This window comes from Schistocerca piceifrons, chromosome 1 (assembly GCF_021461385.2).
Source record: "Schistocerca piceifrons isolate TAMUIC-IGC-003096 chromosome 1, iqSchPice1.1, whole genome shotgun sequence".
In the NCBI taxonomy this organism is placed as follows: Eukaryota; Metazoa; Arthropoda; class Insecta; order Orthoptera; family Acrididae; genus Schistocerca; species Schistocerca piceifrons.
The window spans coordinates 1,110,538,856-1,111,115,571 of record NC_060138.1 but is presented as its reverse complement, the minus strand read 5'-3'; the positions used below and the strand labels follow the sequence as shown (position 1 = coordinate 1,111,115,571).

The 576,716-nt window shown below is 42.0% G+C and overlaps 3 protein-coding genes and 2 non-coding genes across 9 annotated transcripts in view; 2 read left to right on the top strand and 3 right to left on the bottom strand.

Annotated features, from left to right (window-relative positions):
• LOC124778040 (serine/arginine repetitive matrix protein 1-like) overlaps positions 1–177,489 on the bottom strand; it is a 197,184-nt gene extending 19,695 nt beyond the window's left edge. Inside the window, exons 1-10 of the mRNA XM_047253617.1 lie at positions 177,402–177,489; positions 155,842–156,023; positions 125,552–125,901; positions 111,408–111,539; positions 95,276–95,379; positions 71,455–71,779; positions 52,515–52,699; positions 30,934–31,014; positions 19,913–19,987; positions 710–796 (exon numbers count right to left, since the gene is read on the bottom strand). Coding sequence (XP_047109573.1) covers positions 710–796; positions 19,913–19,987; positions 30,934–31,014; positions 52,515–52,699; positions 71,455–71,779; positions 95,276–95,379; positions 111,408–111,539; positions 125,552–125,901; positions 155,842–156,023; positions 177,402–177,489 — 1,609 coding nt within the window. The remainder of the gene's footprint in view (positions 1–709; positions 797–19,912; positions 19,988–30,933; positions 31,015–52,514; positions 52,700–71,454; positions 71,780–95,275; positions 95,380–111,407; positions 111,540–125,551; positions 125,902–155,841; positions 156,024–177,401) is intronic.
• Trnas-uga lies at positions 126,755–126,829 on the top strand. The gene has a single exon. It is a non-coding gene; the product is annotated as a tRNA-Ser (tRNA).
• On the bottom strand, positions 144,452–144,525 carry Trnat-ugu. Its single transcript has one exon. It is a non-coding gene; the product is annotated as a tRNA-Thr (tRNA).
• Positions 177,490–221,960: 44,471 nt separating the features above from the next.
• Positions 221,961–309,420, bottom strand: LOC124776917. 4 transcript variants are annotated; one of them, XM_047252157.1, is made up of 5 exons: positions 309,344–309,420; positions 276,562–276,738; positions 256,450–256,543; positions 249,422–249,594; positions 221,961–225,683 (listed from the first exon to the last, which is right to left on the bottom strand). In XM_047252157.1, the coding sequence occupies exons 2-5, from the start codon at positions 276,727–276,729 to the stop codon at positions 225,606–225,608; spliced, it is 513 nt and encodes a 170-aa protein (XP_047108113.1). In that variant the 5' UTR covers positions 276,730–276,738; positions 309,344–309,420; the 3' UTR covers positions 221,961–225,605. The 4 variants fall into 4 exon arrangements, with proteins under 4 accessions (XP_047108113.1, XP_047108105.1, XP_047108098.1 ...); XM_047252149.1 differs by having other exon boundaries at positions 309,323–309,416; XM_047252142.1 differs by having other exon boundaries at positions 309,284–309,415.
• Positions 309,421–309,466: 46 nt separating this feature from the next.
• LOC124776906 lies at positions 309,467–523,330 on the top strand. Of its 2 annotated transcripts, XM_047252112.1 has the most exons (12): positions 309,467–309,633; positions 340,395–340,458; positions 352,609–352,802; positions 375,533–375,608; positions 391,756–391,883; positions 408,590–408,775; positions 439,045–439,193; positions 457,816–458,471; positions 458,571–458,681; positions 475,302–475,424; positions 495,010–495,120; positions 522,398–523,330. In XM_047252112.1, the coding sequence occupies exons 1-12, from the start codon at positions 309,484–309,486 to the stop codon at positions 522,610–522,612; spliced, it is 2,163 nt and encodes a 720-aa protein (XP_047108068.1). In that variant the 5' UTR covers positions 309,467–309,483; the 3' UTR covers positions 522,613–523,330. The 2 variants fall into 2 exon arrangements, with proteins under 2 accessions (XP_047108068.1, XP_047108077.1); XM_047252121.1 differs by lacking the exon at positions 408,590–408,775.
• Positions 523,331–576,716: the final 53,386 nt, after the last annotated feature.

Here is a 576,716-nt window from a genome sequence, read left to right as displayed (position 1 = left end):
TACTGGTCCCGACTGGTGTACCGGCAGGTCAGTGTGCAATGCGGCATGGCATACGCAGAGGCCATTAACGGACGAAAAAAATGGCTCTGAGCACTATGGGACTTAACTACTGTGGTCATCAGTCCCCTAGAACTTAGAACTACTTAAACCTAACGAACTTAAGGACATCACACACATCCATGCCCGAGGCAGGATTCGAACCTGCGACCGTAGCAGTCGCGCGGTTCCGGACTGCGCGCCTAGAACCGCTAGACCAACGCGGCCGGCCTCTAACGGACGACTGCAGAGTTTTGCAGATGCGGGAGTATCACTAGTGCAATAAGAGACCTTTACATTACTTCTCACACGATTTTGGTGTATTTGTGTTTGTTCGAGCCCAAGTACTTTCCTGGTTAGACACCTTCTCATATATTGTCTACTAAGGATACTTGCCTATGAATGTGATTGTTAATTTCCATAACAGTACAGAGAAAATTCTGTGGTTCTTAATGGTATTCATATTTTCATTTCTTTGTATAACTTCTGTTTAAACTTAAGAAGTACTGTGAAGTGATAACACAAATGTGTCTAAACGCTTATTGTGCCAATTGTTAAAAATTTACCGGGGAATACTTGCGACAGCTGGTCCTCTTATTTCAGTAAATATGCATTTATGTATTTTCTTTGTATAACGGAGTACATACACATGCTAAACAGAGCACAGACTTACTGTAGGAGGGGCAGGGTACCTCGCGGGACAGGCCGCCGCTCCCAGAGAATCGCAGCGCAGAGGGCGGGCTCATGCTGTCGATGCCGCCTGGGGAGAAACGAGCACAGCGTAAGCAAACCCAGTACGACGGCTGCGCAGCTACTGCTTCTACTACAATGCTACCTGCCTCTACACTACCAGTTGAATAGCGCTATGTTAATTCCTTCCCTTTCACAGCTTACACAAGTGATTCAGTCTGCTAATCATTATTACAACTTTTGTTAATTAGGATCGGAAATTAGCACGATTTTGTAAAATATAAAGTCGAGTTTACACATGATGCACTCTGAATTTATTCACCACAAAGGTGATTGCCATAGAAGACTGAACTGCAAGTCACTACAACTCCACTGCCAGCTGCTGGCAACATTGTCACCCACACTACACTGTCAGGCAAAACATCTGCCAGTTATGACACACCAATCACGAGAGATGTTAGTAATCAAATTTATAACATAAAAACATTACATTAAAACCCCCACACCTCAGTGTGTGAGGATACTGAAATGAAACTGCTGTCAACCATGAGGCACATAGACAACATTCTGAGAATAACTTAAAAATGTAAATAAGTTATACACAACTGCAACTAGTCAATTTTTTGAATAATAATGCTTTATTCCATGAACCGGTTTTCGAATCTTTTCAGGTTCATCTTCAGATGGTTTCGGGAGGATCCGGAAAGTTACATCATTACTGGTAGTAGCATAATGCTGGGTGCTGGTTCTATGGCAGAAAGATGGGTTACACCTTAATGTATCGCCATGACTATAGCTTATCTGTCGATATGGGTATAAATTTAGTTTTTACTTACTGCGACAGTATAGGCGGCTTTTTTCGGATCTGTCTGCCTCCATTTTGATGTCCAGAACACTTTCGCACAAACTATGCTGGAAAAGTGTCACTGTCAAAGAGTAAACTAATATAGTTTGTGTGAAAGTGTTCTGGACATCAAAATGGGGGCTGACAGATCCGAAAAAAGCCACCTATACTGTCACAGTAAGTAAAAACTAAATTTACATCCATATCGACAGATAAGCTATAGTCATGGCGATACATTAAAGTGTAACCCATCTTTCTGCCATAGAACCAGCACCCAGCATTATGCTACTACCAGTAATAATATAACTTCCCGGATCCTCCCGAATCATCTGAAGATGAAACTGAAAAGGTTCGAAAACCGGTTCATGGAATAAAGCATTATTATTCAAAAAAGTGACTGGTTGCAGTTGTGTATAACTTATTTACATTCAATATACAGTCACGGTTCTAAAATATCTGTAATGGATAAGCATAATAACTTAAAAAGATTTAAACAGATTACGGAATCGTAATGTAAGACCAAAACATTTACAGACAGATGCATTATGGACTTCAAAATTCACAACGCAAACGATCCCTACTCCCAAATCGTTTGTGACAGCACAAGTGGTGCATTCGGGAATTGCAAGATTATGTATCTTTCAAAGTCACTGACAACATTATAACACACATAAAGGATGAATATTATTAAGAAAAGAGGAGGGGATTGGACTACACAATGACCATCAAATAGTGTCTACTAATGTTTGTTTCACAAATATTACAATCACTCAAGATTAAAACCCATCTCATTCTTCAAACAGCGCATGTCAACGAAAGGCCGAGTACCGGATCAGAGGCCATAGAGAGCCTGTATAGGGAGAGAGTGGCCAACCGGACGATACGGCGGCCGTTTTTCTGCCAAACTGCGGGCGGGACTTTAGAATGGCCAGTAGTGGAGTAGTGCAGTACACACTCACCGAATCAAAAGCACAAGACAATATGGCGAAATCATTCGTTAAATGCCTTTCTTTACAGCTATAATATACTAATAGTAGCCTACTACGTACAGCACAGGAAAATTTGATACATTGGCTTTAAAAATTATTCGTTACTTGCATTTATCTCCTTTAAAGTTCGTTTACTAGACATATTGCAATGAAAGTAACGTAAATAAAAAAATATAGTGTATAGCATTTGTTTTGTTTCGCATTTATGTCAGCTCTGTTGACTGTGACTGCCCACTTCTTTCGTCATTCTTCATTGCGTGGAAATGCTAACATACAAAATCCACCTTCACCTCTATTGGAACAACCAAATGCAGCACAACCTGGCATCGTTTACGAACGTCTGCAGAACGAATTACAGATGCCAAAAAAAAATACTGTACAATTACTAACGTGTTTACTTCAAACATGTAGACCTACCGACTTCATCACAAAACGCTTCATTATGTCAACTCGTATTTAAGATCGCAAACGCTAATTACGTACTAAAAACGATTCAGCAGTGTTCATTGAGCTGTCTCAACAACGTAAGTTTGTACACTCCTGGAAATGGAAAAAAGAACACATTGACACCGGTGTGTCAGACCCACCATACTTGCTTCGGACACTGCGAGAGGGCTGTACAAGCAATGATCACACGCACGGCACAGCGGACACACCAGGAACCGCGGTGTTGGCCATCGAATGGCGCTAGCTGCGCAGCATTTGTGCACCGCCGCCGTCAGTGTCAGCCAGTTTGCCGTGGCATACGGAGCTCCATCGCAGTCTTTAACACTGGTAGCATGCCGCGACAGCGTGGACGTGAACCGTATGTGCAGTTGACGGACTTTGAGCGAGGGCGTATAGTGGGCATGCGGGAGGCCGGGTGGACGTACCGCCGAATTGCTCAACACGTGGGGCGTGAGGTCTCCACAGTACATCGATGTTGTCGCCAGTGGTCGGCGGAAGGTGCACGTGCCCGTCGACCTGGGACCGGACCGCAGCGACTCACGGATGCACGCCAAGACCGTAGGATCCTACGCAGTGCCGTAGGGGACCGCACCGCCACTTCCCAGCAAATTAGGGACACTGTTGCTCCTGGGGTATCGGCGAGGACCATTCGCAACCGTCTCCATGAAGCTGGGCTACGGTCCCGCACACCGTTAGGCCGTCTTCCGCTCACGCCCCAACATCGTGCAGCCCGCCTCCAATGGTGTCGCGACAGGCGTGAATGGAGGGACGAATGGAGACGTGTCGTCTTCAGCGATGAGAGTCGCTTCTGCCTTGGTGCCAATGATGGTCGCATGCCTGTTTGGCGCCATGCAGGTGAGCGCCACAATCAGGACTGGATACGACCGAGGCACACAGGGCCAACACCCGGCATCATGGTGTGGGGAGCGATCTCCTACTCTGGCCGTACACCACTGGTGATCGTCGAGGGGACACTGAATAGTGCACGGTACATCCAAACCGTCATCGAACCCATCGTTCTACCATTCCTAGACCGGCAAGGGAACTTGCTGTTCCAACAGGACAATGCACGACCGCATGTATCCCGTGCCACCCAACATGCTCTAGAAGGTGTAAGTCAACTACCCTGGCCAGCAAGATCTCCGGATCTGTCCCCCATTGAGCATGTTTGGGACTGGATGAAGCGTCGTCTCACGCGGTCTGCACGTCGAGCACGAACGCTGGTCCAACTGAGGCGCCAGGTGGAAATGGCATGGCAAGCCGTTCCACAGGACTACATCCAGCATATTTACGATCGTCTCCATGGGAGAATAGCAGCCTGCATTGCTGCTAAAGGTGGATATACACTGTACTAGTGCCGACATTGTGCATGCTCTGTTGCCTGTGTCTATGTGCCTGTGGTTCTGTCAGTGTGATCATGTGATGTATCTGACCCCAGGAATGTGTCAATAAAGTTTCCCCTTCCTGGGACAATGAATTCACGGTGTTCATATTTCAATTTCCAGGAGTGTATTCATTATTAGATTCAGTGCTGGGTGGCTTGAGGCTGTTCGCTGCTTGTAAATCAGCAGACGTATCACTTTCAGGATGAAGAAGGTGTATTAGGAAAAACAGTTAGTACAACTCTTTCAATAAATATCAGAATTAATTCTCGCAAACACCTAGCCCAAATGAATGCAGAAATTGACAAATTTAGACAACGTAACCTTGGGATTAACGTACTCCGCAATTAAACAAAAAAAAAAAAAAAAAAAAGCGCAACCTCCAGCTCTCTGAGTGAGGCGAATGTTAATGTTTTGAAGGGCATGTTCGCCTTACGTGTAGTAAATCAATGACATCATGTGTGCATTAAGTCTTGTGAACTGAGTGTTGCCGTTTAGGACCCAGGCTTCGCTTTGACCGAGCGGCGTGCGAGACGGTTCTTTTGGATAGGGTACGGCCTTCTCTAACGACCTCGATGTCGACAGGGTGTTGGTTATTAACTTTCCTTCCTTCCTTACTGCGTTTATTGAAAGAGAAAAATAAACTCTTGGCAATGTCATAACAGGAAGAAAGGCCGGTGGCACGCAGTTTGTCTAATAAAAAGCACACACTAGAAATGATCGAACTTCATATTTTGATAAATAATGTGCTACGTCAATGTCTCCGACCAGGAACGATATAATAATAATAAACAGAACCACACATGTGGTGCACGAGATCACTGATTACTACAGTGTGTGATAATGTACACACATCACACAAAATATTTACTGGTACATAAGTGAGTTTCTCCAGATCTATGACTGAGTCATCACACACACCTCCTAACATTACCACAGATAGTTATCTCGACCTGTAAACATATGTAAGAAAAATTACTTCAAAACACAAACTACTTTTGTGAATCTTATTTATCGTTATATCAACCAAATTTCCTTTTTTTCTTCTCTACCTCTCTTCTACTATTTCCTTTACTCCTCTTCTGTTTTTTTCCTTTCCTCCTAATACTATATTCCTCTTCTGCCTGTGGCGTGTGTTGTTCTGCTTACCCACAAGGCGTGGATGTAAGTGTAGTTAGCTCTCAACAGACTTTCACTAGGAAACCAAGTGTCTCAAAAAAAGTAGAAGTAGGAGGAAAGTTCGGTTGTCAGGTAGTAGCCATGGAAGATGTGCGGCCAGATCTTGCAGGAAAAATTAGATGACAGGTACCAGGTCACAAGTATTTTCAAGCCCAATGCATGTCTTAGTCAAGTGATAGAGGGTGTAGGATCATTGTGCAAGGGTTTTACAAAGCAGGATCATGTTGTGGTAATAGCTGGAGCGGGAAACAGTATTGATGGGGATCAGGGCTACAATATTGTGTGTGACCTGGTAAAAGTATCATCCGCATCGAACCGTACAAATGTTGGCTCGGTTCCTACTTTTATGCGGTTTGATCGGCCCCAATTCAACAGCTCTGTCAGGAGGGTCAATACGGAGCTAGATCAGCTACTTCGGGTGGCTACTTCTGGCATAGGTTTTGTTCCTGTTTGTGGTATTGTTAGATGGGACTTCAAAGAAATGGCCTGCATCTCAGTAGGAAAGGGAAGGGTAAACTGGCTGGGATGATAGCAAAAGCTTTATGGGGAAGGGGCACTGAAACTCATGAGAGTACTTCTTTTTTAGGCTAAGATCAGTGTCCAATCATTCAATATAGACTGAAATTAAGTTTAATGAAAAGCTCAGACAGGTAGGTACTAGAGATGTTAAAATATCATGAGATCGTCATAACAGTACAGTGTAAAATAATTTTAGTACGTTCGAAGATTCTCATAAAAGCACAGTGAAAAATAATGGTAGTACAGGGTGGCGCAGGGAAACGGGAAATTTCGAAATAACGTCATTTCCATGAATAAATTCATAAAACTAGTAATTTATTAGCGAAAGTGAATGTATTCCGTATGCCATTATTCAGTATGTCTTTACAATCAAAATGTCCAAAAGTGTCTCTTTACTTTTTAAAGATGACATCGGAAAGATGTGCTCCCATTCGGCGTTCACACTCTAACAGCCTGTATTAAAAACTCTGGAATGTGCGGTGTAGCAAATCTTGGGGAATGGCAGTGATTTCGTTTTCAATGTTCTCCTTCAGTTCATGGAATGTTGCAGGACGTGTACGGTACACCTTGCCTTTAAGATATCCCCACAGGAAGAAGTCGCAGACACTAAGATCAGGGGATCTCGCAGGCCATGCAATGTCACCGTTACGTGAAATAATGCGTCTTCCAAACAACTGACGAACTGCTGCCATCGATTGTCGAGCAGTGTGTGACGTGGCTCCGTGCTGCTGAAACCACATGTTTTCGACGTTAAGATTAAGCTCGCACAGTCCCGGTGTAAAGAATGTTTGAAGCATTTCAACATATCGAGCGGATGTTACTGTCACTGCACTATCATCCTCACGTTCAAAATAATAAGGTCCGATAACACCATGACATGATACAGTACACCATATTGTGACCTTGGCGCTATGTAGTGGTCGCTCGTGAAACTCACAAGGATTGTCCTGTGCCCAATAACGAAAATTCTGTTTGTTCACGAATCCGTTCAGGTGGAAATGGGCTTCGTCTGATATCCATAAGTTACCAAGGAAATTCGCGTCCTCGTTGATTTTAGCCAATATCTGGCTACTAAACTCCATACGTGACGCTGGGTCTCGTTCATGTAAGTGTTGCACAATCTGCAACTTATAGGGATGGAAGTCTAATTCGTGCGGTATTCTTTGTAAGCTTCATCGCTTAATCCCTAGCGAAGATGCATGCTGTGGAACGGAGCGGCGAGGACTTCTCTCGATTGCAGCTCTAGCAGCTGCAATGTTCTCTGGGATACGTACCGCTGGAATGCCACCTGGAGGTTTCTTTTTCACAGCAGATCCTGTTTCTTCAAAATTACGCACCCACATTGTAATCGCATGTGCAGATGGGACACGTCCATGACGTCCAAGCTGGTAATGTTGTCGAAATGTTCTCTGCGCAGCAGTCGCACTATCACCATTTTTGTAAAACGCTCTCACAGCTACTGCACATTCCGCACCAGTCCAATTCTTTATGATTACCAAATGGCAATGCGTTCACATCAGTCATGGAGGTATACCTCTATGACATCAATTGTGCAAAGTTTCGAACATCTGCCGGTGCTAGAGTGCTGCCAACTGTAAGGTTCAAAATTTCCCATTCCCCTGTGCCAACCTGTATATTGCATCAGAATATAAGGGGATTAAAAAACAAAGTAGATGAGCTTGCTGTTTGTTTAGAAGATATAGAAACTGGGTGGAAAGATGTACTATGCCTCTCTGAACATCATATAGTCACAGGTACGGAAATGGTAAATATAGGTGGATATAAGCTTTCAGCACATGTAAATAGATACACTATGGAGAGAGGGGGAGTTGCCATATATGTTAAAATCTGTAATAGTTTGAAAAATTTAGACACTAAAAAAATAGTGTAGCTTAAACTAAATAATGAGACCTTTATAATTGTACCTTTATAATTGTAGGTCCCCACTCGGCAATTTTCAACTATTTTTGAAAAATATGGATTCTTTATTGTGCTACCTGTGAAACAGAAGGAAGCAAATTATTGTTTCTGGGGATTTCAATGTAGATTTTCTGAAAGAGTCCGATAGAAAGCTTGGCCTTGAAGCATTACTTGGTTCTTTCAATTTGACATCAGTTACTGATTTTTCCTACTTGGGTGGAATAGGAATGTTTTCATAAACCAAGATTAATCACATAAAAACTTTTCCTGTTAAGAATTGCCTCTCTGATCTTGATGCACAGCAAGTTACAGTATATGACATAGGTCCAAACAGTAATGGAAAACAATCCTCCAAAACAATGTGTTCTATTAACGATTTAACAATTGAAATTTTAAGGAAAGCTTGCACCAGTTAGAATGAGATGAGGCATACAGGGAACCTGACACTAATTTAAAATTTAACCTATTTCAAGATGCCTCTGTGAGTATATTTAAAAACAATTTCCCTAAGAAAACAGTGAAATGTAATTGTGAGAAACCATCTAAAAAGCCATCGCTTACTATAGGGATAAAAATATTTTGTAAACAGAAATGTGAAATGTATCTTACAGCTAGAAGGAGTAATGATCCACAAACAGTGAAACATTGCAAAAACTACTGCACTTATTAAGAAAAGGTATTAAAAAGTTCAAAAGTATGTGCATTAATGTCTGAGATTAGCACATCTGATAATAAAATTAAAACAATTTGGTATATTGTTAAAAGGGAAACAGGGCAACTGAGAGAACAGGAAGACTGTATTTCTAACAAACACAATGAGAAATTTGCTAACAAGAAGCCAGAAGTAGAAAACATTTTTAATAATCATTTTTAAGTGTTGTAGAGATAATAGGATCCAGCTACTCATTAGAAAATGCAAGGCAGTATCTGGAAGAGGCAGTACCTATGCCATTTAATAAAACTGAAATTCAACCCACCACTCCTACTGATATTAGGAAAATAATAAATTCACTCAAAAGTAAAAGCTCACATGGAACTGATGGCATTTCCAACAGAGTACTAAAAGCTTGTTCCCAACAAATAAGTAGGATTCTCAGCCACATATGTAGTAGCTCACTGAAATAGGGTATTTTTTCAGATAGGCTGAAATACCCTACTCTTAAACCACTGTATAAAAAAGAGGATAGGTCTGCTGCTAACAACTACCACCCAATCTCACTTTTGACAGCTTTATCCAAAATTCTTGAAAAAGTAATGTACTCTAGAGCAGCATCACATATTTGTAAAAATGAAGTACTAACAAAATGTCAATTTGATTTTTAGAAAGGCTTTTCAACAGAAAATGCTATATATGCTTTTACTGATCAAATATCAAATACATTGAATAACTGAACATCACCCATTGGGATATTTTGTGATCTCTCAAAGGCTTTTGATTGTTTGATTATGAAATTCTTCTAGATAAGTTTAATTATTGTAGTATGAGTGGGACAGTGCACAAGTGGTTAAATTCACATCTAACTGGAAGAATGTAGAAGGTTGAAATTAACAGTACAGATAGTCTGCAAAATTCAGCAGATTCCTCTAATTGGGGAGGTATCCAGAATGGTGTCCCACAGGGTTCAGTCTTGGGTCCTTATTGTTCTTAATACATATCAATGACTTGGCAATCTGTATTCATGAAGATGCAAGGCTAGTACTTTTTGCTGATGGTACAAGTACAGTAATCACACCCAAAAAACAAGAATCAGCTGAGGAAATTGTAAATGTCTTTCAGAAAATTATTAAGTGGTTCTCTGCAAATGGACTCTCAACTAAATATTGAGAAAAGACAGTTTAGACAATTCTGTGCAGTAAATGGCATAAAATCATTGATGAATATAGACAATGAACAGAAATCTGTTGCTAATGCAGAATATTCAAAATTTATGAGTGTAAGCACTGATGGGAAATTGAATTATAAGAAACACATTGATGATCTGCTGAAGTATTTAGGTGCAGCCACTTACAATGTTAGCATTATTGCAAATTTTGGTGATAAACACATCAGTAATTAGCTTACCATGCCTATTTTCATTCACTGCTTTCATATGGCATTATATTTTGAGGTAATTTATCATTAAGGGAAAAAGTATTCATTGGACAAAGGCGTATTATAACAATAATAGCTCGAGTCCCCCCAAGATCACCTTGCAGACATATATTTAAGGAACTCAAGATATTCACAGTACTTTCGCAATACGTATATTAACTTATGAAATTTTTTATTAATAACCCATCTCAATTCAAAAATTAATTGCGAAGTGCACAGCTACAACATTAGAGGAATGGATGATCTTCACTATCATCTTCACTATCCTGGGTTAAATCTCACTTCGGCACAGAAATGGGTGAATTATGCTGCCACAACAGTCTTTGGTCATTTGCCATATAGCATAAAAAGTCTGACAGATAGCCAACCAACATTCAAAAGCAAATTTAAAGAATTTCTGAATGGCAACGCTTTCCGCTCAGTAATTGAATTATTAGATATGAAGGAGTCACTGTAAAAAAAAAAGAAAAAAGTTAATTAATTATTTTGTGTAAAGAAAACTTATGTTAAAGTGACACATTCGGCATCATTACGAAATGTCATATTGGTGATCTTCAGAACAAGTATTTATGTATGTATGTACAACAAGCAAACGTCATCAACCACTTGCGCCGCCAAGTTCTTGCACACATTCCACGGAAAGTTGTGGTTAACACAATGATCAAGGTATCTTCATTTAGAGGTTTGTTCAGTAAGGTATTTTTGTCGCAGTATTTTTGATAAGAAACTTCCTATACTTCATTTCTCTGGCGGCTGTTCTGCGAAAACAATCTTTCTTTTAATATTTCTGTGTTTTTCGCGTGACCAACACTTTTGGAAAGAAGCTGCCTCAAACTCCAGAAATATTATACTCTGGTTACTAAGACGTTAGGCCAAAGTGTTTAGGTATCTAATTGATTGCTTCTGTCTACCATTCTTCAAGTAGAACTCCACATATTAAATCTTCATTCCGATGTAACATAACATACATTTTTTTGTTAAAACTTAAGACTGCTTGAAATTTCAATTTTTTCTTCATACCAATCATTCATCGACTCAGTCAGTTGTTATCATAAAATTCAAGTTTTTGCTTTTGCTTTCCTTTTGAGGTATTATGCCTATTGTTGCTACATCTGCAGTACAGTACAGATAGTCTGCAAAAATCAGCAGAGTCCTCTAAGTGGGGAGGTATCAAGAATGGCATCCCATAGGGTTCAGTCTTGGGTACCTTATTGTACATGTCCCTTATTGTACATGTAATACATCTTGTGAGGGGCAGATTCCGTGAGCTTACTGCACGAAACTGAGGAGGTGAAAGGCCTGCACTAATTACTTTTGAACGTTTTTCCGGAAGAAGCTTCCTGTACTAACTAAACTAGATAAACATCGAAGACAGAGGTCGAAATGTCTCGACTAAGCCACCTAGTTCCTCCCACAAGACTGTATTGAAATTAATATGAACTAATAAGAACACCAACACATAACATACACAATGTGCAAATCCTCTTAAAACTGAGCTGAACGTGAGCTGACATGAGGACAATGAGACGCGGTGGGTCGCAAGTGACACCGCGCCTACTGTCTCAGCCGATTTACGCAGTCCCTGCTTAAAGCGCGTCTGGACGCAGACTATGTTCACTGTATGGGAAGATGTATGGTGCCAGGGAAGCGACGGAATCCGCCTGGGCTGGTTTTTCTTATAAGGGGACCTTATGACCCCACTCTCTTCGACTTTCTCTGTACTTGTACGAGCTGATCCTCAGTGCACAGATAGCAATTTCCTAAAGCTGTACGAAGCAATTTTTATACAAAGTCGAAAAACATCAAATTTCATGATTTCAAAATTTGGATAACTTAACTAAAAACTACCTCGAGGATTTTTAAAGAGCTGCCATTAGCCTAGGTCGTAGCATAGAAGTTTTATAATCTCTGGTGTAGCCACTTTTTTCTCTTGTTTGAATTCATTACCGACATATTTTGAAATGGATATGTTGATTAACTAATACTGATTACAATTTGTAGTACAGATAACACCTTTCTATATGTTAGTTACTAATCGAATAAAAAACCTAGTATTTAGAAAAGATTGAAATCTGGCACAAAATTGCAACACATCAAACAGAAAATAAAATACTTTTCTATTTGTCGAGACTGAATAGTGTTCTTGACATACGCTTGTTATTTTCAGGTGTGCCCCAGAGAAGGGTGTTGGGACCATCGCTGTTCATGTTGTATATTAATAATCTTTGAGACGAGATTAATAGTAACGTCAGACTTTTAGCCTATGATACAGTCATTCATAATGAAGTACTATCTGAGAAAAGCTGCACAAATATCCATTCAGATCTTTATAGGATTTCAAACTGGTGAAAAGATTGGCAACTTCCTTTTAAACACTCATGGATGCAAAACTGTACACTTCACAAAAGAAAAAAAAGGAAAAAAAAGAAAAAAGAAGAAAACAAAAACATAGCATGGTATGACTGCAATATCAGTGCAGTGGAATCGGTGAAATCGTACAAATACCTAGCTGTTACAGTTTGTAGGGGTATGAAGTAGAACGTTCATGTACGCTCAGTCGTAAGGAAAGCAGATGGCAGACTTCAGTTCATTGGTAAAATACTACAGAAATGTAGTCAGTCTACAAAGGAGACTGTATTCAAAACACTCGTGGTGCCAATTATGGAATATTGCTCAAGTGTGTGGGACCCTTACCAAGTAGGACTACCTGGGCATATTGAACGCATACAGAGAAAAGCAGCACGAATGGTCACAGGTTTGTTTGACCCAGCAGAGAGTGTCACAGAGACGCTGAAGAAACTGAATTGGAAGACACTTGAAGATGGATGCAACGATCCCGAGAAAGTCTACGATCGAAGTTTCTACAATGAGCTTTAACTGATGAAACTGGGAATGTACTACCCTCCTTGATACTGCTTGAATATGGGTCGCGAAGACAAGATTAGATGTATTACAGCATGGATGGAATTATTTAAACAATCATTCTTCCAATGCTACATACGTGAATGGAACGAGAAGAAACCATAATAACTGGCACAGTACGACGTACCCCCTGCCGTGCACTTCACAGTGGTTTGCGGAAAGTAGATGTAGACTGCATTTTGTACTTCACGAGCAAAGTTTAATTTATTTTCATGCTATTAGTAAGCGAAAATAAAAATGTTATTTTCATTAAAAATTGTGAGTCAGTATTTATTAAGATTTACTTTGAAAATAAAAACATAGAATTCAAATAAAAGTGTAAAAAATGTCACTGTTAGCGTGAATCGAACCCCAAGTTTCGCGATAACATGACTTTTATGCTACGAACTTGGCTAACAGTGGCTCTGTTAAAATACTCGAAATGTTTTCAACTTAACAGTGCTGCATAATCTTCAAATATTTGAGGGTGACTTTTTTCGTGTTCGTCTGGGAATTGTTTCTTACTGCTTTAGGAAACTGATGTCCAGAAACTAATTTTCAAAACCTGAAAGTATGAAAAAAACTGAAGAGCGCCTATCCTCATTAGATACGCGGGCGAAACCTCACCATGTAGGGAGGCAAAAGGAAACCGCGATGAAAAGGACCTGAGCACTGAGTGAGAACTCCTGACACAGTAGTGCAGAAGTAATGCGAAGTTGATGCACCAGGACTTACAGAAGACGGGAGACCACACAAACGAGAAGTTAAGACGGGGTCTGTCTGGTGTCGCCCACTGCCTGTGTAACTGATTATGTGCGCCAGCGCATCCAAGTGCCAAGCAGCTGATGCTACTAAGTAACACAATTATTACCTCAGCAAGGCTGACGCCGTTACTTGTCAACACGATGAGGTCAGAGCTATTGTTTCCCATCAAGGCTGATGGCTTCAAGCTAGAGTAACATTTTTGTGTTAGGGTCTATACACAGATAGTAACAGAACGATATTGACAAACTTCTGTGAGCGCTAGGGGGTGTTCTTTCTTTTGGATTCATTGGCTTTTGGGATGTGCCCATTCAGCCACCTCAGTAGTAGAATGTCAGTTATGACCATACGAATGTAAGGACAAGATGACAGTTAGTCCACGAGTGGAGAAAATCTCTGACCCAGCCGGAAATCCAAGCAGGGCCCCTTCACTTAAACATCCGCCATGCTGAACATGCAGCTACCAGACAAACCGATTACATGAAACCAGGTCTGGAAGTGTCAACAGACGATGCTAGGGAGAGTCCAAACTATGGGGCCCAACAAGCAGATACGTTGTTTTGGCTGACGTGGATATGCTCGGCGCCATATAACGACCTGAATATTGTCTAAGCTATCACGAAAGTTCCAATTGCGGACCGTTAGTATACAGACTAAAGTGTGCTGCCAAAGACGTGGCAAAGCAATGGACGTTCGCCGGTATAAATTCCACACTATGTAGTATCGTTAGAAGACGTTCCTGGACATTCCCAATTGTTTCTTCAAGACACCAACAACAGTTCCTCGAAGTTTTTCCGTTACACATACTGTATATTGGCCCTGCTTTCAAGGGAACACATATAATACTTAACATACAATAAGTCTTCTACTCATGCCAAACGGCTCTGAGTTGCAAGGGCAGTTGTTCGATTACCTTATTTCATAGAAAATATCATTTAATAATACATTTTTTTGTTTTATGCATCACGAAATACAGGTAGACAGAATCAAATATATATTCGGACACCTGCGTAGGTGAAGAATCAGATCTTCATTTCTACAGTCGAGTCAGTTGAAAATGGATGGTACCTCCGAAACATATCCTAACTTTGAAGTAAAAAATAAGTAAATCACAGTTGAGCCTAAAATATATCTCCAGGAGAGGAAAAATTCCTGTAACGAAATAGTCAATACAAATTTCTGGTCTATTGTACAATACGAACTTCTGAATGTGTGACACCATAGAGCCGACCACATGAAAGCAATCATTTGCTTCAGTATGGTTGTAACATTTTTTGCGATGTTATCGTCGAGCAGAATACGTACGTATAACATGTAGGATACAAGTTCCTCATCTCATCATTTATTTTGGAATAGAGGGGGTACTTACAAATAAAGAAGGGAGGTTTATGTAAGTTCGTAGGCTTCCAAGGGGAGTGTCATTTTGAATAAAAGACGAATACAATGAAGGGGAGCGCAGCAAGTCGGGAATTTAGTTACTTTAGTGCTTTAAAATGATTTCATTCAGAAGCTCTGTGTTTCTGTACTTGTCTACTGTAGGCCTACAATATACTCAGTTCGTAATGGGTGACATATAAATTTCGAAATATTTTGTATTGAAACTTATTATTTAGCATTTAGTGACCAATATTGTAAACGAGAAGAATGTAATTGACTTCAAGGAAACATGTTATTTAAAGAGAAAATCAGAAAATATAAGTAAAACAGAGATTAATTTCTACACGGACGAAAGTTATTTGGTTTAAGTATGCCAAACGTTAATGGAAACGTTGTGTTTCTACTGACGAAAAAATAACCTATTTTCATCGAGAAATATTTGTATTAAAAATATTGTCTACAGTACAAACTTTGGAATTCCGTCAACTTCAGTTACAAATTTGAAATAAATTTAAAAAGCAAATAGCACACTTTTCTTACAAAAACTGTATTTCTGAAAATATATATGTATTTTTATTAAAATTCAGGTTCTAATTAGAAAATTATAGTAATTGAAAGAGTGTAATTTAGGGGAAGGTTCTGGTTAGAAGAGGCAGGTTACAACCAGAAACGAAGTGTGGCAGCTGCCAAGTTTTGTAGTTCAGTCAATCTCTTGTCCTCAGTACTTCGACATGGAGATCCTTGAGTTATTAAGATGAGATCCGACATTTTTTGTGTTGTCTATTTTCACCATATTCTTTTTTGAAAAGTATTTTTTGGGAAAAAGTAAATGTCAAGAAAGACTGTGGAGCAAAATACTGCGATCGATAACAAATTCGTCGCTGTAGACGACAATATGTAAGCGAGCTGCTAATGATCTGCAAGAGAGCCAGAAAGAGAAGTAAAATCTCTTAGTGTTTGTCATAATTTCCCTCAAGTTATAATTATGTAGCGCAACATTGATTTTAGATTTACCCAAAAGTGCACTCGTATGAAATAATGTTTAATTTCACGCTTATCACTATTTTGGAATAGGTACATTACAGTACGGTTTCCTTGTCCTGGATTATTACGATTTGTGTAGCTGATCAGGGAAGGAATATTGCAAGTCGGAAGGACGGTGTCATTTCGTCACTACAAGGCATGGAAAAAAGTGTGTTGGGAAACAGTCTGAAAAGCTAGTAAGATTGTTGCAGGGTACGTTCGGTTGCAAAACAATTGCGAAGAAAAAAATTCGATACATTGCGCCATTACCGAGTTAACTAGCATTGAGGTTGGCCAGTCGGGCCGTCGCGCGCAAATTCGAGTGGCCCGCCAGAAATGTTGTCGTCAAACGTGTCCTCTGTAAGTCTCTTAAAACAGAACAACAAAACGATAAGAAAATTGGAGACGGGACGATAGAAAGCCGTCGGCACACGGACCGTGCAACCGAACGTTGAGCGTTGAGTGTGCCAAGTTTCTGACGTCATAGCGTGGAATAGCACGTTCGGGAGTCTTTCCGAACGTGCAGAGTAATATCTAGCATGTCAGATATTCTGAGTGTGCGTCTGAGCGTTGACCAATGAGATGGCACAACGCCACCTACGTCACATGCACGCCGTCTTCCTTCAGTACAGAGTTGTGAGGCGCCATATTGGCATTCATTTCAAGCCTATACGTATATATGTCGTTTCTGGGCACCAGCAAATTGAGAATCACTGGAAAACCCATTGTTAACTGTGTGATTCGTTCCAATAAAATAATGAGAAACATCATATTCGTGGCAAAAGAATTATTGTTAACTTGCGTATTATGAGAGTATGCTATGTGAAGGCAGCAACACACTGTAGATCCACCCAAAACGCATTGTTCTAGGTACAATTTGTTATAATTAAATTTCAATTAGTAACACATCTACGATTAAGGTTTTCAGCAAGTGCTAACATGCTATGATTTACGGTTCAAAGAATGTTGTTGGTTTAGCTGAGTGAGTAGCGTCACTGATCTGTATGTAGTTTCAAATTTGGGCAGCGGTTTGTGACTCGACACTTCCAAATTTTTTTCCTAACATTTGCGTTTTTATTAGGTTCTGATACTTTATTATTAGTTTAATATAGGTATATACTATACTATTTGATGTTATGTAAACAGTTCACCTTTTTTTGAAGGGTGACTTTGTTCGATTGGCTTAATCTATAGGACAGCTTGCGCTACTTGTATAAAGATATTTTGCTCCTTTTTCGTTTACCATTCGTAATTCACATGTTGCAAAGATTCTGCTACTGGGTAGGAACAGTGTCCAAGTCAGGTTGACCTTAGGGTTTTACTAAAATGTGGGAATGATGAAATAATGTTTATCTTATGTGGTGCTCTGAGCACTATGGGACTTAACTTCTAAGATCATCAGTCCCCTAGAACGTAGAACTACGCAAACCCAACTAACCTAAGGACATCACACACATCCATGCCCGAGGCAGGATTCGAACCTGCGACCGTAGCGGTCATGCGGTCCCAGACTGTAGCGCCTAGAACTTCTCGGTCACCACGGCCAGCTCTTATGTGGAGAAGTATTGCAAATTTGTATCGCACTGTTAGTAATGGAACTTTTATAAGCCTATGTCCTTATTGATTGGACATGATATTTTCCTTCTGGTGGACGATAGACGAAATGTGCGTTTTAATAGAGCTAACATGGGAATTTTACGCGCGCCCGTTGAGTGAACAGTGTGATTTACGAACTAGAAACATCCCTCAAACTGCCGCTGGAGTGCGCTGCGATCTCATATATCACGTTGGGGCCAACATACCTTATGCACAAGTCGCGTCATTTCTGAACGTTCAGCAGCACGTTGAACTTGGCACACTCAACGTTGACGTTCGACAGCATGACCCGTGTGCCGATGGCTTTAAGCCGTTGGCACACGGACCATGCTGTCGAGCGTTAACGTTGAGAGTGCCAAGTTCAATGTGCTGCTGAACGCTCAGGAATGATGCGACTTGTGCATAAGGTACGTGGGCCCCAACGTGGTATATGATATCGCAGCACACTCCAGCGGCAGTTTGAGGGATGTTTCTAGTTCGTAAATCACACTGTTCACTCAACGGGCGCGCGTAAAACTCACATGTTAGCTCTATTAAAACGCACATTTCCTCCATCGTCCACGAAAAGGGAAGTACCATGACCAGTAAGTAAGGACACAGGCTTATAAAAGTTCCATTACAAACAGTGCGGTACAAATTTGGAATACTTATCCGCATAAGATAAACATTATTTCATCATTCCCACATGTTAGTAAAACCCCAAGGTCTGTCTTCCTCGATCACTGTTCCTACCGAGTAGCATAATCCTTGTGACATATGAATTATGAAGCGTAAAAGAAAAAGGAGCAAGATGTCTTTATACAAGTAGCGCAAGCTGTCCTGTAGCTTAAGCCAATCGAACAAAGCCATCCCTCAAAAAAAAAAAAAGTGAACTTATATTTACATAACATCAAATATTATAGCATATACTGATATTAAACTAATAATAAAGTATCAGAAACTAATAAAAACGCGAATGTTAGGAAAAAAAATTTGGAAGTGTTGAGACATGAACTACCGCTTCAACAAAAACTCTTTCCTGGACAGAGACGCTACTCATTACACTTTTTTTTTTTTTTTGTAACCTCATTTTGTTCGTTATAGTTCGTTGCAATTGTTCATGGCAGACGTCCCCAGACGCCCTTTGAAGTTCGGTATTGATCCATTCAGTCAGTTTTTTTTTATTACAGAGGGCAGCTAACCCTCTGACCGAACACGCTGAGCTACCGTGTCGGCACTAAACCATCAACATGCTACTTGTACTTAGTCACACTGTGTTACGTCTTGCTAAAAACGTTAATCATAGATAATTATGTTACTAATTGAAATTTAATTATAACAAATTGTACCAAGAACAATGCGTTTTGGGTGAATCTTCAGTGTGTCGCTGCCTTCAAATAGCCTACTCTCATAATACACAAGTTACAATAATTCTTTTGCCACGAATATGATGTTTCTCATTATTTTATTGGAATGAATCACACAACTAACAACGGGTTTTCCAGTGATTCTCAATTTGCTGGTGCTCAGAAACGGCATATATACATATAGGCTTGAAATGAATGCCGATATGGCGCCTTATAACTCTGTAGTGAACGGAGACGCGTGCATGTGACGTAGGTGGTGTTGTACCATCTCATTGGTCAATGCTCAGACGCACACTCAGAATATCTGACATGCCAGATATTGCTCTGCACGTTCGGAAAGACTCCCAAACGTTTTATTCCACGCTATGACGTCAGAAACTCGGCACGCTCAACGCTCAACGTTCGGATGCACGGCCCGTGTGCCGACGGCTTAAGGATGGAACCCGAGGCAGTAGCTGAGCAATATCGTGGGGTGTCATGCACGCTATAACAACTGATGGTATCTGGCGGGCCGCTCGAATTTGAAGATGCGACAGCCTGCTTGGCTAAGTTTAATGCTAATTAAGTCAGTAACGAGGCAACGCAACGAATTTTTTCCTTAACAATTATATCTGATCACAGTCTACGCTGCAGTACACTTGACAAGCTCTTCAGACTGTTTCTGACCACCCTCGCATACGACATCCACGTTTAGTGTGTTGTAGACGTTGGCGCAGCCGCGTTGTGCGAGCTGGGAACTAGTGGAGCCCGCGTGTTGACACCGTGTGGGCGCCTCGCCCCTCCCCCAGCAGCTTGTCTGCGGTACTCACGGGCCGCCGGGCACACGGCGAGTGGCGACGGCGTGCGGCGTTGCGACGCCGGGCACGGCGACAGCGTGCGGCCTGCTGCAACAGAGGGGAGGGGGGCGCTGACGACGCCAGTAACACGCGCCAGGAGGGTCACTGACACTCTAATCAGCACCGGCGTCGCAGCGTACGGTGTCTGACAGTGTCAGGATATGTGACACTGTTCACAGTAGTTACTCGTCGGGCAGTTTGTGAGGTATAACTCCGCCTTTTCCTCGGTACTACTCGAGACAAATATAGGGTGGTCGGAAATTCCCGTTAGGGCTTGTAGAGGGGAGTGAGTAAATCGTATTTTCGATAGGTACCAATGTAAGGAAACGTCACCCACGGTCTTAGGCGCTAAAGTCATGGACTGTGCGGCTGGTCCCGACGGAGGTTCGAGTCATCCCTCGGGCATGGGTGTATGTGTTTTTCCTTAGGATAATTTAGGTTAAGTATTGTGTAAGCTTAGGGACTGATGACCTTAGCAGTTAAGTCCCATAAGATTTCACACACATTTGAACATTTTTGAAACGTCACCCAACGAGACAACAGAGCGTCAAAGTTATAGGCGCGGGTGTCTGTAAATGTACGTATACACGGGGTGATTCCGTGATGATGTTACAGACTTTCTAGGATCCTGGAGAACGATAAATGTATTAATTTGAATTAAGGATACCTCTACCGGAAACGAACAAGTCGAAAGTCATAAACGAAAACCGTTCTGATACCTCTGACTGTTGAATACATGGTTCAAATGGCTGTGAGCACTATGGGACTTAACTGCTGAGGTCCCCTAGAACTTAGAACTACTTAAACCTAACTAACCTAAGGACATCACACACACCCATGCCCGGGGTAGGATTCGAATCTGCGACCATAGCGGTCGCCCGGTTCCAGACTGTAGCGCCTAGAACCACTCGGCCACCCCAACCGACAATATGTCCAATAAATGTGGGCTCTAAAGTGCGTACCTTAACAGCTATGAACACTTTCTCAGTAGAGGAGATGTGCTCGGAGCCATTTGAGCCTTTTTTTTATTGGACATTTTTTCTTGTTTTTGTCCATACTACCACCACTGAAAGTTACCAGCCCGACACTCTTCACAACACAAGAACCGGTTCATGTATTCAACTGTCAGAGGTATCAGTACGGTTTTAGTTTATGACTTTCGACTCATTCGTTTCCGGTACAGGGATCCTTATTTCAAATTAATACATTTATCGTTCTCCATCGCCCTAGAAAGTATGTAACATCATCACGGAATCACCCCGTGTATACGTACATTTACAGACACCCGCGCCTATAACTTTGACGCTCTTTATTCTCGTTGGGTGACGGTTCCGGACATGGGTTCCTGTTCAAAATACGATGTACTCACTCCCCTCTACAAGCCCTAAAAGTCTGTAAGGGGAATTTCCGACCACCCTGTATGATATGTGACCACACCACATTCGGTACTTTTTTCGTCTGTCTCATTGCCGTCAAGAAAGACGAAAACATGAGAATACGCTTATAAGGTGGCGGTATTTGCCGCCTTACAAGATCGATTAACGTAAATAATTTGGTCTATCAGATTAACACATTCCAAACAATAGAGACTCCAGGTAGGACTATCGGCAACGTAGGAAAAGACGTATTGCTACAAGGCTAAGTCAATTATTATCTGCAGAGTAGTTATAAAATTTTATTGTAATCAAATAGGAAACTTATAAGAACATCATTTTTCAACACAGTCCCCTTGCGTTTCAATGCACTTGGTCCATCGTTGTACAAGCTTCCTGATGCCCTCGTAAAAGAAGGTTCTCTGTTGAGCCGCGGGCCAGGAATGCACCTCTTCTTTCACTGCTTCGTCCGAGGCAAATCGACGGCCCCTTAATGCCTCTTTGAGTAGACCAAACAAGTGATAGTCAGAAGGGACAAGATCAGGACTATATGGAGGATGATCCAGTACTTCAAATTTGAGTTTCTGGAGCGTTTCAGCAGTGTGGGCAGCAGTATGTGGATGGGCATTGTCGCGTAACAACACAACACCTTTTGACAGCAATCCTCGGCGTTTGCTTCGGACTGCAGGCTTTAACCTGGCAATAAGCATCTCACTGTACCGTACACTGTTTATTGTTGTGCCCCTTCCCCATAATGTTCCAGTACTAGACGTTGTGCGTCCCAAAAAGCTGTAAGCATCAGTTTTCCTGCGGACTGTTGGGTCTTGAACTTTTTCTTGCACGGCGAATTTGGATGTTTCCATTCCATACTCCGCCGTTTACTCTCCGGCTCGTAATGATGGATCCACGTTTCGTCACCAGTAGTGATCACGGCTAAGAAGTTGTCCCCTTCCTTATCATAGCGATCCAAATGTTTTTTGCAGATGTCCAAGCGTGTTTGTTCATATCAACTGTGTGAGTTATTTTGGGACCCATCTTGCACAAACTGTATGAAACCCAAGTCTGTTGTGGATGATTTCGTAGACAGAACCGTCACTGATTGCAGACGGTGCGCCACTTCGTCAATAGTTAATCGTCTGTCTAAGAGAATCGTTTCACGTGAACACTCAATGTTTTCTTCATTTGTGGCGCTAAATTGTCGTCCGGCTCCTTCATCGTGCGTAACACTTGTGTAACCATTTCGGAATTTTTCAATTCATTCGTACACACTCCGTTGTGGCAAAACACTGTTCCTGTACTGTACTGAAAGTCTTCGATGAATTTTGGCCCCTGATACGCCTTCCGACCACAAAAAACGGATCACTGAACTTTGCTCTTCTTTGGTGTAAATAGACAGCGGAGCAGCCATGATTAACAGTGCGGCACTGATAACGAAACTAACCTAGCAGCTGGAAAATTGCAAAGATACAACAACGACTAATAAAGCATGCCTCGTCAACGTAAAACGACAGTACTACCAAAATAAACAAAAATATAACTAAATTGTGGATAATAATTGACTCATCCTCGCACTTAACAGTAAAAAGACACGTCAAGTTGCAGATAGGCACGATTAAAAGACACTGACATATACGAGAGCTTTCGGCCACAGCCTTTGTCAGTAAAAGAAACATATACACACACGTGCGCCATTCATGCACACACACAAGCAAGCACACCTCACGCACACACGACCGCCAATTCCAGCATCTCGGGCTTGAATGCAACATCACGCGGAATGCAAGCAGCATTCTGGAGGGGGGTGGGGAAGGGGAAGAGATAGTAGCGTACGGGTGGGGAGAAAGACGAGTGGGGAGAGAGAAGAACGCTGTCTGGTGGAGTGTGCAGGGACTACCCTGCCGACAGGTGCAACGTCAGGTCCGCAGCTCGTGGTCGTGCGGTAGCGTTCTCGCTTCCCGCGCCCGGGTTCCCGGGTTCGATTCCCGGAGGGATCAGGGATTTTCTCTGCCTCGTGATTACTGGGTGTTGTGTGATGTCCTTAGGTTAGTTAGGTTTAAGTAGTTCTAAGTTCTAGGGGACTGATGACCATAGATGTTAAGTCCCATAGTGCTCAGAGCCATTTGAACCATTTTTGCAACGTCAGGACGTTGTGGGAAGTGGGGAAAAAAGGAGTGAAAAAGCAGAGGAGCTGGGAAACATGGTCGGATGTATTGGCAGAGGCCTGAAAATAAGCAGAGTGGGAGACGAGAATGGGGAGGAGATGACAGGACACAGGGGGAGGAAGTTGTTGGATGGAGTGTGTGGGGACAGTACGTTCCTGTAGGTTGAGACTGGGTTAATTACGGGAGCAGAGAATGTATTGTAAGGGTAACTTCCATCTGCGCAGTTTAGAAAAGGTGCTGGTGGAGGGACTGTCCCCACACCCTCCACCCAACAGTTTCCAACCCCTCTGTCCCTTTCATATGAACCACGCCAGCATTCGTGACAAGCGCCTTACAGCAACGCTGGAAGACGTATATCTGGATGGCCCTGCTCACCAACGTGGATTCCGTGTGACAAGACCCGTTCCGATGACCGGGCAGCTGCCACGCATCTGCCTGTAATGCTTCCGCTGAACCTGGTGCCTGGAGTTGGAGACGACTTCTTCCACACTGTGACGATGTTCGAGTTGAGGGGAAGCCTAACTGATTCTCGATTACCGACGAAGCATCGTCGACAACAGTTCTGCCTACGACACTTTCTAGAGTTCGTCTGTTTGCTGCTTTTCTGTGTCCCTGTGTCCGTCAGACGGCGTCAATCCACGGATGAGGAAAGTACGCCGGGCATCGCCACGCGAACCGCCGACGCTTCTCTCGCTGCCAGTTCTAGCCGGTTCCCGATACACCGTCAGACCCCTGACTACGTAGAGGCCGACCCGCCGAGTGGTGGGGCTGGCTGCTACCCAGCAGTACACAGCGATTAGTTTAATCAAGAGCCAGCTGTTCACGAACTTCTGTCCTGGAGTGAACATTACCTGTTTTTCTATCTCATTTCCCGGTATTTATTTCCTGCTTTAGCTGTTCTGTATACTGAGCATCTAGTGAAAAGTAATTGCTGATATATCCGCTTTCAGTAGTGAAATTTATTTCTGTTTTAAAGAGCATGTAGGCATCGCGATGTCACTGGTTAATCAGAACTCTGCAGAACAGATTTCAGTATTCTGTTCCTTCATACAGGTGCCCCGCTCAAACCTCCCTGATTTCAAGGACCCAGGAGAGAAAAACCACAGTAGATACGACAACGAAAAATGCACCACATTCTAGAGCATTCAAAGAATTTATATTCCCATGTCAGAAGTGCCAAGTATCGACGCCAGAGTGCAGCATGGTCGCACGAAGTGAAAATGGCGGCTCCAAAGCAGCGCACGCAAGCACTAGTGTGGTTTGTAGAAACAAAATCGCCAATTACTGTGCAAAGAAATTATCGTCGTGTGTATGAATGTGATCCACATGATGTGAAAACAATTAAGGAATGGTATAGGAAGTTTCTTACAACAGGAAGTGTTCTGAAACATTCTGGCGGTGCTTGTTGTGGAGTTTCAGAAGAGAAAGCGGAGGATATCAGACAATCGTTTCACAGAAGCCCATGCAAGTCAATTCGTCAAGCAGCTAGGCACCCTGATGTACCTCAATCAACATTGCATCGTGTGGTTGACCAGCGTCTTCGTACGTGTGCTTACAAAGTGCAATTTCTGCAACATCTGACACCGAACGACAAACCGTGCCGACAACAATTTGCAGCAGATATGCTGCAACGTATTGGTACGGATGCCAGCTTCCTGGAAAGATGTTTATTCTCAAATGAGGCATCTATCAGGAAGAGTTAATAGGCATAATGTTCGGATTTGGGGTTCGCAAAATCCGCATGTTGTCACTGAACATGTTCGTGATAGGCCTAAACTAAACGTCTGTTGCGGGCTAATGCACGACAGGATTGTTGGACCGTTCTTCTTTGCGGAACAAACTGTGAATGAGCCAGTGTACCTGGACATGTTGGAACAGTTTGTGTACCCTCAGATACAAGAGTTGCAACCCAACATCACTTTCCAACAAGATGGAGCTCCGCCGCATTGGGCAACGGCTGTTCGCAAGTTCCTGGACAGGAAATTTCCCAGTCGTTGGATTGGACGCAGAGGACCCATTGCCTGGCCACCACGTTCACCTGAAATTACGCCACTTGATATTTTCATGTGGGGGGATTCGTGAAGGACTGTGTGTATGCGACCAAAGTGGAAAACATTCCTACGTTGCGACATCGTATCACTAATGCGGTTGCAGCAATAACAGAGGAAATGTTAAAAATAGCTTGGCAAGAAATTGAATATAGACTCGGTATTCTTCGTGCTACAAATGGTTCACATGTTCAAAAATGGTTCAAATGGCTCTGAGCACTATGGGACCTAATTGCTGAGGTCATCAGTCCCCTAGAACTTAGGAACTACATAAACCTAACTAACCTAAGGACATCACACACATCCATGCCCGAGGCAGAATTGGAACTTGCGACCGTAACGGTCGCGTGGTGCCAGACTGTAGCGCCTAGAACCGCTCGGCCATCCCGGCCGGCCGGTTCACAAGTAGAGGTGTTTTGATGATCAATAAATAAATTCTCTGAGATGCTCTACAACGTGGTGCATTTTTCACTGTCGTATCTACTGTGGTTTGTTTTCCAGGGTCTTTGAAATAAGAGTGCAAATGGCTCTGAGCATTATGGGACTTAACATCTGAGGTCATCAGTCCCATAGACCTTAGAACTACTTAAACCTAACTAACCTAAGGACATCACACACACACATGCCCGAGGCAGGATTCGAACCTGCGACCGTAGCGGTCGCGTGGTTCCAGACTGTAGCGCTTAGAACCGCTCGGCCACCCAGGCCGGCTTGAAATAAGGGAGGTTTGAGAAGGTCACCCTTTATTTAGCGTACATCGCACCTTCAGTAGCGCCGGAGCCCGTTAATTTTCTCTCCTACAACGGTCTCTTTGTTCTTTCTCGAATACTGTTGACCGAATTTTTGGTATTTTTGAGATTTTATACAGTATTTTTGGACAGTATGATATGGATAGGGGCTGTGCTTGCCATAAGCGGAGTCAAGGAGAGTTGGTCAGAGCCCGCAAACGGCTGGAATCTGCGCTGACCGCGTTGGACGGGCTTCGCGCTGCAGCTCAAAGCTGCAGGCGACGACAGGCAACAGTGGCGAACTCGGCGTCGGAACGATTGAGTGACGCGCTTGTCGCTGCGACCTCAGACTCACACCATCTGACCGGTTCCTCTTCATTGCAGAGTGGGTGGCGGACAACGATCGGTTTGCGTGTCACTGGCCCGAAGGCGAGAGTGGGAAGAGCACGCACAGCTGGCTCCTCACGCATTAGCATCAGGCACGACGTGCTACCCAGTGCTGGTAGCATATTTGAACAGGAGCGGAACGCCTCTCCTGTGGGACCAGCGACCCATTTTTCTGCCCAGTCCGAACAAATGCAAAGGGTGGGACGTCACTCACTGTGAGCTCCAACGTTACGCTCGTAATGCAGCCCCTAAGTGAAACAGCCGGTCCTGACAAAACTCTACCATCTGGTCAGCAAGATGTATGAGACAGGCGAAATACCCTCAGACTGCAAGAAGAATATAATAATTCCAATCCCAAAGAAAGCAGGTGTTGACAGATGTGAAAATTACCGAACTATCAGTTTAATAAGCCATCCCTGCAAAATACTAACGCAAATTCTTTACAGACAAATGGAAAAACTGGTAGAAGCCGACCTCGGGGAAGATCAGTTTGGATTCCGTAGAAATATTGGAACACGTGAGGCAATACTGACCTTACGACTTGTCTTAGAAGAAACATTAAGGAAAGGGAAACCTACGTTTCTCGCATTGGTAGACTTACATAAAGCTTTTGACAATGTTAACTGGAATACTCTCTTTCCAATTCTGAAGGTGGCAGGGGTAAAATACAGGGAGCGAAAGGCTATTTACAATTTGTACAAAAACCAGATGGCAGTTATAAAAGTCGAGCGACATGAAAGGGAAGCAGTGGTTGGGAAGGGAGTGAGACAGGGTTGAAACCTCTCCCCGATATTATTCAATCTCTATATTGAGCAAGCAGTAAAGGAAACAAAAGTAAACTTGGAGTAGGTATTAAAATCCATGAAGAAGAAATAAAAACTTTGAGACTCACTGATGACATTGTAATTGTGACAGAGACAGCAAAGGACTTGGAAGAGCAGTTGAACGGAATGGACAGTGTCTTGAAAGAAGAATATAAGGTGAACAAACACCAACAAAAGCAAAACGAGGACAGTGTCTTGAAAGGAGAATATAAGATGAACAAACATCAACAAAAGCAAAACGAGGGTAATGGAATGTAGTCGAATTAAGTCGGGTGATGCTGAGGGAATTAGATTAGGAAATGAGACACTTAAAGTAGTAAACGAGTTTTGCTATTTGGGGAGTAAAATAACTGATGATGGTCGAAGTAGAGAGGATATAAATGGCAAGGCAATGGCAATGACAAGGAAAGCGTTTCTGAAGAAGAGAAATTTGTTAACATCGAATATAGGTTTAAGCGTCAGGAAGTCGTTTCTGAAAGTATCTGTATGGAATGTAGCCATGTATGGAAGTGAAACATGGTCGATAAATAGTTTGGAGAAGAAGAAAATAGAAACTTTCGAAATGTGGTGCTACAGAAGAATGCTGAAGATTAGATGAATAGATCATATAACTAATGAGGAGGTATTGAATAGGATTGGGGAGAAGAGAAGTTTGTGGCACAACTTGACTAGAAGAAGGGATCGTTTGGTAGGACATGTTCTGAGGCATCAATGGATCACCAATTGAGTATTGGAGGGTAAAATCGTAGAGGGAGACCAAGAGATGAATACACTAAGTAGATTCAGAAGGATGTAGGCTGCAGTAGGTACTGGCAGATGAAGAAGCTTGCACAGGATAGAGTAGCATGGAGAGCTGCATCATACTAGTCTCAGGACTGAAGACCACAACAACAGCAAGTGAAACAGCAAGCCGGCCCCAAACAATGCCATTGTGCACCCGGTATGTTTGCCAGGGAAATGGGGAATAGGGGAAAGGGGGGGGGGGGGGGAGTGTGGAGGTTGCTCCGCCGACCGCTACCGAGTGCACTGGGTGCAACCGGCTGTAAATCGTGACTCGACGCCTGCCTCTTGGGTTCTAAGGTTATCCTTGGTTCCTTTCGGCTGATGGATCATTTCAAGACAGCACCCAGCATCGCACGTGGGGTGCAGGCAAAGCTCACTATTTGCAGCATAGTACCCAGAGTCGACTGCAGACCTTTGGTTTGGAACAGAGTGGAAGGTCTAAACAATAGGCTGAGATGGTTCTGTGACGGTGTCGGATGAGGATTTCTCGATCTCCGCTGTCGGGTGGAGAACTGTAGGTGCCCCTCAATAGGTGAGGCGTGCACTACACACAGTAAGAGGCTACTAGGGTAGTGGACTACGTGTGGCATGCACATAGGGCTTTCTTTAGGTTAGAGGAACCCCACACTCGGCTTTGGGTTGAGAAGTGAACTGTCCGCTGGAGAATACACCAGTCACGCTATTCTCACAGAATGCTTGCCCTCGCAGGTCGAAAATAGAAAATATTTATATGACAGTAGTGAACTGCAGCACCATCCATGTTAAAGAACCAGTATTAGTATCGCTTATTGAAGGCATAATGCCCTGATAGTATTAGGAACAGAAAGTTGGTTGAAACCGGAAGCGAGTAGCAACGAAATCCTAAATTCGGACGGGAATATTTATCTAAAGGCTACATTAGACGCCAGAGGTGGCGGCGTATTTACTGCAGCAAAGAATTCAATAGTATCTAGTGAGGCTTCCTCGCATTCCAAATGTGAATTGATATGGGTGAACTTAAAACATCGAAGGTCGGTCAAAAATGATAATCAGATATTTTTATAGACTCTCTGGTCCAGCAGCTGTAGCTGTAGAGCGCTTCAGAGAGAACTTGCAGAATATTGTTTACAGCTTTCCTAATGATGCGCTTGTAATTAAGGGGTGACGTCAGTTTGGCGGGCACGTATTGGGAGAGTCATCCCATCAAAACGGATGCGATAGACAGGGATTCGCCTGACATTTTTGTGAATGTCTTCTCGAAAATTATTTCCACCAGATAGAGAAACAACCCCTGAATGTAACGTCTCAGACCTAATAGCTACCAACACACCTGAACTTTTCGAATCCGTTAACGAAGAGGAGGATATTAGTGATCATAAGGCCGTGACACCACCTGTGAGTACGGTTATTACAAGGAAAGTTAACAAAGGTAGTGAACCATTTTGGCTTAGCAAGACTGACAGGATACGAATCGCAGAGTGTATGAATAGACAGTTTAAAATATTCAGTGCTGAGGACGAAGATGTGGGAGTACGTCCCGAACAAGGTTATAAGGGATGGGAAAGACCCACCGTGCATTAATAGCCGTGTTAGAAAACTGATACGTGAACAAAGAGAACGTCACAGATTTAATACAAGTCAAGAGCTAGCTGACAAACAAAAGCTGAAAGAAGCGGAAATGAGCCTAAGGACAGCAATGAGAGAGGCGTTCAATGACTTTGAAAATAAAATTTTGTCAACACGGTGTGACTAACAACTCTTAGAGGGTTTGGTCATACGTAAAATCAGTGAGCTGATCGAAATCATCTATTCAGTCATTCAGTGACCATGATGGCTCCGAAACGGAAGATAACAGAGACGAGGTCAAAATACCGTATTCAGTCTTCCAAAACTGTTTCAAAGTGGAAAATCGCAAGACGGTCTGTTCTTCCAATCACTGTACGAACGCCGAGATGGCAGATATTGAGATAACCGATCGTGGAACGGAAAAGCAACTACTATCACTTTGTACTGGAAAGGCGTCAGAATCAGATGAGAGATGTGTTCGATTCTATAAAGATTATGTGAAAGAACTTTCTTCCTTCTAGCAGCAGTTTATCGTAGGTTGCTGGAGCAGCAAATTGCTCTAAGCACTATGGGACTTAACTCTGAGGTCATGAGTCCCCTAGACTTAGAACTACTTAAACCACACTAACCTAAGGACATCACTCACAGCCATGCCCGAGGCAGGATTCGAACCTGCGACCGCAGCAGCAGAGCGGTTCAGAACTGAAGCGCCTAGAACGGCTCGGCCACAGCGACCGGCTGTAAATCGAAGAAAGTGTCGATGTTGAAAATTCGAACGGATTCGATGATCGGGGTGCCAGGCGACGCGAGAGGAACTAGCATTACATGTCATCTGGGGAAATGCGAAAACTTCGTCCACCGCTGGGGTTCGAACCGGTGCGTGACGAGTGGAGAGCCGGCACAGTGAAATGGAAGTCCGCGTGGGATTAGCCGAGCGGTCTAGGGCGCTGCAGTCATGGACTGTGCGGCTGGTCCCGGCGGAGGTTCGAATCCTCCCTCTGGCATGGGTCTGTCTCTAGGTCCTTAGGATAATTTAGGTTAAGTAGTATGTAAGCTTAGGGACTGATGACCTTAGCAGTTAAGTCCCATAAGATTTCACACACATTTGAACGTTTGAAGTGGAAGGTGCGGGCGCGGTACTCACCTCGCGGGCTCCTGGAGAGGCCGGCGCTGCCGCTGAAGCGCAGAGCCGAGGGCGGCGACACGCTGTCCAACTGCCGCCCACCTGCCGACACAGCACAGCACGGGCCACATACAGCAGCCGCACAACCGCTGAGGCACAACTCCCGTCAACCTACATCCCTCAGCCGCGTCTTGTCAACTGCTGGGTATTCGCCCCACCCTCACACCCCACCCCGCCACTGCAAAACGTGGACAAGTTACATGTGTACGTGATCTACAGACAGCGCCAGCAACGATAAAAATAGCGGTCCACGTCAACACTAGTGTTTTGGTTGACGTTAACTATTGCTTACGACTACACTACTGGCCATTAAAATTGCTACACCAAGAAGAAATGCAGATGATATACAGGTATTCATTTGAGAAATATATTATACTAGATATGTCATGTGATTACATTTTCACGCAATTTGGGTGCATAGATCCTGAGAAATCAGTACCCAGAACAACCACCTCTGACCGTAGTAACGGCCTTGATACACCTGGTCATTGAGTCAAACAGAGCTTGGATGGCGTGTACAGGTACAGCTGCCCATGCAGCTTCAACACAATAACACAGTTCATCAAGAGTAGTGATTGCGTACAGTGACGAGCCAGTTGCTCGGCCATCATTGACAGACGTTTTCAACTGGTGAGAGACCTGGAGAATGTGCTGGACAGGGCAGCAGTCGAACATTGTCTGTATCGAGAAAGGCCCGTACAGGACCTGTAACATGCGGTCGTGCATTATCCTGCTGAAATGTAGGGTTTCGCAGGGATCGAATGAAGGGTAGAGCCACGGGTCGTAACACATCTGAAATGTAACGTCCACTGTTCAAACTGCCGTCAGTGTGAACAAGAGGTGACCGAGACGTGTAACCAATGGCACCCCATAAGAGGTGGCCGAGACGTGTAACCAGTGGCACACCATACCATCACGCCGGGTAATACGCCAGTATGGCGATGACGAATACACGCTTCCAATGTGCGTTCACCGCGATGTCGGCAGACACGGATGCGACCATCATGATGATATAAACAGAACCTGGATTCATCCGAAAAATGACGTTTTGCCATTTGTGCACCCAGGTTCGTCGTTGAGTACACCATCGCAGGCGCTCCTATCTGTGATGCAGCGTCAAGGGTAACCGCAGTCATGGTCTCCGAGCTGATAGTCCATGCTGCTGCAAACGTCGTCATATTGTTCGTACTGATAGTTGTTGTCGTGCAAACGTCCCCATCTGTTGAGACAGGGATCGAGACGTGACTGCACGATCCGTTACAGCCATGCGGATAAAATGCCTGTCATCTCGACTGCTAGTGGCACGAGGCCGTTGAGATCCAGCACGTCGTTCCGCATTACCCTCCTAAACTCACCGATTCCATATTCTGCTAACAGTCATTGGATCTCGACTAACGCGAGCAGCAATGTCGCGATACGATAAACCGCAATCGCTATAGGCTACAATCCGACCTTTTTCATAGTCGGAAACGTGATGGTACGCATTTCCCCTCCTTACACGAGGCATCACAACAACGTTTCACCAGGCAACGCCGGTCAACTGCTGTTTGTGTATGAGAAATCGATTGGAAACTTCCCTCATGTCAGCACGTTGTAGGTGTTGCCACCGGCGCCAACCTTGTGTGAATGCTCTGAAAAGCTAATCATTTGCATATCACAGCATCTTCTTCCTGTTGGTTAAATTTCTCGTCTGTAGCACGTCATCTTCGTGGTGTAGCAATTTTAATGGCCAGTAATGTATTTTCTTACTGCCTTGCTGAGGTTGGATTGCAACAGTTGTTGATTTGTCTCTTGTCTATCCCACCGTACTGCTGTTTGGTGCGGTGCGGTATAGTCGAGGTGTTCAGTAGTACCGCATCTACTCGCTCGCCCCTTTTAAGATTTGCGAGCCGCACGCACATCGACGTATAATCCCAGTATACAATTTGTGTAAGTTGGTTGCACCCTGTTAACGTTTCGCACATCGTAGAAAATCTTTCCCGTGCCGCATGCGATCCTGAAGGAGAGCACTCTGCACAACAGCGAATGACCACGACGAAATCACAACGTATGTATTGTACATATTTTTAACGAGTGTAATCACTGAGATTAAGAGTTGATTTGTGTTTTTTTTATTTATTTTGAAAGGAAAAGATTACATACCTGCTTAATTATAACATCTATGCTCTATTATTTATCATAATCCGTTGGATGTAGTATGCATCACATGTAGGGAGGTTTATGGTGTAAAGTGTTTAAAAGAAAGGAAAATATTTTGTGATACGGTGCGCATTGTAGAGGCTACGGCGTTTGTATGTGCGTTGATGGAAATCAGATTACATTGCATTTAAGTTGTTTTAATTAAAAATTTTGTGATCAATATTTTATTGCCTTTAGAGACCACATGTGATATCTTCGAAAATTTTGGTATTCCCATGTGACGTTATAATCTTTTATTTAACCTTGCATTATGCAATTTGCAGTTTTTTTCTTTGTTTGAAAAGGGATTTTGAGTTTTAGTCATTATAAATTGATTCTGAGGGCTGTTCTTTGATCTGTTAAAATAATACGAAGGATATTCGGAAAGTAAGTTCCGATCGGTCAAGAAGTGGCAACTACCGTGAAAATCTAATAAAACTTTGCACATATGTGTTCGACAGTGCCTGTCGGATACTTCACTTCGCTCTTTTCCGTTCTGAGCGCATGGTGAGCACATTAAGATGCATAGAAAATAATGTCTCCCGCCAAGTATGAAGTCTTGGTGATAGATTTCACCTGATGTTACGCAGCCCACATTACAGAACTGTCATACGGTTCCTACTTTGTGACAATTCTCGGTCGCAACCTGCAGGGGCAATGAAAATGCCCTTGCAGTGTTTTCGATGGGAAGTGTTTGGTCACCCGCACTGTAGCCCGTAACTGGCTCCCTCTGTGTTTCATCTATGCTCGCATTAACTACTGGCTATGAAGACAAAGTTTCCGCACAGACAACGAGCTATAGATGAGCGTACAGAATTGGCGGGAAGCACAGGAGGCTGCCTTCTATGACGAGGGTATTGGCAATTCGGTACAACGCTACGACAAATGTCTAAGTCGGAGTGGTGACTATGTAGAGAAGTGACTGGAAGCTGTAGCTAACTGTTGCAAATAAAATATTTCTGATTTTCAAAGTGGTTTCCATTTCACCATCAGTCGGAAGTTACTTTCCAAATAGCCCGAGTACACTACTGGCCATTAAAATTGCTACACCACGAAGATGACGTCCTACAAACGCGAAATTTAACCGACAGGAAGAAGATGCTGTGATATGCAAATGATTAGCTTTCCAGAGCATTCACATAAGGTTGGCGCCGGTGGTGACACATACAACATGCTGACATGAGGAAAGTTTCCAACCGATTTCTCATACACAAACAGCAGTTGACCGGCGTTGCCTGATGAAACATATTGATGCCTCGTGTAAGGAGGAGAAATGCGTACTATCAATTTTCCGACTTTGATAAAGGCCGGATTGTAGCCTATTGCGCCGGCCGGTGTGGCCGAGCGGTTCTAGGCGCTTCAGTCTGGAAGCGCGGGACCACTACGGTCGCAGGTTCGAATCCTGCCTCGGGCATGGATGTGTGTGACGTCCTTAGGTTAGTTAGGTTTAAGTAGTTCTAAGTTCTAGGGGACTGATGACCTCAGATGTTAAGTCCCATAGTGCTCAGAGCTATTTGAACCATTTTTGTAGCCTATTGCGATTGCGGTTTATCGTATCGCGACATTGCTGCTCGCGTTGGTCGAGATCCAATGACTGTTAGCATTAGCAGAATATGGAATCGGTGGGTTCAGAAAGGTAATACGGAACGCCGTGCTGGATCCCTACGGCCTCGTGTCACTAGCAGTCGAGATGACAGGCATCTTATCCGCATGGCTGTAACGAATCGTGCAGCCACGTCTCGATCCCTGACTCAACGGATGGGAACGTTTGCAAGACAACAATCATCTGCACGAATAGTTCTACGACGTTTGCAGCAGCATGGACTATCAGCTCGGAGACCATGGCTGCGGTTACCCTTGACGATGCGTCACAAACAGGAGCGCCTGCGATGGTGTACTCAACGACGAACCTGGGTGCAAAAATGGCAAAACGTCATTTTTTCGGATGAATCCAGGTTCTGTTTACAGTATCGTGATGGTCGCATCCATGCTTGGCAACATTCCAGTGAACGCACATTGGAAGCGTGTATTCGTCATCGGCATACTGGCGTATCACCCGGCGTGATGGTATGGGGTGCCATTGTTTATACGTCTCGGTCACCTCTTGTTCGCTTTGACAGCACTTTGAACAGTGGACGTTACATTTCAGATGTGTTACGACCCGTGGCTCTACCCTTCGTTCGATCCCTACGAAACCCTACATTTCAGCAGGATAATGCACGAACGTATGTTGGAGGTTCTGTACGGGCCTTTCTGGATACAGAAAATGTTCGACTGCTGCCCTGGCCAGCACATTCTCCAGATCTCTCACCAATCGAAAACGTCTGGTCAATGGTGGCCGAGCAACTGGCTCGCCACAATACGCCAGTCACTACTCTTGATGAACTGTGGTATCATGTTGAAGCTGCATGGGCAGCTGTACCTGTACACGCCATCCAAGCTCTGTTTGACTCAATGCCCATGGGTATCAAGGCCGTTATTACGGCCAGAGGTGGTTGTTCTGCGTACTGATTTCTCAGGATCTATGCACCCAAATTGCGTGAAAATGTAATCACGTGTCAGTTCTAGTATAATATATTTGTCCAATGAATACCCGTTTATCATCTGCATTTCTTCTTGGTGTAGCAATTTTAATGGCCAGTAGTGCAGTTCAGGAACCTTCATTAACAAACTATATTGACGATCTTGTCGTTCATGATGATGAATGTTCGCTTACTATTTTAAAATCAATCTTAGAAAGTTTTTAAATTTTGAAGATAAAAGAAAGGCTTTTATTAGAGAAACTGTGCCTGCTCGTTCTCCCCACAACTTCCATGTATTCAAAGCATTAGCCTTCGGGTGTTGTCTGATGTTTTCCCGGTATCTGTCCCAGCTAACGCCTGCGGGGCCATGTCATACTCTATTTAAAGATACTGGACACACAGGCTTACCGAGTAGCTACGACTCAACTGTTTGAACCTTGCACCCTGAACAGTGACGTCACAATCACGAAGACTGCTGACTTGTGCCGGGAAGTATCGAGGAGAAGTGCGATGCACAGCGACATGACTACATGAATAGACCCTGCTACCTTTTGTAAAATAATTATTTCTCTTTGTGACTTTTGCCACAAATTTACCAAAATCGAAAGTTGTTATTTTTATGGCTGGGGCGGGGTGTTGTATGAAGAGGTGCATTCTGACACCTAAAGTTTCAGAAATGACCCGTGTTTTGAGAGTGTTGTTGTAGCGTACATGCAACGTAGTACGACATCAGTGTGGGTACATACGCATCAACAAGTAGGGCAGGCAAGGGACTAGCGTGGCATCCGTGTCTTTCCAACGTGCGAGTGGTAAACGTGGAGACCTGAACTATGGAGACATTATAATCAAATACTTTCATACAGGACCGACGTGCTGTTATTCTTTTCTTGGCTGCAGAAGAACTAGCTCGAGTAGACATCCATCGGAGAATGAAGAATGTGAGTGGGTTCAGCATTTTTGTCGAATAGCACCATTGTCGAGTGGTCCCAGAAAGAGTGCCGCTGCTCGATGATAGCGCACGTCTCCATATCACAGATCTCGTCACTCAAATGGGAGACACCCACTCTATGATCCTGATCTCTCCCCATGCTTTCATCACGGCTTTGGTCTCTTAAGAAAGGTCGTCAAGGATCGACGATTCCTATCGGACGAGGATGTGCAGCATGCAGATCTCCTCCACACAGCACCGGCACATCGTGTTTTACCAGACGGCTGTCTTCAACTAGGTGCGTCAGTGGGATGGTTGCCTCAACGTTCATGGCGATTCTGCCTGATTGGCACACCAATTCTTGACTGTAAGGCATTGGAACGGAAACTTTTTGCGTAACAAAGCTTCCAAAATAGAAGTTTTACTGCGAGATCTCTGTTGATTCATATCATGATTACTAGTTTCCGCAAAGTTATATTGCCATCTTCAGATCTGTAAGTGCTACAAATACAGGGTGTTTATAAATGAATATTGGGGTTTTAACACTTTATAATAATTATTATATTATGTTAGACTTACAGTTATAAATGACATGTCAAATGAAAGAGCAACTCAAACAGTTTTACCAAGAACCTTACAAATGTTCGAGGCAAATGCCTTGCTGCAGTGGATACACTGGTTCCCGTGAGATTACCGAAGTCAAGCGTTGTCAGGCGTGGCCGGCACTTGGATGGGTGACCATCCGGGCTGCCATGCGCTGTTGCCATTTTTCGGGGTGCACTCAGCCTCGTGATGCCAATTGAGGAGCTACTCGACCGAATAGTATCGGCTCCGGTCAAAGAAAACCATCATAACGACCGGGAGAGCGGTGATGACCACACGCCCCTCCTATCCGCATTCTCAACTGAGGATGACACGGCGGTCGGATGGTCCCGATGGGCCACTTGTGGCCTGAAGACAGAGTGCTTTTTTTTATAAATGTTCAATGTGAGCACCATTTGTTACATGACACACATCAAGTCTATAGTCAAGTTTTTCCCAAACGTTATTAAATGTGTCTTCAGTGATTGTAGCAACAGCTGCTTCAATCCAGTTTCTTAATTCAGGGAGGCTTGCTGGTAGCGGAGGCATGTACACATGATCCTTGATGAATCCCCAAAGGAAAAAATCGCATCACGTTAGGTCGGGTGAACGTGGAGGCTATTCAAAGCAAGCCCTGTCAAGGGGCCCTTTGCGGCCTATCCAGCGCTTGAGTACAGTGAAGTTCAACCAATCACGTACTTCGCTATGCCAGTGAGGTGGTACACCATCTTGCTGAAAAATGAAGTTCTCTGGCTCATCTTCTTCCAACTGAGGGAAGAGCCATTGCTCTAGTGTATCAAGATAACACGAGCCAGTTACAGTAGGTTCACCAAAAAAAGTAAAGGCCCATAAACTTTCCGCCAGGATACAGCACAAAAAGCAGTTACTTTAGGGGAATCTCGTTGCATTTGTACCACCTCGTGAAGATTTTCTGAGCCCCAGATGCGCACATTGCGAGTGTCAACATATCCACTAAGGTGAAAGGTCGATTCATCACTGAAGACAACATGATCCAGAAAATCTTCATCGTCATGAAACAACATTTCGTTTACAAAGTTGGCACGTAACCCATGGTCTGCCAGCTTTAGAGCCTGTAATAACTGTGAATGGTAAGGACGTAGTTGTACACGTTTTCATAAAACTTTCCAAGCAGTCGACACAGGAACTTGTAATTGACGACTAGCCTTCCGGACTGATTTCTTTGGGCTACGCGTGAACGACTCTCTCACTCGCTCAACAGCCTCTTCACTAACTCTTGGTCGTCCTGTGCTCTTCCCTTTACAAAGGCAGCCAGTATCTTCAAATTGATGATACCATCTACGAATGTTATTATCACTTGGAGGATCACAACCGAACTTCAGCCGGAACGCACATTGCACAGTAACTACAGATTCGGTCTTTGCAAACTGCAAAACACATGCTTTCTGTTCACTAGTCGCCATCTTCGCTACTACCGCTGTCCAGCGGACTGCGACGGGACCATTACGCACTGTGCATGCGCACTGGTGCCAAACACAACTGTTTGAGTTGCTCTTTCATTTGACATATCATTTATAACTGTAAGTTTAATATAATAAATATTACACTACTGGCCACTAAAATTGCTACACAAAGAAGAAATGCAGATGATATATGGGTATTCATTGGACAAATATATTATACTAGAACTGACATGTGATTACATTTTCACGCAATTTGGGTGCATAGATCCTGAGAAATCAGTACCCAGAACAATCACCTCTGGCCGTAATAACGGCCTTGATACACCTGGGCATTGAGTCAAACAGAGCTTGGATGGCGTGTACAGGTACAGCTGCCCATGCAGCTTCAACACGATACCACAGTTCATCAAGAGTAGTGACTGGCGTATTGTGACGAGCCAGTTGCTCGGCCACCAGTGACCAGACGCCTTCAATTGGTGAGAGATCTGGAGAATGTGCTGGACAGGGCAGCAGTCGAACATTTTCTGTATCCAGAAAGGCCCGGACAGGATCTGCAATATGCGGTCGTGCATTATCCTGCTGAAATGTAGGGTTTCGCAGGGATCGAATGAAGGGTAGAGCCACGGGTCGTAACACATCTGAAATGTACCGTCCACTGTTCAAACTGCCGTCAGTGTGAACAAGAGGTGACCGAGACGTGTAACCAATGGCACCCCATACCATCACGCCGGGTGATACGCCAGTATGGCTAAGACGAACACACGCTTCCAATGTGCGTTCACCGCGATGTCACCAAACACGGATGCGACCAACATGATGCTGTAAAGAGAACCTGGATTCATCCGAAAAAATGACGTTTTGTCATTCGTGCACCCAGGTTCGTCGTTGAGTACACCATCACAGGCCCTCCTGTCTGTGATGCAGTGTCAAGTGTAACTACAGCCATGGTCTCTGAGCTGATAGTCCTGAACCCACCGATTCCATATTCTGCTAACCGTCATTGGATCTCGACCAAAGCGAGCAGCAATGTCGCGATACGATAAACCGCAATCGCAATAGGCTACAATCCGACCTTTATCAAAGTCGGAAACGTGATGGTACGCATTTCTCCTGCACACACGGGGCGTCACAAGAACGTTTCACCGGGCAACGCCGGTCAACCGCTGTTTGTGTACGAGAAATCGGTTGGAAACTTTCCTCATGTCATCACGCTGTAGGTGTCACCACCGGCGCCAACCTCGTGGGAATGCTCTGAAAAGCTAATCATTTGCATATCACAGTATCTTCTTCCTGTCGGTTAAATTTCGCGTCTGTAGCACATCATTTTCTTGGTGTAGCAATTTTAATGGCCAGCAGTGTATAAAGCGTTAAAACCCCGATATTCATTTATATACAACCTGTATGTTACAACAGCCGGCCGGGGAGGCCGAGCGGTTCTAGGCACTACAGTCTGGAACCGCGCCACCGCTACAGTCGCAGGTTCGAATCCTGCGTCGGGCATGGATGTGTGTGATGTCCTTAGGTTAGTCAGATTTAAGTAGTTCTAAGTTCTAGGGGACTGATGACCTTAGAAGTTAAGTCCCATAGTGCTCAGGGCCATTTGAACCATTTGTATGTTACAACGTTTACAGTTATCACATACAATTTCGAAGAAAGCAGTAATTGAGTTTTACATACCATGGCTTAGGTGAATATAAAGCGACTACATGTGGTAGGGTAGGGCGAGGCTAGTTGAGCATAGGGGACAGTTGGGCAATCGAAATATGTTGGAAACTGTTCACCACACGCTAGTACATCAAACAGCGGAAAGAAGCGGTCGTGGGAGGGGAACCCATCGCGCGACCGCCAGTGGCGGCTTGTGCATCGAATGAAGTACGAGTTCACGCGTGCATTGTTTATTTTGTGATCAAAAAGTAAAATAATCGTAAACCGCAATATTTCTTCTGTACCCGTCAAATGTTATCTGTTCTCAATCAGGTAAGTGTTAAACTTACATAAATTTAGTATATTTTTGATGTGTATTAAAGTTCTGGATATAATTCTAACCATTGTTCATAACCTCACTTTTGCTTTAAATTTTTGAGTTGAGCAATAGTTGCTCAACTAACCCCATGACTGGTAACGAAAGTAATCTGGTATTCCGGTCCGACGATTCGCAAAGCCCGCCGGAAGGCACGGACTTGGATGACGGCCCCTGGAAGGCACCTGCCAAACCCGCGAGCGCCGCCGTCGCCGCCACAGCGCTGCGTACGGACGCACGCCCGCCGCGCCGCAGCGGCCGCGTCTTATAAGCCGCGGGGCCACAGCAAGCTCTTTTCCTCTGTTATGCCCATTACACCTGTACCACCGCCCCTCCTACCTTCTACAGATCCCTTCAAATCCTGAAACGCCATGCGCTCCGCGTCACCTATCGCATCCGCCTCCCATCCCCCACGCGGATCCTCTACGACTTAATTCCGTTCCCACACCTCCTCCTTTTCCTCGAACGGATACGGATCCTTGACACCTCCCGCAAACTTGATCCCCCTCACCCACTTGTCTCTCCCATCCTTTCCCACCCCTGTCCGTTGGCGTGCCTGTACTCCCACATCCCACCCACTCTCCATCTCTCCACACTCCATACCCTTGCCCATGGTGGCTTCCGCCAACTCCTCCTCCCTGATGATGCCCTCATCCCCTCCATCTACCCCTCCTACCAACTTTGATCCTTTCCTTCTGCCCCCTGTGTTTTTCCTCCAAGGCACCCTCTTTCCCTTCTCTCCCTCCTCTCTTCCTACCTCCCTCCCCTCCCCCACCCCCCGGGCTCCCACAGACCCCCTACCCTCTCCCCTCCCCCTCCCTTCTCCTCTCCCACTGGTATCAACCCCCTCCCCCTCTACCTCCTACCCTCACCTCTACCCTCTGGCAGGCCCCTGGATTTTTTGTGTGTAACAGTGCGTTTTTCGTGCACCGGATATCGTCGCCACAGTGCTCATGTTTATCGTCCCGTCAGTGTCTCTCCGTCTGAGCTCCTCGATTCACGCATGACATTCTGTATTCTCCGTTGTGTGCACTGTTGATTTTTTTTTTTATCCGAGCAGTGCGTCAGTGAACGACTTCGTTTATTTTATTATGTTTGTCTTCCGTTTTTGCCCTCCATGTATGTTTGTTTTTCTGTATTCCTGTTGTACGGTATGTCTTTTCTTGGGCCGAAGAGCGGCATAAATAGGCCGCTGCCGGCCCACCTTGCTTGTAAGGTATCAAAATGACAATAAAGAGAAAAAAAGCATGCTCTTCTGTCTTGTCTCGACTCCGGTTTCGTGAACTTCTATAGCTTATGGTTGTTGGTTGTTTTGGGGAAGGAGACCAGACAGCGTGGTCATCGGTCTCATCGGATTAGGGAAGGATGGGGAAGGAAGTCGGCCGTGCCCTTTCAGAGGAACCATCCCAGCATTTGCCTGGAGTGATTTAGGGAAATCACGGAAAACCTAAATCAGGATCTATAGCTTATGCATATTTTGTTTTAGGATGTGGCCTTATAAAAGAAAGACTACAAGAGGTTCTTACACTACTGAAGACTTAAATGATGCTGCCAAGGCTGTAGTTGATGAGGGAGAAAGTGTGAATACCGCCGCCAAAGAATTCGGCATCAAACGTATAACTTTGACAAGATTTTTGGTGAAAAATGCAACCCCGAGGACTCTTTAAAAATGCTTGTCACAAATAGCATCAATCTTCTATGGATATTCCCCATAAGACGTTCGTCGCTTTGCCTACGAGTGTGCTGCTAAATTTGGCATTAAAATTCTATCCTCCTGGACTGTAAATAAGATGGCCGGAAAAGAATAGCTTCCGATTTTTTTAAAACGAAATCCGGCGCCATCCATTCGAAATCCCGAATCCACCAGCCTTGATAGGGTAACGTCATTTAATGCCGAGAATTTAAAAGTTTTTCTTTTTACAAATTAGCTGAAGTAATGGATAAACATGGATTCAGTGCGTCAGACATATGGAATGTAGATGAAACAGGAGTGTCCACTGTGGTGATGCCAAATAAAATTGCAGCTGCCAAGGGTAAGCGTAACGTCGGTGCCATCGCTTCTGGAGAGCGAGGGACCAACGTTACAGTAGTACTGCTGTATCTGCTTATGGAAACACAGTGCCTCCTATGTTTGTGTTTCCCAGAAAAAATGTGAAGAGACACTTTCTTAATTGTGGTCCCTCTGATTGTACAGGAGTAGGCAATACCAGTGGATGGGTTACAGACGAAGAATTCCATCAGTTTATGCAATATTTTATAAAACATGTATAACCGTCTATGGAGCACCGTGTTTTGTTAGTATTAGATAATCACTCTTTTGTATCCTGCCTGGATAGGCGGCGCGTGGGTCTGCTCCTGAAAACTGAAGGGTAGGCCGGATGTAGGAATCTAGGAGGAGCAGGTGAGGTAGAACACTTGGTACTACAATTAAAAGTGGTTTTACTTAACTTTGGCTGAGATGAGCACGTATGTACGAAGCTGTACATCAAGTTACAAAGGCAAAATCTGTAGTGGTTCGCCCCCTATGAAATATAAACAATGATGCTTGGTCGTCTACTCGGAATCAAATGGGCTGAATCTGGAGCGGCGCTCGTAGATCTGGACAGCGCCGGCTAGAGGGCGCTGTCGTCGGTGTCGGTGTCGTCGTGCCAACCTAAGAACTTGTGCCTACGCCGTGGCATCGTAGCTATCGATACCACACACTCCTCTCACTTGAACGTGATTACACAAAATTTGGCCAAAGAGAACGGAGTTGCAATGTTGTCCTTTCCGCCGCATTGAAGCCACAAGCTGCAGCCATTGGATGTCTCAGTCTTTGGACCAATCAAAAAGTACTGCGCTGCTGCTCATTACGTAGCTACGAAATAGCCCGGGCAAGACCCTCCCTATTTACGATGTACCAAATACTGTTGCTGATTCGTTGCCAGACAAGTATAAGTATTGTCCACACTTTCCGAAAGACTAGCATCTTCCCGTGTAATGCGAACATTTTTAGTAAGGATGAGTTTTCATCATCATTTGTAACCGACCGTCCAGATCCAGAAACTGTCGAGCTGAAAAAAGATCGTCCAGAGCAACCTGTAGGACTAATGTCCGACGCTGCACCTAATCCCAGTCCTACGTCCACCAGCCAAACTGGACCTGAACCTTGTACAAGCAATAAAGAAAATGAGCTGTGCGATCTAACGCATACATTTTCTCCAGAAACTGTTCGACCATATCCAAAAGAAGGTCCTAGAAAAACAACCAAAACTAACAGAAGAAAGAGGAAAGCTCCTGCTCTAAAAGACACTCCCGAAAAGAACGCATTGCAAGAGGAACAAAATAAAACCACTACAAAAATAAAAAGGACAAGGTAGAACATTGATAAAAAGAAAAGAAGAGTGTTTCTAAAAAAATACTTCAGTCAAGTGAGGAAAGCAACTATGATGACTCTTTCTGTCTGGTTTGTTATTAAGGCTATTCTGCAAGTTTACCAGAGGAAACTTGGATCCAATGGGCACATATAAAATGTGCGTCAGATGCTGGTCTTACTTTCATTTGTGTTAATTGCCACAGCGACTACGACGATTACATTTCCAAGATCTTATAAATATTTTATTTTTTAATATTAAGCTATACTGATAATTACGTAAATATTCAAGTCTGATTTTGAATATAAATACTGAGTCTAATCCAAAAGTTAATCTTAAGATACGTTAATATTTTGTTGATTCTATTTTTTATTTATTATTAAAAGAAAATTACTTTTCGTTTTACTGTTACACCATTAAAAGACTACAAATAAAAAGTTGATAGATGTCTAGCTAACAATGAACCCATGGTTTGACTAGATTTCTAAGAACTCATTTCGCCCCATACCCTTGCTCAACTTGCCTCATCTATGGGGTACGTTGAGCGTACTTGACCGTTCGCATTTAAACAGCTCTACCCCTTAAAAGTGACTTGTTAGAAATAAATTACTATGGACACTTTTGCAAAGGGATAATTTAGTTACCCATCAGTATGCATAATATCCATTAAGACTTGTCGTTGAGGAGCTACAACCAATGAAGTGCAAAATTCCTCAACTAGCCCCATCCTATCCTACCTTGCCATCTGGCCATTGAAACCATTGAGGAAAACAGCGAAATTAAAAGTATTACGTACAAGAAAGCGCTAAAATTTTTTCTTGGTGACTCCAACGTGTCATACAAATACATTTTATGCTTGAGCTTTTGCAGCCCTCGAGAACCAAACTTTTTCATACTTTATGTCAATAATTTTAGTCAGTTTCATGTACAACGTAAAAATGGTGTTGTTCTATTTCTGTATGTTATAAACATGAGAACCTATCAGGTTACGTATTGTTAATATGTTGTATTGGAGTAGGTTTGGAGATTGTACCATGCTGTTAGGATGCATTTACGTTACTATCCTGACGTAGACCACACTTACATATTCTGTGGTTCCATACTGTAATGTGACGATGTTTAAGATGACCTGGATTGGCTGCTGTTTCCCGTCCATGTATTTTGTGACGTATTATATTAAGCCTAAGAAATGGGTATACAATATAATACCTACAAATTTTACATAAACTTTATAAAGTGTAATAATCGTTTTATTCTCAGCATTTTAGGTAAATTCGCACATTAGCATAGCCTGGTTAAGGCTTTTATGAGATGCATTCAGCTTTACCACTGTTTACGTTACAATTATATGTTAACAGTTCAAAAATGGTTCAAATGGCTCAGAGCACTATGGGACTTAACTTCTGAGGTCATCAGTCCCCTAACAACTTAGAACTACTTAAACCTAACTAACCTAAGGACACCACACACATCCATGCTCGAGGCAGGATTCGATCCTGCGACCGTAGCAGTCTCGCCTAGAACCGCTCGGCCACTCCGGCCGGCTATGTAAACAGTCTTAATAATTTGTTAACAATCTTTTCACGTACTCTAATGTTCGTTTGTCATCACTATTACTATCTTGCTGCATCTAGTATAAAATGTTGAGTACTGATAATCATCGGTCTAATGTAGCCTCTATGCATACTGCCAATTTTGTAACACACAGTTATATGCCTCCCACTGTTCTGCTCCCATTTACAAGATTTTGTAATTGTATGACGTCATGTATTTTACCATGCTTTATTTTTATTGTATCTATAAAACTGTAAAAAAAGTGTATACATATGTATTGCTATCACTTTATTTTATCTTCAAATTGTATTGATTTTGATGCTGGAACATATTTTAAAACTTAACGGAAACGTAAATTATTTTCTGTAAATATTTTTCCATCACTATGATCGCAAAAATTACTGCATACTATATAATGTAGCAACAATTTTGTAAACTTGGTGTTGTAAGCAAACTGACATACTTCATATAAGGCGTAATATTGTTGATACATTACACACAGTTCATCGAGATTGCAGCCACCTGGTGGGGCTTTGTAGTATTATGTAACTCTTTTGACAACTTTGTGGTAGTACAGAGCCGGTTGCCAACAGGCACACATCTTACAGAAGTGTATGTGCTCTATTTGTTGTACCTGGCGTTTATTTTAGTGTCTTACTGTTGGATGGGAGTATATTTTCTGTGAGGTAAACATTATATTAGTCTATGACATTGGAGTCACATAAAAATTTTTTACCTCTTTTTTTACGTAATAATTTTAATTTCGCAGTTTACCTCCTCGGCTTCAATGGCCAGGGGGCAACGTGCCACATGTAGTGGCTTTATAATTCACGCATGTTGTGGTATGTAAAACCGAATTACTGTTTTTTTTCGAAATTATGTATCATAATTATAAACGTTGTAACATATGCAGAGCACTTACACATCTGAATATGGCAATATAACTTTTCTGCAACTAGTAATGAGAATAACATCAACTGCGATTTGGGCAGTGAAACTTCTTCTATTCTGGAAGTTTCTTTTTTTTTTAACATCTTAACATGTCATAACATAACGACCCATATTCTATTTAGTATTTTCTACATATTTCTTTCGCAATCAATTTTGTGGATATTTAGTAGATTGAAGTGGACGGAGGGGAAAGGAAAAGAATGGGCAAGGACTATTGATGTCACTTGCATCGGACTTTATGCCGAATCAGTGGCGATGAGTGAAAATGTCTGCCCAAACAGGACACGAACCTGTGATCTCCTGCTTGCTAGGCAGTTTCGTTAACCACTGCGCCACCCGGACACAGTGTTGCAGACTGTCACGGCACGTCTCCCGGCCGACCTACGCTTCCACCTAGCGCCCCCTATCCGCAGTCCCTTTCCTTGTCCTCCTGCTCGCTACTTTGAGACTCCTGCACGAGGTCGAACGTGATTGTGCATCTGTACTGACGGCCGTGGAACCATTGCCCGTCGAGGCAAATCAGTTATACATGTTACATGGGTCTATCCTATCTTAACTTCATCTATAATTTCATGCATTCATGTATATTTAAGGAGAAAATATAAAAATGCAGTAAATGAAGCAGGTAAAAAGGAATATAAACGTCTCAAAAATGAGATCGACAGGAAGTGGAAAATGGCTAAGCAGGGATGGCTTGAGGACAAATGTAAGGATGTAGAGGTAAGGGGTAAGGTAGACACTGCCTACAGGAAAATTAAAGAGACATTTGGAGAAAAGAGAACCACTTGCATGAATATCAAGAGCTCAGATGGAAATCCAGTTCCAAGCAAAGAAGGGAAGGTAGAAAGGTGGAAGGAGTATATAGTGGGTCTATACAATGGCGATGTACTTGAGGACACTATTATGGAAATGGAAGAGGATGTAGATGAAGATGAAGTGGGAGATATGATACTGAGGGAAGAGGTTGACAGAGCACTGAAAGACCTAAGTCGACAACATTCCATTAGCACTACTGACAGCCTTGGGAGAGCCAGTCCTGACAAACCTCTACCATCTGTTGAGCAAGATGTGTGAGACAGGCGAAATACCCTCAAACTTCAAGAAGAATATAATAATTCCAATCCCAAAGAAAGCAGGTGTTGACAGATGTAAAAATTACCGAACTATCAGCATAATAAGTCACGGCACCAAAAAAACTAACGCGAATTCTTCACAGACGAAAGGAAAAATTGGTAGAAGCCGACCTCAGGGAAGATCAGTTTGGATTCCGTAGAAATATTGGAACACGTGAGGCGATACTGACCCTACTCCTTATCTTAGAAGATAGGTTAAGGAAAGACAAACCTACATTTCTAGCATTTGTAGACTTTGAGAAAGCTTTTGACAATGTTGACTGGAATACTCTCTTTCAAATTCTGAAGGTGGCAGGGGTAGCACACAGGGAGCGAAAGGCTATTTACAATTTGTACAGAAACCAGATGGCAGTTATAAGAGTCGAGGGACATGAAAGGGAAGCAGTGGTTCGGAAGGGATTGAGACAGGGTTGTAGCCTCTTCTCGATGCTATACAAACTGTATATTGAACAAGCAGTAAAGGAAACAAAAGAAAAGTTCGAAGTAGGTATTAAAATCCATGGACAAGAAATAAAAACTTTGAGGTTAGCCGATGACATTGTAATTCTGTCAGAGACAGCAAAGGACTTGGAAGAGCAGTTGAACGGAATGGACAGTGTCTTGAAACAAGGGTATTAGATGAACATCAACAAAAGTAAAACGAGGATAATGGAATGTAGTCGAATTAAGTCGGGTGATGCTGCGGGAATTAGATTAGGAAATGAGACACTTAAAGTAGTAAAGGATTTTTGCTATTTGGGGAGCAAAATAACTGATGATGGTCGAAGTAGAGATGATATAAAATGTAGACTGGCAATGGTAAGGAAAGCGTTTCTGTAGAAGAGAAATTTGTTAACATCGAGTATAGATTTAAGTGTCAGGAAGTCGTTTCTGAAAGTATTTGTATGGAGTGTAGCCATGTATGGAAGTGAAACATGGACGATAAACAGTTTGGACAAGAAGAGAATAGAAGCTTTCGAAATGTGGTGCTACAGAAGAATGCTGAAGATTATATGGGTAGCTCACATAAATAGTGAGGAGGTACTGAATAGAATTGGGGAGAAGGGGAGTATGTGGCACAACTTGACTAGAAGAAGGGATCGGTTGGTAGGACATATTCTGAGGCATCAAGGGATCACCAATTTAGTATTGGAGGGCAGCCTGGAGGCCTAACATCGTAGAGGGAGACCAAGAGATGAATACACTGACCAGATTCAGAAAGATGTAGGTTGCTGTAGGTACTGGGAGGTGTAGAAGGTTACACAGGATAGAGTAGCATGGAGAGCTTCATCAAACCAGTCTCAGGACTGAATACCACAACAACAACAACAACATGTATAATTTTGCAAATGATTTCCACATTCTTTTTCTTATCGGTGCATTTATTTTCAGAATCATTATCTGACATTTGTCTCTTCTTTCCCAATTTTCCCACAGCCCATGATAATTGGTCCACCTTTCCTTCACATATTAAGGAATATCATACTGGTTGGGTGGGTCCTCAGTTGCCATGGCTTGATCCTCATTGAACAGTAAGAATTATGCTGGACGGTAACAAAAAGTATCTGTTTTACGAAAAAGTGATCATCAAGTTAGAGAGTGCCAAAGTTACACATACACGTCTGCCACGCGGGCAAATGGACTGCAGTGAGCATATTGTGTGCAGATTATTGTAACAGTGTGTAACGATTTGTCAATGTGTTTTAATTGTGTTGGTATCAGGCACGAATAGATGCACATGCTGAACATAGTTACTGTCTCCTATAGTGTTTACCAAGAATGCAGGGTGATACACGAAGGTATGCAAATATTTTAGTATGTTGTTCTACAAGTAAAACTAAAGAAAAAGGTCACATAAACATAAGTGCACAAATGTTTAGTTACAGAGTTACAACTAATAAAAGATTTTCCCTGAAATTTAGCAACTTCGCTAATGTAAAGGCATCGCAAAACTGTACAAGGTTAAAGTAATGCACGATTTCCATTTATTTTGTCGTTATTTATCTGGTAAATCTAATAAAACATGTCCCAGACGTGTATCTGCAGTAGTTTTCCAGAAAATTCAGAAAAAGAAAGATGTGATTTCATAAATATTTTAATTTATTAACTACTTGGCCCAACTTGTTTTTCTAAATTCCATGCAATTGCCCAAAGTTATCTTCAGAAATTATAGTGAATTTAATTTTGGAAAAATGATGGTAATAACGTTAACTGAAATTGTATGAATGTGTCAGATAATCTGCTTTTATTAATACCATAGGCACACATGAATTCAGGTTAAAACTAGAAAAAACAAAGCTCAGTGTTAAGGAAGTTGTACAATGTACATACAATTTCACAATACATTCACAGTAAATGTTCAAAAATGCCTTCACCGAGTTCAGTTCATTTAGCTGCAAGTGTATGAACAGATTTTGTTGCTTGTTCTTAATCTCTTCTATTGCATTCACAATGTTAGCAAGTAATGCCTCAATGTTGTTGTTATGATTTTTCACTGAACAGTACAGAAAACTAACACATTCCAAGGTTAGCAAACGACTGAAACAACTCAATGACATAAACGTTTCTACATTCTTAATGGAAAGTAAACAAATTTACTTGTATCTTGCATCTCTGCATGTTCTGGAAAACTACTGCAGATACACATCTGGGACATGTTTTATTAGATTCTCCAGACCAATAACAACAAAATACATGGAAATTGTGCTTTACTTTAACCTCTTAAAGTATTGCGATGGCTGCATATTAGTGAAGTTGCTAAATTTCAGCTGGCCGTTGTGCCCGAGCGGTTCTAGGCGCTTCAGTCTGGAACCGTGCGACTGCTACAGTCGCAGGTTCGAATCCTGCCTCGGGTATGGATGTGTGTGATGTCCTTAGGTTAGCTAGGTATAAGTAGTTCTAAGTTCTAAGGGACTGATCACCTCAGATGTTAAGTCCCATAGTGCTCAGAGCCATTTGAACCATTTGAGCTAAATTTCAGGCAAAACATTTTATTAGCCGTAACTCTGTAACTAAACATTTGCAGACCTATGTTTATACGAACTTTTTTATTTAGTTTTACTTGTAGCATACTAAAATATTTGCATTTCTTCGTAAATCACCCTGTATATGGCTCCACTCAGTGCAAAACTATGTGGCCTTCCTTACTGCAAAATCTGTATTCCCGGAATATAGTATTACCAAGCAGCCAAAATCCGACCGAAACAACTGCCATTGCAGTCAAAACTGATAATGTCTTATCCATTAGGTCAGAGTCATAAAAATAAAAGGTAAGCTTGCAACGTTATTCGATCACTGAGCATCGCAAATTTAATCGGAGGTGTTTAAAGAGGGATACAATTTGTGAATTCGTAAGCTGTGATTTTTTAGAATGTGACAAATTGGAACTAAAAGTTGCAGTTACCAAAACAACAGCATTCACAGAAATGGCCACAGTCTAACATAACAGTCGCGACACTCACTGCTGTAAAAGTTGTTACCGTTTGACAAATGGAGCGACACTAGCGCTCCAAGCGGGGAGTAAGATGAACGTCAGACGTGTCGTAAGCATAATGTTTGTTTTGCATCCATTTCCTACGTAATTTACGAAATATTTGAGTTAATTTCTTTCCTTTAAGCGTTTGTGTAGTATCAGAAGGCATATATGTTTCTAAAAATGATTCTAAAATAAGCGCAAGTGTGGACAAAAACGGTGAATCGAGAGGCAAGCTACAACACATTCTTGAAGAAACACTTGTGACATTGGATAGAACTGCAGTTTACCACGTTGATATCAAAAGAATATAAATACACAGATCCACACGTAAGAAGCGCAGACATGTACCTCTACATGCAAAAGCGGTCGACAGCTCATTTATCGTTCTGTAGGCCTACTGTGTTTGTCATTGTTGTCGCCTGTTGCCACAAGTACGACCTTCATCTTTATATTATTCTAAGTGGGACAAGCAACTGCCAAATAGTGGGAGAAATATGTTGAAAACATTATAATGAGCTGATTACATTTCACGCAAAACCAAATATTTGAGTAATTTTCAAACAATCTGTCAGTAGTGAACAAGGTGCTAACAAAATAATGTCATCGCACGAAGGAAGCAAGGAAAATTAAGTGACTAACAACATAAGTGAATGAAATACATACCAAACGTTTTTGTAAGACACGAATAACTCCACTTAATCTAACCACTTCATCGTCAAAGCATGTCTGTGTTGATGATTCACACGAATTTGCCACTGATACATGGAGAGTTGAACTGGCTGCTTCTGTGTCATAGGACTGTTTTACAGCTATAGATGGATTGTCGAATCTTTGTGGCAGTTTCCTCTTCATCGTCAGTTGAGGTGGCTTATTTGGGATGTCAAACAGTGTGGGTACTGCATTCTACACGAGTTTATTATTGTCTGCGTTCATGAACTGGTTTTGTTCGAAATGTAGGGAACAAAACCTAATATTATTATAAACGTAAACTGGGTGTTTTTTTCGTAAGGTCTTCTCGTCTGCTACTAACTAACCATGTCCTGCTCCTAAAACGAAACATTAATCATTAATACACATGTAGTTTGCAAGTGAATCCTGACGATACACTTTTGTAACATGATGGTATATACCTCTCAGGATCCTTAGGAAACGTAAAGAAGACAGCTGTGGTGTCTTCTTCCTGTTGTTGCTGGAATTTATTGCGCTACAAACGCTCCAGCTTGTAAAAACCATTGTAGAAATCAAAATAAACAACCACTATTCGCTTTCACAATCGCGCCGAACTCACAGTTTAACCTATTGGCCGCTTGGGGCGCTGCTGGCGCGGTAGACAACAAAATCGAGGCGAAGTGTCGCCACTGTTATGTTAGACTGTGGAAATGGCTGACGCGGAAAGTCGTCGTAGTCAGAGATAATTGTACATACTGGCGGGGCACGGCACAATGCTCTCGGCGGAGAGGCTGCGGCGCGGCGACCGCAGCGACGCGCTGCGGAGGGCGCGCGAAGTCTCCAGGCTGTCCGGCGTCATGCTGGACGTCGGGCTCCTAGTCCTGTGGGCGGGAGGTGCACACGTCGCCTCACTCCCTGCTCTTTCTTTCCTAGCGTCGTATCTGAGTTCAGCGAGGCAGACAATTCTCAAATCAATGACACACCAGTCGCAACTTGTCGTCTCCAAATTGATGGTATCTGTGAATCTGCTACCACTCGAGCCCAGTTTTCGCGTGTTTGCTTTAGGGTGCAAAACAGCTGAGGTCATAAGCGCCCAAACTGTGAGCTAAAATGGACTCTTTCTATGCCAAGAACTCCACGCTTCTCGAAGCTGGCACACATAGGAGCCTAAACGGCGTTAACAGATGTGTAAAAGTGTAATTAATAATGATGGTTAAAGTGGAACGCCAGTTGAAAAGCAACAGACACAGTGGAATGGTAAAATGGACAATTACGACGACTGTCTTTTTCTAGGACACTTTGGGAAATTAAATCTCTCTAATGCGATCTTAAGTTTTCCTGGCGTATTTCTAATTTGAACAGTTCTCGGGTATCCGACCGGGTAGCGTCGTAATTTCTCCACAATATTTCGGCAGACGTACACGCTGCCATCTTCAGGTGGTTCCTGACGAATGCTGTGCTGTTCCTCCCGGCGCCCTATATATACTAGCCGTTACCCCCTGCACCGTTCCTCTCCTAGAGTCTTCGGTGCGGCCGGCGCGGCGGCTACTGGAGGTGGTGGGGGAAGCGGCGCCTGGATCTGAACTGGGGTCTGCAGTCTCCCTGCTGCCGCCGTCGGGGGCGGTCCTCGATCTCTCGGACCGCATCTTTCTCTCCAGGCTGAGTGTTGGGTTCCAAGCCTGACAAAGTTGAAGGCCGCTTTCTTTATTAATTAGATCGTCCTGTATTCGAATTTCGATGGCCTCTTTATTCCGCCCCCCTGCAAAAACCTTGACTCTACTGGGTTCAGTGAAAGATGACCTAGGCCTTCGAAAACCAGGCGTTTATAAAAATTCCCTGTCAGTGCGGAAAATCATACATTGGGGAGACAGTCTCCACTGTAGAAGAGAGGTGCCGCGAACACAAGCGCCATACCAAATTACACCAGGCCACTAAATCAGCCGTGGCTGACCAATGTATGAAGACTGGCCATACTATGGAGTATGAAAAACCAAAAATATTCTGTCAATCCTCCTACTTCTGGGACTGCGTTACTAAAGAGGCCATCGAAATCCGACTACAAAACGATCTAATTAATAAAGACAGCGGCCTTCAACTTAGTCAGGTTTGGAACCCTGCACTCAACCTGGAGTGAAAGATGCGGTCCCAGAGACCGAGGACCGCCCCCGACGGCGGCAGCAGGGAGACTGCAGACCCCAGTTCAGACCCAGGCGCCGCTTCCCCCACCATCTCCAGTAGCCGCCGCGCCGGCCGCACTGAAGACACCAGGAGAGGAACGGTGGAGGGGGTAACGGCTAGCATATATAGGGCGCCGAGAGGAACGGCACAGCGAAATTTTTCTGCCTGACTCATGTAGTACTATCACCGTCAGAGGGTGGTACGGGACTACAAGTCCCACCGCCACACCTCCAATGTGAATTGCAGTGACGCAGTCACTGCCCTGTGGAAATTTACTGCCTCACCAACACAGTTAGACCGCAATAGACCGGTGATGCTGTATTGTAACATACCACCCCGAACTACAAGTCAAAAAAAAAAAAAAAAAAAAAACGGCACAGCATTCGTCAGGAACCACCTGAAGATGGCAGCGTGTACATCTGCCGAAATATTGTGGCGAAATTACGACGCTACCCGGTCGGACACCCGAGAACTGTCCAAATTAAATCTCTCTTGCCACTTTGCTATAGCGGGTAGAAAGCAGAACGTGGTCTACAGCCTGTACTGTTTCTGCTAAGACCGCGGGTAGCTCAAACGAGACACACACATTAAAACGCAAGTAGTTATAAACTGACACCGGGTTAGAAAGTGGCGCACCATTAGTAGTCTGTTGCGATGGGGAGAAAGTTGTGTGGGGTTGTCATGTAACAGATGGCGACGACGTAAAAGAAAGAATGCAGCCCAGTTAAAATTATCTCCTTGCGATGAAGTGGACGAGAGGAATTCGCCAGGGCTGTAGGGAGGGCTTTAAATTCTGTGAGCTCGTCCCACAGAGAGGCGACCAGTGTTCGAACCACAGTGATACGAAGTCAAAAAGTCGGAGGGGGCAGCGCTGCTAAAAGTGCCTGGGAAGCTGAGCTGCAGCCTCAGCAGGAGTAACAGCAGCCTCATTCCCTGAGATGCACCTCCAGGAGTCGGTGCCAGCGCCGGCAAGCGAGTGAAGGATCCGTTGTACTCAAAGGTGGTATCGATACGTCACACAGAGGCGTTGCAGACGATGCATTTGGAGCTACCGCGTCGCCGGACGTACAAGCTGACAAGATACAGGAAGAACAGTTTTGCAGTAAAAACCAGGCACCTCTTCGCCCACAATAAAGGCGTATCCTGTACCACGACCATCCTCAGTAATTCAACCAGTGTAAGCAGGTCCACTATCGTATGCAAACGACCTTCTGTCGGTTACACAACAAGCAGAAATAGTTCCTTTTGCAGAGGACACTAGCATTGCAAGCAATCAAAACATACGCACATCAAAAGCAGAGACGGTAAATGGTGGTCATAAAAGTATCACTCAGTGTTTTCTTGCACACATCTCACTCTCAGTTTCAGAAAGGCACAGCATATGCAGTTAGGCACATCTAGAGTTACTACACCAATGATAAGTGTAACATATGGCAAGGACATAATAACTAAGTTCGATACCTCAGAGTTTTAACCGTCCCCATTGATGAGAGATGAGAGTTAAAAAAAAAACACACATTCTTGAACTCCTGGAACAACTTATTTCAGCCACATTTGCACTGCACGTGAATGGAAACCTTCGATAGAAACAAGTCATTAAGATAACATATTCCGCTTATTTCCATTCAACAATGACATACAGAATAATGTTCTGGAGTAACTCACGTCTGAGACAGTCTTCATTAATAAAAAACGTGTTGTAGGAATGATATGTGATGCTCACCCACTTTCATCTTGTAGAGAACTGTTTAAGAAACTAGTCACTGGATTATCGTTTCGCAACATACTTAAACCCTCAATGAAGTTTGTTATAAATAGTGCACTATAGTACAAAAGGTACAATTATGTATATATAAGGGGCACTAAAATGAAAACGATGCAGATGCAAGAAAATTAAGTAAACTGTTATTTCAAAAGTAATCGCCATGCCTGTTAATACAGTTATTCAACTGTGGAACAAAACAGTGGATGCCTTCATGGAAAAAAATTTGTACTGTTGCCTACAGAACCGTGATCATGGCCAGGCATGAACCTCTTTGTCTGAAGCAAATCGACGACCACAAATGTACACTACTGGCCATTAAAATTGCTGCACCACGAAGATGACGTGCAACAGACGCAAAATTTAACCACAGAAAGAAGATGCTGTGATATGCAAATGATTAGCTTTTCAGGACATTCACACAAGGTTGGCGCCGGTGGCGACACCTACATCGTGCTGACATGAGGAAAGTTTCTAACCGATTTCTCATACACAAACAGCAGTTGACCGGCGTTGCCTGGTGAAACGTTGTTGTGATGCCTCGTGTAAGGAGGAGAAATGCGTACCATCACGTTTCCGACTTTGGTAAAGGTCGGATTGTAGCCTATCGCGATTGCGGTTTATCGTATCGCGACATTGCTGCTCGCATTGGTCGAGATCAATAGCAGAATATGGAATCGGTGGGTTCAGAAGTGTAATACGGAACGACATGCTGGATCCCAATGGCCTCGTATCACTAGGAGTCGGGATGACAGGCATCTTATCCGCATGGCCGTAACGGATCGTGCAACCACGTCTCGATCCCTGAGTCAACAGATGGGGACGTTTGCAACACAACAACCATCTGCACGAACAGTTCGACGACGTTTGCAGCAGCATGGAGTATCAGCTCGGAGACGATGTCTGCGGTTACCCTTGACGCTGCATCACAGACAGGAGTGCCTGCGATGGTGTACTCAACGACGAACCTGGGTGCACGAATGGCAAAACGTCATTTTTTCGGATGAATCCAGGTTCTGTTTACAGCATCACGATGGTCGCATCTGTGTTTGGCGACATCCCGGTGAACGCACATTGGAAGCGTGTATTCGTCATCGCCGTACTGGCGTATCCCACAGCGTGATGGTATCGAGTGCCATTGGTTACACGTCTCGGTCACCTCTTGTTCGCATCGACGGCACTTTGAACAGTGGACGTTACATTTCAGATGTGTTACGACCCGTGGCTCTACCCTTCGTTCGATCTCTGCGAAACCCTACATTTCAGCAGGATAATGCACGAACGTATGTTGGAGGTCCTGTACCGGCCTTTCTGGATACAGAAAATGTTCGACTGCTGCCCTGGCCAGCACATTCTCCAGATCTCTCACCAACTGAAAGCGTCTGGTCAATGGTGGTCGAGCAACTGGCTCATCACAATACGACAGTCACTACTCTTGATGAACTGTGGTATCGTGTTGAAGCTGCATGGGTAGCTGTACCTGTACGCGTCATACAAGTTCTGTTTGACTCAATGCCCAGGCGCATCAAGGCCGTTATTACCGCCAGAGGTGGTTGTTCTGGGTACAGTTTTCTCAGTATCTATGCACCCAAATTGCGTGAAAATGTAATCACATGTCAGTTGTAGTATATTTGTCCAATGAATACCCGTTTATCATCTGCATTTCTTCTTGGGGTAGCAATTTTAATGGCCAGTAGCGTATTTCTTCAGCGCTCTAAACATATGGAAATCACATGGCGAGAGATGGGGACTGTACGAAGAACGTGTAAGGGGTTCCCAGCCAAACTTCTGCAGTGTAGCGGAAACAACAAGCGCGCCATCTCCGTAAAAGTCATGATGACCTTTTTCTTTGACTGCAGGGGGCTGTTGCTCATTGACTTTCTAGAACACGGTGCCACAATTAAACACAAAGATACGTGGACGCTTTGTAAAAGCTAAACACGCCATCAAGTCCAAACGCCCACGAATGTTAATGGACGGAGTCATTCTGCTGTATGATAGTGCCTGCTATCACCCTGCAAAGGTTGTTTCGACAACGCTGCGGAGGATCTTACACATCCTTAGTTAAGTTCCGATTTACATGTTTTTGGAGCCCTGAAGACAGACATTCGTGGCCGTGATTTGCTTCAGACGAGCAGGTGCACGCCTGGGCAAATCATCTTCCGTAGGCAATCGCAAACATTTTTCCGTGAATGCGTCGATTGTCTTGTCTCATAGTGGGATATATGTATTAACAGTTATGGTCATTAGTTTTGAAACGACAAAGAATTTAGTTAGTTTTTTCCAACTATCTCGTTTTCATTTGACTGCCCTATTTCATCGCAATACCAGAATAAAAAAAAGACATTAACTACAACCCGTTAAGGTTGTCTTTAGCAAAAATTGGGATCACAATGCTGCCACTAAAATTTTTGATCGCTTCCGAGAGATATAAAATGCCTGAAGGACAGCAAAGTTAAAACTGAAAATAAACTGAAAAAGTATCTCCTTGATAACTGTTTCTGTTCCTTAGAAGAATCTGTATTTCTAAAGGTAGTGGGTAGGAATACTAATTCACATACACTATGATCAAAAGTATCCATACACCCCGAAAAACATACGTTTTTCATATTAGGTGCATTTTGCTGCCACCTACTGCCAGGTAATCCACATCAGCGACCTCAGTAGGCATTAGACATCGTGAGAGAGCAGAATGGGGCACTACGCGGAACTCACGGACTTCGAACGTGGTCAGGTGATTGGGTCTCATTTGTGTCATACGTCTGTAAGCGAGATTCCAGCACTCCTAAACATCCCTAGATCCACTGTTTCCAATGTGGCAGTAAAGGGACACGTACAGCACAAAAGCGTACAGACCGACATCGTCTGCTGACTGACAGAGACCGCCGACTCTTGAAGAGGGTCATAATGTGTAATAGGCAAACATCACACAGGAATTCCAAACTGCATCAGGATCCTCTGCAAGTACTATGACACTTAGGCGGGAGGTTAGAAAACTTGGATTGTAAATTCCAAGCGACGCCTCGGTTGGTGTAATGAGCGTAAACATTGGACGATTGAACAGTGGGAAAACCCCTCCCCTCCCACCCCTCACCCTCTCCTCCACCCACGATCCACTACTCTCCCCCTATTGGCCAGAAATTAAAATTTTGGAGGGAAATTCAAATTTTCGCAGTAAATTGAAATTTCATTGTAAATTCAAATGTCAATTACACTCCAAGGGATATAATAATAATAAATTCTCTGTTTATAAAAATTCAATTTAGATATGGTATTGAAGTTAAAGGATGTGGGGCACTCCCTTTATTTCACAATTTTTGGAAGTTTCAAGTATTACTCTGCTGGAGGTTGAACAACTACATGCCTAACTACGTAAATAACCTGCACAGATCACCACCAAGATGTTGTTGTTGTTGTTGTGGTCTTCAGTCCTGAGACTGGTTTGATGCAGCTCTCCATGCATCACCGAGATAACACATTTTAAAAAATCGTATGTCTATATGCACAGCTACAGATACAATACACAGTAATACACATGTTGCAAAAAACAACTATCAATCAAACAAAACATTCCTTACACACTCCCACATACCAGTAAGGAATTCTAAAGATTACACATGATAATAATAACTGCACCTTCCATGGGAGAAAATGGAGCAGAGTGCACAGCCATCCCATGCACTTGCCGCCATAGCCAGCAGCTTAAAGACGTTGCAGTGCTGTGCAGGGAATGCGTGTGCCACTAGCACTCCACATGGTCGTCCCTCACCACGGTGGCCCACCTTAGAATGCGTGCCTGAGACATCCAGTGGCTACTGAGTCAACTGAGGCCTGCATGCTAGTAGACGCGATCTTGCGAGGCCTGCACAGCTGTGGGCAGCTTATTGGCCTGTGGGATTCCCCGCAGCCCACTGAGTACCATAAAAAAAACCGTACGTACTCGCAATGGACACCTGACAAGGTGAGTGGTCTATCATTCACATGAACAACATTGAGCACTTAATGTGGCCTGTGTACAGGATGTCTTGGGTATCAGTGCAATCCTAGGTGCTTTAATCAGCCTTCTCACTCCTTTCTAGTTCAGAGTGCTTTTAGTTGCATACATCACTGCCAGGATACAGTTTTTTTAAACAACCTCCTTGTTTTTCTTCATCATCATCTTCTTCTACTATAATGATGTGCAGCTTTCAAATCTTGGCTGAAATTAGCCCCCAAACCCAGCTTAATTTTACCATGCATGATTTTCTCAACTACAAATGCTGTAATGCATTGACTTATACCAATATCCTCTCCTGCACATATTGCCTTAGCTTTATCAGCTAAAATTTCGATCTGCAGTGTGACGTCCTGGGTTATCCTTATTTGCTGCATATGTGGTGTTGTGTTCCATACACACTTTGTTGTGCAAATCAATCCCTTATGGCCATGTGCCAACTGTTTTTTAAGCTTTGTTCCAGGTCCATGGTAGTTATATCTGGGAATGTGTCATTCAACCAGTAGTTTGTCAAGAATACCACCACCTCTTCTAATGTGTCTCCTGCCATGCATGTAATGCGACTGTGGTGGTTATGATCTTTCCACTCCATTATGTAGCAAATCATCAACGTCAATCCAACTGTTTGTGTTGCAGGAAAACCAAGCCATTTAACTAGCACTCTAGTCCCTAAATGTCTTCTGACCCTCTCTATGAAAAGTACATCCAGTTCTCAACTTTTCTGTAACTCTACTGTGTGAAAACTTCAAGCAATTTCTTCTCCTTTGCTGTCCTTTAAGTTATAAGTTCTAGGATTCGTTCCTTGCACATTGGAAATGGTAACTATCACAGTTTGACAGATTTGGCCAGGTATGATTTCTCAGAGGTAGTCTTATACTTTGAAATATGTACTAAGCTGCCCACATTAAATTCCTGCTTCCACGGATCCATCATTTTAATATAATTGTGTCCTGAATGTAGCAGTCCAGAATCATGAGCATCAATAGCTCTCATTTTTATCTCGTGATGTTTAGTTTCATTATAGTGCACAAGTATTTCAGGGACGATATCACTCTGTTTGTATGAATCACAAAGATTAAAATGCATCCACATTTGACGTTTTACTGTTCTATTCAAACATCCAACGGTACTTTCCTTTAGATGGGTGAATGCTGTGTAGTGGTATATTTCACACTGCTCCATCACAGTCTTGAAATATCTATTGTAAAACTCTCCAACATGGTCTGTTTGAAGGTTGTCCAGAGATTGGTTTGTCCCCATCTGCATCAATTGGTCAAACATCTGTGCAATATCTCTCCCTGTTTTTGTTTTTATAGGCAATGGAGAAGCAAATTTATAATATGTATCAACAACGATTAAAATATTTTTGAAACCTTTATTTACACATGAATATTGCACTGTAATCTACAAGATCAGCCTGCCATGTCATCCAAACCTTTTATTATGACATGTCTATGAGGATATGTTTTTCGTACTGGTTTGTGTAGTTCTCAAACTACTGTTTCCACACTCCTCTCCCTCTAAGCTCAGAAATTATTGAAAGAACCTTATTCAAATGAGTTGCATTACCAGTGGAAGCTGATGCCATCAGCAGTGATAGCTGATCTCTTAGCTTTTTGCGGTTGTCATAATGTTTGTGGTATAGGGATGATTGTTCAGTCTTTTACGCTATCATCGATACTGTTTTCACCATCTATTATAAGTCTTATAATGGATTTGTATTTGACACTGCTATGGCCTTTTGGTACTCCATTTATTTTCTTATGTACATCAGTCAAACACAGTATTTCATGATACATACCCAGATCATCAGCTGAAGAACTATCACCAATCTGTACTGTGTTCTTGGTTAAACTTATAGGCTGCGTGCCTAGCATGTATGGTGTCCCCATGTTGATGCTGAATATTTTATCTATCCTAGCATCACTGTGACAGTTAATGAAATTGGCAGTGCCATCAATGTTATTGCGTAATCTTGCCCAGAGTTGCCTGAGAGGTTCAGTAATGAAAACAACTTAAAATTTTAGTGTTTGTTCCCACTCCAAATGCACTGACCTTAGCAGCCATAATTTCTCTTGAACAGCCTTCCGTGCTTGGATGACTTTATACTTGGGCGACATCGCATTATACACTTAACAGAGTTCTGTAAAAGGTACACCTTATACTTATTCTTCAGCATCTCTTTTTCAGTAATATCATCATTTACAGTTAACTTGTTTACTTTCTTCTCAGTAAATATTAACTCCCCCATGTAATGTGTTTATCGATCTCAGAAGAAATATATAATACATCTCTAACTCCTTGCACACACTTTATGTTCAAGAATTTGAATTTTTGCATCCATGTACAAGCAAATATTCTGTCTATGTACACTCATCCCAGCTTATTCAGTCCACAACATGCATAGGAATTTGTCCATGGTGTAATGTATACTGATGTACTCAGCTCTTTGCATATCAATACACATAGAAACTCCTGGCAGTTTCGTTTGTATCTGCCATCATTCAGTTTTCTTGTTTTATCGACAATGAGAAACCCAAGCTGTGTGTCATTCTAGCAATCTCCACATATCTTTACAAATTAATTGAATGACATATCACTTCCTACATGCACGTAGTAAATGTGCTTTAAATTCAGTTTGCCTTGTTTGAAGGCTATAATGAGGTTTGCACAGCCACTGTTTTGGGATTCTGGAATATGTCAGACTCAAATAAAATATATCAACACCAATATTGTGTCCAAAACAGAAATACCTTCGAATTTGATCCCAGTTCTCCACACCAATATCATCAAATATAAATGCAGTGTTTGGTATTACTTTTTCCAGTAGAGGGATATCACTGCTTTCACTGAATGTTGTGATGTCACATCATCTACACCTTGCAATATATCCTGTAATAGTTGGTATCTGGACTGAGACAGTGTTTTTTAAAATATACACACATGCTCTAAGCGGACTTCATCCAGATGTGTTAGCAGTGAAATTGGAACATTTGTCTTCCGACTGTTTGATGCACCCACAGTTATCACTTAATTATTATCAGAAAGGAGTATTCCATTCTTCTTCTTCTTCTTCTTCTTCTTCTTCTTCTGGTGTTCTATGCCAGCACAAGCCCAGTCGCTTACAACAAAGTTCTTGTGATGAGGATGCTTCACCGCCTGCCATGATACCCACTAAATCGGGTATTGGCATGCAGTGGGCTTTCACAGAAAAAAACACTTATAATGATAATATGTGTAGCCATTGTAGTGGAATCAGTAACTAGTAACTTACCGGAAGAGCTTCAATGGCTACACATCTGCACATTATAATGAGAGGGCTATGAAGCAAGAAAAACGAAAGAGTTTAAGTAATTTATTATTTATTTACTTACAGTTCAGCAGAAGCATTACATATATTGCAGTATATTAGCAAAATCCACTGGTTCAATTTACACAGAAGTACAGTATTTCCTGAATAGCTGTTCCTTGTAAGCACTAAATTCTGTTCACATTTTCCTCAATATTCTGTTCATATTTTCGAAAATCTGATAGGAGAATCATAAAACTCAGATATTTGAACTGAAAATTTGAGATGGATGGACTCCACGTCTATTGGAGCAATAGAAGCTGCCTTTGGCACTGCACTGATACATGATCCGAAACACTGGTCTAAATCGTTCACTTGTATACTATGCACACAAAGATAATTCACAACATCATTGTATGAAGCTTCAGTAGATGGTAGCCAGCAGTCCAGTCTCTCTGACTCAAGACATAGATCCATCCTTAGTTCAGATAAGTTTGTAACAGTACAGTGCTGTAAATAAATTGGTAAGCTCCCATACTTCACCATGAATGCAGCATCATCATACACTGATGTGACAGATAGTGTCACACGACTATAGTAAATGTCTGAAACAGACAGAGATGGTTTATACTCTGCAGTCATCTGAGCACTGATTTATGACACTCCAAAACATACCCCCTCACATTATGACTGAGTACACGGCAGTTTAACTCCCTTCATCACACTCTCGATCTCCATCACCACACGCCATTCACGGTCTGCTTCCATGCCTATATTCAGATGCTTTGATCCACTAGCAGTTAAATTATATGCAGAAACGAATAGTACTAGCGCACTGGGAGCAATTGGTATCTTTTCATCCACTACATACACCCTCTGTCCTTGTAGTATCACCAGAATTTTTCCCAGTTCAATGGATGGCGCGTATGTTGTAGTCCAATATTGGTCTTTGCCATGCCCAGTGCACTTCTATGAGTCATGGATAGTATATCCACACTCTGGTGTTGCCATTGTGTATCTTTGACACACAAACTGATGAGTGGCACAGCTAATATCAGCTCCTTGTTCTGTTCCAACATGGTGACCAGTTCCACTACAGCCCGCATCTCGTGGTCGTGCGGTAGCGTTCTCGCTTCCCACGCCCGGGTTCCCGGGTTCGATTCCCGGCGGGGTCAGGGATTTTCTCTGCCTCGTGATGGCTGGGTGTTGTGTGATGTCCGTAGGTTAGTTACGTTTAAGTAGTTCTAAGTTCTAGGGGACTGATGACCATAGATGTTAAGTCCCATAGTGCTCAGAGCCATTTGAACCATTAGTTCCACTACAATGGGTGGGGCCCAACAAGCCAGAAGTCACCACCACTGCTGCAGGTCCTGACAGGCTGGGTTGTTATGCTGCTGCTGTACAAAGAAGGAGAGGATGCATTACATGTGATAATAATAATGGCAGCAACAGATGTAGATGTGACAGACATGTACTCTAATATTATTATTATTATTAAGCAGGAGGTAATTACTCTTCTGCTTCTTCTCATTCTGCTGGGGGATGCTGGACGATCTTGGTTGCTGCTGCTGCTGTTGATGCTTCACAATCCTTCCACCGACTGAGCTTGGTGAGCTGCCACGCACGCCTTATATCCCTGATGTCACAATCATATGAACAGATGCAGGGTTGGCAGGTATCACTCAGTCTGGTCAGTGGCAATCGCCTCTGAGACAGAATGACTAGTCATTTTAAAAAAAATAGGCGCTTCCAGCACAAGCAACCGTCTGTATCAGTGGCGAAACGCATCTCCAAACCATCTCGCTATATCACCATTATTTGCCAAAAAGTATTCTTCTTCTTCCACTCCTCCATTACCATTTCTTACCAATCCTCATGTAGGAAACTACGAATGCAGTCCTCGGCTGAATGCTTACAGGTAATACAGTTATTAAAGTCCTCTCTGTCAGACACCAGCTTCTGATCAATTGAACGGATTATGCACACCACTGAGGCCAATGAGCGACTGAGCTTTTCCCAGGGCTTCCCCTGATGGTAATATTGCAAGCACACACGTGTGCAGGGCTTGAATTTCCCACTAAAATTTGAAGTTCCTATCAATTTCTGTTATTATTATTATTATTATTAAATTATTATATCCTTTGCAATGTAATTGACATTTCAATTTACTGTGAAAATTTAAATTTACCGCAAAAATTTGAATTTCCCGCCAACAGGGGAGCAGATGAAGGCGATTTGAATTTCCCACTAAAAATTGAATTTCCCATCAATCTGCGTTATTATTATTATTATTATTATTATTATTATTAGTATATCCATTGCAATGCAATTGCCGTTTGAATTTATCGCAGAAATTTGAATTAGGTGCCAAAAAGGAGTGGGGAGGGGATGAGAGGGGAAGGGAGCTATGGACTGGGAGGGGGGGATTTGCCACAGGGAAGGGGATTTGTCAGAGGGTGGGGCATGTGTAGAGGGAGGAGATTATATCGACTGCAATGTAACTGACATTTGAATTTATCACAGAAATTTGAACTAGGCACCATTATGGGGAGGGGAGGGGATGAGAGGGGATGAGAGGGGAAGGGAGGTATGGACTGGGAGGAGGGGATTTGCCACAGGGAAGGGGATTTGTCAGAGGGTGGGACATGTGTAGAGGGAGGAGATTAATTGAGCAATTTAATTAATTAGTCAATTAATTTTATATCAATTTGACATCAATACTACTGTTGTGCACCGACCTAATATAATATGAATGTGCAGTGTAGTTATAATAAAACGTTCGCTACTAGAGCCAGCATAGATGGAAAACTATTTACTGTATGGGTATGCAAGTTTACAGGGATGATGTGCAGACTGCGTGCTGCAGGATTTGCGTTATTTGTAGTGTTAGTGTCACGACTTGCCGTTAGGCGCCCATACTGGTATGGCGACATAGGTTTGAAACAAGCATCAGAGAGCATAGCAGGTGCAGGCAGTGAACGTGAGTCCCGACAAGACGGGCTGGAATTTAGCCATAAAGCTGCGTTATCGAAACAAAAGCGATTGTGCTGCTGCTGCTGCCCCTCACGAGTATCGATGCATTAGAGTAACATGGAGAGGTCCACAGCTGAACTGAAGAACATGACTCGGAATTTCGAAGTAACTGGCGATTTGGAGAACGCTTCTGAGAGAGGCTGACGGCCAATTGCGCCACGAATCGTTGAAGAAGCCACTGTTGTCACTGACGAGACTGCCAGGCGCCATGTGCGATTTTCGGGCACGGTACGAGCTGTCACGACAGCTGAACGTCCTACGGTCCACCGTTCGAAAAGTGATGCGAACAATTGTCAAACTGAATTTTTAGTGCAGTTGTGGGTTGTCACGGATGCAGGTGGCCATAATAATGGAACGTAGAAGTATTACCGTCTCACGCGGAAATTTGTTTCAACGGTTTACTCATTATGTTTCTTCTACATCTACATACATACTCCACAATCCACCATACGGTGCGTGGCGGAGGGTACCTCGTACCACAACTAGCATCTTCTCTCCCTGTTCCACTCCCAAACAGAACGAGGGAAAAATAACTGCCCATATGCCTCTGTACGAGCCCTAATCTCTCTTATCTTATCTTTGTGGTCTTTCGGCGAAATAAGTTGGCGGCAGTAAAATTGTACTGCAGTCAGCTTCAAATGATGGTTCTCTAAATTTCGTCAGTAGCGATTCACGAAAAGAACGCCTCCTTTCCTCCAGAGACTCCCACCCGAGTTCCTGAAGCATTTCCGCAACACTCGCGTGATGATCAAATCTACCAGTAACAAATCTAGCAGCCCACCCCTGAATTGCTTCTATGTCCTCCCTCAGTCCGACCAGATAGGGATCCCAAACGCTCGAGCAGTACTCAATAATAGGTCGTATTAGTGTTTTATAAGCGGTCTCCTTCACAGATGAACCACATCTTCCCAAAATTCTACCAATGAACCGAAGACGACTATCCGCCTTCCCCACAACTGCCATTACATGCTTGTCCCACTCCATATCGCTCTGCAATGTTACGCCCAAATATTTAATCGATGTGACTGTGTATTAAAACAGTACAGGATTCTTTTTCCTATTCATCTGCATTAATTTACATTTATCTATATTTAGAGTTAGCTGCCATTCTTTACACCCATCACAAATCCTGTCCAAGTCATCTTGTATCCTCCTACAGTCACTCAACGGTGACACCTTCCTGTACACCACAGCATCATCAGCAAACAGCCGCACATTGCTATCCACCCTATCCAAAAGATCATTTATGTAGATAGAAAACAACAGCGGACCTACCACACTTCCCTGGGGCACTCCAGATGATACCCTCACCTCCGATGAACACACACCATCGAGGACAACGTACTTGGTTCTATTACTTACGAAATCTTCGAGCCATTCACATATTTTGGAGCCAATCCTATATCCTCGTACCTTAGTTAGGAGTCTGCAGTGGGGCACCGAGTCAAACGCTTTCCGGAAGTCGAGGAATATGGCATCCGCCCGTACCCTTCATCCATGGTTCGCAAGATATCATGTGAAAAAATGGCGAGTTGCGTTTCGCAGGAGCGATGCTTTCTAAAGCCGTGCTGATGCAAGGACAGCAACTTCTCTGTCTCAAGGAAATTCATTACATTCGAACTGATAATATGTTCGAGAATCCTGAAACAAACCGATGTTAAGGATATTGGTCTGTAATTTTGAGGATCCGTCCTTCTACCCTTGTTATATACAGGCGTCACCTGCGCTTTTCTCCTGTCGCTCGGGACTTTACGTTGGGCAAGAGATTCGCGATAAATGCAAGCTAAGTAAGGAGTCAATGCAGTAGAGTACTCTACATCTACATCTACATCCATACTCCGCAAGCCACCTGACGGTGTGTGGCGGAGGGTACCCTGAGTACCTCTATCTGTTCTCCCTTCTATTTCAGTCTCGTATTGTTCGTGGAAAGAAGGATTGTCGGATTGCCTCTGTGTGGGTTCTGATCTCTCTGATTTTATCCTCATGGTCTCTTCGCGAGATATACGTAGGAGGGAGCAACATACTGCTTGACTCCTCGGTGAAGGTATGTTCTCGAAACTTCAACAAAAGCCCGTACCGAGCTACTGAGCGTCTCTCCTGCAGAGTCTTCCACTGGAGTTTATCTGTCATCTCCGTAACGCTTTCGCGATTACTAAATGATCCTGTAACGAAGCGCGCTGCTCTCCGTTGGATCTTCTGTATCTCTTCTATCAACCCTATCTAGTACGGATCCCACACTGCTGAGCAGTATTCAAGCAGTGGGCGAACAAGCGTATTGTAACCTACTTCCTTTGTTTTCGGACTGCATTTTCTTAGGATTCTTCCAACGAATCTCAGCCTGGCATGTGCTTCACCGACGATCAACATTACATGATCATTCCATTTTAAATCACTCCTAATGCGTACTCCCAGATAATCATCCGCAAAAAGCCTCAGTGAACTTGCGATGTCATCCACAAGGTAATTTTTGTATATTGTGAATAGCAACGGTCCTACGACTCTCCCCAGCGGCTCACCTGAAATCACTCTTACTTCGGAAGACTTCTCTCCATTAATAATGACATTCTGCGTTCTGCTATCTAGGAACTCTTCAATCCAATCACACAATTAGTCTGATAGTCCATATGCTCTTACTTTGTTCATTAAACGACTGTGGGGAACTGTATCGAACGCCATGCGGAAGTCAAGAAACACGGCATCTACCTGTGAACCCGTGTCGATGGCCCTCTGAGTCTCGTGGACGAATAGCGCGAGCTGGGTTTCACACGACCGTCTTTTTCGAAACCCATGCTGATTCCTACAGAGTAGATTTCTAGTCTCCAGAAAAGTCATTATACTAGAACATAATACGTGTTCCAAAATTCTACAACTGATCGACGTTAGAGATATAGGTCTGTAGTTCTGCACATCTGTTCGACGTCCCTTCTTCAAAACGTGGATGACATGTGCCCTTTTCCAATCCTTTGGAACGCTACTCTCTTCTAGAGACCTACGGTACACCGCTGCAAGAAGGGGGGCAAGTTCCTTCGCGCACTCTGTGTAAAATCGAACTGGTATCCCATCAGGTCCAGCGGCCTTTCCTCTTTTGAGCGATTTTAATTGTTTCTCTATCCCTCTGTCGTCTATTTCGATATGTACCATTTTGCCATCTGTGCGACAATCTAGAGAAGGAACTACAGTGCAGTCTTCCTCTGTGAAACAGCTTTGGAAAAGACATTTAGTATTTCGGCCTTTAGTCTGTCATCCTCTGTTTCAGTACCATTTTGGTCTCAGAGTGTCTGGACATTTTGTTTTGTTCCACCTACCGCTTTGACATAAGACCAAAATTTCTTCGGATTTTCTGCCAAGTCAGTACATAGAAATTTACTTTCGAATTCATTGACCGCCTCTCGCATAGCCCTCCTCACACTACATTTCGCTTCGCGTAATTTTTGTTTGTCTGCAAGGCTTTGGAGATATTTATGTTTGCTGTGAAGTTCCCTTTGCTTCCGCAGCAGTTTTATAACTCGGTTGTTGTACCACGGTGGCTCTTTTCCATCTCTTACGATCTTGCTTGGCACATACTCATCTAACGCTTATTGTGCGATGGTTTTGAACTTTGTCCACTGATCCTCAACACTATCTGTACTTAAGACAAAACTTTTGTGTTGAGCCGTCAGGTACTCTGTAATCTGCTTTTTGTCACTTTTGCTAAGCAGAAAAATCTTCCTTCCTTTTTTAATATTTCTATTTACGGCTGAAATCGTCGATGCAGTAACCGCTTTATGATCACTGATTCCCTGTTCTGCGTTAACTGTTTCAGATAGTTGGGGTCTGTTTGCCACCAGAATGTCATCGCCACTAGTCGGTTCTCTGTTTAACTGTTCAAGGTAGTTTTCAGATAAAGCACTTTAAAAAATTTCACTGGATTCTTTGTCCCTGCCACCCGTTATGAACGTTTGAGTCTCCCAGTCTATATCCGGCAAACTAAAATCTCCACCCAGAACTATAACATGGTGGGGAAATCTACTCGAAATATTTTCCAAATTATCCTTCAGGTGCTCAGCCACAACAGCTGCTGAGCCAGGGGGCCTATAGAGACATCCAATTACCATGTCTGAGCCTGCTTTAACCGTGACCTTCACCCAAATCATTTCACATTTCGGATCTCCGTCAATTTCCTTGGATACTATTGCACTTCTTATCGCTATAAACACGGCTCCGCCTTCACTGTCCAGCCTGTCTCTGCGGTATACATTCCAATCTGAGTTTATAATTTCATTACTGTTTACGTCTGATTTCAGCTAACTTTCTGTCCCTAGTACTATATGGGCATTGTGACCGTTTATTAATGAGAGCAGTTCTGGGACCTTTCTATAGACGCTCCTGCAGTTTACTATTAGCACATTAATATTGTTATTCCCTGATGCAATTTGCCTACTCCTACCTTGCCGCGTCTCAGGAGGCGTCTTGTTGGGCCTAGGGAGGGAATTTTCTAACCTAAAAAACCCACCTGTTCTTCAAAACCATGGTTGCGATAGTGAAACAATTTTGGCCCAATCCCCTTACGCAGACCGAGATTGGAGTTTTGCGGATTGTCACATAGATTGAAGTGTTCAACCAACAGCATGAATGCGATTCTAGTTCACCGACTGTGGATTATAATGAAAGCCATTCGTCCTCGCAGCTGTCGTCAGCACCATTCTACAGGTCCGCCATTGACACACCTGCAACATCTCTCGGTGAATTTACACAAACAACTGACATTGGCATTCAAGCACCCTGTTTTTCACTAAATGGCCTTACTGATGACCAGTACTAATACAACAAGGAATACAGGACAAGATAACGTTTTGTATAAGGTTCCATACATCACTACTGCCTAGCCTAAAAAAAAACCCCATGTGCACGCCACATCCATGCCCGAGGCAAGACTCGAACCTGCGACCGTAGTGGTCGCGCGGTTCCAGAATGTAGCGCCTAGAACGGCTCGGCCACCCCGGCCGGCTTTCTATCAGTAGCCGGCCGTTGTGGCCGTGCGGTTCTAGGCGCTTCAGTCTGGAACCGCGTGACCGCTCCGGTCGCAGGTTCGAATCCTGCCTCGGGCATGGATGTGTGTGATGTCCTTAGGTTAGTTAGGTTTAAGTAGTTCTAAGTTCTAGGGGACTGATGACCACAGATCTTAAGTCCCATAGTGCTCAGAGCCCTTTCCTATCAGTAACGAGAGCCTTACTCACCGTAAAATTTCATTAGCCATATTATGCGTGCACGACATTTATATTGCAATCCAGTAGGCCAATGAGGAAGGAGGAGATTACAGTATACGTTGCGAATTTGGGACTGACGGGCTGCGTGCTAGAGTAGTCGGTGTGGTTTTGGTGACGACTGTGTCTAATCAGCGTATCTGCCTGGTCAGCAGGAGACCCGGTTTCGAACCCCAGTCTGACAAAAAGTGAGTTACCTGATGCGGCGGCAGGGCGAGCCGGCGCCGACGGGCGAGGGCGGCGAGTAGGGCAGCGCGAGGCGGCGGGAGGCGGGCGCGCACTCGCACGGCGTGGAGGTGGCGGGCGGCGGCGTCCACGTGACGCGGCGCGTCGCGGTGCCGACGGCGGCGCCGGTGCTGCGCGGCGGCGTCACGGCGGGGCACGAGCCGGCCGGGGGCGGCGAGACGCGCGCCGCGGCGCCCGCCGTCGTGCGCTCCTCCGTCGCCACCACCGAGCCGTCGGCCAGCCGCTCCGCCGACCGCCGCACCGCCATGCGGCTCGCCGTCGTGTACACGGGGCCACCTGCCGACACACGCGGCTTTTGTCCCTGCCGACTGACACTGTTCGACCAAATTCCTAAAGAAGTCACGAAGTCCTGTGACGGAATCAGTGTACCCCTGTTGTCTGCATCTAGTGTAAATCGTCAAATTGTGCGAGCGTGTTTCAAACGCCTGCGAATCGTGTAACTGAGGCGGGACGTGGGGACCAGTCCGGTATTCACCTAGGGGGATGTGGAAAACCGCCTAAAAGCCACATCCGGGCTGGCCGGCACACCGGCCCTCGCCGTCAATCCGCCGGGCGGACCGATCTGGGGCCGGAGCACCTACCCGAGTCCGGGAAGAAGCGCATTAGTGCTCTCGGCTAACCTGGCGGGTAACTCATTCTTTTGAATGCCTGGGAGAGAGAAGCATGTCCAAAAGAACATATTTTATTGGAAAAAATACATGCCTAATAAATTCACTATGGGAGTGTTGTGTTTGAAAAAGTACAGGGCGATTCAAAGGTCCTTTGACACCTTCATAAGTTGGAAGATTAATGGGAAAATTGAAATGTGATGATGGGAACATAGGTTTGACGTGGGGCCGCAACTTTTGGAGTGAATGTTATTCATGGCCGCCATCTTGAAATTTTTAGGATTCAAGTCTTTTTTTTTTAATGGGAAGGGGGGTGTATGACATTTCAAATAACACTCTCTTGAGCTCTGGAATTGAGTAGTGTAATTTGTTTTTGTCTATCCTGTACAGTTTAGAGGTTATTAATGTTCAAAGTTACCTTGATACTGACTACAGTTGTGCATTGCACGGGATGGACAACACGTAGAACATGTGTTGTAGCAGTCAGTATGAAGGTAATTTCCCAACTTTGAACATTAATAACCTCTAAACTGTACAAGATAGACAAAAACAAATTACACCACTAAATTCCAGAGCTGAAGCGATTGTTATTTGATGTGTATACACCTCCCTTCCCATTTAAAAAAAAAAAAAAAAAAAAAAAAAAAAAAAAAAAAAAAAAAAAAAAAAACTTGAATCCAAAATGGCGGATTTCAAGATGGCTGCCTTGAATAACATTCACTCCAAAAGTTGCGGCCCCACATCAAACCTATGTATCCATCATCACATTTCTATTTTCTCTTTAATCTTCCAACTTATGAAGGTGTCCAAGGACTTTTGACTCGCCCTGTATAATTCACTTGAGTACAGTACTCTCTGAAACAGTCTTGTATGGAGAGACTCACAACACACTTCTTACACCATCATCCTGTTTCTTTTCCTACTCCTTTCCCAGTTTCTTTTTCCCCTTTATCTGCACAAACTTAACGACACCTCGTTGCATTTTGTTTACACGCTACAGCTGGGATATTTTCTGTGAAGTGTCGGCAAAACACTGAGTCTGCCCTTGGTGATGGACCACTACTTCAATCGTGAAGCCTCTCCACACCACCTTGACTAGTTAGCTGTTTACCGAAAGCCTCGATGAAGCACACCAGAGATGTTGTCTTTTTTGGTATTTGTTGGTACGCAACCCCTACTATTTACTCCTGGTAAAAGAAAAAAGTGAAAGAGAGCCTCCTTCCACCGTTTCAGTGTCTTCTGACAGATAGCGCTACAGCTCGGTAGCAGGTCAACCCTGTCTATTCCAATTTCACCCTCGTTATAGTCGGTTACATCTGCTTTACGTCTGCCTGCTTGCCCTCCTTTGCTTCTGGTATTAGTTACAGTTGAATTTCCTCGATGTCTGGTTGAAAGACAACACATCTCTGACTCACTTCCATTTTACCTCAAGCGAACGTACCTTCCTACAAGGCATGATTCCTCCCTTCCTAAGCTTCACATTATTCATTTCATCAAGCAGAGCTTTCCTGTGTTTCATTGCAATGCCTACACCAGAGATTTAACTCTCCACAAGCAGTCCAACACAGTAGGGCCTCTGTAGAGACTCTCCATGTAAATGCAGTGTGCTTTTTCCAAAATAATCTCCACACAACTCAGTACACAGTTATCTACATTCTTTGCTTTGCCTGTGTAAGTTTCACAATTCAAAGCATAACCTGTTGTTGAGCTACACAGCAAACAAAGTTCGATACGATATTTATTTGGTTTTTCATACAAACTCTAAATCCTATTCTGCCTCCGAAGGGGCACATCCTTGATCAATTGTAAGATGCATCTGTGCTTCGATGTTGTTCTTACACTCTGCGAGAAAAGAAATGAAGAAAGGTCTAATTTTGTATAGCGGATAATGTCCTGGCTCACCTTTTGTGAATTTCTTGCTGTCATTCAAGTGAAACATAAAATTGAAGGGGATTCGTCTGTACTCATTGCCTGCTTGCCCATCAAATATTCAGAAATGCATCCTTTGATCAATAGTCACTTACTTTTGGCAACTTCCCTACACTTATATGCAAAATAATAGAGGAAAACAAGTAAATTTTATGTATCTTTACAATTGACCATCGATGCCATATAGAATTTCTCTTCATAGACATCTACTTAATAATTCCGTGAATTTTTCGTCCTTTACACTTGTTTGCCTCAACTATTATTGGTTTTATCATCTCAGTACAGAAAAATTCTGAGACACATTCAAATTCAGTACTGTTTGCATCCAACTGCAAGGATACACCACTACTGCTATGGATTACTAGCAAATCAGGCTGGTTGTCAACTCAGGATCAGTTGCACACATCAGTAATCACGTTTTGTGATGTATCAGGACAAGCACCAGTACTAGAACTCACACTTCCATCAGTCCATGAATAAATAAACAGGCATATACACTGATTAGCCACAACATAATGAACACCTGCTTAATAGCTCGTTCGAACGAAATACATCGCTGATTCTGCGTATCAGGGATCCGATAGGTTGTTGGTAGGTTTGTAGTGGTATGTGGCATTAGGTATCTAAGCACAGGTCACGTAATTCGCGTATATAATGGGCCGCTGATTCGTGTACGCGGTGATGGCGCCCGATAGCGACCCACATGGGCTCCGTAGGATTTACATCAGGCGAATTTGGTCGCCGAGACATCAATGTGAATTGACTACAGTGCTCCTCAAACCACTGTAGCACGGTTCTGGCTCTGAGACAAGGACAACTATATGCTGAAAGAAGGGGAAGATATCAAGCATGTAGGTATACAGGTGTTCGCAGCTGTCAGCGTGTCTTAGATTACTAAGACAAGTCCCATGCAAGCGCAGGAGAATGTCCTCCATGAAATAATACTGCTCCCACTAGCCTGCGTCCATGGAACGCTGCACGTGTCGAGCCGCCGTTCACATTGATGACGGCGTTGTGGAGACGGCATCGACGTAGAGTAGGGAAAATGTGATTCACCCGAAGAGCCGACACGTTTCCTTGATCGACGGTCGAATCCCGAAGGTCCCGTGCAATCGCATTGTGCTCTTTTGGCAGAGGTGCTTTTTTTTTTTTACTTTATTGTTATTTTAAAGCCTGTACAACAGGCAGGCTGTCAGCAGCACACTACGCTGCTCTTCAGCCATAGAATAGACAAGCAGAGAAAACAGGAGAAGACACATAAGTTACAGAATGTGGGCAATAAAACAGGAGACACATAGAGACAAACACGGAGCCGTTCACACTCGTCGATAATCCACACTGCTAACTGATGAGACGACGCACAAACTCTGAAGATGACGATGGCACTGGTGAACGAGGGAGCGTGACGGGGAACACTGAACACTAAACACGACGGCACACACTAGACACTGATGGCGATGATCTCCGGCGCGCGAATGTTCACCATGCGTGTGCGAGTCCGGGGACCTGCCAAGAGAGGAGGAGGAGGAAGGGGAGTGGGAGAGGGAGAGGGGAGAGCAGAGATGCCACGGGCAGGGGAGAAAGGGGGGAGGGAGGAAGGGGGAGGGGAAGCCCGGGGGGAAGAGTGGTGGAGGGAGGGGATGGGGGAAAAGGAAAGAGAAGGGGAGGGAAGGGAAGAGAAGGGAGGGAGGGAGGGTGCCTAAAGGAAAGGACACCGGAAGTGGGTGGTGGGGCAGGGTCAAAGTTGATAGGAGGGGTAGATGGAGGGGAGGAGGACATCATCAGGGAGGGGGAGCTGGCGGAAGCCACCTTGGGAGAGAGTAAGGAGGGTGGAGAGATGGAGACCGGGCGGGACGTGGGAATACAGGCGCGGCAGCGGGCGGGGATGGGAGAGGATTGGGGAGACGAGCGGGTGAGGAGGATCGAGTTTACGGGAGGTGTATAGGATCCGTATCCTTTCAAGGAAAAGGAGGAGGTGGGGGAAGGGGATGAGATCATACAGGATCCGCATGGGGGAGGGGAGACGGATGCGATAGGCGAGGCGGAGAGCATGGCGTTCAAGGATTTGGAGGGTGGCAGAGGTGCCACAGGTCATCATCTATCATACTTTACAGAGCAGACAAACCTCTAAGCCCCATGTTCTGTGAAGAGTCATGCACGTCCAACCACTTAGCGCCTAGCGGTAGTTCTGCTGTCCTATCTCTTTCCATAGATGCTAAGGACAGTAGTACATGAACATTCGACCAGCTTCACCGTTTTCGAGATACTTGTTCACAGGCTCAGCGTCATACAGGGTGTGGTAGATAAGTAATGAGACTGGCCGCCGCGCGGCGCCCCAGACGCTCGCAGGGCGGTCTCCACCTGTACGTCACGTGGTGGGGGATCTGAGCTAACAATAGAACCGGTTCGCAGTCGCGTCGGAGCTCTGGTGCAGTGAGGGTCGAGCTTCGCGTATTACGTTGTTTGTATGCCCGTGACACTTGTGAAAACGCTGAAGATGGATCGCTCGATAGAACAGCGGTATGCAATCAAATTTTGCTTTCGCTTGGGCAAAACTGCTTCGGAAACTTTTGCTATGATTACGGAGGCCTACAAAGAAGACTCCCTATCAAGAGCTCAAGTGTTCCGGTGGTTTAATGAATTTAAAAACGGGAGGGCATCCGTTGAAGACATGGAACGATCTGGACGCCCTTCAACGAGTCGTGTGGATGAAACGGTGGCCAAAGTGAAAGAACTCCTGGACTCTGACCATCGTTTAAGTCTCAAAATGATCACCGATGAGGTCTCCGTGAATAAATTTACGGTTCACCAAATTGTTACGCAAGATTTGATGATGAGGAAAGTTTGCGCAAAATTGGTTTCCCGAGTGCTCACCGCCGAACAAAAGCAACAACGAGTGGACGTTTGCCGTGAGATGTTGAATGATTTGGAAAATAATCCACACTTTTTAGACAACATAGTAACAGGCGACGAATTGTGGACATTCCAGTATGACCCGGAGACGAAAGCCCAGAGCTCGGAGTGGCACACACCGGCATCCCCGCGGCCGAAGAAAGCAAGAATGTCAAAGTCCCGCATCAAGACAAATGCTGATCGTGTTTTTCGACAAGCGGGGGTTAATTCACAAAGAGTTTGTCCCTCAGGGGAAGACTGTCAATGCCGAATTGTACAAAGAAGTCCTTCAGCGATTGCACAGAGCCGTCAAACGGAAGCGACAGGACCTTGCTCAACGCTGGCGTCTCCACCACGACAATGCTCCGGCGCACACAGCGTTCCTCGTGACCTCCTACTTGACCCAAATTGGAGTTGAAGTTTTGCCACAGCCACCATACAGCCCTGACTTGAGTCCTCCTGATTTCTTCCTATTTCCGAAGGTCAAAAGATGCCTGAAGGGTCATCGTTTCGACGATATTCCGAACATCCAACGTGCTGTCACGAAGGCACTAACTGGGATAACTCAAACGGACTACAGTGGGGCCTATGAAGCTTGGAAAACGCGCTGGCAACGTTGTGTCGACGCCCAAGGCGAGTACTTTGAAGAATATTAACGTTTTGTACAAATTGGATCAATAAATTTGTTTTTCTAGACTGAGTCTCATTACTTATCTACCACACCCTGTAATAATCTGGCCTGTGTCAAAGTGGCTTATCTCAATAGATTTCCTCATTTTCAGCCCATATCTTCGCCAGGGTCATCACCCATCCGTGCCTGCTTTTGATACTGTGTCACATGCCCGCAACGTCACTAGGCGGTACCCAAAGTCTCCGTGGGCTGTGGTCACAATATTTTGGCTCATCAGTGCAAACAGCTAAAACAACAGTATAAAATATTTTGAGAAAATGTTTGTTTTTATAGTAATATACATATTCGTAATGAAATTTTTCGATAGCAAAAATTCTTATTAGTTACCTTAACTGTTGGAACTTTCAGAAAAACCATCTCAAGATTCGTAGTCAGTATCCATATCATTGTTTTCCTCCTCAGATCCGGAAGATGGCTCAAATTTCTCTGAGCACTATGCGACTTAACTTCTGAAGTCATCAGTCGCCTAGAACTTAGAACTAATTAAACCTAACTAACCTAAGGACATCACACACATCCATGCCCGAGGCAGGATTCGAACCTGCGACCGTAGCTGTCGCTCGGTTCCAGACTGTAGCGCCTAGAACCGCACGGCCACACCGGCCGGCTGATCCGGAAGAATCATCAAAAATATCCGTGCTCCTAACACAACACAGACCCGCAAAGTGAACCACGAAGTGAACTGAGACCATATCAGAGATTAGGCTACCACGGTCACACAAATCGATTGTGTGTTGTCTATACTCAAGCCGCACACTCGCAGTGACATCTGCTGGAAAGTACATAAACTACGCTTGCCACCAGTTTGCATGAAGAAATGTACAATGTACGTTTTGTTGAATTAAAAAGTCCAGGGAAAAAGGCAATGTATGATATACAGGCACCGTCCAAAGAACTGTGTTTGCGAGAACGTATTGTGAACGGGCAATAGTGAAAAGTGTTAGGGGCCCTACAAACGTACAAATTTATCACCACACGACCGCTAGGATCAAATGGTTCAAATGGCTCTGAGCACTATGGGACTTAACATCTATGGTCATCAGTCCCCTAGAACTTAGAACTACTTAAACCTAACTAACCTAAGGACAGCACACAACACCCAGCCATCACGAGGCGGAGAAAATCCCTGACCCCACCGGGAATCGAACCCGGGAACCCGGGCGTGGGAAGCGAGAACGCTACCGCACGACCACGAGATGCGGGCCGCTAGGATCGCAGGTTAGAATCCTGCCTCGGGCATGGATGTGTGTGATGTCCTTAGGTTCATTAGGTTTAAGTAGTTCTAAGTTCTAGGGGACTGATGACCTCAGTTGTTAAGTCCCATAGTGCTCAGAGCCATTTGAACCATTTGAACGAATTTATCGGCCGAGCTACCAACAGGTAGCACGTGTGTACACTTGTCTGCCGACATATTTTCCTTGTCGGGCAGTTGGTTGGGTATGTCCACCGAACAAGACCTCCGCCTCCCAAACCACTTCGTCCAACAAACCGTCCCGAGTGTATAGGTCACGCCATGATACGGGGCCGATGCGCAGTGAGCAGATTCCGTCCAAAGAGCTGGGCGAGTTCATTCGTTTGTTTAGAAGGGAAGGCTGATAAGCGTTTGCCACCTTTCCGCCGGTCGGCGATGACAGAATCGACCCGCACGCCCTGCAATCTTTCTCAAACGATTTTACATCAACTATTCGGTAAAAAATTCATTTTTGGTTTAATTGTAGCTTTATATGTCAGGTTCACCATGATATGCCCATCACGGTTAATGAACTTTGTTATTGGGATATTTACGTGGAAGTATGACACTGCGAAATTCGAAAAAGTTTGCAATGAAAAAGGGGTAGCTATCATTTTGCGTCTGGTGCTTATTACATAGTATGTTGCTGTGAATGAAATTTATTTTGAATTTTTCTTCAGACTTGGTTGAAGGTCTATATCTGTCACCAATCTCGAGAAATCTGATCTGACGTAACATCGTCATTTGCGATCGCTCCACGCCAGCGATAAAGCCAGAATGAAATATCCAAAACATTCCTTACATTTCATAAATGGTTTGAGACACTGAAATGAGATTTTGGCAAATGATAGCACAGAAAGAGGAGAATATTTTGCCATATGATTACTATGCAAAATTTCACTATCTACCGAGTTATTCCACTAACTTCAGACGTTTCTGATGAAAGAATGTAATTTTTAAGGGCGATCGATAGCTGGTGAAACAAGAAAAGCTATGGGTTTTGGAAAACTTGTGTGAAGTCGTTATACGTTTACTTTGTACTGAGGATGTGCTTCTTCATAAGATGCTGACCTTACTTTTCCTCGCCGGCCGAAGTGGCCGTGCGGTTAAAGGCGCTGCAGACGCAGATTCGAATCCTGCCTCGGGCATGGATGTTTGTGATGTCCTTAGGTTAGTTAGGTTTAACTAGTTCTAAGTTCTAGGGGACTAATGACCTCAGCAGTTGAGTCCCATAGTGCTCAGAGCCATTTTTTTTACTTTTCCTCAGTTCCTCATTTAATAAACTTGATAAATCACTGTTTCAGAATTCTCTTGCAACTGTGTCTTCACAACATGTTAGTGAAGTGAGACTGTATAAACTCCGCTGAGTGTTAGAAAAAGAAGCCAATTTTAATATGGCAAAAAGAGAAATGTGTAGGTTTTACTCAGTATTCACCACTTTTGACTCTTCTCTTAACGTTACAATTTATTAACAAACCAGGCGGAAATATATTTCTGCATTTTCGGCGGAATTCTTTTCAAGTACTAACCAAAGAAGAGGTGACAGACGTTTTTGAATGGTCACCGTGCAAGTGTGGGCGTGGAGGGGCCCCACTTGGTATTTCCCAAAAATGTGAGTGTACGCTTGAGTTTAGAACGGTAGAACGGCACTTAGCTCTCGGCGTTTCCCCTACAGCGCTCTGAGCTAGCCCCCCCCCCCCCTCCCCCCCGCTAATCACTGTTGCTCTGTCGTACCAACTGCCTGACACAAATTCGTCTTCTGTCACTGTGCGCGGGAGTAAACGCTGTCTGATGTACGATTAACAGGCTAGAGAGCGTGCGGCTGTAACTTTGGTGACTGAGCTTCTGGATAACCTTAAAGATTGTACACGTAGTTGTTTGTGAGACACGGCGCATGAGTAGTAGAGCGACAGAGATGCAGGAAATGAAGCACTCGCTCCATTTTTTTTTTTTTTTTTTTTTTTAGCGACTTCGTAATGGTTCTATGTGCCACACAAGAGACAGTAAAATGTATATAACTGCGTAAGCTTCCGTGGCCAGAGTCAGCTACACGAGAGTTTTTTGGGTACGATACCACGTCATACTGTAAATAACTATCACTGGTCGCACTGACGTTTCGGTCTTGTGTGACCCATATCCGGCACAAGGAAAGCAAGGGTCCACATGCCGTTCACCGATGACTACTGTTCATGGCACACACTGAAAGAGGCAACAGATGACAACAGATCTGCACTCCCTCAACCACTGGAAACAAATTACAATAAAGGCTCCCAGTCCCTCCGCCACAAGAGATCAATAATATGAACATTTTTTTTAATTGTGGCGTAATGAAATGTTCAGTAGAGCACTCACCGTTCACCGTATAATGTATTAGACCAGTAGACCCAGATGAAGCTCGCTGTAACCGTGGACGAAATGTTGGTTTCATTAGTCAGAATTATCCACAATGCGACACGATGCCATCATCAGAAGACTTTGATGTTAACTTAGTAAAAGATATATTTTTCATAAATAAGATTCCGTCGACTATGAGTATTTCTGTCTTCAGGTTTCATTTCCGGTGCTCATCAAAAATTAAATGTATAAAGCGAAATGAGGACGAATTACTTTCAGACACATATCATAAATAGAACCCAAATACAGTCAGTGCTTCATTGCAGCTAGAGCTTAAAAAATCCAGCCTATGGGAAATCAAGTGTAGTATTTTGTTCCATTTCTAACAGCTGCTAAATGCGTTATTTCTTATGTATCTATTGCTTTATTTATTACACGATGCGAGCCACCAGCATTTCACCATTTTTACTCTTTCTACTTCTAATATGAAATGAGTGTCTTAAACATGTAGATAACATCTTCTACGCTTCATCCATAAGTAAATACATAGCTTTTATACGAAAATCATGTGTTTTGCTTTACTCTGCTCTGTTTCTTCAGGCGCCTGTTATTTACGTTGCCTGTTGTGAGTTAGAGCCCGCGATGAGTTCTGCCATTAGCTAGAAACCTTACAGCTACGAGCATCTCCTCACAGCTAACAGCTTCTCTCATCACAGTATTATTTTATTCGAATATGGCTTGACAAGCTTCAGCAGCTCAGGGAAACATTTCTCATCTACTCCTAAGCAATTTCGGAAATCAAAGGATCCCAGCTCCTTCAGTAACGAAGCACGAGTGGATTTGTTCCTTCGAAGAACCCATTGGTTTTCCCCCAGCTTTCTCTCGCCTTTACAGGCCTTCTCAGTCCTAAAGCAGTCGAGACAGATCCAAGTTTACCCGTCTTTGCTATACGAAGCAGCATCTCGAGCAACATAACCTCAACGAATCAACGATAAGCAACGCGAGGAACAAAACGAAGGCCGGCCGGTGTGCCCGAGCGGTTCTGGGCGCTTCAGCCTGGAACCGCGCGACCGCTACGGTCGCAGGTTCGAATCTTGCCTCGGGCATGAATGTGTGTGATGTCCTTAGGTTAGTTAGGTTCAAGTAGTTCTGAGTTCTAGGGGACTGATGACCTCAGATGTTAAGTCCCATAATGCTCAGAGCCATTTGAACAATTTTTTTGGAAAAAAGACATTTTGGAACTCTGATAACATTTTCACTTACAATATTGCAAATCATGGGAAGAGAGAAATCCGTACGTTCACATATTTTGCATATTTTTATTCAATAACGTCATATGGAATGATGTTCTGGGGTAGCTCATCTTTAAGAAAGAAAGTCTTCATTGAGCAAAAACGTGCTGTGAGAATAATATGTGCTGCTCACAAACGATCGTCTTGTAGACATCTGTTGAAGGACTTGGGCATTCTGACTACTGCTTCACAGTATATTTATTTATTCCCTCACGAAGTATGTTGCAAATAATCCACTACAAAATGGCTCTGAGCACTATGGGACTTAACTTCTGAAGTCATCAGTCCCCTAGAACTTAGAACTACCTAAACCTAACTAACCTAAGGACATCACACGCATCCATGCCCGAGGCAGATTCGAACCTGCTACCGTAGCAGTCGCGCGGTTCCAGACAGTAGCGCCTAGAACCGCTCGGCCACCCAGGCCGGCATAATCCACTACAGTTCAAGAGGAACAATGAGGTACACAATTGCAATACCAGAAGGATAAATGACGTTCATTACTCCACATTAAGTTTGTCTTTAGCACAAAAAGGGTTGCACAATGCTGCACCAAAAATTTTTAACCATTTGCCTAGTGATATAAATTTCCGACAGACAGCAAAGTAAAATTTGATATCAATCTCAGAAAATTTCTCCTTGACAATTCGTTCTATTCCTTAGGATTTCTATTACGTGTAAAAGGTAGTGGATAGGAATTACTTATTCATATCTGCATATCTTAAAAAAATATAAATGTTCAGATGCAACCGTATGTACAAATTAATTTGCGACGTGAATGTATAATGACTCGTTCCCCGTCACTGCGATCTATCGTGCAAAGTGATCCATGGAAGATCTTAAACACAAACAAACAATCCTGCAGTCACACTCCTGCGCGATGTGGTCGTGTGTGTACCAGACGACTTTTTACGCTGCGACCAGGCGCGTCTGTTACTCGCTCGTGTGAATCCAAAGTTTCCTTCTTGGGGCCAATACTACTGTGGTCTAGGGAGTTATAGGTTACACAGCCAGGTAATACCTTCCAGAAGCCTACGACAGCAAATTCCCGGTTATCTGAGTGCCAGAAAAATACAACAGCTTAATTTCTCTGACAGTGCAATGAGATGGTTTGAAAGCTACTTAAAAGACAGACAGCAATGTGTTGTCTGCGTCAATGAAAAATCTTCCTGGAAACATGTTTCGTCGGGAGTGCCACAAGGATCAGTCTTAGGACCACTTTTGTTTTCTTTATATGTCAACGATATTTCGTCGGTTCTGTCCTCCTGTAAATATCATTTCTATGCCGACGACCTCCAGCTCTACCTAAGCATCAGACCTGAAGATGTAAACACTGCAATCGCTCAGATGAATGATGATCTGTCTTCAGTAATGAGATGGGCGAAAAACCTGGGGCTTAAACTAAATGCAAAAAAGACGCAAGTAATCTTAATAGCCCATCAGAAATTAATAAGTTCAGATTTCCGCGAACGGCTACCTCCTATTCTGCTCGACGGTACTCCAATACCATATCAGAAAACAGTGAAGAACTTGGGTGTAACTTTGGATGAGCATCTCAACTGGGCGGAGAATACAGTCGCAGTGTGCCGAAAGACGTCTGCTTGTCTCTATGCTCTCAAAAAGTTTCGGAACATATTTCCACAGGACTTGAAACGCCAGCTCGTGCAAGCACTCGTTCTACCGAACCTCCACTATTGTGATGTGATTCAACAAGGCATGAGTAGTGAAAACAAAAGACGGCTAGAGCTAACCATGAATGCCTGTGTGCGTTACACCTGCAACATTCGCCGATATGATCATGTTAGTGCTTCATACTCCGAGCTAGGGTGGCTGCGGCCGGACAAATTGCGTGACTACCACACTCTATGTCTACTCCACCGACTCCTCATCGTGCAAGCACCCCAGTACCTTGCTTCAGAGATTAAAAACCTGTCATGTCATCATAATCGAAACACGAGGTCACTCTTATTTGGTATCCTAACTGTGCCCACTCACAAAACAAAAACTTTTGCAAACTCCTTCTCAGTTGCCGCTGTCCGCCTCTGGAACAAACTGCCCCTTACCTTGCGCAAAATTCGATCTCCTGCTGCTTTTAAGAAGAAGTTGAAGTATTTCCTACTATCATCCTCACAAAGTTCTCCACAAAATTAATGTACAAGGACAATCCCCTCATCTGTCAAATAGCAAAGCTAGCGTCTCCTATCTTGCTCCTGAGATGCCTTCCTCTTCATCTTTCTCTATTAGCCACGCAATCTTCTTTTCCTTTATATTTCCTTAATTATGTTTCATCATGTCTCTATTCTTCTCCTCCCTTCACCATGAGTCTCCCTCATACTCCCTGCTGCCGGCACTCCTATCTAAAATCTGTCTATTCAATAATATCTAATTATAACAGTACTTGTGACCTAAGAATATAAACTCTATATGTATGTATTTTTCCAGGTGTACCTTTCAAATTGTTTATTTCACTTTTTGTACTAGATGTAGTTTAACATGCCTACTAAAACATATGAATGTAAAATAAGTAGAATGCCTGGTTAGATGTAAGAGAGGGCCTGATGGCCCTAATCTTGCCAGGTTAAATAAATCAATAAATAAATAAATCAATAAATAAAATAAATTATCCGCGCATAGCTGGGTGATTTTTGTAGCCGGTAGTATCTCTCCATAAACAGAACAAATAGTTCCGTTTGTAATACACGGGCGTGCACGTGGCTCATGTTTTATCGCCGGAGGATGAGGCCGGTTCCAACACCACCGGTCGGCCCCCTCTGAAATATTTTTCCATAGCTGCTCCGGGAGCACACAAAATTCCACTAGAACTACTGATAGCCTTGGGAAAGCCAGCCCTGACAAAGCTCTACCATCTGGTGAGCAAGATGTATGAGACAGGAAAAGTACCCTCAGACTTCAAGAAGAGTATAATAATTCCAATCGCAAAGAAAGCAGGTTTTGACAGATGTGAATATTACCAAACTATCAGTTTAATAAGCCACGGCTGCAAAATATTAACACGAGTTCTTTACAGACGAATGGAAAAACTGGTAGACGCCGACCTCGGGGAAGATCAGTTTGGATTCCGTAGAAATGTTGGGACACGTGAGGCAACACAGACCCTACGACTTATCTTAGAAAACAGATTAAGGAAAGGCAAACCTACGTTTCTAGCATTTGTAGACTTAGGGAAAGCTTTTGACAATGTTGACTGGAATACTCTCTTTCAAATTCTGAAGGTGGCAGGGGTAAAATACAGGGAGCGAAAGGCTATTTACAATTTGTACAGAAACCAGATGGCAGTTATAAGAGTCGAGGGCCATGAAAGGGAAGCAGTGGTTGGGAAGAGAGTGAGACAGTGTTATAGCCCATCCCAGATGTTATTCAATCTGTATATTGAGCAAGCAGTAAAGGAAACAAAAGAAAAATTCGGAGTAGGAATTAAAATCCATGGAGAAGAAATAAAAACTTTGAGGTTTGCCGATGACCTGGAAGAGCAGCTGAACGGAACGGACAGTGTCTTGAATGGAGGGTATAACATGAACATCAACAAAAGCAAAACGAGTATAACGGAATGTAGTCGAATTAAATCGGGTGATACTGAGGGAATCAGTTTAGGAAATGAGACGCTTAAAGTAGTGAATTAGTTTTGCTATTTGAGGAGCAAAATAACTAATGATGGTCGAAGTAGAGAAAGCGTTTCTGAAGAAGAGGAATTTGTTAACATCGAATATAGATTTAAGTGTCAGGAAGTCGTTTCTGAAAGTATTTGTATGGAGTGTAGCCATGTATGGAAGTGAAACGTGGACGATAAATAGTTTAGATAAAAAGAGAGTAGAAGCTTTCGAAATGTGGTGCTACAGAAGAATGCTGAAGATTAGATGGGTAGATCACGTAACTGATGAGGAGGTATTGACTAGAACTGGGGAGAATAGAAATTTGTGGCACAGCTTGACTAGAAGAAGGGATCGGTTGGTCGGACATATTCTGAGGCATCAAGGGATCACCAATTTAGTACTGGAGGGCAGCGCAGAGGGTAAAAATCGTAGAGGGAGAGCAAGAGGTGAATACACTAAACAGATTCAGAAGGATGTAGGTTGGCACAGGATAGAGTAGAATGGAGAGCTGCATCAAACCAGCCTCTGGGCTGAAGACCTCAACAACAAGAGCTGTCCTTGTAACACGTCAGCGGCCGATTATCTCTCGCTATTTTTAGCGAGCCCTTTCCCTGTAAATGTCGATAATTTCCAACTCAATTAAATCCAAAACTAAAAGTAAATGATTTATGTTTTTTTTTTCTCTGGCGAAGTTGGTGATAAGAAAGTCGTTGAAACATTGCTGCAAGATGACGCTGCATATCGCCGATATCCCCTGGATCACTTCATCAAGTAAACACATTCACATTTAACAAATAGCCAACGTACGTGAATGTGAAATTGATTGATCACAAAGATTTCGTCGAAGGTAAAGTAGCTGCAGTGGTTAGGATCATTGGTGCTAAAATCCTTCGAAGCGGTGTACGAACCCGATACCTTATGAAATGATTGTATGACACGTGCAAGAAAACTGTTCCTGTCCGTAAAATTCATACTGTGTGGGACTACAGAAGACAATGGCTTGATTGTTGGTTTAACCCGTGAGAGAGCGTCAAAGAATTTTGGAACAATGTGAAAAGATAACAACTGAGGGCAGACGCATATCTTTTCAAGAAAACCAGCTTTCCGAAAATTCACTACTGTTTTAACGGAAGAATTCTAAGAGTAGTCACGAGCGTCAACATCAACTTCTACAATTACTTGTGATCAAATTCCCAACTGAAAAAAGAACGATATTATTTATAAGTGCAATTTCCTTCTTAAATTAGCGGGACGTAATTTATACGGCAACGAATACTTCCACCGCAAGTACTGCGACAACGCTTGGTAGATCCGCCCGACCGATTGCGTCATCCTGGCATGATTTCTGAATAAGCAGATATCCAGCACCAAACCGTTTGGGTAATTTCCAAGAATGATTGCCTATCGAAGTTGGAGCGCCGCAAACGATACATATCGAAGTTGCGATAGTAAATCGATTATGGAGGTCTCGGGGCGCGCGTTATGATAAATTACTTGTGATCGTCATTTGTATCATTTTTGCGTTGTTTCTTCAGTTTCAGTACATTACGTTCCGGCCATAATTGTTTGTGACATTTTCCCTTCATAGCGAGTGTAATGAGTGCTGCTTCTCAAGTTTCGTCTGTGGATTGCTTCACACGGAGAACTCTCATTCCTGCCCGCATCTCGTGGTCGTGCGGTAGCGTTCTCACTTCCTACGCCCGGGTTCCCGGGTTCGATTCCCGGCGGGGTCAGGGGTTTTCTCTGCCTCGTGATGGCTGGCTGTTGTGTGCTGTCGTTAGGTTTAAGTAGTTCTAAGTTCTAGGAGACTGATGACTATAGATGTTAAGTCCCATAGTGCTCAGAGCCATTTTTGAACTCTCATTCCATGCATATGCAGTGTAGACAAATGTTTGCCTTTTTCTCGGAAATATGGACTTCTGCACGTCGACAACACGAGAGACTGTATTGACTGTGGTGCTGCGAAGTCTGTGAAACTGCGTAAGAGGAGTGCGGACACTGATATTCCATTGCAATTTCATTGCGGACTTTGTGGAAAGCGAACCAGCATCAAGAAAAATACGTGGTTCGAGTCCTCTAAATTATCGATTGATACGAGCATAATTCTTGTGTCGTGCTGGATTCGTGATTACACTCGGCAAGCCACAGCATCAGAAACTGAGATATCGGCGAATACCGTCTGTGATTACTTCGGGTTTTGCTGAGAAGTGTGCTACGTCATTGTGACAAACGACAGTGTGCTAATTGGTGGACCGAAGAAAATAGTGGAAGTAGACGAGTCTCACATTGCTAGGCGAAAGAATCAAGAGAGGGAGGCCTACTAAAACTGAAGTAGATCATATTTGGGTTTTTGGTGGCATAGAAAGGGAGTCACGCAAGTGTTTCGTTGTCAGGGTATTGTCGCGAGACAAGGTGACTCTAGTGGGTCTTATAAAGCATTTCATACTGCCAGGAACAAAAGTCATCACCGACGGGCTTCTGTCATACCAGAGTCTCAAAGCTGAAGGGTTCGAGCACGAATTTGTGAACCACTCTGTCGAGTTTGTCTCTTCAGATGACGCCAGTGTCCATACCCAGAACAGAGAACGCCTGTGGAAGTCTATCAAGTCAACCGTAAAAAGGGAAGGCCGTCCACGACAGAGGGACGAACTCTATTTGTCCCAGTACCTATACTTTCACAACTTGCTTCTGCAGGGGAATGTCGACGCATGCGACACTCTGCCGATATTCCTACGCGGTACTGGCAGAGTTTACCCCGGGCATGGCAAAAAAGGACTTGTCCCTGCAGCTTATACATTGCGCGGACTGTCACAAGACGACAACACCGACGAGGAGTAATGTAAGTCGTCTCCTTTCAATTTACCAGTGCTTCTCTACTGCTTTTCTTTTGTCGTTCTCTATTGACACCTTCAAACATACTCGTAACGCGCGCCACGAGACTTCCATGATCGATTTACTATCGAAACTTCGATATGTATCGTTTGCAGCGCTCCAACTTCGATAGGCAATCATTCTTGGAAATTACCACCGTTTGTATGAGGACGGACAATACTACCAAATAATGACATTTCCACAGTTTCAGTCAAGCCTGCTAGTTATATACTATCACTAATTAGCTATCTGGACTCTCGTGAATGTCGTCGAGTCTGAATAAGCATACAAAACCGTTTAAAATTGTATTAGATCACTTAATAACCACATGTGAGGACAGGCTATGTAAACAACGCACCCCGGGCAAGTGGCTAAACCGTGTCGTAAAAAACTCAAATGAATTATAAATTTTAAAAAATCAGTCCTTACCCGTAATTATAACGTATTCTCGATATTGCTGCAGCGACAAATTGCATTGAAAACTCGAGCTCGATGATTGCCTCCATCTTTCTCACTAGGAACAACTGACTGTCGTCTGTTGCCATGCTGCCAGAGATTTTGTCGACAACATAGTGTAGGTAAATCTGTGGAGTGAGCATAGGGTACTGCGCATGCTGCCAAATAGGGACGTGATGTGGGTATGACGCTGTGGTAAACTTTTTGTGCTAAGACATTAGCTTCAGTATTCCACTATGTAGTCTGTTTTCACACTCTTATTTATGATAAACTGATACTGCTATTTGTGCAATTCGATATTTGTCAAAGGAGGAAAAAGAACTCTGAATCGGTATGTATCAGATAGATGCAATTATAGGTCTGAAAGCGATCATATCTTCGGACTTATTTGATATCCAAAAGGTCCCTTTCCAGACACTGCTTCCGTATCAGAACAGGAATTTACCAGGCCCATCTGATGCCCTCGAAAGCCTGTGGCAGTAGCTGTGAAGCCGCCTGCAGTGTGAAGACACGCGAAGAGAAGCTAAAGACGCGTTCCTCGGCTTACAGCTGAGCCACTTTCAGGGGCAGTGGACAACCCGTGGCCAGTTTGTCAGTCATTTCACGTAATGTTTCGCCACACAACAGTCGCTTGCGCTCAACGTGTGACGAAACAACTTTACACTCCCCGGTGGAAATTGATCGGCCAATAGATTTGTGGCGTCGATAGGTCGTATCGACCATGATTAACAACATCTTTGGACCCTGATTGCTCTGCCGAGCATCCACGTTAGTTTTTAGTTCTGTTCTGTATCGCAAGCTGTGCGCACATATATAACTTACTGCGAAATATGTCTCTATGTGGAATTTCATGGGGATAGTTATTGCATTTAACCGATAATCGTATCCCGCTCCCATAGATTTAAAGAGTCTCTGACAACTAATTTTATAAACAGGGACGACACATTCAGGCTGTACATAATGTCGTTAGTCCGACTCTGATACGCTCCAATTGTCGACCGACATGCGAGGTCTGTATTTGCTGTCATAAAAAACACGGAGGTAATCGCGATAAAATCGACGACGATGCAATGGCGGAAGATTAACTGGAGAACAAACGCTCCTAACAAGGGAACCTCCCCATCGCACCTCCCTCAGATTTAGTCATAAGTTGGCACAGTGGATAGGCCTTGAAAAACTGAACACAGATCAATCGAGAAAACAGGAAGAAGTTGTGTGGAACTATGAAAAAAATAAGCAAAATATACAAACTGAGTAGTCCATGCGCAACATAGGAAACATCAAGGATAGTGTGAGCTCAGGAGCGCCGTGGTCCCGTGGTTAGCGTGAGCAGTTGCGGAACGAGAGGTCCTTGGTTCAAGTCTTTCCTCCTGTGAAAAGTTTAATTCTTTATTTTCAGACAATATTATGAAAGTTCAGGCACTCATTCATAATCAACTTCGCTCTCCAAAATTCCAGGACATGTTCGGATTTGCTTGGCCATATGCAGGATTTGACGGTCTACACATGGAAAAATTTGAAAACGTTAAAAACATATGTTTTGGCAGAGCACAGGGAAAACTGTGCGACTGTGAAACTGTTGCATTCATTTGTTGCAGTTTATGTGACAAACTCTTAGGTATTCATCACTTTTTTGGGAGTGATTATCACATCCACAAGAAACCCTAAGTCGGGCAAGGTAGAAGAATCTTTTTACCCATTCGCCAAGTGTACAAGTTAGGTGGGTCGACAACATAATCGCCCGCATCTCGTGGTCGTGCGGTTTCGTTCTCGCTTCCCACGCCCGGGTTCCCGGGTTCGATTCCCGGCGGGGTCAGGGATTTTCTCTGCCTCGTGATGGCTGGGTGTTGTGTGCTGTCCTTAGGTTAGTTAGGTTTAAGTAGTTCTAAGTTCTAGGGGACTGATAACCATAGATGTTAAGTCCCATAGTGCTCAGAGCCATTTGAACAACATAATCCTGTCATGTGACGCACATGCCGTCACCATTGTCCTATTGAATATATCAGACGTGTTTTCCTGTGGAGGAATCGGTTGATCTATGACCTTGCGATCAAATGTTTTCGGTTCCCATTGGAGACGCACGTCCTTTCGTCTACTAATTGCACGGTTTTGCGGTGCGGTCGCAAAACACAGACACTACACTTATTACAGTGAACAGAAACGAACGGAGAGATCATAACTTTGCGAAAATTAAGAAAGTCAACTTTCCACTCGAGGGAAGACTTGAACCAGGGACCTCTCGTTCCGCAGTTGCTCACACTAACCACGGGTCCACCGCGCTCCTGAGCTCAGCTTATCCTTGGTGTTGCCTATCTTGCGCATGGACTACTCAGTTTGTATATTTTGCTTATTTTTTTCATAGTTCCACACAACTTCTTCCTGTTTTCTCGATTGATCTGTGTTCAGTTTTTCAAGGTCTATCCACTGTGCCAACTTATAACTAAATCTGACGGGGGTGCGATGGGGAGGTTCCCTTGTTAGAAGAGAACCCGGCGACGCTGACCGTGCTGTGGCGTCCTGTAGGCCGTAGCTCAGTGTCCCCGCTGGGTGCGGGAGGCCTGAAAGCGATCGTATCTTCGGACTTATTTGATAATCAAAAGGTCCCTTTCCAGACACTGCTTCCGTATCAGAACAGGAATTTACCAATCCCATCTGATGTCCTCGGAAGCCTATGGCAGCAACTGTGAAACAGCCTGCAGTGTGAAGACACGCAAAGAGGAGGCTAAGACGCGTTTCTCAACGAACAGCTGAGCCTCTTTCAGGGGCAGTGGAGAACCCGTGGCCATTTCGTCAGTCATTTCACGTAACTTTTCGCCATAGAAAAGGTGCGTGCGTTCAACGTGTGACGAAACAACTTTACATTCCCAGGCGGAAAGTGATCGCCAATGGATTTAACGAATCTCTGACAACAAATTTTTTAGACAGGAACGTGACATTCAGGCTGTACAAATGTCGTTAGTCCGACTCTGATTAGCTCAAATTATCGATCGACATGTGAGGTCTGTATTCGCTGTCATAAAAAGCACTGAGGCAATCGCGATGAAGTCGACGACGACGCAATGGCGGGAGATTAGCCAGAGAACAAACGCTCCTAGGTGCTGAACTCCATTGGACTGATGACATTTTCTGTGACACTGTCGAACTCCCTGCACATCGCGAGCAGCCGCCTCTGCAGTCAGGCTGTGAATCTCGCTGTGGGCCCTGATGTGTTCCTACTGTTACTCCTACACAACGCGACTGCCTACGAAATGCGAGGCACTCGAGTTCGAGTCCCGGTGACGTGTTCGGAATAGCTGTGAGCTTTTAATGCTATGTTGGCGGCGACGATAGACAGTTTTAAGTTTAACGTCCCATGGGTAACTGGGTACTGGGATTCTAGCGACGTGGGCAATGACGTGACTTGCAGAGAGCACCAACTTAGTCCCCACATCTCCTAACTCGCAGACCCTGTGAATACTTGAGTCTAAAGATGAGTCTGTTCGGTCTGTACCTGTCGACAGACCGGGCATTGCCTCGGCACACAGCACAGCCGCAGTGGAGTTCCACTGACCGTTAATGGCGTGGCGCAGTAAATAACGGTTTGCTTCTCGGTGCGCAGCTGGATTTTTAATTCAACTTTTCTGCAGAAAACAGAGCTAACGACTAGGATGAACATCGAAGAGCACACTGTTAGTCAATAAAGCCGAGAAAACATGGAAGATCATATCTTAAATACATATTAACGTAAAATTTATTTTTTCTTGATCGCAAATTTAAACAAAGGTGAGTGGCTTCGATTGATCACATCTTCTGATCTACAATAAGCAGTAAAAAGTTTTGTTCGTAAACTGTTCTAACTACGTACAACATGTACTGTATACAAAAATTAACGGAGGACACGCTATTATAGAGTTATTGGGAGATTGAATTAGTTCTCGCTGTTGACGAAGAGAGGGCAGTACTTGTACTACACAGTGCAGCATGGTGGACAGCGATACGAGACCTGTTTAACAGTGGAAACACTACTCTTTCCGATCTGTGTGTGACTATCGAGTGCAATGAAAAGAACATAGCTGTTTAGTGCCTCGAACACGTCGTGTTTCGTATGTACAAAGGACAAATTGCGGAAAATGTTGCTGCTCTGCTTTCATCTACAGAACTCCCCTGTGGAACTCTCCTTGATACCTCAGAACATGTCCTACCAACCGATCCCTTCTTCTAGTCGAGTTGTGCCACAAACTCCTCCCCAATTCTATTCAATACCTCCTCATTAGTTATGTGATCTACCCATCTAATGTTCAGCATTCTTCTGTAGCACCACATTTCGAAAACTTCTATTCTCTTCTTGTCCAAACTATTTATCGTCCATGTTTCACTTCCATACGTGGTTACACTCCATACAAATACTTTCAGAAACGACTTCCTGACACTTAAATCTATGCTCGATGTTAACAAATTTCTCTTCTTCAGAAACGTTTTCCTTGCCATTGCCAGTCTAATATAATTATTATAAAATCACCCAAATTTCACAAATACCTGGCCCATTTACAGAGTGCCAAATACAAACAATTTAGTGGAAGGCTGGTGGTACTTATGGCGTAATTTGCAGTGGCTGTTAACATGGCGGCCATGCAGTCTACTGTAGGACTGTTGGCCTCGCCCTGTTACAGATCTTCTTGGTGTCGGAATTATATTTTTATAGGGCCAAAAACCATGCCATGATAATGTTATCACCAAATGGAGCATCCGAGGCCCTTAAATACTGCCTTTAAGCTCTTCTGACCTAAAAACTCCAAGAATATGAGCCATAATGATCCGCTACTGTTTGCGAGGTGTTAACCACAGCCATGCTCAAGCCAGACTCCTTACCCGTCACAAAGGACGAGTTGTCAGTTTTGCGCCAGCCACATCTTTTCACTCTGGCAGACCACTTCCGTAGCTGTGTGGCTTCCCCACGTCTTTTCCATTCAACCCTATGTTCCCTAAGTATGGACCAAGTCATTTACAGCACATTACATAACAAGAGGATCATGGAATGTAGTCGAATTAAGTCGGGATATGCTGAGGGAATTAGATTAGGAAATGAGACACTTAAAGTAATAAAGGAGTTTTGCTATTTGGGGAGCAAAATAACTGATGATGGCCGAAGTAGAGAGGATATAAAATGTAGACTGGCAATGGCAAGAAATGCGTTTCTGAAGAAGAGGAATTTTTTAACATCGAGTATAGATTTAAGCGTCAGGAAGTCGTTTCTGAAAGTATTTGTATGGAGTGTAGTTATGTATGGAAGTGAAACATGGACAATAAATAGTTTGGACAAGAAGAGCATAGAAGCTTTCGAAATGTGGTGCTACAGAAGAATGCTGAAGATTAGATGGGCAGATCACGCAACTAATGAGGAGGTATTGAATAGAATAGGGGAGGAGTTTGTGGCACGACTTGACAAGAGGAAGGGATCGGTTGGTAGGACATGTTCTGAGGCATCAAGGGATCACAAATTTAGCATTGTAGGGCAGCGTGGAGGGTAAAAATCGTTGAGGGAGACCAATAGATGAATACACTAAGCAGATTCAGAAGGATGTAGGTTGCAGTAAGTACTGGGAGATGAAGAAGCTTGCACAGGATAGAGTAGCATGGAGAGCTGCATCAAACCAGTCTCAGTACTGAAGACCACAACAACAACAACAACATAACAATCGTTTTAGTAATTATTTAAATTCACAAGTATAATTTAAACAGCATCGCTGAAACATGTATACATAGTCAAAGAATTTCCGTGGCAGATACAACATTAAACATAAGCAATACTACAAATTGACACAGAAATCTCGATACAGATACAAAATAAGTCGAAAATAGGTGGTACACGCCCACTCACCTCGGTACTCGGCGGCCCTGTTCGGCCGGAAATGAGCCCTGTGGTACGAGTCCCACTCCATGGGCTCGAAGCCAGACTCTTCTGACTTCCACAGCGGCGCAAAACTGCGAAATGAGCACGAAAAGAGGTTCTCGTCAGGCAAAGGAACAAACTCGCTCTACAAGTGGATATAGATCTACATATACATTTACATGGATACTCTGCAAATCACATTTAAGTGCATGGCAGAGGGTTCATCGAACCACCTTCACAATCATCTATTATTCCAATCTCGTATAGCGCGCGGAAAGAATGAACACACATTTATTTCCGTACGAGCTCTGATTTCCCTTATTTTATCGTGGTGATCGTTCCGCCCTATGTAGGTCGGTGTCAACAAAATATTTTCGCATTCGGAGGAGAAAGTTGGTGATTGGAATTTCGTGAGAAGTTTCCGTCGCAACGAAAAACGCCTTTCTTTTAATGATTTCCAGCAAGGATCCCACACCGCGCAGCAGTATTCTAAAGAAGGACGGGGAAGCGTAGTGTAGGCAGTCTCCTTAGTAGGTCTGTTACATTTCCTAAGTGTCCTGCCAATAAAACGCAGCCTTTGCTTAGCCTTCCCCACAACATTTTCTATGTGTTCTTTCCAATTTAAGTTGTTCGTAATTGTAATACCCAGGTATTTAGCTGAGTTTACAGCTTTTAGATTAGACTGATTTATCGTGTAACCGAAGTTTAACGAGTCCTTTTAGTATCCATGTGGATGACCTCACACTTTTCGTTATTTAGGATCAACTGCTACTTTTCGCACCATTCAGATATTTTTTTTAAATCGCTTTGCAAAAAAAAAAAAAAAAAAAAAAATGTTCAAATGGCTCTGAGCACTATGGGATTTAACATCTGAGGTCATCAGTCCCCTAGAACGTAGAACTACTTAAACCTAACTAACCTAAGAACATCACATACATCCATGCCGGAGGCAGGATTCGAACCTGCGACCGTAGCGGTCGCGCGGTTCCAGACTGAAGCGCCTAGAACCGCTAGGCCACACCGGCCGGCCATCGTTTTGTAGTTTGTTTTGATCTTCTAATGACTTTATTAGTCTATAAACGACAGCGTCATCTGCAAACAACCGAAGACGGCTGTTCAGATTGTCTCCCAAATCGTTTATATAGATAAGGAACAGCAAAGGGCCTATAACACTACCTTGGGGAGCGCCAGAAATCACTTCTGTTTTACTCGATGACGTTCCGTCAATTACTACGAACTGTGACCACTCTGAAAGGAAATCACAAATCCAGTCACATAACTGAGACGATATTCCATAAGCACGCAATTTTACTACGAGCCGCTTGTGTGGTACAGTGTCAAAAGCCTTCCGGAAATCCAGGAATACGGAATCGATCTGAAATCCCTTGTCAATAGCACTCAGCACTTCATGTAAATAAAGACCGTTTGCAAGTGGACCGTTTGCAATTCACGAAAGAAATTGTACACAGGTGTGCAAAACTTGCGCGCGATGTGACAGTACCAGCTGACACATACATCGACGAAACTTGAACCACTAGTAGAAAGGACTACCACAGCGTAGTACAGAAGGTAACTGGAAACACTGTACCCTCATACGGCGAGGGTGAGAACACGTAATGCATCCAGGAACATTGTCTAACGCGACCGTTTTGGTTGTCCAGGTGTTACAACGCGAGGATGTATCACGTTGCACGGGCGTACTGGCCTCCACTTCTCACCAGTAGACGTTACCGTGACACTGCACTCCTTCTTCACGTGCTTCTCTGCATCCGTGTACTCGGCCCTTACTTCACTTTTGCGGATGACAACGCGCGACCGCACCGATCATCGCTGCTGGCGGATTTCGCGGAAGGAGATGACACTCGGCGAATGGACCGGCCCGTCCCTTCTTCCGACTCTAGTCCCACGACGCACGCGTGGCATGAGATTAGGCAACCGCGCCGCTAGAGGAATGGAACGCCCTACCTATGCCTTACCAGCATTGTGGCCAATATGGGAGCACAGTGCAGAGAATGCTTTGCCGTCCGTGGCGATCGCACACCATATTAAGTAACGTAATGACCACCAGGCCACCATAAATTGCGGTTGACTGCAGTGGGTTTATTGTTGTACTGGTGATGCATTAATTTGTTCTGAAAGCGGTGCTGATATTCAAGACAACAAAAGGAGGTTAAAAGCTGTGAGCTATCTGGGGAAGTTAACCTTGCATTACTGAGCAACTGTTTCACCAGGTATCCAGTCTAGCTTACCAAATTCCCAACCAGACTAACATTAATTATAATCTTTTAGTAGCCAGCTTACGATAACCGGTGATATATATATTATATATATATATAAGACAATTTAAATAAAAAGAAATAAATCAGTTTATATTTGGACATTTATTTTAACATTAATCAATGTTCCGTTAAAATTTCAGCATATTAAACTTGATATTGTGAAAATGTGAGTTTGTAATCTTACGGAACACATCAAATATGCAGCCAAGACTGGGAGACTGCATACAACACTGCATTCATAAAATAACACATGAAGAACGTTGAAACGTATGCAAGAGGAAATTAACCACAACCAACCGATTCAATTTTCACCCAAAGAAGCTATGTTCGTAGCGCAATCCTGTTCGTCATGAAATTACCACACACTGGTATACTAAATTCATACTAACTCTCTGTGAAATCGTCCCGAAAAGAATAGCTGAGGGCTACTTTGATGATTACACTACATGCTTCACGTGGTCAACTTGGTTTACACAAAGAGTGTAACTCCACAATAATTTTGATAATTAAAATAAATTACATCGAAACACAAATTACAAAAGAAAAACTTAGAATTGGTTACTATGGTCCTACTATTAACCTGATGTGTCAAACAATTGTATAAGCACGTGGTAGTGGTCTCACAAAGTACACCCCATGTGGGTTGAACATAAAGAAAAGTTGCTATATTGAAAAATATTGTCTAGACGAGACGTTATAATCTCACGCACATTCGCATTTAAGATTAATGATCTTAGAGTTACAGATCATCCACATAATGGTTCCACTTTACTCACAAAGTAGTGACAAAGCAAATACTGGAAGATATTCTGAACTTCACACTTGAATTACACTGCGTTGCAATTTAAGATAACATTAGATATTTTAGATCTAAACCTGAAAAAAGGTGATTAAATTTTCAGTTAGGCTAAACTTAAGAAATCCATTGTCCTACGGATTTAGCAGAGACGCACTTAGCCGGAGATCTTCCCACGTCAGACGCTCGCCGCAGACAGACTGCCGTGGGCCCCTACCGAGGGTACTTCCAAATACAAAATGGAAGTGACCAGAGAGGCAGCTTCCTATATCAACATGACAAGGTACAGACAGGGTCATACTAAGGATAGAAACCTCTTTGCATTTAGAAAGCGTAGCTACCTGTACCGACGTTGGTCCTACTGTTCTCTAGCAGACAGGCTTGTCTGCTACCCTCAAGCATGCAACTAGAAATACATTTGCTCATTCATCCTTTCACACAGAAGGGAAGGGGGATGACAGTATCTTATCATATACAGTATATAAAAGAAAGCGGGTGTAGGTTCCGTATAAAATTGTGTGACACGAATTACATATAAACAGTGTTTTAAAGTTTAGTAGTGTGACAGATCGTTCTTGTTTATGTGTAAAAGTACCACGTTCCACTGCTCAGTCTCCTCCCAGATAGAGTCAGAAACACCACAGTAAATTTAGAAGAGGAATTTATGCCGTAAATGACAACAGAATTAAGAAATTAACATGAAAGGAATCGAACAGAGACCTTTCATTGTCTTTGAATAAAAGTGTCATTTCAGTCAGTCTCATTCCTTATTTCTTCCAGTTACTTACTGTACTATACAGTAGCAGCTCTTTCTCCGTATGCTCCAAGTTTCATAGAGCTTTGTTCTTGGCAGTAACACTTACTGCGAAAGTTGGTTCCGCTTTGCACAATATTGCGTGTGTGTGTGTGTGTGTGTGTGTGTGTGTGTGTGTGTGTGTGTGTGTGTGATCACGGTTTTTCTGCGACGGTCGTCGTCTTCAGCTTCTCAACTTCCATAGTTTCCTATCAGTACTATCTTCCCCCTGAACGCACCTTGAATTCTTCTTATCATTAACGTCTTTCATCCATCTTCTCGCTGCCCTTCCACGTTCCCTTCTTCGCTCAGCTGCCGTCCATTCACAAATTCTTTTCGGCCATGCATTATCATCCATTCGTTGGAGCTGGCTACACCAAGTCGATATTTGGTCCCCTTACCATTTTTCCGCCCTCCCCCTTTACATTTCCCATCAATATCAAAGTGATGACTTTTGTCCAGGATGTGGCCCACCAATCGATCCCTTGTTTTAGTTAAGTAATGCCACAAATTACTTTTCTACCCAATTCTGTTCAGTATCTCCTCTTTAATTAAGCTATCTACCCATTTAATTTTCAGAATTTCTCTGTAGCATTACACTTCAAAATCTTCCACTCTCTTCTTGTCCGACCCTCGTCCACTTTTCACTTTCATACAAGGCTACACTCCAGAGAAGTGCCTTCAGAAACGATTTCCTAGTACTTACATTTATATGTTAATTTATCCGTACTGGATCTTCTGAACGCGATATGGCATGGACTTAACTAATGTCTGAAGTAGTGCTGGAGGGAATTGACACCATGAATCCTGCAGAGCTGTCCATAAATCCGTAAGAGTACGAGGGGGTGGAGATCTCTTCTAAACAGCACGCTGCAAGGCATCCCAGATATGCTCAATAATTTCACAAGCTGCGATATTGTCGCGAATTAAACAGTGACCCTTATATATAATAAATTTCCTTTAATTTACGTCTATGGTCACAAGCCTTTTGAGGGGACTGATGATCTCAGATGTTAAGTCCCATAGCGTTCAGATTCATTTGAACAAACTTTTTGTTCACAGATAACCGGTTTCGGTCTATAATGACCATTTTCAGATCTGTGTTTTATAAAAACAGTACATTAGGACACTGTTTTTATAAAACACAGATCTGAAGATGGTCACTATAGACCGAAACCGGTAATCTGTGAACAAAACGTTTGTAACCATAGACATAAATTAAAGGAAATTTATGCTCAATAATGTTCATGTCTGGGGAGTTTGGTGGCCAGTGGAAGCGTTTAAACTCAGAAGAGTGTTCCTGGAACCATCTGTAGCAAATTCTGGGTGTGTGGGGTGTCGCATTGTCCTACTGGAATTGCCAAAGTCTGTCGGAATTTTCAGTGGACATGGATGGGTGCAGGTGATCAGACAGGATTCTTACGTACATGTCACCTCTCAGAGTCGTATCTAGACTATCAGGTGTCCCATATCACTCCCACTGCACACGTTCCACACCATTACAGAGCCTCCACCAGCTTGAACAGTCCCCTGCTGACATACAGGGTCCATGGAATCATGAGGTTGTCTCCATACCCGTATACTTTCATCCACTCGATACAATCTGAAACGAGACTCATCCCACCAGGCGACATGTTTCCAGTCATCAACAGTCCAATGTCGGTATTGAAGGCCCCAGGAGAGGCGTAAAGCTTTGTGTCGTGCAGTCATCAAGGGTACACAAGTCTGCCTTCAGCTCCGAAAGCCCACAAGGATGATGTTTCGTCAAATGGTTCGCACGCTGACGCTTGTTGATGGCTCGGCATTCAAATCTGCAGCAATCTGCGGAACCGAAGGCGTGATAATTGCGCCGGGAGAGACCAGGAGTGTAGGGCTAGCGCTAGAGTGTCATCCACGTGAGTTGAAGAATCTTCTGCGTTACATCTGCGATATGGGGATTTCCCGAACGTGGTTTTCGACAGACATGGACCCTTATACACATTCTTCATTCTCTGACTGCACCGGTGAGTGTCCTTTGGCAGCGAAGAACAGATTACCAGCATGCTAGACCTGTTTGGATGCATTTGGTAATAACGTCGCCGTAGTTCACGTATCCACATTTGCCTCACGCACGTCGGACAGACACGAACGCTACACTAATCCCTTACCGATATGTCTGTGCTTATATACCCGCAGCGGAGTTGCGTTACTTTGCCTATAATGTGTAACAACTTCCTCAAAGGAAAGTTTTTGATCTGCTCTTATACATACAAGGGTAGACCACGACGTAGAGGTCACGGATTCACTTCAAACTTTGTACACCTTTAGTAGACTATTAAAACAACGTAAGGTGAAAGCAGTGACGGTGTACTACTGTGGCAATTCCGAGAAAATCGCAAGAGAAATTCTAAGCGTACATTATGCAAATCATGTATCAGTGCAAATCAGCTGGCCACATAATTCATTGTCGTCATGTGGTTAGCGTTCGTGCATGGCAAGGTCGAATCCCGCTAGCACTTGTTTTTTAATCTATATTTTCTTCATCACTGGTCTCATTATTTTATTTATATGACATTTGAGGGGCAATACAACGAAAACAAACCACATGCATTTTCAAGAAGTTGTAGTGAATTTCGTATGTCATTTGACTATTTGCTATTTGTAATTAAATTTTCAAGGACGAGGGACAGGCTTGGAAAGCCCTGTCAGACCTCGATAAATAATGACGCGAATGTTATTCACAATCAGTAATATATTAAGTCACAGTGTGCCAGACCAAAAGAGTAACATAGAATTACTTGTCGGATGTGCTCTCGACATGAGGATGCTATTTATCATATATACATGGAAAACAATCATTGAAACTTCACGCAAATGGACGTGTGGTTTTTTTTCATTATACTGCCTCTCAAGTGTCAAATAAATAAAATAATTAGCCCAATGATGAAAAAAATATGGACCAAAAGAGTAACTGTAAGCGGGATTCGAACTAGCGCCGCCTCCATTAACTTCCTATCATGAGCAAACTCTAACCACATGACCAGAGCGAAGTTTTACGGCTAGGCCCTTTGCACGAATACATTATTTACATGATAGAAGCGTAAAACTCCTCTTTCAATTTTCTCGGAATTGCGAGAGTAGTGGACCTTTCTACTTTCACGTGATATTGTTCTAATGGCCTACTAAATGCATACAAAGTTTGAAGCAAATCCGTCATCCCAACGTCGTGGCCTCTCCTTGATAGATGTTCAGCGTTCGTGCATCATTCGCGCACGTCGCTAAATGTCTGTGAACTTTTATAAAGGCTGTAATGTAGTGTTTCATTGTATGTATAGCGGCACGCGCAGCCAAGTGTTATGTCACCTCTGTGGTAAAGGTTCCCGCTTCTGAGTGGGAAATGTGCTTCTTGGTGGTATTGATGATGATAATGCGGCGTCTATTTCGATTTCTTGCGGTATGAACGAGAGTGCGAATAGAACATCGGTTTCCTTTGTTGAATTCTTCTCGGGTTATCAACCGTGTGGTGGCGTCGTCTTGTCGCAACGTTTCGATGAGTTTCGTGCCCATCATCTTCTCGCGAAGTGGACTACGCCAAGAAAGACTGCAATCGAACACATCGGTTTCCTAAATGTCTCATCCTTCCGTTATCCCAGCTACACCCTATCATTACTCAGTCTGGTGCAATGACAAATATCATTTACCTTTCGCGTGAAGTAGAACGCGTATCGATGCATTATATTCTCAAATGGCGTTTTTACTGTCTGTGCTTAGTCCAGGTTTAACTAAGTGTTCAATTAATTTTTCAGACCGTATGTTCAACAGTGAATCGTGACTTCGGTATTGGAGTCACACGCATCGTCCGTAACGCAATTTTGGAGGAATAACGTGAAATCCATTGTAATGCATGTAGAAGTGATATTCTGTCTCCTCAGTTACTATATATAATGATGAAGATAGCAGTCCGTTGCATTTTTAAAGCAGCTGCCTGAAGCAAGTAACAAATGACCCAATAGATCAATTATTAAAGAGATAGAGGTGAATAAATTAAGGTAACAGCTTCTTATATCTTTATAATGAGGATCTTTTACCCGGCGACCCTTCTAAGAAAGGCGGGGGGTAGCAGTGTTCTATACAGTTCTCTGCCGAGCTTAGGTGAGATTCGGATGGACTAGGAGTCTGTCAGAGACAGCAAAGAAGGTGGAAAAGAAGTTGAACGGAGTGGACAGTGTGTTGATAGAAGGATAGAAGATGAACATCAACGAAAGCAAAACAAGGGTAATGTCGAATGAAATCAGGCGATGCTGGGGGAATCAGATTACGAAGCGAGACACTGCAGTAGTGGATGAGTTTTGTTATTTGGGCAGCAAAATGACTGATGATGGACGAGGTGGATAGGATATAAAATGTTCACTGGCAATGGCAATGAAAGCGTTTCTGTAGAAGAGAAATTTGTTGACATTCAGTATATAAATTTAATTGTTAGGAAGTCTTTTCTGAAGATATAGCCACGTATGGAAGTGAAACGCGGACGATAGCCAGTTTAGTCAAGAGGAGAATAGAAGCTTTCGAAATGTCGTGCTGCAGAAAAATGCTGACAATAAGGTGGGTACATCTTGTAAACAATGAAGAGGTACTAAGCGGAATTGGGGAGAAAAGAAATTTGTGGCACAACTTGACTGAAAGAAGAGATTGTTTGATAGGGATAGGGGTGGGTGTAAAAAGTGCACAGTCAGACCAAGAGTCGAGTACGGTAAGCAGGTCACAGTGGTTGTGCGGTCCGCTCTCAGTAGCTGAGTGGTCAGCGCGAGAGAATGTCAATCCTAACAAGGGAACCTCCCCATCGCACCCCCGTCAGATTTAGTTATAAGTTGGCACAGTGGATAGGCCTTAAAAAATTGAACACAGATCAATCGAGAAAACAGGAAGAAGTTGTGTGGAACTGTGGAAAAAATAAGCAAAATATACAAACTGAGTAGTCCATGCGCAAGATAAGAAACATCAAGGATAGTGTGAGCTCAGGAGCGCCGTGGTCCCGTGGTTAGCGTGAGCAGCTGCGGAACGAGAGGTCCTTGGTTGAAGTCTTCCCTCGGGTGAAAAGTTTACTTTCTTTATCTTCGCAAAGTTATGGTCTGTCCGTTCGTTTATTGACGTCTCTGTTCACTGTAATAAGTTTAGTGTTTTGCGAACGCACCGCAAAACTGTGCGATTAGTAGACGAAAGGACGTGCCTCTCCAATGGGAACCGAAAACATTTGATAGCAAGGTCATAGGTCAACCGATTCCTCCACAGGAAAACACGTCTGATATATTCTATACGACACTGGTGACAGCATGTGCGTCACATGACAGGAATATGTTGTCGACCCACCTAACTTGTACACTTGGTGAATGGGTAAAAAGATTCTTCTACCTTGCCCGATTTAGGTTTTCTTGTGGATGCGATAATCACTCCCAAAAAGTGATGAATACATAAGAGTTTGTCACATAAACTGCAACAAATGAATGCAACAGTTTCACAGTCGCACAGTTTTCCCTGTGCTCTGTCAAAACATATGTTTTTAGCGTTTTCAAATTTTTCCGTGTGTAGACCGTCAGTTACCTCGCATCGGACGGACAGATAATAATTGTCTGAAAATAAAAAATTAAACTTTTCACTCGGGGGAAGACCTGAACCAAGGACCTCTCGTTCTGCAGCTGCTCACGCTAACCACAGGAGCACAGCGCTCCTGAGCTCACATTCTTCTTGATGTTGCCTATCTTGCGCATGGACCACTCAGTCTGTATATTTTGCTAATTTTTTTCATAGTTCCACATAACTTCTTCCTGTTTTCTTGATTGATCTGTGTTCAGTTTTTCAAGGCCTATCCACTGTGCCAACTTATAACTAAATCTGAGGGGGGTCGCGATGGGGAGGTTCCCTTGTAAGAGCCCCGGTTCGATTCCCGGCTGGGTCGGAGATTTTCTCCGCTCAGGGACTGGGTGTTGTGTTGTCCTCATCATCATCCTTTCATCCCCATCGACGCGCAAATCGCCGAGGTGGTGTCAAATCGAAAGACTTGCACCCGGCGAACGGTGCACCCGACGGGAGGCCCTAGTCGCACGACATTGTGTGTAGTGGTTATGCGGAGACGAAGAGGCAAGGAGTCTTTCATTTAACTAATCCTGCTAGGACAGATTTTTCACCACACACCTTGCCAAGCACCAGTTCCCTTTTAGCACAATTGAACGAGACGACTGTTTCCAACAAGCGAATGAATTGACCGTTTCCATTTGGTTGCTGCCACACGCGGAACGCGCCGGGCGTGTCCACCGGGCACCTACTGCTGGGCACAGACATACATTACTAGACTGACAATACCGTATACAGTATAATCGGTGTTACTGAAGCCAGCAGTTTAGCGTAGCAATATGGCGGCAAGCCCAAAGGACGTGTAAACAGCTGTTTATTTACTGATAAAACAGTCGTAAGAAGTGGGTATAAACTGGTATAACTACGTCACCTTCCGAATTTTGACGAAATGGTTAATACATGCGTCGTGCTTGGCTCCGATCTTTCGCACAGCAGACGGAAGATACGAGAAAGGAACGTGTCACAGTTCAAGAATAACTAGAAACATTTTTCATATTTTTGCTTTTGTAGTAGGAGTAGTAGTAGTAGTAGCAGCAGCAGCAGCAGCTTTATTCATCTGTAGATCTCTTCTTACAAGATATACGACATGTCAAAGTATCACTCACTACACACACAAACACACACACACACACACACACACACACACACACACACACACACACGGGTGATCTCTGGGCCATTTTCTGTACCGCAACTTTCCATTTGCTATCCTGAAAACTGAGTCAGCATCCTTCCATAATGAGTGAGATGTTGAGCTCAGAAAGAGGAAGAGGTGTTAGTACTGTGTTATGCATAGCTTGGGGCTAAGTATTTCTAGAAAGGAAAAAAGAAGGAAAAAAACATAAAGTGAAGGTGTTATGTGGAATGTTGGATGTTTTATGATCATCATTATTATTATTTATTTGTACAACATTTCCCCCCGCCTCCCCCCCACCCCCCACCCCCCACCCCCGTTGGTTGGGAGGCTTGCGTGCCTCACCTCGGCAATACAGATAGCCGTACCGTAGGTGCAACCACAACGGAGGGGTATCTGTTGAGAGGCCAGACAAACGTGTGGTTCCTGAAGAGGGGCAGCAGCCTTTTCAATAGTTGCAGGGGCTACAGTCTGGATGATTGACTGATCTGGCCTTGTTACACTAAAACGGCCTTGCTGTTGTCGTACTGCGAACGGCCGAAAGCAAGGGGAAACTACAGCCGTAATTTTTCCCGAGGGAATGCAGCTGATTAAATGATGATGGCGTCCTCTTGGGTAAAATATTCCGGAGGTAAAATAGTCCCCCATTCGGATCTCCGGGCGGGGACTACTCAGGAGGACGTCGTTATCAGGAGAAAGAAAACTGGCGTTCTACGGATCGGAGCGTGGAATGTCAGATCCCTTAATCGAGCAGGTAGGTTAGAAAACTTAAAAAGGGAAATGGATAGATTAAAGATAGATATAATAGGAATTAGTGAAGTTCGCTGGCAGGAGGAACAAGACTTTTGGTCAGGCGAATACAGGGTTATAAATACAAAATCAAATAGGGGTAATGCAGGAGTCAGTTTAATAAAGTATAAAAAAATAGGAGTGCGGGTAAGCTACTACAAACAGCATAGTGAACGCATTATTGTGGCCAAGATAGACACGAAGCCCACGCCTACTACAGTAGTACATGTTTATATGCCAACTACCTGTGTAGATGGCGAAGAAATTGAAGAAATGTATGATGAAATAAAAGAAATTATTCAGATAGTGAAGGGAGACGAAAATTTAATAGTCATGGGTGACTGGAATTCGGCAGTAGGAAAAGGGAGAGAAGGAAACATAGTAGGTGAATATGGATTGGGGATAAGAAACGAAAGAGGAAGCCGCCTGGTACAATTTTGCACAGAGCACAACTTAATAATAGCTAACACTTGGTTCAAGAATCATAAAAGAAGGGTGTATACATGGAAAAAGCCTGGACACACTGACAGGTTTCAGATAGATTATATAATGGTAAGACAGAGATTTAGGAACCAGGTTTTAAATTGTAGGACATTTCCAGGGGTAGATGTTGACTCTGAACACAATCTATTGGTTACGAACTGTAGATTAAAACTGAAGAAACTGCAAAAAGGTGGTAATTTAAGGAGATGGGACCTGAATAAACCGACTAAACCAGAGGTTGTAGAGAGTTTCAGAGAGAGCATAGGGGAACAATTGACAGGAATGGGGGAAAGAAATACGGTAGAAGAAGAATGGGTAGCTCTGAGAGATGAAGTAGTGAAGGCAGCAGAGGATCAAGTAGGTTAAAAGACGAGGGCTAGTAGAAATCCTTGGGTAACAGAAGAAATATTGAATTTAATTGATGAAAGGAGAAAATATAAAAATGCAGTAAATAAAGTAGGCAAAAAGGAATACAAACGTCTCAAAAACGAGATCGACGGGAAGTGCAAAATGGCTAAGCAGGGATGGCTAGAGGACAAATGTAAGGATGTAGAGGCTTATCTCACTAGGGGTAGGACAGATACTGCCTACAGGAAAATTAAAGAGACCTTTGGAGAAAAGAGAACCACTTGCATTAATATCAAGAGCTCAGATGGAAACCCAGTTCTAAGCAAAGAAGGGAAAGCAGAAAGGTGGAAGGAGTATATAGAGGGTCTATACAAGGGCGATGTACTTGAGGACAAAATTATGGAAATGGAAGAGGATGTAGATGAAGATGAAATGGGAGATACGATACTGCGTGAAGAGTTTGACAGAGCACTGAAAGACCTGAGTCGAAACAAGGCCCCGGGAGTAGACAACATTCCGTTAGAACTACTGACGGCCTTGGGAGAGCCAGTCCTGACAAAACTGGCGAGCAAGATGTATGAGACAGGCGAAATACCCTCAGATTTCAAGAAGAATATAATAATTCCAATCCCAAAGAAAGCAAGTGCTGACAGATGTGAAAATTTCCGAACTATCAGTTTAATAAGTCACGGCTGCAAAATACTAACGCGAATTGTTTACAGACGAATGGAAAAACTGGTAGAAGCCGACCTCGGGGAAGATCAGTTTGGATTCTGTAGAAATGTTGGAACACGTGAGGTAATACTGATCCTACGACTTATCTTAGAAGCTAGATTATGGAAAAGCAAACCTACGTTTCTAGCATTTGTAAACTTAGAGAAAGCTTTTGACAATGTTGACTGGAATACTCTCTTTCAAATTCTGAAGGTGGCAGGGGTAAAATACAGGGAGCGAAAGGCTGAGTGAGACCGACCACGTAATAAAATTCGCCGACACGGAAGTTCTGGCTGCAGAGAAGCACTATCGCCCGCGCTTGTTCAGAGAAGCTGTAGAAATACAAAAACATGCGAACAGTTTCAACGAGAAAGAGGAAATCCTTAAGGTAAACGGACCCTGGCTTCACGTACTGCAGCGAACGACCGTCATATGTAGCAAGAGGAGAACCGCACTGGAAATGACCGAGGAGAAGCCCTCGGACGTGGGCGCGCCAGGTACATGTAGTCTGCGGCCGCGAGCTCGGCTCCAGTTCACCACCGGCAATGGAGGGTGAAGCTTTGACAATGCCAGCCACTCGTGCTCGCAAAACGTCAGTAAAATCACTAGATGAACGTCGGCCGAAGAACCCGAGACAGAAGCCAACAGGCAGTTTGTTAACTGGATCTTCTTCTCACAACACGATTCGACAATGTATGTATTAACTTCAACTGGTACGCAGATATTTGCTCAGCAGCAGAACTTGATTAGACCACCTCGTAAAGGCTACAGCGTCATATGGCTTCAGAAAGTCGTAGCAGTTCCGTGCACAAACTTGCTGACACCGCCATCTTACCTCGCGACACGTGAGGCTTCAGTAAAAGAAGCATCTTTGCCAGTCTAGTAATGTATGTGTGTGTGTTGCCACCTAGGGCGGGCTGGACTCTGTGGACTGGCAGGGGCAGGCGGCGGCTGGCCACTAGCCAGTGGCTGGAGGCTGGCTGGTACTCACTAGAGATGGGTAGTTCGCGAACGAACGGGTGCAAAGGAACGGTTCACCAAGATGAACGAAAGGACCGAGGAACGAATTCCCAGGAACGATCGGTTCATAGTTCACTTCAGTTGCGGAGGTCTACTTATAGTTCCCGGGAATGAGGAACGATCGGTTCCTAGTTCACTTCGACTGTGGCGGTCTACTTATAGTTCCAGGGAACGAGGAACGATCGGTTCATAGTTCACTTCGGTCGCGGCAGTCTACTTATAGTTCCCAGGAACGAGGAACGATCGGTTCCTAGTTCACTTCGGTCGCAGCGGTCTACTTACAGTTGCCGGGAATGAGGAACGATCGGTTCATAGTTCACTTCGGTCGCGGCGGTCTACTTATAGTTCCCGGGAACGAGGAACGATCGGTCTCTAGTTCACTTCGGTCGTGGCGGTCTACTTATAGTTCCCGGGAACGAGGAACGATCGCTTCATAGTTCGCTTCGGTCACGGCGGTCTACTTATAGTTCCCGGGAACGAGAAACGATCGGTTCATAGTTCACTTCGGTCGCGGCGGTCTACTTATAGTTCCCGAGAATGAGGAACGATCGGTTCATAGTTCACTAGTTCACTTCTGTCGCGGAAGTCACTTCGGCAGTTCTCGTTCCAGCCTCGGTCCCGTGTTCATCTCAGTCTCGGTCTCCCTCGGCCGCACTCGTCGTTCTTCGCATGACCACCTGTCTCAGTTCCACTGCCTACTACTTCTAGTTAGTTCAGTATCCAGTTGTTTGTTTCGTTTACTGCGCTCGCCTATTTTACATGTGTTCCAAACTGTTCTTGCACTTGGTTCTGGCTATTCAGCGTCCACGACCGGTAATCAAAAAGTATTTTATAGTTACGTAAATTACATGAAAATTACGTTGTATGTAATAGGTACATCTTTTCAGGTAACAAAAGGGCATATCAGCTCACTTCATTACATCGATGAACAGCAGAAGACATACTTATAACAAGGCAAGTTTTTTCTGTTATTCATATATTGTTTGGTTTCATTGACTTGATTTAGCAGCTAACTTTCAATAATTTGCTTAGTTTTTAGTGTAAGAAAATTCATATAAAACGATTTTCGGGTATCTTTCATATACTAAACACTACATTTAGGAAAGCTGTAATTATTCTTAAGTTTGGTTGTTTCCAATTTGCATTACCTACTAGTTTGGTTTCTCTGGAAAAAAAACGTGGGTTGTGGGTCATTTTGGCTCAGTAGGAAAAGCGCTGCCAATCCATTTGAAAAGACATAGATTGCCATAAGATCATATTTACTTATTATCTCCAAAACATTTGTTCAGAAGGAGCTTTCAAACCAAAAACTTTATTACTGCAAACTTAATTATTATTATTATTGCTACATTAACGTTAATAATGTAACATAAAAACCTAATTTTTGCCAAGCGTGTGACGCAAGTATGAGTAAACCACATTTTATTTTATGCTTCGCTCTACTTCGCCTACGAACTCAGAGACAACGTGAAGTACATATAGGGTGTAAACGATTATTGTTTACAACGTAGCATAGCTATGTAGTAGAAGTCGAAACGAAGAATTTTATACAAGACACTTGTGGTCTATTAAGTTGGGAAACAGCCACCAACAGGTTTACAAGACTATATGTGCTATAGCCCATGCACGTCCCGTGAGATTTTCCTGTTCTCTTCTCCAACTCTCTACACATCGTCATCGATTGTTTCGCAATTGTTGCTTGCATTAGCTTGTTATTTCTTCACTGCCTGATTATTACGTGTTTGTCTGTTTGCTGTATCTTCTCGTAACGGGCAACACATCGTCCGTAATTAGCGAGCAGTCTGTACTCGGGGCCGGTTTTCCGTGCGCCACCCTATATATTTCCCTGCGATCAGCCACACAAGGCTACGGTTGGCTAAACGACAGGTTCTGCAGAATCACAGAAATTACTTCTAAAAGTGTGTAAGAATTCTGTAATGAATAAAAACACTATACTCCAGGGCGGAGGCAAGTTCCCCCTTTGGTGCCCTCCATCCTTCAGTCACCTACGCTACTAGTTTTCAGTTTTTCATAAGAACCATGTACCAAGCACAAATGAACGGTGAACGAGTAAAAATGAACGGTTCCCAAAAGAGAACGATTAGCAGTGAACTAGTTCCCAAGGATGAACGGGTCTGCCCATCTCTAGTACTCACCGGACGCTGGAGTCGTCGCACGCGTCGGAGAGAGCGCGCAGAGCCGCGTCCTGGGCAGCGGCGCTGACGGCCGGCTTGTCCATCCAGGAGAAGACCATCTGGTCCGTGTCCTCGTCGTCCAGCTCGTAGGACCTGTGCGACAACACCCAGTGGCCAGTCAGTCACACGGCTCTTACAAATCAGCTGCTCCGCCATCTTAATTTCCCACGATCGCTCGCGACACGCATCACCAATGTAGCACCGCGGTGTATAGCAATGATGACTGTGAATAAGCAAACAACACAGACTAACTATAAAGCCGTCGGCACACGGACCGTGCATCCGAACGTTGAGCGTTGAGCGTGCCGAGTTTCTGACTTCATAGCGTGGAACAGCACGCTCGGGAGTCTTTCCGAACGTGCAGAGCAATATCTGGCATGTCAGATATTCTGAGCGTGCGTCTGAGCGTTGACCAATGAGATGGCACAACGCCACCTACGTCACACCGCATGCAGTCTCCCTTCAGTACAGAGTTGAGAGGCGCCATATTGGCATTCATTTCAAGCCTTTATGTACATATGCTGTCTCTGAGCACCAGCAAATTGAGAATCACTGGAAAACCCGTTGTTAGTTGTGTGATTCGTTCCAATAAAATAATCAGAAACATCATATTCGTGGCAAAAGAATTATTGTAACTTGCGTATTATGAAAGTAGGCTATTTGAAGGCAGCAATACACTGAAGGGCCACCCAAAACGCATTGTTCTTGGTACAGCTTGTTGTAATTAAATTTCAATTAGTAACATAATTATCTACGATTAACGTTTACATAAGGGGTAAGACAATATGATTAAGTAAAAGCAGCATATTGTTGGTTTAGTGAAATGAGTAGCGTCTCTGTCCACCCATTAGTTTTTGTTGAGGCAGTGGTTTGGGTCTTAACACTTCCAAATTTTTTTTCCTAACATTCGCGTTTTTATTAGGTTCTGATACTTTATTATTAGTTCGAGTCTCGGTCTGGCACACAGTTTTGATCTGGGTAGGAGACGAGGTACTGGCAGAATTGAAGCTGTGAGGTCGGGTCGTGAGTCGTGCTTCGGTACCTCAGATGGTAGCCGGCACGGTAGCTCAGCGTGTTCGGACAGATGGTTACGTACCCTCTGTAATAAAAAAACTGAGATAACCGATCATCAACGAACTTCATCGGGTGTCTTAAGACGTCCGCCCCGAGCAGATACAACGAAGATACAACGAACAAACGTGGACAAAATGAGAATTAAAAAAAAAAAAAAAATGGTAGAGCACTTGCCCGCGAAAGGCAAAGGTCCCGAGTTCGAGTCTCGGTCGGGCACACAGTTTTAATCTGCCAGGAAGTTTCATTTTAATATAAGTATGTGCTATAATATTTGATGTTATGTAAATATATGTTCACCTTTTTTTGAGGGGTGAATTTGTTCGATTGGCTTAATCTACAGTACAGCTTGCGCTACTTGTATAAAGATATTTTGCTCCTTTTTCTTTTACGCTTTGTAATTCACATGTTGCAAAGATTCTGCTACTGGGTAGGAACAGTGATGAAGTAAGACTGACCTTTGGGTTTTACTAAAATGTGGGAATGATGAAATAATATTTACTTATGTGGGGAAGTGTTCCAAATTTGTACCGCACTGTTTGTAATGGAACTTTTATAAGCCTGTGTCCTTATTGATTGGACATGGTACTTTCCTTTTCGTGGACGATGGAGGAAATGTGTTTTAATAGAGCTAACGTGGTAATTTTACGCTCGCCCGTTGAGTATACAGTGTGATTTACGAACTAGAAACATCCCTCAACTGCCGCTGGAGTGCGTTGCGATCGCGTATACCACGTTGGGGCCCACGTACCTTATGCACAAGTAGCATCGTTCCTGAGCGTTCAGCAGCACGTTGAACTTGGCACGCTCAACGTTAACGTTCAACAGCACGGTCCGTGTGCCGACGGCTTAACACTCTTTTATCCACAAAAGGAGTGTACATGTCAGAAGCATCCGAACTCAACAAAGTCGTATGGCAGGCTAACAGTCAGAGAGCTTCGTGCGATATCCCTGTCAGTTGTCAGCTATGATGTTTGATGACGCATTTTCTCACAGAGCTTCCCCCCCCCCTCACCCACAATAGTGAACAGCACCGTGAGGGACGCTGCGTGACGTGTGGGCACAGCGAGATTGGAGTGGTCCAACGGGCGCGTCGCCTGTAGCAGAGTATTCGTTGGGAGGCGACGTATGCTCGACAGCATACAGGTCGTAGTTGTGGAGCCAGCCCAGCATGCGGTGGGGGTAGGTGGTGCGAGGGGGGGGGGGGGGGCGCCGTATGCCATAGCCTGAGTGTGTGGTGGCGTCCGAAGTTGCAGGAGTGGTGCGTGCGTTGTCAGGCACAGACGGTGCCAGTGATGGTATGAGATCGTTCAGAGGCCGTGTGGGGCTGTGGTTGTGCGGACACGAATGGCGGAAAAAGAGGGGGTGAGAGCAGCAGTATCAACGTCGCGTGGTAATTTGACAGTCTCGTGGAAGTGACACGTGGCAGAGCCGTCTGCAGTGGTCTGTGTGCTCACCCTGACGGGGAGGTTACTGTGTGTCTGTTCGGTGTCTAGTCGGAATTCGAAGGCTGACGGTAAGGCGCTGGCTGTGGGAGGAGCAACATGTTTAGCAGAGGGGAGAGCTTGGCAAGTGACGTCATCCGGCGAGTTATCTTATAGTGTCCACACTGTTGTAGGTTTGCAGTTTAATAATATGTGGAAGATACACTTGTCTCTTCGAAGCCCCTTGTCGGCGCCCAACTACAGGGGGCGTAGGGCAGGCGGTACTCTGTCATCTCGCAACATTATGAAGTCAGTCTTCAAAATGGTTCAAATGGCTCTGAGCACTAGGGACTCAACTTCTGAGGTCATCAGTCCCCTAGAACTTAGAACTACTTAAACCTAACTAACCTAAGGACATCACACACATCCGTGCCTGAGGCAGGATTCGAACCCGCAACCGTAGCGGTCTCGCGGTTCCAGACTGAAGCGCCTAGAACTGCACGGCCACCCCGGCCGGCAAGTCAGTCTTCAGCTGCTTTATGGAGAAAGACTTAAGGCACTGAGTGAAGAAGAGGCGGAGGTGCGCAGTGTGTCGCTTGATGTGGTAGACCAGGTGGGGAGGTGTGGGGGCGTAATTGATGGTTCTTGGAGCACAAAGTCCGCCACCAGAAATAGCGTTTCAGCATACACGTTTTCAGTATTTTGAGATTTCGAAGCATCATAGGGGCAGTTCCAAATGACTTGCATCTTTGCTTTTTTGACATGAGACACACGCAAAGCCCAAAGTTTACAGTCTTTCTTCATGTTAGCCCATACGAACTGGTTCAGCACCAGCCAAGTGGTTGGGCGACTGCCAGGGTGTGCCAAATCGTGGACCTGCTCGAAGACGACTCGACAGCATTACACAGGTATGGGTGGACCTGTCCGATTTTGTGAAACATCAGAGTGCCCGGCGGTCGCGGTCAGGATGGGTTGAAGTTCCGACTGTAGAGTTGTGAACGGGCCACACGTGAGGGCTTGCGGCTGCTGATCTTGCTGTTGTGCCTCAGAAAACTGTTTGTAATCCAGGCGAGATGACAAGGCGCTGATGACGGAGAAATAGCCTGCCACTACGTTTTCCACGCTTCCCGATGGAGGACACCCACAGTGAACGGAGCGGTGTAGTCCAAATACCGAAACTGTCAGGGGTAAGGGTCCTTGGCTGGGTTCCGAATACAGTAGGAGAATGGATCATGACCAGTCCAAATAATCAGGGAGTGGCCTTGAACGCCTTGACTGAAGTAATTCACTACTTCTTAGAGTGCTTATACACTACTGGCCATTAAAATTGCTGCACCACCAAGGTGACTTGCTACAGACGAGAAATTTAAGCGACAGGAAGAAGATGCTGTGATATGCAAATGATTAGCTTTTCATAGCATTCACACAAGGTTGGCACCGGTGGCGACACGTACAACGTGCTGACATGAGGAAAGTTTCCAACCGATTTTTCATACACAAACAGCAGTTGACCGGCGTTGCCTGGTGAAACGTCGTTGTGATGCCTCGTGTAAGGAGGAGAAATGCGTACCATCACGTTTCCGACTTTGATAAAGGTCGGATTGTAGCCTATCGTGATTGCGGTTTATCGTTTCGCGATATTGCTGTTCGCGTTGGTCGAGATCCAATGACTGTTAGCAGAATATGGAATTAGTGGGTTCAGGAGGGTATACGGAACGCCGTGCTGGATCCCAACAGCCTCGTATCACTACCAGTCGAGATGACAGACACCTTATCCGCATGGCTGTAACGGATCGTGCAGCCACGTCTCGATCCCTGAGTCAACAGATGGGGACGTTTGCAAGACAACAACCATCTGCACGAACAGTTCGACGACGTTTGCAGCAGCATGGATTATCAGCTCGGAGACCATGGCTGCGGTTACCCTTGACGCTGCTTCACAGACAGGAGCGCCTGCAATGGTGTACTCAACGACGAACCTGGGTGCACGAATGGCAAAACGTCATTTTTTCGGATGAATCCAGGTTCTGTTTACAGCATCATGATGGTCGCACCCGTGTTTGGTGACATCGCGGTGAACGCACATTGGAAGGGTGTATTCGTCATCACCATACTGGCGTATCACCCGGCGTGATGGTATGGGGTGCCATTGGTTACACGTCTCGGTCACCTCTTGTTCGCATTGACGGCACTTTGAACAATGCACGTTACATTTCAGATGTGTTACGACCCGTGGCTCTACCCTTCATTCGCTCCCTGCGTAATCCTACATTTCAGCAGGATAATGCACGACCGCATGTTGCGGGTCCTGTGCGGGCCTTTCTGGATACAGAAAATGTTCGACTGCTGCCCTGGCCAGCACATTCTCCAGATTTCTCACCAATTGAAAACGTCTGGTCAATGGTGGCCGAGCAACTGGCTCGTCACAATACGCCAGTCACTACTCTTGATGAACTGTGGTATCGTGTTGAAGCTGCATGGGAAGCTGTACCTGTACACGCCATCCAAGCTCTGTTTGACTCAATGCCCAGGCGTATCAAGGCCGTTATTACGGCCAGAGGTGGTTGTTCTGGGTACTGATTTCTCAGAATCTATGAACCCAAATTGCGAGAAAATGTAATCACACGTCTGTTCTAGTATAATATATTTGTCCAATGAATACCCATTTATCATCTGCATTTCTTCTTGTTGTAGCAATTTTAATGGCCAGTAGTGTAGTTCCCTGTCGTATGCAGACCACTCGTATTCTGGTGGCGTGAGCTTGCACGAGAAAAAATGAAATGGCTGCTGCACGCCCTCCAACTATTGTTGCAGCAAAGTGGAAGTGGCTGAGTCAGTCACCTCATCTGTTATGATCAGCTGTGCGTCAGGAGCCGGCCGAAGTGGCCGTGCGGTTAAAGGCGCTGCAGTCTGGAACCGCAAGACCGCTACGGTCGCAGGTTCGAATCCTGCCTCGGGCATGGATGTTTGTGATGTCCTTAGGTTAGTTAGGTTTAACTAGTTCTAAGTTCTAGGGGACTAATGACCTCAGCAGTTGAGTCCCATAGTGGTCAGAGCCATTTTTGTGCGTCAGGGAGGGTGTGCGCCAAGGTAATGCCGTGTGTAAGAATTTAACGCGTTTAAAAGTGGACCGCATTTTGATCGTCCGTGTGAGTTTCTGTTTACCGATGAGGGCTTGCGTTAGTGGTGATTGCAGGGAGTCTGTCAGTGGAAGGTGTCTTCTGTAAAAATTTGTTACGCCTAAAAACTGGCTCAGTTCATGTAGTCTCGTGGTGGTGGTGGTGGTGGTAGCTGTTGAGTAGACTGTGTATGTTGCAGTGAGGGACTGATACCCGCAGTATTTACAGCGTGTCCAAGGAAGATGATTTCTTTGAGTCCAGGTTGGTATTTTTCCTTCGGCGATCATGAGTCCATTGCGAGAGAGGGTATCGAGAACTTTAGGTGCGTGTTGTGGGAGGCATCGTCCAGTGAGAAAATTAAGATATTATCAAGATAAGCATAACATAATGGGAACTTGAATAGTAAGCCATCAATAATGCGTTACCATGTTTCTGCTGCGTTCTTAAGTCTGTACACCATGAACATAAACTCGAAAAATCGAAAAGTGTGACAAAGGCTGTTTTGTGAACGTCTTCTGGACAGATATAAGTAGGTATTTGTAGGTATGCCATTTCACAATCAATGACACGTAAAACGGAGGCGTTCGCTAAATAATGAGTGAAAAAACAATGGCTCTGAGCACTATGGGACTTAACATCTACGGTCATCAGTCCTCTAGAACTTAGAACTACTTAAACCTAACTAACCTAAGGACATCACACAACACCCAGTCATCACGAGGCAGAGAAAATCCCTGACCCCGCCGGGAATCGAACCTGGGAACCCGGGCGTGGGAAGCGAGAACGCTACCGCACGACCACGAGCTGCGGACTAATGAGTGAAGTCCAGGAGTGTGGTACTCGGTAGTTGTTCATAATGATACAAACATTTACGGATTCTGTAATCAAGCGCTACCTGTGAGATCCGTTTGTTGTTTTTTTTTTGGGGGGGGGGGGGGGGGTGGCGGGAGAGTGGGGAAGGGGAATCACAGGGGCTAACTATCAGAAGGGGGCGCGAACCATCCCAGCTTATAAGAGTTCTGCATCTACATCTACATGGTTACTCTGCAATTCACACTTACGTGCCTGGCAGAGGGTTCATCGAACCATTTTCATACTACTTCTCAACCATTCCATTCTCGAATGGCGCGTGGGAAAAAGGAACACCTAAATCTTTCCGTTCGAGCTCTGATTTCTCTTATTTTATTATGATGATCATTTCTCCCTACTCGCGTATCATATGAGTGACATTCTCACCCCTATTGTGCGATAACGCGAAACGAGCTGGCCTTCTTTGCACTTTTTCGATGTCCTCCGTCAATCCCACATGGTAAGGATCCCATACCGTGCAGCAATATTCCAGCAGAGGACGGACACGTGTAATGTATGCTGTCTCTTTAGTGGGTTTGTCACATCTTCTAAGTGTTCTGCCAACAAAGCGCAGTCTTTGTTTCGCCTTCCCCACAATATTATCTGTGTGGTCTTCCCAATTTAAATTGCTCGTAATTGTAAATCCTAGGTATTTAGTCGAATTGACAGCCCTTAGATTTGTGTGATTTATCGTAAACGAAAAATTTATCGGATTTCTTTTAGAACCCATGTGGATGACCTCGCACTTTTCTTTGTTTAGTGCCAATTGCCACTTTTCGCACCATATAGAAATTCTCTCTAGATCATTTTGTAATTGGAATTAATCATCTGATGATTTTACTAGACGGTAAATTACAGCAAACAACGTAAGTGGGCTGCTCAGATTATCACCAAGATCATTTATGTAAGCCAGAAACAGCAGAGAGCCTATGACACTACCTTGCGGAACGCCTGATATCACTTCTGATCTACTCGATGATTTACCGTCTATCACTACGAACTGTGACCTCTCTGAGAGGAAATCACAAATCCTGCCACACAACTGAGACGATACTCCATATGCATGCAATTTGATTAACAATTGCTTGTGAGGAACGGTATCAAAAGCCTTCTGGAATATGGAATCGATCTGAGATCTCTTGTCGACAGCACTCATTACTTCGTCCACTGCTTGTTTGGTGGACCTAAATAGATCCGGCAGTAATCAACGCGGCCTGTGATGCACCGCTCTGGTCGCAGGTTCGAATCCTGCTTCGGGCATGGATGTGTGTGTGATGTCCTTAGGTTAGTTACGTTTAAGTAGTTCTAAGTTCTAGGGGACTACGTACCTCAGATGTTAAGTCCCATAGTGCTCAGAGCCATTTGAACCATCTGATCTGCTATCCTGCTGCTGACATGTCAGCTACTCTCCTGAAAGATAACAATCTTTGCAGAAACTTCGATGAGTAACGGAGCTTAAACGTGGGTCTGGGAAATTAAAACATTTTTTTTAAAAAAAGCACTCCGTCTTCAGGCCGTAAGTTGGCCCATCGGGTCCATACGACCGCCGAGTCATCCTCAGTTGAGGATGCGGATAGGAGGGGCGTGTGGTCAGCACACCGCTCTCCCGGTCGTTATGATGGTTTTCTTTGACCGGAGCCGCTACTATTCGGTCATGTAGTTCCTCAATTGGCATCACGAGGCTGAGTGCACGCCGAAAAATGGCAACAGCGCATCGCGACTGAATGGTCACCCATCCAAGTGCCGTCCACGCCCGACAGTGCTTAACTTCGGGGATTTCACGGGAACCGGTGTATCCACTGCGGCAAGGCCGTTGCTTAAATTAAAACTTTACTATTCAATAAACGAGATGTCCCTCAATATTAATAAATGACAATAAATAAAGCATTGATCTGATGTAGTAGCAAATTTGATGCACTTTTTTCGGCTGCGAAAAGGTCAGAGTCTTCCACTGCGAAAACTGGTGTTTCGTTTGCGAACGACAATCGTACATGCATTCGTCGACAGTTACGACCCAGGACGGGTAAATTGGAATATTTACAACTCTTATTTGCAGTTCAGCGCACACCTGAAACTGACAGTCTCGTCAGTCGGGATTCAGAATACGAGGAACGAACTTTCGCTACAATTGGTGTCGAGTTCAGTTCATCAGCTATAATGTGTTGATACATCCCACATGAAACTGCAGTGACTTCACAAACATGACAGATTGACTGCTGTACAGGGTTATTACAAATGATTGAAGCGATTTCACAGCTCTACAATAACTTTATTATTTGAGATATTTTCACAATGCTTTGCACACACATACAAAAACTCAAAAAGTTTTTTTAGGCATTCACAAATGTTCGATATGTGCCCCTTTAGTGATTCGACAGACATCAAGCCGATAATCAAGTTCCTCCCACACTTGGCGCAGCATGTCCCCATCAATGAGTTTGAAAGCATCGTCGATGCGAGGTCGCAGTTCTGGCACGTTTCTTGGTAGAGGAGGTTTAAACACTGAATCGTTCACATAACCCCACAGAAATAAATCCCATGGGGTTAAGTCGGGAGAGCGTGGAGGCCATGACATGAATTGCTGATCATGATCCCCACCACGACCGATCCATCGGTCTTCCAATCTCCTGTTTAAGAAATGCCGAACATCATGATGGAAGTGCAGTGGAGCACCATCCTGTTGAAAGATGAAGTCGGCGCTGTCGGTCTCCAGTTGTGGCATGAGCCAATTTTCCAGCATGTCCAGATACACGTGTCCTGTAACGTTTTTTTCGCAGAAGAAAAAGGGGCCGTAAACCTAAACCGTGAGATTGCACAAAACACATTAACTTTTGGTGAATTGCGAATTTGCTGCACGAATGCGCAAGGATTCTCTACCGCCCAGATTCGCACACTGTGTCTGTTCACTTCACCATTAAGAAAAAATGTTGCTTCATCACTGAAAACAAGTTTCGCACTGAACGCATCCTCTTCCATGAGCTGTTGCAACCGCGCCGAAAATTCAAAGCGTTTGACTTTGTCATCGGGTGTCAGGGCTTGTAACAATTGTAAACGGTAAGGCTTCTGCTTTAGCCTTTTCCGTAAGATTTTCCAAACCGTCGGCTGTGGTACGTTTAGCTCCCTGCTTGCTTTATTCGTCGACTTCCGCGGGCTACGCGTGAAACTTGCCCGCACGCGTTCAACCGTTTCTTCACTCACAGCAGGCCGACCCATTGATTTCCCCTTACAGAGGCATCCAGAAGCTTTAAACTGCGCATACCATCGCCGAATGGAGTTAGCAGTTGGTGGATCTTTGTTGAACTTCGTCCTGAAGTGTCGTTGCACTGTTATGACTGACTGATGTGAGTGCATTTCAAGCACGACATACGCTTTCGCGGCTCCTGTCGCCATTTTGTCTCATTGCGCTCTCGAGCGCTCTGGCGGCAGAAACCTGAAGTGCGGCTTCAGCCGAACAAAACTTTATGAGATTTTCTACGCATCTGTAGTGTGTCGTGACCATATGTCAATGAATGGAGCTACAGTGAATTTATGAAATCGCTTCAACCATTTGTAATAGCCCTGTACTTGTGGATCACTTCAAGCACTTTCTGGATCATCCTCCACAGGCTCACGGCCACCTTGTATAGCTCAGACCGCCCGGATGTTCTCGCCCAGCTCGACCCTTACTCACCAAAAGCTTCCCTTAGCATGCAGTAGATTTCAGCCACCGGTTTGCGGTGTTCAAAACAAAACTTAAAATCAGCCATTTTCACACAGTAGAACATGGCGTAAGGAACCTGGCAAAAATGTTCATACGGGTGCAATGACTGACGCCACGTGGCAGACTGAAGGTTGAAATACGGAATTAGCAGCGCCTGGTAGTGGAATTCTGCACTACTGATCGTTAAGGCGTCCTCAAACGCGATGAGTCTGCTGACGTAGCTGATGCTAAAGCCAACCACACGTGACGCAGCACCCGCGTTATATGAGACGTGCTAGAAATGGACAGGGGCAAAATCCTCACGTTACCTCTATTAAAACTCATATTTCTTCCCTCATCCATATGCTGGCTACGTTGTTCTGTCTGCAGCATACATAAATAAAAACCTCAGTAGCCACGAACATCTTGTAAGGCAAAAAGGAAAGTTCCTTGTCCACTCGCATTGATGTGACCACCTATCAAAAGCCCGAGCGGCCACCTTTTGCAGCATCGACCGCTGCGAGACGTGTACGAAGAGAGTCAGAGAGGTTTTGGGATGTACCAACAGGGATGTGGAGGCACGCCGACTTCATTACCTGGCCAGCTGTGTTAGGTTTCTCGGTTGAGGATCCGTGTCGCGACCAGCCCAATCAAGGTGGTCCCACAGATTTTTCATTCGATTTAAATCTGTGGAGCTTGGTGGCCAGGAGAGTACATTAGACTCATCTTGTTGCTCTTCGAACTACACATGTACACTGCGAGCTGTGTGACATGTTGCATTGCCTTGCTGGTAGATGTCACTGTCATGAGGAAACACGAACTGCATGTATGGGTGGTGCGCCACAGTCCCTGGAGTGTCATTTTTTGATTTTGGCATAACACAGGGTGTTACAAAAAGGTACGATCAAACTTTCAGGAAACATTCCTCACACACAAATAAAGAAAAGATGTTATGTGGACATGTGTCCGAAAACGCTTAATTTCCATGTTAGAGCTCATTTTAGTTTCGTCAGTATGTACTGTACTTCCTCGATTCACCGCCAGTTGGCTCAATTGAAGGAAGGTAATGTTGACTTCGGTGCATGTGTAGACATGCGCCTCATTACTCTACATTACTAGCATCAAGCACATCAGTACGTAGCATCAACAGGTTACTGTTCACCGCGAACGTGGTTTCGCAGTCAGTGCAATGTTTACAAATGTGGAGTTGGCAGATGCCCATTTGATGTATGGATTAGCACGGGGCAATAACCGTGGCGCGGTACGTCTGTATCGAGACAGATTTCCAGAACGAAGGTGTCCCGACAGGAAGACGTTCGAAGCAATTGATCGGCGTCTTAGGGAGCACGGAACATTCCAGCCTATGACTCGCGACTGGGGAAGACCTAGGACGACGAGGACACCTGCAGTGGACGAGGCAGTTCTTCGTGCAGTTGACGATAACCCTAATGTCAGCGTCAGAGAAGTTGCTTCTGTACAAGGTAACGTTGACCACGTCACTGTATGGACAGTGCTACGGGAGAACCAGTTGTTTCCGTAGCACGTACAGCGTGTGCAGGCACTATCAGCAGCTGGCTCTGAGCACTGTGGGACTTAACATCTATGGTCATCAGTCCCCTAGAACTTAGAACTAAATAAACCTAACCAACCTAAGGACGTCACACACATCCATGCCCCAGGCAGGATTCGAAACTGCGACCGTAGCATATCAGCAGCTGATTGGCCTCCACGGGTACACTTCTGCGAATGGTTCATCCAACAATGTGTCAATCCTCATTTCAGTGCAAATATTCTCTTTACGGATGAGGCTTCATTCCAACGTGATCAAATTGTAAATTTTCACAATCAACATGTGTGGGCTGACGTGAATCCGCACGCAATTGTGCAATCACGTCATCAACACAGATTTTCTGTGAACGTTTGGGCAGGCATTGTAGGTGATGTCTTGATTGGGCCCCATGTTCTTCCACCTACGCTCAATGGAGCACGTTATCATGATTTCATCCGGGATACTCTACCTGTGCTGCTAGAACATGTACCTTTACAAGTACGACACAACATGTGGTTCATGGACGATGTAGCTCCTGCACATTTCAGTAGATGTGTTCGTACGCTTCTCAACAACAGATTCGGTGACCGATGGATTGGTAGAGGCGGACCAATTCCATGGCCTCCACGCTCTCCTGACCTCAGCCCTCTTGACTTTCATTTATGGGGGCATTTGAAAGCTCTTGTCTACGCAACCCCGGTTCCACATCTAGGGACTCTTCGTGCTCGTATTGAGGACGGCTGTGATACAGTACGCCATTCTCCAGGGCTGCGTCAACGCATCAGGGATTCCATGCGACGGAGGGTGGATGCATGTATCCTCGCTAACGGAGGACATTTTGAACATCTCCTGTAACAAAGTGTTTGAAGTCACGCTGGTACGTTCTGTTGCTGTGTGTTTCCATTCCATGATTAATGTGATTTGAAGAGAAGTAATAAAATGAGCTCTAACATGGAAAGTAAGCGTTTCCGGAGACATGTCCACATAACATATTTTCTTTCTTTGTGTGTGAGGAATGTTTCCTGAAAGTTTGATCGTACCTTTTTGTAACACCCTGTATATTCACAGGACATGGGTTTCAGCTGAAAACATCGAAATGTAAAATGGCGTCTCACTAGTTCTGCTGGTGACATAGAAAGCGTTCATGCTTCTTATCGGTTCTACTTTAGGTGGCACACTGCCGAAAGATCGCAGAACTTACTTCGTGTGCCACGTGCGGCAAGGCGTCCTCGATGTGGGATAACAGTAGTGACGTCACAGAAGTGGTACAGCTCGATATTCACACGGGCTTTTAGGTGTTTATTTATTTATTTATTGCCAAATTATAGACCTGTTACCTGATGTTTAAAACAGGTCGTACATCTTACAATTTTCGTTTTTCATCTGTTTACAGTTTTCTTTCCTTTTGTTTTATCTACAACATTTACAATGAATGATACTTTTCAAAATAACAATAATTTAAGTTTGAAATATAAATAAAATTTTGTTGTTTTTTTAAGAAGAACATAAAAAGAAGTTAGGATAGATGAGAGATTTGTTACTACCATCACCGAATGTGACTGACGGTGAATACCTCGGAATCGTTTCTTCGAGCCGTTGACCGCCAGTCACACACACACACACACACACACACACACACACACACACACACACAAATGGTTATAAGTAGAGAAATAATGTTGCTTATCCTATTTATTACTAATCCTATGTATTAACTACTTTAGGTGCCCATCCGTGTACAGCATTTGGTGTTTTCTTGGCTTGATTGCCAGCACTTTTGCTTATTTACTATCACATCTCAGCTTCCTCCTCCTGTTCCTCCTCATTGTCACTATTTTCGTTGTCATTGTGGGTATCGCTGTCCATCCTCTGGAGATTGCTGTTACGCTGCACATAGGCATGTTTGTAATGTCGTGTCCGCATGTACTCTTCAAGTGTTGTTTTTGAAATACTGTTTGTCAGTGCGTTTAATTGTGCCCATTGTTCTTCGTCTCTTATCGCTGTGTATATATCTATGTCTGTATCTGTGTAATCTAAGTTTAGTGTATGTCTATTGTTCGCGTATTGCCCGCAGAAAAAGGCCATGTGTTCTGGGGAACCTTCTTCCCCGCATATGCATGTAGGTGTCTGTCTCAGACTCACGCGGTTTAAGCGCGTGGGATAAGGTCCGTGTCCGGTTAAGAAATGTACCATACCGCGGCTGGGATCGATATGTCTCATTCTCAACCGCTCCCTTATGTCAGGGAGGAAGTCGCGCAGTTTACATCCATTATCACTTACATCCCACTCACCTTGCCATGTATCCAAACGCCAACTTTTAAGGTGTGGATAGTTTTAGGGTGCAACATTCAAACCGTCTGGTAGCGCCCCACACTGAAAGTTGAGGGAGAGAGGCGTGGCGGCCGGATACTCACGAGGACTCGTAGGCGCCCGGGCAGGGCGTGATGATGGGCGGCGAGCAGCGGCACGGCTGCGCCGGCGCCGGCGACGGCGGGCACTCGCACGGGTTCGCCGCGGGGGCGGAGACGGAGGCGGCCGGGCACGCGACGCGCACCGGCGGCGGCGCCGGCGGGCGGCAGTCGCAGGGCGTGGAGCTGGCCAGCGGCGAGCGCGGGGGCGGCGAGTCCGGCGAGCAGGGGCACGGCTGCAGCTGGCCGGGGGCCGACCGCCGCCGGCTGCGCTCCTTGGGGGCCGGCTGCGCACAAAGGCCGGGGCGGGGGCGGTCAGGCGGCAGAGTCTGCACGTGGCGGCAGCTGCCACGAACCTCCAGCACACCACCAATATTTTATAGAATCCTACTCCTGTGTATCAAACAGCTTGAAACATGTTATCTATCTATACCTACATACCAGTAGCTACCATCACCCTTCGCAGACCACAGGTGTCCTTAAGGCTTTAGTGCGTAGGGCGCCCTGTATATCTGATAATTTGCAAGAAGAGCTCATATACCCCAAGAGCATTTTTAAAGCGAATAGATTTTCTCCTCAAAAAAATCGTAGAACATTCAATGTAAAACCTGTAGGTATGTGATGGGGAAGAAGATAGTAATTCCTTCAGATTGTGATGCCACGACTAATAACGAGATATAATTTTTTTTCCTTTCTTTTACTACCTTGTACTTCACAGATATACTTCTAATTACGTAGAATATTTTTCGTTTGGTTATATAGTGTAGAACATGAAGTGTGTGTGACTATGTTTTCTTTGCTGTTTTCTATACGACTTACTTATGTAAGTTTTAATCTGCCGCGCAGCTGCTACGGTCGCAGGTTCGAATCCTGCCTCGGGCATGGATGTGTGTAATGTCCTTAGGTTAGTTAGGATTAAGTAGTTCTAAGTTCTAGGGGACTGATGACCACAGATGTTAAGTCCCATAGAGCTCAGAGCCATTCTTTTTTTAATCTGCCAGGAAGTTTCATATCAGCGCACACTCCGCTGTAGAGTGAAAATTTCATTCTAGAAACATCCCCCAGGCTGTGGCTAAGCCATGTCTCCGCAATATCCTTTCTTTCAGGAGTGCTAGTTCTGCAAGGTTCGCAGGAGAGCTTCTGTAAAGTTTGGAAGGTAGGAGACGAGGTACTGGCAGAAGTAAAGCTGTGAGGACGGGGCGTGAGTCGTGCTTGGGTAGCTCAGTTGGTAGAGCACTTGCCCGTGAAAGGCAAAGGTCCCGAGTTCGAGTCTCGGCCCGGCACACAGTTTTGATCTGCCAGGAAGTTTCATATCAGCGCACACTCCGCTGCAGAGTGAAATCTCATTCTGGATCGCTCCATCTGTCAAACGGTAACAACTTTTTCAGCAGCGAAATGTTGCTCATTTTCTTTACTATGATATATGACATATGCTAAAACCTAACCTCCAATGTGGAAACTGTGAACTGTGTTGCTATGTGACCGTTTTCGCGGGAACAGTGTTATTGTGACCACGAATATTAACAGTAGATGGACTGTCTAACTTCGCAATTGGCAAATTATAGCAAATGGAATGTTAATTTATACACGATGTATGGACTGTGCTAAACTAACGTGTGTGAAAGTTGCAGTTAACTAATACGACCTTCGATTGGTGCATAAATAGTTACTTTGTTCCAGCCTACGACAAATGGATGCTATGCAACTTATTACTGCCAGCCGAAACAGGATATATTAATGCCAAGGTCATGACTGGATGAACTTACAGGATTCATATTAGCAACTTCAAACTGCTTCTACCGCTCTCGCCACATCACACAGACCCAGGACAGATAAGACTGAAAACCATTCCTCTCTTCAAGAAATTCACAATTGTAAACAATTTAATTTCTTTTTGCTTTGTAATAGACTATTTCTTAATGTTTCTCTCCGTAAATAAAAGTAGTGTATTGTGAAGACTTTTCACCTTCAGTGATCGTTGACCCCACCACCACCAGCATTTATTGCCATCATTTATTTGCTTTTGCTTTTCAGTGTATTTGTACTAGTCGTTGCATGTGTAGTATGTGTCTTTTGGAAGGGTGTGCTTCGATGTGTATATACAGTAGTTTAGACAGGAGAATTTATGCGTTGTACTGTGAAATGTGCCCAGACATCTAAGTTGAGGCATCCACCTTTCAAATTATTTACATTGACCAATTACGAAGAAGTAGCTTATTCGCCATTGGTTCAAGTTGTCGTATTAGAGGGAACTATGAATCTAACAGCTATCAAAGTACGTGATCTTTTTTTACATGTCACTTAATGTCATATTTCCATTCATTCATGTTTAGATGCAAGTTTCTTGAGTTTAACTGTTACTGGTAGACAAAATTACGGTATACTGTGTCCTTATTCATCAAATTAACTTCAGAGTGGTTTACTGTTTTCACTATCAAAGGACTTTATTACCGGAATTTTAACAGGATTGGGAAAATTCTCAATAGAGGTTTGCTTTTGAAGTTTCTGGAAGTAAAATGGGTTTTTGGCATTTATACAATATTAATTTACTGTATGCAATTTTTCTTTGAACATATTCTGACTGCAAATTCACAGTCGTAGTAAATCTCCAGTAACCGTTTTCTTCACAAAATCACGTGCGCTTTTGCCCTATGTTGGTGCTCTTTCCTCGAAAGTAGGCCGTATTCTCGAGAAACATGGTGTTAAAGTGATCTTCCTGCCTCTGACGAAGATTGCAGCATTACTCTGCTTTGTAAAGGACTATTTATTGATTCGTAAGGCTGGTGAGTATCAGATTCCTTGCGGAAATTGTGAGAAGTCATAGCTCATAGGTCAAACAACACATACCGTTCATGAGAGATGTGTGGAACATTGAAGATACACACACTTACCACAACCAGACAAGTCAGCTGTGGCCGAACATTGTATTGATACAGGGCATTCCATGAACTACAGTGATGTGAAGATTCTGACAGCCACCTCCTCCTTTTGGGATTCTGTCTTCAAGAAAGCTGTAAAGATTAGAGTAACTAATAATTTAATAAGTAGAGATACTGGTTTTAATTTGGACAAAGAAGGTATCTGGCTCTTGGGGTAATTAAACTGCAGAGAAGTCGTCATAGTGTCATCGCCGCCAAAACATACATCGGTAAGTGAATCAAACGTCTGTACACCTTCGCCACAGACGGCGCGTGTGTAAGTATATCTCTTTGTTGTCAACCAGCGTCTGTAACTCGTAGGCATGTACCACCGCGATGGAGCATATTACGCCAGACTTGGCAATTTTGCGTTGGTCATGCGACTCTGTCTGAGGATGGCTCTACGTGGACCAAACATTAATGGAAGAAATTTTATTTGAGCGGCTGCATGCCTGAAATTAAAAAAACACGTTATTTGAACTTAGTGCATGAGAATCGTGGATGCATTATTATTATTATTCATGTTATTATATTTAACTAGTTGGCTGTCCATAGACCACGTTAACCTTTTCGCATTCTCATTTGTTGTTTAATCGTTTAAGCCAGATTTTTCACCAATTCACTTTGGCTACCGATGTTTCATCATCATCATCATCATCATCATTTAAGACTGATTATTCCTTTCAGCTTTCAGTCTGGAGCATAGTCCCCCTTATAAAATTCCTCCATGATCCCCTATTCAGTGCTAACATTGATGCCTCTTCTGATGTTAAGCCTATTACTTCAAAATCATTCTTAACCGAATCCAGCTATCTTCTCCTTGGTCTACCCCGACTCCTCCTAAAATGGTTCAAATGGCTCTGAGCACTATGGGACTTAACATCTGTGGTCATCAGTCCCCTAGAACTTAGAACTACTTAAACCTAACTAACCTAAGGACAGCACACACATCCATGCCCGAGTCAGGATTCGAACCTGCGACCGTAGCGGTCACGCGGTTCCAGACTGAAGCGCCTAGAACCGCACGGCCACACCGGCCGGCGACTCCTCCTACCCTGGACTGCTGAACCCATGAGTCTCTTGGGTAGCCTTGCGTCTCCCATGCGTGTAACATGACCCCACCATCTAAGCCTGTTCGCCCTGACTGCTACATCTATAGAGTTCATTCCCAATTTTTCGTTGATTTCCTCATTGTGGAGACCCTCCTGCCATTGTTCCCATCTACTAGTACCTGCAATCATCCTAGCTACTTTCATATCCGTAACCTCAACCTTATTGATAAGGTAACCTGAATCCACCCAGCTTTCGCTCCCATACAACAAAGTTGGTCGAAAGATTGAACGGTGCACAGATAACTTAGTCTTGGTACTGACTCCCTTCTTGCTGAAGAGAGTAGATCGTAGCTGAGCGCTCACTGCATTAGCTTTGCTACACCTCGCTTCCAGTTCTTTCACTATGTTGCCATCCTGTGAGAATATGCATCCTAAGTACTTGAAACCGTCCACCTATTCTAACTTTGTTCCTCCTATTTGGCGCTCAATCCGTTTATATCTCTTTCCCACTGCCATTACTTTCGTTTTGGAGATATTAATCTTCATACCATAGTCCTTACATTTCAGATCTAGCTCTGAAATATTACTTTGCAAACTTTCAATCGAATCTGCCATTACAACTAAGTCATCTGCATATGTATACCGGTGAATGTTCTTATGTTTAAAAAAGGAGTTTGTGATTACTAAGCCCATACTGGCACAGAAATCCAAGAGTTGTTTCCCGTTCCTGTTGGCCTCCATATCCTCTCCAAATTTACCCATAACCTTTTCATACCCTTCTGTTCGATTTCCAATCCTGGCATTAAAATCACCCATGAGCAGAACACTGTCCTTGTCCTTTACTCTAACAACTATGTCACTGAGTGCGTCATAAAAACTATCCATCTTATCTTGATCTGTCCCTTCACAATGCGAATATACTGACACAATCCTAATTTTCTTGTTAGACACTGTCAAATCTATCCACATCAGTCGTTCGTTTACGTATCTTACTGCAACTACGTTGGATTCCATTTCTTTCCTGATGTAAAGCCCTACACCCCATTGTGCTATTCCTGCTTTGACTCCTGACAGGTAAGCCTTGTATTCTGCCACTTCCTCTTCTTTCTCACCCCTTACCCGAATGTCACTAACCGCTAAAACGTCCAACCCCATCTTACTTGCAGCTTCTGCCAACTCTACCTTCTTCCAGAGTAGCCCCCATTGATATTAATAGCTCCCCATCTCGTTACCATTCGTTTGCCGAGTCGTATCTTAAGAGTCCCTGGTTTGTGGGGCTCCGTCACCTCCAAAGGTCCGAGGCATTTTGCTCTGATTGTTGCCAGCATCATATTTAAAGTACCAGGGAAGCAGGTTGCTAGCCTTACTTGCTCCGAAGTTTATCTTACAAATTTCGCACGAGTTTTCCATTAGTCATTTCGAAAAGTCCCAAACGTCTCTAGTAGCGTAATAGATATTCTGAAGATTGTACTTGTTATGGGTGTATGTTCATTTTACAAATATCCTTCTTAACGTTCATATATCGAGATACAGTTGTCTCTCCCGTCCCATCCACCTAGAGTCGGGCACTCTTTGAATGCGGCCGCAAAACCCAATTCTTGGCCTGCGCATTACGTAAGTAATTTTCTAGCCTTTGGGATATCATTTTTAAAGGTGGATAATGCTTTTTTTAAATTTAGCTCCTGTTGTTGCTGTTGCTGAGGTCTCCAGGCAGCAGACTCCTCTGACACAGCTCTGCACACCGAGCCTCTCCCTCCATCCCCCCGCCCGACTGCCACCAGCTGAACCCGCCTCCAGCTGAACCCACCTCCAGCTGAGCGCCCCTTCCCTTCACCGCCTCCACTCTCCACACTTCCCTCAGTTCCCTGACACTTCAGGATGTGCCCTATCAACCTGACCCCTTCTCTTAGTCAAGATCTGCCATAAATCTGTTTTCTCCCCAGTTCGATTCATTACCCCTTCATTAGTTATTCAATGGACCTACCTATTGTTCACTGTTCTTCTGCAGCACCATATTTCAAAAGCTTCTGTTCTCCTGTTGTTTCGGCTTTGTGTCGTCCATGTTTCACATCTGAACAGGGCTACTCTACAAATTCCTTCAGGTAAAACTTCCAAACACATACATATATTCTCAATGTTACAGATTTTTTTTTTATTTCTGGTAAATGTTTTTCTTCCTATTGACAGTCTCTTTTTTATATTCTTTCTTCCTGTTGTTGTTGCTGTGGTCTTCAGTCCTGAGACTGGTTTGATGCAGCTCTCCATGATACTCTATCCTGTGCAACTTGCTTCATCTCCCAGTACGTACTGCACGCTACATCCTTCTGAATCTGCTTAGTGTATTCATCTCTTGGTCTCCCTCTAAGATTTTTACCCTCCACGCTACCCTCCAATACTAAATTGGTGATCCCTTGATGCCTCAGAATATGTCCTACCAACCGATCCCTTCTTCTAGTCAAGTTGTGCCACAAATTCCTCTTCTCCCCAATTCTATTCAATACCTCCTCATTAGTTATGTGATCTACCCATCTAATCTTTAGCATTCTTCAGGAGGACCACATTTCAAAAGCTTCTATTCTATTCTTGTGCAAAATATTTGTCGTCCATGTTTCACTTCCATACATGGCTACACTCCACACAAATACTTTCAGAAACGACTTCCTGACACTTAAATCTATACTCGATGTTAACAAATTTCTCTTCTTCAGAAACGCTTTCCTTGCCATTGCCAGTCTACATTTTATATCTTCTCTACTTCGACCACCATCGTCCGCAGCTCGTGGTCGTGCGGAAGCGTTCTCGCTTCCCACGCTCGGGTTCCCGGGTTCGATTCCCAGCGGGTTCAGGGATATTCTCTGCCTCGTGATGACTGGGTTTGTGTGCTGTCCTTAGGTTAGTTAGGTTTAAGTAGTTCTAAGTTCTAGGGGACTGATGAGCATAGATGTTAAGTCCCATAGTGCTCAGAACCATTTGAACCATTTTTCGACCACCATCAGTTATTTTGCTCCCCAAATAGCAAAATTCCTTTACTACTTTAAGTATCTCATTTCCTAATCTAATTCCCTCAGCATCACCCGACTTAATTTGACTACATTCCATTACCCTCGTTTTGCTTTTGTTGATGTTCATATTATATTCTCCTTTCAAGACACTATCCATTCCGTTCAACTGCTCTTTTAAGTCCTTTGCTGTCTCTGACAGAATTACAATGTCATCGGCGAACCTCAAAGTTTTTATTTCTTCTGCATGGATTTTAATAGGTACTCCGAATTTTTCTTTTGTTTCCTTTACTGCTTTCTCAATATACAGATTGAATAGCATTGGGGAGAGGCTACAACCTTGTCTCACTCCCTTCCCAACCATTGCTTCCCTTTCATGTCCCTCGACTCTTATAACTGCCATGTGGTTTCTGTACAAATTGTAAATAGCCTTTCGCTCCCTGTATTTTATCCCTGCCACCTTCAGAATTTGAAAGATAGTATTCCAGTTAACATTGTCAAGAGCTTTCTCTAAGTCTACAGATACTAGAAACATCGGTTTGCCTTTTCTTAATCTAGCTTCTAAGATAAGCCGTAGGGTCAGTATTGCCTCACGTGTTCTAACATTTCTACGGAATCCAAGCTGATCTTCCCCGAGGTCGGCTTCTACCAGTTTTTCCATTCGTCTGTAAAGAATTCGCGTTAGTATTTTGCAGCCGTGACTTATTAAACTGATAGTTCGACAATTTTCACGTCTGTCAGCAGCTCATTTCTTTGGGATTGGAATTATTATATTCTTCTTGAAGTCTGAGGGTATTTCGCCTGTCTCATACATCTTGCTCACCAGATGGTAGAGTTTTGTCAGGACTGGCTCTCCCAAGGCCGTCAGTAGTTCCAATGGAATGTTGTCTTCTCCCGGGGCCTTGTTTCAACTCTGGTCTTTCAGTGCTCTGTCAAACTATTCACTTTCCATAATATTGCCCTCTGGTACATCGCCCTTGTATAGAGCCTCTACATACTCCTTCCACCTTTCTGCTTTCTCTTCTTTGCTTATAAATGGGTTTCCATCTGAGCTCTTGATATTCATACAAGTGGTTCTCTTTTCTCCAAAGGTCTCTTTAATTTTCCTGTAGGCAGTATCTATCTTACCCCTAGTGGCAGACTTTCTTCATAGCCACTTATTAAGCTGCTTAAATAGCAAAACCCATCTACTACGTCGAGTGTCTCGTTTCTGAATCTAATTCCATCATCACCACGTGATTTCATTCAGCTACATCTCATTAGCTTTAACTGATTTCTTCCAGGAGCACTAGTCCTGCGAGGTATGGCAGCAGAACTTGTATGAAGTGTGGAAGGTACTGTAGGAGACGAGGTACTTGTGGAGGTACAGCTGTACAGACGGATCGTGAATCACCTCTGGGCTGTTGAGTTGGCAGAGCGTTGCTTTTGAAAGATAAAGCTCCCCAGTTCCGAGTCCCAGTTTGGCACACGGTTTCAGTCTGCCTTGCAGTTTCTATTACCCCTGTTTTCCTTCTGCTGGCGTTCATCTTATAACCTGTTTTCGATAGACATGTCATTTAAAAAATACTTTTGAAATTAAAACAAATTTCTTTACATCGTCACCATCATCATCTTCGTCTTGAGCTATTTCTCATCCACTGCCGGGCACAGGATTCTTCCAGACTCCTCCATACATAGTGATTTTGAGCTTTTCGCGACTAAGTCACGCCCCTTTCTCGATGTCGCCACGCCGTCCTCTAGGTCTTTCCTAATCACAAGGCACCCCACACTGACCCTCCGTTTCCCTTCTCTCCCAATATTTCACCTCACAGTATGCGCAGTGCATCTCCATACCTCCATTCGAGTTTCGAAATAGTCCTCACTCAAACGCTGAAAGTCCCACCTCCCTCCCCCCGCCCCCCCCCCCGCACATAGACACACGCACAGTCAAAACAATTAAAGGAAAAAAGTTTGTCACTTACTACATCTTCGCCTTTCACGAAGTAAAACCTCAGCATCAAGTGTGATGTTTTAATTTACTACTTCTTTACCCTCAAGTCGATTCGCAACACATTTTGCAGACAGTAACCACATATACCAATGAGTGTTTGCGCAAAATCGTTTCATTTTACAACACAATGTTCAGAAGTTAGACGCCATAAACAACGAGATCAGTGAAAACCTACCATTAAAAAAAAAAAAAAAGAAGAGAAGGTGAGTGCAAATCACCCAGACTATACTTATCCAGTGTTTGATAATGAAAGCTCTTAGTGACTTCCAGCCAACTTTAAACATAATTTCAAACCTCTCCTAAACTTATTCTCGCTCAAAGTAATGAAAGGAACACAGTCTATCGCTTACTTAACGTTCGTTCTTCATGCAATAAATCTTCAACATCAAGTATGACATTTTAATTTACTATTTCCTTAGTACTAACTCTATTCGACAACTTGAAGAATCAGGAAAACTGGGTGGGAGAAGTGGAGTGGTGTTGCTGTAATTTCCAGTATTATTTGTCTTGGAGAAGTGTTTCTCTTATGATATAATACTTTTCCCAATCCATCCCATTGTAACAGTTAAATCCGTTTTTGGACGTTTTTAATAGATAAGGGAAACGCTGGCTCCACAAATCTCCAAACGTTCTTGACCCATTTACTTCAAATTTTTACGTGATACTCTAACAAAAATTCGGACAGACAGACGTAAATTTTTAAGCTGTGTGAAGGTGTTCTGTTAAAACTGACTGCGAGAAGGAAAATGATGTGCTGTGCAGTGAAAAATGTATTGTTTCGTTTCCTTTCTCGCATTCGGTATTACCTATGACTGTGGCGCCATCAAACCATATATTTACTAAGATGGACATGTCCGAAAGAACGGATACCATCGGTGACCAAGCAGCTCGTTAGAATGAAATTACAATGAAATGAACACCCTTAGCTGCTTACAGGCGTTGACATACGTCAACGGGGACACATGAAAATGTGCGCCCCGACCGGGACTCGAACCCAGAATCTCCTGCTTACATGGCAGACGCTCTATCCATCTGAGCCACCGAGGACACAGAGGATAGCGCGACTGCAGGGATTTATCTCTGGGACACCTCCCGCGAAACCCACATTCTCAACGTATTGTCCCGCACTACATTCGTAGTGCCCCCGCCCATTATACTCATTACTCGCGGCGCGTTACCGATTCCCGTAAGAGTTCGGGCACTGTTTGTGCATTCGCACAGAAGAAGAAGATGGTCAAGTGGCCGGTGAGCATTAACTATATATTTACTAAGATGGTATCTGTTCTGTCGGACATGTCCAATACCATCTTAGTAAATATACAGTTAATGCTCACCGGTTACTTGACCATCTTCTTCTTCTGTGCGAATGCACAAACAGTGCCCGAGCTCTTACGGGAATCGGCAACGCGCCGCGGGTAATGAGTATAATGGGCGGGGGCACTACGAATGTAGTGCGGGACAATACGTTGAGAATGTGGGTTTCGCGGGAGGCGTGCCAGAGATAAATCCCTGCAGTCGCACTATCCTCTGTGTCCTCGGTGGCTCAGACAGCCGGCACGGTACGTCAGCGTGTTCGGTCAGAGGGTTAGCTGCCCTCTGTAATAAAAAAACTGAGTCAATGGCTGAACACTGAACTTGAAAGCGTGTGATGGGAAATCCGCACCCAACAAATGCAACGAACAATATCGAACAAAATTTAAAAAAAAAGATGGATAGAGTGTCTGCCATGTAAGCAGGAGATCCCGGGTTCGAATCCCGGTCGGGGCAAACATTTTCATCTGTCCCCGTTGACGTATGTCAACGCCTGTAAGCAGCTAAGGGTGTTCATTTCATTGTAATGCCACAAAACCATTGCACAAATTGTTTCAGCCCTATATATTTTCTCTCCATGTACAAATTTTTCAACAATAATGTGCTGTTTTGTTTTATGCCTCGCAGTCAGTTTTAACAGAAAACCTGTACAGGTCTTTTAGGACGTTGGTATTCATGGCTTACTGGCTTATAAAATCTGATTCTTCCGTAACTTTGCAATGCTACCAGTTCACATGTACGCGAACTAATGTCACTGAAAATTCTGTCTTTACAAATCCAGCAGCTGTAGAGGTCTGTGTCGTGCCACATACACCAACGATCACACCTGATTTACACACTCAACGTGAGCGAATCAGGGTTTCTCAAAGAAGGTTCAAGGTCAAACACAGAAATACGTTGGAATTGACTTAGGATCAGGGCGTTTGTGAACCCCCACTCGTAGTTGAGAAAACCAGTTCACTCTCTTACAACACAGTATCCAAATCATGAAATATTTTGTATATTCTGCAGTTTTGTAATTGTATTGTGCGCAAGAAAAATAAACAACTATTAAATAAAATAAAAACCGTAAACGAAAACAAAGGAGTCTTCTTCATTAGAAATATTAAAAAAGGTAGGAAGATTTTTCTGTTTAGCAAAAGTTTTGTCTCAAGTACAGATAGTGTTGAGGATCAGTGGACAAAGTTCAAAACCATCGTACAATATGCGTTAGATGAGTATGTGCCAAGCAAGATCGTAAGAGATGGAAAAGAGCCACCGTGGTACAACAACCGAGTTAGAAAACTGCTGCAGAAGCAAAGGGAATTTCACAGCAAACATAAACAGAGCCAAAGCCTTGCAGACAAACAAAAACTACGCGAAGCGAAATGTAGTGTGAGGAGGGCTATGCGAGAGGCGTTAAATGAATTCGAAAGTAAAGTTCTATGTACTGACTTGGCCGAAAATCCTAAGAAATTTTGGTCTTATGTCAAAGCGGTAGGTGGAACAAAACAAAATGTCCAGACACTCTGTGACCAAAATGGTACTGAAACATAGGATGACAGACTAAAGGTCGAAATACTAAATGTCTTTTTCCAAAGCTGTTTCACAGAGAAAGACCGCACTGTAGTTCCTTCTCTAGATTGTCGTACAGATGACAAAATGGTAGATATCGAAATAGACGACAGAGTGATAGAGATACAATTAAAATCGCTCAAAAGAGGAAAGGCCGCTGGACCTGATGGGATACCAGTTCGATTTTACACAGAGTGCGCGAAGGAACTTGCCCCCCTTCTTGCAGCGGTGTACCGTAGGTCTCTAGAAGAGCGTAGCGTTCCAAAGGATTGGAAAAGGGCACAGGTCATCCCCGTTTTCAAGAAGGGACGTCGAACAGATGTGCAGAACTATAGACCTATATCTCTAACGTCGATCAGTTGTAGAATTTTGGAACACGTATTATGTTCGAATATAATGACTTTTCTGGAGACTAGAAATCTACTCTGTAGGAATCAGCATGGGTTTCGAAAAAGACGGTCGTGTGAAACCCAGCTCGCGCTATTCGTCCACGAGACTCAGAGGGCCATAGACACGGATTCCCAGGTAGATGCCGTGTTTCTTGACTTGCGCAAGGCGTTCGATACAGTTCCCCACAGTCGTTTAATGAACAAAGTAAGAGCATTGGACTATCAGACCAATTGTGTGATTGGATTGAAGAGTTCCTAGATAACAGAACGGAACATGTCATTCTCAATGGAGAGAAGTCTTCCGAAGTAAGAGTGATTTCAGGTGTGCCGCAGGGGAGTGTCGTAGGACCGTCGCTGTTCACGATATACATAAATGACCTTGTGGATAACATCGGAAGTTCACTGAGGATCTTTGCGGATGTTGCTGTAGTATGTCGAAAGGTTGTAACAATGGAAAATTGTACTGAAATGCAGGAGGATCTGCAACGAATTGACGCATGGTGCAGGGATTGGCAATTGAATCTCAATGTAGACAAGTGTAATGTGCTGCGAATACATAGAAAGATAGATCCCTTATCATTTAGCTACAAAATAGCAGGTCAGTAACTGAAAGCAGTTAATTCCATAAATTATCTGGGAGTACGCATTAGGCGTGATTTAAAATGGAATGATCATATAAAGTTGATCGTCGGTAAAGCAGATGCCAGACTGAGATTCATTGGAAGAATCCTAAGGAAATGCAATCCGAAAACAAAGGAAGTAGGTTACAGTACGCTTGTTCGTCCACTGCTTGAATACTGCTCAGCAGTGTGGGATCCGTACCAGATAGGGTTGATAGAAGAGATAGAGAAGATCCAACGGAGAGCAGCGCGCTTCGTTTCAGGATCATTTAGTAATCGCGAAAGCGTTACGGAGATGAAGATAAACTCCAGTGGAAGACTCTGCAGGAGAGACGCTCAGTAGCTCGGTACGGGCTTTTGTCAAAGTTTCGAGAACATACCTTCACCGAAGAGTCAAGCAGTAAATTGTTCCCTCCTACGTATATTTCGCGAAGAGACCATAAGGATAAAATCAGAGAGATTAGAGCCCACACAGAAGCATACCGACAATCCTTCTTTCCACGAACAATACGAGACTGGAATAGAAGGGAGAACCGATAGAGCTACTCAGGGTACCCTCCGCCACACACCGTCAGGTGGCTTGCGGAGTATGGATGTAGATGTAGATTTACATTCCATAACATTTACTATACTTTCGAGTTCCATGCCTTCAAAGTAGGCATAGTCGTTTGAGGAGCAGAATTTTACATCCTGACTTAAGTACCAGAGATACCGCAGGCTATGACGTGCATCGAGTTCCCAAACATATTTAGCAATTACGAAGCACTACCATGTTCGCTAGCATAATATGTGTGACAACTGCACATTTATGCCAGACCGTCAGTCAAACTTGGACTTCAGTGGTTATTGTGAGCAGCCATACTGAGCACTAGCGAGTCTCAGCACGTGGCCATGGTCATGACAAACTCTCACCGACACTGATTTTAGGCGCAAACACTGCAGCCAGAGGTCCTCGCACCTGTTATATGGGAACAGCATAACAGTCGGAATGGAACTGGTGAACGACCTAATGTTTCCCTGTCACCAGGCACCTAAGTTATGCATTACATTGCAGGCTTTGTATAGCTGATATGATTTCACGTCGTTGCTACTTCATCGATTTCATCCCCATCGATTCGTTCATTTCATGTCAGTACATTTAATTAACTTTAGTAAGCCAATGTCAGTGAACTATTGTAAACATGCAGCGAGTGTTTAGCTGCGCTCTGCTCGAGCGCTGTTCGTGTAACAAGGTGGGCAGCGGGGCTATTCACAGTGTTACCATGTGGCGCTCCAGCATATAGTGTCATCCCGCCGTGTCGCTCCACTGCGTTTGCTCCAAAGTGTGCGTAGAAGATAGAATTGATTTTCATGTTGCCTATGGCGTGAGGAGGGGGGCGGGCACGGGAGGGAAGAGCACTTTGATATATATAAGCCTTTGACTGAATGAAGTGGAACAAACTAAAACTGAGCGAGGAGAAGTGAAGGAGTGGAAGGTAGAAAGCAACCATGATGCCAAGAAGTGTTATGACAGACAGGTTTGAAGTTGAAAGAGGTGTATGAAAAGGTTGTTGTCTTTTACCAGCTCTGTTTACCGTGCATAGGAGAGACGCGATAATGGCTGGTTGATACGGGGGATGAACGAAATAGCGAGGTCGTTGGAACAATCCCAGTGTCTGCCCGAAGTGATTTAGCGAAATCATGAGAAACCTAAATCAGGATGGCTGGATGCGGATTTGAACTGTCTTCCTCCCAAATGCGGGTCCAGTGTGCTAACGACTGCAGACTCGATAATGAACACGCTATACAGAGAGAAGAAAGGAGCGTGGAGGAGGAGCTGCGTCAGATCTGTTGATGACATGGCACTGCTTGGAGACTGAACAATCTCTCTTCAAAGATTACCTGTTTGGACTTTTAGAAGGTTTGGAAGAGTGTGGTACGAAAATCGGCACAGAGGAAAAGTTGATGAAAGTACATACAAAGAAGGTTTGGTGGTGAATCTGAACAGATTGCTCAGTACAGGTATTTGGGGAGTGTACTAACTGATAAGTTGACGAGTGAAAAAGAAATATGGTGAAGAACCGCAGGGAAAAAATTCCTTTCCTGCAAGAGGAACAATTATTATGGAGAAAAACGTGGTTGGAGTTAAGGAAAAGATTGATTAAATGCTTTGTGTGGAATGTTTTTCTGTGCAGCTGCAAAGGCTGGACACTGAAAGAGAGAGAAAGAGAAAAAGCTGAAGTGTTCGAGGTATGGGTTTGGAGGAGAATACAGAAAGAAAATCGGTGTGGATAAAGTAAAGACCACTGAAGCAATGGAGAAGATAAAGGAACTGAGAACTCCCCTAAATCTGCTTAAGGGCAGGAGAGCGGACTGGGTGGGGCAACAATTCCAACAACAGGTATGAGAGGTACAGTGGGAAAACGAAAAAAACATGGAGCAGAAATAAAAATGGCGCACAAAGTGAGAAGTTGGTGGTAGTGGACTACGAAGTAATTGTTCCATTAACAGGGTCAGATGCAGAGGGCAATGGTGTCAGGAAACTGTCAACAGGCAGAACACCTTACCATGACGATGAAAATCAAATGCAGCAAGTGAGGCTTGAGGAGCGGAAGTGACAATATTTTTAGCGTGCAAACTGTCGAAGGGAGAGTTAGCGGTGCCCCCAGACACAGGCGCAGAGATGCAGAGCTACTACAGTTCAATTCTTTTATCTTGGCGGCTCGCGCACGCACGCCCAGACGCGGGAGATTGTTGCGTTGCCACTTTCAAACGAGGCACGCGCCAAGAGAAGCAGCGCCATATTATAGTATAGTTCGCAAATTTACGCGCAGTTTATGAAGTAAAGCCATCACGGCTGCATTAACCCTTTCGCTGCTACAGAGACGTGCTCCCCGCATTCCGCGCTGTGCGCGATTTTGTCATCACTGCACTGCTCGCCTGTGCAGACACATGGTGTTCCGACTGCTTTGACACACTTATCATTCGATTTCACAAAAATTATTTGGCCCAAAAATTGATTTTTACACATCTTCTTGACTGATACCTTCGCCGGCCGAAGTGGCCGTGCGGTTAAAGGCGCTGCAGTCTGGAACCGCAAGACCGCTACGGTCGCAGGTTCGAATCCTGCCTCGGGCATGGATGTTTGTGATGTCCTTAGGTTCGTTAGGTTTAATTAGTTCTAAGTTCTAGGGGACTAATGACCTCAGCAGTTGAGTCCCATAGTGCTCAGAACCATTTGAACTGATACCTTCCCCCCCATAAATGCATTAAATGTAGTAAACCATTGCACGAAATTTTGAATAGTTTGCAGAGGTAAAAGTCCATAGCGTCTACTTTCCGTATAGTCGATTTTAGTTGCCACAATGTGGAGAATGAAAAGTGGAGAAGATACCTAAGTTTCATATAAAATTTACTGTATAACAATATCTCATTTAATTTAAGTACCAGATACGTGTCGTATGTAATATTGAGAAATATTCCGTCTTTCGCGACTGTAATAAAACTTTATTTATACCAGAGTCATTTCGCTTTTTTCTAAAACGTTCTGATTAAAACAAACTTGGCGAAGTACACAAAACTGAATTGTGAACGTAATAAAACACAGAAACTAAAATATATTGTCAGTGAGGCGCAGTGCGCAAACAATTTGTGTTTGTCACAACGGGCAGCAAATACTCGCCGAAACATAGGTAGACGAAAACATTGAATATGATGTTGCCAAAGCAGCGAAGCATAGAAATGCGCCAGACAATCAAGTAGCTCGGCAACGTACGAGCCGCAATTCTGCTCTAAATAATACTTTGAATACTGTCGCAAAAGAATATATCTCAATATGAATAGTAAAACAGCGACTGCGGAAGAGAAGATATACAAACAAAACAGATAACATGAATATTGTATGTGTGCTTTTCATTGTTTTTAATTGCTGTGAAAAGAAATATTGGAGGACAAAATTAGAAAAACCGAAAACTTATTATGATTATAATGAAGAGACAAAGCACTAGAAATTTCAAAAAATTACATTCAAACGAATAAAATTCATGACTTAAGATACTTCGATCTTGTTTTTAAATAAAGAAAAAATTTAGCACCAAACAACGTTTGAACTCTGAACCTTGCACTAAGCAGCCAAACACCCTAACCATTACGCTAATGCAGCTCGTCGTTCAACCGAATTCCTGGAGGATGATACAAGTATAGCTATCATACCCGACAGACAAGAATTAACTGGTGAAATTGTAAACGATGTTTTTCAAAAAATCATTAAGTGGTTCTCTGCAAATGGGTTCTCATTAAACTTTAACAAAACACAGTATATACAGTTCCACACAGTAAATGGAATGACCCCATTAATAAATATAGACTTCGATCAGAAATCGGTACTAAGATAGAATATTCAAAATTTCTAGGTGTATGCATTGATGAGGGGTTGAACTGGAAAAAACACACAGAGGATCTGCTGAAATGGTTGAGTTCAGCTACTTATGCTATTAGGGTCATTGCAAATTTTGGCGATATACATCTGAGTAAATTAGCTTACCATGCCTATTTTCATTCTCTGCTTTCGTATGGCATCATATTCTGGGGTAACTCATCATTGAGTAAAAGAGTGTAATCAGAATAATTGCTGGAGCTCATCCAAGATCATCCTGCAGACACTTATTTAAAGAGCTAGAAATCTTCACTGTAGCCTCACAATACATATATTCTCTTATGAAATTTGTTATTAACAATCCAAACGAATTCAAAAGTAATAGCAGTGTACATGGCTACAACACTAGGAGAAAAGATGATCTTCACTACTGAAGGTTAAATCTAACTTTGGCTCAGAAGGGGGTAAATTATGCTGCCACAAAAGTCTTTGGTCACTTACCTAATAGCATCAAAAGTCTGACAGATAGCCATATAGCATTTAAAAGGAAATTAAACGAATTTCTTAATGGCAACTCCTTCTATTCATTAGATGAAGTTTTGGATATAGTAAGTGGGTAATTTCCCAACCTCAAAAAAAAAAAAAATTATTGAGTGTCATGTAATATTTTGTCTAATGTAATATCTTGTATAGACACCTTTTATTAACCTGACACGTTCCACATCATTACGAAGTGTCGTATTCATGATCTATGGAACAAGTACTAATCTAATCTAATCTAATCTAATCTAATCTAATAAAGCATCACACAAAATACCGACAAACACTGTTGATAGGGCTATGAATTACTGACGTTTCGTCGAGGTACAATAGGAAGTAAACAATTATCGCTGTTCTTTGCTGCAAAAAAGCGGTTCGTGAGAATGATACAAACACCTTTCCTTGCTATCGCCTGAATTAGGAGGCTTATTGCTTGTTTGGTTTAATTAATTAATAGAACATGAAGCAACTGGTATAAAGAATGCTTTTTACAAACTAAACTTTCTATAAAAGAAAGTCTGCTATCAAGACATTGCTTTTGTTCAGTTACTTTATTTATCACTGAACGTTTCTAAAACTGAAGACACTCGTCCGTGCTCTGCACTGCACTCGAGATCTGGCAACGTCGTTCTCTGTTCATTGGCTGACTGTGTTTTGTGACGTCAGATGCGCAGAACGAACCTAAACTTGGCAGCCGTCGTAAATGACGCGCACTATAACTAGCTGCTGCAGCTCGCGGCTTATGCAGCTCCTGTCTGGGGATATGCTGCGCCTACTCGCCTGCGCCATCTGCAGCTCATACCAAACAAAGTACTCAAAATCATAAGCAATGCTCCACGATACACACGCATCGCGGACCTTCGCCGGGAATACTGATTTGAGACTCTCACAGAGGTAATCCACAAACTCACCACAAGACTATACAGAAACTCCAGACATTCGCAGAACCCGTTTATTCTGAATCTGGGGAACTACGACCACAACCATAGATGGAAACATAGAAGACCAAAAGACATACTTGTAAGGACCTAACATCTATGGCCAAGCACACGCAAACACAACGGTACAGGTGAGCCCCTGTTAAACAGACGCCATTACTGGATAAATGATGACTAACTGAAACCCTCAGCTGCCGACAGGTGTTGTTGATATACCTCGATGTGGACGTCTGAAAATGTGTGCCCCGACCGGGACTCGAACCCGGGATCTCCTGCTTACATGGCAGACGCTCTATCCATCTGAGCCACCGAGGACACAGGTGAATAGTGCGACTGCAGGGACTTATCCCTTGCACGCTTCCCGTGAGACTCACATTCCCAACTGTCCACAATTATACATATGTAATGTATCTTATAGACATTTGCCCATCCACTCATTACTCGCGCACGCTTTGGCGATTCCCGTAAGAGTTTGGGCAACCTGTGCGCATTCGCACAGACGGATAGAGCGTCTGCCATGTAAGCAGGAGATCCCGGGTTCGAGTCCCGGTCGGGGCACACATTTTCAGCTGTCCACATCGAGGTATATCAACAACACCTGTCGGCAGCTGAGGGTTTCAGTTAGTCATCATTTATTCCAGGGAAAAACTGCAGGGTCATCAACAGTATTCTGTTCTTTCGAGAACAGTTACTGTCTTCATATACAGGGTGTTTCAAAACTGACCAGTATATTTGAAACGGCAATAAAAACTAAACGAGCAGCGATAGAAATACGCCGTTTGTTGCAATATGCTTGGGACAACAGTACATTTTCAGGCAGACAAACTTTTGAAATTACAGTAGTTACAATTTTCAACAACAGATGGCGCTGCGGTCTGGGAAACTCTATAGTACGATATTTTCCACATATCCACCATGCGTAGCAATAATATGGCGTAGTCTCTGAATGAAATTACCCGAAACCTTTGACAACGTGTCTGGCGGAATGGCTTCACATGCAGATGAGACGTACTGCTTCAGCTGTTCAATTGTTTCTGGATTCTGGCGGTACACCTGGTCTTTCAAGTGTCCCCACAGAAAGAAGTCACAGGGGTTCATGTCTGGCGAATAGGGAGGCCAATCCACGCCGCCTCCTGTATGTTTCGGATAGCCCAAAGCAATCACACGATCATCGAAATATTCATTCAGGAAATTAAAGACGTCGGCCGTGCGATGTGGCCGAGCACCATCTTGCATAAACCACGAGGTGTTCGCAGTGTCGTCTAAGGCAGTTTGTACCGCCACAAATTTACGAAGAATGTCCAGATAGCGTGATGCAGTAATCGTTTCGGATCTGAAAAATGGGCCAATGATTCCTTTGGAAGAAATGGCGGTCCAGACCAGTACTTTTTGAGGATGCAGGGACGATGGGACTGCAACATGGGGCTTTTCGGTTCCCCATATGCGCCAGTTCTGTTTATTGACGAAGCCGTCCAGGTAAAAATAAGCTTCGTCAGTAAACCAAATGCTGCCCACATGCATATCCCCGTCATCAATCCTGTGCACTATATCGTTAGCGAATGTCTCTCGTGCAGCAATGGTAGCGGCGCTGAGGGGTTGCCGCGTTTGAATTTTGTATGGATAGAGGTGTAAACTCTGGCGCATGAGACGATACTTGGACGTTGGCGTCATTTGGACCGCAGCTGCAACACGGCGAACGGAAACCCGAGGCCGCTGTTGGATCACCTGCTGCACTAGCTGCGCGTTGCCCTCTGTGGTTGCCGTACGCGGTCGCCCTACCTTTCCAGCACGTTCATCCGTCACGTTCCCAGTCCGTTGAAATTTTTCAAACAGATCCTTTATTGTATCGCTTTTCGGTCCTTTGAATACATTAAACCTCCGTTGAAAACTTCGTCTTGTTGCAACAACACTGTGTTCTAGGCGGTGGAATTCCAACACCAGAAAAATCCTCTGTTCTAAGGAATAAACCATGTTGTCTACAGCACACTTGCACGTTGTGAACAGCACACTCTTACAGCAGAAAGACGACGTACAGAATGGCGCACCCACAGACTGCGTTGTCGTCTATATCTTTCACATCACTTGCAGCGCCATCTGTTGTTGAAAATTGTAACTACTGTAATTTCGAAAGTTTGTCCGCCTGAAAATGTACTGTTGTCCCAAGCATATTGCAACAAACGGTGTATTTCTATCGCTGCTCGTTTAGTTTTTATTGCCGTTTCAAATATACCGGTCATTTTTGAAACACCCTGTATATGCCATTTCTGGATATCCAGCTGGAATACACTGCCGAATAACTGGCACCACGCAGGGAAGCCGTACCATACACTGCATGCAGACAAGCTCCACACATCCCCCACACAGTGAGATGATCTATGACCGATCTCCCACTACTATACAACGATCTCGATTGTTCCAGGAATGTAGCGGCTGCAGCATCTGGGATACATCGCCATCGCTTGCCACGGTAATGATGCATGATACCCATAATAACAAATCCAATCTTGCACGAACTATCGCAGCTAGTAAGCCACTACTGCTCTTACTACCCATTCCACTGTCGCAGCGGTTTTTTTCCCACGGCACGAGCCTTGGCACTTTTTTCCCTCTGCTCTTCAAATCGCTACCCTCACTCGCGTTTCGTCCACTATCTATCACCTGATGGACCGTGTTAATGCGTAGTCTTACCCAGACGCACGGATAACATCACAGCCCAGCATCCTGTGATCCACTTACTAGATAACTAACATGTTGACGGAGGTGACAGTAGAACTTTCGGTTTGGTACCCACGTTGGTGCGGGCTTGGAGGGGCCCCATCTCTGCTACGCTCGCTTCGGTACTCGCCTTGGTGGCCCAGCTGGGGTAGGGGTCTGGGCTGAGTGCCATGTAGCAGTGGGCGCCGCGGTCGTGCGGCAGCGGCTGCACGGCCAGGAAGTGCTTGAGGTCGTGCGCCAGCATCGACGAGACGCCGGGCCGGTCGCCTGCGCCGCGCTCCGCCGCCGCCTCCGTGCCCAGGCGCCGCATCATCTCCGTCAGCTGCGCATAAGCCGCCACGGCAGAGTGGTTAGTGAGCTACTGCCCGAAATAAAAAAAAAAAAAAAACGTTCAGTCGCATCTCAATGGTGGAAAGACTGCCGACTTGCTTCAAGTGTTCAGCAATGTAAGTAAAATTGTCCACTCCACAAAACAAAAGAAACTACTATCGCACGACTATTTTTTATTTATTTTATTTATTAATTTATTAATTGTTCCGTGGGACCAAATTAACGAGAAGTCTCCATGGCCATGGAACGAGTCAATACATGCAATTATAACACGATAGTAGAAATAGGTAAAATGAAATATAAAAAAACATATTCAGGCGACAATTCGTAAGTTTAAATAAAGAAAATCAACAATGTAACACTGGAATTTGCTTAATTTTTCAGCTCTTCCAGGAGCTCCTCGACAGAATAGAAGGAGTGAGCCATGAGGAAACTCTTCAGTTTAGACTTAAAAGTGTTTGGGCTACTGCTATGAGTTTTGAGTCCTTGGGGTAGCTTATTGAAAATGGATGCAGCAGAATACTGCACTCCTTTCTGTACAAGAGTCAAGGAGGTGCATTCCACATGCAGATTTGATCTCTGCCTAGTATTAACTGAGTTGGGAATAGGCTAATATTGCTAACAACAAACGACATTAAAGAAAATATATACAGTGAGGGCAATGTCAGAATTCCCAGACTATTGAATAGGGATCGACAAGAGGTTCTCGAACTTACACCACATATAGCTCGAACAGCCCGTTTTTGAGCCAAAAATACCCTTTTTGAATCAGAAGAATTACCCCAAAAAATAATACCATACGACATAAGCGTATGAAAATATGCAAAGTAGACTACTTTTCGTGTTGAACTGTCACTTATTTCAGATATTGTTCTCATGATAAATAAAGCAGCATTTAGTTTCTGAACAAGATCCTGGACATGGGCTTTCCACAACAGCTTACTATCTATCCGAACGCCTAGGAACTTGAACTGTTCTGTCTCGCTTATAATATGCCCATTCTGTCTGATCAAAATATCGGTTCTTGTTGAATTGTGAGTTAGAAACTGTAAAAACTGAGTCTTACTGTGATTTAGCAACAAATTATCTTCCACAAGCTACGAACTTATTTCATGAACTACATTATTTGATACTGTTTCAATATTACACACAAGATCCTTCACTACCAAGCTGGTGTCATCAGCAAACAGAAACATTTTTGAATAACCTGTAATACGAGAAGGCATATCATTTATATAAATAAGAAACAGCAGTGGCCCCAGCACCGACCCTTGGGGAACGCCCCACTTAACAGTGCCGATTGGGACTGAACATCACTACCACTCTCATTATTGTGGAGAATTACCTTCTGCTTTCTGTTCTTAAAGTAAGAGGCGAACCAATTATAAGCTACTCCCCTTACTCCATAATGGTCCAACTTCTGCTGTAATATTTTGTGGTCAACACAGTCAAAAGCCTTCATTAAATCAAAGAAAACACCTAGCGTTCAACCTTTTATTTAATCCGTCCAAAACCTCACAGAGAAAAGAGAATATAGCATTTTCAGTTGTTAAACCATTTCTAAAACCAAACTGTACAGCAGACAGTAAATTATGTGAATTTCAAATGGTTCAAATGGTTCTGAGCACTATGCGACTTAACTTCTGAGGTCATCAGTCGCCTAGAACTTAGAACTAATTAAACCTAACTAACCTAAGGACATCACACACATCCATGCCCGAGGCAGGATTCGAACCTGCGACCATAGCGGTCGCCCGGCTCCAGACTGTAGCGACTAGAACCGCACGGCCACTCCGGCCGGCTTATGTGAATTTAAAGGCTCCAGTAACCTTGTATATACAACCTTCTCGATAACTTTAGCAAACACCGATGGCATAGAAATAGGTCTATAATTGTCAACATTATCCCTGTCTCCCTTTTTATAAAGTGGCTTCACTAATGAGTACTTTAATCGGTCAGGAAACCGACCACTCCTAAAGGAAAAGTTACAGATATGGCTAAGTACTGGGCTAACATACATAGAACAATACTTCAGTATTCTGCTAGATACCCTGCATTATCCATGAGAGTTCTTGGTCTATAGTGATTTAATTATTAACTCAATCTCCCTTATGTCAGTATCATGGAGGAGCATTTCAAGTAACAGTCTCGGAACACTTTTTTCTAAGCGCGCTATATGTTTCCCTGTTGGGACGAGGTTTCTATTTAGTTCACCTGCTATATTCAGAAAGTATCGACCAGTCACAGCTGGAATCATTCAACTCGTATAAAATACCTGGATGTACCACTCTGTAGGAAGACGAAGTGAAGCGATCACACACAATAGACTCAGTCGTAGCTAAAGCGGGAAGCGGGTGGCAGCCCTCACTTTATCTTTCCTTTTTAGGTCTTCCCCCATTATGTCAGTTAGCAGCAGTCTGCCACACTTTTCTGTCCTCAGCCTTCCTCTCGAGAGCGATACAGGTGCTGCAGTCGGCATCCTCCATTATCTCTTTGACGTATTCTAGTCTCAGTCTGCCTCTCGCATTTTCCCCTCCTACTGCCACTTCAATTCTACTTCTAACTATGCTGTCACCTCTCAGTAGACAGCCGAAGCCACTTGTCCCTTCCGCATTCGATCAAATTCGGGAGATGAGACTTCTCTTTCTCCACAGTGGGGGGGGGGGGGAGCGGCACAGTGGGGGGGGGGCGGCAGAGTGGGGGAGGGGCGGCAGAGTGGGGGGGGGGGCAGAGTGGGAAGTCTCGAGCATTCTGCGGTAGCACCACATCTCTGCTTCTCCCAGCGTCTGCATTTCACTTCCATACAGTGGCACACGCCAAACAAATGTCTCTATGAGGTTTTTCCTGAGACCTATATCTATGCTGTCGGATGTGAAGAGGTTTCTTCTCTTGTTAAAAGCAGCTTTTGCCTGGTGGACTCGGCTTGCAATGTCTTTCCTTGACCTTGTAATGGTTCTTTATTTACGTGACCATTACGGCACTCCAACGCCAGTTCTCGATACCAGTAATATCTACTACTTTTCTGCGAAGTAACAAACATATTTTTGTGACAATATTCACATATGGTTTTATTAATGTATAGGTACTCCGATGTATCGATATATTACAGTGATATGGTTCTTGTGTGTATTCATTTCTGTGAGACTGTCATAATCTTTGACTTACTTGTAACCGTTTTGGAGCGAATGCGCGCAGAGCAGTCTTTGTTTTATTTTGCAGAAGTTAAGTTGTTATTTCGCTTTGTTAAAGAACAGTCAAGTCTTGTGTTTGGTTAAAGTGGAAATTAAATATATGAAGATTGATACAAAACTGTTTTCTTGATGATGTGGCAATTAAGAAGAAGTATATGTGAATTTACAAGAAGTTTAATAAAAATATGGATCGTGACCACTAAGTCAAAAATTATTTCTACCATACCATTGTTCTGACCTGGGTTTGTTTGATCATTAAGAATTTCCTGAAAAACGCATTTGTTAGTCTTCAAATACTGCTAAAATACAGACCTGTACCTTCTAGCAGTCACAGTGGAATCACCTTTGGATCAACAAGATGAGCCATGAGCCATAACAACTTCGACGAAATCTACGTGGGAATCCATTCAAGATAAGTGGCAAAATTAATGACTTTTTTACAATGACTTCATTATTTCCATTCTCACGATACCATCCACAGTCAATAACTTTGTTGTTGCTCGATAAAGCGAACATATGCTGCGTGAGAAACATTATTGATCTGATTTCTAACCTACTTTGCAAGTGGTGATATCGTTAGAACCTTCTGCCTCTCTACGTAGGCAAAGGATTCGACAGCCTCCAGTCATTCAGTGTTAAGTGAGCATTGCACAGTGGTGTTCTGTCTGCTAACCACTAAGATTTCCGTTTTACATTTATTAATCTTCATATTAGTGGAACAGTTGTGGTGCTTTCTCCCTGGGCCAGCACTGCTTCTAAAAGTTTTGCATATTCACTCAACACTGAGACATCATCAGCAAATCTCAGCCTGTCTATTTTCTTACCATGAATCTTCATTCCTCACACAGCTTCTAGTTTCTCTCTACCTTCATCTCGTCTGCAGTTCACTTGCAGGCCTCAGCTCCTGCACCGGTACACTTAAGTCTGGAGTTTGCCCTCCTGATTTTCACTCCACATCAAAATATTTTATTCTGCATTATCACAAGGTCATCAGTCTCCTAGACTTAGAACTACTTCAACCTAACTAACCTAAGGACACCACACACACCCATGCCCAAGGCAGGATTAGAACCAGCGACCGTAGCAGCTGCGTGGTTCTGGACTGAAGCGCCTAGAACCGCTCGGCCACAACGGCCGGCCTTGCATTATCTCACAAGTGTGCAAGGTGATATTCGGTAATACTTTACAAGGTGCCCACAAATTGTGGCACTCGGATGATCGAGATGTACGTCTGCTCGCTGCAGTGTCTCCAGGCAACCTGGGCATCAACTCTCAACAGATCATCAGCAATACATGCTTCAGCAAAGTACTTGGAAAGTCTAGTTCTGGTACATACAAAGTCACAATATTTCCCGACAGGGAGCAGATATTACTGGACAGACTGACTTGTCCAGTTCCCAAAACGCCACTAGATGACACTTGCAGTGGCAAGTGAGTTAAAGAACTCAACACATCTACTGTCTAGAATGAAATTTTCACTTTACAGCGGAGTGTGCGCTGATATGAAACTTCCTGGCAGATTAAAACTGTGTGCCGGACCGAGACTCGAACTCGGGACCTTTGCCTTTCGTGGGCAAGTGCTCTACCAACTTAGCTACCCAAGCACGACTCACGCCCCGTCCTCACAGCTTTACTTCTGCCAGTACCTCGTCTCCTACCTTCCAAACTTTACAGAAGCTCTCCTGCGAACCTTGCAGAACTAGCACTCCTGAAAGAAAGGATACTGCGGAGACATGGCTTAGCCACAGCCTGGGGGATGTTTCTAGAATGAAATTTTCACTCTACAGCGGAGTGAGCGCTGATATGAAACTTCCTGGCAGATTAAAACTGTGTGCCCGACCGAGACTCGAACTCGGGACGTTTCCCTTTCGTGGGCAAGTGCTCTACCAACTGAGCTACCCAAGCACGACTCACGCCCCGTCCTCACACCTTTACTTCTGCCCGAGTTCGAGTCTCGGTCCGGCACACAGTTTTAATCTGCCAGGAAGTTTCATATCAGCGCACACTCCGCTGTAGAGTGAAAATTTCATTCTAGAAACATCCCCCAGGCTGTGGCTAAGCCATGTCTCCGCAATATCCTTTCTTTCAGGAGTGCTAGTTCTGCAATGTTCGCAGGAGAGCTTCTGTAAAGTTTGAAAGGTAGGAGACGAGGTACTGGCAGAAGTAAAGCTGTGAGGACGGGGCGTGAGTCGTGCTTGGGTAGCTCAGTTGGTAGAGCACTTGCCCGCGAAAGGCAAAGGTCCCGAGTTCGAGTCTCGGTCCGGCACACAGTTTTAATCTGCGAGGAAGTTTCATATCAGCGCACACTCCACTGTAGAGTGAAAATTTCATTCTAGAAACATCCCCCAGGCTGTGGCTAAGCCATGTTTCTGCAATACCCTTCCTTTCAGGAGTGCTAGTTCTGCAATGTTCGCAGGAGAGCTTCCGTAAAGTTTGGAAGGTAGGAGACGAGATGGTGGCAGAAGTAAAGCTGTGAGGACGGGGCGTGAGTCGTGCTTGGGTAGCTCAGTTGGTAGAGCACTTGCCCGCGAAAGGCAAAGGTCCCGAGTTCGAGTCTTGGTCCGGCACACAGTTTTAATGTGCCAGGAAGTTTCACATCTACTGCCCTCTGAATGTAACCATTCAACAAGACAGGAGAGAATGGGCAACCCTGTCGTACAGTCTGCCTAATGCTAACTTCTTCTTGACGTTATCCACATGTTATCACAGCACCCTCTTCTCTGTACAGTCGCTGCTTCTCTTTTCTGCCCTTATACTTAAAATTTAGCAATCTTTCTCATCATCTTAAAAAGCTCTCACCAGTCTACCCTGTCAATTGCTTTTTCTAAGACGATGAAGGCAGTGTATGCGTCCTGACCCCTCTCTAGTCTTTTCTCAAGCACTAAACGTAAGCCAAGCACTGCTTCTCGTGTGCCTACATCTCCTCTAAAGCCAAACTGGTCATCTGTGAACATTGCATCTATACTGCCTTCTATCCACTTTAGAGTGATAGAGGTTGATATCTTTGAGGCATACGTTACCAGGCTCAGGGTCCTACATTGCTCACATCAGTGCGCAGATGCTTTCTTCGGTATCTGCACTGTCAAACACTTTTAAAACTCTGTTGGGAGCCTCAGTTTCGTATGTAACTTGTATGAGATGGAACAGTACCTCATGTACCTGTTCCCCAGGAGTTCTGATGGTATATCATCAACTCCAGTGGCTTCCCCAGGTTTCAGCTGCCTGACTGCAAGGTCGAACTCATCGTGCGCGATATAGTCGCCCTCTTCTTCAGAATCGATTTACTCAGCGTTCTCCAGTTCCAGATCTTCATTATTTCCTGTATACAGCTTTTCGAGATGTTGTTTCCACTTTTCTAATATCTCTTCCTCCTCTTATAATACTATTCCAATTTCATTTTGGACTCCTCTGCATTTTGTTTGTCTGTTTCCAAAGGGCTGTTCAACTGATTTATAGGCAGATTCCAGCTTTACTACCTTCATTAGTTCATTCACTTCATTGCATTCATCTTCCAAGAATTGTTGTTTAGCCTTTGTTGACTGTCAGCTGATTTCATTCCTCAGTGCTCTGCATTGCCTTTGACCTTCCTCGGCGTTATCTCGCTTTAGATTATGTCTTAAATTTCTTTCTTTTACTATGTTTTCTGTAAGCCTTTCTTTTTCATGCATTGCCTCCTGTCTCCCAATTGCTTCGTTTGCTGCTCTTAGGATATTGTTTTTCAAGGACTCCCGTCTTTCTTCAACATTTCTGCGGTCGTTAATTGTTAACTATAGCCGTGTTTGTCTGTTGCTCATATGTCGACCTAACCATAGTATTCTTTAGTCTCTTCAGGTCCATTTCTCACAAGTTCTTTTCTTCAGGTTTCTGAATTCTGTTACAGTCACTATCAATGTCTGTGCCTGGGTAGTTTCTTCAGTGTCGTATTTGATTCCTGAACGTTTGTCAGACTAGAATGAAGTCGATATATCTCTTCATATCTCCAGTGGTTTTCCACATACACCTTCTCCGTGGATGATGTTGAAACCACGTTAGGTATTTCTAGTTGACGTTCTGTGCAGAATTCTACTAATCTGTCTCCCCCTTCATTTCTTTGTCCAAGCCCAAAAGGTCGCACTATGGTGCCATCTCTTCCTTGTGCCATTGATGCATTCCAGTCTAACATAATGATACGTTTGCCTTGTCCTTTCACCTAGTTTTCAGCACCTTTTATCTCACTGTTCACTCTTTTCCATTTATTGTTTGATAGGTTGATGTCGGCATGTACCCTTGGGCCGGCCCAAGTGGCCGTGCGGTTAAGGGCGCTGCAGTCTGGAACCGCGCGACCGCTACGGTCGCAGGTTCGAATCCTGCCTCGGGCATGGATGTTTGTGATGTCCTTAGGTTAGTTAGGCTTAACTAGTTCTAAGTTCTAGGGGACTAATGACCTCAGCAGTTGAGTCCCATAGTGCTCAGAGCCATTTGAAGCATTTTTTGTACCCTTGGATTATCACTGTCTTATTTGGTTTTGTGTCCAACTGTAGAATACTAGGCAAAAGCAATAAGCTTGTAAAGAAGGTTGCTTACAAACATTCATATGACCCTTCTATTATATGACTCAAGTGCGTGGGGCCTGTACCAAATAGGACTAAAAGGGCATGTTCCACATGATGAAAGAACTGAACTGGCAGATGCTTGAATACATACACAAACAGTACCAAGAAATACTCCTTACGAACTTTTAAGAACCAGTTGTAAAGGGGGTTGGGTTGTTTGGGGGAATAGACCAAACAGCGAGGTCATCGGTCTCATTGGATGAGGGAAGGATGGGGAAGGAAGTCGGCCGTGCCCTTTCAAAGAAACCATCCCGGCATTTGCCTGGAGCGATTTAGGGAAATCACAGAAAACCTAAATCAGGATGGCCGGGCGCGGGATTGAACCGTCGTCCTCCCGAATGCGAAGTTGTAAAGGGGGTAAGTAAGAATACGCTACAACCCCTACGTATCATTCCCTTAGGGACCGTGATGTGACAAGATTAAATTAACAGGAAGAAGCCAAGTAACTGGTACAAGGTGAACTACCCTCTGCCTATTTCTTCACAGTGGTTGGCAGAGCACAGGTGTAGATGTAGATGTAATCGACAATGGTGCCTATGTTACAGGGCCAAATAGTCCAAAATATTTCTCCTCCAACTACTGAGAAGGCTGCTGGCATTCTTCAGGGACCATATGTCAGTGTGGCTTATCCACAGATACCCCCTCAGAGTGGTTACACCTACGGTGCAGCTATCTGCAGATCGGTATCACTGAGACAAGCAAGTAACTCGCCCTCCCCCGCCTGTGCCCCCTCAGCTGGCAACGCAGTTCACTACGAGGAGGGGGCGCGGCCAGCAGTCCGCTGCCGCCGCTCGCTCACTAACCGAGGCGCCGTCCTGGAAGGGCTGCAGCGGCTGCGAGGCGTCGGGCGGCGCCGCGAACACGCCCACCAGCCGCCGCCGCTGCAGCGCGAACACCAGCAGGCGCAGGTAGTCGGCGCGCATCCGCAGCGGGCCCGCCTCCTCCTCGCCCAGCCGGCGCAGCCACGCCGCGGCGCGCGCCTTCTCTGCACACGGCGCCACACGCGGTGTATGAGTCACACTCTCATTCGTCCGTGTTTCGAATAAATCACGTATTATAAGTGCGTGCCGTCAGTCTCGATCTAGTCTGTACAAAGCTAGTAACACAGAATAGCGAGAACTAACAACTACGTAGCGACACAATTAATCAGAAATGTAATCTCCCAGCAAATAAAATAATTTATTGACAATGACAATTAAATGAGAACTAGCAATCTGACCCATGTGTAAGCTCCCCACAAAAATGTAAGACAATTCAATGATAATAAAATCTCAGTGACAATGAAAACGCAAATCGACCGAAATGTCGATCTTAGGCCCTAATTAAACTCAAATTCTTACCTCAGTAAAATTGCATCTGCTCTTATTTTTCGCGATAGCTTGGAGGAAATGAATCGCAAAAATTCTTTGAACTTAAGTAAATATTTTTTTTAAGGAAATGCATGAGAAATTTTCTTTCAATAAAATGTTTGTTTTGTTAAAATGCTTGGTTTGAAAACAAAATTATTATTGGGGCGATTCTTGAACAAATTAATTACACTTAAGATTCATTACATTATCAGATGAGCGCAATGCTGCTTCGTTACCTTATTTAAAAAATATACCTCGTCCTGAATCTTGACCAGAGGGCCATGTCGACGCCCGCCGACTCCTCACACAACTCCGACTGTCTCTCGGGCGCTACTACATGCTCTCGCGACTCGCTACGTACAACTGAAGTCTCCCGCAACTCGACCGCAACTGCAGCTGCCGACTCCCTACATGCAACTGCACTCTCGCGCGGTCAAGCGCAGACTAGCAACCATAAATAACTCTCTGGTCAGAGATTCTATCATGCCTCGCCATCGCTGTGCTAAATACATACGCGTTTCACGGATAATCGCTGAACGCGAATAGTGTGTGATATCTTCTGTTCTGCTGTTCTTTGTTCACCCTCTTCATTCCCTTCCATGTGGTCGGTGCATAGTATTGTTCTCATATTTTTGTAGGCTGTTGCAAGAGTGTAAAAACACTACTGGCCATTAAAATTGCTACACCAAGAAGAAATGCAGATGATAAACGGGTATTCATTGGACAAATATATTATACTAGAACTGACATGTGATTACATTTTCACGGAATTTGGGTGCATAGATCCTTAAAAATTAGTGCCCAGGCTGTGACAATGGCCTCGATATGCCTGGGCATTGAGTCAAACAGAGCTTGGATGGCGTGTACAGGTACAGCTGCCCATACAGCTTCAACACGACACCACAGTTCATCAAGAGTAGTGACTGGCGTATTGTGACGAGCCAGTTGCTCGGCCACCATTGACCAGACGTTTTCAATTGGTGAGAGATCTGGAGAATGTGCTGGCCAGGGCACCAGTCGAAGATTTTCTGTAACCAGAAAGGCCCGTACAGGACCTGCAACATATGGTCGTGCATTATCCTGCTGAAATGTAGGATTTCGCAGGGATCGAATGAAGGGTAGAGCCACGGGTCGTAACACATCTGAAATTTAATGTCCACTGTTTAAAGTGTCGTCAATGCGAACAAGAGGTGACCGAGACGTGTAACCAATGGCACCCCATACCATCACGCCGGGTGATATGCCAGTATGGTGATGACGAATACACGCTTCCAATGTGCGTTCACCGCGATGTCACCAAACACGGATGCAACCATCATGATGCTGTAAACGGAACCTGGATTCATCCGAAAAAATGACGTTTTGCCATTCGTGCACCCAGGTTCGTCGTTGAGTACACCATCGCAGGCGCTCCTGTCTGTGATGCAGCGTCAAGGGTAACCGCAGCCATGGTCTCCGAGCTGATAGTCCATGCTGCTGCAAACGTCGTCGAACTGTTCGTGCAGATGGTTGTATTGCAAACGTCCCCATCTGTTGACTCAGAGATCGAGATGTGGCTGCACGATCCGTTACAGCCATACGGATAAGATGCCTGTCATTTCGACTGCTAGTGATACGAGGCCGTTGGGATCCAGGACGGCGTTCCGTATTACCCTCCTGAACCTACCGTATCCATATTCTGCTAACAGTCATTGAATCTCGACCTACGCGAGCAGCAATGTCGCGATACGATAAACCGCAATCACGATAGGCTACAATCCGATCTTTATCAAAGTCGGAAACGTGATGGTACGCTTTTCTCCTCCTTACACGAGGCATCACAACAACGTTTCACCAGGCAACGCCGGTCAATGCTGTTTGTGTATGAGAAATCGGTTGGAAACTTTCCTCATGTCAGCACGTTGTAGGTGTCGCCACTGGCGCCAACCTTGTGTGAATGCTCTGAAAAGCTAATCATTTGGATATCACAGCATCTTCTTCCTGTCGGTTAAATTTCCCGTCTGTAGCACGTCCTCTTCGTGGTGAAGCAATTTTAATGGCCAGAAGTGAATAAATCGTAATTCTTCACCTGTATCAATTGCGTGCTATTTTTGTTACGGATAGTGTTTGCACGCGTGATAAGCCTCTGCAACTACGAATAACGAGAGGTATGAGAGGCGCAAGTTAGAATGCACGCCTTTTCACTGGAACAGTCAGTGAGTGAACCGAACAGCGGGAGAGCCAATCTTCACTCTCAGTTGCGACTGATGGAATTTCGCGGAAACACAGAGTTCAGTACAGCCCACTACCATTTTGCCTGTCGACTGCGTCGTGCCATACGTGACATGTAGTGAACACATGACTCTGCTGTCTGTGTTTCAAACTTGCATTCGAAGTTCAAACTCTGCTCTTATTGTCAGACACTATTCGTCCACACTCGCCACTTGTAGATACCGACACCGCAAGGACCACATGCTCTCAACTTGTAATATAAATTGAGAGGCCTACCCATAAAATACATCCTAAACACTGGTGTTATCGGTCACGAATCATATTCTGAGTTGTGGCTTCACCTTTGGACATTAATAGCGCAGTCATTTTTCAAAACCGTGCCGATACGCCTTCACAGTTCAACGATGCTGATCAAGGGACAGTATGAAACTTCCTGGCAGATTAAAACTGTGTGCCGAACCGAGACTCGAACTCGGGACCTTTGCCTTTCGCGGGCAAGGCAAAAGGTCCCGAATTCGAGTCTCGGTCCAGCACACAGTTTTAATCTGCCAGGAAGTTTCATATCAGCACCCACTCCGCTGCAGAGTGAAAATCTCATTAAGGGCACAGTATTCTTACAAAATGGCAGTATAGGCACGGCATCGCAAAAATGTACTGGCAACTTCGCAATAGGTTCACCAGAAGCTACAAGAAGGCAGCAGCTTCCACTATCAGAGCAGTTCTGCACAGTGAAACGAGACATAGTGACACCCCTACAGCAAATTGAGGAAGTTCACCCCACAACAATGTCTTACAACATCTGAAGGAGCTACGACTGCCGGGACACGCGTAGAAGTGTCGACAAGCAATCACAGACTTGGGGTTGGTACCGTACACTGTGGGCAGCAGGCAGGGAAGTGCGCCTCCCTGTGGCGTGTCACAAATGGCAACAGCGTCCGACAGCTCTGAGAAGGAGCACCTCCATACCAATGTTGCTATTCATCGAGGACTCGAGGACAGGAGTCTGACTGAATCAGTTCCATTCCGCAAACTCTCCAACCTCTGTGGCTTCAAACCCCACCGTACTGCCAGCTATCGTCAAGCCAGTAGTGAGATGCTTCAATTGTGCTATCATATTCTGAAATCTTCATTGACGAGTCACGGCACTTCGTGGAAATCTGCTCTATCTCTAGTGCTGTTTGTGCTGCAAGCCGCCATTAAACCTGACGCTGGGGTGTCTGCTGCAGAATTCGTTTACAGTGAAACCTCTGACTTATAGCAGAGCCCTTGGAGCAATAACAAGGGTGCCCTCTATGTGAACCGTCTTTTATCCTTCAACATGTAAAAACTTCTACCTGTACATTTCTCCTGTTGTCGCGTCTTGGCATGTTGTTGTTGTGGTCTTCAGTCCTGAGACCGGTTTGATGGAGTTCTCCATGCTACTCTATCTTGTGCAAGCCTCTTCATCTCCTAGTACCTACTGCAGCCTACATCCTTCTGAATCTGCTTAGTGTATTCATCTCTTGGTCTCCCTCTACGATTTTTATCCTCCATGCTGCCCTCCACTACTAAATTGGTGATCCCTTGATGCCTCAGAACATGTCCTACCAACCGATCCCATCTTCTAGTCAAGTTGCGCCACAAACTCATCTTCTCCCCAATTTTACTCAATACGTCCTCATTAGTTATGTGATCTACCCATCTAATCTTCAGCATTCTTCTGCAGCACCACATTTCGAAAGCTTCTATTCTCTTCTTGTCCAAACTATTTGTCGTCCATGTTTCACTTCCATACATGGCTACACTCCATACAAATACTTTCAGAAACGACTTCCTGACATTTAAATCAATACTCGATGTTAACAAATTCCTGTTCTTCAGAAACGCTTTCCTTGCCATTGCCAGTCTACATTTTATATACTCTCTACTTCGACCATCATCAGTTATTTTGCTTCCCAAATAGCAAAACTCCTTTACTACTTTAAGTGTCTCATTTCCTAATCTAAGTCCCTCAGCATCACCCGACTTAATTCGACTACATTACATTATCCTCGTTTTGCTTTTGTTGATGTTCATGTTATATCCTCCTTTCAAGACACTGTCCATTCCGTTCAATTGCTCTTCTAAGAACTTTGCTGTCTCTGACAGAATTACAATGTCATCGGCGAACCTCAAAGTTTTTATTTCTTCTCCATGGATTTTAATAGCTACTCCGAATTTTTCTTTTGTTTCCTTTACTGCTTTCTCAATATACAGATTGAATAGCATTGGGGAGAGGCTACAACCCTGTCTCACTCCCTTGGCGTATGGAGACGAATGTTTTCATATACACTTGTGTTCAAAATTAAAGCAACAAACTGCTATTTCCCCGTCCTGTGTCTAATTCACGATATAATCATACAAACTGTCAACAGACGCCGTTACGATCGTGTTCTGCACTATCAGCGGACAACCACGCCAACAATGACGTCAGCGCACCTAACAAGTGGGGTAGTGAAACTTCCTGGCAGATAAAACTGTGTGCCCGACCGAGACTCGAACTCGGGACCTTTGCCTTTCGCGGGCAAGTGCTCTACCAACTGAGCTACCGAAGCACGACTAACGGCCGGTACTCACAGCTTTACTTCTGCCAGTACCTCGTCTCCTACCTTCCAAACTTTACAGAAGCTCTCCTGCGAACCTTGCAGAACTAGCACTCCTGAAAGAAGTAAAGCTGTGAGTACCGGGAGTTCGAGTCTCGGTCGGGCACACAGTTTTAATCTGCCAGGAAGTTTCATATCAGCGCACACTCCGCTGCAGAGTAAAAATCTCATTCTGGAAACATCCCCCAGGCTGTGGCTAAGCCATGTCTCCGCAATATCCTTTCTTTCAGGAGTGCTAGTTCTGCAAGGTTCGCAGGAGAGCTTCTGTAAAGTTTGGAAGGTAGGAGACGAGGTACTGGCAGAAGTAAAGCTGTGAGTACCGGGCGTGAGTCGTGCTTCGGTAGCTCAGTTGGTAGAGCACTTGCCCGCGAAAGGCAAAGGTCCCGATTTCGAGTCTCGGTCGGGCACACAGTTTTAATCTGCCAGGAAGTTTCATATCAGCCCACACTCCGCTGCAGAGTGAAAATCTCATTCTGGAAACATCCCCCAGGCTGTGGCTAAGCCATGTCTCCGCAATATCCTTTCTTTCAGGAGTGCTAGTTCTGCAAGGTTCGCAGGAGAGCTTCTGTAAAGTTTGGAAGGTAGGAGACGAGGTACTGGCAGAAGTAAAGCTGTGAATACCGGGTGTGAGTCGTGCTTCGGTAGCTCAGTTGGTAGAGCACTTGCCCGCGAAAGGCAAAGGTCCCGAGTTCGAGTCTCGGTCGGGCACACAGTTTTAATCTGCCAGGAAGTTTCATATCAGCGCACACTCCGCTGCAGAGTGAAAATCTCATTCTGGAAACATCCCCCAGGCTGTGGCTAAGCCATGTCTCCGCAATATCCTTTCTTTCAGGAGTGCTAGTTCTGCAAGGTTCGCAGGAGAGCTTCTGTAAAGTTTGGAAGGTAGGAGACGAGGTACTGGCAGAAGTAAAGCTGTGAATACCGGGCGTGAGTCGTGCTTCGGTAGCTCAGTTGGTATAGCACTTGCCCGCGAAAGGCAAAGGTCCCGAGTTCGAGTCTCGGTCGGGCACACAGTTTTAATCTGCCAGGAAGTTTCATATCAGCGCACACTCCGCTGCAGAGTGAAAATCTCATTCTGGAAGTGGGATAGTGTTTGCAAGGTAGTCCTACATCCACAATCGCTGTGTATACGGTCACAGACGGTGCTGTGCGGCGCAGAGAAGACGTCTACAGACTCTCTACTGTGTAGGGCCATACGAAGAATGGAAGGAGGAGAGTCACAAAATGATGTGGCCCGATGGCTTAATGCGAATTATTCTGTTGTTTCTAGGATGAGGTGACAGTTTACAGAGACCAGAACTGTATCCCGAAGACCACGATAGGGCCGACCACGTGTGACATCAGAAAGAGTGAACCATTATTTAGATGTAAGCGCGTACCGTCTTAGTACTGCACTGCAACTGGGATCTGACCTTGCAGCATCACCTGCACGTGTTGTATCGAGATAAACGGTGTGCAGAAGGTTTTAGCAGAGTGGCCTTTATTGTCGGGGACCTGCTGTCTGTTTACCTCTGACATGTCTTCACAGAAGGGAACGTCTAGAGTGGAGCCGTCAAAGTGTCAGCTGGACGGTCGAACGGTGGGCCAATGTTCTTTTCAAAGATGAGTCCCGATTTGGTCTGAAGAGTGATTATCGACGGATTCGCATTTGGAGGACACGTGGAGTACGATTTTGGGACCCAGACATTGCGCAGAGAGACTGATATTCTACATCTACATTTATACTCCGCAAGCCACCCAACGGTGTGTGGCGGAGGGCACTTTACGTGCCACTGTCATTACCTCCCTTTCCTGTTCCAGTCGCGTATGGTTCGCGGGAAGAACGACTGTCTGAAATCCTCCGTACGCGCTTGAATCTCTCTAATTTTACATTCGTGATCTCCTCGGGAGGTATAAGTAGGGGGAGCAATATATTCGATACCTCATCCAGAAACGCATCCTCTCGAAACCTGGCGAGCAAGCTACACCGCGATGCAGAGCGCCTCTCTTACAGAGTCTGCCACTTGAGTTTGCTAAACATCTCCGTAACGCTATCACGGTTACCAAATAACCCTGTGACGAAACGCGCCGCTCTTCTTTGGATCTTCTCTATCTTCTCTGTCAACCCGACCTGGTACGGATCCCACACTGATGAGCAATATTCAAGTACAGGTCGAACGAGTGTTTTGTAAGCCACCTCCTTTGTTGATGGACTACATTTTCTAAGGACTCTCCCAATGAATCTCAACCTGGCACCCGCCTTACCAACAATTAATTTTATATGATCATTCCACCTCAAAGCGTTCCGCACGCATACTCCCAGATATTTTACAGAAGTAACTGCTACCAGTGTTCGTTCCGCTATCATATAAGCTTACAATAAAGGATCCTTCTTTCTATGTATTCGCAATACATTACATTTGTCTATGTTAAGGGTCAGTTGCCACTCCCTGCACCAAGTGCCTACACGCTGCAGATCTTCCTGCATTTCGCTGCAATTTTCTAACGCTGCAACTTCTCTGTATACTACAGCATCATCCGTGAAAAGCCGCATGGAACTTCCGACACTATCTACTACGTCATTTATATACGAGGGCAGTTCAATAAGTAATGCAACACATTTTTTTCTGAAACAGGGGTTGTTTTATTCAGCATTGAAATACACCAGGTTATTCCCCAATCTTTTAGCTACACAACACTATTTTTCAACGTAATCTCCATTCAATGCTACGGCCTTACGCCACCTTGAAATGAGGGCCTGTATGCCTGCACGCTACCATTCCACTGGTCGATGTCGGAGCCAACGTCGTACTGCATCAATAACTTCATCATCATCCGTGTAGTGCCTCCCACGGATTGCGTCCTTCATTGGGCCAAACATATGGAAATCCGACGGTGCGAGATCGGGGCTGTAGGGTTCATGAGGAAGAACAGTCCACTGAAGTTTTGTGAGCTCCTCTCGGGTGCGAAGACTTGTGTGAGGTCTTGCGTTGTCATGAAGAAGGAGAAGTTCGTTCAGATTTTTGTGCCTACACACACGCTGATGTCGTTTCTTCAATTTCTGAAGAGTAGCACAATACACTTCAGAGTTGATCGTTTGACCATGGGGAAGGACATCGAACAGAATAACCCCTTCAGCGTCCCAGAAGACTGTAACCATGACTTTACCGGCTGAGGGTATGGCTTTAAACTTTTTCTTGGTAGGGGAGTGGGTGTGGCGCCATTGATTGCCGTTTTGTTTCAGGTTCGAAGTGATGAACCCATGTTTCATCGCCTGTAACAATCTTTGACAAGAAATTGTCACCCTCAGCCACATGACGAGCAAGCAATTCCGCACAGATGGTTCTCCTTTGCTCTTTATGGTGTTCAGTTAGACAACGAGGGACCCAGCGGGAACAAACCTTTGAATATCCCAACTGGTGAACAATTGTGACAGCAGTACCAACAGAGATGTCAAGTTGAGCACTGAGTTGTTTGATGGTGATCCGTCGATCATCTCGAACGAGTGTGTTCGCACGCTCCGTGCACGTGCAGGAGTCACAGCTGTGCACGGCCGGCCCGTACGCGGGAGATCAGACAGTCTTGCTTGACCTTGCGGCGATGATGACACACTCTTTGCCCAACGACTCACCGTGCTTTTGTCCACTGCCAGATAACCGTAGACATTCTGCAAGCGCCTATGAATATCTGAGACGCCCTGGTTTTCCGCCAAAAGAAACTCGATCACTGCCCGTTGTTTGCAACGCACATCCGTTACAGACGCCATTTTAACAGCTCCGTACAGCGCTGCCACCTGTCGGAAGTCAATGAAACTATACGAGACGAAGCGGGAATGTTTGAAAATATTCCACAAGAAAATTCCGGTTTTTTCAACTAAAATTGGCCGAGAAAAAAGATGTGTTGCATTACTTATTGAACTGCCCTCGTATAGTGTCAAAAGCAATGGTCCCATAACACTCCCCTGTGGCACGCCAGTGGTTACTTTAACGTCTGTAGACGTCTCTCCATTGAGAACAACATGCTGTGTTCTGTTTGCTAAAAACTCTTCAGTCCAGCCACACAGCTGGTCTGATATTCCGTAGGCTCTTACTTTGTTTATCAGGCGACAGTGCGGAACTATATCGAACGCCTTCCGGAAGTCAAGGAAAATGGCATCTACCTGGGAGCCTGTATCTAATATTTTCTGGATCTCATGAACAAATAAAGCGAGTTGGGTCTCACACGATCGCTATTTTCGGAATCCATGATGATTCCTACAGAGTAGATTCTGGGTCATGATAAGCGAGCAAAAAACATGTTCTAAAATTCTACAACAGATCGATGTCAGAGAAGACGTTGAAAAGGATCCATAATGGTGTGGGCAGGGATTATGTTGACCATTCGAACACCTCGTCATGAAATTTTACGAGTGAACCAGCAAGATTTAACTGGTGTCACGAACGTGAGGAGGTCTTTAGTTCTCATACGCAGTTGTTGCGAGGTGCTGTGGGCCGAGATTTCATATTGTTGTAAGATAATGCTAGACCGCATAGATGTTTTTTTTGGAAACAGAAGATACTGAACGCATGGTGTGGTCTGCACACTATCCCGATAGAGCACGTCTGGGATGCACTAGGGAGACGAGTTGCATCATGTCAGCATCCATCAACCACTCTCCAAGACCTGTGGGCAGCTCTGCATGAAGAATGGGCGTTATTGCCTCAACATGAGATTGATGACACCGTTCACTGCTGTCCCGTCGTTATCAGGCCTATATTGATGCCAGAGATGATCACACCCCATACTGAGCACATTAACCACTAGTCAGACTGTGTGTGCAAATCCGTTAAGATGAAAAAGAAAACTAACATTTTTGTCTACCATTATGCATATTGCAGTTCATTATGTTCTATATTCTCTACATTGATTCTACTTTAATGTCACCTGTTTATACTGTTTTGTGGCAAAATAAACGCAACCTTGCAAAATTTCCGTTTGTTGCTTTAATTTTGGACACCAGTGTAATTAGAGATCTACGCAAGTGTTCTCACGTTATATTATGTAGATATGGATGGAGCCAGGGCGCATTTACAAACCCCTTACGCTGGCCCTTACCACAGCTTGGTGTGTGATGAGCACACATTGGAGATGCTGCTAAATGGTAAGCGGACGATTGCATCTTTGGAGAGGCTGAAGCCAGCCTACCTGGTACCAGGCGATGTTTCTACGGACGGACCGGCGTAACATTATCGCCCGATACCTACACCAGAAGATGCAGGCTCTATTACGAAATTTTTGACCAACTCTACAAACGACGGCCACGAAACTCTTGCCTCTGCCACGTGCTCGACGTCTGGATCTCAAACTATGGAAACAAGCGAAGACACGTTACGCTCCTACTCCATCTGGTGGTCTCAACGAAAGCATTGACACACGTTATGTTGCTGCTGAAGAATCTTCAAGCATTACAGTGGCTGTTTACAGAGTTTGATAATTAGCGAAGACCAAGGGCTGTGGCCTCTTAATATTAATAGCGATCCTGTTAATATTTTAGTTAAACGTGGTCTTGTTCAGGTACATAATCATAGTTATCCCATTAACGACGAGGGAAGAAAGTTTGCTGACACTTACTATTACAGAAATCTTTCTAATGGCGAAAAAGTCAATGGGACCTCGCTTCTTTACTCTTTCTGAAAGGATTCAGTGTATCCTTTCTGTTGTAAAATGTTTTTGCAAAAGTGTATGTAGTTCCGTCTGATATGAACGGATTTTCAGATTGGCAGCATTTATCATTAACTCTGAAAAGACACGAAACAAGCGATTCCCACAATGAAAATGTGAAGTCATGGGTACAACTGAATAATATGTTACAAACAAAGAACACTGCAAATCAGATGCAACTGAGACTAACAGAGAAGGAAAAAAAGCACCGGTGTGATGTACTAGAAAGTATTATTGCTGTTAGCCGGCCGGAGTGGCCGAGCGGTTCTAGGCGCTTCAGTCTGGAACCGCGCTGCTGCGACGGTCGCAGGTTCGAATCCTGCCTCGGGAATGGATGTCTGTGATGTCCTTAGGTTAGTTAGGTTTAAGTAGTTCTAAGTCTAGGGGACTAATGACTTCAGATGTTAAGTCCCATAGTGCTTAGAGCCATTTGAACCATTTATTATTGCTGTTATTAAGTTTTTGTCGCGACAATGTCTTGCTTTTCGCGGTCCTTCCAAAAAACTATATGAACATGATAATTGAAATTTTTTGAAAAGCAGTAGAGATGCTGGCATCTTTTGATCCAGTTATTCAAAGAATTGAATCAAAATCTGATTCTCAAGTCGGATGGGATGGTTCACTATTTAGGAGATCACATTCAAAATGAAAGTATTGATTTACTAGGCGCAATGATAAAAAAAACATATTTTGAAGAAATTAAGAGAATCTAAATATTTTTCCATCTTATTAGGCCGCACACCAGATGCAAGCCATACAGAAAAAAAATAGCAGTAGTACTTAGGCATGTTTATCTACATCACACAGACAAGAAAGTAGATATATGTGAACATTTCATTCGTTTCTGTGCGATTATTAGTTCAACTGGGGAGGGTTTGTTAAATTTCGTTTTGAATTTATTTTCTGAATTGAACCTGGACATTCAAAATTTGCGCGTACAAGGTTATGGTAATGGCTCTAACACGCGTAGAAAACAGAACGGACTGCAGAAAAGAATTTTGGATATCAATAAGTGTGCATTTTACATCCCATGCTCAGCTCAGAGCTTAAACTTAGTGGTAAATGATGCAGCAAATATTTCTCACGAGACCATCATTTTTTTTCGATGCAATTCAAAAAATTTACGTCTTATTTTTATCATCAACATTGGGCGGTTAATCATTTGCAAACATTTACCAGTCTGAAGCTTTAATTGCTACGATATGGTCTAGCAGGATTGAAGCAATCAAGCCCTTACGGTCCTACACAGAAAACGTATTTGAAGCTTTGTTGGAAACATCAGAAGCTACTTCTACTTGGGATTGTACCATCACTCTCAAAGCGATGAGCTTGTTTGACAAATTCACACAGATCGCACAGATGAAAACTTTGAAACAGTTTTAAAGGAAGCTACCAACATGGCAAATAAACGAAACCTTAAGCAAGGTTCCCTCCAGTAAATACAGGGTGTTTCAAAATGAATATACGGGTTTTAAGGCTTCCTAGCGTTTATTACATTCTACTTATAATTATAAATAATACATCAAATGAAAGAGCAACTTAAACAGATTTGTTTGTATGCCCGTGCGAAAAGGGAAGAGTATGGAACGACCAAGAACAAATGAAAAACATCTTGAACGAGTTAGAGTCTTATCACACGTAGTCCCAAGAAATCAGTTCGTCCTTGTCGTTCGCACTTGTTACAAGCTCTAAAGCCTACGGTGTACGTGCCAGCTTCGCAAATGAAATTTTGCTGCATGCGATGAAGATTTTCTGTATCGTGTCGTCTTCAGTGGTGAATCGACATTTCACCTAAATGGAAATGTGAACACACGTAATGTGTGTATCTGGGGGGTTAGCAAATCCCCACAAGATGATATAGTTGCAACGAGACGCCACCGGACTTTTTAGGTGAAGCAACTGGAACTTGTGTTTCTCAGCAGCAAAATGGTGCGCCATCTCACAGGCATAACTCAGCACGCGACTGGTTAAACGAAGTTGTACCCGACCGCTGAATTGGCCGCAAGAGCTAGTTTTATATTATCTTCACGTTCACACACGATCTGATCCCATGCGATTTTTGCCTTTGAGGGTTCATAAAGGATGACGTGCATGCGTCTCCGCTACCAGGTGATCTATCCGACTTCAGAAACAGCACTGTTGCAACAATTGCTATAGACATAGTGATCAAGGGTTTGGAAAAATTCGCCTATTGACACGAAGTGTGACAATGGTGCTCACATTGAACACTTTTAGGAAAAAGTGTTATAGTTTCTCTTTCATTTGATGTAATATATACAATCGTAAGATAAATATAATAAATGCTGCAAAGCCTTAAAACCCGTATATTCATTTTGAAACACCCTGTATACTTCGCCCAAGAAGAAAATCGACTCAGTTTCAGTATGAACATCGTGACGAAGTTTTGTTAGATCCCCAAATTAAATTTCAAAGTAGAGTTTTTTTCCGGATTCTAGACCAGACATTTTCTTAACAGTGAAGAGTTAAAAAGTTTAGAAGATGTTTTTGTTTTTTTTCAGTAGTACATTATTTAGTTACCCTAAAGAAGAACTGATGAAACGTTGTAAATATCTGTATATGATACTTAAAACGTCGTTCAAGGAATGAAACCGACTCTGACAATACTAATTTGTACAATGAAATTTACGCATTAAGGTTACATTTTCTAGAAAATCAGTCTTGTGATCCACATACGATTCTTCAATATCTTTTCAAAAATGATTTAACAGAAACTTTTCCCAGCACAGTAATAGCGCTAGTCACAGTTGCACCCGTTGAAAGATCATTTCCGAAATTAAAAATTATAAAAAAATTTTCTAAGCTCAACAATCCATCAACAGACTTACAAATTTGGCTATTATTTCAGTAGAACAGTTTGGATACTAGACGGGTAATAGAAGATTTTGCAATTATGAAAGCAAGATAAGTTCAATTTGTGTGAGTATATGTGTCGAAAAAACTTTCACTGAAGTCAGTAAACAAGGTAGAATTAAAGTGTTCCTGGATTTGCCAACAGTGAGTCTCATTTGTATGCAATAGTCACTGAAACAGTATGTAACTGGATTTTCCTTCTGTGAAAGTTATTATTAAAGAAATTCTACATCACGGAAATGCCGATGAAAAGTTTCTAATACGAATGTTGTTGGGAGGGGGGAGAGGGGGGTAGCTGACAAACGGTACGTGAAGGAGTTTGATTTAAACTGATTTGTACGCAGTTGATTTAAATGATTCCAGTGCACGATAAAAACAACTGTTGATCCATTTCAAAAATTCTCTGTGCTGTAACTCTTTGGAAAATTACAGAATAAACTCTGTTCATAGCTCCGCAGAAAGTGTAACGTTTCTTGTGTTGACATACTGCAATAAATTTTCCAGTCACCTATTAGTCTGTAAGGTACAGAGGCATTATTAGTCCTCAGCTATCATGATGAAAGAGGATCTGCCATCAGCAAGCCCAACGGCAGGGCAATTGCCGTCCAGATCGTTGTCTTCGATATGCTAAGAAGAAGAACTAGAGGTTGCGATGTCACGAGCTTTCTCGTTTAACTAGTGACGTAATGAATGTGCCGTCTACGCATCTGACTACGTAACTTATATGGGCACTATAATGGCATATATTTGACTATATGTTGAACCATAAATGAAATAAATAGCTGTCATTACAAGATTCTGTGCGTCAGGAAAAAACCTTTAGTTACAACTATGACGTTCATTCACTGATCAATAACAGAAATATTTATCACAAAGAAAACGAATCGAATATCGTGAAAAAGATGCTCTGCCGGTGGAGTAGACACGACGATGCACAGCACGATCTAAAAAAAGGAAAGAAACGTATTTATAGAAATCAGATCTAGTATCGCAAGAAAACTTGCGCTCGTACATCTTCAGTGCAGAAAGCGATACACAGTTGGTGAAATATGTACGAATCATGAAAATGGAAGCGATTACCGTATCGTAAATTTACCTTAACTATTTATAGGGAAGAATACAATGACGTATCGAAAAGAACCTCTACAGCTGTAGTGGAGGCCATGACACAAAGAAAAAGAAGAGAGAACGATTCACAGTACACGCGAAAATATAAACCGAACAACAGACATCAGAATGCACGCCAGGAAGTAGGTGACTTCACAGCGGCCGTTACTGCTACGACAGTAGTCAAAGCCGATGGTTGGTTCCGCATATTGTTCCTCTCGATCCCAAATTGCTATTATTGAAGTTCAGAGTAGGCACAAAGAGCTGCTTTCTGTTCGTCATTAGGAACCAAAAGAAATATAAAGGAAAAAAAGCTGCCGTATTATTTTGTGTAAAGTGATTTTAAAGAAAAAACTACAATTTGAAGCTGACTTTTTTCCACAATGAAGCGCTCTCGCAGTTCACTGTGTGTTCGGCAGAGACAGATTTATTGGAAGAGTCGTAAAGAGACATCCGGTTACAAAATCCTTGTTTAAACAGTTCTTAACGCGGCTGCTGTTCGTCGGTCTGGGACCCGAAAAGGCAGTCAAATGAAAACGAGACGGATGGAAAAAAGTAAGTACATTGTTCATTACTTCAAAAGTAATCGCCACAAGTGTTAATATTTTGAAATCAGAATGCACGCCAGGAAGTAAATTAATGCAGAAAAATGTTTGCGATTGCCTATGGACACATGACGGCCTATGGCCAGCAATGTCATTCTTCAGGACTTACGGAAATTGCGCGGGGAGAGATCGGACTCTATGGAGGATGTATAGCGGCTTCCCAGCAAAACTTCCGCGGCGTAGACGAAGCACCCTTGGCAACGTTTGGGTGGGAATTACCCTGCTACCGAATGCTGGCGAGGCCTTACACATCCTCCATATTGTACTGTACCGCCCCCCCAACCCCCCACCCCCCCCCCCCCCCCCCCCCCCTCCCGGCTATATCCGTATTTTTACACTATTGACAACACCTGTCCACCGTTTTCCGGCCTCAGAGATCCACAATGCAAGAGGATCTGCCATCAGCAAGCCCAACGGCAGTGAAAATACCGTCCAGATCGTTGTCTTTGATAAGCTAAGACGAAGAATTAGAAGTTGCGATGTCACGAGCACTCTCGTTTAACGAGTGACGTAATGAATATGCCGTCTACGCATCTGACTACGTAACTTATATGGGCACTATAATGGCATATATTTGACTATATGTTGAACCATAAATGAAATAAATAGCTGTCATTACAAGATTCTGTGCGTCAGGAAGAAACCTTTAGTTACAACTATGACGTTCATTCACTGATCAATAACAGAAATATTTATCACAAAGAAAACGAATCGAATATCGTGAAAAAGATGCTCTGCCGGTGGAGTAGACACGACGATACACAGCACGATCTAAAAAAAGGAAAGAAACCTATTTACAGTAAAGAAATCAGATCCAGTATCGCAAGAAAACTTGCGAGACGACTCAGTCTTAGTATCGATGCGTATTAGTAAATCCATCATTCCTCATCTGTTTCTCACACGTCATAGTAGTTCTGCATCGTTGATCAACCCTGAGCAACTTGCATTCGCCGCTGATTTTGCTGGAAATTCTTCATTTTTGGGACAGATTTTGCTGTCACACCTTTCGTACCCGAACATCATCAGCGACTTCCCCGATTGTGTTTCGGCGATAGTTCATGATTATTTCTTTCACTTTTCCCACGATTTTATTGTTTGACGATGTGCTGGGACGTCCAGGACAGACGTCATCTGCAGCGTCTTCGGGGCCTTTAACGAAACACTTATAGCCCCGCGACACCTTGTCCCACTCATATTGACTCACCAAGGGCACAATCAATTGCCGATACTACCGAGACGCATGTAACCTTTTGACAGCTAACAACAGACTAAATGGGCGATACGGGTTACGCTCTACAGGCACCTTCCAGACAACTTTACCGACACGACGACGAAAAAAATCGCGTGAATCTAACGCAACAAGGGAAATTAATAGTTCCTTTTGGTTCTTAAACAGACCTTGTAACATGATTCTTCCCTGGCTGTTTTAGTCAGCACGGAAGATCCACAGACACGCTCAACACATTTCAGTGGTAATTTCCAAGAATGATTGCCTATCGAAGTCGCGGGCTCTAAATGATACATATCGAATGTGCGATTGTAAATCGTTCATGAGACTCTGGTGGCGGGCGTTATGATCAATTATTTGTGATCATCATTTTTATCAGTTTTCCGTCGTTCCTTTAGATGCTCTAAATTACATACGTCGGTGAATTATTTGTGGTTTGCTTGCGAAACCCGGACGATTCCTGTCGATAGTGAGCGTTATGTCTGGTGTTCTTGACGTTTCTTCGGCGTATTCTCTCACATGGAAAAATCTAATTCCATGCTTATCCAGCGTAGACAATTGTTTGACTTTTTGTCGAGTATATAGAGTACTACCGGAGGAGGAAAGGAGGGACTGTGTAGACTGTGATGTTGCGAAGTGTGTAAAACTTCGTAAGAGGAGTTTCGAAGCTGAAATACCGGTACAATTTCATTGCAGACAGTGCGGAAAACGAACGAGTATCAGGAAGAATACGTGGTTCGACTCTTCCAAATTATCTATCCAGACCAGCGTAATTCTTCTATCTTGCTGGACTCGAGACTACACCTTGCAAGCAACAGCATCGGAAACTGACTTATCTGCTATTACTGTGTGTGACTATTTCGGGTTTTTCAGAGAAGTGTGTTATGTGGTAGTGACAAATGACAGCGTACCAATTGGTGGACCGAGTAAAGTTGTGGAGGTGGACGAATCTCATATACGAGGTGCGGCTAGAAAAAAACCGGACTGATGCTGGAAAAAACATTTATTTACAATTATTTACAATTTCATGTTATCTCCTTCAATGTACTCTCCTCCTCGGTCTCTACACCGCTCCATACGAATTTTCCACTGTTCATAGCAATGCTGCAGATCATTTTCGGTAAGTCCATACATTACTTCCGTCGCTTTTTCTTTTACTGCTTCAACAGTCTCAAATCTAGTTCCTTTCAAAGCTGACTTGACTTTAGGGAAAAGAAAAAAGTCACAGGGGGCCAAATCAGATGAGTAGGGTGGATGATCTAAGATGGGAATGTTGTGTTTTGCCAAAAACGTCTTCACTGACAAGGCACTGTGAGCTGGGGCATTGTCTTGGTGAAGGATCCATGACTTTTTTCTCCACAAATCGTTCCGTTTTCTCCGTACTCGCTCACGTAGGGTAGCCAGGACGCTAATGTAGTAATGCTGATTCTCTGTTTGTCCCTCTGGTACCCAATCAATGTGCACAATCCCTTTGATGTCAAAAAAAAAAAAAAAAACAATCATCATTGCCTTGAATTTCGATTTTGACATTCGTGCTTTTTTTTGTCGTGGAGAACCAGGAGTTTTCCAATGCATCGATTGGCGTTTAGTTTCGGGATCGTAAGTAAAAAACCAAGATTCATCGCAAGTAATAACATTTTGTAAGAAGGTGGGATCACTTTCAATGTTTTCCAGGATGTCAGAACAAATCATTCTTCGGCGTTCCTTCTGTTCAATTGTGAGACACTTTGGAACCATTTTTGAACACACTTTGTTCATGTTGAAACTTTCATGAAGAATCTGCCTAACACTTTCCTTGTCAACTCCTGTTAACTCAGACACTGCTCTGATTGTTAAACGGCGATCTTGTCGAACAAGTTTACCGATTTTTTCAATGTTTGCATCAGTTTTTGCTGACAATGGTCTGCCAGTGCGAGTGTCATCACTGGTGTCTTCGCGGCCATCTTTATATCGTTTAAACCACTCAAATACTTGTGTTCGCGACAAACAATCATCGCAGTACACTTGTTGTAACATTACAAACGTTTCACTTACAGATTTTCCTAGTTTGAAACAAAATTTGATGTTAACACGCTGTTCTTTCTGTACACTCAACATTTTCCGACGCACAGACAAAACGTCAACTACTTAAAACAGACGCCACGGGCAGACTGAGTGCAGGAGGCAGATGAAACTCGAGCAGTAGGCAGAGCGAGAGACACGTGACAGGCCCCGCGACTTTCAGCCTTATTGCATTCGTTTTATTGTTTCACCAGTACTAGTCCGGCTTTTTTCTAGCCACACCTTGTAGCTAGAAGGAAGAACCAGAGAGGATGACCTTCAAAGAGTGAAGTCGATCATATTAAGGTCTTCGGTGGAATAGAAAGAGAGTCCCGGAAGTGTTTCATTGTGAGAGTATTGTCCAGAGACAAGGTTGCTTTAGTGGGTCTGGTGAAGCACTTCATATTGCCTGGTACTAAAGTCATTACAGACGGGTTTCAGTCCTACAAGATTCTGAAAGCTGAAGGATTCGACCACGAGTTCGTGAACCATTCTGTAGAGTTCCTGTCTTCGGATGACCCCAGTGTGCACACGCAGAACATCGAGCAGCTATGGAAACCTGTGAAGTCTTCCATTAAAAGAGAAGGGTGTCCAGGACAAAAAGACAAACTGTACTTGTTTCAGTGCCTCTATTTCCAAAACTTGCGTTTGCAGGGAAAAGTTAACGCATGTGACACTCTGCCGATATTCTTGCGTGATATTGGCAGAGTTTACCCTGGATATGGCAAAAAGAGAACTGTCCCTGTAGCGTACACATATGGACTTTCACATAACGACTACACCGACGACGAGTAAGGTAAGTCGTCTCCTTTGTAATTACAAGTACTTTTGTAACACTCTTCTTTTGTTGTTGCTGTATTGACCATTGTAAACACACTCATAACGCCCGCCACCAGAGTCGTATAATCGATTTACAATCCGTCTGCAATGAAATTGTACCGGTATTTCAGCTTCGAAACTCCTCTTACGAAGTTTTACACACTTCGCAACATCACAGTCTACACAGTCCCTCCTTTCCTCCTCCGGTAGTACTCTATACACTCGACAAAAAGTCAAACAATTGTCTACGCTGGATAAGCATGGAATTAGATTTTTCCATGTGAGAGAATACGCCGAAGAAACGTCAAGAACACCAGACATAACGCTCACTATCGACAGGAATCGTCCGGGTTTCGCAAGCAAACCACAAATAATTCACCGACGTATGTAATTTAGAGCATCTAAAGGAACGACGGAAAACTGATAAAAATGATGATCACAAATAATTGATCATAACGCCCGCCACCAGAGTCTCATGAACGATTTACAATCGCACGTTCGATATGTATCGTTTAGAGCCCGCGACTTCGATAGGCAATCATTCTTGGAAATTACCAGAGACAAGGTCAATTTAGTGGGTCTGATAAAGCACTTCATACTGCCTGGTACTAAAGTCATTACATACGGGTTTCAGTCCTACAAGACTCTGAAAGCTGAAGGATTCGACCACGAATTCGTGAACCACTCTGTAGAGTTCCTGTCTTCGGATGATCCCAGTGTGCACACGCAGAACATCGAGAAGCTATGGAAACCTGTGAAGTCTTCCATTAAAACAGAAGGACGTCCAGGACAAAGAGACGAACTGTACTTGTTTCAGTGCCTCTATTTCCAAAACTTGCGTTTGCAGGGAAAAGTTAACGCATGTCACACTCTGCCGATATTCTTGCGTGATATTGGCAGAGTTTGCCCTGGATATGACAAAAAGAGAATTGTCCCTGTAGCGTACACATCACATGGACTTTCACATAACGACTACACCGACGACGAGTAAGGTAAGTCGTCTCCTTTGTCATTACAAGTACTTTTGTAACGCTCTTCTTTTGTTGTTGCTGTAGTGGTTCAAATGGTTCAAATGGCTCTAAGCACTATGTGACTTAATATCTAAGGTCATCGGTACCCTAGACTTAGAACTACTTAAACCTAACTAACCTAAGGACATCACACACATCCATGCCCGAGGCAGGATTCGAACCTGCAACCGTAGCAGCAGCGCGGTTCCAGACTGAAGCTCCTAAAACCCCTCGCCACAATGACCGGCGTTGCTGTAGTGACCACTGCAAACACACTCATAACGCCCGCCACCAGAGTCGCATAATCGATTTACAATCGCAAGTTCGTTATGTATCGTTGGACCCCGCGACTTCGATAGGCAATCATTCTTGGAAATTGCCGACGTTACAAAAAAGACGCTGTGCATCACGGAGAGCGTTATTTGATGGAATTCAGAGAGCCTACGTTCCAAAACGAATTACGAACCATACTTTCTCCCCCAACGTGCATCCGGCGTAATGATCACAGAGAGATTCCGGCTCATAAGAACGGGTACAGACTGTCTTTCTTCCCGAGTACCACACGCAAACTGAACAGGAAAGGGAGACAAGGGTTTTCATTGGCGCCCTCCGCCACACACCGCACGAGAGCTCACTGAGTACAGACGCAGACGTGGGTGTCACGAGCCGGCACAACGGACGCAGGCACTGAAAGCATCTTCAGCACCTTCCTGAGAAAACACGACAGTTTCCTGACCGCAGCACGGAAGATTGTTACCATCAGTAGCTGACACACAAAAGGCGAGCAGCTCGCCGTTTATGTCGGAAGTCCACGGAAACTCACCATCGGCATCGGGCAGGCTCAGCGCCAGCGGGTTTGCCAGCTTGAAGTAGAACTCCAACTCCTCCTTCGGGTCGTCCGGTTCTCCCATGGTGTCTGCACGGCGGCACGGAAATTTTGAGCGCGCGTTGGCGGTAATGAAACGTCAATTGCCAAAGAGTTTCGGCAACAGATTCTGAATTTTCTGTCGTCTCAGTCCCATGCCCGAGTGGCAATCGCCAGGCAACGAAGTGCCGCCCGCGTTCATTGTCGGAAACAATGGTGTTCGGGAAGTTCCTTGCCAGCGTCTGTTCGTCGTACCTTACTATACAGGGTGTTACAAAGAGGTACGGCCAAACTTTCAGGAAACATTCCTCACACACAGACAAAGAAAAGATGTTATATGTGGACATGTGTCCGGATACGCTTAATTTCCATGTTAGAGCTCATTTTAGTTTCGTCAGTATGTACTGTACTTCCTCGATTCACCGCCAGTTCGCCCAATTGAATGAAGGTAATGTTGACTTCGGTGCTTGTGTTGACATGTGACTCATTGCTCTACAGTACTTACATCAAGCACATCAGTACGTAGCATCAACAGGTTAGTGTTCATCACGAACGTGGTTTTGCAGTCAGTGCAATGTTTACAAATACGGAGTTGGCAGATGTCCATTTGATGTATGGATTAGCACGGGGCAATAGCCGTGGCGCGGTACGTTTGTATCGAGACAGATTTCCAGAACGAAGGTGTCCCGACAGGAAGACGTTCGAAGCAATTGATCGGCGTCTTAGGGAGCACGGAACATTCCAGCCTGTGACTCGCGACTGGGGAAGACCTAGAACGACGAGGACACCTGCAATGGACGAGGCAATTCTTCGTGCAGTTGACGATAACCCTAATGTCAGCGTCAGAGAAGTTGCTGCTGTACAAGGTAACGTTGACCACGTCACTGTATGGAGGGTGCTACGAGAGAACCAGTTGTTTCCGTACCATGTACAGCGTGTGCAGGCACTATCAGCAGCTGATTGGCCTCCGAGGGTACACTTCTGCGAATGGTTCATCCAACAATGTCTCAATCCTCATTTCAGTGCAAATATTCTCTTTACGGATGAAGCTTCATTCCAACGTGATCAAATTGTAAATTTTCACAATCAACATGTGTGGGCTGATGTGAATCCGCACGCAATTGTGCAATCACGTCATCAACACAGATTTTCTGTGAACGTTTGGGCAGGCATTGTTGGTGATGTCTTGATTGGGCCCCATGTTCTTCCACCTACGCTCAATGGAGCACGTTATCATGATTTCATACGGGATACTCTACCGGTGCTGCTAGAACATGTGCCTTTACAAGTACGACACAACATGTGGTTCATGTACGATGGAGCTCCTGCACATTTCAGTCGAAGTGTTCGTACGCTTCTCAACAACAGATTCGGTGACCGATGGATTGGTAGAGGCGGACCAATTCCATGGCCTCCACGCTCTCCTGACCTCAACCCTCTTGACTTTCATTTATGGAGGCATTTGAAAGCTCTTGTCTACGCAACCCCGGTATCAAATGTAGAGACTCTTCGTTCTCGTATTGTGGACGGCTGCAGTACAATACGCCATTCTCCAGGGCTGCATCAACGCATCAGGGATTCCATGCGACGGAGGGTGGATGCATGTATCCTCGCTAACAGAGGACATTTTGAACATTTCCTGTAACAAAGTGTATGAAGTCACGGTGGTACGTTCTGTTGCTGTGTGTTTCCATTCCATGATTAAAGTGATCTGAAGAGAAGTAATAAAATGAGCTCTAACGTGGAAAGTAAGCGTTTCCGGACACATATCCACATAACATATTTTCTTTCTTTGTGAGTGAGGAATGTTTCCGACACAACCGTGAAAAATGCAATGACAGACGCATTTAAAATATCTAGTATGTTTTCACTAAAAGTGCAAAGAACGGTGATGTAGACTACAGTAAAATATAGTGAGGTGATGCTGAGGCAGCTACAATAGGAAATCAGACACGAAAAGTTGTAGCAGCATTTTACTGTTTCTGTGGAGAGATTGCTGACGATGGCCCAAGTGGAGAGGATAAATAATGGAGACTGGCTATAGCAACGAAATCGTTTCTGACCAGGGGCGGTTGTAGAAGTCTGCCAAGGGTGGGGTGGGGGGTGGGCTAATTGGTGGAAGGGGGATTGGGGGAATGGAATATCGCTTAACGAAAGGAGAGTTGGGGTTCTCCACCGACAAATTGGTAAAATTTGGTGTTGCTTAAAGTAGTTGTTGGTAACTGTTTTGGAGTTCAAGGCAAAAGAAACTTATTTTCACACGGGAGATTTTATAAATTACATAAACCTAGGGTTACCAGACGTCCGCATTTACGCGGACATGTCCTCATTTTTGACGTGAAATGTAGCGTCCGCATACATTTTTGCGATTTCTGTTAACGTCCGCATTTTTTGGTTTTGGGAATGAAGATCTTTTGATTTTTGTTTTCATGTCGTATCGTCAACAATTTATGTACTTTTTACTACGGTCATTGAATTGCATCATTTGTTATTAGCTTAAATTCGATCTGTTACACTCACAAAATCGAAAATATCGATTTGTATTGCATACAAAATATGTATCTTTTACCTTCGAGATAGCTGCTTCGACTATAGGTAGTATCTATGGTCAAAGCATAGCTGTGATTGTCTACGCGCTGTTTGTTTTTGTGTGACACACGTGTTTTTAGCGAACTTGTTGTTCATCCAGCTGCATTTTTACTTTCCGTATTCATCTTATTGGGTAAGTTTCGTGAATTTCAAAATATAGCTTATGGCACAGAATTATAGTTAAGTTTTGTAAGTGAAGACTTTTTCATGGTTTAGCTGAACAATACGTTTTGATCATTCTTTGTTTAACTTTTGTTTAAGATAATTTCTCATCATACCAAAGAGGAGGTGTGCATTTACGGATAAACTCCGAGAAAAATATCCGAGCTTTCGTCCTGGAAGAGTTCAATGGGAAGCAGAGTGTACGGTTTGTTGCCCAGGGACCCATGTATCTGTATCAAATCACGGCACCAGCGACCTGGAAGTGCACATGAAAACATAAAAACATATGAAGTGTGTTAGAGGTGCAAGTTCGTCAGGTAAAGTGAGTAATTTTTTTACAAAACCCTGTGCTGAAATGAACACCAAAGTAAGTGCTGCTGAAGGAACTCTTGCTTACCATACTGTGTTTCATCACAGCAGTTACAAATCTATGGACTGTACCAGCGGACTGTTGAGAGAAATTTTCCATGACTCGTCCACATCATCAAAAATCCCTTGTGGACGTACCAAAACTAAAGCAATAGTGACTCCAGTTCTAGCACCTCATTCACTAGAATGCATCATGAAAGATCTGGAGTGCATTCCTATTGTTGGTGTCTTGACAGATGCTAGCAACCATGGGAATATTAAAATGATCCCCATTATAGTTCATTACTTTGATCACAGGAATGGAGGACTGCAAATTAAACTTCTAAATATAGAAAGTAGACCAAATGAAACTGCAGAAATTATTTCAACATACACTCTTGGAAATGGAAAAAAGAACACATTGACACCGGTGTGTCAGACCCACCATACTTGCTCCGGACACTGCGAGAGGGCTGTACAAGCAATGATCACACGCACGGCACAGCGGACACACCAGGAACCGCGGTGTTGGCCGTCGAATGGCGCTAGCTGCGCAGCATTTGTGCACCGCCGCCGTCAGTGTCAGCCAGTTTGCCGTGGCATACGGAGCTCCATCGCAGTCTTTAACACTGGTAGCATGCCGCGACAGCGTGGACGTGAACCGTATGTGCAGTTGACGGACTTTGAGCGAGGGCGTATAGTGGGCATGCGGGAGGCCGGGTGGACGTACCGCCGAATTGCTCAACACGTGGGGCGTGAGGTCTCCACAGTACACCGATGTTGTCGCCAGTGGTCGGCGGAAGGTGCACGTGCCCGTCGACCTGGGACCGGACCGCAGCGACGCACGGATGCACGCCAAGACCGTAGGATCCTACGCAGTGCCGTAGGGGACCGCACCGCCACTTCCCAGCAAATTAGGGACACTGTTGCTTCTGGGGTATCGGCGAGGACCATTCGCAACCGTCTCCATGAAGCTGGGCTACGGTCCCGCACACCGTTAGGCCGTCTTCCGCTCACGCCCCAACATCGTGCAGCCCGCCTCCAGTGGTGTCGCGACAGGCGTGAATGGAGGGACGAATGGAGACGTGTCGTCTTCAGCGATGAGAGTCGCTTCTGCCTTGGTGCCAATGATGGTCGTATGCGTGTTTGGCGCCGTGCAGGTGAGCGCCACAATCAGGACTGCATACGACCGAGGCACACAGGGCCAACACCCAGCATCATGGTGTGGGGAGCGATCTCCTACACTGGCCGTACACCACTGGTGATCGTCGAGGGGACACTGAATAGTGCACGGTACATCCAAACCGTCATCGAACCCATCGTTCTACCATTCCTAGACCGGCAAGGGAACTTGCTGTTCCAACAGGACAATGCACGTCTGCATGTATCCCGTGCCACCCAACGTGCTCTAGAAGGTGTAAGTCAACTACCCTGGCCAGCAAGATCTCCGGATCTGTCCCCCATTGAGCATGTTTGGGACTGGATGAAGCGTCGTCTCACGCGGTCTGCACGTCCAGCACGAACGCTGGTCCAACTGAGGCGCCAGGTGGAAATGGCATGGCAAGCCGTTCCACAGGACTACATCCAGCATCTCTACGATCGTCTCCATGGGAGAATAGCAGCCTGCATTGCTGCGAAAGGTGGATATACACTGTACTAGTGCCGACATTGTGCATGCTCTGTTGCCTGTGTCTATGTGCCTGTGGTTCTGTCAGTGTGATCATGTGATGTATCTGACCCCAGGAATGTGTCAATAAAGTTTCCCCTTCCTGGGACAATGAATTCACGGTGTTCTTATTTCAATTTCCAGGAGTGTATATCAGTGATACGCTTAACAAGTTTAAAATTAAGGACAAATGTGTGGCGTTTTGTGCTGATAATTGCAACACAACGTTTGGTGGCATTAAAAGAGGTGATGGAAATAATGTATTTGCTAATCTAAAGAGCATACTTAACAAAGTATTGGTTCGAGTGTGATGTCCTGCTCATGTTCTTAATAACTGCATTGGGCACGGAACTGACCTCCTTGAAATTGACTTACAAGGATTAATAATGAAAATATATAATCATTTTTCGATATACAGTGTCCGTGTAGAGTCACTAAAGAACTTTTGTGATTTTGTCGAAATAGAGTACAAACAACTTCTCAGCCATAGCAAGACTCGAAGGCTGTCACTATTTCCAGCCATTCAGAGACTTACACAGATGTTTCGCGCTCTGAAATCCTTCTTTCTGTCACAGAACAAATCTCCAACAGTCCTAAAGAATTTTTTATGGACTCAATCAATGAGATATATCTACGGCATATCCAATCTTTAGTTGGCATTTTTCATAATTATATTAGTATCTTAGAAAAGGAAGAAAACTCCCTTATCGATGTCAAGAATGTACTGTATTCCCTTCGTGGTGTTCTTCAGCACAGAAAAGATGAAAATTTTATCTCTTTGAGTGTGAAAGAAAGATTGTTTCAAATGGAAAATGATGGTTATGCTTTTAAAGGTGAAGGATCTTAAGTGCCATGTTGGTACCCTCTATGAAGGATGTTTGGAGTACCTGAATATGTGGATGGAACCATTTTGTGAAATTTCTTGTTTTAAGTGGCTCGATTTTTCAGATATACCGTGGTCTTACGTGGAAGAATCAATCAAATTTTTGTTGAATAAATATATTAAAATGGTGATTCTTGAGTTTCTCCCGGCGTATTTGATAATCAAAATATCCACGGGTGTACTGCCGGTCTACAGTGTGCAACGGGCACAATATTTCGGCGATCACACATGTCGCCATCATCAGGTGAACTGACGGACTGAGCTCCTGTGAACGTGCCGGCACGGATCACACCGACGTCATCTCAGACGTCGTCGCAATCTGTTCCACCGCGCGACCGTGGCGCGGGGCGCGGACAGCGGAGGGAGCGCGCCGCGGGCGGAGGGTATTTAAATCGGCCGCCGCCGCGACCGAACCCATTTCCCTCTGAGTAGCCATAGCGTACGGATCTCCGTGCCGGCACGTTCACAGGAGCTCAGTCCGTCAGTTCACCTGATGATGGCGACATGTATGATCGCCGAAATATTGTGCTCGTTGGACACTGTAGACCGGCAGTACACCCGTGGATATTTTGATATTAAAATTGACGATAAAAATTGCTTTTATCAGTTTTCCAGTTTAAAAAAATTCATAGCCACATATAATGGAAAATCAGAACCGGACCATAAGAACTGGTGGAAGTATGTTGAGTCGTGTAGCTGTGAGGAACAGTTTAGCGAGTTAATTAAAATTGCACAATTCTTCTTCGCGTTGCCAGCCCATAATGCTTGTGTGGAGAGGTTGTTCTCCTTAATAGAGGCACAGTGGACAAAGGAGAGAAATAGACTCACTATTGACATTGTAAAGGGGTTTGCAATGGTGAAATTTAATTTTAGAAATTTGAATTGCAAGAACTTTTTTAAATATTTGTGTCAAGAAAAGGAGCCTTTAAAAAAGATTCAGTCAAATGAAAAATAAGTAGGTGTGTGAGATGTGTGTAATGTTTTTATTTTTTCTTATGTAATAAATTTAAGAAATAGAAAGTGTCCTCTTTTTTCATCCTAAAATATGGAAAAGTCCTCTTTTTGGCATTCCAAAATCTGGTAACCCTAATTAAACACAGAGTCTTCCCAATGTGATGTCGACCCGGATTCTGTATCCCAAAGTTTCATTACCAGTGAGCTCTGTGTAAATGTTGTTGACGAAGCGCCGCTACGAGAGATCCCAGAAACTGTGAATGTGGAAGAAAATTTACTGACAGATGTGGTAACAATGGGGGATGACTCTGTAATCTCAGATGTTCTTCCAGATGCGGTAAAATACATTGCAGGCTATATTGCATTTAAATGCCACAACATTGATAAATCACTAGGCTTTCCAGCAGCAAAAAGTGAAGGAGATCATGCTGCAGACTGGATATCAATTCTATCTCGTGGTGGTCTTTACACTCCTATGCCAGTATGGCAAAACAGTGTTGCAGTTTGAAGAAGAATTTGCTGTTTTTCACGGAAATGGAGCGTGTAAACAAAAAACTGTCGTGTAGTCTCTGTGCTCTATTTTAAAACAAACGTTTCCTGAGATTCACGAAGCAGTTATTACTCTTTACGTAAAAACGAGAACATTTATAAGGGTTAGGCATCTCTATCAAGAAGCAAAGCTGGAAGCAATGAAGAAATGTGCCGCAAAGAGGAAACAGTTATGGATTGCATCGTTGTCTGGTAAACGACAGTAGAAACAGACTACATTAACATTTGCTTCTTCGTCAAACGAGTGAGTTATTTTTCATCTTAATTATCATTTATTTACTCTTAATGTGTACCAAACCTGTCATGCCCCTTGTTTTGACTTATACAGATGCGTATCGAACGAAACCGAAAGTAAAATGAACGAGTAACAAGGCACTGAGTCTGTGGTGTGGCGCATTTGCCGTGTGAGCATACAGCTGCGCTGCGCTAGGGTCCTCGTCGTGACATCATGGCGCTCCACCCAATAGCAAGCGTTTAAGCCTGAGTGCCCCCTCCCCCCCCCCCCCCCCCCCCCGGCTTGCGTCCACTGAAAATTCGAGCTACCTTGGATAATCTTTCACTCAACTTGTCACAAAACTTAACCATCCTCTGTAGACTTGATTTTCATCCTAAATAGCACCAAACTTTGAACCGTAATCGGATGATTTATTGTAGTATTAACCAATATCATAATATAATCATAAGAATACTTTTGTAAAGAAACTTATAGTTAAAATTTAATATTGTTGTGTTTAGGATGAGTTAAATTTCAGAGGACAAGATGTGTCATTTTGACAACTGTCTTAACATTGTCACATTTTAAACTGTGTAAAAGCGTGTGTATCTGTCAAAAGTTTGCAACATTAAACAAATGTCATTACAGCATACACAGTTGTGTCCGCAGTCATAGAATAAGCAACCACCATCTCACATATTAAAAATTTTGTCGATATTATTATCAAAAATAGGTATGGCCAGCTTTAGTAAAAAAAATACAAGAATAAAGTGTTATTTTTCAGTAGAAATTAATTAAATAATGCTGGTTTGTGCGGAAAATATTTTACATCCTTATAGACGAATGGCGTCTTTAAAAAATGACCTCACTTTTTATGTTTTCAACCAGTCATATGCTTCTCATTAGTTATTGATTAAACATAATAGCGCTAATCTTACTTAATTAAACTAATAATTACTAGTAAAAAATCTCAATAACATGAAGGAAGTATTATTTAAAATTAAGAAGATATGACCCTTACCAACCGTATTGTGTTGTCGAAATTGTAGACTCTAGATGCACAAGCCTGTGACTGTTCCAATTCTGTAGCGCAAGATTCAGATTCTGTACGAGAGTTTTTGGCCCTACGCTCAGGTTTTCCAAAATAATCCGTTAGCTTGCGATTCATTGCAGCAACGTCTTTAATCACTCACTCCAATCTCTAATGCACTATTATTTCAGAAAAAATTGGCACTTCACGACGCATGATTCGGTCACACTACTCAGTTACACACTTCAGTAATATCAGTAATCGTAACTGGAAAACAAGTGTTCGCTGACAGCACGTGGAAGAGTTGGAAGGACAACAGACTGTTTTTAACAATCGATTGTTTTTTCGTCCAATCGCTTTCTTCACTGGGTTGCAGCCGTTCGTTATATGAATTTTACACTCAGTTTCTGGGTTTGAGTTATTTTATTTACATTCTCTTTCAGACGTTTCGGTTATCATATCAATTTTTGGCTGGTTTTTAAAGTTTAATATCAGATGCTGCGCTGTAAATTTATGCATATACAAATGAACCATCACCTTTTAACACGTTTCTGAAATATCTATGATCAAAGTTGTAAAGATCGTTTTGGAACACCCTGAATTTTCCTTGCTTCTGTATTGATATAATGAGAAGCCGCCAACAATCGGCGATCGTATACACCACGACGTCGCCCCGCTCGCCAGACAACTGAATAGTTTAAATATCATTTGCCTTCATTGAGCTATATTGAAACGGACATAATTTACGTTCATATTCCTTACTACAAACGCGTACTACGTTTGAACATGAACGTCTCTATACTGCGCTTTCACAAATTCCTGTAAGCCTCGTGTGTAGTTTATATCTACTGGTCAGTAGGTGGCGCGCGCCCGCTAGCGTTGCCAGCAATGCAACACGTCTACGGAATGTAAGTGCCCGGGAAAATAATACGATTTGACCCAGTTGCCCGGCGATTTCGAAGTTTTTGTCTCGCGTTAGCAATTTAAGCGTTGGTAGGCATACCCGACATATGTAGCTTTCTTGATTATTGTAAGTGGTACTTTAATGTAGCTTTCTTGATTATTGTAAGTGGTACTTTAATGTACATCCAGTGTTGGTTAATAAATATTTATTGGTTTAGATCGTAAGCTGTTTGCCGCTCTTATTATTTTGTTAAAATGTGTTTGAAATACATTGCAACCAATATTGCTACAAAATTATAAAAAAGTGATTGAAGCTGTCGAAGTAATATATTCGCTGATTTCTGAAGTCATTTTATCCGGTGTAAAATGGTACACCATTGAGGGGGCGGGGGCTATAGCCACCATAGCCCCCCCCCCCTTCCACCGCCCCTGTTTCTGACAAAGGCAAATTTGCTAACGTCCAATTAAAATTTATGTGTTAGGAAATCTTTTCTGGACGAATTTGTCTGGAGTGTAGCCTGCTGTGGCAGTGAAACGTGGACACTAAGCAATTCAGACAGTAGAGAATAGAAGATTCTGAAATGTAATGCTACAGGAGAAGTGTGTAGATCAGATAACTAGTGAAGAGATAATGAATCGAACTGGGGAGAAAAGAACGTCATGGCACAACTTAACTAAAAAAAGGATCAGTTGATAGGGCACATCCTGGGGCATCATGGAATAATATCAAGGCCTGACTCCAGGACGTAGCATGCAGCAGTTATTCGGAGATGATGAGACTTGCACAGGATAGAGTAGCATCGGTCTCCAACTATACAGGTCAAGTTTATTTTCAGATAATCGCATCAACTTCTTTCGGTGTACTTAATTCGCACAGTGCATCGTCGTCAGCACTCGAGGCATATAACTATTTAACTCCACTTTTGGGATCCACGTGTCGATTTACCCATCAAACATGGACATATTGCAGCTGATCGTCGTAGTTTCCATTTGAGCTATATTGCTTATCTTGCCACACACGCTTGGAATTCATTAAATTTTTTTGAACTCTTCAAGATCGCATCGAGTCGAGCTGTACTGCTCTTTTTTAGAATACTCGATTTGACTGTTCTTTCGTTACATAGTTTTTTTAATTGTTAGAGCCTAACGTGTGACTCTGTATAGTAGTTGCTACGGGGCCTACAGGGCGAGTTGAAGTACACTACTGGCCATTAAAATTGCTACACCACGAAGATGACATGCTACAGACGTGAAATTTAACCGACAGGAAGAAGATGCTGTGATATGCAAATGATTAGCTTTTCAGAGCATTCACACAAGGTTGGCGTCGGAGGCGACACCTACAACGTGCTGACACGAGGAAAGTTTACAATCGATTTCTCATACACAAACAGTAGTTGACCGGCGTTGCCAGGTGAAACGTTGTTGTGATGCCTCGTGTAAGGAGGAGAAATGCGTACCATCACGTTTCCGAGTTTGATAAAGGTCGGATTCTAACCTATCGCCATTGTGGTTTATCGTATCGCGACATTGCTGCTCGCGTTGGTCGAGATCCAATGACTGTTAGCAGAATATGGAATCGGTGGGTTCAGGAGGGTAATACGGAACGCCGTGCTGGATCCCAACGGCCTCGTATCACTAGCAGTCGAAATGACAGGCATCTTATTCGCATGGCTGTAACGGATCGTGCAGCCATGTCTCGATCCCCGAGTCAACAGATGGGAACGTTTGCACGACAGCAACCATCTGCACGAACAGTTCGACGACGTTTGCAGCAGCATGGACTATCAGCTCGGAGACCATGGCTGCGGTTACCCTTGACGCTGCATCACAGACAGGAGCGCCTGCGATGGTGTACTCAACGACGAACCTGGGTGCACGAATGGCAAAATGTCATTTTTTTCGGATGAATCCAGGTTCTGTTTACATCATCATGATGGTCGCATCCGTGTTTGGCGACATCGCGGTGAACGCACATTGGAAGCGTGTATCCGTCATCGCCATACTGGCGTATCACTCGGCGTGATGGTATGAGTTGCCATTAGTTACACGTCTCGGTCACCTCTTGTTCGCATTGACGGCACTTTGAACAGTGGACGTTACATTTCAGATGTGTTACGACCGGTGGCTCTACCCTTCATTCGATCCCTGCGAAAACCCTACATTTCAGCAGGATAATGCACGACCGCATGTTGCAGGTCCTGTACGGGCCTTTCTGGATACAGAAAATGTTCGACTGCTGCCCTGCCCAGCACATTCTCCAGATCTCTCACCAATTGAAAACGTGTGGCCAATGGTGGCAGAGCAACTGGCTCATCACAATACGCGTCACTACTCTTGATGAACTGTAGAATCGTGTTGAAGCTGCATGGGCAGCTGTACCTGTACACGCCATCCAAGCTCTGTTTGACTCAATGCCCAGGCGTATCAAGGGCGTTATTACGGCCAGGGGTGGTTGTTCTGGGTATTGATTTCTCAAGATCTATGCACTCAAATTGCGTGAAAATGTTATCACATGTCAGTTCTAGTATAATATATTTGTCCAATGAATACCCGTTTATCATCTGCATTTCTATTTGGTGTAGCAATTTTAATGGCCAGTAGTGTAGATATAACTTCCCCTTCAATTAGTGTACATCTACATCTACATGATTACTCTGCAATTCACATTTAAGTGCTTGGCAGAGTGTTCATCGAATCACAATCATACTATCTCCCTACCACTCCACTCCCGAACAGCGCGCGGGAAATACGAACACCTAAACCTGTCTGTTCGAGCTCTGATTTCTCTTATTTTATTTTGATGATCATTCCTACCTATGTAGGTTGGGCTCAATAAAATATTTTCGCATTCGGAAGAGAAAGTTGGTGACTGAAATTTTGTAAATAGATCTCGCCGCGACGAAAAACGTCTTAGCTTTAATGACTTCCATCCCAACTCGCGTATCATATCTGCCACACTCTCTCCCCTGTTACGCGATAATACAAAACGAGCTGCCCTTTTTTGCACCCATTCGATGTCCTCGGTCAATCCCACCTGGTAAGGATCCCACACCGCGCAGCAATATTCTAACAGAGGACGAACGAGTGTAGTGTAGTGTAAGCTGTCTCTTTAGTGGACTTGTTGCATCTTCCAAGTGTCCTGCCAATGAAACGCAACTTTGGCTCGCCTTCCCCACAATATTATCTATGTGGTCTTTCCAGTTGAAGTTGTTCGTAATTTTTACACCCAGGTAGTTGAATTGACAGCCTTGAGAATTGTACTATTTATCGAGTAATCGAATTCCAACGGATTTCTTTTGGAACTCATGTGGATCACCTCACACTTATCGTTATTTAGCGTCAACTGCCACCTGCCACACCATACAGCAATCTTTTCTAAATCGCTTTGCAACTGATACTGGTCTTCGGATGACCTTACTAGACGGTAAATTACAGCATCATCTGCGAACAACCTAAGAGAACCGCTCAGTTTGTCACCCAGGTCATTTATATAGATCAGGAACAGCAGAGGTTCCAGGACGCTTCCCTGGGGAACACCTGATATCACTTCAGTTTTACTCGATGACTTGCCGTCTATTACTACGAACTGCGACCTTCCTGACAGGAAATCACGAATCCAGTTGCACAACTGAGACGATACCCCATAGGCCCGCAGCTTGATTAGAAGGCGCTTGTGAGGAACGGTGTCAAAAGCTTTCCGGAAATCTAGAAATACGGAATCAACTTGAGATCCCCTGTCGATAGCGGCCTTTACTTCGTGCGAATACAGAGCTAGCTGCGTTGCACAAGAACGATGTTTCCTGAAACCATGCTGATTACGTATCAATAGATTGTTCCCCTCGAAGTGATTCATAATGTTTGAACACAGTATATGCACCAAAACCCTACTGCAAACCGACGTCAATGATATAGGTCTGTAGTTCGACGGATTACTCCTACTACCCTTCTTAAACATTGGTGCGACCTGCGCAATTTTCCAATCTGTAGGTACAGATCTATCGGTGAGCGAGGGGTTGTATATGATTGCTAAGTAGGGAGCTATTGTATCAGCGTAATCTGAAAGAAACTAATCGGTATACAATCTGGACCTGAAGACTTGCCGGTATCAAGCGATTTGAGTTGCTTCGCAACCCCTAAGGTATCTACTTCTAAGAAACTCATGCTAGCAGCTGTTCGTGTTTCAAATTCTGGAATATTCCATTCGTCTTCCCTGGTGAAGGAATTTCGGAAAACTGCGTTCAATAACTCCGCTTTAGCGGCACAATCGTCGGTAACAGTACCATCGGCACTGCGCAGCGAAGGTATTGACTGCGTCTTGCCGCTTGTGTACTTTACATACGACCAGAATTTCTTCGGATTTTCTACCAAATTTCGAGACAATGTTTCGTTGTGGAACCTATTAAAGGCATCTCGCATTGAAGTCCGTGCCAAATTTCACGCGTCTGTAAATTTTAGCCAATCTTCGGGATTTCGCGTTCTTCTGAACTTCGCATGCTTTTTCCGTTGCCTCTGCAACAGCGTTCGGACCTGTTTTGTGTACCATGGGGGATCAGTTCCATCTCTTACCAATTTATGAGGTATGAATCTCTCAATTGCTGTTGCTACTATATCTTTGAATTTGAGCCACATCTCGTCTACATTTGCATAGTCAGTTCGGAGGGAATGGAGATTCTCTCTTAGGAAAGCTTCTAGTGACACTTTATCCGCTTTTTTAAATAAAATTATTTTGCGTTTGTTTCTGGTGGATTTGGAAGAAACGGTATTGAGCCTAGCTACAACGACCTTGTGATCACTAATCCCTGTATCAGTCATGATGCTCTCTATTAGCTCTGGATTGTTTGTGGCTAAGAGGTCAAGTGTGTTTTCGCAACCATTTACAATTCGCGTGGGTTCGTTGACTAACTGCTCGAAATAATTTTCGGAAAAAGCATTTAGGACAATCTCGGAAGAAGTTTTCTGCCTACCACCGGTTTTGAACAAGTATTTTTGCCAACATATCGAGGGAAGGTTGAAGTCCCCACCAACTATAACCGTATGAGTGGGGTATTTATTTGTTACGACTCAAATTTTCTCTGAACTGTTCAGCAACTATATCATCGGAATCTGGGGGTCGGTAGAAGGAGCCAATTATTAACTTAGTTCGGCTGTTGAGTATAACCTCCACCCATACCAGTTCGCACGGAGTGTGTACTTCGATTTCACTACAAGATAAACCACTACTGACAGACACAAACACTCCACCACCAATTCTGCCAAATCCATCTTTCCTGAACACCGTCTGAGACTTCGTAATAATTTCTGCAGAACTTATTTCAGGCTTTAGCCAGCTTTCTGTACCTATAACGATTTCAGCTTCTATGCTTTCTATTAGCGCTTGAAGCTCAGGGACTTTCCCAACACAACTACAACAATTTACAACTACAATTCCGACTGTTCCTTGATCCAAGCACGTCCTGTATTTGCCATGCACCCTTTGAGATTGCAGCCCACCCCGTACTTTCCCGAGGCCTTCTAACCTAAAAAACCGCCCAGTCAACGTCACACAGCCTCCGCTACCCGTGTAGCCGCCAGCTGAGTGTAGTGAACTCCTGACCTATTCAGCGGAACCCGAAACCCCACCACCCTATGGCGCAAGTCAAGGAATCTGCAGCCAACACGGTCGCAAAACCGTCTGAGCCTCTGATTCAGACCCTCCACCCGGCTCTGCACCAAAGGTCCGCAGTCGGTTCTGTCAACGATGCTGCAGATGGTGAGCACTTTAATATAACGAAACGAAGAAACCCTGAGCACACGACACTACGCAGACGAACGCGTAGTTTCGTTACATGGTAAATACTCGTAGCGCTTCTAAAAAGGGAGACACTCCTGCGAATTCTTTAACTTTTTTTATACTTTTTTGTTGCACACCAATGTGTTGTTTCACTGGCATTCTAACGTTCTTGAAAAGACGAATGTATTTTGACGTAAGGCTTGTTAATTTTATCGTAAAACAGTCCGAGAAATACACTTGAATTAAAGCATAAAATTCTCGTAATCAAAACTGTTTCATTTGCAGATTTTTGTACTTGTTTGTATTTCACAACAGAAATGTTCCAAACTGAAAACCACAAATTGTCGCAATTGTGCCTACAGCTGGATTGTACAGTGTCGTAGTGAATTATGTGATAATTACGTATACTTTATAATTTATTCTAAAAACTCTCCTTTACAAAACCCCATCATCCCGCGTAGTCGCGAATCAGTCCAGGGGTCCACATGAAACCTCCTTGCTTTCCAAATGCAATTAAGAAAATAAATAAAAACGACGTGACTTTCTAAACGATTTATTTCGTTTCCTTTCGGGTGCTCAATACTCACCAGAAATGACTACATTTCAAGAGAGAGAGCAATGCATGATGTGGTAAGCGGAAACTGGATCATCCTTTGTCGTCCAAAGAAATTACTGATGTGAATATCAAAGGGAGCCACCGCAAGTTAAGCCTTTAAAGCCTGATATGACAAGTTCCTGCCGCTGGGAATATAGACAGACAGGTTCTGATGAAACGGTGGAGGAGATCGGACCTCTTGAAGAAGCCCAGTAAAGTCAGTTCGCCTCATTCATCAGCTCACAAGTTGCTGCATAAACGATTTCGTTTGCACAGTTACTAATGCACGGTTCAAATTGTGCAAGCACTGAAGCGAATCGACTTTAAGCTTCACCAAGACTTTGCTTTCGAGATGTTGGTCTGGATCGGGAAAAACTCCCCACTGTCTACGAAATATTGTTTTCGGTGACGTAGCAGCCTTTGATACACGTGGGATGGTTAACCGGCACAACAATAGCGTCTGGAGTTCGGAAAACGCCCACAACTTTTGGGAACATGTCAGAAACACTGAAAAGCTGAATGTGTGGTGTGCGGTCACGATATACATGGTTGTTGGGCCATTTTTCTCCGCCGAGCGAACAGTTACGGGCACAGTTTATCTGGATAGGTAACCACCCCCCCTCCTCCCATCAGAATGTGATCTTCAAACATGACGGTGCACCACCGCACTGGAGTTCATATGTTCGTGATAGTATGCGATGGACAAAGCAAGTGGTCACGTGATCTCCAGACATAATCTGTCTCGACTTTTTTCATTTGGGGTTATGTGAAAGACACTGTGTATGCCTCACTTGTACCTAACCTCGATGGTCTCCACAGAAGTATTGTGACTGCAATAGCCTCCATTACCCCAGACATGCCTGTGCGCATACGGATTGAGACAGAATAGATAACTATATGCGAGTGCAGGCTTTCTCGGCGAATTTCATATATGAAGTCTTCACGGGTTGTCAGCCGAGTAGCATCGTCGTCTCGTAGCAACGTTTCGATGGAATGCGTCTCCATCATCTTCAGGCGAAGTGTTGGGATATCATCGGTCTTTTCTTGACGGTGTCCTTTAAGTGTTGCAATTCTCCTGGCAAACTTTCCTTATCGCAGATGGACCTGGCCCTGTGCACTAAGGTGTTGAGTACAGCATTGCGTTGCACAGGGTGGTGGCAGCTATTGGCGTTAAGGTAGAGGTCCGTGTGTGTTTTCTTTCTATACACAGCATGTCCCAGCATGCTGTCCATGTTTCTTGTGATCAGGATATCCAGAAAGGGTAAGCTTCTGTTCTCTTCTATCTCCATGGTAAATTTGATGTTTCCATGTATGCTGTTGAGGTGTTGATGGAACTCCAGCAATTTGTCCCTGCCATGTGACCAAACTACAAAGGTATCGTCAACGTACCTGTAGAAGGCTTTTGGTTTGTGTTAAGCAGTGTCCAGTGCTAGCTTTTCGAAGTGCTCCATGTATAGGTCGGCTATGCTTGGTGCTAGGGGGGAGCCCATAGCTACACCATCTATCTGTTCGTAGAACTTCCCACCACACTTGAAATAGGTGGTGGTTAGAATATGGCGAAAGAGCTTGATAATATCCTCCTCAAAGTGTTCTTCGAGTAAAGCCAGGGAGTCTTCTAGTGGTACTCGTGTGAATAAGGATGTCACATCGAAGCTGACTAGTAGGTCTTCATTTTCCGGCCGCATTCCCTGTAGTACTTTCACAAACTCGGCCGAGTTTTTCACGTGTTATGGACCATAACCCACCAAGGGTTTTAGCATCTGTGGTAAATGCTTAGCAACACTATATGTCGGCGAGTTAATAGTGTTTAAAATAGGTCGTAATGGGACACCTTCTTTGTGGACCTTTGGGAGGCTATAGAGACGTGGTGGTGCTGGTGCCCTCAGGTACAGCCTCCTGATGATATCCTTCTCTAGTCCCGAGTTGTTGAGCATCTCAACGGTCTTGCGGGTCACTGTTGTGGTGGGGTCCTTCCTTAGTCTAGCCAGGTCCATCTGCGATAAGGAAAGTTTGCCAGGAGAATTGCAACACCTAAAGGACACCTTCAAGAAAAATGGATACAGTGAGACACAAATAAGGAGAGCTCTGAAGACCGACCACAAGAAGAGAGAAAGGGGACCGGATGAAGACAAAGCAATGGGCTGTGCGTTCTTACCATACGCGGGTCCCCCGACGTCCAAGATCGCGAGAATTCTCAAGAAACATAAAGTGAAGACCGTTTTCCGCGCAGCAGGAAAAATCAAAGTCCTTCTTGGTTCAACCAAGGATCCACTAGGTCTGACGGCACCAGGGGTGTACAAGATCGGATGTGAATGTGGGATGCAATATATAGGACAGACGCAGCATCGCATCTCACAGCGCCGCAGTGAACACATTAGGCATGTACGCTTGGGTCAGACCAACAAATCTGCTGTGGCGGAACATAGTATTGACGAGAAGCACACCTTCGATTTCGAGGACACAAAGAAAATATGCAGTACAAACGGATTTTGGGACTCAGTAATCAAAGAGTCCATAGAAACACGGTTACACGACAACCTAATCAACCGCGACAGTGGCTACCATCTCAGCACAGCCTGGGAGCCTGCTATTAGGAAAATCAGAGAAGAACGTTCCGTTCCACCAAGGGCCGCGGACGGAGCAGACAGAGACGGACGCCGGGACTCGAACCCCGCGCACGCGTCCCTCCCGCCACCGGCCGGTCCAGGCGCTTCGGGTGATTTCGCGGGCGCGTGACTGGCCGGCCGCGGGAAGCGGTCCAGCAGAGATATAAGCCCGCGACCGACGATATCCCGACACTTCGCCTGAAGACGATGGAGACGCATTCCATCGAAACGTTGCTACGAGACGACGATGCTACTCGGCTGACAACCCGTGAAGACTTCATATAAGAATAGATAACTGTCTAGATATTTTTCAGGTTATGAATGACCGTGTAGAAGTGCAATTTTTTTTGTACAAAACTTGAAGTACTTTATATGATACTGCAAACTCTCACAGTTTTTTTTTTAATTGTATTTGGAAATCAGGGAGTTTTCGTGTGAACATCCTGTATTTCGAAACTCAAAACATGCCTACAGCTGTTACGTTAGTCGGTAAGTTGGTCCATAGTTTGATGCATAGTCCCTATGTTTACTATGTTACCGGTTAAACAAGATAAGATTTTTCGCAATGTCGACTTCATTATGTTATTGTCTTTTGGACAATATTCTCTATTCAGAAGAAGAAATTCTTAGGCGCTAAATTCCTTGCAGGTAATTGCGTGGTTCGTACTGACATTAATTTTCCACACTACCTATCTCTTTCTAATAACAGATACTTTCACCCCCACCCTCCCCACCCCTCGAGTTTTATCGTTAAGATTCCTGTCTAATACAGTATATGGAGCGCAGTTGTCTTTGAACAAAGGTCTTCAGAATCCGCAGTAACTCACTGAAAAAATGGTCCACATGTTGGCCTTGAGCACAGATACAGGGTGATTATAATTTAAGTTCCAGTTTCCAAACGCTGTGGAAATAAAACCACTGTTCACAATGACGTCAAATTTAAACAGCATGTTATTGAGGCAGGGGAAACGTCACGGAATAAACATAACTTTAACGAAAACGTAACCAACAGATGGCGCTGTAAGCGCCAGAATGTGGATACGAACAGATGCAAAGCTAACTGCTGTTCCTTAGTTTGTGTCCGAGATGCCAAACTTGACGGTATCCGTGAAGGATCGCGCGCGGCTGGTAGAGTCATTTTACAAGAACGGTGACTTTGCACCAGTAGACCTGTGGAGTACTCAAGCGTATGAAGAAAGTCATTGGTCCGATGCCTGCTAAGGGCCTGGAGAAAATGATTACGAAATTCGAAGAGACAGGATCTTTTGAAGTACAGTGTGCCAGAGGGAGGAAAGCAGTGCATACGACGTCTGTCGAAGATGTGGCCACAGCACTGCAGGAGCAGTCGAGCGGTGGTGTGCGAACATGCAGTGCACGAGTGTTGGACTTGCCTTTGAGCACGGTTCATAAAATTCTACAAAGCATCCTGCATTGCTACCCATACAAAATTACCAGTGTTTAGGAATTGCTTCCTGCGGACCAGACAAAACGTACGTTCTGGAATTTCTTGCTCACATGGAAGTGGACAATGAAAGGCCATGGAACATTCTGCAAAGCGTATTACCATCTCCAAGAAGATGTCAATAGCCAGAATTGCGGAATGTGGGCAACGGAACATCCGCATGCACATCGACAGGTACCGCTTTAGTCTGCAAAGGTGACTGTGTGGTGCTGGTTAGTAGCATCGTTTATCATAGGGCCCCCTTTTTTTTTTTTCAAGGAGATGAGTCCTGTTACCTGTACCGTCACTAGTAAATGCTATGAGAGTCTTTTGCGCACCAACGTCATTCCATCCCTTTAACAGCACGGATGCTTAGGTAGGATCAATCTGTGAAAACAGACCCTTATAAGGGCACTCTCCTGTCCATGTGACTGTTTGCCTATCTGCCCATCCATTCTAAGCCTTTTCTCTCAGGAACAGGTAAACGTATCAAACTGAAAAATTTATGACAAACGTGAAGGACTACAATACCTTGGCAATTTAAAAAAAGTGAACCTCCAAAATCAATGCAGTCAAAAGAAACGGCCAATTTATGTCATATATTTTGATACTTGTGGCTCATACATCAAAACCTCCAGCATACTTCCCGTTGACCTAGAATCATGAAGTTTGCCAAGAACCAAGGTTTCACACTATGACTAAAGGAAAATATCCTAAAATTGTTAATATCTAATTATATCGTACAATTTTTTTTGTCATTCATTATCACACTGTCATTTCATGACTTGGGAGTTACAGGTGTTTCCTCATAGTTCTCGTTTTAATTTTCCACACAGCTAAAAGTTCTGAGGTGTTGCATTTTTCTGTTTCCAGAATGACTGATTCCACAGTCTCCAAGTGTTCTAATAAGTACTGTAATTATCTGAGCAGAATGGGAGGTATATTCATCATGTTAGTACAACATTGATTGGCTAATGTGCAGTGGCATGTCTTACAGTAATTGCAATGGTGTATATGTTAGGAACGGTAGATTCTGTGGGATATTTAGAATCCCATGATATGAATCTTGAAAAGCCCTCACACATCACAGGCTGAAAAGAAAGCTCATTGTTTATCTGCTTCTCCCAGCCAGCACGCATTTCCATTTGATTGGTGGTATATCTTGGAAAGATTGTTTTGCCTGTGCTCTGTAAATTATGGTTCATTTGCAAATCAAATCTTGCAGAGAAAGGCCACGTCACTTAACAGTTATTGTAGATACTGTTTGGAGACCTGTAAGCTATTTTGAAAGTCATTGCCATGAAACTTCTGATGCAGTGAAATGTGGAAAGGATGAAATGTATTGGAATGTGGTATTCACAGAACACTCCTTTGGCTGATCCCATCTGCATATTCAAGCTGCCTCAAAGCGACATGCGTGTTACCACTGCTAACATGTTAGTTGCATTTCTCTCACTTTGGCGACATTCGTTATAAAGGAAAACTGTCCATTGACTACCAAATACACTGCAAAGGTCTAAACAACTTTGTACACTAGTTGTCAGATCACCACAACAACACAGGATAGTCTGATAGGCCCTAAGCATAAGGATGAACACACAGACTGACCATAGATGACCATATGCGGAGGGAAGGGGGGCTCACAGCCCATCCCTAGGTCTCAGGGAACAAAAAAATAAAGCATAGTCAGGGTTTTTTTCTTTCAAGATAATGGTTTAAAAGGTTGAGACCTGGAACTTTTTTTATGGTAACTTACAAAATATTAAAATGCCCCATATACTCAGGTCTTGCCACTGCCCCCCCCCCCCCCCCCCCGTTTCTATAAGCTATAAAATCGCACTTGGTAAAACAAGGGAGACTTTGTAGAGTCTCTTTCCCTGACAGTAACTGAGTGGGTTTCAATGTTGTTATCTTGCTACTACTTGATAAAGTTCCATACACATTACGTCATTCAAGTCCTCTTCGAAGGCTACTTCCAATGGCACAGAAAAAAATTATGTATTTCCATAAAAAAGTATGTGTCACCATTCAGCAGCTATAAACTTTAAACATTACTCGTGTATGTGTCAAAAAATTTGCTCCACTTGTAACGCCGGAAATGCATATACTCCTATTTCCATCTATTGTACTATTATTTTTTTTCCTTGTTTTGTTACCTCAAGATATGACATTTCTGTCTCTTTATATATTGTAATTGTTTTACTGTTTGTATATATATATATTTATGCACTCATGTCGATGTATAATTGGTTTGTTTCGTAAATATTATTTGTATTTTTACGCTGGGTCTTGCCTAGGGAAAACTGCTATCGAACGATTACGTCGATAGGTCGTGTGACGAATCAAAGTGTGTAGGATCTTTGGTAGTGTTAACTCTGCCGCGTGGAGCGCGGGCAGAACAGAGTCAGAGTCTGGCGGGAGTAGCGAGTGGAGCAGGTGTTGTGTGACGCTCCCGCGAGTTGCCGCGCTTTCGGGGTTTGGCAGCATGTAATTGCGCTCGACTCGCGATGATAGTTTCTGACATGGTGTCGCGGACGGGAAGCATTAGCTGGCGCACATCAAGAACCCGTTTCGCCTGGTGACCGTGTCGAGAAGAAGGCGCGCCAACATCCAGCTTCTGCAACAGCGACGGCCGACAATGAGTGACTGTCGCCACCTCCTCGATCGACGGCTTCAAACCTTCAATCAACCGACAAGGAAGACTGGACGCACGTAAAGTTTTAGAGCTGTATGGCAGACCTCAGCTTTTAATCTTGTTCCATTTTCGTAACTATAATTACAGCAACTTAGCATGAACGTTTGTTGCTCATTGTCCCAATTGCATCACCAAGCAGAGTCCCTTCCTTTTCCGAAATGAACCCGAGTGTCGTTGAAATTCAAACGCCAGCATTAAAGTAATATAGCTAACTCGTTTTCACTGCTTTAATTTCAAAGTTCAATTATGGCATTAATAGCTGGCTACAATATTCAGATTACACAAGCACGAATTAAGAGTGCGAGCTTTGTTACCGTATTTTAGCTTACCTGTGACTGCAGCTCAGCTTGGTACGTACTAAATTTTACTATTGTTAATTGTTCAGAATCATTTAATTCAAGTTCAAAGTTAATTCTCTTATTTCTAAATTGCGTAGATTCAAGCAGCTTTTGAAATGATTGTTGAGGTAGTCCAAGACTAACTGTCTTTCGATGTGCTTCAGAAAGAAAGCTCACTATTAACTTCAGTCACTAAATTAACTTTCGATTTTCCGGTTTCATTAATTCTTTTGCTAAATTAAGTGTAGCGAAATTTATTACTTCTGACAAACTTTCAGTTTTCACACTACACGTGTCAACCTTCAGTTGCCACGCTTCTAGTGTTAATTATATGTGTAATAACCTTTCTTTTTCAGTTACTATAGTAATTGTCCTTAGGACTGGCGACCGTGATTTCCCCCAAATCTCAAATATCTAATTACCGCTAGTTAATTGTTAACGTAACGGCCGCACATATACCTTCTTTATTAACTTTACCCATTTTCAAAATTAATTTCCACCAGTTTCATTAGCACATTTCCTTTCATTTAGATGTAACCCTTTCCTCCCTCTTTACCGACAGGTTAACTTCGGTGACGATTGCTTTTCCAAAACTCCCATTAGGTACACGCGGTTTCATTTTTCACTGTCATTAAGGTCGATAAGTGAGGGGGGAGGTTACACGTGGCGACCTGGTGACAGGACAATCTTCAAATTTAAGGTTGTTCTGGACACGAATTTTGCATTGTGCAAATCTCGTAACAAAGTACTGGTTACGAAATGGTCGATACGTCAGCGAGAATATTCGTGTGAGGAATCCTAATTAGAGTTGAGACTTTGCATTTATATTGAAAATTATTAAAATGAGTGAAGGCAACAATTACCAAAATTTGGTAGATTTGGATACGGAACAATCGGTCGAACAGTGGGAAACGCGCACAGCGGTACCCATTGTTCCGGGGCAGGCGGCTAGCATGAAAGATGCGACCGCCGAAACGCAACAAAGAGAAGAAATGGAATTCCAGACTTTAGAAAATGTTTCGGAATTGGAAGTGAAAATCAAATCTGAATCCCTCGATGACGAATACGGGGGGACAATGAAAGAGGAAGCCGCTACGGAAGTAAAACCGGTGGTTTCCGGGAATTTAACTGATTTATTGAATGTTTTGATTAACGAAATCAAGAGTCAATCGGCAGAAATTAAAGATCAGGCTGCCAAGCAAGAAGCTCAGGCTGCCGAGCAAGCAGCTCAGGCTGCCAAGCAAGTAGCTCAGTCTGAAAAAATTGAACGAATGCTAGACAATCAGAACAAAGCTATTAATGTTGTTAACAACAATGTTGAAGTTGTTAACACAAAAGTTGATAAAATCAAAGACGATATTGTCGTGATTAATACCGAAATCGGTAACCTTAAACAGGAAATGATAGGCGTTCAGGCGGAAATTGCGAGCATAAATACTCGTTTTGATTCCGAAATTAGCAGAATCGAGAAAAGTGTAGGAGACGCAGTTGCTCCGATCATCGAGAATAAGGTGACGGAACAAATTCAATTAGTGAGAAAAGAGGATCAACAGAAGGTGGAAACTTTAAAGGCTTTAGTATCCGAAGTAGATACCAAAGTGACGAAGCAGGCTAACACCTGCGAAGAGAAAAAGAGGGAAGTGGAAACGCTTGCGACAACCACTTGCCAAGTGATTACGAGGGTGTCGGTATTAGAAAGGAAACTTGACGAAAAACAGAGCTATGTGCCAATCTGTGCACATAGTTCGGAGTTGTTGACGAAAGAGGAGCGGTTCGACCCCTTGAAAAAAGGCGGTATACACCCGACGGATTTCATTAAAAATTGTGAAAGAGTTTTACCCAGATCATGGACTAATGAGAGAAAAATTAATGCGGTTATTGATGTGTTGGCTGGTGATGCCAAGCGTTGGGGCCTAAACCTCAACATTACGAACCTGACTTTTGACGAGTTTAAAAATTTGTTTCTGGCTGAATACTGGTCAGAGCAAAAACAGCAAAGTGTCTGGCGCGAATTTGTCGTATCGAGGCCTTTCGATGCGAATTCGCGTGGCTCGATGAAGGAGTTTTGTGAGGGCTGGATCCGCAAGTTGGAATATTTGCGTGATCGCCGCACGGAATCCGAAATAGTCTGGGAACTCTACAAAAAGCTTCCAGATGATACAAAACGCTACGTAGGAAGCAATTACAGGACAATAAATGATTTCCTGGAAAGAGTGGAAGACGAGGACAATTGGCGCAATAATCGCGACAGTGGTAGAGGCCGTGGTAACAACAACGGGTACCACAGCAACCACACCAACGATAACCATGGGAATAATGCATACCGCAACCATGGCAGCAATAACAATAATGGTTCGGACCGTAATAACAATCGGTACAATGCAAATAATAACAGGAATGACGGAAACCAGTATCATACTAACGTGATACGGGCTTCACAGGGTAGTAATAACGCCAGAGGGTGCGATAAGCCGCCTCAGCAGCATTCGGGGAGTAGATGGGCTGGGACGAGACAGGGAAACCATTAGCCGCGCCGGTGAGGGGTCGACCGGGCGTGGAGAAATTTTGGCGGCCCAATAACAGGAGAAAACCCAGGTGTCGTCGTTATGAAAATTCCGTATGGAATAATCAACGGCGGGAGAGTGTGCCAGTGTTAGGAGAAAGGAGTGCGCCCACAAGTAGTAGATCAGCTGTAGACACGGCAGTAGGAAGTACATTCACTGTCAGTGAGAACAATTTAAGTAGTGTTCCGGAAATCGATTATAAAGTGGCAGCTGTAATACCCACAGCGGAACTGGAGATTGAGTTTAAGAATGATTCGCAATTGTTGAGAGAAGATCAGATGTCGGATAAAACGTCCGTCATCGAGCGAGGGGATGCAGAGAGGGATGAGGTCTGGTTAAGGCAGTTCGGTCGCTTATACGACGAACTAAGAGATTATAGGGGTCTGTATGGGAGAAGTGTTTATGGGGAGCGCGTGCAGTATTTGCCGCGTCTCGTCCCACAGGAAGATAGTATTTGTGAAGTGATTGAAAGTTCTGGCCCTAACCGGCAGACTTTACCAGAAATAGTTGATGTTAATGGGCAGCACGAGCAAGATTCGTCGTGTTTCGTCCCGCAGGAGTTAGATGTTGAAGGAGTAACGGAAAGTTCTGGCCCTAACCGGCAGACTTTACCGAAAGTTATAGTGGTAGAAGTAGCCGACCCATCCGACGCAAACCTCCAGTTTAAACATTGCGAGAGTATTAAGGGGAAAGATTACGAAAATTTTAGTGATAGCCGGACACGATTGGTAGAAAAGCACATAGATTACAGCGTGTACGAGGTTAGAGCTAACGTTATACGGTCAGACGGTAACAGTGTGGGTTGCGCAGATCCAGAGGAAGTAATTGCAGATACTACTGGGCACATTTCTCCAGGTAGATTGGCAGATGAGATCAATCTGGCCAAAGAGGAATCAACGAAGGTGACAATTAGTGAATTGATAGCAATGCAACACTCACTAGTTGACGAGTTACAGGAAAAGGTTTCGGTATTGGAGGCGAAGCTACAGACTAAGCCTCAGGACAGACGTGTTGAAATTAAAACTGTATGTGAACAGAGGCTGAAAAAGCCGCCAGATAAACCGGATGTAGGATCAAAGCCGGATGGTTTTTTCTGGAATGACCTGGATATAGACGAGGATTTACTGTGGGAAAATAAAGAAACAGTCGAGGACAAGTGTAGACAGATAGTAGTGTCTGTTAATATGCACGACCTACAACTAAACGTGTTGATTGACACCGGTGCAGAATTGAGTGCTGTATCTGGCAAAATATTTGAGTTACTGAAAGACAGACCTGGCATCGTAGTTATGCCAGTAACAGGAGTGAAAATTATCGGTGCTACTGGGAAGGCCAGTAAACCGGTCACAAAACAGATTTTTGTCAACTTCGAGATATGTGGGGCACGATTTGAACAAGAGTTTGTCGTCGTGCCAGACTTAACTACGGAAGTAATTATTGGGTTAGATTGGCTATTAAAGTACCGTGCAGTGATTAATTGTGAAAGCAAAACTTTGACATGTACGTCCCAAGATAAAACAATAGCTGTTAGTTTTGACGAGGCAGGAGACGGTGTGCATAGGCAGTACCAGCCTATACACATTGTTAACTGGCCGGATGACATTGACGCAGGAATGAATTTGAACTGCTGTAACGTGAGGAATCTCGGCATTGACAAAAGTGTAGAAAGTGAATTGGAAGAGGTAATCAAATTCCCTCCACGGATTGACATTAGTATGGGTGTGAAAAAAAGATCGTTTGCGAGAAGTAATGAAGCTAAGAGCCGATGCACGCATACGTCGTCATGACGCTAAAGCGCGTTATGCTAAGGTTGCAATCGGAGATTTAGTACTTGTAAAATCTCATGAGAAATCGAGCGAGATAGACAATGAAATCTCTAAATTTAAGTTTGTTAAAGAAGTTGTAATTAATAAGTAATTAATTTTGATTAATCAATTTAATTTTAATCAATTTAATCATGATCTAATCAACTGAAAAATCCAAGCTGCTAGTTTAAGTTTTCAGCTGAGTCACAGTAGATTAAGGAATGTAAATATGCTTTTGTAACTAGCTGTCAGATTTCATGAATGTGTGTTTTATTAGTCATTGCCGATGTACTTAGACGCTGTTTTAAGTTTCAGGCTAGTACATGCGTGTGATGATGGACAGTGTTGAGTTATCCACTGTGATAGTATTAAGGGACTCCTTGAGATTACTCGGGAGTGAGTTTTTCCTAAAGATTTCAGTGAAACGGACGTTCTGGAAATGCCGTTACGCAGGCGAGTGAGATCAAGCATGCCGCACAGGCGGGCGCAACAATACTGGCGAGGCGGAGCCGCTGTCGGCTCTTGTGCCGCTGTCGGCTCTTGTGCCGCTGTCGGCATTCTTTGTACTTGCGAGTACGGAAGGTGGAGTTGTTTTTTCTTCCCGGACAGCTGATGTGAAAGAATTCTGCTGTCAATATTTATGTTTTTTTCGATCTACTGAATATTTTTTTCTTGTTTAGCGTTAAGTGGAATCTCATGACGAGATATTAATTATGAAAAGGTTATGTAAAAATGTGTATTCTATGTAATTAATTATTAATTTGCGTATTTTGATCTACCTGTTTTTATGACCATGTACTCTGATTAATTTTGCAAATAGTATTCCATTTCTCATAGTGTTACGAATTTTAATGATTTTGGAATAGCTAAACCATTTTCTATATCTTCTATGAATTTTAATATGTTGTCAACCTGTTTTATTTTGTGCAAGATGACAGAGTGGAATAAGATTAGGAGTGTCCCCACTCAATTATTATGGTCTAAAAATTGATTTATGATTAATTAGACGAATGCTAAATTTTGTTGATGTTTTGAGCATATGCATTTCCGCTGTTTCTTTTTTGGGACATTTTCTGAGTCTGTTTACGTTACACGAACATCCTCAGACAATGTGGGGCACGTGTAACGCCGGAAATGCATATACTCCTATTTCCATCTATTGTACTATTATTTTTTTTCCTTGTTTTGTTACCTCAAGATATGACATTTCTGTCTCTTTATATATTGTAATTGTTTTACTGTTTGTATATATATATTTATGCACTCATGTCGATGTATAATTGGTTTGTTTCGTAAATATTATTTGTATTTTTACGCTGGGTCTTGCCTAGGGAAAACTGCTATCGAACGATTACGTCGATAGGTCGTGTGACGAATCAAAGTGTGTAGGATCTATGGTAGTGTTAACTCTGCCGCGTGGAGCGCGGGCAGAACAGAGTCAGAGTCTGGCGGGAGTAGCGAGTGGAGCAGGTGTTGTGTGACGCTCCCGCGAGTTGCCGCGCTTTCGGGGTTTGGCAGCATGTAATTGCGCTCGACTCGCGATGATAGTTTCTGACATGGTGTCGCGGACGGGAAGCATTAGCTGGCGCACATCAAGAACCCGTTTCGCCTGGTGACCGTGTCGAGAAGAAGGCGCGCCAACATCCAGCTTCTGCAACAGCGACGGCCGACAATGAGTGACTGTCGCCACCTCCTCGATCGACGGCTTCAAACCTTCAATCAACCGACAAGGAAGACTGGACGCACGTAAAGTTTTAGAGCTGTATGGCAGACCTCAGCTTTTAATCTTGTTCCATTTTCGTAACTATAATTACAGCAACTTAGCATGAACGTTTGTTGCTCATTGTCCCAATTGCATCACCAAGCAGAGTCCCTTCCTTTTCCGAAATGAACCCGAGTGTCGTTGAAATTCAAACGCCAGCATTAAAGTAATATAGCTAACTCGTTTTCACTGCTTTAATTTCAAAGTTCAATTATGGCATTAATAGCTGGCTACAATATTCAGATTACACAAGCACGAATTAAGAGTGCGAGCTTTGTTACCGTATTTTAGCTTACCTGTGACTGCAGCTCAGCTTGGTACGTACTAAATTTTACTATTGTTAATTGTTCAGAATCATTTAATTCAAGTTCAAAGTTAATTCTCTTATTTCTAAATTGCGTAGATTCAAGCAGCTTTTGAAATGATTGTTGAGGTAGTCCAAGACTAACTGTCTTTCGATGTGCTTCAGAAAGAAAGCTCACTATTAACTTCAGTCACTAAATTAACTTTCGATTTTCCGGTTTCATTAATTCTTTTGCTAAATTAAGTGTAGCGAAATTTATTACTTCTGACAAACTTTCAGTTTTCACACTACACGTGTCAACCTTCAGTTGCCACGCTTCTAGTGTTAATTATATGTGTAATAACCTTTCTTTTTCAGTTACTATAGTAATTGTCCTTAGGACTGGCGACCGTGATTTCCCCCAAATCTCAAATATCTAATTACCGCTAGTTAATTGTTAACGTAACGGCCGCACATATACCTTCTTTATTAACTTTACCCATTTTCAAAATTAATTTCCACCAGTTTCATTAGCACATTTCCTTTCATTTAGATGTAACCCTTTCCTCCCTCTTTACCGACAGGTTAACTTCGGTGACGATTGCTTTTCCAAAACTCCCATTAGGTACACGCGGTTTCATTTTTCACTGTCATTAAGGTCGATAAGTGAGGGGGGAGGTTACACACTGTCTACTACATTATAGCTAAAACTGCACCTACTCATTCTAGATATAAAGTTACTGCCAGATTAAAACTGTGTGCTGGGTCTTCACTCGATCCCAAAAGTTGTGTGTGTGTGGGTGTGGGTCGTGAAACTTGCCTAGACAGCTCAGTTGGTGAGGACTGCCTGTGAAAGCCACAGTTCTGGGTTTGAGTCCAGGTCTAGCAGACAGTTTTAATCTGCCAGGAAGATTCATTACAGGCTACTCTCTACTAAAGAGTGAAATATTCATTCTGGAAGCAATGTTCTATTGGGTGGCTAAGCCATTTTTTCTGCATCCTTTCCTCCAGCATATGTGTGAGATCTTCTGTCTAGTTCGGAAAGTAATAGAGTGGTACCAGCAGGACAATTGGAGTTGTGACTGAGGGCGGGGAAGAGACAGAGACAGAGTGATAGTGCATCATGTGTCAGGCTTGGATAGCTCAGTCGGTAAGGGCATTGCCCATGTGAAGCAAGAATCCTGGTTTGAGTCTCTGTCCTGCAAGAGCTTTACTGTCAGGAAGTTTCTAAACACTGCACACTCAACTCCAGAATACAAGACTCATCCTGCATTGTACTGCATATAATAGAGTGTCCCTTCTCAGCTGTCTGGTTTACATTTCAATGTAAGGATGCACTAGAGCCCAAACTAAAAAACCACCCAGAGACTAATTTATTTGTTACCCGGTTCTTCGTTAACTTTAACACTATTAAACTTCAAGACTTTGATAGCCAACGATGATCAGTAGTTCATCAATGTGTCATAATTTGACTATTGTAAACACAATTGATTAAACATTGTGGCTTGGTGCAGTAAATACACACAAATTTCATTGTAACCCAAAAATGGAAAATCTATGCTGCCAATCTAGCAAATGATTATTTCACACAATCTATACACAGATTGGAACCTACTCATCAAATCAATAACACTGCCATACTGATGACATAAATTCATTTAAAATCATGAAATTCCTCTCTCAACTTTTTCTGTTCCAACACCATACAGATTTGATTCATTGATAAATAATTATTTGGCTCCATTTGATTATATTATCCACTTGTAATATAGGACAAGTCAGTTCAATCCAGTGTCTCCATGGAGGAAAAGGAGGGGGGGGGGGGGGATAGAGAGATAGCGGTACGAGAACTACTATCATACCCTAAGGTGGTTTTCTGAAACATGACATACATATTCCAAACACAGTATTAATAGTATACACATTCTAGACTTATATTTAGGTCTCTGTCTACTGTGTGGCCACTGGCAGCCACAGCAGGGGCCTAAACCATAGTAGGCTATGCCGGCTGGCCTGGTGCTTAAACAACTGTCCCACACTTGCAGCAGTCAATGTATTAAAAGTTATTCAGTGGTCAAAGTGCACATCCCTGTCATGTATCACACTGAACGGACCCACGTTCAGGCCTGCACCCAGTCCCTGTAGTCACATACTGATAGTTGTTCCAAAATATACACGATTTTGTCCATTGCACTGTATGTTCTTATATGTGGTATGTTTCATGTTTTCCTATTAGAGGTGTGCGGGGGACTTGTTATAACTTTAGACAAATTCTGAAACATAGCAGCTGTCAAGTCTCTTTAGTCTAAGATATCTACAACAAATTCTGTTAAACCAGAGACACTTGTTTCTGTAATTTTCCATTTTGGAAATCATTTTCTACCAGAATCAGAGTACTGTCTATCTCTAGGAATTTAATCAATCTATTTGCATAAGCAGCTCTAATATTGTTGAGAAACCAGGTATTAGACATTCTAGTCTATTTGTATCTGTGTCATTTTTGTAACATTGTACACACTTCAAAAATGTTTTGCATCACCCTGGTTCCCACAACTCCTGAAGATATACATTGACTGTGGATATTGTATCACAGACACAGTCCCTTTGACTGTTCAGAAATGTCACTAAACCCGTCCAAAGATATAAACAACCATGAATGAGCAGTGCCTCTTAGACGGAGGGGGTCTGACAGCCTATCAGTTCCAGTCATTCCACCAGGAAGGCGGTACACGGCTTGTGTTATCTGTAGTTCATCCATGCCTGGGCAGGCAATACCGCGGTTTGATCATGTCTGCATTGTTACTCTGTGCCAGAAAGGGCTCTCAACAAGGGAAGTGTCCAGGCATCTTGGAGTGAATGAAAGCGATGTTGTTTGGACATGAAGGAGATACAGAGGGAGAGGAACTGTCGATGACATGGCTCACTCAGGCCTCTCAAGGGCTACTACTGCAGTGGATGACCACTTGGAGGAACCCTGACAGCAATGCCACCATGTTTAAAAATGCTTTCTGTGCAGCCACAGGACATCTTGTTATGACTCAAACTGTGCTCGATAGGCTGCATGATGTGCAACTTCACTCCCGACGTCGGTGGCAAGGTCCATCTTTGCAACCACGACACCATGCAGTACAGTACAGATGGGCCCAACAACATGCCAAATGGACCGCTCAGGATTGGCATCACGTTCTCTTCACTGACGAGTGTCACATTTACCTTCAACCAGACAATTGTCGGAGACACATTTAGAGACAACGCAGTTGGGCTGAATGCCTTAGACGCACTGTCCAGCAAGTGCAGCAATGTAGAGGTTCCCTGATGTTTTGGGATGGCATTACGTGGGGCCGACGCCCACCGGTGGTGGTCATGGAAGGCATTGTAAAGGCTGTATGATACGTGAATGCCATCCTCCAGCTGATAGTGCAACCATATCAGCAGAATATTGGCAAGACATTCGTCTTCATGGAAGACAATTCACGCCCCTATTGTGCACATCTTGTGAATGACTTCCTTCAGGATAATGACATCGCTCGACTAGAATGGCCAGCATGTTCTCAAGATATGAACTCTATTGAACATGCCTGGGATGGACTGAAAAGGGCTGTTTATGGATGATGTGACCCACCAAGCACTCTGAGGGATCTACGCCGAATCGCCATTGAGGAGTGGGACAATCTGGACCAACAGTGCCTTGATGAACTTGTGGATAGTATGCCACAATGAATACACGCATGCATCAATGCAAGAGGGCATGCTACTGGGTATTAGAGGTACCGGTGTGTACAGCAACCTGAACCACCACCTCAGAAGGTCTCGCTGTAGGGTGGTACAACATGCAATGTGTGGTTTTCATGAGCAATAAAAAGGGCAGAAATGATGTTTATGTTGATCTCTGTTCTAATTTTCTGTACAGGTTCTGAAACACTCAGAACCGAGGTGATGCAAAACTTTTTTTGGTGTGCGTGTATTTCAACTAATCCTTATTTTCCTTTTTTCTTATTTTTAATACTACTCCACTCTGAATGAACAGCTTGTTACATCCAACTGTCCTTCAGTTATTTCCTCATTCACTTCCTTTATTGGCTGATTTAATATTTCAACATCTTCTGCAGACTTCTGGAGCTTTAGTCTCTGAACGGTTTTTCATTTCATTTCTTATCAATGGTCCCAGGAACATTGAAAGGAATAGTTCCTCATGTGTTACAAAATGCTTCAGTCCATTCTGATTTCTTTCACACTTCAATTGTTGTACATCATCTACGAAATTATTGCTGAGTTTATTTGAAATTTTTACTCCATCTGGAACTAAGGCACACTGAATAAAATAAGAATACTGATTTTTATAGCTAAAGATAGATCTATTAAAAGTGGTGCTGTTATGAAAATATGTGCAAATCTCAAACAAGTCTACAAAACTGAAAATAAATTAACCAAGTGTGTAGCAAATTATAGCTACATTTTGAAATCTAAAAATAGTTGTAAGGTGGCATGTCATTAAAAGTGAAATAAACCTACACAAAATAGACAACACCATTCCCATAGATTCTAATTCATTAAATGAATACTTTTTACACCACACAAGCTGTCACCACCCAAGCTGCAACAACAACTCAGTTGCTGAGACACCTCTAACACAAACAAAAATTATAGCTATCTTCCTGTGGTCTAAAATTACTCTTTACAATATTAGCAAAGCATTTAACAAGCTTGGAGATTCTATTATGGAAAAAGTAACTTTGTCACAAAGAACACAGCAAATGAAATGAAAATGTCATTCCTTTATCTAGCCAACAGAATCCTGGCAGATGGTATTTTTACTGAAGCTCTTAAAATCACTGTTCCCCTCCCATTGTTTAAAAAAGGAGAAAGATGCTCCCTTAAAATTATAGAACAAACTCAGTTGTTCCAATTGTATCAGAAATAATGTAAAGCTGTTTATATAAACAAATATATGACTATTTTGAAAACAACAGGTTACTGAATGCAAATCTGTCAGCAGTAAAACCAATACGAAATATGTTAGATATTATACACTGAAGCACCAAAGAAACTGGTATAGGCATGCGTATTCAAATACACAGATATGTAAACAGGCAGAATACGGCACTGCTGTCGGCAATGCCTATATGAGACAAGAAGTGTCTGGCACGGTTGTCAGATCAGTTACTGCTGCTTCAATGGCAGATTACCAAGATTTAAGTGAGCTTGAACGTAGTGTTATAATTGGTGCAGGAGTGATGGGACAAAGCATCTCTGAGGTAGTGATGAAGTGGGATTTTCCCATACAACCATTGACATCACTGCAACTGGAAAAAGATCCTGTGAGAAACGGACAAACAATGACAGAAGAGAATTGTTCATCATGACAGAAGTGCAACTCTTCCGCAAATTGCTGCAGTTTTCAATGCTGGACCATCTACAAGTGTAAGTGTGTGAACCATTCAATGAAATATAATCGACATGAGCATTTTGCCTCACCTGGGCCTGTCAGCACTGACATTGGACTGTTGATGACTGGAAACAAGTTGCCTGGTTGGATGAGCCTCATTCTAAACTGCATTGAGGAGACGGATGTGTACGGGTATGGAGACAACCTTATAAATCCATGGACCCTGCATGTCAGCAGGGGACTGCTCAAGCTGGTGGAGGCTCTTTAACGGTGTGGGGCATGTGCAGTTGGAGTGATATGGGATCCCTGATATGTCTAGATATGACTCTGACAGGTGACACGTACATAAGTATCCTGTCTGATCACTTGCATCCATTCATGTCCATTGTGCATGATAATGGACTTACCAATTAAAACGGATTGCCTTTCAGTACTCTCAAAACGAGAAAATTCAATTAGATAATAAAATTAAATCTATATGGTCAATAGTTAAAAGAACACCAGGAAATCATATTGATAAATAGTAGTAGTAGTTTATTCATCCAGTGACAATGTACATTGTATGGATTTCATCAAAGAACATAGTATAACAAAAGTAAGAGAAGGGTGTACCATTTCCTACATAACACAATGGTTTATTGAACCCATCACAATATTTTTGGGCAATACAACTTTGATTACTGTAATAAAATAAAAGTATGAGAAGGATATTTTACATGAAATACATTACACGTAAATAATTGATTTAACACTTTTGTTCGGGGCCTTATACATGTTCAGAAAAATTAACATTGAAGCTGTGGGAAGCATTTGATTTATGGTACTACTAACATACAGTAAATAAATGTAGTTACTTGCTACAAGGTTGTTGCAGATATTCATTTATACCGTAATACCAGCTGGTCATTAAGTATTTAAATATTGCTTCCTTGAATGTAGGCAATGTTTTTATTTCTTTTGGCTGAGTTGGAAGTTTGTTGTACAAAATAGTACACTAATTGTTGGTTTGTTTTTGAGTTAAACCCTTGTTTACTCTTTTTATGTGGATGTCATTGCACATTCTTGTATCACACGAATGAAGATCTGAGTTGGTTTTATAATTATCAATGTGCATTTTTATATTAACAACTTTTTTTTATATAGAGGCATGGTAATGGTAGAATATTTAGGTGTTGAAATAACTGTTTGGAAGGTGTTAGCCTTGTACTGTTTGAAATTATCATAACAGCTTGCTTTTGTAAGGTGAAGATGGTTTTCATGTTTGCCTTATTAAGCCCCCATATGTGATAGCAGAATGGAAGTAAGCAATGTAGACAATTCTGCTACACTCTCTACTACACACAGTACTAATTATGCATAATGCAAAGCAAGCAGAACTTAACTTGTTAGTGAGGCAGACAATGTGGGCTTCCCAGTCTAAATTTTCATCAATTTGCACACCAAAGAATTTTGTGACAGCTATTCTTTCAATTTCTTTATTTTGAATTTTGAGATTCACATTATGATGAGACTGTTTTCTGTAATGTATGTAATTAGTTTTTGAAATATTTAAGGTTAGCCTGTTCAGTTCAAACCAGTTTTGTATGTATTCCAAAACTCTGGTTGCAGATGTTGGCAATACCCTATTTATGTCTGTTACAACATATTTGTGTCATCAGCAAACGAAGTTATGTGCTTACCACTGATTGAGATCTTGATATATATATATATATATATATATATATATATATATATATATATATATATAATAGAAAGAAACATTTCAAATGGGAAAAATATATTAAAAACAAAGATTCCATGACTTACCAAACAGGAAAGCGCTGATAGATAGACACAATAAAAAAAACACACAAAATTTCAAGCTTTCGCAACCAACGGTTGCTTCGTCAGGAAGGAGGGAAGGAGAGGGAAAGACGAAAGGATGTGGGTTTTAAGCGAGAGGGTAAGGAGTCATTCCAATCCCGGGAGCGGAAGGACTTACCTTAGGGGGGAAAAAGGACAGGTATACACTTGTACACACCTCAAACCACACACACACACACTTGCACACACACACATATCCATCCACACATATACAGACACAAGCAGACATATTTAAAGGCAAAGAGTTTGGGCAGAGATGTCAGTCGAGGCGGAAATGCAGAGGCAAAGATGTTGTTGAATGACAGGTGAGGTATGAGTGGCGGCAACTTGAAATTAGCGGAGGTTGAGGCCTGGTGGATAACGGGCAGAGAGGATATATTGAAGGGCAAGTTCCCATCTCCGGAGTTCTGATAGGTTGGTGTAAGTGGGAGGTATCCAGATAACCCGGACGGTGTAACACTGTGCCAAGATGTGCTGGCCATGCACCAAGGCATGTTTAGCCACAGGGTGATCCTCATTACCAACAAACACTGTCTGCCTGTGTCCATTCATGCAAATGGACAGTTTGTTGCTAGTCATTCCCACATAGAAAGCGTCACAGTGTAGGCAGGTCAGTTGGTAAATCACGTGGGTGCTTTAACACGTGGCTCTGCCTTTGATCGTTACACCTTCCGGGTTACAGGACTGGAGTAGGTGGTGGTGGGAGGGTGCATGGGACAGGTTTTACACCAGGGGCAGTTACAAGGGTAGGAGCCAGAGGGTAGGAAAGGTGGTTTGGGGATTTCATAGGGATGAACCAAGAGGTTACGAAGGTTAGGTGGATGGCGGAAAGACACTCTTGGTGGAGTGGGGAGGATTTCATGAAGGATGGATCTCATTTCGAGGCAGGATTTGAGGAAGTCGTATCCCTGCTGGAGAGCCACATTCTGAGTCTGATCCAGTCCTGGGAAGTATCCTGTCACAAGTGGGGCACTTTTGGGGTGGTTCTGTGAGAGGTTCTGGGTTTGAGGGGATGAGGAAGTGGCTCTGGTTATTTGCTTCTGTACCAAGTCGGGAGGGTAGTTGCGGGATGCGAAAGCTGTTTTCAGGTTGCTGGTGTAATGGTTCAGGGATTCAGGACTGGAGCAGATTCGTTTGCCATGAAGGCCTAGGCTGTAGGGAAGGGGCCGTTTGATATGTAATGGGTGGCAGCTGTCATAATAGAGGTACTGTTGCTTGTTGGTGGATTTGATGTGGACGGATGTGTGAAGCTGGCCATTGGACAGATGGAGGTCAATGTCAAGGAAAGTGGCATGGGATTTGGAGTAGGACCAGGTGAATCTGATGGAACCAAAGGAGTTAAGGTTGGAGAGGAAATTCTGGAGTTGTTCTTCACTGTGAGTCCAGCTCATGAAGATGACATCAATAAATCTGTACCAAACTTTGGGTTGGCAGGCTTGTCTGTTACCCCCGGAAACCATCCTCGTAACCATTGATGCCATTTCCCTATACACAAATATCCCGCACGTCCAGGGCCTCGCTGCTATGGAGCACTTCCTTTGACGCTGATCACCTTCCACTCTACCTAAAACCTCTTTCCTCATTACCTTAGCCAGCTTCATCCTGACTCACAACTTCTTCCCTTTTGAAGTCCAGACATTGGACATTACTAGCAAAATTTTTCGCAGATTGACTGGAGTGTTTATGAAACAGTCATTTATGTAATTTGTGAGAGTACCATTTCTGAGTAACACACCATGATCATCTTTTAATACAATGTCATCTTGCTTTTTATCACTTTTGTTTGTTTCCTTTACTATATTCCATATTGCTTTCGACTTGTTTGCTGTCCCTATGTTTACTTTGTCATTGTACATTGACTTGGCTGTTTTAATAAGAACCAGAACTGGCAGTCACGTTATAGGTCATCTTAAACATCTCAGCTTACAGCTTTTTCACTACAGATTTCAGATTTTGGAGATGAAAATGTAAAAAAAGGTCAGCTTACTTTTCCTATTTTCATTCATTAATGCCACATGGCATCATGTTCTGGGGTAACTCTTCTCTGAGGAAGGCACAATATCTCGATGACCAGATGAGTCACCACTGTCAGGTGTGTTGGTGAACTGACCTCCTGGGGTGCACAGTTGACTTCTGTCTCCTCCCCCTGTCGTTTGTGCTCGAGGGCACGTGTCAGTGGCTGATGATTGCATTGGCATGGATGTTGTTGATACACTGTCTACCCTGGCTGACAGCCCACAGTGTGTGATGACAGTCTTCTCAATTAGACACAGTGCACATTCCCAAGCCTTGCAGAGACTATAGTCGCGGTCCAGGTCCCAATAGATAAGATTGTCCATGGTGTGTATTCTGATGGCCTCTCTAATAACAGTGTTACAGTATTTTGACATTTGTGCTAAAATACTGCTTCACTTGTATTCCATTGCATGCAAGTAAGAGAAACAGCACTTTGTGACTACCGACTTGTTGCAACACAACAGAGGCCACTGGTGTTCTTGATAGCAGTCTCTGCTGTGTGCACTGTTTGTCCGATGTGTGTTTCCACAGTGGTATAGAATCTGGTATACCCCTGCCTTCTGAAAACCGAGGTGATCTACAATGTTCCCCAGTAATGGCCATATTTCACTGGGTGGGCAGAAGACAATTCTTACTCACTGCTTCTACAGTACGTGATCAGTTTCTCCTGGAAGTGCACGACAACAGCTAACTCTTTATCTGTTGCTTTTTCAACCACAGCATTTATATTGGACACCAGCGTTCTCTTGGGAAAAACTGGACACACACTAATGAAGCACTGAGTAAAAACGACTTCTCGCTGGATAATATGACCTTTTTGTGGTCCACATGTTATCATGTGGGGAGACATAATACTAAATGGGGGTACTGACTTCCAAATTTTTGAACATGGTACAGTCACGAGTCAATGTTATTGAAATGCATGACTACATTGATCAGCACAGGTGGAAAAGCTCTCGTATGAGAGGATATTGAGCAAATGGACTGGCCTGCCCATTCTCCTGACTTAAATCCCATCAAGCATGTGTGGGATGCATTTTGGGGAGATACTGCAGCAGATCCACATTGATCAATGACCATCCTGCAACTGTCAAGCACAATGGTGGGAAAGTGGAACATCCTACCACCAGAAGTCCTTACCAACCCTTGTGGCCAGGATGGGAGCATGTTGCAAAGCATGCACTGCAGTCTATTGTGATCACACACATTATTAAGAAAGATGACTTCCTTTCTAATGCCCAGAGGACCATTACAAATTGAGGTGATTTCAGTGTTATCATCATCTTAAAAAAAGGGTCGTTCTATTTGTCACATTGCATATTTCTGTTGGTCAACTTCTGTACTATATTGTAGTACATCTTTCAATGTACTGCCCAAGTTTCATTGAGCTATGTTAGTTGCTGGTGACACATCATGAGGCGGTTACTTTGGTCCTCAAGATTTGCACCCACTTGTATTATTATGGCACCAGTGTATGATCTTATAGTTTTAGTTAGATGGTTTGGACACTGACAGCCCAATGATGAAAGTCCTGAATTTTGAAATGCGTTATTGTGTTACATGAACATTGTGAAGTGTGTTGAATGGTACCACTCCGCAACTAGCTCTTTCCATTTTTATATGGCTATGTCATTTTGAAAATTATATTTACCAATAGTTGCTTGAATGTTTCCAGTGTTGATGAGCTGGCGGTTGTGACCCATGGAAACGGCCAGCTTGCAGTTTGGACCCAATGCTCTGTGGGTTTGTTTATTTGAAAATGGGCAAAAGGAAAAGTATGTTGGCAGAAACTCAAAACCTTGGATGAAATGGAAACAGCATCCATTCATTCATCCATGGATCATATTCTGTAATCTCACCATGAAGGAGGACCTTCAGGTACATGGAGTGGGTCAGATTAGACGCAAAGAAGTGAAGATTACATGTGAACAGGTGGAAGTAGCCAAGCCACTGGTGGCTAATCTGCTCAAACTGATAGTTATGGTAGTTACAACTGTGTTACTTTATAAGTGTATGTTATGACTGAAACAGCACTCTGAAAAACTCCACTGCTCCTCCCCTAACAGTATTCAGCTGTTCTTTTCATCAAATACTTTAAACAAAGCATTTATATAATTTTACAAAACTGCTACCAGCTGTCCAAATACAGGCAAAGTTAAGATGAACCTAATACATATACTACAATTACGGGAGTTTCTAATGAGATATTCTTTTACTTTGTGTTTAAATACACTTTAAGATGAAAATAAACAACGTCCCATGAAGGAATTACCCAAATGGGACGGAAATCGGTACATGTGATGTACAAGTACAGACAATTATGATTACCTTTCCAGAAAAATTGGATGATTTACTCAAGAGGAAGAGCTTCACAAATTGAGCAAGACATTAACCTGTTGGTCTACCATCCAAGGCCCTTATTCAAGTAGTTATTCGGCTTGGCACTGATTGATAGTGTTGTTGGACATCCCCCTTAAGGGTATCATCCCAAATTCTGTACAATTCATGTGTTAAATAAGCAAAATCCTGAGCTAGTTGGGAGGACTTGGTTTCATAAACATGAAGGCAAGCAATAGCAACTCTCTCCGTGTCTGAGCAGGCATTATCTTCGCAAAATCTAAGCCCCAGATGGTTTGCCGTGAAGGGCAGCAAAACAGGGTGTAGAATATTGTCAACATACCGCAGTGCTCTGAGGATGCTGCAGATGACAACCAGTATGGCGAGTGACAATCAGGCTGATATTCCACCTCTGTCTATGTAGTATCATTGCCACAGATACTACTACAACGCCGCACCAACACAAGGTTGGCAGCCTGTCGTCTGCCAAGCACAGCGCACTGTAGCGGGCTGTACAGCTTGACGGAACTGGAGTGTGCCTCGTTCACTTCTTAGCTAGATTTCAACCTAGTCAGATGCACTTTCATAATTGGCCCTCAGCCAGTTCTGTAATGTTTGCACTGATTCTCTGAGGAGGGCCCATCAGGCTTAGTCCCTGAGAATATGTTGTATTAGTTATAGCTGTAGCTGCAGTCATACAAACTACTGAAGATAAGTAATTTCATTGTACTATGTGTTTCTTGAATACTAATCCTTCTCTCTTTCAGTGTGCCGTACCACATATTATTGCAACCAGGACTCCTTCAGCTCCTATCAACTCGGCCTTCTACTTATTTGCATTTAGTAACGAGCTGAAACACCCACGCCTTTTGTGCCTCTAAACAGTGAGACACAATAGTCTAGGCCATCTCTGGACATGTCTTCAGCCTGGAATCTCACAGACTGAAGTGGAATTGTCTTCAGTGACGACTCCCACTTCGAACTGAGCCCCGATGACTGGCAAATATGTGTCTGGAGACGCCCAGGACAGCATGGGATACCAATCTGACAAACCTGCAAGACAATTAGGAGTGATAGTTTAGGGTGTCACTTCTCTCCAAAGCTGGACCACTTTGGCTGTCATCCACAGCTCTCTTACAGCATAGAGATACATCAACAATATTCTATGAGAGGTTTTGTTGCCCATCATGGCAAGCCATCTTGGGCTTACATTTCACCAAGGTAATGCCTGCCCAGACACAGCAAGAGTTTCTACTGCTTGTCTTCATGCCTGTCAAACCTTACCAAGGCCAACAAGGTTGGTGGATCTCTCCCCAATTGAGAATGTTTAGAGTGTAATGGCAGAGCCCACCAACCAGGTTGGAATTCTGATGATCTAACATGCTGATTGGACAGAATTTGGCACAGTATCCCGCAGGAGGACATCCACCAACTCTGTCAATGAATGCCAAGCTGAATAACTACTTTTATAAGGACCAGATGTGGACCAATACATTATTGATTTGCTCAATTTTTGAAGTTCTTCCTCCTGAATAAATCATCCAGTCTTTCTGAAAGGTCTTCATTTGTTTGTCTGTACATGTATATCACATGTATGTACTGATTTCAGTTCCATTTGGATAATACCTTCATAGTGTGTCATTTTATTTGCTGTATAGTCTATTTGTATGGTTTTCAGTTTCCTGCCAGAAGCACATTGAAAATCTGTTATAGAGTTTTGTACCAAATCTACATGGAAATTACTTCTGTTTCATTGCCCCACATTGTATTTAGCATAAAAATGGGTGCACAATGCTGCAACAAAAATGTTTGGTAACTTATCCAGGGATATAAAATATCTAACAATGGAAAATCCAGTACAGAATGATGACAATATTATGAAAATGATAGATTGCTACTCACAATATAGGGGAGATGTTGAGTTGGGAACAGGCACAACAAAAGGATGTTACACAAGTAAGCTTTCAGTCAAGAAGCCTTCTTACACACACACACACACACACACACACACACACACACACACACACAGCTTCTCCACATGCCACAGCCTCCACAGTCTATCACCCATCTGGCTGCTCGGGAACTCACCCATCTGGGTGCCCAGGAACTTCACATGTCACCCTCACACAGTGTATGCCCACTGATTTCTCCATCTGGTACCAGCAATAAACACTACGTTCACAAAGGCAGTGGCAACTGCATCAGTTATGAAAATGTATAGTCAACTAGGGCTTATGCTGAAATTTAGCTAATGTCAAACAAAACCTGAAGATGGCTAATATCCAATGTAGTTTCTTAACTAATAACAAAATCACAGTAGTTTTAAGAGGCTGCTAGTTCAGTTGCTGAAGATGTTAATATGCAGTAGAAATCAAACAATGGAAAATCTGGTAATTTATGAAAAGGATAGATTGCTAGTCACTCTACAGAGGAGACACTGAGTTGCTGACACGCAAAATGAAAAGACTGCTATCCATTTTAGCTGTTGGCCAAAAGGCATTCTTCTAAAGAATAAAACACACACACACACACACACACACACACACACACACACACACACACACACACACACACACACGACCTTTGTATCTGGCCGCTGAGACCAGACTGCAAGTGATAGGAGAAGCAATCTGTGGGTGGTGGGGGTAAGGAGGCAGCCTCCTCCTCCCTCCCTCCCTCAGGTGCACTTGCTGTACACAGTCCGGCTTCAATGGCCAGAGGATGCACATTCGTGTACTAGTTCGTGTGCGTGTGTGTGTGTGTGTGTGTGTGTGTGTGTGTGTGTGTGTGTGTGTGTGTGTGTGTTTTTGGGTGGCTGTTTTATACTTCATACTTTAGAAGAAGATCTGTTGGCCAACAGCTAAAATGAATAGGAGTCTTTTTGTTCTGCATGTCTGTGAGTCATTGCCTTCTCTACATTATGAGTAGCAATCTATCCTTTTCATAATATTGTCATTAATATATAGGAGAGTGTCTTTGTTGAGTGACTGCATTACTGTTGAGTTAGTGAATGATTCAAGATGACTTGGACAAAATTTATATTTGGTGTGATGAATAGCAACTTGCCTCATATGTGGAAAAATATAAGTTCATATGGATGGGTAGGAGAAACATTCTTCTATTGTTCAAATACAGTATTAATTCTGTGTTGCTCAATTCAGTCACACTGATTAAATATCTATGTGTAATATTGTGTAGCATTATGAAATGGAAGACTCACATGAGGTAAATTGTAAGGAAGATGGATGGTAGAGATCTGGGAAAGTGTAGCACGCCTATAGAGCAGACTTCTTAGGGAACCCTTGTGAAATCCATTCTTGAGTACTGTTCAATGGCTTGGGATCCCCTACAGGTCAGATTAATAGAAAACATCAAAGTAGTTCAAAGAAACACTGATAGATTTGTTACCAGTCAACTTTATCAGTATGAGAATGTAACGGAAATGAGTGAGCTTCGATGGGAATCCTTGAAGAAAGATGGTGTTTTTCCAATACACTACTGATGAAGTTTAAAGTGCAAGCATTTGTGGCAGACTGCAGAATGATTGTACTGCCTCTCATGTCTGTCTTATGTAAGGATTGTAACAACAAAATAAGGGCTATTAAGGTTAGTGCAGACATGTCCAGGAAATAATTTCTTCTCTTGCTCCATTTGTGAGAGGAACAGGAAAGGAAATCACTAGCAATAGTGTAAAGTACCCTCCACCGCACAATGTGCATTGACTCTGCAGATCACGTATTTAGATTTAGATGAAGTTATAATGTATATACATTTATTTGCTCTTGGTCCCATAATCACAGTTAAAATATAAATCTTTCACACAATATCAAATACACAAATTAATGTGTAAGAATTTGTAAACATTTTGAAGTCGCACATGTTCAGCTGATTTTATGGGAAGGGATGTTTTTATTTTATTTGTTGGAAGTTAGTAGGTTCATGGATGACAGTCATGTATTCTGTTTAACAACACGGTACCAAAAAATAGTTGATAGCATTTTTCTATGCATCAGAATTTCTTTTACACTGTCATGATAATATTTCTTCAAAATGTCTGCTTCTTTGAGAAGCTGCTGGATATTTTTCCTTCTTCTAGCACTGAGCAATATTATTATTAGCACTTGGCCTTCAACAACTCCTACTCATACATTCAATTACATTCTTGCATTTTAATAAGTAAAGTGACTTGTTGCATATACATTAGTGACCCACATTACTGTCTCTGTTTTTCTCATCTTTCTTAGGCATCTGTACATGAAGAAAAATCACTACTCACCTAAAGATACAATGTGGAGCCCACAATATATTTTATTAAGAGAGCATAAGCTTCAGGTAACAAAACACTTGGAGCTCTCTGCCTCAAGAACTACACTAACCTTGATCTACATTCACCTGGCTACAGTTATACAGGCATAGATAACTTGCTGATTGAGATCAAAAGACTAAAAGTTATCAATAGTGCTGAGATATCACTTGATTAATATAATTACATAGTATGTCTCTTCAGCATTTTACAGTATATATCTGTGAAGTTATAAGCTATGACAACACAAAGTATAATTCAATCACAAAAACTATTAAATTATGAGACAGAATTTATGGCTAGTACATACGTCAATAGGTGAAACAGATACACATAATAGTAAAGTGCATGACACTATCCTAGCTTTTGGAATTATTGATTCGTTCCTCGCAGAGAAGAGAGGGATAGGGTGGGGAAGATTAAAAGGTTAAGAAGAAACAGAAGGTCACTTAGACACCACAATGAGAAACACCCACCTGTTGTGAGGACAAGCATAGACAAAGGCAAAGGGAAACATGAGACAGCAAGGTGACTTGTTTCTGAACACAGAAAAATTGGCCACTGAAAGAATATGTGGGGGGAAAGAAAACAAGGAATAATGATAGACAAACCAAGAGAGATCACTAAACAATGAAAAGAGATAACCAAGCTAGGAAAAAAAGTCATAAAACTTGAAAAAATGTCACCCAATACAGGAAAAAGGTGGCCAAACAAAGAAAGAGACTTACTCCCTGCTCATCTTTGTCCAGTTTCATCTTCACACTAAGTAGGTCTCTCCTGCAGTTGGGTCTAAGTGACATGCTTGTCCTTCTTAACTTTGCTAAACTCATCCCTCTTTCCTCCTAGAGGAAGGAACTAATAGTTCTGAAAGCTAGGACAGTGTTGTGTACTGTTACTTTTATATGTGACTATCAGCGGTACCTAACTGTTTCATTTCCTGAAGGTAAGTGTGGCCAGAAATTCTGTCCCATAATTTAATAGAATACAAAGAATATACAATGGTTAAATTAATAATTGATATTACGATCACACAGAAAAAAACAATAATCAAAACACAAAATTTCTTAGTGTACTATTTACTCATGTATGGAATACTCATATAAAATTTATCTTAAAACCACTACTTCTCTCTATTCCTTCACAAGCTGCAGACTGGAATGTTTGTATGATATATAATTTTGGTGCATTAAAAAACTTTTTAAAAAATTAAAAATTCTCTAAAAGAGACAAATACTTCCTTATCAAAGATGATATAATACCCAAAATAAAACAAGTGCTGTCTCAAAAATGTTCCAATTTCCCAAAGATAGTGAAAAATCCTTCCTCAAAGATAGAGGACATTAAGACAGTTCAAAATTATAGAGGTATTTGGAGCATTTGACCCAAGCATAGTCTAGCAGTTTTGCTTCAAGAGTTGAAAAATTATGTTAGGACAGAATGGGCGAACTGGAGATGGGCTTAATACAAACCACACAATGATACAACAGCTAGCTGGATATGAAATAGCACTTTCGTAAGCTTATTCCAAATTTTAACTTTTTATCATAATTATCAATTATAATACCTCCATAAACATCTAGAGACTTTTAATCTTTAAACATACCTGGTTGTGATGTGTTAACCATGTAGGCCTATCACAAACTGGTGGTAATTATAACTCTATTTATAAAACATGGGGTGAAGGAGGGGAGGAGGAGGCAAGGGGAGGGTGATGCATAATCATCCACTAAGTTAACGAGAAAGAATTAACAATTAAATCTTTAGATATTCAAATAACTTATGGGAATGCAGCCCAGTGACATCTTTGACAACTGCTGATATTTCAACAGGTGAACATCCTGTCATTTTCAAGGCACACATGCAGCAAGGAAGTCCTGTGCAAGGGAATTCAAACCTTTCAGACCAACTGGCTACAACTGTTCTCATTAAATTTTACTGTCTCTTAGTTGCAAGGGAACATTTTTCCACAGTGGAAACCTCATAATGCATATTTGTGAATGTTCAATCTTTTTATCATGTACAAGTGCTGCCAACTATTGAGCTTCAGTATAAAAATTTCAATAGGTCAAAGTAGTAGTGTGCAGTGGCTTGTGATTGCCAGAATACACAAAAGTGGTTGGTTAGTTACATTCTACTGTATAAATGAGTATTAATATTGTTATTTTGCATGGCAATTATTGAATGATCAGTTTGTTTATTCCAACAGTGAATATTCAAAATTAGTTATTTTAATCCATAAAAAGGAGCCAAGTGCACAAAGTATATTTTGAAAACGGGTACATATTTTTGTATAAATCTAGCATACAAAATCATTAAGAAATCACTCAAGAGCTTTACAGCACAAGGAAAAAATTTCCTTCCTCCAGAAAAAATTAAGGTCTGAAAGGGTTAAAACATGAGTTTATAGAGTATAAACTCTCTCTCTCTCTCTCTCTCTCTCTCTCTCTCTGTAAACGCTAGCCCCAATACCTAACCAAAGTTGACAGGCATCAGAGATCATAAATAGTGCACATCAATAATGAACGGGTGAGATAGCTTTGACTCTGTCCCTCTGTCTTTTGACAATGGTGAGAGCAGGATTCAACGCAGAATTTGAGCAGAAACCTCCAACTCTTAAGAGGTTACTTGATAATTTCAATTGCTCCATTAATAACATCATGACATTAGCTGTAAGTGCACGCTAAAATCTCCATGTTGTTATATTCCATATGATGACTGCTGCTAAAACAGAGGAACAGAGTTAATGCTATGTCACCCGTTGGTTATTAATATTCACTAACTCTGACGTCCATCATCTTTGATTATGTGGTGGCGATAGTGTTTACTGTGTGTGTGTGTGTGTGTGTGTGTGTGTGATCATCTTTCTGGATATGCTCTGCAAAATCAGGTTTTAAATTTCAGTGAAACCTGGAAAACAACAAGATGTCCACCCGCCAAAATATTGGTAGTTGTGGATGACGACACATGGATGCATTTTCTTATTTGAACATTTTATACGCCAGGAGAAACTCAGGTTTCACAAATCTTCATATGTCAACTCAATATTCATAGGAATACTTCCTATTTGACATTGGCAATAAGTAACACCAAATCCCGTTCACAATTGAATGAGAAATGAAAGTGAATTCTCAATATACTTTTGAGCAATATAGTGTAGCAATGATCCCAAGGTATGCTGAAAAAGGAAAGGAAAAAAAAATTAGTTATGGAATAGTTTCAACATTGAAAACTTTTATACTATGCAAATACATTTTGTTAAACGTAAAAAAGACTTTAGTACACTTTTCAATCAGTGCTGATCATTATCAGTTACCCTTGCATTATTTGTATGAGAATGATTCACTAGATAAAATCTATCTTCATCTTGCCTAGATAAATGTGGAAGGTCCAGTCCCATTCATGTTAGGCAGCAAACGACAGGTCAGTAGCTACCTCTTACAGGCAGGAGTAACTGAGCCTCGTTGCCACCTCGTTTTCTCTACAAGGTGAGTCAAAGAGGACTTTAAAACTTTGGAATGATATAGAGATTTATTGAGATAACTTACAGAAAAGGCCAATGTGTCATTTTGTAGCAAACAACCTCAAGTTCGATTAACATCGTGCATCAGTACCCCATTCCGTCACCAGGAGTGCCAGCATAGTGCACAGTTAAAATGGCTACTTTCACTGGTGCGGAGCGTGCTCCATGTGTGTTTTGGTTTCATGAAATGAACTCTGCAATACACGTTCAGTATAAATTTTGCACTGAATACTCTAAAGAGCCTCCAAGCAGACCTGAAAACTTGCTATTGCACAGTTATGCCTGATTTGCTGCAGTGAGTGTGGGAAGAAACTGATTACCGGTGGGATGTTTGCCACATCACAAACTGTGGTCACACTGAACCAAAATAGCACTCGACACTTTTATGTAAAACATGAGGTTGTTTGCTACAAAATGACACATCTATCAATTCTGTAAGTTATCTCAATAAATTTCTATATAATTCCAGTACTGTAAAGTCCTTTTTGACTGAAACCTGAAAATGACAGCAGTGAGATTTTTGGGGAAAATTTAAGTGTATATCGAAATGATAGGAAAATGGGAAACAGAGTTGGTGTATCTGTCACAGTAGGCAAGAAACTAAAATCCACTGAGACAGAAATTGAAGCTGCATGTCACACTGTTTGGGCAAGACTGCTGTATCAGGGGTGGGCATAAAATGATAATTGGATCCTTCTATAACCCAACAGACTCACCTTCTGATGTAACCAAAAATTTTAGCTAAAACCTTAGTTCACTTGCATGTAAGGTCCCCAATCATTCTGTAATCATCAGTGGAGACTTAAATTGTCCAAAAATTAACTGAGAAAATTACAGTTTTGTTAGTGGTGAGTGTGATAAGACATCCTATGAAACATTACTGAATGGCTTCTCTGAAACCTGCCTAGAACAGATAGTTAGGAATTCCACTCATGATGGAAATATATTGGATTTAATGGCAACAAATAGACCAGACCTCTTTGAGGATGTCCACATTGAAACTGGAATCACTGACCATGATGCAGTTGTGGCAACAATGATTACCAAAGTACAAAGGACAACTAAAACAAGAAGAAAGATATATGTGTTCAGTAAACTAGATAAAAAATCAATAGTGTCATATCTCAACAAGGAACTTGAAACTTCCAACACACAGCAGAAGCATGTGGAGGAACTATGGCTCAAGTTTAAAAGAACAGTTGACCATGCACTGGATATAAGATGCTATCCAAAATTTTCAGGACTGGTGCTGCCATCTGTTGAAAACCTTACCTTTGGACTAATGGTCACCATCACCCTCAAAGTAGTTCCCATCCGCACGTACACACGGTCCCAGCGTTTCTGCCACTGGTCAAATGTTTTATGGGAGTCCTGTTCTTTGAGGGTGTTTATCACCACCAGTGATTCTTCTTGAATCCTCTCTAGAGTGTCCGACTGGCGGCCTTTCAACTTGAGTTTCAGTTTTGGGAAGAGCGCGAAGTCGCAAGGTGCCAAACCTGGCGAGTACGGTGGATGGGGTACAATAGCCATGTTGTTTTTTGCCAAAAAGGTCCTGGTGAGCAAGGACATGTGACAGGGCGCATTGTCGTGATGCAGCGACCAGTTCCCTTGATGCCAAAGTTTGGGCTGTCATCGCCGCATGTTTTCCCGGAGCCGTTGCGAAAAGTCACAGTAGTAAGCGGAATTCACTGTTTGGTTGGGTGGGATGAATTCTTTGTGCACAATTCCCTTGGTATCAAAGAAAACGATGATCACACTTTTCACTTTGCTTATTCACCTGTCTTGATTTTTCGAGTCTTGGAGAGCCCAGGCTCTTCCACTGGGATGATTGCTGCTTTGTCTCTGGGTCATAACCGTAAATCGAGCTCTCATCGCTGGTTATAACCCGTGACAAGAAGGTTGGATCATCAGATGTGGTCTGATGAAGGTCCGTGCACACTTCAACAAGCTGTGCATTCTGATTGGTGGCGACATGATGCACGCCCAATTCATGTCCCATAACCAATACCCACTTCATCTGCAAGGTCTTGAATGGTTCGGCGTCGATCTGTACGAACCAATTGTTGAAGTTTTGCAACACTGTCTGGCATTGCGCGGCTAATGGGCCTTCCAGTGTGAGCATCATCTTCAATGTCTGTACAGCCAGCCCTGAACTGAGCATGTCACTCAAACACACACACACGGCTCCTGCTCTGTCCCCCAAACACTTGGTGAATCATTGCAAGGGTCTCCGTAGCACTTTTCCTGAGATTTGCACAGAATTTGATACAAATGTGCTGTTCTGTTCGTGGAACCATTGTAAAATCACCACACACCAAACACAGAGTATTACGGGAATCACTGTGGACACGCAACATGTCCTCCTAGCTGAATGTCACTCTGCAAACTGACTCATCAGGTATGCAGCTCTTGCCACCTAGTGGTGTAAAGATCTACTACTTCCACTTTTCAGATGGCAGCACCAGTTCCGAAAATTTTGGATTCCACCTTGTAGATATGTAGCCAATAGAACAGTTCATAATGTGAGGGAATCTCCATGATATAAATCACTGTGAAGAAACTTCTAAAGAAAAAGAGACTACTGCATAATAGGTGTAAAACAAAGCATAGGACTATAGATAAAGAAATGCTGAATGAAAAACATTTGGCTGTCAAGAGAGCAATGTGTGATGCCTTCAATGACTACCATAGCAGAATAATATCAAATGACATTTCACAAAATCCAAAGAAATTCTGGTTGTATGTAACGGCTGTTAGTGGCACCAAAGTTAGTGTCCATGAACTGAAATTGATGGTAGTAAAGCAAAAGCTGAAATGCTTAACCCTGTTTCCAAATGTTCCTCTACAAAGGAAAATCCAGGAAAATTTCCCCAATTTAATTACCTTACCACTCCAAAGATGAATGAAATAAGTATTAGTGTCAGTGGTGTTGAGAAACAGCTGAAATTGTTAAAACTGAACAAAGCTCCAGGTCCCGATGGAATCCATTTCAGATTCTATACTGAACTTGTGGCTAAGTTAGCCCCTCTTCTAACTATAATCTATCGTAGATCTCTCAAACAAAAACCCATGCCCAGTTCTTGAAAAAAGGCACAGGTCACATCCAACTACAAGAAGGGTAGCAGAAGTGATCCACAAAACTACCAGCCAACATCCTTGACATTGATTTGTTGTAGAATCTTAGAACATATACTAAGCTCAAACATAATGAGGTATCTTGAACAGAATGACCACCATAATGCCAACCAGCACGGATTTCGAAACCACTGATGATGTGAAACCCACCTCACACTCTTCCCATGATATAATGAATGCTTTGGGTCAAGGCAACTAGGTAGATACAGTGTTTCATGATTCCGAAAAGCATCTGATTTAGTACCACAACTAAGCTTATTGTCAAAAGTACAATCATATGGGGTACCAAATAAAATTTGTGACTGGATTGAGGACTGTTTGGTATGCAGGGTATAGCATGTTATCTTGGATGGAGAGTCATCATCAGATGTAGAAGTAACTTCGAGTGCCCTAGGAACCTTTGTTGGGACCCTTGCTGTTTATGTTGTATATTAATGACTTAGCAGACAGTATTAATAGTAAAATCAGGCTTTTCACAGATGATGCAGTGCCTACAGTGAAGTGCCAAAGAAACTGGTATAGGCATGCGTATTCAAATACAGAGATACACTATGTGATCAAAAGTATCTGCAGCCCCCCCCCCCCCCCCAAAAAAAATACATACATTTTTTATATTCATGTTAGGTGTAGTGTGCTGCCACCTATTGCCAGGTACTGCATATCAGTGACATCAGTAGTCATTAGACATCATGAAAGAGCGGAATGGGGCACTCCACAGCACTCAAAGACTTCGAACGTGGTCGGGTGATTGGGTGTCACTTGCATCATGCAAGATTTCAACACTCCTAAACATTCTTAGGTTCACTGTTTCCAATGTGATAATGAAGTGGAAATGTGAAGGGACACGTACAGCACAAAAGCGTACAGGCCGACCTCATCTGTTGACTGACAGAGACCTCCAACAGTTGAAGAAGGTCATAATGTGTAATAGGCAGACATCTATCCAGCCCATCACACAGGAATTCCAAACTGCATCAGGATCCACTGCAAGTACTATGACAGTTAGGCAGGAGGCGAGGAAACTGGAATTTCATGGTTGGGCAGTTGCTCATAAGCCACACATCACATCTGTAAATGTTAAACAATGCTTTGCTAGGTGTGTAAACATTGGATGATTGGACATTGTGTGGAGAGATGAATCACAGTACACAATGTGGTGATACGATGGTAGGGTGTGTGTGTATGGTGAATGCCCAGTGAGTGTCATCTGCCAGAGTGTGTAGTGCCAACAGTAAATTTTGGAGGCGGAGGTGTTATGGTGTGGTCATGTTTTTCATGGAGGGGGCTTACACCCCTTGTTGTTTTGCATGGCACTATCACAGCACACACCTACACTGACATTTTAAGCACCTTCTTGCTTCCCACTGTTGAAGAGCAATTTGGGTATGGCGACTGCATCTTTCAACACGATCGAGCACCTGTTCATAATGCATGGGGACTGGCCTGCATAGAGTCCTGAGCTGAATCCCACAGAGCACCTCTGGAATGTTTTGAATAGCGACTTCAAGCCAGGCCTCACTGACCTCTCCTTAGTACAGCACTCCATGAAGAATGGCTGCCATTCCCCAAGAAACCTTCCAGCACCTGACTGAACATACGCCTGCAAGAGTGGAAGCTTTCATCAAGGCTAAGAGTGGGCCAATACCATACTGAATTCCAGCATTACCAATGAAGGGTGCCATGAACTTGTAACTGATTTTCAGCCATATGTCCAGATACTTTTCATCACATAGTGTATGCAGATAGGCAGAATATGGCGCTGTGGTCGGCAATGCCTAGGTAAGACAATAAGTGCCTGGCACAGTTGTTAGATCAGTTACTGCTGCTACAATGACAGGTTATCAAGATTTAAGTGAGTCTGAACATGGTGTTATAGTCGGCACATGAGTGATGGGTCACAGCATCTCCGAGGTAGCAATGAAGTGGGGATTTTCCCATACGACCATTTCATGAGTGTACTGTGAATATCAGGAATCTGGTAAAACATCAAATCTTCGATACCGCTGCAGCTGGGAAAATATCCTGCAAGAATGGGACCAACAACAACTGAAGACAATTGTTCAATGTGCCAGAAGTGAAACACTTCTGCAAATTGCTTCAGATTTCAATGCTGGGCCACCAACAAGTGTCAGCATGTGAACAATTCAATGAAACATCATCAATATAGGCTTTCGGAGCTGAAGACCCACTTGCGTACCCTTGATGACTGCACAACACAGCTTTACACCTCGCCTGGGCCCGTCAACACTGACCTTGGAATGTTGATGACTGGAAACATGTTGCCTGGTCGACGATTCTCATTTCAAATTGTATTGAGCAGATGAATGTGTACAGGTATGGAGACAACCTCCTGAATCCATGAACCCTGCATGTCAGCAGGGGATTGTTGAAGCTGGTGGAGGCTCTGTAATGGTGTGGGGCATGTGCATTTGGAGTGATATGGGATCCTTGATAGGTCTAGATACGACTCTGACAGATGAAATGTGCATAAGCATCCTGTCTGATCACCTGCATCCATTCATAAAATTACAATGAAATCCAGAGCATTAGCTGCTTACAGCTCATCGGGGACAATTGAAAATGTGTGTCCTGACCGGGACTCAAACCCGGGATCTCCTGCTTACGTCAGATGCTCTATCCGACTGAGCCTTTGAGGACACAGAGGATAGTGCGACTGCAGGGACTTATCTCCGGCACGCTCCCCATGAGACCCACATTTCCAACTTACTGTCCACACACTATATTTTTAGTGCCCCTGCGCACTATATTCATTACTCGCAGCAGTCAATCTACCGATTCCGCACTGAAGAAGATCACTGGCCAGTAAGCCTTATCTATATGAAGACGGTACCTGTTCTTTCAGTAAGCCTTATCTATATGAAGATGGTATCTGTTCTTTCGGACATGTCATATGGATGTTCATATGCATCCATTCATATCCACTGTGCATTCCAATGGGCTTAGGCAATTCCAGCAGGACAATGCGACACTCCACACATCCAGAATTGCTACAGAGTGGCTCCAGGAACACCTTCTGAGTTTAAACATTTCTGCTGGCCACCAAGCGCCCCAGACGTGAATATTATTGAGCATATCCAGGATGCCTTGCAACGTGTTGTTCAGAAGAGATTCCACTGCCTCATACCCTTCTGTATTTATTGGCAGCCCTGCAGGATTCATGGTGTTAATTCCTTCCAACAGTGCTTCAGACATTAGTTGAGTCCATGCCATGTCATGTTGCATACTTTTGCATGCTCATGAGGGCCCTGCAAGATATCAGTCAGGTGAACCAGTTTCTTTGGCTCTTCAGTACTATCTGAGAGAAGCTGCAAAGGTGGTCAGTCAGATTTTGATAAGATTTCAATGTGGTGCAGAGACTGCCAGTTTGCTTTAAATGTTCAGAAATGTAAAATTGTCCACTTTAATAAACAAACATACATAGTATCCGATAACTACGAGGATTGGAACTTAAATACTGTCAACTATTTATTCACAACCAATACAAAAGAGTTACATGTTTGACCTGTTACTATCCTTCAGAGTAGTCACCAGCATTGTGTAGAACCCATTGCCAGCAATGTGGCAGGCGTAGTATACCATTAGCAGAGCCTGTTCTGTTGATGGTGCGAATGGAGCGGTCTAAACTTATGGTGATTCTCGTGTACAATTGTGATGGTGTTATCCTAATGCATTACATTCCTCCACGGCAGACTGTCAATGCACTGTATTACTGTTCATTTTTGGAGCATCACCTGCGACTAGCTTCACGAAAGAAGCAGCGACACTTTCTGCGCAACCCACCCATCATTTTGCATGACAATGTGCGGGTGCATGCAGCACAAGCTGTGGCTGCTCTGTTCGGTCGATGGGACTGGGAATCGCTGTACTGTCCACCATACTCCCTGGACTTAAGTCCTTGTGACTTTGTTTCAATTCTGAAGATGAAGGAACCACTTTGTGGCATTCACTTCAGAACTGTTCCAGAGATTTGACAGGCAGTACACGAGAATCACCATAAGTTTAGACCGCTCCATTCACACTATCAACAGAAGACACTCTGCTAATGGTATACAATGCCTTCCACATTGCTGGCAACGGGTTCTACACAATGCTAGTGACTAATTTGAAGGACAGTCACAGTTTCAAACATGTAACTCTTTTGTATCGGATGGTGCTCCCCGGGCAACGCTGCAGTAAAATGCAACAGCAAAAAGTCTACACAATTCCGGCGACCGGACGCTCAAATTCCTCCCGGTCCACAAGAAGGCAAATGATTCAGAAGTGGAATTACTCCATGAAGATGGTGAGAGTGTGCCACTTCAATATAGAAGGCTACACAAGGACGAAACGAAAAATCCTTGAAAAAATTGTAACAAGAGAAAGAGTAAGTGTCGTACTCTTGCAGGAGACACACCTGATGGATGAAAACATCGAACAATTATGTATACCAGGATTCACCAATGTGGGATACTCAGGACACGACAAACATGGTATGGCGACCTTGGTGAAAAATGAGCTTCTAGGAAACCTCGAGAACAATGTGGAATCGGTTCCACACGCAATAGGCATTAAACTGAGAGAGATGACAATCTACAATGTCTACAAACCACCTTCGCAGCAATGGCCTATAGGAATCTTACCGCAGGCTAATCATCCAGCAATCTATGCCGGCGACTTTAATTCCCAGCACACCAGATGGGGATATCAGAGATCCACTCCGGAAGGCGTTGGACTAAATGACTGGGTTGAGAACCGGGACCTACACCTCCTGTTTGATCCCAAGGACAGAGCGTCCTTCAATTCAAAAGTATGGGGCACAAAGACAACACCTGACCTGACCTTTGTCACACGCAGCACAACGGGCGTACCAATGCAAGCTACAAGAAGAGTCCTCGAAGCTTTCCCACGGAGCCAACACCTCCCGATTATTGTGGAGATTGGCCTTTCCATCCCCATCATAAAGAGCTCCCCGATTCCACGGTGAAATCTGAGAAAAGCAGACTGGGGGAAATATAAATCTTTTATTGACAAGACAATAAATCGAATACCAGCAAGTCCAGAGAACTACCAAAGGTTTGTAAACCTGATATTTAAAGGGGCCCTAAAGGCTATCCCCCGAGGGGCCCGGAGGGAATACATTCCTTGCTGGTCAGAGGAGTGCGAGTCATTGTTAGAGCAGTATGAGAGGAGTGGGGAGGACGAGACTGCAGAATGACTGATTAACAATATGAACGAGGAACGTAGGAACAGGTGGAAGATGGCAATGGAGAATCTGGACTTTACCCATTCTAGCAGGAAGAGCTGGGGTCTACTATGGAAACTGGGTGGAGCCACAACACCACGAAGATTAGCCGCGGGTGTGGGCCCATCCGAAATAGCGACTGCCATGAAACAGACCTCCAAAATACGCCTGAAGACTGAGGAGAAGAAAAGGATCTCCAGGAACCTAACCAAGGAATTAGCCAATAATCCAACTAATCTAGATATTGTCAAAGCAGTAGACGTCGAGGAGATTACCCAGGCCCTAACACTAATGAAAACAGGGAAAGCAGCCGGACCCGACGAAATCCTCCCAGAATTTCTGAGGGAGCTGGGACCCATTGGGAGGAAATGGATGGCCAAGCTCTACATGGGATACATTAAATCAGGTGCACTCCCGAAGTTATGGAAAGAAGCTAAGGTAATAGCGGTACTGAAACCAGGGAAGGATGGAGATAATCCAAAGAGCTATAGACCGATCTCACTGCTTTGTACCTCTTACAAACTATTTGAGAGAATATTACTGGCCAGACTAGCACCATACATTGAGGCAAACCTCCCAGACTATCAAGCAGGGTTCCATGTGGGAAGGAACTGCTGTGAACAAGTTTTGTCCATTACAACATATGTAGAGAAAGGCTATCAGAACAAGCTGAAAACGGGCCTGGTATTAATAGATCTTACATCAGCCTATGACACTGTCTGGACCAAAGGACTACTGCTCAAGCTTACTCGAATTATCAAATGCAATCAGATGTACACATTACTAAAAAATATGCTGACAGGCAGGAAGATCAAGGTCTGTCTCCATGGAAAGAGCAGCAAAAGCATGGTCATAAACAATGGCCTGCCGCAGGGGTCAGCCCTGGTGCCGACCCTTTTTAATTTATACATATCTGATATGCCGAGCACCAGGTCGCGTAAATTTGCATATGCGGATGATCTGGCCATCGCATACCAAAGCAAAAATTTCAAAGATCTTGAAAAAACATTGAATGCGGACCTTGAAGTGCTGAATACCTACTACCTTAAGTGGCATTTGAATCCCAACCCCAATAAAACAACCAGTACCATAATGCACCTTAATAACAGAGCTTCAAGCAGGAAACTACAGTTTTCCCTGAATGACCGGCATATCAGACATGAAGATAAGCCCAAATATCTGGGAGTAAAATTAGACCGCACACTAACGTTTAGCTCCCATCTGGAAGACACCAAACAGAAATTAAAATCTCGAAATGCCATTATGTCTAAACTGGCCGGAACATCATGGGGGTGCGGAGCTAATACACTAAGGACATCAGCATTAGCCCTCGTGTACAGCGTGGCTGAATATTGTTCACCAGTCTTGGCGAAAAGTGCGCATGTAACTAAAGTAGACACCCAATTGAAAGAGACGATGAGAATTATCTCAGGCACACTTAGGGCTACCCCATGTGACTGGCTCCCAGTCCATGCCAACACAGAACCCCCTGATATAAGGCGCTCCATGGCGACCTCAAGAATATACAGGAAGATCGTACACAATCCAGAACTCCCTATACACCAAGACTTATCACCCATCAACAGGCTAAAATCTAGGTCCCTCTTTTGGATGATTGGCAGGGAATTACAGGACTTCGACCCAAAGCTAGCCTGGGGGGAATCATGACTCAAAGGGACACACAAGAACCTAAAGCTTATCGATGACCCCAGCAAGAAGATAAATGGTTTTGATCTCCCTCGGAAGCTCTGGGTTGCCTTAAATCGCCTTAGAACAAGCGTGGGAAGATGCAAACATCTAATGAATAAGTGGGGACTTGCGGAGAGTCCCGTGTGTGAATGTGGCGAAATCCAGACAATGGACCACCTACTGGTGTGTGAAGTGGTAGGATATAGTGGTGGACTGAAGGACATACATTACCTGCCTGACCTAGCCATGGATTGGCTCAAAACTATAAGTAGCATTGTGTAGTGTTGTAATTTCCTGGTGGATTGTAATGACACTGTAATATTTGCCTTGTATATGCCGAACGAATAAATAAATAAAATCGGTTGTGAATAAATAGTTGCTATATTTAAGTTCAAACCCCCATACAAATGCAATGAGTCACAGTTGGAATCAGCCAACTCCCACAAATACCTGGGTGCAACACTTTGTAGTGGCCTGAAATGAAATGATCACATAGGTTCAGTTGTGCGTAAAGCAGGTGGTAGACTTTGGTTTATTGGTAAAATACTGGGGAAGTGTAATCAGTCTGCAAAATAGATTGCTTACAAATCACTCATGTGACCAGTTCTAGAATACTGCTCAAGTGTGTGGGACCCTTACCAGACGGAACTAACAAGGGATATTGAACACATAGAGAGAAGACCAGCATGAATGGTCACTGGTTCGTTTAATCCATGGGAGAGAATCAGTGAGATACTGAAGGAACTGAACTGGCAGACTCTTGCAGACAGATATAAACTGTTAACCAAGTTTCAAGAACTGGCTTTCAATTATTACTTCAACCCCCTAAGTATCGCTTATGTAGGGATCGTGAGGATAAGCTTAGAATAATTACTGCATGTACAGAGGCATTCCAACAATCATTCTTCCCGCACTCCATACCTGAATGGAACAGGAAAAAACTGTAATGACTGGTAGAATGGGATTTACTCTCTGCCATGTACCTCATGGCGGGGTGCAGAGCATATATGTAGATGTCTATGAATCTGTATTTTGAAGTGACTGTCTTTCGGCACATATGAAGGTACATGATGAACTGTGGATCTTTCCGTGCCTCAATAATGCATTTAGGTGAACTCTTGATGTAATCATTTTCTCTTCATAATTCTGAGATTGACAGTGACAACTCAATCTATTTCAAATCAATTGCTTCAGATGAAAACTACAGTGTTCATCCTAAACTAAATTCTATACAATAAAGGTTGGTTTTGATCTAACATAACAGACACATTCTGCCTCTACATAAAATTACTTGAAATTATCCATACCCTTCCATAGCAATCTTTTTAGACATACAGTACTTTATCAGCTTTATTTGTTTGGTTAATATTTTTGTATTTTATTTCTCTTTCACAAATTGTACCCAGCTTCACTAATGTGAGAACTAGTTTCTACTTGCAGTAACAGAAAAGATTCTGTGGGAGACGGCTTCCATCATCTATTCACGCAGAACCTGCTTCGAGATGACATGTCGTCTGAATTCAGACACTTTGAAAAAGTGTTTTGGAGCACGAGGCCGAAATACCTTGACTGTGGTAACTAGTTTCAATTAAAAGAGGTTTTGATTAGTATAAATTAATTAAAATGCTGATAAACACACAACAATAATTCTTCTAAGAAACTCACTTCATTTCCATAATCCTTTGACTAAATGGAATCATTTCATATGCACCGCAATAACTTTCTGTTTAATGATTTTGGATTTTTTTTTTTTTTTTTTAAACTGATATTTGCTTCTACATTCATTTAATCCTTCCATTTTCTTTCGGCTTGGTTCAGTTAATACCCAGATTGCATGTGAATAGCAATGGCAATTTGTAAGGGATTCCAATGTCACTTGGATGCACTGGGCTATCTGTACAATGGGCCATCAGTATAGCTTAAAATTACATTAAACTTTATTTGATTTATAAAACACATCACAATTCTGACATAAGACTCGCCTAACACTGCTGGGTCATTGCCATGAGCTGCCAGGACAAAAGCAGCTGCGCCAACTGAAGGCAGGCAGTTGGGCAGCGGTGATGGCTGTGGGGGTGGCCTTGGCACACTTGTCATCGAGTGTAGCCAGCAGACGCTCTGATGGTTGCAGATGTGACTATGTTATTGAGATGGTGCTGTATTGTATTTGCCTAGTGTGAAGGTGGAAGGACTGAGGCACGAAGATATTTCCATGTTTCACACGCATGTTACTGTTTCTGAACTGAGCAATAATAAAAACACATTACCCAGGGTTTTTGTTTGTTATTTATAAAGTTAAGATCAAATAAAACACAGATGGGAATGTGGACCTGCAACCCTGAACAACCAACGACAACACGATAAGTATATCCAGCAGGAGTTGGCAGTTTAGAATCCCACATTATTAGTGGGGGCTTGTATTAATGTCACTGAAAACAAACTATCGCTAGATCTCTAACGGTAGGTGCGACCACAGCAAAGTGGTATCTGTCAAGAGGGAGGACTAACATATTGTTGCTCTAAAGGACCAGGAGCTTTTCAGTCATTACATAGGAAACAATATGGACATCTGCCTAATTCTTCCTTGCAATATTATCCAACAGGGTGTTAATATGTTGGTACTTTGGCAAAAAGCAAGGGGAAACAACAGTTAAATTTCCAGCCCATGCAGGTACTATACTGTGTAATGATTATAGCATCGTCTTGGATAAAATATTCCAGATGTAGAAATGTTCACATTCAGTTCAAGGACAGGGACTTTTCAGCATAAATCATTAGAATCAGCCAAAAAAATCAGGTATTCTACAGAGCAGGGCAATAAGTGTTATTTCCCTTAATTGCGCTGGGAGGTTAGGGCATTTGGAAACAGAAACAGACACGATGAAATCAACAATGTTATAAAAAGGTTAGATTACTACTATCCATATGAAGTAGATGTTGAGTCACAGACAGGCACAATAAAAAGACGGCTGTTTATTTTAGCTTTCGGCCAAAAGGCCTTTTTCTGAAGTAGAAAACACACACATATTGACAGAACCACAGTTCACACACACACACACACACACACACACACACACACACACACACACACACACACACAGTCTCAGGCTGCTGTGGCTAAATACTCTGGTGTGTGTGTGTGTGTGTGTGTGTGTGTGTTATGGGTAAGGATAGCTGAAGGGGTGGGGGTGGGGGGGGGAGAGGCTAGCAGCACTGTATGGGGGATGGTGTAGTGCTCATTGTGAAACTGTGCAGATACATTGGGGGGGGGGGGGGGGGGCAGGGTAGGGGTGCTAGGTGCAGTTGGGGCAGAGAAGGAGGGAAAGGAAAAAAAGACCAGTGGGTGCATTGCTGAACTAGAAGTCTGTGTTGTGCTGGAGTGGGGGAGCAGGGTCGCAGGATGGGGGATAGATAGGATGAGGACAGGGACTAGCAATGACTGCGGGCAGTAGGGTTATGGGAATCAAGGATATGGTGTCAGAAGAGTTCCCACTTGTGCAATTCAGAAAAGCTGGTGTGGGTAGGAGGGGTCCAGATGGTGCAGGCTGTGAAGCAGTCATTGAAGAGAAGGACAGTATGTTGGGCAGCATGATCAGCAACTGGGTGGTAAAGCTGTTTCTTTGCCACAGTTTGTCAGTGGCCATTCATGTGGGAAGACAGCTTGTCCCACAGTGGCTGCAATTAAGTTGGTAGATTAAAGAGCTGCTTTCACACATGGCTGTACCTTTGATAGGATAGGAGGTGCCTGTGACCAGAATGGTGGTGGTGGAAAGATATGTGGGACAGGTCTTTCATCTAGGTCTATTGCAGGTATACTACCAGTGAGGCAAGGGCTTGGGAGCTGGAGTGGGATAGGGAGGACAAGGATAGTGCGTAGGTTTGTTGGTTGGCCGAATACCACTGTGGGAGGGACGGGGAGGACAATGGGTAGGACGTTGCACTGTGTCATTTTGTAAAACATACATTAGCTTTTTATCACCTTCCTCATTGAAATTAGCATCTACAAACATGTTAATACCCAGGAAATATTAAAATGAATGTTTGTAAACTATGTTGATGTCATAATGTCAAGATGCATTATATGCATGTCCACAAGTCGCTGTGGTGTGCTAGAACCCGTAATCTCGCAGCCTGGACAGGTCACAGCCCACTGCCACAGCTGGCCACATGGAGGGCAGCCGACGGGTTTCACAAACAACCTTTAAACTGTTAAAAGGGAGAGTGGTGCTATACACTCATTAAAATTTAATGGTTCCCATCCTGTTATATGTAATGGATAGGCAGTACCATTTCGAACAAATGAGAAGTCAATTTGTGTCCGGAAAGGAAAAGTCTTGGGTGCACTAGTTGTTGGAAGCGAACCAATATATGTGGATAGTTGTAAGGTAAAGTCGCCACCAGTATATACGTATTTTTGAGTTTCATGCTTTGATAAATTTTGGCAGACTCTGGTTCACTAGTTTCGTGGTCAACAGTCTATGTTATGCTGGGAGACATTTGATTGCAAGTTATAGTTTGCTGGGCTTGCAACCATTTATTGGTGGGGAAGTATTTTAATTAGCTGCAAGGAACAGGACTTGGTGTTTGTGGTTGCAAGTTTTGTTTGATGATAGAGGACTGGGATCCATACACTTCTGTGGCATAAATCTAGAGGTCCAGTGAGCACACTCAGATGATTAAAATCCCACCTTACAGGTGAAGAAGTTTGTGACTACGTGATAGATATTCGCTCTGTCTAACGTTATTTGATCATCACAGGCAGAGTTTGCAACACGACATGCCCAGAGAATGTGCTTGAAATATGGGTATTTTGTGGCACACTATTACAGGATAGAGTTTTGGCTGTTCATTGATCATGGATTGATAGATTTTGGCCTTGAGTGAGGTAACTGAAGAGTGTTTTATTTATTGTTATGGACCCTAGTATGTGTACAGAGAAGTTCATCTTCTTCGTACAGTGAGGATTTGCCCTGATTTGGTAAAGCTCTGCCCTGATATTGTTAAACATAGGGCACAAATATTGAAGGAGCATTATAAAAAGGCAAATGTACAGCAAAGCTATCACTTATTGTTAATTGTATTGAGTGACCATTTAACCTAAGTACTCTAGTGGGATGCATGATGTCAACACCTGAAGAGGGTGACAGCTTTGATCATAATGTTTGTATGGGTTAAAGTGGTGGTGACTCCTATGTTTTTTTGTTGCTTTTTTCTATCATTGCTGTCCGTTAGAGTGAATTTAAGTTTTTGCTGGCACTTAGACACCCTTCTCACAGTAGTATTCCACAGTTCACCAAAGCTACACAGTATACTCATCCTTCCCTACACAACCCCTAGACCCAACCCCTTACCTCATGGCTCTTTCCTCTGTAATAGACCTAGATGCAAGACCTGTCCCATACATCCTCCCACCACCACCACCACCACCACCTACTCCAGTCCAGTCACAAACATCACCTATCCCATCAAAGGCAGGGCTATCTGTGAAACAAGTCATGTGATCCACTAGCTATGCTGCAACCACTGTGCTGCATTCTATGTGGGCATGACAAGCAACAAGCTGTTTGCATGAATGGCTACTGACAAACTGTGGTCAAGAAACAAGTGAACCACCCTGTCGCTGAGTATGCTGCCAAACATGACATCCTTCATTTCAATGACTGCTTCATAGCCTGTGCCATATGGATCCTTCCCACCAACACCAGCTTTTCTGAATTGTGCAGGTGGTGTAACATCCACAACATAAATTTTAGCTACAGTGCGATGAGAGGAAATTATACCTGTAACAGTTACAAACATTACATATTCAACATATGAAAAAAATAGTGAAAACAATTATAAATATTAATTATTTATATAATATTCTATGATGTAATTGGACATATCGATATGTATCATACAAAGACAATGATAATTGTAAATTCCTTTTATGATCTGCGTTTGTCTTACTTTGTTTTTACCTTTTGTTGGTTGGCTTTTGTAGGTTGCGGACGCATATCAAACTGAGGTCTGTTAAGAAATTGTAATTATTTGTTAATTATTACTTGAGAATAGAGTTCATTATTATTATAAATATGAGTGAATAATTATTTGTAACTTTAATTCCTCTCTCAGTAAGCATTATCTGTGTTAATTATTTCTTTCCGCTGCAAGGAGCGCAGCCATTGATGATGGCGATTTCTATCGCGTTTTTGTCTGTGTTTTCCTTAGAAACAAATCAAATGTTTGCTTGATGAAGTCTAAATAGTGCACAATACGAAAGTAGAGTTTATAGAGTTTAATAAGCATTTCAAATACTTACTTATTTGGTCTAACAATAGAAAGTCTCTATCAATTGTCTGCCGCCATCTTAACAATTATCTCAGCGGCAAATTCAAATTACGCAACTCTGCAGACATAAGTGCCGAACGTAATACAAATGTGTAAAAACAAATGTGCACCGGTGGTCCCGAACTCATTTTAACACTTACAGCACGGTGCCCGTATGCCATACAGGCACGGCTGCCCTGACGTTGGCGACGGCGCCCGTATACCGTACGGGCGAGCCTTTATTTGGCTCCGTAAGCGCGTTTTGCGCGTCTCCGAAGCAGTTTCGTCAACTAATGTGGAGGTATTTCATTCTTCTTCCGCAAGAGGCAAGTACTTATTGGCTATCTCATCCTGGGAGCGGCTGTGAGCACTGCAAAGACGAAGTTACCTGCAGTTCATCACAGGTGTTTACGATCGTGAAAATATCACGCAGCGAGTTGACGCAGGCAGAGATCTTAGATATTCTTTATGGAGATGCGGGATCTGAAATTGACGATTCTGACAAAGAGGATTCGTACTCTCCAGACGAAAGTACAAGTGATGACTCAGGTATGTATATGTCTCAATTGTTCATAAAGTGAAGAGTTCATTACCGCATTTTGTATTGTGAGTAATGTTCATTACTTCACTTGCATTTAGTACCTTGTAGTACCAATCTTAGCATTATTTTTTTTTCTATGCAGACAATGGTACAAACCATCAGTCACACCATCTGTGGTACCTGGTCATGTGTGCCTCACTGAGCACAAAGAGCAAGATTGGTCGGAACTAGACGATCAGCCAGCACTGCTGAATTTCCAGGAAGTAGTCGGCGTAGCACCGCATTTTTCAGATGCCACTGAGGAGCTTCAATATTTTAGTTATTTCTTTGATGACGACCTTATTTGGCTTATCAAAAGTGAAACGAATCGGTACGCTGGTAACGTTATTACGGCAATGAAACGCAAAGGTAGCCTGAAAATAAACTCTGTTTGGCATAAGTGATCTGTAGTAAAATTGCAAGAGATTTACTGGTCTGTCAGTATTATTTTGCATACAAGTGTTGTCAAATTGCCGAAAATCAGTGATTATTGGTCAACAGACCCGTTTCCGCAGACAGGATTTGCGAGTAAATTGTTGAGTCACAATTTTGCGCTACATTGTCGATGTTACACTTGAATGACAATACTACGTTCATTAGCAGAGGCGAAGAAAAGCAGGACCCACTTCACAAAGTGAGGCCTTTCTTTGGTTTCTTTGTAAATAAAAGCACAATTAGTTTTCGTCCAGGCACGAATCTGACAATAGATGAGGCAATGTGTCCCTTTCGTGGTAGAACAAGCTTCAGAGTATACATGAAAAACAAATCCAATAAATATGGAATAAAATTCTATGCTCTCTGCGATTCATCAACTGGTTATATGCTAAACTGTGATGTATATACAGGTTCTGCAGGCAGTATTGACAGTAGTATCCAGGGCCTTGTAAAAAGATTGTGTTCACAGTACTTTGGCAAAGGACATTGCATTTATGTGGATAGGTACTACACCAGTCCATCTCTTTTGGACATGTTGTGGGAAAATAAAGTTCTTGGAGTGGGAACTGTAATGAAAAACAGGAAAGGTTTGCGAAGAATATTCAGAACACTAAAACTAAAGAAAAAAGATAGTTTTTCAAAGGAAACACCATCTCCTGGCCGTGAAGTGGAAGTCAAAATGAGATATTTTTTGTCTTTCCACAAAGCATAAGTGTACCAGCACTAGTATTCAAGTGATGGCCAAAGGTGGAATAGCAGAAATTGTAAAGCCAGACGTTATTATTGATTACAATAAGAATAAAGCTGGGGTTGAAAGAGCAGATTAGTTCTCCAGCTGTTATCCGTTTGCCCGAAAAACTTTGAAGTGATGGTAAAAGCTGTTTTTCCACTTGTTTATCGTGTGAACTGTCAACAGTTTCATTTTATATAAAGAGAAGACTAAGAAGAATGTATTCCAAAGTAGAATTTATTCACAGAGTGAGGAAGAAATAGGCTGAGAAGGGCGGAAATATCTTTCAGCAACAAGCCGCTTCATCCTCACAAATTGAGAGGACATTTGCAAGGCACTTTCCAGAGAAGGTCCCACCCACTGCAAACAAGTTGAATACTACTAGGTATTGCAAAGTATGTTCAGACAGGGGGAAGAAAGAGACGGGTAAGTGCATCAGGAAGGAAAGTATATGGTGATGCAAGGACTGTGGCGTTGGCCTTTGCATCCCACAGAGTTTCCAGGATTTTCACACAAAGGCTAACTACATCTAAACTATTAAAATACTCTAGTTTACAGGTACCTGCAGTTAGACAGTCCAGTGATATTTTGTTTTAAATTTAGATACAGTAATAATGGCATTACTCAAGAGAGAGATCATGTAAAACTTTTTTATCCACGATATTTTTGTGTTTTCTTTTTTTAATTATAACACCAATTTGTATTTTATATTGTAAAATAAACTCACATTCATGTAAAGCTCTTACTTTTTCCTTTTAAATGATGCAAGAACCACATTCCTATCATTTTTCTGTTCTTTGCAATCTAATTTCAAACATCCATTAAATATGCCAGTTCACAGCCAAGTGCTGGGTGTAAAGAGGGCAGTGTTGAAAGTGTTAATGAAAATAATTCAAAACAGATTGGTTCTTTAAAAACAGTGCTCATAGCACGATCGTTATAACAAACTTTTCTAGCTGATGTATGGAGCCGAAATTAATTACGTACGAGTTGCGAAGAATATTGTTTCAGGTAACATACGTCAGTGTTGTGCGCGGCTGATATTCAGTGGTTTCAATGATCATTTTGCTGAAGATAACTGTTTCCATCATAATCCATAGTTGTATAGAATCTGTTGTATGAACTGTGATTTAGTGACACACAACTTACAGACAACACTTGAACAAGACATTAACTTGGAGTTCTTTAGCAACTTGACCAATTCTTTAGCCAGGAGAAAATTTATTTAGTAATTACTCAATGTAATAAAATAAGATTATCATTTTCATTTACAAATTAGTTAAATACCAAACCACTGAATAACACAGCGAACGCCACAGCAATATATTCTACGTTCTCGCAACCCTCCTGGCCTCAGTCTTCGTTAGTCATTGTCCTCTCCCATCCAGCCCCTTCACTGTTCCCATTCCAGCACTACATGGCCCTCATTCCTTCATCACACCCAGTCTTTTTACTTCTCTCCTTTTTCGTTACCCCCCCCCCCCCCCCCCCTCCCCACTACCACCGGTCTAACCTCCCGACTGCACGTAGCTGACCTACCCTCTTTCCACCTCATCCCTGCATGCTCCCCAACAGCATGCCACTGTCCGCCACCCCTACCCATCACAGCCTCCTCCTTACACCCATCCAGTCATCGCTCCCATCATGCACTGGTGCCGCTGCTTGCAGTGTGGCCTCAGTTGCCTAAGGCTGCATTCATGTGTGTGGGAGTTGCGTTTGCGTGACTGTGTATGTATGTGTTTGTCATGTAATTTTGATAAAGGCCTTACAAGCTGAAAGCTACATTTGTGACGGTCTTTTTGTTGTGCCTATCTGTGACTCAGCATCTCTGGTACATGGTGAATAGCAACTTTCCTTTTCACAATATTGCTAATCTAAATCCATTTTTGTATTCCAAGCTCACTTGCTAAAGCTTAGCATTCTTCCTTTGTCACTCCTTCCTTTCTTTCCTTCATTTCTTTTCCATGCATTCATCATCAGTTTCACATGAACTCACTGCACTTTCGCCATTTACACTCAAGTCATTAGCACTAAGAGCAGTCAGACAAACATGTTAGTCTCTAAATAGTGATAAGGAAGACTTATTATTGTGGGTTAATCTCTACAACAAATGTCAACAAATTTACTACACTGCAACATCAATGTCTATGTTTGCTCTTATGCAGTCCACTTTATTGTGTGTGACAGAGGGTACTTATATAATGCACCACTATCTTTTCCCCCATTTCTGTTCCACTTGTGTATTAGAAGAAAAATTATTAGTAAGCTTATGTATGAGCTTGAATTTATATAATTTTACATAATGCACATTTGGTCTGATATAATGGGGTGGGTTGGGGAGGGGGGACATGCACTCTCAGAATTTTAACAGTAAGCTCCTTCATGATCACAACAGATTTCTTGTAGTGTCTGTCACTGGAGTTGGATAAACATTCCATAACACGCTAAAGCTGGTTAAATAAACCTCATATCTTTGTTTAATCTTCTCCATTAATCTTGCATGGTAAAAGCCTCACTGTGATAAGTAATATTTAATAATCCCTCATAAGAACATTTTGCTAAACTACCGCCTTAAAGGATGAATTTCAATTCCATAGGATTCTTTCAAATTAATCTCCATGTGACATCTGTGTTTTCTATAACTATCTGCATTGGGTCATTCGATCTTAAAACATTCGGAATACATATGCCTAGATACAATATGGCTGTCACTATTTCAAATAACTGATTAACAATAGGTTTTCCCATCTAGTTACAGTCAGTTCCACAAGAAAGTGTATGCCACAATTTTAAGCATAACATCCTTAGTGACATCTCTGGCAATGATTCAAAATGTTACAAATGGCTCTGAGCATTATGGGACTTAACTTCTGAGGTCATCAGTCCCCTGGAACTTAGAACTACTTAAACCCAACCAACCTAAGGACATCACACACATTCATGCCCGAGGCAGGATTCGAACCTGCAACTGTAGCGGTCACGCGGTTCCAGACTGTAGCACCTAGAACTGCTCGGCCACTCTAGCCGGCTTCTGGTAATGATTTCGAATCTGTAATCAATGCATTTTTGCACAGTGCATAGATAAACAGTGTGAGAGTTGAATTTTTTGTTTTGTCAGTTGCAGTTTAAAATGAGTGCAAAATATCTGAAGCATCACGAGGCAGTGTTCCCTGAAAATCAACCAAAAGGACCAAAGCTTTCATATGCATCTGCTGCTAAAATTCTTAGGAAGTCAAAGACATTTGTTGTGAAGTGGGTCGAACAATATTTAGAGGTTGTAAATGTGGATGACTTATTGGAGAGAGGGCTAAGCTGCCAAGCTATAATCGATAATGGCGGCGATTGGATTAATTATTAGTTAATTGTGCAGTTAGTAAAAACACATATTTTCATGTACACATATATTATAATAGTGTCTTTTAATCATACAGATAACGGCGCACACTTTCTTGTTGAATTGACTGTATGTACAATATATTAAATTTACTTACATTGACTGTCAACTGCCAGTCTCTCGCAGCAAGTGTCTGACACTTGGTGTCCACACCTTTCTTAGGCAGTTTTGTTTGCTACTGAGAAAATTACCACAGAGTCACATGCAACATTATCCAGAACAATGGCATAAGTGACTGTCAGAACATGAAAGACAAGTGTTGTATGATGTACATACATCAAATTTTTGAGCTGCATTGTTTATTCTTGGACATGTGTGTGTGTGTGTGTGTGTGTGTGTGTGTGTGTGTGTGTGTGTAGAAGAATTATGAAGAAAGATAATGTTTCACAACTGCCTATAGTCATCAATATCTAGTACACAAATCATTCAATACATCATATTTGCACTGGAGGTGAACTACAGGAACTTAATACTTGGTATCATATTAAAAATAGTAAAGGCATATGAGTCTGAGTATGGCTGTTGCATCAGCATAGTCTGAAGACTTCTACAAGACTTGTAACCTCTCAGTGATGCAAATGGCTTCAGAGATTCCATCATTCCACACTGACTGTCACTTCAATTTGAATGACAGTTTCAGTGCTTATGTCAGTTTCAAAAACTTGGAGTGCGTACCAGGCATGAAGCACTAATGAGATTATGTGCCATATTGTCATTGTCTCTTCTCTTGTGCAATATGGTACACATCAAATTCACAGAACAAGTGGAAGGCAGCATTATACTGAATAGTTTAACAGTCAATTATGAAGATCACTATCAAGTTAACAAACCCCTGTGTCATTTTTTTCCATACAAATTTTTTGACTGTCCATCATACCTTAAGAATTTTCTTCTGCCTATAGTTAAAAAACAAAGTCTTTGACTTCAGAAATCAAGTTCCTTCCATTTTATACATCATCTCTAGTTTTCAGTCTCCACAGATTTAAAGACTTACAAAACAGACTTTTAATACCTATTTTTAAAGAACAGAATATGATTATGATGAGTAAAATTCGAAAAAAGTTTGCTTCCTATATCTTGCTTTTCAAAAAAATTACTAAAATTGTTTGAATTCATTTTTCTTTTTTGTGTGATTTGGAGATAACTGTAATTGCTACATTTTAGCATAAATTTTTATTTTCAGAGCAGACACAGACAAGTCTCAAACAATCATCTTCAGATGCAGAAATAAAAATTTGAACTTCTGTATAATTTGACATACAAAATACATCCAGTGCTATAAAATACAGAGACAACAAAATTCTAACCACAAAGTGCAGCCCAGGAGGCTCATGCATTGTCATTAATGTAAAAGGTGTTCTGTTATACTTTAGATTATGGCAACAAATACAAATCATTTTAACAAGTTTCTAAAATTACCTAGTATCAAATGTACACCTGTAACTTAATACTGTTAAAAGTTACAAGAAAAATAACCACTTGTTACATGGAGGCAGTGTTAATAAGTGGATATGTGCATGAACAAGAAGTTGAATATTGTAGTTCAGCCTTAAAACCTAAATCCAGTACAGAAGCAGCACCAAGAGAATGGTGGTTGTGTGTGGTGTGGTGTGGTGTCGTGTGTGTGTGTGTGTGTGTGTGTGTGTGATGAAAAAAAGCAGCAGCACCAGGAGACCGGTGTGTGTACATTTGTTATCTGTGAGCTCTAAAGAAGAATTCAAGTTTGCAAGCTGAACTTCAGTGTTCTGCTATACCATCTGAATATGTAATGAGTGGCTCCCATTAGTCACTTCAGTGTTTTGCTCTACAATCTGAATATGTAATGTGTGGCTCTCATTAGTCAATTCATTGTTGATATTTTCACAAGAGAAGTACTCACCTGAAATAGCAATGATTTCCTCTGGAATGTTAGCCTGAATGTCAATCTTGTTCCTCTGCTGCTGACAGGAAAAGCACTAATTTCTATTCTTGGCTTCAAAAAAGATTCACTTTCCAGCACTATTCTCATGTCAGGCACATACTCTGTGGTACGCAGCAATATCACATAATCTCCTGAAAATAAATATGTATACAGTACTTTAAGTCAATGTTGTAGGAGAAATTTTCATTTTATAAGGACAGTGACTTTGTAAAAGTTGCTGCACGAAACATGTATTCGGTCCACATCAAATACAGCCTTATACATACAGGATATAACAAAATGATAATGAAAAACTATGAGGGGTCGTAAAGGGTGACTTGATGAACAAGTTGAGGATAGCAACTCACATCTAGAAAAACCATCCAGCTACGCCACAAAGTGTCGAAGCTGTGGTGGCTGACGTCCGCAACTCTAGGCCACACCATTGGCGGCATGAATTGCATCTCACAAAAATGATTATGGCAAGAAAATTCATGAAATTAGAGATAATATAGAGGCTTACCTACAATCATTTTTCCCATGCACCATTTGTGAGTGGAACAGGGAAGAGGAGATCAGTTAGTGGTACTGTATGTACCCTCTGCCACACACCGTTAGGCAGCTTGTGGAGTTTGATGTAAATTGCCATAGGTAGCAATCACTCCTACCTCATATTGTTATTATTCTGGCCCAGATGTTCCATTATTTGATACTGATGAAATGGACATGATTTTGTTTTCCCGTATTGTTACAGGCAACAAGATGCGGATATTCTATACCGATACAGAATTGAAACAGGGGTCAATTTCCAAACTGCCCTCACTATTCAAATATGCCTTGTACATATATAATTATGTAAGATATATACAATTACGTAAGATGCATCATTTATGTTGAAATAAAGAGAACAGCTGTCAAATGACAGGAATGGATAAGTGCATCAGACCAACTTTAGGGCTTACTGAAACAATAGGAAGGAATAAGGGTTGAGAATAACCACAATGCGCACCTAGTGTGCGAACCTGGTGGAATCCTTCACCATGTTAAGAAGGCTCATCCGACATCCATTGAGGACACAGACACCAACCACTTGTACATGTATACTGTTTTTAATATGCTGTCTGTAACTGGCCTTTGGATATTTGTAATGAGTAGCTTAGCTAGCTGAGCTGCCTTGCTTGCGATATTGTGTGTGTGTGTGTGTGTGTGTGTGTGTGTGTGTGTGTGTGTGTGTGTGTGTGAAGCCATATGTTATCCAATACTTGAAAAGGGGCCAGGAGAACACTCATGATGCTTCTGTAGATGAGTGGTTGCCTATACACTTTTTTCTGCATTATTTACATCCTTGAATTTTAATTATTGTAATACAAAATGTGTCTATGTAACTACAATAATAACGATAGATATTCTCAGAAATAAAGACAGACACATAAGTTCCTAAAACTGAGAAATCCTTCCAATGCTGTACATTAACTGAAGACATATGAGAGTAGGAACACCATACTTCAGTTAGGCAAGCCCACAAAATGCAAGGGTGAGAGGAACTGCAAACAACGGAAATGTGACATCATGGCATATGGGATTTTGAGAGCAGGGAGAGCTTATGTCAGAGAGTGCCAAGTGCAGAATAAGTGGATTGGTAGAGTAAAGAAAGAAATAAAAATAAAGAAAAATACTGAGGTTTTATTTCAGCAACAACATCTGAAAATGACGCTGTACTCTAATTGATATGGTACTGGAAAACACAGATGATACACAAACATGCAAATGAGTGGAGACAGACTCAAATAATGGAAAATTCATTCACGAAAATTTCTCAGTTTACTTGCTGCATCAAATTCAGATAAAATTTTGAGCTATCAGTGATATCCACCACCAATAAACTGACTGTCATGAACTGGCCAGGTTCTCTCTTTTATACCCACAGAATAGCATCCGATTGGCTGGGTTATATCATGACAACATGTACAGAGATGGTGTGCTCTGCGACTATAGATTTTGCTGGCACGCAGTATCTAGCATTCAGCAACATCCGTCACATCAGGCAGTTCACTGCGAGAATTATTCCTCTGTGTTTTATCCTTGTCATGAGCAGGTTCTCATTTGTTCAAACAAAATCTTCTGCTTATTTAAAAGGCCACCTCTGATTTATCCAGATGCCCTTATTTAAGGTGACACTGATGCTCAACACAACGATCAGCAACTATCTGTATACTCTTGCCTGTGTAAGTCTTGCCACACTCACAAGGAATGTTATAGATTCCCAGCACTATCAGGCCAAGATTATCCTTAATAGACTGTAATGTTTCTTTAATTTTTCTGGGTGGCTGGAAAACTGGTCTGATTCCTTTCCTGTTTAGGACTTTACCTATCTTGCTAGATGTTGCATTGCAGAATGGAAGCCACATTATGTGTTGATCCTCATGGCTTGGTTTTCTGAATAGTGTTGATCTATGTCACAGACAGAATATCTGTGCCTTCTGAACACCGTCTTCAGATGCTTAATCCTGGAACTGCATGGTTCATGTTCGAAATAGTTCTGGCTCTGTGTACTATGATGTTCAGCATAGCTCTCTTCTGAACTGTGTAATGGGACATCCTTTTCTAATGTAACCTTTCTTTCTTGTAGAAGTAATCGTTACCAGGATTAATCCCGAAATTGGTATAGGTGAACATTCTCAGCTGTTTCACTGAAAGAATTTCATTTGATTTTGTATACAATGTATTATATTTCTGGCTAAAATGTATACAAAGAAATTAATTTGTTAGTAATCTGTACGTACAGTTAAAATTATTCTTTTTTAAAAATATTTGAAATTATGAAATTTCTGGTATACTTAAAATTCATATTATTAACTGCACAATCTAACACTAATTATTAAATTTATTTCTGGATTCATTTATAAAATAATGTTATATCTTGGTGATGATTCTTCTTTTGTCAATAAAGTTTGTAAACAAACTCTTTTCCTTTGTAAACTCTTTGCAATATTATGAGTACCGCAGAATGTAAGTAGTAGTGGCCACACCTCTGATGGAAATGCAAGTTTCTTTTTTTTTTCTACAACAATGACGGTTGTATGAAAATGTAGATTGTGAAGTCAGTGTGATATAGAAGAATGGGATAAAATAAAAGAAAATCATAACAACACTAAATCTTCATCAGTTATTTAGTCATCAGGAATCCACAATGTTATGTCAATTTCAGCTGCAAGAATGTACACCTAGAAGCAAGACTTGGAGCCCACATCAAGAAGAGAAAATGAAGATAAGTAAAAAGTTTTTCTTTCGCATATCTTATGCCTCTCAAAGCCTTTGAAACTAATGAAGACACTAAGAAAAATTTAATAGTGATGTGTGGGAGAGTAAGATTACAACTAAAAACCAAACCAAACTCCTCCTGCACAGGCCATGAAGGCCCAAAGGTACCGACCAACCGCAGTGTCATCCTCAGACCACAGGCATCACTGGATGCAGATATGGAGGGGCATGTGGTCAGCACACCACTCTCCCGGCCGTATGTCAGTTTCCGAGACCGGAGCCGTTACTTCTCAATCAAGTAGCTCCTCTGTTTGCCTCACAAGGGCTGAGAGCACCCCACGTGCCAACAGTGCTCGGCAGACCGCATGGTCATCCATCCAAGTGCTAGCCCAGCCCGACAGCGCTTAACTTTGGTGATCTGACGGGAACTGGTGTTACCACTGCAGCAAGGCCTTTGGCAAGATTACAACTGGATGGTGAAATTTACTCCCATTGAAAACAGATCTGTAAGTGCTGGTTTTCTCTATACAGAATGGCCGAGTTGTTCATCTGATCTCCATTTGACAAACACATCTAAGAAAGGTCGCTTCAAGTCCTCCTCCACCTCCACTGTAAATCTTACGTTGGGATGTGTACCATTCAAATGATCAATGAACTGCTGCAGTGCCTCACTGCCATGTTGCCAGATTAAAAATGTATCATCAGCATATCTGAAGAAGCAATGACCACAAGGGGGGACTGTTCAATGCTCATTCTTCAAAATATTCCATGAAAAAGTTAGCTACGGCTGGTGACAGTGGCAAACCAATGGCTGTTCCATCCGTCATTTCATAATAATTTCCACCGTAAAAGAAGTATGTGTAAGTCAAAGAGTGCCGAAATAATTTCAAAATTTCCAGGGAGAAGTGACTGGCCAACAGTTTCAATGTGTCTTCCACTGGTACCTTCATAAACAGGGAGACCACATCAAAGCTAACCACGACTTCTTCAGGCCTATCCTAATCTGCTTTATGATATCAACAGAATTTTGTGAGCTTTTAATATGATGTCTATTGACTATAGGTGCTGATAGTTTAATCAGATGCTTTGTCAGGCTGTATGTAGGTGAGCTGACAGCACTAATAATTGGTCTTACTGGGACACTGTCTTTGTGTATTTTAGGCAGACGGTACAACCTGGCTGGCTGCACTGCTCATGGCCTTAAATTCTTCACAAGTTCATCAGAGAAGCCAGAATTATGCTGCCAACACTCAGTCCTTATAACTTGCTATCTGCAGTTCTCTCACCATCAGCCTGGGAATGGGTAGACATGACTTTGGCTGCACATTAATGAGCTAATTTAAGCAAGACAACTGTGAAACAGACAGATAAATTTGAGTGGCTTAACCATGTACAAGGAACTGGTGGGGCCAGTGGCTTTTACCACACTGTCATCCATCAACTCAGTCCTCAGTAAAGGGCTGAACTTTGCTCCAGCTCCACAAAAGCAACCAGTGCCTGAGATTATCAGTGGAATAGAACAAGTGGTTCAGCATCTTCCTGAGGAAGTGGCACATGGGGTAAGGCTCGCTACTAGCTGGATTTTAGGACAGTCAAGCCCACTAACTCCAATATTAGCACAGTGAAAAAACAGGGACTGAAATCGTTGGAGAAGGATGAAGAGTTAATTGTCTTATCAACTGACAATGAGAACGCTAAAGTTATCTTCAATGCTATGAATTATCATAAGAATGGGTTTCTTATTGGAAGATAGTAAATACCGAAGTCTCAGACAGGATCCCACGCTGGCACTTTGCAGGAAGGCATGTGAGCTACTTAAGAATTCCGGCTTCACTGATGAACTTGTGAAGAATTTCTCAGATGTGTTTGTTGAACAGAAATCAGATGAATGACTTGGCCATTATGTGTACAGAAAACTGGCGCATACAGATCTGTGTTTTAACATGTATAGATTTCACCATCCAGTTCAGAAAAGAGCTGTGCTGAACATCTTAGTACACAGAGCCAGAACTATTTCGGACATGGACTACCTTGGTTCCAGGATTAAACATCTGGAGACAGTGTTCAGAAGGCACGGGTGTTCTGTCTGGGACATTAGATCAATGCTGTTCAGAGAACCAAGCCGGGAGGATCAACACATAATGTGGCTTCCATTCTGTGGTGCAACAGCTAGCAAGATAGGTAGAGCCCTAAGCAGGCAAGGAATCAGACCAGTCTTTCAGTCACCCAGAAAAATTAAAGAAATGTTACAACCTATTAAAGATAATATTGGCCTGAGAGTGCTGGGAATCTATAACATTCCTTGTGAGTGTAGAAGACAATGTATATCAGACCAGTCTTCCAGTCAATCAGAAAAATTAAAGAAACGTTACAACCTATTAAAGAGGATGGTTGCCGATCAAGCATCAGTGTCACCTTAAATATGGGCATTTGGATAAATTAGAGTTGCACAAGATAGTTTGAATAAATGGGAACAATAGCTTTGAACTATGGGGACTCATTATCAGAGAACCTGCTGAAATTAAGACTTTGTGAAAACAACTCCACCAGAGACACCAGCTATGCACTTAGCAATGCATGGAAGCGTGCAGTTAACAAGGACAGAACACAGAGGAATAATTCTTGCAGTGAATCACCTGATGTGATGGATGGCGCTGAAATGCTAGGTAGAGAGAGCAACAAAATCCACGAACATAGAGCGAACCACCTCTGATGTGTCGTCATGACATAACCCAGACAATTGGATGCTGTTCTGTGGGTATAAAACATGCAACCTTCCCAGTTCACAACAATCAGTTTTAGTACCTGATGAAGATGATGGTGGATATCAACAAAAGTTTGGAATTTTATCTGAATCTGATGTGGGGAATAAACCAAGAAATTTTTATGCAAGGTTCCATTGCAAAAAACCGTCATAGCCATAATGGAAACTCCACATTGGAATATCAACAATGTAAGGAAAAGAAAGATTGCTGTTTACATGAATATGACATGTTCAGTTACAGTCAGGTACAACTAAAAGACTCCAGCACAAGCTGCCAGAAATGGCAGTCACGTGTGCACGAGGCATGAATGAATGTGTGTTTGTTTCCTTTTCTGAGGAAGGCTGTGACCTACAGCTAATGTTTAAGTGCCTTTCAGTTGTGCCTGTCTGTAAGTTAACATGTCAGCTTTACAGTAAGTAGCAAGCTATCTTTTCCTTACATTGCTGAGTAGACAGTAGCTTTGGTGTGTGTGCCTGGTAAGTGGTTCTCTTTATCCATTCCTTTGTTTGTAGTCAGCCAAATTCTTTCTCTCAGTGTTTTCATCAGTCACAGAATTAATCAACAGCCAGTTACAAAAACTGAATATTTTACACGACAGAAATACAGCCACAAAAATACAAATGACACTGTTTAACACTCAGAAGCATAATGTAATAGATATAACGAAACTTCAAGAATCGCAGAGTTCTGTACGAAAGTAGGCGCACATTGTTATTTAAACTGACTACAAATTCTAAGGTCCTGCTCTTTAATCACTAACAATGGTTTATGTAAGTGAAAAATGCTGAGTTGCAATATGAATCATAGCCCTTCGTAACTTTTAGATCCCCTTTAACTTGCTGGGTAAGTCAGCTCAGATGTTGGAAGAAGGCAGGGCATTCCTCCTCCAACAGGACTGTGCTCAGTAAAGCACTGCAGCTTTCATACCAACCTCTGTGCCAAGCACAGTTGACTTAGTGATCATTGCTGGCAACCACTTACCTAGAAATGGGACTTTATAGATTGCTTGGTACAGCTTCCCGACACCTAATGGTTTCATGTCTGCCGAACGGAAGTGTGACAGCCCCTCAAACCACTGAAACACATTATCAATAAACATCACAATAGTCTATATATACTGATTAACAGTAAAGCATACTGTGTCTTGTAGAGGGCCCACATCTTTTAGGACTGGAGCTGATGAGCTGTGTTGGACATAGGGATACAATGAATGCATATGATCAGTTTACTTTCAATAAGATATGTTTAAAGAGCACAAGGACACAGACAAAAGGGGTACTTTAATGAGTCAAGTAATAATGACAATAATAACAAAAAGAAAGTTGTGCAGTGTAAGAGCAATCAAGCACTTAAACAAGGAAGAGTAAAGTAATTCTAGAACAGTTGACAGTGAAATATTTGCAGCAGCAAAAGTGAGTAAGTTTTCCAAGAAAATTGTGTACAATTCAGAATAGAGAGATCTGGAGAAGATGATGATAAAAGCGCCATGTACCATAATTTACTCACATAGGTGATATTATTTTATTGCAGAGTGCTCGATTATGATGTCCCACGAGAGTGGTCTATAGGGCTGGTACTCAGATAACTTGTGTTACCAATTCCAGTCATCCTGATTTTTCCTGTCTTGATTTTCCAAAAACATTGACCAAAAATGTCACAAAGGCTCCTAACAATAAGCCATGGGTTCATCTTCTCCATTACCAGCCCATTAATCACAATGCAAAATAAACATTGTTAATGTCCCATTATTATTAGCATCTGCACAGTCATAACACATGATTTTAAAGATTCAGCTTAGGGCCATGAATCAAAGAGGTAGAATGATTGGGCCCCTATTTAGACATGAGTTACTGCTGAAAACTATTTATTTTTTATTTTACACGTCCAGTTTCACAGGACCAAATTGAGGAGCAAATCTCCAAGGTCATGGAACGTGTCAGCACATGAAATTACAACATAAAAGTAATAAAAGATAAAATGTTTTGAACCCAAAAAATTACAAGTCATAAGTTTGTGTAAGCACAAACAACAATATACCATAGGAATCATCTTAAGTTTTCAAGAAACTCTTTGATAGAGTAGAAGGAGTGACCCATGAAGAAACTCTTCAGTTGCAACTTGAAAGTGCGTGGATTACTGCTAAGATTTTTTAATTCTTGTGGTAGCTCATTGAAAATGGATGCAACACTTTACTGCACAGCTTTCTGCACAAAAGTCAAGGGAGTGCGATCCAAATGCAGACTGGATTTCTGCCTACTATTAACTGAGCTCATGGTTTTGCAGTAGCATTCTCACTTCCCACGCACAGGGTCCTGGGTTCAATTCCCGGTGGGGTCAGGAATTTTTCCTGCCTCGAGATGACTGGCTGTTGTTGTGCCATCTTAATCATCATCATTCATCCCCATTATGGTTGGAGGAAGGCAATGGCAAACCACCTCCGCTAGGACCTCACCTAGTACGGCAGTGTGGGTCTTCTGCATCATCCCCTACACTCCTCGAAGTACAGGACCTCATCACCATCATCATCATCATCATCATCATCATTAACTGAGTGAAAGCTGCTAATTCTTAGGAATAACCTGATACTGTTAAGAAGAAATGACAGCAAAGAGTCTATATATTGAGAGGTCAATGTCAGAATACCCAGACTGATGAACAGGGGTTGACAAGAGTTTCATGAACTTACAACACTTATTGCCCAAACTGCCCGTTTCTGAGCCAAAAATATCATTTGAGAATGGGAAGAGTTACCCCAAAATATAGTACCATATGAAATAAGTGAATGAAAATAAAAGCAGACTACGTTTTAAGTCGAACAGTCACTTACTTCAGATACCATTGGAATAGTAAAAATGGTGGCATTAAGTCTCTGAATAAGCTCCTGAATGTGGATTTTCCATGACAATTTACTATCTATCTAAACACCTAGAAATCTGAACTGTTCAGTTTCACTAATCATATGCCAATTCATGTCGGGTTTTGTTGAATTGTGTGTTAGAAACTGAGTCTTACTGTGATTTAGTGTTAGTTTATTTTCTACAAGCCATGAACTTATATCATTAGCTGCGATATTTGAAACAGAGCCAATGTTACACACAACATCCTTTACTACCAAGCTAGTGCCATCAGCTAACAGAAATATTTTAGAATCACCTGTAATACTAGAGGGCATATCAATTATATAAATAAGCAACAGGAGTGACCCCAGCACTGATCCCTGGGGCACCTGTCATTTGATCGTGCCCTACTCAGGCTCCACATCATAGCCATTTTCAACACTGTGAATAATGACATTTTGCTGGCTGCTGTTAAAGTAAGAGGTGAACCAAATGTGAGCTACTCCCCATTTTCCATAATGGCCCAACTACTGGAGCAATATTTTATGATCAACACAATCAAATGCTTAAGTTAAACCAAAAAAGATAGCTAGCATTTGAAACCTTTTGTTTAATCCATCCAGTACCTCACAGAGAAAAGAGAATATAGCATTTTCAATCATTAAACCATTTCTAAAACTTTACAGTACATTTGACAGCAAATTATGTGAAATAAAATGATGACTTATTCTTACATACACAGCATTTTCAATAACTTGAGCAAACACTGATGGCATAGAAATTGACCATTCTTGAAGGAAATATTACAAATATGGCTCAGTACACAGCTAACATGTGCAGCATGGTACTTTAATATTCCATTAGGCACTCCATCATAGCCATGAGAGTCCTTAGCCTTCAGTGATTTAATTATTAACTCAATCTCCTCCTTGTCATAGGAGTATATCAGACATCAATTATGGAAAGGCATTTTCCATGAGAGTTATATGATTCCCTGTAGAAACTACATTTTTATTTAATTCACCAGAAATGCTTAGAAAGTGATTGTTAAATACTGTACATATATTTCCGGCTTATCAGCAACAGAAATATTTTTACTATGAACTGACTTTATAGGATCCTCAGCCACATATGTAGTAGCTCACTGAAACAGGGAATTTTTCCACATAGACTGAAATATGCTATTGTTAAACCATTGCATAAAAAAGGGGATAGATCTGATGCTAACAACTACTGTCCAATCTCACTTCTGACAGCTTTAGCCAAAATTCTTGAAAAAGTAATGTATTCAAGAGTAGCATCACATGTTTGTAAAAATGCAGTACTAACAAAATGTTAATTTGGTTTTCAGAAAGGCTTTTCAACAGAAAATGCTATATATGCTTTTTCTGATCAAATATTAAATGCAATGAATAACCAAACATCACCCATTGGGATATTTTGTGATCTCTCAAAGGCTTTTGATTGTGTGAATCATGAAATTCTTCTAGATAAGCTTCAGTATTGTGGTATGAGTGGGACAGTGCACAAATGGTTTAATTCATACTTAACTGGAAGAAAGCAGAAGGTTGAAATTAACAGTAAAGATAGTCTACAAAACCAGCAGAGTCCTCCAACTGGGTAGGTATCAAGAATGATGTCCCACAGGGTTTAGTCTTGGGTCCCTTATTGTTCTTAGTATATATTAATGACTTGCCACTCTATACTCATGAAGATGCAAAGTTTGTTCTTTTTGCTGATAATACAAGTATAGTAATTACACTCAAGAAGCAAGAATAAGCTGAGGAAATTGCTAATAATCTCTTTCAGAAAATTAATAAGTTGGTTCTCTGCAAATGGACTCTCACTAAATTTTGAGAAAACACAGTTTATACAATTCTGTACTGTAAATGGCATAACACCATGGATAAATATAGACTATGAATGGAAATCTGTTGCTAAGGTAGAATACTCAAAATTTCTGGGTGTGCGCATTGATGAGAAATAGAACTGGAAGAAACACACCGATGATCTGCTGAAACGGTTAGGTTCAGCTACTTATGCTATTAGGATTATTGCAAGTTTTGGTGATAAACATATCAGTAAATTAGCCTACTATGTCTATTTTCATTCATTGCTTTCATATGGCATCATATTTTGGGGCAATTCGTCATTAAGAGGGAAAGTATTCATTGCACAAAAGTGGGTAATCAGAATAATAGCTGCAGCCCACCCACGATCACCTCGCAGACATTTATTTAGGGAACTTGGCATATTCACAGTACCTTCACAATACATATATTCAATTATGAAATTTGTCATTAATAACCCATCCCAATTCAAAAATAACAATGAAGTGCATAGCTACAACACGAGAAGAAAGGATGATATTCACTATTCTGGATTAAATGTCACTTTGGTACAGAAAGGGGTGAATTATACTGCCACAAAAATCTTTGGTCATTTGCCAAACAGTATCAAAAGTCTGACAGACAGCCAACCAACGTTTAAAAGCAAATTAAAAGAATTTCTGAAAGACAACTCCTTCTACTCAATAGATGAATTCTTACAAATGAAGTAGTAACTGTAAAAAAGTTAATTAATTAAATAATTATTTTGTGTAAAGAAAACTTATGTTAAAGTGACACATTCCACATCATTACGAAATGTCATATTCATGCTCTATGGAACAAGGATTAATGTATGTATGTATGTATGTATGTATGTATGTATATAATAGAGGGAATCATTCCACGTAGGAAAAATATATCTAAAAACAAAGATGATGTGACTTACCAAATGAAAGTGCTGGCAGGTCGACAGACACACAAACAAAAACAAACATACACACAAAATTCAAGCTTTCGCAACAAACTGTTGCCTCATCAGGAAAGAGGGAAACATGAGGTTGAAATGAAAATGAAAGATAAAAATATATGGGGAGAGATAAGGGTGAACTGGAAAGTAACTGGAGATCTGGTATGAAAAAAGGCGAAAAAGTGTCGGTTAAGTTGATCCTGTGGTGAACTTGGGTTGGTAGACAGCGATGTGCATGAAGGTTAGGTGGTTGTGTTGCCGCTAGAACACGTTAAAGGACGGATATATTCGGGAAAATTTCGAAAAAACGTGTAAATGTATTAAAAGGAGTGGTGTTGTGGTGAAAGATTACCAGAATGGGGCTAACAATTGTCTGACTAAGAAATAATGACGTTAAAACCTGTGGGGAGCGGCTAAAAATGATCAGTGATGTGCGAAAAACGGAAGTGGAAATAAAGTGAAAGTTATCAGAACTAGCCGAAATGGTTGTTTAATACATGAAAGCAGCTGTTATTGAACTAGAAATGGTGGATTTTATAGCAGCGGTAGTGTTGGAAGTGGAAAATAAAATTTTTTTGGTTATGGTTTGGAAGTGGGTTACGTATTATTGAGTATATATAGGCGGGATAAAATTGTATTACGGTAAAAAGGGGAAGGTGAATACAAAGTGAGACTACTGGTAAAAACAGAAAGAGAAAATAAAGAGAAAATAGACGACAGGAAAGATTTCGAAATGCAACAGCGACAATAACAAACGTAATTGTTGGGTTCAAATTAATGATATGGTTATAATAGAGGGAATCATTCCACGTAGGAAAAATATATCTAAAAACAAAGATGATGTGACTTACCAAATGAAAGTGCTGGCAGGTCGACAGACACACAAACACAAACAAACATACACACAAAATTCAAGCTTTCGCAACAAACTGTTGCCTCATCAGGAAAGAGGGATGATGAGGCAACAGTTTGTTGCGAAAGCTTGAATTTTGTGTGTATGTTTGTTTGTGTTTGTGTGTCTGTCGACCTGCCAGCACTTTCATTTGGTAAGTCACATCATCTTTGTTTTTAGATATATGTATGTATGTATGTATATCATTGACCTTGTGCTGCTGACCAGGCACTTCCTTCACAGCTGACCATATGGTTTTAATTTTATTCTGTGAATTAGCTATTCTATTTGCATACTACATACTCTTTGCCTTCCTAATATCATTCTTAAGCACCTTACAAAACTGTTTGTAATGGGCTACTGTAGCTTGATTGTGACTATTTCTAACATTTTGACACAATCCAAAGAGATTCTGGTCGTATGTGAAGTATGTTAGCGGCATGACGCAATCAATGCCTTCTCTGTGTGATAGCAATGGAGATACTATCAAAGACAGTGCTGCCCAAGCACAGCCTTCCGAAATGCCTTCACAAAAGATGACGAAGTACATATTCCAGAATTCGAATCAAGAACAGCTGCCAACATGAATAACGTAGAAGTAAATACCCTCGAAGTAGAGAAGCAACTTAAATCACTTAATAAAAGCAAGTCTTCTGGTTCTGACTGTATACCAATTAGGTTCTTTTCTGAGTACACTGATGCATTAGCTCCATACTTAACAATAATATATAACTGTTCACTCAACGAAAGATTTGTACCCAAAGATGGGAAAGTTGTACAGGTCACACCAATGTTCAAGAATGTAGAAGGAGTAATCCACTAAACTACAGGCTCATACCATTAACTCCGATATGCAAAAGGATTTTGAAACATATATTATGTTCGAACATTATGCATTACCTTGAAGAAAACGGTCTATTGACACACAGTCAACATGGATTTAGAAAACATCATTCTTGTGAAACACAACTACCTCTTTAATCAAACAATGGGAAGTCCAGGATGGAATGTAACAATACCAGAGAAGGAAAGTTGCTACTCACCATATAGCGGAGATGCTGAGTCGCAATAGAAACTATCGCGACTCAGCATATCCGCTACATGGTGAGTAGCAACTTTCCTTCTCTGGTATTGTTACAACTAGCTCTTTATTCGCATGAAGTGTTGAGTGCTATTGACAAGGGATTTCAGATTGATTCCGTATTTCTGGAAGGCTTTTGACACTGTTCCAGACAAGTGGCTTGTAGTGAAATTGCGTGCTTATGGAATATCGTCTCAGTTATGTGACTGGATTTGTGATTTCCTGTCAGAGAGGTCACAGTTCGTAGTAACTATTGGAAAGTCATCGAGTAAAATAGAAGTGATTTCTGGCGTTCCCCAAGGTAGTGCTATAGGCCCTTTGCTATTCCTTATCTGTATAAACGATTTGGGAGACAATCTGAGCAGCCGTCTTAGGTTGTTTGCAGATGATGCTGTTGTTTATCGACTAACAAAGTCATCAAAAGATCAAAACAAATTGGAAAATTATTTAGAAAAGATATCTGAATGGTGCGAAAATTGGCAGTTGACTCTAAATAACAAAAAGTGTGAGGTCATTCACATGAGTGTCAAACAGAATCTGTTAAACTTCGGTTACGCGATAAATCAGTCAAACCTAAAGGCCATAAATTCAATTAAATACCTTGGAATTACAATTACGAACAACTTAAATTGGAAGGAACGCACAGAAAATGTTGTGGGGAAGGCTAGTTAAAGAATGCATCTTACTGGCAGGACACTTAGAAAATGTAACAGATCTACTAAGGAGACTGCCAACACTACGCCTGTTTGTCCTCTTTTAGAATACTGCTGCGCAGTGTGGGATTCTTACCAGATAGAATTGATGGAGTAAATCGAAAAGTTCAAAGAAGGGCAGCACATTTTGTATTACCACGAAATATGGGAGAGAGTGTCACTGAAATGATACAGGATTTGGGCTGGACATCATTAAAACAAAGGTGTTTTTCATTGTGATGGAATGTTCTCACGAAATTACAATTACCAACTTTCTTCTCCAAATGCGAAAATATTTTGTTGACACCGACCTACACAGGGAGAAGAAATCACCATGATAAAATAAGGGAAATGATAGCTCGTACGGATAGATATAGGTGTTCGTTCTTTCCACGTGCTATACGAGATTGGAATAATAGAGAAATGTGAAGGTGGTTCGATGAACTCTCTGCCAGGCACTTAAATGTGATTTGCAGAGTATCAAAGTAAATGTAGATGTAATTCCCACTTTGTTCTACATGAACATCCTACTAGTCAGCCAACTAGTCTGCCATTTACTGCTAGTACCCTGTTTAGAACACTCTAATGGCAAGCAACTTTCAAAGACCATGAGAAATGTGTTAAGGAAAGCATTATATTTGTCATATATGTTATCAGCTTTATCAACATCCTGCCACTCTTGTTCCTTAACAAGTTTTAAAAAACTCTCTACTGCCATTGGATCAGTTTTTCTATGTAGTTTGTAAATATGTATAACATTTGTTTATGTCCAAAAGCCTTTTAGTGTTACAATTTGTGCACCATGGTCTGAAAGGCCATTCACCCTTTCACTAACAGAATGCCCATCTAGTAATGAAGAATGAGTAAAAATATTATCTATGGCTGGGCTACTGTTCCTCTGTACCCTGGTTGGAAGAAACACTTTCTGCATCAGATCATATAAATTTAGGAGTTCTTTCAACATCCTTTTTCTTTCACTATCACATACAAAATTAATACTGAATTCACCACATATAAATAATTTTTGGCACTTCCTATCAAGTGAACCAAGAACCCTCTCTTGCTTGAGCATAAATGCTCTGAAGTCAGAGTTAGGGGACCTATAAACAACAATTAGAAGTATAGTTTCACTAAATTCAACTGCCCCTGCATGACATTCAAATACCTGTCCAGTGCAATGCCATGATACATCTATGGACTCAAATGGAATACTGTTTTTTACACACATGGCCACTCCCTCACTCTGCAAAGAACTCCTTGAAAAACAGCCAGATAATCTGTATCCTGGAAAAGGAATGCCCTGAACTGTCAAATTATTTAAGTGGTGCTCCAATATACCTATAACATCAGTGTCAACACGTATAAGCAGTTTACAAACGTTATCCATAATACCTCTTATATTTTGATGAAATATGCTAATTCCTCTACTACTTGGATACCTGACTTCCTCAGAAGGTGATCCCTTTGTTAGAGGGACTTCCTTTAAGAAGGGATACTTATCAGCTGACTTCAGTCTAAAAAACGGTGCAGCTCTAACACCAACTAATACAGGATTTTTTCCATCAGTGATCCCACCACCACCCACTACACTATCGCCTATAAGCTTTGCCAGCCTTCCCTTCCCATATCTGCTGAGGTGCACCCATGCCTAGTGAAACCCAATCTGTTAATAGACTTAACTGGCACCATTGCAATGTGAGCCATGCCCTCTGCTATCAGCACCTTTTCCAGCCCCATGTTAACACGCCTAACAGCAGCATTAAGATGATGCCGATCAAGACACTGAAACGGTTGCATGAAGTGCATATTAGTGCCACCAGTTTGAGTTGCTATCTCTACCAAGTCACCACCTACATCATACTCCCCGTCCCTATTAACACTATTCCCAGCTCCACCCACTATCAACACCTTCATAAAATTCCTACATAACTCCTCTATGTTAACAACCACCTGAGCCATCCTGCACAAGGCTTCACAATGCTGGTGAGCTGGTACTCCCCAACACTTCCTGCAACTGCTGGCCTACACCTCTGCAATGCAAACTGCCTAGCAGCAGAATCTCCTTCTTTCTGTTAGAATTTGCAACTGACTTAGGCTCCCTAACTGCTGAGGACTGCTGCATGTTTCCTACTTCTACAGCTACAAGAGGCTGCCCTCCACTCAACTCCAACAGTTGGTCAAATCTATTGGTTATATACACAGTACAATTGTCTGAATATCTCCTCCTCCTCCTAGTTGCCTTCTTACCAACTGCCAGCTTCCATTCCCCAGTGCACTTTACCCTCCTCAAGCTATCTAGTTCCTCCTTTGCATCTTGTAACTACACCTGAAGGACACAGATCTTACATCCTGCTCCTCTATCAACTTATTTCTGCTACAAATTCTGCATTTCCAGGAGATGATCTCACTAGAATGCCCAGTGGCTTCCCCTCTGCATTTCCCCCAAATAAAAATATTTTGAACAAATCTCACACTGTAGCTTGCTACTCATAAACCTACGACAAAGCCCACACTTTTCACTCATGGTAAAATTTTAACAGTTGCTGAAAAAACTATAGTGTATGTTGCCTAAGTTCAATTGCAACAGAACTATTTAAAGAAATAACAATAGTTACCCAAAATTTCACTCTCTACTAAGAAAGCAGCTTCTTTTGTTAATACTACTGAACCACAACTAATATGAATACTGCAAAACTTCACACAATTACTTATCTAAAACCAAAAATTCAAGGGATTTCTGGAACACTCGACAAATTTAAACACACTGAACGAAAGATTTACTGCAATATCTCACTAGAAACAATAAGAAACATCAGGTGGAAATTACTGTACGGAATGTAATAAATGAATTCAATGCACAAACAACTCTAAAAAACACAGTGGATGAAAGCCTACAAAAGTTTACTGAACTGCTATCTTACCAGAAACAGCGTGAGACACTGTTGAAAACTACTAAATTTAATAACTGAATAACAGTGCACAAACAACTTTGTCAGCACTTAACTTATGGGCCACTACAGCGCCGCAAAGTGTAAACACACTGCTAATATTTGTATGAACTATTGAAGAGTACTAAATTTAATATTCAAATACAGTGCACAAACAACTTTGTCAGTACTTTGCATTAGAACTGCTGCAGTTGCAACCGCACGCTGCGAAATGTAAACAACTGCTGAGACTTCAATGAAGAACATAAGTGCACTCATCAATAACAGACCTCTCAAATCAAGAGATTGAGATGAATGGAAATCCACTAATAATCTACTTTTACAGCAAATATTAACACCAATAATCTTTAAAATTTGTATCTGAAGTCTAAAACTTCATAAAATATTGGGGAGCAATTTGAACAGCTGTCCAGCACATGTGATGTCACACCAAGTCCAACCCAAGTTGGGTTCACGCACTTTAGGAAGCATGTACAAGGTATGAGTGCAGGGAGTGGCGGAGGCGAGGAAACAAACAGACTCAGGGTAGAGAGTATGGAATGGCTCTGAGGATTTGAGGAGGTGCTGGAAGTCCTGCTGTAGTTCTGGAATGGCATCACTGTGGCAAGGCTCGTAGGTGATGTATTTGACAACCGGTAGAGCCCCTCCACCGATAACAATGGTGAAGTCACTGATCACAGTGCCACTAAAGCAGAGTTGTTAAACACAGTTTTCTGAAAGTCCTCACCAAAGAACATGAAGTAAATATTCCTGAATTCCAAGCAAGGACAACTGACAAGATGAGAAACATAGAAGTAGATATCCTTGACGTAGCGAAGCAGCTTGTGATGAAGCAAGCTGAAAGCTGAAACTTCCTGGCAGATTCAAACTGTGTGCCCGACCGAGACTCGAACTCGGGACCTTTGCCTTTCGCGGGCAAGTGCTCTACCATCTGAGCTACCGAAGCACGACTCACGCCCGGTACTCACAGCTTTACTTCTGCCAGTACCTCGTCTCCTACCTTCCAAACTTTACAGAAGCTCTCCTGCGAAACTTGCAGAACTAGCACTCCTGAAAGAAAGGATATTGGGGAGACATGGCTTAGCCACAGCCTGGGGGATGTTTCCAGAATGAGATTATCAGTCTGTAGCGGAGTGTACGCTGATATGAAACTTCCTGGCAGATTAAAACTGTGTGCCCGACCGAGACTCGAACTCGGGACCTTTGCCTTTCATGAGCAAGTGCTCTACCATCTTTCAGGAGTGCTAGTTCTGCAAGTTTCGCAGGAGAGCTTCTGTAAAGTTTGGAAGGTAGGGGACGAGGTACTGGCAGAAGTAAAGCTGTGAGTACCGGGTGTGAGTTGTGCTTCGGTAGCCCAGATGGTAGAGCACTTGCCCGCGGAAGGCAAAGGTCCCGAGTTCGAGTCTCAGTTGGGCACACAGTTTTAATCTGCCAGGAAGTTTCATATCAGCGCACACTCCACTGCAGAGTGATAATCGCATTCTGGAAACATCCCCCAGTCTGTGGCTAAGCCATGTCTCCACAATATCCTTTCTTTCAGGAGTGTTAGTTCTGCAAGTTTCGCAGGAGAGCTTCTGTAAAGTTTGGAAGGTAGGAGACGAGGTACTGGCAGAAGTAAAGCTGTGAGTACCGGGTGTGAGTCGTGCTTCGGTAGCTCAGATGGTAGAGCACTTGCCCACGAAAGGCAAAGGTCCCGAGTTCGAGTCTCGGTCGGGCACACAGTATTAATCTGCCAGGAAGTTTCACATCAGTGCACACTCTGCTGCAGAGTGATAATCTCATTCTGGAAACACCCCCCATGCTGTGGCTAAGCCATGTCTCCGCAATATCGTTTCTTTCAGGAGTGCTAGTTCTGCAAGTTTCGCAGGAGACCTTCTTTAAAGTTTGGAAGGTAGGAGACGAGCTACTGGCAGAAGTAAAGCTGTGAGTACCGGGCATGAGTCGTGCTTCGGTAGCTCAGATGGTAGAGCACATGCCTGCGAAAGGCAAAGGTCCCAAGTTCGAGTCTCGGTCGGAGACACAGTTTTAATCTGCCAGGAAGTTTCATATCAGTGCACACTCCGCTGCAGAGTGATAATCTCATTCTGGAAACATCCCCCAGGCTGTGGCTAAGCCATGTCTCCCCAATATCCTTTCTTTCAGGAGTGCTAGTTCTGCAAGTTTCGCAGGAGAGCTTCTGTAAAGTTTGGAAGGTAGGAGACAAGGTACTGGCAGAAGTAAAGCTGTGAGTACCGGGCGTGAGTCGTGCTTCGGTAGCTCAGATGGTAGAGCACTTGCCCATGAAAGGCAAAGGTCCCGAGTTCGAGTCTCGGTCGGGCACACAGTTTTAATCTGCCAGGAAGTTTCATGTCAGTGCACACTCCGCTGCAGAGTGATAATCTCATTCTGGAAACATCCCCCAGGCTGTGGCTAAGCCATGTCTCCCCAATGTGCTTTCTTTCAGGAGTGCTAGTTCTGCAAGTTTCGCAGGAGAGCTTCTGTAAAGTTTGGAAGGTAGGACACGAGGTACTGGCAGAAGTAAAGTTGTGAGTACCGGGCATGAGTCGTGCTTCGGTAGCTCAGATGGTAGAGCACTTGCTCGCGAATGGCAAAGGTCCCGAGTTCGAGTCTCAGTCGGGCACACAGTTTTAATCTGCCAGAAGTTTCATATCAGCGCACACTCCGCTGCAGAGTGATAATCTCATTCTGGAAACATCCTCCAGGCTGTAGCTAAGCCATGTCTCCGCAATATCCTTTCTTTCAGGAGTGCTAGTTCTGCAAGTTTCGCAGGAGAGCTTCTGTAAAGTTTGGAAGGTAGGAGACGAGGTACTGGCAGAAGTAAAGCTGTGAGTTACGGGCGTGAGTCGTGCTTCGGTAGCTCAGATGGTAGAGCACTTGCCCGCGAAAGGCAAAGGTCCCAAGTTCGAGTCTCAGTCGGGCACACAGTTTTAATCTGCCAGGAAGTTTCATAACAGCGCACACTCCGCTGCGGAGTGATAATCTCACTCTGGAAGTTGGAAGCTTTTTACTTGCTCTCTTGTTTTGCCATCTGCCTCCTTAAATTCATTTTTTTTCATTTTTGCATAATTACCTTTAACATACATGAGTAGATTAGATTAGATTAGTACTTGTTCCATAGATCATGAATACGACACTTCGTAATGATGTGGAACGTGTCAGGTTAATAAAAGGTGTCTATACAAGATATTACATTAGACAAACTATTACATGACACTCAATATTTTTTTTATTTTTTGATATGTTTTTATTTTATTTTATCTATTTATTTATTTTTTTGTGGAGGTTGGGAAATTACCCACTTACTATATCCAAAAATTCACCTAATGAGTAGAAGTTGCCATTAAGAAATTCTTTTAATTTCCTTTTAAATGCTATATGGCTATCTGTCAGACTTTTGATGCTATTAGGTAAGTGATCAAAGACTTTTGTGGCAGCATAATTTACTCCCTTCTGAGCCAAAGTTAGATTTAACCTTGAGTAGTGAAGATCATCTTTCTCCTAGTGTTGTAGCCATGTACACTGCTATTACTTTTGAATTCATTCGGATTGTTAATAACAAATTTCATACGTGAATATATATATTGTGAGGCTATAGTGAAAATTTCTAGCTCTTTAAATAAGTGTCTGCAGGATGATCTTGGATGAGCTCCAGCAATTATTCTGATTACATGCTTTTGTGCAATGAACACACTTTTACTCAGTGATGAGTTACCCCAGAATATGATGCCATACGAAAGCAGAGAATGAAAATAGGCGTGGTAAGCTAATTTACTCATATGTATATCGCCAAAATTTGCAATGACCCTAATAGCATAAGCAGCTGAACTCAAACGTTCCAGCAGATCCTCAGTGTGTTTTTTCCAGTTCAACCCCTCATCAATGCATACACCTAGAAATTTTGAATATTCTACCTTAGCTACTGATTTCTGATCGAAGTCTATATTTACTAATGGGGTCATTCCATTTACTGTGTACTGTCGGGTGTGATAGCTATACTTGTATCATCGGCAAAAAGTACCAGCTTTGCATCTTCGTGAATATAGAATGGCAAGTCATTAATATATATTAAGAACAGCAGAGGACCCAAGACCGAACCTTGCAGCACCCCATTCTTGATTGTTCCCCAGTTCGAGAAATCACTAGTTTTTTGCATATTATGTGAACTGTTTATTTCAACTTTCTGCATTCTTCCAGTTAGGTATGATTTAAACCATTTGAGCACTGTCCTATTCATACCACAGTACTTGAGCTTATCTAGAAGTATTCCATGATTTACACAATAGATCACAAAAAATCCCAACGGGTGACTTCCGGTTACTCAGAGCATTTAATATTTCATTAGTGAAAGTATATATAGCATTTTCCATTGAAAAACCCTTCTGGAAACCAAACTGACATTTTGTTAAAACTTTATTTTTACAAAGGTGTGAAGCTACTCTACAATACATTACTTTTTCAAGAATTTTGGATAAGGCTGTCAGAAGAGAGATTGGGTGGTAGTTGTTGACATCAGATGTATCCTCTTTTTTATGCAGTTGTTTAACAATGGCATACTTCAGTCTATCTGGGAAAATACCCTGCTACAGAGAGCTATTACATCTGTGGCTGAGAACTCCACTTATTTCTTGGGAACAAGCTTTTATTATTCTGCTGGAAATGCCATCAATTCCATGTGAGCTTTTATTCTTGAGAGAGTTTTTATCTTCCTAATTTCAGAAGGAGAGGTGGGTGGAATTTCAATTGTATCAAATGGTGTGGGTAAGGCCTCTTCCATTAACTGCCTTGCTTCTTTTAATGAACATTTAGATCCTATTTTCTCTACAACATTTAAAAAATGATTATTCAAAATGTTTTCGGCTTCCGTCTTGTTGCAAGTTTCCATTCACTTTGATGGTGATGCCGTCATCCTGTACTCTTGGTTGTCCTGTCTCCCTTGTAATAATATTCCAAATTGTTTTGATTTTGTTATCAGAGGTATTAATCTCAGACATGATGCACATGCTTCTAGACTTTTTAATAACCTTTCTTAATGTAGCACAGTAGTTTTTATAATATTTGGCTGTTTCTGGGTCATTACTCTTTCTTGTTGTTAGATACAGTTCCCTTTTGGAGTTACAAGATATTTTTATTCCTTTAGTAAGCCAAGGTTTTTTGCATGGTTTCTTATAATTAGATTTAACTACTTTCTTGGGGAAACAGTTTTCAAATTCTCTTACAAGTGTATCATGAAATAAGTTATATATTAAATTAGCATCATGTTCCTTGTACACCTCATCCCAATCTAACTGCTGAAGATTTTCTCTGAAATTTCTAATTGTTGAGTCATTAATTGAACGCACAACTTTGTAGGGTAGTTCTGAATTACTGAATGGAGCTATGTCATATACTGTAACTAGCTGAGTATCATGATCAGAAAGCCCATTCTCAACAGGACAAGAATTTATGTTTTTAAACCTATCTTGGTCTATAAAAGTGTTATCTATCAATGTGCTGCTGTCCTTTACTACCCGAGTAGGAAAATTAATGACAGATATCAAACTGAAAGAACCGAGCAAGACTTCCAGTCATTTTTCCTATTACACTCTTTCAGTGAATCAACATTGAAGTCCCCACAAATAATAATTTGCTTTCCCCTATCTGACAGATAGCACAACAAGGCATCCAAGTTTTCCAGGAATAAATGAAAGTTTGCTGAAGTGGACCTATATACTGTTACAATTATAAAGGAGCCCTCCTTCAGTATAAGTTGACAGGCACATGCTTCTATATGTTGCTCTAGACAAAACTTTTTTGTATGTAAGCTTTCTACACAGTGATAACTTTTGACATATATGGCAGCTCCTCCTCCCACCTTATTCTCTCTACTCACATGTGCAGCTAGTTTATAACCACTGATATTTACCTTTTCCATATCAGATACAATGTGATGCTCAGACATGCATAATATAACTATTACATTATCAGATTCAATGACATCTAAAAAAACCAGGAGCTCATCTATTTTATTCTTCAATCCCGGAATATTTTGATGAAAAATGGTAACATTACTTTTTACTTTACTTTTGTGAGAATCTACTTTTTTCATTAATCCACCAATATTTTGGTTAAATATGGTAACATTATTATTTACTTTCCTGTTGTGAGAATTTTGTGAGTTTTGGTCCTCTTTAGCAACTGCCTGCCTGAACTTCTCATTGGACACTGATATTAGTCTAAGAAAGAGGTACATCCATGAGGACTAGTGTCCCCCCTTATGGATTTCGCTAACAACCCTGCCAGTTTACCCTTCCCTTTTCTATTGAGATGTAGGCCATGCCTTGTGAAATCCCTCCTATCAATAGCCTCAACAGGAACCAATCCAACAGCCAACACTGGTATGGGTTGTTGCCGAGTATAATCTGCATTTTCATAAAAGAGAAAGGTTGGCACTCAGTCTTAAAGAATTTAGCACCAGATCTAATTTTGTGCTTAGTTTTCTGTGTGTCATTAATTTCCTAATTTATTTTGACTATTTCTAGTTAATGTCTTTTGCTGTAGGGTGAGATAAGTAATTGTTTTGTGACTTAGGTTCTATTGTTGACTTATAAACAAATATAAATTCTGTGCTAGTTATAAACCGTTGGAAGAAGAACTAAGTACTTATTCGGCTCTATTCAAAAACATGTTTACCTAGTGAGCCCTCATTTAATTCCAAAATATTACCTTGTTTGTCAAAAGCATTGTTTGCATAAATATATCTGTTAATTTCATTATTTAAACAAATAATTTGGCCTAACCTTTGGCGTAGAAGGAACAGTTAAAAAGAAGGAATTTTATATATATATTCAGTTAATTGAATGGGTTATGTTTTAATTGTAACTTCTGTAACTTAAATATCGAACAATGTATAGTCTATTATTGTGAAGATATATAAAGGACCGATTTTTAGTCCTGAGACAGTCAGTCCATGGCTGATTTTCAGTCAGGAAGTCTGTATCAATTAGAGTGATGCGTCAATTGAACAGTGGAATTATTGTAACATAAATAGGCCGTGTGTTAAAACAATGACAGTGTCTGTTCAATAGTGTCATATATGGGATCTATACATAGTCACACACTTTTTCGCACATTGTACTACTACAATGTGCGAAAAAGTGTGTGACTATGTATATATCCCAGTATGTACTGCAAAATTAAAGATGTATATTGCGTGTACCAACTGCACAACAGAAGCAGACACCATACAATGTTAAACTGCAAACAACTAAAAAACCTGATGTGAATCGCTAAAAAGCACCTGAAGATGAGCCTGCAGGGCTCGAAATGCATAGTGCAGTAAATAAACGCAACTTGTGACTGAAGGTGGTTTGTTTTTCATTTTACCACCTCATTAGTTATGTGATCTACCCATCTAATCTTCAGCATTCTTCTGTAGCACCACATTTCGAAAGCTTCTATTCTCTTCTTATCCAAACTATTTATCATCCATGTTTCACTTCCATACATGGCTACACTCCATACAAATACTTTTAGAAACGACTTCCTGACAGTTAAATCTATACTTTGTGTTAACAAATTTTTCTTCTTCAGAAACGCTTTCCTTGGCATTGCCAGTCTATATTTTATATCCTCTCTACTTCGCCCATCCTCAGTTATTTTGCTCCCCAAATAGCAAAACTCCTTTACTACTTTAAGTGTCTCATTTCCTAATCTAATTTCCTCAGCATCACGCGATTTAATTCGACTACATTCCATTATCCTCGTTTTGCTTTTGTTGATGTTCATCTTATATCCCCCTTTTAAGACACTAACCATTTCGTTCAACTGCTCTTCCAAGTCCTTTGCTGTCTCTGACAGAATTACAATGTCATCGGCGAACTTCAAAGTTTTTATTTCTTCTCCATGGATTTTAATACCTACTCCGAATTTTTCTTTTGTTTCCTTCACTGCTTGCTCAATATACATAGTGCGAAAAGTAGCAATTGATCCTAAATAAAGAAAAGTGTGAAACATGAGTACTAAAAGAAATCCACTAAATTCTGATTATGCGTTAAGTAACACAAATCTGAAGGCAGTAAATTTAACTACATACTTGGGAATTACAATTACAAATAACCTTAATTGGAACGATCACATAGATAATGTTGTGGGTAGAGCAAACCAAAGACTTCGATCCATTGGCAGAACACTTAGAATGTGCAACAGGTCTACTAAAGAGACTGCTTACACCACACTTGTCTGCCCTATTTTGGAGTATTGCTGTGCAATGTGGGATCCGCATCAAGTGGGGCTGATGAATGACATTGAAAAAGTTCAAAGAAGGGCAGCTCATTTTGTATTATTGCGAAATAGGAGAGATAGTGCCACAGATATGATACATGAATTGGCATGGCAGTCATTGAAACAAGGGCGTTTTTTGTTGCAATGGGATCTTCTCGTAAAATTTCAATCACCAGTTTTCTCCTCCAACTGCGAAAACATTCTGTCGGCACCCACCTACATAGGGAGAAATGATCATCATGATAAAATAAGAGAAATCAGGACTTGCACAGAAGAATTTAAGTGCTCATGTTTCCCACACACTGTTTGAGAGTGGAATGGTAGCTGAATCCTCTGCCAGGTACTATATTGTGAATAGCAGAGTAATCACAAAGATGTAGATGTAGTCCATGCAGATCACAACCACAATGGTGGAGCCTTTGTTCGCAGAGTGGGTTAAAAGACAGTGGTTCAGTTTTCAGATGGTGGATTGTGGTTCTTTCTGCAGATGTAAGGTCAGTTTCCATGCTGAGGGTTTTGTACTTTGGCGGTGAGGCAATGTTTGAGGTTAGGAAAGATAACGGGACAATTTGTGTCTCGAAGGCAGGGTTATTTGCAGTCAGGCAGGGTTCAATATTGGTTTTAGATTGAGTCCGACTGGTCAGGTTACTGGCAAAAAAGTATTTCCACTACAGAGACTGGGAAAAGAAGAGAACATCTAAAGTCCACCATGACTGAATTTGAGAGTGGAGCAAAAGGTAAAGCTTTTTGAAGGACTGATATTTCTGCATGTCTGAGGCTTTTGGAGGACAGGCTTGTGACTGCATTACAGCTATGTTTAGGCCCAGGGTTCTATAGGGTGATAAGAGTGAGTTTATGAGGGTGTGGTAAATGTAATATGATGTCTGCAAGGCAGGGTTTGGCGGTTATGAGCAGTTGTGTGAGAGATTTGATGGAGGCTCCTGTAGTAGTGGTCGACAGTGGTAGTCCACAGTGGGAGTATGGGGTGGATGGGTTGTTGACAGCCCCCCCCCCCCCCCCCCGCCCTCCCATCTGCTCTCCACCCTTTCTGCAGCCCCACTCACTATCCAGCTATATTGTTCCTTGCCTCAGAGACAATTAGACCTCAGTGCCCAGAGGTGAAAGTGATCTGGTGCGTGATAGTTGCAGTTGCATGAATGTGTGTGTGCTTTCTACTTCTGATGAAGGACGTAGTCCAAAAGATGAACATTTCTAGCATCCTTTTTCATTCCTCCTCTATGTGGTGAGCAGCACTCTTTCCTTTCCACATGGTTGATATTGGTAACTATAATGTAATCAACATAAACATTAACACACCAATAGCTGTTAAGAAGTAGCTGTTTAGTATAATAGAGGAAACTTAGCTGGCACAAGCAGGAATAGCGTTAAGCAGTATAGTTACATTTCATACTTAACAAAGTATGGAGGTTAAGCTGTGTGTCTTTTTTTAATGTGTAAATAGACTTGTTCCACGTTCCTGAAGGTTCTTCTAATTATATCTACAGAACACAATGAGAAAGAAAGAGAGAGAGAGTGTGTCTAATTTTTGTGCTGAGTGATATGATGATGCAACACCAAAAGTACAAACCATTTCCACTGTGTCAGTGTGACAAATGAAACGAAACAGATCTTGGTGATCAACATTTATAACTGCTGACTGAAGAGCACTGAATTCTGAAGGATTAGTTCTCATTTCCAGTAGGGCACTTCCTGCTGCTACCAGCAACAAACATGTCACAAGGCGAAATCTCTTCATTTGAGGGCACTGTAACAAAAAGAACCATGGTAGTTAGCCCCTAGTAATAACAAACAAAAATAAAAGGTATGCATGGCACTGTTACTATTGTATGTGCATTTGTTTGAGAAGATTTAGGATAATCTAAAATGTAAGGAATTTGAGAGCAACAAAAACAGCCACAAGGTTACCAATAATGATACTGATGAGTTACAGAACAAAGCCAGGGTTGCCTGTTTAAATGATGTCCTGTTTCAATTTTAAATTATTTTTTCCTTTAGTTGAAAATCTGCCACAGTCAAATTAATTGGGAGAATCCTAAAGAAAAGTAATTCATTTGTGAAGGAAGTAGCTTACAAGTCTCTTGTTCTGTTGACTACTGACTGATGCTTATCAAAAATGGTTCAAATGGCTCTGAGCACTATGGGACTTAACATCTGAGGTCATCAGTCCCCTAAATTTAGAACTACTTAAACCTTACTAATCTAAGGACATAACACACATCCATGCCCGAGGCAGGATTCGAACCTGTGACCGTAGCAGCGGCGCGGTTCCAGACTGAAGCACCTAGAACTGCTCGGCCAGGGCCAGCTGCTGCTTATCAGCCAAGGAACTTTACCAGGTAGGACTTGTAGAAGAGTTAGAGAAAACTCACAAAAATTATGTTGTCAGTGGTTAATTTGGTAGATGTAAGAAGCACTAAGTATCATAGAGAAGCTTCCTGTTAAAATTTCAAGAGCAGACAATTTTAAGATGTTACTTCTTCCTACCACATTACTTTGCAAAATGACAGTAATGTAATATCAGGGAAATCTAAATTCCCATCTACATCTATTCTCTGCAAATCTTTAGACTGCTCTTAGTCAAAATAATTGCTGATACACATAATATAAGTAATTTTCAACTATTTCAAGTTATTTCTTTCTTCACTCCTTTCCTACTTCTAGGTGCTGGGAGTGGGAAACCACTGCAGTTTTCTTTTTTTTTTTTTCAGTAAATAATAAATCAAATATTTCCCACGTTTGGCTGAAATTCCTTGTGGAGTTCCAGGGGTACTACCACCTCCTCACAGCTAAACACACACACACATAGCGTACTACACATCCATAAATTCTTCTACTGAGTAGAAGGACTTTTAAAGTAGGTATGATTTCAGTTTGTATCTGAAGTTAATTTTATTGGCCATTAAATTCTTTGCAACACTTGGTAGGTGATAAAGACTTTTATAGCTAAGCACCTCACTCCTTTCTTTCTGTGTCACAGTAAGGCAGGCTGATGGATAGTGTATGACATTTTTCCTTTTAGTATTATATTTATGAATGTTTGAAATGACATCATATTCACTTTTAGCTGTAATAGTTTTTATTTTACTATCAGAATTCTGGTAAATCTACTTTCTCATTAATAAAAACGAGTAATTATAGTACCATCAAGAGTAACACAATTATACAAGAAAGTTATGTTAACCTATTTATAACATAAAATAACATCAAATCTATGCTTGAAAATGGAAAAAAATGCTGAAATTTCAATAGTGAAATAAAAACAATTACAGATACAAGAGAACATGTTATTAAAAAAATGGAATCTGTAGAGCCACATTACAAGAAATTAATATTTATTGTTGATCACCTGAACATCCATAACATTTTCTCTCAATATCAGTTTGGTTTTCAGCAAGGACTATCAACTGATGATGCTATTTTCTCCTCCACTGATCAAATTCTGCAATCTCTTAACGCAAATTAGCACCAATTGGAATCCTATGTGAGCTTTCCAAGGTTTTTGATGGCATCAAACACAAATAACTGTTAAACAAAACATACTTCTTTGTGTTAAATGGAGTAAAGAGGAGATGGATTAAATCTTATCTTACAGACAGAAAGCAGAGGGTTACCAGTAGTGATAGTAATGGAACTCCACAAGTCTCAGTACTGAGGCTCTTACTATTCCTTATATTTACAAATTGCCTCCCATGCTGTACTATTTAAATGAGCAAGTTCGCCCTATTTACTGGTAATACTACTCTCTTAATACCTCTTGAAACCTAGAATCCTCTGCTGACTGTGCTTTTAATGATATTCTCAAATGGTTTAACTGTAATGGACTCTCTTTTGAAAGTCAATAAAACTTATTATATACAATTTCATGTGATGCAGAAAGAAGAAGAGGATGTAAATATAAAGTGTAATGGACAACATATACAGCATGCGGTGTCACCGCCAGACACCACACTTGCTAGGTGGTAGTTTTAAATCGGCCGCGGTCCATTAGTACATGTCGGACCCGCGTGTCGCCACTGTGTGATCGCAGACCGAGCGCCACCACAAGGCAGGTCTCGAGACACGGACTAGCACTCGCCCCAGTTGTACGGACGACGTAGCTAGCGACTACACTGACAAAGCCTCGCTCCTTTGCCGAGCAGATAGTTAGAATAGCCTTCAGCTAAGTCCATGGCTACGACCTAGCAAGGCGCCATTAGTAGTTTATTGCATGTATCTATGGAGTCTCACTTATATCGTCAATAGCGATGTACCAAGGACGGATTAAAGTTAAGTATTCCAGAAGCTACGTACTTTTCTTTATAGCATTCATTACGTATCCTGTTACAGACCTATCTCTTGCCTGCGTGCACTGAACGCGTGCCTTTCGGCTACTTCCGTGGCATGGCTGTCTTGCTACGCCACAACAGTTGGCGACGACGATTAAAACGGTTTTCTTCTTTATCCTTACTTGCTTACATTTACTTGTGTCATGGCTTCGCCAGATGTACTGTCCGAATTTTATCGCTTGCAGAATCAGCAGACGCAGGCGTTATTGGATGCCCTTGGACAGCTCGTCCAGGGTCAACGTGCACTGCAAAACGATGCGGCCGCCGCCGCTTCACCACTACCGCAGCCACAACATGCTGTTGCACCCACGTTCCGGCAATTTGACCCAGCTAAGGAAACATGGACGGAGTGGTCACACCAGTTTGGATTTCCTCTCGCCGCCTACAGAATTCAAGGTAACGAGCGGCAGCCTCATTTATTGTCGTGTGTAGGGGTGCAAACGTACCATGTGATAGTGAAATTATTTCCCCGACGCGACGTAGCAACTCTGTCCTACGAAGAAATTTTGTCTGCTTTAGATGCCTATTTCAAGGAAACAGTTAATGTAGTTGCAAAGAGGTATACTTTCTTTCGTACAAAACGTGCGGCCGGTCAAACTAATAGGGAGTGGGTTGCAACATTGCAAGGCCTTACTCGGGATTGTGCTTTTGCGTGTGAATGTGGACTCCCTTATTCAGATACTATGGTACGTGATGCAATAGCACAGAACGTGTCTGATGTTCGTATATGGGAACAAATTTTGAAACTAGTTAATCCCTCCCTTCAGCAAGTGATAGACATACTAGATAGACAAGACACACTTGACTTTGCACAGGAATCATTTGAAACTTCGCCAGCCGTGTGTAACATTAACCGGCCCGCCGGGCGCGCTGCGCGGACCGATAAACTGCCCTTGCGCACGTCCACGCAGCTGCCTCCACGCTCTAAACCAGGTGTGCTGTGCCAGCATACAAATGCAGTGAAATCATGCCCGCGGTGTGCTACTCGACATTCGCGTGAAAATTGCCCGTCACGCCACGCTATTTGCTTTTTATGTAATAAGAAAGGACATGTTCAAAGTGTTTGCCAGAAAAAGCTCAGATCAGACAATCACAACCATTCCAGGCCCTTTGCTTCGCGCCGGAATCGAACCAAGAATACTCAGGCTCGTGAACCTTCGCCCATGGACATTCATGTAGTTAATTCCACTTCATCCAGTGCCACTGTCTCTAACAGTGACTGTGTTCGTCCCACACAAAGTGTGCGTCGACGTCGCCGGAAATCACGTCAATTAGTAAGTGATGCTGTACCTGTATCAGTTCAAATTGCACGAGACAGTCGCTCTTGTCGTCAGCAGGACAATAAACTTTTTGTAGATTTGGACTTTAATGGCAAGGTCATACCATTCCAGCTCAATACCAGAGCTGCAGTTTCATTGCTCAATCACGACACGTACAAACAACTGGGCAAACCTCCGTTGCGTGCCGCAAATGTTCAGTTAAATAGTTAGTCAGGTCAGAATATCCCTGTGTTAGGACAGTGCACTCTTCTTGCAACATACAAGGGACAAACAAAACTTGTGTCATTTTACGTTCTTCGTTCTTCTTCTGCAGTGAACTTGTTTGGTTTAGATTTATTTCAATTGTTTAACTTGTCTATTGTAAATCAGGTCCTATCTGTGAATCAGACTGTGCCTTCAGACAGTGTTTCTCGTCTGTGTGAAGAATTTGCAGACATTTTTGCACCGGGCTTAGGTTGCGCTAAAAACTGTGAAGCACATTTGGAACTGAAAGTAAACGCGCAACCGAAATTTTTCCGAGCGCGCAATGTTCGCCACGCATTGCGTGATGAGGTCGCAAGAACATTACACGATTTAGAATCACAAGGTGTAATTGAACGTGTGCAAGCTTCTCTCTGGGCCTCACCCTTAGTAATTTTGCCGAAACCTTCCGGAAAATTGAGACTTTGTGTGGACTTCAAGGCAACAGTGAATCCACAATTAGTGATTGCAACTTATCCTTTACCCCGCCCAGAAGATCTTTTTGATAAACTGTGCCCGGGTCAATATTTTTCAAAGTTGGACCTAGCAGATGCGTACTTGCTAATACCAGTGGACGAGGATTCCCAGCGCGTCTTGGTGGTTAACACGCATCTTGGTTTGTACCGATTCAAAAGACTGCCATTTGGGTGTGCATCCGCCCCTGTATTGTTTCAGCAATATTTACAAACTGTTTGTGCGTCGGTCCCTACTGCTGCGAACTATCTGGACGATATCGTGATCTCCGGAAAGACAGCAGATGAGCATTTGGCACACCTATGAACATTATTTTAAGTGTTGGGACAAAATGGTCTTCGCTTGCGGAAGGACAAATGTGTGTTTTTTTGCTCGTGACTTACCATACCTGGGACATGTAATCAATGCCCAAGGCATACATCCGAGTCCAGAGCACCTCCGTGCCATACAAGACTTGCCTTCGCCGCAGAATTTAAAGCAGCTACAGAGTGTGCTGGGAAAAATTACTTACTACCACAGGTATATCCCGCGTGCCTCTTCCATTTCAGCTCCGCTTCATAGTTTATGCCGTAAGGGCGTTCCGTTCGTCTGGACGACGGGATGTGAATGCGCCTTTCGCCAGTTGAAATCGGCGTTGCTTTCCAATACTTGCCTTACGCCATTCGATCCCCAGAAACCCCTTTTGTTGATGGTAGATGCATTGGATTTCGGGATCGGTGCTGTGCTTGCGCACAAAGATGGCTCCCATGATCGCCCTATTGCCTTTGCGTCCAAATTGCTGTTGTCTGCGCAAAGAAATTATTCACAGATCGAGAAAGAAGCATTGGCTCTCGTATTTGGTGTTACAAAGTTTCATGATTTCTTGTATGGTCGTCACTTTACCATCATCACAGACCACAAACCTTTGACGTCGCTTTTTCATCCAAACAAGCCTGTACCTCCACGTACAGCACAGAAATTCATTCGCTGGTCTATTTTCCTCTCGCAGTACTGCTACGATATCTTGTATCGGTCCACTGCTAAGCACGGAAATGCCGATGCGTTGTCCTGTTTGCCTGTTGCTGAGGATAGAGCATTCGATTCTTCCGAACTTGCTTGCATGTTCATTGATTCGGAAACCGATGAAGTGGTCGAATCGTTTCCGATTGCTTTTCGTCGTGTAGCTACAGCCACAGCTGCTGACCCGGTCCTTGCTACCGTTTTGCGTTTTGTTGCTACGCAATGGCCTTTGTCAAAGTCTCGGATCGAGGATCCGTTGGTTCGCCGATTTTTTGCTCACAAGGAGAGACTTTTTGTTCGACGTGGTGTTTTGTTGTTGCGTTCTGATAATGATCAGTCCAGAGTCGTGGTCCCACGTTCGTTACAGTCCTCTGTTTTACGGCTTCTTCACCAAGGACATTGGGGTATAGTGCGAACGAAATACCTTGCTCGTCAGCACTGTACTTGGTTCGGGATCGATGCTGCGATTACGAATATGTGTTCTTCTTGCATGGCGTGTGCCGAACAACAATCCGCACCGCCGCGGAAAGTCTTTGCATGGCCAAAAGCCACTTCCCCTTGGCACCGCTTGCACATCGATTTTGCTGGTCCCTTCTGGAATGCTCGATGGTTGGTTCTGGTAGATGCCTTCAGTAATATTCCTTTTGTTGTCCGGATGTCTTCCACGACATCATCTGCCACCATCCAAGCATTGTCTGCTGTCTTTTGCATTGAAGGTCTTCCGCAGACTATTGTTTCCGACAATGGCCCACAATTCATGTCCGCAGAATTTCAGTCATTCTGCCAGGCCAATGGTATTCAACATCTGACATCCGCGCCGTTTTCGCCACAGTCAAACGGTGCCGCTGAACGATTGGTCCGGACTTTCAAGTCACAGATGTTGAAGTTGAAAGAGTCGCATTCTCGGGAGGACGCGTTGTTGCTCTTTTTGTCGTCGTATCGCTCTCAGCCCCGAGATGGTCGCTCGCCGGCTGAGTTGCTCCACGGTCGTCCTCATCGAACCGTGATGTCTTTGCTGCATCCGCCGCATCAGGTTCCTGTGCAGCGGCAGACTCCTGCTTTTGCTCCAGGCAACGTTGTATTCTATCGCAACTCTCGAGGTTCACGGTGTTGGCTCGCAAGGGCGCATTCTTCGCTGCCTCTGCCGCGCGATGTATTTGGTTTTGGGGGCTTCTGGTGAGGTGCGTCGGCATCTCAATCAGCTGCGCCTCTGTCGTCGCACGGGTTCTGCTGCTCCCCGTCTGCTTTCAGCGACGGTGCCGTCCGGTCAGCGCCCTGGGGACCCATCTACTGGCTCGCCTCATCCCCAGGTGTTACCGACGCTGCCTTCCATTTTGCCCCATGGCGACGCGCTGCTGCCGCCTCCGCCGCCGCCGCCTGTTCTCCCGCCGGCGCCGCCCGCAGTGGACGCCTCGCTGCAGCCGCCAAGCGCCTCCCTGGGTCATGCGCCGCCGATCGCTTCCCGTGACCAGCCGTCCTCCGCCATGGTACTCTTGCTCGCTCCGGACCACATGGCGTCTTCGCGTGTTGGGTACCCCGACGCAATGGAGGTCGACCCTTCGGCCCCTCCTGTCTCTTTACGGGCGCATACACCGCATGTTGACGTGCACCCTGGACTAGGTTTTCAGGCGTTTCCTAGCTCCCCTCGGACCGAATGGCCGGGTGCAGGTGGCACAGCCTCGCCTTTTGTTAGGCTCCCCACCTCATCGCATACGTCAACATGGGGTCCTCCCCACGGCAGGCGGAAGCCTTATAACATGACCGTTCGCCGATTTGCGGGGGAGGAATGTGGTGTCACCGCCAGACACCACACTTGCTAGATGGTAGTTGTAAATCGGCCGCGGTCCATTAGTACATGTCGGACCCGCGTGTTGCCACTGTGTGATCGCAGACCGAGCGCCACCACAAGGCAGGTCTCGAGACACGGACTAGCACTCGCCCCAGTTGTAAGGACGACGTAGCTAGCGACTACACTGACGAAGCCTCGCTCCTTTGCCGAGCAGATAGTTAGAATAGCCTTCAGCTAAGTCCATGGCTATGACCTAGCAAGGCGCCATTAGTAGTTTATTGCATGTATCTATGGAGTCTCACTTATATCGTCAATAACGATGTACCAAGGATGGATTAAAGTTAAGTATTCCAGAAGCTACGTACTTTTCTTTATAGCATTCATTACGTATCCTGTTACAGACCTATCTCTTGCCTGCGTGCACTGAACGCGTGCCTTTCGGCTACTTCCGTGGCGTGGCTGTCTTGCTACGCCACAACACAGCAAGTGGACTTTGCTGAGTTCTTGGATATATACCATAATAACAAATAAAAATGGCCTAAGCATATCCTAGATCTTGAAAAAAAAAAAAAAAAAAAAGAGTTCGTTCTGCAGCTTTTGCTTTATATATAAGTGCATCATCTATAAACAAGGATGTCATAAGAGCTGCTTACTTTGGATATTCTGCACACTGTTGTCATACAGCATCATCTTGTGGGCTAACAAGAGCAAATTGAAGGAGTACCTGATACAAAATTCATTCCATTCAGTTAGCAATTTTTTTAGTACAAATAAGCAAGTATTTGTGTAGCTTTTTTGTGCTAATTAGTGAGCTATTTAATGCAAGCACACATGTAAACTATTCATAATATAAATGACTCACAATGTATGTATAAATATTATTATTTCTGTTCATGTACTATGATGTAATATTATTTGCTAAGATTTTTGTCATGAATCAAGCATATTATGCTCTTCTGTATTGTAAATACTGTGATAATACTGACTTGTTCCACTGAAACATCGAAAGTCAAGAGAAAATTGAAGGAGTACCTGAGAAAACTACATTCTATTTAACTAGTGACTTTTTTTTAGTGCAAATGAGCAAGTATTTGCATAGTTTTTTATCATACAGATGAGTGAGCCATTTAATGCAAGCATAAATGTAAGTTATTCCTAACATTTATGACTCATAATGTATATATAAATATTATTATTTCTGTTGATGTATTATGATGAAACATTAGCTCCTATGACTTTTAACATGAAGCAACCATTTTGTGCCTTACTGTACTGTAAATATAGAGATAATACTGACTAGTTCCATATACTAGCAAATAAATAAAAATAAATAGCGTCACACTGGCTCTCCCTGCAAGACAAAATTCAATCAGACTATGTCAATGCAGAAAATGCTGTGTTCTGGGACAGATGGGATGTTCTCCTCGCCAAATTCCCGACTGGAGGTGAGACGGTGAATGCTGAGCATTACTATGAAACACTGCAGAAACTGCAACAAGACATTCAGAACAAGTGACACAGAATGTTTAGTGCCTGTATTGCCTCACTGCACAACACCACTCAGCCATACACGTCTTGACAGACAACAGTGCTTCTGCAAATTTTTGCCAGGGGGATGTTTGATCAAGACCCTGCTCCCAGTGATTTTCATCTGTTTTTGAACCTCAAGAAATTCCTGTCTGGTCCAAGTCAGAGTTTTCAGACTGAGGCAGAGATGGATGTCACACAGTGGTTCCAATCCCTGGCAGCAGTCTTCTATGACACGAGGATATAAAATTCGGTCCAACATTATATATATATATATATATATATATATATATATATATATATATATATATATATATATATATATATATATATATAAAAAAACAAAGATGATGTGACTTACCAAATGAAAGTGCTGGCAGGTCGACAGACACACAAACAAACACAAACATACACACAAAATTTAAGCTTTCGCAACAAACTGTTGCCTCATCAGGAAAGAGGGAAGGAGAGGGAAAGACGAAAGGATGTGGGTTTTAAGGGAGAGGGTAAGGAGTCATTCCAATCCCGGGAGCGGAAAGACTTACCTTAGGGGGGAAAAAAGGAAAAAAGGACGGGTATACACTCGCACACACACACACACATATCCATCCACACATATACAGACACAAGCAGACGTATTATATATATATGTTGCGAAAGCTTGAATTTTGTGTGTATGTTTGTGTTTGTTTGTGTGTCTATCGACGTGTGCCAGCGCTTTCGTTTGGTAAGTCACATCATCTTTGTTTTTAGGTGTGTGTGTGTGTGTGTGTGTGTGTGTGTGTGTGTGTGTGTGTGTGTATATATATATATATATATATATATATATAAAATTCTCTGCTGTTTTACACAATTCAACTCCAGAGGGGATGTTAAATTTATCTGCCATATTCAGCTGTTTATCATGATATTTGTTTCCAAAACAAGTTGACAGAAATAGTGGCTCGCTGTATGTAGAGTTCAGGATCGTGAGCCAGATGACACACTGAACAACACAACTAGGAGACAAACTGCACATCACTCTTTGTCCATCTCTTCCTCCCCCCACACTGTACATCTCCTCCTCCACCCCTCTCTCGCTGTCCATCTCTTCCCCCACTCTCCTCCTCCTCCTCCTCATCTCTCCCCCCCCTCCCCCCGCCCCCCTCTCTGCTCAGCTGTACCTTTCCATGCACTTACCACCTGGTACGCATTTCAGTACTACCTGCTACACAACACACTGGTCCTGCAGGACAGCTGAGATGTCTGGCGGTACCAACTATCCTCATCCCCACCCCCATCCCACTCATAAGGGAGCTACATGGTTCTTAACCACCCCCCCCCCCCCCTCCCCTTTGCTCCTTTCCAGACAGTAAGTGATATGCACACCAAATTTGGTTGAAATCGATCCAGTGGTTTAGGAGGAGGTGTGGAAAATGCACTCTCCTACAACTACCTGTAACAGCCACGTAACTGGCAAAACATATTCTATCAAAGGGAGAGCCACCTGTGAAAAGACACACGTCATGTAACAGTTGTTATACAAACACTGTTCGCCCTTCTACATTGCTATGACTACCACCAAGTTATCAGTTAGGATGAATGGGCATAGACAGAGGGTATTTACTGGCAACTCACAATATCCTTTTGAGGAGCATGGCATACTGCATGACAGCCAAGGGCTCAGTGCCAGTTTCACTCCACGTGTCGTCTCGATCCTTCCCCCAGACACCCCTTTCTCAGAATTCCGTGATGGGAACTGATGTTACAACATGTCCATACTTTACATTAATTTCTTTGGTCTTAGCACTACTTTTCAATGAGTGTTCCTTTTTTTACACTCCCTTTCAGTTATCTGTACATTTTATTTTTTGGCTTGCCTGTTTTTCCTCACCTCTCTCACATCTGCTTATGTAACACATGAAAGTTCAGCGATATACACAAGCAAATGCAATGGCCCTTAGTTGTTGCATACGTCACCGACTCTTAAAATATGTTTGATTCAATCTCCTTTTCTCTCACTTGCCAACTGCTCACCTCATTTCAGCTTAAGTTTTACATTTCACTTTATCAATTATCTGCTTTATATTCTCAATCTAGGCCTTGGCTCCAATATTTCATTCCTTATACCATCTCCTCAGCTCTAATTTTCATCACCAACTCATGCCCATAAATGTGCCCAATCATTCTCTCTCTCTGATTCTTAGCCCTAAGCTGGATCATTTATTCAAATGTTATGACTGAGCAGATGATGATGATAACAACAGTGGGATTTCAACAATGTTTATTTTGCTCCCAATAATGGGATGGTCCTACCCCCATGAACCATGGACCTTGCCGTTGGTGGGAAGGCTTGTGTGCCTCAGCGATACAGATGGCCGTACCGTAGGTGCAACCACAACGGAGGGGTATCTGTTGAGAGGCCAGACAAATGTGTGGTTCCTGAAGAGGGGCAGCAGCCTTTTCAGTAGTTGCAGAGGCAACAGTCTGGATGATTGACTGATCTGGCCTTGCAACACTAACCAAAACGGCCTTGCTGTGCTGGTACTGCAAACGGCTGAAAGCAAGGGGAAACTACAGCCGTAATTCTTCCCGAGGGCATGCAGCTTTACTGTATGGTTAAATGATGATGGCATCCTCTTGGGTAAAATGTTCCAGAGGTAAAATAGTCCCCCATTCGGATCTCCGGGCGGGGACTACTCAGGAGGACGTTGTTATCAGGAGAAAGAAAACTGGCGTTCTACGGATCGGAGCGTGGAATGTCAGATCCCTTAATTGGGCAGGTAGGTTAGAAAATTTAAAAAGGGAAATGCATAGGTTGAAGTTAGATATAGTGGGAATTAGTGGAGTTCAGTGGCAGGAGGAACAAGACTTTTGGTCAGGTGAATACAGGGTTATAAATACAAAATCAAATAGGGGTAATGCAGGAGTAGGTTTAATAATGAATAAAAAAATTGGAGTGCGGGTAAGCTACTACCAACAGCATAGTGAACGCATTATTGTGGCCAAGATAGACACGAAGCCCATGCCTACTACAGTAGTACAAGTTTATATGCCAACTAGCTCTGCAGATGATGAAGAAATTGATGAAATGTATGATGAGATAAAAGAAATTATTCAGGTAGTGAAGGGAGATGAAAATTTAATAGTCATGGGTGACTAGAATTCGAGAGTAGGAAAAGGGAGAGAAGGAAACATAGTGGATGAATATGGATTGGGGGAGAGAAATGAAAGAGGAAGCCGTCTGGTAGAATTTTGCACACAGCATAACTTAATTATAGTTAACACTTGGTTCAAGAATCATAAAAGAAGGTTGTATACATGGAAGAATCCTGGAGATACTAGAAGGTATTAGATAGATTATATAATGGTAAGACAGAGATTTAGGAACCAGGTTTTAAATTGTAAGACATTTCTAGGGGCAGATGTGGACTCTGACCACAATCTATTGGTTATGAACTGTAGATTAAAACTGGAGAAACTGCAAAAAGGTGAGAATTTAAGGAGATGGGACCTGGATAAACTGAAAGAACCACAGGTTGTACAGAGTTTCAGGGAGAGCAAAAGGGAACAATTGAGAGGAATGGGGGAAAGAAATACAGTAGAAGAAGAATGGGTAGCTTTGAGGGATGAAGTAGTGAAAGCAGCAGAGGATCAAGTAGGTAAAAAGACGAGGGCTAGTGGAAATCCTTGGGTAACAGAAGAAATATTGAAGTTAACTGATGAAAGGAGAAAATATAAAAATGCAGAAAATGAAGCAGACAAAAGGGAATACAAATGTCTAAAAAATGAGATCGACAGGAAGTGCAAAATGGCTAAGCAGGGATGGCTAGAGGACAAATGTAGGGATGTAGAGGCTTATCCCACTAGGGGTAAGATAGATACTGCCTACAGGAAAATTAAAGAGACCTTTGGAGAAAAGAGAACCACTTGTATGAATATCAAGAGCTCAGATGGAAACCCAGTTCTAAGCAAAGAAGGGAAAGCAGAAAGGTGGAAGGAGTATGTAGAGGGTCTATACAAGGGCGATGTACTTGAGAACAATATTATGAAAATGGAAGAGGATGTAGAAGAAGATGAAATGGGAGATATGATACTGCGTGAAGAGTTTGACAGAGCACTGAAAGACCTGAGTCGAAACAAGGCCCCGGGAGTAGACAACATTCCATTGGAACTACTGACGGCCTTGGTAGAGCCAGTCCTGACAAAACTCTACCATCTGGTGAGCAAGATGTATGAGACAGGCGAAATACCCTCAGACTTCAAGAAGAATATAATAATTCCAATCCCAAAGAAAGCAGGTGTTGACAGATGTGAAAATTACCAAACTATCAGTTTAATAAGCCACAGCTCAACAACTCACTTTTTCTGAATAAATTTTCTGAAGAGAATTCCATTAAAAAACAAGCAGTGAATATTTGCTATGTGAACCAAATTCTTGTCTTCATGTTGACACAATGAGAGATGCTTCTACAGGCAAAAGATGCTGAACTGAGCTTCATAATTACTTGTGTGTGTGTTGATCCCATTCCAGATTGTTGTTCCTTTGAACTTAGGCATTTTACACAGGAAGTTTCAGTTAGTGTAAGAACGTTAATGTCTACCTCATCAGGAACTAGCGGTTTTTTTTTTTTCTTTTTTTTTTTTTTTTCTGAAACTGCATAATGTTACTCTTCATAAGGTCTGGCTTAAATTGATGTGCCACTTGACGTTTTTTCAACATAATAACTGCCTGAATAGTTTTCAGGTGTCACAGCAAATAGTGCTGTGTAAATTGCCAAAAATATCCATGAAACACCTGATTGCCATTTCAGTTGCTACCAACGCATTGCTGTTGCATCTCACCAATTTATGCGTTGGCTCGCTAGAAAAGTGCAGGCACCAATGGGCGAGGCTATGTCATTGTAGAAGATGTCAACATACAGAGCCTCCTGATAGAGGAAGTGGCTGTGGTCTCCACACACAAGGAGTGGAAAATGTGGCCGCAAGTCGGGACCTGCAGGGTGCACACACAGGTAAGGGGTTGGTGGTCAGCTTAACTGTCCTTGTTTTGATTCTCCACCTGTGTTAAGTCATCGCATTCATTTGTATGTAGCTGACAATGCCTTTGTGCCACAAATGCTGGTTCCCATACTTCGATGATTTGAAATCCCGAGTCTCTGTTAATTAAGTCATTAGCTAAAAATATTTTGACTACTTCTTTAATAAAGGGGTTGCAAACGCAGCCATTGCCGGTCCCAAGCCAGGGGCCTCATCTCACAAGTGATGAGGAAAGAGGAGGAGGAGGAGGAGGAGGAGGAGTAACACCTCTTTAAAAAAGCGGGAGCTGATTCCCAACAGCGGAGAGAGCGGAAGAGCCTAGTGGAGTTAACCATGAATTAGAAAGCAAAACAAAATCCAAAAGCACCTGTTCTCAACTTGGACAGCCTTTGGTCAGCATTTGTCTTCATGTAAGGGGCAGTTGTGAGTAATCCTCTGGGGTTAACAACCTCGGCTGTAAAAAAGGTGGCTCTAAAAATCGCCCTCAGAACTCAAAGAATTATCAATCATGGAAAAGTGTGATGTGAAACTAATTACCCCAGGTGCTCAATCCACTGTACATAAGTGTGCAAGCAGACATTCGGATTCTGGGGTGTCTGCAATGTCTCACAAAGATGAATCGGGGCATCTTAGAACCTCAAACAAAGTAAAATAGAGGAAAGCAAACTACTTAGCAACTTTAGATGCAAATTCACTTTTGAAAGTGGGGAAACTTAAGACTCTAACAGACACATTAAATGAACATAGAATCATCATCTGTGCAAGAGACCAGGTACCAACAAATTATATACCGTTGTAAATGTTCACACCCCTATAAACATTGACAACAAAAAGAATAAGGAGAACATGGAACTATTCTGCAAAAAACTAGATGACACGATCCAAAAGATCCCCAAAAAACATAATGTCATCCTTCTAGGGGATTTTAATGCCCAAGTGGGGAGAGAGAAAAGGTTCAGGCAAATAGTGGGGAGATACCTGGCACATAACAGGACGAACTGAAATGGTATCAGCCTCATCGAATTATGCCAGGCACACAGTTTGATCCTGAAGTCAACTAGCTTTAAGAAATTGACAAGAAAACAGAAGATGTGGATTTCACCTAACCCTCTCCTGGGAGAATTCCAGTTAGATCATGTTGCGATAAAGTGAAAATTTCATAAGGATATCCAAAATGTTAGGGTTCTCAGAGGGTGGTGGTGGTGGTGGTGGTGGTTAGTGTTTAACGTCCCGTCGACAATGAGGTCATTAGAGACGGAGCGCAAGCTCGGGTTAGGGAAGGATTGGGAAGGAAATCGGCCGTGCCCTTTCAAAGGAACCATCTCGGTATTCGCCTGAAACGATTTAGGGAAATCACGGAAAACCTAAATCAGGATGGCCGGAGACGGGATTGAACCGTCATCCTCTCAGAGGGTCAACCTCAACTCTGACCGCTACCTATCTAAAGTGAAACTGAAGATCATCACCAAGAGTAGCTTTCATAGGAAAAAACTTGCATGAAGGAGATATGATCCAGAGAAAGTAAAGAAGAAGTAGGAGGAATGGGGCAAGTTAACAGGCAATCTAGAATTCCAGGACTGGAAGCAGATGGAGAAGAGTCTTAAGCCAAGGTAGAGCAACTTGGTCCTGTTACCAGGTGGTGGAACGACGATTGTGATAGACTACGTGATCTGAGGAAGAAGGCATGGCACATCTGGCAAACCAAAAAGGACGAGAGTGCCTGGCAGCTCTTTGTGGAAACTAGAAAGATGGTGTCCAAGGAGATCAAGAAAGTTAAGAAGGCGCAAGAAGACCAACTGCTCAGGAAGATAAATGATAACTTTGCTAAGAACAACATGAGAAACTATTATTGGATCTTCAGGGAGAAGCTAAAGAGATAGCCCCCCCCAACTCCAGGACAAAAAAGGGAACATGGCATATAGTAATAGGGACAACTGTAAGATACTAGCAGAATACTTCAAGTAACTTCTAAACTGTGAGGAACCAAACCAAAAGATGGCATTCGATGGTGGACCGAAGTCATCCTCCAACCCAGACTCTAAACCCCTATCTGTAAGTGAGATCCAGGCAATACCAAATCATATGGAAAATTTCAGGGCATCAGGGGAAAATCAGGTAACAGCCAAATTATGGAAGTATGCTAGCAAATATGCAATTGTCTTATTCCAGAAACTTTTTTAGGAGATATGGAACAAGGGAATCTCCCAGAGGAATCAAAAATGGCCCTGATACATCCTCTTCACAAAAAAGGTCCTAAATCTGATCCCAACAACAACAGAAGGATTTCCCTGGTGGATGTGACCTACAGGATATTGTCCAGAGCTTTACTAGAAAGAGCAGAATCTCAGTTAGATTGCCAAATTAGGGAGTATCGAGCAGGGTTTAGGAAAGGGAGATCCTGCCCTGAACAGATCTTAAACGTCAGAAATATTTTTAGCATATCAGAAGCAGAGGGAGAAACCGTATATAGTGACTTTTGTAGACTTCCAAAAAGCTTAAAATTCCATAGACAGAGTATTGTCGTTCAATATTTTGGAGGAGTTTAGTTTGGTCGGGAAAATTCTAAAGATCATCAAGGAGACGCTCACGAATACATCCTCTAAAGTCGGATTCATGGGTGAACTTTTGAAATCAGAACAGGGGTCCGGCAAGGGTCTCACCCCTGCTGTTTGACTGTGCACTCAAAAAAGTTGTGAGGGAATGGAGTGCAAGAACGAGAGGGGAATCAAGACTTGGAACAAAAAACAAAGGAATCATGATTAAGTGTTTGTCATTTAGTGACAACATAGTGTTACTTGTGGAAACATGGGAGGAAGCTAAACAACAAATCGCTGAGTTACAAGGGCAGGCAGGGAAGATAGGACTTAAGATTTCTTACGAAAAAACGAAGATAATAATGAATATACTAGACACTCCTAAGAGAAATAAAGTAGGAGCACAAAAAATAGACGTGGTTAGGAGTTTCAAGTACCTAGGGAAATGGACTGAATGGAACAACCTTGTAGGAAAAGCAATGGAAGCAAGAAGGACCAAAATAGAACTAGCTTTCCAGAAAACTGAAAACACATACAATGAGAAAGCCTTCTCTTGGAACACCAAAATAAGGCCTTATAACACAGTAACTAAACTGGAAGCACTCTATGCAGCAGAGACACTAGTCATGGGGAGGAAAGGACAAATGCCCAGTGTGTTTCATGAACATTTCTAGGTATGTTTCCACCCCCAGTGACCATTCGGCCCCTCATTGAACTTTACGGGTCACCACTTGACATGAACAATGTAACATGTAGTGATCTAACTGTGGTTTCCGCCCCGCCGAACATGCCCTGGCTCGTCATGCTGACAGCTCAGTGGGAACATTTTACTGTGCTCCTCTGTGCACATCTGCTCCCCCCCCTCCCAACACTGCAAGTAAACTTTCAGGGGGTCAGTGAGCAGATGATGCTGGACAAAACCCTGTGTTCAGTGTGGTTATCGAAATTGGCTACAGATCTCCACATTCATCTCCTCCCCCACACCTGGAATCCATCGGTTCACATCTGCAGATGGATGAAGAGGTCTATTCACTCACACACCAGGGTTACCAACAGATGCTCACACAAGAAGTAGTTCCTGCAGCAGTAGTTCGCCCAACTGCTGGCCGCACTCCCCTCCTCAGACTGCTGCACCATCTGGCTCTCCACTCACTGAGCTGCTGCATATCATGCCTGCACCATACGCCCCAGTGTACAAACCCAATCACATTGAGGATGATCAGCCGCCTCCTCTCCCAACGTACCGTCACTGTTGGTACCACAATGTATTCAGTGACGCCACTAAAAAGTGCCGCCCTCCGTGCAAGTATCCGTAAAGCCAATCGTCCGATTAGCGCCAACCCATACTACATTCCATCCATGCCTCTGTCAAATTGAATAGCCACCTTTACATCAAAGACTATTCCTCAATTCACAACTTCCTCTTGGACATCAGCGCTAACGTCTCAATTGTACCTAAGTCAATGGTCACACGCCTTCTCACATGCACATGCTGCCTACTGTGAGCTGTGAACTCATCTACACTCCACACCTGCCTCTCTAATGGCCTCTCCCTCCCCTGGATCTTCCACGTGGCGGACATCGCAGAACCGATCCTGGGAAACACTTTCTTATCACACCACCACGTGTCTCAAAACACTGTTCGAGCTTCTCTGTTTCACCACACCTCTAACTCTCACATCTCATGTGACCTTTCTCAGCCACCTTCTCCAAGTGTAAACACCGTTAACTGTTTAGCGCATCAGTGCACGGCTCTTGTGAGCAGGACTTGTGCAACTGTGGATCGTGTCCTGGCGAAAAGTGTCAAGACGTGCCCTCCACTGTGAGAATGCTGTTTTGAAATATCGCATTGTCCACCCTGAGGACACGCCACGATCACCGCCCACATCAATTCACACTGCTCACTAACACCAACACCCGAGCCTTCATCCGCCACACCTGACAGCTTTGCTGACAACAGCACACAGGTTAGCAACGCCACGCCTATCTCATGTGACTCCAGTCTCAACCGCGCAGTGTTACCCCTGCCTCTCCCGCCCCCATCACGTGTGTTCCACTCAACGTCTCTCTCACCTGTTCGCAAAGTGACACTCGCGCGCTTCATGACAATCCAGCTGTCCTGGCTCAGATCATGCCCCTCACCACCATGCGCGCACTCACCCAGTGTGCAGATAAACATTCCCCCCCTCGTGCCTCCTTGCACAGCTTGCTCGAGAGCTCCACATGTGCCAGCAGTGCCGCCACTGCCGAGTGCACCTCTCTCACACACTAAGTACAATAAACAGCCTCTACACGCACCGCTCATGACCACCACACGCTCGGCACTTGCAAACTGCAATCTGCACCCATGCAAACATAACAAACATGGGACTTTTTCGCTGCCATTCTCCCTTGAGCAGACAACTATGCCGCTTCCAAGCCAGTAGCAGATGCCATACGCAACCCCCCTCTCAACCCTCCCCCATGCCACTTTTGGCATTTCGATTTCATCTCTCAGTTCTTTGCTGAGATATGCCATATTAAAGTCGCCGACAACATCATTGGAGACTTCCTTTCCTGCATTGGCACCATCTCAATGGTTGTTGATCTTTCTGACTTCGCGTCCCTACGGAACCAGGATGAGGATACACAGCAACTCACTTCGCTGCCTTTCACCAAAGCAAAATTTTCCGGTGCCCAAGAGGAAGTCTAGTGCGACTCCTCCATTGGCACCCTCCACGCCCTTATCCCCCCCTCCCCTCTGCCGTTCAGTGTTTGACACACTACATTCTCTAGCACATCCCAAGATTAAGTCATCGACATGCCTCATGTCTGAACGATTCGTGTGGAGAGACATGAAATGCGATTGTTATACCTGGGCCTGGAACTGCATCACCTGCTAGTGCAACAAAGTCACCAGGCACACTGTTCCAACTCTCCGCAAATTCGAAATTCCATCTGGCTGCTTTTACCACATACACCTGGACCTCATCAGCCCCCCTTCCCCCGTTATATTCTTTCTTCCATTGATCATTTATCTCGGTGGGTAGAGACTGTCCATCTCACAAACATAACTGCCAAAACCTTGGTGAAGGCTTTTTTTTCTTCCTGGATTTCCCCCTCTGGGTGCCCTGCTACCATAACCATTGACCAGGACACTCCTTGCCCAACTCTGCCAGCTGTGTAGTATCAACAAATGTCACACAACTGCCTACCACCCCCAAGCAAACAGACTGGTAGAACAGTGGCATTGGACTTTCAAGACAGCACTGTGATGTCATGACAGTCTTTGGACTGTGGCCCTCCTGTGGAGACTCCTTGGCCTACGGTCGTCGTACAAATCAGATATCAAGGGCACCATGAGTGAGTTCGTGTGTGGTGAAAACCCTGTCCTCCCTGGGGATCTGTTACAATCTACCTCCTCTGACAATCCCACCCTCCTTCCTGACTTCATAAGCTGGATCCGAACAACACATTTTGCAAACATTTCCCTGAATCCCCCATCGAGCCATACTCCCCCCACTCCTATGTGCCCTCCAATATTCTTTCATGCAAGTTCGTTTTTCTCCGCAATGACACCATCAGGGTCCCACTCACTCCACCATATTCAGGCCCACACGAGGTCATAAACCGCACTGCTAATACGATGGACATACTGGTTAAAGGTTCACCATTCACTGTTTCTCTCCACCATGTGAAACTGGCACACGTCGACCCAGCGTCTTTCACACCTAAATACGTTATGCAGCCTCCCAGCCCTGAGGACTCGCACTCAACCAATGACCTCTCAGAGCTGCTGCCGCAGCCCTCACCCGATCATGTGCCTGCATAACCATCCATGCTGTTCCTTGGGTTCTCGCCCTCTCTCTCTACATCCTCTCTGCTACCCTCTCTAGTGGCTCTGCAAACCGACGTCCTGTCCGAACGTGTGTTGAATGTCACCATCCTCATTGATGACAACCATATCTTCATCCTGCTGCAAGACAACTCACCCCACTCAACCGGGGACCCGGTTCGTTAGTCAATCTCCGGCTCCCGCCTGCTCCTGTGAGGGGTTGACCACACGCTCCTCCAAGCTGATGTAACCCACCTAGTGGGGGTTGAAAGTGGCATAGTTGTCTGCTCAAGAGGGAATGGCAGCAAAAAAGTCCCATGTCCGTTATGTTTGCATGGGCACAGATTGCGGTTTGCGAGTGCCGAGCATGTGGTGGCCATGAGCGGTACATGTAGAGGCTGTCTATTGTCCTTAGTGTGGTCCCTGCCACAACAACCTCCGGAGATGGACGTCCCCATCACATCACTGCCACCTCCTTTATCGCCGGGGACCCCCCTCCCCCCCTCCTTCCACTGCGCTCAAACAGTGCTGCACACTGCGGGAGGGGGGGGGGGGGGAGGGGGGTGGTGCTGTGTGGTATCGAGAAGTACGAATGGCCCGCTTCATCTTCCTTGTTCAGTTCGCTGTATGACTTGCTGTAATGTGGACTCCTGTAATTACCGATGCAAAATATATCGAGTCTTACAGTGTTCCGTGTGTTTTCCTTGGGCTACAACCCAGCCAAAACCCACAATACATTCCCAGTCTCCTGAGACATCAGTCGTCTTTAATCACAGAAGGCACACTTTATTTGATATTTGTTGAATAGCTTGCTGATCTTCAAAGAGACTCCACCAATATAAGGTAGAAAAAATCCTTGTCAAATTCTCTGTTTTTTTTTTTGTCTGCCCCCGTCAGAGGTTCGAGTCCATCTTCAGGTACATATGTGTATGTGTGTGTGTGTGTGTGTATGTGTGTGTGTGTGTTGTCCTTAGCATTAAGTTAATTTAATTTAGATTAAGTAGTGTGTAGGCTTAGGGACCGATGACCTCAGCAGTTTGATCCCATAAGACTTTACCACAAATTTCCAATGTTTCTGTCTGCTCCTGAGTTTTACTGCATGCTGGCTGAAATGAACTGCAGATCTGCCTTTCAGACCAATGCTTTGGTAGCATTTGAAGATGAAAAATGAAATGATCATATGGCATTTATTGGCCGGGATATTCCCTTGATGAGCAGTTTCATCATGGAAGTATTGTGAGTTCACACAACACTGTCTGATGAGACACCTGTGATACATTCAAACAATACTTAAACTGTTAGCTGTGAACCAGTAGTGGGCATGTTCAGCTATCATCTGGGCTATTTGCTGAGGTTGATTAGTATGGTCAACAAACCATTTAAATTAATACGAAGATTACCTGCACAGATTAAGAACAAGAGTAAGCCCAGAAAATCCTTGTGCGATCCCACTGGTTACATCCACCCATTTTGAGGTTAATTTAATGCCTGCAACACTGCCTGCGATGAGACCTTCTGCTTTCTGTTATCAATATATGAAGTGCAGGAGGTATTTCATAAATGTTATAGACTAATCCTTTAAGTTACTAAGTACAATCTCAGGATCCCCACAGCCAAAAGTCACAAAATATACCAATATAACAATGTTCTTGTTTAGCTTTGTAAGGACTACCTTTTTGAAGTACACTGTCTCATACAAATGCCAAACTAAGAGGCAAATTCCAAGTTATGCTCAGTTTAATGAATCAGTATTCTCTCGGAGGCTACTTTCTCAGACATTTTTTGGAAAAATTGGAAGGAGTTATAATCAGAGGCAGTTTTCTTATCTCTAGTTTCATAGGTGGATGTTACTTCAGCATATTGAAGCATATCAAGAAATGTTCTGAGCCACTGACTGATTATGAAGATGGCTTAAGTGTAGTTCCATCCAGACACCACAAGATTTTAATATTCTGCTATAAACAAACCATAGCCAGCAGAATTATTACATTTTAGGGACCTGATAAATGTTATAATCTCCTGAGGTGTTTATTTATGAAATGAATACCTGTTGGTAGTGGGTGGAGTGTCTGCTTAACTTAATATAACACATCTGTATTTGGTTTTTATTAATAGGGATAATGTATGCTGCTGCTGTGAGGAAGTAGTTCTTTTTTACTGTACGTGTCTGTGACTCAACACTTTCTCTATGTGGTGAGTAGCAACCTTTCCACTGTAGTTACACAGATCGACAAATGGAAGACAGTATGATACAGCTCCAGCTTACGGATTTCGGAGTGTTCTCAGTGTTCTCTTGGTGTCATTCTCTACATTGTAACATAATCTGTTTTGGTATTGAGTATTGAAATTAACGGTGTTATAGTGCGTAATCAGTGTTCTTCATTGGATTATCCACCTTCAATGACATCCCTACAGTGGTGACCCCGCACAGGACGCCTCACTGTACTTTCGGGGAATGGAGTCGGTGTAAAACTGGAGGCTGGTGACAGTGCTTTGCACTCGCCCAGCAGTAATGTGACTGATACTCCTCAAGACCAGCAGTCTCAGAAAATGGCTCCACAACGTAGGAACACACAAAACATTAAATGGCCAATTTTCTGCATGTCGACAACATTTCCTGCCAACACAACGTATAGTAAGACATTATAATTCCAATGCATCATCACCTACTTAAGCAAATATCAGACAATCTTTGCAGAGGATACTATAACCACACACAGTTATTTAGCGCTTAAGGCCGGCCTAATCGAGTACTTCGCCCCGTCACTTGAGTACATGCTCCACAGACAGATTAGGAAACATGCACCCACCCAGCTACTGTGTGACCTGTGCTTACTATAAAGACCTGACCCACTTTCAGAGCAGATCCTCTGCATAATACGGCCCAGCAGGCTTCAAGAGAACATGAGACTTATTCTTGCACCGGATAAGTGGATAAAAATGCTTCACTACTGGTGCTGGCAGACAAATCTGAAACCATGGCAATAGGGCAGCTAGCGTAAAGGCAATGGCCAGACCCTGAGCATTTCTGTGGCTGTCGTAAGGCACTACAGGGCATAGTGATCTGTTATGCTCAATATTAGAGCCACCCTCCACCAATAGCAACTGCTGCGTCATTTTTTAAGGAGTCCTCTGCTCACATTTTGGTCTGAAATTTGCGTCTGAGCATGGTTTGCCATCTCGGTTCCCTGGCACAGTGGTTTTTCTCCACGCATGCTCTGAAATGGAATTTCAGGCTTACGATGGACAGGAGCAGCATCACGGCATCCATGCAAATGAAAAGATCAACATTTTTCAGCCAGTCCCAGCCACAGATATTATACACATGCGCCACAGTTACATATACCTCGCCCAGCTGTGAAACCTTTGGCTTCGAAGAACTGAAATTTTATGGCAATCCCCACTCACTAAGCGGAGCCACACCCAAACATCATTTTCTTGTTGGTTCCAGGTAACATATCAAAAAGACTCTTTGTTATGGACAAAATATCACATACAAAGTTTTCAGTGGTCATGGGGCTTGATATTATCATTTTACCAAGGGCATTGTTTCAACTAGACTCCAAGGGCACTTCCCTCAACATCACGGTGGCTAATAACATATCCACATTGGCATATGACAAGAAAAGATTTTGTGTTGACACAGACCTACTGTAGCCAGTCACATGGAATTTCTTAATTGCAGATGTCAGGGTACTTATAATTGAGGCAGACAACCTATAACAGTTCCAATTACTTGTGGATGTCCAGAGGGGACTGATAGCTCACAGATTCTGGAATAGTTCCCAGGCCTCACTTCATGGTCAGATGACAGGCATAAAAGAAGACCAAAGACTCAGCCCATTATCCATACAGCCCCAGGGAAACCCCTCTCCTCACACTGCAGAAGTTGGCCGCGAATGTCAACAGAGAAATTACAGACAGAATCACATGTCCCTTGGACAGCAAAATGGACCTCGCTCCACCATATGGTTTGTGGACACTATGTGTAGATTATTGGGTACTTACCAAGAGAACCATCCCTGACAGGCATCCCATTCCCAACATAATGTACATGAATAACAAGTTGGTTGGAGCAACTGTGTTTACTGTAATTGACTGTGCACGAGCATACTCACAAATTCCTACGGCCCCTGGGGACACGGCAAAGACAGCAATAATGACTCCTTTTGGATCATAGGAGTACTTGCACGAGGATTGACTGAAAAGTAATGCCTCCACCTTCGTAACTCTTCAACAGTTGGCAGCATTGGCATGTGCCAGTTACTGGCTTGTTCTGTAGCCTCGTAGCCTCTTCTCTACAGCTCCAGTTGGCGGGAAGCCTTAGCATTGAACGGTTGTGTTGTTACAGTGTAAAGTATGGAACCCTGCGCTGACGGTCAGTCAATTCGAATCAAGCAATGTGCAGTCATTGAATTCTTGAAAGCAGAAGGTGTCACCCCAAAAGAGATTCATCAGAGAATGGAAGCAGTTTATGGTGGCTGTGTTGATGTGACTACTGTGCATCGTTGGGCGAGTAAGTTTAAAGATGCAGAGGCGGAACATCTGACCTGCGTGACAAACAAAGAGTTGGATGTTCTGTGACAGCAACCACTGAGTTTCACAAGCAAAATGTTGACAGACTGATTCAAGATGATTGTCATATCACTCAGAGTGTGGAGTCTTGAATCAATCTGTCAACATTTTTCTTGCGAAACTCAGTGGTTGCTGTCACAGGACGTCCAAATCTTTGTTTATCACGCAGGTCAGATGTTCCCACCTCAACATCTTTCAACTTACTCACCCGACGACGTACAGTACTCACATCAACACAGTCACCATAAACTGATTTTATTCCCTGATGAATCTCCTTTGGGGTGACACCTGTTGTCAAGAATTCAATGGCTGTATGTTGCTTAAATCGCACTGACCAACCATCTGCACAGGGTTCCATACTTTACACTGTAACAACACAACCATTCAATGCTAAGGCTTCCCGGCAACTGGAGCTGTAGAGAAGAGGCTATGGAACAAGCCTGTACCAGCCGCATACCAAAGCTGCCAACTGTTGAAGAGTTATGAAGGTGGAGGCATTAGTTTTCAGTCAACTCATATACATATGGACTAAAAATACTGCCCAGACATGGCAATGTTTCATCCACCGAGATCTACATGGTGTATATTATTATACGGATGACATACTCGTGTTTTCTCTTTCATCAGGACAGCAAGCTACACACCATCAACTACTTTTCAAGTTATGTCAACAAGCAGGGGTTGCGGAGAATACAAGCAAGTGCATTTTTGGATGGGATAGTGTTGAGTTCCTGGGTTTGATGCATTGGCCGCAGGTGTCTTACCCTAGGAGACCAAGTCAGAGAGATCCAATAAGCTCCACTGCCACAGACATCCAAGGATCTTAGACAGTTTGTAGGTATGCTCAACAACGATCATTGCTACCCACCTCATGCGGTGGTGTCGGTGGCACTGCTGCCAAGATTGCTTAAGGCAAATTCACGGCAGGAACTAGGAAGGTGTCTTGGAATGAGAAGCAATAATTGCATTTGATTCGGTGAAAGAATAACCCCCGTGAGCTGTATTGCTGAATCATCTGCACCAAAATGTGCGAACAGCTATTATGGAGGACTCAAGCCAGGTGGTGGTCGGGGCCGCCCTCCAACAGCAAACTGACAGTGCGTGGCTGCCCCTGGCATTCTTCTCCTTTCTAATACTGGAGCATTATAGATCTTGTGTTACATGCAGTCTTTGTTGCTGTCAACCACTGTCATGATTTTCACAGACCCTGACTCCATTACCAATTGTTTTGAAATGGGTCACCTAAATGTTCACTTCAGTTGATCAGACAGGTGGAGTTGATTTCCCAGTTTACCATCGATGTACACTGTGTGAGTGGCTGCAAGTACATCATCACCGACTGCACCAATATTAGGACAGAACGATGGTGGGACTACAATGCACATGAATGGGTGCTGGACAAGAAGTTATGCATGCTATGGGAGCAACAGAGTTCAACTCTGCAATTACAAAGAGTCAAAAACAGCACAGGATAATGTCTAACTATGCAGTGCAACATGGCACATGGTAGGATGCCTGTCTACATATCACATGATTTCAAGAGAATTATCTTTCTGGCCTACCATAACCTCACGCACAGGAATGCGGACTACTGCGAAACTGGTGTGGCCCAGGATCAACAGAGATTGCCACTCGTGGGTAAAGCAGTGTGGCAGGTGTCAGCAGAGCAAAATTGACTATCATGTCCTCCGTCCACAAGGGCTGTTCACCAAACTTTCAGTGAGGTTCGGGCATGTACATGTGGTTCTTGTAGGCCCTCTTCCTTACTCCAATGGCTTCTGTTCCCTTGTAACCTTAGTGGAATGCTTTATTTAGTGGATGGAGGCCACTCATGTGGCCAAAATGATGCCACATACAGTGGCAAAGCCTATTTTAGGCACTTGGATCATGAGGTTCGGAATGCCACACACCATCAGGACTGACAAGGGCCGGTAGTTCCTGGCGTCCTTACTTCAGGAAACCCTATGGTTATATGGCAGTTCTTGCATACATACCACTTGCTGTCATACTGCCAGTAACAGTATGTTGTAAAGGTTCTACCATAGCACAAAGGCAGCTTTGATATGTGCCAGTCGCCGTGGTCGTACGCACTCCAGCTTGTCCTGTTGGGCCTGCGATCAGCAATTGAGGACTATAGGCAAGATTCGGCTGAAAGCAAGGGGAAACTACAGCCGTAATTTTTCCCGAGGGCATGTAGCTTTACTGTATGATTAAATGATGATGGCGTCCTCTTGGGTAAAATATTCCGGAGGTAAAATAGTCCCCCATTCGGATATCTGGGCAGGGACTACTCAAGAGGACGTTGTTATCAGGAAAAAGAAAACTGGCGTTCTACGGATGGGAGCATGGAATGTCAGAACCCTTAATCGGGTAATCGGGCAGGTAGGTTAGAAAATTTAAAAAGGGAAATGGATAGGTTAAAGTTAGATATAGTGGGAATTAGTGAAGTTCGGTGGCAGGAGGAACAAGACTTTTGGTCAGGTGAATACAGGGTTATAAACACAAAATCAAATAGGGGTAATGCAGGAGTAGGTTTAATAATGAATACAAAAATAGGAGTATGGGTAAGCTACTTCAAACAGCATAGTGAACGCATTATTGTGGCCAAGATAGACACGAAGCCCACGCCTACTACAGTATTACAAGTTTATATGCCAACTAGATCTGCAGATGACGAAGAAATTGATGAAATGTATGATGAGATAAAAGAAATTATTCAGGTAGTGAAGGGAGATGAAAATTTAATAGTCATGGGTGACTGGAATTAAAGAGTAGGAAAAGGGAGAGAAGGAAACATAGTAGGTGAATATGGATTGGGGCTAAGAAATGAAAGAGGAAGCCTCCTGGTAGAATTTTGCGCAGAGCATAACCTAATCATAGCTAACACTTGGTTTAAGAATCATGAAAGAAGGTTGTATACATGGAAGAACCCTGGAGATACTAAAAGGTATCAGATAGACTATATAATGGTAACATAGAGATTTAGGAACCAGGTTTTAAATTGTAAGACATTTCCAGGGGCAGATGTGGACTCTGACCAAAAATCTATTGGTTAAGAACTGTAGATTAAAACTGAAGAAACTGCAAAAAGGTGGGAATTTAAGGAAATGGGACCTGGATAAACTGAAAGAACCACAGGTTGTACAGAGTTTCAGGGAGAGCATAAGGGAACAATTGACAGGAATGTGGGAAAGAAATACACTAGAAGAAAAATGGGTAGCTTTGAGGAATGAAACAGTGAAGGCAGCAGAGGATCAAATAGGTAAAAAGACTAGGGCTAGTAGAAACCCTTGGATAACAGAAGAAATATTGTATTTAATTGATGAAAGGAGAAAATATAAAAATGCAGTAAATGAAGCAGGCAAAAAGAATACAAACATCTCAAAATGATATCGACAGGCAGTGCAAAATGGCTAAGCAGGGATGGCTAGAGGACATATGTAAGGATGTAGAGTCTTATCTCACTAGGGGTAAGATAGATACTGCCTACAGGAAAATTAGAGACCTTTGGAGAAAGAATAACCACTTGCATGAATATCAAGACATTTGATGGAAACCCAGTTCTAAGCTAAGAATGGAAAGCAGAAAGGTGGAAGGAGTATATAGAGGGTCTATACAAGGGCGATGAACTTGAGGACAATATTATGGAAATGGAAGAGGATGTAGATGAAGATGAAATGGGAGATATGATACTGTGTGAAGAGTTTGACAGAACACTGAAAGACCTGAGTCAAAACAAGGCCCCAGGAGTAGACAACATTCCATTAGAACTACTGACAGCCTTGGGAGAGCCAGTACTGACAAAACTCTACCATTTGGTGAGCAAGATGTATGAGACAGGCGGAATTCCCTCAGACTTCAAGAAGAATATAATAAATCCAATCCCAAAGAAAGCAGGTGTTGACAAACATGAAAATTACCGAACTATCAGTTTAATAAGTCACAGCTGCAAAATACTAACGTGAATTCTTTACAGGCGAATGGAAAAACTGATAGAAGCCGACCTCGGGGAAGATCAGTTTGGATTCCATCGAAATGTTGGAACACGTGAGGCAATACTGACCCTACAACTTATCTTAGAAGAAAGGTTAAGGATAGGCAAACCTACGTTTCTAGCGTTTGTAGACTTAGAGAAAGCTTTTGGCAATGTTGATTGGAATACTCTCTTTCAAATTCCGAAGGTGGCAGGGGTAAAATACAGGGAGCGAAAGGCTATTTTTAATTTGTACAGAAACCAGATGGCAGTTATAAGAGTCGAGGCATATGAAAGGGAAGCAGTGGTTGGGAAGGGAGTGAGACAGGGTTGTAGCCTATCCCCGATGTTATTAAATCTGTATATTGAGCAAGCAATAAAGGAAACAAAAGAATAGTTCGGAGTAGATATTAAAATCCATGGAGAAGAAATAAAAACTTTGAGGTTCGCCGATGACATTGTAATTCTGTCAGAGACAGCAAAGGACTTTGAAGGAACAGTTGAACGGAATGGACAGTGTCTTGAAAGGAGGGTATAAGATGAACATCAACAAAAGCAAAATGAGGATAATGGAATGTAGTCGAATCAAGTCGGGTGATGCTAAGGGAATTAGATTAGGAAATTGGACACTTAAAGTAGTGAAGGAGTTTTGCTATTTGGGGAGCAAAATAACTGATTATGGTCGAAGTAGAGAGGATATAAAATGTAGACTGGCAATGGCAAGGAAAGCGTTTCTGAAGAAGAGAAATTTGTTAACATCAAGTATTGATTTAAATGTCAGAAAGTCGTTTCTGAAAGTATTTGTATGGAGCGTAGCCATGTATGGAAGTGAAACGTGGACGATAAATAGTTTAGACAAGAAGAGAATAGAAGCTTTCGAAATGTGGTGCTATAGAAGAATGCTGAAGATTAGAAGGGTAGATCACATAACTAATGAGGAGGTACTGAATAGAATTGGGGAGAAGAGGAGCTTGTGGCACAGCTTGACTAGAAGAAGGGACCGGTTGGTAGGACATGTTCTGAGACATCGAGGGATCACCAATTTAGTATTGGAGGGCAGTGTGGAGGGTAAAAATCGTAGAGGGAGACCAAGAGATGAATACACTAAGCAGATTCAGAAGGATGTAGGCTGCAGTAGGTACTGGGAGATGAAGAAACTTGCACAGGATAGAGTAGCATGGAGAGCTGCATCAAACCAGTCTCAGGACTGAAGACCACAACAACAACAACATGCAAGATTCATGAGAACAACTCGTGTATGGCAAGGAGCTACACCTAATAGTGCAAGTGATTAGGGACAAGCCTTCTGACCTCCCTCCAACGTCCTCCATCACCAAGATCAATTGACACCATCGTGAAATTGTGGCCTGACTAGGGCTCACAGCGCTGCAATTAGACAGACACAGTAATATGTTCGCACATTGGGTCCTCAACAGTGTACCATTTGTCTAGCTGTGGGACGACTTGGGCCATCCATCTCTCATCCACTGTGAAGTGTCCTATACAAGGTTCTGCAGTGCGGGCCATACACTTTTAAAATTCAATGCAGCAGATTATGTGAAATGGTTACAGTCAAATGATCTAAGCTGACACACTTGGATGTGGAGGTGTCAGAGGACATTGTTCCTGTGCCACCCACCACTCTACCAGCCACTCCCAGACAGAGAGCGCAGTGGATCCCCACCTTAATTGAATGCCACCAGTGGCACCCCCACGGGAACTGGTTCCAAAGACTACAAGATCAGGCTGCATTGGAAATCATGTGTCCCGGTATACCTGGGCTCTGGGTTCTAAAAGGAAGAAAGGAGGAGGGTCTGATGTAGCAACACAGATTGACAAATTAAAGACAGAGTGACATAGCTTTAACTTGAGGACTGTGGAGTGTTATCTTGGTGCCATTATCTATGTTGTGACATATTTTATTTTGGTATTGCATGCTGGAATTAAAGGTGTTACAGTGTGTAATCAGTGTTCTTCATTGGATTACCCCACCTTCAGCAACATTCGTACACCATATTCTTGTTAATCACTGGATTTGTTGGTCAATGACTAGAAAATTTCTGCCAGTGGTTCTGGTGGTGGGGATCATTATTATTTAGACCACTACATTTTTGTTAGTAATGTTCCAAATTGTTTTAGCTTTATTCTTGCAAAGTTTTATCTGTTGAGCATAGTGTACATGTTTCACCTTTTTTATAAGAGAGGAGCATTTTATAATATTTGTAATTGATTTTCAACTCCTGACTACAGCTGTCCTACTAAATTAGGGAGATCTCTCTTTTGCAAGCACAAAACATCTTATTCCCAAGTGTTATCCATCCCTTGCCACTGGTTCTATTCAATTTTACTCTTGTCTGTTTAATGAGGAAAAAGATGCTATGGGAATATGTTTAAGGAAAATTTAAATTTTTCATGTAAACTGTCTGTTTTATACATTTCTCTCGAACGTTGTTCTAATAACACCTACCTAAACACTGGTTATCAGGTCAGTGTTGATGATTTAGTGATGCACTACTTTCCTCCTGTGATTTGTATGTAACTGGTCAATATATTTTGTTTACATTTGACCATCATGTTTACGTAAATCACTGCCTATTTGGTTTACAACTATATCATTGGAGATTGCTGGAATGGAATGGAAGATGAACCAGGTTTGGTGAACACCAGCAGCTTAGAAACTGACATTCAGTCACATTCCATACACTCAACAGTGAATTTTGTGGAATGAATCAACTATTGGAATTACAGTGACATCATTATAAAAGTGAATCAGTTTGCTACACTACCTACTAACAACCCCTTGTAATGTTATACTTCTGGGATATCTAACGAAGATATTAACTGTATTTTCCATTAAATTTGACGTGTAAACTAAACTCTGGCATATAAATGTTGCAACTTCGGGAAAAAGCTATACAGGTCTCCTGACTTTTCAACTGCTGAAGCAGGGAGATCCAATATTGGATAGGATTCAATGCGGCATTTTGAACGTATACAAATAGGGGTTTATTTTTGTATTACTGCTCCTTACATACGATTGCCGCCCCCACGAAGGTAAGACTAATTACAGCCCGCACGCCGTACAAGAATCAAAAGAGTACAAATCCTGTATTTAGTGCCATAGAAGATACAGTCCACTCATGTAGTTTCCACAGTGTTATGAAGAGAGTGGATGTTGATAATGTGATTCCCCCCCCCCCCCCCCCCCCTTGCACATTATACTTACGAAATTGAAGTAATTATACCCTGGCAACGATATTGGTTTGAAAAGGAAAATAGATTTTATTGTAGTATTACTCAAATGTAAAGTACGGTTACGCTTGCGGAAACAAACACCTATTGCAAGTATATGTTTACCTCATGATTGGCGCGTTTACAGTTGTAAACATCAACAACGTTGCGAACAATTGCAACATATAACAATACGAAGGATGTAAAATCCTATAATATCGAAGATGAAAGGATTTGGTGGTTATTTACGCGCAATTACATAAATCTTCAACATTACACGACTTTCTGGCAAAAGAAGCAAGTCTAACATACTAAGATTTCGAGGTGTAATCCAAACAAAAGCAACGTTTTGACAGCTTTTTTGGTTTACATTGAAAATATGAATTTTATTCTTTAAGAAGGCACAAGAAAGATTAAGGAATCCAACGTATTCCGCCAGGAGTATGAATATTACTTGTAGCTCACTACCGGAAAAAAGTAGTGATCTTTATTGTTAATTATACATTTACCTTCAAGCAGTTACAATATACATAAAAAATGCTTAATACCCGACGATCATCAGGTCTTACAGTATCTGACACATGGAGGTGAGGTTATTTTCATCTTTCTGGGCGATTTCAATAATCGTGTCTGCGTGTGCTCAGTTGTAAACATTACAAAGATAATGCTTTGGAATGTGCGTGATTTGTAAACATTACAGAGATAGTGTATGTTCTATGTTGTGAAGTTTGTGGCGGTTATTAAATTTAGTATGTGTGACAAATATGTTTTTATTGAAACTGTGAAGAGCAAGGGGACTCTGAGGACTATTAAACATGTCATCTCAAAGCGAAAGTTTGAGGATGAAGATGTTATTGTAGTAAGAACACCATTATTTAAGTTGTTTATATTTATATATGAGCTGTCTGTTAGTTTTATTTGATTGTTCGTTCCACGGATCATATGAACGATAAATCATAATGCTGTGGAACGCGTCATTTTATATACACATCACAAATTAATATGTAAATATGGCTACATTCTGAACATTTAAATTATTTTAAGAAAAAGTATGTAGAAGTGTGTCATTAGTTCCTGTTTACCGCCTTCTGCGCATTACAATAATAGAAATTCTTGCACGGAATAGAAGGATTTATCAAGGAGAACCTTTTTTAGCTTGTTTTCAAATTTTACTTTATTTGTCCGAAATTTTATATCCCTGCACAAGTTTTCAAAAATTTTAGTTGCAGCATTGTGCACCCATTTTTTTGTGCTAAGATCTTAACGTGGAGTAACGAACGTAGTTTTTTTTTCTTTTGGTGTTGGAATTACGTACATCATTGTTTCTTTTGAACTGCAGTTGTTGTTGTTGTTGTTGTTGTTGTCGTCTTGAGCCCAGAGACTGGTTTGATGCAGCTCTCCATGCTACTCTATCCTGTGCAAGCTTTTTCATCCCCAAGTAACTACTGCAGCCTACATCATTCTGAATCTGCGTAGTGTACTCATCTCTTGGTCTCCCTCTACGATCTTTACAGTCCACGCTTCCTTCCAATACTAAATTGGGGGTCTAGTGCAGCAGGGGATACAACCCGTCGGCTTTGGACAATGACGTCACAAGTCGCCAGATAGTAGTTTACCATTTTCGCTTTTGCTGTTATGTTTCAGTTTCGTTTTTTTTACTGATTGCTTAATAAAGTGGATCTGTTTATTCTATCTCGTGAGATTTTTTTTTTTTAAAAGCCAAAAAACACTTATCAGCCACTGAAGGGAGCTACAACACTAAGAAGAATCGCTTCGCGATTGGCGACTTGTGACGTCAATGTCCAAAGCCGACGGGTTGTATCCCCTGCTGCACTAGTCCCTAAATTGGTTATCTCTTGATGCCTCAGAATGTGTCCTACCAACTGATCCCTTCTTCTAGTCAGGTTGTGCCACAAATTCCTCTCCTCCCCAATTCTATTCAGTACCTCCTCATTAGTTAATGATCTACCCATCTAATCTACAGCATTCTTCTGTAGCACTGCATTTTGAAAGTTTCTATTCTCTTCTTGTCTAACCTATTTATCGTTCATGTTTCACTTCCATACTCCATACAAATACTTTCAGAAATGACTTCCTGACAAATCTATAATCAATGTTAACGAATTTCTCGTCATCAGAAATGCTTTCCTTGCCCTTGCCATTGCCATTGACAGTCTACGTTTTGTATCCTCTCTCCACACAAGTGGAGGAACTAAAATTCCTACCACAGCAATGGCTCTTGACCTTGTGTTTGCAGGAAATGCATTGTAAACTATGTGATGCCCCTGTACTACAGGGCATGTCAACCATTGCAAGGATGACCTGACTGGGGAAAGGGTGAAGGAAGGAATTACTGTGTTTGTTTGTAATTCTCACCAAGCCATTTGGGATCTGCATGAAGTATGTGCTGGATTCCTTTTGTGTGAGACATGTACAGGCTCCAATCTGGGGTTTTAACCAACTGCCATACTGGTTAGTTCCTCCACTTGTGTCGTGAACCCATTAAAGTTCCACTGTAGTATGGGAACCATTTATCATGGAGGTTACACTTTCACCCTGTCTTTCCACTGTGAGGAGAGCCGACGGCAGGTAGAAGTTCAGTCATGGGACGAGATGAGTGCCCCAGGCCAGAATCGAGGTCCATCAGCTCTGAAGATGAATCGTTACAAGATATCAGAAAGAGTGGTGTCAACATTGTCAGACTGCTTACTTCCCGTCTCTGTCAGTGGTTGCTGCCTGGCCTTTGATTTTTTGTTAAGGCGAGCAGTGTGAAACGAATAATAAGATTTCCGATGCAAAGAAACACCATATCAGCTGCGTTAAAAAACAACTTTTAATGCAAGTAGCTTGCTATTTATTTACATTGACAGTCTTCAAAAACAGTTGCTAACGTAGAGGCCCAGAGTAATTTTAGATTTAATGCAATACAGGAGAGGTTGCACTCCTGCTTCTGCTTTTAATGCGATATCTTCGGACATTTTAAATGAGCACTACAACTACATAGCTGTATTCACAGATGGTGTAACTAAACAAGGAGATTCCGTTGGCTGCTCTGTTGTTTTCCCTGATCAACTCCTCCAGTTTCAGTTGCCTCCAGACTTCACTGTCTTAATGACAAATTATCAGCGATCTTGAGGAAACTGTTGCAGATGAGATGTGCCGCGCCTGCTAAATTTCTCGTCTGTTCTGACTCCTTTAGTGCCCTTCAGTCTGTGCAACCCATGTATCCAACCAGTGAAGTCCAAGCTAACCAGGACACCCTTCTCCACTTACAAAGGCCTGGAAAGGAGGTATCTTTGTGCGGGGTGCCAGGGCACATGGGTGTTGTGGATAATGAAGGAGTGGATGTAGTAGCCAAGGAGGCATGTCTTTATCCTCGGTTGGTTCTGTCTGTCATCCCCCTGCATGCTATCACCGTGCTGTTGAGGTACAAAGTCATGCGTCAGTGGGAAGAAGAATGGTTGGAAGTGGCAGACAGTAAGCTGCAGCTAGTAAAACCCACAACACAGCCATGGCATACCTTCTTTCAGCCATGCAGGCGGCATGAGGTCCTCGTTACCTGTCTTCGCATAGGCAGCAGTACTTGCTCCGGCAAGAAGACTCTCCAATTTGTGGTGCTTGTGGCATATATGTTACTGTGTGCCACTTTTTACTAGGTGTTGTTTTAGTTTCACATCAGAGGGTAGCTGACAGATCTGCCCTTATTTTAAGTGATAGTCCAACAAATGTGGTTCGAGTTTTAATGTTATGTAATATGTCTGACTTGTTTCCCAAGTTAGTTGGGAGGTGTTCTGAATATGTTATCTGAGTGACTGGCTTCGTAACTGGCAACATTTTTAGCCCTTTTATCCATATTCATTTATTTTTATATTTGTAAGGGCACTGATAACCTCACCCTTCAGTGTCCAGAACTCTAAACACACACAGTTTGCCCCTTGAATCCCTACTTATCACTATTGACATCCCTTCCCTATTACCAACATCCCTCTTGCCATTATTGAACACTACCTTTCCAAATGTCATTCAGGCTCCAAACTTACTACCTCATTCCTCAACTTTATTGTAATTCACACCCCCTGCGGGTCCAGGGGTTAGAATAGCCTCAAGGTATCCCTGCCTGTTGTAAGAGGTGACTAAAAGGAGTCTCTCACTTTTCCGCCCTATATCTAAGTTCAGGTCCCACTTTATGGTTTGACCTGCCACTTTTCAAATTCTACAAAAGTGCAGGCCATATGGGGAGGGATGCCTTATGTGATGCACGAGTTATCCATAGTGCCCTTAGATTCGATCTCCTTGAACCTCTTGTCATGGCTTTGCATCTGCTCCTGCAATTCAACTAGCCTATTTGGATGAGGACACTTTCCAGGGTATGTTATTTTCTTCCATTGTCTCCTGTCCTCTTTCACCCTCATGACAATATTGGATTTCTCTGTGCCCAATATCCAGCACGGTAGCCAGTCTGTAGAGGTGGGGCCGTCATGTACCCATTTGGTGGTAACCTCTTGACAACAGAGGGATGGCACTGCTGATGCCCGAGCTGTAAACTCCTCACATATGCCAAGGAGTAGATGCCTGTCTTCCTAGGACATCAGGACTCCCGGCGACGGCCATCATGCCAGGTGGCCTTTGCTGTGGCTGGGTGATGTCTGTGGGGAGAGCCTCTGATCGGAGCGGGTGGCATCAGGGTGCATGATCTGCAATGAAACGGACTAAGTCACCTCTTGCTAGTGACCATACTCTCTAAGAAGGGCAAGATCGACAACAATGCTGACAAATATGACCCCAAATCATTTCCCTTCCTCGCTATATCATGAGAGGGCTGCAGAAAGAAGAGAGCCATATTTGCCTCGGTATTTAGTCTGTAGCAGAATGAACTGGGACTCCTTTCTACCTACAAAGCCTCAATTTTTTTTTTTGAACATCTTGAGGATAAGTTGGGTGAAGTGACAGTACTGTCCAAGATTACAAGCGGTGCAAACTTGATTCAGACAGCATCGCCAGCCCAGTCCTGGGCGTTACTCACTTGTGACCAGTTGGGTGATATTCCTGTTTCCGTCACTCCCCATAAAAGCCTCAACATGGTCCAGGGGATTATTTTCCATTGCGACCTCCTCTTGCAGTCTGATGACAAGCTCTGCACCAATCTAGAATGGCATTGTGTTCATTTCATCTGGCGCATTTACAGGGGACCCAAAGACGACAGGGTTACTACCGGTGCCTTTGGCCTTTGAGGGTGATTCATTGCCTGAAAAGGCCAAGGTGATGGTTTACCGCTGTGACATTAAACCGTATGACCCTCCCCCTATGTGGTGCATTTTAAGTGCTGGAAATTCGAGCACATGTCTTCCCGCTGCACTTCCAAAACCACATGTTGAGACTGCGGACGTCCACTGCATCCAGATACTCCATGTGCACCTTCTCCCACTTGTATCAACCATGGAGAGCAGCACTCTCCCTGCTCGCCAGATTGCATAGTACTCCAAAAGGAGCAGAAAATCATGGAGTACAAGACACTGGACCGGTTAACTTACCAAGAGGCTAAACATAAATTTGAATGATTACCGTTAGGTTGATGTCCACATATGCTGCAGCTACATTACCGCCGCCGTCACAAGCACCAGTCATACCACACTCTGTGCCACGAACAGAGGGCCCTCCGGGCCTCCAGAATACATCTACCCCCTTGGTGGTAGGGTGAAAATCTTCTTCTGTTGCTCCCAAAGTACTGACTTCAGGAGCTACCCCCCCCCCCCCCCCCCCCAAATGCAGGGGATATTGGTCCCTTCCTCCCCAGCCGAAGAAGCAACAGCCTCGTCCGGCTCCTCTAGTGCAGAAGGGGACCCTCTCTTCCAAGGTCTCCACTAATGCCACAGTGGACACTCGCCAGTGGCTAAAGGAGCCAAAAGCTGCTGGATGAAGAGCTTCACGGTCTTCCTCCATGTCTGAAGCTATTTTGGAGAAGACCTCCCAGGAAGCCCTGGAAGAGAAGCAAGAGGCAAGCAAACAAAGAAGTTTGCTAAGAAAAAGGACCTTTCGTTGGCCACAACACCACCACTCCCTACCAATTCTGTACCTGAGGATGAGGTGGAGATCTTAGTGTCCGCTGAGAACCTGGATCTCATTGATGCCTCATCCACAATAGGAATTAAAAAAATACTCAATTGGTGGCAGCAGGTGACCCTAAGGTGTAACTTGGCTCCATGGGTGCTTCGTGCCTTCCCAGCCTCACAATAACGTCATCCTCCAGTGGAATTGTTGCGGTTTTTTCCACCACCTGGCTGAACTACGGCAACTGTTAAGCTTTACACCTGCTTTCTGCATTGCCCTCCAGGAAACCTGGTTCCTGGCAATGCGGACCCCTTCCCTCTGCAGCTGTAGGGGATATTACAAGAACCATAGCGACTATAATAGAGTGTCAGGTGGAGTTTGTGTCTATGTCCTGAACTCAGTATGCAGTGAACCTGTGCCCCTTCAAACCCCTCTTGAAGCTGTGGCTGTCAGGACAAGGACAACACAGGAAATAACTGTTTGCAATGGATATCTTCCTCCAGATGGTGCAGTACCCCTGAACGCATTGACTGCACTGAGTCATCAACTCCTGGAACCTTTCCTACTTTTGGGAGATTTTAATGCCCATAACCCCTTGTGGGGTGGCACTGTGCTTACTGGCCGAGGTCATGGTGTCAAAACTTTCCTGTCTCAACTCGAACTCTGCCTCTTAAATACTGGGGCCCCCAAGCATTTCAGCATGACTCACAGCACTTACTCGGCCATTAATTTATCCCTCTGCAGCCCAGGACTTCTCCCATCTGTCCACTGGAGAGCCCACGATGACTTGTGTGGCAGTGACCACTTTCCCATCTTCCTGTCACTCCCCCAGTGTCATGCCCCTGGATGTCTACCAAGATGGGCTTTAAACAAGGCAGACTGGGAAGCTTTCACCTCTGCTGACATCCTTGAATCTCCCCCACATGGTACCATTGATGTGGTAGTTGAGCAGATCAATAGAACTATTGTTTTTTCGGCAGAAAACTTGATCCCTTGTTCTTTATGATGTCCCCGGCGAAAGTCAGTACATTGGTGGTCGCTGGAAATCTCTAAGGCCATTAAAGAGCATTGGTGATCTCTACAGCGACATAAGCACCACCTTTCCCTAGAGCACCTAACAGCTTTTAAATGGCTCTGTGCCCGCATTTGCCAGCTTATAAAAAGTTGGAAACAGGAATGTTGGGAGAGGTACATCTCGACCATTGGGTGTCATACATCACCTTCCCAAGTCTGGATGAAGATCAGACGTGTTCATGGGTGCCAGACCCCGACAGGTGTCACTGGTATTAACATCAGTGGCGTGTTATCTACTGACCCAAACACGATTGCTGAGCACTGTGCTTGTGCCTTCGAGTCAGAGAATTATCCCCCAGCATTTCGCACCCTCAAATTGCGGATGGAAAGGAAAGCCCTCTCATTCACTGAATGTCACGGTGAACCCTATAATGAGTGGGAGCTCATTGTCCTTGCACATTGTCCCGACACAGCTCCTGGGCCAGATCGGATCCACCATCAGATGATCAAACATCTCTCGTCCGACTACAAGCGACATCTCCTCATCGTCTCCAGCCGGATCTGGTGCAATGTCGTATTTCCATCGCAATGGCGAGAGAGCACCTTCATTCCAGTGCTCAAACCCGGCAAATACCTGCTTGATGTGGATAGCTATCGGTCCATCAGCCTCATCAACATTCTTTCTAAGCTGTTAGAACGTACGGTAAGTCGACAGTTGTGTTGGGTCCTGGAGTCATGTGGCCTACTGGCTCCATGCCAGGGGGGTTCCGCTAGGGTCTGTATACCACTGATAATCTAGTTTCCCTTGAGTCTCCCATCCGAACAGCCTTTTCCAGGCGCAAACACTTGGTTGCTGTCTTTTTTTATTCACGAAAAGCTTATGACACGACCTGGCAACATCATGTCCTTGCCACGTTATATGAGTGGGGTCTCCGGGACTGCTACCAATTTTTATCAGAAATTTCCTATCGCTCCGTACTTTCTGTGTCCAAGTTGGTGCCTCCCATAGTTCTCCCCATATCCAGGAGATAGAGGTCCCACAGGGCTCTGTATTGAGTGTATCTCTATTTTTAATGGCCATTAATGGTGTAGCTGCAGCTGTTGGGCCGTTCGTCTCACCTCCTCTGTATGCAGACGACTTCTGCATTTCATACTGCTCTTCCAGTACTGGTGTTGCTGAGTGGCGCCTACAGGGAGTCATCTACAAGGCGCAGGCACGGGCCCTAGCCCACGGCTTGCAGTTTTCAGCCGCGAAGTCGTGTGTCATGCACTTCTGTTGGTGTCATACCATTCATCCGGCAGCAGAACTTTACCGTAATGATGATCCGCTCACTGTAGTGGAGACATATAAATTCATAGGACTGATTTTCGACACCCAATTGACGTGGCTTCCTCATCTTCGTCAGCTGAAGTGGAAGTGCTGGCAGAACCTCAATGCGCTCCGCTGACTGAGCAACATCAACTCGGGTGCAGATTACTTTACACTGCTGCAGCTCTACAGAGCCCTTGTTCAATCCTGCCTTGACTGTGGTTTGACGGTGCCCTCAGTGTTGTGTTTATTCGACCCAGTGCACCACTGCGGTGCTCGACTGGCAGTGAGAGCTTTTAGAATGAGTCCGGTGAACAGTGTCCTGGTGGAGGCCGGAGTTCCTCCACTGTGGATCTTACATGCACAACTGCTTTCCAGTTATGTTGCACACATTCATAGATCTCCTGAGCATCCGAATTACCATCTCCTTTTCCCATCCACGGCGGTTCATCTCCCCCACTGGAGGTCCAGGTCAGGGCTTACGATTGCGTTTCGCATCTGATCTCTTCTGTCTGAAGTGGAGTCCTTGCCTTTACCACCTATACTCATGGTCCATTCACGTACACCTCCATGGTGTACACCTAGGCCAAAGCTTTGCCTGGACCTTTCATGGGGTCGTAAGGACTCAGTTATCCCCGTGACTCTCCACTGTAACTTCCTCTCAATTCTTAACATGTACTGGGAGCATGAAATGGTTTACACCAACGGCTCGATGGCTGATGGTCATGTTGGCTTTGCATATGTCCATGGAGGACATATTAAACAGCACTCCTTGCCAGATGGCTGCAGTGTTTTCACTGCAGAGCTGATGGTCATTTCTCGTGCTCTTGAGTGCATCCGCTCATGCCCTCGTGAGTCGTTTCTTTTGTGTACTGTCTCTTTGAGCAGCCTACAAGCTATCGACTAGTGTTACCCCCGCCAACCTTTGGTAGAAACCATCCAAGAGTCCATCTATGCCCTGGAATGGTCCACTCATTCTGTTGTGTTTGTGTGGACCCCAGGCCACGTTGGAATCCCAGAAAATGAACTTGCTGTCAGCCTAGCGAAACAGGCTACACAGAAACTGATTCTGGAGATCGGTATCCCCGTAACTGACCTGCAGTCATTATTATGCCACAAGGTTATTCACTTTTTGGAGACGGAATGGCATAATCTCAGTATGCACAACAAACTGTGTGCCATTAAGGAGACTACGAATGTGCGGAAGTCCTCCATGCTGGCCACTTGCATGGCCTCTGTGGTTCTCTGCTGGCTCTGCATTGACCATGTATGGCTAACACATGGCTACCTCCTCCGTCACGAAGACCCACCTCACTGTGGCTCACATATTACTGTCATCCCCATCTTGCTGGACTGCCCACTTTTAGCCCCTCTGTGGCGGACTTTTAACCTTCCAGCACCCTACTTTCAGTGTTGGGTGACAATTTCTTTTTTTTCCGCATACCATCTAAGGGTGGGCATTCAACCTTCTCTCTGAGGCCACCACTCTCCCTCCATTTTAACTCTGTTACACTTTCTTTGAATTTGTTTGTCTTGGTAGTCGTCTTTTCCGTACATGTGTTCATCTCGCCTTGCCTTTTTGGGGTGGACATTTTAATGTGTTGCAGAGTGGCTGGCTCATCCTCTTTTATTATTGTGATTAGCCAGCTCAGATGATCTGCTCTATGGTTTTAATACTTCCTTCTACTTTTCCTTGTGGTGTATGTTTTCCCCGTTTTTTGTTAATTCCATTTGTTTTCTATTTAGGTGTGGTTCCCCATTCCTTTTCCCCCTTTTACTTTCTCAAACATACTTTGGGTGTTTTTTTGTACCTTGAGCCTTGCTTGCATCAGGAAAAAGGGACTGATGACCCTGTAGTTTGATCCTTTTTCACCCCAAAGCAACCAACCTTTATTCTAATCCACAACTATGTCTCCTTTGAAAGAAAGGTATACAAATGGATCCACGACACAGCCATGTCACCCTCCTTTGCCAACTTTTTTTTGGGCCATGTAGAGGAAACCTGCCTAGCCGCTCGAAACCCCAAACCCCTCGTCTGGTTCAGGTTCAGTGATAATACCTTCATGATGTGGACTCAGGGTCAAAACACCATATCCTCATTCCTTCACAACTTCAACAACTTGTCTCCCATGTGCTACATCTAGTCCTCCTCCACCCAGCATGCCACATTCCTGGATGTTGATCTCCACTACTCTGATGGCTCCATCCACACCTCTTTCCATATTAAACTCAGCAACCACCAACAATACCTGGGTCAATCCAAATGAAGAGGACCAATAAAAATTAAGTTGGTTGCTTGACCATTTTCAATATTTTAATTTTTTGTATGTGATTACCCTATAATTGAGAAGTTCAAAACAGTTTTTAAAAAAAATTTACCTTTCACCTTTACTAAATGGTGGCCATTTTCGTTTGTAAGTGCGCGACGATGTTTCAGTTTAGAGACATTAGCAAAAATATAAATATCTTTGCCTTGGGTTAAGTTACAACATTGGAATTGACATGATTGTTTTTAGAAAAGTGTCCTCTACAACATTGTATATTACACAAAATACCCTAAATTCAAAAAATGACCAGTCAAAATGACCTTCAAAGTTTGGTATCCAAATTTTCAAAACTCTGCTTTTTAAAACCAAAAATAAGGAGTGATTTATGAGTCTATTTTTTTTTCCTATAGTAGTCACTTAGACTGCAAATTGAAGAACTGCAAAATTCATCTTTCTCATTTTTAAAGGAGAGAATAAATGGGTGCACTGTTGCCTGGTCATTGACACAGTGGTACCCTTTTATTGCGTCCTGAATCACAAATGTAAAATCATCATCATCATCATCATCATTTAAGACTGATTATGCCTTTCAGCGTTCAGTCTGGAGCATAGCCCCCCTTATACAGTTCCTCCATGATCCCCTATTCAGTGCTAACATTGGTGCCTCTTCTGATGTTAAACCTATTACTTCAAAATCATTCTTAACCGAATCCAGGTACCTTCTCCTCGGTCTGCCCCGACTCCTCCTACCCTCTACTGCTGAATCCATGAGTCTCTTGGGTAACCTTGCTTCTCCCATGCGTGTAACATGACCCCACCATCTAAGCCTGTTCGCCCTGACTGCTACATCTATGCAGTTCATTCCCAGTTTTTCTTTGATTTCCTCATTGTGGACACCCTCCTGCCATTGTTCCCATCTACTAGTACCTGCAATCATCCTAGCTACTTTCATGTCCGTAACCTCAACCTTGTTGATAAGGTAACCTGAATCCACCCAGCTTTCGCTCCCATACAACAAAGTTGGTCGAAAAATTGAACGGTGCACAGATAACTTAGTCTTGGTACTGACTTCCTTCTTGCAGAAGAGAGTAGATCGTAGCTGAGCACTCACTGTATTAGCTTTGCTACACCTCACTTCCAGTTCTTTCACTATGTTGCCATCCTGTGAGAATATGCATCCTAAGTACTTGAAACTGTCCACCTGTTCTAACTTTGTTCCTCCTATTTGGCACTCAATCCGTTTATATTTCTTTCCCACTGACATTACTTTCGTTTTGGAGATGCTAATCTTCATACCATAGTCCTTACATTTCTGATCTAGCTCTGAAATATTACTTTGCAAACTTTCAATCGAATCTGCCATCACAACTAAGTCATCCGCATATGCAAGACTGCTTATTTTGTGTTCACATATCTTAATCTCACCCAGCCAGTCTATTGTTTTCAACATATGATCCATAAATAGTATGAACAACAGCGGAGACAGGTTGCAGCCTTGTCTTACCCCTGAAACTACTCTGAACCATGAACTCAATTTACCGTCAACTCTAACTGCTGCCTGACTATCCATGTAAAGACCTTTAATTGCTTGCAAAAGTTTGCCTCCTATTCCATAATCTTGTAGAACAGACAATAACTTCCTCCTAGGAACCCGGTCATATGCCTTTTCTAGATCTATAAAGCATAGATACAATTCCCTGTTCCACTCATAACACTTCTCCATTATTTGCCGTAAGCTAAAGATCTGGTCCTGACAACCTCTAAGAGGCCTAAACCCACACTGATTTTCATCCAATTGGTCCTCAACTAATACTCGCACTTTCCTTTCAACAATACATGAGAAGATTTTACCCACAACGCCGATTAAAGAGATACCTCTATAGTTGTTACAATCTTTTCTGTTTCCATGTTTAAAGATTGGTGTGATTACTGCTTTTGTCCAGTCTGATGGAACCTGTCCCGACTCCCAGGCCATTTCAATTATCCTGTGTAGCCATTTAAGACCTGACATTCCACTATATTTGATGAGTTCCGACTTAATTTCATCCACCCCAGCCGCTTTATTGCACTGCAATCTATTGACCATTTTTTCCACTTCCTCAAATGTGATCCTATTTCCATCATCATTCCTATCCCATTCTACCTCGAAATCTGAAACATTACTGATCGCATTTTCACCTACATTGAGCAACTCTTCAAAATATTCCCTCCATCTGCCCAAGGCATCCACAGGATTCACCAGCAGTTTTCCTGACCTGTCCAAAATACTTGTCATTTCCTTCTTACCTATCTTTCGAAGACTGCTAATTACACTCCAGAATGGTTTTCCAGCAGCTTGACCCGTAGTCTCCAACCTGTTTCCAAAGTCTTCCCACGATTTCTTCTTGGATGCTGCAATTATCTGTTTGGCTTTGTTTCTTTCTTCAACGTAACTTTCTCTGTCTACTTGGGTTCTGGTTTGTAGCCATTTTTGATACGCCTTCTTTTTCCTTTTACAGGCTGCCTTGACTGTATCATTCCACCAAGCTGTTTGCTTCATCCTACCTTTACACACTACTGTTCCAAGACATTCTTTAGCCACTTCTAGTACTGTGTCCCTGTACCTTGTCCATTCCTTTTCCAATGACTGTAATTGACTACATTCAACTAACTTGTACCTTTCTGAGATCGCTGTTATGTACTTGTGCCTGATTTCCTTATCCTGAAGTTTCTCCACTCTTATCCTCCTACAAATGGACCTGACCTCCTGCACTTTCGGCCTCACAATCCCAATTTCACTGCAGGTTAAATAATTATCAGTGTCATCAAAGAATCCCCTGAATACACGTGTGTCCCTCACAGCCTTCCTGAATTCCTGATCTGTTATTATATAGTCAATGACAGATCTGGTTCCCCTGCCTTCCCAAGTATACCGGTGAATGTACTTATGTTTAAAAAAGGAGTTTGTGATTACTAAGCCCATACTGGCACAGAAATCCAAGAGTTGTTTCCCGTTCCTGTTGGCCTCCTTATCCTCTCCAAATTTACCCATAACCTTTTCATAACCTTCTGTTCGATTTCCAATCCTGGCGTTAAAATCACCCATGAGCAGAACACTGTCCTTGTCCTTTACTCTAACAACTACATCACTGAGTGCCTCATAAAAACTATCCATATTACCTTGATCTGTCCCTTCACAATGCGAATATACTGACACAATCCTAATTTTCTTGCTAGACACTGTCAAATCTATCCACATCAGTCGTTCGTTTACATACCTTATTGCAACTACGCTGGGTTCCATTTCTTTCCTGATGTAAAGCTCTACACCCCATTGTGCTATTCCTGCTTTGACTCCTGACAGGTAGACCTTGTATTCTTCCACTTCCTCTTCTTTCTCACCCCTTACCCGAATGTCACTAACAGCTAAAACGTCCAGCCCCATCTTACTTGCAGCCTCTGCCAGCTCTACCTTCTTCCCAGAGTAGCCCCCATTGATATTAATAGCTCCCCATCTCATTACCATTTGTTTGCCAAGTCGTATCTTTGGAGTCCCTGGTTTGTCAGTTAGAGGTGGGACTCCGTCACCTCCAAAGGTCCGTGGCATTTTGCTCTGGTTGTTGCCAGATGTAAAATTTTCTGCAAAATCAGCTAGCACTATGCATTCAGTTTCATGAAATTGTGCTTTCTTGTCCTTGAAAAACGTACTTTGGAGTGTAGAAACGTAGTGGTGACTTTTGATTTTTGGTAAGTTATCAATTAAAGATTCCTAGTATCTCCCTGAGATTTAACCACTGTTATCATTTCCGCCCTGTTGTGACCCACTGTCTGCCATTTCCTCATCATATTCATGAAACAATTGAATATTGGTTTCCTTTCCAGAGCATTTATTACACAAACTCATCATGCAGTCATAACTGTTAGTGTCACAGACCATTAAATCTAGTAACTCTTTGTTGTTAAGATCACAGAGTTTTGCACCTGCAATCATCAGTTTGACATTTTGATGATATAAACAAACACATATGGAGTGTGTCCCTGAAGATCCAGCCAAAGTACACCACTTAGGGTGGAGGTCACAAAATTTTGACCTTCCAGTTTTGCATTCAGGATGAGAATTTTTGAAAGATACATGAAGTACATTTAAATTTGACAGCACTAGTTGTTTCTGCTATGTTACTTTAACTCCATTTATAATAACTCTTTCTCTATCTTTGCTATCTTGGCACGTTCTACTGTTTTCATCATCTTCAAAAAACTAATGCATCTTTTTAATTGTTTCTTCACTTATACCTACTCCTTTTTTCTTTTCTGAAACTGGAAGAATGCCTTCCTCTTTCACTAATTTTCAGGTTTTTTTAACCAAACGATGAGAAACGTTGAATTCATAAACTATTTTTTCTCTTGACCATGAGTCAGGGAGCAAACTAAAAATTTTAACTTTTTCCTCTTTAGATGTCACTGAACATTTAATTTTTAATTTCTCTCTAAGCTCAAATATTCAGTGTCAGATGATGCTAGTTGTAGGTTTTCTTCTTCTTTAGAAAAAGTCTTTTCTAATTTTGTCTGAAATTATTTGTACCTTATTTTCAATAGCTGCTTTTCTTTTCCTGCTACTTGTTGTTGTGGTCTTCAGTCCTGAGAGTGGTTTGATGCAGCTCTCCATGATACTCTATCCTGTGCAAGCTGCTTCATCTCCCAGTACCTACTACAACCTACATCCTTCCGAATCTGCTTAGTGTATTCATCTCTTGGTCTCCGTCTATGATTTTTACCCTCCACGCTGCCCTCCAAATTGGTGAACCCTTGATGTCTCAGAACATGTCCTACCAACCAATCCCTTTGAGCATTCTTCTGTAGCACCATATTTCGAAAGCTTCTTTTCTCTTCTTGTCCAAACTATTTATCGTCCATGTTTCAATTCCATACACGGCTACACTCCATACAAATACTTTCAGAAACGACTTCCTGACACTTAAATCTATACTCGATGTTAACAAATTTCTCTTCTTCAGAAACTCTTTCCTTGCCATTGCCAGTCTACATTTTGTATCCTCACTACTTCGACCATCATCAGTTATTTTGCTCTCTAAATAGCAAAATTCATTTACTACATTAAGTGTCTCATTTGCTAATCTAATTCCCGCAGCATCACCTGATTTAATTAGACTACATTCCATTATTCTCGTTTTGGTTTTGTTGATGTTCATCTTATATCCTCCTTTCAAGACACTGTCCATTCCTTTCAACTGCTCTTCCAAGTCCTTTGCTGTCTTTGACATAATTACAATGTCATCGGTGAACCTCGAAGTTTTTATTTCTTCTCCATGGATTTTAATACCTACTCCAAAATTTTCTTTTGTTTCCTTTACTGCTTGCTCAATATACAGATTGAATAACATCCTTGAGAGACTACAACCCTGTCTCACTCCCTTCCCAACCTCTGCTTCCCTTTCATGTCCCTTGACTCTTATAACTGCCATCTGGTTTCTGTAAAAATTGTAAATAGCCTTTTGCTCCCTGTATTTTACCCCTGCCACCTTCAGAATTTGAAAGAGAGTAATCCAATCAACATTGTCAAAAGCTTTCTCTAAGTCTACAAATGCTAGAAATGTAGATTTCCCTATCCTTAATCTATTTTCTAAGATAAGTCGTAGGGTCAGTATTGCCTCACGTGTTCCAACATTTCTATGGAATCCAGTCTGATCTTCCCCGAGGTCAGCTTCTACCAGTTTTTCCATTCGTCTGTAAAGAATTCACGTTAGTATTTTGCAGCTGTGACTTGTTAAACTGATAATTTGGTAATTTTCACATCTGTCAACACCCGCTTTCTTTGGGATTGGAATTATTATATTCTTCTTGAAGTCTGAGGGTATTTCACCTGTCTCATACATCTTGCTCACCAGATGGAAGAGTTTTGTTAGGAGTGGCTCTCCCAAGGCTGTCAGTAGTTCTAATGGAATGTTGTCTACTCCTGGGGCCTTGTTTCGACTCAGGTCTTTCAGTGCTCTGTCAAACTCTTCACACAGTATCATATCTCCCATTTCATCTTCATCTTCATCCTCTTCCATTTCCATAATATTGTCCTCAAGTACATCACCCTTGTATAGACCCTCTATATACTCCTTCCACCTTTCTGCTTTCCATTCTTAGCTTAGAACTGGGTTTCCATCTGAGCTCTTGATATTCACACAAGTGGTTCTCTTTTCTCCAAAGGTCTCTTTTAATTTTCCTGTAGGCAGTATCTATCTTACCGCTAGTGATATGCCCCTCTACATCCTTACATTTGTCCTCTAGCCATCCCTGCTTAGCCATTTTGCATTTCCTGTCGATCTCATTTTTGAGACGTTTGTATTCCTTTTTGCCTGCTTCATTTACTGCATTTTTATATTTTCTCCTTTCATCAATTAAATTCAATATTTCTTCTGTTACCCAAGGATTTCTACTAGCCCTCGTCTTTTTACCAACTTGATCCTCTGCTGCCTTCACTACTTCATCCCTCAAAGCTACCCATTCTTCTTCTATTGTATTTCTTTCCCCCATTCCTGCCAGTTGTTCCCTTATGCTCTCCCTGAAACTCTGTACAACCTGTGGTTCTTTCAGTTTATCCAGGTCCCATCTCCTTTAATTCCCACCTTTTTGCAGTTTCTTCAGTTTTAGTCTACAGTTCATAACCAATAGATTGTGGTCAGAGTCCACATCTGCCTCTGGGAATGTCTTACAGTTTGAAACCTGGTTCCTAAATCTCTGTCTTATCATTATATAATCTATCTGATACCTTTTAGTATCTCCAGGGCTTCTTCCACGTATACAACCTTCTTTTATGATTCTTGAACCAAGTGTTAGCTATGATTAAGTTATGCTCTGCGCAAAATTCTACCATGCGGCTTCCTCTTTCATTTCTCTCCCCCAATTCATATTCACCTACTACGTTTCCTTCTCTCACTTTTCCTACTGTTGAATTCCAGTCACCCATGACTATTAAATTTCCGTCTCCCTTCACTATCTGAATAATTTCTTTTATTTCATCATACTTTTCTTCAATTTCTTCGTCATCTGAAGAGCTTGTTGGCATATAAACTGGTACTACTGTGGTAGGCGTGGGCTTCGTATCTGTCTTGGCCACAATAATGCGTTCACTATGCTGTTTGTAGTAGCTTACCTGTACTCCTATTTTTGTATTCATTATTAAACCTCCTGCATTACCCCTATTTGATTTTGTGTTTATAACCCTGTAGTCACCTGACCAGAAGTCTTGTTCCTCCTGCCTGCAAACTTCACTAATTCCCACTGTATCTAACTTTACCTATCCATTTCCCTTTTTAAATTTTCTAGCCTACCTGCCCGATTAAGGGATCTGACATTCCACTCCAGTCCATAGATGGCCAGTTTTCTTTCTCCTGATAACTACGTCCTCTTGAGTAGTCCCCGCCCGGAGATCCGAATGGGGGACTATTTTACCTTCGGAATATTTTACCCAAGAGGACGCCATCATCATTTAACCATGCAGTAACGCTGCATGTCCTCGGGAAAAATTACGGCTGTAGTTTCTCCTTGCTTTCAGCCGTTTGCAGTACCAGCTCAGGCCATTTTGGTTAGTGTTACAAGGCCAGATCAGTCAATCATCCAGACTGTTGCCCCTGCAACTACTGAAACGGCTGCTGCCCCTCTACAGGAATCACACGTTTGTCTGGCCTCTCAACAGATGCCCCTACATTGTGGTTGCACCGACAGTATGGCTAACTGTATTGCTGATGAGGCACACAAGCCTCCCCCCCCCCCCCCCTCCCTCCCTCCTAACGGCAAGGTCCATGGTACGTGGTACTTAATTTTATTATTTTCAAAGCAGGAGATATGTCTAACTTAGAACAAGCAAATTCCAATATGGTAACAGTTTCCTCATTACGAATATAAATGTCATGAACAAGGTTACATGATTCTGATTCTGGATTCACAACAAATATTTTTGAGTAACAATTTGGGCACAGGAAATTTCCAGGAATCACATTATGTTTCACTTGGGAAGCTGTTTCACTCTCACATAACAGGGACAAATGTTCAAGTTTCATTTCCCTCAAACCTGTAGTAAAATACTTTTTATGAACTTTAAGTGGATCGCTGCACTTTCTTCCAAAAATGTGGTTGTACTTCAGAATATATTTCTCCTCATGATAGTCACACACTGATGTTACAGAAGAACTTACTTGAAATTTAAACAAAGTTTGCCTTGACATTTTTCAAGTTTTTTGAAACTGAAACGTAAACTGTTTTGTGACACACTTCTCTTGCTCGCTGTCCAACAGATCACTGTTCATCCATGTTATTGCATTCCAATTAATCTCTCAAAATTAATTACAAATTACACACAGAACAAAGCACATAACACATTCTACACTCTCGATGAAGTATGTACATCCACTCTAACAGAGGTTTCAGAACAGACTGACTACAACAATGCCAAACCCAGCAATAATGTACTTCTGCAATGTCACATCCAGCATTAATGTACTTCTTTATTGACAATAAACCTAAACGGGCATTTTTATTACCATAGAACAAATGCGAAAGCTCCAATTGTTTAATATTGCATTATTAAAAATAAATAAACTGAATGAATATTGGGTGATAGTGTTAACTAAATATATGTCACAATTAAATTTTATCACAATGAAACAATAAACCATTTAAATAGGTAACAGCCATAAGATCAGTTTTAGAGTAATGTGCATTATTTCCTAATTTTCAAAAATTCATATCTATGTTCGCAGTCAGATATCAATGTTGAAATTTTTACATTACATTGCTATCAATAGATGTACAAACTGTGCAAAAATCATATTTTTATATTCAGTCTCACCTGAGAAACTAACCCCAAACTTTACACACACACACACACACACACACACACACACAAAAATGAACATTTTCAAATTTCAAAAATTTATAAAAAATTAAGGAAATATTTGTAAGTGTTCTTACTCTATATGAGGCTAGTAGAGTATGATATCTAAATATAGGATAAAAATAGACACTCATAAATCATTCCTTGTTTGTTATTTTTGGTCCTAAAAAGTGGATTTTTGAAAATTTGGATACCAAACTTGGGAGGTTATTTTGACTGGTTATTTTTGAATTTAGGGTATTTTGTGTAATAGGCAATGTTGTAGAGGACACTTTTCTAAAAACAATCATGTCAATTCGAATGTTGTAACTTAACCCAGTGCAGATATATTAATATTTTTGCTAACATCTCTAAGCTGAAACACCGCCACGAGCTTACAAACGAAAACGGCTGCCATTAAGTAAAGGTGAAAGGTAAAATTTTTTTAAAAACTGTTTTGAACTTATCAAATATAGGGCAATCACATATAAAAAAATTAAAGTATTTAAAAATGGTCAAGCTACCATCACTGGACCACTTCATATATATTGCCCCAACTGCATTTCGCTGATTGACATCGCTTTCACCCCAAAAATTCCCTTCCATACAGCCTGGTCACCTGTGGGCGGTGTATCTGCAATGATGAGAACTCCCTTGCTCTGTATGCCGAGGGTCCCACCAAAGTCTTCAAAAATAGGCACTGTCCTCCAGATCTAGTACACAAACAGATCTCCTGTGCCATTTCCCCACACACCCCAAATCTTCCCACCATCTCCAAGAACCAGCTACAAAGGTGTGCCACCTTTGTTACCCAGTATCACCCTGGACAGGAACAATGAACCACATCCTTCGTCAGGACTTTGACTATTTATTCTCATGTCCTCAAATGAGAGAAATTCTACCCAAGATCCTTCCCACCTCTCCTAAAGTGATGTTCCATCATCCACCCAACCTCCACAACATTCTAGTCCTATGCCATTCCCAATCCTAGCCCTTTGCTATAGGGATCATATCCCTGTGGAAGGCCCAATTGCATGACCTGCCCAGTGCACCAACCCAGCACTTCCTAATCCAGTCTTGTCACAGGCTTATCCCACCCCTTCAGAGGCCAGGCCACATATATGAAAGACCCATGTTATACTCCAGTTTGGCTGCAGTCATTGCACTGTTTTTTTGTTTTGGTAGGACTACCAATCAGCTGTCCACCAGAATAAATGGCCACTGCCAAGCTGTGGCCAAGAGCAAAATGAACCACCCTGTGGCATACCATGCAGCTGAACATAATGTGCTTGACTTCAATGACTGCTACACATCCCAGGGCATCTGGATCCTTCTCACCACCACCAGCTTCTCTGAACTGTACAGATGGGAGTTACCTTACAGCAGTTTTCCACTTCCGAAATCATTCCACCCTGAACCTAAGGTAACCTACCGTACTCGCACCCTCGACCCAACTGTTTCCACCCCTTCTAGCCTGTCACCTCTCCTCAGTTCACGTCTCTCACCCTCATTGTGCTCCGCTCACTGCCAATGCTACCTGCCTTTTACCCTTTCTGCTGCTCTCCTTTTCTACTACCTATTCACCCCCTCCCCCCACCTCCCCCTAAGGGGCTCACAACTCTTTTGCGGGTTAAGTGTTTGGCTACCAAGGAGCCTCAGCCTTTGCAGCATTACTTCCTTTCCATGCAGCATGCTTACACTTCTATTATCCATTTCTCTCTCTACCTTTCACGGATGGTTTTTTTGGTGCCCACCCTGCTTGGACCAGGCTTATGATTGGGCTTCGAGTTTCCACATCTGGCATATTCTACAACTTTTTGTTAAATAAACGCATGGTCCACATTCTTGGGTTTGATCTGCCACCAATTTTCAAAATTCTCCAGAAGTGCAGATTGTGCAGGGAAGGTCACCCAATGTGCTTTTGCTTTTCCATATATGCACCTTCCCTTTCATACAGTAATACACCCAAAATGCAGCACAGTGGCCATCCTGTTCAGGGGGGAGGGGTGTTGTTAAGTACCTGCACTGTGATAGCTCCCTGACCACGTAGGGATTGCACTGTTGGTGACTCAGCTGAAAATTTTCGATGCATGCCGAGGAGTACATGCTCATTGTGACTGGGGCATGGGGCCTCTAAGCAACAGATTACTGGCCAGATAGCCTTTGCCGAGGCTGGTTGGCACCCATGGGAAGAGCCCCTGTTCAAAGTGGATGGCACCACGGCGCATCAGCCACAAATTAAGCAGATGAAGTTCCCACTGCTGGCCATATGATGCCAGCAGTTTCTGTGAAAGGACATTCATCCTTCAGTGCAGATAGATACGCGGTGGGAGAAACATAGGGCTAAGTGGCAAGCAGGGCAATACTCCTCACAATACTTGGTTTGTACAAGGACTGATGATGATTCCTTCTTGGCCACAAAGCCCTTGTTCTTTGAGGAGAACTTAGAAGGCAAATTTGGAGAAGTAGCAGCCATCTGTAAAATGGGAAGTGGATCAGTTCTGATGAAAATGGCATCCCCTGCCCAGTCATGGGCAGTGCTCGTTTGTACCAAGCTGGGTGACATACCAGTGACTGTCACTCCCCTTAACGGTCTAAATTTAATTCAGGGCATCATTTTCCACAGAGGCCTGCTCTTACAATCTGATGATGAGCTATGTGCTATCTTGGAACGACGGAGTATACACTTTGTCTGTCGTTCTCGTAGGGGACCAAAGGACAATAGGTTTGCTACTGGTGCCTTCAGTTTGGTCTTTGAGGGTGATTCATTGCCTGATGAAAAGGTCAGCGTGATGTTATACTAATGCAGTGTCAAACAGTATGTCTCCCTCCCTCATGCGGTGCTTCAAGTGCTTCAGATTTGGCAAATGTCTTCGCGCTGCAGCACTAGCCCAATCTGTAGATATTGTGGATGAGCACTGCATGTGAACGCTCCCAGTCAACTGCAGAAAACACCATTCTCCTTGCTCACCAGATTGCACTGTTTATCAAAGAGAAAAGAAAATTCAAGAATACAAGATGCTGGACAAATGTGGTTACCAAGAGGTCAAGAAGAAGTACGAGCAGCTGCACCCAGCCTGCAAATAATGTCATATGCTACAGCTACAACAACGTCGCCCCTTTGGTGATGGTGCTCCCACCTCTAACACCTCCTAAAGTGAGTCCTTAGAGCCACTCAACCATGCCTGCACCTGTGATACTTGGGGGCTCCCCTCTTGCTGCTCCCCCACACCTACTTTCAGATCAATGACTTGCCACCCACCTCCCAGCCATAGACAAATCACCTTCCTGCTGTTCGCAGGGCCTCTCAATCATCCTCTTTACCTGAAACTGGTTCAGAGAAGCCCTTGCAGTCATCAAAATCCTCTAAGAAGAGGAAATATAAGAAAAAGCCCTCAAAGAAGAATGACATCCTTGTGGGCTCCATGCCAGCAGATTCCACCTATTCCACTCCAGTGGCTGTGGTGGAATGTCTGGCGGCTCCTGAGACCCCAGTTCACACCACGCAGTGGAACCTGGAACCTATGTATATTGATGCCATAACCCCTTAACCTGTGGCAGAATGTGACCCTAAGGCATAACCGGCTTCCCTATTCCCTTCATGGCCTCACTGTACATCGATAACATTATTCTCCATGGAATTGTAGCTGTTTTTTCCACCACCTGACTGAGCTAAAACATTTTTGGACCACATCCCCTGCCTTCTTCATTGCCCTTCAGGAGACTTGTTTTTCAGCAACATTTATATTATAAGGATTGTGCTGCCTTTGACAGGGTGTCAGGTGGAGTTTGCACATATATTCTAGACGCAATATATAGTGACCTTGTGCCTCTTAATACCCCTTTGGAGACTGCGGCTGTTAAGGTAAGGGCATTTAAGGATATAACCGTCTGCAGTGTTTACCTCCATCCTGATGGTGAAACGTCGGAGAACATATTTTTTGCATTGGTTTCTCAGCTCCCCCAACCTTTTCTAATCTTGAGTAACTTCAACACCCATAACACTTTGTGGGGTGGAACCACAATCAGTGGCCGCAGTAAAGACCTTGAAAATTTATTGGCACAGTGCTCCCTGCTGCCAGTGGACAAGCAGCAGCCAGCAGCAAGTTCCACTCTTAGCTCACTTATTTGTTTTATAGTTTAATTATTAATTTCTTTGCATGTTTTTGGGTACTTGCATAGTGTAATTCACGAATTTCGGGTGTATTATAATATTGTAGAGTTGTTGCATCGTGTTTTAGTACCCGTATAGTGTAAATTCGCGTAGTTGCCAGTCATCTGTTTGTTTTGTAAGGCTTGTGAGATAAAAGAGAGGGGGAAAAATTGTTAGGGATGGATAGGGATTGCACCTGTTGTGTACAGGTTCAGGGGGAATTGGCCACCGTCCCTAAACAGCTGGAAGCTGTGTTGGCCTTGGTCGACAGGTACCAGGCTGTTGCCCTGTGCCGCAGTGACACTGGGACACCCGAGGCTAGCACTTTGGTGCCTCTGGAATCTGAAGAATTGTCTAGGATCCCTGATGCCACTGTGCCCTCGGATTCGGTCATCCCTGCCGGTTGACACTTGCATGAAGGTGATTGGCGAACCGTGGCAGGGTCGCGAATCCCAGGGCGGAAGGCGAAAGTTGGTGCTGGCCGCAAGGCTGTACCCTTACACCTCCGTAACAGGTTTGAGCTACTGCCCACTGCTGAAAGTACCTCAGAGCCTGCAAGTGTGGCCTCGCTTGTTGCGGCAGTGGCTGGTCTTCCTGAGAGGTCCGGACAAGCGCAGGGGGTGGGATTGCGTGTCACCGGGAGCTCCAATGTTAGTTGGGTGATGGAGCCCCTTAGGGATATGGCAGCTAAGGACGGGAAGAAAGCCAATGTGCACTCTGTGTGCATACTGGGGGGAGTCATCCAAGATGTGAAAAGGGTACTTCCGTATGCCATGAAGGGTACAGGGTGCAGCCAACTGCAGGTGGTGGCTCATGTTGGCACTAATGACGTGTGTCGCCATGGATCGGAAGGGATTCTCTCTGGTTTCTGGTGGCTATCTGAGTTGGTGAAGACTGCTAGTGAATTGAAGGCAGAGCTCACCATCTGGAGCATTGTCGACAGGACTGATTGCAGACCTGTGGTACAGAGCCAAGTGGAGGGTCTGAATCAGAGGCGCAGACAGTTATGCGAACGTGTAGGCTGCAGATTACTCAACGTGCGCCATAGTGTGGTGGGATTTCGGGTTCCGCTGGATAGGTCAGGTGTCCACTACACACAGGAGGTGGCTACACGGGTAGCAGGGGCTGAGTGGCATGGACTGGGCGGTTTTTTAGGTTAGACAGTCTCAGGAAAGATCAAAAAGGACCCCAGTCTCAAAGGGTACAGGGCAAAGAAACGACACGAATCGACCAAGCAACAGTCAGTATTGTAGTTGTAAATTGTTGTAGCTATGTTGGAAAAGTACCAGAACTTCAAGCACTGATAGAAAGCACTGAAGCTGAAATTGTTATAGGAACAGATAGCTGGCTAAAACCGGAGATAAATTCTGCTGAAATTTTTACATAGGCGCAAACCATGTTCAGAAAGGATAGATAAATAAAGTAGGTGGTGGTATGTTTGTGTCTGTTGGTAGTAGTTTATCTTGTAGTGAAGTTGATATAGATAGTTCCTGCGAATTACTATGGGTAGAGGTTGTACTCAACAGTCCTATCAAAATAATAATTGGCTCCTTCTACTGACCCCCTGACTCAGATGATATAATAACTGAAAGATTCAGAGGAAACTTGAATCTCATTACAAATAAGTACCCCATTCATACAGTTATAATTGGTGGAGACTTCAATCTACCCTCGATTTGTTGGTGAAAATTTACGTCCAAAGCCGGTGGTAGACAGAAAACATCTTCCAAAATGGTACAAAATGCTTTCTCTGAGAATTACTTTGAACAATTAGTTCATGAGCCCACACAAATTGTAAATGGCTGCGAAAACACACTTGATCTCTTAGCCACAAATAACCCTGATCTAATAGAGTGTGTCATGACGGATACAGGGATTAGTGAACACAAGGTCATTGTAGCGAGGCTCAAAACCATATCAACCAAAACTACTAAAAATATACGCAAAATATATCTATTTCAAACAGCAGATAAAAATTCGCTTGATGCCTTCCTAAGAGGGTCTCCATTCCTTCCAAGCTGATTATGTAAGTGTAGACCAGATATGGCTCAAATTCAAAGATACAGTACCGACAGCAATAGATAGATTCATACCGCATAAGTTAATAAGAAACAGGATTGATCCACCATGGTACACAAAACATGTCAGAACACTGTTGCAGAAGCCACGAAAAAAGCACACAAAATTCAGAAGAATGCAAAATCCCCAATACTGGCTAAGTTTCACGGAAGCTCGAAGTTTGGTGCGGACGTCAATGCGAGATGCTATTAATGTTTTCTGCAATGAAACGTTGTCTCAAAATATACTAGAAAATCCAAAGAGATTCTGGTCGTATGTAAAGTACACCAGTGGCAAAAAACAGTCAATACCGTCACTGCGCGATAGCGATGGAAATGTTACCGATGATTGTGCCACTAAAGCGGAGTTACTAAACACAGTTTTCTGTAATTCCTTCATGAAAGAAGATGAAGTAAATATTCCAGAATTCAAAACCAGAACAGCTGTTAGTGTGAGTGACATAAAAGTAGATATCTCAGGTGTTGCAAAACAACTCAAATCACTTAAGAAAGGCAAGTCTTCTGGTCCAATTGGTATACCAATCAGGTTCCTTTCAGAGTATGCATACACAATAGTGCCCTACTTAGCAATCATATACAACTGCTCACTTGAGGAAAGGTCTGTTCCTAAAGACTGGAAAGTAGTGCAAGTCACACAAATATTCAAGAGAGGAAATAGGAGTAACCCATTGAATTACAGACCCATTTCACTGACCTCAATTTGCAGTAGGATTTTGGAGCATATACTGTACTCGAACATTACGAATCACCTTGAAGAAAATGACTTATTGATACATAACCAACACGGATTCAGAAAATACTGGTCTTGTGCAACACAGCTAGCTCTTTATTCCCATGAAGTAATGAGTGCTGTCGACAAGGGATCTCAGATCGATTCCATATTCCTAGATTTCCGGAAGGCTTTTGATACCGTTCCTCACAAGTGACTATTAATCAAATTGCGTGCATATGGAGTATCGTCTCAGTTGTGTGACTGAATTCGTGATTTCCTCTCAGAGAGGTCACAGTTTGTAGTGCTAGACAGTAAACATTGAGTAGAACAGAAGTGATATCTGGCGTTCCGCAAGGTAGTGTCATAGGCCCTCTGCTGTTCCTGATTTACATAAATGATCTAGGTGATAATCTGAGCAGCCCCCTTAGATTGTTTGCAGATGATGCTGTAATTTAGCATCTAGTGAAATCATCAGACGATCAATTCCAATTACAAAATGGTCTAGAGAGAATTTCTGAATGGTACGAAAAGTGGCAATTAGCACTAAACAAAGAAAAGTGCGAAGTCATCCACATGGGTACTAAAAGAAATCTGATAAATTTTGGATATACGATAAGTCGCACAAATCTAAGGGCTGTCAATTCGACTAAATACCTAGGAATTACAATTACATGTGACGTGTTACATTTATTTAGATTGAAGGTCTACTACCAGTCCCTGAACTAAGATCCTCTGCAGGTTTTCATGCACTTAACAGCATAAGCTGTCAATAGCCTTATGGAGCTTCGTATATTATCCGTCAGACCATTTGCGTGTCATTAATTATGAAATAAATTGTTTGCCAATATGTATTGCAGGAAGTAGAAGCAAAGTGTGCAGACTGCAGACAGACGCACATAAAATATGCCATCGCCAATGCTTCAAGGCAAGTACTGGCCAGCAATTCTGAGTCAAAAGTTACTAGTGTGCTCGATTGAATTTACCTTTGATGATGTTAAGTTCATTTACGTATATAGTCAATGGTAACAGTCCTATTGGTGTATGTACAAAGTTACTTGTGATTTTACCCCATTAAGAACCTTGTGTTGAGTTTTATGTGCTAGGAAATCCTCAATCCAGTCACAGAACTGGTCTGATAAACCATTTGGTCATACTTTGCTCATAACTGAATTCAGTGCTTTCTGGAACTCAAATAAAATGACATCAACCTGGGAGCTTTAATCTTTGGCTTTCCAGATCTCTCATATTAGCAAAGCAAACTGAGTTGCATAAGATCTCTACGAAATCCATGTCGATTCCTGTAGAGAAGATTATCATTATCTGAGTTCATAGTACATGAACATAAAATGTGTTTACAAATTCTGCCTGACACTGGTGATACAGACGTGTTGCCATATATCTGTTATAGAGGTGTAGAGGGACAGCTGCACAGCCGCTACACAAATTCTGTGTCCAGATATCCACATCTTCTTCACTGCACAGTCCTCGCTTTCAAGCAGATCAACTTCTGAGGTTGAGCATAAGGGACAGCAGTGACAGGGTTCCAGGCAATAACAAAAGCGGCTGAGGTGCCACAGTTAATTCGACAGGTTCCTGAGGCTCCCTCCAGTACAGAGCAGTAACCTACATCCTGTGTTTCAGCCATTGGGACTTTTAGCTTTCTGGGAACTGCTGACAACTTTTGCATCTTTACTCAACTACCCAAGTCCACATCAAATGTTTTGCTGATGGTAGGACTAACTAGACATGTGAACGAATCTAAGAATGGACACCAGGTAAGAATGTAAGTAAAGTAAAATTTTTTGTGAAACTGAGAACTGTGGCTGCTGTAATTGAAATCCCGTATATAAAAAGTATGAAATTCTCATGTCCTACAGGAAAATGAAAGAGCATATGGAATTAGAGCAGACTTGTTGTATGAGACCACCACATGTGGAAATCATTGAAAATGAACAGATCCATCATGATGGATACAAGCTAGTATCATACAATTATAAAACCAATAACAAAAACAGGGAGTGGCTCTATATGTGGAAGATGGAATTAAGTATGAGGCTCTCAAGTTTAATGAAAGTTGTGATGGACAGCTTTTTGAATGCTGTACTGTAGTAGTAGATAAAGAAACATGCCATCGTGTAATACTGACAGGTTACAGGACCCAGCAGGAACTGTCGTAGCCTTCGCAATGTGGCTAAAAACAATTGTAATGAGATTATGCAGACTTTGCTGGGGAATCATTATTATTTGTGGAGGATTTAATGTACATATCCTGTCAGATAACACTTACTGCGGGAACCTAGAGTTGCTGATGTCCAGCTGTGGATTGTTATTGCAACAGCTATTGGTAATTAATTGTAGATCCAGTGACTTGCAGTTATTTAGCTGTAAAACTGATAGTCACTGAGCTACGTGACCGGGACGGCAGCAGCTTCTTCAGTGTAGCAGCTTCCTTTTTGATTTACTTGATTCAATTTAGGTGGCAAAAATGTTAATACTGTTAAGCAATATGGTAATAGTTTATTGTTAATACAATATGCAGATTAAGGTTTTGTCATTTACTTGTCCTTTGTTGATGAATATTGTGACTTGGTTCACATCCCTCAGTATGCACCTCCTGTATGGAGTCTGTGAAATGTAGTGAATGCTGAATGAATGAGTGGTGCTAGTTTCCCATACTGCAGAAGTTTTTTATGATTATTAATAAATCTTTTTGATGGAGTGGTTGCAAGTAATATAACAATTATCCAGACATTGTTGAGCTAGATTTTTTTAAGTCTAGTGAGCCAGTCACCTGTGACATTTATCATGGTGTGAACCTCGTGTGAACTCAGAAATGAGTAAATTAAAAATAAAATACTGAAGCTCACACATGAAAGCTAATAGGCCTATATGTTTACTTCCACTCAGAAATGCATAGTAAAATGAACAAGCGCTTAGTGCAAACTGAGTCCTATTGCTGCAGCTATAACAAAATCTGGATGACTTGTTTACCCTATTTTGGGATATTTATGTCAAAAATGTGGCTCTGTGAATGCTTGAATTATTCTTTCCTTTGACTTTTACTAGGTGTAGAAGTTGAAACTGGAATTTGGTTGCAATGATTACATGTCTGTTGTTTGAAACTCATAGACGATATTTTATTCAAAATAATCTCCATTGCTATTTATACATTTCTCCCACCTCTACAGCAGGCTATGAATGCCATGCCAAAAACAAAACAGGTCTTCTTTTGAAGCGAACCAGTCAGTGAGCCATTTTTGTACATTTTCATAGGAATCGAAACGTTGTTCAGTGAGAGTGTCTCCCAGTGAAGCAAACAGATGATAATAGGTTGGAGCCAAGTCTGGTGAGTAAGCTGCATGCCCTAGTATTTTCCAACTCGTTTTCCTGACCCATTTTTCTGTTTGTGATTGGGCTTTACCATGGAACAATATGGCTTTGTGTTGCGATTTTATATATTCTACTCATTTTTCACATAATGCTCAATTTAAATTGATCATTTGCTGTGCTAGCGATCAGTGTTAACAGTTTCACCAGGTTTTAGCAGCTCATAATAGCTGACACCCCTCTGATCACACCAAACACAGAGAATTGTGTTCTTTCCAAAGTGATTTTGTATTGCAGTGGATGTCGATGGTTTGCCTGGATTCACCCATGATTTATGACGCTAAGGATCCATTTTTCATCACCTGTCACTATTTGAACGAGAAACAACTTTCTTTTCTATCCGGTGAGCACCATTTCATTTCATAAGTGCTCTTTCGAGTTGCTTACAGTCTTTCGTTCAGTTCATGTGGAACCCGTTTTCCCATTTTCTGCACCTTTATTGTAGATTTCAGCCGAAGAGAAATGGGTTTCTACATCATATTCAGTTGTTGCATGAGTTCCTGTTGAGTTTATCATCTTCATCCAATACGGCCTGCAATTCGCTGTCTTCAAACTTTTTTGGTGGTTTTCCGTGCTCGTCATTTCTCATGTCAAAATCACCACTTTGGAATTTTTTGAAACACACTGTTTTCCCAAGAGCATGCTTGCTGAAAGCTTTGACAAGCATTCAAAGTGACTCGGCAACAGCTTTCTTCCAATGAAAAACAGTGCTGTCCGCAAATCGTTTATAGGCACAAAACTCGACATGTTTACAGGTTTGTAACCGATACCAATGTGTGGAACTTGGGTTACTGTGTGTTGACATTAGTCTTCAGCCATTATGGAAAGCAGATGGTGCTGCAGATGCAGTCTCACGGGCCCTACATTGACGGCTAGCTCCATCCATAGGGAAATTCCGGTTTCATACATTTCGCAATAGGTGGCAGTTGCGGCAAGTTGCGGTGCAGGTGGTAGGTCTTGGTGTCATACAATACGCTTAGACATTTGTAAACATAATGCCATCAAAATGTTAGTCGATTTGTGATTGCATCATAGTTATTCTCGATTGAAGATGTCAGCTTATGACACAAATTCTCATCATTTGTGGGAAGTTTTTCGTTTTCTGCTTTAGCTTGAAGAAATCTGTGGCTGAGACTCTTCAAAAGCTGGGTAAGAGCTATGATGAGGCACCCATTAGTGACAGAATGGTTTCAGCACTTCAAGAACACTGACTTTGACTTTGAAGACCTGCACAGTGCTGGAAGAGAGAAGGTTTTCAAAGCTACTGAAACCAACAGAAACGATTATAGGAGATTATTATCAAAAGCAATTTTTGTGTGTGAGCCAAGCACTGAAAGACAAACAGCCTAAATGGAGCTATAGACCAGAAAAGGTGATTTTGCAATATATCAATGCTTGATCCTCATGTCACAAAACCCGTCAAAATGTACTTAGAAACATTGAAATGGGAAGTCCTATCCCACTCACCCTGTTCTCCAGGTATTGCTCTCTCTGACTACCACCTATTTGATCAATGGCTCACGACCTGGCCGACCAGCATCTCCGATCGTACAAATGAGTGCAAAATTTGATCAATTTGTGGGTTTCCTCAAAAGACACCTATTTCTTCTGCCACAGGATTTGTATGCTGCCTGAAAGATGGGCAAAAGCAGTGGCCAGTGTGTAAGCAAAGCAAAATTGTAGACTTAATACTTTGTTAACTGTTAATCTCGTCTTGTGTTTTATCTCTGGATGTTCATTAATGATGGAAATTAAATAATTCCATTAATGATAGTGTAATTTAATTTTCCAGGTTCGAGTTCTGCATGCTGACACACAGGACCAGGAGGATATTGCTCATCTGGTTGTAGTAGATGGTATGTAAAATTATTTCAATAAATTGAGATTATCAGAAATAATTTCAATTCTAGTGGGAGCAAGATTGTAGGCTGCTCACTTGTGTGAGAAGAAAAGCATGCGTTGGCAGAGTGTGTGGAAGACAGTTGACAATCAGATCAGACTGAAAACATCAACAGAAAACTTCTCAGAATTCAGCAAACCAAGAATCAATACCAGGGGGCTGCGCTCTAGTGTTGGACTGACAGCCTACACAATAAAGTGTTACATGGTTAGTTTAAGGACATGATTGAAGGCAAAGTAGATGAGAAAAGACCTGGTCTTTGCTGACCAATGGTACCCTGAAGAAGGAAACTGAAGGACAGATTTTTATTGCGCAGGAACAACCCATCAGTACTAATGCCATCAGCACAGGATGGTGAAATTGACAGAAGTAAGAAGCTGAGGAAATAACTGTTGCATAAATATTGGTCACATTGAGTACAAGAAGAGTATAATGCTGTTGCGTGAAACACCCACTGGAACTTACGCCAAAATTATCATCTGCTGCTGCCAAGGAATAAGTGGGACCGATCCGTAAAAATTATTCAAAAACAAATGTACCAAATTTCTGTGGGAATTCAGACTTCTGACAGATCAAATTTTGGAACACACTGCAGTACACCAGAAATCACAATTTTGGAGAAAAAGGAAATGTGGATCATGACATTGCTGCACCAGAGAATTGTATTTTTTCTGGGGATCTAAGGCACAAAACAGGGATACAGTTTTCAAACTGCAGAAAAGGACCATAAGAATAATAATTAGAAGTAATAGTTGGACTTATTTGCAAAGAACTATTTAAAGAAGCGGTATCCATACTGCACAAAGTGAGTACATCTGTCAATCTGTGGTTCATGTTAGGGAAAACATGATTAAATATTTCAGTAGTAGTTCTGTACATAATTGTGGAATAAAAGCCAGTTTGGACTTACATTTACTATGGAAAAACAAACAAAAAATTGAAAGCAGCATTTTCTGTCAGGGAATAAAATTACCTAATAAATTACCCAAGTATCTGGAAAGATTACTATAATAGACCTACACCCATCAAAAAAAGTTTTGCATCACCCCAGTTCCCAGAACTCCTGAAGATATACATTGGCTGTGGATATTGTATCACAGACACAGTCCCTTTGAGTGTTCAGAGATGACACTAAACCCTCCCAAAGATGTAAAAAACCAGGCATGAGCAGCATTTATTAGACAGAGGGGATCCGACAGTTGATCAGTTCCAGTCATTCCACCAGAAAGGAGGTACACGGCTCATGTTGTCTGTAGTTCAACCATGCCTAGACGGTCAGTACTGCAGTTCAATCATGTCCGAATTGTTACTTTGTGCCAGGAAGGGCACACAACAAGAGAAACGTCCGGGCGTCTCAGAGCGAGCCAAAGCGATGTTTTTCAGACATGGAGGAGATACAGAGGTAGGAACTGTCGATGACATGCCTTGCTCAGGCCACCCAAGGGCTACTCATGCAGAGGATGACTGCTATCTACGGATTATGGCTCGGAATAACCCTGACAGCAACACCACCATATTGAATAATGCTTTTCGTGCAGCCGCAGGACTTCGTGTTACGACTCACACTATGTTCAATAGGCTGCATGATGTGCAGCTTCACTCCCAACATCCATGGCTAGGTCCATCTTTACAACCACAACACTATGTAGCATGGTACAGATGGGCCCAACAACATGCCGAATGGACCACTCAGGATTAGCATCACATTCTCTTCACTGATGAGTGTCACATATGCCTCCAACCAGACAATCGTCAGAGACATGTTTGGAGGCAAACCGGTGAGGCTGAATGCCTTAGACACACTGTCCAATGAGTGGAGCAAGGTGGAGGCTCCCTGCTGTTTTGGGGTGACATTATGTGGAGCCTATGGACGCTGCTGGTGGTCATGAAAGGCACCGTAACAGCTGTATGATTTGCGAATGCCATCCTCCGACAGAGAGTGCAACCATATCAGCAGCATAATGGCGAGGCATTTGTCTTCATGGGTGACAATTCGTGCCTCCGTCGTGCACATCTTGTGAATGACTTCCTTCAGGATAAAGTCATTGCTGAACTAGAGTGGCCAGCATGTTCTCCAGACATGAAACCCATTGAACATACCTGGTATAGATTGAAAAGGGCTTTTTATGGACGACTTGACCCACCAACCATTCTGAGGAATCTATACCAAATTGCTGTTCAATCTGGACCAACAGTGCCTTTATGAACTTGTGGATAGTATGCCACGATGAATACAGGCATGCATTAATGCAAGATGATGTGCTATTGGCCATTAGGGGTACTGGTGTGTACAGCAATTTGTACCACCACCTCTGAAGGTCTCACTGTGTTGTGATACAATATGCAATGTGGTTTTCATGAGAAATAAAAAGGGCGGAAATGATGTTAATGTTGATCTCTATTCCAATTTTCTGTACAGGTTCCGGAAGTCTCGGAACCGAGGTGATGCAAAACTTTTCTTGATGTGTATGTATAAAAATGCAGTTGAAACACACATATAAGTAATGCATTCTGCAGAATTAAAGATTATGTGGAGAACTCAGAGTAGTGTTTAATAGTGGAGGGGACAACTACAACACCCTGTCACATTAAAATACACTCCTGTTTGTGAAAAGTGAAACACTCAGATGCAGTGGCCTGCAACACGCCACAATAAGAGGACGTCATTTAAATGGCAGAGTGGTGGTGTGCTTTTAGGCTCAACAGCACCCACTTCTGTGCGACAAAATAGGTCAGTGTTACACAATGCTCAGTCAGTGTGGAGCCGCTGTATGAAATGGAAACATTTAATTGAGTGCCACTATGCCTCACCGAAATCACAGGGTGGAATATCATTATGTTAGTGCATTCAAAAGGAGCAGGAGAATTCATTTCTGTCAGGCGGATGTGTCATTCTCTGACATTGCGGCTATACAGGGCATACTACTTCAACAGTGAGGTGTACATGGAACCAGTGAAGAGAAGAGGGCTGTACACAGCACTGACAGGGTACTGGACGACACTATGTGACCACAGTGCAAAATGACCGCAATCTTGTCTGCTTGGCCGTAATGGACAGGACAGCTTCGTTCAGAGTTGACACAATGTTGGAGCACTGCAACAGGTGTGCGTGTCTTCATCGACAGTTCGACGCCATCTACTGTGCGCTGGACTGGTGGCATACAAGCCATTCCATCGGCTTGCATTGACAGAACCCAGCAAAGCAATAGGAATGTGAACGACAACACCAGCATGCTGATTGGCTAAATGTAGTGTTTTTGGACAAGTCCCATTTCAACTTGTCCTGCAGCATAGTGTTTGATGCCGTCACGGTGAATGCAGTCAGGCAGACTGTATTGTCGAGCGGCGTAGTGGACAAATGCCAGGTGTGATGGTTTAAAGTGCCATTGCCTATAACAGGTGATCTCACTTCCTACTTCTTGAGGGCAATCTGAACAGCTACTTCTACATCATGGAAGTAACCAACCTTTTGCAGTCCAAACATCCTTTATTAATGCATGATCACACGAAACATAGCAGAGCATTCACAAACAACAACAAGAGTCCACACCGGTTCCAAACCTCACTGACTAAAGGTAGAGTACTCCTTGTTCCAGAGTCATGGGTAGTTGACGATCTCCACAAAGTGTTTAATGCCATTCAGCATTTGAAGAAAGAAAAGGCACCAGGAGAGAACTTTTTTTTCCCTCGATGTGAATGATGGAGGAAAAGTAATACAAATGGGACTTTCGAATTTGTTCATTGAATGTGTGCAATGGATGACAGTTCCCCAAAACTGCAACATAGCTGTAACTACTGTGCTATGCAAGAAAGGAGACAGACAAGGCATGAAACTGTAGAGACCTGCCAGCCTCCTCTCTGTAATGTACCTATGTTTATCAAAATCATCATCAACAGGTAGCTTTAGGGGTGGATTTAAAGTGTGGACCTGTAGAACTGTTGTAAGTCTTGAACAAAATTATAAGATGGAGAGATGACTGAGTTACCACTTCAAGATTTCAGATTTTGAGATAGCTTTTGGCTTGTTTCAGCAAAATCTGTACTAACTTTCTCAGAGAAACAGAGCATTTATTCAGCCAATATGAAGTGTGAATTGTAATTTATTAGTGCCAGAACATAAATAATGTAAATCAAGTCAAACATTTTAGTAAAGTTTCAGCTGAAACGGAGAACTGTTACTAGTAACAATATCCTAATAATAATGCAGTTTTGTCATAGAAAAAAAAATTGTTACTGAGTTACAGCTAGCTCACATTGTCTATTTACCCTCCATGAATTCTTGTACCAGATAGTAAAACGTTCTTTACAAAATCTTGTGGAGCCTTATTTTTAGATGACCTAGCTTCATGTTATGTTTTTTTCCTATTAGCTGATTGTATATTTTCGTCCTCATATGCCATGGTGACAGTGCATACAATTTATATTGGTGTGTGGAAACTATAAAATTCTCTTTATTTCTTATGTTTAAGTGTGCCTAAAATGATTCTTCTCGTATAGTTTTTGTCTCCTGTATAATGATATTATAATTTTGCTAATGTATAGGGAGGGAATGGTTTGGATTTGTATTTTTCAAAATAATGAGTGACAAGTTTATTTTCATTGTGCTGTACACATGTAGCTGACAGTTTTCTTGTGCTCCTTCAGAACACCATACCTAATTAATGATGATTCAAAATAACTATCATATTTGCAAACTGAAAACTGTTTAATTTATTTGATAGAATGTAAAAGTATATAGTCCAGATTAACTTCTTGTTCAGATTTAATTCAAGGAATCTGATCATATCAATTTTTCCCATAAGCTGATTGTTATGCTATATTTTAAGCTCTACACATTTTGAATGTGTGGTTTTCAAATGTACTGTGTTGGTTTCTGCAATACTCAACTTCAACACATTTAACTGGAACCAGTTTTCTAGTGTTTTGAGTGTGCTCACAGTAGAGCTTAGAATATTTTCTGCATTATCAGCTTCTATTAAAAGAAAAGTATTGTCTTCAAAGAGAACTAATTGGCAATTTATATGTATCAGTAAGTAATTTACATAGAACGGAAAAAAACATTGGCTATAGAATGGAACCTTGTGGCACACCTTTTGACACTGTATTCCATGAAGAATAATAGCCTAATTTATTGAATTTGAAGTGACAGTTACCCTTTAATTTTTGTGTTGCAGGTATAATATAAGCCATAGAGTTGTCCTTAATCCTATATTTATCTGATTTATAGAACATGGTAAAGATGACACATTGAGTTGCAGACAGCCACAGTGAAAAGACTGTTACACATTTAGCTTTCGTCCAAAGCCTCCCCCAGTAAAGAAAAACCAGACTGCTGGTCCTAGTTGCCAGAGATGGCGGTCTTATATGTTTGGTGTTTGCCTGAGGTGTGTGTGTGTGTGTGTGTGTGTGTTTCTTCTCTGAAGAAGACTTTGGCCAAATGCTAAATGTGTAACAGTCTTTTCATTGTGGCTGTCTGCAGCTCAGTGCATCATCTATATGTTGAATAGCAATCTATCCTTTCCAATCATTGTTGGTATTCCAACCTGGAGTTTCCATTGTTTAATTTATAGGTAAGCAAGAGTCAGTGGCTTTTGTAAGATCTCATCTAATCCTTTGCTTATCTTCAAACAATGGAGTGTAATGTACTGTGTGTATTATTCTGCACATTCAAAATTCTATTCTTCCAATCAGTCAAAAGTGCTGGAGTAAGTAGCTACAACCCCGATTCAAAATTTTGCTTATCCTTTCAGTTAAACTGTTCACTGCACCCAGTGTGTTTTTTTTTTTTTTTTTTTTTTTTGTTAGAACCTAAATTGATTACTTGACTGCTTTTTACAATAAAATTTTGAATCTGGGTTGTAGCTACTTTCTCCATCACTTTTGACAGGATGGGAAGAATAGAATTTTGAATGTACAGAATAATACATACAGTACATAATTATTCAGCTTCCATTAGACTTCATCTGGATAGTGAGAAATTTCAAATTGGAAAAGCAGTCAGGCAAAGAGATTTTGTATCACCAATACTATTCGCAGAAATCTTTGTTGAAGTTTTCAGATCCTTGGACTGGAGAGACAAAGAAGCAATGTTTATTATTGGGAACTCCCCTTCATTTGGCTGGTGACACTGTACTGTTTGTCTCTAGTGCAGATTAACTTCAACAGTGAACAGATGGACTTGTTCATACTTTCTGTAACACATCACACCCTAAAAGAAAGCCTTCAGAGATGTCAAATAAGTCAAGTTGTATGGTAATAGGCAGAAGCAGCCACTGCAGGCATTTGTGAAAAATACACTAACTACAGATAGTGACTATTGAGCATCTACACAAACTGAGAAATATGGGAATTCTCCTTAATTACTTTATACAAGTCGATGTATCTCGGTTGCGATCCTCGTCAGTCGCAGGATTTATATGTGTAAATTATTGCTTCTTTCATCTGCAGCAATGACTGTTAATGTGCAAAATGTTGAGTTGCACTGTAGTCTGCCCATAATTGGCTGATTGAAGAAGTTAAAGGGCTGGAGGAAAGCAATGGAGTACCAACTCCAGTAGGACCACAGTTAGTAAAGCACTCTGTTTGTTTAGACAAGCTCTTAGTGTGATCACAGCTTTAGCTTTTGCTTTAGGTATTAGAATGAAACAGCTACTTTTTTGGGGTGGTGGTGGGTGGTGGTGGAGGGGGGAGGGGGGGGGGAGAGTCCAACACTGCTCCCCTTATGCTACTCAGCTACTGTTATTGTGTAATACTTCAAACAAAGGTAAATGTAACATTTTGTAGACCGCTATCAGTTGTCTATATATTGAAAAACTCATGCTATATTTATATGTATATAAAATTTGCATCTTGGGGTGTAGTTATTTTGATAACAACTGAATCAACAGGAAAAAAATAAGTAAGAGTAAAATTGACCTGTAGCTGTGTGGTAAACAAAGTAGAGTTCTCAAAACCAAGTTTCTTATATTTCTGAAAGAGAAGGTCTACAACCAGTGTGTACTGACACTTTCGGCTTATTGTGATGAGGCTTGGATTTTGAAACTGAGGGAAAACAGTATGAAAAGGATAATTGCTCTGAATCTGGCCTTAGCATCCAGAGACCGTAGTCATGTTTGTGTGCGTGTGTTTTTTGTCTATTTCCGATGAAGGTCCTGTTGGTCAAAAGCTTACTTTCTGACGACAGTCTTTTTGTTGTGCCTATCTGTGACTCACCATCTCCGCTACTATCCTTTTCATAATGTTGCCGTATTCCATCCTGGATTTTCCACTATTTGAAACTGAGGGAGACATATTTTGGGAATGACTGGGAGAGCCAGTAAAGCAAACGAATGGGTCAGGGAGGAAACTTAATCTGATGGCAATGAAAATGACGTGTAGGTAAGTGGGATATTTAGACAGGAGAGGCTAGGTCACAGGGGAAGACTGAGATGACAACTTAATGGAAGGCGCAACAGGAGCAACTGAAATCACTCAACAGAGGAAAGTCCACTGGACCTGACGGGATACCAATTCGATTCTACACAGAGTACATGAAAGAACTTGCCCCCCTTCTAACAGCTGTGTACCGCAAGTCTCTAGAGGAATGGAAGGTTCCAAATGATTGGAAAACAGCACAGGTAGTTCCAGTTTTCAAGAAGGGTCATCAAGCAGATGCTCAAAACTATAGATCTGTATCTCTGACATCGATCTGTTGTAGAATTTTAGAACATGTTTATTGCTCACGTATCATGTAATTTCTGGAAACCCAGAATCTACTCTGTAGGAATCAACATGGATTCCGGAAATAGCGATCGTGTGAGACCCAACTCTCTTTATTTGTTCATGAGACCCAGAAAATATTAGATACAGACTTCCAGGTAGATGCCATTTTCCTTGACTTCTGGAAGGCGTTCGATACAGTTCCACCCTGTCGCCTGATAAACAGAGTAAGAGCCTACGGAATATCAGACCAGCTGTGTGACTGGATTGAAGAGTTTTTGGCAAACAGAACACAGCATGTTGTTCTCAATGGAGAGACGTCTACAGACGTTAAAGTAACCTCTGGTCTGCCACAGGGGAGTGTTATGGGACCATCACTTTTCACAATATATATAAATGACCTAGTAGATAGTGTTGGAAGTTCCATGCGGCTTTTCGCAGATGATGCTGTAGTGTACAGAGAAGTTGCAGCATTAGAAAATTGCAGCGAAATGCAGGAAGATCTGCAGTGTCTAGGCTCTTGGTGCAAGGAGTGGCAACTGACCCTTAACATAGACAAATGTAATGTATTGTGAATACATAGAAAGAAGGATCCTTTATTGTATGATTATATGATAGCGGAACAAACACTGGTAGCAATTATTTCTGTAAAATATCTGGGAGTATCCGTACGGAACGAGTTGAAGTGGAATGATCATATAAAATTAATTGTTGGTAAGGTGGATGCCAGGTTGAGATTCATTGGGAGTGTCCTTAGAAAATGTAGTCGATCAACAAAGGAGGTGGCTTACAAAACACTCGTTCGACCTATACTATAATTATTTCTGTAAAATATCTGGGAGTATCCGTACGGAACGAGTTGAAGTGGAATGATCATATAAAATTAATTGTTGGTAAGGTGGATGCCAGGTTGAGATTCATTGGGAGTGTCCTTAGAAAATGTAGTCGATCAACAAAGGAGGTGGCTTACAAAACACTCGTTCGACCTATACTTGAGTATTGCTCATCAGTGTGGGATCCGTACCAGATCGGTCTGACGGAGGAGATAGAGAAGATCCAAAGAAGAGCGGCGCGTTTCGTCACAGGGTTATTTGGTAAGCGTGATAGCGTTACGGAGATGTTTAGCAAACTCAAGTGGCAGACTCTGCAAGAGAGGCGCTCTACATCACAGTGTAGCTTGCTGTACAGGTTTTGAGAGGGTGTGTTTCTGGATGAGGTATTGAATATATTGCTTCCCCCTACTTATACCTCCCGAGGAGATCACGAATGTAAAATTAGAGAGATTCAAGCACGCATGGAGGCTTTCCGACAGTCGTTCTTCCCGCGAACCATACGCGACTGGAACAGGAAAGGGAGGTAATGACAGTGGCACGTAAAGTGCCCTCCGCCACACACCGTTGGGTGGCTTGCGGAGTATAAATGTAGATGTAGATGGTGTACAGCTGGGGGCTGTGACAAATGGGACAGTCTGGAGAAAGCCTTCACCCAGACCGTGTATCGGTTGGTGGGGACTGCTCCAAGTGACGATAGTAGAACCAGCAGGGGATGGTGGCAGGCATGCATAGGTTCGTAATTCAGTTTAAATGGTGCAATTGTGCCAGTGTTTGAAGCTCAGAAGCTAGAGGTTTGTGCAGGAAAATAAACAACAAAAAGCAGTAGATTATTAATGGTAATTGATGCACACATTAGTAAAAATACTGTGCTATATTTCTCCAGCAACTTCAATGTTTTGTTCAAGTTTTGAGTGATATCGCTGTGTGCGATGTAATGATAAAATTACAATAAGCCATCATTTTTATCACCAGATACCATTCATACATACATAAAGAGAAATTGTGTCACAATACTTTTTTAACTTGTCCACTGTGTTGCAATCGTGAAGCCTCAGACAGAGGATGGCATATGCCTGCACTTTTATAGGTGAGAACGTTCACAACTTTTTCATGTGGCCTTCTGAATAATGAGTCTCCTCTGCTCTTTACCCTTATGTCTGTTACGTTTTGCTGGTTCTCCAATCCATATTTTGATCCTAGACTATTACCACAGATTCTTTACTGTATTTGAGGAATTTTTACTACAGTTGTCCTCTAACACATGCTGTTCTGCTCCAGTTAACACTAATATTCATATTAAACAGCCTTTACCTTTACCACTATATAGAAAGATGGTAGTATGCTGCATATAGTTGCATAAATGCATAATTTGAAGAGTTGGGGAAAAAATAGCAGGTGAGTGATCGGTTGAGTGATGAAAGGGTGAGAAGTATTTCCTGTAGTTATCAGTAGTAAGCCTGCAGTGATTTATTCTTCTTGAGATCACTTTAATATATGGAGAAACGTAAGTAGTATTTACAGGCCCTGAAACTAGTCACAGATAATGAAATATTAACAAATAAAATAAAAACAATAAAATGTAGCTGTAGAGCTGTTGTGTAAAGGGAAAGTGTATACAGACAGGTAAATTTATACAGATGTATTTGATGAGGATGTGACAGACGGATGATCGTAGCCTCGTAGCGAGAACCTCGTACTTGAAATGGTTTAGGCAACCCTAAATCAGGATATTCATCCCCCATCTTGAATCTAGGACCAGTATCTTAACAAATACATCTCTTCTTTTGGTTTATACGTAGTGTACAATACTCCATTGTTTGTTTATAGAGAGTGATTAATTGTTAACGCAACTGCTTTCGCAGCTTACAGCCGGCTAGGGGCGTGCCGGCTTCTGTGCCCGAAGTGTGGGTGACAGTGAATATAGCGTGGTTTGTTACATATGTTATTTCCAACAGACGTAACATAAAAATCAAAAAAGGGAAGGAAATTACTCACATATATTAAGCAAGGAGATGGGAACTGCTTCCCTTCATTGTTCAAGTATTTCTGACACCTGCTTAGGAAGTTGTTTATTATACTCTGCATTCCCTCTGGAAATGGCAGCAATTTTTTAATGAACATTACTTTTAAGTTCGTCTAAAGTGTGTGGATTTGATTTGTACGCTTTTTCCTGTAATGCCCCCATAGATAAAAATGACAAGGTATTAAATTGGGAGAGCGAGGAGGCCATATGTTTTTATGATAACTCTATCTTAAAACATGTCATGGATCTCCTGTAGTAAGAAGTTGGCAGTGTATTCCATCACAGAGTCCTAATGAAAGCTCGCAAAAGCACATTTTCTGGTAGTCAATTGAAAAAAAGAAAGAAAAGAAAAGAAAAAAATGCTCCACAATGTTTTACACATTTTGCTCACTGTCAATTGATTCCTGGGAGAAAAAAAAAAAAAAATAGGGTCCACTACTCTTTCACTGCTAATAGTGCGCCACACTCCTATTTTTTGATCATCCAGGGGTTCATTGTGTATTATGTTAGGCTTTTCAGAACTCCAGTAACAGTTATTTTGTGAATTAATGTATCCGCTTTGATGGAACCATAATATTTCAGAAAAGAAAGTTAGGTGAGGGTCGATTTCTTCATCATGCAACCTATTCAAAGTCTATTCAAAAAACCGCAACCTTTTTTCAGGGTCATGTAGTTTAAGTTAGTGCACTGCAGTTACATTATAGTGTTGTAACTTTAGTAACTTTTTAGCCATTTGAGCAGAGCCATACCAAATTCCTGTTTCGTGAGAAAGATGTCAAACTGATTTTCTAGGAGACCTTTCCAGAGCATGCTTAATGTTATCCAGAATTTATTATGTAAGTGTAGTAGGGGACTGTGTATATTTCCTGTCAAGAACACTCCCTGTTTCATGAAATTTATAAATCAGTCAATGAACTGCACTCCTATTAGGACCTTCAACAGTAGGAAATTCCTCTCGAAATAATCTCCTTACTGCACCTACTGATTCTGTATGCATGTACGAATTGTACATAAATACCCTCTTAGTGAATAGAATACTTGTATTTCACTTGAAACACTTTCACTCAGTACTCTGTTTTGTTACCTAACAAATATGTGCAAGATTTCTACATAAATGAAAGCCTTGCAGTGAAGGGGAAATGTACTCTCCACCAGTGCCGCCACTGGCTGGCTGCTGACAGGGTAACAAATTCCCCGCCAGGTGGTTGCATTAAGGATTGACCACCCCATACTTGGAGAGACTCGGTGGTTGTCGATGTACTAAACATAAGCAGTCAGCAGTCTATCTGTGCCAGCTGATGTGTAATTCGAGACATTCCACAATCCGGATGACTCTCCTTCATTTTGGGGTGGATGGAACACAGTGTGTGTGGATGAATGTATAAGAGATGAGCGGGCACGTTAACCTCTAAAGTTTGATAAAGTAAAAACTCGAAGTAAATCCAAAATTTTTACGAAATTCTGAATTGTAGCACAGTGAGCACTAGACAGATGTTGGTTAGTTCTACTGTAAGTGTTTAACCTTATGTATTTGTTGTGTGAAACATTTCAGAGCATCCAGATGCGCAAGGCAAGGAAGGTCATCCACTGAATGTTTTTATTCTGGGAGACTTTCCGCAAAAGGATGTCCCGTTCCACGAAGAAGAAGTTGTTGCTCTCAGAGGAGGTTGCATCTCTGAAAACGACAAAGGGACACTTGAACTTGTGTTTACAAGTGATAAACGGAACACCATTTTACGGGAAGATGTAAGTGTTTCATTGTGTATATCACTATAATTACAAAATATTTTAATAATTCTGGACAGTAGTGACCAAAGACAAGTAAAGAGTTGACTGCTTTACTGATCGATAATATTGCTGTCAATTATTAACATTTTACTTCCCTCCTATCTGGACCTCCAAAAACAGTTAAAACAAATTTTAAAAGTGCTTATTCATTGTGTAGGAAGCTACAAACATAGTCCCCAATCTCCAGTTACAAACCCTCAGTTCATTACCAAATGTTAATAAAAATGTGAATACCTATTAGACAGATAATGAACTGTGTAAACAGTCCAGCATCAAAGCATCAAACTTAAGAAGAAGCTTCTCAAAGGTGTATACACACTCGATAGTAGTAGGACATTAAGGAAAAAATATTTTTTCATATTTTCACATGGAATAGTTCTGGTGGGGGCAAAAAAAAAAAAAAAAAAAAAAACCGTAAAGGTTGTCTGGAAACAAATACTTGTTGATATATGCATCAGTGTACTTTTGTTGAAAATGGTGTGTACTTGGTAGTGTTGGCTGTCTTCGTATTGATATTGATGTCGATTGCTCATTTCCATTTGGTTGTGTTTGCTTTTGTACTTACTCTTCTGACTGTGATGCTGTTGTCAGATATACACCGATAAGCCAAAACATAATGACCACTGTCCACCGCGACATTTTATGAAGCCTAGTAGCGTTGTGGGCACATGATGTGGCAGCAGAAGTGTGTAAGTGGAGCAGACAGGATGGGGGATCGCCCTAACGAAGGTACGAGCTGCAAATGGGGAAATCCATTGAGATTAAGTGACCTTGACAAAGGGCAGATTATTATTATGCAGAGCCTGTGAACAAATCTCTCAAAAACGGCAAAGCTGGTCAAATGTTCACGGACTACTGTTGTGAGCATCTAAGGAAAGAGGTGGAAGGACAGTGAAACTACCATTAGATAGATACGTCATGTTAGGAAGTGTCTTAACACTCCCATTGTAATTGTATGAAGTTGTCGGCTGTGAACTTAGAGGACTCACCTTGCTTAAGTAGGATTTGACATTCTTGCTGATTTGTTTCACTGTGGCAATGCCGACCTGTTAAGTGATATAAAGGAAACCAAATCATATCTTTTATTCTGATTCACTGTATAACTTAAGCCACGTGATAGTTGTGAATATTCTTAGTGTTCACTATGCATGCTAATTTCTCTTAATATGTCAACTTTCGTTGGATTTTGCATAGAGTTATTTTTGATGCTGTGACAACTACTTGTCTTACCATTTGTGATATTGCCTAGGCTGTATATATGCATACCATTATATTTCATAGCTTAGTGTGTGACATTTTACATGAAATGAAGATTGGTACTCATGTATGCTAGGCAGTTCTTCATCTAAAAATTTCAATGGAGCTCTTGTTGGTACACCATCTAGTGCTGATCTTTTTAATGAATTTACATGTTCATTTGTAAATCTATGATGTTAAATTATTTTTATGACATAACAGATACGCACACATGTCTAGTCTATTGTGCTGGATGTACACAAAGATTTCATTTAATTCCAATACTTTCATTTTTAAGCTTAAGTGGTATTATGATTACCTATCACTTCCTGTAAGATTGATATGTACACTCTTATATTACTACATTTATACCCTTTCATTATGCAGGAGCCTGAGGGTGGCAAAATGAATTGCTGAAACTGGTCGCTTTTAGAATAAAATAAAATATCCTAAAGCGTACGGTTGATGGTAAAGTTTATTGACATTGAAAAGTACGTACTAGCCATGTCCCCTGGCTGTGATGGACCAACAGAGATTCTATACACATTGATTTGAGGTTCTTCTGGCATCTAAACAAAATTCTTGATTCCATGGAGTGTGAACGAAGTAAAATGGAGGTCTGTTATTCTATCTGGGTGATGGCAGACATGATATTCTGCTATAGTTTGGCCAATGACATTAATCAACAGGAATGTCTCACATATGCTGAATTACTTTCTGAATGTAGCTTTCCACTTGGGGAAAATATTGAGCATATTATTCCAGCAACTTGTGGGCATGGAGTCATGTGAAGCAAGTGCAAGGAATCGCAGTACACTTCACTCAGCTGACACACTGAGTGTGAAGTAGCACGTGTCGCACGAGTAATATATAATCCTGAAACAAATGTGCAATGTATTGGAGCTCTTAAACGGCAAGCAATTTCTTACCAGATGACTATGTCAGATTAATGATTACAGTTCTGCCAATGGATTTTAAGACAAAACTCTGGACCCAGAGTTGTATGGGTTTCCTCAGGATCAGATGGGTGATCACCTAGCCAGGGAGTTGATCTCACAGTCAACTCTGGAAATGGGGTACCGAGCCCTGACCTATGAATGCACTTTTGACACAGGCAGTCTATTGAAGTTGGAATAGGAAATAATAGGCTACCACTACCTCCAACAAGCCATGTGTCATCAAGGAGTTCACAGCTGTGTGGCAGTTCTTCAATCCGTCTCAAAGGGAGTCCATGATGTTGTAGCAGATCTGTTTTTGACACACTCACCTGTCCTGTGGCTTCATCCTGGGTATCAAGTCCCCTCACTCCTCCCACCCTCCCTCCTCCCTGCTACATCAGTGTAGTAATACTGTGGTGCTCTGTTGACAGCTGCTCATATCCAAGTGGAGTGCTGTCTTCTAACAGCACTCTGACGAATGCAGGCTTTAGGTCTACTTATCGTTGATACTGACCAACAATGAGTGAGCAGTTGTATGCTTTCGCTGAGAGAGTGGCTTTTATTCCTGACTTTAATATTCTGATTTCCCGGATTCGGGTGGGGACAGTTGTCCGAGTAGTGTCGCCTGCTGCACACTGACCCCCACGGAGACCTGTGACCATGGTCTACCCTGCCTGTGAGACCAATCTTCCTCCTATCTTGTTTTATCATCATCATCATCATCTGTGTCTTTCTGATCATGTCTACGCTCTTAGTGCCTTCCCCTGTTACTTATCTCAGCATCTCCGGTTTTGAGAGTGGTGTTTATTACATCACTGTTTCATCCTTGCATCATTGAATTGGGTGATCAGACAGGAGGGAGAAAGGAGGGGGGACTGCCTGCTTCCTGACCTTACGAGCCGGACCAACTGACAGTTACTTTATATGAGATGCATTAAAAAAGTGTCGAACCTTTCTTTTGCAGAAATACATTTATTGATTTGGACGTACAGAACCCTAATTGCCTTCAAAGTATTCTCCACGTTAATGCACACACTTTACCCAGCCCTCCTGCTATTGTTAAAACACTTCTGAAACTTATCTTTTGGAATGAAAATCAGTTAGGCTGTCACATTCCACATGATGTCTTCTCTTGACTCAAAATGTGTTCCTTTAAGTAGTATTTTCAGCTTGAGAAATAGCCAAAAGTCACGCAGAACCAGAGCAGAGGAGTAAGGAGCCTGACTACCTGTAGGAATATTGTGTATGGTAACAAGACTCTGTCAGAAGCACAGAATGGGTGAGTGCATCATCACAGTAGAGTTGCAAAGTTTTCGGCGCCCATGGATCTGGTCGTTTATGCCACACTAGATTACAAAGGCAATGAAGGATCTCCGTATAGAATTCCTTTTGTGATGATTTCACATAGTGGTGTGCCCATGAGAATAGAAGAAAACCGTCAATGTGGGCTTTGCAGTGGAACTGACAGCTGGATTACATATCTTCTCCTCGATAGCGCTAGTGTCGATCACTGCAAAGCTGAAAATCTGAGTGGTTGTGGGACAGCGTTTGTTCATTGGTGTACATGATACTATTTTAGATGGCAGTAACACACACATTTTATTCCTTGCAAAGTTCACTTTTTGAGTACGGTGACCAGTTTTTACATTATGAACAATTATTAATGCAATTATCCAGGCCAGCATTCACAATCACAGTGGGAAGTTTTCTATTGTGGCGCAAACTACTAGTTTACTTTTATCTAAAAATGACACAGTCACGTTTAGCACAATCTTGTGGCACTTTGTTAACAGTGATTATACTTCAGTGCCTCATTGAAGACAGTTAATCAGACAAATCACTGAGTATAACGGTAGTTAACGGTATTTACTAATCGCATCACAGTTCAATTAAGAAAGCCCCTTACTTTGGATTACAGGTATTGCAATTACATATTAAAATTCTTAATAATAGATCACAGTGTTTGCTAATTGCATCACACTTCAGTTGAAAAAGTTATCACTTGAAAGTAATTGCATATTAAAATTCTTGAGTTTAACAGTTGTTGGTGTGCATATTTTCTCATATAGAGTGTTCACATTTGTAGTGTGAGTCAGCAACACATGCACGTCTGACATAGATGATACTCGTCTACTGTCAAACTGCAGAATGGCTACTTTGGGTGACATCTGACTGCTTATAGTTGGGTGTAAGACTAAACTGTTATTTTGAAAAGTAATGCTTTGACATATTGCTGGGTTGAAATTACTGTTTTTGATGAAGTACAAGAACTAAAGTGGCTTTGACTCACACCAATTTTTGCTGGTTACAAAATTGTGAAAATACATGGACGCTGTTGTTTCTTCTGCGTTGTGAATCCCCTTCTTTAAATGAAAAAGCTTGTGCCATATTGCAATCAAAGTATGTTACATGAAGTTCTTAATTAGTGAGTTCATCAATTAATGCTGTATGTTATATTGTACGGAAAAATTAATGCTCTGAAAGTATATAGTTGAAGCTCAGTATCTAACAGTAGTTTCGATGAAATCTGCTATGGAACTTGGCCTTGGCTCTGAACTTCAGTTTTCGATAATTTAAAATACTTTACAGGAATCGTTGAATACTTACCTTTCTAATGGTCTAGCCACTTTTCACAAATTTACTGATTTGGCTCACAAAGTTGTATATGTCTCGAACTATAGTGTTAACTTCAGTTAACTGTAATTTTTAATTAATAATGCCCTAATGAAAACTAATTACACTAATTGAATCAGAACACTTGAAACAATAATCTGAGTAATAAAACAATGGAAAATCCAGGATAGAATGTAACAGTACAATGAAAAGGAAAGTTGCCACTCACTGTATAGTGGAGATGCTGAGTTGCGGATAGGCACAACAAAAAGACTGTCACTAATAAAGCTTTTGACCAGTAAGGCCTTAGTCAACAATAGAACACACACACACACACACACACACACACACACACACACACACACACTCATGCACCCGCACCTCACACTCACGCAAATGCAACTCACCCACACATGACTGCAGTCTCAGTTGCCTGATACTGCAGTCATGTATGTGTGAATTGACATTTGTGTGTGTGTGTGTGTGTGTGTGTGTGTGTGTGTGTGTGTGTGTGTGTGTGGTGTTTGTTGTCTGTTGTTGATGAAGGCCTTACTGGCCGTAAGCTTTACTTGTGACTACTCAGCATCTCTCCATTATATGGTGAGTGACAACTTTCCTTTTCATTACATTGTAACCTGAATAATAGATTTGAACAAAGTTTGGTCTTAAAAAGTATTTAAAATTTCAAGTAAATGCTACTTGTCAATACGTAAATGTATCAAAAATATGAAATCAGGCTAAACAGTTTGGTTATTTATGGGAGTAAAAAAATGTAACAGATGGGAAGGATCCACCTGCTTTTCCACTGTCTGGCGTTGTTGCATTGCTGTAGGTTCCCCCTCCCCCCCTCCCCTCTTACATCTCAGTTTCTGGATCATACACAGAAACCCTCATCTCAACACTTGTGAGCATGGTATTAAGAAATATGAGGTTACTATTTTCATTGTCCAGCATGTCCTGTGTGATTTCCAGATGGCACTGCTTGAGCTCCGTTGTCAGCAGTTCCGGTACGAATTTTGTGGGCCTCTCCTTGTTCACAAAATGTCCTCAAGGTCGAATGTACTGATCCAATGCTTACCCCTATATTCTTCACAAGTTCTCATACTGTGATATGACTTTCTTCCAAAACATTTGGCATAATTTTATGCAATATTGCTGCTCAGTATTTTGCATCATTATACAGCTTACTGGTATCTGAGTAGTGTTCACGACATCCTTACGTATATGTCGACTGCCAGCAACTAATGCTGGTAGGAAAACAATTTGTGACTGTCCACATCAATCCCCCACCATATCACTGCAGAAAGTCTCCCACATAACTGGTTTATGTGGGAAAGAAGAAGGTTGGATACTTTTCGATCACTCATTGTATCTCATTCAGTACTCTAACCCCGAGAAGTGTTATTGCCCAAAATACCTTGATTCTACTATTACTGTACACTATAGCGAAATGACCAAATGACAGATACCATTAGCTGACAACACTATGTGTTAGAGCTGGTTTTGTGAATGAGAGTTGCGGTTCATCACATGCCTATGGTGCACAAGAAGCACCAGGAATGATGAAGCTTAAGACAGTCTGAAGCATGGGTATTTACAGCTCATAGAAATTCAATAATGGATCACAATTCCTTAATAAAGCAAATCTGAATACATCTGCAATCCCAGAAAAATGAAGTGCATCCAATGAAACAATAATGTTTTCAATAGCTTAAAAAATACCAAACTTAATATTTTGCACCGACTGAATTTTTTCGCCACCTTTCTAACACTAATATTTTACTAGCACAATGAGTTTCATCAGCATGCTTCCATCTTCACGTGCGTTTACAGTTACTTTCGCAGTGTCATTATATGAAGTGAGGTTAGTTTCTTTTGCTGTTTGTGCCAGTGAGGTGGTTGTTGTTATTGTTGCTGGTCTTTGGTCCGAAGACTGGTTTGATCCATCTCCATGCTACTCTATCCTGTGCAAGCCGCATCATCTCTAAGTAACTACTGCAACCTACATCCTTCTGAATTTGCTTACTGTATTCATCTCTTGGTCTCTCTCTATGATTTTTACCCCTCATGCTTCCCTGATGTACCAAATTGGTGATCCCTTGATGTCTCATAATGTGTCCTATAAACTGATCCCTTCTTCTAATAAGATTGTGCCACAAATCCCCCCCCCCCCCCCCATTTCTATTCAGTACCTCCTCATCAGTTACATGATGTACCCATCTAATGTTCAGCTTTCTCCTGTAGCACCAACTTTCAAAAGCTTCTATTTTCTTCTTGTATCAACTGTTTATCTTCCATGTTACAGTTCCATACATGGCTACATTCCATTCCAATATTTTCAGAAAAGACTTCTCAAATCTATATGCAATGCTAACAAATTTCTCTTCCTTACCATTGTCAGTCTACATTTTACATCCTCTCTACTTTGACCATCATCAGTTATTTTGCTGTCCAAATAGCAAAACTCATCTACTACCTTAAGTGTCTCTTTTCCTAGCCTAATTCCTTCAGCATTACCTGATTCAATTAGATGTCATTCCAGTATCCTTATATGGCTTTTGTTGCTGTTCGTATTATATCCTCCATCAAGACACTGTCCATTCCGCTCAACTGCTCTTCTGAGTCCTTTGCTGTCTCTGACAGAATTACATTGTCTTTGGCAAACCTCAGAGTTTTTATTTCTTCCCTGTGGACTTCAATTCCTATTCCAAATTTTTCTTTGATTTCCTTAACTGCTTGCTCAATGTACAGCTTGAATAATATGGAGGACAGGCTACAACCCTGTCTCACTCTCTTCTCCACTGCTGCTTGTGTTTCATATCCCTCATTCTTATAGCTGCTTACTCTAGCTCTACAAATGCTATAAATGTAGGTTTGCCCTTCCTTAACCTTTCTTCTAAGAAAAGTCATAAGGTCAGTATTGTTTTGCATGCTCCTACATATCTCCAGAATCCAAACTGATCTTCGCTGAGGTTGGCTTCTACCATCTTTTCCATTCTTCTGTAAAGAATTTGTGTTAATAATTTGCAGCCATGACGTATTAAAATGATAGTTCAGTAATTTTCACATCTGTAATCATCTGCTTTCTTTGAAATTGAAATTATTACATTATTCTTGAGGCCTGAGGATATTTCATCTGTCTCATACATCTAGCACATCTGATGGAAGTGTTTTGTCCTGGCTTGGCTCTCCCAAGGCTATCAGTAGTTCTGACACAATGTCATCTACTCCTGGGGCATTGTTTCAACTTAGGTCTTCCAGTGCTCTGCCAAATTCTTCTCGCAGTATCTTATCTCCCATCTCTTCATCTACGTCCTCTCCCATTTTTATAACATAACCTTCAAGTTAATCTCCCTTGTATATACCCTATATATACTGCTTCCATCTTTCAGCTTCCCCATCTTTGCTTTGGACTCGTTTTCCATTTGAGCTTGTGATATTCATACTGCTCCTTGTCTTTTCTCCTAAGGCCTCCGTAATTTTTCTGTAGGCGATATCTATCTTTCCCGTACTGACATATGATTCTAGCTCCATATATTTGACTTCTAGCCATTCCTGCTTAGCTATTTTGCACTTCCTGCAATGTCATTTTTTAGACGTTTGTATTCCCTTTCACCTGTGCTAAAGCAAGAACAAACATGATTTATGGAATAGAGTACTTTATAGAGCAACGCACATAAGATCCAATGAAGTACAGGTTGTGCGTAGCACTGAACATATTGACTGGACATCAGTAATACGAGTTACAGGATAGGCCAAGCACTTGCTTCTGATCGCTTAAATAATACTGTTTGTTTGGTGGCTCACTAGAGCATGCCAGGGGCCGACCCAGTTGGCCTCTATAAGCTGGCCTATGCACTGTACGGATGTGCGATCTCTGAAATCGCGCACATTGTGAGTGAAGGTACACGACTCATCCTTTCTAGGGTTGAGAAAACCGCACACACACATAAAAGCACTAGGCACAGAAAAATGCATGGTACATACTGAAAAAAAAACCACTGGTACCAAAAAAGCACTGGTACTGTGAAAGAAAGCATTGATCTCACAAGGCGCTGAGATTACGAGTCGCGGGAAACACCAGTGACAGTGCTGAAGTCCATTTCATCCTCTGACTACAGTGGCTGCTGCAGCGTGTGGTGGGCAATTACTGGCGATTAGGGACAGAAATGATGAGTTGGCAGGTTGGCATGCCGTCCTTCTTCTCATGAGAAGCCACAGGGTAGGACTGGCGACGACGACTCATTAATGACACCCTCATCGAGGTCAGCGGTCAGTGCTGGAGGTGTCGGTGATAATGGCTGCACACATTCCGGCAATGAAGATGGCGGTGGCTGTGGCATCAGGTGCAGTGGAGGCTGCTCCGGCAACAGTAGTCGGCAAGAAGTAGGGGTGGAGGCAGCAACCCCAGACTGCGATCTGATGGGCAGCAACCCCTGCTGCAGCACAGACCAGACCGCCTGTGACAAGGTAACAGACATAAGCCACAGTGAGGACGGGTAGGTGGTGGGCCCTCCACAACAGACCCCGCCACGTGTGACCACAGTTGGTTGAAGTGACGGGGCGTCCACCTGTCAGGAGTACAGTTGGCGCACAGGTGCCGGCCCAGGCAACACCGATGACGGCAGGAACCCAGTTCAGCTGGCAGCTGAAACCACGAGCTCAGACATGCACAGCTGGCCGGAATCGTCACAGAACAGACCCGGTGTCGGACACAGCTGGTGGAGATCCCATTGTTGCCGTCACACAGTCTCTCTGCCAGGCTCTTGTCCCCCACTAGAGCGAAACGGTATGAGCTCAAACAATGGTCTAAAGCAGCTTCAGGGGACATGCCAGATAAGTACTTCCACATCTGAGTTTTAAACATTCAAACCGTACGTTCGGCCTCACCATTATATTGAGGGTGAGAGGGAAGCTGGGAGACAGTGAACACCAGTAGCCTAACAAAAAAATGCAACTTCTCGAAGAACAAAATGTGGGCTGTTATTGGTAACCACGGCATATGGAAGCCCTCAATTGCAAATATCTTAGACAGGATGGTAATTGTGGTTGCTGCAGACATGGATGGACAATGCGCCACATATGGAAACTTGAAATAGATGTTCACTACAACGAGCCAATACTGATTTAGGAAGGGCCCAGCAAAATTGACACGTAGATGCTCCCACAGGGCCGCCTGTTGCTGAACACAGCGAGTGCAACCAGCGATAAGATGCGTAATGTTCCCATCTGTGCCCTGCAAATACACATATAGATGGGCCGAAGCTTTGGTGCGAGAGGACCCCCAATGACCGACATGCAGAAGCCAGGGAGCAGGTCCTCTGCAGCTAATGTAAGAACCCTGTGAAACTCAGAAAGGCAGTGCTGGAGGGACATGTAATTATGTAAGGGATTCAAGGCACGGCCTGGAGGTTTTTCCAGCCAACTGTGTTGCACAAAAGAGAAGACCTGACAAAGTACAGGATCTGCGGTGGAAGCTGATGCTCTTATGGCACCAATGATGGGAAAACCATTGACCTTATTCTGATTCTCAGTTTCTAAATAGAAACAAAGCAACTCGTCCTCCCGAACGTCGTGTCTGGGACGATTGGAAGGCAAGATAAGGCATTGGCGTTTGGGTATTGAGCTGTCAGCCAGTAATGTATCTGATATTGATAACAGGAGGAAAGAGTCCACTGCTGTAAACAATATGCTGCCTTGTCCAGCAAGGAAGCTGAAGGGTGAAAAAGAGCAACCGAAGGCTTGTGATCCACGATTACTTGGAACTTAGAACCATACAAGGAGATGTGAAATTTCTCAGACTCGTCTTTGTGTTTGTGCACCAACACCGTGCCAAGACCCTGCTGAGAGACATCTGCAGCCAACACGAGATGCTGACATGGCTGAAAAGTGGCCGGACATGGGGCAGATTGAAACTTAGATTTGAACGAACACCCAGTCACAAGCTGGGGACCAGAGAAAAGGCACATTTTTACACATAAGCACTCGCAGATACTGAGCAACAGTGGATGCGTCCGGCAAAAACTTACAGTTGCACACAACTTTACCTAGAAATGCCTGTAGCTCCTTAACGGAGGTCAGCCATGGCACAGCTGCAATTGCATCAACATGATGATGCAACAGCCTGACCTCTGTGTGAGAAGCCTTGAAACCCAAGTAGTCAATTGATAGCTGAAAAAATTGAGTTTTGGCAAGATTGCACCAGAGACTCACAGACTGTAGGAAAGAAAACAGTGATCAAAGGGTTCTAAGTTGGTCATCGGTGGAAGAACCAGAATCAACAGTATCACTGAGGTAAATATTGCATCCGGGCTTAGAGGCTGGTCAACTGTTCTAAAAAACACTGAAAAATTGTGAGCATGCTAGCAATGCCAGAAGGTGAGCTTTCATATTGGTATAGGTTTAATGGTGTATTGACAGTGAGAAGGCATTTAGTGACCTCATCCAAAGGAAGCTGGGGGTATGCTTCTGATAAATCAATCTCGGAAGAGTAGTAGCCACCTGATAATTTTACGAGCAGCACATCAGTGCAGGACAAAGGGTATGTGTCTATCACATACTGTGCATCAGTTGTGACACTGAAGTCGCTGCAGAGGCAATAAAAAAATGAGGGCAGGCGGACTCTCATGGTAACGTGGGCATGAAAACCAGTAGCACAACTGATCCCAGGGGAAAACAGAGATAAAAACTCAGAGCAGAGGGACTCCAGCTGCCGATACAGAACTTGATGTGACACTAAATTTACCTCATTGGCAATGGAGAATCCGAAAGTGTTTAACACGTCTAGTCCAGGTCTGCAGTATGAGAATGGTTCACAACAAGGAAGGTGAACAACAGATTTGTGAGAGATAGGATTGGAGAACTGACCTAGGATTGGAGTGTACTGTTTATTATAACTAATGAACTTCTGTGAAACCTGTGTGAGGGAAGGGGAGGCCACGTCCACATACGTTTGTGCATTTACTAAAGTCACTAAAGTCCATTTGAATTTTTGGTAGTTTATTAAACACACGCAAGTCAATAAACAATCTGTTTGGGGAGACAGTTGCTGTAGAGATACTGCTGTGTCCACCATGTTTGAAGAGGAGTTACGCACTGATGCAATGTGGCCTTTCTTTCATCACACACAGCCTAACACCTAAGGCATGCAACAAGCTCTTGCATTGCTGAGTCGAAGATTGTGTTGCTGCAATGGCTTCCCTGTCATCCTAAACACTTGAAGCATGCCTGACACGGGTTGACCGAGCAACTTCTGATACCTCCCCCCAAGCCTCCCCACAAACAGCAATCTGATCGCCTGCGACCCGTGACACTTCGAAGGACTGTGCTGTATTGAGCAAGTCTGTAAGCATCGGATTCTCACATTGAAGTACTTTTTCATGGACTTCCCTATCTTGGGTCAGACGAATAATATAATTCACCATGTGGCCAGTGGAGGATTTGTGATGAGTACTAGTGACAAATTTACAATGATGGCTCAACCCAAGTAATTCTGCAGCTCAGGATTCGTAAGATTGGTTTGGGCATTTCTGACAATGGTAAAATTTTACACACGTCACAATGACGTAAGTTCTGTCAGAAAAATTTGTTGAGAGGAGCTTGCACATTTTATCAATTGATAATCTGGACAGTTCTTGCAAAGGCGCAAGTTGGCACAACAACTGATAAATGCACAGTAAAAGCCAGGAAGTGGATTGCATTCCCCTCACAAGAAACCTGGAAATAGTGTAACCGTGGCTTGTGGGAGTCCCAGTCTTCAGCTGATTCATCTAATGTTGGGAAGAGCGACAGTTGCTCTGACGGGAGAGTAAGTGCGAACATGCAAATGGCACTTGATTGAGAGTGCTGTTGAGAGCCTGCTCTTGTTCTCTGAAAGCTTACTGCTTGGAAATCACACGTTAGAGTATTTCTTCCATCGATATGTTTGCCGAGTTCTTTGACAGCTCACCAGAATATGCCAGGAGGCCATCCCAGGTGGTCTCTATAAGTGGACCTGTGAACTGTGTGGCTGCGCAATCTCTGAAATCAATTGGTTCATGAGTTAAGTTACATCCACATGCTTCATTAGATGCTTTTTTATATTTTCTTTTTTTATCAATTAAATTCAATATCTCCTTTGCTATCCAACAATTTCCACCTATTTGATCCTCTGCTACTTTCACTATGTCATCTCTTAAAGCTGCCCATTCGGCTTATAATGTATTCCTTTCCCCTGTTGTAGTCAACTGTTGCCTAAATGCTCCCTCTGATACACTCAGCAACCATTGGTTCTTTCAACTTACCCATGTTGCACCTCCTTAATTTACCACCTTTTTGGAATATTTTCAGTTTTAGTCTGCAGTTCATAATCAATAAATTGTGGTCGAGTCCACATCTGCCCCTGCAAATGTCCTGCAATTTAAAATCTTGTTCTGAAATCTCTGTCTTACCATTACATAATCAGTCTGAAACCCTCTGGTGTCTCCAGGTCTCTTCCATGTATACAACCTTCTTTCATGATTCTCATACCGTATTAGCTATGATTAAATTATGCTCTGTGCAAAATTCTACCAGACAGTTTCCTGTTTCATTCCATTTCCCCCAGTCCATATTCATGTACTATTTTTCCTACTCTTCCTTTTCCTATTATCTAACTCCAGTCCCGCATAACTATTAAATGTTTGTCTCCCTTAATTAACTAAATAATTTCTTTTATTTCATCATACATTTCTTCAGTCTCTTCATCGTCTGTGGAACTAGTTGTTCCACTATGGTGGGTGTTGGATTCATGTGTATTTGGCTATGATGATGCATTCACTATGCTGTTCATGCAAGCTTACCCTCAAGTGGTACATGCCATTTAGGCGAATAGTCTTTCACACTCCTTGTTTAGTACAAGAAAAGATGATCATGACAGAGTAATATTAAGTATGGAGTAAGTCACGGAACAAATACTGCATGGGAGTGTTTGTTTTTGTATGTGCAGACATTAAATGAGGGGTGTGGAGCATGAGAAAACAGCAATGTGTGACAACAAATAAACCACTTCACCTGCTGTGGGCAGGGTCTTTTATGTTTTGGCATCATAGCTTGGTGGTGGCTTGATCGCCAAGGTGCAACCACACTCTCCAAGAATGAAAACGAAAGAGAAGATGGTTTTGTGACAAGTAAAATATATTGTAATCTTGAATGTCATATTGAGCCTTTGAGATATGTGTAATATGAAAATTTGTGTTCTACTCTAATTCACAAGTCACTCTAATGATCTGTACACTCATCCAAGGAAATACATGTTCGTAAAAGGAAAGTAGTGGGTGTGCTTTTTTGTAATGTTAGTAGTTATCTTCTTTTGGACCAATAACAGCTGCAGAACATGAAGTAGTCAAGCCTTTCCTTGGCTATATATGGAATCTCAGAGGTACTGATTAGCAGGACCTCTACTTCAAGAGAATTGACTATGGTGACCAGATTAAAAGAAAAAGGTAAATACGCTAGATACTACGTCAATTGACAGATCTCGTGAAGTCTTTTGACTCGTCTTCAGTTACAAGGAGGGAGTCAGCAGCTACATAAAACCCTAAACCATTAAGAAGAACACTTCATTTGGCTTCCAGTGTACAGGACATGGAGCATTACAGCAAAAGGGAGCAAATAAAGAACTATAAATGTACAAAATCTTGAAATTCAATGAGTGATAAATTATAGTGTTGCTAAGAGCAACAGGGTTTAAACAAAAGGAAAAACTATAGGTGAATGGATGTAAGTATATTGTCAAAACTCAGCAATGATCTGTTAAGATGAGAGCGAAAGGAAATATCTGAACAAATCACGAAACCTGAAGACAAACCAAACTTATACAATTGTGGTACAGGTATTGCAGCAACTTCAATTAAATTTACGTGTCAAGTAAACAACATCGACAGATGAATAAAAGAATGTTTTAAAAATGACATAGTAATTTCTCAGTAGGTGTGGAAGAGAAGAATTTTTCGGCAGGTTCAGATAAGAAGATTTTGAATCCTGACATCGGTGGGTAGCTGAGAAATGTTGCAGGTATGCTGCTATACAACACAGTGCAGTCCACCTATCACTGTGTTTGATACATTGGTTGCGCCAGGCGGGGCAAATCATTGCAGTATATCACCATGTACATGCGGTTGCACAGGCTACACGACGAGAGAGTGCAGTTCATCGGAAAGAGTAAACTGTTGAGAAAATACAGAAATCCACTTTGAAAACTTATCTTCTAGACAGTGACAGCATGTTTCAGTTTTACCACATTTAAGAAAACTGTGCAGTAACAATTTATCAGAGTAATGTAGGATGCAGTCCACTGCTTGTGGTCTCGTGGTAGTGTTCTTGCTTCCCTAGTGCGGGGTCCCGGGTTCGTGTCCTGGTGGGGTCAGGGTTTTATACCTGCCCTGAAATGAGTGGGTGTTGTTGTGTCATCTTCATCATCATCATTTATCCCCATTGCGGTCAGAGGAAGGCAATGGCAAACCACCTCCTTTAGGAACTTGCCTAGTACAGCGGTGTGGGTCTCCTACCCCAGTCCCCTGTGCTCTGTCAAGAAACATGGTACTTGATTTCCAATAGAGGGTGCTTGCTAGAGAATATTTGCCAGTCATTACTAGAAAAATTACTGCAGTGGCTCCAGAATGGTTTAAGGTTTATTACAACAAATGTCTGATGAAATGAATTCTAGTTTTAAGAAAATATCTGTCAAAATAGATTCAACAAATAATAAACCGTCTGACACTAGAAATGAGTTATCTGGCACTAGAAAGGAACTAGCTAACAAAGTAGAGTCTAAAGGTAATGAATTGTCTGTCAAGGTAGAAAATACAAAAGAAGAACTAAACTTAGAGATAACAGAACACATCAGACACGAAATAGAAGTTAAATTAACTAACATTGCAACTATTTTGACCCATTTGCCTTAGCAGTTGAAGGACGAAATCAGTAACCAATGTAATTCAGTTTGTGAGGAAGTAAAAGAGCAAATCTCAGAGGCAATTAGTTTGTAACTGTTTTAGAACAATGCAAAGAATTTGAAGACATAGTTAGCACGCCTGAAACGCTGTCTAATTTGGAGGAATGATTACCTGAATTTGTAAATTCTACCATACAAGAAAAATTAGAATCACTTAATACTAACGCTCTTTCTAAGAAAGATGCTGAAGAACACAAAAAAGAATTGTTGCGCCTGCAGTAGGCTATTGGGAGTAGTAAGCAGGAAATCCATAAGAAGGCAGGTGTAAATAACAGTGTATAATCAAGTTGTTTATTAGAGGAGTTACAGTTGGTAAGTAATATGAATTTATCAAAGTAACTTCCAAAATTCATACTTGATTTTCACCATAGCTCAAATTTAAAGAAGGAAGCGAACAAATATTTCAACATTACAGTGGACCTTTTAAAGTTCAGAATATACTGCATCCAAAAGCATTATGGTATATCTAACAGACCCTTATATAGGGAAAGATAAAGGATTATACAGTATAGATATGAGTAAAAAGATTTAATGGCCCAGGAGATTTTGCGCCCTTTACAAATTCAGTGAATTGATGACTACCGGCCATCCGAGTTAAATTGTTTCCATATTTCTATCGTAGTTTTCTTGGGGACAATTTCTATCTTCTTTGACTATTCTATTATCTTTTATTAATATTGTACCTCCTACAACCACTTCTTCCAGAAATAGAAGTAAAAATACAAACGCAACACCTGCACATGTGCCACCTAGTGTTTATTCGCGATAATTGCATCGGTATTTTATGAAGATAGCCATGAGCTTAGTTAATAAACTTAACTATAAATTAACATTTTAAAGAAAATTTTGAAGATGTAGGATGTATGTGTAGTACTTGGAAAGCCAGGAATAAGAACGATTTTAGCTGTATTATCATATGGCAATAATGGACAGTGGAGGAAGTTGTAGCACTATGGCACACGCAAGCGAATGATTTAACTCATTAGGTCTTTGTATAAGCTGTGAGTATAGTAAGCTAAATGTACTGGAATTTAGAGTAACAAGTTATTGGTTTTGTAATTTTTTAAACATAAAGGAAGAAGAATAGAATGGTTGGGTTTGTGTTTGAAATTTTTAATGGGAGTTAATCATGGGTAGTGATACCACTCTGTCGAGTGTTGACTGATGCATAGACTGGACACTGATATCATACTGACCGTTGATGATGACTTTCATGAATATACTTGCCTATTCCATTGCATTTCATAGGGGTTTGTTAGGTTCAGTTTTCAGGGTGTCTGTGATGGTGAAGCTGTGACAAGTGCATTCTGTAGGGAATGCCAAACAACTTATCCCTCGAGTGCCACAGTGAAGTACATTTGCGGTTGGAGTCCCTGGGGTGGGAGGTGGTGGAGCTGCTCAACGATGACTGAGTCTACAAATCGAAAGGTCTCTTGTCTTCTAATGCAGCCTCATTTATAATCCAATTCTCTGCATTTGTGTCTCTAAAACCTGGTGTCTAGTCAAGTTGGCCTTAACAAAGAGTGTCACTCGAGTGTGGTGCAACGACCCGCTTACTACATCATTCTTGGCTGTGCTGGCCTGTTCAATGCTGCTCTCAGCTGTCATCGCTTCGCAACTCACTTGTGCATCTGTTATTGTGCTCTACATGTCAACATAGTACGGCTGACTGCCAGCACTATTATCACAATACTCTGTGGCAGCGTCCATGCTACTTTCAGTCATTTACACAAAAGATTTAGTACTTTTACATAAAATACTGGATAGTACCACTTCATATTCAACATTATAGATCTAGATCTATTACAGGGGTAAGAGCCATGAGGTAAGGGGTTGGGAATAGGGGTTGTGTAGGGAAGGACTAATATATTGTGTAGGTTCGGTGGATGGAGGAAGTCCACTGTCGGAGGGGTGGGAAGGATAGTGGGCAGGACATTTCTCATTTCAGGGCATGATGAGTGGTAATTGAAACCCTGGCAGGGAATGTAATTCAGTTGCTCCAGTCCTCAGTGGTACTGAGTTAAGAGGGAAATGCTCCTCTGTGATCGGATGGTGGGACTTTGGGAGGTTGTCGGAGACTGGAAAGATAAGTCTCGCAAGATTTTTTTTTAACAAGGTTGGAATGATAATTATGGTCTATGAAGGCTTCAGTGAAACCCTCAGTATATTTTGAGAGGGAACACTCGTCACTGCAGATGCGATGACCATGGATGGTTAGGCTCTATGGAAGGAACTTCTTGGTATGGAATGGGTGGCAGCTGTCAAAAGGAGGTATTGCTGATGGTTAGTAGGTTTGATTTGGACAGATGTGCTGATGTAGCCATCTTTGAGGTTATGGTCAACACCTAGGAAGGTGGCTCCTTGGGTGAAGTAGGACGAGGTGAAGTAAATGGGGGAGAAGTTGTTGAGGTTCTGGAGGAATGTGGATAGGGTGTCCTCACCCTCGATCCACATCGCAAAGATGTTAACAGTGAATCTGAACCAGGTGAGGAGTTTAGGATTCTGGGTGTTTAGGAAGGATTCCTCCAGATGGCCCACGAATAGGTTGGCATAGGATGGTGCCATGTGGGTGCCACAGCTGTACCTCAGATTTTTTTTGTAGTTAATGCCTTCAAAGGAGAAGTACTTATGGGGGAGGATATAGTTGGACACAGCGACTAGGAAGGAGGTTGTTGGTTTGGAATCTGCCGGGCCATGGGAAATCCCTCAACACGCAAACTAACCTTACATCTGTGGAAAGAACCACAGTCCAATGTCTAAAAAGGGATCCCAACCTTATAATCCTACCTGCTTACAAAGGCTCTACCACTGTTGTTTTGAAGCACAAGGATTACCTGGCAGAAGGACTCCGTCAGCTGTCAGATAATTCCACCTACAAACCTTGCTACAGTGACCCCATTTCAGAAATCCAGCAGCATCTCCAGTCACTCCTCAATTCCTTAGGCCCATCCCAGAACCTCTCGCCAGAATCCATCTCTGTGCTCACCCCTACAACTCCCTGCACTGCTACCTTCTACATGCTTCCTAAAGTCCATAAACCTAACCACCCAGGACGCCCCATTGTGGCTGGTTACTGTGCCCCCACTGAGAGAATATCTGCTCTCATAGACCAACATCTTCAACCTATTCTGCGGAACCTACCCTCCTACATAAAATATACCAACCATTTCCTCCACTGGCTCTCCACGGTTCCTGTCCCTTTACCACACTGTGCCCTGCTCATGATTATTGATGCCACCTCACTTTACACTAACATCCCTAATGCCCATGGCCTTCCTGCTATAGAACACTACCTTTCCCAATGCCCAATGGATTCCAAATGAACAACCTCCTTCCTAGTCGCCATGGCCAACTATAACCTCACCCACAATTACTTCTCCTTTGAAGGCATTACAATCAAATCCAGGGTACAGCTCACATAGCACCATCCTTCCAACATATTCATGGGCCATCTAGAGGAATCCTTCCTAAACACCCAGAATCCTAAATCCCTGGTTCAGATTTGCAATCTGGATCAAGGGTGAGGACACCTTATCCACATTCCTCCAGAACCTCAACAACTTCTCCCCCATTTGCTTCACCTCATCCTACTCAAACCAACAAGCCACCTTCCTAGATATTGACCTCCACCTCAAAGATGGCTACATCAGTACCTCCGTCCTTATCAAACCTATTAACCACCAGCAGTACCTCCACTTCGACAGCTGACAACCATTCCGTACCAAGAAGTCCCTTCCATAGAGCCTAACCATCCGTTGTCATCGCATCTGCAGTAACAAGCAGTCCCTCTCAAAATATACTGAGTGTCTCACTGAAGCCTTCATAGACCGTAATTATCCTCCCAAACTTGTACAGAAACAAATCTCCTATACCTTATCTTTCCAGTCTCCCACCACCTCCCAAAGTCCCACCATCCGGCCACAGAGGAGCATTCTCATCTTAACTCAGTACCACTGGGGACCGGAGCAACTGAATTACATTCTCTGCCAGGGTTTCGATTACCTCTCGTCGTGCCCTAAAATGAGAAATGTCCTGCCCAATATCCTTCCCACCCATCTGACAGTGGAATTTCACCGTCGACCGAAACTACACAATATATTCGTCACAACCCCTACTCCCAAACCCTTACCTCATGGCTCTTACCCCTGTAATAGATCTAGATGCAATACCTATCACATACATCCTCCCACCACCACCACCACCACTACCACCACCAGTCCAGTCATAAACATCAACTATCCCAGGGCTACCTGTGAAACCAGTCATGTCATCTACAAGTTAAACTGTAACTACAGTGTTGCATTCTATGTGGGCATGACAACCAACAAGCTGTCTGTCCACATGAATGACCACCAACGAACTGTGGCCAAGAAACAAGTGGACCACCATGTTGCTGAGCCCACTGCCACACATGACATCCTCCATTTCAATGCCTGGTGAAACATTGTTGTGATGCCTCGTGTAAGGAGGAGAAATGCGTACCATCACATTTCCGACGGTCTTCAGCTGATGATATACACTACTGGCCATTAAAATTGCTACACCACGAAAATGACGTGCTACAGACACGAAATTTAACCGACAGGAAGAAGATGCTGTGATATGCAAATGATTAGCTTTTCAGAGCATTCACACAAGGTTGGCGCCGGTGGCGACACCTAAAACGTGCTGACATGAGGACAGTTTCCAACTGATTTCTCATACCAGACAGCAGCTGACTGGTGCTGCCTGGTGAAACGTTGTTGTGATGATGCCTCGTGTACGGAGGAGAAATGCGTACCATCACGTTTCCGACTTTGATAAAGGTCGGATTGTAGCCTATAGCGATTGCAGTTTATTGTATCGCGACATTGCTGCTCGCGTTGGTTGAGATCCAATGACTGTTAGCAGAATATGGAATCGGTGGGTTCAGGAGGGTAATACGGAATGCCGTGGTGGATCCCAATGGCCTAGTATCACTAGCAGTCGAGATGACAGGCATCTTATTCGCATGGCTGTAACAGATCGTGCAGCCACGTCTCGATCCCTGAGTCAACAGATGGGAATGTTTGCAAAACAACCATCTGCACGAACAGTTTGACGACATTTGCAGCAGCATGGACCATCAGCTCGGAGACCATGGCTGTGGTTACCCTTGACGCTGCATCACAGACAGGAGCGCCTTCTATGGTGTACTCAACGACGAAATTGGGTGCACGAATTGCAAAACGTCATTTTTTCAGATGAATCCAGGTTCTGTTTACAGCATCATGATCGTTGCATCCGTGTTTGGCGACATCGCGGTGAATGCACATTGGAAGCGTGTATTTGTCATTGCCATACTGGCGTATCACCCGGTGTGATGGTATGGGGTGCCATTGGTTGCATGTTTCGGTCACCTCTTGTTCGCATTGATGGCACTTTGAACAGTGGACGTTACATTTCAGATGTTACGACCCGTGTTTCTACCCTTCATTCGATCCCTGCGAAACCCTACATTTCAGCAGGAAATTTCACGACTGCATGTTGCAGGTCCTGTACGGGCCTTTCTGGATACAGAAAATGTTCGACTGCTGCCCTGGCCAGCACATTCTCCAGATCTCTCACCAATTGAAAACGTCTGGTCAGTGGTGGCCGAGCAACTGGCTCGTCACAATATGCCAGTCACTACTCTTGATGAACTGTGGTATTGTGTTGAAGCTGCATGGACAGCTGTACCTGTACACGCCATCCAAGCTCTGTTTGACTCAATGCATAGGCGTATCAAGGCCGTTATTACGGCGAGATGTAGTTGTTCTGGGTACTGATTTCTCAGGATCCATGCACCCAAATTGCGTGAAAATGTAATCACATGTCAGTTCTAGTATAATATATTTGTCCAATGAATACCCGTTTATCATCTGCAATTCTTTTTGGTGTAGCAATTTTAATGACCAGTAGTGTATATGAGAGGAAGTACCACTAAAGCTGTAACTTGAGAATGTCTTTTTTGTCTCACACAACTAGTTTGGCAGCACATTACTGCCATCTTGAGGTCCCACTGCTACCAAAAGTTTGTTAGATTTCCTTGGTGCATTTATTGTAGAGTCCTTGTTACTAGCACATGTGCGCTAGCTTCCATTAGGGAGTCTCCAGTTGACTCCATGTTGTCGCCAATGCAGTTTTGGCATTGAAAACAACACAGTGTCGAGTAGAGACTCGGTGTCGACTGATGATCTGAGTGATAAGATCTGTGAGACAACCTACTGCATTCCACTGCTGAGAGCACCGTAACTCTGCTGGAAGATCATTTGTTTTCTTTCTCTTTGTCTCCTTCAGAACAGCCTCAACTTTGGCTGTATTAATTTCCTTGACTGGTCCTTTAAGAGCTGATATTCTTCTTGAAATGCTACCATTTGATTCTTGATGCTCTGTTTCTGGCAGAGTACCCAGATCTTGGTGGGTTTATTCGAAGCTTACAGATGACGGTCAGTGTCATATTTTAACAGTTTCATGTGGAACAATTTTTGTGGAACAATCTAGGGGTAACAATATTTTATTTCCATATAACAATTCATGTGAACACAATTATTATGCCGCTGTGCAATAAATACAGTTGGCAACACACAATGACAGCAGCTGTATAGGGCTAGCTGAAGCTGGTTTCAGAGACAGCTTTAAAAGTAAAAGCAGTTGAAACACTTATGTGACAAGCACTAGAACCTAAAATACAGCAATCAATGCTCTTTTACATGTTGGTTTTTAAGATTAAAAAAAGAACTGATATGGGGGGGGGGGGGGGGGGGGGGGGGAGGAAACTATGCATTCCTGCCTGTTCAGCCCCTACTAAACTATTAGGTGTTTTTAATGATACACGTGTAACATTTTCCACATTGTTGCCAGATGTTTTGTTCTAAAGTATGTATGTATGTCCTGGAATCTTACAGTACCATTTGATAATATTGTTTCAGTTTGGGCGATGTAATAAAGAAGACATATTTTCAAAAACTGCTAAATTCCCTACAAAAGGAAGAAGATTGCCTAATGGTGAGTACTGTGAGTAGCAGTATTGACATTCAATGAATCGGCCTCCAATATCAGAAACATTCTCTCCAGTTATTTGGCAGTACTGGATCATGGCCATTTCCAGAGGACTTGACTAGTATCAATTTTGTGATAATAACAAATGGAAAATGATACAGTTGGAAAAAAGAGAATGATTGGCCAGTACTTTATTTCAGGAGATGACTTTCATTGTGCTGCCACTTAGTGAAGTAAATAATAACTCTAGGTTTGTAAATGTGCATTTTGTTCTTATGGGAGGAAAGATCAATTGGTTGGAGGAGGTTACAAAGGGTGAGAATGGCACTCAGATGCTATATTGCCAGGACCCACCTGTGATGAGAATAAAGGGAGACAAAGTTGGAGGAAAAGGTGTCAAGGCAGTACATTGATAAGCACTGCGCTAACCTCAGCTTAGAGGTAATAAATGGAACAGACTAGGAACAAGAAAGTAAAGAGAGATTAAAGATGACAACTGAAAAGTGGTAAGAATAGTGCAGTTAAGAAATAGGATGAGAGAGGAAATTAGAGAGAGAGAGATAGTTGGATAAAAAGTAGAGAGAGAGAGAGAGAGAGAGAGAGCAGCTTACAGTGTTCTGTGGTATCATTTCTATCCTCCCTTACAATTATCACTCACAGCATCTCCTCCCCACCCCCCACTCAAAAAACAAAAACAAAAACAAGCAAAAAAGAAGAAGAAATCATAGCCAACAAACCATCCCATCCTGGCATCCCCACTTTATCTCCCAGTGCTGGCACATCTCCGTCCCAAGCCCATCTATAGCCATTTTCATGCTAGACTATCTCACAGTCCTACCCCCTTTCAGGCCTAAATCTCTACCATCCAGAGACATCCATTGTATCAAAAGACCTGATCTTCTGTCACGACAAAATTAAATTACTCTGTTCTAATTAAATATTCCGTAACATTCACCCAAAGTGTCTATTACCAATATCACTGTACCACCTAGTCCCAAATCACAACCAGGAGTGTCAGCTTCAAACCCTGCATAGGAGACTTCTAATGATCATTGTCCTGTTCCCCAAAACAATAATCTCCAGGAGTCCTGTTCCTCAAAACAATAATCTCGAGGAACTCCTCACTTCCAGTACCATCTCCCTATCTTTATCACTGAAACCTAGAACATTATTCCATCTGAGCCCTGAGCTATCTGTAACCTAAAGAAGGACCACTGTATCATCGTCATCCCTCATTCCAAAGGCTCCACTACATTGGTATGAGACAGTGGGGTATATGTGGCATATTGGCATCTCTGGCTTTTGGCCATCTCAATGTACAAAACTGTTCTCTTCCTAATGACCCCAGTCCTTCCATCCAGACTGAGTTATGGAAAATCCTGTAAACCATAGCCACCTCGCAAGGTCTTGCAACTGCCTGCTTGGGATTCCTTAGTCCTTCTCACCTATGCACCCCTACCGTCTACATACCACATAAAATACACAGAAATAACCATCCTGGTTATGCCATTGTAGCTTCATTGTTTCAACTGAATGCATGACAGTACTGGTGGACCACTATCTTCAAACCATCTTTCTTATCCTCTTATAGAAAATCACAACCTGGAACATTTCAAATTCCTCCCTGCACTTCTACACGGCCAACTACATTTTCACTATTGGTGCAGCTTCACTCTTCACTAACAACCTACATGTATTCCCTTGGCCTCTCCTGAAATTTACCTGAATGTCTCCCAAAAACTTCATTTTTTGTCATAATATCCAATTTACTTGTAACTTGATTTTTACTCATTATCATTTCACCTTTGAGGTTGAGAGCTACAAACAAATCAGTGAAACAGCTATGGAAACCAGGATGACAGCATCCTTTGCCTGCCTTTCCATGGGCCACAATGCCCAGAAGCTGTATTCTCTGGTTTGTTACAAATTTGCTAATGATATCTTAGTGGTGTGAATTCGGTGGTGAGCAACAACTCCTGTACTTCCTGTTGGAACCATTCCCAGCTCAAATTCACCTGGTCCTTTTGCAAATTTAAATCTGCCAACCTCATTGTTTTCATCTGTCCAGTTCATTCACACCCAGATCTCAGACCACCAACCAATAAGAAACATCCACTTTGACAGCTGCTGCCCCCTCCCATGTCAAATGTTTCTTTTCGTACAGCCTAGATACTCACTGCTACTGTGTACTTCTCCGAAACAGTGGCATATCTTCCTGTACCATAAATGATGTTACGTATATCCACAAATTCTTCGTGGCTGAAATTAGGATATGCTGGAAAGTTGATAAAGAAATTATATCAATGGCTCTTCCCAGCTGGATCAAACCAATACTCACAGCACAGTTCTTGGCAGCAGGGTGAACAGCTTTGTATAAGGTGCAGAGCCGTTAATTGAAGTGCCAGTCTCCTATGTATAGGAACACAGTGGCCTTAGGTACATTATTTGATTGCCCAAGAGTGGAGGAATGACACAACCTGGAATTTAAATGAAACATTGTATGCTAATCAGATGACAAATTGAGGCTGGTCTTGTGGCTAACTTGGTACACATTCAAGGTTTACCAATTTTGTATCAACCAATGCATGCAGGGTGAAAAACACCCATACTGCTGCAGAACTAATAACTTAGACAACAGTACAATAAACAGTTGCATCAGTGATGCTTACCATATTTACTCGAATCTAAGCCGCACTTGAATCTAAGCTGCACCTGAAAAATGAGACTCGAAATCAAGTAAAAAAAGAATTTCCCGAATCTAAGCCGCACCTGAAATTTGAGACTTGAAATTCAAGGGGAGAGAAACGTTTCGTGCCGCACCTCCAAATCGAAACAAAGTTGGTCCATTGTAATATTAGACACAATTTAGGTCAAATGAATGACGATACAGCTACAGTAGTTTGGTTCGAGTCATAAGCTTAGCAGTTAAGCTTTACCAGGTAGCCATTGCTATGCGTCAGGCGCTCCGTCCGTATTTATACGGGTACCCTTCCTTTTTCACGTGCTTCGTCTGGTTTGAATTGATTGCTTATTTTTCTTTGATGTGATAAGTGCCGTTCTCTTTGTTATAGGTGTTTACGTCACTCTAAGCTGAAAATGCATTATTGTACTCTGTCATGCATTGTTTGTCGCATTCTGATAATGAGTGTGTACAGCCTGTCACCGCTCGCAGCATGGCTTGCTTTAGTGCGCGCTACCGCCACTTACAATAAAAAAAAGAGAGGAATTGTCTCATTAGTGAAACAATGACAAGACAAAATTTTGAAAAACACAACCCTCAGTCGTGAACACAATTAGTAAATAATAATAATAATAATAATAATAATAATAATAATAATAATAATAATAATAATAATTTAAAAAAATTGTGTTTGCGACTGAGGGCTGTGTTTTTCAAAATTTTGTTTTATACAACAGTCGCTGATTGGCAGCCATATTAAAAACCTTAACAATGACAAGTCTCTGCTATTTGTTGTTATTTACACTGCTGCTTTCTTTGATAATGATCAACAAGAACCAAATAATAGACTGCATATGATAGAAGATGTTCTGAACGAGAGTTTAGTGAAAATTTTTCTCCGTTTGAAAATCTTTGCAGACGCCTCTTTAGTACATTACAGTCTGCACAGAAATTAATAGTCATCTTAGATTTAAAAATCTAGTCAATTGCCATGCTTCATTTCTGACTGTATCACTATTAGGCATAAGAATAATACGAATATAAACATGACATGATATGTATATTCTTCCACATTTGCTGTTGTCTCACTCTAGTTTCGTAGTTTATTAGCAGGCAGGATTTAAATGAGATAGTAGCAAACACGAAAGAATACATGGCAAAATGTTTATATTCATATTATTCTTATGGTGAAGAGAATACTGCATGTGATTCACAGTTCATAAAAGTTCCTATTAACAACCATCTCTTCTCACAGATAGGAAAAAATTCAGAATGTAGAGTTGGCCATATTGACAAAAATCCCAAACAGTCTTGCCAGTCGGATTTTCACAGTACATTGAAATGCTGCTACATTCGAAGATGAACAATACGGAATTTGTATTTACTTCGTTGGATAATGTGTGAAAATGCACTGGTCAAAACTCGGGGCGGAGAAAAATCTCGCCTTCCACCTTTTTTTTTAATTTATTTACTGATGCAGAGGTTTTGGCACCAGTATTTATCTTTGTGTCTGCAAAGCATGCCTGTGTAGCGCTACATATATTTGATGGCGGAAGTTAGTTGTGGCGGTACCTACCAACATTTTTCAGAACTTCCGCTTACTTTGCACTCGATTCTAAGCCGCAGGTGGTTTTTTGGATTACAAAAACCGGAAAAAAAGTGCGCCTTAGATACGAGTAAATACGGTATCCTCACCTCTACAAACTGTTCATCAGTATTCAATAAGCACATTGTTGTTGTAGTCGAAACAAGGCCCCGGGAGTAGACAACATTCCATTAGAACTACTGATGGCCTTGGGAGAGCCAGTCATGACAAAACTCTACCATCTGGTGAGCAAGATGTATGAGACAGGTGAAATACCCACAGACTTCAAGAAGAATATAATAATTCCAATCCCAAAGAAAGCAGTTGTTGACAGATGTGAAAGTTACCGAACTATCAGTTTAATAAGTCACAGCTGCAAAGTACTAACGCGAATTCTTTACAGACGAATGGAAAAACTGGTAGAAGCGGACCTCGGGGAAGATCAGTTTGGATTCCGTAGAAATGTTGGAACACGTGAGGCAATACTAACCTTACGACTTACCTTAGAAGAAAGATTAAGAAAAGGCAAACCTACGTTTCTAGCATTTGTAGACTTAGAGAAAGCTTTTGACAACGTTAACTGGAATACTCTCTTTCAAATTCTGAAGGTGGCAGGGGTAAAATACAGGGAGCGAAAGGCTATTTACAATTTGTACAGAAACCAGATGGCAGTTATAAGAGTCGAGGGGCATGAAAGGGAAGCAGTGATTGGAAAAGGAGTGAGACAGGGTTGTAGCCTCTCCCCGATGTTATTCAATCTGTATATTGAGCAAGCAGTAAAGGAAACAAAAGAAAAATTCGGAGTAGGTATTAAAATTCATGGAGAAGAAGTAAAAACTTTGAGGTTCGCCGATGACATTGTAATTCTGTCAGAGACAGCAAAGGACTTGGAAGAGCAGTTGAACGGAATGGACAGTGTCTTGAAAGGAGGATGTAAGATGAACATCAACAAAAGCAAAACGAGGATAATGGAATGTAGTCAAATTAAAATCGGGTGATGCTGAGGGGATTAGATTAGGAAATGAGACACTTAAAGTAGTAAAGGAGTTTTGCTATTTAGGGAGTAAAATAACTGATGATGGTCGAAGTAGAGAGGATATAAAATGTAGACTGGCAATGGCAAGGAAATCGTTTCTGAAGAAGAGAAATTTGTTAACATCGAGTATAGATTTAAGTGTCAGGAAGTCGTTTTTGAAAGTATTTGTATGGAGTGTAGCCATGTATGGAAGTGAAACATGGACGATAACCAGTTTGGACAATAAGAGAATAGAAGCTTTCAAAATGTGGTGCTACAGAAGAATGCTGAAGATAAGGTGGGTAGATCACGTAACTAATGAGGAGGTTCTGAATAGGATTGGGGAGAAGAGAAGTTTGTGGCACAGCGTGACTAGAAGAAGGGATCGGTTGGTAGGACATGTTTTGAGGCATCAAGGGATCACAAATTTAGCATTGGAGGGCAGCGTGGAGGGTGAAAATCGTAGAGGGAGACCAAGAGATCAATACACTAAGCAGATTCAGAAGGATGTAGGTTGCAGTAGGTACTGGGAGATGAAGAAGCTTGCACAGGATAGAGTAGCATGGAGAGCTGCATCAAACCAGTCTCAGGACTGAAGACCACCACAACAACATGGTTGTTGTATATGATATCAGGTTCAAGAACGTGCTTCAGATTCCATTGTTGCATATCAGATGTATCTGCTTCAACACCAAATCCTTCGACAACTGTAGCCAATAACCACCACCATTGTTTTCACTTAATGAAAGTGCTCCACAGATATTGTCCACAAACATATCTCCATGGCAGTCTCCTCCTTGACTCCTCGAGCAGTGTATCACCTACTTCTGGAGGGGAGGGGGGGAGGTGGGGGGGGGGGAGATTACCAGTAGCAACCCCAAACATCACTCATTACCCGTGTAAACCTCAAACAACCTCTATTATATGACTCTCGCAAAGTTACGCCTTTCTCATGTCAAACCCTGAGATGGGGTCATCCGTCACAGATATCTTTCATGCACCATTCACACTCACCTTCTGTCGCCCCCACAACAGCCTTACAAACTATGTGGCATTTCCAGCAATTATCACTACCCCAACAATTATTCCTTATGCAAAACCTGTGGCATGTTGCCATCCCCTATCACTTACCCATTTGCTGAGCATGTTCCACACTATGACTTGAGAGACCACAGTGCCAGCTACTTTGTATTGGCTATCTGAGTCCTCACACCCAGTAGTAATTTCTCTGGACTCTGGAGACGGAGGAAATTCCTCTATGACACATCGTCTCATCCTGCCACCCTCTTGGCTTAACATTTGTTAACAATCCCCCATTTTTTCCAGTGGCAGAATTTCATTATTTATTCAATTACTTTTATATTTCCATCCCCCCCCCCCCCCCCCCCCCGTTCTCCTCTCACTCTCTCTAATGACTACTTCTTCTAATTTCTCCATTTCATCATATTTTTAAATGCATTATTAATTAAACTTTATATTTCACTTCCAGTTTAACTCATCTTTATTCTCTAACCCTTATGTCATGTCAGAATGGAATCTGACACAGTGCTTACCACTGTATTCTTTATTTACCGTAGACACAAGACTCCTTAAAAAATCAAACTACCATGTGTAAAAACAGCTTCAAATGAGGTAACGTGTGTGTTAAATATTTGATGTAAGCATGAAAGTGAGAAAAAAATTTTTTAAAGGTTTGAATTTTGCTTAAAATTTAATGTAAGTTGCTATGTGCTCTCATTATGAAACACTGGATGAATATAGTAAGGGTAATTTGTGCTTTTTTCAAGCAAAAGCTAGTTTTTAATGTGCCTCAGAGTTTGTGATGTCATATTTCCTGAGCTATGTGACATGTTGTTGTTGTTGTTGTTGTTGTTGTTGTCGTCGTCGTCATGGTCCTCAGTCTGAAGACTGGTATGATGCAGCTCTCTGTGCTTATATATGCTGTGTAAGCCTCTTCAGCTCCAAATAACCACTGCAACCTACAATTCTTCTCAGTCTACTTGCTGTATTCATCTCTTGGTCTCCCTTTTGGTTTTTACCCCTCACACTTCCCTCCAGTACTAAATTGATGATCCCTAGATGCCTCAGAATGTGTCCTACCAACTGATCCCTCCTTCTACTCAGGTTGCGCCACAAATTTCTTTTCTCCCCAATTCTGTTTAGTAACTTCTCAATAGTTACATGATCAACCTGTCCTAATCTTCAGTGTCCTCCTGCAGCACCACATTTCAAAAGCGTCTATTCTTTTCTTATCTAAACTGTTTTATTGTCCATGTTTTACTTCCATGCATGGCTACACTCCATACAAATACTTTCAGAAAAGACATTTTAAATCTATATCTCAATGCTAACAAATTTCTCTTCTTCAGAAACGCATTTCGTGCCCTTTGCCAGTCTACATTTTATATCCTCTCTACTTCGACCATCATCATTATTTTGCTGCCCTCATCCACTACCTTAAGTGTCTGATTCCCTCAGCATCATATGAATTAATTTGACTTCATTCCAATATCCTTGTGTAGCTTTTGTTGCTGTTCATGTTATATCCTCCTCTCAAGACATTGTCCATTCCATTCAACTGCTCTTCCAAGTCATTTGCTGTCTGTGACAGAATTAGTGTCATCGGCAAAACCTCAGACTTTTTATTTCTTCTCCCTGGACTTTAATTCCTATTCCAAATTCTTCTTTGCATTTCCTTTATTGCTTGCTCTGTGTACGGATTGAATAACATGGGCGATAGTCTACAACCTTGTCTCAATCCCCTCTGCACCACTGCTTCCCTTCATACCCCTCGACTGTTATAACTGCCGTCTATTTTCTGTACAGATTGTAAATAGCCTTTTGCTCCCTGTATTTTACCCTTGCTACCGTTAGAATTTGAAAGAGGGCATACCAGTCAACAGTGTCAAATACTTTCTGTAAGTCTACAAGTACAATAAACTTAGGTTTGTTTTTCCTTAATCGGTCTACAAGAAGTCGTAGGGTCAGTATTGCTTCATGTGTTCCTACATTTCTCTGGAATCCAAACTGATCTTCCCCAAGGTCAGCTTCTACCAGCTTTCTTCTTTAAAGAATTCATGGTAATATTTTGGAACCATGACTTATTAATTAAACTGTTTTGGTAATAACCACATTTGTCAGCACCTGCCTTTCTTTGGAATTAATTATATTATATTTGGAATTATTATATTCGTCTTGACATCTAAAGGTATATCACCTGTCTCATACAATCTTGCTCACCAGACAAAAGAGTTTTGCATAGCTGACTTTCTAGTTCTGACAGAATGTTGTCTACTTCTCGGGCCTTATTTCGACAGGCCATCAAATCATCAAAAAGTCATTTGGACTTGACAAGTCCATACTGAACTAGGAAAATGAACCCCAAGTGAATGCCTCTGAAAGTAAACCCCTTCATCATTCTTACAAAAGCTGACACGTTTTAAAATTCAGATCACATTTAATAGCTAGTTTCATATTTAAGTGGGCTTATAACTCAGTTGAAATGTGTAATAGAACTAATTGCAGGTGAGATCAACTGGCTAATCATTAGCAAGAATATACTCAACTTAACACACTGAAAAACAATAGGCACAAATTATTATAAATCACTGAGCACTGTGACACAACATTGAATGGCAGCACGATGTGTTCACACAGTGCAGTTAACCCTTTAAATGACGAAATATCTTATCCAGCGTAACAGTTAAATAAATGTCAGTATATAATCTTTGGAAATAATAATCAATAAAAATGCCCAAGTTGTTATGTATTTCTAAATCCACCGTGAGTTATGGGATGGTAACTATTCGCACCAATGAATGAGGAGCACAAAATCTGAAAAAATTCGAAAAATCCTCAGAAAATAAGCAATGTGAACTTCTGTAAGTAAACGTATTCCCTCTGGAGAAAGACATTTTCCAAAGGACTGGGATTCAGAACCAACTTTATACCATGCATAAAAATTCCCATTTGCAGCCACTTCAGTATCACACTCAGTTTTACGACTTTCATGAATTACTTCTTCAAGCACAGGCAAACAGTCCACACTATTTGCTGTATCTGTACTAGACGTTTCACTCACTGGTCCACTTCAGACTGCATTATGCAGGCTACCTCCATCTGCATCAGAGTCGCCTTCAAATTCTGAATCTTCTTCATGGCCTTCTGTAACTTCTTGCCAGTGTCTTATTACACATTAGGTTAGAACTTCATGTGCAATGGAACTTTGCCACCTCCAGGAAGTCATTCTTGTAGATTTAAAAGAATATTCACAAATGTCAGTATGATCTCTCTAACCATAAAAACAAACCAAAGATGAGTAAGTAATATGCTTATCATATTCAACAGTGTGCAAAAATTATTTTAGTTGTGTTTCATACTTTTAGCAATCATCCTAAATGTGCACTATCATCATCATCATCATCATCATCATCATCATCATTATCTGCGCAACAGCCCTATGTGATCCTTGGCATTCTATAGAAGATTATCCCATTCTTTCCTGTTCAGTGCCAGACTCCTCCAATTCTGAATTCCAATTTTCCCCATGTCCTCTCTGACACATTCCTCCCATCTTCTATGTTCATCCAGCTCTCCTGGTTCCTTCAAGCAATGCGATGAATATATTTGTAATCATTCTATTGTTTGTTCTCAGTATTTGTCCTGCCCATTTCAGTGTTTTAATATAGCTGACAATGTCTGGTTCATTATATAAATTACATAATTCATAGTTGAATCTTCTCCTCCAGACACCATTTTCTTTCTCTGACCCAAGAACTAGTCCCAAGATATTTCTTTCAAATACGCCCAGTTGTTTTTCATCAAATTTTGTTAATGTCCATGTTTCAGCACCATATGTTAGTGCTGGCCTTAGTAAAACTTTATCCATCATAGCTTTAGTTTTCCTGAACAGCAACTTAGAATTCAGGTGTTTTCTGAGGCCATGGTGGCAGTTGTTGGTGGACAATATTCATTTTTGAATTCAGAGCTAGCATTGTTCTTACAGTTTATTTCTGATCCAAAGTGAGTGAAACTACTCATGGTATGAAATTTATGTGTACTATTTTCTACAAATGGGGCCTCATTTGGATAATCTCCCTTAGTTACGGGTATATACTTAGTTTCCCCTTCATTTACCCCTAGATTCACCTTTCTAGCAGCTCTTTCAAGACACATAAGGGCTTATTTCATTTATTAGAGCCATTCCTGGAGCCTTATTATTCTTCAGCTTCTTGATGACTGCCTCCACTTTCACTTCCTCAGCAGACAGTACTGGTTCGTCTATTTCTGAGTTCCTTGTATTTACAGAGGGTAAGATTCCTTGGTTCTCTGCTGTACCATCATTCGACAGTTCCCTCAAGGTGTTGAGCCCATCTTCTACATATTGGTCCATCACTACTCAAAAATGAGCCATCTGTATTTCTACACAAATTCATCCTTGGCTGGAAATCCTTTCGGCTATTATTTAGCTTCTGGTAAAAAGCTCTTACTTCATTCATCCCTTTCAGATGTTCCATTTCTTCCTGATCTTTCCTTTCATGCTCCCTTTTTTTGGGCAGCCTCTTTTCTCCTCATCTTGCAATTCTATATTACCTTCTGTGGTTTACCTGATGCATTCGCTTGTAATTTTTTTTTTTTAATGTTGTTACTTGTGTACACTCTTTAATGAAACCACCGATTGTGTATGGCATGATTTAGTCTTGTCTTTTAAGCTCTACCATATTTCTTCGACACTCTCACTCTTTGCAATGTGTGCAAGATCTTCCTGGAGAAGGTCAGAGAACTTTCGAGCAGTCTCAGACTCCTTGAGCTTATCAGTAGGGATTTTTTTCCCATGAGACCCATGCATCTGCCTTGTATCAGATGTTTGACTTCTGATTGTTGTTATTACAACAAACTTCTCAGTGCAATGTAGTCTCAAATAGTGTTTAAATAACTTGTCATCTATGTAAGTACCATGCAATATGTTAGCACACAGCACTGAGGAGCTGATTTTAATGAGTATGAGTCAAATAATAAGACTGAGTTTCAAGTGAGCATCATCAGTATTGAGTTACAAGTGGTTCTATTTTAAAAACACTCTAAGGCATGCTTGAATCTGCTGAAGACAATGCCGATATCATGAAATTGCACCTGTGGCATCTCCGGTCCTGTGATTACAAGGAAGCATTTGCTCATTTAAACTCCCTAGATGTATTGAACATCCTGGAGAACAGGTCTCATATGCCAATTGCCATCCTTTGCCCAGAAAAGTGCACATATCTCTCTCTTTGACGATTACTTGGAGCTGTGTCATTCTTGTCCTTCCTTGGTCAAGCTTCTCCTTACCTTGAATGGCACGTGTGTTTTCTGTTTGAAATTTCATCCTTCTTTTTCTGAAGGCACCACCTGTTTCTAAACATCTTTTATTAACAGACCTGTTAATGCTGTTACCCCAATGAATGGCAGATGGCACTACAGGCTAGTTGTGGCAGGTAGGAAAGTTATCACCTTTAAAAACCCACAGTGTCCTGCAGCCTGATGCCTGGTTTGGCAACCGTCGGGCTGAGAGCTGTTGTTGCACACATAAGTTGTGTCTGCAACACAAATTTTGGTAATGGGATGTTATACACTGCCAGAGTGCTTTAGAGGACTTGTCACATTTTCAGTAGGTTGCACAACAATCAATAAGGCTGTCTTCTTAACATAATTAATGACTTCGTATATTTATCCGTTTGCACACCATTTTGTTTCCAGCTTGTTGACACCGGTATTTATGTCACTCAACTTGTTTCCAGTGGACTAGGTGTTTCAGTTTGGAAGTTACCACGTTTATAAAATTGTGGCATGTGTAAAAATGTCTTCCCCATGCTCATGATAATCATTCAATTTGACAACCAGCAGTATCTGTGTTTTTGTTGTTGTGGTCTGCAGTCCTAAGAAGGGTTTGATGCAGCTTTCCATGCTTGTCTATCCTGACTTTGCCTCTTCATCTCAGCGTAACTACTGTGCTCAACATCCATTTAAAGCTGCATGCTGTAGTTTAGTCTTGCTCTCCCTCTACAATTTTTTTATCCTCCACCTCCACACTTCCCCACATCCTCTAATTGATTATTCCTTGATGTCTCAGGATGTTGTTGTTGTTGTTGTTGTTGTTGTTGTTGTTGTGGTCTTCAGTCCTGAGACTGGTTTGATGCAGCTCTCCATGCTACTCTATCCTGTGCAAGCTTTTTCATCTCCCAGTACCTACTGCAGCCTACATCCTTCTGAATCTGCTTAGTGTATTCATCTCTTGGTCTCCCTCTACGATTTTTACCCTCCACGCTGCCCTCCAATACTAAATTGGTGATTCCTCAATGTCTCAGAACACGTCCTACCAACCGATCCCTTCTTCTAGTCAAGTTGTGCCACAAGCTCCTCTTCTCCCCAATTCTATTCAATACCTCCTCATTAGTTATGTGATCTACCCATCTAATCTTCAGCATTCTTCTATAGCACCACATTTCGAAAGCTTCAATTCTCTTCTTGTCCAAACTATTTATCGTCCACGTTTCACTTCCATACATGGCTACACTCCATACAAATACTTTCAGAAACGACTTCCTGACATTTAAATCAATACTTGATGTTAACAAATTTTTCTTCTTCAGAAACTCTTTCCTTGCCATTGCCAGTCTACATTTTATATCCTCTCTACTTCGACCATCGTCGGTTATTTTGCTCTCCAAATAGCAAAACTCCTTTACTACTTTAAGTGTCTCATTTCCTAATCTAATACTCTCAGCATCTCCGGACTTAATTCGACTACATTCCATTATCCTCGTTTTGCTTTTGTTGATGTTCATCTTATACCCTCCTTTCAAGACACTGTCCATTCCGTTCAGCTGCTCTTCCAAGTCCTTTGCTGTCTCTGACAGAATTACAGTGTCATCGGCGAACCTCAAAGTTTTTATTTCTTCTCCATAGATTTTAATACCTACTCCGAACTTTTCTTTTGTTTCCTTTATTGCTTGCTCAATATACAGATTGAATAACATCGAGGATAGGCTACAACCCTGTCTCACTCCCTTCCCAACCACTGCTTCCCTTTCATACCCCTCGACTCTTATAACTGCCATCTGGTTTCTGTACAAATTGTAAATAGCCTTTCGCTCCCTGTATTTTACCCCTGCCACCTTCAGAATTTGAAAGAGAGTATTCCAATCAACATTGTCAAAAGCTTTCTCTAAGTCTACAAATGCTAGAAATGTAGGTTTGGCTTTCCTTAATGATTCTTCTAATATAAGTCGTAGGGTCAGTATTGCCTCACGTGTTCCAACATTTCTACGGGATCCAAACTGATCTTCCCCGAGGTCGGCTTCTATCAGTTTTTCCATTCGTCTGTAAAGAATTCGCGTTAGTATTTTGTAGCTGTGACTTATTAAACTGATAGTTCGGTAGTTTTCACATCTGTCAACACCTGCTTTCTTTGGGATTGGAGTTATTATATTCTTCTTGAAGTCTGAGGGTATTTCGCCTGTCTGATACATCTTGCTCACCAGATGGTAAAGTTTTGTCAGGACTGGCTCTCCCAAGGCTGTCAGTAGTTCTAATGGAATGTTGTCTACTCCTGGGGCCTTGTTTCGACTCAGGTCTTTAAGTGCTCTGTCAAACTCTTTACGCAGTATCGTATCTCCCATTTCATCTTCATCTACATCCTCTTCCATTTGCATAATATTGTCCTCAAGTACATCGCCCCTGTATAGACCCTCTATATACTCCTTCCGCCTTTCTGCTTTCCCTTCTTTGCTTAGAACTGGGTTTCCATCTGAGCTCTTGATATTCATGCAAGTGGTTCTCCTTTCTCTAAAGGTCTCTTTAATTTTCCTGTAAGCAGTATCTATCTTACCCCTAGTGAGATAAGCCTCTACATCCTTACATTTGTCCTCTAGCCATCCCTGCTTAGCCATTTTCCACTTCCTGTCGATCTCATTTTTGAGACGTTTGTATTCCTTTTTGTCTGCTTCATTTACTGCATTTTTATATTTTCTCCTTTCATCAATTAAATTCAATATTTCTTCTGTTATCCAAGGGTTTCTACTAGCCCTCGTCTTTTTACCAACTTGATCCTCTGCTGCCCTCACTACTTCATCCCTCAAAGCTACCCATTCTTCTTCTACTGTATTTCTTTCCCCCGTTACTGTCAATTGTTCCCTTATGCTCGCCCTGAAACTCTGTACAACCTGTGGTTCTTTCAGTTTATCCAGGTCCCATCTCCTTAAATTCCCACCTTTTTCCAGTTTCTTCAGTTTTAATCTACAGTTCATAACCAATAGATTGTGGTCAGAGTCCACATCTGCCCCTGGAAATGTCTTACAATTTAAAACCTGGTTCCTAAATCTCTGTCTTACTATTATATAATCTATCTGATACCTTTTAGTATCTCCAGGGCTTCTTCCACGTATACAACCTTCTTTCATGATTCTTGAACAAGTGTTAGATATGATTAAGTTATGCTCTGTGCAAAATTCTACCAGGCGGCTTCCTCTTTCATTTCTTAGCCCCAATCCATATTCACCTACTATGTTTCCTTCTCTCCCTTTTCCTACTGACGAATTCCAGTCACCCATGACTATTAAATTTTCGTCTCCCTTCACTACCTGAATAATTTCTGTTATCCCATCATACATACATCAATTTCTTCGTCATCTGCAGTGCTAGTTGGAATACAAACTTGTACTACTGTAGTAGGCATGGGCTTCATATCTATCTTGGCCACAATAATGCGTTCACTGTGCTGTTTGTAGTAGCTTACACGTACTCCTATTTTTTTATTCGTTATTAAAGCTACACCTGCATTACCCTTATTTGATTTTGTATTTATAACCCTGTATTCACCTGACCAAAAGTCTTGTTCCTCCTTCCACCAGAACTTCACTAATTCCCACTATATCTAACTTTAACCTATCCATTTCCCTTTTTAAATTTTCTAACCTACCTGCCTGATTAAGGGATCTGACACTCCACACTCCGATCCGTAGAACGCCAGTTTTCTTTCTCGAAATATAAAACTGATAACGACATCCTCTTGAGTATTCCCCGCCCGGAGATCCGAATGGGGGACTATTTTACCTCCGGAATATTTTACCCAAGAGGACGCCATCATCATTTAATCATACAGTAGAGCTGCATGCCCTCGGGAAAAATTACGGCTGTAGTTTCCCCTTGCTTTCAGCCGTTCGCGGTACCAGAACAGCAAGGCCATTTTGGTTAGTGTTACAAGGCCAGATCAGTCAATCATCCAGACTGTTGCCCCTGCAACTACTGAAAAGGCTGCTGCCCCTCTTCAGGAACCACATGTTTGTCTGGCTTCTCAACAGATACCCCTCCGTTGTGGTTGCACCTACGGTACGGCTATCTGTATTGTTGAGGCACGCAAGCCTCCCCACCAACGGCAAGGCCCATGGTTCATTGGGGGGGGGGGGGGGGGGATGATATGCCTTATCAAATGATCCCTTCTTTCTGTCAAGCTGTACCACAAATTTCTTTTCTCCCCAATTTGATTCAGCACTCCCTCGTGAGTGATCTACCCATGTAATCTTCAGCATAATGATGTTCTTGTCTGGCTGGTTATTGCCCATCTTTCACTTCCATACAAGCCTACTCTCCAGACAAATATCTTCAGAAAAGACTTCCCAATACTTAAATTTAAATTAGATATTAACAAATTTCTCTTTTTCAGAAATGCTTTATTTGTGTGTACATCTGTTCATTAGACAATACAGTAACCAACTAATTCCACAGACAATTTTGCATTGCTCAAACACAATTTTAAATTTCATTACATTGCATAGTATGTAAATATTTATTCAAATTTTATTTTCTTAAAACATAAGGTAATTTGTTTCAATTCCAGAAAGCCTCAAGATGATTGAAAAAATTAAAAAATGGATTGGATGTGGCCTGGTTGCAGCAGTATCCAAAGAACTAACTCTGAATGAAGCTAGTTTGAAAAGTATTTGTCGTTGCAATTTGGTGTGCAAGGTATATCTCAGCAATAATGTGCATTAGGAATATTGAAGCAAACAGTGGGATAAATAAAGATCTACATGAACATAGTTACCCTGCAATTTACACTAAGTGTTTGGTAATGGGTGCAAGACAACATTTTTCATAATATATGCTTTATTCCATTTTAGAATAGTATGTGGGAAAAATGAAAGAAGTTTGTCATTTTGATGAGAAAGTTGCCTGAAATTTTATGGAAAGACTTCACTGGAATAAAACATATATTTGTTTTAATGATTGGCATTTCCAAAATGCTTATTATATCAATGAATCTCTCTCCTCTAGTTCATGGTAACAAAGCAAATTGCCTGTCTTTTAATTTTTTCCATATCCCATGTGATGAGGATCCCATACTGTACAGCTATACTCTATAAGAGGACAAGCAAACATAGTGTAAGCAGCAGGTATAAGAAACTATAAACAGTAATCTGATACAGTGAAAGCTAACATCTCTCATGTACCAGTGAGGCACTGATTACAAGTTATCACATCTGCTCGTGAATACATTGCAAACCATCTAGTAGGTATGAACCAAAGTAAACTGATATAATTCTTGCACTGTCTCCCAAGAATTCATATAGCCCAGCCTCTGATGAAGTGGGATAAGCTTGTGACAGGAATGGAATAGGAAGTGTTGGGTGGGTGGGTGGGTGGATTCAGGAGGTCTTGCACCTGGGTCTTCCTCTGGAATATGGGCTCTCTGTGGCAAGGGCTTGGGATTTGGAGCAGATTGTGTGTAGCATCTGGATGGACTAGGATGTTGTGGAGGTAGAGTGGACTACGGAACACTACTTTAGACGAGAAGATTCTCAGGTACAATCTCCCTCATTTCAGGGCATGAAGTGCTGGCGAAGGATGTGGTTGAGTTGTTCCGGTCCATGTTGTTATTGGGTGATGATGGGGCACTAGCTGATTCTTGGGAGTGGTGGGAGGATTGAGGATGTGCAGAGAAATCCAGGGTGTAAAGGAGTGGGGTGTTGGAGAGTCAGTGAAGGAGAGTTTCGAATACGTAACTTATTTTGAACCAAATCAGCATTTGTGATTCACTGCTCTACCAAATAATACATCACCCCTATATGTCATTGTATACCAGCACAAATAAACGTGCGTTTTTGAGTATTTATGGAAGCTACCATTGTCCTTTGCATAATCGAGACGTAATTTTAAGTTAATCAGCATTTGTGATCTAAGTGCTGCAGCAGATATTCTAACAAACATATTGTGTTACATCTAGTTTACCCTTAAAGAGGAGTAGCCTCATATATTATCTGCATTGATAATAAATTAACTATGATTTTGTGTTTGTTAACAACTGTAATTAATCTCAAAACGTTTTAGGAAACTAGTAATTTTTATCACAGAGTTTCTGTGTTCCATTAATAGAAATTTTGTTTTGTGTTTTTACTTCAATTCTTTTGGGAATTAGCGACTTTCTAGCTCAACAGATTAAAAGATAATCAGCGGGCTTAATTTAAAGTTATTTGTTAATTGTCTTGCAACACACAGGTGCTGCAAATCAGTTTGTTGGAAGAGCTCGCAAGTGTTGTTTATCAGTCATACTGGTACCAGAGGTACCTCAGCTACTATCCTCTCCTGTGGATCCTGTATCATCTGCAGAAAGTACAGGATCTGTCATTAATTGTCCACTTGACTATGAGTGGTGTGTCAATGGTAGATCTGGGCACCCTGTACAGGGTAGACGTGGGGCAAGGGAGGGCACAGGGTGTTGACCTGATCCCCCTAGCCAACAAGTTTAAGGCGTTGTCTTTCACTGAAACTGAGCCAGTGGGACTCGCTTCGTCTGTTTTGGCGAAACCTGTTTTGTCTGGCGTCAAGAGGGGCAAACACAAAAGGGTAGGTGTCTAATAATCTTCGACAGTTCAAACTTATGGTGAATGATGGTACCCTCTAGGGAAACGGCAGCAAAGGACACAAAAGGACGCCAGGTGCACTCAATGTGTATGCGTGGGGGCCTCATTCAGCATGTTTAAGAGGATGTTCTGGCAGCCATTGAGAGAACCAGATGCAACCAACTACAAATTGTGGTGCACATTGGAACAAATGATGCCCTATGTCTATCGTCTGGGCTCTGAGGCCATTCTTGGGTCATACCAGTGACTGGAAGAGAAGATTGTGCTTGGAGTCTCAGCAAAGTGCACAATTTGCAAACTGGATGCTTCGAAGGTTCTGTGACTACCTAGGCTGTGACTTCCTGGGCTTGTGCCTTAGGGTTGAGAACTGTAGGGTCCCCCTAAATGGGTCAGCTGTGCACTACATCTCAGAGGCTGCTACTCGGGTAGCTGACTGTGTGTGGGGTGCACACAGGGCCTTTTTTTTCAGATTAGATGACTTTCCATCCAATACAGATAACGACAGCTGTAGGAAACCCAGAAGTATCATCAGTGTAAGACTGAAAGAAATGTCTCCCACAAGCGATGGTATTAAAATCCTAATGGTTAAATGCCAAAGTATGTGTAACAGAATCCAGAATTTGAAGCACTTGTGCAAAGCAGTGAAGCTCACATAATACTAGTTACAAAAACCTGGTTGAAACATGAAATAGATAGCATTGAGATATTTGGAGAAAATTTAAGTATATATTGAAAGGATAGGCAAATGGCAAATGGAGGTCATACATTTGTTGCAGCAGACAAGAAACTCAAATCCACTGAGACAGAAATTGAAGCTGCATATGAGATTGTTTGGTTGAGACTCAGTATCAAGGGTGGGCATAAAATGATAATTGGATCTCTGTCATCCACCACACTCATTACATGATGTAACTGAAAACTTTAGAGAAAACGTCAGTTCACTTGTATATAAGTTCTCCAGTCATGCTGTAATCATTGGAGGAGACTTTAATCATCCAACAATTAATTGGGAAAATTAGTTTTGTTAGTTGTGGGCTTGTAAGATATTCTGTGAAACATTACTAAATGCCTTCTCTGTAAACTAACTAGAACAGATACTTAGGAAACCCACTCATGATGGAAATGTGTTGGCTCTAATGGCAACAGATACACATGACCTCTTTGAGGATGTCCACACCGAAACTGATATCATTGACCGTGATGTGGTTGTGGCAACAGTGATTGCCAATGTACAAAGGTCAACTAAAACAAGTAGAAAAATATATATGTTCAGTAAACTAGACAAAAAATCAGTAGTGTCATATTTCAATGAATAAATTCAAACATTCAGCTCAGGGCAGGAGCATGTAGAGGAACTGTGGCTCAAGTTAAAAAGAACAGGTCATCATTCACTGGATAAATGTGTACCCAGTAGAACAGTTCATAATGGGAGGGAACCTCCATGGTGTACTGTAAAGAAACAGGGACTACTGCATACTAGATTTAAAACAACGCACAGGGCTATAGATAGAGAGATGCTCAATGAGAAACGTTTGGTTGTTAAGGGAGCAATGGGTTATGCCTTCAATGACTAACATAGCAGAATATTGTCAAACGATATTTCACAAAATCTAAAGAAATTCTGGATATTTGTAAAGGCTTTTAGTGGCACCAAAGTTAGTGTCCAGTCCCTTGCGAATGACAAGAACTGATATTGAGTGTAGCAAAGCAAAAGCTGAAATGCTTAAACTCATTTTCAAATGTTCCTTTACAAAAGGAAAGCAGGGAGAATTTCCCCAACTTAATCCTTGTATCACAGAAAAGATGAATGAATGAAGTATTAGTGTCAGTGGTATTGAGAAACTGCTGAAATTGTTAAAACTGAATAAACCTCCAGGGCCCACGGAATCCCTTTTAGATTCAATATTGCCCTTTCAGATTCAATATTGAATTTTTGGCTGAATTAGTCCCACTTCTGACTATAATCTGTCGTAGATCCCTTGAATAAATAACCTTTCCAGTTCTTGGAAAAAAGCACAGGTTACACCCACCAACAAGAAGCGTAGTAGAAGTGCTCCACAAAACTACCGTCCAACATCTTTGACAGCAGTTTGTTGTCAAATCTTACACAATATTCTGAGCTCAAACATAATGAGGTTTCTTTAACAAGAGTGACCTCCTCAATGCCGGCCAGCAGGGATTCTGAAAACATCTATCGTGTGAAACCCAACTTGCTTTTCTCACATGACATATTGAAAACTGTGGATCAAGGCGGTCAGACAGATGCAGTTTTTCTTGATTTCCAAAAAGTGTTTGACTCAGTACCATACATATGCTAATTGTCAAAAGTACGATCATGTGGGATATCAAGTGAATTTCTGACTGGATTGAGGACATTTTGATAGGGAGAACACAGGATGTTATCTTGGATAGAGACTCATCGTCAGTTGTGGAAGTGACTTCAGGTGTGCCCCAGAGAAGTGTGTTGGGACCCTTGTTGTTCATGTTATATATTAATGACCTTACAGACAGTATTAATAATAACCTCAGACTTTTTGCAGTTATCTGTAGTGAAATACTATCTGAAACAAGCTGCATAAATATTCAGTCAGATCTTGATAAGATTTCAGAGTGGAGCAAAGAGTGGCAGCTTGCTTTAAATGTTCAGAAATGTAAAATTGTGCACGTCACAGAATGAAAAAACACAATATTCTGTAACTATAATATCAATGAGCTACTGTTGGAATCAGCCAACTCATACAAATAATACTTTGTAGGAATGATCACATAGGCCCAGTTGTGGGTGAAGCAGATAGTAGGCTTTGTTTTAGTGGTAGAATACTGGGGAAATGCAGTCAATCTACAAAGGAGATTGCTTACAAATCACTCGTGCGACCAGCTCTAGACTATTTCTCAAGTGCGTGGAACCCGTACCAAATAGAACTAACAGGGAATATTGAACTTATACAGAGAAGATCAGTGCGAATGGTCACACGTTTGTTTGATGTTGTGGAAGAGGATTCCAAAGATACTGAAGGAATTGAGCTAGAAGACTGTTGAAGATAAACGTAGATTATCCTGAGAAAGTCTGTTAAAAAATTTCAAAAACCATCTTTAAATGATGACTAGGAATGTACTACAGTCCCCTATGTACCGCTCACATAGGATTTGTGAGGATAAGATTAGAATAATTACTGCATGCACAGAGGCATTTAGACAGTCATTCTTCCCATGCACCATACGTGAATGGAACGATAAGAAACCATAAGAACTGGTACAATCAAACATTGGAAAATCCTGTATGGGATAATGACAATATTATGAAAAGGATAGATTACCACTTACCATATGGCAGAGATGCTGAGTGACAGATGGGCACAACTGTCTTTTTGTTGTAGAATCCCCTACGTATCGCTCACATAGGATTTGTGAGGATAAGATTAGAATAATTACTGCATGCATAGAGGTGTTTAGACAGTCATTCTTCCCATGCTCCATACGTGAATGGAACAAGGAGGAGGTGACGGTGAGTGAGGACCAAAAGTTTTTCAGTTAGGGTACAATAACCAGCTACAGTTGGGTGTCCACAATTGTTGGATTTGTGGATTTTGGGGAGCAAGTAGAAGGTGAGTGTGCGAGGTGTCATAGAGCAAGCAGGGGAATGGGTATACAGGAGAGATTATGGGAAGGGCCTAAGGCTTTAAACAGGAACTGGATCACTCTGGCAGAATTTATATGTGGAGGAGTCAGATAATTGGCAGAGGGCTTCTGCCACAAAATCATTACGATTCATAATGACAATGGTGTAACCTTTGTCTAAAGGTTGGATGTCTGGTCAGGATTAGTTTTGAGGCTGTGCATGAATGTCCCGTCTTCTCCTCATAGTTTGGTGTTCTTAGGAAGGGACCCTGGGAAGGATGGTGAGGCCAAGTTGGAGGTAAGCAGTACCTTGTAGGTGACCAGCGGGTAATTTGGTGGGAGGGAGAAGGATCACGGTTGGATGGTGGTATGAACTGGGAAAGGCAGGGTTTAGTGTTGGGATTAGGATGGCTTCAGTTGGAGGGATTGATGGCAAATAAGTGCTTCAACTGCATGAATCGGGTGAGAAGAATAGGTCTTTGACAAGTTCAACATTGTTAAATTTGGGTGTAGGGCTAAAGGGGAGAACTTTAGATAGGACTGAAATTTCTATAGTGCTGAGGGCTTTGGGGAAAAGATTAACAACAGTGTTCTGGGAATGATTCAGCTGTGGATTTGGTGGAGTGTTGGTAGGGAGCTTCGGGGGATGTGGGAAGTTGAAAAAGTCAGCTAGGCAGGATCAGGATGTTATGAGGGGCTGATGGAGAAGAACATTGTGGACAGGATGGGGAATGGATTTTGGAGCCACGAGGCAGCAGCAGTAGGCTGTCAGCAGGTTATATAACTTATGCAGGTGATGTCTGCAATGGTCTTCCATGTGCTGGAGAGGAGAGCAAGGGATTCAGTTTCAGAGATGTGATGTATGTGATAGATATTGCATGGTAGCAGAAGGCTGGTTCTGGGATTTCTGTGCTACGGAGATGTGTACCAGGTTTATGGGGGCCAGGGACTGATGGAGTCAGAAAAGTTGAAGGTCATTGCGAAAGGAGGAGCGAGACCCAAAGAGAGGATTTTTTTATGGTTGAACCATTGGGAAGGATTCCATGGATTAGGCAGCATTTAAGGAATTTCAGCAGAAGAAAGGACATTTATAGACAACCTCAGAACTAATCCTGACTTAATCATTCTACCTGCAGACCAAGATTCCACCACTGTAGTGGTGACTCGCACTGACTATCTGGTGGAAGCCTACTGCCACTATTATGTGACTCCTCCACCTATACACTCTGCCAGAGCTATCACGTCCGAGAAGTCCAACATAACCTTCAGTCCCTACTTAAAGCCTGAGGCCCTGCCCAGAACCTCACCCTGAATTCACTTACATCTTTACCCTTTGACACCCCACACACTGACCTTCTACATGCTTCACAAACACCCAGCAATGCTGGCCACCCCATTGTAGCTGCTTCTTGTGTCCCCACTGAAAGGGTTTCGGCCCTCAATGACCAACACCTCCAACCTATTTCCCCTTATGTAGTCTCCCACGTTAAAGACACCAACCACTTTCTTCGCTGACTGTCCACTATCCCCACCCCTTTTCCTCCTAAATCCCTGCTCATTACTGTTGACACCACTTTCCTATACACCAACAGCCCTAATACCCATTGTCTTGCTGCTATAGAACACTACCTTTCCTAATGTCCTTCAGACTCCAAAGGCATTACCTCATTCCTCATACACTTACTCACTTTATCCTATCTCACAGCAACTTCTCCTTTGAAGGAAAGGTATACAAACAAATCTGTGGCACAGCCATGGACATCTGCATGGCACCCTCCTATGCCAACCTGTTTATGGGCCATATAGAGGAGACCTAACCTCCCAAAACACCAAACCCATACTCTGGCTTAGTTTCATTAATAACATCTTCATGATCTGGACAGAGATCCTATCCTCATTCCTTCACAATCTCAACACCTCTCCTACCTGCTTCACCTGGTCCTCCTCAACCCAGTAGGCTACCTTCCTGGATGTCGACATCCTCCTCTCTGATGCCTCCATCTACAGGCTCGGCTCATATTAAACCTGCCAACTACCAACACTACCTACATTTTGACAGCTGTCACCCCTTCCACACCAAAAACTCCCTCCCATACAGCCTGGACACCCAGGGATGGTGTACCTGCCCTGATTGTTGAAGGTCTCACCAAGGCTTTCACAAACAGGCACTATCCCTCAGACCTAGTTTGGAAACAGATCTACTGTGCCATTTCCTCACACATCCCCAATTCTCCCACCACCTCCAAGAACCAGCTACAATAGAGTGCCCCCTTGTCACTCAATATCACCCCTAACTGGAATGAAGAAAACACATCCTTCGTCAGGGCTTTGACTACATACCATCATACCCTGAAATGGAACATCCTGCCCAAGATCCTTCCCACCCCTGATAAAGTGGTGCTCTCACCTACACATCCTGCACAACATCCTAGTCCATCCCTATGCCACTTCCAAGCCAAACCATTGCCTCAGGGATCGTATGCTTGTGGAAGACTCAAGTGCAAGACCTGCCCAATCCTCCCACTCAGCTTTTCTTATTCCAGTCCTGTCACAGGCTTATCCTACCCTATCAGAGGCTGGGCCACCTGTGAAAGTAGCTATTCCATCTCTGCTGCTATCATTGCACAGCTTTTTATAGTGGTATGACTAACAACCAGCTGTCCACCAGAATGAATGGTCACCGTCAAACTGTGGCCAAGAGCAAAGTAGGCTACTGTATCGCACAACATGCAGCTGAACATAAGATGCTTGATTCCAGTGACTGCTTAACCGCTCAAGCCATCTGATCCTCCTCTCCATCATCAGCTTTCCTGAGCTGCACAGATGGAAGTTATCCTTACATCACATTTTCCACTACCAAAATTATTCCTGCCTCAACCTTCAGTAATCTATTGTACCCATAACCTTCCATGCAACAGTTTCCACCCCTTCTGCCCTTGCACCTCCTCCATATTTACATCCTCCCTCTCTTTCATTATATGCCTCCCTCTACCAATGCACCCGCCCATCTTTACCCTTCTCTGCTCCACTCGTTTTCCACTCCATCTAGTCCCTGCACAGTGCTCTTCTCTCACCCCACCTGTGCCCTGCTGTCCCTTTTCCTCCCCTGCCCCCTCCAGGTTGTTGCTTTCGTTCATGTGGCAGTTGTATTCTGGTCCGAGCTGCTGGAGGTGGTGGTCATGTGTGCATGAGGTGTGCTTACACATGTGAATGAATGTGTGTATTTCCTTTTTCTGAACAAGGCTTTGGCCAAAAGCTGGGTGTGTAACAGTCTTTTCAGTGTGCTTGTCTGCAACTCAGTGTGTCATCTTTAAGGTGAGCAGCAATTTATTCTTTTCCTTGCAGTAACCAAGTATTACACTAAACCAATCCACATAACACAAATAGACTTTATATTCGTAAAGCTCCAAAAAATAACAGATATAGCCTCTCATGAATCCACACATTGTGAGACACAGAACAACTGGTGTGAATGGTACAACTGGATGAACATACAGGAAGTCAGTGAGTGCAGCTCTGTGCATATAAGGGTGGAGAAAAATTGTGTCATGAATTTTTAACCCTGGGCATCTGATGCCAGTAGTAACCAAAATTGCGAATGTTACGTAGGTTGACAACACACCATTTTTAAACTACGGAAACTTTCCGCAATGCACTCCGATGGATCGTGGATTCCCCTGTTGCTGTTCGTCAGTTGATGGGCAGCACTATGTTTGTCAGTTCACACAGACAAACATCCCTCACACCGTCACTGCCCCAGTGTGATACGCACACGTGTTGAATAGGTCTTGTCTGTTACCACCTCACGTCAGAGGCATTCACACGTTAGCTTCACTTCGCTTCGGAGCACACACGTCACCTGCGATTATGTCATACAGTAAGCATGGTGGCACAGTATTCGTTTGAAGAACAGAGAGATATTGTTTTTGTTTGTGGACTAGCCAACTGTAGTGTGCATGAAGGTCAACAGTTGTATGAGGAACGGTACCCAGCAACACATCACCTACACTCGCAAACATTTACAGCAATTCACCGGCGACTTGGAGGAACAGGCTCGTTATCAGGATAAGACCTCGAACATGACAGGATGCTGCATTTGAAGAGACTTTTGTCAAGTGCTTTGAGGAAGCACCTACGACAAGTACCCGAGCGGTGGGGCACGACATAGGGGTCACTCATTGCTTGGTCTGGGAGGTTTTGAGGGATGACGGTCAGCATCCATTTAGTTTCCACACTGTCCAAGACCTAAATCCTGTGGCGGACTATGAAAACAGGCTAGGGTTTTGCCGGTGGTTTCTGCGATGTGCTGCATGAGATCCCGACTTCCCCGCCGTTGTGTTGTTTACCGACGAGTGCACCTTCCATTTATTACTGGGCAAGAAGAAATCATCACGTCACATATGTCCACGGACACCAGGACCGATTTCTGCTCAACATTTGGGCAGGCATTGTAGATGACTATCTGATTGGGCCGGACTACCTCCTTGACTTACCAGGGCAAATTACCTTTGCTTTTTGCAAGAAACTCTGCACAGCTGGCTGGAAGATGTTCCCCTGGACATACGGCAATGCATGTGGTTGCAACACGATGGGGTGCCCGCTTATAACAATCGTGCCGTGCGCAAATATTTAAATGAGCTCTTTGATGGCCGGGTAATTGGCAGAGGTGCTTGTAGCACATGGCCCCTGCAATCACCAGACATCATGCCACCAGACTTTTTTCTGTGGAGATTATTCAGGGTTCTAGTTCACCCACTTGGGCGCGAACTACCTAGAAACGAAGAGGAATTAATTTTTCGCATTCAACATGTTGCCAATCACATCAGGGCAACGCCAGGAATCTTTGAAAGAGTTTGGCAAAACACCGTTTGATGTTACCAAGCTTGATCTCTGTTGGTCCATTACAGCCAGGGGACATAGGATGGTATGTACTTTTTAATTCAATAAACTTTACCAACAGCCATGCAGTTTAATATATGTTATTTTGCTTTGAAAGCAACTAGTTTCGGCAATTCATTTTACCATTTTCAGGCTCCATACACTTTTTTCAAAGCAGCGAACTTATTTTATAGCACCATAAAACTGGATATTGTGAATTCCAATCATTTTATGGTGCAATACAATAAGTTTGTTGGTTGGAAAAAAGCATATGGGGCCAGAAGATAGTAAAATGAATTGCAGAAATGGGTTGCTTTCAAAATAAAATAAAATATCTTAAAGTGTAAGGCTGTTGGTAAAGTTTATTGAACTGAAAATTACAAAGCTTGTGTGGCATCAGAGGGTCACCAGTTTGAGCACCTGCTTTAAGTAAACAATTCCCTAGTTACAAAAAAGGCCCTTTTCAGGGCCGACATAATTTGTAAAAGATTTCTGTATGTGAACTAACAGCTGTTGACAGGTTTTTTCCTGGTACGTCTTATCATGAAACTACATTGGATGTGTTGGGACCCTGGCAGATTTGCCCCCAGAGTGTAATGCTGGCATGCTACCACCAAGCATGCGGGCCGCCTTGAATACATGGCGATCTCCGGCAGGCAAAGCATTTGTGGTCATGGATTGTCAAGAGCATCTGGCAACAGGGCAATCCTGCAGCCAGTCGGAGCGCGTGGTGCCAACTTTCCATAGTTTAAAAATTGTGCGTTGTTGACCTAAACAACATTAGTAATTTTAGTTCCTACTGGCATCAACTATCCAGGGTTAACATTTCATAACACAATTTTTCTCCCCCCTGTGTATGCACAAGTTGCAGGCAGATGGTGTGGCAGACACCTCGCCGTGCACATGCCTCCCACAGGCAGCCTCCAGTAGCTGACCCGAGCTAATACAGTTGCTGGCCAATTCAAATATATGTATGCATCGATACCACACTAGGCATACTCACACTCGCGTGCACACACACACACACACTAGTAGCAGGATATAGCACAAGTCACCGTCATGTGAAGTGAACATCCAGGCGACGAAGGAGACACCAGTGGCCTGATAAGAAACACATCCATCGGCTCCAGAGTAGCAGCAGCCGGTGCCACTGGAGGGAGCGCGATGATGTGCCAGGCAGACAATGGAGTATAGGACCAGAAAGCGGGAGGATGCAGGCATGCACAAGGACGATGGGCCCACACGTTGCCTGATGACAGCGCTGGAGAGCGGGGTGCGATCACCATCAGCAGGCAGGTCTCAGTGTAGAGGAGATGGGACTCGATCCACAGGTGATGATCGCTAAGGCAATGATGGCGAGGGGTCCGGTGCAGGTGGCCTGACTGTACAGCAGGCTGTGACAGTGGACTGAGCCAGAGGCAGACCAGAGCCCATTGCTGAGAAGCTAGAACCCCAGAGCACTACACATGGAAGAGGCAACCAATGGAATGGGCCTGCCTACACAGCAGGTGACGACAGGCAGGGGGTGGACTGTGGGGACGGGGGCCACACCCATGAACTGGTAGCTACCGGTGGCAATTGGGGCCACAACTGATCAAAGTGGTGAGCCACCAGTCCATCAGCAGTATGGATGGCACAAAGGTGACTTCCCCAGTGGCAAACAACAGTGGCTGTTATCCACTTGGCCAGTGACCTAACACTCATGCCCACAACAGCGATCCCAGCAAGAAGCGGCCGACCTAACTTGCCTGCTGCAGGTGCAGCACAGGCCACAGAAGTTGGAGGAGTATTCATACCTGCCGACTGTGAAGGAACTTGGCTGGGCTCTGCTCCATCATAGCCAAGAAGCGATAGGTGCTCAGAAAATGGAGAAGGGCATCGTCCAGTGAAGAATCCACAACAAACTTTTGCATTTGGGATTTGAACATATGCACTAGTCATTCTGCCTTGCCATTTTATTGAGGGTTGAATGGTAGAGCCATAATATGACAAATGCCGTGATGGGAACGAAACAGTTGAAAGGTGTGAGAAACGAATTGGGGGCCAGTATCGGAAAAACTAAGTACAAGGCAACCCCACAATTTAAAAAACTCTCAAAAGCATACAAATTGTGACCTCAGCCATTGTCGATGCACACATGTGAATGTAAGTAAACGCAGAAAATGCATTCGCAACCAGGAGCCAATAGGAATTGAAGAAGGAGCCTCCAAAGTCTGCATGAATACATTCCCATGGCTGGCGGGAAGGGGACGAGAGGGACAGGGAGGCCCTGGGAGCTGCCTGTTATTGGGCACACTGCTCACAGGCCACGACAAAACAGACAATTTCACCATCAATCCCTGGCCACAAAACATGTCACCTAGCTAACAGTTTAGAGTGTGAAGCTCCCCAGTGTCCCTGGTGGAGAGTGTGTAGAACCTTGCGCCATAATGACTACTCTCGGAGAGAGGTCTTCCATGAACAACTGCAAAACACAATCAGGAACGGAGAGGTGATACCATAAGGAAAAATAATTGTGCAAGGGGTCCAAAGCCCAACCCAGTGGTTTATCTACCCAGCTCTGATGAATAGTGTGCAGGGGGTCCAAAGCCCAACCCGGTGGTTTATCTGCCCAGCTCTGATGAATAGACTGCGTTACCTGACTGAGAACTGGGTCGGCGCCAATGGCAGCTGTTGTGCGTGAGCTTGTAATTGGGAAACCCGCCACTGTATCTTGCATTTCAACATGAAGATGGAAGCAAAACAATTCTTCTTGATCAAAGTTGGAATCAGGACCCACAGGAAGGTGGGCAAGGCATCTGCATTGCCCTGTTTAGATGTAGGTCAAAAATGGATGTCATAATCATAGTGAGACAAGAAGAGTGCCCAGCATTCTAGGCAGTCACAGCTCCTTGTGCAGGCCTTGGCCTATACAGCGCTTCCTTGTGCAAGCTATCTGTTGTCCTAGTGGGTACATCCTATGGCACTAATGCCACATTGCCCCTCGGTCCAATTTGGTAACTCACTGCTTGAGAAACTTCAAAAGATTGTGCTATTTACAAAACTACTCCCATTGGAGGGTTTTCACAGGGTAAAGCCTTCTGACACACTTCATTGTCCGGAGCTAAACAGATAATTGTGTTGTGCCCAATGTGGTTGACATAAGAGTCATTATGGGCGTCAGTAACAGATTCACACTTAAGGCTAAGGCCATGAAGTTCAGCTGCCCAGCTCCTGGATGTCTGATTTGGTTTCTTGTGGCATCTGTAGAATTCAACTCGTGTTGCTACGACATGCGTTCATTTGCAGTGGTAAGTGGACAATAAACTGCATGTGTGATCAAAAGTAAGAGCTGCTGGTTCTTGTAAAGGGGCAAGCTGACACAACAATTAACACATTTTAGGTGGAATTCACAAGAGCAAGAAGGCTGTGCACAAATTCAAGACTGTCACATCGAAAGCCAAAGAACGCTGTCTTAGTCTTTTTCCATTAGCTTACCAATCCTCAGCCAAATCAACATATGGAGGAAAAGGGGGTGTATGGTCTGGTGAAATAGTACCCTGTCTGTTCATGGAAGCTGACGAAAGTGGTCACTGCCAAAGTAAGCCGTTCAGGTAGGGCCAATAGCATATCCGACAAAACTGCATTTAAAGACTGCACATGCAGATACCATCCCACCCTCGTCGCCAGTTGTGTAGTAACCAAGTAATAAAAGAAACCAATCCACATAACACAAATATGGCTTTATTCATAAACTTCTGAATTATAACAGAAATAGCCTCTCGTGAATCCACACATAGTGAGACTCACAACAAATAGTGTGAACGGTACAACTAGATGAACATAGAGGAGCTCAGTCAACACTGCTCCACATATGTATATGTACGAGTCGCTGGCAGGTGGTGCGGCATATACTGCGCCTCGCGCACACCTACCACAATTGGCCTCCAGAGGCCGACCAGCACTGATACAGTTGCTGGCTGCAGCCCGCTCTGATACAGTTGCTGGCTGATTCAAACGTACATGTGTGGCAACACCACACTTGGCATACTCATATGCACTAGTAGCAGGATTAAACATCCTTATATTGTTGATGTTCCAACCTGGAGTTTCTGATATTTGATAAATTTCCTTGAGATGGAAAAACTCCTGTCCACAATTCAGCACAGGTTTAAAAAGCATCCTTGTACGAAACTCAGTTGCCCTTTTCTGGTATGATATCTTGCAAACCATGGATGAAGGACATCAGGCAGAGTCCATATTCCTAGATTTTCAGATAGTGTTTGACATCGTGCCCCAAAACAGACTATTAACAAAGATCCTAGCATATGGAATAGGTTCCCAATATGTGAATTTCTAAAGGACTAGTTAAATAATAGAACCCAATAAATTGTCCTTGATGGTGAGTGTTCGTCAGAGATGAAGGTATTGTCAGGAGTGCCCCAGGGAAGCGTGATTGGGCCAGGCCACTCTTATTCTCTACATGCATAAGTTGTGTGACAGATAGGGTGAGCAGCAGTCTATGGATGTTTGCTGATGACTGTGGTGCACGGGATAATGTCATTGTTGACTGAATGTATGAGGATAGAAGATGACTTAGACACAATTTCTAGGTGGTGTGGTGATTGGCAGCTTGCTCTAAATGTAGAAAACTGTAAGTTAATGCACTTGAGTAGGAAAAACAACCCTGTAATGTTTGAATACAGTGTTAGTAGTGTGCTGCTTGACAGTCATGTTGATTAAATGTCTGGGTGTAACATTCCTAAGCTGTATCAAATAGAACAAGCACGTAATGATAGTAGCTGGGAAGGCAAATGTTGACTTCGGTTTTTTGGGAAACTATAGGGAAGTGTGGTTCAACTGTAAAGGAGACCGCATAGAGGAGACTAGTGCATCCCTTCCTTGAGTAGTATTTAGAATGGGAGGGTTGTTTCAAACCACTGTTCGTACATTTAATTTGGGTTCTAGGTATCCATTTGAACTATGGTACAAACCACCCCCTTCCAAGTACTGTGGTGTGCGAAATAGGTGGGCAGTGGAGCAGAGCCTGGGTCAGTAGTGTAAGGGGCTCCTCATCAACAGGATTGTGGAGGTGGCCAGGGGCCAGTGCATCTCTCAGACATGCATTCCTAGGGGTGCAGCAAATAGGTGGGGCAGTTACATTCTGAACCAGTATGATGTACGAATGTCACATGATTCTCTCATTTCTATGGAGGGTAATTTGGGGACTGTGCAGTGCCTTGACAGGACCCTCGAACCTGTTGTCTTTTTTCACACTCAGTGTTCCGCTTGCAGATTTTGGTTTCAGAGATATGTAAAGATGTACACTTTTGAACACACTACATGTAGTTTTTATCTTATTGATTTCCTTCTGTTTCACAGTGATGGTACTACTTTTTCCCTTCTTCTTCATCATTTTTTTTTCTTTTTTTCTTTCTTTCTTTTTTTCAATGAAATCCACGGATATAGACCTCAATATTTGACCAAGATTGTGACCAGTAAAATATAAAATAATAAGAATAGTTTTGATTGTGTTTCTGATTATTTGGCATCTGGTTATAATGACTGTTAACTGTCTGCATGAGGCGGAAGTGTTAACCATTTCTGGATGCCCTAGCAGATGTCCCACTAACCTGTTTCTTCTTCTCATTAGGACTTCCCTCCTGATACATTCTAGCACTGATTCATTGTCTATTTTATCTGTCCATTGTATTAACATTTTTCAATTACACATCCTTTCAAGTTTCTTCTAATCGTCCTCATTTCCCTTCTATACAGTGCTGTGCTCCAGAGGTATACTTTTAGGAACTACTTCATTTCCATAACAGTATCTTATATCAGTAGAACTGTTTTGTTGAAGAAGGCTTGCTTTGCGTTTACTAGTCAGTTTCTTATATCTCCTTCAGTTTGTCCATCATATATAACCTTACTGCTTAGCTAAGAGAAAACCAAGCCACCAAGCAAGTCATTACTCTCCTTTTTAATACTCTTTGTCACATTCATTTTAGCTTTGTTTCTCCTTAAACCATATTCTTGGATAGTATGGTGTACATTCCTTGAATAGTCTCCCCAGTCTTCTTTACATCCAGCCAGAAGGGTCATGTGGCCATGACTTGCATACTTTAGAATTGGTTCATCTAGCCAGTTACAGGGTAAGCTACAGTTTGAAATGGAATTAGGACTGTGGCATAGGAAGTAAAACAAAAAGTACCTAAATGATGTATCCATGCCTCTGCTTCATACTAATCGGTTTTCTCCTTTCAAAATTTCAACAATAGGTATGTTTATGTTTTACACATCCAGGTGTGTGTAGAGTGCATGTACATTTTTCCACAGGTTCTGGATGTCAGAGAGATAGTTCCTTGCCTGGGCATTGTGAGTGTGGCCGACGGCTCTGTCTGCAGCTGCCCTTTTCTCACAATAAACAATGACAAGGAAGTGGAATTTGTGTCTGTGGATGAATCTGATTTGTCTGTAGATATAATTGTAACACTGAAGACAGAGGCTCTGAAAAATCTCAAGGTTGGTATTTTTTTTTATGCTAATGAAAGAGAGAGGAGTGTGGTTAGTAAGATGTGGTGTGCAATAGTAGTACTAATTAAGGGGTGCTCTATGTGGTGTATTATAGTTCATACTCAGTTAAAATGTATCGTGCTTGAATCACATTTGCTCTTTGTGAAATGTCTCCCAGGTTTCATAGTCAATACCGGGACTCTCAAATAGAAAAATACAAACTTCTAGAGTAAACATGAGACTGCCGGCCAGTGTGGCCGAGCGGTTCTAGGGGACTGATGACCTCCGATGTTAAGTCCCATAGTGCTCAGAGCCAGTAAACATGAGACTGGAATTGGATCGAGCCCCAAAGGCTGAATTTGGATTGAGTCCCAAATCTTTTGATCAGCGATCTGGCATATAACCACTTAAATACCAACACATAATGTTGTTAAATAACTGGCCGATAGAGATAACTTTCCTGACTGACCAGTTTAAGCACATTTGAGCATTTGGTAGTCAAATTATCGTCCTCTTATGATTACTGACTTATCTAGAACTTTATACCAGTTGTATAGTTATCGCTGTTTGGATCTGTAGAGAGTTTTTGTGCCAGATGTTTAACATTATTGGCAACTGTAGAACTCCTTTTACTTACTGTTCATTGCAAATAATACTAATTTCACTTTCTTACCCTGTTACAATGAATTGCCTTTCAAATTTTTCAAATGAATTACAAGTTATCTCCAAGGATTTTTATGTAAGCAGTTATTATCTGCACTCATTACATCACCAACATTCTCCTTAACTTAATGTTTCGTGTAGCGGGGATAAAAAGAAATTTATAATTCAACAATGTGTAAGTGTTTACAAAAGCTCCTTTAGTATTTATTTCTCACTTAAACTTGTATTTGTCCAAAACTAAATCCATGCTTATGTAGTTTCACTGGATTCTTAACTGAAGGTTGCAATTTAACTTGACTTCATCTGCAAAACTTTGCTAGTCAAAGTTGATCCTAGTTCATGCTAAACAGTTTGAAATTAAAATTTTATACAATGCAGATTTAAAAGTTCAGCTTTATTTGTGTTCAGTACTTGTACTGAACCAAGATCAATTACTTTATACAAAGGCCATCCAGAAGGCAACAGATGTTTTGAAATAAAAAATAACAATATGGGAAAACCAAATTTTATTATATACACTTTAAAGATACATTCTTAAACTATTTTTCTATTTAATTGCCATTCAAATTGAGGCACGTGTCATACTTTGGCACAAGTTTTTCAATACCATCTCTGTAGAAAGATGCCTCTGCAATTGCAGCCTGGTTTATACCAGCATGCAGTTTGGCATCAGTATCAAACCATTGTGTAGTGAACCATGTCTTTTTTGCTAGGAAGGGATGGTAGTCACTTGGCGCCAAATCTGGGTGCCACCCATCCAGAATGACACAGGAGCTCTTAGTTGCTACTGGAAGTGTGTGGACATGCGTTGCCATGAAAAAACAAATATTTTGTGCTAATTTTTCCCAGACGCTTGTTTTGTATTGCCTGCCTTAACTTTGTCAGTGTTTGACGATATGTCTCTGAGTTAATTTGTTATGCCATGTTCACAGAAGTCAATGAGAATCATTCCCTTAGAGCCTCTAAACACAGTAGCATGATCTTTCATGCTGACAGTGTTTACAAACACTTCCTTGGTTTTGTGGGAGAATTTCTCTGTACTCACTCCATTGACTGCATTTTTGTTTCACAATTGACATGCTTCACCCATGTCTCATCCTCAGTTATGATATGCTTGATAAATTTCTTTTCTTGTAATCTTAGAGGAAGGTCAGTGCTGCAGCTGCTCTCTGTTTTTTGTGGTCTTCTCTTTGGATGTAGGGAACCCACCGAGCACAAAATTTGTGGTAACCAAGCTTCTCCACCACAATCTAATGCTCCAGGCTCTGAAAAATTTGGGGAAAATTTTGCGAAAGGTCCTGTAATGAAATTTTGGTTAGGCATGGTGGGGAGAGACTGGAATTGTGGCAAATATACAACATTGAAAGATTATTTGATTAAACAGAGAATTGGAAAAGTTTGTTGTTGTTTTTGTGTTCCAGTGACATCAAGAATGTGGATCACTGTGGCCTCCGCCACTCAAAGATAACTTTGAGACAAATACATATGTTTACTGCTAGAACCATTTCCAAACATTACAGACATACACTCCTGGAAATGAAAAAAAGAACACATTGACACCGGTGTGTCAGACCCACCATACTTGCTCCGGACACTGCGAGAGGGCTGTACAAGCAATGATCACACGCACGGCACAGCGGACACACCAGGAACCGCGGTGTTGGCCGTCGAATGGCGCTAGCTGCGCAGCATTTGTGCACCGCCGCCGTCAGTGTCAGCCAGTTTGCCGTGGCATACGGAGCTCCATCGCAGTCTTTAACACTGGTAACATGCCGCGACAGCGTGGACGTGAACCGTATGTGCAGTTGATGGACTTTGAGCGAGGGCGTATAGTGGGCATGCGGGAGGCCGGGTGGACGTACCACCGAATTGCTCAACACGTGGGGTGTGAGGTCTCCACAGTACATCGATGTTGTCGCCAGTGGTCGGCGGAAGGTGCACGTGCCCGTCGACCTGGGACCGGACCGCAGCGACGCACGGATGCACGCCAAGACCGTAGGATCCTACGCAGTGCCGTAGGGGACCGCACCGCCACTTCCCAGCAAATTAGGGACACTGTTGCTCCTGGGGTATCGGCGAGGACCATTCGCAACCGTCTCCATGAAGCTGGGCTACGGTCCCGCACACTGTTAGGCCGTCTTCCGCTCACGCCCCAACATCGTGCAGCCCGCCTCCAGTGGTGTCGCGACAGGCGTGAATGGAGGGACGAATGGAGACGTGTCGTCTTCAACGATGAGAGTCGCTTCTGCCTTGGTGCCAATGATGGTCGTATGCGTGTTTGGCGCCGTGCAGGTGAGCGCTACAATCAGGACTGCATACGACCGAGGCACACAGGGCCAACACCCGGCATCATGGTGTGGGGAGCGATCTCCTACACTGGCCGTACACCACTGGTGATCGTCGAGGGGACACTGAATAGTGCACGGTACATCCAAACCGTCATTGAACCCATCGTTCTACCATTCCTAGACCGGCAAGGGAACTTGCTGTTCCAACAGGACAATGCACGTCCGCATGTATCCCGTGCCACCCAACGTGCTCTAGAAGGTGTAAGTCAACTACCCTGGCCAGCAAGATCTCCGGATCTGTCCCCCATTGAGCATGTTTGGGACTGGATGAAGCGTCGTCTCACGCGGTCTGCACGTCCAGCACAAACGCTGGTCCAACTGAGGCGCCAGGTGGAAATGGCATGGCAAGCCGTTCCACAGGACTACATCCAGCATCTTTACGATCGTCTCCATGGGAGAATAGCAGCCTGCATTGCTGCGAAAGGTGGATATACACTGTACTAGTGCCGACATTGTGCATGCTCTGTTGCCTGTATCTATGTGCCTGTGGTTCTGTCAGTGTGATCATGTGATGTATCTGACCCCAGGAATGTGTCAATAAAGTTTCCCCTTCCTGGGACAATGAATTCATGGTGTTCTTATTTCAATTTCCAGGAGTGTATAAAGCTTAGTTCATTGTTTATACATGTCTTGGCTCGGTGTAACTCAGAGTAATCTGTTTCCTGCTGCTGCTGAAGTCATTGTCCCAACACATTTCCTCTACTAACTGGATCTAGTTATGTGAATTCCATGAAATAATCCAGGTACCAAGTCGTTTTATAGTGGTTTATTAATGACAAGCAGTACTACTTCTTCTTGGTGGGAGCCCAATCCACGTAACAGGCTACTTAGTCACAAAACCGTAGTATAACAATTAGATTATTACGTTGATGTGCGACACAGTGGTCACGTCTGTGAACTGTCTCCAACTGCCTTTTCTAAGCCTTCTGCTCCCCTGTTTATATGTTCTTAACAAAGGAGTTAACAAAACTATAGTGCAAATTTATAAAATTAACAATTAAAAGTTCAAAGTTATCATGAATAACTATACACAAAACTTTTCGCATTTTATGCCCAAACTAACATTTACAATATAAAAGATTTTTACATAAGATATACATTACATTGTACAAAATAGTGAAAAACAACAATGCCAACCTAGTTTTGTTAATTATGGCTTAATTAGTGAATGCAAAATAATGCTAGCATATATTGGATGAACATGACATACAAGTAAACAAATGAAATAATAAATTTTATGAAATTTAATGTACTACATGAAATCACTTATAGATACCATTGGAATTACAAAACTTTGAATGAATTACCTCTTCGGAGAGTATTTCATTAGGGCATTGAAAAAGAAATGAAAACAATAACCCCAGAAGAGGTGTGGGTATCTGCAAGAGCCAAAGCTCTTCTTTAGAAAGAAAAAGATATGCTCTCAAATGGAGAGTAATCATAAGTGCTACAAAAAGAATAAACCTTACAACTAATATAATTCTTTAAAGACAGTGAATACAGTGACATATTTTTAATTCTTGTCTACAGCCTTCATAGAATTGGTTTCCAGGTGTTCTTTCACGTCACCCATTTTATGGTTCTTGCATTTCATTGTCTCTTTGTTCCAAAAAAGAGTCCTTCAATCACGTTCCAGGCATCGCTTTACAAGTGACCTGAAAGTTCCAATCTGCATCAGCTCACAAAATATTGATACATAAATTCAAGTACATAAGAAGTAAGGTAGCCAGAAAGGTGGGACTGAGGATCGCCTATAACAAGACAAAGACATTAAATACCACTGCAGACTGGTAAACACCGGAAGGCACTGTGCAAATGGTGGACAAATTTAAATATCTGGGAGAATTTATAACAGGAAGGAACAGGAGCAAGGAGGGAATAACAGAGAGGATAAAGAAGATGAGGTCAGCCTTCTGCATGATGAGAGACATATATAGTAAAAAGAATATATCCACAGAGGCAAAGTTACGCCACTACAAGGCAACGGTGAGGAATGCAGTATTATATGCTGCTGAGACGATGACACTGGGAAGAAATGGGGCAGAACAACTAGAGAAAGAAGAGAGAAAAATACTGAGAAAAATACTAGGTCCCAAAAGAGGTGGATGCGAAGACCTAGGGAAGAATTGTACCGGAACATGAGAACAATATCCGGGGAAATCAGACTCAAAAGTGCAAGGTTTGCTGGACATGTAGTTAGGATGAGTATGGACAGAATGACGAAGAGAGTGTGGGAAACAACAGGGAGGACAAGGGGAAAGACAGGAACCAAGTGGGTTGTTGAACTTCGGAAGGACTGGTTGGAATTGGGGATCAAGGTCGAAGGAAAGGAAAATTGGAGGAACAAATATACACCGACCAATATGCCGTAGGTCAACTACAGAGAAGAATACAGGAAAAGTTTAGAGTGTCACCAGTGGAGCCGACAGGAGAAATGGAAACTGAAGATCTCGGAAGAGGAGCGGGAGAGAAGAAGAGAGAGAATGAAGAGGTCCTGGGGGAAGAAGAGGAAAATGCAGTCCACGAAGGGAGAAGAAGAAGAAGAAGAAGAAGTACATAAGAAAAGATATATACATAAGAAAAGATCATATGTTGTAAAAATATGAGAACCTACAGAATTGGATTAATGTTTCAAGAAATTATTTTACAATATTCGTAAGAATATTTTCTTTATCATATATTGCTCATCTCCTGAGTCTCAGTCATATTCATTGGGATATAGTGTAATATTTGTCTTGGACAAAATGGTGACAAAATATTTGTTTACAAATTCAAGTAAGTGTCAGTAGTATTTCACCTTGTACAGTCTCAGTAAATTCTCAATACACATTTTATCAATACAACAACTTTCACTGTAAGTCACGTGCCAGACCCTCTTTTAATGTAACACACAACAATCAAGACCCTTCCTCTTTGACAACACTAAGATAAAACCTGACAACATCTGACAGAGTTAGCGCAATGACAAACTGGACAGCTGTATAAAAACTGACACCACATAGGCAAATTTAAGTCCATCTTTAGGTAAATTTTTCATTATTATTCTTGTAGAAAAACTTTGAAGCAAATGCTGGCAGTTTCATGTTGGTGAAACAAAATTATGTCAGTATATTCTAATATTTCATAACTTATTTCCTTTCTCTTCCATAAATAAATCTTCGTGAACTCTGTATTACTGTTTTCTCTTTGCATGTGGCTACATTTAAACCACCTCTCATCATCAAGTGTCATAATCTTATGTATCTAATGGAAAAATTTGTGTAAAAGTCATATATGCTTAAACAACAATATACAAATAAAACCATTCTAAAATGCTAATATTTTTAAGCGTTTCATTCAGTTTCTTCCAAATCAATTTCACCTCAATATTTCAGTCCACAAAGCAACTACTAACCTTCGTGTATAAGTCTAGAAAGAAATTATATATAAAAACAAAGATGAGGTGACTTACCGAACAAAAGTGCTGGCAGGTCGATAGACACACAAACAAACACAAACACACACACAAAATTCAAGCTTTCGCAACAAACTGTTGCCTCATCAGGAAAGAGGGAAGGAGAGGGGAAGACGAAAGGAAGTGGGTTTTAAGGGAGAGGGTAAGGAGTCATTCCAATCCCGGGAGCGGAAAGATGTCTGCTTGTGTCTGTATGTGTGGATGGATATGTGCGTGTGTGCGAGTGTATACCTGTCCTTTTTTCCCCCTAAGGTAAGTCTTTCCGCTCCCGGGATTGGAATGACTCCTTACCCTCTCCCTTAAAACCCACTTCCTTTCGTCTTCCCCTCTCCTTCCCTCTTTCCTGATGAGGCAACAGTTTGTTGCGAAAGCTTGAATTTTGTGTGTGTGTTTGTGTTTGTTTGTGTGTCTATCGACCTGCCAGCACTTTTGTTCGGTAAGTCACCTCATCTTTGTTTTTATATATAATTTTTCCCACGTGGAATGTTTCCTTCCATTATATTGATATCATTAGTCTAGAAAGAAATACGTACATAGCTCCCAAGTCTAGAAACAGATATGTACATAGCTCCCTCATAAATGCATTCTGTATGTGTTGTCTCTCTAACTTTTCTGTTTTATCTTAAATTGTGTGTGACACAAATGTACCTTTAAAAATTCTTACTCTGAGTATATCAAAATCATTAAGTGTTTGGTCATGACATTAAACATAGCAGGATCACAATTGTTTCATCTTGATTCTAGAGCACAGCATCTCTTGACAGAAATCTTCAGCTTTCATGTGAAATATTGTTAATGTGGCAACTGTATTTTGCTTATCCTTCAAAATTTTCAATCTTCATATCCACTTTGCTCTTGTTTGACACAGATAGATTGTATTTTTCTCACTATTAATTTCCTCAAATTCTCATCATCGTGGTATAGTAAGGTGCATTCAAAAAGCATATTCTGTAAAATCCATCACCTCACAATCAGTGTTATCCTCTACTTGTTTGAAAATTAAACTACAAAAGTTTAGAACAGAAAATTAAGTGTAGTATTCAATAATCTAGCAAAATTTTAAAATAAGCTTGTGTGCTCACATAATTACTTAGGTATGTCTTAAAATAACGAGAAAAAATATCTGCTCTCATTCATATAATGTAACATAGAATTCAGAATGTGATACTCATGTTAAAAAAAAATTGATAGTTGTTTTCAATTATTGATAGATGTGTAATTAAGCTGTGTATGTGGAATGCAACACTGGTGTGTTTCTGTTGAGCAAATGTCACATTAGCTGGGGCACCTTGCGTATGCCACACGCATGGTACATGAAGTGTATGTTTGTGTACCCCCCCTGAGGGTTTGCAGTTATTGAAAATATGGTTTCAGCTGAGTAGTACAGGGTGTGCATAAAGTCCAGGAACACTTTCAATTATTTATTGCACAAGAACTAAACATTGTACAGATATCATACATATGTCATATTGAAGAGAAACCCTGAAAGTTATTTTTCAAGTGTACCGCCACAGCGTAGTTGGGTAATTTGCCGATAGTCAGTGCTAGTTGCAAACATGGCGAATTCAGCTGTGGAGCGAGCTCTCTCTGTGTTGGAGTTCGACAAAAATGTGTGCTACTGCTGTGAACAGGCATAATTGTCTAATATGGGGTACAAAGCATCCACATGAATGCATTGAATTTGAGCGTGATTCTGCAAAGGTTGATGTTTTTTGTGCCTTGCCACGTCGAAAGCTGTACGGGCCATTCTTATTTGATGAAAGCACTGTCACTGGATATTCCTATACATGTTGCAGCAATGGCTAATGCCTCAAATGCAGTCAGACTCTCCATTCATCTTTCAGGAGGATAGGGCACCACCCCATTTTCATCGAGAAGTTTGTTGGTACCTGAACACGGAGCTGCCGCATTGATGGATTGGCTGTGCTACGGAAGGGGACAGCTGTTTCATGAAATGGCCACCCTGATCACCAGATCTCACTCCGTGTGACTTTTTTCTGTGGGGACACATTAAAGTTCTGGTGTATGTACTGCCTCTACTACGTGACGTAGCAGAGCTCCAGGAGAATATACTGGAACCGACTGCTACAGTCGATGATGCCATGCTGAGAAAGGTATGGCAAAAATTCGATTACCATATTGATGTCTGCCGGGTCACTCATGGTTCGCAAAAAAAAATATTTTCAGAGTTTCTCTTCAAAGTGAACTACGTATGACATCTGTAAAATGTTTAGATCTTGTGCAATAAATAATTGAAAGTGTTCCAAAACTTTATGTACATCATGTATTTCTTAATCCAAACAACTTCTTTGACCTAGGATATATCAAACGGTAAGCATTAGGATGAAGTATCTCTGGGATTTCAAGTGGTCCAATGTAAATACCAAAAAATTTCTTTACCTCGTTATTGATGGCCATACATTTTTCATAACTTTTGGTTAATACCAGATCCCCTACCTTACATTGAATGACTTTAAGTTTCTTATCATGTTTTTGGTTTCCTTGTCTTGTGTCATTTTGTTTCTGTCATTTGCAATGATTTCAGTATGAGCTGGATAGTCAACTAATTTATTCAAAATATGTTCTGGTTTTTGTCATACTGTATTTCATATGGTGTGAAACCTGTGATAGTGTGTTGTGAACTATTCAGTACATCTTCAAATTGATTGAGGTACCAAGATCAGGTTTTGTGATCTTTTGCACAGTATGTCCTGCAAAGCCTACCTATTTTGCACATGTACCTCTATGTTGGATTGCACAGTAGTGAATAAATGGATATTAAAATATGTTTTATTTTTTCATAGCTAGTAAATCCTTTCCATATGACTGAAGTGAACTGACTGCCATTACCTTTCAAGAAATTATCTTTAGTAAAACACTGAATAATTTCCCTGCTGGTTGCTTTCCTCAATGGAACCAATTTTATAAATTTTGAAAACAGATCTACTGCAACTAAAATATAACACTAACTATCTTTGGAGCAAGGTAGTTTTCCAAATAAATCAATGACAAATAGTTCAGACTTACCTTTTGGGCACATACTTTCCATAACACACTGATCTTTTGATTGGAGCCTTAACTCTCAGGCATTGGTCACAAGTTAACAGACAATTCCTATTTCTTCTAGAGATATTTTTGAAATATACATTTTCCTTCAGTTTTTGTATACATTTCATTATGCCACAGTGTTCATAACTCTGGTGTATGTATTTAATTAATGTATCTACATGTTGTTTGGGCCATCATACTTTCCAACTGTCCGAGTCGGGACTACTTCTTCAAAATAGAATCCCTTTAAAAACCTGATAATATAATTTCACTTTTCATCCCCTTTTCATCCATATAACTCTTTACTAATTTCCATCCTTCATCTTGATTTTGGTTACACATTAATTGGTTACAGATATTAGCAATTTCCTGCTTCTCTTTTATTCTCTGAATGTACATGATCTGAAAATTATTGTTGTTCTGTAAGTTTTCATTTTCTTGTCCCCCCCCCCCGTCCCCCCCCCCCCTACACACACACACACACACACACACACACACACACACACACACACACACACACACACACTGGGAATCTAGACAGAGCATCTGCTATCACATTTTGGTCTCCTTTTATGTAATGTATTGTGTAGTTAAATTGTTATAGGAAAATAGCCCAGTTAGTAATTCTGTCATGAAAAGGAAAATAGCCCAGTTAGTAATTCTGTCATGAAAAGGTTTTCATTCCTGTATGTAGCTCAAAGCTTTGTGGTCAGAGAAAACTATTGTTTTATGACCAGCTAGGTAGCTCTTAAGCTTTTTAAATCCCCAGACATAACTAAGAGTTCTTTTTCTGTGACAGTATAATTTCTCTCGTGTTTCTGCAATCCTCTCCTAGCAAAACTGATTGAAAAGTATTCTATAGCCCCATTGATTTCTTTCTGCTGAAAAAGTTGTACCCCAAACCCATAATCACTTCCATCAGTCATAAGACAGAATGGTAATGCCCAATCAGGCCTATGAAGGATTTTACTGTTGCAAAGTTGCTTCTTAATTTCATTGAATGCCTCTTGACATTTAGTCGTCCATTCCCAAATTGAATTTTTCTTAAGAAGTTCTCTGAGACATGGTGCATTAAGTGCCTGCGTACATTCATATTTATGGTAAAAGTTTGCCAAGCCATAAAATGACGTAAGTTGCTTTTTATTTTTGGGTAATGGAAATTCCTGTATGGCCATGAGTTTATCTTTGTCAGGCAGAATTCCCTTTTCACTAATAGTGTGGCATAAAAATTTTAAATCTGTCACTCCAAATTTACGTTTCTCTTATTTCAAAGTCATACCCCCCTGTATAAACTTTTTTTTCCAATTTGCCTTAAAGTTTCAATATGTTCTTCCCATGTGTTACTAGTTATTAAAATATCGTCCACATAGATTACCAATTTGGACAATAATTTCCTACCTAAGACACATACAAATTCAGCAACTGAAATGTTAAGTCCAAATGGCACTATACAATATTGATAGCTTTTTCCATTGTATAAAAATGTAGCATACTGTCTTGAATTTGGCTCTTAAACAATTTGGTGAAACCTTGATGTTAAATCTAGACTGGAAAAATATTTTGTGTCACTGAATTTATTCAATAATTCCTCCAGGGATTCAAGATAGTCAGTTTTCCGTCTAAGGAATTTGTTCAGATAGCGAGAATCTGAAACAAGCCTAACATCTCCATCTTTCTTAGAAACAACACCGATTGGATTATTGTACTGGCTGCTGCTCCTTTCACTATTCCCCATGTTTGCATCTTCTGGAATTCTCTCTCCACTAATTTTCTTTTGCAAATGGAGACCCCATATGGTTTGATAAAAAATGGATCATGCTGTTTCATTTTTAATCTGCAGACATAATTTTTAACCCTTCCTGGCTGATTACAAAAAAGTCACAATATTCCTGCAGAAACTGATCTAAATCTTTTCTCTCATAATTGGATAGGCTATCTGCAGTACTTACTTTATCACTGACTAACCGTGAAAAACTATTACTATCAAAATTGTCCTCCTGTTCCTTCTCTAAACCTTCAATGCACTTGTCATCAGAAAATTCAATCTCTCTTATTTGATTACTGCAATTGTATGTATACTTTAAATGTAATTTGGCCTTACCAGAACTACCAGATTTTGGTTCTGTGAAACATATTTTTAAGTTTTCCCAATAAGAAATTGCATTTGTTTTTATTATTCAATTCATGCCCAACAGAATATCTTCATTTAGGTCTACCACCTCAAAACATCCTTGTTCAAAAAATAAATCCCGAATTAAAAATGAAATCAAAGCCTGTTTGGAAAGTGATTTGCTGCACATACCTGTAGTTCCCTTAATCTTATCACCTATTACAGAAAATTCTATGTATGAAGCACTGTTTTTCAACCTTTCTCTTACTTTATCAGATATGCAACAAATAGAACTACCCATGTCCATTAGACACATACCTTTCCTATTCTCAACTGTTATTTCAAAATATGGACTACCAGATAACTCTTGTTTATCAATTTTCACTTCTTCCATTAATAAATCACCTTCTATTTCTTTGAAATCTAAATAATGCATGACAATTGCCTATTCACTGAAACTGTTTGTAAATTACACAAAGACATATCACCATTAGACTTAATTTATTCTGGATCTGACAAACTACTGCTTTCCGTGTAAGAGGGCAAACCTTGCTCCCTGCCTGAATTATTACTTATCTCATTGTTTCTTTGTGTGTGTTCCATGATTTAATTATTCTCAAATTCCAAATAATATCATCACTGCTACATTTCACTTCACTGACTTCTTGCTTATTTAAAACCTCTAAAACATTGTAACCTATCTGCTTAGTTTGTTCAGTCTTATCATTACTCTTAGCCAAAATCTCCCTGACATCAATAGAAGACCACTGATTTCCATGTACCGTATCATCACTCATCAAATCTTCTATACCTACTAATTGACTATTATTAACTTCATCTTCCAATACTTATACAAAATCATCCCATCAAGCTCCTCGTTAAATAAAATATCATTAACATCGGCGGCGGCGGTGGCATCATCATCATCATCATCATCATCATCATCATCTGAGTCACATGCATCAGCATGGACCTCAGCTACAACACAAGAACTCCCCTACTGCTACATCATCATCTGAATCAGCTACTAAAGCATTAATATTTTTGGGTACAAGGTTATCATTTTGGCTTACTACTACATCAGACAAAACTGGTTGATCATCATTAACAAACAAACTAGCAATACTATAATCATCATTATAACAATCCTTGGATGCACACTTGTTGTCAAATGAATTTGTCAGGTCCTCTTCACTAAGCTTATAACTATTTTGTGTCTTTGTGTCATCATTACTCATTTCTTTTAACATATAGTTCAAAAATTCGTAGTGCTTATTTACATTATTAACATGGTAGTTCCTATTGTTATCCCTGTTGTCTTCTTGGTATCTCAGCATGCGGATATTGTTTTGGAAATTGTCCTGAGATGTGGCCCCGCTCCGTCCATCGACCAACATTGGGGAGCTTATTGCGGTCGATTCTCGTTTGACGGTCATGAAATGTTATTGCTTCCTTCATCTGTCATTTCAATGATCCCCACACTGCTATTACTACCCGTACAAGGCTGTGGTATCACATTTGTGTTTGGCATTGTATTCTGGTTGTCATCTTGATAATTACTACTGCTTACTGTAGGTGGTTGCTGCATTGAACTGTGCATCCACTGCACTGCATAGTTGTGATTATTCGGACTGTTATTTTTGATTCTGATTCCCGTTGTTGTTGTTATATCCTGGATGGTATCGTTCTTCGCATCTACATTTTTTTGCTATACGGCATCTGACCATTCCTTTTCTCCTATTATGTTCATTATGTAGTTCTCCATTACTGTTGTTGTTGTTCCTGAAGTTGGATTTGAATTCCGGTTTTCATGATTCCTCGACGAAAAGTTCCCGTTTTCTCGGTCTCGACTCGTTCGGCATTCGTCTTGTGATGGGTCTATCTAGTTTAACACCGATAAATATCTCTCCTGATCGTCTTCTGCAACGTTGATTAATTTATCAGGGATGTGACCTGGTAAGTGAAGATTTAAAATACGTATTACATCTCGTGCAGATATGGGCTCATCCCAGTATCTCACCTTATTAATGTTCTTTTCAAAATTTTTCTGCAGGGTACCTTGTTTTGAATTAAACACCTGAGGGCTACAGACTTCCGTCCTAAGGTGTTCTTGTATTGCCTTTGACCAATATCAGTCTAAGAATGCCTTTTCAAATTGTGCAACGCTCTGGCAGTTATCAACAATTTAATTCGCCCACAGGGCAGCTTCACCCTGGATATGCGCTATTATAAACTGAATCTTCTGTCGATCGTTCCACGCACTGGGTAAAATATTCTGCAATCCCTTTATAAATATCACAGCGTGCACCAATTTCTTTTCTGCGTTGTAAACTTGAAAGTGACAGTGTTTTATTAGTCTCTCATCAATAGTAGTAGTTACAGTAGAAGAATTTGCCCCCATTTGATTATGCATTGGCATACTCCTCTGTAAATTTATGTCTAATCTATCAGAATTCAGTACGGGCTGATATGACCCATATATGCTGTTTGTGTTGCCATAAGTACTTTGGCTTAGTGTATCTCCGTCGTCATATTTCTGCGCCTGTGAACGCGCACGTTCTAGTTCGGATATACGATGTGTGATCTCTTGTTGCCACTGTGGCACTGGAGATTTGTAGCTCGATTCATTTTTTTGTCTGCGAGTTGATGCCCTTCAGTTGCGTTCTGTTTACAAACAGCTACGCCGTTGGTTACTTGCTGCATAGCAGTCTTTACTTTATTTTCTGTTTGTTCCGAGATCTGAGTGCCCTTCTCAGTTAGCCAATCTTGGAACTCCTGTTCTACTTTCTTAGCATGTTTGGCTAAATGTTGGTCTGTAGTTTCCTTTTGCTCTATGTCAACAGTTTCCGTACAGTTTGTAAGTTGTTCGACCCCGTCTTTTATAATGGTATGTGTCATATGCAACGTTTGCACATCTTGTGCCATGTTGCTGACTATGTTCAGCAATTCGGTGTATGTCCTCTTCATTTAATTTATCTCCGACTGTACTTTTTTGAACTGTTCATTCATGTGCTCTATTAATGCTTTGTCTCTTTCTTCAGCTTGTTCCATTGTTTGTTTAACTAGCTGGTTATTTCATTCCTCCATGATCCTATGCCTTTCTTTCGTTTTTTCTTCCCGTAACCTGTCCCTTTCTTCTAACTTCCTGAGGAATTCCGTGAATGTGTCAGGTATTGGTGAAGATACGGGCATCATCGTTAATCTATTCATTGTGATACTTCTACTTGCCCTAGTAGCGGCTACCTGTTCTGGTACTTCTATTTAATGACTAGATCTTGGTGATTCACCCAAAAATAGCTTATCACCCTTATCATTCCTATGGTTACTAGTAACGTCTACCATCTCCGTATCACGATCAATATTGCTTAATAACAGAACATAATACTGCATATTTGTACCCTGATTCTGTTGTGGCTTCATAACTCGGCCAACTTTACCCATATTAACAAGAAATTCACACAAATTGCTTCACACGCTTTAACAGTATACACTTGCACTGGCTACAGCCTTACAGTATACCTACTTACTACAAATACTGGTTCTGATCTACAGTAGCATACTATGCTTTCTAAAAAAGAATGGTTCGTATTCCTAAACTCACATTGCTATCACTTGCTTAACAATTGTTTTCACAAATACAAACTATTTACTACTCCATTACGCACCATTTACCATCTGCTCTCCTCTGTTTTGATGATACCAAGCCTATGCAGCAAAACTTGATACCTAGTGGTCCTTACCTTTTCACTTTTCTGTTTGTATATGTTTCTCCATCCTCTCAGGGTCTGTCAAGGTTCTTCTCTGGTACACACGTTCATAATGTTTATACATGAAATAAAAATTTGTCGTGCATTTATAACGATTCCTTACTTTAAACTACATACGATGAGAATTTAACATTAATTATTTTCATTGGGTATGTAAGACTGTTATACGCTGAATACTTTTTAGGAGACCAAATAAATGCTTGATTTCATTTTAGATGAGCGCCATGCTCCCTACAAGTTTACAATTTCACTAAATAAAGTCCAGGCCAGAATACACATATATGCCCCAAATGGTATTGCTGAAAATATCTGACCTCTTGCAAATTTGAATTACTGAAACACTCAAACTCAAATTAAATAAGGATTTGAAATGATTTTGTAGCCTCTGCTATGAATGAAAATTGCAAAATAACTTAATATTTAAATCTACCGCGTAATTGCGACCAATTGTTTCCGGTCAGCGATTGCGGCTTGTGGGCGTCGTAGCAGCTGAAAAATACTAGTTAATCTCTCTCTTCAAGTGAAACATTAAGATTAGGTGCTTGCGTTATCTTGAAATAATAACATGAGCTATTTTTATACATGTATTTTAAGCAATAATTCACATACACACCTTACCATCGTCTAGAAGGGAAAACAATAACATCTGCATGCATTAAGTGCTACACATAATCTCCATATAACAAAGAAAGCAGAAAAAAAATCGATTTGTTTTGTTCATCTTATATATAGTTACACAAAGATATAAATATTTTATTTCAATCATATTTTTTACTGCGAGATTAATTATCAGCGATAAGGTCTTTTTCTCATCAGAGTATTTACGTTACAGTTTTTTGTAAATATTAATTGTACAGTTCTTCACAAATGCCTTTTAAGTCTTGTTTGTTTTAATTTTTTCGCATTTTATACGCATTGCACATGCACTGTCCGTAAAAATCACCTAAGGGACACTACACCATGTGTCAGCATGGACCTCAGCTACAACATCAAATCTCTCTATTGCTACATCATCATCTGAATCAGCTACTAAAGCATCAATATTTTTGGGTACAAGGTTATCATTTTGTCTCACTACTACATCAGACAAACCTGGTTGATCATCATTAACAAACAAACTAGCTATACTATAATCATCATTATAACCATCCTTGGATACACACTTGTTGTCAAATAAATTTGTCAGGTCCTCTTCACTAAGCTTTTAACTATTTTGTGTCTTTGTGTCATCATTACTGATTTCTTTTAACATATAGTTCCAAAATTCATAGTGCTTGTTTACATTATTAATGTGGTAGTTCCTATTGTTATCTGTGTGATGTTGGTGGTGTGACCTGTCTGTTTCTCCTGCTCTTAGCCTGGTTATGAGTTTTTCTCCTCACCTTAAACGGACAAACCCCCAGTGAGGTGCTTATTCGTTTTCCTGTCTATACGGTCTGTTCTGATTTGAGTTGGTGTTTTGTCTGTAATTGTCGCTATTTTGACCTCTGTTTCTGTTACCATAGTTAGTTTGTCTGCTACTGTTGTGATAATTTTGATTTTGATAGAACCCACCACTCTGGTGTTGGTACTCTCCCCTATTTTGATTGCTTGATCTGTTATGACTTTGCCATGCATAGTCTAACCTATCCACATACTTCAAAAGTTCTTCAATCAAGTCATTCTGGCCCGTAAAGTAGACCAAACTGAACCCAGTTTGGTAGATGTTGTTTCAGTGTGTCATTCTGAATTAACTTGTCTAAAGGATTGTTTAGGAGCGTCAATTTTCTTAGCTGCATTTTACAAAGCTCATGCTTGCATAATTTCCCATGTCTGTACTTGCTGCTGTTCAAAAATTCAGACTTTATCGTAGCTTCTCCGCTTTCTGACCAGAGTTTATTCAAAAACAATGTTTCAAACTGATCAAAAGTCATTTCAGAGCTTACATTCTGATTTGCCCAGGATAAAGCTTCACCATCCAGAAAACGCTTAGCTACTTTTGCTTTTAATAGTTCTGGCACACCAGATGTGAAACTGTCTTTGCATTGATATAATAAATCTACAGGATGCTACTTGACACCAGGGAAAGTTTTTAACAGTACATTGTCACATGAGTTGGCAAACAGATTGTTGTTATGTAACAATTGGCAACGACATTATTTTCTAAATTATTTACTCTTAAGTTGACTGTTTGAAGGTCTTGGGTTACTGACTCAACTTTTTCATTTACGAATTTAACCTCTTCTGCAACTAATATGGAGTTTTTCAGTTTATCGTCTACATATTGACTTTCAAAAGTAACATATTCTTGCATAGTTTTAATTTCAGCTGTTCTGCTCTTGATCAACTCATCAGTAACATTTGTTTCTGAGAATCTGACCCATTCCTCAACGACGTCAATTCTATCATTTATTACCTTTACTTCTGAGTTGGTAACTTGACCTAAACATTCGACTTTTGTTTCAGTATGGTCGACATGAATGTTAGTGTTGGCCAGTTTTGTATTGGTTGTATCTAAATTCAGTTTGAAAGAGTTTAAACTTGAATAGACTTTCTAAAAGTTACTGTTTATGTTTTGATTAACACTCTTTATGTTATGATTAACTTTCTTGCTATGGTTAACAATCTTGTATCCAACAATTGGGATAACTGTTCAATTAAATTTATAGGTTGGCCTGATTGTTGAAAGCCGTGTACGGGGGAGCACGAACTGCATGATGAATTTTCTTGATTATGAGTTTCAGAATTTAAGTTCAGGGTCAAAGCCTAAATGTGCCTACCTGACCTAATGGCCATAGGGTCATGAAGAATATTATTCTCACTCATAATGAGAGTATTAGACTTGCAACAATGCTCAAAATCAGTAAATAATGTTCTCTACCCACTAATGATCACACTGCAACTATTAAAGATTTATCTTAGCACTTTGGAACCATCGAACAACTGAAATTAATGCTGAATTTGTTCCAAACCAATATAATTGAAAAACAGAGTACTCATCTTTCGTCCATCGGCAATGTTGCAGGTCCTTACAGTTGAGCACCACTTTTCGCCACTTTTCTTGCATCCACATATATAAACAAGTTCATCTTTCATTTATTCGTGGCACCTGGTATTTCACTCTTTGGAAAGTATTTCATTAGGGTATCGAAAAAGGAATGAACACAAGGGATTGTTTTATTTCAGTCCATAATTGTGAAATGGCGATTTTCATTAATTTTTTCATTGATTTTCAGTAATAGGGTTATGCCTACCACTGCATTCCTTAATGTGAATGTTGGTACGGCCATTTTTAAAGTCAGTGGACTATTGTCTCACTTGGATTTCACTCATTATTCCTTTTTCTCACACATCTCAAAGGTTGTGACATTTTATTTATTTATTTATTTATTTATTTAATTTTATTTTTATTTTTGTCCCCCCTTCCTAATCACAGGGTGCACCTGGCAAGTAGCAGGATTTTCTATTAAAGCACACATTTTAACACATCACAGACAGCAAAGTAGCATGGACCATGTGCTACCACCACTAGATTCGTACTGGATGTAGGAATGTTATGACACCAATATGGTGCCTATAGCCCTGCCCACCACTGCAGCAGACCAAAACAACTGTTACTTTGTGGATAGCCATTGTACAATTGGCCCTTAATAACACATAGACATAACTAGCATTTCAGCAGATAGTCTTTTTCCAATTTGCGTATGGATTATCACCCCCCCCCCCCCCCCCCACACACACACACAGAGCCATCATCGTTAAGTCTGAGCTGCTTTCTGTATATATCAACAATCAACTTTGTGTGAATGGTTGCATTTCCAAAGATGATGAGACTTACCAAACAAAAGCGCTGGCAGGTCGATAGACACACAAACCACCTTCCCTACCCTCTGGCTCCTACCCTTGTAACAGCCCCTGGTGTAAAACCTGTCCCATGCACCCTCCCACCACCACCTACTCCAGTCCTGTAACCCGGAAGGTGTACACGATCAAAGGCCAATCCCGGGAGCGGAAAGACTTACCTTAGGGGGAAAAACGGATGGGTATACACTCGCACACACACACATATCCATCCACACATATACAGACACAAGCAGACATATTAAAAGGCCTTTTAATATGTCTGCTTGTGTCTGTATATGTGTGGATGGATATGTGTGTGTGCGCGAGTGTATACTCATCCTTTTTTCCCCCTAAGGTAAGTCTTTCCGCTCCCGGGATTGGAATGACTCCTTACCCTCTCCTTTAAAACCCGCATCCTTTCGTCTTTCCTTCTCCTTCCCTCTTTCCTGACGAAGCAACCGTTGGTTGCGAAAGCTAGAATTTTGTGTGTATATTTGTGTTTGTTTGTGTGTCTATCGACGTGCCAGCGCTTTCGTTTGGTAAGTCATATCATCTTTGTTTTTAGATATATTTTTCCCACGTGGAATGTTTCCCTCTATTATATATAGACACACACACACACACACACACACACACACACACACACACACACACACACACACACACACAAAGAAGATGTGACTTACCAAACGAAAGCGCTGGCAGGTTGATAGACACACAAACAAACACAAACATACACACAAAATTCAAGCTTTCGCAACCAACAGTTGCTTCATCAGGAAAGAGGGAAGGATAGGGAAAGATGAAAGGATGTGGGTTTTAAGGGAGAGGGTAAAGGGTAAGGAGTCATTCCAATCCCAGGAGCGGAAAGACTTACCTTAGGGGGAAAAAAAGGACAGGTATACACTCGCATACACACACATATCCATCCGCACATACACAGACACAAGCAGACATTTGTAAAGGCAAAGAGTTTGGGCTAAAGGCAAAAAAGTGTTGGTAAAAGCTGAGCTATGTTGATCCTGTGGTGAACTTGGGTTGGTAAACAATGATGTGCACAAAGGTTAGGTGGTTGTGTTGCCGCCAAATCACGTTAAAGGTGGAGAAATTCGGGAAAATTTCGAAAAAACTGCGTTCCCAAACTCTTTAGAGAAAAGTAGCTTAAAATCAAATTTAGAAAGCATGTTTTATAATCACATCATTCAATAGTAGGCACAAAATGTAAAGAATAATATTTAGGAGTATATTACCATCCACCCCCCCTCCCCAAAGTTCAACATGTTAAAAATGCTGCATAAAGCCTTTGGATATTCCCATCTTATATTAGCTTTTGTGTACTAGCACGCTTGAGTACACAGTGGTCAAGCCACTTTTAAATGAGACAACCATGGCTCAAAATCCTGTAATTTCCCAGAATCGCTGCCCATTTTATATTTTTAAGTTAATTTTAATAATTTCACCCTGGACTATCTTAAGACGTGTGCACTGGTTTCATTTGGGTCAAGCTCTTGTTTTTCGTACATTCATTCATATCTGTCAGCTCTGAGTTCCCCTACTTCTTGAAGTAAAACTTAGTGAAGGGCAAGGAGAAGAATGTGCAAGACCTAACCAGATAGTGTGTATGCCATTATGGCATAATGGTTCCCTTGAAAAGCACATAGTTGATTTCCTTCCCCATCTTTTCTTATCGAAGTTTGTGTTCCAACTCGAAATGATCTTGTGGGAAACTGCTATAAAATTGTTTGTTTTCCTATTGTTGTGTTCTAGCAGCCAACAACACTCAGATCAAGAACCAGTGCCTCATTTCACTTTCTTAGCTAAAAAAAAATTATTGTTGTGAATTTCTTTGTTGTCTTGAGTTAATTCTATGAATAATCGAGGAATTAATCCTGCAACTAACAGAAAAAATATAATTTTCGGCAAATGGACCATCAGTTAGGATTTTATATCTAGGAAGAAACTTTTGTCCTAGAGGTTCATTGAAAGCACTAAAATCATTATGCTATACTTAATTTCACAATGTGTGGTTGTGTCTTGAGAATTCTCCTCGTATTTTTCTCCTTGCCTGTGATTATGTTCTACTCCAAGTAGTAGGTGAACTCAGAATTGACAGACTTGAATGTAAATCAAGAAAGAACTTTTTGCCAAAGGAAACCAATGCATGCATATGTTGAAACAGTCAAGGACAAAATTGTTCAAATTAATGTAAAAATATAAATACTCAGAATTGACAGACTTGAATGTAAATCAAGAAAGAACTTTTTGCCAAAGGAAACCAATGCATGCATGTGTTGAAACAGTCCAGGACAAAATTGTTCAAATTAATGTAAAAATATATGGATGATTCTTGAAAGTAGAACCAATACTGAAAATGAAAACTTTAGTGATACTAGACTGTGGAAAAAGGAAAGAAAATGATAGAAAAATTCATCATTCTACTACAGCAGATCTTGGTTTCAGCTATTACGTAGTCATCTTCATTACATATAACAACAGGTGACATTAGTCCAAAGTGTCACATAGTAAACAACATGAGGTGATGTAGAGCATACAGGAGTCTAATGTAATGTTAACTTTGCTCAGTTCATGTTAGACTCCTGTATGTCATACATCAACCAATATTGTTTACTGTGGACACTTTGAACGTTAGTTCAAGACTACGTAATTGCTGAAATCTGGATCTGCTGATTTCATGATCGATTGCTCTTCTTTTCGCCATTGTCTATATTCAACTATCACTGTGCACAACAGGATCATATGGATTCCAGTCTAATTAGAAATATGTTATGCACTGATAGAAGCACATGATATGCTGTTTAACATACTGAAGAAATGACAGTTGAGGAAAAACTGCTAGACATTATCAGAGCTAGACTAACAAAATTTCCAAACTAAAATTTCAAGGATGTTTCTCTATCCTTTGAAATCAAAACAGGTGTTTGACAAGGTGATGGACTCCAAAAAGTCTTGTTCATTTGTGTATTGAAAAAAGCTGCCTTATTGGCCTGGATATAAGGCAAACTTTTGCCTCAAAATTGAGGCATTAGGAATTAGAGTGCAGCTAGTTGGTTTGACCTTACAAATACCAACTTATTTTTGCGTCATAGAAAATTTAACAGTAGTGCTCATTCATTAGTTTCAAATGGAACAATAGTATCATTAAGTGTCTGGAAATGAATCATCGTGTACAATGTAACAATGCAGTTGCCTTTAATTGTTGACATTTCCTTTAGGTAATGGCCATTACTGTGCTGTTAGTTCCATTATTTTACTCAACAGGAGAGGCACCGTTTCTCCCTCACTGAAGCATAAAATTTAGTCTTGACTTGCAAGTGGTAACATCGAAGAAGAATCATCAACAAGCATTGGAATATGGACCTGTTACGATGAAAATTTCAAAATTGCCATTATCTGGTACCCAAAGAGTAGATCTATCAGAGAAACTGGCAGAAAGTATGGTTTGGACAAATCCAGTGCGTCAGTTTGGATCACATCAGAGTATAACCTGTGAACTCCCCATGTTTTAAGGAAATCCTGCAGAGAGCCAAAAGCTGAGAAATACCCTGAACTTCTACAAGATAAAAGGAGAGCTGGGCTACTGTCCCTCAACTAATAATCCAGTTTAAGGCCTTGGAAATTGTGGAAGCCGTAAACATGCCACAGACAATTCCATGGGCGTATTTGTGATGACTCAGGCTTATACATAGAAGTGGCCTCTCTTTCCAGAAAAAGTACTTCACTGGCACAAACTGCCGGAAGAGTTTACCAAGAATCTAATCAACTTCCAGAGGCATCTAATCCAAATGTGGTGACGACATACTTAACTTCTATACCATGTTGGCATTGCTAGCGAGATGGACATCCTTTGAAATGTACCCGATTCTACGAGAGTGAATGGTAAAGAGACATTAAGTATCTCATTAAGAACAGCTGGAACTGAAAAACAAAGACATACCATATGATAACAATTACTTCAGAGGAAGAAAAAATATCTTTTTATTTTATTCTGAAATGTAAAACTTTGCCGGGGGGAAAATTTCCCTAAGTGATTAGTGATTTGTTGCTAAGAAAAAGGCTGGATGGTGATAGAATTACCTACAAACTAGCCAGCTGCTGTCTGGAGTTGCAGAACAGATGTGCTACTCAATAAGAGAGCTGTGCTGGTGTCGGGTGCCTTCAGAGGTCATCTTACCCCTCAGCTAAAGACTAGAGTTGCTGAGTTGAAGACAGATCTAGTCATTGCACCTGTAGATATGACTTCAGAACAACAGGTGCTTGATTCATTGTGCACTAGATATTTAAAAACCATCTCTAGAAACACTATTCCAATTGGCTTTTAGTAGTGGATCTTCCACTCATTCCATCTGGGAAGATTAAAAAGCCATCAGTCAGTATTATGTGTAAGTAAATCCCTCATTCTTTGTGCACATTATCACCATATCCTGTGATCAAAGGGTTTAAGAAGTGCCGTGTGTCCAGTGCCCTGGATAATAGTGAGAATAATGTACTTTAGGAGTAAAGCGACGAAAGTAGTGACTGTGATGAGGCAAATACCAGTAGCCAAGTGAACAGTGAAATCATCATTGAAGACTATCATTAGACGTCTGGCATTTCTGTGTAATATATTTACATGGTGACACAAAAAATGTGTTTATGAATGAGCACATCGTGAATAGGTTTTGTAAATGGGTAGAGTGACGAATTTTTCTCCACTAACTCTCTCTCAGTTAAGGATTGGCTTACATTTGGGTTGACATAGTAATACAAGAATGGTGTGAGGAAGTAAAACTTGGACTTAACATAAATGTTTAAGGTCTGAGATGAACAAAAATGGTATGGAAACAGATTGTTTTACTTTTTAATGTGATATATCTATAATAACAGTATATCTAAAAACAAAGATGATGTAACTTACCAAACGAAGGCGTTGGTATGTTGATAGACGCACAAACAAACACAAACACACACACAAAATTCAAGCTTTCGCAACCCATGGTTGCTTCATCAGGAAAGAGGGAAGGAGAGGGGAAGACGAAAGAATGTGGGTTTTAAGGGAGAGCGTAAGGAGTCATTCCAATCCCGGGAGCGGAAAGACTTACCTTAGGGGGAAGAAAGGACGGGTGTACACACACACACACACACACACACACACACACACACACACACACACACACACACACACATATATATATCCATCCACACATATACAGACACAAGCAGACATTTGTAAAGGCAAAGAGTTTGGGCAGAGATGTCACTCGAAGCGGAAGTACAGAGGCAAAAATGTTGTTGAATGACAGGTGAGGTATGAGCGGCGGCAACTTGAAATTAGCGGAGGTTGAGGCCAGGCGGGTAACGGGAGGAGAGGATATACTGAAGGGCAAGTTCCCATCTCCAGAGTTCTGACAGGTTGGTGTTAGTGGGAAGTATCCAGATAACCCGGACGGTGTAACACTGTGCCAAGACGTGCTGGCCGTGCACCAAGGCATGTTTAGCCACAGGGTGATCCTCATTACCAACAAACACTGTCTGCCTGTGTCCATTCATGCGAATGGACAGTTTGTTGATGGTCATTCCCACATAGAAAGCTTCACAGTGTAGGCAGGTCAGTTGGTAAATCACGTGGGTGCTTTCACACGTGGCTCTGCCTTTGATCGTGTACACCTTCCGGGTTACAGGACTAGAGTAGGTGGTGGTGGGAGGGTGCACGGGACAGGTTTTACACTGGGGGTGGTTACAAGGGTAGGAGCCAGAGGGTAGGGAAGGCGGTCTGGGGATTTCATAGGGATGAACCAAGAGGTTACGAAGGTTAGGTGGACGGCGGAAAGACACTCTTGGTGGGATGGGGAGGATTTCATGAAGGATGGATCTCATTTCAGGGCAGGATTTGAGGAAGTCGTATCCCTGCTGGAGAGCCACATTCAGAGTCTGATCCAGTTCCGGAAAGTATCCTGTCACAAGTGGGGCACTTTTGGGGTTCTTCTGTGGGAGGTTCTGGGTTTGAGGGGATGAGGAAGTGGCTCTGGTTATTTCCTTCTGTACCAGGTCGGGAGGGTAGTTGCGGGATGCGAAAGCTGTTTTCAGGTTGTTGGTGTAATGGTTCAGGGATTCCGGACTGGAGCAGATTCGTTTGCCACGAAGACCTAGGCTGTAGGGAAGGGACCGTTTGATAAGGAATGGGTGGCAGCTGTCATAATGGAGGTACTGTTGCTTGTTGGTGGGTTTGATGTGGACAGATGTGTGAAGCTGGCCACTGGACAGATGGAGATCAACATCAAGGAAAGTGGCATGGGATTTGGAATAGGACCAGGTGAATCTGATGGAACCAAAGAAGTTGAGCTTGGAGAGGAAATTCTGGAGTTCTTCTTCACTGTGAGTCCAGATCATGAAGATGTCATCAATAAATCTGTACCAAACTTTGGGTTGGCAGACCTGGGTAACCAAGAAGGCTTCCTCTAAGCAACCCATAAATAGATTGGCGTACGAGCGAGCCATCCTGGTACCCATGGCTGTTCCCTTTAATTGTTGGTATGTTTGGCCTTTGAAAGTGAAGAAGTTGTGAGTCAGGATGAAGCTGGCTAAGGTAATGAGGAAAGAGGTTTTAGGTAGGGTGGCAGGTGATCGGCGTGAAAGGAAGTTCTCCATTTCAGCGAGGCCCTGGACGTGCAGAATATTTGTGTATAAGGAAGTGGCATCAATGGTTACAAGGATGGTTTCCGGGGGTAACAGATTGGGTAAGGATTCCAGGCGTTCGAGAAAGTGGTTGGTGTCTTTGATGAAGGATGGGAGACTGCATGTAATGGGTTGAAGGTGTTGATCTACTTAGGCAGAGATACATTCTGTGGGGGCTTGGTAACCAGCTACAATGGGGCAGCCAGGATGTTTGGGTTTGTGAATTTTAGGAAGAAGGTAGGGGTGCGGGGTGTCGGTGGGATCAGGAGGTTGATGGTGTCAGGTGAAAGATTTTGTAGGGGGCCTAAGGTTCTGAGGATTCCTTGAAGCTCTGCCTGGACATCAGGAATGGGACTACCTTTGCAAACTTTGTATGTGGTGTTGTCTGAAAGCTGATGCAGTCCCTCAGCCACATACTCCCAATGATCAAGTATCACGGTCGTGGAACCCTTGTCCGCCAGAAGAATGACAATGGATCGGTCAGCCTTCAGATCACGGATAGCCTGGGCTTCAGCAGTGGTGATGTTGGGAGTAGGATTAAGGTTTTTCAAGAAGGATTGAGAGGCAAGGCTGGAAGTGAGAAATTCCTGGAAGGTTTGGAGAGGGTGATTTTGAGGAAGAGGAGGTGGGTCCTGCTGTGATGGAGGACGGAACTGTTCCAGGCAGGGTTCAATTTGGTTAGTGTCTTGGGGAGTTGGATCATTAGGAGTATTATTGAAACAGCAACACAACACATTAATGTACTGAAAAATTTAATGAAACAAACGGGTGTGGAAATACCCTTTGGTAAAGAAAGTAATGTCAAATATAAAGAACAAGACAACCTATTTAAACACCAGATATGAAACAGTAACGCCTGTGAACAGCTTTAAATACCTGGACAAAAGGTGTACAGCCAATGAGATAGATAAAGAAACTTTGAAAGCATGAATTTGAAAAATGGAAATGGCTCTTCAAATCACAAGAAATACTGAGTATACTATCATCACTGAAATATGTGTACTATAAAAATGCAATTAAAAGAGAAACTTGTTACATAATCAACTGGGTCCAGATTTATTAATTTCCTTTGCTCCTAGGATTCCTTCATCCTTCGTGAGTGTTGTCCCATTTCTTCCTAAGTCCATTTTCTTCTTTTTGCGGACCTCTTTCTCTCCAGAAATCACACCTTTTGTGTTGTTTCTTTAAAAATTATTCTGTTAATCTTTATGTTCATTCTAATTCCTGTGTTTTCCACATCTGTCAATTGCGGTGAAGCATGTAGGTTCAGATTTGTAGCTGTTTAGTAAGTTGAAGAGCTGTGTGGTAGGTTCATTATTATTCATTTGGTATATATGTCCATAAAACTGTAGTCTTCTTTAATAGAGCTCTCTGTTTGATTATAGATTGTATTCAACATTGCTACTACTTCTAGGTCCCATTATTTTTCTTACAATTCTTCTTTCCCCAAATCTTGTTAGTTTAAGTCATTCTGCTGCATACAGTGTTTCAGCCATACCATTGTTTCATAGTGTTGTAGTTTTGTGTTCCAGGACAAAGAAAGTTTTTTTTACCAAGTGGGGTAGAGCAGTGGTTAGCACACTGGACTCGCATTCTGGAGGACGACTGTTCAAGCCAGTGTCTGGCCATCCTAATGTACACTTTCCGTTATTTCCCTAAATCACTTAAGGCAAGTGAGTTAGACATGTAATAATGTTGTCACTAGAGTATCTGCACAATTCAGCATCTTTATTGTCTTCTCCTGATGCTTTGTTATTTTTAAGTTGTGTTATGATTTCTCTGCTTTCCTCTATTGTTTGTGGCTTTGAGTCTAGTTGTATTTGGGTTTCATTATCAAAATGAAATTCTTCTTTTGTTGAATTGCAGTTGTGTAGTCTGCAAGTATTCTGCAGTTTTCAGTTTTATTACATGCAGTCTTCTGTTGTTTTGAAACTGTAAACTGTAAATTTGGTAGTACTTCTATAAACTATTTTGAATGTTTTGTAAAAGATTCTTGTGTTCTGCTTAAAGTGTGACTCATTTGAAATTAGTTGATCTCTTATTGTTCTCTCTTTATAATTATCTCATCACAATCAACATTCCACCAAGCATGTTACCATTTCTTTTTAAGAGGTATAGTTTCTCCTGCAGTCTCAATAATGTCTTTTTGAAGTTGTTGTCAACATTTAGGTATTCTTTTTTCCAAATGCATTTTGTAATTTATTTCTTAATATAACTTCTGTATAATGAACTTTCTGGATTGGTACTGATTCTTTCTTCTAAATATTGGTCTAACCTTGAATTTAATGGTATAAGCTAGTGGTCTGAATCTAAACTAGTGGTCTTGGCAACTTTTACATTGAGCACTTCCACTACAGACTGTCTACTTATAGCAACATGATTCAATTGTTTTTCCACCACAAATCATTGTTTTTCAACAGAAATTTTATTTAGGGATACCCATATGGTTTGTTTTTTAGGAAGTTTTTTGAAGAATGTAGGTCTTAGTACTATGTTATGCTACCTGCATAGGTTTAAGAGTCTCTCTCCATTTGCATTGGTTCTCTGAAGTGCAGGGAATTTTCCTACTATTGATCTGTGCTGACGTTCTTTGCCAATTCTGTGTTTGATTTGTTGTTTAAGACATATTTCAGAATGCTCAGATTCATTCTTTGCACAATGTTGTAGGCCCCCAGAATCTGAATGTCTACTTTTCATTTCCTTGGAAATGGGAGATTGAGTGCTTCTTGAGGTAAAATCTCTTACGAAGTAAATCTCCATTGTCGATTATTTGTTAATTTATGGGAACAAGTCCCCTAAACATGCTACTCAGGGTAAACATGCTACCCAAGGTTTCTTAGCTCTGAGGAATCTGTTTCCAGGTGTACTTCCGGTGTACAGATGGCAACCATTTCGCTGATTGTTGCAAGTCAGATGCATTGTGGACTTTTTCCTGTGTTGCTTTTTCCACTAGTTCCACTGTTCCGAGCTCCATTTTTTCCACCTTCCCTACTATTGGAAGTCTTCACTGTAACTGGGTCACGTGAGCCCTGTTCTTCTTCTTCTTCTTCTTCTTCTTCTTCTTCTCTCTCTTTTTTTAAATGAGGTTGTCCCTCCCACCCTTCCTCCTCACTTTCCTAATGAGGCGGCAGGCTTGGCACTGACGTAGCAGAGTTTGGGTCCAGATTATAAATTAGAAACTACATAAACAAATCAAACAAGAAAAATATTCTAAAACACAAAAAAATCAATAGAATCCACAAACACAGAATTTTGTTTTATGACCACACCCAAAAAATCAGTGACTCCAAATGGATGAAATGCACCTTCAACATCTTGGGCCTGAAGCTGAATACAAAAATACTCTGGTAGGTGATAACAAAAAACTAATCCAGAGGAAACAGGCATCCAAGCAGAAGACACAAAACCAAAACATCCAAAAAATATGGTTTAAATAGAAGAAAAAAATTAATGAGTACAGGTGTCATAATGGTTGTAGGTTAACTTTGGTCCTCAGACTAAAGCTTTCATCTTCCATCTCCTGTACTGTTGTCTTCCATTATTCCATTTTCTTTCTTCAGCCTTCAATTGTGATTTAGCAAAATGTCTTCTCCACTCATCAGTCAGAGTTATTATGTTAACATTGCTGTTATTATGCAACTTTATAAATATTTGTTGACTATGCTTTAGACTTTTAGTAACCTTGTGTTTTAAGATAGTGGCTCAATATTGTACATTCTGTACTGAATAGCTCAATAGTAATTATTATTATTTCTTTTAAGATTCTTTCTTTGCAGACAGTTATTAAAAATCCTTGTGAACACTTGACAGTTTTTTGTTTGTGTGATATAGGGATAGAATTGATATTGTTACAGATGATCTTGTTGAGGCAAACCTACTGCTTAAATAACACCATCTGAAGATAACGGTGACTTTAATATAAACTTTTCTTCCTCACACAGAACATCGTTTTAAGCAAAGACCATTTAAAATCATTGTCATATTAATATAAAATTATGAGAACTTACATGAGTTTCTTGATTTCATCCTGGAAGGAAGTTGAAACCCCATATTCATCAGTCTAGCACACTTACAGAATAAGGGACAGCTGTCGATATAATGTTGAGGTGAAGTGTAAACAAGAACAAAAATACTTGGTGTCATGTGAACAGTTCACAAATTTTAAAAATAACCGATTGCATTTTGCATGTAATTTAGGTACTCTCACCATTATCATAGTGACTGTCAAAAATGCACTTATGTCCAAAACATGTACAGTGTAAGAAATGAAAGTTTATAGCAAATTCACAGTTGTTTGACAGTGGTCTCACTTAAACAATTTCTATTTGTTACAAGGCCTGTATTGTACACAACTGTTCATAAATTTTAACTCTTTTATTACTAATTTCTTTCAGAAAGGATCATATGTAAGGCTGTTTGGTATACAAGCAAAAAAATTTTCACTTCCGTTATCAGAATATAAGGACTGTGTAATCCTCAAAATTGATGGAAGAATCTTCAGTTTCGAATCAGTAGTTGGCAGTGAAAAGGCAAAGATCTCTAGGTAAGTAAGGAAAAAAATCATTTCCATAAACCATGTTTGCATAATATTAAAATAGATTTTAATCTTTGCATATTTACTGCACCATACGTCTATACTCTGGTGTGATGGAGTATGCCTCTGGTACCACTGTCTGATCCCCCTTCTTTGTTCCAGTCACAAATTGCGTACGGGAACAGGGGTTGTCAGTATTAGCTCGAAGATTTTCGCAATGTAGTAACCCCACAAGATGTATGTACAGGGAAGTAATATGTTGCTTGACTCTTCCCAGAATTTCAGTAGTAAATGCACAATAGCTCTGAGCATTGGAGAGACTCGAACATTTCTGTAATGCTTTAGCACCAACTAAACAACCCTGAGACGAAGCAAGCTGCTCTTCATTGGATCTTCTCTATCTCTTCTGTCAACCCAGTCTAATAAGTAAGGGTCCCAGACCGATGAGCAAGTGTTTTGTAAGCCACTTCTTTAGTGGCTGAATTACATTTCATTAAGATCCATGGAGAAGGAATAAAAACTTTGAGGTTTGCCGATGACATTGTAATTCCGTCAGAGACAGTAAAGGACCTGGAAGAGGAGTTGAACAGAATGGACAGTGTCTTGAAAGGAAGATATAGGATGAATATCAGTGAAAGCAAAACCAGGATAATGGAATGTAGTCGAATTAAATCAGGGGATGCTGAGGGAATTAGATTAGGAAATGAGACATTTGAAGTAGTTGATGAGTTTTTGTATTTGGGGAGCGAAATAACTGATGATCGTTGAAGTAGAGAGGGTATAAAATGTAAACTGACAATGGCAAGAAAAGCATTTCTGTAGAAGAGAAATTAGTTAACATTGAGTATACATTTAATTGTCAGGAAGTCTTTTCTGAAATTACTTATATGGCGTGTAGCCATGTATGGAAGTGAAACATGGAGGATAAATATTTTAGACAAGAGAGGCTTTCAAAATGTGGTGCTGCAGAAGAATGCTGAAGATTTGGTGGATAGAACAAGTAACTGATGAGGAACTTAATACAATGGGGGAGAAGAGTAATTTGTGGCACAACTTGATTAGAAGAAGGGATTGGTTGGTAGGACATGTTCTGAGGCATCAAGGGATCACTAGTTTAGTATTGGAGGGCAGGGTGGAGGATAAAAATCCTAGAGACCAAGAGATGAATACACTTAAGCAGATTCAGAAGAATGTAAGTTGCAGTAGGTACTGGGAGATAAAGAGTAGCATGGAGAGCTGCATCAAACCAGTCTCTGGACTGAAGACCACAACAACAATAACAGCAACAAAAACAACAACAAGATTCTTCCAATGAATCCCAGCCTGACATCTGCTTTTCCTACAAGTTCTTTTTATGTGGTCTTTCCATTTTAGAATGCTCCAGGTAGTTTCCCATAAGTATTGTATGGCAATTACTGTTTCTAGTGATTGCCAATAGCACAATAGTAGAATAGTGGATTTCTTCACTTGCTCATATTCAATACATTACATTTAGTTATGTTCACAGTCCAATGATCAGTATTCTATGGGTCTTCTGGCATTGTTACCTGCTTGTAGAGAATGACATCATTTATGAATAACATTATCCAGTAGATGATTTATATATATGCATATATACATTATGAAAGTAACAGTCCTATCACACTTTCTTTGAGTACTCCTGAAATTGCCTTCTGTCAATTTTGTTCCATTAGAACGAAGAGTTGACTCCTCTCTGCTAGGGAGTCCTGAATTGATTCACAAATTAGGTCTGATACTTTGGGGTTAGCGTACATTTTGTTCACGAAATGACAGTGCAGAACTGTATGAAGCACCTTCCTGAAGTTGAGGAACGTAGCATCAGCCTGGATGCTGATATCTGTGGTGCTCTGGATCTTGTGCATGGAAAGAGTGAGGTGAGTTTCACAAAATATCTGTTTGCAGAATCAGAGATTTTCATTCTCCAAAAATATTCTACATCAGGTTTATGTCCACAGTGTCGGTCTATAATTGTGTGTAATTTTCTTGAAACCGGGAATTATCTCCACTTTGTTCCAGTTGTTAGGTACCCTTCATTGGCAACAGAGTGCTGCAACAAATTACTGATAGAAGGTGACAAGTTCTTCAGCATGGTATCTGTGGAATCTTACAGGAATCTCATCTGTTCCAAATGCCTTTCATTTATTAAGTGAGTGTAGTTGATTTTCTGTTCTGTGATCACTTACCGTACCATCTGTCAGCATTTGTGTGATGGTTGTAAGAAGGCACTGTATTACAGTCTTCCACAGTGAAACACTTTTGGAAGAGCAATTTCAGTATTTCAGCTTTCGCTCTGTCATCTCTGTTTCAATGCCCTTGTAGTCACTGAGTGATTGAACAATAATAAACTGACTGACTTTATATAAGACTAAATTTACTTAGGATTTTTGATCAGATTGGATGGCAAAATTTTACTTTCAGAGTTATTCAATGCTTCTTTCATTGCTCTCCTTACACTCATTTTCATCTCATTCAGTTTTTCTTTGTCCCATAGCCTATAACTGTTGAAATGTGTGGTGAACCTCTCTCTGCTTTCGTAGCAGCTTTACAATGCAGTTACTAAACCACAGTCTCTCTTCCCCATCCTTTAAAATCTTGCTCAGCATGTACTTAACCTAAGGCACATTAAACAACGCTTTTGAATTTTACCCCTTTGTATTGCACATCTTCATCCTCAGTAGTGAAAATTTGATGTTGACCACTCAGATTCTCTGCAATTTGTGTCCTGTTACTCTTATTAAGCATAATTTTTTTCTGCATTTCTTGACATTCGTTGTAAGAACTCTGGTGCCTGATACTAACACAGCCCTGTGATCACTGATACCCTCTGCTGTATTAGCTGATTCAAAAAGTTCTGGTCCAATTGCCATCAGGAGCTGTAGGGTATTACCCTCAGAAGTTGGTTCTCTGTATTTCTGCCCAACGTAATTTTTGGATGAGACATTCAGAATAACATCACACAAATCCATGTCTGTGCCACTTGTTTTGATCACATGAGGCTCTATTTTTCCCCTTAGTACTGTGATCAGGAAATTTATTTACAATACTCTGCAAGCTCTCTGTGAAGCATTCTGCCACCACAACTCCCACTGCAGGTGGCATTTAGGCAGGTGCTGATACAAATCTACAACTGGCCATCTAGCTTTGGGTTTTATGTGGTTTACTTAATTTTTTTATTTATTTGAAAATGGCATGTCAATTTCTTCCCCCAGTTCAAGTATGTGCTATGCCTTTAATGGCCTCTTTGTTGATAGGACATTAAATCCCGATTTTATTTCATGTTTTCAACCCAGGCGCCTAACTATGCTTGTCATCTGTTCACTGTTTCCTTGTTAAGTATTGTTCTGACTGTGTAACCATCAACTTTATTCATTCTAATTTTTGGACTGAGATTGTGCAATGGCAGCCTTGTGTGGTAAGTACTGTGCTGTGTTCCATCTGAACTTGCCAATTATGTCTGGTAATGGACAAAAATGTGTCAGCTTTCAAACTGCATCAGTTTAACTATGGCAGCAGCCTACTAACTACCAGTGTTAGTACGCTGTCACACTTTTACAGTCAGAGTACGAGAGACTCTAAAAACTCGTCTGTGTGTGCTGGAAAGTTAGTCGAGATGACCGGAGGGCAGTTCCTAGCAAAAAGAACACAGCGTGTCACACTTAATGGAGAGATATCTTTAGATGTAAAAGTAACTCAGGCATACCATGAGGGTGTGTTGCAGAACCATTACTTTTCACATTATATATATATGTGACCTCATGGATAACATAAGAAGTTTATCAGGCTCTTTGGGTGACTGTGTTATGTTCAGAAAAGTTGCAACAGTAGAAAATTGTATAGCGAATTTCAGGAAGTTCTGCAGATGCTTAGTGCAGGGACTGACAGTTGGCCCTCATCATAAACAAACGAATTATGCAGAAATGGACATAAAGAGCTGTTATTACACCATTGCACAACAGTCACTGGAAGTAGCCACATCCATTAAATATGTTGGACTACACATACAGAGCAGTTGAAAATGGAATAGCGACATAAACTAATTGCAGGTAATGCAGGCAACAGACGGAGACATTTTTTTTAGAGAATTCCCAGCATGTGCACTCCAGCCGTGAAGGGGTTGACTTACAAAACCCTCATTTGACCACTACTTGTCTGTGATCCACACCAGGTAGGATTGATAGGGGAAATAGAAAAGATCAAAAGAAAAGCAGCACATTTCAGAACAAGTTCATTTAGTAAGTGCAAAAGCATCACAGGAATGCTCGTCGGACTCCAGTGCCGGCACTAAGAGTGAGAGACACTGTGGGTCAATGTTAAAATTCTGAGAGTGTACATTCCTGGCAGAGTCAGTGAAATTATAGCTTCCTCTTACATATATCTTGTGAAAAGGCTATGATGGTAAGAGCAGAAATTTACATTCATACAGAGACTTATCGACAATCGTCAATCATTCTTTCACTGAACTGACTGGAACACAAAATACTCTGTGCTATACACCATATGTAGGCTCATGGTGTATAGATGTAGGTGTAGGTTGAGAGACGCAATAAAATCACAGAACAATGAGACTATTGGCAGCCCATTCATTTGTTCACTCTATCTCATTGTACTCTATAAATCTAGTCACAAAGGAGAACTGTTGGGTATATAGGACAACTTCATCTACACATTAAAATGCAGAAGCAAGCACTACAAGCTGCTTCTGTAAACTGTACTAGCAAAAAAATTATGACTGTTGCTAGTTTACATACAATGATAATTGTTAGAATTACTTGTAGATTATTTTATTTGGAGAAGAGCACCTACCGTATTTACTCGAATCTAAGCCGCGCTTTTTTTCCGATTTTTGTAATCCAAGAAACCGCCTGTGGCTTAGAATCGAGTGCAAAGGAAATGGAAGTTCTGAAAAATGTTGGTAGGTGCCGCCAGAACTAACTTCTGCCGTCGAATATATGTAGCGCTACACTGGCATACTTCGCAGGCACAAAGATAAATACTGGCGCCAAAACCTCTGCGTCAGTAAATAAATTTTTTTAAAAAAAAAGGTGTAAGACGAGCTTTTTTCTCCGCCCCGAGTTTCGACCACTGCATTTTCATACATTATCCAACGAAGTAAATACAAATTCCGTGTTGTTCATGTTCGAATGTAGCAGCATTTCAATGTAGTACGAAAATCCGACTGGCAAGACTATTTGGGATGTTTGTCAATATGGCCAACTCTACGTTCTGAATTTTTTCCTACCTGTGAGAAGAGATGGTTGCTAATAGGAACTTTTATGAATTGCGAATCACATGCAGTATTTTCTTCAACATAAGAATAATACGGGTATAAACATTTTGCCATGTATTCTTGTTTGCTGCTATCTCATTTAAATCCTGTCTACCTAATAACCTACGAAACTAGTGTGAGACAGCAGCAAATGCGCAAGAATATACATATCATGTCATGTTTATATTCGTATTATTCTGATGCCTAATAGTGATAGAATCAGAAATGAAGCACGGCAATTGACTAGATTTTTAAATCTTAAGATGACTAATTTCTGTGCAGAATGTAATGTACAAAAGAGGCGTCTGCAAAGATTTTCAAACTGAGAAAAATTTTAGCTAAACTGTCGTTCAGAACATCTATCATACGCAGTCTATTATTTCGTTCTTGTTGATCATTATCAAAGAAAGCAGCAGTATAATTAACAACAAATAGCAGTCTCTTGCCATTGTTTCGCTAATGAGACAATTCCTTTATTTTTTTTTTTTTTATTGTAAGCGGCGGTAGCGCGCACGTAAGCAAGCCATGCCGCGAGCGGCGACAGGTCGTAAACACTTACTATCAGAATGCGACAAACAATACATGACACAGTACAATAATGCATTTTCAGCTTAGAGTGACGTAAACACCTATAACAAAGAGAACGGCACTTCTCAGATCAAAGAAAAATAAGCAACCCATTCAAACCAGACGAAGCACGCCTGACACATAGCAATGGCTACCTGGTAAAGCTTAACTGCTAAGCTTACGACTCGAACCAAACTACTGTAGCTGTATCGTCATTTATTCTACCTAAATTGTGTCTCATATTACAATAGACCAACTTTGTTTCGATTTGGAGGTGCGGCCTAAAACTTTTCTCTCCCCTTGAATTTCGAGTCTCAAATTTCAGGTGCGGCTTAGATTCGGGAAATTTTTTTTTCTTTGATTTCGAGTCTCATTTTTCAGGTGCGGCTTAGATTCGAGTAAATACGGTACTCTAAAAGGCTACTGCTCATTCTCGTACTCAGCTCAGCTGCTGTCCTTACGCTGAAGAGCCAAAGAAACTGGTTGCACCCAGAGCCAAAGAAACTGGTTGCACCCGCCTGATATCATGTAGGGCCCCTGCGAGCATGCAGAAGTGCCGCAACATGACGTGGCATGGACTCGACTACTGTCTGAAGTAGTGCTGGAGTGAACTAACACCATGAATCCTGCAGGGCTGTCCATAAATGTATAAGAGTATGAGGGGGTGAAGAGCTCTTCTGGACAGCAAATGGCAAGGCATCCCAGATACACTTAATAATGTTAATGTCTGGGGAGTTTGGTGGCCAGCAGAAGTGTTTAAACTCAGAAAAGTGTTTGTGGAGCCACTCTGTACCAATTCTGGATGTGTGGGGTGTTGCATTGTCCTGCTGGAATTGCCCAAGTCGCTCAAATGTGCAATGGACATGAATGGTTGCAGGTACGTGTCACCTGTTGGAGTCATATCTAGACATATCAGGGGTCCCACACCAATCCAACTGCACAGTCCCTACACCATTACAGAGCATCCACCAGCTTGAACGGTCCCCTGCTGAGATGCAGTGTCCACAGATTCATGAGGTTGTCTCCACACCCGTACACGTCCATCCGCTCGATGCAATTTGAAATGAGACTCATCCAACCAGGCAACATGTTTCCAGTCATCAACAGTCCAATGTCAGTATTGACGGGCCCAGGCGAGGCATAGAGTTTTGTGATGTGCAGTCATCAAGGTTACACGACTGGGCCTTCGGCTCCAAAGGCCCATATCGATGATGTTTCATGAAAAGGTTTGCTTGCTGGCACTTGTTGATGCTCCAGCATTGAAATCTGCAGCAATTTGCGGAATGGTTGCACTTTTGTCACACTGAACAATTCTCTTCATTCGTTGCTTCCGTTCTTGCAAGATCTTTTTCCGCCCGAAGTGAAGTCGGAGATTTCATGTTTTACCGGATTCCTGATATTCACGGTACACTCATGAAATTGTCATACAGGAAAATCCCCACTTTATCACTACCTCGGAGATGCTGTGTCCGATTGCTACTGCGCCGACTATAACACCAGGTTCAAACTCACTTAAATCTTGATAACCTGCCGTTTTAGCAGCGGTAAACAATATAACAACTGCACCAGACACTTGTAGTCTTATATAGGCGGTGCCGACCACAGCACTGTATTCTGCCTGTTTACATATATCTGTATTTGAATACGCATGTCTATATCAGTTTCTTTTGCACTTTAGTGTATTTCATATTGTATGTCCTGCACTTGGGCAGGATGGGAAATGAGTGGAACGTGGGGCAGCTGGTCGTGTTGGGGGGAGGGGGGGGGGGGACTTCAAAACAAAAGAGTGATTCCAGTCTCTAGTGGAGGTTTTTATTTATCCAAAAGCCTATGCCTAAGGGGTACACTAAACCCAGACTCGCTACGACAACAGGATGCTGGCACAGTTAAATTAAGAGGCATTGCGTTCCCAAAGGGAGGAACCGGAGGACACATCCTGTCACGGAGCGAGCTAGCAGGCAAGAGAGCATTCTGAATACTCATGCAGTCTCACTGACCCATCAGGTACGCACCACCTGACCGCCCCCCAATCCTCCTATTGGTGCGCAGTAGCTATCTCTCCACCAGCAGTACTCAAACATAGCATCCTTGGTTAGCTGTGCTACTGTGGGATGATGATCATGTGGACTGGGCAGGGGTGTTTTGTAAAATATTGTACTATGCCATCCCAGGCTCAGCCACTGTCTTCTAAAAGAGGCAGTACCATATATCGAATGAAAGACGATTAAAATGGATCCTAATAATGAGTTACAAGTCAAGTGTAGACCTTGTTACAAAATTAAGAAAAATTGTAGAGAAATGGTCTTGATGCAGGCATGCTGATGAGATGCCATCGGAGTGAGTGTGGTGTCAGGAAGACAACTGCAGTCAGAGCTGGTGGATGGCTCGAGGGCGCAGTTGAGGCAGCAGCTGAATGGCACGCGGCAGGGCTCGGGCACCATGGTTTAGGTCTGCGGTTGAAACCAATAGCGCTGGTACTGCTGTACAGTGATCAGCAGGCTCGGTCAATAGACCTCACAGATTGCAGGTAACTGTAATACACAAGTGCAAGTTTCACATCAATGGAGTGCCTAGGGAAGAATTCAGTGTATGGGCCTTACAAGTAACTGTAGCACAGTTACTATTAATGTGAATGTCACATGATGGAATTTGTAAAGCAAATAAAGATTGTTAGACAATCTCTGTGACTGTGGTGTAAAAAAATCTGTAATTGTCTATGTTTTTTAATAAAAGTTGCAAAATAATCCTTGTGTCTGATATGCAGGACTTTCAATGTTCAAATACAAATAATCCTTGATACACTATTATTCACTACAGTGACCTGTATGACCCCACACCATGATACAAAATTTGAGCATTTAAAGGGAACATGAATGCAATAACACAGATCACTAATCTCTACATCTTAAAGTAAGTGAGAGCCATGTCTGAAGTGTGCCCAGGTATTAACCATGATATTCACCCAATGGCTGTTGCTCAGGTATTGGCAGAGGTCATGCCTTAAAACATGTACAGTAGCCATGGGGATACAAGATCCATACAATAAGATAAACCAGCATTGGAGTTGGTGGGACAGACGTAGCACTAGGAATAAATATTTGGTGCTTGCAATCTCTGGCATTCCATTCAATGATATGCACAGTTCCACAATCAAGAGTGATTCATCCATGTTCTTTAGCTAATAGTTTGTTAACAGACTCTAAAAGTCAAGTCTTAGAATTATTGGGTAATACCAGCAAGCTGTTTAGGTGTGGTAACACATTAGGTACTTCAAGCAGATATAAAATAAAGGGTTCAGACTAACATTGTGGGAATAGATTAAATGAGCAGAAAGCTTAACAGTGGGCAGAGTCCACTGTTAGCTATATGACCCGATAAGTCTGAGACACTTCCACTCGCTTGACGAAAGATCTGTACCTAAAGACTGGAAAGTTGCACAGGTCAGACCAATATTCAAGAAAGGCTGTAGGAGTAATCCACTAAATTACAGGCCCAATATCATTAACATTGATATTCAGCAGAATTTTGGAATGTATAATGTGTTTGACCATTATGAATTACCTTGAAGAAAAAAGTCTGTTGACATACAGTCAACACGGATTTAGAAAACGTCATTCTTGTGAAACACAAATAGCTCTGTACTCACACGATGTGTTGAGTGCTGTTGACAAGGGATTTCAAATTTATTCTGTATTTCTAGATTTCCATAAGGTTTTTGACACTGTATGTCACAAGGGGCTTGTAAGCAGATTGTGTGCTCAAGGAATATTGTCTCAGTTATGCAACTGGATTGTGATTTCCTGTCAGAGAGGTCGCACTTCAAGGTAACTGACAGAAAGTCATCGAGGAAAACAAATGATTTCTGGCGTTCCTCAAGGTAGTGTCATAGGCCCTCTGCTGTTCCTTGTCTCTATAAATGATTTAAGAGAAAATCTGAGCAGCCATCTTGCGTTGTTTCCAGATGATGTTGTCATGTATCGTCTAGTGAAGTCATCAGAAGTTCAAAACCAATTTCAAAAAGATTTAGAAAAGATATCTGCAGGGTGCGAAAATTTGCAAATAATGAAAAATGTGAGGTCGTATACATGACCGCGGAAAAGAATCCGCCAAACTTCATTTTACGATAAATCAATCAAATCTAAAGGCTGTAAATTCATCTAAATACAGTAACTAGAAAGTACAATTACAAAAAACTTAAATTGGAAAGAACACACAGAAAATGTTGTGGGGGAAGCTGAACCAAAGACTGTATTCTATTGGCAGAACAATTTGAAGATGCAACAGATCCACTAAAGAGACTGTCTACACTATGCTTGTTAGTTCTCTTTTGGAGTACTGGTGCATGGTGTGGGATTCTTACCAGACAGGATTGACGCAGTACATTGAGAAAATTCAAAGAAGAGCAGCACATTTTGTATTTTGAGAAATATGGGAGAGAGTGTCACAGATGTGATAGAGTATTTGAGATGGAAACCATTAAAATGAACGTGTTTTTTGGTGTGGTGGGAACTTCAATCACCAACTTTCTTCTCCCAGTGGAAAAATATTTTGTTGGCACAGACCTAAATAGGGAGAAATGGTCATCATTATAAAATAAGGGAAATAGAGCTCACACAGAAAGATATGTGTTTGTTTTTACTATGTGCTTTTTGAGGGTAGAATAATAGGGAATTATTGTGAAAGGTTCAATGGACCCTCTGACAGGCACTTAAGTGTGATTTGCAGAGCATCCATACAGATGTGGATGTACGTGTAGATGTGAGACTACTGACTTTGGTCGTGCCACAGGGTACAACAAACTGTTTCTGACAGGGACAACCAAGCTTCTTGTATTGTAACAACAGTATGAGGGCAAGGGGGTTTTAGTATCTTTTTAGGAATAGTACAATTTTATAGTTCTGACTGATCTGGCCTTGTAACACTAACCAAAACGGCCTTGCTGTGCTGGCACTGTGAACGGCTGAAAGCAAGGGGAAACTACAGCCGTAATTTTGCCCTAGGGCATGCAGCTTTACTGTATGGCGTCCTCTTGGGTAAAATATTCCGGAGGTAGGGCAGTGTGGAGGGTTAAAATTGTAAAGGGAGACCAAAAGATGAATACACTAAACAGATTCAGAAGGATATAGGTTGCAGTAGGTACTGGGAGATTAAGAAGCTTGCACAGGATAGAGTAGCATGGAGAGCTGCATCAAACCAGTCTGTGGACTGAAGACCACAACAACAATACTCCAGTATTAAGTGATAGCGTAGAACTCGTTGTAATTGGTGTGGGTACATGGACACTTGAGTAAGGGTCATATAGAATGTAGATGTTTTTGTGAAATTAATTATTGGTAGGCGTACGAAAATCACTCTGTAATGCACTGACAGAAAAAAAAATTGCAACAAAAAATAAGTAGTGTAGAGTAATGAAGTTTCAGAATACATTTGTCTAGGCAACGGATTTGAGTGATTAACATTACAAGATCACAGGTTAATGTAAGGATGAGATAAGCTATTGCAAATGCGAAATGCTGGTAAATTAATAAATGGTGTAACAGTAAGAACGTTGAATGTATGCATGCAAATGTGCATGTATTGTGTTGTAGAGGTGCCAAATGTCAGTTTGTGGGATGGAATGCCATGCCTGTTGCACTTGATAGGCCATTACAGGGTTGGTTAATGCTGGTTGTGGATGACACTGGAGTTGTTGTCCAATGGTGTCCAAAATATGCTCAATTGAAGTCAGATCAGGTGGTGAAGCAAGCCAAGGCAACATATTGACACTCTGTAGAGCATGTTGGGTTACAACAGCAGTATGTGGGTGAGCATTATCCAGTGGAAAAGCTCCCCCTGGAATGATGTTCATGAATGGTAGCACAACAGGTCGAATCACCAGACAGACATACAAATTTGCATTCGGGGTGCATGGGAAACCATGAGAGTGCTCCCGTTGTCATACAAAATTGTACCACAGGCAGTTTGGTTGCAAGCGTTCAACTGACCTCCTAACCAACACATGGCCATCACTGGCACTGAGGCAGAACCAGCTTTTATCAGAATAAACAACAGACTTTCATCCTGCTCTCCAGTGAGCTCTCGCTCGACACCACTGAAGTCGCAAATAGTGATGGTTTGGGATCGGTGCAGTGCACGCCACAAGGCGTCTGGCTCGGAGCTTTTCTGGAAGTTACAGTTTTGTAACAGTTTGTTGTGTCACTGTCATGCCAAATGCTCCTTAAATTTCTGCTGCAGATGCAGTGTGATACCATACACTGAATACAGTGGTCTTCCCTCTCATTTGCGCCACATGACTGATCGGAGCCTGTTCTTCTTGTGCCTGTACATTCTCTAGACCACTACTGCCAGCAATCATGTAGAGCGGCTACATTCCTGCCAAGTCTTTCTACAGCATTGCACAAGTAAATTTCAGTTTTTCGTAGCTCTATTACATTACCCCATTCAAACTCGGTGAGATGTCGACAATGGTGTCTTTGTCACCTTGAAGGAATTCTTGACAAAGTTCAACTCATCACATGTAGTCTCAAAGATAACAAATGCTCATGACCGTTAGTGTGTGTTTTTAAAGCAAATCTGATTTGTATCCTCATAGTGGTACTACTAGTGCTGGCCATGTGCGAATAGCTTGAAAATTTAAATCGACATCATCTTTCAGATGTAGAAACATGCCTACCAACTTTCATTTATGTTGCACATGCCCTCCTTGATGTTGCATCAGGTGGTACAGCTGGTGGTGGCGCAGCTGGGTCATGGTATGGCTTAAGTGATCAAAATGTACTATCACAGAACAATCAGACAACTAAATCTCTCATAAAACAGGGTAAGGCCCCTCATCCTGAGGAGTGAAGTTTTTAGTTCGTTCCTTTCTTACTACTGGTTTTGGAGCAGCACAAAGTCACCAGGCTTATACTGTGGAAGTGTAGCCCTTTTCTTACTATACTGCTACTGTGTGTGAGTAATTTTGTAATTGTTCTGCTTAACCTGTTACCAAATTGATTTAAGACTGTGGGCCAGTCCTTTTACTCTGTTCATATCTACTCCAATTGGGACTTTATCGAGTTCAAATGGGGGTTCATGGGCCCTCCATAGACAGCCTCGTAGGCATATACCCGATTAATTCGTGCATAGAGCTAGTATATGCTGGAATTACATATTCATTCCAATCTATGTGAGGCTTCCCTGTGTAGTAAGACAGCACTCAAGTGATTTTCTTAGCCTTCAGATGAAAGGGTGCTGTGAACCATTTCTTGATTCTTAACAGTTTACTTGTACAAATGGGGCAGACATGAAATTGGGAACTTGGTCAGTTAATATAGTGTTGGAACCTCTGAATGGGAGAACCTAGTGACTGAGAAAGGTGCAAGCGACCATTTGAATGTCAGTGAGTGGTACTAGAACTGAGTAGTGAGAAATGTGATCAAGAATAAACAAGATGTACTTACTACTTTAGGTACTTTGTGGAAAGGAGCCAATGATGTCTAAGGTGGTGGTTTGATATGGTTTCATAGCTTTAGTATTGGAGGGCAGCGTGGAGGGTAAAAATCGTAGAGGGAGACCAAGAGATGAATACACTAAGCAGATTCAGAAGGATGTAGGTTGCAGTAGGTACTGGGAGATGAAAAAGCTTGCACAGGATAGAGTAGCATGGAGAGCTGCATCAAACCAGTCTCAGGACTGAAGACCACAACAACAACAACAGCTTTTGGGAGGGTCTGCAAAGGGTTTTATTCTTGGGTGTGGGAGTATTGCACTCTCTGCACAAGGCAAACAGCAAACGGTTTTGAATAGATATCCATACATCTGTTTGTCTGCCCATCCACCAAAAGGGAGAGACTATCTTAGCAGTTGTGGCATGTCACCCCTTGTGGCAGGCTTGTCAAATGTCATGACTTTGTGCCATAAAACATTGCTGTAATTGTAGAGGTATTATCACTCTGCTACCCAAGAGAATCTTGCTTTATAGAAAACGATCTTCAGTGACAAACTTTGGTTGAGATGCGTACTGGTGACATTCTGCCATTCTCTCTTGTGCTTCCTTCAGTTCTTCTATTGAAAAATCATCTGTTTGAACGATTTTGACTTTGCAACATGCTGTCCGTGTAATCGTACTCTGCTAGTTTCAGTGCCTGTCTAGTTCAGTGACTACTGGGGCTTTTTAAAATTCACATCCATTCAAGAGCGGCATAGTCAGTGACCAGAATGATTTTGTGTCCATATAGTAGCATTTAAAATAATTAACGCCAAATATAAGGCCAAAAGTCTCTTTTTAAGTAGTGCTATAATTTATCTCAGCTGAATTCATCTCCTTAGAGGCATAACCTATAGGCCTTTCCTAACCATTGTATTCTTGAGAAAGAATCATACCACAGTGTAATCAGACGCAATGCAGCAACACTATCATTAACATTCCAAGTCGACAGAGGCAACAGTGATGGCAGCGGTGCCAATGTACCCGCAGTAGGGCACCACTGGGCATCGAGGTGATGAGTGTAGCAGTGGCATCTGTGTATGGCAGCAAGGCAGTATGATGGACCCGTGGCAGCACGGCACAATCGGCACCATGTGCCAGACTGGGTGGGGGGGAGGGGGCACCAAAGCGAAGACTGAGGCAGGTGCATGGTATGGTCCAGTAGAGTGCGATCACTCATCAAAGGGGTCATCTACAGCCTAATGCATTGACTTTGCACTCCACATGTGTTGACACGTGGTGAGCACACAATATGCACATCCGGGCACAAACAGTGTGTTGTAGTTTCCTACCGTTGACCAGGTTATTTGATAACTACCAAGCAAACAGACTCATATCCATCAAATTAAAGCAGCAACAATCCACAAAGGAAGTGTGTCAGCCAGATCTAACAGTGAGCTTGCCCCACTTTGGCTGACGACGTTCACGTGAACTGAACGTGGGTGTTATACAAAACACCTGGTACACTTCTGGCTCAGGCTCAGCCATTGTCTTACCAAAGAGGCAGTACCGTACATCGTATGAAAGACAATTGAAATGGAAAATTTGAAAAAAGATTGATAACTAATTTTCCTCTCATTAAAACTAATCACCAAGCACAATATTTCAAATTTAAATTTGTAACTACATTTCTTGGATGAAATTAAAACTTTTTGAATCTTCCTCATAGTAGTTATACATAATCAATCGCAACTTAATTTATAATCAAGCTGAACGTTATTCCTGTGAAGCATTCACCTGGAAGATAACTAGCACCATATCGTCACAGACTCAAAACCACTGAGAGATGATGTGAGAATATAATTTGGTTCAAAACAGGCAGATTACAGTCATATAAATGAAGTGGATGATGTTGGTTGAGAGAAAGACCAGTTTGCCAGGATGTAATATTACACCAATTAGGATTGACATTAACCTCTGGTAATGTTTGATGCTTAAGTCGATGTTCATCTCAGAGCCTCCTTTTGGAGGTTGCATATTTTCTTTACTACCTGAACTGTCAAAGTCCTGTACTGCATTTCCCAGTTCATCACACTCAGTAGTGTATTTTGACCTCACTGTGTGGTAAAGTGGACTTATACTCAGATTAAAATTACCTTGTGATTGACAGATTGCAGTTGCAGGGGCAGTGTTGTCAGTGCGCAGCCAACCACACATCACAAGTGCTGCACTTACGTACAGAATAGCTGACAGCGAGTACGTGCACTCGAGAAAGAACTACAACAGGATGGCAGCTGACCGTACTGCTCGACTCGCTGAAATGTCAGTTGCAAAACAATTTTAATCAAAGAATTCCTGTGATACATTCACCTGTCCATTGCCCTGGCCCTGTGTTGAAAACCGCCAGTCCAATTTCCACAAATCAACTCAATTCTTCAGTTTCTCAATACCATTATCTCAACACAAAATTCTCTTTTCTTATTAATTTGTTTGCAATAATGATGAAATAAAAAACCCACTTCTGTTAGATTATCCATATGGGCAAAAATAATCTTCCTAATCAGAGCTCAGCTCTGGACTGACAGCAATACTCTGGAACTGATTTTTGCGCAGTCTACCCAAAAACAGTAATTTTGACAAATGGTTGAAGTCTCTCTAGAATATAGTGAAACGAGATAGTACAATAGGCTTTAAAACAGCATTACATCACTATTGATTTAAATGAAATGGGTATAAATGATCAGCCATATTAGAAAAAAATAGGGACAGCAGTTCAAGAGAGAAGTCAAACCATTATGTTGATAAAGCAACTCACATAGTATTGAATCACATGGATGTTTCACCCACTTGTCTTCCTTAAATCAGAAAAATTACATATTCTTCCAAAAAATAGAAACTCAATTGGATTTCATGGTGTTTCCAATAGAGTACTAAAGAATTGTTCCCATATTTAGGTTGGGTTTGGTTGATTTGGGGGAAGAGACCAGACAGTGAGGTCATTGGTCTCATCTGATTAGGGAAGGATGGGGAAGGAAGTCATCATGCTCTTTCAAAGGAACCATCCCGGCATTTGCCTGGAGCAATTTATGGAAATCATGGAAGACCTAAATCAGGATGGCCGGACGTGGGATTGAACTGTAGTCCTCCCTAATGTGAGTCCAATGTGCTAACCGCTGTGCCACCTCACTCAGTGATATTTAAGTGATGTATTTTCTGAAATTATATAATGTATCACCAAGTCAGAAAATTTTTCGGGGAGATTGAAATATGCCAGTGTAAAACCCCTTGTATAAGAAACGTGATAGGAGGGATGTTAGTAACTACCGAACCATTTCATTATTGGTATTATTTTGCAATATTTTGAGAAGGTGATGTACTCCAGAGTAGTGTCCTATCTAAACACAGACAATATTATTAGTAAATCATGTTTCTGCTGGGAAGTGATTGCTACAGACTGTGCCCATTGTTTAATTCGGTTGCTGCCACAGGCTGGTTTCACTCAAAAGAATGCATGAATAATTCAATTGGTACATAAAACCAACAACCAGATGAGTTGATTGTTTTCTTTCGGCTGTTCCTATACTATCAATAATCTGAGCCTCTGAGTCTTTTTTAATTTCACTGTTCATTTCTGAATGACTGTCAAAAGTTTTGCTCTCTGAATTAAATGAGATGTGAACCCAGAATAAAACATGTCATCACCTGCATCCACATCAATTAAATACTGACCGGCACAGTGTAGGGTGTATGGATCCACATTTCATCTAAATGAACCATTGTGATGGTATGTTTTTCTGGGAACATCCACTGCAATATACACTGGTGACATATGATAAGGGGAATATCTGTAACTTGACCACAGACTTTAGTGTGTTCTTAGCTTCCAATCAGAACAGACACATACCTTTTACAGTATAGATATATGCACAATAAAGCATTATCATCATTTTGTACTGTGTCATACCTCAATACCTTATCATATGCTCCCCACGTTTTTATATATTTATTATTATTATTATTATTATTATTATTATTATTGCTTTTGTAAAAATTTAATGTAGGAAACCTTCTTTACAGCTGTTGTTGTGGTCTTCAGTCCGAAGATTGGTTTCATATACAGCCCTCCACACTAGTCTATTCTGTGCAAATCTCTTTATCTCTATATAACTGCTGCAACCTACATCCATTTCAGGCTACTTACTGTACTCAAACCATGGCCCCCCTCTACCATTTTTGACCCCCCCCACCCCATACACACACCTCATTCCAGTGCAATATTGGCTTTTCTTAGATGCCACAGGACCTGTCCAATCAACTGACCCCTTCTTTTAGTCAAATTATGCCATAAAATTCTTTTTCACCAGTTCAGTTAAGTATCTCCACAGTAATTCTTGAGCTATGCACTAAATCTTCAGCATTTCTTCTATAGCAACACATTTCAAAACCTAATTTCTTCTTCTCTGAATTGCTTATTCTCCTTGTTTCACTTCCATACAAAGCTTCTATGTCCTGTCATTTACACATGATGACTAATTTATTTGGGCACTTTTTATTTTTGCCAAGTAAATGTTTCCTTGTATCGGTCATAATATCGCAGCAAGTGCTGCCTAACAATACATTTATCCATATTGTCAATGGAATATTTATTGTATGCACTTCACTTCTACTTCAGGGCAGACACTAGAATCTCACTTTGCTTGGCATCATGTCCTTTCTTCCATAATTTGCTCACCATCAACAACTCATTCAGTGTGAACTCATTCTTGCACATTTCGACAACTTCTACATTTGCGCTGTCACTTCTTTCACATACAGTCTGCTGGCAACTAATTATTCTGTGTATCAAAGTACTCTTATCATGTTTCTCAGTTGGAGTTAACTGTAAAACAGCAGGAAAAATAAATGATGTTATTTAACACCACTTGCCTTAATATCTCCGTATTCAAACATATACTGTATCAACATAAGGTAACACTTTTTGAAAGAAATTAAGTGTGCAACAACAAATTTGTTTCAGCCTGTGATTGAAGAAACTGTCACAACATGTGTAGTTATTTTCATCTCCTCTTCTCTGCAATGTAGAAACTGTTTAAAGTATTTCTTCTATTTTAAAATATCCACTCCTCCCACTCTATCTCCCTCTCTCCCCCCTCCCTCTCTCTCTCTCTCTCTCTCTCTCTCTCTCTCTCTCTCTCTCTCTCTCTCTCTCTCTCTCTCTCTCCTTCCCTCCCTATCTATTTATCTACCCCTTCCTCCCCCCCCCTCCCTCACTCAGCATCCTCAATTACTAATTAATTTTCTTCTAGTACAAACAAGAACTTGTATGTGCATCAGTACAAAACATTTATATCGCATTTATTTTCTTCCAGCCTTCTCCGTAAGAGAAACCAACACAATAATACTGCAGATGTTTCTCATAACATTGCAGATGAATCCGGATCACAGTTGTCAGTACACTCCTCCTCAAATGAATCATTCACAATCCTGACATCAGGCCCTCAGCAGAATGCAAATTCCAGTGGTGGCAAAATGGATGATGATTCACAAAGTATTCTGAGGCTCAGAGCACCTCCTGCCAAACTCAGATGCTCAGGCACTCACTCTAAGTTTTTTGGGGAAACTCAGCAGTCTTTCCATGTCAAACATAAACAGCATCAAGTTTCTGGAAGAAAGAAGAGAGGAACAAGTAGAGAAGAGCAGGCAGATGTAGACTCCAATGATGGTGACTCAGAAAGTGAAAACCAAAGAGACAGCAGTACATTAGATAGAGCACCTCCATCAAAGAAGCACAAACCTGGGCATCTCAGTGTGGGAGAAACCTGCTGTGACATTTCTCCACCAGTAAACCAACATGCGGATGAAGGCTGTGCAGTGCTGCTGAGAGGCCATTGTGCTAGGAATTGCAGCATAACAGAGAGAACACAGTGTGAAAGCTCTGCAATAACACAAAGTAAAGAACAAGTTAGGCCAGAAATTAACAATGGGAGTGCTGTACAAGACCCGGACACAGATGCAGAAAGTGCTGGTGAGTGATTGTTGGTAAGATTTTTTCAGCTCTTCAAGGCTCTCTTTACATATTTGTTGGTAGCTTGTGAAATTGTTAAACATATCTATTCATTTTCAGATGATGAACCACTAGTGGTAGAGACACAGATTGGTTTGAGGAGGCTAAAATACCTCCCTGGTATTTATCATGTAAATGTATGGATTAAGGATGTTTTGCCAACCCTCTCAGGTACAGTACTTTAAAATTCCTTAGCAGCAGCAGCAGCAGCAGGAGTAGTAATTGCTGCAGTTGTTGTTGTTGTTGGTTGATATTAGCTTTATTATTTTGTTCTTTACCCAGTGTAAGTCTCTTCACTGCAGTGTTTGCTTATGCATTTTTCCGTGTTTTTCATCGCCAAAGTAATCAAGGCAGCATGAGAATATACCCTTGCCTGCTTCACACAGCATTCAGTTCCCATACCGTAGAGTTATCTGCTCTAGAGGTTCCAAGTGTCCTACCTTTATTCATCTGATCATAATTCTGTGGGAGTGTGCAAAACTGAATTTAATAAGCTGATGAGAAAACTGTACACCTACAATCTTCCTAGAAGCATCCCTCAGTGGTTTGTTCAGAAGAAAAGTTGCTGGCTTATTTTGTGAACTACTTATTTTTCAAAAGTAAGATATAATAATATTGTTTGAAGTTTGTGATGACGTGTAATTTAGACCACCTCAAGGATATTGACAGTTTTACAGTCACATGTATGCTCATTCAGTTTTATACAAGCTGGGTATTACAATTACAAATGAACATAACTTAATAAGCTAGAGTAAGGCTAAGATGCATGCAATGAAACGAGAAGTTTAATATAAATCCAGTGTATGGTATTGTTTATTATTACTCCAAATATTTTCCTGTGCCTTTATTCTCTCCCGATGCAGTTATTTCAACGTTTCATGTTTTGAATTCATGTTGTCCCACTGTGATGCCTATGTTACCAATGGCTTTATGAAATACATGTTTACTTCTAGCATGTTGCATTCATTTTTCAGTTTAAGTGAATAACAACATGATTATCTACATTTACACTTTGCAGACCAGTCAGAAATGCATGACAGAGGGTACATCTCACTGTGCCAGTAATTTGGGCTTTCTCCTGTCCCATCCACATACGGATCATGGCAAGAATGAGAGCTACAATTCCTGTGTGGCTGCTGTAATTAGTCTAAATTTGACTTTGTGATTCCTATCAGAGCAGTACATAGGAGGTGGTTGTATATTCATAAATTCATCACTGTTATTGGCTCTAGAAACTTTACGAGTGGATTTTCAAAACTTTGTGATTCCTATCAGAGCAGTACATAGGAGGTGGTTGTATATTCATAAATTCATCACTGTTATTGGCTCTAGAAACTTTACGAGTGGATTTTCAAAATCTATCTTCAAGAGTCTGCCACTTCCAGCATCTTTGTGTCACTGCCCATTGGTCAAACAAGCCTGTGACCATTTATGCTACTCTTCTCTGTATACATTTAATATTATCTGTCAGTCCTATCTGGCACAGGTTCCACACTTGAGCAATATTCTAGGATGTGTTTTGTATGCAGTCTCTTTTGCATTTCTCTATTGTTCTACCAATAAACCAAAGTCTTCTACCTGCTTTACCAATGACTGAGTATGTGATCATTCATTTCATATCCCTACAAAGTGATACAACCAGGGCTTTGTATCGGTTGGCCAATTTCAACTGTGGCTCCTTCATATTATAGTCATAGGATGCTACGTTTCTTCATTTTGTGAAGTGCACAATGTTCACTTCTGAACATTTGAAGTGAGTTGCCAGTCTTTGCACCAGTCTGAAATCTTACCAAGATATGACTGAATATTTATGCATCTTTTCTCAGACAATACTTCATTAAGGATAACTGCATCATCGGCTAAAGGTCCGAGGGTATTGTGTGCAGGATCATTAATATACAGCATGAACAGCCAGGGTTGCCACAAGTTCTGGAAATCAGTGAATTTCAAGGAATATCAGGGACTTTCAAGGGATATCAGGGAATTTGAAAAAAAAAAAATCACTGGGAAAACTTTGTTTTTGTCTCAGTAGATGAAATGGTTTGTTTACTGAGATGTCATGTGCCGTCACTGGCTGTGCGCAGCTGAGTATGTGTACCCCTTCCCACTCCCTCATTCCTACTGCTTCTCCCCTTCCTACCACTCTCCTCAGCTTATAGTCAGTGGTGCCACCACTTCTTGCCACTAGCCTAGCAGCTGCCAACAAGAGGTAGGGAGGCGGGAGGAGCGGATTGTTTGGATCTGATTCTCAGAGATTGTTGACGCAGTGGCCAGAGATGGATGTCATGTTTGCATGAGTTGTGTCTGAGGGACTGTGTAAATGTGTATGCTCTTATTTTCTGACAAAGGCTGTGGCCAAAAATTTAGTTGTGAAAGTGAAATTGTCTTTTCTATGTGCCTGTCTGTGACTCAGCAATCGTCTCTACAGTGAGTTGCTATCTGTCCTCATTAGTATTGATTCTCAGAGTATTTGCACAAGTTATCTGTTGCATTGATTGATCAACGCAATCTCATTTAATCAATATGATGTCTGTGACACATAAACAGCACACGAGTGGACTTCCACAACAGGCCAAAACTGCAGACCATTTCTGTGGGTATCTCTAGTGGATCACGCCTGCTGATCTGAAGCCCATCATTTCCCATTAATGTGTAGACCCTGCCCATAAGATCTAGTCTCACCAGTCTGCTCGCACTCCCTGTGTGTTCTAACGTTCTGATGACTTAAAGTGTGAGTGTGGGTGTGGGTGTGGGTTATACTGATTTATTTCCCCAAACCACATTCCACTTCTTTACGAGGTGACTTATTTGGAATTTTGCAGCCCCTCTTGTTTACGGGATAGTCGGCTGCTGGAAAATCTCTTGACTTCTCCTCCATCGAATAACGCTAGGTACAGGAACTTTTAAGCCTCTTTCTACTTATGAATTGAGTATACATACAAACTTTCCTTTTCATCAGTTAATGATGTATTTTACTTTCATGCACAAGTTAATTCACACTTTCAACATAGATATATAATTTTCTGTAAGTACCTCGTACTGTCAAACATTAGAAACAAAATGAGTTACAGTTAAAAGAAAGTTGGCTTAACTACCATGACCTTCTTAAAATGAATCAGAAAACACGTCTTGCCTGTACCAAGGCAGAGTCAAGAGTCTACAAGAGTACTTTTTCAACTGTTCTTGTTTCACATAACAATAGACAATGACACAGTAAGCACAGAGTGGCATAAAAACTCCATGGTTCTTCCTTACAGACACACTAAAACCTCTATGTATTGCACGACGGGTACTTGTCGGTGCCGTTCGACTGCTGCGTCTACTTTCTCCCCGCGACTGATTTTAAACCTGCACACACAAACATGTGACACGCAGTAGGTAGGATTTTGCCATCCCACACTCGTAACTAGAATATTGTGTGTTTGAGACGGTAGAAGACTGCGTGGTTCTAGAATTTACACAGAATTTCTCAAATCACTACAGTGTTTGTGTGTGGCATAATGCGGTGGATTTTCATCGTTTATCCAAGGACCCAGGACTGCAGTGCTCCTCGACAGGCCAGAGACCACTGTCGATGAATTTCAGGAATTGAGATTGTCTCACCACAAGTACATTGTACAGTTCAGCGTTTTATACATTTTATTTAGTGTAGTACATTTTGGCACTTCGAAAATAATTTACATATTAGAAAGAGTGGACGATAAGAAGAAGAAAACTGTGGTAGTCGCTGGCGGTTTGTACACTGTGTACTCATATATTTCTTGGAAGAAAAGTCACACAGTACCTGTAAAATAATAGACATAACACAGTGACTAATAAACTGACAATAAGAACACAGTAGAACTAACATTTTATTGGTGATCACCTGTAGTGTTGGTTTACACAGCTCTTACGTGCCTTATACACTTCTTTCAAGAAGCCTACTTTTTTCTGAGGTTATTTCTGAAATCAGTGAAGGTATTTTAAATTGTTCTTGCAACTCCAAGGAAAAGCGTATTTTTGTCACAAATGTATTTTGTTTTACTGAAATAAAATAACAACAATGGTCTTAATGAAGCACATATACTATTTGGCTCACTTTCTCCATCTAAAAACAGTTCATTACAAAAGATACTGATGCGAGGGAGCAATCTAACGTGGACCCCAGCCTTTGGAGCATCTTTTCCCTTCAGTGCTGCATTCTGTCCTCTTGCTACTCTTTTTCCCCTCCCTTGGGGAACATTTCTATGGTGTTTAGGGGAATGTTCCACCTGGTCTGTAGCTGACATAAGAACAGTCTCACAACTGTTTTTCATTTTATTTTGCTTTCTTCATTCACCTTCTCCTATCCTCCTCCTTCTTCTTCGGTGTTTGAGGCTTCTCTTTTTTCTTTTTCCTCCCCGTGCACTCCTGAAGGCTGGCCCACGCGTCTGGTGCATAACTGGCCCCGTGTTTACAGGTAGGGTTTGCATGTACCCCCTGGTACAGGCCAGGCCCAGGGATGGGTGATTGCCTGAGCTGTTACCTCCTCAAATTGCCAATTGGTCCCTCTGTCAAGTGTATCGGAGGTGTGAGCAATCAACTAAGGCAGGTGTGCCTCCTTGTGAGGTGGGCCTCCAGTTGGAAGTTGGAAGGAGCATGCCGTCGGAGACACTGACAATCATTGGGGGGAGGGGGGGATTTTCTTACAATGAGGCCAATCATCTGCACAATCAGCATGTACAAAATGTAAACGGAATGAGGCTAACTATTCAAAGACCCTCCCAGCTGCACCACAGTTCCTCAGGGGTTCACATAGTGAAGACGGCCAGTCCTTCACAATGGTAAATCCGTTTATTATTCAGAAAGGTGTTGATGCAGTTGCCGGCCCTGTGAAATCCTGCTTACGTTTATGGAATGGCACTTTGCTTTTGGAGACTACTTCTGATTCTCAAGCCAACAACTTGTTCGTGTCGAGGCCCCTAAAACTCTAAATTCTTCTTGTGGTGTTATTTACACTAGGCAGCTCAACAGTCTGATCGAGGCCGAAATCCAAACACACCTCTCTGATCAGGGTGTCATTGCTGTCCATTTGGTGACGAAAAAGGTAGATGCCTTCTTAGTGCCCACATGCACTCTTGTTCTCACCTTTGATACAAAGGTGATTTCGTCCAAAATCAAAGCAAACCATGAGGTTCTCACAGTCCGACCATACATTCCGAACCCAAGTACTGCTACCAATGGCCTTCTTTCAACCATGCTCAAATGTCTTGTTGGCACCCAGCCAAATGTGTAACCTTTGGTAGGGATACGCACGAGGGCAATTGTCTGCCTCCTTCTCCCTGCTGTATCGACTGCAATGGTGACGATGCCAATGAGCAGGCTGTCCAGGAGATCTGGGTAAAGGAAAAAGTTCCCTCCTTGTCCTTTGCAAGTTATTGGCTAGTTGCAAACCCTGTTTTCTTCTGTCTGGCACTTAAAGTACTGTTCTGGCTACATCTCACTCCATGAAGGACATGACTATGCAGACAAGTGACCTCAGTTTCAACTCTGAGGTTGTGAAATCGTCTATTGTCATGGTAGCATTGCATTCCCCTCATCCAGCTGTGCAAAAAGCCATCAAACTCTCACAGGGTGAAATCAACAGCTACACAACTGGCATGCCGGAAATGACAGAAGGAATACTCCTGTGTAGACTTCCTACTTCCTCCAGCCAACCAACACTTGAGTCTTCTGCTGCTAATCAGAAAGGCTTGAAGAAGTCCATCAAAGGAAAATGGTCATCTCCTTTGCTGACTTGAAGATCCTCCTCGATGATGTTACCATGTAATACCTTCACCCGGCCTACCTCCTTGTCACCGGTGTGCACCACCAACCATTTTTCTGCATTGGACTCCACAGTCCGACAACAGAAGAAAGCCAACACTTCTGTTTACTTCATGGAGCAGGATCCTCCTGCCTCTGTGCCCTGTGGCAGCGAGTCTTCGCAGGCTGGCACTCAGCATCTGCCGAGGTGACACCCCTTCATTTTTTCCTCATCTTCACTCTCCTCCAGTGGAACATTTGCCACTTTCGGTCCAGCAAAGAGGATTTATGGCTGGCTTTAGAATCACAGCATCCACTTGTACTCCGCCTTCAGGAAACAAAATTGCGACTGCTTTGACTTTTCTCATTTCTTCCTTGTCCATTGTAACCTTCCACCCGAGATCGACATTCCATCTCATGGGGGAATCACGCTGCTTGTACTGGATGACATTCATAGTCAGCCCATTTCCCTCTTCCTGTCTTCAAGCTGTTGCAGGTCGCCTATTCCTTCCTCACTTGACCTTTTTCCTTTGTACTATTTACTTCCCTCCATTATTCAGTGTCACCAGGGCTTACTTCCTCCAGCTTGTTGGGCAGCTACCTCACTCATTTCTGCTGCTCTATGACTTTAATGCACACCATCCCATTTGGGGTTCTCCCAGAATCTGTCAGAGAGGTGTCCTCTTAACTGACCACCTTAATCAACTTAACCTCTTCTGCCTTAAAACGGGTGGACCCATGACCCCTGTTCTTTTCAGACTCCTCGCACACCTATTTCCATTTGGACCTATCTTTCTGCACTGCCTGTCTTGCCTATTGTCTCGAGTGGTCCGCTCTTTCTGACACCTACTCCAGCAACTACATCCCATGTGCTGTCCGTTTACTGACCCCTACCCCACATGCGTGCACACCCAAATGGAAGTTTACTAAGGCCGACTGGAGGTTTTATCCCTCTCTGACGATCTTCGATGAACACGATTTCCCCAGTCGTGATGACCAGGTGGAATATCGTACAAACGTTATCCTTAGCACAGCAGAATGTTCCATCCTCGCACTTCCTCTTTACTACACTGTGTCCCGTGCCCTTGGTGGACTGAGGCATCACGCAACGCAATTTGCACATGTAAACGTGCTTTCTGTATTTTTAACTGTCGTCCTACATGGCATTCATTGTAAACAGATGCGTGCACAGTGTTGTCGTGTTCTTGGGATAAAGAAGGTAGCTGGATTTCATTCACTAGTTCTTTGAATATTTTAACAGTTCCATCCCCTCTTCGGTCATGCGCGCCAACCTCTGACAGCTCTCTGGGACCAAGATCCACTCACCAATTTCCGGTCTGACAGTAGCAGACGATGTCATCGTGGACGCTATTGCTATCGCCAACATCTTGGGCTGCCATTTTGTGGAAATTTCGAGCTCCTCCCACTATCGCCCTGCCTTCCCCCACGGGAAACAAGCAGAGGAGGCTCGGGCGATACCCTTCCCTTCCAGAATTGTGAGCATTACAATGCCACCTTTATTATGATGGAGCTAAGTCATGCTCTCACTTCATCCCAATCGTCTGCCCCAGGGCCAGGCGCTGTTCACATTCATACCCATACCTAAGCTTGGTAAGGACAAACACCTTCCTTTTAGCTAATGCCCCATCTCTCTCACAAGCTGTTTTTGCAAGGTGATGGAATGTATGATTCATGTCCGGCTGGTGCAGTGGCCCAAGTCTCGCAATTTACTAAGCACTGCACAGTGTGGATTTTGAGTCTGCTGTTCTGCAGTTGACCATCTCATTACTTTGTTGACCCACGTCATGAATGGTTTTCTGTGGAAATCCCAGACTATGGCCTTGTTTCTCAATTTGGAGAAAGCCTACAACACCTGCTGGATGACTGGTATCCTCCATGTTCTCTACACATGGGGCTTCTGTGACCCCCTGCTCCATTTCTTTGAGGAATTTTTAAAAGACCAAGTTTTTAAGGTACGTATGAGTTCTGCCTTGTCGGACTCTTTTATCCAGGGAAATGGTGTGCCTCACAGTTCCGCCTGAGTGTCATTCTCTTTGCTATTGCCATTAACCCTATAATGGCTCATCTCCCACCAGGCATCTCTGGCTCCCTATTTGTGGATGAATTTGCCATCTGTTGCAGTTCTTCATGGACCTGTCTCATTGAGCCACATCTTCAGCGATGACTCAGTTGTCTTTACTCATGGGGCATCGATGATGGCTTTCGTATTTCCACTGTCAAAACTGCTTGTATGAATTTCTAGCAGTGCAGTTGGTTTCTCCCACCATCTTTACGTCTTGGGCTGTTGCTCTTCTGTTCACTGAAACTATGAAATTCGTTGGGCTCTTGCTAGATAGCAAACTCTCTTGGTCTTCCCACATGACGTATCTGGCAGCCCACTTTTCGCAGTCTCTCAATGTGCTATGTGTCCTCAATGGTGCTTCCTGGGGTGCAGATTGAACCACTCTCTTTCATTTGTACTGGTCTCTTGTCTGCTTGGAACTAGACTATGGGTGTTTTGTTCATGCATGTGCATGTCCGTCCCTCATATGCCGTCTCAATACTTCCACCATTGTCGCATCTGTTCGGCCACTGGCACCTTTTAAACTAGCCCGGTTGAGAGTCTGTATGCAGAAGCTGCTGAACTGCTGCTGTCATACTGCCGTGACTTTCTCCTCAACAGACACATACGCTGTTTGTCTGCCATGTGTGGCCACTATCCTATGGCTCCTTCTTCAATAATTACTTTGATTGCCAGTATGAGGTGCGTCCCTCTTCTCTATTACCTCCTGGAGTTCGCTTTCGGCCCTTGCTCCAGCAGATTAACTTCACGCTCTCTGCAGTTTTCCTGGTGGGTTTGAACCCTTCACCACCTTGGCTTCGTGTGGTGGACCATGTTCACCTTGGCCTTCATTCGCTTCCTAAGGACCCTACACCAGCCTTGCTGTATCACCTTCAGTTTCACCTTGACATGTAATTTCGCAATAGTACCTCTGTGTACACTGATGGCTCTCAGACTGACCATGGTGGTGTTGTGCCTTTGTTGTTGGCACCAAAATTTTTCAGTATCGGCTTCCAGCACACTGCTCAGTATTTACAGCAGAGCTCTTCGCCCTGTATCAGGCCATGGGTTACATCTGGGGACACAGTGTTTTCAATTGTGTCATCTGCTCAGACTCTCTCAGTACCGTTCAAAGCCTTTGTGCACTGCACACCATCCATCCTTTAGTGCAATGGGTCCACGAAAGCTTGGCGTAATAGTTAATTTTCCCCCCTGGAAGACTGTAGCTCCTTCAGATTTCTAGAGGTAGGAAGGTGAAGTATGGCATCAGTATGCTTGCCTGTAGGTTTCAATCCATTTCTGCTTGGAATACTGTGGGTAGGAAGAAAAAGTGCATTTGTGCAGCTAGCAGTGCAGACCACTTAATTTCAGTCTCTCTAATGGGGCTCACAGGTTTGCTAGATGTTCCCTCCTCATTGGTCCTGCTACGATAATTTGTTCAGCTAGTTTCCACAGTAAGGTATGCTCAAGATGAGATGCTCTAAGTATCAATGAAATATAACGAAGGTGCTAGCTACACCAAATGAAAACCTGTTATCGTCTAAATGATGGAACCATTTCAACCTCCATAGGCTGACAGTTTTATTCCTTTAATGCACCACGCATGGTGCTGAGTCAGTTTTAGTGAGGAATTGACTTCCTGCTAATGTAGCCAATAGTTCTTCTGGTTTCAAAATGGTTTAGATGTATATATTAGATTGGGCATTAATAGTTACCTTAAAATTGCCAAAAATACTTTAAAAAAAAACCATTTGGTTTCTTAATGAAAATCATTGGAATCGCTCATCAGCTAGCAAAAATGGGCAAGATGACTGTGATAACTACAAAACAGTCAAGCTGCTGTTTAACTGTGCTGCACATTGCATCTCTGGTATTTGACTGGCACAACTAAAATAGTGTTACATTCCTAATTTAAGAGATAGTGCAATACAGAAGCCTTAGCTCATCTCAATGAGGAACCAGAAAATTTCTCACATAACTTATCCAGGTCTTAAATTGTATGGAGGTTGACTTTAGATTGACCCACTTGTCCATGTAAAATCCAAACAAAGAAAACGCATCCAATCCTAATATGTTAGTAGCCAGTAATGAAGTAACTATTAAAAATTTTATATGTCAAACAATATTTTCATTCTTAGGTGACAGTGACAGCAAGCCTTTTAACGGTATATTTTGATGGCTATAGTTCATTACTTGCAGCTGTTGCTTGTGTAGGGGTGGTGAACCTGAGTGGTGGTAAGTCTCCAGTCGATATGCACCAGCACCAGTGTCAACCTGAAACTGCGGTGTTGTTGACTGAGGTGATCATCGAAAGGCTGCAGTTCTGTCACTTTATGTGGATATCAGTGTGGTACTAGGACCAGGCTGCAGCCGAGTGACTCGATAGTGTGCACTGACACTGCATATATGCCCTTATTTCTGGCAGTTGCAGCATACCACATCACAATAGGTGCACTGACATCTAGCATGCCTGCAATGGTGATCTGGACATGATTTCTGGGACTCTAAACTACTGGCTTCATTGGACAGCAACAATATGGAGGGTGGCTTCTATCTGCTGCCACATAAGTTGAATGAGACTGACGTTGTCCTCTAAGTTTACTTTCCTTAGAGTCTATCAATGATGGGGGCCAGTTTTTCTCATTACTGATCTGTTTTATTGCTCGTCATTGCTGTGCTGGCAAGCAGTGATGAGTCATGAAATCAAGACAGCAAAGTATCGTCAGATACACATGGGTTACAACCCTGACTTACTGCCATTTATGCTACTCCTAGCTCATCGTCAAACACACGCTATGCTGAGAACGTTATTTCAAATTCCTGAATAACTTTAAGAATATAGTTAACGATTGGGTCTACCAATCCCAATGCCTTAGCCCTACACTCTTTTTTGGGAACTAGTCTGACAAGTACATCTCTAATTAGTGACTTGCCATATGATGTTTTGCAAGATCTGCAAAAAGTTAATGTCCTGAGAATGGTTGCAAATCTGATGTTCACTCCGTGGGAGACTGACCACACATTTTTGCATGTTGATTAAATTTGAGTCTTGCAACCCCCCATTGAGGGTTTAATGAGAGAAATAGTCGGTCAGATGAACACACCATTCTTCAAACAGAAGACCACTAGGTTCGACAAATTGTCACTCTGTGCGAACTACACAATGTAAGTGTTTGCTTGAAGACAGTAAGGAGGCACTTTGACATTTGGGTTCTGTTTTAAGGTTAACTGTGCCTTCGCAAGTCCATTAAATGTTGATCTAGTGTTTCAGCATATCTCTTACATGGTGAGTAAGTTACTCATCGCCATTTTAAGAGTCCACTAGAATGCACACTGAAAATTTGGTATTCCTGAGTGTGAGCGGTGGAAGGATAGGCACTGACCTCCAGGCAAACTGCATCAGGCTCAGAACAGAGTTCCAACAGTAAACAACAAGGAAAACCAAAAATAACAGGCAAAATGATTCAACATGTCGGATGTGGAATGTAACGATTAACATCATACAGAGCTTACAGACTGTTGGTGTGGCATGCAGTCGGCTTTATACCCCACTTCTAGGAGGGGGCATAGCTGATGCACTCACTTCTTGTGTCTCCTCGGAGTATCAGGCATGGACCCTAGATTGCTGTAGCTCACAGACATTATCAGTATTGATTGTTTCGTGCTGTGGGGATACAGTATATTCCACAAATAAGATCATTTTCATTATTCCTAAATCGAGTTTTAGCAATGGTTAAAATGTACTCAATGCAAAATTCTACCAGATTGCTTCCCCTTTCATTCATTTCCCCCAGGCCTTGTTCTGCTACTGTTTTTCTGCCTCTTTTAATCAAATTCCAGTCCCGCATGCAACTTGTCTCTGCCTAATGAAAACCTAAATTCAAAATCTTATGCTATAAAATGGCGTAATGCCAAAATTTCAATCATAAAAAAATTCTAACAGCTGAAAGCAAGGTGACATTAGTTTAGTGTGTAGAATTTGTGCATCCTTTCCTCTTGTTTGATGATCTGGTCTAAAGAAAGTGTGTAACAGCATTTATAGTTCGATGGCTCCACATGTGTATAGGGGGTGGCCATGCTTCTGTCATGCTGTGTGAAAACTGTTTTGTTCTTTCAGGAAAATTAAAAAAAAAATGCAGGCAGGAAAGGGCTTGTGGAGAAAAATTGTCTTCAACCTAGTGTGTTTACAATTTAATGTCTGTACAAACTGGAAGTGTAATGACAGATAATAGGCTTCCTTGTTATTGACACTTCAGCATTCACAAGTCCATAAATTGTTGATCTAGTGTTTCAGCATATCTCTTACATGTTGAGTAAGTTATTCATCGCTGTTTCTCTTTGAAACATAATTTAAATTCCTGACCACTTGTTGTATTCTGTGGAATAATCACTTTGAGTATCAACGGTCAGGCCACATGTAAGCAAGCTTCTGCTGGCTATCACAGATCCTACCTCATTGGGTGCATACAACTGGATGGTACTGCCACATCCATTATACAGTCACCAATCTGTTTCTGGCAAACTCACAATAGTGAAAATGGCTCTGAGCACTATGGGACTTAACATCCATGGTCATCTGTCCCCTCACAATAGTGCAGTCATTATTATTATTGTTAATGAAATATACATATAAATACATCACAATACTGGCACGTACATACTGATTCCTCTTTTGTGTTACAATCTGCCAAATTCATTTAGATTGTTTACAGATTTTTGGGTATGATTTATTGCCCATCTTGCTTGAGCATTTTGATGAATAAAAACTGTATTAACACTTATTGCTACACTGAGTTTGGGATTTAGTTGCATGCTGTTGTGATTAATTGATCAAAAGTAATGCTCTCTTAATTAGCTAGTTAGCCTAAGAAAAAATATATATCTCCTGATGCTACACTGACTTCTCTTTTCATTCTGCTGTTATACTTCCTCACCAAAATGTTTGTTGACTTCAGACAATTATTAACCTTTGGAATCAACATACCACTTCATTATTCAAATTGTATTTAATAAATAAAAATTCTGGTACTGATTTGGATAGTGTTGAGGATTGTAAGTGTACACTTTCTTTGGTTTGTTCATGTAAGGCATTCAAAAGTTATTAATTTTTGAAGAGCAAAGGTTGATCTATACCTTTCATCACAGCCAGTGCATAAACTAAACCATCTACACAGTTGGTCTTTATATGTGACTAGTTGCCTCATATTTCTGTTCTATGCCTTATTTTGGATCTTGGTTCATTCTGCCTTTTCTTCTTTCTTTACGAAGACTGCCAACCTTAGTGTTTTAATCAGTGTTGTGTTACAAGTTTTGTTTACCGTAATTCGACAATGATCATCAATTATAAGTCTTATGTTAGAACGTGACTATCTTTTTAATGTGGTTTCACAAAAGACTTGCTTCTGTGTGTTATTTACACCGTTGGACATGATCTGAATGAAGAAGGAAGCGTACACTTGTTTGTGTCAGCTCTCAGTCCCTGTCTTTGTAATGATCATGAAGACAGTGGCTGAATACTGACACAAACGAAAGTGTGTGCAGTTTTCCCTCTGTTCTGATCATGTCCAATGGTGTAAATAACACATAAAAGCAAAAGTCTTTTGTGAAACCACATTAAAAAGATATTTATATTCTAATGTGAGACTTATTATTGATAATCATTATAAAATTACGCTAAACACAACTTGTAACACAGTATTGGTTAAAACAGAGAACAATAGGCTTGAAATCTACAGCTTGTTGCCAACAACGAGGTCACTTGGTTCAGGGATGTCTTGGGTGAGAAAGAGGACAGAAATACGTCTGACATCAGGTCGTACCAACCTAAGACTGCTGCAGGCCTAGTACAAATTAGCATATTTCACGTGGAAGTAACAGCAGTTTGTGAAGGCCCATTATAGTGAGGACTGTCTTCAAAACTGCTGTTTATTTGTATAAATGCCTGTGCAATTAAATCAACACTGTTATAATGCAATGCAATTCAATTAACAATAGGAAAGTTGCTACTAGAGTTGCTATCGTCAGATTGTGATTATTATTAAGGCATATGTACCCACCCTTCCAAACACTGTGAACCTTTAATACAGGTGGCTGTGACCCAACACACCAACACTGGAAACCTTACTTACTGTGCTAATGCTGATTTTTCTGCATTGTTCCAAGGCTGACTTCAAGCAGGAATACGATGCACATTTTGCAGAAATCTGCATGAAAATCAATGTTGAAGGTCGCAATAACATCAAAGAAGACTTAAAACGTGGAAAATGTTGTACTATGGAATTGGAAGAATGGGAAAGCAGTGTATTGAGTGAATAGGACATCTGTTGGGATCAATAAAAATGATTGTAAAATGTAGGACAGTAAGCCCGGGGTTTTACTGTAAATCCTCCATGTCTACAATAATGTGTTCACTACACTGTTCATAGCCACTCATGCACACTTTTATTTTCTTATTCATTATTATTATCCATATATGTTTTTTGTTGATAACCCTGTATTCAATTGATCAGAAGGCACGTTCTTCCTGCCACTACATTTCACTAATTCCCCCTTTATCTGACTTCAGTCTATGCATTTCTCTGTTTAAGCTTACTAGTCTAGCCCCCAGGTGATCTAACATTCCATGTTCCTATCTGTAGCATGCCAATTTTGTTTTTCCTGATGATGACATTCTTCTGAGTAGTTCTTGCTCAGAGAGCACAAAGTGAAATTATATTACTCTGGAATATTTTACCAAAGACGAAGTCACCATTATTAAGTTGTACAGTAGTGCTACAAGTCTTTGAGAAATATAACAGTTGTAGTTTCCCCTCAGGCTCAGCCATTTGCAACAGTGACATAGCAAGGCCACCTTATCTGGTGTCACGAGGCAAGATGAGTGGGTTGTTCTGACTGTTGTCCACGCAACTACTGGAAGTGCTACTGCCCCTCATCCAGAATCACGTTTGTCTGGTCTCTCTGCAGATATCCCTCCGATGTGGTCATAGTTATGGGAATGGGTGTTTGTATCATTGAGGCACACAAACCACCCCACTGTGACAAGGTCCAAGGGGTCATGTGAGGTGGTACATGTGGTAGCGAAAAAGTCGTGTAAGTGGTCAACAGATTGCCATATTTTCACTGAGGATGTGTATTATAAGGTTCAATTCCTGGTTGGGCACACAGTTTTAATTTGCCAGGAAGATTGACATCAGTGTATACTCCGCTGAAAGATGAAACTTAATTCTGGAACATGTACTATAATCATCCTATATCAGAGGGAGAGGTTCCAATTGTGGTCTGTGGAATGTGCAGACAACTGAACGTAGTAAATTTATGGAATTCGTATAACTGTCTTCAGTAACATGTAAATGAAAGTTGTCTATTAACATTTCTTAAAATCCAGTTGACTGGTGATAAATAAGCATTATGGGGAAACAATTGCTCTATTGCAAAGTAATGAGACACTAGTACTGTACAGGTAATGTGAACCTTGAAAGAAGCACCTGAGTTCCACTATTTTGTTTCGGGGCATTGTCTTACTGAGTAGTTTGTCTATCTCAGCTCAGTGCAAATGAAGGGCTTATTGCCGCATGGGATTAGCCAAGCGGTCTAAGGCGCTGCAGTCATGGACTGTGCGGCTGGTCCCGGTGGAGGTTCAAGTCCTCCTTCAGGCATGGGTGTGTGTGTTTGTCCTTGGCTAATTTAGGTGTGCAAGCTTAGGGACTGATGACCTTAGCAGGTAATTCCCATAAGATTTCACACACATCATCATCTGAAGGACTTATTTTAAAAACTGTGTCACATTGAATTCTTATTAAATTATATTGTAAGATTTTCGTAATCCTTTTTAATATACAGATTTCTTGCTCCTAAGATGTGAGTCTGAATTTTAGCCTCATATTATAAATGATAGTAACATTCCCGTTGTCATGTTCTATGACATTATACTTTTCCATTTTGTTTGTTAAATGCTGAGGTAGCAGTGAGTGGCAGAAAGTTGAACTTCAGTGAGCCGGCTGCAGTGGCTGAGCGGTTCTAGGCGCTTCAGTCTAGAACCTCCTGGCTGCTGCGGTTGCAGGTTCGAATCCTGCCTCGGGCAAGGATGTGTGTGATGTCCTTATGTTAGTTAGGTTTAAGTAGTTCTAAATCTAGGAGACTGATGACCTCAGATGTTAAGTCCCATAGTGCTTAGAGCCATTTGAACCATTTTTTGAACTTCTGTGTTAATTTTGATAATGCATTCTCATATTAGAACTACAAGACTAGTCAGTGTGAAGAGACTCTTTTTTTTTTATTATTATTATTATTATTATTATTATTGTAGTTATTAATACTTTATGTCAGTAGAACCTTCTTTGATTTCTGTGTACTAATGCCTGATGCCGTCAGTTTTGTTTATTGTTTGTAGTTTGAAAAATAGGATGGATAGTGCTACACCAGTTTTACACATTAACAGACCTGTGCTTTCATATGTTGTTGCCAGAATGAAAAGGCTTAAAGAATTGATGCTTGCTATTTCTTGGCAAAGTGATACTTAAAATAGTCAAATATGAAATATGTATTTGGTTTCTTTCTCCTGTACAAAAACCAAATGGATTGCAAATGTATGTCATGAGTTGAATGAACCACAATTACGCAAATAAATGTTTGTTAAATAGGGAATTACACAAAGCTATCTTGCATAATATAGTGGAAGGTTAATGGGAACTGTAAATGAGAAATAATAACAAACTCACACAAGTTGATCCTCAAGAGGTTATCAATACTGCTCACTTAAAATACATTATAAAGGTACAATGGCATGTTCCACGATATTTTACATGTTATAAACATCTACATGCTTGAAGTAATCCCCCAAGACAATGTTGTAACTCTTAGACTGATTTGTTGCACTAATCCTTTTAGAAGTTTTCATTAAAAATATAAGGACTTAGTATGTATGTTTTTTTGTGAGAAATTATGTGAAGAGAAATGTCCATCAACAGGTTGTCCACTGGACTTAATAACAGCACGGTGTTACATCTGTAGGAAAGAGCAGAGTTATACAAGAATTAGCAAACAACAACCTCATTCTGAGCAGCAGATATGTCTACCCTGTTCTAGTCAAGGTAAGTAGGCTAAGTAAATGTTCTGAATTAATCATAGTGAACATACTGAATTAGTCATGTTCGAATCAAATCACACCCCTGTTATAAGAGTTCATCCTGTTGTGTCAGATATCAGTGAACTGTGACCAATTAGATACTAATGTGTAAGAAAGAAGTAGATTTTATGGTACTCTACTGTTTCCTGATTACTCCATGTTGCCTCATCCTCTGTTTTCGTAATTTGTTATGTTCAAGCTTGGCATTCGTGTCTTTTGTTTCTCTTTGCAAAAGCTTCCTTGATATTACAGTTGTATACACGCCAGTGCAACATGTCTACTTCCTAGCTAAATCAAGAAAGCTTGTAATGGTTTGCATTAGAAGTGTTGAGTTCTCTGCTATTTGCCTCTGTGAATTTAATATCAGCCCATGATTTTTATTAGATGCACTTTATGTTTGTGTCTGCATCTAATTTGTATATTTATCGTATAAATACCATCAATGAAACCTTGCAAATATCCTGGTATGGATTCTACAACTTTTCGTATATGCTGACATAAAAGCTCAACTTTTACTCTAGACTGTCGTTTTTTTTCTTTCAATTGTGTGATGCTGTTTAGTTAGTTATTTACTTGTTCCATGGACACAATTGCAATCTCTCCCAATTTTTCCCCCATGATGTGTGCCTACATATGTTCAGTCTCCCTCCCACACGCACACACACACACACACACACACACACACACACACACACACACGTGCGCGCGCTTGCCCAACCCCCTCCCCTCCCACACACATTATATTATTACACACAGAAAAATCTTTCTTTGGAGTAGAAGGAGTTGTCAGGCAAAGATTTCAATGTGTGTTTGAAGCTGATATTACCAAAGAGGGAATTCCCTTGCGAAAAATGTAAAATTACAAGAAGACAGAATGACTGTCAGAATTTCAACGCAGATGATACACACACTTCAAAGTGCGGGGAACTGTTCCCAGTTTCCAGTAATGTTAGTTACTTCTTCTGGTTGGAAAAAGCACACAGATTTTTTAGAAGGTTGGTTAGGAGGTGCAAGTCACTCAGATACCAGATTAAGAGGGACCCCCTTGTCGTGAGGAGTACGGATTATGGTTTTCGAGGAATAACAAGCATTCTTTTATGTGGTAGATGTAGAAGGCCATAGATCTTTAATGCTGCAGTGGTACCTCCTGATATTCTAATCTCCCTCATTTCTATTACCTTACAGCAGTGAAACACTTTTCTTCAAAAACCCCGTTGATTCCTGACCCATGTCCTATTTTTGTCTAATTGTGAGCAAGTAGTTAGATATAATGTATTTTCTTATGAAGAAAATGGTTGCTACTCACCACATAGCAGAGATACTAGTCACAGATAAGCACAACAGAAAGACTGTCAAACAAAACTTTTGGCGTAACAGGCCTTCATCAGAATAGATAACATACACTAATGCAAATGCAACTCACACACACACCTGTCCACAATCTCTGGCTGCCAGGGCCAGATCATGAGCAGCAGTGCATGATGGGAGAAGCAGCTGGGTGTTGAGGATAAGGAGAAGGCTCAGACAGGGATGGGGTGGGATCGTAAACTGGCATGAGGTGGGGAGAAGGTAGGGCAACTAGGTGCTCTTAGGAAGTTAGAAAGAGGGTGCTGGGAATGGCGGCCAGTGGAAAAATAAAGAAGTAAAAAGATTGTGGGTGCATTGGTGGAATAGAGGCCGTGTAGTGGTGAGAATTGGAACAGGGAAGGGGATAGTTGGATAAGGACAATAACTAATAAAAGTTGAGGTATGAGGGTTATGGGAATGTAGGATACAAGGTTCATCCACAAAGTAAGTTCCATTTAGTTATATAAAACAAAAGAGTACAGATACAGAAAAAATATTTATTGTACAAAAATCTATTACTGTTAAACTACTTTTCTACATAGCTTCATAAATTTTGTAGGCACTTGTCATAGCGTACACAAGTTTTTGTATGCCTTCTTCATAGAAGGTTGCCGCCCGTGTATTCAACTATGTGGTAACATGTTCTTTCAGCTCATTATCATCATTGAAGTGTTGACCACCAAGGACAGATTTTAGGTGTAAGAAGAGAAGAAAGTCGCCAGGAGCGAGGTCCAGGCTGTACGGAAGATGATCAAACGTGTCCCAGTGAAATTCCCGTAAGAGTGGTTTGGTCACATTCGCCGTGTGAGGTTGGGCATTATCATGGAAAAAACAACACCTTTTGACAGTAATCCTCGGTGCTTGTTCTGTATTGCGCGGCACAATTTCTTAATGGTCTCGCAGTAACCATGTATGTTGATTGTTTGGCCTCATGGTAAGAAATCAATCAGCAAATTGCCTTTTCTGTCCCAAAAACTGGTGCACATGACTTTTTGAGGTGTCAGGATTTGCTTAGGCTTAACCTTCATTGGGAATGAAGTGTGCCTCCATTCCATTGATTGCCGTTTTGTTTCAGGGGTGTTACGATACCCAAGTTTCATCCCCTGTGACTATCCAAGAAAGAAAACCATCGCCTTCTTCATGTTAGTGTCAAAAACTGAAAGGCACTGCCCATCCGTTTTTTTTTTTTTTTTTTTTTTTTTTTTTTTTTTTGTTCAGTAAGAATTTTGGGTACCCAATGTGAGCAAAGTTTTCAAAATTTCAGTTTTTCAGTAACAATTTCATGAATTAGTGATTGTGAGATTTTCAGAACTTCATAGCAAGGGTACCAAGTGTAAACTTGTGGTTGTGCTTAATCTTCTCTTCAATTGTGTGAACCAGTTCATCAGTAACCATAAACAGGCGTCCACTTTGTTCTTCATCATGCACATGATCATGTCCTTCATTGAGCAGTCTGATCCATCTTCTAACCATTGAATCACTCATAGCATTTGTCCGTAAACCTCATAGATTTGACGATGAATTTCTTTTGGTTTAACTTTCTTTGCATTTAGAAAACGAATCACAGATCTGATTTCACATGTGGCGGCATTTTCAATTATGGCTTACATTTTAAGGAAGCACTACAAAGCACATGTTGGCAGCAGTGATCTGAAAATGGTGTACGTGTCTTCTCCTTGAGTCAAAGTAACTGTCGCGCATGCTCAGAACTCCGACCATAGCGCTGTCACGGATAGAAATAAAAACGGAACTTACTTTGTGGATGACCCTCGTACATTGAGGGACAGTTCCCATCTGCGCATTTCAGAATAGCTGGTGTTGGTGGGAAGGATCTAGATGGCACAGGCTGTGAAGCAATCATTGAAATGAAGGATGTCGTGTTGGGCAGTGTGCTCAGCAGCTGGTTGGTTCAGCAGTTTCTTGGCCACATTTTGTCAGTGGCCATTTATGCGGACAGACAGCTTGTTCAGAATGAGATTTTCACTCTGCAGCGGAGTGTGCGCTGATATGAAACTTCCTGGCAGATTAAAACTTTGTGCCGGACCGAGACTCGAACACTGGACCTTTGCCTTTCATGGGTAAGTGCTCTACCAATTGAGCTACTCAAGCACGACTCACGTCTGGCCCTCACAGCTTCAATTCTGCCAGTACCTCATCTCTTACCTTCCAAACTTCACAGAAGCTCTTTTACGAACCTTGCAGAACTAGCACTCCTGGAAGAAAGGATATTGTGGGAACATGTCTTAACCACAGCCTGGGGGAGGTTTCCAAGATGAGATTTTCACTCTGCAGTGGAGTGTGCGCTGATATGAAACTTACTGGCAGATTAAAACTGTGTACCGGACCAAGACTCGAACTTGGGACCTTCTCCTATCAGCATATCAGTGCACACTCCACTGCAGAGTGAACATCTCATTCTGGAAACCTCCCCCAGGCTGTGGCTTAGCCATGTTTCCACAATATTCTTTCTTCCAGGAGTGCTAGTTCTGCAATGTTCGCAGAAGAGCTTCTGTGAAGTTTGGAAGGTAGGAGACTAGGAACTGGCAGAATTGAAGTTGTGAGGGCCGGACGTGAGTCATGCTTGGGTAGCTAAGTCGGTAGAGCACTTGCCCACGAAAGGCAAAGGTCCCGTGTTCGAGTCTCATTCCGGCACACAGTTTTAATCTGCCAGGAAGTTTCAGGCAGCTTGTTGGGTGTCGTGCCCACGTAGAACGCGGAACAGTGGTTGCAGCTTAACTTGTAGATCACATGACTAGTTTCACAGGTATCCCTGCCTCGATGGGGTAGGTGATGCTTGTGACCAGACTGGAGTAGGTGATGGTGGGAGGATGTATGGGACAGGCCTTGCATCTAGATCTGTTACAGGGATGTGAGGCAAAGGCTTGGGAACAAGGGTTGTGTAGGGTTGCACAAGGATATAGTGTAGGTTCGGTGGGTGTGGGAATACCACTGTGGGAGGGGTGAGAAGTAGAGTGAGTAGGACATTCCTCATTTCAGGGCACAGCGAGAGATAGTCACAACCCTGGTCCAGAATGTGATTCAGTTACTCCAATCCTGGGTGGTGCTGAGTCATGATGGGAATGGTCCTCTGTGGCCGGAAAGTGGGATTTTGGGGGTTGACTGGTGACTTGAGAGATATGGCACACGAGATCTGTCTCTGTATAAGATTGGCGGGGTAATTATGATCTGTGAAGGCCTCAGTGAGACATTAGGTTTATTCTGAGAGGAACTGCTAGTCACTACAGATGCATGGCCATGATGGCTAGGCTGTATGGATGGGACTTCCTGGTACGGAATGAGAAGCAGCTGTCACAGTGCTGGTGGTTGATAAGTTTGATAAGGACAAAGGTACTGATGTAGTTGTCTTTGTGGTAGAGGTCAACAGCAAGGAAGGTGGCTTATTGGGTTGAGATTAGTCAGGTAAAGCAAATGGGTGTGAAGATGTTGAGGTTCTGGTGAAATGTGGATAGGACATCCTCAGCCTCGATCCAGATCATGATAATATCAGTGAATCCGAACCAGGTGAGGGGTTTGGGATTCTGGGTAGTTACAAAGGATTACTTTAGATGGCTCATGAATGGGTTGACATAGTTGATGCCAAATGGCTGCAGATAGCCATACACCGCATCTGTTTGTAGGTGTTGCCTTCAAAGGAGAATATGGGTGGGTGAGGATATAGTTGGTCATGGCGACTAGGTTGGAGGTTGTACGTTTGGAATCCATCGGGCATTGGGAAAGGTAGTGTTCAGTAGTGGCAAGGCTATGGGAATTAGGGATGTTAGTATAAAGGGAGGTGGCATCACTAGTGACAAGCAGGGCACTGTGTGGTAGAAGAACAGGAACTGTGGAGAGCTGGCGGAGGAAATGGTTGGTATCTTTTATATAGGAGGGTAGGTTGCAGGTAATAAGCTGAAGGTGTTGGTCTACGAGAGCAGATATCCTCTCTGTGGGGCACAGGAACCAGCGACAATGGGGCGTCCTGAGTGGCTTGGTTTATGGATTTTAGGAAACATGTAGAAGGTAGGGGTGCGGGGAGTGGTAGGAGTTAGGAGAGAGATGGACTCTGGAGAGAGGTTCTGGGATGGGCCTAAGGATTTGAGGAGAGGCTGGAGGTACTGCTGGATTTCTGGATTAACATCACTTTGGCATGGTTTGTTGGTGGATAAATGTGACAGCTGGCAGAGTATCCTTGCGCTTCAAAACAGAAGTGGTGGAGCCTTTGTCAGCAGATCGGATTATAGGGTCAGGATCAGTTGTTAGATGGAGTATTGCAGTTCTTTGTGCAGATGAACATTACCTTGCATGTTGATGGGTTTGGGGAATGATAGTGAGGCAAGGTTCTAGGTTCTGGTAAGTTAACAGGGAGTACATAAAATGGAGACCGCATTATGCAGGGAAGATAGTCTGCAGTGGTTTTCCGATGCCTTCTGCAGTTGTGGAGGCCGCCCCTAACATGGGATACAGACGCCTTTCACAGCCGCCCAATCTGGGTCAGACACTGCATGAGAAGTATAGTTTGGAAAATGAAAGACCCCTAGCCCTCGAAACCTAATAGCATCAGGGTCAGGAAAGAACAAGAGTTGGCAGAGGGTGGCCAGATAGAAAAGATAAAAGTGAGAAGCCTAGCAAAGTGGAAACAATGCCAGGACTCAGCTCGGGGCCCCATGGTCGCCAGCCACATACTCACTAGGTGTGAGTCCCTGAGGATTCCCTGGCTTCCTCTCATTTTAAATCAGTATCTGGAGGATCTCCAGGGGGGACAACTTCAAAAGGAGGCAAAATATCAAAACAAAAATTGGTACCTGGAATGTTAGAACTCTTCTGCTAGCAGGAAAACTAAAAACCTTAAAAGAGAGATGTAAAAGAATCGTACGGATCTCATAGGAGTTGCTGAGGTAAGATGGTATGGAGTGGAGAGCTACAGTCAGATGAATATTTATTATACTCCTCAGAAGGAGAAGTAAAAGGAATGAATGGAGTAGGAATGGCTAAATGTGTGGAAGATGTGGACTATGCAAATGACCAGGTTATTGATGTACGGCTGAAAGGAGCACAAAAAGATATACTGATTGTCCAGGTGTATATACCAACTTCAGAACATGATGACCAAATTGTAGAGGAAACGTACTATCTAATAGAGAGAATAATGGACAAAAATAAAAAAATGCTGCAAAATAGTAATGGGAGACGGGAATGCCATTGTGGGAAAAGGGAAAGAGGGAAACATAGTAGGCAGTCGTGGTCTTGGAAAGAGAAATGATAGATTGTTTCCAGGGCTCTCAGGTGTCCAGCTGGATGCTATTGTTGAAGTCCCACGATATTTCGGTGAATAACCTTTCCGCCATCATCAGGTGGTTCTGATGGAATGGTCTGTCTGCTCATTGTCGGTGTTATTTACGTCCGTCAGTTGGGCTTCGGTTCCCTGCACTGATGGTCCAATTGCGGCTGCTGACATTCCAATTCCGAGTGCCGATGCTCCTATTGCGGCCGCCGACAATCTGTTTGCAGGCACCAAGCCAGGTCCACACCATCCCGGCGTCGCGCCGGTTGATTGAAGATACAAAATCCCGTGGAGTGTCCCTGGTGGCCATCGTGGAAAGATCTTGTGTTCACTTGAGGCGTGACTCCTTGATGGATCTAAGTAAGGGTTTCCATGCCTTGCTCAGTTGAAAACCTGTGTCTCGGTTTATGAGATTGTCCGTTATGCAAATTTCAATGGCCACCTTGAAGATGCTGTCCTAGTAGAAGCTGGTAGGGGCCAGAATCTTGGTCTCTGCGTATTTCACATTGTGTCCAGTTTCCAAGCAGTGTTCTGCCTAGGTGTGTGTGCCATTGGTGTTCTTTGCAGCGGTCTTCAACTGTTCGGATTGTTTGACCGATGTAGGATTTGCCGCAACCACATGGAACATTATATACGCCCTCTTTCTGGAGGCCAAATCCGTCTTTCACCGTCCTCAGTAAGGTGCATATCTTGTATGGTGGTCGGTAGACCGTGTCAATTTTGTGTTGTTTTAGCAGTCTCCCAATTTTTGACGTCAGGTTCCTGCATACGGTAGAAAGGCAAGGCCTGGTTCATCATCTTTAGACTGTTCTTTATCTGGGTTTCTGCTGCATTTCCGTCTTTCGAAGGCTGTCTGGATCTGTCGTCTGCTGTACCCATTCTTGGGGAACACATTTTCTAGATGTTTAAGTTCTTTGTGTAGATTGTGTTCATCCGATATCGGGTATGCCCTGTGAACCAGTGTGTTGAGTATCCCGTTGAGTCGTGCAGAATGGTGGGAACTCAAGGCATGTAAATATAAGTCCGTATGTGTAGGCTTGCAGTACGCGATATGACCCAGTGTGCCATTAGATCTCCGCTCTACAAGTACATCAAGAAAGGGTAATTTCCCTTCCTTCTCAATTTCAGTGGTGAACCGTATGTTCTCGTGGACTGAATTTAGATGTTCTAAAAATGTCTGCAGCTGATCAGGCTTATGGGGCCAGATGACAAACGAGTCATCCACATATTGGAAAAAACACAGGTTTCTGATCGGCCGCTTGTAGTGTGCGGGACCTGTGTAAAGAGTGACACGACATCAAAGCTAACCATGATGTCTGTTTCTTGTAGGATCAGCTCCTTAAGACGACGAACGAAGTCCACTGAGTTCTGAATATGGTGCTCGCACTCTCCCACATACGGTTGCTTGATGATGGCGGAAAGGTTATTCGCCGAAATATTGTGGGACTTCAACGATTGGATCCAGCTGAACACCCGAGAGCCCTGGAAACAACACATACATTGGGAAAACCTCTGATCATATATAAGTGATAGAGGTGATTGGCTAATTGACTTCTGCAGGGAAAGGCAGCTGATATTGGCAAATACTTGGTTCAAGAATCACAAGAGGAGGCTCTGCACTTGGAAATCACCAGGAGATAAATACAGAAACCAAATTGATTTTATACTGGTAGAAGAAAGATACAGGAATGGAATCAAGAAGGTGCACACATTACCAGGTGCAGATATTAATAGTGACCACAACTTATTTATGGCAGAAATAGAAATAAGAATGAGAGAACTGAAGAAGGCGACAAGGGTGAAGAAGTGGGATCTAGAGAAGATAGGATCCAACAAAGAACAAATTAAAGAAATGCTGTCATGTGAGTTTCTAAACACATTACGAGACAAAGAACCACCTGGCAATGTCAACGAGTACTGGAATATGCTGAAAGAAGGAATCATTAAAGCAGGACAGCAAAATACAGGATATGTAAAAGGGAAAAGAGCAAAAGAAAAAAAACATGGGTCACACAAGAAATGATTTCCAAGATGGAGGAGAAAAGAACATTTAAAAACAAGAACACTGAAGATGCAAGGAAGATGTACTGAAGGTTAGATACTGAACTGCAAAGAGAAACAGAGCAGGCTAGAAAAAAAAATGGCTAAAAGAGATATGTGATGCAAAGGAAGAACTGGACAGGAAGGGAAGATACGACTTACTATACAACAGAGTAAAGACTATGACATGGGATCAAAACAGAGCAGGAAGTGCTACTATGGAAATTTTGAGTAAAGGCAAAGAGGTAGGGTACAAAGATCTTGACGATGTCCTCCAGAGATGGGAAGAATATCTAAAAGAGCTATATGACACGGATTGCAAACCAGGAACTCTGGAACTTGAATCGCTCAACAGTGTAAGCGATGACGATAAAGGACCAACCATCATAATGGAAGAAGTAAAGTCTGCCATAGCTGCAATGAAAAATGGCAAAGTGGTAGGTACAGATATGATACCAGAATAAATATTAAAATGCTTGAACCAGGGTGGAATAAGAAAAATATTGAGGTTATGTGATAAAATATAAGACAGTGGTGAATGGCCTGAGGACTTTCTGACAACAGTAATGATTCCATTACCAAAAAAACAAGGAACCAAGAAATGTAGTGAGCACAGGACAATCAGTCTCATTTCACATGCAGCCAAAGTGATGTTAGAATAATTAATAAGAGACGTGAAAAAGTAATGAAGGAGAATCTTCGCGAGGAGCAGTTTGGCTTTAGACGGAATACGGTCACCAGAGATGCAATAGGGCTCCTACGAATCTTGGGAGAAAGGTTTATTGAAAAATGAAGAGACCTATGCATGTGCTTCATCAATCTAGAAAAAGCATTTGACAATGTGGCTTGGGACAAGCTGGCGACTATAATGAGGGAAAAGAGAGTGGACTGGAAAACCAGAAGACTTGTAAACCCTTTATATCTTAATCAAAAAGCCTCAGTTAAAGTGAGAGAATAAAGTACAAACTGGATCGGACTAAGACAAGGATGCTGTCTATCACCTACCCTTTTCAACCTCTACTTGGAAAATATGATTGACCAATGCTTATTAGATGACAAAGGAGTAGAAATTGGAGGAATTAGAGTAGGGTGTTAGAGGTTTGCTGATGACATGGTCCTTCTTGCCACAGGGGAAAAAGAATTACAGGATTTAGTGGACACCATTGAAGCTAACTGAAAAAATTATGGAATAGAAATTAACACAAAGAAAACAAAAGTATTGGCACTAGGAGGAAATAAAGAAATAAAATTTATGCTAAATGGAGAAATATTAGAACAGTTGCAAAATTTTAAGTATCTTGGAAGCAGGGTAGACACTGATTGGAAGAGCAGCACTGAAATTAAAACAAGGATAGCAATGACAAAAGAGGCATTTTATAAGAAAAGGAGAATTTTCTGCAGCAGTCTGGGCAGAGAACTTAGGAAAAGACTCATAAAATGTCTTGTATGGGGTGTTCTCCTGTATGTCGCTGAAACATGGACTTTGAGGAAGAAAGACAGAGAAAGGCTGGAGGCTTTTGAGATGTGGACACCGCGGAGGATGGAAAGAATAAGTTGGATGGACAAAGTAAAAAATGAAGGGGTACTGAGAAGAGTGGGAGAGAAAAGACAGCTACTAGATGTAATAAAAAGAAGAAAAAGAAGCTGGATTGGGCATATGTTAAGAAAGAATGACGGACTGATAAAAAAAGTTTTAGGAGGTTATGTAGAAGGGAAAAGGAAGCAAGGAAGGAAGAGGTTTCAGATACTGGATGACGTGATGGATGCTAAAACATACAGCAGCCTTAAGAAGGAAGCAATGGATTGCAGAAAATGGAGAGGCAAAGGACCTGCTAATATAGCAGAAAACTGATGGTGATGATAACAGGGAGTGATTTTGGAGGCAGTGGGTGTGGATTGTGGCTGGGCGAAGGAGTGAACTGAGTCAGGCAGGATTGTACATTGGTCTTTGATTGAGTCTGACTGGTAGGGGTGGTGACAAAAAAGTGTTTCCATTGTAGGGACCGCGAGAATGAGAGGTCTTTAAGAAGTCCAGCATGATTGAATTTTGGAGTGGGGTAAAAGGTAAGGTGTCTGGAAAGACTAATACTCCCACTTACAAATTAGTAATTGACAGAAAGTCATCGAGTAAAACAGAATGATATCTGGGGTTCTCCAAGGTAGTGTCATAAGCCCTCTGCTGTTCCTTATGTATATAAACAATTTAGGAGGCAATCTGAGCAACCGTCTTAAGTCATTTGCAAATGATGCTGTCATTTATCATCTAGTAAACTCATCAGAAAATCAAAACAAATTGCAAAACAATTTAGAAAAGATACCTAAATGGTGCAAAAATTGGCAATTGACCCTAAATAATGAAAAGTTTGTGGTCATTCACGTGACTGCTAAAAGGAATCCGTTAAACTTCAGTTAAACGATAACTCAGTCTAATCTAAAGGCCGTAAATTTAACTAAATACTCTTGACAGTTGCCATCCTTCCCATATCATACATTCCCTCCCATATGGCCTAGGCATTTGAGGCAATGCTACACTCCTGGAAATGGAAAAAAGAACACATTGACACAGGTGTGTCAGACCCACCGTACTTGCTCCGGACACTGCGAGAGGGCTGTACAAGCAATGATCACACACACGGCACAGCGGACACACCAGGAACCGCGGTGTTGGCCGTCGAATGGCGCTAGCTGCGCAGCATTTGTGCACTGCCGCCGTCAGTGTCAGCCAGTTTGCCATGGCATACGGAGCTCCATCGCAGTCTTTAACACTGGTAGCATGCCGCGACAGCGTGGACGTGAACTGTATGTGCAGTTGACGGACTTTGAGCGAGGGCGTATAGTGGGCATGCGGGAGGCCGGGTGGACGTACCGCCGAATTGCTCAACACGTGGGGCTTGTGGTCTCCACAGTACATCGATGTTGTCGCCAGTGGTCGGCAGAAGGTGCACGTGCCCGTCGACCTGGGACCGGACCGCAGCGACGCACGGATGCACGCCAAGACCGTAGGATCCTACGCAGTGCCGTAGGGGACCGCACCGCCACTTCCCAGCAAATTAGGGACACTGTTGCTCCTGGGGTATCAGCGAGGACCATTCGCAACCGTCTCCATGAAGCTGGGCTACGGTCCCGCACACCGTTAGGCCATCTTCCACTCACGCCCCAACATCGTGCAGCCCGCCTCCAGTGGTGTCGCGACAGGCGTGAATGGAGGGACGAATGGAGACGTGTCATCTTCAGCGATGAGAGTCGCTTCTGCCTTGGTGCCAATGATGGTCGTATGCATGTTTGGCGCCGTGCAGGTGAGCGCCACAATCAGGACTGCATACGACCGAGGCACACAGGGCCAACACCCGGCATCATGGTGTGGGAAGCGATCTCCTACACTGGCCGTACACCACTGGTGATCGTCGAGGGGACACTGAATAGTGCACGGTACATCCAAACCGTCATTGAACCCATCGTTCTACCATTCGTAGACCGGCAAGGAAACTTGCTGTTCCAACAGGACAATGCACGTCCGCATGTATCCCGTGCCACCCAACGTGCTCTAGAAGGTGTAAGTCAACTACCCTGGCCAGCAAGATCTCCGGATCTGTCCCCCATTGAGCATGTTTGGGACTGGATGAAGCGTCGTCTCACCCGGTCTGCACGTCCAGCACGAACGCTGGTCCAACTGAGGCGCCAGGTGGAAATGGCATGGCAAGCCGTTCCACAGGACTACATCCAGCATCTCTACGATCGTCTCCATGGGAGAATAGCAGCCTGCATTGCTGCGAAAGGTGGATATACACTGTACTAGTGCCGACATTGTGCATGCTCTGTTGCCTGTGTCTATGTGCCTGTGGTTCTGTCAGTGTGATCATGTGATGTATCTGACCCCAGGAATGTGTCAATAAAGTTTCCCCTTCCTGGGACAATGAATTCACGGTGTTCTTATTTCAATTTCCAGGAGTGTATTTGTTCAGATGCAGACTCTTTATACCAATACACCACCGTTCTCACCTCAGCCTTCACTGGACATAATTACCCCACCTGCCTAGTTCGAAAGCAGATTTCCCAGGCCGTCACATCCAATCCTTGTAGTGCTGACCCCTCCAAAAACAACTTCGGAGCACACCACTGGTCACTTAGTATTATCCTGGTCTGTAGTGTATTAATCATTACTTCGACAAGGCCATGACTTCCTACAGTCATGCTCTGAAATGACATACATTCTGTCTGAGATTTTGCCCACCACACCTAGAATAGCTTTCCGTTGCCCTCCTCCCAATCTCCGGGTTATTTTTGTCAGATCCTATACTCCTTCTACACCCATCTCCCTTCCCTATGGCTCCTCCCCCTGTGACCATCCCCATTGCAAGATTTGCCCTATGCATCCCCTCCTAACACCAGCTATACCAGCCCCTGTAAGTGGCAAAACATATACTATCGAAGGTAGAGCCACCTGTGAAACGACATGTTATATCCCAGCTGTTATGTAAACACTGTTCGGCCTTATACGTCAGCATGAATATCAACGATTTATCAATGGGCTGATTGCGCATAGGCGGACTGTGTATTCTGGCAACATGAAATATGTTGCAGAGCATACTCTACACGACAGTCGTGACCTCAGTGCCTATTTCATCACACACGCCATCTGGTTTCTTCCCCCAGACACCAGTTTCTTAGAACTCAGCAGGTGGGAACTATCGCTACAACATGTCCTTGGTTTTCGCCACCCACCTGGTTTTAATTTACGTTAGTGTCTTCCATCTGAGCATTTCTTCACAGTAACTACTCCTTCCTTCACTCTGTTTTAGTTTACTATGGTTTTAATTTTCTTACCTGTGTATTTTTTGCTGCCCCCCTCCCATCTCTGTATGTACAATGCACTTAGCTTTTTACTCTTATTAACTCGTGCACAATGTTAAGCTATAATCTATGTATTGCATATTATCCTATCTTCCACATCAAAGCTCTTAGGTTTTCAAATCTTGTCAGGTGCAGTCCCCAACAATCAGTCTTTCCTACTCATCCTGTCTGGAAAGTCTCCCCAGACCTGTGGTTCTATCCCTTTTCTTAGACCTGTCCAGTACTTTTCCTTCACCCCTCTTCCTTCCCCATCAAACCTTCTGCCTGAAGAAGGAGCAAATGGCTCCAAAAGCTTGCCTAATCATAACCTTCTCTCATGTGTGTGTTCTGCCGCTGCTTGGTGAGTAGATTTTTTTATCTATGCAATTGTCAGAAATTGATTGTTTTTGTTGTTACAACTAAATACCTCGAATTACATTATGAACAATTTAAATTGGAAGGAACACACAGAAAATGTTGTGGGGAAGACAAACCAAAGACTGCACTTTATTGGCAGAACACTCATAAAGTGTAACAGATCTACTAAAGAGTTTGCCTACACTGTGCTTGTCCATTCTCTTTTGGTGTACTGCTGCATGGTGTAGAATCATTTGCAGATAGGATTAACACTGTACATTGAGAAAGTTGAGAGTTGTGCAGCAAATTTTGTACTATGATGAAATAGGGGAGAGAGTGTCAGGGACATGACACAGAATGTAGGATAGACACCATTAAAACAAAGGCATTTTTCTGTGCTGTGGGATCTTCCCAAGAAATTTCAATCACACATTTTTTCTTCCAAGTGCAAAAATATTTTGTTGGCACCAAGCTACGCAGAGAGAAATGATCATCACAATAAAATAAGAACAATCAGAGCTCGCACAGAAAGATATAGGTGTTCGTTTTGTCCATGCACTGTTTGAGAGTGGCAGGCACTTAAAGTGTGATTTGCAAAAAGAAAGAAAAAAAAAAAGAAATAGAAAAAAAAACACCTACCACAGTGAAGCCAATCCAACAGGATCTCCAGCCTGCTCTTGTAGACCAACACCTTCAGCCTATTACCCGCAACCTACCCTCCCCCTATATAAAAGATATCAACCATTTCATCCACCAACTCTCCATAGTTCCTGTTCCTTTACCACATGGTGCCCTGCGTATCACTATTGATACCACTTTCTTTACACTAACATATCTAATTCCCATAGCCTTGCCACTACTGAACTCTACTTTTCCCAGTGCCCGATGGATTCCAAAGCTATAACCTCAAACCTAATCCCCATGACCAATTGCAACGTCACCCACACTTACTTCTCCTTTGAAGGCAATACCTACAAACAAATATGGACTATGGCTGTGCGCACCCACATTGCACCATCCTATGCCGACCTAGTCATGGGCCATCTAGAGGAAGCCTTTATAACCACTCAGAATCCAAACCTCTCACCTGGTTCAGATTCAGTGATATTATCTTCGTGATCTGGATTGAGGGTGAGGATATCCTATCCACATTCCACCAGAACCTCAACACCTTCTCATCCATTACCTTCACCTGGTCCTTCTCAGCCCAACAACCCACCTGTCCACTACAAAGATGGCTACATCAGTACCTCCATCCATATCATATGTACCACCGACCAGCAATACCTCCACTTTGACATCTGCCTCCCATTCCGTAACAGGGAGTCCCTTCCACACAGCCTAGTCACACATCTGCAGTGATGAGCAGCCCTCTCAAAATACACTTAGGGTCTCACTGAGGCTGCCTCCCAATTTGTAGAGAGACAGATCTCCTGTGCCATATCTCTGCAGTCCCCTGCCAACTCAAAAAATCCCACTGTCTGGCCACAGAGGAGCGCTCTCCTCATGACTCAGTACCACATAGGACTGGAGCAACTGAATCACATTCTGAGCCATAGTTGCGACTGCCCCTTGCCATGCCCTGAGATGAGGAATGTCCTACCCACTATCCTTCCCACCCCTCCCTCGCTAGTAATCCCATGCACACGGAACCTACAGAGTATCCTTGTCCATCCCCACATAACTCCGCCCCCCCCCCCCCCAAAGCCCTTGCCTTGTGGCTCATATCCCTGTAATATACCTAGATGCAAGGCCTGTCCCATACATCCACCCACCTCCACCTACTCCAGTCTGGTCAGAAGCATCACCTATCGCATCAGAGGAAGGGATACTTGTGAAACAAGTCATGTGATCTACAAGCTAAGCTAAACCAGTGTATTGCATTCTAACAAGGTGTCTTGTCTGCATGAATGGCCACCATCAAGCTGACCAAGAAACAGCTGGACCACACAGTTGCTGAGCACACTGCATACACAACATTCTTACTTTCAGTGACTGCTTCACAGCCTGTGCCATGTGGATCCTTCCCAACCAACACCAGCTCTTCTGAACTCCGCAGATTGGAATTCTCCCTAAAATATATCCTACATTCCCGTAACCATCCTGCCTCAACCTTCATTAGTTATTGTCATTATCCACCTATCCACTTCTGTGTTCCCATTCCACCACTACACAGCCTCTATTCCACCAATACAACCACAATCTTTTTACTTCTTTATTTTTTCCCCTGCCCCCCCCCCCCCCCCCTCCAACTTCCTGAGTGCACCTAGCTGCCCTACCTTCTCCCTACCGTGTGCCTTTATGCTCCCACAAACAGCAGTTTACCATCCCACCCCCTTCCCGCCCCGAGCCGTCCCCTTATCCCCAACATCCAGTTCCTTCTCCCATCATGCACTGCTGCTCACAGGCTTGCCTTGGCAGCCAGATACTGTGGTCATGTGTATGTGAGTTGTGTTTGTGCGAGTGTCTGTTGTCTATTCTGATGAAGGCCTGTTTGGCCGAAAGCTTTGTTTGACAGTCTTTTTGTTGTGCCTATCTGCGACTGCATCTCCACTGTATGGTGAATAGCAACTGTTCTTTTCATAATATTTTTATTATTTCATGTGTTTTAGCAGGTTTAGTTACACACACACACACACACACACACACACACACACACACACACACACACACACACACACACCTTTTTGTGCTGAAGACAGCCTTATTGTGGAGTAATGAATGTCATTTTTCCTTCTGGTATTATAATTATGTATGTAACTGTTCTTTTGGAACTGTAGTGGATTATTTACAACAAACTTCATGAGGGAAGAAATATATTGTGAAGCAGTACTCAGAATGTCCAGTTCCTTAAACAGATGTCTACAAGATGGTCATGGATGAGCACCTCATATTATTCTTAAAGCAAGTTTTGAGAAATGAAAACTTTCTTTTTTAAAAATGAGTTACCCCAGAATGTTATTTCATATGACATTATGAAATTAAAATATGCAGAATATGTCAACTTTCTGATTTCTCCTTCCCCTGATTTGAAATGATTCTTAGTGCAAAAGTGGCACTCTTAAGTCATTTCATCTACATCTACATCTACATTTATACTCCGCAAGCCACCCAACTGTGTGTGGCGGAGGGCACTTTACGTGCCACTGTCATTACCTCCCTTTCCTGTTCCAGTCGCGTATGGTTCGCGGGAAGAACAACTGTCTGAAAGCCTCTGTGCGCGCTATAACCTCTCTAATTTTACATTCGTGATCTCCTCGGGAGGTATAAGTAGGGGGAAGCAATATAAAGCAATATATTCTATACCTCAAACAGAAACGCACCCTCTCGAAACCTGGCGATCAAGCTACACCGCAATGCAGAGCGCCTCTCTTGCAGAGTCTGCCACTTGAGTTTGTTAAACATCTCCGTAACGCTATCACGGTTACCAAATAACCCTGTGTCGAAACGCGCCACTCTTCTTTGGATCTTCTCTATCTCCTCCGTCAACCCGATCTGGTACGGATCCCACACTGATGAGCAATACTCAAGTATAGGTCGAACGAGTGTTTTGTAAGCCACCTCCTTTGTTGATGGACTACATTTTCTAAGGACTCTCCCAATGAATCTCAACCTAGTACCCGCCTTACCAACAATTAATTTTATATGATCATTCCACTTCAAATCGTTCCGCACGCATACTTCCAGATATTTTACAGAAGTAACTGCTACCAGTGTTTGTTCCGCTATCATATAATCATACAATAAAGGATCCTTCTTTCTATGTATTTGCAATACATTACATTTGTCTATGTTAAGGGTCAGTTGCCACTCCCTGCACCAAGTGCCTATCCGCTGCAGATCTTCCTGCATTTCGCTACAATTTTCTAATGCTGCAACTTCTCTGTATGCTACAGCATCATCCGCGATAAGCCGCATGGGACTTCCGACACTATCTACTAGGTCATTTATATATTTTGTGAAAAGCAATGGTCCCATAACACTCCCCTGTGGCACGCCAGAGGTTACTTTAGTGTCTGTAGACGTCTCTCCATTGATAACAACATGCTGTGTTCTGTTTGCTAAAAACTCTTCAATCCAGCCACACAGCTGGTCTGATGTTCCGTAGGCTCTTACTTTGTTTATCAGGCAACAGTGCGGAACTGTATCGAACGCCTTCCAGAAGTCAAGAAAAATAGCATCTACCTGGGAGCCTGTATCTAATATTTTCTGGGTCTCATGAACAAATAAAGCGAGTTGGGTCTCACAGGATCGCTGTTTCCGGAATCCATGTTGATTCCTACATAGTAGATTCTGGGTTTCCAAAAATGACATGATACTCAAGCAAAAAACATGTTCTAAAATTCTACAACAGATCGACGTCAGAGATACAGGTCTATAGTTTTGCGCATCTGCTCGACGACCCTTCTTGAAGACTGGGACTACCTGTGCTCATTTCCAATCATTTGGAACCTTCCGTTCCTCTAGGGACTTGCAGTACACGGCTGTTAGAAGGGGGGCAAGTTCTTTCGCGTACTCTGTGTAGAATCGAATTGGTATCCCGTCAGGTCCAGTGGACTTTCCTCTGTTGAGTGATTCCAGTTGCTTTTCTATTCCTTGGACACTTATTTCGATGTCAGCCATTTTTACGTTTGTGCGAGGATTTAGAGAAGGAACTGCAGTGCGGTCTTCCTCTGTGAAACAGCATTGGAAAAAGGTGTTTAGTATTTCAACTTTACGCGTGTTATCCTGTTTCAATGCCATCATCATCCCGGAGTGTCTGGATATGCTGTTTCGAGCCACTTACTGATTTAACGTAAGACCAGAACTTCCTAGGATTTTCTGTCAAGTCGGTACATAGAATTTTACTTTCGAATTCACTGAACGCTTCACGCATAGCCCTCCTTACGCTACTTTGACATTGTTTAGCTTCTGTTTGTCTGAGAGGTTTAGGCTGCGTTTAAACTTAGAGTGAAGCTCTCTTTGCTTTCGCAGTAGTTTCCTAACTTTGTTGTTGAACCACAGTTTTACTCGGCACATACCTGTCTAAAACGCATTTTACGATTGCCTTGAACTTTTTCCATAAACACTCAACATTGTCAGTGTCGGAACAGAAATTTTCATTTTGATCTGTTAGGTAGTCTGAAATCTGCCTTCTTGCTAAACAGATAAACCTTCCTCCCTTTTTTTATATTCCTACTAACTTCCATATTCAGGGATGCTGCAACAGCCGTATGATCACTGATTCCCTGTTCTGTACATACAGAGTCGAAAAGTTTGGGTCTGTTTGTTATCAGCAGGTCCAAGATGTTATCTCCACGAGTCAGTTCAGGAGTTCCAAAATGTGTTTTTTCCAATTAAGATTATCATCAATATAGACCCCTAAGAATTTTGAAGTATCCACTTTGTTTATTCTTTCCTAACCATGCGTTAAACTTATCATTGGTGTAAACCCCTAGATGTACAGGCCTGACTATGTTGTGTCTTTTTAAAATTTAGGGTGAGATCATTTGCCAAAAACCAATTATTGATGGTTTTAAGAACACTGTTTACCATTTCTTCTGTTTTTGTATTTATGCTTGGATTGATCACAATACTAATGTCATCTACAAAAAGAACTAATTCTGCTTATTGTATATTAGGCAGGAGATTGTTTACTTTTATGAAGAACAGTAGTGGACATAAGATTTATGATGCCATTTTATGTTTTTCCCAGGTATGCCAAAATTCTTGGAGCTGAAGTTTAAGTTTACCCTTGTCCTATGGGATGCCTGTGAACGGGAGATTTCAGCTTCAGTCACAGGCGAAGAAGCTGAGAAATTTCTGAGTGAGTATTTTGTTTATTTTTATGTAATTAATGCTGATTATTAAAATCAGTGTTCTCTGTCATGTAGTTCCACATCGTGCTTGTGCGAAATGAATCTGCATTTCCATCTGGTGTAAAGTAATAAATAATAAGACCGCTATACTTGTACAGCTGCTTTGCAACTAAGCTTGCAAGGAAATCCACATGACATGAACCAAATGAGCTGATGCACTGGTTAAGACACTGGATTTCCATTTTGACTGGTGGAGTCAAAATACCCGTATGATCTTCTGATTAGGATTTGAAAGTGCTTCCCAAAAGCAATTGAACAGACAATTCATTCAGTGAGGTCACAACCATTTCAGTTCACTTTCCGCGTCCAACAGTCACATTAATGTGACCATCTGTCCAAAGTCTCAGTAACCACATTTTGAAATGCCGACATGCTGGAAGAGTGTCATTGAGGTTCTGCAAGGTACAGGGAGGGATGTGGAGCCATGACAACTCCAGTGCTATGGCCAGCTGCTCTCTGTTTCAAATCATCAAATTGATGAACTCTGATCATTCTTTGTTCCTCTCATGTCATACTTGAACATTACAACTCTGATGAATTTCAATAAAAAAATAGAAATTATTTTTGGAGATAAAAGAAGCAGATGCTGTATCTCAGACATCCTCTTAGGGGGTATTAATAAGGGAGAGTTGGAAAGTTATATCTAAGTTACAATGTGGGAACAAAGTGCAGCACACGGCTGGAGCACAGCGTCAGCCACACGTGTGCCTTACTTTTTTACCAGTATCATCTTCTTCCTCCAAAGGACACTGTTTATTCCAGGAAACTTGAGAAGATGGTTTTCATTATGGCTGTTATCAATCCATGAGGAGTCCCACTTGTAATATATAATAAAGAATAGGAAAAAGAATATTAAAAATACAATAGTGGTACAGTTGGCACCCTCTAGAAGGGAACTAACCTGCTTGTGACTTAACAGTGAAGGAGAGTACAATGACTGTTTACATACACTACGTGATCAGAAGTATCTGGACACCCCCCAAAACATATGTTTTTCATATTAGGTGCATTGTGCTGTCACCTACTCCCAGGTATTCCATATCAGCGACCTCAGTAGTCATTAGACATCGTGACAGAGCAGAATGGGGCGCTCCGCGGAACTCGTGGACTTCGAACGTGGTCAGGTGATTGGGTGTCACTTGTGTTATACATCTGTACATGAGATTTCTACACTCATAAACATCCCTAGGTCCACTTTTTCTGAGGTGATAGTGAAGTGTAAACGTGAAGGGACATGTACAGCACAAAGGCATGCAGGCCGACCTCGTCTGTTGACTGACAGAGACCACGGAAGGTTGAAGAGGGTTGTAATGTGTAACAGGCAGACATCTATCCAGACCATCACACAGGAATTCCAAACTGCATCAGGATCCACTGCAAGTACTATGACAGTTAGGCGGGAGGTGCGAAAACTTGGATTTCATGGTCGAGCGGCTGCTCATAAACCACACATCACGCCGATAAATGCCAAATGATGCCTCCCTTGGTGTAAGGAGCATAAAAGTTGGATGACTGAACAGTGAAAAAATTTTTTGTGGAGTGGCGAATCACAGTACACAGTGTGGCGATCCGATGTCAGAGTGTGGGTATGGCGAATGCTCGGTGAACGTCATCTGCCAGCGTGTGTAGTGCCAACAGTAAAATTCGGAGACAGTGATGTTATAATGTGGTTGTGTTTTTCATTTAGGAGGCTTACATACCTTGTTGTTTCACATGGCACTATCAGAGCATAGGCCTGTATTGATGTTTTAAGCACCTTCTTGCTTCCCACTATTGAAGGGTGATTTGGGGATGGCAATTGCCTCTTTCAGCACGATCGAGCACCTGTTCATAATGCATGGCCTGTGCCAGAGTGGTTACATGACAATAACATCCCTGTAATGGATTGGCCTGCACAGAGTGCTGACCTGAATCATATAGAACACCTTTGACGTGTTTTGGAACGCCGACTTCGTGCCAGTCCTCACCGACCGACATCAATACCTCTTGTCAGTGCATCACTCCATGAAGAATGGGCTGCCATTGCCTAAGAAACTTTCCAGCACCTGATTGAACGTATGCCTGTGAGAGTGGAAACTGCCATCAAGGCTAAGGGTGGGCAAACACCATATTGAATTCCAGCATTATCAATGAATGTTGCCATGAGCTTGCAAGTCATTTTCAGCCAGATGTCGGGATACTTTTGATCACATAGTGTATGCAAACTCTCTCCTTGACCTGTAGTTCTGCCTTGAAGATCAGTCGATTGTTGTGTCATTTTACCTGTCTGTTAGATTAATTGTCAGTGCATAGATGTCCTCAAGCCCTTGTAACTTAAGATGCACGTTCCAGTCATATTAATGTGATCATCTGTTAAAAAAATAGGTAATGACCTCATGAAATGCAGATGTGCGGTAAGAGAGTCATTGAGATTCTGGAAGGTACTGACAGGTATGTGAAGCCATGCCAACTGCAGGGCCGTGGTCAGCCATGCCAATTATAGTGCCATGGCCAGATGGTTGCACCAGGTTTCACAGTTGAGGCTGTGTGGCGCGAACAGCCCATTTGAGGTAGTCTGACAGATTCTTGATTGGTTTTAGATCCTGGATTGGGGGGAGGGGGTTTAAGTATCCAAGGGAGCTTGGCAAACTCATCCTGGTGCTCATCGAACCACACACATACAGTGTGAGCTGTGTGACATGTTGCATTGTCCTGCTGGTGAATGCCATCGTGCTGATTAAAAACTTATGTTGATTGATTGTGCCTTCCAGAATGACGAGATCACCCGTGGAATGCCACTAAAATATTCCCCAGACTACAGTGCTCACTCCTCTGTCCTGGACCCTTCCGACAATTCCTGCAGAGCTGTACACAGCAAAGGCCATCAGTCCAGCAGAGGATAATATGCGATTCCTATGGAAGTGTCACCTATCGCCACTTGGTTGACATCCAGTTACATCACTGGCATGCAAATTCTAGCCCTCGTCGCCAGTGAACAGCTGTCAGCATGGGTGCATAAACCAGATTCCTGCTGCAGAGGCCCATACACAGCAACATTCCCTGAATGATCATTGAGGAGAGGGTGTTTGTAGCCCCTTAGTTCATGTGGGTGGTTAGTTGCTCAACAGTTGCACATTTATTCACCCAAACACAACTGTGCAGCTGTCATTCACCCTATCATCAACGACCCGTGGTCGACTACAGTTGCTCAGCACCAGTTTTGGATAGCGACATTTTGTAGTGTGTGGTATACTTTAATGAAGGTGGCAGGTGAACATTTTGGAAACTCAGCCAATTCAGAAATGCTTCCACCCCTGGCTCAGAAGCTGATGATCATGCCGTTTTGCATATCAGATAAATTACTCTGTTTCTGTAGTCCAACAATGACTGCACTGTTTCCCACATCTCCAGACACTTTATGTACCCTCTACTACTAGTGCTGCCACCTGCCATCGGTGAGTGGTTATTGCACGTTGACATATAACCATATAACATAGGCAGTGATCACGTTAATGTGACTGGACGGATAGAACTGTATAGAACAGGAAAGGGATCATGATGTTTTCCTGTAAAAACACTTGGACACCATTTGCAAGAACATTTGCAGTGTCTGAACTGGAGTCTTCCTATGCCATCCATGCAATATGACTTTAGAGAGAATGGCGAGCATCACCTCTGGTGAGCCAGCATTTGAAAAGCTACAGCTTCTGGTGAGCTGTTTTAAAAATAATGGGAGAACTGTTGTTTTTTATGGAACATGCTTTAAAATGTAGTTTAACGTACACACTATTTCCTTGCCTACCCCTGCACTGTCTATTTTGATATCCTGTTCTTCAAAGAGAAATTCTCTCACATTTTCGGCATAGTTTTTTCATCTCGGCAGAAGTATTCCTCGGAAAGAGCATTTCAGAAGCTGCCACGTCACGGTTCTATGTCTTCATACATGATTTCGCTTTGAGCCTGGTGCTACAAAATGTTGTATCATATAGCATCAGAACATAAAAATGAATAAACAAGTTGTAAATTAACAATTATGATAAAAAGTCTTCAACACTATTAAATTTATGAATATGGACCGGTCTTAACTTATATAATTTTCAGCAGTTGACAATCACCAGCAGAATGAAATATTTAAAATCACCAACTTCGCAAATAATTGCTCATGAAGGTATTCTTTGGAAATGTGGGTGTTCCGTATACAGTTGCATTACAAACTGCATACACTTTATTCTAAATCAACAAGCTGTGAACAGGCAATACATTTAATTAATTGTTTACTTGGTGCAAGAACAATATGGACACACTCATCGAACTCCAGTGGCAGATGCTACGAGAGACACATTATGCATCTTGGAGACACATACTGTAGAAATTTCGAGAACTGGTGGTCTGAGAAGTCGGGAAACATTACTTCCTCCCCCATACATTCCGCAAAATGATCGTGGCAAGAAAATCGGAGGAATTAGAGCTTGTACGAAGCTTTGCTGTCAGTTGTTCCTCCCATGCACCATCCCTAAATGAAACATGAAAGGGTTGTCAGGTAGTGGTACCAGAAGTACCCTCCACCACACTCTGCAAGGTGGCTTGTAGAGTGTAGGTGTAGATGTAATAGGTAAGTTTGTTAATGAAACTGAATGAGGGTACTAGAGCTCTGATAAGAGATGTTACCACTACTTATTTATTTATTATTTATATATATGATATGCATACATTATGATGTTTTGAGTCACAAGAATAGCTATACGTATATAAATATAACCAAACTACTACATGTCAACATTTCAGCACAGCTCTCCATCATAAAATATAACACAAATGACAGTAGCTATAGACAAATATCATTTATTACACCACTTGTTGCTGTCAGGAAATTGTTGAAAGGACCCTTGTAAACGCAGGAGGGACGTGTTGATAAAACATCACCATGGCACATTGGGATGTGGTAGTCCAAACAGCTTGAGGCTGATGTAATCCAGAGGTTTCTTCTGGACACAGGGCAGTTTCAGGCATCGTGGAGGACAGTTTTATTGTCAGCAGCATTTCCATTCATCAGTGGCACTGAATTCAATTTCTTGTATGTCTACCTTTTTTATATACGCAATGCCGAGCCAGACAGGCACACAGTAGTCTGCTGTTGAATGTAGTAGTCCAAGTGCTGACACCCGGAGAGTGTCTGCTGACAATCCCCAATTAGAGTTTATGGAGGATGTTGTTTCTGCTTTTGAGATTAGTAGATGATTTTGAAAGAAAATGACCTATCTAATGGGATCTCAAGGTATTTTGGATGCATGTTATGATGAAGATCATCTCCATCAGAACAGGCATCAAGAGGTTTGTGTGGCAATATATTGGGCAGATGAAAATGGGCAACTTCTGTTATATTTTGAGTTTGGTTGTAGCCTCCATTTATGGACATGTTGGCTTAAGATGTCTAGATCAGAATTTAGGATTTCGTGATTTGTTTCAAAAGTTTTGTGCTGAGTAACTATTACCCAGTTGTCCGCATAGCCAAACATCCTCCAATGTGTTGTAGGAATATCAGATATACAGGGTGACACACAATAACGGGAATGTTTGAAATGAGTAGCAGCCGCCATGGGCAGGTGGCAGCACTGTGGGTTCATGTCGGTTATCCATTTCAGTAATCATGGATCAGTGGAATGGACAACAGCGTGCATTAGCTATAAAAATGTTTAATAAAAACAATGATAGTTTGGTAGCAATGCAGAGGGAGTTTCGATGTTTTTACAATTTATAATATCATGATGCCGTACCTCCAAAACGTGCCATAAAATGTTGTATTAAAGACATTGAAGAGCCTGGATCTGCCCTCAAGAAGAAACCAACAGGACAACCAAGAAATGTGCGTTCTCTAGTGAATGTTGATATTGTATGCCAGTCTGTATTTCTTATGGAGCCCATGGCGTTCAATTCGTAAGCGAGCAGCAGTGGTTGGAATGTTCCGGGAGAGTGTTCACAGGGTTCTTCACCTTGATTTAAAATTTCATCTGTACAAACTACTGATGGTGCAACAATTGAAGGACAACGATTACCGGTAAGGACAACGATTACCGGTTACAATTAGGACTCTGTCAACAAATGATAACAAAAATCAACAATAACGATGAATTTCTAAACAAGTTGTGGATGTCAGATGATGCTTATTTTCATCTCACAGGTTATGTAAATAAACAGAACTACCGTTACAGGGCAAACACAAATCCTAATGACGTTTATGAGTGCCCTTTACATGCTAGTAAAGTGACAGTATGGTGTGGTGTTTCATCAAATGGGATTATCGGACCGTATTTTTTCACAAATGAACAGGGAAACACAATAACTGTCAATACTGATCTTCGTCCACGTATATACTCCGCTAGCCACCAAGCGGTGTGTGGTGGAGGGCACAATTCGCGCCAAAGTCATATCCCCCCCCCCCCCCCCTCTCTGTTCCACTCGTGGATCGTGCGAGGGAAAAACAACTGTCTGAATGCCTCAGTACGAGCTCTAATTTCCCTTATCTTTGAATGGTGATCATTGCACGATTTGAAAGTTGGTGATAATATATGCTCTAAATCATCGGTGAAGACCGTATTTCGGAATTTAGTGAGCAGCCCCTTCCATTTAGTGCACCGTCTATCTGCAAGTGTGTCCCAATTCAAACTTTCTCTTTCTATGAGATGCTCTCGAGATGGCTAAATGTACCAGTCACGAATCTTGCTGCTCTTCTTTGGACCTTCTCAATCTCTTGAATCAGACCCAACAGGTAAGGGTCCCATACAGATGAACAGAGCCCGCCTTACCCGTTACTTGTGTAATCTGATCATTCCATCAGAGATCATTTCAAATAGTCACACCCAGATACTTGAAGGATGATACCGCTTCCAAAGACTGCGCATTTATTTTGTACTCGTACATTAATGGGGATTTTTGCCTTGTTATGCGCAGTAAGTTACACTTACTAATATTAAGAGATAACTGCCAGTCATCAAACCACGCATTTATTTTCTGCAAATCCTCATTGATTTGTTCTCAACTTTCCTGTGGTACTACTTTCCTGTACACTACAGCATCATCGGCAAACAGTCTAATGCCGCTGTCAATACCATCAACCAGATTGTTTATGTAAAGCGTAAAAAGCAGCGGACTTATTACGGTGCCCTGGTGCACACCTGAAATTATGCTTGTCTCTGTTGAAGTCACCCCGTTCAGGACGACGTACTGCTCCCTGTCTGTTAGAAAACTTTCTATCCAACCGCATATGTCATTGGATAGACCGTAAGCATGCACTTTTTGGAGCAAGCGACAGTGTGGAACTGAGTCTAATCCCTTCGAAAGTCGAGAAATATGGCATCAACCTGGGAGCCGGTATCTAGAGCCTGTTGTATATCATGCACAAAGAGGGCCAGCTGTGTCTGGCTTGCCCGCTGTTTCCTAAAACCATGCTGGTTTCTGCAGATGAGCTTCTCAGAGTCTAGAAAAGTCATTATGTCTGAACACAAAATATGTTCCATGATTCTACAGCAGATCGATGTCAGTGAGATTGGCTGGTAATTATGTGAATCCAATTTTCTACCCTTTTTATAGATTGCTATGACCTGGGCCTTCTTCCAGTCCCATGGAACTTTCCGCTGTTCTAATGATCTCTGATAGATGATGGATAAGAATGGTGCTATATTTGTAGCATAGTCACATAAAATCTTATGGGGATACCGTCTGGGCCAGATGCCTTCCTGGCATCTAAGGATCTTAATCATTTTACAATCCCTGGTACACTAAACGCTATGTCAGCCATCCTTGCATTTGTTCAATAATTGAAAGATGGATTGGTGCTGCAGTCCTCTACTATCAACTAATTTTTGAAAGCTAAGTTTAGAATTTCGGCCTTCTGTTTGTCATCATCAGTTACATTACCCATACTGTCAGCAAGAGATGGTATTTAATTATTGGTAGCATTCATAGATTTTACGTATGACCAGAATTTTTGGGGGTTATTTTTACAATCTGCAGATAAAATATTGCTTTCAAATTCGTTAAAAGAGTCTCTCATTGTCCTTCTGACAGCTGCTTTCATTTCTCATAATTTCTGTTTGTCAGTGGGGCAGTGACTACATTTAAAACGCCTGTGCAAAATTCTCTGCTTTCTCAGCAACTTCCTAATATGTTTGTTGTACCAAAGTGGATCCTTTCCCTCCACTAAATTTTTGCTAGGCACATACTTCTCTAAACATGGTTGACGATACCTTTAAATTCCAACCAAAGATGCTCAATATCTTCCTGTCCCGCGGTGAATGCTTGGAGCTGACTATGAAGATATTCATTAATGACACTTTTATTTGCTTTCTCAAACAAGAAAACTCTACGCTGCCCCCCCCCCCCCCCCCCCCCCCCCCACGACATAGAAGCCACAATGACATTATGGTCGCTAACACCTTCTTCTAGATTAACTTCCTCAAAAAGATCAGGTCGGTTTGTTCCCAAGATATCTAATATGTTCCCATCTCGAATTGGTTTTCTAACCAATTGTTCAAGGTTGTATGTTGAGAGCGCTGCTAGAATAACTTCACACGAATCTTTGCTTCTGCCCCCTGTGACAAACATGTAATTTTCCCAGTCAATGGATGCCAGATTAAAGTCTCCACCTATAACTAATGGATAATTTGGATATTTACTTCCTATGTACTCAACTTTCCATGAAACATTCTGCAAAGTTTGTTGCGGATGCTGATAGTCTATAAAAACATCATAATACAATGGTAATCCTTGTCTGATTGACAGCTTTATCCAGACTATTCCATAGTCCGACCCAGTATCGATCCAACTAGGTTTAAACAGCTTTTAACTGCAATGAACACACCACCTCCCATAGAATCAGTCCTATCCTTCCTAAACATTGTCCAACCCAAGTTCAAAATTTCACTGCTTTTTATGTCTGGTTTCAACCAGCTTTCGGTACCTGATACAAAATTGGCATTGCTACTGTTTATTTCAGAGAGTAACTTGGGGATCTTGCTACAGACACTTTAACAATTTACTAACATGAGATTAAGCATATTTAAATCCTTTGGAATGACCTGTTTAGGCGAACTAACAATTTTTACAGTTGGCACATGGAGATGGTACGAACTTTCGTTACACTTGCAATGAACAACTTTCCAAACGTTCAAGAAGCTTGGTTTCACCAGGATGGAGTGACACACTGCACGGCAATGAATGGCATATGAGCGAGAATTGTGTGGCAACTATGTAATCTCATGATTCGGTAACATTCCGTGGTGCCAGATTTATTCATTTATGATTTTTTCTTGTGGGGCTACCTCAAGAGCAAAGTCTACATGACTCGACCAAGAGCCCTGGGTGAGTTAAAACAGAGAATTCGAGATGCAATTCACAGTATCCCAGCTGAGACGTTGCAGCGGTCAATGAGGAATCTCAACAGCAGATTTCAGGAATGTATTCATACAGGAGGGCCAATGGCCGTGCCGCAGTGGTAACACCAGTTCCCGTCAGATCACTGAAGTTAAGCGCTGTCAGGCTGGACTAGCATTTGGATGGGTGACCATCTGGTCTGCGAGCGGTGTTGGCGAGCGGGATGGAATCAGCCCTTGTGAGGCAAACCAAGGAGCTACTTGATTGAAAAGTAGCAGCTCCAGTCTCGGAACCTGACGTACAGCTGGGAGAGAGCGGTGTGCTGAGCACATGCCCCTCCATATCCGCATTCAGTCTTGCCCATGGACTGAGGATGACACAGTGGCTGGTGGGCACCATTGGGTCTTCATGGCCTGTTCAGGAGGAGTTTAATTTTAGTTTTTGTTCGTACAGGAGGACGCCGTCTAAAGGACGTAATTTTTAAAAAAATGATAAATGCCATCAGTGTTTTGTAAAGGGCAAATTACTACAAATGCAACTTCTTTCCTTCATCACTTCTATTTTTTATTGGAGTGTGGAAATGTTCCCTTTTTTCTGTGTCACCCTGAATATAAATTAAACAAGAGGAAAGTGAGGATGGTAAGTCATTATTCAATGCTTTTGGGCAGCTAGTATATTTTTCTTTAGTTTTAGTAAATACCCTTCCATCTATCATGTTGTCAATCAGTTTTGCTGCCTGATTGCGTGGAATGAGTTGTAATAATTTATAAAGCACCCCATTCCTCCAGACCATGTCATATGCTGCACTTAGATCAACGAAATCAAATAATGATTTCTGCTTAATTTGGTACACTGCTTCAATAAACATTGTTAATCATGAGACTCGATCAGTGCAGCCATATCCTGGTCGGAATCCAGCTTGCTCAGTAGGGAGGTTCTGAAAAATCACTGAACTAAACTGATTGTGTAGGTTTCTTTCAAGTAACTTGCAAAATAGTACCCAATTGTGTGATTGTACATTGTGTGGTCTGATGCCATGCTGTGTTTGCGTGTTGCTATGATCTTTGATTGCTTTACTTTATATAGGACTGAACCAGATAACATTATGTCAGAGAAGAAATCTGCCAGCCATCTTTTTGCATAATTCCCATTATTGGGGTCGATTCTATTACTTCTCATTGCCCTTCCAGGTTGTAGACTTTTACAAGCAGCAGAAATGTCAGATACAGAGAGAGTTCTTGGGAACTCAGATTGTTCTTTTTGAGCAATGTAGGTCTGTTTCTTATGCATCTTGTCTGAGCTTTATCACTTGATGCTCTGTATGTGAACAGTAAATGTGACACAATCCTATAATGCTGATGTATGATTGTTGCCCCTTACTTATATGTTGTTTTGACCCAACTTCCCTAGTAATGACTATGCTTCTGTACTTGAAGTTTGAAAATTGTGCAACTCAGCAGTCTCTATCCACCTAGTAAGTCTGGCTGTATCGAGATTATGAAATGTAGAAATTCATCAATTTTTTTCTCAGTAGTTTAATTCCAACCTGGAATATAGTGCTTGCTGTAGCCCCTAGGGACTGCCTTGTTTGCTGCACTTATCATAGCTCCAACAGCCTCTCATAGTTTTTTGCTTTTGTGGGAGTCGAACCAAGACATTTGTTCAGATTTTTAGCAAATATGTCCCACTTCGTTTTTATAAATTTCTGTATAGGTCATGCAAAGGATGATACCAGTGGGATACTTGTTCCAATTTCAATAAAGATTGGATGGTGTTGGCCTTGTGGGAATTCTTGTAATACCAACCAGCAACACTGAGAGGTAATTTAATCTCACTAGTTGGTACAAAGCATAGATTGGAATTATACTTCTGTCTCCCTGGTGCTGATACAAATGTTCCTTTATCGTTTGCATCAAACAACACAAAATATAAGTTACTCTCTTGTGCCCAGTTTATGACAACTTCACCATTTTCATCATTTCCCTTTTACTTCTATTAAGTCTGGTGACTTGAAATCTCTGAGATACACGACGACAATATTATGGAAAAGGATAGACTGCTGCTCACTATATACTAGGGCTGATGAGTCGCAGACAGGCACTACAAAAAAGACTGTAAACCAATAAGCTTCCAGCCAAAACGGCCTTTATTGGAATTAGACAAAAAACACACAAATACGTGACCATGGTCTGCCGAGGCCAGACTGCATGATGGGGGAAGCAATCTGGATAGTGGAGGTGGGGATGAGGAGGAGACTGGGGAAGAGGGGGGGGAGGGGGATAGCTTTCCTGCTACCTCTCCTCCTCCCTGCCCCAGCCTCTTCCTCACTCCCACCACCCAGACTGCTTCTCCCATCATGCACTGCTGCTTGTAGTCTGCCATCAGCAGCCAGAGACCATGGTTGTGTGTGTGTGTGTGTGTGTGTGTGTGTGTGTGTGTGTGTGTGTTGTCAAATTCTGATGAAGGTCTTTATGGCCAAAAGCCTATTTGTTTGACAGTCTTTTTTTGTAGTGTCTATCTTTGACTCAGCATCTCCGCTGTATGGTGAGTAGTGGTCTGTCTTTTGCATAATATTGTCATTATTTCATCCTGGATTTTCCTTTGTTCGAGATCTGTGATGAGGTGTTGTAATGTCAGGATGACCGGTGGAGGCCAAGAAATAGCTGGAAGTTTTTCTAGATTAATTACTGTTGTAATCACTGAATGAAAACAACTAATTCAGTTGGTTACTGAAAAACAGTCAACAAATTCGGTTGTAGTTTTATGTACCAGTTGAATTATTCATTCAGTCTTTTGAACAAAAACCAGTCTGTGGGTGCAACCAAATGAAAACAATCAGTTCACTTGGTTGTTGTTTTATGTATTGTTTGGATTATTATTCATTTATTTGTTTCGAGTGTGGCAGCAACCGAATGAAAATTGTCAACGCACTCCTTTGTAGTTTAGCATATTGAGTGAGTTATTCATTCTTTCTTTTAAAATGAAAACAGTCTGTCAGTTGAACCATGTATTTCTTTCAACTGAAACCACTCTTTGGTGTCTTAGTTGACTGAGCTATCCGTTCAGTCCTCTGAGTGAACTCAGTCTGTTGTGTTTTCATTAGTTGAACTAAAGCAGTAGTATACAACCGGGATACACATACTCCCTCAGAGGGTAGCCCCCCACTCGGGGGCATGTGAAGACATCTCAGCTAAAGTAAACATTATACACATTCATTTAACTATGTACCGAATAGACTAATTCTTCATTTCATCATTTAAAATTTTTTGACACATTGCTGTGGATTAAGTTGTTCCAGGTCCAATTAACCCATAACTAATAATGCTGATATATCATTGGGGTGCAAAGTTGACCAAAAAAGTGCCCCCAGGGGACGTGAAGAAGAAAAGAGCATTGCAAAATTTTAGTGAATGTTTGCATTCCATTTTACTGAAAAGGTGTCATGATGTTCATTAATCAAAAACCATTCAAATCTACCCCTCTCAGAAAGAGGATGGCAGCCCGCCTCCTCCACATCCGTCTCCCGTGCCACCAAGGCCCAGCAGTGGCAAAGAGGTGTCCCGCCTCCATGGGGCCCCACACAGCTCCATCAGCTGGCACACAGGCCACCTCCTCAAGTGCTGCTGTGGCCCTGGTGGCACAGGAGGTTGCCTGCAGCAGTGGTGTGTGCCCTGCCCCATAGACATTGCCCATTCCCGGATGGAAAAAGACTGAAACATATATATAAGTGAAATCATGTCACTCAAACCCAAAGACTGAAAGAGAATACTCATATACCAGATGTAACTATCTGAGACTTACGTCAATCGGTCGTCTCACATTATAGAAAAAACATTCATATAGCTAACACATGGCTACAGAGACTAGTTTCATTTGGTTGTTTCATTGACTGAAAAACTGAATGCAAAAGGAAAAAAAAATTTTTTTTTCATCAGTTGGTTGTTAAAACTAGTCTGTTGTTCCATGACTAGTGATCACTATGTGGAGTCCAGTCAGTATATGAAATACCCTGTCCATTAATTTTTGATACCTACAGTTGATCTTCTGTGAATAGTTTGTCATAAATTAGCTATTTTTCAGTATGAACGTGGTGTTGATAAAAACTGTGTGCGAACTGGGAATCTTTGCCTTTTGCAGGCAGTACTCCTACTGACGGAGCTATCTGGGTGGGGTTCCTGATCCGCTCTCATAAATTAACTTCTGCCAAGATGTCTCTCCTACTCCCTAGACTTCACAGAAGCTGTTCTGTCACCCTTGAGGTCCCCGAAGAAAATCTTAGCAACAGCAAATAGTGAAGAATCAGTCACACTTGTTTGCAAGGGTTGTTTGAAGGGTGTGGTGTGTGTTCCGTGTTACCCATGATTTATATGTTGGTGTAAATCATGTTTTGATCTTCAATATCCACCCCTTCCAAAAATTATACAAACCCTCCCATTTACATCACATTTCATAAAAAGTGTAAAATATTCTATACCAAATAGAAAATTATACACTACTATAAAATAGTTGTCTAGTTAGTCACTTTATATTACACTCCTGGAAATGGAAAAAAGAACACATTGACACCGGTGTGTCAGACCCACCATACTTGCTCCGGACACTGCGAGAGGGCTGTACAAGCAATGATCACACGCACGGCACAGCGGACACACCAGGAACCGCGGTGTTGGCCGTCGAATGGCGCTAGCTGCGCAGCATTTGTGCACCGCCGCCGTCAGTGTCAGTCAGTTTGTCGTGGCATATGGAGCTCCATTGCAGTCTTTAACACTGGTAGCATGCCGCGACAGCGTGGACGTGAACCGTATGTGCAGTTGACGGACTTTGAGCGAGGGCGTATAGTGGGCATGCGGGAGGCCGGGTGGACGTACCGCCGGATTGCTCAATACGTGGGGCGTGAGGTCTCCACAGTACATCGATGTTGTCGCCAGTGGTCGGCGGAAGGTGCACGTGCCCGTCAACCTGGGACCGGACCGCAGCGACGCACGGATGCACGTCAAGACCGTAGGATCCTACGCAGTGCCGTAGGGGACCGCACCGCCACTTCCCAGCAAATTAGGGACACTGTTGCTCCTGGGGTATCAGCGAGGACCATTCGCAACCGTCTCCATGAAGCTGGGCTACGGTCCCGCACACCATTAGGCCATCTTCCGCTCACGCCCCAACATCGTGCAGCCCGCTTCCAGTGGTGTCGCGACAGGCGTGAATGGAGGGATGAATGGAGACGTGTCGTCTTCAGCGATGAGAGTCGCTTCTGCCTTGGTGCCAATGATGGTCGTATGCGTGTTTGGCGCCGTGCAGGTGAGCGCCACAATCAGGACTGCATACGACCGAGGCACACAGGGCCAACACCCGGCATCATGGTGTGGGGAGCGATCTCCTACACTGGCCGTACACCACTGGTGATCGTCGAGGGGACACTGAATAGTGCACGGTACATCCAAACCGTCATCGAACCCATCGTTCTACCATTCCTAGACCGGCAAGGGAACTTGCTGTTCCAACAGGACAATGCACGTCCGCATGTATCCCGTGCCACCCAACGTGCTCTAGAAGGTGTAAGTCAACTACCCTGGCCAGCAAGATCTCCGGATCTGTCCCCCATTGAGCATGTTTGGGACTGGATGAAGCGTCGCCTCACGCGGTCTGCACGTCCAGCACGAACGCTGGTCCAACTGAGGCGCCAGGTGGAAATGGCATGGCAAGCCGTTCCACAGGACTACATCCAGCATCTCTACGATCGTCTCCATGGGAGAATAGCAGCCTGCATTGCTGCGAAAGGTGGATATACACTGTACTAGTGCCGACATTGTGCATGCTCTGTTGCCTGTGTCTATGTGCCTGTGGTTCTGTCAGTGTGATCATGTGATGTATCTGACCCCAGGAATGTGTCAATAAAGTTTCTCCTTCCTGGGACAATGAATTCACGGTGTTCTTATTTCAATTTCCAGGAGTGTATCTTTTATACACACATAAAATCCTCTAGTCATTTTATGTTGTCTCAACATCACTCTGTTTAAATAGTACTGTCATATTATACTTTTCACTAATATAACATTCTGTTCGTTTTATTTCATGTCTAGAGATCACTATTCATTTGTGATTCTCTTAAGTTTTCTACTTGACTATTATATTCGGTTCCCTACGTACTAACATTATACAATAGTTTAAGATTTTGGGAATAGATTATACAAAAGTTTAAGATTTGAAGAGAATTCGGTGCAGGAAAACTATCTTGGAAGAAACATTGAAAACAACTCGGGATCTGGCAGTCGTCACTCCGCCTGTTAACTCAGAATCTTAATGTCCCTGGGGGTATTAACTTTATGTCTTTTACGTTTTAATTTCCTTTCTCTGATCCCATTATAGGAGGTTTGATAGCCTTCTCATTATGTCTATTTACTCGTTGTGGTGCCTTTTCAACTAAATTTTTATAAACCATTTCCTGTTTAAGTTCATAATCTTCAGTAGGCTGTTCAGGCCAAATGAAACATTTAATAAGAGGTTCTCCTACAAAGGGTTTGCCTATTACTTCTAAAGGTGTTAATCCCGTTGATAAATATAGAAGTTCATTTAAAATAAGTTCAAAAGTCTTTGACCTTCAATGCCCATAAAGTATGTTTTTCATGGCAGTAGGTGCGGCATAATTTTCCAATCTCGTTCATTACCCGTTCACATAGATTTGAGGATGGGTTATAGTTGGATATTAACACTTGACGAATACCTTCCCATGCCAAAAATTCTTTAAAATCGTTACTAACAGACTGTGGTCCATTATTGGAGAGAAACCGTTTCGGTTTCCCTACCTCCAGAAAATATTGTTGCAAACAGTGTATCACTGATGGTGTATTTGCTTTTTTAATAGGGTGCAACTTAACATACTTTGACCAACACCCTATGAGGACTAAAATGTACGACACTCCTCCCTTACCTTTCGGAATTGGTCCAAAGAAATCCACTGCTGTAAGAGAGTGTATATATACTTAGGAATGATTGCATACATTTTGTATTTAACATGAGTGTTACTCTCTTTCACCTTCTGACAGATTTCACAAGTCCTAATTAAAGATGCTACTGTATGTCGTAGCCTTTAAAGTAATAGAACTCATTCATATGAGCTATACATTTCTTTATTCCGAAATGTCCATACCCAGTATGAACATACCACACAATTTTGTCTTCCTGTAACTCCGGAATGCATAAACACCACCATTATGATGTTATACTATCTCTCCAAAATAAATTATGACCCTTAATTTTCTACATTCCTGCTTGATTAGGAGGCAAGGAATTCCTAATACACATAGCAAGTATCTTGGTAAAATAGGGATCATGATGTATGTTATCTGTTACTCTTTGTGCCATCTCTTGTACCCTGGTATGTGGATACTCTCCTGTCAGAAAATTAATTGCAAAAATTAAGCCAGGTCCTTCTGTCCATTTTAACTCTTCCATGCCTATAGGTAACTTGGACAAAGTGTCTGGTACAAAATTCTGAGAACCTTTTACATACTGTATTCGAATGTCATATTCTTGTAGGAACAACATCCATTGCATTAATCTACTATGTAACAAACGACTATTCATCAAAAAAGATAGAGCTTGATGACCTGTGTAGATATGGATTTCTGACACTCATACTACTGTTTGGAATTTTTGGATACTCCATACTATTGCTAACAGTTCTTTTTCAGTAGCTGTGTAGTTTAATTCATGTTTATTAAAACTGTGGCTATAGATCTGTGATTTACATTATCTATACCCCACTCTCCTTGGAATAGTTCTGCCGCGATCCCGTAATCAGATGTGTCGGTTGCAATTTTAAATGGTTCGCCCATACTAGGATGATGCAATATGGGTGCTTCTACTAGTGCTCTTTTTATGTTTTCAAACACATTATTTGCCTCTTGATCCCAGACCCACAGTATTCCCTTTCTTAACAAACACAAAATTCTTCTGTCTTTTAGTTCTTGTCCCCTAATGTACCGTCTATAGTACGCGGCCATTCCGATAAATCCCTTCAATTGTCTCACGTTTTTAGAGGGTGGACATTCCTTAATAGCTTTTATGCACTCAGGATCCAGTCTAATCCCCTGTACCCCTACAAGATGCTCTAAAAACTTAAACTCTTGCCTTGCAAAGTGCGACTTAGACAATTTCATTGTAATACCTTTTTATTTAAATTTTTTCTCGGTCTTACTCAGTGTTAGGCAATGTTCTTCCCAGGTAGCTGAGATTATGAGAATATCATCTGCATATATTATTAAATCCTGTAACAAATCTCTCTCTAATGCCTCGTCCAGTGCACGTATAAATACTGAGACTGAGATATTAAGTCCAAATGGTAACACATTGAAATGATACAGAAACATGGTTATTTCTTTGATTCAGGATGTAACTTATTTTGCCAATATCCCACAGTCAGGTCCATCATGCTAAAAAACTTTGCTTTCTCAAATTTGGATAACAGTTCTTCGATGTTAATTGGTCTGTTTCGTTTTGTTTCTATATGCTTCTTCAATGTATGCACATCTAGCATTAATCGCACACCTCCTGTAACCTTTTTTACTACTACTAAAGGGTTATTCATGACACTAGAACTGTGTTCTATTATATTGTTGTCAATCATTTTGTCAATTTCCTCCTTAATTGCTTCTTTCAAACTTACTGGTATTGGATATGGCTTACAGAAAAATGGAGTGTCATCTTTTGATTTCAATCATGCATATGTAATCGCTGATATTACCAGGACAATCAGAAAATACTTCTTCATATTCCATTAGAATTCCATATAAATCTAGTTTTTGTGCATTGGTTAATATTGGGGATTCTTTTACTTTGTTTTGTATATCAATTCTATGTGCTAATTGGTCTACATTATCGATCTCCGGTGACAGTTGTGCTGTAGCTGTTAATCGCAGACATTGACTCTCAGTTGTTTGTTTACCAATGTAACTGTTTGTCACAAACGGTACCCAATATCTACTGTCCCCTTTCGCAAAACATAGAAGATTTTCCTCAAAATTTAAAATGACTTTAAATTCTAATAGCCGATCTAACCCAAATAATACATCTGTATTGATATTTTCTACTATTAACAATGTATGACGAAACAAATTATTTCCAATGTGGCAATTCACCTGGGTTTCGTGTTTTACAACTTTGCTCTTCGTTCCTGTTACACAACCATGTAAACTCCAGTTACTAGTAACAGAGGTAGGTGATGTTTAACTCGTAATAAGTTAAAGAACGCACTAGAAATTAGTGACACCTCACTCCCAGAATCTATAAATATGTTCACTTCAAAAGTCTCCACATTTCCTACTATTATTGTTTGTGGATTATTGGTAGTCAAGTTTGGTTCTTCCAGTAACAACCATTCTTTTGTCAGTATTTTGTCCATGAAATTAACATACTTCTTATAAACCAGGCCTCCTAGTGTATCTCTACGACCTGCGCCCCAGCCCTGGATCCAGATCACACTATGTTTTCCTCATTACTAGTAATCACCGGTTGGTTACCAAACCAGGGTACTACATTACCACTTTTTGCTCTATTATTACTTGACACAAATTCCTGTGAAGTTACTGGACCTAAATTTGAAGGTGGATGCTTCTTCTGATAATTATCATTACTATTATTCTGGTTACACTGGTGTACTCTAGCTAAGTTAGCCTCATGTCTTTTAAAGTTATTATTACTAATCCTTTTGTAATTATGATTTTCGTTCTGGTGTACGCTCTCATTGCGCTGCTTATTTAAGGCATCCAGTGTGTCCACAAAGGATAATAATTCTTCAACCGTTTTCCACCCACTACATAATATATCCTTCCTTACGTAAATGGGCAATCTTATTATTAAAATTCGAACTAACCTCTCTTCCTTCATTGGTTTATCTAAGTATTTCGCTTGTGTTAAATGCCAGTCGAAATACTTACTCATTGTTCCCCACATATTACTGTAATACTTCGGGTCCCACAACAGATTTTCCTGGGCACTTGCTGACCAATACTTCTCTTTAAACTTCTTTTGAAAATCTTCCCTAGAGGAAAAGTTTTCAATGTTTACTGTACCCCACTCTGAGGCTTGCCCTAGTAGATACCCCACAGCAAACTTAATCTTTTTCGAATCCTCCCAGTTCTTGGGCAAGGCTTGGTTGAAGTTTTTCAAAAAATGGGTGAGATGGGCTCCTCATTGTAAATAAAAAAAAAATTCTACACTGAGTATAATAACTATACTAACAGTCAATTATTCAACAGTTTCTTTTTAACTTTACACTCAAATAATTATTGTTTTGCGCTCACCTGGCGTAGAGTTCTAATTGCATTGGTGAGCAGATGCGGAATCAGTGCTGGTGAACAGCACTGGTGCCAATGACATCGAATGTTGGTTTCAGCATCGGCATTGGTGGGCGTATGTTGAATCATCACCAGTGAGAATTTTTCTCATCATATTTCTTCTTAGTCTAATATGTCGGAGGCTTCTCTCTCTTCTTTTAATGTTATATCTTCCTTACGTCTTCTCTTTTATTGTGATTATTAACTTTCACCATTTGAACTTTTTAGAGAGAATCCATTTCCTTGAAACAGTTCTCTTGTCTTATTATATCTGGTTACTGCAGCAACACATCATATCTTCTGCTTCGATTTACTCTCAGAATTCCCGTTTTTGCAAGTCCTTTCCACTAGTCACCACGTTTAATGATGTCGACAATAAGAAGCGATGTGAAGTTGTATTGCCTCCAAAATTCACATCTCTCTCACATCAGCTGACTTACATGGTATGCACAGCCGATCTTCTTTTCTGGATAGCCAGCTATGTCAATCTCCTAAAAACTTCTTCTCCAAAGAATACTGCTGGTTAACGGAATTTAAGAGACTCCCCCCCATGAAATAAGTGGATACTCGCAGAATACTTTCAGTTTAGTCTTATTGTATTTCAACTTCCACAAAGAACAAATTCACCACTTCTCACATAAATATTCGAATGTTTGCAAGTCAACCGATTCGTCTAGCATTAGACTCGATTAAATACATTTACAATAACGTAGTTTTTACAACCACATAATTTATGAACATGTCTTGCTTCTAGCAAGTCCAACGCATGAAGTATAATTAACAATGTTTCAACTGTTCTTCTTTTTTCTCATTACAATAGTCAACTATATAAAACACCTTAAGATATATAAACACTCCTTGTTCTTCCAAGACGGCGCGAGCGGTAAACACTTGTGGATGCTGTTCGACCATCGCATCTACCTTGTGCTCGTTACTCCTTTCTAGCCTGCACACACAAACATGTGTCGCACAGTATGTACATTCTCTCACACTTATTTTTAAAACATCATGTGTTCGAGATGGTAGAAGGGTGAGTGGTTCTAGCATTTATGCAGAAATTCTCGAAGCACTACAACCTGTTCATTGATGTAATATGATTTGCGATTTCTAGGTAGATTGATAAAAACTTTCCCAACTGTATCGATAGATGGTTGAACTTTCCCTTGTTCACTTCTAATTACTTCTTCCTTCAATGCATTACCATCTATAAGGTGAAAATTATTTCTCAGGGAAAGAAATCTGTCTTGAGATTCTTTGCTGGATAGTACTGGGACATTTAATCCTTTCTGCCATACATTAAAGTTCTAGGATATCGAATCATGCCCATTATTAAATTTAAACCAATAAACTGCTTAAGATCAAAATGATTTGTAAATAATAATACATACTTATTTGTGAATTCTGGTACAAAAGTTAAAAAAAATCTTCAGGGAAATACCGAGACCAGTACTGTGAAGGGTTTTTCAATACCACTGGAACCTTAAAAAATATATGTAACCAATATGGGGTGTATGCTTAAATATTAAAAATCAAGCAATGGAAAATCTAGGAAGGAATGTAACAATACCAGAGAAGTAAAGTTGCTACTCACCATATAGCAGAGATGCTGAGTCGCGATGTTGTTGTTGTGGTCTTCAGTCCAGAGACTGGATTGATGCAGCTCTCCATGTTACTCTATCCTGTGCAAGCTTCTTCATCTCCCCATACCTACTGCAACGTACATCCTTCTGAATCTTTTTAGTGTATTCATCTCTTGGTCTCCCTCTACGATTTTTACCCTCCACGCTGCCCTCCGATACTAAATTGGTGATCCCTTGATGCCTCAGAATATGCCCTACCAACCTATCCCTTCTTCTAGTCAAGTTGTGCCACAAATTTCTCTTCTCTCCAATTCTATTCAATACCTCCTCATTAGTTATGTGATCTACCCATCTAATCTTCAACTTTCTTCTTTAGTATCACATTTCGAAAGCTTCTATTCTCTTCTTGTCCAAACTATTTATCGTCCACATTTCACTTCCATACATGGCTACACTCCATACAAATACTTTCAGAAACGACTTCCTGACACTTAAATCTATACTCAGTGTTAACAAATTACTCTTCTTCAGAAACGCTTTCATTGCCATTGCCAGTCTACATTTTATATCCTCTCTCCTTTGACCATCATCAGTTATTTTGCTCCCAAAATAGCAAAACTCATTTACTACTTTAAGCGTCTCATTTCCTAATCTAATTCTCGCAGCATCACCCAATTCCATTTTCCTCGTTTTGCTTTTGTTGAAGTTCATCTTTTATGCTCCTTTCAAGACACTGTCCATTCTGTTCAGCTCCTCTTCCAGGTCCTTTGCTGTCTCTGACAGAATTACAATGTCATCAGCGAACCTCAAAGTTTTTATTTCTGCTCCATGGATTTTAATTCCTACTATGAATTTTTCTTTTGTTTCCCTTACTGCTTGCTCAATATACTGACTGAATAACATCGGGGATAGGCTACAACCCTGTCTCACTACCTTCCCAATCACTGCTTCCCTTTCATTCCTCTCGACTCTTATAACTGCTATCTGGTTTCTGTACAAACTGTAAATAGCCTTTCGCTCCATGTATTTTACCCCTGCACCTTCAGAATTTGAAAGAGAGTATTCCAGTCAACGTTGTCAAACGCTTTCTCTAAGTCTACAAATGCTAGATATGTAGGTTTGCCTTTCCTTACTGTGTTGTCTAAGATAAGTTGTAGGGTCAGTACTGCCTCACGTGTTCCAACATTTCTGATATTCCCTGAGGTCAGCTTCTACCAGTTTTTCCATTCATCTGTAAAGAATTCGAGTTAGTATTTTGCAGCCGTGGCTTATTAAACTGATAGTTCTGTAATTTTCACATCTGTCAACACCTTCTTTCTTTGGGATTGGGATTATTATATTCTTCTTGAAGTCTGAGGGTATTTCGCCTGTCTCATACATCTTGCTCACCATCTTCGTCTACATTCTCTTCCATTTCTATAATATTGTCCTCAAGAACATCACCCTTGTATAGACCCTCTATATACTCCTTCCATCTTTCTGTTTTCCCTTCTTTGCTTAGAACTGGGCTTCAATCTGAGCTCTTGATATTCATGCAAGTGGTTCTCTTACCTCCAAAGGACTCTTTAATTTTCCTGTAGGCAGTATCTATCTTACCCCTAGTGATATGCGCCTCTACATCCTTACATTTGTCCTCTAGTCATCTCTGCTTAGCCATTTTGCACTTCCTGTCGGTCTCATTTTTGAGACGCTTGTATTCCTTTTTGCCTGCGCGATAGGCACAACAAAAAGATTCACACCACAGAGTGTGATTTCAGCTCTCTGAGACTGCAGACATGTCTGCAAGTGTGTGTGTGCATGTGTGTGTGTGTGCATGTGTATATGTGGATGTGTGTCTACTGCTGACAAAGGCCTTAATGGACGAAAGCTTTAATTGTGTGAATCTTTTTGTTGTGCCTATCGCAACTCAGCATCTCTGCTATATGGTGAGTAGCAACTTTCCTTCTCAGCTAATGTTAAATATTAAAAATGCATCAAATAAACTAACATGTTCTTCACCTCTGTATTGGAAGCATGTGGAGAAAGAAAATCCTTCTCAACAAAATCCATCTCTCTCCATATCCACATTTGGTGCATCATCCTTGCTTTAGAAGACTGAGGATTCACTTCATGGGACTCATTTGACATCACACAGTGTTGTGAACATGCAGTGAGATTACTGCTTTCTTTTGAAGATGTTTCTTTTATGTCCCTCACTGACATTCTGTAACCTCCCCTTCCTAATCGTCCTACTGGATTGTGATGTAACTGACTCTGATCGCATATGCCTAATGAAATTTTACAGTTGGTAATGCTATCGTTACTGAACGAAAATAACACTAGTTAGTTGGAGGAAAGTGTACAACAGACTCTTCTGAATGAAGAATCTATTCTAAACCTAATCTAAATACTGATCATAATTTCGAAATGGGTGGAATATAGTGCAGTCTCGCTCAAACCACACGGAGGGGGAGGCAGGGAGGGTACCACATGATATTTTCTACAGAATTGACTGATAATACAAAGAAAACAGTGATTAGCTAAAACGCAGACAATTAAACTATTGCCAGCCTGCTAGGGCAATGAATCTCCAGAATCTTAAAAAAGGTAATGGCAAAAAAATTTAAGCAAATAATCACTGGCGTGGCAACAGAAGGTTGTCACACCTTTTTTTTAATGAACTGTGGTATTTTAAAAAGGTGTGACAATGTTCTGTTGCCACGCCAGTGATTATTTGCTTAAATGAATCAGAAAGCACTGAGTTTGCAGTTACTTATTCAGAAATACTAAATTTTGAAATTAATGCTAAATGAAATTACTGGTTAAATAAATGACTGGCTTAACTTGATCTTTGTTGTGTAAAATAATAATAATAACTTTCAGTAACCTCAGTGTAACATAATGCAAAATTTAGAAAAAAAAAATCAAGAAATTTCCTTTTGATTATTGAAAGATTGAACTGAATTCCCTTTAAGCAAATGACCATCTGATTTTACTTTAAATATAACAACAACAAAATACATAAGAATCCAGTAGAAGTCACTCGCTAAGCTAAATGCAGAGTAAATGAAATTGTGCACTCTTAATTTGTGCTGTATCTTTAGTTATTAGCTTTGCCAGTGAAATTTTTAGTTACTTTAAGTGAATGAAGTTAATACTCAAAAATACAAATTAGTTAAGCATCTGTTATGCAATACAAGAATGAACAGTTACTGAGACAGAAAATATAGTCTAAAACTGGTTATTAGCAAACACACCAATCTGTCAATAAATAGTTAGTCAATTTTCCTAATTTTACAACAATCTGTGATTGCCTGGAAAGGAAAGAGACCCTGCTTGGTAACAATGTATGAGGACAGTGACAACACAGGTGCCCTGCAAGTTTCAACTATTGCAGGTTATTATTCAAGTTAGTCATATCTTGTGAAAGAACTGGGTCTGGGTAATGCATATATAAATTTATAATTTTTTCTTAACAGTCTTACGGTGTTGTAGGTGTGGGGATGACAAAGAATGTAACCGACGACAGTGCTGAACTGCTGCTACTGGTTGAGAACCTCAAGTTGTCTCCAGAGCCATGGATAATTATGGGACAGGCAATAGTTGGAATTGGAGCTTCCTCCGCCTGTCCACTCCTACCACATCACATTCTCAATACTCGCAGGTTAACAAATCAGGCGTGTCTAAATTGGCTCGAGCACAGAGCACACTGCGTCTGTGGGAGCACTCAACAAACACTTCTTCACTCTTTCATGACTCAAGCTACTCTGCTTCCCCTCTGCTCGCAACGCGATGGAGACTCTCCATACGCAAAGATAAACAGCGGCACAGCTACTGCCATTTGATTGTTGCTATTGATACATTTAAATAAAGTTCCCTTGGCTATTATCCAGCAATTTACAGTATTTTCATTATAATTACAATCAAGCAAATAAATACACTATTACATTAGATTACATATTAAGTATAGGTTCTGTAAGAAAGCTTACAGATTCAGAATCATAGGTACAGTACAAGTTATCAATGGATATTAAACGGCAAAAATTTTGGATGGTGCAGACGGTATTTTAACTGCATTTTCAGTGTTACAAGTTGTAATGAGAAATCAGCATGAGCATTGTCAACTTCAGACAGATCTCTTATGTCTGTCATTTCATTCAAGATACTATGTGTTCCACTTTCGGGTAAAATGTATTTACCATTTGATATCAGAAGCAAAAGCAATAATATCCCTCTTACAATAAATACTTTTAAAATAAAAGTGAACTTAAATTAACATTTCTTGGCTCTGAATTAATACCCAAATGAATGTGCAGATGAATGATAAAATCTAAACACAATACTAACCCATATAATAGCGAGAGTTATTATGTGTCCCACAATAGAAAGCATAATTTGAAGAGACTCACAAATAACAGCGTACAGTTGTTGTTATTACATTTCTTTTGATAAGAAAACTTTAATACTGTCATTCATTTAAACAATATAATGAAGACTAAGAAAATATCTTACATTGCTGTTGCAACAACAGTCGCTGGCGTACTGAATTTTCATTGTAGAGCAGTATGCCATGAACAATTGGAACTAGAAATGCATTTGTAACAACAGGGATAGACCCACAATACTGACTCGAGCCAGTGTGAGCCAGAGAAGTGAAAACAAGCCAAGAAAATAATTATACGAACTGACTTGCATATTCATGTGGGTCACAGCTGAAAGGGATATATTTATTAACTGACAACCAGATGGTTAGTTAACTGAAACTGGTTGTCACTCAAACAATATGGTTGTGCCATGCTGCTTTGCAATGTTGTTTACAGAAATATAATGACATTCCTTCTGGGTACCAGTGCAACTTGCTCACTGTTAAACCTGAATGAATAAAAGTTGCGGATCAACAGAATATTTCAATTCACATTCAGCATTGAAAGCATTCAATGGAGCCCTGAGTTTCCTAAAAGGGAAAGCAATGACATTTCTTAAATACAATGGAACAACCAAAAAGCTTCAATTGTCAACTCATGAGCAACAAAAATTTCTTTGATATGAACTGGCGCAATGCCTCCAACTTCAGTGTCAGTGAAAATATAGTGTCTAATGTCTACAGTGACATCCTCCAAATAACAAAAGCATAACTCTCAGTGCTGTGGAGTAGTGTTATTAGTAGCATAAAATGACCGTGGTGCCATTAACACAAACATATTGGTACACATCATGAGATAACAGACTGTAGTTTGGATTAATAGAGGTATAAACCAAGATAGTTTTATCAGTTATCCAGTTGAATTTTTATATTCTTGGACTTATATATCACAATAAATTTTCAAAAGCTTTTACCATATACTTCACTGAAATTTCTAAGCCCACTGAAGTTTGGCAACCCAATTAAACTTACGACTCAGAAATAAAATTCAGTAGAGACAGAAGTAGTGACTGGATATATTGCACAAGTATGAAATCCCAATGAGTTCCTGTATAATCATAATTTTGTACAGCTAGCAGTAATCATCTGTTTTGGGCTCTGATTATGAAAATGCAGGACTAATTCTCTAATTTTCAGCTCAATACAATTCCCTCCCTTGTCAGCTGTATGACCAATCTGTTTGTTCATGTTCGTGATGATACTATATCAAACATTATTTACCAAAATGCTTTTTAATTATGTTCATTATTGTCCAACATAATTTTGTATGCTTAAATTTAAATAACTACATTTTCCTTTATGATACTTGTGCAGATGAAGTTGTGGACATCGAAAATAATCTGGCAATTTGGCAAGTTAGTATTGATTGTTGGCTAAGCATAAAAGTTAACTGAATACTGAGCTGTGTCCTACTTACCTGTTGGTGTCACCAAATGCCATTAGGTCAGGTCCTCAAAGTTCACAACAATGTCTTCAGCTATGCATGCTGGTTTCTGCATTATAATTCATAACCTTGTGAGGAAAGCTCCTTTTTAACAATGTGCTGTCTCTTCTTCCTCAGAATGTTCTGTCTACACATACATTCGAGATGAACCATTAAGGCAACAAGTGTGGAATACATTACAAAAGCTGAAAGATCGAGGATGCTTTCGCAAATACAGACGGGCTGAAGACCTGATAGAAGTGGATATCGGAGTTACAGTTGAGAGAGGATTTAAAAAATATATGTTATTAGGTGGAGTGCTAAATAATCTTGAAGTCTCCCACAAACAGTAAGGGGATTATAACCTTAGAGATCCTCATCTGCCTCAGAATTCAGTTTTAAATATTTCATTGAATCCTCAACTAATAGAAAGGTAAATGTGATGGGAGTTGATGGTCCCTGCTTCATTAGAGTTTTCAAAGTTGTGGTGCAAGTGATATATTTTTAGGCACTTCATATCTCCAAAATTGCATTCATATGTCTTTTAGTGATAGGAGTTCCTAATCACGCAGTTGAAGTTCTTAATATCAAATGTGTTGTCTCTTGATATTTCACTGTGTTATATTCATTTGTTATTTGTAAAATACTCTGAGCAGCAAATATTTGTTATATTTGTACCTGATTATAGCTTTTATAATTGAGCTGAGAAAGGTAAATAATTGTACCATACATCTCAGTACAGCTATATTCATAATTTGTACTGTTATTTTTATCTGGAGAGAGAATTGTGAAGGTTTTATATTTTGTATCATCATGACAGTTTTTCTCATTACATTAATATTTTAGCTTCACTTTTCAATCACAGATATTGTACTGATTTGATTTAATGCTTAATGGCAGTATCCATTTCGTGTCTTTGTTGCATACCGTGTTCTGCCTAGTAGAAGAAAAACTGTGAAAGCTATTAAGGCAGGAAGTTTTAACAGTTGCTCTTCCTTTTTATTTTATGGAAACATTTTTTAAATTCTATTTTTTGTGTAATTTCTGTGAAATAAACAACTTCACAATATGTATAATTGATATGATGTCAGCTGCAGCTTCCTAACACGAGTTTATAAGCATTAGTGTTGCTCTTTAGGCACAATTTCTGATTTTATTTGAAATTTTCTTTCTATGCCCATCTTTGCACTTCATCCAGACTTTCTCAAGACATTAAACACTATAAAATTACTTTTATATTATGTGTGAGGGGCGTTCAATAAGTAGTGCAATACATTTTTTCTCTGAAAGCAAGTTGGTTTTATTCAGGATTCCAATACACCATATTATTCCCCACTCTTTTGGCTAGAAAGGCCTACTTTTCAACATAATCTCTGTTCAATGCGATGATGTTAAGCCACCTTACTGGGAGGACCTGTATGCCCGAATGGTACCACTCTACTGGTCAACTTCCGAGCCGACGTCTTGCTGCACCAGTAACCTCCCCATCATTTCTGTACTGCATCCTGTGGAGTGCATTCTTCATATGAAGTCTGAAGTTGGGAGATCCAGGCTGTGAGTGGATGAGGAAGAACAGTCCAATGATGAGTTCTTTTGCATTTCTGTGGAGATGGAAACTCTGAAGTCACTTCTTCAATTTCCTGAGGGTAGCACAATACACTTTTAGAGTCGATTGTTGCACCATGAGGAGTGGCATCTAACAGAATAACTTAGAAGTCCACTACCTTGACTGTACTGACTGGGTGCGGCTTTGAACTTTTGCTTCGGAGGAGATAGATTGTTGTTTCATTGTGTTTCCAGTTCATAATGATGAACCCATGTTTTGTCACCTGTGACAATGTTTGACAAAAGATTGTCACAGTCAACCTCTTAACAGATGGTCCTTCGTTCCTCTTATTGTCCCTCTGTTAGGCAGTGAGGGACCAAGCAGGCACACACCTTTGAGTACCCCAACTGGTGGACGAGTCGGTCAGCACTAACAAAAGAGATGTACAGTTCTGTGACGAGGTGTTTGATTGTGATTTGTCAATCACAGTCAGATGAGTGTGTTCACATGGGCCGACACTGCAGGAGGTACAGCTGTGTATGCCTGGCCGTCACCCAGTAGGTCAGACAGGTTTGCATGACCTTGTTCCTATGATAGCAGATGCCTCACCCAACAACTCACAATGCCTTTATTCACTGAAACTAAATGACAGCTTTCTGCTTGGAACGCACCTTCATTACAGATGCCATTTTGAAGGCTATGTACAGCACTGCCACCTATCAGAACTTCATGAAACTATAGGTGCTGAAGCAAGAATATTCCGTGATTTCCCACAGCAAAGTTTGCTCATTTTAAACAAAAATTGGCTTTGAAAATAAATGTGTTGCATTACTTATTGAGTGCCTCTCACATGTAATCTGGAATAGGCATCATGCCTAATCCCTGAAAGTGAAGATGATGATGGTGTATGTAATCTGTAATTTCTGTTTAAAATTTGTATTTTCACTTTTAGGTAGACAATTTGAATTGCTCATTAAGTGCCTTGTAAAACCAAACTTGTTTCTTGGTGTTTCAGACAAGTAGTAGCACTGAAGTTGTAAGTTTATTGAACTGAAAATTGTGTTCCTCTGTAGCTTCCTTATTAAAATTCATTTGTCAGCTGGAGAGACCTTTAAGTGATCCTTAAAATAATTTTACACCACATCACTGGAGTATATTTTTAAGTTTGTATACATTTACTAACATTGTCAATCACGATCATGATCAAGAGATCACTAAACCAACATACAAGTGGCACTAATATTTTTGCTCCACACAATGACTGTTCCATACAGAGGACTGTATCTACATAATTCAGTGATAGAGTGCTGACAGAGAACTTTACATGATGTTTGTTCACATACTACAGCTCGCAACATTCTGACATTAAACAGTTGATACTGCTGACCGACACGGAACATCACACAGTGAATACCGAGTACCGACTGACTGTGACTTTGTGCCTACTGCCTATTTAAACAGGTGTAAAACAGTTAAGACAAAATGTTAAAATACATAGTTATTACTTTTTAGATAACAACCAATAAACCCTTGATTCTTTAAGGAATTGTACTCCCATGAATAAAACATCTACAAACGGCTGATTATAAACGAGTTAATGTGTCATATATATGATGTTAAGCATGTTAGTGAGAAAAGGTCTGAAATTATGTTTACAGTTTGTTGGAAGTTGCTAAGTGCGCTCACTCTCAAATACTGGACAAACCAAACCCGGGTATTTGTGTGCCATCAGTTAGGCTGCCTCAAGACATGTGCACAGTTTCTAACTGTAGCACTTGTCTTGTTGTGATAAACGGTTAATATAACATTGTACCTCTTATTGAGTATGTTTGACAGCATATTAAATTTTTTAATTCAGTCAATAATCACACAGAATATTGGAAATCAAATATTTGTTGCGCCTTCAAGCTATTAGGTAGGCAACTGGCAACGCGGCTGGGGATAGTTGCTTAGTAACACACCTATAGGCATAAGTGACAGGAGAAATAAAATATAGAATACAGACACACGTTAAACAAAAGTGCTGTTATATTGATCAACTGACCTTTTAGTGCATATTCCTTCAATTCGTTGCCTCTTCATTTCCTTTTTTTTTCTTTCATTCTTTTTTTTCTTTCTTTTTTTTAGCTCCATTTGCTTAATTTTTTCTGTCTTTCATCCTTTCTGTTTTCCTTTGTGCGTGCCCTCCTCATCTGCCCTTCTCATCTGCCCTCCTCCTCTGCATGCAGTGCCTTTACTCCTCACCCCTGATAAAAAAAAAAAAAAAGCTCTCTCTGATGTTGGTGGAGGGGGACGAGGGGGATGTAACATCCATTGTCTGTAGCTGGACTGAGCATGTACAGTGTATCACTTCCACAAATTGTCACCCTGGTGATACTATGATAGTATTAACCTTAATTATAATCATATTGTCACCTTTCTTGAAGTTTCCTGATATAGTGGACCTGCTATACAGTGCCATTGATCTGTGATATTTGACTTTTTCACTGTCTGCAGAGGGTTGAGGGCTTTAAGAGAGCTCCAATCTGTGCAAGCTGTGAAATGACATAACCACTTTTTAAATAACTCTTGTGCATTTTGTTGCTCATATGTAACAATTACAACATTGTATGAACAGATCTCTTATTAATTAATAGATCAGACGAACATCTCAGAACAGAATCTTAGAATCTTGCCCTTGGGGCAAGTGTGATACAACACAGACCATAGCTGAATGGGTGAATGACAGATGTGGAGATATGTGTGCGTGAATAGACATGCGACTTTTGTGCAGATAACTGCCCATATGACCCGAGAGGCTACTAACAGTGCCCCCTCAATGCAATTTAGTGAATGTTGCTTCATTGGACCTCCTCAACAGGACCTGGTTCATACACCCAAGCTGACTGCTGTTCATTGGCAGCGAAGGCTGGAATTTGCATGCCAATACTGTAGCTGGATATCCATTAAGTGGTGACATGTGGCCATTCACATTTTATGCTCTATCAAACATGTGCCATTGGCATGTATGGCATGAAACATGTGAAAGCAAACACCCAGCAACGATCATCAGAAGCATCCAGGCTGGAGGAGGGAATGTTATGGTCTGAGAAATGTTTTTGTGGCATTTCCTACCTCATCATTCTGGAATGCACACTGGAGGAACACGACTATGCATTAATAGTGGAAAGGACAAGAGACTCTATCCTCAGAAGGGTTTGGAAGAATTTGTACGCTAAAAGAATTGGACAACGGTCTAACCTCACTTAAAGTACATTCTAACCTCCCCATTCGTAATCGGCCTACTTGATTGCGATATAATTGACCGTGATCGTGTATGCCTAATCAATTTTTACAGTAGGGCTATCATTACCGAAGGAAAATACTACCTGTTAGCAGGGGGAAAGTGTACAACAGACCTGTCTGAAGAAAGAATCTATTCTTAACCTACTGTAAATACTGACAATAATTTTGAAATGGGTGGAATATAGTGCAATCACTCACTAAACACACAGGCTAGTAACAATAATAATAACTAGATTTAAAAAAATACTGATTAAGCAAAAAAGGGATAATTAAAAGGTCACCAAACCATCAGGGCAGCGAATATCCAGACTCATAAGAAAGGTAATGGCAAAGAAAATCAAGCAAATAATCACTGGTGTTGCAACAGAAGGTGGTCACGTTTTTACACAACAAAACAGTTTACAAGAAAATAAATGAATCAGAAACCACTGAGTTTACAGTTATTTATTCTGAATACTAAATTTTGAAAGCAAAGTTAAATGAAGTTGCTGGTTAAATAAATGATTTACTGTAACTGAAACTTTGTTATGCAAAAAATTGACTTTCAGTAACCTAAGTGCAACATAATGCAAAATTTGGAAAAGGCAAGCAATTTTCTTTTAACATGATAACAACGAGACACGCACCAAGCCAGCAGAAGCCACTCACTAAGCTGAATACACAATAAATGAAATTTTGCACTTTTAATTTGTGCTGTATTATCAGTTTTGTCAGTGAACTTTTACATTATTTTAAGTGAGTGAAGTTAATATTCAAAATTGAAAATTAGTTAAGTCTCTGTTATGAAATACAATAATGAACAGTTACTGAGGCAGTGAAACTGATCATTAGCAAACAAACAAAAACTGGCAGTAAATAGTTAATCAATTTTCTTATGCTTATGATAGTGTGTGATTGCTTGGAAAGGAAAGGGATCATGCTTGATAATAATGTCTTGAGGAGAATGACAACACGGGCACCCCACAAGTTATAACTATTGCAGTTTATTATTCAAGAAAGTTAATCTTTGTGAAAGAAATGCCACTGGGTAAAGTCTGTACAACACTAGTTAACAGTGTGACGATCTTGTAGCTAACTATCTTGTAGCTATGTGGAGCTGAGCTCCCGCTGTTGCTGCTGGAGGTGGTTGAGAACCACGAGTTGTCTCCAGAGCCACAGATAATTATGGGACAGGCAATAGTTAGAACTGCAGCTTCCTCTGCCTGTCCACTCCTACTGTGCTCTTAATTCTCATCATTGACCATAGCTGCACACCGCATCTGCAGGAGTGCACAACAAACACTTCCGTCCTCTTTATGACTCAAGCTGCTCTGTTCACTCCCTGCTCGCACCACAACAGAGACTTCCCATACACAAAGATAAACAATGGTACAGCTACTGCCATTTCATCATTGCTATCAATATATTAAAATAAAGTTCCCTTGGCTATTACCAAGCAATTTACATTATAATTACAATCAATTATATACATTCACAAATAAATACACTAACACATCCATCACGTATTGAGTATAGTTTGTGTAACAAAGCCTACAGATTCAGAATTAGAAGCACAGTACAAGTTATCAACAGATATCAAACGGCGAAAAATTTTGGATTGTGCAAAAGGTATTTTATGTGCATTTTTGGTGTTACAACATTACCAATACAAACACGAGGCAGCGTGTCTTCAGCTGCCAGAGACACTGTGTGTGTGTGTGTGTGTGTGTGTGTGTGTGTGTGTGTGTGTGTGTGTGTGTGTGTGTGTGTCTACTTTCAGCGAAGGCCTCATTGGCCGAAAGCTCACTTTCTGACAGTCTTTTTGTGCCTTTCAATATTTCTGCTATATGGTGAGTAACAACTATCCTTTTCATAATATTGGTACATGAACAAATGAAATATTTCTTTGTAATATGTATATAAGAATTGTTCTCTTAGTTTTAAGAGAAAATTTTCATTTTATTTGTCTATATGTTTATAAATGGAAGCAATGTAATTTATAGTAATTTAAGATTATGTTTTATGTCAGAAAGCTTTATGAAGCCTGAAAGTCAAATACAATTGCAGTGGTGCCGATTTGTCCTGCAATATGTACATTTCCCAAATACATTGTGGCAATGCACTTGAGATGTGAACATGTGAAGTAACATTACAAGAGGGAGAGGATGCACAGAGATTTTAGGAGCTAACGCACAGGTCAACAACCTCAGTGCATGAACACACATAGTTCAGCTCATCATGCCGCTTTGCACGCATGCAACGCAAACTTGGCATCTAGCTGCCAAATAAGCTATATTTTGGAAGTTGTAATATAAGTCAATTACTACTAAAATGAAGAAGTCTACAGTTTAAGGATTAAACTAATATCATAAGGAGGTTTAAAATAAAAGAAAATTTACAGAAGAAGAAAGAATAATGAACTACATAAACATATCTACACACTAGACTTCTATTTACAGTATATACAAATTTATCTGGTAGTTATATACACTGTAAGGAAAGTTTCTATATACAACGAGACAAAGAATAATTGTAGGAGTATCGTCACATTTGGAACAAACTACAAAAGACCTCAAAATATTAACTGCCCCCTCTTTACACATTAAGAAGTGAGTTTTTTCCTACACAGCAGAGCTGATATATTAAAGAAAAACCGAAAAACATTTTGTACACTCGTACAATGGAAGACATAAAGAAAACTTTATGCTCACCTCACATCACTTAAAATTGTATGCTCAGACTCTTCAGTACATAACCATGAAAATTCACAACAGAATAAAAGGATGTGGCATATAAATATGAAGCTAAATATTTTAAAAAGCAAGTTCCATGATTTTCTAATTGAAATATGCCACTACTCAGTGGAAGATTTCAGGAAGGATGAAGTGGTTCTCTGAGCTGGATCCCTATTATGGAATAAAAATGTATGCTAGTTTCAATGGATGTAAATTATGAAACAACGTTAGAAAGAACCTTATATAAATTTCTCATTAAGTAATATTGTAAGTTTGACAAATTTTAAGTAAGTAAATACTTCACCAAGTAATATTGTAAGTGTGACTAAATTTCAAATAAGAGAATTGTAACCTTGACTTGTCTCCTGTACATGAGACTTTTCTTCTGAAATTCTGTATGTTATGAGAGGAATAAAACACATTTCACATTGCAAGGTGATGAAATTGTGCCCATGTACACCACCACTTATTAACTGCAGGTATAATCGCAGCATGAATGTGGAAGAACTGAAGAAGGTAAGTCGAAAAACGGACATGTTCTGTATGAAATGTGAAAAATCGGCCAACCAGTTGTAAATAAAGGTTTATTAGCCCTTGACTGTGGTTTTGATGTTTGTAAAAATATCGAAACCATGGTCAAGGGCTAATAAATCTTTATTTGGAGCTCTTCAGATTTATGCAGCTTATGTTTCACAGCAATGTTTAAGATTTTGAAACATTATATTTGCGCTCTTATAAAAGAAGCATTGGTTTTGAGAATTAAAGAGGAGTTGATGAATTTACAAATCCACATAAATAAAATAAAAAATCAAATCTCCGACATTGCTGTGGTTGCAAAAAGAGCCTGCAAGTATGGTACTAACGACAACTGAAGAGAATTGTTCAACGTAATAGAAGTGCAACCCTTCCACAGATTGCTGCAGATTTCAATGCTGTGCCAACAACAACTGCCAGCGTGTGAACCATTCAACAAAATGTCATCGATATAGGCTTTTGAAGCTAAAGGCACACTTGTATACCCTTGATGAATTCGCTACACAAAGCTTTACGCCCTGCCTGGGCCCGTCAACACCGACATTGGACTGTTGATGACTGGAAACATGTTGTCTGGTCAGATGAGTCTCGTTTCAAATTGTATTGAGCAGATGGACGTGTACGGGTATGGAGACAACCTCATGAATCCATGGATCCTGCAAGTCAACAGGGAAATGTTCAAACTGGTGGAGGCTCTGTAATGGTGTGGAGAGTGTGCAGTTAGTGATATAGTACCCCTGATATGTCTCCGACAGGTGAGACATACGTAAGCATCCTATCTGATCAACTGCATCCATTCATGTCCATCGTGCATTCCAACAATCCTAGCAGGACAGTGTGACACCCGACACATCCAGAATTGTTACAGAGTGGCTCCGAGAACACTTGTTGGAGTTTAAACACTTCTGCTGGCCACCAAACTTCCCAGACATGAACATTATTGAGCATATTTGTGATGCTTTGCAACATACTGTTGAGAAGAGATCTCCACCCCCCTCGTGCTCTTATGGATTTATGGACAGCGCTGTGGGATTCGTGGTGTCAGCAATTCCCTCCAGCACTACATCCATGCTGTGTCATGTTGCAGCACTCCTGCATGCTCATATGCCTACCAGTTTCTTTGGCTCTTACGTGTATGAAGTAGTGCATTGATAATCACTAGACACCAGCTGAAATCTAGGTTTGCTTAATAGAACCTGAAAGAAAAGGATGACTGATTGCTGTGCTCCATGATTTTGAAAGTCATATCACAGTCATTATCCAAAACGTGTGAAAACAAACTGTACTCTCTAGTTGTGTTGCACCAATGGACTTAACAATGTGCGCACTCAACAAACATTACTTAATGTGTGTTAGCGTAGCCCTGCAAGAGGCGTGTAGCAGTTACTCCACAATAATGGAGCCATGGACTTTAAGCATCCCCTTTGTGATGGCATGGACTTGGAAAACTAAACTTCCAGAAAATGTAAATAAAACCATAAAATGAGAGAGAGTTGGCATGTCTAGGGTATACATTAAAATAAGTTTGGGCATCAATAAAGGTATTTTTAAAACCTGGTCAGGCCAAACGCACAACATAAGTTATGACTGAAAATATATTATAATATATTATGATTGTATGTAGAAAGAACCCCAGTAATCATCGACCACACTCGTATACAATTGAGGGGGGGGCAGTTGTTTGGGACTTATCCTGTTTTACCTGTATGGGTATATGTTTTATTTTCCTGTGTTTATTTTTATCCATTAATTCACCTAAGTTGTTTGCGGCAAATATTAAAATGTGGTATGCCCACAGCAATCAAGCCTGTGGAGATAGCGAAAAAAATGCAGAACATTAATTTTCTTGTGTTTTGTAAAAACTCCTGCTGAATGTTTCATCAATCTTGTACTGTCTGTGTTTTCCCATCCATGATAGAGAGGACATGAAATTTCTCATTAGTTCTCTAATAATGTGAAATACATTAATTCTTATAGTAGTAAGTCAATGTCGCGTATTACTTCTTTACTTCACCTGATGCCTGTATTTATCTGTAATACTTCGGAGAAGCAAGAAATTTAAGCAGAGCAAGCTGAATGCCATAACAATGTCTTCAAAGAAGAAGAGGGGGTAAATAACTTCATGGCTAGAAGAAATATCATCTAATAATCCAACATTATATATTACAGATTTTTTTTTATATGCATGAAAAATCATAAGCCTAAGTGTCTGGAGCGTGTGTTCCTGTGCGTAAATTAGCTTAGGCACACACTCCCGAGCGAATTCACTATTGTAATGCCTCTTGTGTGGCACCAGCAAATTTCCATCATAATTATCATTCTTAAAATTATTAATTAATCAGTAGATATTCCAAAAGTGTAATTAAGCTTTCCCTCATTTAAATTTATTGTTAAGATATTCCTTTTGCTTAGGATGATTCCAGGAGAAACATTAGTGTGGCTGCAAAACTTGATAATGTGAGATACAGCAAGTTAAGTTAGCACTATGGTTTGATACATGTAAAACTCTGTGAGCTAATTAGCAGAATTCCATATGATGTCACATATCATCTGAAAGGTAAGTATTCCAAGTTTCAGTAACATAGTTTAAATCGCCTAAACCTATTTATCTTACAAAAAAATTAAGCTTGAAGTTCAGAGCCACTACCAGTTTCCATTGTTAGATTTGAACTTTGACTACATACTTTTGTTTCCTTAATTTTTCTGTACAAAATGATACACAGCACTCTACTGATCTAATTAATAATTTCATGTAATTTGCCATAATCTGTAATATAGTGCTCATACATGTAAAACTAGGTGTTTCAAATTGCCCAAGAATAATAGTGTCTATATGTTTTTCTAAATTTCTGGCTAGTAACATTTTCTATAAGTCAAAGTCACATTAGTTCTTGTATGTCATACAAAACATTAAAATCCTACATAGTCAATTTTCAAAACATAATGAAGTTTATGAAACAGCAATTCATTCTTATACCCATCACATGTTTTTAACGTGGAGATGCTCCAACTAGCAGGACACTCACTAACAGTAACATTTAAAGACTCTCCAATGATAATAGTACCTCAAATTTAGGAACATTCTAACTGAACTGTGTTGGGATTAGCAAGAATGTGGAAGTTATTGTCACTGGAACTAGTAATTGTTGGACACAGTGATGCTCATTAGGAACTGAATTAATTGAACTACAGGAGTGTAATTCACTATACTAACTTCCTACATGATTGTAAGTGTGAAGTGAGACATTTTCGTGTAAATTGAACTGTTTTGTGCCACAATAGGACAGTTAACTTCACCACTGTAATTGTAGATGCTGAAATGGTTTGGTGTGTTAAATAATCTTTTGCAATTAACAAGTCACCGTTTTTAATAGCCAAATGCAGTGAAGAGTAAATGTGTGTGTGTGTGTGTGTGTGTGTGTGTGTGTGTGTGTGCAGTCTAAATTAAGGAGTCATGTTCATCTCTGAGCAAACACCATCCTACACTCATTTAGACTTCCAGCTATGCAGTGATCAAAAGTGGCGCTACTGAGGAGAGGCTGTGAAAATCGGATCACTGCCATTACATGTTCAATTAGTCCTCATCAGCCCAACAAGCCTTGTCTGTCCCTCTTCCACCCTTGCTCTCAACTTCTTACCCTGTGATTCACATCCCCATAAGAGTCCCAGATGCTAGACCTGTTCAATATGTCCTGCTACTGCCATGCGCTCTACCAACTTCGCTGCAACCTCTGTGTAACATTCAGAGTGGGCACAAATGCTAAAAAGCTGCCTATCTGCAAGAAAGGCTACTGTCAAACTGTGGGCAGGAGAGAGCGGGATCCCCCAGTTGCTGAGCATACTGCGCAATTGTGATTTGCTAGTCTTCAGCAACTGCTTCACGGCATGAGCCATGTAGATTTTGCTAGTCCTCAATGACTGCTTCTCAACCCGTGCTGTCTTGATTTTCCCCATCAACACCACTTTCATTAGAGTGGGAACTCTCCTTGTGGCATATCCAGAACCAAACTGGCCTCAACGTTTAGTCCCCCCCCCCTCCCTCCCCCTTCGGTCACCTTTCCTGCTCTCATTCCAGCCACACACACCCCTCTTCTATCCTCACAGTGCACTTACATTGTTCTTTGCCTTCTCTGCTTTAGGAGTCCACTTTTTCTCCACAGCACAGACTCCTGATGCATCCTTAGCAGTCCACCATCCCACCATCCTCTCCCTGCTGCATCTCTGCACAGTCCCTCAGACAGCACTACGGCATTGTCCCCTAACCTTCTCTGCTACAGCTATTCCTCCCCCTCCCTGCCTCATGTTACCTGCTCCAGTAGATCTCGCGACTCACTACAGTCGGGCCTCAGGGTCCAGATATGATAAAGGCTCTCTCTCTCTCTCTCTCTCTCTCTCTCTCTCTCTCTCTCTCTCTCTGTGTGTGTGTGTGTGTGTGTGTGTGTGTGTGTGTGTGTGTGTGTGTGTTTTCGTTCTAATTCTGAAGAAAGTGTTTGTCCAACAGCTCAGTCTAGTTTGAAGTGTGGAAGTGTGACTGCCTGCCACTCAACACCTCTTCCCTCCAAAATGTTGTTTCTTATTATAGCTTTAAACGAATATTCCAGCCTGTAAGTGGCCAGTTAGGGAAGTTATTGACTTGAAAGTCACCTTTAACAAGTCTCATCTATGAATGTGCCTTCACCATTTGAATTTAAAGTTGGCATTTGAGTGAAACAAGCACCAGGAAGTTCAGTCATAACAGTTCACATTCTGTTAACTTAAATGAAATAAAAAAAGGTGACGCAAATTAAATTATCTCAGTACAGTTTCTCAGAAGTTGAGTGTCACTGGATGGTTCCGAAAATTCAGTAATCCTCCCCCATAAGGAAGTCGCTTGCATGTGGCATTCCAACTTTTGGCACAAAGAAGGTCATTGAAAACAGCATTAAATTCACTTAGAGTGTTTATCGACGTAAAAATATCCACTATCACATCAGGAGATTTTCCTGCATGTATGCTGTTCTTTTATGTAAATAGACTTTATTCAAAGTGAATCCATACACAGAAAGAAACTGTAATAATTGACAATTGAATACTCATTTTCTAATCATTCCTATCTTCTTTATAACCCAAGCATTTCTTCTGATAATGCATCAAATTCATTGTACTGAATTTCAAAGAAATGGTTGAACATATTAACTTGTGAACGATTCCGATTTGTCTCCTTCCTGTAACAAGAAATACAGATGTTAATGGGGAAGCTTTGTTGTCATGCATTAACATAAAATACAAAAGTAAAGATTATTGAATTTATTTCCATAGAAGCCATAACAGATAAAGTAATACAACTTCCTTATGCGCATCACAGTCTGTGGATCCCACGGTAAACGAAAAGCCTAAAGAGTTTTCTAACAAGTCCTGTTTAATCAAGAGATACATGGATCTAATGTTTTCAGAGGTAAGTTTCTGATTGTGTATTTCTAAGATACTATGACTCCAACATGGGACATCCTAATTATGTTGTAGTTTTCTGATGTAAACAGGTTATTGAAAATCAATTGTACTGAACAGGATAGCATAATGATTTTTTAGAGCTGTGAACATGTTTACACAGCTGTTGAAACTCCTATTACTTCTAGCTAATGTAAATGCCATACTTGTAAACTTCAGCCACAGGTGTGACCTGCCAGAAAGCTCACCTGTAACAAAGAAACTCATAGAATAAATAAAAAAAGTTAAAAGCATGTTTAAGATGTTCAGTAACGTCAAATTAATAGACATCAGCTCACTTGATGGAGTATATTTAACTAGACATGGATCTCTCTTGAATACTAAAGGAAACCGGATGTTAGGAAAGTTGAAAACCAATGCAATTAAAAGAAAGTTCCAAAGGACAGTCAAAGAACTGGGGTGGTATGAACCAAATGTAGAACCCACTACAGAGCCAACAACAGCAACCACTTCAACACACTGCAATAGCAGTGGACTGGCCAGAACTGCAGATACAGATGCTTTAGCAGTCGAGAACAAGGAAAGTACTGCCACTTGTCCATCTACCAGAAGCATTGAAGTAGCTGCAGTGAAGATTTTTTTGAACTATCATGCCCCAGCTGGTTCCACCAAAATTGTAAATACAGATGCATTAAGTTCTTTACCTATCCTTACTAGTAACAGAATTATAATTATGCATCTCAATGTACAAACAGTCACAAACAAAGTAAATAAAGTAGATGTATTCCTGAACTCAAAGCTAGGCCATCTTTTTTGCGTTAATGAACACTGTCTCATGCCTGCTGAGAGTGCTGCATTTAAATCCCAGAAGCATATGAATTAGCAAGTTCGTACTGTAGAAGCAAAAGGTGGCATGGAGGAGTTGTTATTTTTGTAAACACAAACTCCAGCACTGAATACGTAACACAAAAATTTGTTCAGTTTTGCAAGGAACAATGTTGCAGCAATATTTCCTAAACCAAAGTTAATGCTTATCTCTATTTATCACACCACAACCTCTAATATAAATCACTTCATTAACCAAATGGAGACTCTAAATAAGCCTTTGACTGTGTGAACCACAGCATTCTCTTAAGTAAATTAGAATATTATGGTGTCACCAGCAATGCTGTGAAATAGTTTGAGTCTTATCTACCTAACAGGAAAAAAAGGGTGTCATTGCGAAATACCTGTGCAGTAAGCAGTCAACCTTCATCTCACTGGGAATTAATTATGTGTGGTATTCCTCAAGGTTTCATCTTGGGTCCATTGTTTTTTCTTGTGTACATTAATGACCTCTCATCTGGTACATTGCCAGATACTAAGTTTGTTTTGTTTGCAGATGATACAAACATTGCAATAAATAGCAACTCAAGTACAGATTTAGAAATAGCTGCTAATCAAATTTTCACTGACATTAATAAGTGGTTTAAAGCTAATTCACTGTCATTAAACTTTGAGATGACACACTATATTCAGTTCAGAACCTGTAAGAGATTTCCTTCCAGCATGAGTATAACACATGAAGACATGCAGATCGAAGAGGTTGACAGTTTTAAATTTCTGGGATTTCAACTCGATAATAAATTCAGTTGGGAAGGGCATACCACAGAATTGCTTAAGTGCATAAATAAGTCTCTATTTGCCATGAGAAGGATGTCAGATGTAGGAGATATACATGTAAAAAAAATTGCATACTTTCATTCTATTATGTCATATGGGATCGTATTCTGGGGCAACTCATCAAACCGAGCAAATGTTTTTAGGGTGCAAAAGCATGTGATAAGAATCATTTGTGGTGTACATTCAAGAACGTCTTGTAGAAACTTGTTCAAGGAACTTTGTATTCTAACTACTGCTTCTCAATATATTTATTCCTTAATGAAATTTGTTGCAAGTAATACATCTCTATTTCCAACCAATAGCTCAGTACATAGTATCAATACTTGGAATAAGAACAATCTACATTAAGATCTAAAATCACTTACCTTGGTCCAAAAAGTGGTCTATTATTCAGGAACACACACTTTCAATAAATTTCCAGCAACCATTAAAAACTTGGTTTCAGATAAAGCATGGTTTAAACAGAGTTTGAAAGACTTTTTGATAGGCAACTCCTTCTACTCCATAGATGAATATCTTAACAGAGACTGTTAAGTCAGCTTAAGTAAAAATATCTGTTAGATTTCAGTTTTTGACAACAGTTGGTCACAACAATCAAGATTATGTATTTTGTGTAAGATAAATTTATTAATAGTGCATAACAGTGTTTCATTCTGACAGTGTTTTAATTCAGTACATATTAGCTGTTCCAATTTACTGCACTGTTTTAACCTATTTCAACTATCTCCTGCAAATGATCAGGGTAGTAAGTATTATATTCAAACGTTTTTGTGTTATACTTTGACATGCTCCACACCCATGAGAATCATCTCATTTTTTGGGCCTATGGAACGAAAACTGAATCTAATCTAATATAATCTATCAGCTGTCAAAATACAGTCACTATAAGATAACATACATTGGTGATATAAATATGGACCTCATACATAAAACACTGTCACACATTTTCAAAAACCTGTTAAGATTCAACAACTTATGTGAATGACAAGCCAACCTGATTAGATGCATGCCTGGACAACAGAATCTCCAATTTCATGAAAGATGAATATCAGTATGTAGCGACAGATCAAATGTTATCTGACCACCATGACTAACAGTCACCTGTGTAAACTACCCTCTTCAGCAATTAAGAGGGTCAAACTGTGATATACAGGCAAAACTACACCGCTAAGACAACAATTATGAGAACTTGAGTTGGATAGAGTAGGCCTATATAATTGTAACAACAATGAGAATGCTTTTAGCTTGATAAGCAAACAATTGGTTTACAACTGAACTTCACTGCTAGAGAAACACCGTTACTGCTCTACTTAAAATGCTAAAACTGGTACCCTAGCATTGAAACAGAGGTACAATGAAGCCAGGAAGAAATACAGAACTGAAATACAGACAGAAAATCAGAGCACCAATGATGCTTTCATTGTAAATTCCTGCAACAAATATAAGGCTGTCTGGAAGGTAAGAAACACAATAGCAGGGAAATGAATTCTTTGTAAGTAGCACGAGGTGTAAAACTCCTACTAACTACACACCAGATGATGTAACTTATGGAAGTACTTCCCGTAACATACTTGACTCAAATGAATTATCTTTTAAATGGAAGCAGGTTAGCTGCCAAACTGTATACTGAGTTGTCATAAACCTACATAGCTCTTACAGTGCAGATCGGTATGGCATCTCAAATAGCATTCTGAAACAGACAATTGACATTATTTTGCCTCTCTTACCTTTCTGATCAATAATACTTTTAAGAATGGAAAATTTCCCAATGTCCTGAAGGATACTATTGCTATCCCAATTTGTAAGAAAGGGGATTACAAGCAGAGCTGAAAGTTACTGCCCAATATAGGTCATACCTATAATATCTGAGGTAATTGCTGTTTTATTAAAGCATAAATTTGCAACTATTTTGAGGATCCCAATCCAGTTCACTATTTGGTTTTAGACCAGGTTTGTCTACAGTAAATGCAGTACGAACTCTTGTTACTGATATTCTTGAAGGTTTTGAGAAAATTTCCTTCAGTTATGCCTTACTACTAGACCTGAGCACAGCATTTGACAGTTTGTCACATGAAATACTCATAAATAAGCTAGTGCGCTACAGTATTAGGAATAACAAACCGGCACTAATCAGATCATGCTCGACTAACAGAACTCAGGTGATTATGGTAAATAATCATCAATCAAATGCCCCACCAGTCGTTAGAGGTTTATCACAAGGCTCGGTGCTTGTACCCTTTCATTTTCTGGTGTACATGAATAACTTGTCTACTTTCTTGATCGACAAGCCCATAATATATGCCGATGATGACACTACCCTGATTACCATGGATGTAAGAAATTGGAGGAGTTGAAAAAAAAATCAATACTTTAAAAGTTGCCATATGTGCTCAACAATAACAAGTGTATCCTAGCCAATAGCAAGACTGAAAGTATGTATGTCTTGCTGCACAAGCTAAATGCAAAAGTAAATAAGTGTGACGGTGCCAGACTTCTTGGAAACCACCTATATCCCAAACTGACTTGGAAGAGCCACACTGAACAGTTGTGTGCCAGATAACCTAGAGCAGTCTTTTTGTTAAACAAATTAAAAACAGTACTTAATAAATAACAACTATTATCTTTGTACTGTGTTTTCTTGCGGTCTCATCTGCTATATACAGTAAAACTATGGGGCAACTCTCATGTTGCTCACACAGTGCTCCTGTGGCAGAAGAAAGCTATAAAAGCAGTCACAGGAATTACAAGCTGTGAGAATCATGTCAAAAGTATTCTAGAGACTTAAACATGTTGACTGTACCTTTCCTTTATATTAAAACATGTCTTCTATATTAAAAAATTCATTCCCATGAAACTAGAAATAGAAATAAACTAGACAGAGAATTTACAAGAGTATGGAAGACCCAAAGTACTTTTAAACACACAGGAATGAAGCTATATACCAAGCTACCACCATCAATGAGAGATTTATGGCATGTAATGATACTTTTGAGATGCGTCTTCATAAATTGTTAGTTGGTAAAGTGTATTTACAGTGTTAAGGAATTTGAATGTACACAGTAAATCTCCTCACCCCCATGTATTGCTCAAACCCATCACTTACTGTAATAATTAAGCTAAAAAGGAAGTAAAAATTCTATATTTTGTATTCCTCAGACTGTTAAAGTGTGTGAAAAAAACTCAGATTTGTACAGGATAGTGTGTGTACAGTGTTTCTTACCAGTTCCAGGTGCACCACATTAATTTGACTGTACTAAGCAGTAAGATGATAGAATATTAAATGTGATGTAAAACTGCCTATTTCAACATATGGTGGCCAATGACAAATAAATAAATAAAAATTGCTCTAGGGTCATTCTGTTTAGTACTTAGCAATAGCAATTTTAAAGAATAACAAAGTAACAGCTATTTAGTTGGCTGTGTTAATGATTTAATGCTTGCTGCTTGTATAATGGTGTACTTTCAGGTGTCCACCTGGTAGGATAAATTTATGGCAACAGATATGTTATAACATACATTTTGAAAGGAAGCAGCTGCACAACTACAAAGCATGGTGTTTATGGAAAATAAATAAAAATTTGGAGGAGTTAAGTTTTGTTTAGTTTTTAACATGCCTACAAATACTCGCAATGGTGTAAAACGTGTCAGTAGGTTTGCAAATAAAATGTAGCTATATGCTAGTCATTTACATTACTAACTTTTTTTGTTTTAATCTTAATCTATAACAAAATTTGAGGAATGTAAACTCAGCCACATACTTACTATCTACTCAGGAGTTCATCTACTACGAAATAGAAGGTATTGTCAAGTAGAGATGATTTAAATTTATATTTAATTTTTAATTCACAAAGGAGAAGGTCAAATATATCTTATGACTGCGTATTTTGCTCCTTTCTGTTGAAGAGTAAGTGTAAATTGTAGATAATTCATACTGTTTTTATTTATGAATAGTATACTATTGTTTTCCCATACTGCCCAATTCTCTGCAACAAACTTCATAAGAAAGTAAATATATTGTGTGGGTGTTGTTAGTATGCCCATTTTGTTTTAAACAGCTACCTTCATGAAGTTCCAAGATGGACACAAGAACCTTGCAGCATTTTCTGTGCAGTAAATACTTTGTGCCTGCATGTGAAACTGCCACAAAAATATACTGCATGTGACATCATGGAATTTATGCAATTTTTCTAATGTTTTTGTGGCAACACAATTAGTCACTGATGAAGACTGAAGATGGAAGTGTGATATATCTCTGTTGTTGAACTCACATTTACTCTGTGTGTTGTCATTTCCCCCAAATGCGGCTTATGTTTCCGTGTAACTTGTTTCCTTGTTGTGTGTTGCATATGTTCTTCCAGTAAATTAATAAAGTGTGTGTAACTAATACTGCATTCCCTTTATTGTGGATTGACATTCCCACAAGTAGTGACACCAATAAAGACCACAGCAGATGTCAAACACATCAAACTTGTGGAAACTACTATTCACACCACCTCGTCTGGGCAGTTATTTGGTAATTTGGGGGGTGTGACCACCATTCCACCAGCAGCAATAAATATCAGACAAATGCCAAACACTTCATGTGATTTGCTGCTCGTGGACAATTCAGAAATAAGCTGCATTGCATTTTCTGTTCTGTGGGGAAAATTTGTCCCTTTGCCATACATGACACAACAACCAGACTATGGTTCCAGCTTCTGGAACTTTCATTTCATGCCTATTGTATTACTCATGATTAATCTCAAATTAATAAACAATGGAGGTCAGTGGCAATGCCATATATGAGTCGAGTGTTTAGTTGAAAACACTTTAAAGGACTCCCATATATTGCAGGAAAAGGAAATTAATACATTAAAAGAATATCTAGCTGCAGTACATTCTGAACTTTAAGAACTCTTTAACAAACACAAAATAGTAACAGGATAACTATCTGCTGAGTACTTAACTGTAAAGGCCCATCCACACACAACGATCTGTTTGTGCAGATATCTGCACAAATGTCTGTGCATGCAATAGATCACTGCAAATGTGGTGCGATCACATGACACAAGTTCCAATCTATGGCTCAACCGTCATCTCTCAGTGTAGGAAAGAAACTTCAGTGATGTGCGACTTCTCTCTCATATTCTAATAGTTCATTTCATTTATTCAGAAATGGGAGAAATTCTGTTTTTTGTCTGAGTTCACAGCTCATGTTGTAAAAAAAAAAAGATGCACAAAAAGAAACAGAAAGACTGATCAAAATGGTCTAGAAAGTGAGTGCTTAATTGTATAAGATGGGTAAAAGAATGGACCTACAATATTATAGACTAAATATCCTTAACATTTAATTTCCTAGGGACCAAAAAGATTACATCTATAAATCAGAACAGTTTTAGAAAGCATCACTAGTGTGAAACTCAGCTTGCTCTTTCTTTCACATGAACTACTGTGAACTATGGATGAAGGAAAACAGAGAGATTCCATGTTTTTAGATTTCTGAAAAGCATATGACACCATACTCCACTGCAGACTGTTAACAAAGATATGAGCATATGAAATAGATTCCCAGATATGTGAGTGGCTCAAAGACATTTTAAGTAATAGAATCCAGTATGTTGTCCTCAATGGCAAGTGTTCATCAGAGACAAGGGCCTCATCAGCAGTGCCCGAGGGAAGTGTGATAGAACCGCTATTATTTTCTATATACATTAATGGTCTGGCAGACAGGGTGGGCAGCAATCTTTGGTTCTTTGCTCATAATGCTGTGATGTACGGAAAGGTGTCATCATTGAGTGACTGAAGGAGGATACAAGATGACTTAGACTATATTTCTACTTGCTGTGATGAATGGTAGCCAGTTCTAAATGTAGAAAAATGTAAGTTAATACAGATGAGTAGGAAAAACAAACTGGTAATGTTTGGTCACAATATTAGTAGTGTCCTGCCTGCCCCAACTATGTCGTTTAAATACACTCCTGGAAATGGAAAAAAGAACACATTGACACCGGTGTGTCAGACCCACCATACTTGCTCCGGACACTGCGAGAGGGCTGTACAAGCAATGATCACACGCACGGCACAGCGGACACACCAGGAACCGCGGTGTTGGCCGTCGAATGGCGCTAGCTGCACAGCATTTGTGCTCCGCCGCCGTCATTGTCAGCCAGTTTGCCGTGGCATACGGAGCTCCATCGCAGTCTTTAATACTGGTAGCATGCCGCGACAGCGTGGACGTGAACCGTATGTGCAGTTGACGGACTTTGAGCGAGGGCGTATAGTGGACATGCGGGAGGCCGGGTGGACGTACCGCCGAATTGCTCAACACGTGGGGCTTGAGGTCTCCACAGTACATCGGTGTTGTCGCCAGTGGTCGGCGGAAGGTGCACGTGCCCGTCGACCTGGGACCGGACCGCAGCGACGCACGGATGCACGCCAAGACCGTAGGATCCTACGCAGTGCCGTAGGGGACCGCACCACCACTTCCCAGCAAATTAGGGACACTGTTGCTCCCGGGGTATCGGTGAGGACCATTCGCAACCGTCTCCATGAAGCTGGGCTACGGTCCCGCACACCGTTAAGCCGTCTTCCGCTCACGCCCCAACATCGTGCAGCCCGCCTCCAGTGGTGTCGCGACAGGCGTGAATGGAGGGACGAATGGAGACGTGTCGTCTTCAGCGATGAGAGTCGCTTCTGCCTTGGTGCCAATGATGGTCGTATGCGTGTTTGGCGCCGTGCAGGTGAGCGCCACAATCAGGACTGCATACGACCGAGGCACACGGGGCCAACACCCGGCATCATGGTGTTGGGAGCGATCTCCTACACTGGCTGTACACCACTGGTGATCGTCGAGGGGACACTGAATAGTGCACGGTACATCCAAACTGTCATCGAACCCACCGTTCTACCATTCCTAGACCGACAAGGGAACTTGCTGTTCCAACAGGACAATGCACGTCCGCATGTATCCCGTGCCACCCAACGTGCTCTAGAAGGTGTAAGTCAACTACCCTGGCCAGCAAGATCTCCGGATCTGTCCCCCATTGAGCATGTTTGGGACTGGATGAAGCGTCGTCTCACGCGGTCTGCACGTCCAGCACGAACGCTGGTCCAACTGAGGCGCCAGGTGGAAATGGCATGGCAAGCCGTTCCACAGGACTACATCCAGCATCTCTACGATCGTCTCCATGGGAGAATAGCAGCCTGCATTGCTGCGAAAGGTGGATATACACTGTACTAGTGCCGACATTGTGCATGCTCTGTTGCCTGTATCTATGTGCCTATGGTTCTGTCAGTGTGATCATGTGATGTATCTGACCCCAGGAATGTGTCAAGAAAGTTTCCCCTTCCTGGGACAATGAATTCACGGTGTTCTTATTTCAATTTCCAGGAGTGTATTTGGGCTTAACATTGCAAAGTGATATGAAATGGAATGAGCACATGAGAACTGTGCTAGCTAGGGAACTTAATGGACGATTTCAGTTCACTGGGAATATTTTAGAAGAGGGTGGTTCATCTGTAAAGCAGACCACATATAGAACATTGGTGCAACCTATTCTTGAGTATTGCTGAAGCGTTTGGGCTCTGCACCAGGCTGGATCAGTGGAAGACACTGAAGCAAATCAGAAGTGGGCTGCTAGATTTGTTACGGGTAGGTTTGAACAACTCACAAGTGTTATGAATATGCTTCAGAAACTCAAATGGGAATCACTGGAGGAAAGATGATATTCTTTCCGAGGAACACTATTGAGAAAAATTATAGAACAAGCATTTGAAGCTGACTGCCGCCAATGTACAGTTTACGTAAGGACCACAAAGACAAGATACGAAAAATTAGGGCTTATATGGAAGTGCACAGATAGTCATTTTTCTCCCACTCTATATGTCAGTGGAAGAGGAGAGGAAATTACTAGTAGTGGTAACAGTGTACCCTCCACCATGCACTATTCGTTGGCTTGTGGAGTATGTATGTGGATGTAGATGTAGATGCAGACATAGACGTAGAATGTGCATAGCACCAGCAGCTCAACAGGTGATGTGCAACCATGTCTGTCATCAACTAAAACGAATATGTGCCTGATCACTGTGCTAGCACAGCATACAAACTCAAAATTATCAATCGGTAATTTCCAAAACAAAGCAAACGTAAGTATGAAATATCATGGAAAACAAAAACCTCGTGGACAAAAGTTCCAGGCTATCATCAAGGGTTACAGTAAAGGCTTCAGTATACACTGACAGAAAAAAATAGCATCACCAAGAAGGAGTTGTGTGGTATAAACTAAAGTTGGTAGGCATGTTTCTACATCTGAAAGATTATGTCTATTAAAATTTTGCAATTTTTGCTTAAGAGCGGCACTAGTATTGCTGTGTGAGGATGCAAATCCAGTTTGCTTTTAATACACGTTGTAATGGTCATCAGTGTTAGTTACCTTTGGATGCAATAAGTTGATGTTAGTCAAGAACACCTTTTTGACAAAGATGCTATTATCAACACCTCACTGAGTTTGAATGAACAGGGCTACTAGAAGTTTGATGTTGCTTCTGTGATATTGCAAAAAGACTTGACAGGAATGTAGCCACTGAGCATGAGTACTGGCAGCAGTGGTCAAGAGAATGTACAGTCACAAGAAGCCCAGGACCCAGACAGTCACATGTCACTACTGAGAGGGAAGACCACTGTGTTTGGCATATGGCTCTGGGGCATTGTACTGCATCTGCAGCAGCAGTCTGGCAGCATTACGCACCGCAGTGACACAACAAACTGTTACAAATCAGTTACTTGAGGACAGCTCAAAGTAAGATGCCGTGTAGTAAGCATTCAACTGACCCCAAACCACTGCCATTTGCGATTTCAGTGGTGTCAAGCAGGGGCTCACTGGTGATCAGTGTGGTGGTCTGTTGTGTTTTCTGATGAAAGCTGATTTTGCCTTGGTGCCATTGATGGCTGTGTGTTGGTTAGGAGGAGACCAATTGAGGGCCTGCAACCAGCCTGTCTGCAAGTTAGACACACTGGACCTGCACCTGGTGTGTGATATCGTATGACAGCATCTTGTGGTTACCCCATGCACCATGATTTCCAATTTGTACATCAGTCTGGCAATTTGATCTGCTGTGCTGCCATTCAAGAACAGCATTCCAGGGTGTGTTTTCCAACAGGATAACACTTGTCCACATACCACTGTTGTAACCCAACATGATCTATTGAGTGTTGACATGTTGCCTTGGCAAGCTCAATTACTTGATCTGCCTCCAATAGAGCACATCATCGGACAAAAACTCCAGTGGCATCCACAAACAGCATTAACCGTCCCTGTATTGACCAACCAAGTACAATAGGCATGAAACTCCGTCCCACAATCTGACATCCAGCACCTGTACAACACAAGGCACGCACATATGCATGCTTGCATTCAACTGTCTGGCAGTTAACATGGGTTATTTCAGTTGGAGTCAGAAATGATGGCAGTCAAGTTTAGGCTTGTTCTGCGCACCTACGTCACAAATTCTCCAACGTTCAATAAGCACTTGGTAGTGTTCCAAGTGCACTGCTGCAAATCCTGTAGCTGCTGCGAGCATTAAACATGATTGTAGCAAGTTGTTTAGTGAATCATTGATTGTGGTGATAAGTGATAAATTCTGCGTAAGCAAGTGAGAGACAGAATTTGCTTTCTTCAAGCGGAAAGTAAGCACATGTGTGTACCACTACTGTCGCTTGGAATCGTCAACAGTGCTTCGATATGGGCCAACCACCATCATTTGTGGATTGGACTATAAGGTACCTGCAGTTCACATTTGCAATGGCTTATCTTGTACATACATTAACCTGTAGTCAGCAATATTAATCAGATATGTTACCTAGGCAAACATATTTCAAAAATTTCATTACTGTACTTTTTTTGTCAGTGTATCTAGATTTCTAAATGAAGGCACTCACATTGAACAGTTTACATAATGTTTACCCAAAGCCAATAAGAAGATTAAGAAAGAAACTACCTTGCATTGCATAAAAAAAACTGCTTTCAGTGAATGTGCTATTTAGACATGAACTTACAAACTGGTCATGTGCAAACAAAGAAACAAATGTTACAGCAATTAATGCAAGCAAATTCTGCACAGAAAATTACACATGAAATGAGTTTAACTTAACACACTGAGTGCCATGTGAGCCAATGTTAGCTCACAGTTATATGGGTTGTCACGCAATGTGTTCCATATTTGGTTCACATATACATTGTACTGTGGGATGTGTGAGCCATAACTGGCTCACATCCTGAGTTATGTTTAGAGGCCTCATGAGCCTCATAGGGCTCACAGATAATGCATTTCAACTATGGATTTAAAAGTGGTGGCTCCACTGAACACTCTCATGTTTGTAGCACTCAATATTTTTGCAGTTGGTAGCCATGGTGATTCCTAACTGCAACCGTCAGAGATACATATAAACATAATGATAATATGGTGCCTGTAAAATGTAAAAACAGCGTGGAAGTTTTGAAACCCAAAGCAGTCATGGACTACAATGCCACCAAGTCATTTATTGATGTATCCGATCAGATGAGCTCATACTCAATGACACTTTGGCATATGGTTAAATGGTACAGAACAATCATTTTTGAAATCCTTTTTCGAACATCTGTTGTAAATGCTCAAGTGCTGTACAACTTGGCAAACAAAGGATCTAAGTCTCGCATAAAATAATTCCTTTCAGAGAGCTCTTGACTCTACTACTATTGAATGCCAAAGATCCACAACCATGAACAACACTACAACCATTCCACAAAGATAACAACCATCATATTGTGACAGTAGAGGGACCAAAGAAGAGCAGTCAAAGATGATGTTTGGGCTGTTATAAGTGCCTGCAAAGAACAGAAGAAAGAAAGTATGTTGCTGAGAAAGTGAAGAGGGTGTGCACTAAATGCAACAAATTTGACAGTTTTATGTGCAACGAGTGTTTTAGTGACATTCACAATGCTGTGTTGAAGAAGTAGAATATTCTAAGATCTTTATTCATGAACATTATTGTCATAACAAGTAAAAAAATTGTAAATAATGCGGTATTATATGTAGCTAATATAATCAAATAAACTAAGTGTTTGAATCATTTCTTGAAAATCCATTTTTATACCTGTTGTGGTTTTAAATCGCGAGCAACATGTGGCTCATTTGGCCACAGATTATAATTGTGTTGAAATGTTGTTGGGCCACGTGAGCCATATGTACCTGCATGCTGTAACAGCTCACACCTGTTAGCAGTCCAGATCAGTCATAAATTGACATTTTATCAAGTAACTTAATTCTACATATTCAAAAGAAGACATCTGAAGCAAAAAATAAATCACTTCAGAAGTAATATTCATGATATCAATGTGGCATAGCAACGCATGATCCAAATTTCATCATGGCAGTCAATGTGTTAAACAGCCTAGACAGAAGAGAAATTGCTAACTTCATATTTGAAACTGTGAAGAAAGAAAAAGTACTAAGCAGTCACATAATAACATTTAGTTTTAAAGAACAGAATATCAATATGGCAAACCTTGCATCCAAATAAAAAATTGGAGTAAAACATAGGGATAATGAAAATGAGTGTAGAATATTTAAATTAGAAAACATTTTATGGCCAAGCCTCTTATCCCAGGAGAAGTAAACGTAAAGAGCCATCAACATCGATGTGTCTACAGACATACATCAGAAGAAAGAAACATGGTGGAGCCAGAACAGGCGACCAATACCCAAGGTACCACAGGCAATAATGTAGTATGCCACCTCTTCCACAACAGTAAGAGAAACAACTTTTCTGTGTACCATGAAAACATGCAGTAAGTAACAAACAAGCTTGCAGACATTGAACTCTTACTCACAAGAGACCTAAAATATGTAGATATATATTCAAACAATGGAAAATCCAGGATGGAATGTAACAATTTTATGAAAAGGATAGTTGGTACTCACCATATGGCAGAGATGCTAAGTCTCAGATAGCACAACAAAAAGTCTGTCACAAAATAAGCTTTTGACCAACACAGCCTTCATCAAAAATTGAACCCCCCCCCACACACACACGCACACGCAAATGCAACTCATACACGCATGACCACAGTCTCTGGCATGAAACCAGAGTGAGACTGGCTTCAGGTGCCAGAGACTGTAGTCATGTGCTTGTGAATTGTGTTTGCATGAGTGTGTGTGTGTGTGTAAATGTATATTCATTACACAACACTGGCTAAAATCAGTTTGTAGTTGCATGGGTTATTGGAGATGGCAATGTTGAGTAACCACACAATCCTGATACTCCACAGAACTGTTTTTATTAACGAAACAAACATTCACAATCCATCATCCAAACACAATGGAGTCAGACCAGATCATTGACCATTTACCATCGTGGACAATTTATCTCAAAGAGAGTCTTGCACCAGAGCCAAGTCAGCCACACACGATGTTCCTTTGCGAAGCAGTGTTTCCACAGAGCCCTTCCCCCCCACCCCACCCTTCTCTCCTCCTCAAGTTCAGAGCAAGGCGTGGCAGCCTGCAGAGGTGCTGAGGCAGTGACATGATGCAGAGGTGGGTAGGCCTCCCAGGAGCATTGTCATCTGCAGCGTCAAGACCATCATGTGCTGAGGTACGCCATATTGAGTGACATCATCAGCGGCAACACCAAATTTGTCATGTCATTAATCCACTTTGTATAACTCATGGACAATAAATAACATCATCCTCACCCCTTCAGCAGGCAACAAAGCTGCTCTTTTCCACCACTTTACCCACTACCAGAGGAGCAAATTCATCACATCACTTACAAGGAAGTTTTAAGTGATGATAACCCATCACCACTGTGGCATGTAGACTGAGATTTATCTGATGCCTGACCTCACATTATGAACTTTCTCAGTTGTGAAGCTCCCCACACAAATGCAATTAGCAATAGTGGCCTACAAACATGAACCCTTGGAACCACACCTTAAACTTGTTGATCAAATACATTAGATCGTATAATACAAACATTTCATTAATCAAACAATGGAAAATCCAGGATGGAATGTAACAATACGAGAGAAGGAAAGTTGCCACTCACCACATAGCGGAGATGCTGAGTCGCGATAGACACAATAAAAAGATTCACACAATCATAGCTTTCAGCCATTAAGGCCATTAACTCAGTAACATCTGGGACTGGAGCAGCTGAATTACATTCTCCGCTAGGATTTCGATTCCCTCTTGTCGTGCCCTGAAATGAGAAATGTCCTACCCACTATCCTTCCCATCCCTCCTACCGTGGTATTCCACCATCCACCGAACCTACACAATATACTCATCCATCCTTACACAACCCCTGCTCCCAATCCCTTAACTCATGGCTCATACACCTGTAATAGACCTAGGTGCAAGACCTGTCCCATACATCCTCCTACCATCACCTACTCCAGTCCGGTCACTAACATTACCTATCATATCAAAGGCAGAATTCGAGAGTAGGAAAATGGAGAGAAGAAAACATAGTAGGTGAATATGGATTGGGGGAAAGAAATGAAAGAGGAAGCCATCTGGTAGAATTTTGCACAGAGCATAACTTAATCATAGCTAACACTTGGTTCAAGAATCATGAAAGAAAATGTACACATGGAAGAATCCTGGAAATACTAGAAGGTATCAGATAGATTATATAATGGTAAGACAGAGATTTAGGAACCAGGTATTAAATTGTAAGACATTTCCAGGGGCAGATGTGGACTCTGACCACAATCTATTGGTTATGAACTGTAGATTAAAACTGAAGAAACTGCAAAAAGTTGGGGATTTAAGGAGATGGAATCTGGACAAACTGATTAAACCAGAGGTTGTACAGAGTTTCAGGGAGAGATTAAGGGAACAATTGTCACAAATGGGGGAAAGAAATACAGTAGAAGAAGAATGGGTAGCTCTGAGGGATGAAGTAGTGAAGGCAGCAGAGGATCAAGTAGGTAAAGAGACGAGGGCTAGTAGAAATCCTTGGGTAACAGAAGAAATATTGAATTTAATTGGTGAAAGGAGAAAATATAAAAATCCAGTAAATGAAGCAGGCAAAAAGGAATTCAAACGTCTCAAAAATGAGATCGACAGGAAGTGCAAAATGGCTAAGCAGGGATGGGAGGCTTATCTCACTAGGGGTAAGATAGATACTGCCTACAGGAAAATTAAAGAGACCTTTGGAGAAAAGAGAACCACTTGTATGAATATCAAGAGCTCAGATGGAAACCCAGTTCTAAGCAAAGAAGGGAAAGCAGAAAGGTGGAAGGAGTATATAGGGGGTCTATACAAGGGTGACGTACTTGAGGACAATATTCTGGAAATGGACGAGAACGTAGATGAAGACGAAATGGGAGATACAACACTGCGTGAAGAGTTTGACAGAGCACTGAAAGATCTGAGTTGAAACAAGGCCCCAGGAGTAGACAATATTCCATCAGAACTACTGACGACCTCAGGAGAGCCAGTCATGACAAAACTCTACCATCTGGTGAGCAAGATGTATGAGACAGGCGAAATACCCTCAGACTTCAAGAAGAATATAATAATTCCAATCCCAAAGAAAGCAGGTGTTGACAGATGTGAAAATTACCAAACAATCAGTTTAATAAGCCACAGCTGCAAAATACTAATGCGAATTCTTTACAGACGAATGGAAAAACTAGTAGAAGCCAACCTTGGGGAAGATCAGTTTGGATTCCGTAGAAATGTTGGAACATGTGAGGCAATACTGACCTTATGACTTATCTTAGAAGAAAGATTAAGGAAAGGCAAACCTATGTTTCTAGCATTTGTAGACTTAGAGAAAGCTTTTGACAATGTTGACTGGAATACTCTCTTTCAAATTCTAATGGTGGCAGGGGTAAAATACAGGGAGCGAAAGGCTATTTACAATTTGTACAGAAACCAGATGGCAGTTATAAGAGTCGAGGGACATGAAAGGGAAGCAGCGGTTGGGAAGGGAGTGAGACAGGGTTGTAGCCTATCCCCGATGTTATTCAATCAGTATATTGAGCAAGCAGTAAAGGAAACAAAAGAAAAATTCAGAGTAGGAATTAAAATCCATGGAGAAGAAATAAAAACTTTGAGGTTCGCTGATGACATTGTAATTCTGTCAGAGACAGCAAAGGACCTGGAAGAGGAGCTGAACAGAATGGACAGTGTCTTGAAAGGAGCATAAAAGATGAATTTCAACAAAAGCAAAACGAGGATAATGGAATGTAGTCGAATTAAATTGGGTGATGCTGTGAGAATTAGATTAGGAAATGAGACACTTAAAGTAGTAAAGGAGTTTTGCTATTTGGGGAGCAAAATAACTGATGATGGTCAAAGTAGAGAGGATATAAAATGTAGACTGGCAATGGCAACGAAAGCATTTCTGAAGAAAAGAAATTTGTTAACATCGAGTATAGATTTAAGTGTCAGGAAGTCGTTTCTGAAAGTATTTGTATGAGGTGTAGCCATGTATGGAAGTGAAACATGGACGATAAATAGTTTGGACAAGAAGAGAATAGAAGCTTTCGAAATGTGGTGCTACAGAAGAATGCTGAAGATTAGATGGGTAGATCACATAACTAATGAGAAGGTACTGAATAGAATTGGGGAGAAGAGGAGTTTGTGGCACAACTTGACAAGAAGGAGGGACCAGTTAGTAGGACATGTTATGAGGCATCAAGGGATCACAAATTTAGCATTGGAGGGCAGTGTGGAGGGTAAAAATCATAGAGGGAGACCAAGAGATGAATACACTTAGCAGATTCAGAAGGACATAGGTTGCAGTAAGTACTGGGGGATGAAGAAGCTTGCAGAGGATAGAGTAGCAAGGAGAGCTGCATCAAACCAGTCTCAGGACTGAAGACCACAACAAAAACAATCAAAGGCAGGGCTACCTGTGAAACCAGTCATGTGATCTACAAGTTAAGCTGCAACCACTGTGCTGTATTCTATGAAGGGATGACTACCAACAAGCTGTCTGTCCACATGAACGGCCACCGACAAACTGTGGCCAAAAAACAAGTGGACCACCCTGCAGCTGAACACACTGCCAAACATGATACCCCTCATCTCAGTGACTGTTTCACAGCCTGTGCCATATGGATCCTTCCCACAAACTCCAGCTTTTCTGAATTGCGCAGGTGGGAGCTTACCCTGCAATACATCCTACGTTCCCGCAACCCTTCTGGCCTCAACCTTCGTTAGTCACTGTCCTCACCCATCCAGCCCTTTCTCTGTTCCCATTCCAGCACTACACAGCCGTCATTTCACCACCATACCCAGTCTTTTAATTTCTTTTATTTTTATTTCTCTCGTTTCTGCTACTTACCCCCTACCCCCTCTGCACCTTCTCTCCTACTCTCTGTCTAAACTGCAACACTTCATTGGCCACCACTCCCACCATACTATCCCTTCCCTGCCCCAGCCTCCTCCTTACCCCCACCTAGTTGCGACTCCCATCATGCACTGGTGCTGCTGCTTGCAGTGTAGTTTGAGCTCTCTAAGACTACAGGCGTGCGTGCAAGTTGCGCTTGCGTGAGTGTGTGTGTGTGTGTGTGTGTGTGTGTGTGTGTGTGTGTGTGTGTGTGTGTCTACTGCTGACAAAGGCTTTAATGACCAAAAGCTATGATTGTGTGAATCTGTTTATTGTGTCTATCGTGACTAAACATTGCATTAATAATCTTCACAATAATGGTAGTGGGCATAAAAAGCAGTTTCAATGGCATCTCATGCAACAGCTTGCCAACCGTGAGCTGAGCCAATTCCATTTGACTCCCACCAACTCTGATGTCAGTGTGCCTGGCCAGAAACCAACAAACTATTCACTGCCTGCCTTTCACACTGTGCCCACAGCTGCACAGAACACTACCAACCGCCTCATGTTTGCACAGCCACTGCATGCCACTGACCTAACCTGCGCAGAACACCATCAGCTATGTCGAGTCCACACAGCTGAAACGCATGGTTGACAATGCTGCACACAAGAAGAACTGCTTCTGCTGGTACTGTGCAACATATGCTGCCACCACTTACAACAGTAGACTGCCAAGCTGTTTCCCTCATGGTTCTTCTGAGCAATTATACCACCTGTCGACTATACCTCATCAACGCAGGCTTGGAAGTCAGCACTATGCTGCTGTCTCCACCATGGGCATGACCTGTCCACACACCTGTTCATCTCTGCACAGTGAACAATTCGACAATCCATGTTTATGGCTCATGGGTTCAAATGATTGACCTCAGTCACATCAAACAATTCACCTGGATATTTCTTGTCACAGATGTAGCAGAACCTGTTATCGGCACCAATTTTCTATGACAATTTAACTTGATTTCAGCCCCCTCCAGTGACAGACTCATCCACACAAACAGTAGTCACTCCATCTACAGTGTTCTCAGCCATTTGGCAATTCAACATAATGGCAAAATCCTCTCCACATCCAGACCTTCTCCATCCGAGGACATTCCTCACAATGATCAGGCACTTCACACATCCATCAGTAGGATCATGCAGCTACAACACGCCCACCAACTTTATTCAGCCATGCATGAAGTGAATCTTCAATTATGTCACAGCTGCAACACCATTAGGGACAAGATTAAAGACTTTAAACATTAATTACTTGTGGCATGGCAACACCTCAACCATCTATGCCAACTTCCTCCAGTCATTGCCTCTTCCTCTTTGCCTCACACAAAACACGCTGATGCGGTACCCCTATCGCCACCCATGGAGATGCCCACAGCATTGCTTCAACTGACCACTTCATAGGTTCATGCAGCACAGCTCACACACTCATTCCCAGCTGAGTTTTTGAGTGATCCTCTGCAAGTGTGTGTAAGACAGTGTGCCATTACAAACAGTAAAAGCCTTAAAAAAAAAAAAAAATAAAAAAAATAACTGGTCCCCCCACCTGGTATGTCACAGACCATACCAATTGCCACCTGATCTACTAAAGGTTGCCAAAGCATCAGCTCTTACAAAGAGTTATAGTCCTCCCTTCTGTCAGTTCCTGGGTTTCACCGATAAAATTGGTCACAAAGAAAGATGGTTCTGTCAGGTTATGCGGTGACTATAGAATTCTTAATTCCTGCATCATCGTAGACACCAACTGTGTTCCACACATGCAGAAATTCACCCACTATTTGGCGAATGCCTCCTTTTTAGTTGTTATCGATTGTAAAATGACATATGTAAAATACCTAAGCACTCTGATGACATTCCAAATGCAGCCATAATCGAATTCATGTCCATGCCATATGGACTTAAAAACACAAGTCAAATTTGGCAAAGCTTCACTGACAGACTCCTCTTCAACCTCTAATTTTCTCTTCTGATGAGGAATCACATGACAACCAACTCAAACGAGTTTTTGACATCCTCACTCACAATGGTCTCATAATAAATGAAGACAGATATCAACTTAATTGCAAAGAAGTTGTCTCTCACTGTAAATACAGTGGGAACCAGGCCCACACCCACAACACAACATATTGAAATCATCCATGAATTACCTTCACAACAAGACTATCAGGAAGTATGCAGATTCATAGGCATGATAAACTTTTACAGGAGACACCTTCTACATGCAACAGATTTGCAAGCGCCCTTAACACAAGCCCTGGCCGACAAACATACCACTGGCAAACATAAATCCACATGGACATACCAGATGCAGACAGCTTTAGAGTGCATCAAAGACTGTCACAAACACAGGCACCCAGTTGCACAGCTTGTCATAGGAGCAGATGAGAGTGACTCTGCTCTCGGTGCAGTGTTGAAACAAGAGATAAGAGGCACACCAGAGCCATGCCAGTTCCTCTCTCATAAACTCATACCATCCAAAGCAACTGGCTGGCTTATGACAGGAAGCTCATGGCAGTCTACGAGGCTGCATGATATTTCAGGCAGGATGTTTAAGAATGCCCCGTGATTATTTTCACTGATCGCAACCTTCTCATGGACTCTATCCAGAATCCACCCAAATATCCTTGTCCCTGATGGTATCGATACTTGGCCTACATAGCTCCACTTACAGTGGAAGTATGCCACTCATAGATGCAGGGAACATCATAGCAGATTGTTTTCCACATGTCAGCAACTCATCTTCCACTATCGATTATGAACAGTTTTCTGAGGCACAGCAAAATGTCCACCAGTTACAAGCTCTCGCCGACACAAATTTTAGAACTGAACTTCATTGAATCCCAGATGTGACCCTCCACATACTGTGTGATACTTCTCAAAACAGGATACACATTCTTGTACCTGAACACTTCGTGTTAGCCATCTCTGAACAGTTCTTAATATGGCACATCCAAAGATTCGTCCTATGATCTGTGTTGTCGTGGACAGATTTTTTAGCCTAGTCTTAAAAAAAAGACTGCAAACTCTGGGCTCGTGCATGCATACTATATCAACAAAGTAAAGTTTTGCATCTCACACACACACAATTAGGCCAGTTTGACATTTCTAAAGGACTCTTCCAACACATTCACATCAACCTCATCAGCCCACTGCCAGCTTTCAACAACTACTGCTGCACACTCTTGCCTATCGAACAATGGGTCAAGGCAATACCACTTAAAGAAATTACTGCTGAAGTCACCATCAAAGAATTCATTGAAACATGAATATTAAGATTTTCTCTACCACATCAATCCCAACTGACCAGGGCAAACATTTGAGTCGGCACTCTTCTCTGAACTATGCCATTTGGTAGGCACCAAACAATTCAGAATCACTGCATATCATCAACAAAGTAGTGTACCAGTAAAATGGTGGCATTGCACATTAAAAGTGGTCCTCTTGTGCCATGGTGGACTTTGGTTGGAGGCGCTTCCTTGGATTCTTCTCAGAATCTGTTCAGTGCACAAACATTGGCTTGGAGCATTACTTGGTGAACTCCTATCCAGTGAACTTTATACTTCATGCCTCAACAGTCACACCCACCAATCTGCCAGACCTAGTCATTCTTTTTATAAAACACATAGCACATTTCAGGATACTGCCACCTCTCCCACACATTATCTATAAGTGGCACAGTGTGATGTGTGGGAGACTGCACTGCGTGAGGTTTGGAACAATCGAGTTCAATTATGGTGTGCCTGATGTCTCATCAAAAACGATTAGATAATTGGTTGAATTGCTGTGGCTTGGGTGTAGCATGCATTACAAATGGAGCAGAGTCCTGTGTCTGATCATAGAGTACATTGCTTGTTACACTCCACTGTCTGGCAGTGTTATACAATAGCATAAAACTCTCCAGAAGAGTGTCATTGTCACTTTTTTCACACAAAGTGCATTCATGATGTTATCCATTGCGTATGATGTCATAGCACAAAAAACTTTATCAACAAGAGAAAATTGCACAGCACTATGTTGGCAAGCCATTAGCTCTGGCGCACAATAGTCTGAAATGTTGAGTTTGCACATGATTGTGATCATCAGGAGTCACCACTGTAGTTGCATGGGTTATAGGAGGTGGTTACATTGACTAAACATACAACAGTAATTCTCTGCAATACTATTTTTATTAATGAAATGAACATTCACAATACAGTATCCAAACATAGTGGAGTCCTCAGACCAACTAATCTCAAAGAGTCTCTTGCACTGGAGCCAATTTGACCACCAGTGATGTTCCTTCATGAAGCAGTGTTTCCATAAGACCAAATTTGCTCAATTAGCATACATAAAATATAAAGTTTTGACCAGTTTGGTTATTTAAATAAAGGTATGGATTTTGAGCTAGCTGCAATCAAAATTTTAGAAACAAATATATTATTGTATGTTTTTACCATTCCCCAACAGGCAATGTATGAGTATATATCTTGCTCAAAAATCTTGAAATACTGCTAACAAACTTCACAAAAACAGAAAGGTACTAATTTTCTGTTGTGACTTCAGTGTTGATTTTCAGTATACAGGGGATGTGGGAGAACCTCCATTGAATCTCTCAAGATCTTTCAGTCTGAAAGCTACAGTAATGTTCCGTACAGGATGCAAAAATCATACCAAAACTACCCTCGGCCAGATATTTATAAACTGTCTCTACCAGGCTGTAAAACCTTTGCATAAAGGCTACAGTGGTCACTGTGTCCAAGCTCTCTATATCACAAATGTCCTCCCTTCAGGCTGTAACAAAAATGCACAACTAAATTAAGAAATTACAGTAGTGTAAATATGAAAACTTTCAATGAACTCCTTAGCAGCAGAAATACGGAATGAAGAATATGAAGTGGATGATGTGGACAAATAATGGACACCTCCTTCAGTACATTCATATATTACTTCAGTATTGCTTTTCCTCTCAAATTGAAACCCATTAAATCAAAGGAACCCTAAAGGATGTCAAAGATTTCCTGCAAAAGGAAGAGAGATACATTGGAGTACTTAAAAAATAACAATCTTACCCCCTCTCAAGAGAGAGATATTAAGCAATATGTCAAAATCCTTAAGAAAGTTATAGCACAAGTCAAGTGAACAGCAAATGACAGCATCCTCGAACATAGAAAAGGCAGCATGGAGCATCATAAGAAATGAAACAAATCAACTACATTATGAAAACACTACTCTGCTCCACAGCAACTCTAGTCATTAATCCACAAAGAGTTGCAAATATATTCAACAATTATTATGGAAGTATTGTAAAGAAAATGTTACAAAGCTTCAACAAACCAACATGAAAAAGATAAAACAAAATAAAAACTGCTGTAGACAATACATTCATTTGGGAAACTACTGCTGATGAAATTATATTAAGTGCAAAGAGCCTAAAAAAACTCTCATCTGGAATTGATGCCAGTCCACTTTTTATCATTAAGAACTGCATAAGTAAAATAGCTGCCCCACTCTGTAATGTGTACCATTCATCACTGATGATAGGTACAAATCCTAACTGTCTGAAAAGTGGCGAAAGTTATACCAATCATTAAGAAACATAAAAAAAGAATTGGAATATTCTAGGCCCATATCATTGTTACCTGTGTTTGGTAAACTTCTGGTGAGATTAATCAAGCAAAGACTAGTTAATATTCTGGAAAGGAACCAAATTCTCTTTGATGCTCAGCATGGTTTCGGGAAAAACAAACCCCCAACAACTGCTATATGTAAGTACATACACTCCACTCTAGATGCTCTATGATAAAAAAAAATAAAATAAAAAAATAAAAGGCAGTTGGGATCTTTCTAGATTTGTCAAAGGCATTTGATGTCATTGACCACAAAATTCTACTAGACACACTGCAGTAGTTGTATGGCTTCAGAGGCACCCCTCTCAGCTGGTTCAGCTCATGTCTGACTAGCAGGGAACAAAAATAACAATAAAACACAATGATCAAGGACATATCCAAACATACTACTCTGACTAGGGTGATACTGCCCCCAAGGTTCAATACTTCAACCAATTCTGTTCCTTCTCTGCATAAATGGCTTACCATTGAAGTACCATTACCTCTACATTGTTTGCAAATTATATTATTATCCTCATTACATCAGGAATGACTATGAAAATACAGATGAACTTGCTGACAGATTTAACAGAAAATGACCCTCCTGAATTTCCACCTGAGAACCAAGAAATTTATGTCTGATATGAAATTACATGGCTCTGAAATATCCCCCACATTAGAAACAAGATTTTTGGGCTGGAGGATCTAGGACAGCTTAAAATGACAAACTCACATCATCAAAAATAATAATAAGCTAAACAAAGTGTGTTACTCCTTAGCTTCCTCGCATACTGCACAAACTCAGAGACTGTTCACACTGCTTACTATGCACAATTTCATAGTGTAATGCAGTACAGTATCATCTTCTAGGGAGACTCCATACATAGCTCAGACATTTTTTCTCACACAGAAGAGAGCTGTGAGAGTAATGAACAGGGCGAAGCCAACTGACAGCTACAGACCTCTCTTCCAAAAGTCACTCATTCCACTTTTTGGTGATCTCCACATATTGGAAATGTGTAAGTTTATAAAAAAGTAATATTGCAAAATTCAGCAAAAATCTGAATGTCCATGATCATGATACAAGACAGAAAATGAAACTCCATGTTCCAAAAATGCTTACCTCTGCTATTAAAAACTCACCATTTAACAAACACATTCAACTGTACAACAGGCTGCCATCAGAAATAAAAAAAGACAATAGGTTTCTGACTTTGTTCAATGAGAATCCAAAACCCTTCTTGCTTGACCATTGCTTTTACACAGTATCTAAATTTTAGATCCATAGTCTCAGGTGTGTGTGTGTGTGTGTGTGTGTGTGTGTGTGCGTGTGAGAGAGAGAGAGAGAGAGAGAGAGAGAGAGAGAGAGAGAGAGAGAGATCCTTGTAAATGTGCTTCAGGGATATTTTTTCATCACATTACTTCATCTCATCAACCCGTACCACCATATTGTCCAACACGATGTAATGTTATGCAGTTGTAGGTGAGCAATTAGGCTGCTTGTATTTGGTATGAGGGGAACTGAATATGCTTATGTGAATGAGGACTAGCTATGCAGTCCGAGGGCCAAAGGCATGTCGCGGCCGGTCTGCCTAGGAAAGCTGGGTACAAAGATGAGTAGCATGACTGGATGCGGATAAATCCCAGTATGGGGAATTCTGACAGCTGTTGCTCACATAGCCTTTGTGCAGGAGATGCACCATAAATGGTGGAGAGCAACACAAGCTCAAAGATGACTAAGTTACAACTCTTAGAGCATCTATAATAATTCACAGTCCAGTATTAAAGCTATGGGAACGGGATCAGTTATCGGGTATAGAAAACTTAATTGCCATATATGTCGTAGCTCGTATATATTTACACTTGACACTGCGTCCGTACCGAATGAAGTATAACAAAGAACTGACTAAAATAAAGTTAAGATGGAAGCTTGACAGAGCACTTAAGAGTTCACAGATATTAAGTTTCATGGTCGATACAAACTATCGATGCCCGATCTGATCAATAGGTAGGGGACGGAATCGTCCTGGGGGAATGTCGAACTTGCCAGATCGGAAAGATCAACGATGCGGGAAACAGTACTGATCCACGAGAAAAATCCACAGCGATGTTATCTGCACCCTTGATGTAACGATGTCCACTGTGAATTGAGATACCAGTTCAAAGTGGCAGTAACGTCGAAGGGGTAGGTCCTCAGGTGGGTTGCAGCCAATGGTTTGTGATTGGTGAGGATGGAAAACGAATGTCACTCAACGTCAGGGCGGAAATGTTTGATTGCCTCCTAAACAGCAAGGAGCTCTCTATCGAATGCAGAATATTTTCTCTGAGCCATAGATAGTTTCTTGGAGAAAAAATGAAGCGGAGAAACCATGTCACCTTTGCGTTGCTGCAACACTGCCCACACCGCGATGTCGCTGGCATCAGTAGTGATCAATAACTCGGCCGAGGGGTCAGGGTGGGCGAGTGTCATAGCGTGAGCTAAAGAAGTCTTCAGAATTTTGAAGGCCTGTAGCATTGGAGCAGTCCAAGAGACAGGTTTGTTACCGGAAGTTTGTTTCCCTGATAGCACGTCCATCAGGGGTGCCTGAACAGCAGCGGCAGAAGACAGATAGCGACAATAGTAATTGATGCTGCCAAGGAAACTGCGTAGCTCTTTGTAAGTAGCCAATGGCGACAGATACGTGATACCATGCACACGAGATTTGGGAGGCTGTATTCCATCAACAGAGATGGTGTAACCTAGGAAGGAAACTGACACCAGGCGCAATTGAAACTTGTCTTTGTTGACCCCGACACCATAGGAGTTCAAGGTGTGCAGGACCATAGGCAGATGATTTTCATGTTCCTCCGCTGAGCTGCTGAAAACGAGAATGTCGTCCAGATAAGCCAAGCAAAACTCGAACTGACACAAGATAGAGTCAATGAAACGTTGCCACGTTTGTGCCACATTCTTTAGGCCAAACAGCATTGGAATAAACCGAGCGGCGTGATAATAGCTGTCTTAGGAATTTCTTCTGGCACCACAGGAATCTGGTGGTAGACGCATTTACAAGCAATATCACTGAAAATTGTGGCGCCCAATAACATATGAGTGAAGTCATTGATGTTCAGCACTGGGTAATTGTCCATGACAGTACGAGCGTTTAAGCGTCTGTAATCACCACATATTCGAAAAGATCCGTCATGTTTGGGGATGAGGTGGATTGGTGAAGACCAATTGCTGTCTGAAGGTTGCAGAACACTTGCCGCCAAAAGTTGATTTATCTGCTGCCGGGCTGCGCGCAACTTGATAGGTTTGAGGTGTCGGACCTTATGCCTAATAGGAGGGCTGGTAGTGGTAACTAACTTGTGTGTCGTTACATCAGTGACAGAAGAAACTGATAACTGCACGAGATTGGTTAACGTCCTGGTGCCAAGTCTTCGGATGAGCAGGGCGTGACGAGGCATAGCCATTAGTGCGAGTGGGGAAACGTAGCACGAAAGTCACATGTCTCTTACGGCAGCATGGAGTGCACTTGTGTGGAGAGAGTGGGTGTGCACATAACACCGAGCGAAGGGGAATGGGCGGCGACTGTCTGCTATTAACCCTGCACTGGACAACCGGCACGGGCGAGAGCAGTGCTGGCATCACATGTGGGGCCACAATGGCCGCTGGGTCATGTGGCCGGTGAGTGAGGGAATGTTTATCAACATGCGCTGTAGCTGTCTGAGAGGTGGGCGTGGTCGCAATGCATGCACGACTGTCATTAGCAACACTGTTTGAAACACACGGCACTGGATGAGGCGTGCGCGATGGGGGGTTGGAACGTCACACATAAGTAAAGTTTGTGGACTCACCTGCTGAGAGTTCGAGCTAGGTTTGGCCGAGCAATCTTGTTTAGGTGGCAGCACTGTGGACTGCAGTTGCAGAAGCGAGGTACGAGCTGTGACAAGCTCACTGTAAGTGGATGCAATGCATTGTTTCAGCTTCTCGTTGTCCTGGCTGAGTTGTGTAGCCGAGTCATATTCTGACAGTAGGTCGGTAACACAGGTCACAAAGTTGCCCGCAAGGGTGGAGCCCTTGTGTATAATGTCGTATGTTGTGGCGGAAACAGAGCGTTGGAAATAGGTGTGGGTGCACGGTATGTGAGTGTTCGTAGGATGGTGTAGCACTGAACCCTGTACGACGTTCAGAGATAGTTCGTAATGAGACAAAAAGTCCATACCAAGGATCGGTTCATCGATGTCGGCAATGTAGAACGTCCAGGGAAAATGTAGAGATGGAGATCGGGTCACAGTAACCTTTACTGAGCCTGAGGTAGGTAATGCCAATGCGTTGACAGCTCATAGAAGTGACTTCGTCTGTGAAGAAGCAGGTGGATCCATCGAAGTAGGTATGATCGACACGTCAGTACCAGTGTTGACCAGAAAAGCTAGACCTGACGCAATGTCAGTCACGTAGAGACGACCACTCGGCCAGGCGGATGAGTGAACGGAGTGTAATGTTAGGTGACGCCTGTAAGGTTCCCCGCAGGACTCAGCATCTCTTAGTTCCTGTGGTCGGCATTTGGCTGTTGGCATGGCAACCTGCACTTCTTGGTGTCGTCGCCGAACACTTTGCAGTTCCAGCAGAAAGGGAGAGCCGGGTGAGGAGGAGGTGGAGAATGGGACAGCAGGGGCTGCTTGTCCTCATTGATTTATTCCGGTAAATACACCAGTACGTAAGGTGCGTGGGCGATCCTGGAGTGCTCGGACAGCGGAGAGAGTTAGCTGATGCTGCCGGGAGAAGTAGATGAGGTGACGGCAGAGCGAGCCCTGCCTCTGTTGGCCAAAGGTTGGTAGGCAGGGGTGGCTGTGCCAATGAACAGTGTGGAATGAACCGGCTGATGTTGCTGCAGCAACGAGTACAACTGGTCAGCGATGCATAGGCGGGAGCCGATAGACTAAAATGAGTATGGTAACAGATGGATCTGTAGATCGGTAGGTTGTTTGGCAGAGCATACAGCCCACAGCGTGGCATCAGTCATGGTATACTCGTTCACAAGCAATCAAAGGCAGCGCCAGAGTTGTGAAGGGGTGCATTCCTCCAGATGCTCCTTGTAGAGAATTCTGATTGATTATTAACTTTTGTGGCGAGCAGGCAAGTCGTTCCATTATAGTCTTCTTTGCAAACTTGTATTTTGGTGCAGGCGGCAGTGAAAGGAGCAGGTTGTAACCTCCCCCTCACTTATCGACCTTAATGACAGTGAAAAATTAAACCACGTGTATCTAATGGAAATTTGGGAAAAGGAATCATCACCGAAGTTAATCTGTCGGTAAAGAGGGAGGAAAGGGTTACATCCAAATGAAAGGAAAAATGCAAATGAAACTGGTGGAAATTAATTTTGAAAAGGGGTAAAGTTAATAAAGAAAGTAAATGTGCGGCCATTACATTAACAATTAATTGGCCTTAATTGGATATTTGAGATTTGGGGAAAATTACGGTCGCCAGTCCTATGGACAATTACTATAGTAACTGAAAATGAAAGATTAATGCACACATAATTAGCACTAAAAGCGTGGCAACTGAAGATTGACACATGTAGTGTGAAAACTGAATGTTTGTCAGAAGTAATAAATTTCGCTACAGTCTGACTTAATTTAACAAAAGAATTAATAAAACCGGAAAATTGAAAGTTAATTTAGTGACTGAAATTAATAGTGAGCTTTGTTTTTGAAGCACATCGAAATTCAGTAAAATATGGTTAGTCTTGGGGTACCTCAACAATCATTTCAAAAGCTACTTGAATCTACGCAATTTAGAAATAAGAGATTTAACTTTGAAATTGAATTAAATGATTCTGAACAATTAACAATAGTAAAATTTAGTACGTAGCAAGCTGAGCTGCAGTCACAGGTAAGCTAAAATACGGTAACAAAACTCGCACTCTTAATTTGTGCTTGTGTAATCTAAATATTGTAGCCAGCTATGAATACCTTAACTGAACTTTGAAATTAAAGCAGTGAAATCGAATGATATTATTTTAATGCTGGCGTTTGAATTTCAATGACACTCGGGTTCATTCCAGAAAAGGAAGGGATGCAATTGCAGTTTGAAAAACTGAGGTCTGCCATACAGTTCTAAAACTTTACGTGCTATCAGTCTTCCTTGTTGGTTGATTGAAGGTATGAAGTCATCGATCGAGGAGGTGGCGACAGTCACTCATTGTCGTCCGTCGCTGTTGTAGAAGCTGGATGTTGGCACGCCTTCTTCTCGACACGGTCTCAGCCGAAACAGGCTCTTGATGTGCGCCAGCTAATGCTTCCCATCCACGACACCGTGTCAGAAACTATCATAGCAACTCGAGCGCAATTACATGCTGCCAAATCCTGAAAGTGTGGCAACTCGCGGGAGCGTCACACAACACACTTGCTCAACCGCACTACTCCAGCCAGATTCCCCCTGCCCGCACTCCATGCGGCAGAGTTAACACTACCAAAGATCCTAAACACTTTGGTTCTCCACACGACCTATCGATGTATTCGTTCGATAGCATTGTTTTCCCTAGGCAAGACCCAGCGTAAAAATGCAAATAGTATTTACAAAACAAACCAACATAAATGCATAAATATATATATATATACAAATAGTAAAACAATTACAAGATATAAAGACACAGAAATGTCATATCTTCAGGTAACAAAATAAGGAAAAAAATTTATAGTTCAATAGATGGAAATAGGAGGATATGCATTTCCGGCGTTACAAGGTCACAAAACAAATCTGGGTGGTCGTGGAGGTGTGTGATGAGGCAGAGAAACTTTGAGTTGTCATCAGACACATGATGTACCATAACTCAAACAGATGCTCGATGAGCGCGATGACGGCGGCTTTGGTGTCTCCTGGGGTAGTGGCTGAACTGAGGTTAAGGCCTGGATTTAAACCAGGTGAGCGAATCCATAATAGCGGCAGCTGGCATAGTTGACTGTGTCATGAAAACACGGTACAGCAGGCATGGACGGTACTGTGAAAACGGGCAGATGGACAGCACACGAGGGGGGCCCGGAAACTGGACCATGAGTAACTAGTGCTGGATGGAAGCGACCCACTTCTGGAACAGGGCGAGAGACTGGCGCAGCAGACAGGCAGTGCTGTGGGAGCAGCAGGCAGTTGATCGACCAGAAATGGGGACCCCCGCAAGTGAGGCGGGGAGGGGGGGTTGAGAACGCAACCCACATGGAACTATATGCTGCATAACATGCCTGTAGTGCATGTGGCAGGCCACTGAGGCGAGGTAAGGGGTCCATGTTACGCGAAACACTGAAGTGTGCATGTAAATTAGACACAACTGGAACACCACGAGCGTGGAACGGATCCGGTGCGGTTTGTAGTAATGTCGGCATTGCACACGTCGCGACAGTAACTGATGTAGCATGCCGGTGGGTGGCTAATCACATGTTCGAATGAGATCACTTTGTTCTTGAAACACTCAATTTGAAGAGACACAATTCAAAATTTGTTCAGTTCACACTTCACTGCCGGATGGGTATAATCCGGTGATGTGAAGCCTGAGTCCATTGTTTGCTCTAACGGTGTAGTTGTCGACCATTGAAAATTAATGAGGTTAGCACACGGCGTTGGTTGAGAACACGAATCACTGTGTGTAAGTGATGAATATGCCGTTGGCGAAGAAACGACGAAACTCAGTGAGTGGAATTGTGCTTCCACATCTCTGAAAAAGTCATTGTTTGGCGTGGTCATTGCGTAGTGCATTTAACCTGTTGCATAAACACCAGCACAGAAGACGCGAAACATGAACAAACTGTGGGGTCACCGCTATGGGAACAGGATCGGTAATCAGGATATAGAAAACTTAATTCCAGTATATGTCGTAGCTCACATATATTTACACTTGACACTTCATCCATACAGAATGAAGTATAACAAAGAACTGACTAAAGTAAAGATGGAGGTTCAACAGAGCACTTGGAGTTCACAGATATTAAGTTTCATGGTCGATATGAACAATCGACGCCACAAAGAAAATCTGAATACATTGGCAATCTCAGAAAAATTAGGTGCATTGAATAACAGAACAATATTTTGATATCTTTAAAACTACAGAAGTTAATATTTCACAGTGAATAAACATTTGCACAATGAACCTCTCAATTAACAACTGAGGCATCCATTTCCAAAAGGTTCCTTGTCCAAGATGTGAAAATTTTGGGGAAACACAAAAAACATTCTGCTCACAATCCATTTGTTGTGTGCAAATAATATTTTGTACACTGATTAGTATTAACTCTTAAAGTCTTTGGGTGGAATTACAGCTCATGGACCCCAAAGGATATTTGCAAAATAAACAAAATAACTTGGACAAGGTGCCGTTGAGAACTGCATTGTGGGCTAGGGGCATTTTGGAACACAATGAAATGATCAAGGGAGGCTTTGGTTCTGTAAGGTACAAAGGAAATTTTAAGGCCTAATAAAACCACTGTTTTGATGTCATATCAATTGATTTATTCATAGAAAACTGAACAAAGTTTTACATTAATGTTTAGGAACAAATATATCTGCCATTACACACATGAATCATCAACATCTCACATTGGACCACCCTTGTTTTTGTCCTCTGATGCATCTTCATTATCTTTTTCACAATCTGCAAAGATGATATTTTTGTAGAACAGCAAGGCAGGTAAGGTCTGCCAATCTTCACCATAATTAAGTCGCAGTAATTTCTTGATGTCATCGCTTTTTGTCTGCTTCATGGGAATACCAACTGCCATCTGCTCTGGATTAATCTCTGCTACCTTCCTCTTTGGTTTGAGAACCTTTCTTGTAATGCCCACATCTGTATTCTATCCTGGCTCTCCATGAGCAAGAATGTCTGCACTCGGTGTTTTTCCTTGTGTGATAATAAATCTCTTGCTTATGGAGACCTGAAAGTGCCAGTTGTTAGGTTTCCTCAGAATTTCTCCCGTTGCTGCTTTCCAATTGCACACATGGAAGTCCCCACCTATCATTCGACAGTCCCATACTTCTCAAAAATTTTGTGGTACTGTTCTGGGCTGGTTATCATACTCATTTTCTTAATTTCCTTTTCGATGTGCCCAGAGACTCAGTCCAGTGGAATGAACAAATGTCCAGGAACAGGGAAAATGAGTTGTATTTCACAAATGTTGGTAGGAGTGTCGTGCAACAGTTTCATCAGCATACAAATCATAATTGTGTTTTTATTTTTCCTGCCGCAACCATCAGCGAACAGGCATATTACTTCAATGCCTTCTAATTCTGTATTAGTTAGTTTGTGATAAACAGCTGAGGCTATTTCGCATGAAGCTTTATGGCTACCTGCTTCTGACCAGATATAGATAAACATGTGTTTTCCAAAGTCTGGGGTGCATTTGATGTGCCCTCACAAACTGTAAAATTGTACAAGGACAATAGTCATGAATAATAAGTAGCTTGATCTGGTATTTTAGGAAGTACCAAGTTCTTTTGGCATGGAAAACGTTACGGTATTCTCTTCCTCTCTTTCCAAAAACTCAGAAAATGCATTAGCACACCTGTTATGACATTCAAACTCAATTTCAAGTTCTTTGGTCTTTCATCAGATTTGCACCTTTCCTCATATTGCAGCCACTGCAGCAGGTGACTGAAAACTTATTTTATACTCCTTTATGAAAATATTCATGAAATATTAATATGGTGATTGTAATAAGGTACAGCAACAAATGGTTCCTTGTCCCATTGCAAGGATAAGCACAATACAATATTGAGTTTCAAAGTGACCCTTGTCCATCAAGGGCAATATCTTTAATCTCACAGGTGAATTCTATACTCTTTGGTTTATTGCAATGGAGTAATACATATTGTCCTGTTGGTAGCATTGCTTTCACAAACATTTACAACCGAAACATTGGAATTCCAACACTCAGGAAGCTCATAATACTTAATGTGAATTATTGGCTCAGGCAGGGCCGTGGCTCGAGGCAGGTTAGTAATCATAGCAGTTTTGCATGGTGATTTAGTTTACTTTAACATTTAGTTTTTGTGATTTAGAATATACACTAATACTTACAGGTCATCTTGTAAGAAGCAACATGCAGTGAAACTGAGGTTAGGCAAGAAGGAACCGTGACACCAAGTGTTAAAAGAAAGGCCAGAAAAAAAACAATGAAATCCAGCGTTTTGGAAGAAAAATGCGCAGAAAAGAACTCTTTTTACCTCCAAAAGCCTCCCAAAACTACCAGACTGCTAGCACAAGGATCGGAAGGATCTCCGCTGTTCGAAGGTCACTCTTCAAGATGTTCGTAATTCCACAACATGTTTTATCTGAGAAAAATGGATAATAGTTCAATAAAAATAGAGCAGGATAATATCATTTTGAAATATACATTAACCAATTCTCCTAAGTGTCAACAAGTTAGAGGAGAACATAAACAAGTAACAAGAACCTGGCATAAATATTATATTCCTGTAACAAAACATGGTGAAACAAAACAATACCAAATCTGTCAGAAGGCATTTTTCTGAGCATTTTGAACATATCAAAGAAGAGAGTTCAAAGAGTGTGCCAGATGCATTTTGAAACTGGTACCTATAGAATCCCATTACTGCCTTAATACCCAGACAAATTATCAGTATTTGGATAGCACCTTAAAAATAGCAGAACTGCAAAAATTGTACAATAATTCATATTCTAAAGAAGGCTTGAAAGTATAGAATTCACCTGTGAGATTAAAGATATTGCCCTTGATGGACAAGGGTCACTTTGAAACTCAATATTGTATTGTGCTTATCCTTGCAATGGGACAAGGAACCATTTGTTGCTGTACCTTATTACAATCACCATATTGGATTCGTGACATTGGACAAGGGACACTTTGGAACAGCATGCAGTATTTCAATGCGATTTAGGTGGGTTTTGGAGCATTTTGGAAGTTTAAGACATAAAACATTTTGTACAGAGCGCACAGATGAAGCCATTGCAACCAAAACATCAAATTGTCAAATTAGTGGACAAGGAACCATTTGGAAATGGTCACCTCAACTTCTAACATCTTCATGCGATTTCAACAAACAGAATCTCAGATGATAGCATTGCACAGGAGCTATCACCCCTGAAAGCAACATATCTGTATCTGTTTTATTTATTGATTTATGACATATTTTTTACCTTTTCTTATTACGGAAATGTTTGTCAGAACATTGTATTCTCCCCAACATCACAGCAAATGAATGCAATGAGAATACCTCACATTTTGTGATACTTGTGTATTTATTTATGGTCAGTCGTTTGTGTTAGCTGACACACCACTACTGTAAAGAGTGCCATAAGACACTTCTGTCAGGCAGGCATAAATAATTGTTTAAACAATATTTAGCAAAAACCTGTTATCAGTAAATGTAAGTGTATTTGCATAATAATACTGGCTTATATACTTATGAACAAATCTTTATTTATATATATTGGGCATGGTCTGAGTGTAACCAAATGCTTATAACATTTCTTTATTTAAATATTGTTCTAATACACTATTTTCGTCTTGGAAGGTCAAGTTAAGACAAATCATGTCTGTAGAACATAGAAATAATATATTTAGGTGGGGACAGCCTTCAGCCAATAGAAAATTGAAGAATAGCAGAGCACTATGGGAGACAAGTGGAGAATGGGACTTGTCAAGTGAAGAGGTCAAGGGAGTGATTCTGGACACTTAGATGTTCATTGTGGAAGGAGGCAGACCTGCTCTTGGCATTGTGAGGTTTTTGGCCATATAGGTGATTTGTTCTTTGTGGTGTATGGCTGCTACAAGATTTTAACTTTCAAGACACTTTATGTTGGGACTTGACAGAAGGCGGATCTCCCTAAGGTAACATGCAATATTTGGTCATTCAGTGACAGCCTCTGGGTAGTGAACAGCCACTACCTTATTCTAACTTTTTCCACTTGTATTACAGAATTAAGCACAGACACTGTATGAGTTTCCAATTGTCACCTCATGTGTGTTAATTTGTAAATGATCATGTTGAACTCTGAACTGTTTTGAGCTGGTAAATATTTTCTAAACTGTGCTCATGAAATGGACTTAGCTTTTGCCCATCTTGGATGACTATTTAGCTTGGGGATTCTGCTACCATTCTTGTAATGCTTGAAATGCAACTTTAGTGCATTTGAGAAGGTTATTTTCTGCCTGTATTTTATCTTGTTATCATAGGACCACTTTCCATTTATCTGAGCTTCACTTTCTTGAATAAATGTTGTTCAAAGTCATTCTCTGTCATCTACCACAATTACAGATGTTAGAATAGAACACTTTTATTAAATTATTTATTATATTCCTGTGTTGTTTATTAATTCACAGTTATAGCCAATGCATAGACTATTTCACTGCAGGATCACAGCTACAGGTTATTATTTGCAGCGAGTTGACTACAGGGCTTGAAAGCAGACATGTGCAGCTCGAACCTAAAACTACATCAAACTATTCTTTTTTATCAGAGCCACGCACAGCCCAACCACCTACATTATGAGAACGTCACATAAAGACATTACTGATTTGCTTGTATGGAACTATTGGTTACAATGTGACAACTCAGCAGAAAACCGATAGGTAGAATTCCAAATTTCAAATGTATTTTTTGTGTATCACCATGTGTGTGTCTTGTACAAGACTGTTTCAAAGGACAAACAAATAAATAAATTTACTGTGATTTAGACACTGTAATATCCACTTTGCCTCAAAAAGTGATATGAATGAACTATGTATATTAGCAGCAAAAGAGAATAATTAATAATCCGCAAGTGAACAGAAACAAACTGTCTTTTATAACTGCCCAATTTAAACTGTTTCCAATCCTCATCTAATTTTGTCCTGTCAGCAGTGCACGGTGAGTTCATGTAATCTCTCTCTCTCCTGTTTTAACCATGACAGAGTACAGACATGTCTACATCATCCTTTCTGGTTACATGTGTTAATCTTTGTATTACATGGCACTGTAAAAATGGCCATGATTAGCAGCTTGTGTATAAAGATTTTATTTTCATTAAGGGAGAGCAAAAAATGAAAAGGTAATATTTAATACCCAAGTATTGTTATTATAATATCTATTAAACATCCTTTACTTGATACAATGTCCTTGCCAATTTCTGTGCACATGGCAAAATACTTAACATCATAAAAGCAACTATCAATTGTAGTAAGTAAGGAAAATGACATACAACAATGGAAACCGAACCATAGACATCATTTTTCTAGTTGTAGGAACTCATTCTTATATATTTACAGATATTGTGTTTGTGTATTTCTATGTAAAATTAATGCTTTATTGTTTTTCTGTTATCTTTAACAGTAAAAAATAGAAATGCTTTTTCATTCAAAATCTCATCGTTCAGCTTATGCAATTCAATTTCCAAATTATTAAAATTACTGGGTTCATTATCACATTCTTTGCTGATACTTTGTATGGCCTAAGTAGATGCAAGTTTGTTGTGCACAAGCTCTGCTCTCATTATTTTAGACTGCTTCCTGATCTGAAACCTGTTAACTTACTTTTATATAAATTTGTGTATTGCTATGTGATATCTTTATGAGTATGATGATAAATCTGTTATCATCTCAAAAATATCTGTTAGTACTTGATCTCATGCAGAAAGAAATGCTAGGGATGTGGACACAGAGCTCACTGAAGTTGAAAATGGCATCAATGCTAATAATGATTAGCATTCTGATAGCGAAACTGAACAGTACAAAATATTGGTAGAACAGCCTGCTTCAGGTTCTTCTGAAAATGTTGCATCTGCTAATCTGTTAAGAACCAAATGCTCATTATAAAGGAGGTCAAAAAATCTCATAATGAAACTAAAACAATTAGACAACAAATTGCTGAATCTAATGTGACTGCTGCTACAAATCAAGAAAACCTTTCTAACTGTCAGACTAAACTGCATTCTGCTGTAAGAGAAGCCTTCTGCCAGTTACAGCAAACTGCATCCCACAGTTAAGTGTATTCAGCAGCACGGTCTGGAACACAGGATCCAATCAAAAGATTAAGAGAAGAAACCAAAATTGCTTTAGATCAAATATCAAAAGCACAGATAGCTTCTCGTAAGGAGCTATCTAAAAGAATTAATTAAACTTTTACTAGATGATTAGCCACAACTCATCACTCAACAAATATTTTCATACAGTTTTTTTTAACCAAAACTGTGTAGCAGTGTGCTATTGAAAAAGAATCTAAAATCCTTGAGGACACAGGGGGCAAATTCACCTCTTACAAGAAGACTTTGTTAGATGTATTGGTGAGATAGTGAACAATATGATCCAAAATTTATAGCAAAAGGATGATACGGCTTTATGTAGTTCCCTACAGTAATTAAAGTTTGGCGATTGGTCTTTCCTGTGGATCACACAGTTGAAATCACCACTAATTATCAACTGGGTTGGGTTGCGGTGTAGCAAGTATATGATGTCTTGTTTAAAGAAGTTAGCTCAATGGTTGCCAAATTGATAATAACCTAATCCTGTTCACAGGTGCTCAATTAAGTGCCTTGTTGATGGGTATCTTTAGAATGATTTGTGGGCATACAAAGGTACCAAAATGCCTGTAAATGGATGCTGGATCTGGGAGTGGTTAGTCTCAGGTCCAAACCAATGAAGTGGCAAGCCCTGTTATGAACTGAAGTAGAGGAAATGAAGTTAGAGTACTCATTTTTTGTAGTCAATAGTTTGATAATCAAATATTTGGTAGGGATGAGTCTAATAGATCAGGGGGATTCTAGGATCAACCTCTGTGCTGACAAACACCATTTGAGAAAATGCTGTGATGACATTATTACCAATTTCATTCGTAGTGATGAGTGTCACTGGCACTTGTATGCTTCCTATAATGTCCCCTGGGCCGTGGCCAGAGATCAGGAAGATGCCATCTTCAGAAATTTTGGAACCATAATTGATCCCATATTGCAGTTTGTTACTCACAGTTTCTAAACCTGACAGAAGTATGAGACTTGTTCTAGATGCCAGAGCAATAAATAAAATTCTTATTTTCAAACAAACTCAGCCAGAAAACATTGAATAAAAGATTTAGAATTTCTATGGTGTTAGATTCTTAACCAGTCACAACACTGGAAGATTTCCTTGGGAAAGAGATCATGCAAATACACTGCTGTCATATTTGGCAGTCACGTTAGCAGTTCAAGATGTTATCGTTTGGTTTAAATGTTAGTTCTGGTCTTTTTATAGTCACTTTGGACACCCATCAAGCGTCAAACAGCCTGCACTTCTACAGTTGCCATCTTTCTACACCAAAAAATCCCTCCCATACAGCCTGGCTACCCAGGGATGGCTTATCTGCATTGGCAATAACTCCCTTGCCCAGTATTCCAAAGGTCTCACAAAGGCCTTCACAGGCAGGTACTAGCCTCCAGACCTAAGCTGCAAACAGATATCCCATGCCTTTTCCCTACACAACCCCAATCTTTCTACCATTCCCAAGAACCAGCTTCAAACGAATGTCCCCTTTGTCTCCCTATCCTATCCCAGACTGGAACAACAGAACCACATCCTTTGTCAGGGCTTTAATTCCTATCATCATGCCCTGAAATCAATATCCTTTCCACTTATAAAGTGGTGTTCCACTGCCCATCCAACTTCCACAACATCCTAATCCATCCCTATGCCACTGCCAACCCCAGCTCCTTGCCACAGGGATCATATCCCTGTAGAAGACCCAGGTCCAAAACCCGCCCAATCCAGGGCCCAGCACTGCCTCTTCCAGGCCTGCCACAGGTTTACACTGTTGCATCAGAGGTCAGGCCACCCGTGAAAGGACCCATGCCATATACAGCCCTGCTGCAATCATTGCATAGGTTTTTATGTTGGTATGACTACCAAAAAACAGTCCACCAGAATGAACAGCCACCACCAAACTCTGACCAAGAGCGTGGTTGACCACCCTATAGCACAACATGCAGATGAACATAACGTGCTTGATTCCAATTGCTGCTTCACAACCCAGGCCATTTGTAATCTCCCCTCCTCCAGAAGCTTTTCCAAACCGTGCAGATGGGAGTTATCATTACAACAAATTCTCTGCTCTTGAAATTATCCCGGCTTAAGCCTGTGGTAACCTACTGTCCCCGCAGCTTCTACCCAACAGTTTCAACTACCTCTGTACTATCACCTCCTCCCAATTCACATCCCCTCACCCACATAGTGCACTGCTCTCTGTGCACTCTCTTCATCTGTGCCTCCCCTTTTTCCACTCCCCATCTCCCTCCGCCCTGCACAGCCTCTGAATACTGTAGCTGGCAGCCTTTTCCTGCCATTTATTCACTGCATTCTGGCCAGGGCAGACAGAATTGTGTGTGTGTGCGTGTATGTGTGTGTGTGTGTGTGTGTGTGTGTGTGTGTGTGTGTGTGTGTGTGTGTTTGTGAACAAGAAGATGAGAAGAGGGTGGCAACTCTGCTAAGATCAGCAGAATTCTCAAGAAACATGACATTAAGAGAGTATTTTGCCCACCCACTAAGATTGGGACAATGTTGGAGAATGTAAAGGATGACTTGGGGTTAAAGAAGTCAGGCATTTACAACATACCGTGCGAGTGTAGGACGTCATACATCAGCCAGACCACCAGGAGTGTGGACATCAGGTGTAAAGAACAGCAGAGGCACTCCAGACTCAGACAGGCAACCAAATCAGCCATAGCAGAACACTGTCTAGAGCTCAGACACTCGATGAACTACAGTGACACCAAGATTGTCACCCAGACCCCTAGATATTGGGACAGTGTCATAAAAGAGTCCATTGAGATAAATATCACAGAGAATCTCATCAACCGTGACATTGGATACCAGCTCAGCATGGCCTGGGATCTGGCTATTGAACTTCTGAAAACTCAGTGTAAAACACATCGAGATTTCATAAGAAACAGGGATGTGGACCAAGAAAACAGCCACAAGACAGAGCACCAGACACTACAGATTCACGCTAAAACTCCTGAGATGACAACCATGACTCTAGAGGGCATCCAAGTCAGCTGCGGACATTGGTTGGAACACCAGTGACCAAATGCACCATGGGAGCTGCATCTGGTAGGTGTGGACCACGAACGAAACACTCGATGCGGCGCGGACAGTTATGAAGCGCCCAGCAAGAAACAGAAGTGGGCATCGAGGAAACAGCTGTGACTTAAACTCATCATGTTTCCCTAGGTCCCTTCCTTGGAATGCCAACTTTTCAGCAAAAGACAGGACAGCCATACACAACCTCAAAACAAATCCTGACCTAATTATTCTACCTGCAGACAAAGATTTCACCATCATTGTTATGAATCCCAGTGAATACCTAGCAGAAGCCCTCTGACAATTATATGACTCCTCA

What these genes read in the sequence shown, in the direction of transcription:
- LOC124776917 (XM_047252133.1), bottom strand. An exon ending in ACACTGACACAGTGGAAATG is followed by an intron (nt 256,544 to 276,561) that starts GTTTGTACTTTT and finishes AATGTGTTTCAG; the next exon opens with TGGTTTGAGGGGCTGTCACA. An exon ending in GGAAATCATTGCTATTTCAG is followed by an intron (nt 225,684 to 249,421) that starts GTGAGTACTTCT and finishes TTCCTTTTTCAG; the next exon opens with CATACCTTGGGATCATTGCT.
- LOC124776906 (XM_047252112.1), top strand. Translation starts at nt 309,484, where the DNA reads ATGTTCTATGTTGTGAAGTTTGTGGCGGTTATTAAATTTAGTATGTGT. An exon ending in GAAAAGGCAAAGATCTCTAG is followed by an intron (nt 439,194 to 457,815) that starts GTAAGTAAGGAA and finishes ATTTTCTTCCAG; the next exon opens with CCTTCTCCGTAAGAGAAACC. An exon ending in AGAAGCTGAGAAATTTCTGA is followed by an intron (nt 495,121 to 522,397) that starts GTGAGTATTTTG and finishes CTTCTTCCTCAG; the next exon opens with AATGTTCTGTCTACACATAC.